General features: G+C 42.3%; 1 protein-coding gene and 2 long non-coding RNA genes across 4 annotated transcripts; 1 reads left to right on the top strand and 2 right to left on the bottom strand.

Annotated features, from left to right (window-relative positions):
• Positions 1-7764: 7764 nt before the first annotated feature.
• On the top strand, positions 7765-377430 carry SLC35F1 (solute carrier family 35 member F1). Of its 2 annotated transcripts, none has more exons than XM_008175891.4 (8): positions 7765-8494; positions 231969-232144; positions 309751-309878; positions 322518-322677; positions 326365-326521; positions 335231-335283; positions 341269-341423; positions 373120-377430. In XM_008175891.4, exons 1-8 carry the CDS (start codon positions 8322-8324, stop codon positions 373342-373344), a joined length of 1227 nt encoding a protein of 408 aa, XP_008174113.1. In that variant the 5' UTR covers positions 7765-8321; the 3' UTR covers positions 373345-377430. The 2 variants fall into 2 exon arrangements, with proteins under 2 accessions (XP_008174113.1, XP_065444464.1); XM_065588392.1 differs by lacking the exon at positions 373120-377430 and adding an exon at positions 343412-344149 and having other exon boundaries at positions 7845-8494.
• LOC101946424 (uncharacterized) lies at positions 159307-214912 on the bottom strand. Its single transcript, XR_010599592.1, has 4 exons — positions 214304-214912; positions 206117-206203; positions 160545-164891; positions 159307-159866 (listed from the first exon to the last, which is right to left on the bottom strand). It is a non-coding gene; the product is annotated as an uncharacterized LOC101946424 (long non-coding RNA).
• On the bottom strand, positions 293225-300130 carry LOC135982326 (uncharacterized). Its single transcript, XR_010599593.1, has 3 exons — positions 299925-300130; positions 299715-299816; positions 293225-298665 (listed from the first exon to the last, which is right to left on the bottom strand). It is a non-coding gene; the product is annotated as an uncharacterized LOC135982326 (long non-coding RNA).
• Positions 377431-421358: the final 43928 nt, after the last annotated feature.

Genomic DNA, 421358 nt, shown 5'->3' on the forward strand with positions numbered 1-421358 from the left:
AAATAACTTCTCAGATCATCAAGTATAACCCTTGGCATCAAGCAGGATAAAATACTAAACTAATTACACTCTATTTATCTAGCATTATTTTGAACGCCACTAATGATGGTGACATAATGACTTCTCTAGATGATCTCTTCCAAAACCTGATTGTCCTTATTAATCATGTCTGCTGCTAAGATTTTAATAATTAAGAACTATTAAGAAATAAAAGCCTTGAACCTGACTTTTTCCCCACAAAAAAGTCAAATTATTTCCCGAGTGGATTCCTAGAATTCACAGATGTGTTTTTCTTACCATACAAATTTAATTCATCTTTTTTTGTGGGGGGGAACATCAATCTTCCAGCATGACTCTGCCTGAATCAGGCATTCCTCCCTGTAGTCACTCAAGTATACAGTTTCTTTTCCTGCCTATGATGTCTGCGTAGCAGCATGACAATTAAAAATAACACGAAAAGGGTCTTGATGGTTTGACAAAGAGAGCCTACTAATTTTTGGTGACCAATCCTCACTGAAAAAAGATTAAAACATTTCAAGTGTATTGAATGTGAAGGGATTGGCAGGACATTTACTTAAGGATCTCAATAATAAACCTGGTGTACTGCAGTCAATTTAGGCATCCTGAGTTTTTTGCCTTCTTTTTTTACTGTTACATATATACTATTTGAATTGATAGTTTGTCTGATGACAAAGAAGTCTGATGTACTTGAGTCTTGATTGAGCAAACAAGCCTAGCAGCTACTGAACATGCAGTTGGCAAGATTATAGAAAGGGCAATATCTCTGCCATTTTCAGGAATAGAGTAATTCAGAATGCACCCTGGACAAGTATTTTGTTACTTTCTTTGCTTCTGTTTTATTGTGCACTTCTATATAATGGTGTATGTGTGCAGGTCACTACAGACTCTCAGCCAGGGTACAGGCCCTTTGTGTTGTTCTGTAAAGCCATTTTACATAGCCTCCTGAGGATTTCCCTGAGTGGTAGAGCTGGCATATCAACTCTATGCCACATTTTCTCCTAGGCTCCCAGCAGATGGGCTGTAGCTGGGGAAAAAGGGGTATGGCTAGAGCCTGTATCCCAACTGTCTGAATAATTGTAAACTTGATCAGAACAGCAGGGCTCCCAGTTGACCCCAGGATTAGGGAGTCATAAAGACAGTGTAAAGCCACCTTTACTGTCCCACCCTCTGGTCCTACACAGAGTGCATCTCAGCCAGAGCAGATCCCTGACCCAACAGCTTACCATCTAGGTCAGACATGACATAAAAAGATGAAATGAGAGATTCCATCAAGCAAGAAGGAGGGAGACTTACATAAAATACATTTACGAAGGTTTTTGTTTTAGTGGTTACAAATCCTATTAGTTTCCCCTCCCCCCCTTTAAAACTAATTTAAATTTCCTATGTTGTCATGGAAGTGTGGATCTGGACTGGAGAGACAGGGCAAAGCAATGTGTCTGAAGGAGGGAGGCTGTGGGCTGTACAGGATGAGAGGTGATATTTCAGGCGTGGGAGGAATGTGCAGCAGCACTTCTGGAAGAAGAATGCAAAGACCCTGGGAGTAGTGCGAGAGGAAACAAGATGCAGGCAAGGGAAGGGGGGTGTAAAACCTGGAAAGCGAGGACATGAGGAGTTTGAATTCAATGTGGAATGATAGGCAAAGCTAGTGAGGGGTTGATGTGGTCACAGGCAGGAGAGAAAGATGAGTTTGGTGGCAGGATTTTAGGTAGCTGGAGATGTGAAGGTAAGCCAAAGAGAAGGCAACTGATAGTCCAGTCAGGAAATCACTGCCATAGTGACTCTGACCCCTCCTGGTCTCGCTGTGTGCACTCTACTCGCAGGCCTCAAGCCTTCACCTCTCACTGGGGTGGAATCTCCTGACTGGACTATCAGTTAATCATGCTATTCTCCCACTCTCAGACCAGACTCAGGGCTGCAGACTAACCATGATTATCTCAGCAGATCTGATTTAGGCTCAGAGCCTGCAGTTCTTTTCCTCTGAGAGCAATGACAATGGTAATCAGAGACAATACAGCCTTCTTCAAGTAAACTATTATTTATTAGAACAAAAGTATTTAAGAGGAAACATCTTAAAAACAATAAACCAGCCTATACACCCATTCATACAAGAAAGTCTTATAGCCCAATATACAATAACTGCCTCTCACTTACCAGATCAGAGTGTTCATAACTTTGTTACAACTCATTCTTAGATTATCTAGCAGCTCCAACAGGATTCATAATATTAGTACATCTCTCCTCCACTTCCATCACACTCACCAAAGCATAGGAAAAAGGTTTTGGCAGTTGGGATGGGTTTTGAAGATGGTAACAAATTGCTGTTCTTTCATGCTATTTGTTACCCACCCACGTTCCAATATTTAAAAGTATTTTAAAGATATGTATTTAAACTAAATGCATTGTTTCTTCAAACTTTAAGATCTATTTTTCACTGCCTTCCTAGCTTTGTACATGCTGCAATATTTGATGTTATATACTTCGTTATCTAGAGAGGCTCTGGAAAATAAGAAAAGAAAAAGGCCTTTTAAGGGCAGAAATGTATATGAAATTGGAATGGTAGAAAATGTTCTAGTTAAAAGGCTGCACCTCTTCATCCTGCTCTTCTAAGCTCATACCGCACACAGAACAGTGGGTTACACAAGTAGTTCCATTAATGTCAATGAGACTAATTGTATAAATAAGGGTAACATGAATGAAAATGGTTTGCAAGACTGAGTACTCTCTGTGTGTACAGTAAAGGTAAATTCTGAACAATATTAAGATGACTGAAATTAAAATTCTTCCTGAAAAATTTACAGAACTTCTCAAGCCTTGTTCCTTAATTCCAAGATGACTGTATTTTATTTGTTATCTATACACTCACTGATTACTGAACAGTAGCAGGTTGGGAAGGCTTATTATTGCTACATGGAAAACATTTTTTTAAAACTTATTAATTCTGGACAAGTAGAGACACCTTTAAATTAAGAAGTACTTCAGGCTGACATTTAATTATGTAATGAGGAAGGAGAGGAAATGTGCAATAAAACAAAGTAAGAGTAATTGTAATGTGGATTACTGAAAAGAGCATGAAGATTGAAATTGTTACTGGGCTGAACAAAGACACCACCATACAACTATTCAGTGTTCAGTATTTTCTATTTCAGCAAGTTAGAGTAGTCCTTCCCATTGGCCTTTTTGCACTGAATTTCAATGTATAAGACTATGGCATGTCTCTCTCTGCAATTGGCTGCAAACTTTCTTGTCTCTCACCCCGTCTTTTGAGATTCAGTTCTCTTTCCTGTCCCAGGTTTTTGTGTTTTGAGTGGGATGAGTGTGTGAGCAACTGTGCTATGAATGAAGTGTGGAAGGTAGTACATTCCTGTGGTGGTTTTTTTTCTTGTTTTATTAATCTCTGCAGCATTCCTTCATTCATTCTTCTCAGATCTAGGAAAGGACAAATAGGCAAATGTATATACCCATGGAAAAGCTAATGGCAGTTGCAGAGCTATGAATGACTGCGATAGACAAATTAGTCAAACCCAGTGGACGACAATGGTTGGCAAAAGGGAGAAGCACAGGAAATGAGCTTTTAAAATGAGAGAGAGAGAGAGAGACTCTTCAGGAAACATTGAGCTAGGCTAGGAAGTTCAGATTCTGAGCTGGCTAATAAGCATCATATTATTGTGAGCTAAATTCCTTATGCTGTTATTTACAGTAATTTTTATTATGTATTTGTTTTTCCCTAAGGTGAGAGAGAATCTAATAAATTATATTTTCTTTTACCCTGTCTAGCATGGATAACCCATTTTCTTCATAAGATGACTCAGCCACTTGGTCTCTGTGACACAATGGTATGTGATTGCTGTATAAATATTTCCTTCACAGGGAAGAGTGAGAAACTTGTTTTAATTAGTTTAGTGTATTCCCCATATTTAAAGCAACATCTAACAAACACAATTAAAAAATATTGCTATGGCACGTGTCACCAAATGGCACTGTTACACATGTTCTTTTTCTTACTGCGCAAGCAAGTGTTCAATCTTGGGAAGACATGCTGTAGTGTTGGTACTGTTAGTAGTACTTAGAGGAAGCTACGTGAGAGCTGGAGGAGAGTTTGCACTCTGCATTAGTCTCTGATTACAGTTAATTCTTGAGGCAGAGTTGGTCTCTGGGAATTGAACATTGGTGTTGGGATGAGATTCCTAATAGAAGGGATTGGCCTGCATGCTTTTTGCCTACCCCTATTCTAGAACTTGTGTATATTATGTAAAAAAATCAATTTACACTTAGAATATAGTCAGCCTCGGCATCACTGATTTCTCCTCCACTGGAAAAATCTATCTCTAAGGCCCCAGATATCAGTAACTGCTTGGCAGAAGGGCAGTGCTAGTGTCAGAATGGGATACTGATGTTGGAAGAAGGGGCAACAATATCAAGGATGTTTCATTCTGCTGAATTTATCTGTTCTCTTTTATGAGGACCATTTCCATATAGGGGAATGGAGTTTTTTGGCTTCAATGTGCAGTTTCCTTTGAATTTTTCCATGGGGTAGGGAGAAGGATGAGGGCATTGGATTTAGGTGAAAAGGGTTGGCTTTCCCTGGAGGTTAGAAGATTCACTTCTTAAAGGTGCAGCTATTAGCAAATGTCAAGAGGCAAATAGCTTTTGTGCAAACTGCCCCCTGGACTCTGTGCTACTGCCCATCTCTCTGGCTTCCTGCAACCCCCTGACAGCTCCTCTTTGTTGCCAGGACTCCAGCCTTCTGACAGTGATTGCCTCTGAACTACTTGGGGGAGTTCTGTAGCTTGGTGCAGGAAGAATCATACATAAGGTAAAGTTTTGTGGTTAATGTCTCTGTTTCTTCTGACAGTTTTCTTGTGTGTTTTTCCTTCTTTTGTTATGTAAATTCTTCTATTTATACAACTATATGGAATTTCTTATGTATACTACCCAGTGAGTGTTTTACTTAATGTGTATATAGAAATATTCACAGCTTATTTTGGCCTACATCCAGTACATGGAAAATTATAAGAAAGAGATACAGGGGAGAGTAAATGAAATGAGTTAACATAGATTATATCCCCAGGTGGTCACATAATGTCATCTAGGGTAAACTCCTGGCCTCACTGCAATGACAAAGCTCCTATTGACTTCAGTGCGGCCAAGATTTCACCCCTTGAATTTAGGAAGGGACTTGTAGTCAGGACTCCTGTGTTCTGTACCTGATTGTTACATTCTCTCCTTGGGAAAGCAATTTAGTGACACATTTTAAAAAGTTCTCTTTAGTTCTGAGTTTCTCAAACTTTGTTCAGCATCTTTGAAAATCAGGGTGTCTAATCATGGGCACCTAAAATGAGAGAGCCTTTTGGAAAATGGGGGTCTTGCCCTCTTTATAACTCAATTTGCCTACCCATAAAATAGGGATGACACCGCACTGGGATATTGTGCATATTAGTGTGGTGCTCTTTCTAAAGCACATTGAGCTCTTCCTCTGAAAAGTTCTCTATTGAGGTAAAATATTATTGTTATTAGCATTTGTTATGCGGATGCTGATGGCAGCAAAATGAGCAAAAATTAATTATTTTGTGGGTGAAGCCTTTTTTTTGTTCATTCCATCTCACATTTGATCAAGTGTCTGAAACTTCCTACCCCTCCCAAGAGTCCCCTTTCATCAGTCCTTGTCTAGAGTTGCCCTTTGTGTCAGGTCTGTTGTTGATAGTTTTTGTTAAAGCGATTGGGAAATTTTTGACAAAACTGATTGGCGTTACTATCAGAACATTCTGATTTATTTTTTTAAACTAAAACTTTTGGCAGAAACATATGTTCTGACAAAAAATTCCATCTGGAAGGTTTTTCAGGCCAAGGGTGGAATGAAAAGAGAGAGAGAGAGAGAGAGAGAGAGAGAGAGATCAACACTCCCATATCCCAGATGAATGCCCTAGTCATCGGGCGATTGGCTGTTTTGGGGGAGGCGCTCTAGCCACCAATGGCTGGCTGTTTTTCTGGGGGGTATCCTGGACACTGGGCAATTGGCTGTTTTGGGGAGCATCCTGGCCACCAGGCAGTTGGCTGTTTTGGAGGGGGTGCCCTGGCCACCAGTGGTACATGGTTTTATGGGGCGGGCACCTTTGCCACTGGGCAGTGGGCAATTTGCGGGCCTGTATTCACACATTTCACGTTAGTGTAATAATTTTTGTACAGGGAATGCCTTGTGAGGTATTATTTGAAAACACATAACTTGCTGATGAGTAATATCATGGTAAAAATGCATGTCGCAACATTATATGTAAAGTTATGAACATAAGCTGAAATCATGACTATAGTTTGTTTCCCAGATAAGTCTGGGGAGTGGCTAACCCAGTTTCTCAAAAGGCAAGCTGACACCCCAACTGGGTGTCAACAAAGCTGATGGGCCATCACCTATCAAATGGCAAGAAAGGGGGACAGGGACATAGATAGATCTGCATCTTAGCAAAGAAACAGCATGAGGAGTCCTTCCTCCACCAAACCCCCTGTCTCTTGGCTCTGAGCTGGAAATGCTTTTCAAAGAGGGACTGAAACTATAAAAAAGGGTGGAAAGCATCCCAAGACCTTCCCTCTCTCTCCCTACCCATCTCATTCTCTGCAGCTGAGAAAACAAAGGAAAAGAGTCATTGGACTCTGGGAGCAAGGGGGGCAGGTCCTGACCCGAAGAGTTTGGTCAGTAGTGCTGTTGGAAGCATGTGGTCAGCAACTTTATTTGAATCTAATATAATTTGTTAAGCTTGGCACTAGAAAGCATTTTTATGTTTATTTTCTTGTAACAATTTTTTACTTTTATGCCTCATTACTTATACTCACTTAAAACCTATCTCTTTGTAGTTAATCAACTTGCTTTATTTCATCTAATCCAGTGTGTTCAATTTGGAAGTCTCTGGTAACTCCATTTAGGGTGGCAAATTGTGTGTATATTATTCCCTTAAAAGCATACAGACTTAATATATTTGGACTGTCCAGGAGGGGGCTGGGCAGTACAAGACATACATTTCTGGGGGGAAATCTGGGACTGGGAGTGTGTTACTAGCACCCTGTAATATAACCAAGGCCGGTGAGAGCCACAGTGTGACTGATGGGCTGCAGTTACACAAACATATCTGGGAGTGACCTGCAGGCTAGTGGCTGTATGTGAGAGGTCCAGGTTGGGAACTACCACAGTAAGGCAATGCAAGGCACCCCAGGTTGCAGGGCAAGCGTGATACAGACCTCACTGGTCTGGATTGCACCCCAGTATGTCACAGGGTGCCCTTGTTATTGAGTGGTTGGCTGCTTTTGGGGGGTGCCCTGTCCAGTGGGCAGTTGGTTCTTTTGGGGGGGCACTCTGGCCTTTGGGTGGTTAGTTGTTTTGGGGGTGGCTGCTTTTTTGGTGGAAAACTGTTCCTCATGTTTTTGTTCTGAGGCCGAAGGACACCCTAACATTTGTTGACAGTTGGGATTGCGGGTCTCCGGCCTGCCTTAGTTGTGATGACTCCCCATGTCTCACCTCAGCGGCTTTAAACTTCCTATGACTTTTGGCAGCCTCCTGCCGCTGTCCGCGGGTGGCTGGTACTGAAGGCGGGGGAGGGAGGAACCCCCGAGGGCACTGGAAACTACAACTCCCGGCAGGCAGACCCACTCCGGGAGGGGGCAGGCGGCTGGGGGGCTCTCGGTGCTGCATGTGCTCCCTCTGGTGGGTGTGAATAGCCGGGGCGGGGAGGGGAGGGGAGGGGAGGGCTGTTGCCCACTGGCTCCGTCTCGGCTCCCACTGCTACACTCGCGTTCATTCCCTGCCTGTGACTCGCGCTCGCTTCCAGCCAGCCCCGCGCACGGAGGGAGGCAGCCACCGCACACACGGCCGAGGGACTGAGCCCGGCGCGGAGCCGCGGGCTGCACCTGAGCGCCGCACGCTGTGTGTGTGTGTCTGTGTGTGAGGGAGCCAGAGGAGCAGCGCGAGGGGGACACAAAGCGGCTCAGTCCAGCTCGGCAGCGGCTTCCTCCGATCCACAGAGAACCAGACACTCGCTGGGAAGGGAAGGGAAGGGGCGGGGGGGCTCCAAACTGCGGCCACTTCGTGGGCTGTGACCAGCCCTTGCTGCTGGGAAGGAGGCGAGGCGAGGCGCAGTGGGGGCAGCAGCAGCAGCCCGCCCCTCGCTCCATGGCCGCGCAGTGAGCAGGAGCGGGGCACAGTGGCCGTGGCTCTGGAGCTGGCGCTGCGCGGAGAAGAAGCGAGCGAGCCGCCGCCCGCGCGGAAGTGTCGCCCGGCCGGCTGTGCGGCGCAGCATGCGCCCGGCTGCTGCCTTCTGATGCCCAGCCCCGCCGCGATGATCTCCCCGGAGCAGCCGCCGCAGCCCAACCATGTTGTCGCGACCATCGAGAACCTGCCGGCGGAGGGCGGCGCCGGCGGCAGCGGCAGGAGCAGCATCTCCGCCTCCTCCTCCCCCGGCGTGCGCCAGCGGCTCCGGAAAGTGCTGAACAGGTGAGGAGAGGGGTCGGCCCCGGGCGGCGCGGGGAGAGCAGCGCCGTCAGGGCCGGGCAGCGGCGGGCTGGGATCCCCGGCGAGGAGCCGCTTGTGGAGCCGGGGAGAGGGCAGGGGTGCCCAGCTCACTGCCCCCCCACCAGCCCTCAGAGCAGCGGGTAGCATTTGCTCCCCAGCTTTGCCCCTTGCAGGGGCAAACAGGGGGGGAGAGCTGTTTGTGCCCTCGGGCTTTTTAAACAGCAGGGCGGCCCGTCCAGTCCTGGAAGCTCCCTCATGGGGCGGGCGGGCGGGGGATGGTGCTGCTGACCCGGGCGTAGGAGGGCAGATGCCACATGTCTGGGGCTCACAGCCAGCCCAAGTCGTCCTGCAGCAACACCAGGGACGGAGGGATCGAGGCAAAGGGTGCCCCAAAGAGGCACGAAAGTGTTAAGAAGAGAGAGAAGCTGGTGGAAGTGACCTTATCTGCCAGGGCTTAGAGCTGAAAGGACTGGGGTTAAGAACCCGACTGCTCCTCCCTGTTCGCTCTCAACACAGGACCGCTCTGCTGACTGTTGGAAGGGCACTTTGCACCATGTACTGTCTAACTGTGGATTCCCTTTTCCCACTCCCTCCCTCCTTTCAGAGCTGGAAGATGCTAATTTTTACATGCCTAGTGACTCCATCAGGGGGAGAACTCCATAGAATAAACCTCCAAATGCTTAAATTTTGCTAGTTAATCTCATATTCACAGTGTACAATCAAAAAGAAATAACAGTAGGCTCCATGTTATACAGTCTGCAGTTTTGATTTTTAATGGAGAAATCCCTAAGGAATTACACCAGTTTAGCTGAGTGGAGGTATGAGCTTGAAGTGGGAGGATGTAGAAACAGCACTGTAAAATTGTCATAGCTGAGGTGATCTGGCTAGTCATTATTTGTGTGTGGGTTTACTGTGTGTGCCTGTGTACATATAATATCCAAAACAAACAAAGTCTAATGCCTCAGGAGATTTTTAAATGGGTCTGGATTCGTTGTTGCCTGATTTCTGGTTCCTTAAGCCAGTTTGCTTGTCAAGATATGCGCCCTGGCATCGGAAGTGAAGTGTTGGTGAGATTCTAATGGGCAGATTTGCCTATGCATATGGTTCAGAATTGTGCATGCTAAGATATTATGACTATAAGAAGAATGTGTTAGATGATGCAGCAAAAGAAGAATGAATCCAGTGAAACATTAGATCAATTTATTTAATTTTTGTGTTTTCCCTTTGCAAATTACTTGTTTCTTCTACCTTGGATACTAACATATCTAATATTTAAAGAATCCAAAACAATGGCTGTGATTAAATTTCCCCATAAGAATGGGAGATAAATAATTCAGCAGCATACCATCTCATTTCTAGCAGGCCATCTGAAGCTATCACTTTTGTGTATGCACAGTTTTACTTGCCCTACTGGGCAACTGCAGCACTGCTGACACCTGAGGGAAGGTGTGTATGAATGTTCACATCTCACATTACACCCACATTAGTTTCACACAAGTGCAGCCTGGGTAAACAGCTAAGAAAAATCCCAACACCCTCTCCTGAATGTACCGCTTTTGGAGACAGAGTGCCTTTACTCTTCCAAGCTTTTAAAAATTTGGAAGCAATGATTGTTACCATCAATCCTGAAGGTATTTGTCTGATTCCTCAGGGAACCCTGCCTTTACTTTTGATTAATGAATTCTATAATTCTAGGAGGATCTTAAAAGCATTTCTTAAGGAGAAAATATATTTGTACTTAGCAACAGAGGGTCCTGTGGCACCTTTGAGACTAACAGAAGTATTGGGAGCATAAGCTTTCGTGGGTAAGAACCTCACTTCTTGCATCTGAATATTTGCACTTAGTTATTTAAGAATATAGAAGATTGAAGAATAGTTGAAACAAATAGAATCTTATCTGCACAGACTCAGAGACTCAATGCCACATTCTCCAGATGCCTCAATCCAACTGAACCATGATGGTTCTGCTGTATGGGCAGTGGGCACACAGAACTCTGCACTCCTTCTTGATAGAGATGGGCTCTTTGGTAACTCTGCATAAGCCACTGCAGATGGGAATTTGTGAGGGGAGGGAAACAGTAGAGGTGTGTGTGTGTGTGGCCAGGGGAAAACGTTTTTTTTTCTTAAAAAAAAAAAATTAAAAAAAAATTTCTCCAGGCCAGGATATGTATGAAGGAGAGAGAAACACACACACCCCAGAATAGCCAATAATCTAGTAGCTAGGGTACTCACCTAATTTGGAACATGGACTTGAACCTGGGTTTTCCATATTCCAGGCTAGGTGCTGTACTATCACAATATAGATTCAGTCTATCTCTCAGACCCAATGAATATTTAATTATTTATATAAAATGGGACAGCTCCAGCAGGAGAGATTGAGGATAAGTCTTCAGGCCAACCAATAGCTTGGTGGTCAGGCACTCACCTGGAAGGGAGGGTTTACTAGAATTACTTTGAACATAAACTCTGAGCAAGTCTTGAACCTAAGTTTCCCACATCCCCATGGAGGGACCTAACCACTATACTATTTGTATGTGAGGGTCAGCTCTTGTTTTTTCATGGAAAATTTCGAAAGGTTTCTTTTTCATTGAAATCAGCAATATGAACAGATTTTGAAATCTTAATGTTTTTCAAAAAAATGAATTGTTTTCTAACCAGTCCAAGTGACCAGTGGGTCAGACACACAGACCACATGCACCCATACTCCAGCCTATGGACAAGAATAGTGACCACAAAAGGGTCTTCCTAGTGGACTCTACCCTACCCATGACCATGAGGTACTAGATTGGTTCTTCCAGCCCATGTAGTTCTTCTGCTAACATGTGGGCTTTGTATATGTGAATCTTGCCCATTAGTGCATTTATCAAGGGCCAAATTGATATTTTATTTATTTTAATTTATACCTAAATAAAATGACAATATCCCAAGCTCTAGCACTTCTGACAGATTATTTTAAAACATTCCATACAAAAAAAAATTAAGGGTGTTATCTCTGTGGAGGTCAAAAATAGCCTTTTCTTACGTTAGAATAACCTGTAGCTCCATCCTGCAGTAGTTTTCGTCACTGTTTAAACGGGAAAAATCTAAGAGCTCAGTCCTGTATAATGTCATGGCACTCATGCAAATATCTCCACATGAAACCTAACAAAGCATTTGTGCTTTCATGTGCTATGAAAGGTAAAATGCAAATATAGAAGGGGAAGGAGGGAATAGAAATATCAAAACCAGAAGCCAGTACTAATTGCTCTGCATCAATACATTTTCCTCTGTTGGAAAAGTGGTGCCCATTGTATTTTATCTGTGACTCTTATCTACCATTTGTTTGGGACATTTGTGAAATGTTATTTATTTGAACTTACTTGGGCTATACTTCTCTTTCCTGCTTAGAGAAGTCTCCTAAAACAAACAAAATAACAGGCTGGCACCAGCAGAGTTTGCCAAAAACTTATTTGAAGTCTGGAATTGGCCTGGTTGGGGAGGAAACTGCCAGCAGGAGAAGGGCACTCTTAGCAGTTGTGAACTCTCTCTCTCACAGAGAGAGAAAGAGAGAGAGAGAGAGAGAGAGAGTAATTCAGTCACCTGGTGAATCCGGAATTGTCTTCCAAGATTTATCTTAAAATTGCTTTACAAGCTGTGAAAACATATGGAGGAAAGGTTGAAAGGTGAAATTGAAACCTTCCCCCAGTAAGTTCCAAGATTAGAAGGCAATGTGGACACTGTGAAAGAAAATCTCCAAACAGTTACAGAGGAAAGAGATGTATTGAAAACGGGAGTGGATGGCTTTAAAAATCTATTTCAGTGATTGCTAAGAGTGCCTGTCTTACTGTAAGAACAGGAGTACTTGTGGCACCTTAGAGACTAACAAATTTATTAGAGCATAAGCTTTCGTGAGCTACAACCCACTTCTTCGGATGCATATAGAGTGAAACATATATTGAGGAGCTCCCACCTGTTCATGCTCTCTGTATGTGTGTATATATTTCTCCTCAATATATGTTTCACTCTATATGCATCCGAAGAAGTGGGTTGTAGCCCACGAAAGCTTATGCTCTAATAAATTTATTAGTCTCTAAGGTGCCACAAGTACTCCTGTTCTTTTTGAGGATACAGACTAACACGGCTGCTACCCTGAAACCTGTCTTACTGTAAGGTGGGCAATAGCAGAAAACCAAAGTATACAATTAAAAATTGGAGGGTGCTCAGCATTAAAGAGGGATAGCGGGATTGAAACAGGTAATGGAAGGTGGGGTTTACTGGAATTATTTTGAACATAAATTCTGAGCTGCCATTAATGGTGAAAATGATCTACCATATTTTGAACAAACTCCGTTATTTTTAAAGCCGTGGTATCCAGAGAGAGTGGCTCTCAAGACAGTAAGTAATGTTAAGGGTTGAAAATTGTGTTTGATCCTGAACTGAAAATGTGTTCCTGACTCATGTCCTGCAAATTTTAAAATGAAGTGTTTGAACTAGGCCCATTGTTATGAGGAGAAGGAAGGGCGGTATTCTATCCTCCACTATCTTCCATGCTTGCCCTGCAGCCCTAAGAGAGGTTTTCATGTGAGCTGAGAGAGCTCTGAGCAGCTGCTGTTCCTTTCCTGCTACAACTGCTCAGCAGTCCCCTGCTGACCATGTGGTGCTTTGCAGTTGATGGAGGAGAGTAGCTCTAGCTGTTCCATTGCTTCCTTTCCCCCTGGGCTGTGGGATCCAGGACTGGAACTCAACTGGCTCTGTCTGATCCTAGAGGACCACATAGTAAACAATGGCTCCCCTCTCCTACAGCCATCCAGGGCAGCACAGGAGAGGAGGAGGAAACTTTCTGATGCCCACCATTCAAGAAGGATGTTGAAAAATAGGAGAGGATTCAGAGGAGAGCCACGGGAATTATTAAAAGATTGGAAAACATGGCTTATAGTGATAGACTCAAGGCGCTCGATCTATTTCAGGTTAAGAGAAGGAAAAGAGAAGGTTAAGAGGTAACTTTATTATAGTCTATAAATACCTGCATGGGGAACAAATGTTTGATAATGGGCTCTACAGTCTAGCAGAGAAAGGTATAACACAGGGATCGGCAATCTTTGGCACGCAGCTTGCCAGGGTAAGTTCCCTGGTGGGCCAGGTCAGTTTGTTTACCTGCTGCACCCACAGGTTCAGCCAATTGCGGCTCCAAGCCAATGGGGTCGGTGGGAAGCGGTGGTCAGCACATCCCTTGGCCCGCGCCGCTTCCCGCCGCCCCCATTGGCCTGGGACAGTGAACCGCAGCCAGTGGGAACCGCGATCGGCTGAATCTGCGGACGTGGCAGGTAAACAAACCTTCCCAGCCTGCCAGCAGATTTCCCTGATGGGCTGCATGCCAAAAGTTGCCGATGCCTGTTCTATTGCCTATGTTATACAGGAGGACATACTAGATGATCACAATGATACTTTCTGGCCTTGGAATCTATGTATCTACGAAGAGAATCAACAACCAGTAGTGGTATCCTGATCCTCTGCCTGGCCCTGGTGCAGTTTAGAGCTGTCTGGTATAGGGTTGCCAGCTCTGAGGTTCCTGAAACCATAAAACTAAACAGCTGGCAGTGTGTACTGATACCTGTACAGATTTCCCAGCACAGCTACCTCAACAAATGGATGCTCCTGGAAAAACCTGGACATGTGGTAATCCTAGCCTGGGGTGCTGTAACTTTCACCAGGTGTATATAGTCCTCCGACATGGGACTTGTGCGTTACCACTCCCTTTAGGGTGACCAGATCACTGACGGGAAATATCAGGACGCGGGGGGGGGGGAGTTCCTGGAGCTGGTGAGTAGGGGCACTGGGCGGGCAAGGGGGGCTGGCAAGGGGGCTGCTCCCCCAGGAGGTAGATGGGGGGGCTCCGGACCCCAGCAACGGTGGGGGAGAGCGGCTCGGGGCCGCACGAGTGGCCATGTAAAGTTTATCGGCTTGGACGGGACCCCGGCCGGCTCCCCGCCCAGTGCCAGCATGTTACGCCGGCCGCCACAGGCCAGGTAAGGAGCCGAGTTGCCCTCTCCCCCCTCGTCCTGGCTCCTCAGCTGAACCCCCCCGTCACCCTCCTGGGGGAGCAGCCCCCTTGCCAGCCCCCCTTGCCTGCCCCTACTCACCAGCTCCAGGAACTGGAAGCCGGCCACCACCCCCTCCCTCCAGGCTTGCCGCCATTACAGCAACAAGCCTGGAAGGGAGGAGGAGTGCCACATGCATGGGTAAGAGGCGGGGCCAGGGCGGGGATTTGGGGAGGGAGCGAATGGGGGATGGAGGGGGCGGAGTCGGGGGGGGGGGCAAGAGCCCTTCCGGGAGGGCAAAATTGCTTGTTTGTCCAGTGTCCCGACCGCACATTGGTCAGGATGCGGGACAAACAAGCAAATATCGGGACAGTCCCGATAAAATCGGGACGTCTGGTCACCCTAACTCCCTTTGTCATCTGAGTGGTATAAAGGGAGCACAGCAAGGCAAAGAATCACCTTGAAAGTATTGATTGGTGTTCTTTGATCTTTTTGAAATGTGTTTCAGCCTCAGGCTGAAAAGGGGGAACACCACCGCCTTAGAGGAACTGAAAAAAGGATAAACGTTGCTGAAAGATGGAAGGCAATTATTGTTTGTTTGTCCCCTTAGGGGATTCAGACAAAGTATTCACTGAAATGAGGATCATAAAGTGAATTACCCTAGGCCTTGCTATTCTGATACATAACCAAATGATTGGGTGAAAGTTGGACATATTGAAAAAAGAATTAATATGTGGGTTATGATAAAGGTCTATACAATCATGAATGGTGTGAGAAAAGTGAATAGAGAAGTATTGTTTACACTTTCACACAATACAAAACCAGGGGTCACCTGATGGAATTAATAAGGCAGTAGGTTTAATATAAACAGGAGGAAGTATTTTTCACACAATGCATTCATAACCTTTGAAAGTCATTGCTGGGGGAAGTTGTGATGGCCAAAAGTATAATTGGGTCCAAAAAAAATAACTGGATAAATTGATGGAGAATAGGTCTATCAATGGCTGTTAGCCAAAACGGTCAGGGATGCAACCCCATGCTCAGGATGATCTAAATCCCTGATTCCCAGAAGCTGGGAGTGAAAGATGGGTGGAGCACTTCATAGTTGCCCTGTTCTGTACACTCCCTCTGAAGCTCTGGTATGGGCCACTGTTGGGAACAAGATGGACCATGGCCTGACCCAGTATGGCAGCTCTTATGTTCTTACGTTTAACCAATGTTATTTCATTCAAGTAAACAAAGTCATACAGGCATCAGAGGGGTAGCCGTTTTAGTCTGGATCTGTAAAAAGCAGCAGAGAGTCCTGTGGCACCTTTAAGACTAACATCTGTTAGTCTTAAAGGTGCCACAGGACTCTCTGTTGCTTTTTAAAGTCATTCAGAGCAGCATAAAGTACAATAGTAAGACCAAAACACTCTGTACTCCAGAGTGATATCCAAGTGCCACTCTGGTGGGTATTGGATGATGATGTTACAGTTTCGATTGAGAAGGAAATTACTAAAAACTTATTTACTTTTAAGGCTTAATATATTTCCTCCTCTTGCTTCTGGGTCTGTTCTAACCGGTGAAGCTTATTTATCTCTATTTTTAATTGAGGCATATAATAATGTTTTTATAGTACTTAACCAGGAGATAGTAAAAATAATAAACAACAAAATACTCCAGAGTGAGATAAGATGGGTGAGATAATATCTTTTATTGGACTGACTTCTAGTCATGGAAGGGACATGCTTTCGAGCTTCACAGAGCTCTGAGGTCCCTGAGGAAGAACTCTGTAAAGTTCAAAAGCTTGTCCCTTCCACCAGCAGACTTTGATCCAATAAAAGATATTACCTCACCCACCTTGTCTCTCTTTGGAGTGTCTTGTTATTTATTATTTTTACAATCTCCTGGTGAATTTCTGTAAACAAAAAAATTATCCTGGTATATAACAACACTGCAAGATACTCCAGGTACATTTTCAATATTATATAAAACTTTCTCATCAAACTAGATCTATATTGTACATAATGTTTCTTGTTTTACTCTCCTCCACCTCCTGGTACTTTCACAAATGAATACTTGTTGCAGAATCTAGCAACAGTTTATATTTCTGTTTCAAGGATCTCTCTTTTTTTGTGAATGGTACTTCATGGTTTTGAAAGTTCCTAAAAATCATTTTTAAAGTTTAAAGAGAAACTATAAAATTGAAACCAAAAATTGGGTTGAGAGTAGTTTAGGCCTTCCACCAGCCCCCTGAATCCTGTGTCATTTGTTGCATCTTTACAGTGCTGAGGTAGGACTTGTGCGGTCTGTCTGCAAATGGGTGCATTTCATGCTTGCAGAAGAAACCATGACCTTTATTACAAAAAGAGAAAATGAAATTGTATTAAAAAAGGTAATTCATATAGGCTAGAAAATAACTAATTTTATTGCCAAAATAAATACATAGTCTGTACATAAGGTCTGTTTTGATAGTTCTTGTTAAGGAATACAGCTGTCTGGGTACAGTCTAAGCAAATCCCTGCTTCCTTCAATATATAATGGACAGAATTCATTACTAGTTTTAGAGTCAAGGAAGAATTTGGCCCAATACTGCTCAATAGCTTTGAACCTGGACTGTATGCCAAGGCTATGGGATCTTGAGATAAGAGCATGAAATATTATGTGCCCTACAACTACATTGCAACCCACAAAAACTATAATCCCAGAAAAATAATCTTCTAAAAATGCATATTCTTATGATAAATTAGATATGTATGTATATATTTATGTATTTAGAAATAATAAAACCAAGGCAATTTATTTCACTGCCCCAAAGCAATAACATCATTCAGTTGACTGATTTGAGACACAAACAACAATCCAAATAATTTATGGCATTTCTGCTTTAATGAAAGCAACTTGGAGATCAAATATAGTCCCCTTTGGAATCCTCTAGAGAACTAAGCGTTTTTGTTCAGAACAAAAGAATGAGCTTTCTTTGGCATTTTTATTTTTAAAACATTCAAACAGCTATTAAAGATCCTCTAGAATAAGGGCAGGTGGAAAAGAATGGATCTGAGGCCTTTTCACATAGCTTTTGCTTCACCTTTAGAAAAAAATATTCAAAATTTCCATGCAGTCAAAGAAAATGCACATTTTGGATCATAGATAAAGCAAACACTTGCTCTTTCGCAGCCTTTTTTATTATTTTGCTCTTCAGGGAAGAAACTTGCACCTGACCATTACAGAGTGTGTGTTCTGTATATCTGCGTGGGTGTGGTGTTTGGGGAATGCTTGCTATTGAAACAGCAGTTCCTGATTTAGTGTTTGAGAGTGACCATTTTTAAAAACAATCTTTGGCTATGTTAGTTTTATATCTTGGGCTTGTGCTACCGTCTTCCACTACCCAGATGTTATGACTGGGAAAAAAATAGATCTTGGAAAGTGGACCAAGGCAAAACATATCTGATCAGAAATTCTCTGCTGTACCCTATTCCCAATATTTTACTTGAAGCCATCATTCTGAAAGCAAATCACACCCTTGGGTAAGATACAGTTCCCAGTGATTTGTGTTGCAATAAGAGAAATATGTGGCTGTTAGTATTATGTGGCTGTTAGTATTATAATATTAGTATCTTCCTCCCCACCCCCAAATGGTACTTCAGTATGTCTGTTTATTGGAATGCAGCCTGATATCTCTCAATATGCAGGAGAGAGAGAGAGAGAGAGTGTGTGTGTGTGTGTGTGTGTGTGTCCATCCCTATCATCACATTAGGAGGGACTCTGGGTTCCTCCACTCCCCCACTAGCATCCTTCCCCCTTTTGGAGGTTGAAGTGAGAGGGGACCTCGACCTCCAGCCAGTACCGCCATTAAGCGCATTGACAGGGCGATCCCACTGAGTAGCATCCCAGCTCCTGGTTAGCACTTGCCCCCTTGGGGCTAGACGTGTTGCCCCATCTCATAAGAAGATGCACTCGGGATGCCCATTATGTTATCTTTTGGGCTCTGGAGCCTAAATCAGGGAGTTCCTGCACTGGGCACCTAACAAAAGTTGCAATAATTAAATGACTGTCACGTAGATCCAAACTGTGCCCTCTGGGAGGGGGAGAATTTCCAGCCCTCTGATTGCCCAAAACCCAACCCAGGTTTCGCTGAAGGAAGGTGAAAAAACCCAACCAGCTTCAACCCAGGGCCAGCTCTAGGCACCAGCAAATCAAGCACATGCTTGGGGCGGCACAATTTCAGGGGCAGCATTCCAGACACTTTTTTTTTTTTGCGCTTCAGCAGTTGTGCTCCTGGAGGTGGTTTTGTTTTTTTTTTTTGCTTGGGGTGGCAAAAATCCTCAACCAATCTGGTGGTATGGGGAAAAATTCTCTCTCAGCCCCAAAATGGCGACTAGCACAGCCTGCAGCAATCTACATAAGGAACAGAGGGTGGGCTGACTGCTGGAAACCAGCAAACAGGAAGTGGCTCTGAGCACGTATCTTATCACAGCTCCAAATCTCATGTCAAATCCTGCAAGACCTGATGGCTCCAAACCATTGACCAAATCCTGCAGGACCTCAAGCCTACTCCAGAAGTCCTGTGGGAGCTGGAAATCTCATGGGACGCAGCCCGTCCTGTCGTTTTTCCCCTCTCCCCATCATGGGAGCCAACAAAACACATCCCTCACTAGGCTCTGAGCCCTTTTAGACTTAACGTCCTAATGCTCTGTTGCCCTTGTCTTTCTCTTTTCCTGAGAATTTGCACCATATATTGAGTATGCCTTGAGAGTCATTCTGAAATAGGAACTGTTCAAAGGGTGATGTACTAGGGCAGAAGCCTGCCCAGTGCCCTGTATTCTAAAATACAAAAATCTCACATACTGATTGGAAAAAAAGCTATTCTTAGATGGAGTAATTTGAAAGACAAATTATGTGTGTTTCTGCAGTTGAACTGTGACATTCAGAAAGTCTGTGCTTATTGGGTACCTGTTGTAAGAAAGAAATTTTGACACGGGTTGTAACTTAGGCTTTGGGAAGAGGTTAGTGCCTCTTGAACTGGGGGAGGAGAGGCACGGTTTCAAAAGAGTAGCAGTGTAAATGGCTCCATAGAGAACTCTGGTGGATTGCACAGAGTGGCTCTGATCAAATGGACAGAGTCGCTTTAATGTGCTAATGAGGGGAAGACCAGATGCCAGCTGTGATGAGAGGAGTTCTTTGTGACACTGTGTCTTCTGAGATGGCTGGAGTCTCTGTCCTTCTCATTGCTGCTGCTGCAGGCAGGGATAAACACTGGGGCTATTAGCGAGGTGTTCCCTTCCTTTAAATCTAGCCTTACAAATCAACACCTGAATGCTGATTAGGGCCAATCACCAAGAGAGTTTGGGGAAAAGTGCCTGGTGAAGAAGCTTAAAAAATTCTTCAGGTTTGTGAGTTGAGTTCATGCTCAGCTAAAGTCATTGGAGGCAAATAAATAAATAAAAATGATAAACTTACATAGGGTTACCATACGTCCGGATTTTCCTGGACATGTCCGGCTTTTTGGGCCTCAAATCCCCGTCCGGGGGGAAATCCAAAAAAGCCAAACATGTCCGGGAAAATAGGGAGGGGCCGGCGCCGCTGGGTGCTGGGCCGGCGCCGCTGGGTGCTGGGCCGGGGGTGCTCGGCCGGGGGCTGGCCCGGGGGTGCGGGGCCGCGGGTGCTGGGCCGGGGGCCGCTGGGCCGGGGGTGCCGAGCCAGGCTGGAGATGCTGGGGCCGGGGCCGGCCGTCAGAGGGAGCCGCTCGGTTCGGGGGGCCAGACTGGGCTGCGCCTCCTCCCCCACCCCCAGCTTACCTGCTGCCTGCTTCAGGCTTCCCGCGAATCAAATGTTCGCGGGAAGCAGGGGAGGGGGCGGAGTTGAGGCGGGGATTTTGGGGAAGGGGTGGAGTTGGGGCGGGGGCGGGGCCCCGTGGAGTGTCCTCTTTTTGGACACTCAAAATATGGTAACCCTAACTTACATTTTATGAGCCCCCATACAGCTGGGGACTAAAATATGAAAGATACAAGTATTTGTGGCTGTAGAATTAGTTATGTGAACAATTTAAGTTCCATGTGCTCAGTTCTGTCACCTGGTTTCCTTTTTCATTGAAAAAAGTGCTCCTTTTGAGGCTCAGGGCTTTCTGCTTTCCCTCTCGGTCTCTCGCATGACTGAAGAAAGTACATTCAGCATTTTGAAGTTTGGGGAAGATAACCACTCCTAGGGAGCCCCCTTGTAGCTCTTGTTATCTAGCCCTGTCTCTGCGGATAGCAGCTCTGGCCTACAGTTGTCTTTCTTCTCAGGAGTTAGCCATCCTTTTATTGAAACCACCCAGATCCTCCCCAGCTAGGATTCATCTTTAATTGGGCCTGGCCCCCCCTTCAGGTGCAACCAGGTTAATTAGCCTCTCCAGTCCACATTAACCCTTTCATCACCTGTGCGTGGAGTAAACACCCCTTCACAATGCTCAATATATGTTTTCCCCTTATCATAATCATCTTCCTCTGTCTTGGATGCCAGCCAATTCTGCCTTGAGTTTGACATGTATACATCAAATCCTCAGAACTGTTTCAACTTGAGCGATGGGTGGTGAGGATTAGGGATGTTCCCCACCTGGGAAGTTTATTTCCCACACCCAGTCTGGATGCTGCTGAACCATCCCTGCTGCAGTGACTTGTATTATTGCCTCCCCATTATACTTCTAAAGAAAGTTTTTGACTTTTGGGACATACTACATTGCACCCTATGGTAAGTATTATCCAAATCGTTTCCTGGGAAAGGATATTCCTGCATCCAAACACAAGGGTGTATCCTCTACTTTCAAAATGATTGTAACCTTCAGTAATTACTTCTGAACTCAGCTTCTTGTTGTAGCAGATCCATTCACTCCCATGCTTGATTTCAGTTTCCTGCTGGCTTGGTGGTCAGTTTTCTTCTTAGGCTCCCTCTTCCATCAGCAGCCTTTAGTGGCCACATTCAGTCTCAAAATAAAACATTGAACTGATGAGCAAATGGCACTACGCTCACAAGATAATAAGCATTGCAGGCTTTGTGGAGCTCATTTGCCAGAGCATGCTACTCTGAGGCAAACAGATCACTGCAGCTCTAATGTTGATAAATGTGCTAATTTGTGTCCAGTAACAAGACCATAATTATGGCCTCCCCAGCTCCAAAGTTATTTGTGACCTATAAGCCAATATTAGCTGGTGATGGAAGAAAGCATAATTTTAAACATTTATAGCTATAGCCATTTGATTGCTGAGCTCTGATGTTCATTTGTCAATGAAAATGGCATGTGTATGTCCAAAAGCCTGCTTGACCATATTTTATTAAGCTACATTGATTTTAAAAATGATGGTGTTTTATGAGTTGGATTCTTTTTCATTACTTTGTCCTAGCTGGAAAATATTTCAGTGTGACTTGACATTTTTCTTCATTTACTAGAAAGTAGATTAAGGAGCTATTTGATGGCAGCTCTTTTCCACCTTGCTTTTTGGAAAGAAAGATATCAGAATCTCACACCCTCCCCTAGTAGCTTTTATGAAAGACGGATATAAAACTCCTCTATCATTCCCAATTTTTTTAGGAGCTCTGAAAATTATTGTTTTGTTCACATTTTACAATGGCTTTTATGTGACAATGAGCCATGCAGCAAAAAAGGCACACTGCATTTTAAAGTTATATCGTTAGCTTGGACTAGAAACCAGTATCCTCCTGGTCTCCAGTTCTTTGCTCTAACCACTAGAATGTAGAACCACTAGAGTTAGTGATTAGTTTATATAAAGGCAAAAGGGGAGACATACACATAGTTTCCTCACTGGGTTTTATTAAAGGGTTCAGGGGGAAGAAGTTCCCAGATGCTCTGAGTGGAGACTGCAAAGTAATTAAAATGTCCACACTTTTCTAAAATATGAGGGGAGATAGTCCTCTCCCCTCACTTGGCCCATATACACCATTCTGACAACATACAGGGACCATAGAGGTGCCACAGAGCGTAAGGGGAAAATTGCCTTACTGCCAGCCCACTACACTGCTCCTCTCATGAGCCTCAGACTAGGAGACATGCTGTGGATGGGAGGGGGTATCTCCATAGAACATAGCAGAATGGAGATTTTGGGCTGCCACACAGCACAGAGGCAGCCTTTTGGAGGCTGTTAGCTGCTAGAGCAACACCCTAATATACTGCTCTAATTAATGCCAGGGCCTCCACTGACTGCCTTAAGCCATCTTTGCCCTCCTCTTGCTGTGCACTATCATAGCAGTTGGACCTGATGTGAGTTAAAGGTGTAGTGAAGGTTTCAGGGAAAGTGTAGAGTAGAAAATGAAACCACAGTGGTGTCATCATCTTTTAGGGTCTTGAGAGGAAAGCCAGGCACAGACTTGTGTGATGAGATGCAACAGAGAAACAGGATAGGTGAGATTAAGAGTCGTTTTAAAATACTGGGCCAGATCTGGTGTAAACTGGTATAGCTCAGAGTCAATGGAATTATTCTGATTATATCAACTGAGGATCTTTCCCATTGCATTAACAGCTAGTGAAGCTACTGAATCCTCTCAACAGAAATCCAGATTCTGACAGGCCCTTATGTAACTGTTCAAGTTGTAGGGAGGTTGCAGAGAACTTCTGTAACACTGACAGATCTCAGATGTCAGCGGGCACGATTGAACTGGGGACCTCTGGAGCTTAGTGTATGAACCTCTGCTGCATGAGCTAAAAGCCCCCTGGCTCTTAGCTAAGGCTGTAGTCCAGACTCATTTAACTCTCTCTCAGTTGTCTCCATACCACTAGATGGGACAGAACACCACACCCAGAAGGTGTGTGTTACACTTCTTCACCTCTTTGTGCCCTGTACAAGGAGAAACCAGTGTTCTTAGGGTGTGCAGTCCATACTCCTTGGTATAACCCTTGCAGATGTTCAGATCAGGGATCATACTGCACTTTCTCAGAGTAGTAGAGCTACTGCTTTAGTATGGACATCCCAGGAATTCCTGGCAGGAATTCTGACTGTCAGGCCTGGTCTACACTATGACTTTAATTCAAATTTAGCAGCGTTAAATTGAATTAACCCCGCACCCGTCCACACAACGAAGCCATTTATTTCGAAATAAAGGGCTCTTAAAATCAATTTCTGTACTCCTCCCCGATGAGCGGAGTAGCGCCAAAATCGATATTGTCATTTTGAATTCGGGTTAGTGTGGCCGCAATTCAATGGTATTGGCCTCCGGGAGCTATCCCACAGTGCACCATTGTGACCGCTCTGGACAGCAATCTGAACTCGGATGCACTGGCCAGGTAGACAGGAAAAGCCCCGTGAACATTTGAATTTCATTTCCTGTTTGCCCAGCACAGGAGAGCACAGGGTGACCACAGAGAGTTCATCAGCACAGGTAACCATGCAGGCCGATAATCAAAAAAGAGCACCAGCATGGACCTTACGGGAGATACTGGATCAGATCGCTATATGGGGAGAGGATTCAGTGCTAGCAGAACTTCATTCGAAAAGACAAAATGCCAAAACTTTTGAAAAAATCTCCAAGGGCATGATGGAGAGAGGCCATAACAGGGACTCAGAGCAGTGCCGAGTGAAAGTCAAGGAGCTCAGACAAGCCTATCAGAGAACAAAGGAGGCAAACGGTCGCTCCGGGTCAGAGCCGCAGACATGCCACTTCTACGCTGAGCTGCATGCAATTCTAGGGGGGGGGCGCCACCACTACCCCACCTCTGACCGTGGATTCCGAGGCGGGGGTAATCTCATCAGCCACACCTGAGGATTCTGTGGACGGGGAAGAGGAGGAGGAGGAGGAGGAGGACAAGCTTGCGGAGAGCATACAGCACTCCATTCTCCCCAACAGCCAGGATCTTTTTCTCAGCCTGACTGAAGTACCCTCCCAAGCCAGTATCCAAGACCACGACCCCATGGAAGGGACCTCAGGTGAGTTTACCTTTTAAAATATAAAACATGGTTTAAAAGCAAGCGTTTTTTAATGATTAATTTGCCCTGAGGATTTGGGATGCATTCGCGGCCAGTACAGCTACTGGAAAAGTCTGTTAACGTGTCTGGGGATGGAGCGGAAATCCTCCAGGGACATCTCCATGAAGCTCTCCTGGAGGTACTCCAAAAGCCTTTGCAGAAGGTTTCTGGGCAGTGCAGCCTTATTCCGCCCTCCATGGTAGGACACTTGACCACGCCATGCTAGTAGCAAGTAATCTGGTATCATTGCATGACAAAGCCTGGCAGTGTATGGTCCCGGTGTTTGCTGGTATTCAAGCAACATCCGTTCTTTATCTTGCTGTGTAATCCTCAGGAGAGTGATATCGCTCATGGTAACCTGATTGAAATATGGGAATTTAATTAAGGGTACAGAGGTGGCCATTCCTAGTGGGCTGTTTGCCTGTGGCTGAAAAGAAATCCTTCCCTGCAGTTAGTCAAGCGCGTGGGGGGGGGGGGATTGGCGCTGAACTTTTTGCCTTTGGCTAGCAGGGATCTTCCCTGATACCAGTCACGTGGTGGGGGGAGGGGTACAGCGATCATCCCAGATAATTCATGGCGGATGGGGAGAGCGGGGGGGATTAGTTTGGTTTCTGCAGGGATCTTCCCTGATACCAGCCATGTGGTGTGGGGAGGGATAAAGCGATCATCCCAGAGAATTGAATGGGGGCGGTTAGTTTGTTTTCTGCTGCTGAAGGTTAACAGGAAAACCGCTGCAGTCAACGTGTTTTGCTTGGTATGTGGGAAAGGAGGGCGCAGAAGCTGAAAGACAATGGCTTACCATGGCCGCATGCAAGCCGAATTCTGTTGCCCGGACCTGCGTCTATGATCTCTAACACCAAAGCCACAGGCACTCAATATTAAGATGGAAAATGCGACCTTGTACTGAAATCACATGTGCTATGTAATGTGAATAGTGTTGTTCACTGTGAAAGAGTATAAGCATTGTTCTGTAAACTGTATCTTTTTAAAAACTTCTCTCCTTTTTTCCATCCCTCCCAGCAGCTGCAAATTTTTCAAGTCTCCCTCCTCTGTCCCGAAGGCTATCTCAGAGAAGGCGGTGGAGAAAGAGGACGTGAGACGAGACGTTCTCGGAAATAATGGAATGCACCCGCAATGAAAGAGCTCATTTGAATGAGTGGAAGGACACAGTATCTAAGTACAGGAAAGATGCCAGTGAACGTGAGGTCATGAGGGACGCTCAAGATGAGAGGTGGGAGGCTGCAACGCTGGGGCTGCTGCGTGATCAAACGGACATGCTCCGGCGTCTGGTGGAGCTTCAGGAATGACAGCAGGATAACAGAGTGCCGCTGCAGCCGCTGTATAACCTCCCTCCCCCCTCACCATGTTCCATAGCCTCCTCATCCAGACGTGTAAGAACGCGGGGGGAGAGGAGGGGAGGCTCCATGCACCCTCCATCTCCACCCCAGTGCACAGCCCAACCAAAAGGCTGTTATTATATTGAATTTTTTCAGTGGCCTTTTACTTCCCTCCTATCCTCCTCCCAAACCTCACCCGGGTTACCTTGTCAGTTCTCGCCATATGTTTATAATCAATTAATAAAGAGGGTGGCTTGCTTATAGGGAATGAGTCAATCAAGGGGGTGGGTTTTCAACGAACAGAACTTTCACACCGTAGCCTGGCCAGTCATGAAACTGGTTTTCAAAGCTTCTCTGATGCGCAGCGCTTCCTGGTGTGATCTTTTAATCGCCCTGGTGTCTGGCTGCGCATGATCAGCAGCCAGGCGATTTGCCTCAGCCTCCCATCCCGCCATAAAGGTCTCCCCCTTACTCTCACAGAGATTGTGGAGCACACAGCAAGCAGCAATAACAATGGGAATATTGGTTTGGCTGTGGTCTGACCGAGTCAGTAACGAGCGCCAGCAACCTTTTAAACGGCCAAATGCACATTCTACCACCATTCTGCATTTGCTCAGCCTGTAGTTGAACAGCTCCTGACTCCCGTCCAGGCTGCCTGTGTATGGCTTCATGAGCCATGGCATTAAGGGGTAGGCTGGGTCCCCAAGGATAACTATAGGCATTTCAACATCCCCAATGGTTATTTTCTGGTCTGGGAAGTAAGTCCCTTGCTGCAGCCATTTAAACAGAGTAATGGAGATCTCCTATCTCCTAGAACTGGAAGGGACCTTGAAAGGTCATTGAGTCCAGCCCCCTGCCTTCACTAGCAGGACCAAGTACTAATTTTGCCCCAGATCCCTAAGTGGCCCCCTCAAGGATTGAACTCGCAACCCTGGGTTTAGCAGGCCAATGCTCAAACCACTGAGCTATCCCTCCCCCCAGAGTAGTGTTCCTGAAGACGCGAGCATCATGAACCCTTCCCGGCCAGCCCACGTTGATGTTGGTGAAACGTCCCTTGTGATCCACAAGTGCTTGCAGCACCATTGAAAAGTCCCCCTTGCGGTTTATGTACTGGGTACCCTGGTGCTCCGGTGCCAAGATAGGGATATGGGTTCCATCTGTCGCCCCACCACAGTTAGGGAATCCCATTGCAGCAAAGCCACCCACTATGACCTGCACATTTCCCAGAGTCACTACCTTTCGTAGCAGCAGCTCAGTGATTGCTTTGGCTACTTGCATCACAGCAGCCCCCACAGTAGATTTGCCCACTCCAAATTGATTCCCGACTGACCGGTAGCTGTCTGGCGTTGCAAGCTTCCACAGGGCTATCGCCACTCGCTTCTCAACTGTGAGGGCTGCTCTCATCTTGGTATTCTGGTGCTTCAGGGCAGGGGAAAGCAAGTCAAAGTTCCATGAAAGTGCCCTTACGCATGCAAAATTTTCGCAGCCACTGGGAATCATCCCACACCTGCAACACTATGCGGTCCCACCAGTCTGTGCTTGTTTCCCGGGCCCAGAATCGGCGTTCCACGGCTATAACCTGCCCCATTAACAGCATGATCTCCAAAGCACCGGGGCCCGCGGTTTGATAGAATTCCATGTCCATGTCCTGATCACTCTCGCCGCCGTGCTGCCGTAGCCTACTCCTCGCCGCCTGGTTTTGCAGGTTCTGGTTCAGTATAAACTGCACGATAACGCGCGAGGTGTTTACAATGTTCATGACTGCTGTCTTGAGCTGAGCGGGCTCCATGCTTGCCGTGGTATGGTGTCTGCACTGTTCACCCAGGAAAAAGGTGCAAAATGGTTGTCTGCCATTGCTTCCCTGGAGAGGGGGGAGGATGTACCCAGAACCACCCGCGACAATGTTTTTGGCCTCATCAGGCATTGGGATCTCAACCCAGAATTCCAATGGGTGGAGGAGACTGCGGGAACTATGGGATAGCTATGGGATAGCTACCCACAGTGCAACGCTCCGGAAATCGACGCTAGCCCCGGTACATGGACTCACACTGCCGAATTAATGTGCTTAGTGTGGCCGCATACATTCGACTTTATACAATTTGTTTCCAAAATTCGAATTATATAAATTTGGATTAATCCCGTAGTGTAGACATACCCTCAGTACTGTGCCTTCCCTTCCCCTCCCTTCCCTCTCTCCCTAACATGCAGGGAAGAATCTCTCCCAGGATAATTATTGCTCTGACTCCATCACTGATTGAGCCTTGGCAAAAACCAGCTGGCATTGCACCACTTTTTTATGGATCTGCATAATCTTGATAATCCAGTCATCAACAGTTCATTAACAAAACTTCTGGGTAGATTTTAGGATATAGATCTGGCAATTCTGCCTTAAAAAAAAAAAAAGGGCTCCCTGTGGTGTGTCCTATACTTCTTGCTTGATCTTCTTTTAACTGGAAATGTAGCAAGGAGTCCATCACAACACACTCACTGCTACACAGTTGCAGAGCTGGAAGACTAGTTCTCTGAAAAGGCTTGGGGCTAGATTTTCAAAGTTTGGTGTGTGCCATTGTGTATGTGTTTGTGTATAGCTTTGCTACAATACCTAGTTCAAATCAGGTATTAGGCATCTGGCTAGCTGAGTTATTCGCTAACTACATGAACATGTAACCAACTGATATTCTCACCCACTTTGAGTATTTGAGTTTAAAATTAGGCATGTGCAAATGTCCATGCATCTCTAACGTACAAAATCTTGGTTGCTTTGGTCAGTCTCATCATGAGAATGAAAGCTGTCATTCAGTTATAAATAGTTAATGTTAGACTTGTTCTTACTTTTTAGCACCTGGAAAAAAATAAAGAAATTTTAAAAGGGGAGCCCTAAAGATCAATCCAATTAAAGAATAAAAGTTGGTGGAAGATGATCTTTATGAATGGTCTTAATGTATCCAACAAAGCATACTTATGTTTGATATTATTCCACAGTGATTTATTTTAGAGTATATAAACTGTCTAGTTCTTCTTACATTGCCTGTCTTTTAGCATTAGATCATTCTTTTCGGACATGTGGGCATCAATCTAGCAAGTCACTTAGGCATATTCTTAACTTCAGGCAGGTCAATATCATTCCATTGATCACATTGGGACTACCAGTGTGCTAAATGTTTTGCAGGGTTGGAGTTATGAGATCATATCTAATCAGAGCTATATTCTGGCTGGCTTTGTGTGGCAGGGTCCAGGGCAAGAAGGGGAACAAAGATACAGATTTAACTTAGAACTAAGTTACTTCCCAAATGTACTAAGTACATGTGTGCAGAGAATATTTGAGAAGCAGGTGTGTATGTGGAAAAAAACTTGCCAAAATAGATAACTGCATGATATGGGTAGGATTGCTTTTTTCACATACAACCCTCAGATGTTACCCATTGGGATCTAGTGAGGTGAGAGAGGCAGAGAGACATAACAGTTAGAGGTGAAAAAGGGCAGGTCTTCACTACGGGGGGGGGTCGATTTAAGATACGCAAATTCAGCTACGCAAATAGCGTAGCTGAATTCGACCTATCAGAGCCAACTTACCCCGCTGTGAGGACGGTGGCAAAATGGACCTCCGTGGCTCCCCGTCGACAGCGCTTACTCCCACCTCTGCTGGTGGAGTAAGAGCGTTGATTCGGGGATCGATTGTCGCGTCCCGACGAGACGCGATAATTCGATCCCCGAGAGATCGATTTCTACCCGCCGATTCAGGCGGGTAGTGTAGACCTAGCCAAAGACTCTTAAGTCTTCTAGTCCATTCATTGCCAGTTCATAATAATATCTGGTGCATAGGGCAGGTTGTAATTACAAGTTAATCCTTATACTGGTCTGATCTTCATTGTATAATGATCGCAATAACAGTGCAGTTAGATACATTATCCCCCCTTCATTTGGATGCACGAGAAGTGTTCTATAACCTCAGGGAAGGGAATTATGGAAACAAACTGACCTCTGCCTAGCTTTAAAATCCAATCCAAGGAAAGAGCACAATAAAGTCTTCTGAAGTGAGATCTCAAGGGAAAAAAAGAATGCTAGGAGATACTATTTCAACCTGTGGGTTTTAAGGGAAGATGAGGCTGCTTTGAACATTTCCCTCCCCCACCGGACTTCTTTGTTCTTTCCTAGTGAAAGTTGTCATATCCATTCAGCACACTGTACTGCTAAGCTAATCAGGGTGTACTTTGTGCTTATGGTATATATTACTGCATACAGTTGCTGTACCTGCTGCTAAGGCTACAAGTACCAGAATACTAATTACTCTATTGGAATAAACATCTGCAAGCTAGAAAGAGCAACCAGATGACAAGTGAATTAAAGGGAAAAGAAATCTAACTGCTAAACAAGCATCAAAGAGGACCAGGCAAAGTGGGGAGTACCTTAATGGTGAAGTTTTGGGATATTAGACTAATAGGAAAAATATAGTGTGTGTGTCATTTTGATTATGCTTGGCTAAAATAGTTCATGGGAGGTGGTTTTATATGTTGTTGGGATCACCTCTTTTATGGACAAATCACAGATCAGCAAATGATTACAGCAGGGTTGCTTTTGGGAGGGAGGTCTTATAGCTAAGGGGTTTGTGGTCTAGTGGACATAGCAAGGGATTTTAGCTCTGTATTTAGAATCCTGGATCAGCCACTGTCATGCTTTGTGGCACTAGGCCAGTCCTTTAACCTCTTTGGGTATATCTATAGCTCCCAGCCTGGGGAGACAGATGCATGCTAGCTCTGCTCTAGCTAGCATGGTAGAAATAGCAGTGTGGACATTGCAGCATGGTTTAGCCACCCGAGGATGACCCCAGGGAGTCAGGCAGGGTCATACGTGGGTGGCTAGTCTGTGCTGCCATCCATGTCTCAGTATTGATCTAGCACAGCGGTCGGCAACCTTTCAGAAGTGGTGTGCCGAGTCTTCATTTATTCACTCTAATGTAAGGTTTCGCGTGCCAGTAATACATTTTAATGTTTTTAGAAGGTCTCTTTCTATAAGTCTATAATATATAACTAAACTATTGTTGTATGTAAAGTAAATAAGGTTTTTAAAATGTTTAAGAAGCTTCATTTAAAATTAAAATGCAGAGCCCCCCGGACCGGTGGCCAGGACCCAGACAATGTGAGTGCCACTGAAAATCAGCTCGTGTGCCGCCTTCGGCACGCGTGCCATAGGTTGCCTACCCCTGGTTTAGCATTAAAATCAGTGGAAGCTGAGCTAGGCCAATGTTGGGCACTTTTTTGAAAATCCCACTTTCAGGGGGTGAGAGCATGACAGGAGTTAGTGCACTAACTTTCTTCTGTCTTACTGAAGACAAATTATGCTTAGCTTACCAGGGTAATGTGTGTGGTAGATTAAAACCACATCTTTGCAGACAGCCATTCCTATCAGAAAGCTACCACACACTTTGTGGTTGTCGGTCACTCATAAGGGCAATTATGGGGACCGTTCACTAGTAGGTGCACCTCCTCCTGGCTGCTCTGGGGATTAGCTCCTTCCAGGTGTTGTGCCCTCCTCTGACAGTCTTTCCACTCACCTCTGCAATTCCAGGTGCTCCTTTTTCACAACTTGACCAGCCAGGTCACTATGCATACTTCCTCCCTTCTGAGGTATCTAAGTCTCTCTTCACCAACAGTCTTCCCATTCATTGCCCCTATGGTGCCACTTCCACAGTGGCTGGTAGGGGAACATGGGCCAGCCCTCTACCCCCAGGTCATCTTAGGGACCATCTGTTCAGCAGCCAAGGTCTGTTCCCTCCCAGAGCTTACTGCTTTTCCCTGAGCCATTTTCTTACCTTCTGGCTCTCCCCATCTCTCTGGGTTTGTAGGTCTCACAACTCCATCCTCATAGGGAGTAACTATAAGGCACTTGTCTTTGTAACTCCAAACACATCTCACAGGGAGTAACTGCAGACTACTACCCTGAAGCCCCTAGCTGCTTTCAGCTTCTGGGCTTTATAGAAGCCCTGCCTGTTCCTGCACAGGTGAGCTTCCCCTAATTTAGGACTTTCCTCTCAGCCTTTGTTCTCCCAGCTTGAGCCTAATAGGTTAATTGGTCCATCTGGCCTCCATTAATCCCTTTGGGGTGAGTGTGGGGTGAACACCCTGTCACAGGGGCAAAGGAACAACACAGAATGATAGATTTGAAGCTGCTCTGTTGTTTATGAATACTGTATGGTGACCTGGTTATTGGGATGTTTCCTGTATGAATATATTGGTTTAGTTTAATAGGAGGTGGAAAGAAAAAGCAGGTAGGAAGGAAACAATGACTCAAGATAAGCCACTCCTGGGTAAACGCCTAAGGGTTTTTAAGAGACAATACCTGAACTATTAACTGTGAAGATTCTGCTTCCTGACCCTCAAAAGCTTCTCTTTCTCTCACCAGCAGAAGTTGGTCCAATAAAACAGTGGTTCTCAACGAGGGGTACGTGTTCCCCTGGGGATACACAAAGGTCTTCCAGGGGGTACATCAGCTCATCTAGATATTTACCTGTTTTTACAGTAGGCTACATAAAAATCACTAGGAAAGTCAGTACAAACTAAAATTTCATACAGAGAATGACTTGTTTATTCTGCTCTATATACTATACACTGAAATGTAAGTACAATATTTATGTTCCAACTGACTTATTTTATAATTATATGATAAAATGAGATAGTAAGCCATTTTTCAGCAAAAGTGTGCTGTGACACTTTTATATTTTTGTGTCTGATTTTGTAAGCAAGTAATTTTTAAGTGAGGTGAAACTTGGGGTATGCAAGACAAATCAGACTCCTGAAAGGGGTACAGTAGTCTGAAAATGTTGAGAACCACTGCAATAAAAGATATTGCCTCACACACCGTGTCTCTCTAATATCCTGGGACCAACACGGCTACAACTACACTGCATACAAGAATTGGTTCATACAAGCCAGGATAAAGCTTGAAAGCTGACAAAAACAAAGGAACTCTGACTGGATTCTCTCTCTCTCTCTCAAAGATTCTCTCTCAAAAGGGCAGGTAATTGAGGAGCTGGTCTAGGAAACCAAACAGAGCCTGTACCCAGTGGGGTGTCTGAAGATGTTTGGCCTGCCTAGTTTACCATCAGGGGATGATAACCCCGTAAGACAGACATGCATAGACTCTGTTATTTTAAAATCCTTTTTCTCTTAATGCTTTGTGCCTACTGTTAAAATTAATCAATACTTTGGTTTTAAGAATTTAAGAAAATTAATCAATACTTTGGTGTGATTACAGTATGACACTGCTCACAGACTCCCAAAGGAAAGAATGGCGGGTGTCAGACCTGCTAGGAAGGCCTGGTTGAAACACACAATACTGTAGTCCAGGGTCTGGTCAAAGTGGAAAAATCATGTGATTACACCCCAGGAGAGAGAAAGATATGAGGCCTGACATCTGAGGGGGTACATTCAGAGAGGGGATGGGTACAGCTAGCCCTGTAACTCTGGCACATAGCAAGGGTGTTGTAGGTGTTATCTGAAGTGCATTACTGAGCTACCCGGGGAAGCCTGGACAGAACTTCTCCCTATTATACCTGTTGTTAGCTAGCACTTTTTAATTCCCTCATTTCAATAGGCACTGACGTTATGTAAAATCTTGTATAAACAATCTGTGCATTTGGTCTTTGCTCAGAAACAGAGCAGGGGCCTTATCCTATACAGATTTTATTTTTACAATTACTTATATATGAGAGTTCTTTGAGGATGTCTGAATTATTGTATGTATTTCTTGCAAGTGGCACTCCGTGCATTATGAATCATTCCTGTGTCTCTAAAGAGTTGTGTAGTAATTTCTGTTATACTGATTAGGAAAGAAATTGATCAATGGCTGCTGAATTGATTCATCACGTTAATTATGACATCAGACACTATTTTCAGACTGTTCCCTTGCTTTGTGAATGGCTATTTTTAGTGGGCAGATGGTTTGGCTTTTTTTGAGTTCCATGGTAATTTCTTTGCCTTTTTTTCTCTTTTCAATTTTTCCCAAGAGCAAATGTTCACGTACTTTCATTCTACAAAGCCAGCACTTTGAAGGAGTGCTCTGATCAGCAGAGCCATAACTTGAATTGCGGAAAGAGTATTGATCATCCGTTGAATTGGTCACATAGGAGCTCCTTCTAGGTGCCTAGATTCATAGGTTGCATTTATATATATATTATTATACAGAGCTTGTACAAGTGTTACTTCTGGCTTTCTGAATCAATTCTATGTTCCCAAAGCATTCTGTTTTAATCTCAGTTGCCAATACTTATTAGCAATGGAAGGGCTGATCACTCATTGCTATATATCTATTCACAAAACGACTCTTCACAAACCCAACAGTAAGTAAAATCAGTGGTTCTGATGAAAGCATAGGCAGGCTGAATAGGGAGGCAAGTGGAGGTTATTGCACACAACAAACATTGAACTGAAGATACATGCCACTTACAGCATGAAGTGCCAAAAGTGTGACCTACAGCTACCTTGATCAGAAATATGGACTCTGAATATGGACTAACAAGTGCATCAGGACTACAGGCCTCAATATGTAGTGCTTTATTTGGATCCCTATTATTCCAAGTGGAACATTACATAATGAGACTTATAGATCTTTGGGTTGCATCTTTGTATTAAATATTAGGCTGTTACAGTTTGCTCCTTTTGGTTCATTTTCCTTCCAATTCTAGGATTATTGTAGGCCACAAACTCAGACTTCCCCCTTGGCTTGTATATGGAACATAGCCACCATAAATTGTATCATCCTGGATATTATTGATGAGATCTATGACAATCACACACTGTACAGACTAGGGGGAAGTTCTGACAATATCTCTGTAGTTCTTAAACAATAAAACACAGTTGTTGCCGGGCTCCAGCTCAATATGGCTGGAATTTTTGTGCTAATCTACAACTAATCATGTGTGACTGCTGTGTCTGGGAGACGAATAAACTGTTATCTCTGATTTTACCATCAGATATGCTTTCCACATACAGGCAGAAGGAACACGGACAAATTTCCTTTTTTCTTTGTCTTCACCCCAATGAAATTATACATGTGTTGAGACTCACTGGTCAGGTTATTCCCCAGCGTGGTGCCTGCAAAACAGATGGTCATCTAATGTTCTGAGTACTGTCAAATACAGTGCTGCACACCCAGCATCCCCCAGTGACTTCAACTGGAGCTGTTGGATACTCCAGCACTTTTCAAAATTATGCCACTAAGTTAGGAACCTAAATAATGACAAACTTTGGGCTCCTTTTTTAAAAAAAGTCTTGGCCTGTAGACCTCTGAGTGTGATTTTGATGTGATCTACACACTCCGGTCAAGAGGAAGCATTGCACATTAGCACTTGTCGACTTCATAGGCTCCTAGCAGTTCGATAATGTTGACTGTGGTTGGGAAAAGTTTGGGCTCTCCAATGATTCCTTGGCACATCTGCCCCAGGCTAAAGCTTTAACAGTTCGCGAATGGGTACCACCCAGACTGGCATATGATTGGCAAGAAGATTTTCTGTGCATCACATCACGTAGGCATGTTGAAGTATCATTTTCAAACTGGGAAGGTCGAAGCAACTGTCTCTTCTATGTGCAGGTTCTATAAGAAATGTACAGTTGCTGCTGTATCTATCCTGGATTAACTGTCAAAAGCAGGGAAGGGAAGAGCTTCCACAGCAGATCTTTCTTACATGTTTGAATTATATATATTGGGCGTGGAGAGGTACGATACAATGAAGTCTTCATCTATTTTTGTCTCTGTGTCCAAATATGCGCTCATAGATGGAATGAAACCAAAATAAGCTTCTGTGGCATGTGAATAGATTGTCAGGAAGGGAAAACCTGTTCTTTTGCCTTTTGTGTAATGTGTGTGTAATTATTATGGTTCAGTTCTGATTTGTAATAGGTTGGCAGCCATTTCTGTGTATCTTGTTAAATTAGCCACTGTGCATGTCTGGTTTCATGGCAAGCATTTTAGCTGATTTTATAATCAAAGTGATGGTGATGCACACCTGCATATTGTGTAGAGCACGACAGACCCATTTCTATGAAAGAGCCATAAAGTGCCAGTAAAACTAAATATAGTCATTGCACAGACTAGGACCGAACCATACAATGCATTCTATTTCCTTTCAACCAGCAATCATCTGATCCCCAATTTAGTTGCAAGATTTTTTTTTTAGGAAGTGGGCTATGGAATGAATCCACTACCCCCAAATGAAGAGGGTCTATTATAAAGGATTAATCGCCCCCCCACACACACACACCAACAATGGTGAACCCTTGAGGAGTTCGTGTTACCCTTTTGACATGCGTGTTTCAGTAAGAGGGTATACTATATTCACTGTATTTCAGAGCAAGTGTGTTTCATGTGATACAGGGGTTACCATAGTGATTAATCATCCCTTTTAAGGAATAGTATAGAATTCAAATCCATGTAAATTACTCAGAACACTAGTTAGAGCTGCCCTCTAGGCACCTTTGTTTTTGATTTCATCCAAAAAGATAGGAGGATGGAAGTTTTTTTTCTTCTTATGGAAAGGGATGAAATATACTTGGTTTGTACTGTGTTTGACTAGCTTTATCCCCTTTTTGTCCTTCCTCCTCTTGGGGGTGTGGCAGAGACTAGCTAGGCTTTGTATACAGACAAAGGGGACTTTTGTAAGTAACAAATTACAAAATATACTGGGACTTGGTGGGTTCCAGACTTGTGTTTATTCTCCAGTCCTTGCAAATATGAAATGGTGCATACCTTAGAAATGAAACAAGCTTGGTTCACGAAATGATTTGCTGAGATTTTTTCTTCTAGGTTTTACAATAGAATTACAGCAAAATTGCATTCTGTGTTTGTGTTGTTACATGCAGATGGGGCAATGGGAGAGAAATAGAGGAGACTGACTATGCAGTTATGAACTCGTAAATCTAAAAAGTGATGACCAGTAGTCATTCTGTGATAAGAATGGAAGTCATCTTAACACATTCACTGGAGGCTAAGGCCTATTGTTATCTATCCATTTTAAAAGCAGTTCTGTTTTCATCCATGCCTTGTTAAAATTGATTGCAAATCTATCCATAAGTTTGACAGCTTCTTTAGGGCATTAAGGTCCACTCTGCATTTCTTTTTAGTTTTAATAATAGTCTTCAGAAAAAGAAAAAACCCCTACATATTAGACTTCGAGGGTCAAATTATCAGAGACCTCAATCCGACCCTTTAAATGAGTAGGCACAATTCTACATGCCTGCAATTTTGTGAGCATAGATTTATACCAAGTATTTGTATAGGGAAAAACTTGTGCACACAAAACCATGCCCACTATTTTTAGAAGCTGCTTTTGAAAATTAGAACTCAGAATTGGTGGTAGTAGTTTTGTTATATCACTAGTTTCTTCCAAATCTCTCTCTCTCCCCGTCCCTCTGCTCCCCCTCCTTCCTCTCTCGCCTATTGCTCTTAATATCTTTTCTCCTTTTGCTATTATTATAGACATTAGATGAGATGTATCATTTGTTATAAAGTGGAATTCATTGACATGGTAGGTCACTGAGTCAAATACATGATTGGATTTTAATAAAGGACTGGGTAACTTTATGACTATCCATAACATTGGTATGGTAGCTATGCACACTAAGAATGTATGTTAAATGTCATACTTCACGTCATAAGCCGATCACTAGTAGTGCCAATATTTTCTTCAGCGTATATATAATACTGCACAATTGGCTAGCTATATTACTAAGTTTGTTTTTACTTTCCTCAGAAATGTCAGGTATTATTGCTGACTGCTAAAGTTTGATAACCAAAGAAGATGAATCTAGAGTCCTTATCCCAACCTGTGCATTGCAAATCCTTCCTATATGGAAGATGGGCCCAAGCCACTGTGTTTGGACCTGAAGCTGGGTGAATTTTTTGTTTTTGTTTTTACAAAGCTCAGCATTTTTCATATCAGAGGTTTTATTGTAAGAAGGTAATAAGATGGCATTTTGCCACTATTCCTACAAGTGAGCACTCAATTTCAAAATCACTGCAGAGGAATAGAGTCTCAAACTGAACATGTGTCTAAGATATCTGTGTTAGAACAAGATGAGCAGATCTTATTCAGTTAGAATGTGCCTCCACGATCAGGTGCAGGAGGGAACCTTGCAGAAGTAGATTTCCCATGCAGAAGGAGGGACTGTCAACTCTGGGACACCATCATTTCCACTTTCCCTACCCCTTTCACTTCTCTGTCTCCCAAACCCTGCAGCAAGCTCTCTACAAGGTTAGGATCAGTCAGATTGGGGTGGGAGCAAGTGTTTGGCCCCAAGTTAGATGGAGAAGTGTGTTGGGGAGCACACCTCTTCCTCCCAACTGCCCCATGGCTATTAGCTGGGGAAGTCTGTACCTGCATTACCTGTCTCAGGAAGTCCCCTCCACAGTGGGGATTCCCCTTAAAGGACATTGAAGGGGGATCCAAGGTCAGGGAGCGTTCTTGTGGGGGATAGAAGGGAAGTACATTCAAGGCTCTGCCTGATTCAGAGCAGAGTTTTTTATCCTAGATCACTCTGAATTAGGCAGAGCAGGGACTTGAATCTTGCTCTCCCACATCTCAGGTCAGCGCCCTAATCACTAGGCTATAGACCAGGAGTCTCAAACTCAAATGACCAGGAGGGCTACATGAGGACTAGTTCATTGGCCCGAGGGCCGCATCACTGACAACCCCCCCCTCGCTGCCCCCGGCCCTGCCCCCACTCCACCCCTTCCATGAGGCCCTGCCCCGCCTCTTCCCTGCCTCCAGATGGTGCAGGAGGGGTGTGGCGGGGGCTCAGGGCAGTGAGTTGAGGTGCAGCGTGCGGTAGGGGGCTCGTGGCAGGGAGTGCAGGAGGTGTGCGGCAGAGGGCTCAGGGCAGAGAGTTGGGGTGTGGGGTGTAGGAGGGCTGAGGAGTGCGGCAGGGGGTTGGGGTGCGGCAGGGGGTCAGGGTGCAGGAAGAGTGAGGGGTGCAGCAGGGGATCGGGGTGCAGGAGGGGTGAGGGGTGTGGCAGAGGTTGGGGTTCAGGTAGGCGGCTCAGGGCAGGGGGCTGGGTGCAGCAGGGGTGTGACATACAGCAGGGGGCTCAGGGCAGGGAGTTGGGGGGTGGGGTGCAGGAAGGCTTCGGGCTCTGGCCCGGAGCGGCTTACCTAAAGCAGCTCCGGGGTGGCAGCAGCGCACACCGGGGCCAGAGCAGCTGCCTGCTTCCCTGCCGGCCCCGGCCCCGCGCAGTTCTGCGAAGCAGCTGTAGCCATGTTCCTGCGGCCCCTGGGGGAGTGGGGATGCAGGGCTCTGCGCGCTGCTTGCAGCTCCTCCAGATACCTCCTCCAAAGCTCCTATTGGCTGTGGTTCCCCGTTCCCGGCCAATGGGAGCTGCGGGGGGGGGGCAGCGGTGCCTGGAAACCAGGGCAACATACGGAGACCTCTGCTCCCCCCTCTCCCCCCAGCCGCAGGGATGTGATACCAGCCGCTTCAGGGAGCGGCGCAGGGCTCGAGGGGGGCAATCTCGCGGGTGTAGTTTGCCCACCCCTGGCCTAGAGGTAGGCTGGGGGCAGGGGTATGTAGGCAGCTTGGCGGGCCGCAGGAAATAGCCCCGCGGACTGCGTGTTTGAGACCCCTGCTATAGACTATGGAGAGAAATTCTCTCTCAAAGCCACCCCCCACCAAAACCCCAACCCCGTTCCCAGTGAAAACATCACTAAAATGGATACATCTTTGCAAAATGTTTTTGGCTTTGATGATGAAAAAGCATATTTCACCAAAATTTCATTTTATCAAAGATGTTGTGACCACTCTAGGTACAATACTTGTACTTGTCTTGAGCTTGCCAGTAAGACTATATGTGTTCTGTATTGTTTGGCACATCTTAGTCATCAGTCATCCCATATTCTTGCCGAAGTCCTGAGAATTTTTTGTTCTCCTTGTTGCCATACATCTGTTGCAACGGCAGAATGTAGGTAGGGCTTGTTGTATTGCCAGCAGAGGCAAAAAGAAACTTGCTCTTGCAAAGCTACAGATACAATACTTTCCATTCCTGTCAGTTGGCCTGGTAATTCCCAGCTGCTTTCCTAGTTGCAACTACCAGAAATTTCAATGTCATCTCACAGTGATGGGAAGTTCCAGGAGACAGTAGGTGGAAAGGAGGAAGAGCAAAAACAACAAAACCTAAATGAGAAGTCCCAGCCTGTCCTAGAGGTCTTGGACCTGAAGAGAGATGTGCCAGTTTTGAATGCATTGGTTACTTGAAATCATGGTTGTGGATGGAGACATTGTTTCTTTAAACCAGTCTACTCTGCAAGGGGGTTATTGTATGTTATGGGGAATAAAAATGCCACACCCCATCCAGCTTTTAGAGAAGATGTGGGGGAGAGGGTAAATCTATTGGGATTTTGTGTTAATGAACTGGGAACCCCACACTAATGTCTCCTTGCTGAACTGTGTTGATGGGGGTGATGATAGCGGGAGTGGAAGGAACTCAGTCTCACTTGCCGACTGGACCGTCCCTAAATGTGCCTATTAAAAGCAAGGGATCCCCCGCTAAGTATCTCTCTCAGGAATGCAGAACGATTGAAAGGAACAGTAAAAGTGCAGCTGCGACTGAATGTTGCCCGTGTGGTTGCTGCCAGCTGGTGGCCCTACTTCATGCTGCTCCGTGTCTGCCGCACAGCCATCTGCTGCAGCTTTAATGAATGAATCTCTCGCTCTCTTTTTTGGACAGAACAATAGCTTCTGAGATGTGATCTGCATTCCAATGGACACACACTCTCTCTGTTGATTGTGTGGGGTGGGGGTTGGGCCAGTGTTTGTGAACAATTTTTTTTTTAATGTTCCATTTTGTTAAGTAATGGTCAGTTATCCTTTTTCCTCTGTTCCCCATGAATGCAAGTAGTGCCATTCCTTTTGCCCTCTCTACCCTATGGATTTCTTTTCTCTCTTCCCAGGAAGACTGCGGTCTCTCTCTCAAGAGGAAAGTATACTTAGGTCGGGGCAGAACAGGCAAACCTGTTGGGTAAAGTAGTTGAGTTCTTTGTGTCTGAAACAACCCGACTGCTTCTTGGTGCCTGCTGTGAGGAATCACTGGCCCCTACCCTTTCCACAGACTTTGCTCTGCACTTTAGAAGACATTTGGCTGTATATAAAGTTGCATACATGAGTTGGTGGAACTTTGAGAAACAGCCACAAGCAAGTTCTGTTTCCCTGTAGTGGTGATCCAATTTGTTAACATGTCTCTCTTCAGGAGACTGTCTAATTAAAAATATAAATAACTAGAACAGACTTGGTTTTGTGATTAGGATAATGCTGTTTGAAAATAGGCCTTGCTCAGTAGTCTCTGCTGCCATGCAGGGAGGTTTGATGTGAGGTTTCATCTCGCGCTCATGGGGCTGTGGAGGATCTCTCAGCACTCATGAAAAGGGACGGTCTCATGTGTTCCAACAGTTACCCTGACTAAGGAATAATTTTGACAGGATCTAAATATAGTTCTGTTCTGTCATCTTTAGCTGTCAGGACTGTTGCTGCAGAGAGCGAGAGAGGGAGGTGCAGTAGGTGTTCCAGGGACATCTGGGATTAAATGTGTTGCTTGCATTAACCAACTACACACACTTACTAACAAAAAACTGGGAAAAACAATCCTATTAATGACACCATTTTCTGTTCCTCTTCAATTTTCCTACAGTAAATCAATTGTAGCCTGTTATGACAGGAATGGCCTCCTACATAAATTTTCTGTCTATATTGAAAAGCAGAGTTTAGCGGCAGCAGAGTATATTATTAGTCTGAAATTTCTTTGGATCTCTTTCTTTTTTAAAGAACTTGGTCTGCATCTAATACCCATGATGTTTGGGGGAAGCTTGGTTCTAAATCTGGATGCAATCTTCATAGCTAGGGTGTATCTCTGCCATGCTGAACCAGAACCCCAGATCCAAGTGTATCTATATAGGAAATGCTAGGGGTATATTATGCATACCTCTAACACTCTTATTCCCGGACCTCAGAATAACTTTTTGCAGAAGCACAGGCCAGAGTTCTGTCTTTTCAGGACTTTTCAGAAAGCATTACAGAGTTAAACTTCAGAGCTATTGTATGTAAAATCCTGATAAGAAGGTTTTAATAGTCGACTGCAAAGAGAGATTACTAGGCAGTTTCTTACTAAATAAACATTTAATGCACACATACAACATTGTAAAGCAGTATCCAGAATACAGTGAATAACTTTTACACAAAAGCTATTAGACAATAAATCTACTGGTGTTCCTTATACAGACTCTCCCCCCTCAGTCTCCCTTGTTGTTGTCACACATATTCACATATAACAGTTCAACATAATGTCTCTGTCAGTTTCATCTCTATTGGGCGAAGATCCTTGTCTCTCTCCCTCCTGACCAGAGTTTTAAGCTGCACAGTTCCCTGAATTACATTGTGATATCCCCAGCAAGCCAGACTGCCTCAACAGGCCAGTACCTGCACTTTGCTGTCTTTCTCAAGGCTATGAGCAGTGTACTGCTCACAACTAAAAGTTACCACACAGCTCTTTCTCAGAAAGCACATTTATTCTCCAGGTAGAAGCATTACAGAAAAAACATACTAAAAACAATAAATGAACCTACCCACATGTTAAAGAGCTCATCAGAGGTTCTCCTCCCCGCACCTTCAACCTTTGGCTCGGGTAGGTATCAGTTCTGCAAAACCCACAACTGGGTTTTCCTCATGGTTACAAGTTAATTACTCTAGTATCAAAGGGGTAGCCGTGTTAGTCTGGATCTGTAAAAACAGCAAAGAGTCCTGTGGCACCTTATACATCTGTTACTCTATAAGGTGCCACAGGACTCTTTGCTAAGTTCATTACTGTCTCAGATTCAGAACCAGAACCCAGGCTTGGCAGTTCAGCTGTTTCTTTGTACCAATTAGGCCATTGATCTCTAGCCTCCTGGAACAGGAAATCAGCAGACAATGACCCTCTCCTCAGAGCATAGCTTCAAAAGGAGGTGTTTTGCATAAATGGAGTTGGGGTTTTTGCATTAACCTCACCCTAGAGATTCTCCAGGAAATCCACTTCAGGCTTATTGTCCTCCATTCTTGTCTAGCACATTTTCAGTATAGTCCTTTGAACTCCCAAGCTTCACATCATATCTCCCCGCATTCCCCCCCGAGAGGTTACATACAATCCCAGCTCACAGTAATACATAAACCTTTCATTTAATACAATGGACCCCCAAAGATACTGAAGCTTAATTCAATAAGGTCTCCCAGGGATATGGCAGGACGCTGCCATGTCAGTCACAGTTTACACCTCTATACTTTAGCACACACATAAACACACTGCTCTCTAACCTTCTCTCAGAGATGATTCTCAGTCTTTATAGTGTGACTATAGTATGTAATGTGTATGTGTAACCTGGACTTCTCAGAGCTTGAGGAGAATCGCAGCATTTCAGTCCTTTCATGTCATCAATTAAAGAATCTGGGGATCTCCACAGCTTCCAACCTTTGGGTTAATAGCTGATTTGTTCTCTGTGTTGCTGGTGAAACAGAAATCTGGAGCCTGTATCCAAAGTGGTATGGGGATTGGGACCCAGCCCTCACAGCAGACACATCTCTTGGTCCTGCATGGATCAGCCACTGACCCCACAGGGCTTTTAACTCCTATTTATGGATTGCCTACCATGAAAACGTCCTATACAGCTTCAGAATCAACTACTGAACATGTCCAATAACTGCCACACCCTATTTCCAGATTTTATGGACCCTTCTGGCTGAGTCACCCTGCCCAGCATTCTGCAGAGGCACAGCATACTAAACTAAAACCTATGTCTCCTCCCCACTGCTTCTCTCACTTTCTTTGGGCCAAACAAAATCAAATGCTGCAATGTAAACTATAACGCATATGGGTTACACAATTATCTGCAAACATTGGGAAAGGTCTGATCTGTATCTGAGGATTGTGGCTTGGGGTCATCAATAATTTTTAAAGTTTGTTTAAAAACAGAGCACAAGTTCCCCTAATTCACTGGTATGTTAACATTCTATAAATGCAATAGCATGGGCATGTCTTGATATACCTGTATATGAATCATGCATAATAAAACAGACAAATAGTAATGACCAAGGGACATGACCCTACGTAATTCAGAATAGCAGAGAAGTCAGATATAGATGTACGGAATTCTGGGGGCAGACGTAATAGCTTCTAGGAAATGTAAAATGTTGACAGCCTATCATTAACTAAAGCATATTAATTTACCAATTTGGGACTAATTATTTGAAACAGAGTATCTTCAGTATATAGAAAATAAGTCAATGCAATGTGTATCATAAAAGGAAATTTGCCCAGGTAAGGTCTAGAGTTTGGACCTACAGAAATAGGAGAGATCAAAGGCCTATCCTGTGAAATTACTAAGGGACGTGACAAAATCAAGTGAGAATTTTATCTTTAAATGTTTTCATATCCATATAGGGGTTAATTTTGCCTGAACTGATAAATGGAAATTTACCAGCTCAAACAAAAAACCTGTTTGCCAACCTTTTACCATAATGATAACAGTGCAAAAACTAGTAATCGTATTTAACTTACTCATCAAAAAAATTACTTAGGCAGGGTGGATGAGTAGGATTTTGCAAAGGTGATATAGGGTCGGATTCAGCACTAATGTACCTTCAGGGAATTGCATCTGCTTACAATACATCAAAGATGAATTTATTCCATAGTCACTCACTAAATCTGCACTAAGTTGTCTCCTAGCTATCCTGCCTGGGAGTTTCTGCAATATCATTCTTAAAATCCTTCTCTCTTAACTCCTAGCACCATCTTCTTTTGCAACATGTTATTAAAAGAGGGATTATTTTCATTTAGGGTAGATTGCCCTTAAAGGGTTATAATAAGACTGAATAACTGAAACAGCATGGCCTGTGAAATGTGATACTCTAGAAGCTTACCTTTCTAAATATCTGAGAGAGAATCTATCTACTGTTAATTTTTAATCTAAAAGTATTAGCTTAGTTCCTGTACATATTGGCCTCCCTATTTATATCCGGAAATGTTTGGGGTAGTTCAAAAGGATATAATTAGGAACAATGGGATAAATAAACAAAATTAAAGCTGGATCTAGGAAAATAGCCTGATGGTGAGATTTGATACTTTGGACTAATCTCCCTTAGAAAGAAGTGGAATCATCTAAAACTAGACTGCAAAAAGAACCTTCAGAACATATATGGAGGGAGCAACTCTGCAGTGGCAGTGGGAGAGAAAAGATGCTCTAAAAAGTTTTTATCATCTCTAATTTCTAAGATTCTGAGCCCTTCACCAAAGCTATAATTTCAGGGTTATTAAAGACAGGGATGATGGATTTAAAATCAGATCCCTTGCTTGTTACATCATTATGACATGCCACTTTCTAATTGTTTTATTCAAGATAGAGGTATAATTTATAATACCCTTCATCCCTGTTCACAAGCAGGTATTCGATTCTGAACAGCAGGGTTCCAATTTTAACAGTGTAGAGCACCCCAAGTCCTTCATTTCAAACTACTGACTGGAATGAGTGCTGCATCTTTCCAGAATGGCTGCTCATGATGGCGAAGGGTGCCTATGTATTTCCCATGAGAAGAGCAGCACTGTTCTTTTTGCCTGCTTTAGACAGAAAAGAGAACATATATGAGTTTGGGCAGAACTATGGCTTTATTTTCTTTGATGTGCTGTTCAGCTGCATTGTGTGGTGAAGTATTCCGGTTCCCTCCTTTGTGGCACGTAAACTGTGATTAAATCCTCAATGAGTGCCCCTTTACTAGGCAACAGGGGAACAGTGCCTGGAATCTGGTGAGTTCATTGATAAAACTCGAGCCTGAAAGCATGATTATTCCTTTGTGTAAGTGCATCCAGGCCTTTTTAATGGGCTACTGCCAAACTCTGCCATCTGATTCAGCCATTGCCTAATCTGAGACGTTGGAAAGTCAGTTTTCAGAGCTTACCCTGAGGTTTCTAAGATTTTATTTAACATTTTCATGATCACAAAATATTATTTAAACCACATGAGCTTGGCTTATGTTGTGTTACTAATATAGAGTGTGTGTACAGTTTTTCATAGAACTTTAGCATTTGAAACCATTGCTGAGATCAATGCCTTTGGAGGGGTGCTACTTAGAGGAGAGGGAAGCAGCATTATATATGCTATTCTTAAAGCATAAATAACTTAAATTTCAATAGGAATCTGATCCAACAGCTCCCTACTCTTAGCAAAACAAAAAACTAACTATAAAGTATATACCTCTGTCCTCTGTCTGCTGATTTAGGTCCAAATTCAGACCTAGAGTAAATGAGTGAACCTCCATAGATTTAATGTAGTTCCACTGGCTCCCACCAGCTCTGTGTTTGCTCCATATTTATTATTTATAATAGAAGAGCTAGTCAAAGTTTTTTTCATTAAGGCTGAGTGGAGTATTTTTCTTAAGGCAGGGATTTAACTACTTTGTTTATGTCTGTAGAGTTACATCATATCTTCCCAAAATTTACAGCACTTTCAGTACAGATTGCATTATCTGAGAATTTACAAGTAAATCTGTTAGTTTATTACTTCAAATTAATTTTAAAATGAGTCATTTAGGAAATCTAACAGTGTCTGACCCCCTTTTTTCTCATGAAAGATCTTAGTAGCAGAATAATGTAGACTCTTAAAACTTTCCTTATATATAAAACTCACTGAAATCTTGTGCATTGGCTACATCTGAAGAAATGATAGACATAATACTTTGCTATTATTATTTATAAATGAAAGTTTCTTCTTCAGCAGGTGCTGATGAATAATTTGTCCTGGGAATTCCACAAAGAACTACCCTCTTTCAAAATGGCTGCCTGTGATGGGGCGTCTGCCCCGCACTGGCTCTGATAGGGTTAAAACCCAACATGGAGGACTGCAAGGAAACAGCCAGTTAGGGCAGTGGCTGCAGCCAATTAGGGGGGGGTGGCTGGACCAGCCAATCAGGGCCCAGCCAGCCCCTATAAAAGGTAGCTGCAGGCCAGAGCAAGGGAGCGTGCTTCAGGAAGCAGATTGGCTTCCTAGAGGGCTTCAGAGACTAACACCGTGAACAGGGCTTGCAGGCCCGAGGCCCTGGGAAGAGGGTGAAGGAGCCAGGGGCAGGAGCCGAAGAGGCTGGGGCTGGGGCTTTGGGGAAGTGGCCCAGGGAATTTAGACAGACTGGTGGAAAAAGAAAGGAGGGGCAGTGGGAAGCTGTTGTTTGCAGGGTCCCTGGGCTGGGACTCAGTAGTGGGTGGGCCTGGGTTGTCTCCACAGCCCCACCCTCAACACTGAAGAAGCGGCCAGGCGGTGGACTGCCAGGCCACTGCGAGGAGTGGCTAGACGTTGTGGAAGGAGTCCCGAGGAAGGGGGGAACCCAGATTGTGACATGGCCGGAGGGCTGTGCCATGAAGCAGAGGCAGTGAGACTCGAACTGCGGTGGGTCTGCAGGCAGAGACGAGGACGGGAGAGCCACCACCACCAGAGGGCACACCTGCTGACCAGAGCTAATTCCCGAAACAGCCTTCAGGAGGCACCAGTATAGTGAGTGGCCCTGTGACACTGCTATATATTGTTCTCAGTGGGAATGAGACTATAATACAGCCTTTGCAAAGATGGCCTCTTTCTAAACTGGCATTGCATCCTGTTTCAGTTGGAATGAAACTAAGCTACTCTCCAGGAGCTTGGTGGCCTCCGATAATGAAGGGGGCCACTATCTTTCCTAAAGTAAATATTTGTTTTGGTGATGATTACAACATAATTGTTCTTATCTTTAATTTATTGATATATATGCAGTTTACTGTAGTTTTACTCTGGGGATTTAATTTTTGTGTTGTGGTAGTGCTCAAAGGCCCCAATCAGAATCAGGACACTCTTATGCTAGGTGCTGAACAAACAGATAAGACATGGTCTCTGCCCTGAAGAGCTTACAGTCTAAATTGAAAAAAAGATGAACAGTAATGAACAGATAAGATATAAACAAAATACTTTTCTTCTTCTTCCATATAGGTTAAAAATAGCAATGTTTGCTAACTTAGACTTAGATATCTATCAAATTGATTATTTCAGGTGACATGGCATGGATGGCAGAGTTACCACCAGGATATGATTGTTTGGGACATCTGTTGATGAGGTGATCCATAGTGTGAATTCTGTTTCTGTAGTCATAGATTGGATTGTGTCTCAGTTATGAAGGAGGTAGGCGCATCTGCCATGTGATGTGCAGATGTGGTTCAAAGCAGACCATATTTTCTGAGTGAAAAGCCATTGGGTTGTTTGTTTGGATCCTTGATGAGATGTTTGTACAGGGTATTAGCGTCCTTCCACCTTGCTCACCATCAATCTTTGGGGGAGAGCTCCAAGTCTTTGAGCTTTTGCATTGCAAGCCAAAAAGGCATGAATCCACAAATCTTGTTAGTTACCCTAAAAAACAAAATAATCAAAACCATTTCTGCCCCTTTCCAAAGGTCTGTCCACGTGTCTCAGCCACTGTGCTGCACCATTGCTAACTCAATATGCTCTTCTTCCACCCTGCCTACTCCTCAGAAACAGATTCACGGTTGGGGCTGAGGGTGAAAGTCTAAATGCCTCCCTGCTTCTCTGATGCTTTGCTTTCAGTTCAGCTGCTCTCTCCCTACAAGCCTGTCCGTGGAAGGTCATAGGGAATCTTCTACTTCCATTCTGGGGGGATCTGTGGGTTGGGACCAACAAGGCCAGCAGTTTTTGTTATTCTTCGTTAAAGTACTGCACCACAATCCTGTGTACTGACCTGATGCTTAGACTTCATTTATTACGGCCATTTTTCAGTGCAGAACATAGATTCTGTGAACTGTTTACAACGGCAACATTTTCAAATCATGAGACTAAGTTACTCATGCAGAACAAGAAATCACTGAGAAATGAATTATTCACAAAGAAAAATTGCAAATTGTTCACACAATTTCCCTTTTATGAGCTCACAACTTAGGAGCATATTTTTGAAACTGTAGCCCAGGATATTTCCTGAATTTTAAAAAAATACCTGGCTAATGGTGAAATCATAGATGCCTCCTTTCTGTACCTCTTTGAGTTCTGGAATTCCAGGCTAATATTTTCAAAAGTGATTTAGCCAACTGGGTTCCTAAGGCTCATAATCTTTCAATGGCACTGTAAGTGTATCCGGACTCACCTCTGTGGCACCTCCTGCTGGTAGTCCAGGGAATTAGCTCTCCAGCCTCTGGAGTGCCCTCTGCAGGCCAGTGATCCGCCTGTCCTCTGCACTCAGGCTCCTGTGTCCCTCCTAGGACCCCAGTGCCCCTTGCTCTGGGTGCTGCCCCCTGGCAGTAGCCACACACGCTAGGTCTTCCCTCCCAGGGGAACCCCCACCCACTAACCCCACCTCACCTCAGGATAAGGCCACTGCCAGTCACTAGCTAGCCCCCACTCTCTGGGGCAAACTGCAGTATAGGCTACTCATCATCGGCAAGCTTGGGTTCAGACCTGCTGCCTTGGCCTAGCCCTGGGCTGCCCTCTGCAACCCCCAGTACCCCTTGGCCTATTACCAGGTCACAGCCTGGGGCTATCCAGGCTGGAGCTCCCCAGCTCCCCAACCTTTCCCCAGACCTGCTCCACTCAGGTACCCTGTCTAGCTCCCTGCAGCCAGGCCCTTCTCTCTCTGCACTCAGAGAGAGACTCTTGAGATCCTGGCTCCCAGCCTTCTTATACAGGTCAGCTGGGGCCTGATTGGGGCATGGCCCAGCTGTGGCTACTTCCCCAATCAGCCCAGTAGCTTTTCCCTTTGCCCCAGCCCTCTGCCAGGGCTGTTTTAAACCCCTCAGGCAGGAGCGGGGTAGCCACCCTGCTAGAGGCACATAGTCCCCTAAGTCTCTTTTGAAAATGGGATTTAGGCTCCTAAGTAGATCTGTGTGAATAACAGATTTTTCAGTTTTTTGGAAAGTTCAAAAATTTTTTTGGCAAATCAGAACGTCAATTTTTTTTTGTTTCAGGTCAAACAAAATGTTTTGTTTCTATTTTGAGCACTTTTAAAATGTTTTAAAACTTTAAATTTCCTTTCCTTTTTTTATTTCAAAACCAAAACTCATTTCAAGTAAAAAATCCAAAAATTTGAAAACATTGAAATAAAATATTTTGAGTTTTTCAGAATTTTTAAAGTTTTTTTTTAAACCAAAATGGTTACCTAAAAGCAACATGAATTTGTGAAATGTTTCAGTTGAGACGAATCTGCCTTTTTTGCCTCTCCCCCTCAAAGTTTCAGTTGAAAATTTTTGTCTGGCTCTACTTCTGTCTCGCTTAGATGCTTTTGAAAAAATTATTCCTTATCTTGAGTTGTCTTAAAGTGTTGCTCGCATATGTCAGGTCTCATGGACATGTATTTGATTAAATTTCATAACAAAATGTATTTCTTATTAATATGGTTAATAATTAAAATGCATTGCATTTTTTTTCTGAGGATCTCAAAATGCTTTTCAAACTTTAATTGAGCAAGACTCAGAACCCCCCCCAGTAAGATAGGTAAACATACCCATTTTACACCTGGGTGCAGTGAGATAACATGAAGGCACACAACACCTCTGTCACAGTGCCAAAAATAGAACCCAGGAGAGGATTCCTGGAGTTGTGCTCTAAGCATTAGAATATAGTCCCTTGCCTTTGTCCCACTGAAGTCAATGGCAAAATTCCCATTTTCTTCTGTGGCAGCATGAGTGGGTCCTAAACATGTTACTTTTCAGTGGGTGGTGTGAGGAGGCATAAGAAGGAAGAGAAGATTGGTGCTTTTATAAGAGACTTTTAATTGATTTTAATATGTTGCTTTTCTTAACGGCAGCATTTAAAAGCCTTTTAATAAATAATCTGCTCAGCACTGACAATTTATAAGGAAAGGAGACCGCTCTTTGAAAGGTTTTAAAATGATAATGCTGCCTATTATAGCTATATCAATTAAGCTGTTTTAAATAACCATCAACTTCCCCTCCACTCTACTTTAGTTATACTTCATATCTCGACCCTGTATGCTAATGTGGTCTTATCTGTCTGGTAGATTGTGGTGCAGCTGATATAAACTTGCTGACCTGAAGAGTTGCAAAAAAAATCCAGTGGTTGGCTCTTATTTGGGGTCAGCACAGGAAAGTTCCACATTTGGGGCACGTGGGGTGGGGGGTAATTCTGTAGCAAAATCAGTGAGTGAAGAATTATGGAAAATGTGGGAATCTGATCATCATTGGGAATATCTCCACCATACAGTAGCTATAATTTTTCATTACGTGTGTGTGTATTAAAGGGAGTTAGCCAACACTTTCCATTCTAAAAATAATACTTGCAACTTTTTTTTAGTACTTTACAGCTCCGTGGTTTGCAGTAGGAGTTTGAAATTTGGCAGGAGTATAGTTTTGGGGTCAGGGAAGTGTCTTTTTTGCTTCCTTCATAAAAACCTGTTTGTATTTGGCTGTGTTATAAGCTGTTGAAAATCACTCCTGCCTGTGGGTTTCATACAGCACAGCTTGTGTTTGGCACCCACACCAAAATCCATCAACATTCCATTATTATTGCAATGCTCCTCCCCATCCTCTTACTTCAGTACTTTATATACAACAGGGAACCTCTAGACAGAGCACAGACAATTGGTTTTCCTCTCCTGCGTCTGCATTCCCCCATCAAATAATCTTTGGCCAAGGGGATGCACTATGCTGGGGCCTGGGAGATCCTGAGTCACTTTCTAACTGGGGTGGCTAATTCTGTGCCATACACAACCCACAAATCTCATATCTGTAATCCACCTTGTCATCACTGATATTTAACAGACACTTAGCAGCTAATCCTATGAGACGCTGAGTGCTTCCTGAGCGGTGTTGTGATACTCAGCTCCCACTGAAGTCATTGGGAGGTAAGGGGCATTCAACATTTTCCAGGATTGGGCCCTTATTTGTGTGTTAGTGTTAATTTTAAGAAATATTTTCTGATTAAGATACAAAAAAATGTTTGACTCCAACTGGAAATTTAGTTTGTCATTTGAAAGGGAACTCGGACTGGTGCAGCACTAAAAGTGCAAATGAAACTAGTTGGGCCATGTTGTCTATTCCTTTGCCATAATTTGTGACATTTTAAAACTAGATGGGCCAAGGCACTGGATAAATATGTTATAGGAACAATCCCTGTAAATCTCAAAAGTTTATATTCGATCAAGAACTTCCGAAGCTGTCTGTAAATTTTAGATAAATTGCAGGCTGGGCATTGAATTACATGAAGTGAATTTCCAGAAAGTTATATAGAATCACCATCAATGTCCTCATCATGTGCATCTTCAAGACCAAACAAGGAAACTGCCTGTCAGTACAATGGCTTTTATCATGAAGAAATTCAGATTTCCCATAACCTGATGCAGCTGTGAGAGCACTGCCATAGTCCCAGCTGATTTAAAGAACATTCCCTTGCAACTAAACAGCAAAGTCAGACAAAGAAGACAGATAGCTGATGTACAAAATGACCCTTTAGAAAGGTTAAAATGAATAAGTGCTTGTGGAGAAACCAAGGCACATATCTTTACCTCAGTGACGTTGCAATAATTACCCTGGGATACTGTCTGCTAAATCTTAATTGACATACCCAATTATCAAACTATAAATGTGGGGAAAAGAGCATCTGCCTTGTCTTTAGCCAGCTATAATTTAGCTAATTCTAATCAGGTTTTGTGATCTCATCAAATAAATTCAGCAAAAGATTTTTCTAATAGTTTAATGTTCTTACAAGAAATAAAAATGAGGTGCTTGTGATTCTTTTGGGTGCCCACAGGGCTGTGAGCCACCTTGTTGCCACCTGACTCCAGTGTGAAGGAGCCTTGCCTGTGCCAGCTGGTTGTTAGCTCCCTAACACATCCAGCCTGTCACCCACTCAAGCACTCCCCTCTGGGCTATGCCAGGTTGATAGATGCCCCCCAGCCCGCACGTCTCTTCCAAGTGTCCCCCTGTGGTTCCCAGGCACTGATCACTAGATACCTACAGAAATCACAGATCCTTTGTTCCCAGAGGAACAGGGTACCTCAGTTTTACCTTAGTCCACTGCTCTTGTGTCACGTGCAGTGCTTGAGTTCAATTATAGTAAAGCAAAAGGAAATTTATTTGAGAGAAAATAGAGATTCAAATAGACACAAGTGTGAGTGATGGAATCAAATGGTTACATATAAAACAAAATAATAAAACACAAACTAGAGCCTACACATAATAAAGTAGATTCTCACCCCAAAGTTTGGTCTTTTGCAATGCTTGCTAGCGCCAAGTAGCCAAGACCCAGACTTTTATGAAGCACCCACACTCATCAAGGTACCTGCTCAGTGAATGGATTCAGAGTGTCTTTCTCCACTGTGTGATATACTGAATCAGTGGTTTGTCTTTATTCACAGACAGGGTGATCCCTTTGCTGTCCTATTGTTCCTGTTCATTGCCAAATGGTTTTGATTATCACTTGTCTCTGGTGGTTTTCCATTGACTTTTCTGGGTTGTTGCAATGGCGGACAATTGAGCAATTCCCTCTTCTTTGCCTATCAGACAGATAGTTTTGGAGCTGTTTCTTGGCTTGGCTGTTTTAACATAAGGGACATATGGACATATTCAGAGCAAAGAGTATTCCACTCTAGAAACACTCCATTTTGATATTTGATCTGCAGGGCTGATCAGAGGTAAGGATCAGAAATGGCTTCTCAGTTGCTGTACAGAAATTCTCTAGATGCTTTCATAAATCCTAACAGGAATTTTCATAGCCTGAACGCTGCATTTGCATTGATTGGGCTCAATGGATTTCCAGATGAAGAGCTGTGATATGAGGGAAAAAGTGAGGTGTTTTTTTTAGCTCAGCCCCTTCAGCCCCAAAATATGGTATGCTGCCTCATAGTTTATTGAAATGAAAAGATATTCCCTCTGCATGAAATACTGATGCATCACAGCTGCCTGGCATGTAGAGACCCTAGGGAAATGTGTGGACACATCTCTATGCACATAAATACACATATTGTTGTACTCTAAATGTCACAAGCAAACATAAGTAATCCAGAATATCACTTTGGAGGTAGACATCCCCTAGAGGGTTTATTCTGTAAAACAACATGAAATCACATTGGCAATTTCTAAAAGTTATAAATCTCTGTTCCCATGTTTCAGGACATCTTCTGTACTATAGACCAGCCAAGCGGCAAGCAGATGTGCCTTTGAACTCTGATTTTTTCTCTCTCTGTTGATGTATTCTTTTTGGCATTTGTGAAACAACAGGTGGGTCATGCATAAGGAGGCATGTGTTACCAGGCTTCAGTGCTGGCATATGGGATTGAATTCCTGCCAATTAAATGGTATCCACAGTGCTGTTCAGGATGCCTCACTGCCTGGCACCTATGATGGAGGGCAGGAGTTTGGCCAACTTGTATGAGTTGGCATCGTGCCATCCAGATAGATTGACATGAGTGGAGGCAGCCAAGAGACAATGTATGAGTATCATGTAAAGATGTTAAGAGCTGCATACCCAGCTGAGAGCATACAAAGAACTGTCCATCCAGATCCTCTGAGTTTAGTAATAGAGAGTTGACATTGCTTATCGAGCTCTGAAATGGATATAGTCTTAGAAATAAAAATAATGTTGCTTCAGCTGTTTTGCCTCAAAGTGCTGGGCAGGAATGGAAAGAATCCTTCCATTGAAGCTTTCACCCCTTTTTATCACTTTCCAAGTGGTTACCCACAAATAGCAGAGAAGTACCGGTAGTTTCCAGCTGAATTTTATGTGAATTTGACAGAAAGAGGAAGTAATTTTGTCCCCTGGCATTGTAGCAGGTTTCTTGGCATGGAAGAGGGAGACAGCATACAGAGCTCAAAGACAGGAAGTGCTCCTCAAGAAGAGTTTGAACAGCAGTAGCATCAGATGAAGTGGGAAAATGAGCTTTTCTGTTTTAAAGAATTAATATTTTCCAGTGGGAAACAGGAAATACTGTTCTCTTCCTGTGTGAGGGGGAGGAAAACAGAATGAAATAAATATATGCATTGATGTTAAAGAAAGACAAATACAGTACTTCCAAAAGAACTACTGTACATATAGTATGCAGTCTGTGTATATATGTACTGTAAATTCTGTATTATACATACATTCTATCTATAGGTACTGTACATTCTGTATTTGTGGAGTCTTTGATGACATCATAGAGTCACCATGTCTCTGGCTCAGTTAATTAATACATAAGACACACACACACACACACACACACACACACACACACACCCCAGCACTGCCAATGGAATGTAGTAATTTGCAATGCATTACTCATTTTCCCCCCCCAGCATAGTTCACATTATGTACATTTTTGGATTTTTTATATACTTATTAGGAGAAGACATATCTATTGCAGAATAGATTTGAGCTTCTCAGTGGAGGGACGCTGGCTTCTGTGTTTGGAAAGAGCTTAGCACATTTTAGGCACTACTAGAAATAATAATAGTTCAGAAGACAGTATTATGAATCAGGAGCCCCCAGCATAGGCGGTGACTTTTAAAAAAAATTTTCCCCGTGGGTGCTCCACCCCTGCTCAACCCTGAGGACCTTCCCCCACTCCACCCCTTCCCCCAAGGCCCTGCCTTGCTCTGCCTCTTTCTGCCCCGCTCCCCTGAGGCCCCGCCCTTGCTCCTCCCCTTCCCTGGGGCCCTGCCCTCACTCTTCCTCTTCCTGCCCCTGCTCCGCCCCCTCCCTGAGGCCTCCGTCCGCCTGCCACTCGCTGCTCTCCACCCTCCCCCAAGTCCCTCCCCCAGCTGCCAAACAGCTGATTGGTGGCACTGTGAACAGCTGTGGCTTGTGGATGCTGAGCACCCCCCTTTTTTCCCTGTGGGTTCTTGATACCGGGAGCACTGAGTCAGTGCCTGTGACCCCAGTATACTGAATGCTCCCTGAAACCACACTGTACCCAACTATATGCCTTATCTAGTTGTAACTTAGCCTTGAGGTGTGACTGAAGCCTTCTCCCTTTTCTCCTCAGGGGTCTGGGTCCAGGGTTCGTCTATAAGGGCCCCCAGTGCCTCCACCCAAGGAAACCCCTCCTAATGCAGGAACAAAGAGGGCTTGTTCCTTGCAAAAATACTTAATGCACAATCTGTTAGAGGAGTGTCAGCCAGAACACACACAATAAAATAGCTATCACAATTCTTAGAGTAATAAAACCATAACTGGGGCTTTATTATGTATGGGGAGCTCAGGATAAGGGACAGTGGAAAAGGAGATTAGGATAATAAAAGAGAAAAACATTACATAAACTCTACTCCTCCGAATATTTACAACCGCACCACTACCAACTCCCCTGTGCTCCCTCCCAGAACCTGCCTAGGCACATAGTGAGTTAGGCTCACTCTTGGATGAGTGGTGAAGTTGGTGGCCGGCTTAAAACAAAATAGCAAAATAAATAGACAAGGCTGTTCCGATAAAGTGTCCATGTCAAGGATGGACAGATTATCCTTGTGCTCTCTGAGTTTTGGTTTATGATTGGTTACGGTAGTGCTGCTAACCAGTTCTATCACTTCTCTGGACCAGATGCAATCTGGGAAACAGATTTCTGAGCCATTGCTGCTGTAATCTAGGAGTGAATAGTGGCTCAGTGTGGTATTTCAGGAGCACCCTTCGAAGTGGGTATTCACCCACGAAAGCTTATGCTCCAATACATCTGTTAGTCTATAAGGTGCCACAGGACTTGTCGCTTTTTACGGATCCAGACTAACACGGCTACCCCTCTGATACTTTCTAAAGGGGTTACACACAGTGCAGTGTTGAGTTCCCTCGTCAACTTGCAGTGGTGCGCAACAGTTTTATTTTGCTGCTGTTGGAGTCCTTCTGCACGGCCAGGTCTGTGGACAGACCTTAGAGTCACTGAGAATTGAGGTTGCTCAGCTCCTCGCTGGATCAGGCCCTAGCATTACTTCAGAACTTTGAGGCATCCTGAATACTGACCTGAGCAAAGAGGAAGTGGTGGTTTATTAGAGTTTAATATCTTCCTGGAATTGTTGCCCTTTTCATAAAAATCTGTTTGCCTAGGTATACAGCAGCATTTGCTCCCTGGGTGAGTAGCTAATTATACAATGCCTGTGGTTCTGTTTCAAAGCAGAGTGAATTTTAAATGGTTCTTGTATCTCCTTTTTGTTTGAGGTAAAAATACCTAAACATCTTTCAACTTAAACACCCAAAGAGATTAAAAAAGCAGTATGACTAGTTTCCATGCATGAAGTAACCAAAAAAAGGAACACAGTTCTCATTAACCAATTACTGGTATGTATTCTGTGAGAGAAGCAGGATTTGTTTTTTGTTTTTTTAAGAGAGTAACTGGAGAGTACATACTGTGGACCTGATCCACAGCCCATTGAAGTCTATGGAAGTTTTTCTATTAACTTCAGTGGGCTTTGGGTCAAACACTGGATGAATTAATACTCAAGTATTCTAGAATAGGAAGAGTAGACTCCTAGGTATTAGAGACCGAGAGGACCAGCTTTTCCATCCCTCTGGCAGTGCAGGATTTAAGCTGTGTGAAAAATAGAATTTTAGAAACCTAAAATCAATATCACAATTCTATTTATTATTTGCAATGGAAAAACTGTCAAATGTTTTGCTGCTGAGCTCTGAAAGAGGTTCTCCATGGAGCCTCGTCATTGCTGGGGAGCCCATTTAGAGGAAACTTGGGAGTGGAGGGGTTACCCTGGCAGTGCAGCTCCCATAAAGCTATAGTGAGACTAGCTCAGAGGATTTCTGGGGGGCATAGAAGCCAGTACGGAGGCACAGCATCTCTGTACTGATGGTCTTGTGCCTCTGGCAAATCCTTCAAAAGATTCTCACGATTTGAGAAAAGAACTTCCTATGACTGATGTTCTAGCTCAACCAGTAGTTATGAGTTTGATGTAGCAATCACTTGGTGGATTTCTCTGGCCTATATTATGTAGGAGGTCAGACTAGATAATCATGATGGTCCCTGGGGGCCTTAAAATCTGCAGACTGAAGAGTGAAGGGAACCCTACCTTCTGATGGGGCAATTTGTGGAAAATGCAGTGAGTGCAGTAGGTTCTCCTCTATTCCCCTGCCTCAGTCTGGACCATCATGTTCAGCCTGTGTTTTATTTTCAAGGCACAGTAGCCTTGTGTCCCTCACTTTGTGAAGTCCGGGACTTCATTGTTAGCCATCTTCATCCTGTTCTTTTCCTACCACTGCCCATTCTCACTCTCCCTACCCACTATGCTTCTTGTCCTCTTCCACGCCCCTTCCTTCCTTCCTCCCCTTCAGTTTCCCTCTCCCTTTAACTCACTTCTCCCTCATACTCTTACACACCACTGTACTTTCCATCATCCCTTAGCCCCACTTGACCTCACTGAGTATGACCATCAACAAAGAAAATCTAAGTTGTTAAATAGATATAAAAAATAGCCTGTCAATGCAGAGCCCTAACTAGGCGTTTTAGTGCTTGGTGGCAAGCAAGCATATTTGCACCTGCTAGAAACGATGTTCAGGGTCCCCCCCCCTGATTTCTGCCTACCATTTAGCACAGAGGTTTGGGAGCACACCCCACAGTTTGAAAACCATCACCTCCTGCCAGGAACTAGTGTTTTGGAAGCTGGTGGAAACCGCTCCGCCTTCTCAGGCCCCTGGCTCTTTGTGCTGTGGGAGCCGGGGTGCTGGCTAGCTGTCCATCAGCCCTCCTTTCCCTGTTTTCTGAGCCGACCCACCTCTGCACAGCCAGGTGCTCCCCAGGCAGGGCGGGCATCACAGCTCCATGCTGTGTCCCCGACGCACTCTTGCATCTCCTCTGAAGGAGCACAGCACCTTCCAGCAACTCCCCCTGGAGCCAGACCCTGCCTGCAGGTCTATGAGATGCTCCCAAAGGCACTCACTTGCCACTGCAAAGCAACAGCAGAGCCAGGACTACATGGGTGGGGGGGTGCACCCCACAGATTGAAAACATCTGTGATAAAGGGAGGCAGAAATCTGGGGAGGCACTTGACCCTGCGTGCCCCTCATGGTGCCCCATTTTCTGCTCCATGGCTTTGCACCCTGGATGGCTGCCCCACTCTCCCAGCCTTGTTTATAGCCCTATGCCAATGTAACCATTGGCTTTCATCCCCCCCACTCCCCGATATCTGTGTTCATCCTGCATCCATTTGTTATGTCATGTCTTTATCTAGCTTGTTAACCTCTTTCAGAAAGGGACTGTGTCTTCTATATGCTCTGTAAAGTGTCTATCTCATTTTGGGGATCTGTAAAACAAATAATAAAGAGACAAGTATCCTGGCTAATTATGAACCCAGACTTACAATGCATTTCAGATACCACCAATATGTGTTTAAAAGTGTTTGGTCTGATGGTGTGTTTTGAAATTTGAAGCATGGAGCTTCTGTTGTTGCATGTGAGAGAACTACTTATTTTTCATTTACCTGGTTAGGAAAAATAACTCAAATACATTTGAGATTATTCCGGGGCTATCAGATGGATTTGGCTCCACCTCCATAGTCTGTTGAGAGATTGGTCACGACTACATTATTGTCTGTCATATTAAGAAAGACTGATTATCTTTTTAAATGTAGTTATTTGGTGGGATTACTCCAGATTTTATTGTTTTATAGATTAGATTGTACACTTTGTGCAGCAGGGACTGTCTTTCCATGTGATCATTCTAATACGATGGGCTTCAATTCTGATTTGGAGCCTTTGAGAGCTCTACCACAATAAAACAATTACACCAGCGTATCTGAGATTGCAAGGAGCAAAGTGGAAGCAAGTTAGAATTGCCCAAAGCCACTTAAGGGCAGCAGGATGTGCATCATGGTAATTACTGAAGTTGGAATTTGGCCAGAAGATCAGGCAAAGCCCCTGTTCAAACAAAAAATTACATGGTGTCTTTAACAATCATAAGTAGGGTTGCCAACTTTTTAACTGCAGAAAACCAAACACCCTTGCTCCCTGCCCTACCCCTTCCCTAAGCCCCGCCCCGGCTCCGAGACCCTGTCCCTCCACTCACTCCATCCCCCCTCCCTCCATCGCTCGCTCTCCCCCATGCTCACTCACTCATTTTCACCGGGCTGGGGCAGGGGATTGGGAGGGGTGTGTGTATGGGGGTGAGGGCTCTGGGCTGGGGGTGCGGGCTCTGGGATTCAGGCTGTGGGAGGGGCCTCAGGGCTGGGGCAGTGGGTTGGGCTGTGGGAGGGGATGCAGGATGCGGGCTCTGGGAGGGAGTTTCGGTGTGGGAGGGGGTTCCGAGCTGGGGGAAGGGGTTGGGGTGCAGGAGGTGGTGTGGGGTGTAGGAGGGGGCTCAGAGTTGGGGCAGGGGGTTGGGGTGCAGGAAGGGATTCCAGGTTAGGGCCGAGGATTTCGGAGTGCAGGAGGGGGCTCTGGGCGGGCAGGGTGTTGGGGTGCAGGCTCCAGGAGAGATTTTGAGTGCGGGAGGGGGTTCCGAGCTGGGGCAGGGGGTTGGGGTACAGGAGGGGGTGAGGGGTGCAGGCTCCGGGCGGCGCTGACCTCAGTCAGCTCCGGGGAAGCGGCAACATCTCCCTCTGGCTCCTAGGCATAGAGGCAGCCACAGGGCTCTGCCTGCTGCTCCCACCGTCAAGTGCTGCTCCCGCAGCTCCCATTGCCCAGGGTTCCTGGACAATGGGAGCTGCAGAGCCAGCGCTTGGGACAGGGTCAGCGCGCGGAGCCCCTGTGGCCACCCCTATGCCTAGGAGCCGGAGGGACATGTGGCCACTTCCTGGGAGCCACGCAGACTCAGGTAGGGAACCTGCCAGCCCTATGTCAACCGGACTTTTACCATCCTAGTCAGCAGTGCTGACTGGAGCTGCCAGGGTCCCTTTTCGACTGGATTTTCTGTACGCAATCAGGATTTTGGTTTTTCATTTTATCTGCAACACGGATGATGGAAATTGGTGTAGCGAGCTGTCACACAACCCTGCCTAGAACAATGCTTATACTTTTAGCCATTAAGACACCCATGCAGGCTGAAATTTTCTTTGCAAGAGTATATATTTTATATATTGTTTTGTGGATTTATTGCATGCCTTTTATTTTATTTTATTTTTCTTCATGTATTTTATAGCCTTGTGTGGAAGAAAAAGGCTTGAGAAGTGCAGTATATATTGGGAAAGATATAAAAATCAATATTCAGTGAAGATCAGATTTGTACAGATTTAGTCTTTTCTCTCTTTTTGCATTACACTGCCTTTATTTACTTTTTAAAGTCCTAGATTAGATCAAGCCCAAAAGAGTACTGATCTACTTTTAATTTCAGTTTTGTTTGGAATGCAAAATCCTTTCAAAATATGTATCTCCAAGTCAACTCCTCTAAAAGTAAATTTAGTTTGTTGTGATCATTTCCTACAGATCCAGATCCTGACCATAATTTTGTGGCAAGCTGGACCTAAATGCTGAGGCAAGGTCCCTGGATTGTGTGGCAGAAAGGAAAATCTGCAGAACTTTAATTCAAACTGAAAAATGAAAGGGTTTTTAATTTAACATGAAAATGAATAATACAATTAGTACAGTGTTTATTTTGAATTTAAATCAATATTTTTTTATTTTGTCCCCTCATTTTCAGTAGACCATAGTATTAATGCATAACTGTCATTTATTTTAAAAAATGAAAGCCTAAATTCTTGAGCACAATTCTGTGGCAAGGCAAATACTGCAGCCCAGGAATTGTGGCATATAGGGAGCCCTGACCATAATAAGGAAATAGGTAAAGGAGAGAGACAGATCAGATGAGGAGTCAGAAGGGGGAAACTGGAACTGGCTGGCAAGGAGACTGAGATTGGGATGAGAAGCCTTGAGGCATAGAGACAGGGACTAAGCTATGTGAAGGGACTGGGACTGGTATGAGGAGCCAGGCAGAGACAAGGCAGACTGGGACAGAGACAGATTGGAGGAATGGGGCAGAAGGGGTCACACACAGAGGGAATGGGCAGAAGTGTCTCTGCCCACTACAGCATACTCCTCTCCAGAATTTGGAATGGAACCCAAGATTCCTGAGTCTCACCATTTTTCTGCTGTCAGCAAATATCTCTGGCAAACCCACTGGCAAAGTGTCCTGTCCTCCTTGAGTGCTGGTCCATAGGGTAGCAACTTACTGCTGTTATCAGTATTCTATTAGCTGTGCAGTGGATCTAAAGGTTCCAATTCTGCTGATCATGCATGTGGTGTCAATATGACACCATGTACTGAATTTTTCAGTTTGCTTTTTTAAAAACCTAAGAAATTATACACAAAAATTATGTCAAAAGAATATTACAGAGGTTGCACAGTGAAGCATCAAAAGTTAGGAAACACCAGAATTAAGTTTGTCTCTATGACAGTCTTTAATTACATGATAACATACTAGTTTTTCTACAGGACCCTTACCTCATCCAGCACTCAGAATGCAACATTAATTCTGGCATTTCATAACAATTGAGGGGTTGACATTGCAGCCTTAACAATGTTATTTTAATGTAGTTTCTGTGCATGTAATATACAGTAGTACAGAAGGATAGCCTTTTAGTAGTACATAGATAGGAAAACACATTCCAAGTAGCTCTTCTTAAATAAAACATGCAAATTAGTCCTCAATTAACCCTAGTATAATTGAAAAAAATTACCAAGGGGACTTCTTGAATGGTAAGGTGCTACTCAAGTCATTGAGAAGGAAGGGTGAGAAAACTGGGCCCAGCGTCATATCTTATCTAAGGAGTGCCTATTGAACAATTTTAACCTTTCCTTACAGCTAATCTTTCCAGCCTTGTCACATTCTGGGGTGCAATGCAAACCAGTGAGAGATTGTGTCACACCTGCCCCATAAACCTGGGTGCCTCACAATGCTTTGCTGTTGTAGCTCTCAACATGGGCTTCTCATAAACAACCTACCAGTATACATGTCACACTCAGAGTGTCTGTGTATAGTTACAGCCCTGGTCCAGCAGCTCTGAACCCAGCACTTTGTCAGCAACACTCCACTCCATGCTAGCTTCTACCAGCCTTGGTTACTACTTGCAGGATGACCCAACACACTCCCAGTGCTGAATTTTCCCCAGAACATGCGTATTCTGCACTGTCCAGCTCTCTCCTGGGCAGTTCAGATATTAAAGGTCTGTTGCCCCTGTAAGGGTCAACAGTTTGCTACTTCAACTGGAGTTACCCAAACAGTTCCATTTAAACATAACACTGGTTTAGTTTTGATTTAAAAATAAAACAAGTTTATTTAAATACAAAGAGAGAGATTAAGTGAGTACCAGTATAATATATTAAAGTCAGAAATGGTTACAAGAGAAATAAAGATAACTAGCTTTCTAGTAGCTAAAATTAACAAGCTAGTCTTGATTTAAGGTAAAATTCAGACTACAGGTGCCCAGCAACATTGCTGACTACATTCTCGGGTCAGGATCCCTTCCAAAGTCAAGACTGGTTCCTTTGTTTACTCTTGGGGGAATCTGTGCCAAACATTTAAAAATTCTGCACACAATATTTTAAAATTCTGCAATATTCTAGTTGTCAAAAACACCACAATATAATCACCCCAGTTTCAATTATTTTGGTAATTTATTTCAAAACACTTGTCAACAAGTATGTCAACAAGACCCACCACAACAAAAAAGATTCCCCCAGGAGTAGACTTAAAGAAACCCCTACAACAACCCAGTTCCAGTTGGGGAGGTACTGGAGGGGGCTGAGTGGGGCCCCGGAGCCCAAACACCCGTACTCCCCTCCCCTCAGAGCCCAGCTGTGGAGCAATCTCCGAGCCCAAACACCCATACCCTCTTCCCCCCCAGAGCCCAGCCATGGAGCATCCCCTAACCCATACACCAGCACCCCCTTTCCCTCAGAGGCCAGCTATGGGGCACCCTCAGCCAAGACGCCTGCATCCCCACAGCTTCTTTACTGTCCTGCTGGGGGATGCAGTGTGGTGAGGCCCTGCCCTTCATCACCCTTTGCCAGAACTAGGTCTCCTGCCCTCTCCCATCCCTGGGAGAATGAGGATCAAGCCAACAGCATGCAGTCTCTATCCTTGCTGGGCTGGCTACTCCACTCACTGTGAGCTGGGCTCTGCAGAGTCCAGCAGCCTCTAGTGGCGGCCAGCAAATCTGCAGCCCCAATTCTGTGGGGAAACAGAATTCTGCGCAAATTCTGCTTTGAGCAGTGGTTCAGAATTCCCCCAGGAGTAAAACTTTGGGGTTTTTTAGGTGAAAGAGACAGAAATAGGGAGAGATCCATTGCGGGGGTTTTGCACCTCACTTTTATAGTCCAGTCACCCTTTGAAGTGGATTCTTCTAAGGATTACCCCTTACATCAAAGTTTATTCAAACAGTAAAGAAAGTGACATGGAGTCCGGTGGTGAAGGTGTCTTCTTGCTCTTTCTTCTCCCCTGTGTATGCTGAAATGTCAATTTGCCTTGTCTCCTAACATTTTTCCCTCTGGCTGTCTCAAGGACCCTCTTTCCTACTTATATGTAAATTGAGGTAAACATACATTCCTTTGTTTAAATTCAGTCTGTTTAACAGCTTTTGCCTAGTCAGTGCTGAGTGGGGTGTGATCGTGTGCTAACAACATCATATGGGGGAATTCATAACTTCACATATAATGTTGCTACATACATGTCACCATGATAGCATTGACCAGCAAATTATTAGTTTTCAAATAATACCTCTCCAGGCATATTATGTACAAAGATTATTATAATAGTGTGTAGGGAGTGAATACGGGGGTGCTTTGGGTCACAAGCCCCTAATCCTTGCATACTCTGTTCTCTGAACACCCACCATTATCTACCTCTTTCTTGTACATGAGTGTTCAAAACTGAATCTGTTGTTCTTCGTGTGGTCTCTCCAGACTATCTGGACAAATATCTCCAGAGCATATAGCCACTTTCTTCCCTTACAAGATGACTGCTCCTTTAGCCTGATTCATTCCCTGTGATCATCATTCCAGTGTCCAGTTATCTCAGTGAATGAGACTGATGTCACAAACACATAATCATTATTACTGACAGTATCTGATAAGAGTCAAACTGAAAAGGAGGTGGTTTCTGTTAACAGAAAGTGTGAGGCAGCTGTGAGCCATGATAAGGAAGAAAATAAAAAACAAATGGGAATTTGACGATTAAAAACAGGATTCAAGTTTGCCAGTGTAGCAATATTACTTTTTTAAAATAATGGGTTTTTTTAAATCTATACTTTTCATATTGTTACAAGCATACCCGCCACCCTGTATTTAAAATAAGTTAATCACGAGCTTCCACCTCAGACAAAGGGGTATGCGAGCCTGCCCAGAAATTTGCACCATGTGGGTGGAGGGTTCTACTGGGTATTGTTTGCTTCAGCTTGTCTCTCTCATACACCTTTAGTCAAAGACAAGAAAGAGAGACACTGAACAAGTAGCTGGGAACTACCCTGGAAAAAGTCTAGAGAGAGCTTTTGGGGGGGTTGGCTGAAAAGTGTGTTTTGGGTGCTGTGAGCAAAGGACACTGTCCCGTTTGGTTCCTTGTATGTTCAGAGAAACTGGATTTTTACATTCTTTGTAAATAAGACTGCATCAACAAAAATATCAGTTTCTATTCTAAACTGGAACATCCCGAAAGCCCTGAACATTGACTAACCGCTCAGATCAAAATGATTAATGATATACTTCTTTGGTAGTTAACTCACTCTATTATGACATCCTTTGGGGCAGAAGTTCCCACATTTTTTTTGCCTACATGACCTCTTTTTGAGACTTATTGATTCCCATGACCCCAGACAGCAACAAAGTGACCAACGAATTCAAGGAATTACACATTAAGTACATTGTTTAGTGAACTCACCATCTCTAATGTGACACATGGGTTTGCATGTTGCAACACAGCTTCTTGAAGTCCAGCTTTGTGATAGAAATTGCACATCTAATCTCTAATGTGACATCAATGTTAGATCAATACCGAGACTTGATGGGCGTGCTCTCGAATGGCACCATCAGTTCAAGATGGGTGTTGAGAGGGCAAGAAATTTGTTCTTGACACTGAACCAGAACTCTGGGAAATTTCAATGAGCTATTTGATTTCAGATACCGGCAAATCCATGGCATCAGGCTTGCACTGCAAGGGGTATTGCACCCAATGTTACGTTATCACGTCCAAGTCAGGGGAAAAGGATGCAAACTGTTCCTCCAGCCGGCTGAGATGCTCAGCCCTCACCTCTGTGGAAGGCTGAATAATTTCATTGTCAGCCATGAACCTGCAAAGCTGCAGGAAAAGGATTCATAGTTTGTCTGGAACAGATTATTCTGCCAGAAAACAATTTTCTTCATGAATCCTGTGATTCAATCACTCAGCTGAAGAATGTGGGTGTTCTTTCCTTGCAGACTTGCATTCAATTTATTCAGTTTCCCAAAGATGTCTGTGACAAAGACAAGAAGGCACAGCTTCTTTTGGTCACATTGAAAATCAACGAATTCATTGTTTTTACTGTCCATTGCTTAGGCACGCAGCTTGTCTCTCAGTTCAAAGAATCATCCCAGTACTTTTCCTCTTGAGAGCCAACAAGCTTCACTGTGGAACAACCACATGTCATGAGCGGACCCTGTGTCTTCATACAGTTTTGCAAACAATTGTGTGAACAGGCTCAGGCTTTCAGTGGATGAGACCTGCTGCAAGACTTCATGTAGCTCTGGACTCAGATCTTTAGATGCCAGTTGATCTCTATGCATCATGCAGTGATTCTACCCAGTAGACAGAGCACCTTTCTTGACAAAGGCATGCAGACCTGCTTTGTGGCCTGCCACAGACAGAGTTCTATCTGGAATCCCACAGGATATTTTTGTCATGCATGGAGCCGTGTAGCACGTCAAATATTCTTTGTGCTGTCTTCTGTCTGGGAAGAGAGAGACAGAACAGAATGTCTTTGGGAAATGCACCATCCCATATGTGTTGTGCAAAAGGGGAGAAATGTGCATCATGACCTTCAGGGCTCATGTCAACTTAAAAAGCAAAATCATCCATGTTTTTCAGACACTCCAGCAGCATGTTTTCCTGATATGCTGCTATTGCCTCAATCCGTTTGCTTCACTGTATTGTTGGAGAGTGGTATGGTTTTGAATTTGTTTTCTCAGTTTCCCCACACATTATCTTCACCATATTGATTGCAGTGGGCATAATCAAAGTCTTTTCAATTGTGTGAGGCTTCTTGGCCTGTGCAATGTAATAACTCACCTCAAATGATGCCTTCTGAGCTTGGTCAGATGTTATACTTATAAGAAGCACACGGGATCTTTATAGGGGAGAAGGCAAAAACGCTGCATTTATTGAGAATACAGCAGTTAGCATATGCTTTTCAAACACACACACCATGTACCCAATCCTGCCAGTTGATGTTAATAGTTACCAGTCCAGAGTCTGGATCAATCTAATGGCCAGCCAGATTGGTCGCAGAGGGGAGCCGGGCTCTGTCAGTTGCGATCCAATGCTCCTGGAGTGTGGCAAGATGAACCCCAAGTCCCATGGCCAAGCATCCTGTTCTTATAGTCTTTTTTCTGTGTTGAAGTCTATGGATTTTGCTGTGTCAGTTTCTGACTGGTTACTTGTGTTATCTTTTGATGTTAACATTCCAATACACCTCTGATTAATTGTTCTGTCTTTAGGGGTGCTAGCCTTCACCTCAGGGTCTCAATCTGCCCTTCCTTCATTATGGATGTGCGTTGATGGTTCTCTCACTCCTTCCTTGACCATCTGGCTATAACAATGGCCTTCACACCTTATCTTTTCCTGATGCATGCATTCCTCATTCACACAGTCTTTTACAGAGGCCTTCAGATAGGATAACATTTTGGAAAGGATTATATGGTTACTAAAGGGATTACAGAAGAACCTTACACAAACTTAGTTTGCAATGCATACAAGAAGCAAGACCTTATAGCAAATACTGTAACAAAATCTTATCCTAAAACAAAAAGGTGACCATAATCAGCCATAAGGACTGTTCTGGTCTGTCCCTGCCCAGGGTCAGTACATACACTGGCAGTTTGTCAGATGCATTTCTACCAATCTTCCCAGAGGGTCATTCCTTTCTGCTATTCAAAAAAGGATGGCCGGCAGGATGAAATCAAATCATACATTAATTCTCATAGTACAATTATAAAATCCTGCCCCTACACAGAGATGGACATGGCACTCTTGCATTGCACCTGTTGACATGAAAGTTCTTCTTTCCAGGCCTGGAAAAATGATCTTGTTTTCCCTATGTGTTCCTTGTGAAGGGTTTTCAAGTATTGTTTGTTTATTAGGCTTCATGCTTTCACAAGATATCTCTGTATGATATAGCAGGCATTTTGACCTTTTTTTATTATTGACAAAAACACTGGTGAAGCCATGCTCAAGGAAAACCTCATTATATTTGCAAGCATGTTTTTTGCACTCTTGTTTTTCATTCATACTATATCACTAAACTCACTACTGGAGATTGAACCAGATGCTCTGTGTAAAAACGAGTCCATTGTGCCTCTTATTACAAATCAGAATGAGGAATTTATGATAATAATTCGGTAAAAATTGGCACACTCACTGTTAAGCAAATGAGGCCAAAACTTAGGAAGGCCCTGTGTGGTGACACTAGGCTACACCGGCTATGTTAATCAGTCTGGGAGCCAGAGAGAACAACAGGGTCTGTCTGTATCCTACAGCCTCAATAAAGAATCCTGTTCATATTCACTACATCCCAGTCCTGTCTCTCCTCGATCATGAGACACATGACATGAGGGCTTTTATTCTTTCCAGATTGGTTCTTGCCCATTGCTAACTGGACACCAAGAAAAACACTCTTGGTCACTTGAGGACCAAAGGCCAGAAGAAAGAACTCACCATCAAATTATGCAGTCTTAAAGACTGAGTTCATCAAAACCTTTCTGAACAGCCATATGCTTCCCAATGCAAAGTCAGTGACTTGCAATAATTCTTTGAGTGTCAGCCCAACAGGGTGCTCATGGTGCCATACACAAGAAACATTAAAACCTAGTCTCTGACTTAAGGAGCTTACAAACCATTGCAGATTCCCATCTCAGAAAAGCCTAGCATAGGCTTCAACCCTCTCTAGCAAAGAGGATGCTCTCTTGATAAAACTGCTGCACACAGAAGATAAGGATGTTGGTTCAGGTCTCAACTGGATGCTTGCATAGCCATTGGATGGTGCTTGTGGTGTGTGTGAGGTCACACTGTTTGTAGGACACCATTTTGTAGAGAAGGTATGGATGCGTTTGGAGACCAGATGGAATCATCTTTGGCTGGATTAGACTGAAGTTGGACCTTTCAGTCGGGATCACAACCCAACCTTCTGATGTCATGACCTGACCCCTAGTTTAGGAATCACTGCTTTATGCCAAAGTGCTAGCCAATGTTCAGAGGTTGAAATCATTAGCGCTCTGTAGAAACTAAATACTTTTCTATAGCAATTGCTCTGCAAATATATAGACTTTAACGGAGTGAAAGTCTTTCTATACAAAGTTTTATATCAACCAATATAATTTAATAGTGAATTACATCGCTGGGACAGAATTCTATAGGTTGGTTTAACACCATTGACAGAGGTTGTTAGTTGCTGTTAAAAAAATAAATAAAAATATAATAATCCAATAAAATTGATTTGCACTAACGTACCCCTTGGAAGCCTTCAGTCAGGATTGAGGCCCTAATGCATTGGGCACTGTACTTTCCCATAAACATTTGGGCTAGAGTATGTAGAAGTTATATTGGCAGATGGTGGGAGTCAATGCAAATGGTAATTTAAGTTCAGTGATTGTTTTTAGTCTCCTTACCACAGAGGGTTGGAAAAATTCTGATGAAACATTTTTAGAGTAGGTGAAATATTAACATTTCACTGAAGTTCTCATGGAACCCAGGTTTCCTGACAGCTCACCCCCTTGGCTCCTCACCATCCCAGGTTTCCAGTATCTGCAGCTCTGGGACAACCCGACAGGCAGACTGCCTTGGAGCAGGGGTCCCCAGGATTTCCAGGATCTGTGGCTCTTGGGCAGCCCCACCAAGCAGACTGCCCTGGAGCCGGCACTCTATTTCCTTTCATGGAGAATTTTTAAATTTTTGGTTTTTGTTCCTAAATCAGAACAAACCCAAATTTAGAAATCTCCGGGAAACAGAATTGCCTTTCTCTGCACAGCTCTACTCCTTATTTTAATCCCTTCATTGCTGTGAGAATGTGCTTGTGTCCTGGCACCAGTTTCAATACATTTCCACTCACTGAATTGGACTGCAAGATTTTCAGCACCAGGTACAGAACTTTTGGGTTCTCTGGAAAAGCACATTTCCCTGAAGATCCTTACATATGTCTTTTCATTGGTGAAGAAAGTTTTTTTATGTTTTTGTTTAGTTGAATTTTTAACAATTCTGACCTTTTAAAATGAGGGACAGTTTATAAAGCATGTTCCCTAGTGTCACTACAAATTATTTCAATATCTTTCATGACCACATCTGTTCACTTTTTGAGATAAAAATTAACTGAAAGCCACCACGTCAATAAAAGGAACAAACATTATGAAGAGTGGTCAAAATGACTTGTTTTAAATAGGAAGTCATTTTGACCACTCTTCACAAAGTTTGTTCCTTTTATTGATGTGGTGGCTTTCAGTTGATTTTTATCTCAAAAAGTGAACAGATGTGGTCATGAAAGATATTGAAATAATTTGTAGTGACACTAGGGAACATGCTTTATAAACTGTCCCTCATTTGGAGGGAAGTCCCTTATTTTAGGCCCAAAGTTGCATCTATTGTTGAAAATTACTTACATCAGAAATAAAAAAGAATCATGAAACTGAGATTAGTGGGCTCAATCTTGCCAGATACCGAAAACTCTGGTCCTTATCCAGCAGAGCATTTAAGTATGTGTTTAACTTTAAACACATGTGATGTCCTGTTATGTTTTGCAGGATCATGACTAGAAAGCTCAGCGCTTTGCAGGATTGAGCCCGCAGATAGTTAGTTATTTACCATAAAGGAGTGAATCAGATAGTATTTTAAGTCTATTAAGTTTCCTTCATTAATAATTTTTGTGTGTCCTTCATTTTGGGTCTTTGCCCTACATCATGGCCTTGACAAGTTGAGAGGTTTGTTGAAGAGATATATCACTTTTTTACCCAAAATGCTCTTTGTGATTTCAGAAAGTTCAAAGCTCTCTCCCACCTCTCCTCCACTACACTTGTTTAGGAGGGAAAAAAATCCGAAAGTACAAGGGCAGAAATAATTTACATCACCTTTAACAATTGCACCCAGGCTGGCAGCTGCTGCAAGTACTGGAGAAAGATAAATTGACATTTAACTTGAACAGAATTCATGGCATGATGAAGACAACAAGAACCTCTGAGGAAATAATTATTTTGCTGCCAGGAGTTCATGCATCCCAAATTGGTTGGTGCATGGACTTGAGTTGCCTGCCTGCCTACTGAATGTGATTCGGAGCTGACACTGTTGGCTGCATGTTAGTGCAAGAGCATAATCAATGAGATTGTCTCATAGGATGTCAGAAAAAGAAAAGAAAGTGACAAAGGTCTAATGCTGGCTATTTTTGTTTGCATGCTATGAGAGAGAGAGAGAGAGAGAGAGAGAGAGAGAGGGGGTTGAAAACAGAGTTCAGAAATATGTTCCTTTTTCCTTTTAATATAGTTTTGGAACTATCAGAGGATGAATCACTATGAGCCTCATTGTTAACTGCTAGGAACGCCCATGTATAATGCAATTTCTATGGAGTGGCAGGTGACTTATACTTTATAGTCAGTAAATAGTATCTTGCAGTTAGTGTGCTTGATTCTGGGAGAGTAGGAGAATTTCTCTGACCAGAGGGGGAGTGTTACTACTACGAGTCACAATAACTAAATTTCCATGCAAGGAATTGACTCCTATGTGACAGAACGTTTTCCTCTTCATGGTATGACAATTTCTTGGTTTGCTCTTTTTGCACTGATAGAGTTTAAAGGCCTGATCCAGCAAGGTGCTGAATTCCCTAGCTCCCACTGAAGTTAGGAATATGAGGTTCTCCAACATGACATGATCAGGCCCTCCGTTTTCATTAGAATTTAGTATAAATAACAATTTAAATACTTTCACTGGGAATGAGGCATCATGCCTTTGAAAATCTCTCATGTATCTAAAGAACAGATGCTAGTAAAGAAATCATTCTTTTGAATTCTTACTTCAATTTTTCAGAAAAGAGAATAATAAAATATCACTACTCTGAAATAAAATATCAGTATCTACTAGTTATTGGTAAAACCAAAATTGGTGATTGCTTATATTTGGAAAAACTTTCACAGTTGAGTTTTTACTTTGCAAGTCCAAAACCAGGGCTGTTCATATTCCAGGTCCATTTGATCTGAACCACCAAAGTTTTGGGCCCTGTCTAGATGGGCAAAAGTGGAGGCAGGTTTGATTTTTGTAAATCCTTCTGGGCTGCTTTTTCACTTTGCAACAGGAGGAGTGGTTTTGGATTTAGGTTTTATTTTATCTGAAGCCATTCCTTTGCATCTCACATTTGCACTTTGCTATTGGACATCCAGAACAAAATCAATAAAGCCATACAAACTGTCTTCATGCCATACAACCTGCCTCAGAAAAATCCTCCTTATCTTTTGGCCCAGAACAATCTCAAACCAAGATCTATTGACACAGTGCAGCCAAGAGGATCTGTGCACCATCATTGCCAGGAGGCGTTGGAGATGGATTGGTCATGTGCTTTGGATGGAAACTGATTTCATCACCAGAGAAGCAATAAGATGGATGTCTGAAGGCAAGCGAAAACGAGGCTGCCCAAAAACAACATGGCAAAGAGCTGTGGAAGCTGACCTAAAAAACCTGGGGCACAGCTGGGGAACCATTGAAAGACTTGCCAGAAACAAACAGGAGTAGAGGAGCTTTGCCACTGCCTTAAACACCAGAGGCATAATGGAAACACGATAATGATGATGATTTGTGACAAAAACCCAAAATATAGGGCACACAAAATAATTCACACAGAAAACTTAAAATGCTGTAAGGTTCATTTCTCTTGTGTACAGGGCTGTCGCTGGGAGGTGGCGTGCAGGGCCCAGGACAAATCAGCCTGTATGAGTCCCCCATGGTGCAGCGGGCACACTGGGTCTCTCCTGGGGGCGCTGGTGGGGGAATATGGTAAGGAGTGCGCTGGTGGGTGATGGGGCTCCAGCTGCTCTATGGGGCCTGGGCCGAGGAGGCTTAATTGGAGCAAGGCACACCCACTGGTGGTCGGGGGTGCCCATCCATTGGGTGCTGGTGCTGTACCCTGCCCAGCCTGAACTGGGACCCCCACACTCCCTGGCCTCCACATTTGAATAATGGTGGGGCCAGGGTGGAGGAGCTGCGTGCGCAGCACCCTCCTGCCAGCGCTGCCTCGGGCTCAGCAGGGACCCAAGAGCCCAGGGAGGAGGCGGGGGCTGTGTGATCTGTGTGCAGGTGCCACAAGGGAGCCCAGCTGTCTGCGCAGCAGCCAGAAACCCCTTACCTGGGCCTGCCAAGTCCCCCCCCAGCCATGCCAAATGGTATGAGCTGCTGCAGGGAGGCAGGGCCAGACATACCACCCTGCCTCCTGGCACCTGGCTGCCTCTGCCTGCTCTGCTCAACCCCATCTGACACTGTGATGTTGAAGCATTGGGCCCCCCAAAGCGCGGGGCCTGTAGCGATCACCCCAATTCACCCTACCCCAGGGACAGCTCTGCTTGTGTAAATGACACTGTAACCTCAGTTTCATGATTCTTTATTTCTCATGTGTATATAATTTTCTGCAATAAAAGTGAGGGGACACTAAATTTGTCTTGAACTTCAGAATAAAATCAGCAAAGAGTCCTATGGCACCTTATAGACTAACAGACATATTGGACCATGAGCTTTTGTGGATGAATACCCACTATCGGATGCCACAGGACTCTTTGCTGCTTTTACAGATCCAGACTAACACGGCTACCCCTCTGATACTCAGAATAAAATGAATGCCATGCTTGCAATAAGGTTGAAAAGTATGTGTGACCCACCAAATTTTAAGGAACTTTTTGTCTCCTCTATAATAGCTATTGGCTCGCTGTGGCTATCTGCAAAGGATGATAAGCCATAGACAATGGAAGAGTTCATACCCAACATGTTTTTTGTTTGATAGTTGATCTTCAGATACCTCAATCTGGTTTTGGCCTAATCAGTCACACCACACTGAGAAAATTATATGAACAGTGTGTTCACACAGTTTCTTGTAACTTGCTTAGGTATTTAATTATATAAGATGACATGCAATAAATAAATCCTTATTTTAATGCTCTTTGGCATAATGTGGCTTCATGCTGATTGTTCATACACTATAATCCATGACATACAATCTTGTTGCGACATTACTGCATGCTTTCCCGTTACACACCAAAAGAAGAGGCTTTTAGTTACACTATACAAAGAACATGAATATTCCCCTACACCTTTCTGGAGCAAGGAGTGGCCTGTATGAAAGGGTCCCAGATGAAATAGTGTCTTTTCCATTTACAGTATCTTTCATATTTTGCTGCATTGCATGTCTGCCTTTGAGTGCAGAAGAAGGGCTACAAGTCCAGAGTAGCCAATTAATAGAACTGAAGCCAACACTTGGATTTATTTTGTCTCCCTTTGTCTTTGCCTCTCTGCCCTTTGAAGCAAAGTATCTATAGGTAGGCTGCTTTTTCACTTGAAATGAAAGTCACTTTTCTGCCTGAGTGAACATCTAAACTATTATTGTATAGTTTAGGAAAATCCAGCTTTGAACAAGTAATGGAACACAAAATTTCACATCATGTGCCTTTGCATCTTTTGTAGATTTTGTGTCCTCCATAGATACCTCATTATTTTAATGTTTCATTTGAGCTGATTTCAGTAATAGCCACACCATGTTTAAGAACGTATTTCAAGGAAACCAATCTCATCCTAAAGTTTTCAGTGTTTTTTTGCCATCTAGAAAAACATTCTCTTTTGGTTGTTTGAGATACCTTCTCTAAGCAGCCTCCAACTTCCTCTGAGCCAAATACTTTATTCCTCCTCATTCAAATATCTCTTCCAAACTAATTTCTTTCACAAAGCCACTTTATGCTGATTTCCTCACCAATAATGACTCTACGGGTACATCTACACTGCAATTAACACTTGGGCTTACGGGGCTCAGGCTGCAGGGTTATAAAATAGCAGTGTGGACTTTCAATCTTGGGCTGGAACCCAGGCTTTAGCCCGAGCCCAAATATCTACATTGCTATTGTATAGTCCTGCAGCCCAAACCCTATGAGCCTGAAGCCAACCATGGCTGTGCTTGTGGGTCTTTTATTGCCATGTAGACATATCCTGTCTGTCTGTTGTGACAAAGTTCCTCCTCTATCTTGGTGGGTCCTGCGCTTATTGGCGGATTTTCTTGCCTCAGAGATTCACCATGTGGGTTGGGGAACAGCCCAGAGACCTTCCCCTCTGGAAAAACTCACAGTCCAGGTCAATTGAGAGGTTTGGGGGGAACCCGGGCCTACGCTCTACTCCAGGTTCCAGCCCAGGGCCCTGTGGACTGCAGCTGTCTATAGTGCCTCCTGTAACAGCTGCATGACAGCTACAACTCCCTGGGCTACTTCCCCATGGCCTCCTCCAAACACCTTCCTTATTCTCACCACAGGACCTTCCTCCTGGTGTCTGATAACACTTGTGCTCCTCAGTCCTCCAGCAGCAGCAGCACTCCCTCTCAGCTCCTTGCGCCTCTTGCTCCCAGCTCCTCACATTCACACCACAAACTGGTGTGAGCTCCTTTTAAAACCGAGGTGCCCTGATTAGCCTGCCTTAATTGATTCTAGCAGCTTCTTCTTAATTGGCTCCAGGTGTCCTAATTAGCCTGCCTGCCTTAACTGGTTCTAGCAGGTTCCTGATTACTCTAGTGCAGCCCCTGCTCTTGTCACTCAGGGAACAGAAAACTACTCATCCAGTGACCAGTATATTTGCCCTCTACCAGACTCCTGTACTCCACTGGTCTGGGTCCGTCATACTATATATAGTAGGACTTTTGTTAACACCCATTTATCTATGGCCAGATTTCAAGCGCTTATCATCCATGGTTGGGGCCAGATTTTCAAAAGAGCTCAGCTCTTATTTAGGCGTCAAAATAAGGGACATTTCAAGTTCCCAAATCCCAACCCTCCCACTGTGACCTTTACAGACAGTTTTGCAAAACTGTTCAATACATTAGAGACTCTGAGTTCTTTTGAATATCTCGCCACTTATTATGGGGCCTAAATGCGATTGCGCATGGAAATTTTCCTAAATAATTATTCCAGAATTATCTGGAATAATTTCCCCTGTTAGTAATTAAGCTAAATTAGAATAAGGCACTTTTATTCCAGGATAAGCGTGTCCTCATGGGGAAGTATTCCAGAATAATTATTCTAGTATAGCTGTTTTGGTAGTTTTTCACATGTAGATGATCCCTACGCCATCTACCACTGTGACAAATAAATATCACTTAAAACGCAGTGCCGTATGTACTGAGTTGATCTTTCTATATTAAGCACTGTGCAAACATCCTGGTGTGAATTCAGACTAAGAGAGAGTTTTAGTCACAGCAGGATAATAAGCAGAGTGAAAATAAGTGCTTTGAATGTTATGTGTATGACTTGGGCCTTTAAAATAAGCAATAATTAAAACCATTTAACTTCCTCTTTTCTTTTAGCAGTAACCAATATTGCCACAAACAAACATTAGAAAATTTGCATATGATGTGCACAGAGAAAGGTAAAATTATTCCTTATCCTTTCTAATTATTAGCCTCTATCTCCTATTCATTTATCTCCATTGTATGAGTGCCTAGTCTCCAGTCCCCTGGATGTTTTCCTTAATGAACTGCGGGCCTTCTTGATACTGAATATAAAGGGAGAGTGTTGCTGGGTTTTGCTCATTATCCCTTTTTTGTTTAAATTGGGGGGACATTTTAAAAACCATCTCTTGTTAGTTCTCTGCCTTAATGTAATACCTTTATATGTAAGAAAACTCTATGCATTGACCGTGATAGGAGATTGTTTGTTACCTTTTCTTTGCTGACTGTCTTTATCTTTCTATTCTCTAAACTGCCTGAGATTAAAAAAATTCTGAGTCTCACTGGTGACAGCAATATTCTGAGCCATACAAACTTCCATTGTTGTGACCTAGAATTGCATGCAGTAACTGTTGGGTGGTTCAAAGAATGGCAGATGGTTGATAAAAGCAGAGTGCAGAATTTTCCATATCTTTGTTAGTGGCTGAGAGCATATTTGTAAATACACAGTTCTTTTTCATCTTCTCTATTTATTTATGTGCTGTTGGTAAAGAAAACATTGGTAACACAAAGAGGCAAAAACTAGATACCTGCCTGCTGATAGTGCAGGGGATATGTGGTTGACAGAGAGACCTGGTGATTAGTGTTATTCTATTGCAGAATTTCAATTGGTTAGAAATAGATGTTTTTAAAAGAATTGAAGTACTAATTTCATAACACTGAGTGGACTCTTACCTGCCAACCAGCATCTCTCTCTTTCAAATCCCTCCTCTTCAAACAATCCCTCCTCATCAGTGATCCTCCCACTGTCTCTTTCCTGAACACAGTAGTCTTTGTGCTTTCTTTTGTGTTTATTTTTCTTGCCCTTTTAGTGCCATCTTTTGAACCCATTTCTCACACTGGTGAGCAGTTACTCTCATGAGTAGTTCCATTGATGTCAGTAGGACTATCCTGTGAGTAGCTGTTCACCAGTCTGAATAAGGAGTTCACAAACTGGCCTTTGGATTTTAACCTCTGCAGTCCAAGAAGCATACCATACCTTATCTATATTTGGTAAAATACAATGCACATTTATAGTGCTATTGTTATAAGGAGCCCAATTCAGCCACACTTACTCGTACTGCAAAATACCTGACGTGGCTCTTTACAAAGTCTTTACAAAGTCAGGTCCACTCAATGTAAGGTGGTTAGAATTGGGTCTTAAATATTTATTAATAACAAACAAAATCTTTTTGAAAAATTCAGATTTTAACAATTGTAAGTTTTACATTATTTTGTAAGTTTCTAGTTTTCACTTGCTTTACAAGGGTTTGTTTCTTTGTGACACGGAGAAACACACCTTCACTGGTCCTGTCGGTGATTCTGTTGTGTGTTTTCCATAACACAGTGATAGCATACTTGTTATAAGAGGGCATCTTATATTATCCATCTTTCAGATGAGACATAAAACTGAGGTTAGGCCTGCTTGTGATAGTTATAGATTCTCTTGCACTGCTTATGAAAACCCCAAGGGTTCTGTGCTAGATCCCAATCTGACTTAGCAGTAATGATCATTAATAATTTATACTTTTAACACTGAGAGGTAGACTGCTAGAGACAGAGAGGAGGCGGCTCTTAACAGCTTTATTGCTACAACCAGACCAAACCCAGACTGAAATCAGTCCAGGATGTTGAATTGATGAATAATTGGTGGTTGTAATAATAACATTTAATGCATTATTTTATTTTGCTTTGTTATGAAATAATTCACCTGGCCAGCCGTGCAGAGTGAATGCATTATATCCTTTTAACTCATGGAGCCTGGGGTTTCTAAGTGATATTGTGACTGAAAAGGAACTATCGTTATCCCATTTTGTATAGGCCCTGCTGTCCTAAGCTGATTCTTCCCTTCAGAATTCAGCTGTGATTCGTATTTCAAGGTATGACAGTGGAAGCACTTAGATTTAGGCACAAAGAATGTCTTAAGATAAGGCTAAATGGCAGCTAACATTTGGCTGTCTTTATTGGCTTAAAAGGGAGAAGATTTAAATGAGATCCCTATCTGACTAGCCTCTTCTTCTAATTCTCTATGCTGCATTGCAATTTTGCTCTTATGATTGTGATGTTTTGGGGTTTAACCCAGACCAGTAAGGGGTTGTTTCACTGGCTGCCCCACAACTCTAGGTGCTTTCAGTGCTATGCTGCTGTGGCTCAACGGCCAGCAGATCACAACCTGGCTTTCACCACCCACTTTTTTGCAAAGTGACCCCAGTGCCCTTGCAGAACCAAATTTCCCCAGAATCATCTCCCAATGTGACAGTCTGTTGGGGTTCCCAGAATTGTGAGTTATCCTCTCAGCCTCACCAAGTGAGAGTTTTGTTACTGTTAAGCTGTGTGACAACACCCTGCCATATCAGTTTATCTGCCTTGCCGGCAAACTCTTCAGGATTCTGCCAGACCAAACCTTGCCTCGTGGGTAACAAACAATAAACCTCAATTCCTCACTTCCCCAGAGACTTCTCCATGTGGTATCCCTCTCTCCTGGAACACTCATAGATGTTAATAAGTTTGCTGCTCCTTTAAAGAGACGGTATGAGCTGCTCATTAATTGAACTGGGGTTTGACAGTCTTATTTCAATCACAGCACTGAATTGGTTTATAATAAAAGTAAAACAAATTTAACAAAAAGGACATAGGATTAAGTGTCCCACAATATTCTTGCCAACAAGTTAAAGAAGTATGGATTGGATGAATGGACTATAAGGTGCATAAAAAGCTGGCTAGATTGTCGGGCTCAATGGGTAGTGATCAACGGCTCAATGTCTAGTTGGCAGCCAGTATCAAGCGGAGTGCCCCGGGGGTCTGTCCTGGGGATGGTTTTGTTCAACATCTTTATTAATGATCTGGATAATGGGATTAATTGCGCCCTCAGCAAGTTCGTGGATGACACTAAGCTGGGGGGAGAGGTAGATACACTGGAGGGTAAGGATAGGGTCCAGAGTGACCTAGACAAATTGGAGGATTGCGCCAAAAGAAATCTGATGAGGTTCAACAAGGACAAGTGTAGAGTCCTGCACTTAGAAAGGAAGAATCTCATGCACAGCTACAGGCTGGGGACCGACTGGCTAAACAGCAGTTCTGCAGAAAAGGATCCGGGGATTACAGTGGACGAGAAGCTGGATATGAGTCAACAGTGTGCCCTTGTTGCCAAGAAGGCCAATGGCATATTGGGCTGTATTAGTAGGAGCATTACCAGCAGATCGAGGAAATTGATTATTCCCCTCTATTCGACACTGGTGAGGCCACACCTGGAGTATTGCATCCAGTTTTGGTCCCCCCATTACAGAAGGGATGTGAACAAATTGGAGAGAGTCCAACAGAGGACAACAAAAATGATTAGGGGGCTGGGGCACATGACTTACAAGGAGAGGCTGAGGGAACTGGGGTTATTTAGTCTGCAGAAGAGAAGAGTGAGGGGGGATTTGATAACAGCCTTCAACTACCTGAAGGGGGGTTCCATAGAGGATGGAGCTAAGCTGTCCTCAGTGGTGGCAGATGACAGAACAAAAAGCAATGGTCTCAAGTTGCAGTGGGGGTGGTCTAGGTTGGATATTAGGAAACACTACTTCACTAAGGGTGGTGAAGCACTGGAATGCGTTACCTAGGGAGGTGGTGGAATGGCCATCCTCAGAGGTTTTTAAGGCCGGGCTTGACAAAGCCTTGGCTGGGATGATTTAGTTGGTGTTGGTCCTGCTCTGAGCAGGGGATTGGACTAGATGACCTCCTGAGGTCTCTTCCAACCCTAATCTTCTATGATTTGTGATACAGGAGGGCCAGGGAGCAGTGGTAGAGGGGAAATATATAAGCCCTAGGCTAATTAAGGCGTGGTTCCCTATAGACTAGGGAGAGTTGCTATAAGTTATTGAAGCACCTGTAGTAAATTAAGGCCCTGTCAGGAACCTAATAAAGCCCCCTGCTTCAGGCAGTCAGAGGAGTAGGAGGAAGGAGAGAGGACTAGAGCTTGGAGATGTGTTGTGAGATTTGAAAGACCAGAGAACCGAAATAAGGGAGACCCTACCCCAGCAGGGGAGGGAGAATCCCTCCCCCAGTGTCTAAGGATCGAAGGTTCCCCACCCAAGGGGGAGAGGGGCTGGGCTCAGCGTGAGGAGCAAACCCAGACCCCTCCTCTGCTTTCCTGCCCTACCACCTTTCCGGGCCACTAGCAGGGACCTCAGTGGCCCAAGAGCAGGGGCAAGGGGTGGCGTCTTAGCCCCCAGCCAAGAAAAGCACAGGACCCACCCTAATAACATCGGTCATCTTGTCACAGATTCTATGATTCTAAGTGATACCAGGTATAAGGAATTAAGATAGAAGGGGTTACAAGCCAACAAAAGTAAAAACACAATTCCAAGACTAAAATTTAATTTCAGTAACTTACAGTCTTTGCCTAAGCAGGTTTCTCATCTATACTCAGTTCCATGAGACTTCAATATCCCATGGTCAAAGCGGCTCCAGTGTTCTGTGATTTCAAGAGCTCCAGCCCCTTGAATCACACAAGTGATGGACAACTATGTGGTTCTCTCTCCTTTCTTTTTACAGCCTAGTGAACCTTTTGAAATGTATTCTTTGAAAAGTAAGCCCAGACCAAGCTTCTCTCTCCTGCCAGGGTGTAGATGCCATGCTGTCTTCCCAAAATTCACTAACTATGCTTCAAAAGGCCAGAAAGCTTTCTGAGGTGCAATCTCCATTCCCCTCCTGATTCATATGTAAATTGGGCTTCCATGGTTTTGATTCCACACTGCTTAATTTACATTGGAGACAAGTAGATATCTTCCTTCCCACCTGTCTGGGAGAAAACCTGTTTCTCCCTGTGTTTGGTCAAAGATTGTAAAGCATAATATTCACGAGTACCCATATTTCCTCATCAGTGTTTAATGCATATGTTCTCACAATGATATTAATTACCAGTGTGACACAGGCTTTCATAAAAGAGCTTACTCAATACACTTCTTTAATACTGTAATATTGTATACAATCAGTCAATTCAATTGCTTATCATTTGAGATTCAGACCTGCGGTCTTTATAGTAAAAAAGCTATCTCCCCCACTCACTAGTTTGTTTATCCTTTATGTAAACTTACCTTGATGGTCTCTACTGGACCACCAGGCTTGTCGGGCAAGCAAATACACTTTTCTTTGTCTAAGATAGACTGTGCTTTTGCATTGCTTGCAAAACACATATTAAGAATGTAATTCTAGCACACAGTCGTAACTCTTTATACACAAAACATACATCACACAAAATATTAATTATGAGTGAGTTATTAGTTTTCCAACAATATATTATATGCTACTTTATGGGTACATATAATGGCAACAGTGTGTTAGGTGTAATGAGTATGTCAGGCCTGACAAAAATTGCTGACACAGAGTAGTGAACCATCAATGGTCCTCTGTGTCACAATGACCCCATCTCCCTCTCCTATATCACTAACTGTTACAAGTGTGACACTCTGATAACATATATTATTGTTACGTACAACTAGCTCATTTGCTTTTTCATATGTCATGTCAGGAAGTTTGTGTTGTTTTCCTCCTCAGGGGGTCAATAATCCTGAGATCAGCAAGTGTTAAACAATCAGACAGCATACATAAATGTTACATCCTGAAGACTATTCAGTAGATCATGATAGTTTATCCTAAACTCATGTGATAGCCAGTGGGATTATGCACATCAACTTCTTCATTGTCTTGAGTTCTGTCAACAGCAGGTATCCAGCCCTCTGATATCATACTATCTCTAGAATGTCAGGGGGTTTATTGAACATTTAAGACATTCATACCCACACTGGCCAGATGTCCACATATTTCCAATGAAGACATTCAGAATGTGTGTGTAATGAGATATATAAACTTTTTGGCTGGGATTTGCAAAGGCATAAGGGAATTAGGTGCCCAACTCCCTTTTAAATTCAGCGGGCTCCTAACTTCCTTATGCTCCTTTGAAAATGTTTTGGCAAACACCAAGGGTCTGATCTTTTAAGCTCTCCATGTCTGGAACTTCTACAGGATGAGTTCTATGCATGTGGGGCTTGGAGGAACAGGCCAGAGGTATCTTAGTGTGTGTCAAGGTTAATATTGACCTCTACTTCACCTCAATCAATGTTTCCTCTCAGGTCAATATGTGCACCTCAATAGAAGTTAATCATCCAGCTTCATAGTATCACATTGTTAAACACAGTTTATCTGAAATAACATCAGTAACAGTAATTATTTATTAGTGTGTCTTTCTTACCCAAAGAGATTACAGTAAATCATTTTCCTGTACAGTCAGTCCATTCTCCCCAACTTCAGCCCCTTCCACCACCACATCCCAAACAAGACTTGCAACTGTGATTTTTACAGAGCTTGCAGCACGGTGTAAACATGTTTAACTGAGGCCTGTTAATGGAGTTTGTGTTTGTCTCTCTTTCTCACACACACACAGAGTTTTCTGTTAACAAAATGTTCTTGTAGATGGTGACATTTATTTAATTAGTCATCACTACCTGTAAAAATCTGGTTAGATTGTGTTATGCCTACACATCATTAAAATTAATTTCTCATATTTCCATCTTGCTGCTTCAGTGGCTATCATATTCTAGTTAATTATATGTGTAAGAATATGCACCTACATTCAACACCAGTTGTAAAGGAAAAGACAGTCAGTATATTATAGCATTATTGATTTTATAGAAGTTCATAGACATTAAAGGTCTAAAGAGACCATTATGATCATGTAGTCTGAGCTACATAACACAGACCATTGAATTTCACCAGGTGGTTCCTACATCAAGTCCACAATGAAGACTGTAAGTTGCAATAGGAAAGTCCTGGCTTCTTAGTAACTTGGGGTTAAAGTCCTGTGGAAAAGAGACCATACTAGCAGCCCACCTCAAGATAAGCATGATCAGTACTTTACTGCTGCTTTGCCACACATTCTCCCATCTTCTCTTCTCTTCGCTCATCTTTTTTTTCCCCATTCCATCCCTTCTCCTTCATAAACAATTCAGTGTTGGATGATGGGATGTGGTATTCTTCCTGATCGGATTTTCATGTCATAAGAAACTCAGCCTATTATCATCCCTCCTTTCTTCCTCATCTCTCAACCCTTCTCTTCACTCCTCAGTGGGATGATGATATTGATGATATTGGAGGTAAATAAGCCATGTCATCCTGCCCCTGTTCCTCCATTTTTCTCTCTCCCCTTTTCCTCCTTAGTAAACTTCTCCTGTTACTTGCCCCCCCCCCCCCCGCCCCTCAAATTCATGTGCAGGATGGTAAGCCTTTAATTCCCCAAATATTATTGACCACAAAACCTCAAACAGATCCTTGAGCCAAATGGCTTTGATGGCAATAACATAAACTGAGAAATGGGTCTCTGATAATGCTCCATTTACCTGTATTGGATCACAGCTGATCATAGCTCACTGCACAGAAAGAACTAAATTCTGAGGTTCTGATTTTTGGAGCTTTTTTTTTTTTTTTACTCAGTCCTTACTCAGCCAAACTCTCTTTGATTTCAGTGGGAATTTTTTACATGAATGAGGACTGAATAAAAACTGAGTAATGAGTTTAAACCTGCTCCCAACCTCCTCACATTCAGATAGAACAGTGGTTCTCAAACTTTTTTACTGGTGCCCCCGTTCACATTGCAAGCCTCTGAGTGTGACCCCCTTAATAAATTAAACACACTTTTTAATACATTTAACACCATTATAAATGCTGGAGGCAAGTGGGATTTGGGGTGGAGATTGACAGCTCTCGACACCCCATATAATGACCTCACGACCCCCTGAGGGGTCCCGACTCCCAGTTTGAGAACACTTGAGATAGAAAGTTCGTGTTTATATCCTAACCTACCATCAAGAGGAGCTTAATGTAATTTTTTCAGCAACTGTAGAATAATGTATTTTATAGCTGGTATTAGACTGACACAATCTTAAAAGTTCACGGGGTAGTAATACATGAAATATAAATAAAACCTCTCTGCTTGTGGAAGAGATGTGTATCGAGTACTGAATGAATAAACACTTTAGTTTCAAGCTAGTTACATGATGGAAATATTGCTTCATAAAGATGGTGTCATTGCTATTACTGTTACCTTGTTTAGAGAGCACTGGTGTTTTATAAAAATATTCTGTACTGGAATATACGGGGCTTCTGTTATGCTCTATCTATCTATCTCTTCTTACTTATCACTTTAATATCTAAGATCCCAGTTCAGGAAAACATTAAAACATGTTCTTAACTTTAAGCACAAAAGTGGTCTGATCAGATCAGTTGCCTTCAATGGAGTTACTCAAGTGCATAAAATTATGTACATGCTTAAGCACTTTCCCAGATTGGGGCATAAGTGAATTATGCAGCTTAAACAAAGAGACCCTGTAACTTATTATCACATGACTTGTGGTTGCCTTGTGCAAAACTCTCCCTTTGCAAAATCAGGTTGGCCAGTTTACAGAAAAAAAATTGACTCACAAATGTAAGTGAAAGGAATTTAATATTATGAAGGATGGAAATGACCTTGAGGATAATATCCATGGATTCTTTACCCAAAACATGGTTCAACAAAGTGTTCAAGGATGGCTGTCTCATTAATAGCAAAATCTTAGCTGTCCTCAGGTGAGCAGTCCATCTTTTTTGAACAAAGTGCGTATTCAAAATAAAGGCAGAGACATCAAAACTGGGAAGGTATACAGGTCTGAGATTTTGAAGCATGATATGGTTTATTATAGAGTTTCTTTGTTGGAAACAAATGCTGTTAGAGCATAAAGTGTTAAAAAATTCCACTGGCTCTAGCAAATATTTTGATTAATACCCATTATAGAAGATACTGGAAGCAAAATTTGTCCCTGCTTTAACTCCAGATGAAGTCAGCTAAGTTACACCAAGGATGCATTTGGCCCAATTCATCTCACATGTATGTGAGGTTTTCTGTTTCGGTGAACCATGATATTTGGGTCTATCAGTCAGTCTCAGTAAGGGCAAGGGAAGGAGGAAGTGCTGCTTTCTTTTCCTGATGATGATGTATCTCTTTGCTAACAAAAGTATATTGACTAACCAGCTATTCAGGCCTGACTGTGCTTCCCCAACTACTTCACTCTAGAATTGCTTCTTCCGCACTGGAGATTTCTCTGGGCTTGGATAAGATTTTTCCAGTTTAGACTGTATCTTGTTGAAATTAGCTTATGCCCCAGTGTTGGTTTGCACTCCCTATAGTGCATGGGGATAAATCAAAGTAAATATTTTGTCTAATTTATCTGGGTTCTAGTAGCATTGAAAGAGGATTTTGTATTCAAGCTACATAAGATTTGAAAATTAAGGAACTTTTTGTCACATAATTGGGAAAAAATGGATGTCAATTAATAATTGCACTGTAGCCCTTTTCTCTAGTTTCCCATATAAGTATGTGTTGTGTCATTTTTGGATCCAAGGCATAAACAGAATTCACAAGATGCCATGGCTGTTGTACTTTTTTTTTCATGGTACAATGAAATATTTTGTGCTTGGCTTATTTTTCTTTTTCTTTGAAAGCATCTATTGGGGATACTATTCAAGGGCTTTTTTGGATGCTGTTGAAAAACTGCCAGAACAGATTAAAGGATTAAAAAGAAACAATGTAATGAAGAATTCAGTTTCTCATTTTGAGATTAATTGTTACTCATCGCAGGAGTCATCTGGCATCTCCAGGTATATTCCAGTTCATTTTGCCTCTATGCTTTGCCTGAGGTTCTAAATCAAAAAGACATGAATTTTTGCAGATGGCATTAGGCCATGCTTCATTTCTGGTCAAATAACACAATAATGATGTGACTTGTTCATCCATAAAAATTTGTAGAAGTGCACCAAACATCTGCACATAATGAATCCACTCATGCAAAGAAAGCTAAGTGCCTTGTTTATCACACTGGATCTGCAAGAATTACTCTCTTTCCCTTAGACAGCTTCAGAAGTTTTGCTGCTACAGGAGGCAACAGCCCACACCCCATTAATGCAGGGGTGCTGAGAGCCTTGGAACCAAACTGTAAACTCTGTATATGATGGAAACCACTTCAAGCCAGAAGTGCTACCACACCCCCATCACTCCTATTTCAGCACCTATGCATTAATCTGGTAAACCAAAGTGCAAAATGTCACTCTCACTGTGCTTGTGAATGCCTAGCCTGATTTGGAGGTAAGAAGTGAGCCATGGTACCCTGAAAAAGCAGTAGATTCTACACGACAACTATTATTAATTGTTGTTATTCTTTTGTATTTCAGTAGTGCCTACAATGTGCTAGATGCTGTCCATACATACAGGAAGACACAACTTCTGCCCCAAAAAGTAATATACAAAGTGTGGTGGGAGATGGAGAAACCATATTATGATATCTATAATATTATATATAATCAGCCATCCCTATCTACCCCTATACCTAGCCATTATTAGTCAGCTAGATTATTTGAAGCGTAATGGAAGAAGTGGGTCTTGTGGAGGGATTTTAAAGTGGAGGTCAACGGTGCCAGAGCATGGTGGGCTTGGTGGGAAAGAGAAGAGAATTTAAGTTTTGGCCATGCAAAGAATAAATTAATGATGAGACAGCCAGGAAATATTGGCAGAGACAGGCTCAGACATGGGATTGGATCAAGGGAGGAATATCGGGTGCAGAAAGGCAGACTTGTGATTCACAGGTGTAAAGATGATAGGTGAAGCTATGTGAGCTGATGAGGTCACTCAGAGATTGGGTGTAAAGGAAGAAATCAAGTGGAGGGGACCACAGGGACTCTGAATGTCGATAGAGAGGGGAAGAGATGCTGGAAGTGGTAGGAGAAAAAGCAGTAGAGCAGTGGTTCTCAAAGCTGGTCTGCCGCTTGTTCAGGGAAAGCCCCTGGCATGCCAGGCCGGTTTGTTTACCTGCCATGTCCGCAGGTTCGGCCGTTTGCGGCTCCCACTGGCCGCGGTTTGCCGCTCCAGGCCAATGGGGCTGCAAGAAGGGCGGCCAGCATATCCCTGGGCCCGCGCCACTTCCTGCAGCCCCCATTGGCTCGGAGCGGAGAACCGTGGCCAGTGGGAGCCATGATCGGTCGAACCTGCGGACATGGCAGGTAAACAAACCGGCCCGGCCCGGCCCGGCCCGCCAGGGCCTTTCCCTGAACAAGTGGCGGACCGGCTTTGAGAACCACTGCGGTAGAGGACAGAGATTTGTAAGTCCATATAGTACAATATTTTGAAAATGAGGATATGATCAACTGTCAATAGCAATAGCGGTGCCAAGGAGGGTGTATATTGAATAGAGATCTGAGATTTGGCTATGAAGAAATTGTTAGAGAGCTTGGTGAGAGTGGTGCCAGATTGCAGGGAATAGCGGATGAAATTGGCAACGCAGGGCAATGTTGGTTAATGGCAAATTCAGTTAAGAGGTGAACCGAAGAAGGAAGTTGGAGAGGCAGGTGGGTTTTATGAGGATGAGAGAGACCACAACATGCTTATATTTTGAGTACAACTTCCCTGGTTGTACTGAATCAACATGATGATTCTTTCATTATGTTGGCAGCAAAATTAATAGATTTAAAATTGCATTTCTCCATCATTTCTTAACAAATGGGCAATGAAATCCTGTTCTTGTGAGGTGCTGAACATCCTTACATCTCACCAAAGTCAGCACCTCCTGGGATTGGGCCTGAAGAGAACAAGGAACAGACTCCTTTATGGCATATGCCAGCTTTCAGAGGCTAAGGTAATTAATGGCCTCAGTTTTCAAAAGTGACTAGTGATTTTGTGCGTCTCAATTTTAAGACACCTTTAAACAGATTTTCAGAGGTCAGGTCCTCACACCTCTAAAAATCAGGCCCTTTTACAGTATCTCAAATTGGGATCCCAAAATCACTACTCATTCTTGAAAACTGAGGCCGTTATCTCCATTAGTTCTAAGCCCAAATGTCATTTCCAGCATGATAATTCACAGCAAACAGGAAAATGGGGTCAGATACAGATTAAAGAGATTACAGTTGCATGAGATTATGATACATTGTGAGGCATCACTATTGTCCAGCAATTTATTATGGAGAGAGAGAGAGAGAGAGAGAGAGAGAGTGTGTGTGTGTGTGTGTGTGTGTGTGTGTGTGTGTGTGTGTGTGTTGCAAATCCAGGCTACATGGGTAAGCCTCAGTAACAATGGGAAGCATACTGTTTTAAGCAAGGTTAGATGTGAAAACAATATAAACCTCTCTGCATTTCTTCTGACTTTAAGAGCTTTTTGATCAGTCACCCTCTTGAACTGAAAAATGCTATTCACGAGGTCAGAAAATTGTCATAAGAAGGTAGTGCACATGGCAAATTATGTTTAATTATCAGACAAGATGCCCAATAACTAAGGCTGTGTTTTAGTCATGGGTATTTTTAGTAAAAGTCATGGACAGGTCACGGGCAGTAAACAAATTTCACAGCCCATGACCTGTCCATGACTTTTACTATATACTCCTAAGTAAAACTTGAGCCGGGGGACTGTGGGTGCTGGGGGCGGGTGGCGGCGTGCAGCCCTGGACCCCTTCTGGTGTTGGGAGGTGGGAGGGTCAGGAGGTGGCATGAGGCCCAGGACCACTGCTGGTCCTGGGGGGGCGAGGGTTGGCGGGGCAGGCAAGCTTCCTACCCAGCTCTGACCGGCATGTCCCTGGAACTCCTAGGGTGAGGGGTGGCCAGGGGGGCTCTGTGCGCTGCTCCCGCCACAAGCGCCTGCTCCGCAGCTCCCATTGGCCGGGAATCCCAGCCAATGGGAGCTGCAGGTACAGCATCTGTCGGCACAGGCAGCATGTGGAGCCCCTCTGGCTGCTCTGCCTAGTAGCTGCAGGGATATGCCGGTGGGAGCCCCCACCCCCCAGGTAAGCACCACCATGCACCCCAGCCTTGAGCCCCCCACCCAGCTAGATTGCATGAATGCTCCCAGAGCCACCCATGAATCACCCAGAGAAAGGCACCAGCCAAATCCCCCCAGCTCTGTGCACTGTACCTCAGAAATATACCATCTTTCACTGCTCAAGATGAGCAGTGCAAATTATTAATTGGTTCACCACTTCATCAATGGACAGTGGACATACACCAGCCTTTGCAAGCCTGAGTAGATTTACCACACATTTCAGGCAAACTCACTTGTAAAGATAAACAGTTAAACAAATTTATTGACTTAAAAAGATAGATTTTAAGTGACTATAAGTGATAGGCAAAAAGTCAGAATAGTTACCAAAATAAAATAAAATAAAATAAAATATAAGCATGCATTCTAAACTCTCAACCCTATGAGATTGGGCAACATCTTGATTAAGCAATTTTTCTCACCCCACTGGATATTGCAGTCCTTAATATACAGGTTTGTCCCTTAAACCTGGGCCAGTCCCATAGGTGCTGACTCCGTGGGTGCTCTGGGGCTGGAGCACCCACAGGGAAAAATTAGTGGGTGCTCTGTGCCCACCGGCAGCCAAGTTCCCTTCACCCCCACCCCACCTCCTCCTCCCCTTAGCATGCCACATCCCCGCTCCTCTGCCTACCTCTCAGTGCTTTCCCCCGCGGCCGCCGCCAAACAGCTGTTTGGCAGCATTAGCACACTCCGTGAGGGATACAATGTCTCTAAGGAGGGAGACACAGTGGGGTTGGGGCCTGAAGAGCCAGTGCGTACCCGAATACTAAATAAATTGGACCCCCAGAAGGGGAGTGATTTTTGGACTGAGTGAGTTTTAATGGGTTCTGAAGATGGGGGGAAAACAGGCAGCTTGCTGCAAAGCAACCTGTGGCGATGCGTAGATGCAGAGAAGGCTGCTGGCCTTGTTACAAAGCCATGATTAACATAGGTGTTAGCTCACTGTCCTTGTATACAGGATGTTACACTCTGCAAACAATTAAGCTCAAGGTTAGCAGTTTCACTGTATATTCATTAAGAAGTTCTACAGATGAAAAAGTAAAAGTTAACGTGCTTGCATTTCATATTCAGTAATGCCCATTTACACCCCTCTGCCAGTATAAAGGGATCTTAGGGTAAATGAGCATTAGGCCCAATAAGTAACTTTGTTTAGGCTATGGCTATCTGCTTTGTTTAGGCTATGGCTACACTACAGCTTAAGTTGACATAAGTTATGTCATGCGGGGGTGTGAATTAGACACACCCCCCCCAGCGATATAACTTATATTGACTTAAGCACAGAGGTGGATAGCGCTATGTCGCCGGGAGAGCATCCCCAAACTGGAAGTATCTAAGTGACTATTGAGCTGGAATTGTTCCCGTACTACCTTGTCTCTGCAGCCCCATTGTAGGGGGCATGTTGGATTGGAGAAGGATGTGGCTGGAGCATGCTGCACCTTGGCTTTGGTAACTATTGAGTGGAGCTAGACATCAGGAAGCTAACTGGTCTCTCTCTCTCACATCCACCCATCTCTGCTGTGCTATGCAGATCTTTCCCATAGTAGAAAATCTTGCCTGTATGTTTGAAAATGTGGCCCAATCATTTCCCCAGTCATCTCAGTTTTTGAATGTATATATTCTCAAAGCAAAGATTGGTGTTTTACACCTTCTTTAAAAAGCAACAGAGGGTCCTGTGGCACCTTTAAGACTAACAAAAGTATTGGGAGCATTAGTCTTAAAGGTGCCACAGGACCCTCTGTTGCTTTTTACAGATTCAGACTAACACCGCTACCCCTCTGATACTTTACACCTTCTTTGTGTGCCAAGAATGGGTTTCCTCCTGGTATTACATAAATATACTATATACTCAGAGGAAATTGAATGCACTTCAGAGTTTCCCTCCCTTCCCATCAGCTTCAGCCCTTCACTCTCAGGAGTCAAACAACCTCTGTGGTGGTTTTATGTAAAACAAAGGACCGAGAGCTTGTTGTCGCTCACATTCTTATCTAATTCTGCTCATGGGCTCCCATTGACATCGCTGTCTTGGTATCTCAGCCAAACTTGTTGCCAAATAACAGGTAAAAAATGGAGAACCCGAATGACAACCAGATATTGTCTTGATCTGTGCTTGCCTGAAGAAGAAAAAAAAGAAGAACAGGAGTACTTGTGGCACCTTAGAGACTAACAAATTTATTAGAGCATAAGCTTTCGTGGACTACAGCCCACTTCTTCGGATGCATCCGAAGAAGTGGGCTGTAGTCCACGAAAGCTTATGCTCTAATAAATTTGTTAGTCTCTAAGGTGCCACAAGTACTCCTGTTCTTCTTTTTGCGGATACAGACTAACACGGCTGTTACTCTGAAACCTGAAGAAAAAAAACTAACTCATGAAAATAAACTGTGTATTTTAGTGCTGCTGACTTGTATCATTCTCTGCTGCCACAGTACAGTTGGGCATGAGGATAAAAGAATTCCGAACTAGAATACAGAGACAGTGTGTGAACCTGTATATGCTTGCAGATTTGTACACACATGTCTATGTTGTTGCTCAGCCCATGATTGCAGCAGCTAGCTGTATATGAGTTAGATATTTTATCTATTCCAGCCTGCTCTTGCAGTAGCCTCTATCTTTCTTGAGACTTTGGTAGCATGTCTTTTTTTTTAAACAATTTGTTCATTAATGCAGCAGTAATCATGAAAATAGGTCACAGCCCTTTTGGAGTTAAGCTGTTATGTCCCCACAGAGAACAGCACTTAAATATCAATAGCGTAACCGGGAAAACTCGGCAGTTATTTCCCTGTTTTCTGCAGCTCAATGAGGAGTTGTTCGATGCAGACCCCATTGCACTCAGGATGAATGGTGGTGATTGTGAGAAAATGATCTCCTATTAATGCAAGATGTCACAGTGAGAACAAAGACTAGTTTTTACCATGATGTGATGAGCTCACCCTAGCCCCAATTCTGGAGACTTTGATACTGGTCCAGGTGCCAGCTTTTGCATATGTGACATACCAGGGAAAACGCTATAAAACGTTGAACAGGGCATTAAATATTGATTCATGGCATTTGAATCCCAAGGTCATATGGGGTGAGATGGTAATTATGACATTTTGCATACTATTTCCCTCTGCAACCCCCACACCATCCCAATAATGTAATCTTTAACAGAGCTAAGACAATCATATTCTAATTTAGAAAAAAGAAGTCTATCACAATATAGTAAAAACAAAAAAAGTTCAAGAGTTTTTAATTGCAAAATTGCTTCAGTTTTTACTGGCATAAACATCTATCAGGAGTCAGTGTATTTCAGATTAAAGATTTCTGCCAACTTTTCCACAGCACACATCCTCCTTGTTTCTACTCTGGGATTTTGTTTTCTTCTCAGGAAGGTCCTGGCATGAAATGCTGTGAAGTTGTGTCATTCCCCTACACATATGACCACTCATGTAACAGAGCAGCAGTGTGAAGGAGCGGCACTCACAGGCTGTTTTGGGCTGCTTGTTGCTGTGGACTCAGCAATATTTTTTTAATAAAATATATAATTTATCAAAAACAGGACAAAAATGCCTACAAATTAAAAGATTAGGTACGACCCACTTCACTAGTATCCTACAAACAAAAGTGTGAGATATAGCTGTTGTGTTAAAAGAACATAACATAAGAACAGCTATACTGGGTCAGACAAAGGTCCATCTAGCCCAGTATCCTGTCCTCCGACAGTGGCCACTGCCAGGTGCCCCGGAGGGAATGAATGAACAGGTAATCATCAAGTCATCCATCCCCTGTTGCCCATTTCCAACTTCTGGCAAACAGAGGCTAGGGGCACCATCCCTGTCCATCCTGGGTAATAGCCATTGATGAACCTATCCTCTATGAACTTATCTAGTTCTTTTTTGAACCCTGTTATAGTCTTGGCCTTCACAACATCCTCTGGCAAAGAGTTCCACAGGTTGACTGTGCATTGTGTGAAAAAATACTTTGTTTGTTTTAAACCTGCTGCCTATTAATTTCATTTGGTGGCCCCTAGTTCTTGTGTTAAGTTAAGATATTACCAGTTCTTGCAATATCAACCATTATATGTACAGGTAAAGCACTGGCTACAGCAGGTTAGCTTACCTAGTGATTCAAAGGTAAGAACACTTTCTACATACACCTTTGATCTATAGTTGAGCCCTGTAATATTCCCCAAAAGTCAGTGGGTTTGGTCTCTACCAGCCAGTAGGGGGAGCAAATTCCAGAATTGAGGGCTCCTTCATGCTCAAATCTGGAAGCGGGTAGCTCATGCCTCCAGGTTATTTCACTGTCGGGGAAAAGCACCGAGGCAAAGTCTCACAGACACCCATAACCCAAACCACAAAATTGAACCAGAGAACCAAAATATCTTGAATTGCACCCAGTTAGAAATTGGAACCTAATACCATCTTTGAAGAACTGGGTAATGCGTTCTCTTTGCAAAACAACAAAAGTAGCTAAATTCTGCAGTAGTTTAGCTGTGAGTGGTCTTCAGGTATCAAGTAAAATGTGTTGCAGCAATCCATTTGAAAACAAAAGTCCTAGCCAAATGAAGATGGAAAAAAGTGATTATGGCTACTTCTGTAATGTAGAGATCTAGACGTATCCTGGGATTCAACAGGACTCCTAAAGTTCAAAACTTGATAGTGTAAAAGGCATACTTGCCTGCTCAATTGTGCAGTTTGACATTACTGCAACTACTTCAAGTTGCTTTTTCCAGTCTACCAGCATTATCTCTGTCTTATCTGGAATGACAGCTCTTTCAGACAGCTACTTTTACCTGAGCCTGTTCCTTAACCAGATACTGGGAAAGTCAGTCAGCAAGGTCTGATGAAATAAACATAATGCTAATGAGTGTTATCCTGAGAGCTGGTTGGGAATTTTTTGATGAAACTATTTTTTGTTGGAAGACATTGATTTGTCAAAATGGAAACTTTTCATGGGATTGTACCAATTTCGACAAAGCTTTCTCAGGTCCAGGATGGTTTTGAGAGAGAGAGCGAGAGCTGAGAATAGCCAGTAGCTAGGTGGTCAGGGCACTTACGTGCAAGGTGGGAGACCCAACCAGGGCCGGCTCCAGGCACCAGCTGACCAAGCACGTGCTTGGGGCGGCACCTTGTAAGGGGCGGCCAATCTTGGGGTGGTGGGTGGCGCTTGGGGGTTTTTTTTTGGTTCGGCGGGGCGGCACTCGGGGGGGTGGGTTGTTTTTGTTTCGGCGGCGTGGCGCGGCACCCGGGGGGTGCGTGTTTCGGCGGCATGGCGCTGGGGGGGGGTGTGTGTTTTGGCGGGGCAGCCCGGCACTCGGGGGGGGGGGTGTTTCGGCGGGGCAGCGCGGCGTTCGAGGGGGAGGGTATTACGGCAGGGCGGCGCTCTTTTTTTTTGCTTGGAGCAGCAAAAAAGTTAGAGCCGGCCCTGGACCCAACTCCTTGCTGTGCCGGATTCAGAGCAGGGACTTGGGTCTTCCACCTTCCATGTGAGTGCCCTGACCCCTGAGGTATTGGTTACTCTGTTTTTTTGTCTAAAACGTTGAAAGGGCTCAGTTCCCTCCCAGTTTTCATTTCCGCCAGTGTACTAATGATACTTCATCCAAACCAGCTCTCTAGTGGCCTTGTGTACTCATCGAATAGGAGGGTTGACAAGCTAGATCCTTCTTGTATCCTTCATAAGAGAGTCCTCTCAGTTGAGCAATTGCCCAATATTAAGGGTCCTTGTGGAGAGAAATATAACAGAATCATTCCAGTGCAGTCCTGTCTGTCCCTACCAGCGTCCACACGCATGTGGAAATTTCATAGGCAACAGTATCAAAGGCTGCTGACAGATCTAAAAGAAACAGCATGGGACACCTGGTTTTTGTTTATCCCCTCAGGAGGTCATTCATAAGATCTTTTATGTTATGAAATAAAAGACACTGCAGAGAATAGAAAATGAACTCCTGAAGAACAAAGAGAAAATGTTCAGAATACTTTTTAAGCCTTAGGAAAGGGAGAAAACACAACAGAGCAGGAGTTGCCAGGGACAGACTTTTAAGCATTGAACTTTTTTATTCTGTATAATGCTTGTTAAAAAGCATTAAAACATATTGGGCTTGATTCTGATCTCACTTACAGGGGTTAACCTCAGTATAAATACATTTACTTTAATAACACCACTTCTGATTTACACAAGTGTAAGTGAAAGAAGAATTAGCCTTTATTCAGATATGACAAATAAAATATATGTAACCTTAACTTTATTCAAAATGCAAAACACTGCAAAATTCCAGCCTACATGGAAGAGCTACAGATTTAAAATACAACTCTCTTTTTTTAGGAGAAAGAATGCAGGCCCAGTACATGAGAGACTGACCCAGTACCTAGAGCAATTTTTCAGAGAGGGTGAACAGGAGGGAAACCATCAAAAGAAAACTTCTGATAAAAATGTAATTGATAAGGCATTCATACCTGAAGACCTCTGGACATTTTAACAAAAGTATAGATAAAACCCAGAATTTCAAAACTGCAACATGTTCCGAGAATCAGACAGATTGTAGAACTGCCATAAGAACAAATTTCCAACCCAATTCTTGCCATCACCCCAGGTAAGCCAACCAGGAAATAAAGATGTCTTTGTTCTCACCTGGAAGGATGCCACAGATGTCATCTGGCGTACCGTGGGATAGGAAGAAAATCATTCTAAAGATAGGCCTCATTTTCTAGCCCAGTGGAACAACTGAGTGTTTTCTCAAGTACCTAGTCTGGTATTCTAATTCCTAGGCTTATTGGCACCACTTTCTACAGCCAGACAGAAAACATGGGACACCTAACTTGGGAATCACATATCTTGGTGCTCATATTGGCATATAAATTCCTAAAAGTGGTATTTAAGCACCTAAATGTTTCTCTGTGAGGTTAAATGTATGATTTAGGCATCCAGCTTACCATACCAGTTTGAAAATGAAGGCCCTGGTCTGAAAAACAAATTTGTGTGGGTGTGTGGATATCTCCCCAAGCCGATGGAAACTAAATTTATTGTGGAAAAGATCTAGAGTCTCCTGGGAATGCATGCTTTACAATATATGCTTAGGTTTGGATTAGCTTTTTATTGGTAAATGTCAGTAAACATCAATTTCACTGTCCACACAAACTTACAAAAATATTTCCATTGATTAATAACTGAAATTTGCAGATAAGCAAAGAAAAAAATGCTGCTTGGGAACTTAGAGTATGATTTAAGGACGATGTTGACAATTTGTGTTAATGATTATAAACCTTTAACTTTTTGAACCACACTATCTACTGTCATTAAATAATGTATGACACCCCCTGTAATGTCCCACAATGATGAAAATTTAAAGAGAAAAAATGCTTAAAATAAACTGATATTATCCATTACAATTATAAAATAAAAATTGAATTGTGCTAAACCAAAATATACTTAGGTCTGATCCAAAACCCATTGAAGTCAAATGGGAGTTTTTTTCATTGATTTCAGTTGACTCTGGGTCAGGTCCCATTTGAAGAGGTCTCTGACTCCATCTCCCAGATGGTAAAGAAGATTCCTTGGTAAACTTGTTGAGTGGTGAGAAGTGATATTAGGTCTGGATTCTGCACTGATCTACGTATGGATGAAGCCCAGAGCTCACATGGCGCTAACTGCAGGATTGGGGCCTGAGAGTTAATATTGGAAAGGTAGGGAACATTCAGTATGGCCATGTAAGCTACTGAAGCAGAGAAATCATGACTATGGAATGAAAGACATGTATTGTTTGTTTCCCTTCATTTTCAAGTTGGGTGGCTAATCATTAGTAGTGCTGTGTTTGAGTTATGATTTGTGCTTAATTAGCGAAGGTATGTGGTTAGTGAAACAGCATCATGAGCTGCGTGCAATGTCTGTAACGAACTTTTTTGCCAGTGTTGGAAGTCAATTGGAGTAAAGCTGCAAGCCAGTGTTTTCCAAGGTCCCATGCTATCGCTACCCATATGAACAGTATCTCTGCAGTTCTAGTCTAACCCTGCTTCTGAACCCCACTACTTCTTGGGCAGATTTTCATCATTGTCATCCTCAGTGTATATTATTGGAGGGGTTACTCATTTGCCATGGTGGCCAGTTAACCATGAAATTGTGTAGTATTGGTAATCTCCATACTGGTTCTGGAGATGTGCTGCTATGCTTATTCTCAGCTGGTGATGGTGGACAGAATCCCCTGGAGTAGTAATAGCCTGTGTTTACAAGGTGCAGAGCCATCTCTTTAGCAGCACTGTTAAACATGAGCAAAAATTAGAGTGATCTTTCTGTGAGACTCTTCCCCTCCCCCTCATTACAGTGCTTCAGGTCATAAACATAGCTTGCTGGCTGCCAAATCTCTTAGCAGCAGTAGGGTCTGCCTATGTTATCAACTAATGAAATCGCTGTGATTTCATACTATGCCTATTTGCTCTTCTAATGCACTCATTCCTCAGTTACTACTGACTCTGAAATTCAGAGTAGGTCAAAAGCCTAACTCCAAGTAGAGAGGGCTCTTCTAAATAATAGCAACTTGGGAATGATGGGAACTCTTGCTAATTATGTTTCTATCATTCATCCACAATAGGCTTTTGTATTACTCTTAATGTGAAATAGCCTAGGGGTATTATTTCAGTGCACTTCTGTAAATGTACTCATTGACTAAAGTGCTTGAAATCAAGCCCTTTTTATGTTGTTTTGCTAAAGCCATTGTAGTCTGTGAAGAAATGAGAGGGATATGAGCCATGGCAAGAAACAAGTGGCTAGTTGCATTGTGAGGTTCAAGGCCAAGCTCAATTAAATACAGAAATAGATAAGGCAGTGGGACAGATTCAGAGGTTTATAGTTAAAGTGATATAAATTACAGGTCAGTAAGTGAGTATAAGTAGTCTAACTGAGGCTGAGGGGCTGCAGGGCCAAACCTGAGTGGGCACACAAGGCACTGGTCTGGCCAGCACTGCTCCTCCTTGCCACAGCCAGGTTCCTGCACCAGGGCTGCTGCCCCCCACCTTGCCCGGCTTTCAACAGCCTGTGTTCCCTCCCAGGACAGGTCTACACTTAAAATGCTGCATCGGCGCAGTTGCATCGGTTGCATCGGTGCAACTGCGCCACTGTAGCACTTCAACGAAGACACTCTATGCCGGATGGGAGAGAGCTCTCCCATCAGCTTAGTTAATGCATTTTCGTGAGAGGCAGTAGCTATGTTGGTGGAAGAAGCTGTCCCACTGACATAGTGCTGTCTGCAGCAGTGCTTAGGTATGTATAACTACCTCACCTAGGGGTGTGGGTTATTCACACCTGAATGACATCATTATGCTGAAGTAATTCTGTAGTGTAGACCAGGGCTCAGGGATGGGGAGTGACACTGCACCTGGGCAGGTCCGAGCTGGAACACGGGCTGAGCATGATGCGGATTCAGCTGGCGCCAGCAGCTGCAGAGGGGATAGCTCCACGGGGAATGACAGTGTGCACCATGGAAAAAAATTCTGGGAGCATCCCTATCTGAGGGAGCATGAAAGTTATGCTGTAAAGGGTTTAGGGCTGCCCCTAAGTACACAACTGTAAGTGATGCCAGAACTGAACCCTACGCATCTGACCTGGTGTGATATACACACCACAAGGCTGCAAGAGTATATAGAAGGTGTCATTTAAAATTGCAGGGAGAGAGCTACTTTAACTTATACATTTGTGTTAGTTATTTCAATTGCTACACCCCTCTCTCCCAGTGCCTCCACATGTAAATTGTGCCAGTTTCGACTTCCTTAAAGATGAAGTGTCATGTCCTGGTGCGCTTCAGGCCCTGGATTGCCTTAACCTAGCCCTGCACACATTGCATCCCAGGAGGCATAAGGGCCGTCTATAAATTACATAACATTTGGGTGGGGGAGGGGAGACGTTCCTTAATTGTCAGTTAGTTTCAGTGTTATAAGAGGGTGGGAGCGTCTTGGGGAAAAACATCACACCCAAAAAGTGTTATGTAATTTAAGAACAGCCCCACAGAGCTCTGTCTCTTGTCCATGGCTCCTCAGTTCAGTCCCTCTGATGAGCCAGAAGTGTTGTTGTCTTGTTTTCTAGCTCCATCTTTTATGGGCAGGGGCAAAGTCTTGCTTTCTGTCCTTCATTCCTCCTTGTAGGTGAAGGCAGCAAAGAGTGGAAGCTGCAGCCAGGTCCTGGCAGGGCAGAGGGAAATAAATGTTGGGCCCCTGGCTGTGGTAAAATGGCAGATTCCAGAGCACCCAAAATGGAATTCCCTGGTAGTTTGGCAGAATGCCAGATTCCCTGGACAATTCCATGAATTCACACTAGCACAGTACATGGGGCCCTAAACCATTAGAAACCTTAACAGCCACTGAACAACATGTGAGTTACATCATCTCTGAACTTGATCCATTGTACCTGCTATTATTGTATGTGGCCCCTTTATAGCAAAATTATAGTATCTCACAGTAATGATGCAGAATGCTACAGTAGCATTCTTCTGTACATTGTGGTAATTTGGGCCAGTACTATAGAATATGGTACCATTTTTTTTAATAAACATTATTTTCCACCAGCAGTAGTAAATTGCTAAGATTGAAAAGTTAATTTAGATGGTTGTGTGCCAGTGTTTTACTGTTTGTACAGTGCTAGCATTGAATTTATAAGACAGTGCAGTCAATACTCATATCGATTGTTTGACCTTAATAGAAGTTTTCCAGGCTTTGCACAAATTGAGGGCATATGAAAATATCTTTTGTTCTTACCTCACAGCAAACTCATGCTATTTGCATCACTCCCTTTTGCTGTTTCTGTGCAATAATCAGCTGTGGAATATTTTAATTCTTAAAACAGCTTCTCATTTTTTAATTGAATATGTCAGGTCACACCATGCCATTACAGCTCTAGTGCCCTTTTATTCTTAGTTTGTAAAGGATCACTTTAAATTTGTGGATACAGTACATGGTAATACAGCTAATTTTCTACACTTCGTTGCTTGACTAAGTTCTGGTGCCCCTTGGCACCAGCACTTGAGTAAAATTAGGCTTGTTTGAATTGGAGCAAGTAGCAAGAAGAGGTAATTCCATCCAGCAGAAATATTCGTGCTTGGATCATTGATCCGCTCGCTCAGTTTGTTTGACAAGATTTGTTTGGTTGATTTTTCAGGGTGGAGGGGTTGTTTATAATGCACTTAATTTCTGACTCCAAATAAAAATGCTGATATAGGGCCAAACTATTTAGTCATAAGTCTAAATCCCATAAGTCAATGGGAAGTTTGCCTAAATTCAGAATGAGGCAGTGTAGCAGTGCGAGATTCTCCACCATGGTTCCTCCTGCTGGCCATTCTGGAATTAGTTCAAGTCCTTCCACAGGGCACCCTCCTCCGGTGGTGTCTCACTCGCCGTTACTCCTGCTTTGCTGTCTCCACCGCTGTGGGACCCACGTCGCTACCCAGACCTCCGGCTGTGCCCCACTCTACTGTCTCCCCACTTTTGGGGGAACTGGCAGTCTATAGTCCAGCCACTTGCCTCAGTAGCCTGCTGCAGTCACCAGTCTAGTCCCTTGCTCTGGGAGGCAAACTGCAGTCTGTGTTGGCCACTTCCCTCAGGGCAAGTGTGTGTATGTGCGGGGGGGACACGACGCAGAGCCCTAGCACCTTATCTGCCCTTCCTCCAGGGCCTCAGTCTGGCAACAGCCAGCCAGAAGCTCCTTCTGCTCTGCTACCCTGCCCAGCACTGCTCTAGTTATGGTGTTCTTAGGCAGACAGTCCTTCTCCCTAGCAGGCCAAGGAAAGACTCCCTCTACTCTCTTGAGCAGCCCTTTATATATGGTGCCTGCTGGCCCTGATTGGCCGCTGCAACAAGCCACCTCCCAATTCGCTTGCTTAGTGAGCCCTCCTCTAATTGGAAGATTCTGTGCAGGCTCCCTCTGGCCTGCTTTAACCCTTCTTCCCTGAGTGGGGCAGCCACCCCACCACAGTAAGGACCTCAATATTTGGCCCATGAGTAGTGAAAATAGAAACAAATCGGTGCAGCTGCTCAGATAAAGTACCTACACAGTAGTAGGCTACATGGGCATGCATGCAAAGTGTGTTGTTTTATGACTTTGTAAATGCCTTTGGCATTTCTGGTCTGCTTTTTTGTGTATAATCCTGAGAGGATTCAACATGGTCCGAAAGATATAAATGTTTCTTTAACAGTGTGAGCGATTTCGAGAGTGCAGAATATAACAATGTTTGGTATGATCATTTACTTCCACGGTATTGCATATATTTCATGGTTACTGAGGTAGAGAAGTAGATGCTGAGATTTGGGACAGGCGGGGGCAGAGATTATTTTTATTGGAGGGTGGAGAGAATATTTTAAAAAAGAGGGTTCCTGCCATATCTGCTGGAGTTAGTGATGCACTTATATGGTTATTCAGATATATAGATTTTGATGAGATGTGTACAATTCTGAAGTAATTGCACAGTTGCCAAAAGAAAGGGGAATTGTATGCAGTGCTAGCCGGTGCTTGCTCAGGAATAGAGGAAACCTGAACTTTGTTTCTCCTACTGTACTTTCTCCCTCCCCCTCCACCCTTTTTTTCTTTCTCTCCCTAGCTCCCTTATTCCTCACCTCCCTCTATGCTTCCTGGCAGCATGGGAATGCTGCATACCTGTAAGCTGCTGATCTGCTCTTCTCCTGTACTTAGTCTGTTCACTTGCACCACACACACACACACACACACTGTCTGAAACATGGTCAGAGCAGGGATCTGAACACTGCTCAAGGGAACATTGCTGTGTGATGGAAAGCAAGGATGGGTGCTTGGCTCCCCTCTCTGACCATGTGTTTCAGAAGGAAGGGAGGGAAAGGAATCAAATTGCAGAGCAGCAGAGAAAGACCTCAGTGTGTAGAAGACCATGATTGCTAACAGTTTAATATTTTTTCTAGGTACAGTTCTCAAGATAATCTGGGACCCAAGAGTCCCCTGCCACAGAAGGGCAAGGTGTGGCACATTCTAGTGAATTCTGGGTTGTTTTAATATCTGTATCCTGGGACTCAGAAGCTTTGGGGTTTGGATAAATGTCAGGAGTTTGTACACTACTCTGAATCTATGGAGCTCCATGTGTCCCAAGAGGCTCTATGATATTCTGTTTCTAAAACAGGGGTGGGCAAACTATTTGGCCTCAGGGTCACATATGGGTGAGGAAATTGTATGCAGGGCCATCAATGTAGGGCTGGGACAGGGGGTTGGGGTGCGGGAAGGAATGCAGGGTGTGGGAGGGGATGCGGTGTGCAGCAAGTGGCTCGGCAAGGGGTTGGGATGCAGGAGGGGTACAGGATACGGCAGGGGGCTCAGGGCAGGGGCTCGGGGCTCAGGGTAGGGGTGCCGGAGGGGGTGCGGGAGGCTCAGGGCAGGGGGTTGGGGTGCAAGAGGGGTGTGTCAGAGGGCACAAGGCAGAGGGTTAAGGGGCTCAGGGCAGGGGTTTGGGGTGCGGGTGTAGGAGGGGTTCGGGGTGTGGGCTCCAGCTTAATGCCGCTTACCTTGAGTGGCTCCAGGGTGGCAGCAGCGTGCAGCAAGGCTAAGGCAGGCTCCCTGCCAGCCCTGGCCCCACGCCACTCCCGGAAGTGTCCAGCATGTCCGGCAGTCGCTCCTGGGGGTGCGGTGGGGCAGGCGGCTCCGTTGCGCATTGCCCTCACCTGTGAGTACCACTCCTGAAGGTCCCATTGGCCGCGGTTCCCTGTTCCCAGTCAATGGGAGCTGCAAGGGGCAGTGCCTGCAGGCGAGGGCAGCACACAGAGCCCTCTGCCTCTCCCTCCCCCAGGGGCCGCAGGGATGTGGTGCCGGCTGCTTCTGGGAGTGGTGCGGGGCCAGGGCAGGCAGGGAGCCTGCTTTAGCCCCGCTGTGCCACAGGGCTGGCAATCCCACGGGCTGGATTGAAAGCCCTGACAGGCCAGATCCAGCCTGCAGGATGTAGTTTGCCCTCCCCTGTTCTAAAATGTTTTTCTCCTCAGCAGGCTGTTCCTTATCTGTGGTTGTCCTCTCTGGGGCATTCAGGGAAGGACTCCTCAGGTGTGTTCAGGGGGAGATGGCAGGTTTATCTCCAAGCAGATATATACAGGTGGCAGCTCTCCTTTTCCTTTCCCAGGCATCAGTGATGGTGTAGAGAAGTGGTTCTCAACCTTTTGGGGCTAAGCACCTATTTGTAAACATTTATGGCTTGTCTCGACCCAGTAAATAGTCTCGGGGTAGAGGCCCTGAGGCGTTTTTGGTCTGATCATGCCTCCCAGAGGGTTGGATCTTGCCTGGCACTCACTCCACAGTGGTGGCTCCTGCAGCTCCTGTGCTATGCGACTGGCTGGGCTTGGCTCTCCACTCCAGGCATTGCAACCTCTGGGGTTGCAGCACCACTCAGGTTTGGCCCTGCCCCCATGACTGGACCGAATTTGTGTGAGTGGAGTTATGACCTGGCTCATGGGGTTGCAGTGCCGCTTACTCAAATTTGTCCTACCCAGACTCCCATCATCATGATGGCTGGGCTAAACCTGAGTGGTGCTGGGACCCCAGAGGTTGCAGCGCCTGGAGCAGGGAGGCCAGCCCAGCCAGCCCAGTGGGACGGGAGCCACAGGAACTGCCATGGGACCCTTTGAAACATTCTGGTGACCCAATTCTGGGTCCCGAACCACAGGTTGAGAAACCCTGATGTAGGGTTTCTCCCTTGGGAGCCTGTTTACATAAGGGTAGGGGCACCTTCAGACTTCTACCCTTTGTGTGTGTCTTCATTGTCCGCCTCCTGCCTATCCATATCACCCCTAATTAATTGCATCTTCCACCCACTCAGCCTACAGCACCCTTCTTTCCCTTCCCCCCAATATGAACAATACTCTGGTATAAATTGCCCAAAGTATGTGAAAAGTAGCTGAAAAGTGATTTTAATTTGCAATCCTGGTTTGTACCATTGCTGAAAGAAAGCACTGAGCTGTCAAAGAAATGGTGTGAACTGGGTTTGTTTGAACTCAAAGATCTGTTGGTTAGAAGTTTTTCATGCTTCTGTTTTATATGACAGGCCAAAATATCCTTAAAATCAGAGGGCCATTGGAAACTTGTCTTCTTGGTCGCATTTGATTATGCAAATTTGCCACTCTTCATAGACATTTCTTTTCTGGGGAACACTTAGAAAATCAGGGCCGGCTCCAGGCACCAGCTTCTCAAGCAGGTGCTTGGGGCGGCCGCTCCGGAGAGAGGCGGCAGGTCCAGGTATTCGGCGGCAATTCGGCGGACGGTCCCTCACTCCGCCTGGGAGTGAAGGCCCTCCCGCCAAATTGCCGCCGCAGATCACAATCGCGGCTTTTTTTAGATCGTGATTGCGGCTTTTTTTTTTTTTATTTTATTTTATTTTTTTTGGTTTTGGCTGCGTGGGGCGGCCAAAACGCTGGAGCTGGCCCTGTAGAAAATTACACTGCTCAGGGTGGAAAGGAGAGTGGAGCACCATCACTTGCATAATTGCCCGTAGAAGTGTCAACAGTCCTTGGCCCTTCTTTCTCATCATCTTGAAAGATGTTCTGAATAGATCAAATGAGAGGCAACTGGATAAATTTCCGTCTCTGTGGATCTGTTCTGAGCTAATCCTGCCATGTGAACCTAATATCCCTGCTAATGTCTCTGTGTGACAATTTACACTCTCACCTTATTTCTCCTACCTTTCTCATTTTGCCTTCTGTCTTATAAGAGTGCAACTCAGCCAAGCAGCACAAATTTAACCTTGCAATGAATGCTTTGCAGTACCAGTCTGGCAAGGTAAAATTGGATATGAACAGTCTAATCTCTGTTTATTTTTTAAAAAATGGCCAAAGGAAAATAAGAAAAATCTAGCCAAATGTTTTCCCAAGCTAGGGAAGCAAAGCTGGCATCCTAGAGTGGGAAATTGGATCTTGTGCAGTGACTGTGATTTTCTAGCAGCTGAACAACAAGCATCAGAAGCAGAAACTGCATTTTCACGTTTTACTCTTTTTTCTCTTTACTCCCTCCTTTGCCTGAGTTTGTCTTAACAGGATCAGACTTTAACAAAGCTTAAGAATTACCTCCTAACTCTGACTCTCTCTCTTTTCCCCCATTTAATACCATCTGAGGGACTGTCAAGCAAAGATTTATCACATAAAAAACCCTATGAAAATAGAAAGGAGGAATACTTTTCTTTTTGTGGTTGATAATTGGCTGTGTTCATCAAGGGAAACCCAAACTCAGTTTTATGAGACAGTTTTTTTTAAAAAAGAGTAGAGCTGAAAATGTTCACTAAAAATGAAATTTCTTTAAAAAGCAGCATTGAATTTTTTTTAAAAAGTTCATGGCTTCCCCGGTCCCCCCCACCCCCGCCCCATTTTCTGACCAGCTCTGTAAAAATTAAATAGGTGACTTATAAGTTCAACATCCTAAAAAACCCAGCCAATCCTTGCAACAGCCTACCAGTACATGCCTATCCATTGTTACTGAAGTGTGCATCACAACCAGGACAAAGGTGGTTAGAGCAGGAGTCGAGCACTGGAGGTCAAAGTCTGATATAGGCCAGTGGGCAGACCGAGGTTCAGGCATCTGGAGGCAGGCAGGGTGAGATGCCAGGTTACAGACAGCAATCAAAGAGCAAAGTCAAGGACAAACCAGGGTCAGAAGCCAGAGTCTAGGGTTGATCGCAAGCCAGGGTCTGGAGCAGAGACAGACAGATAGTCTGCACTGTTGCTCTGACAGCTCCCCTTCGTGGCTTCCTTGTTTAAGTACTGGTACAAGTGGGCTGTGAGGAGCTGGCACTCAGGCCTGCTGGGCATATTTCCTGCCAAGCCCAGCAGCCTCACAAGGCCCTCCCATGGGAGCCTAGCCTAGGCCTCCACTGGTGATGCAGAGGTATCAGCAGCCCAGAATCTCCCAGGTTCTAGCCCTGCAGATTCTTATAATGTTCCAGAACAGTGTGCTCCATGTCGTCATACCTATCTCATAGAGCTGGAAGGGACCTTGAAAGGTCATCAAGTCCAGTCCCCTGCCTTCACTAGCAGGACCAATTTTTTTGCCCCAGATCCCTAAATGGCCCCCTCAAGGATGGAGCTCACAACCCTGGGTTTAGCGGGCTAATGCTCAAACCACTGAGCTATCCCTCCCCCCTCATCGAATGGGGGCCCCTTTTTTCTTTGTTGTCTCTATCCTGCATCTCTTTCCCTCTCAGTTCTGAGTTGGGTTACTGATGTGGGGGAAGAATTGGGTTGCGTCTCACACATCAGGGCAAGAGCTGCTGCTCCTCTGTTTTCACTGCCATGACTCCTGTGCATGTCTAAAGACCCCTAGTGGCAGCTGTCTAAATTGTCAGAAGTGCCAGGCAGCATTTCATTAACCCCTCCTAGAAAGGATTTTAAGACAGAAGAAAAAAAATTAAAAATAAAGAATTTTTGAAAGCTTTAACCCAATCTACCCTGCCATACTGGTGTAAATCCAGATTAACATCATTGAGTTGTATGAAATTATTCTGGATTCACATCAATATAACTGAGAGCAGAATTTGGCCATCTGAATTTTCAACCAGCTTTGCTAAATTGCATCACTGGATTTTTTTTTTCTTTTGGCCTGTGTATGCATGGAAATCCCTGACAAGAAATTTGAAACCGTGGTGAATTTCTGCTGTTGCCATGTGCTGCTCTTCCTTCAAACAGCCGGCTTGTTTCTCTTTGGCGTGTTTCTCTCTGTATAGTCGGCACTTTTAGTTCCTAAACATTGCAGTAATGCTTCAAAGGAACTAGCACATCGGGATATTGAGCATATCTGAGATCCCAATGCACCCATTGCACTTGAATGAGCAGAAACAAGGCTGCCCTTTTTGCAGCAGGAATGAGGTACAGTAACACTCCATTGCTAGAGAAGAGAAATTTAGGAATGCACTACTGATTAGTGGCCACATTGATCCAGGTACAATTCTGGTTATATCTTTTTAGATATGGCACTCAAGGAAGGCAGTGTCTGCTTAAGGCAGCTTTAAGATTGGGTTATAATGTTTGCTTGTCTTTGATAGAAGCCTTATGTAATTAGTCATTATACAGACTGATTCATGGTTACAAGCTTTAATGTCTATGCAGCATCCAGTTACCACGGACATTGTTTCTCCTTTTCCAAAGGACTGGAGTAGTGGAGAGGGAAATCGAATAATATGAGGAAGCATCCCTAGTAAACACTCTGGGTAAAAAAGGCACACCATGCATTGTTTAAACAATGGCCTTGGGCATTCAGCTGTGCATGCTTAAGTAGAAGTGCTGGTCTTCCTTTGCCTGAAGTCATACATCACAGATTCAGTTATATGATTGTTGTGGCAGTAAGGTTCACTGCAGATTGTTAATCTTATGGTGCAGATCTAGAAGCACTTTTCTCAAATGCTGCTTTTCTTATATAGAGAGGCTGTTTTTGCTGCTTTGCCTTTGCAACTTCCTCTCTCTTTAAAATCAGCTTATTCTTTTTGCAATAACAAAACTCCAGTTTTTTTTTACAGCAAGAAACCTTTATGAAGGAACACGTCTATTCTGCTGCTGGAACCATTGTTGAAATTAAATCTGGTGACTTCCCACAACACATAAATCAAAATTACAGTTTCCTTAATGAATACTTGGACATTCAATTAATAGAACATTTAAAGTGAACATTGATGCCCATGAATAATGGAGTAAAACACACTAGAGTTAAGCAAAAGGAGCACTTGTAGAATTTTAATTAACTCTGAAGTAGCTTGAGCGTGTATGATTTTTGTAGGATAATTTTCCTTATATTAAATGTGACAGTGTCTCCAAATAGGTGCTGCATGAAATAATAATATAATTCAACTTCTAATTGTCCTTCAGTAGCTAAAAATTGTATTATACCATCTGGAGAAGAATAACTTCGGCAAACCCAGACAGTCATGGTAATAAGGCTCATTTCATTGCAACCATTATAAAGGCATGCGGGTCCTGAATACACAGCTGTTTCCAAGGCCTAAGCTTATCCATGAGTTGAACAGCTGATATCTTCCTTTATTCTGTCCCACTACTGAATGAATGGTGTATCTGGTGGCACTTGAGGTACCTGGCTTCTTTTCGTCATTGTCCCTCTAAGGTAATACTAAAGCTTCCTGAATTTCCCTATTAAATAGCTGTTAGTGATACTGTTTAATAAAAAAATCTCGTTGTTAACAAAGTTTATATCTACATATAGCATACATCCCAGCATCCATTTCTCAGAGCTGCTTTGTATATTAGGCCAGGCAACTACTATAATCTCAGCAGTACCATAAACTAAGGAGCTCATTACAATATCAGCAAACCTAGATGTAGGAAGCATACTTTGTAGTACATTGTGGGACGGAAGATGGGTTTAAGAGAGGATACAAAAAGAGGCCTTTATTTTTTATGACTCCCTCCATATTACTTTTTTAGGGGGTCCCTAATTTTTTTGGTGTACATTTTCCTTGTAAGTCCCAATTGGAGCCATTTGAAATGTTCATCATGGTGAATACTGATGAAATTGCAGTTGGGATTGTTTTTTATTAGATACACAATAGTCTAAAATCTAGTAGAATGTAGATTCTATACTATATTCATTTGGTTATGGAACTGCTGAATCAGAGGAGATAGAATGAAACGTTCTCTCCCTTTTGTGATTTTTGCTGGGGGGGGGGGGTTCTGTGTGTATGGTGTAGGGTTGCCAACTTTGGTTGGACAAATTCCTGGAAATTTCATCATATGACATAATCTTTAATTGAAGATTAATCTTTAATTCCTGGAGACTCCAGGACAATCCTGGAGGATTGGCAACCCTAGTGTGCTGCGGGGGATCACACTTCAAAATGCCAATGTGATCCTCTGAATGCTGTTCACTTGAGAACTCTGGTTCCCCCTGGCAGCTGTATTTCTTGCTCTGAATGAAGTACAACTACAGCAGTAAGCACAAACACACTCTAACACATGTCGGGGCAGAGGGACATTCTTGCAGGTGCATGGAAATACTTGAACCTGCTACCCAGCATCAGATTCTTTGAACATTTACTGTAGGGGATAAACCAACAAATGTGAGAGTTCAGCAGATTTGCCTTTCTGCACATTGGTCCACTATATTAACATTAGAGGTGGTCAGACGTTTTCTAACGGAAGAGTTAGGTTGGAAAATGCTGATTCGGTGAACCCGAAATGTCGTGTGAAAGTGAGTTGGGTTCGAACGTTTATCAGATCGAAGGCAGGGGTTTGATGGAACCCTGGAAACTTGCCTAGTTCCCTGCCAGATCACCTGATGGACCACTGTGGAGCCTAACCTTCCAGGTTCCATGACTCCAGGCCAGCCTCACCATGCGGACTGCACTGGGCCCAGGAACTACAGGGCTTCCAAGGTCCACAGCTCCAGAGCAGCTCGCCATGCAGTACAGTGGTGACACTGAGTAGAATATCAATTTTAGTCAGTGGCTTCCGGTCCTGGGGAGCATATTTCATTTTGGAAATACCATGTATCTGGTTCTGAATCAAATGTTTTTGAGGGGATTTCTGGCTCACAAGAAATTTTTAAAAATTTGTCTTTGACCAAATTCATAATGAAACAAAATTCTTGAGATCTTAACATTTTCTCATAAAGCAAAAATCCTGAGTTGTGGCCAACTCTAATAAACATATTTTAATTCAGATTGTGATCAGCCCTACACAGGTGCACAAACGGACAAACACACACTCATCACACAAACACTATTTCCAATTTCTTCCCCACAATGTGGGGGCCAACCACAATCATGGTGATGAGGGAGAAAGAGACAGGGAGGGCTAGAGAAGAGCTTTTGTTCCATCCCCCACAACAGCTGGTGTTTAGGTCCAGGGAAGCGACCCTGCACTGTGTACAAGGTCATAGAGTTCCCACTCTGTGCACTACCCCAGAGAAATTCTGGCTCAATCCACCAGAATGTCTTTGACGATTCTAGCTGCTGTGCAGCCCTTTCTCAATCCTCTTCCCACTCCCATCATGACCAGTGGCTTAAAGCCAGAATTTGGCCCAGTATTTCTGCTGATGTGGTTGTGATCTGATGAGTTTAGTAAATATAGCTATTAAAGCTTTTTGTTTTGTTACATATTTATACAGGACGCTTGTAAAGCAGTGATAATGGGAAATTTGGAGTCGGAGAGACTTTTAAAACAGACGTGGAGCAAGCAAATTAAGATGACATCATGAGCTGAATATTGCTTTTAGGAGGCATGATGTTAAGGACCCAGCTTTTTAAACGGCTTTAAAGCTAATTTATGCTCTATTTCAAACCATTAAGGCTTTCCCCCACCCATTCATTAGAAAAATGTGCACAGTTTATTTAGATTCCCACATGGAGTATAATTTGTGTTGGCTAAAAGGGAAGAGCATACTTCTGCCAAATAAAACATTTGGCTCCAGGAGTCACTAAACTTCTTTTCCTCAGCTTATATTGAGAAACTGCTTTAATTTTCCAACTATATCAGAGAACTTCATTAATGTCCAAATGCTGATGTCTTTGAAATCCATGGTAATGCTCCCATTGTCTCGAATGGTATGAGGATTTGACCTTAAAGATGACTTGCAAGGGAAAAAGAATAGGATTGTATCTTTTTTATATTGTTTTATAGTGTATAAAGAAGTTGTGAACATTTCCCAAACCCTTCTCCCATTTTTTTTTAAATATAAGGAATGTCAACTCTAATCTTTCATAGGTTTTCTGGAGAGCTTGTTGAGCTCTCACATCTAAATGTGAGGGAGTGGGGGGAAGAGGGCTTGTCAAATTTTTAACAAAAATGTTGTTTCTCCAAATTGTAAAAGATGAGCAACTAACCCCTCTCCTGCAAATAGTGGGTGAGCGTAAACAACGTATATTCTCCAAATGTATATTCTCCAAAATTCCCCCTAACATGTCTACCATGTAAAATCAGAGAAGACCAGAGTGAATGATCCTAAGGAGAAATAAAAAACAAGAATAAATAAACCCCTTTATAACAAAAGTTTCTTTTTGGGTAGTCTGTATATATCATAACTTCTCTCTTTTCTTTTCTTTTCTTTTCTTTTCTTTTCTTTTCTTTTCTTTTCTTTTCTTTTTTTCTTCTCTAACAGCCCTATTTTTAAAAGATATTTTCCAGGTGATTTTTAAGGGCTCTACTGTGCCTTCTGTTGGTCAAACTGTTCAATTTAGTGTCACTTATGTATAAACTATACTCAACAATATGCATTTCTATTGATGTGACCATGTACTCTCTCAGATACACTTGGATCTTACCGTGACAGGCACCTCAGAAAAACTAGATAGAGAAAAGCAGTCAGAGAGAGCAAGCTGATACTCCTCAGTTACAGTGCAGATGTAACGCCGACAGACCCAGGTCATTGGCAGACAGGATCGAACCAGGGACCTCTACCACATGAGCTAAAAGCCAACCCACTATTAGCTAGCGCTGTAAAGCAGACTCATTTTATCTCTTTCTCAGGTGTTCTCGGTGCCACTAGATGGGACAGAACACCACATCCCCGAAGGTTTGTGGGTTACACAGACACTGCAAATTTAGCTATTCCTTCAAATAAGATTGATACCAATGACGAGATTCCCAATAAGCTATAGAAGCTTTATTAAAAGTTGTTTTTAATGGCTTTCCATTTTTAGGCAGGTGTTCATCTGCCCTAATATTGAGAGGATAATTAGGTCTCAAATGTAACACTTAAAATTATTACTGTGCAGCTTTTCTAGTTTCATTAACATCAATAATGTCTTAGCAAATTTTCAATGGGTCCCAACATATGGATCTGCAAATTGTAATTTTAAAAAGAGGTAGTGACTTTAATCACAAGCGTTCCATTACATGCCCCCTGCAGCTAGCACAGAACACCCATGAAAGCAGTTCTACCATAGGACTAGCTGCAAGGTAGTGGATTAGCAAGAAGCCCTGTAGTGCTGCTAGTTGGAAGTGCTTTTAATAAAATCAAAGGCAAGAGTTGTTTTGATAGTGTAACTTTAGTCCGTCCTCAGTTCTTGGGGATGAGTTTATTGGTCTGAGGCCAATGGGAATACTGGTGGACAAAAGGGATTTATAAATCCAGCCATCGATGATAGCTCTTTTGTATTTCTCAGTATTCAACAAGTAAAATAGCTGTATTTGGATCAAAAAATTAGAGTCTTCCTCTTCATCAAAATCCTCACGTTACTGGGCAGCTCTGTAGGTTTCTAATAACTGACATTCTTAAGTGTAGTCTTAGAAAACATAGATTTTCTCTTGGCAAGTTACCTGAAGCATGAGTGGGGATAGGAGTGATTGACTCACTACACTCACCTAGGAAGTTTTGTGTCTGAGCCCATTTCCAAAGTTTCCCCAAAAGGAAGCCCTTCTTGTAACAGAAATAGTGTGCTAGCTATATATTTTAGCACAAACACAAAGTGAAGTCCCTTCATAAAGGTGCTTAGTTCCTCCAAATACATATTCAAACAAGATTCACAATGCAAAATGAGCAAATAGAAGTCAATGTGTTTGTAGCAACCTCTAACAGAATGGAGGGTAGCTTATTTTCTTAGCAGCAGCAGCACCCTTTTCAGGAGCTTTTCTATATGTGCTTTTTGAAAATAAGGTACAGCTGTCCTGCCTCCTGTTCTTGAGCTGTTGAGGGAATTGCTCTGGGTCCTAGCCTCTCACCTTCCAGGCAGATGTTGCCTCCCTTCAAAAGGAAAGCTGGAATGTGGAGATAACCGGATCGTGAGGGCCCCTTTTCCCCAAACAGACTCTGCCGCCTGTCTTGGGTACAAACCAGCCAGAGTAATCTGAGTACTGGTGGAGAAAACAAGTGTATTTTGCTTCCATTCGCACTTGATTTTTTTATTTGGCTCATGCTGCCTACAGGATTTAATCCATGCCCCTCAGATTTGAAACATTAACCACCACAGTTGCTTTCTTGCCAGAGTTCTTATCTATATTTCACACTGAAAGCCTATAGATTTAAAAAGTTTTCTTTTAAATTAATTTTCAGGGCTGGCTATATAAAGTTTTTAATGTAAGAAACTGATCGGTGATTTTAGGAATGCCGAGGACTCTAATATTTGTATAGTTATAAATGTGTTTCATGTTTTTGCAGTCCCTTTTCCTGTTAGCCATTTTCATTACAATGTTGTTTGGGACTACGGAGGGTTCATTTTCACAGTTAATTAGTCGACACCATTATTTGTTTTAAGTTTTTCTCCGAAGTTGTTGACTTTTTTGACATGTCTTTTCCTTTTGTTTAGTTTTTTTTTAAATAAAGATAATGTAGTACTCACAAGATGATCGCTCTCTGTCAGGACCTGGAATATCTTGTGCTCCCTTTACTGCTCTCAGAACTGCACCCCTGTACTGAGCGACTGCATATCTACCTGGCTGTAGAAAGGTTTTTTTGTTTGTTCTATCTTTACTTTTTGACACTGCCACAATATCAACAACAGGCTTGAATCAAAGCCCATTGAAGTCAATGGTAAGACTCCTATTGACTTCAGTGGGCTTTGGATCAGGTCCAGGATCAGCCATCTTGTTGCTGTTCGTGGATTAAATATTGGAGAAGAGTTTAAGCTTCTAAAACTTTAAGAAGTGATTTTTCAGCACAGCCACCATAAAGTTTAGTGGGTTAGGAATAAACTGTGTAGGTTCCCTCTTCCATGTCTTAGCAAAAGCTTTTAAAATAAAAGGCAGATATATGTTTATCAGACTGGATAACACTATAGGAGAAAGAACAGGAGTACTTGTGGCACCTTAGAGACTAACAAATTTATTAGAGCATAAGCTTTCGTTAACTACAGCCCACTTCTTTGGATGCATATCAGTGGGCTGTAGTCCACGAAAGCTTATGCTCTAATAAATTTGTTAGTCTCTAAGGTGCCACAAGTACTCCTGTTCTTTTTGCGGATACAGACTAACACGGCTGCTACTCTGAGACCTGTCACTATAGGAGAGTTAGAATTGAACCCAATTTCTGAAATACGCTGTTAAGAAAGTTTGTTATAATAATTTTAATTCATCCAGAAGGCTGGATACACACATTGAATGATAAACTGGAATGTTTATTAATAGACTGTAATGTTTCATTTCCATTTTTGAAGATGACAGATATAGGAAATACTTTTTACAGGCCATTTTTTCTTAATGGATTGTTTTTTTTCCATTTGCCCCATATTATTATGTATCAGCAACTTATGCATTTGCTTTATGTTTATGCTTCTTTTGTTATCCTTGGAAAATAGTGTAGTTCTTCATTTTTCAGATATGTGAACATTTTACATTTCATGCTATTCCAATAATAGCACATTCACATTTACTTTGTCTATGCTAATGATCTTTTTAAATTTAACCCCCCGTCTCCAATGCTCAGATAGCTCTGATTTTATTTTTGTTGCTTTATTAGACTTCCAAAATCATCCCTGGTATTGTTTTATAGTGATTACTTTTGAACGTAAACACTTTTTTTTAAAAAGTCACTTTTATGGGCACATTGGAAACAAAAAAAAATCTGTGAAGAATCTCTTGGAAATTCTTGAATGATGGTTTGATTTTGGACAACATATTCTGTTTTATTTTTATTTTTTTTTCAATGAAAACACAAACTGCACTTAAAAATTCATTTAAAAATTCACATATTTTTAAAACTTGAGACTACCTTTTGGGCCTTGGTCTTGCAAATATGTGCTTAACTTTTTGAGTAATCCCATTGTAGTCAGGGCTAAAAGTTAAATTTGCAATATCAAGATCTGGCTTTAGAAAGGCTTCATCGTACCAGATGCCAAGCACTCTTAACTCCCATGGAAGTCATCTCTCATGAAGCACTCAGCGCTTCACAAGATTGGCTCCTAATGGTCAAAAAGGGAGCTGCACATGTGCATCTGAAGAAAGAACTTTTTTTCAAGCTGCTAAATTTAACCACAGATTTTTGCTTCTATGAACCAGCAAAAAGAGGGTTTTTCAGCCTACCAAAGACAGCTGCTGGAGTGGAGAAGTCCCAGAACAGTAGTGATATAAAAAACAGTGTTAATGCAACAAAGCGGCTGTATAGGCAAAGTCACCAAAAATCAGAACATAAAGTTTCCAGCAAGAATCTTAACACTCTCACATTGCACATCATGCATATTTTACAGTATATGTTTGATGGCATAAAATAGTAACACATTAAGCTACATAATCAACCAGAAAACCAGGATTAGAAAATACTAAATATATGTGTAATGAGGCTGAGTTAACAGTGCTTGTGGAAAATTAACTTGAATTCACTGACATATGCTGATTTTAACTGTGCAAACTTGATGTTGCATTAATGTAACTTTTTCTATTTAATTTCAAAATTTTAAAAAGTCTTTGTTAGTATAAACACTTAAAATGACTAAAATGTTAAGTGGGGCGTGGGGAATCTCTTTACCAATATGAATATTTTGACCTGGCATAAGTTCTCAAACTGTCACATGGAGGCACAAGAGCTAAAATTGCCTGAAATCCTTAATGTGACATTGCATATAGAGGCACAGTAAATCCTTAAAATGCAAGTCACCTCGTGGTCTTCAGATGATGTAGTTTTAAAATAATGTTAAAAATATAGGGTAGCATAAGCCAAGGGGCATAAACACTTGAACTGTTGGATGAACTTAGAATTGAGGCACTTTATTCGTTTGTGTAAGCTTAGACCTGATACCAGCTTCCTGTTGCATGTGCTTTGCACTTCCTCGTCAGTGTAAAGTATGCATAAAGCCGTCTTAACCTGGAGGTTGAGGATTCCTTTGCCATAGAGAAATCACCAGGTGGTGCATAATCCTGGTACAGGAAGTGTTAGTGTGGGTAGGAAGAAGGGGCTGCCAAATGGCCCTTGAAGGCTGTTGCAGCCACCCTGAATTCAGAGCCGCACTAAGTATGAACTTTACAGCTCTAAGTACAAGTACCCAGACTTAAAATTTTCCATGATACATGAACGTTAACCTTTTTCTTGATGCATCTTACCTCTCCCTCTATGATGGCTCAGCGGTAAGCATGCAACGAGGATCCTGATTTGGCCCTCAACTTCAAATGCCAAATTTCAAAATTCAGATAATTTTGAATTGCTGTGTGAAAATGTGGCAATTTTTTTTAATAAGTGAAACGTGGAGGTGGTGGTGATGGGGGCCTTATGTATGTTTGTTTTAGCCTCATCCTCAGAACTCAAAAGTGATTGAAGAGATTTTACCCACAGTTGATTTTTGAAAGTTTGGACAAAATCTTTTCAGAGAACAAGCACAGGAAATTTCAACCTGAAACTTGATTTTTGTTTTTAAGTTAATATATGAAAATGGGGGGTTATAATGGAAATTATTTTGTAAACTTGATGCTTCCTAAAATAATAACATTCATTATTGCATTCATTACAATCCATTTGTGGTGATCTGTCCTGAAATTCAATAAGTCAAAGAATAAAAATAAAGCAAAGCATGTTTAATGGAAGACTGTTCCACTCAGATGGCACAACACATGAAATAGCAATTTTCAACTCACAAGCTTTTTCCATGTTGAGAGAGACTGTTGTTTCTCAGGTTTCCTTCTTTCCCTTCTTTAAAATAAAATAAATTGACAAATATTCAGGAAGCTTGCCAATCATTTCTTTATATAAAAAGGAATATAAATTCATTTTCCTCTGATCTACCAGATAAAGCCATCCTAGCTGCTGAAACACAGGACAGAGTAATGATGGAAATAGAACTTATCTGTCCAAATTGTTGGATCTTAATCCAAGAAGGGTCCATATACAGCTACAACAGGGTCGGCAACCTCTGGCACGTGGCTTGCCAGGGTAAGCACCCTGGCAGGCCGGGTCAGTTTGTTTACCTGCCGCGTCCGCAGGTTCGGCCAATCACGGCTCCCACTGGCCGCGGTTCGCCGCCCCAGGCCAATGGGGGTGGCAGCAAATCACTCGGCCCGCGCAGCTTCCCGCAGCCCCCGTTGGCCTGAAGCGGCGAACCGCGGCCAGTGGGAGCCGCAATCGGCCAAATCTACGGACGCGGCAGGTAAACAAACTGGCCCAGCCCGCCAGGGGACTTACCCTGGCAAACCGCATGCCAGAGGTTGCCAACCTCTGAGCTAGAAGAAGTGACTGTGTGCCTGACCACTTACATATTTATTTTTTCAGCTAAAGAGAGTTAATAGAACAATGATTTCAGAGTTGAATAGAAATTAAGGACCTGGTCCTGCAAAGACTGTATACACTCTGAATACTCATGGTCATCTTTAAAGAAAGAAAAGCCCTAAGAAATTCCAATAAAAACCCCCTACATTGAGAGAATGCTCTGCTTCTCCAGTGATGCAGTCAAAAGCCAGGAAATCCCAAATGTTAAAATTGCACATATATAGAGCTCCTAAATTTGAAACGAACTTTTGACTTTTTCTGATTTTTGATTGCTTCTCTTTGGAACCTTAATACTCTTTTAACATAGCTTTCTGTGTGGAATCAGATAAAAAGTGATAATATACAGTGGCGGATTAGCCACTGGGCCAACGGGGCCCCAATTGCACGGCCCCCATGTCCCAACCCCTTTTCCGTGGCAGGAGTGCCAGCGGGGACTGCAGGGTAGGGGGTGGGGAGGGGCCCCCACTTGCTCTGGCCCAGGGCCCAACAAACCCCTAATCCGCCTCTGATAATATATAAGTGTTAGGTTACAACCTTTACAGTGTACTCTGTCTGTAATTGTAACTAGTGCAGACTTATTTTTACTGAATAATAAAGGTACAATGATATATGTGAATGTGTTGCTACCCATCTTGAACTGTCAGATTTTCACCCTTCTTTAATTAAACAGGAAAACTGCAAATTAATTCCAGTTCATGGTATACTCTATGGGCAGCACTGCAACACTCATGCTAGCTCTCTGTCTCCATCTTTTTCTCTTTCTGTCTCCTAGTGCCTACCCGTCAGGGCCGGCTCCAACATTTCTGCCGCCCCTAACAAAAAAAAAAAAAAAAAAAAGCCGCAATTGGTGGCGGAAAATTGGGAAAAAAAAAAGCCGCGATTGGCAGCGGCAGTTCAGCGGCAGGTCCTTCGCTCCTAGAGGGAGTGAAGGACCTGCCGCCCCCGAATTGCCGCAGGTGCCGCCCCTCTCCCTGGCCGCCCCAATCACCTGCTTGTTAAGCTGGTGCCTGGAACCGGCCCTGCTACCTGTATGTTACTTATCTCTTCATATGCTGTATTTTAAAGAAATTTACCTTCTCCTTGGAGTAAAAGTGTGTACTTTCTGATGACAGTTACTATATGCCCTTATTAACTCCTAACATATTATAAATCCACTACCCATCTTACGGACATTTAAAAATAATTTTTCAAAATCAGCATCATCCTGAAGGCCTTGAGTAAAACTTACCTGAAATTATTTTATCCTCATTACTGTATTGGGACTACCTCTTGATTTATCACATTTTTGGACTGGTAAATTTCAGGGAGATATCCTTAAAATGCTATGTTTGATAGAATTCAGCAAAGAGAACTGGGAGCTGTCTCGGGGCCCACACTGAGCTGTTCAGCATGAGGAGCCACAGAAATAGATGAATGCAGCTGATCTGTTAGGGTTTTTTGCAAAACAGGTAGTTGATGGATGACTACGCAGAAATCAAATTATAGATACATTAAGAGCCTTATTGCAGTTCTTGCTACCCATGTTGCTAACTAGAGGGAGAAAAAATTCAAAGAGAAATGCTCAGAAACCTGCTGGAAAACCTGCACAGGGAGTTCAGTCTGAGTTGTTACCCAGGAGGTAGTTAAAAGTTCGAACACATTTTCTCGTGAATAATGCATGAGCATAAAACAAGAATTTTGATTTGATCTGAGAAAACTCAAAGAGACAGTCTCAGGTCATCTTTGTTCCCCTCTCTCCCTTCCCTCCACACGTTGCAATTGTTCTTGCATTTAAAATTGTGGATGGAAAAGTTCCTGAAGCTATTAATTCTCACTTCCATGGAATTCTGGATGACACAGTCACATCTTTATTTCTGCATGCAATCAGAATCTAAAATTGTTTGAAGACTCGAGAGGCTAATTTGGCCCCCCAAAATCTCAATAAATGGAGCCCCTTCATTTGTAAGAGAAGATTCAGGTGACCTTTAGGTTAGTTTCCCATAACCTTAAGAGCATTTGATGAGTTGTACTATGTTTAGTAAGACGGAGAGTAAAAAGTAGGCATTTAACATCCAGATTCCTTGACATCTTGAGGAATCCTCTAAGTTCCTGCTGTCAGTCCCAAGTATTTACAGTGCTCCTGCAGGAAGACAGTTGTGATATAAATTCTCCTGCTCTGAATTTCAGTGTATGTTGTTGTCTAATCCATCAGTGATGAAAAGACCAAAGAGGAGAAAGACAAGCAGTATCTCAAGTGAAAATCCTTGCTGCTCATAGCCTTCGGAAGGCTTGTCTGCCAGCAGACCTTGAGTCACATGGCTCTGGCGCCAGGACTTATTGTTTAACCTGATGTTATATGCTCTTCTTCCCAGGGCTGTTGTTGGAGGTGTTCCTGAAGGCTCAAAGGTCCCTGCTCTAATAGTTTGAACAACACTAAAACTGTGTTTAAGTTCTTGCCCAAACTCTTTGGTTAGAAGTGAGCACAGCCACCATGATTTTACATCATCAGCAAAGTTTCCCACATCTCAGCATTAAGGTACGACCAAGATTCGAACGTTCCTCCTGCTGCAAGCACAATGGTGTAGCCTGACCCAGTATAAAGAGTGTGTTATCTGTGAATGATGTTTCTTCTGCATCACTCAGCAACACCAATCTGGAACCACTTTGTAGTTTGTACTTTGGGCCAGGGAATTTCTTTGACTTGAGTATGTTCTTTTATTTGTAATGCCCTGGTTCGTTGCCCCTATGAGAGCTGTTAGAGGAGTGGGACAGAACAGAAAGAGAGGCTCCAAAAATTTGCATCATGATTGATTGCTGCTGCCTCTCACATTTAGGGTGATGAGGGGAGGCTGGTGGGTAGGCAGACACTGCAACTTCAGAGTGGTGGGATGTATTTAGAAATAGGACTTAAGTAGTTGTTGTTTTCATGATATTGAGGGGATAGTCATGATGCAGAAGAATCAGTAATGAGCAACAAAGTTGTTCCTCACTGTGAGGGTCTTTGCTAGTGCAATCCAAACCAGTCAGGGATTGTGTCACCACTTGCACTGTAACTCTGGGTGCCTCACAATGCTTTGCTGCTGCAGCTCCCAACCTGGGATGCTAACAACCAGCGTGCAAGCATGCAGGTCACACCCTAGACAACTCTGGTTCAGCAGCTCTGAACCCAGCAGCTTGTCTACAGCCCCACTCCGACTTCTATCAGCCATGGTTACTACAGGGGAACCCCGCTATAACGCACCCTGCGATAACGCGAATTCGGTTATAATGTGGGGCGAGTCTGGCCCCGGCGGCTGCAGCGGGTGCGGGGCGAGTCCGGCGGGCCCGGAGCGTTTGGGATCCATGCCCTGGCGGCTGAAGCAGGAGTGACTCTCCCTGAAGCCCCGGCGGGCCCCTTGGGTTCTCACCTCTGTCCCCGGCAGGGTCGGCTCCAGCCCACCTCGGCGGCTGCAGCAGGCGGTTCGGCTGGGGTCTCGGGGCGGGGCTGCGGGGCTGCCATGCTCCGGCCAGCAGTCTGGCTGGCGTCGTGGGGCTGCGGGGCTGCCACGCTCCGGCCAGCGGTCCGGCCGGCGTCGCGGGGCTGCCACGGTCCGGCTGGAGGTCCGGCCGGCGTCGCGGGGCTGCAGGGCTGCCGCGGTCCGGCTGGGAGAGCAGGGCTGCTGCGGTCCGGCCAGAGGTCCAGCTGGCATCGCGGGGCTGCCACGGTCCGGCCAGAAGTCCCGCCGGGGTCACGGTTCGGGGCTGCGGGGCTGCCGCAGTCCGGCCAGCAGGCCGGCTGGTGCTGCGGGGCAGCTGCGGTCCGGCCCGGAGCGCGGGGCTGCTGCGCTCCAGCCGGCGCTCTGGCCAGGGGAGCAGGGCCCCCGAAGACGACCGCCGCCGGGGCAAATCGGCCTAAAGCCGGCCCTGCTGGCTGCTCCCTTTCTCTCTCTCCCCCCGCTCCCTCTCTCCCGCTAGCCAGGGTGCACACTCTGCTGCAATCTGAACACAAGTACAGTGGAACCCCACTATAACGCGACCCCGCATTTACCGCGCTTGAATTTTTTGGACCCCAATGATCGCGTTATAGCAGGGTTCCACTGTACTTGCAGTGTGACCCTCAGTCCTGAATTTTCCCAAAATTGTGCACTCTGCAATGTCCAGCTCTCTCCTGGATAGGTCAGAGAAATAGTAAAGGTCATTTGTTCCTCTAAAGACATACAACCCACCAGCTTGCCACATTAACTAGAGTTAACATTCACTTTAATTCAAACACAACACTGCTGGTTTCAATTAATAGTAAAACAAGTTTATTAACAAAAGAAGACAGTACTTTAAGTGAATTCAGGTATAAAACTTAATTAGAAAGGGTTACAAATAAATAAAAGTGAAAACACGCCTCTAAAAATCTAAAACTTAATCTAGAAAGATACAGACTTTGTTCAAGATGGTTTCTCTTACTAATCTTCCTTCTTCCCAGCCATGGCAGACTTTCTCTCAGTCAGGACCTTCCACAAAAGCAAATGGGTCTGGTTTCCCTTGTCTTCTAGGTGAAAGATCTTCGCCTAAGCAAGTTTCTCAGTTCCAGAGATTTCAGGCCCTCCTTGGCTGAAGGACCCATCTTTCTCAGCTCACAAGAGCTCTGTTCCCTTGTGTCTGTCTAGTGATGGATGCCAAAGATGGCTTCTGTCTTTACTTAGATCTTCCAAAGTTCAATGACTTTATTTCAAGAGGCAGGATGACCTCATGCATTCTTCCCTTCCTTGTGGACTTCTCATCCTCCATATGATTTTTATGTAAATGGGACATCCATTGTTTGATTCCACCATGCTCAATTACATAGGAGGCAGATAGCTGTAACATTCTCTCCTGACTGGGCAGACTGTACTGCCTAATATCAATGAGTATGCATAATTCCTTATCTAGTGTTGATACATATATATCACAGTGATATTAATCACCCCTGTGTCTTTAGCTTTCAGAAAAGACTTCACTTTATACACTTCTATAATACAGTACTGTTGTATACAATCAGTTGATTCAGTTGCTCAGACTTCCCACCCCCTAGACCGGGAAACATTTGCAATGTATTCTTTGAAAAGTAAAACCCAGACCAAGCTTCTCTCTCCTGCTGGCTGTAGATGCCATGCTGGTTTCCTGCTGTCTTAATATGAGGTTTGGCTCCACCCCTTTTTATAATAGGGTGTAGGTTGTGAATACAGGGGTGCTTAGTGTGCCAATCACATCTAATCGATTTTAAGAGCCCTTTAAGTCAACAAAAATGGCTTCGTCATGTGGACGGGTGCAGGGTTAAATCGATCTAATGCTGCTAAATTTGACCGAAACTGTATATTTGACCGAAACTCATAGTATAGACCAGTGGTCTCCAAACTTCTTTGATCACGCACCCCTATCAGTAAAAAAATTTTGAGCACGCACCCCCTGCTGCTCCGGCTCTATCATTTTTGCCAAAGCAAACCAAAAAAAAAGCGCTCCTCTTGCCACGTACCCCCAAGGATCCTCTTGCGCACCCCCTGGGGTGCGCGCACCCCGCTTTGGAGACCATTGGTGTAGACCAGAGCTAAGAAAAAGGACTTGGAAGACTATGTGTAATAGCGCCACCTGGTGACTCCTGCCATAGCAATATGAACAGGTCTTTTGTTACATTACTAGCGATATGATGGTCATTGAAGGACTGTCAGCTGGTATTTGAATATTTGCTGGTGTAATTCCACCTGTATAGATTTTTTTACTGAAATTTTGGCTACAGTAACACTGGCTGAGACCTGGGGCTTGTTCAAACACTTACTTATGTGGTGTCTTTTTTTGGCACCTATGTACTGCACATTTATTTTTATTTAGTGGGAGTTTTTCAGTAAAATTGACTTCTGTTTAGTTTCAAGTAGCTTCCACATTAAAATCTCAACCTGATTATTACCAAATGACCGGATGGCTCGTTTAACTGCAAAGCCTATTCCTGGCTTCTAACTTCTTAGAATCACGGAGTAATTTTAAATACTTTCAGATAATGAAAACAGTTGTAAAGATTGTTGTAACATTTTGTATCTGAGTCAATATCCTGCCTGTTAATGAATCCAGTTCAGAATACCTTGTGATCGGTCTAGACCTTGAGTGCCTTTGAGTTGCAAGGGTGAATCATAGACCTGTATATGTCAGATTCAGATATCTGGATACCTGTTGTGTCTATGTGAGCAAAGGGCAATGATACTGAACAGGATGAGTGTTTGTTATTCTCTCTCTAGGACCTTGAAAGCCCTTGTTCACACAGTTACAAATTTAATTTCTATTAATCACTGGGATTTACAAAGAGATGACACTAACCCACTTTCTTTCTCTAGGTTGCAATAGACTATATTAGCATTTTTGTGTTCAGGCACTTTAACAAAACTGATGGCAGTGTCAGAAGTTGACACCATCTTTTAAATGTGTATTATCAAAACAAGTAATAGCTCTTGCCTGTATTCAAAGGTGACACCCCTTCCCAAACACCCCTCCCCCCAGTTTGTGGTATTGCATATTTTGTTTCCCTATACAGTAGGCGATTGAGGATATTGCTAGGGTTTTTAAATGATGCCACTCAGTGTTTTTAGTTTATTTTCTATGCTCAGTCACTGTCAGCATTCTTATTTTAAATCCTGCCTGTTTAAATACTGTTTGTGATTCCCATAGGAAGCTCAGCTCTGTAGTCAGCATTGTACAGTGAAAAATTCTGAAGAAACTGTACTGTACCTCTCTAAAAAGTTCTGTGCTTAAAGAAGCAGAACTGGCAGCCATTTAGTACATGATGTATCATACCTGTAAAAATATAATAATGTGCTACTGCAGGGTCTGTCTGTCTGTCTGTTTCTCTCTCTCTAGTAGAAGGTGCTATCAAGCAACTACTTTTAGTAAAGATTTAAATCAGTGGCCATGAAGAGCTGCACCCAAGTAGTTCATTGTAGTAACAAACACAGTACTCTTTTGCTGATCTCCTACAATAAATTGTTTTCCCTTCAGCCGCCATCTCAATGATTGCTTTTAAACCAGGTCTTCTTTACTGAGTCCTTCTCCATTTGCTCCATTGTGTGTGCAGAGCAAGATCTGTGCTTCTTGGTCTTGACAGGTATGCAGTAATTACAGACAGCGAAGGACAAAAAAAGGACTCTTTATTGGTTCACCTGATTGCCCTAAATGCTGCGAACTAACAGGATTTTATTGGACGGATTAAATGTCAGGTTCTCTTCCCTAGAACTGATGCCTATTGTGTTTTTAATGAGCACTAATACTTCCTAGCATATAAAAGAGAGAGCATGGAGCACACTCATGCTTTAAAACAAAATACTTAAACACAGTCTGGAGTTTTAAGACTTTGATCATCTTTCCGATACGGTCCATGTCACCTTAAAATGTTACTGCCCTGCAGAGGATTCCTAGCATACAGAAAAAATTACCTTCAGCTCCAGAAAGAAAATAAACAAAACAAAAAAAAACCCTCCAACCACTCCCCGTGTTAGTGTTAAGCAGAAAACACTGGTAAACCCCCAAATTATGGGAATAAACAATTCCCATCTGCCTCTTGAATTTGCTGCACAGATAGTAATCTGGAGGATAAACAGGAACATGAAGAAACAGTGACTAAAATACTGCCTTTTTGAGGTGTGGGTAGGAGTCATGGACAAAATCCCAAGTAATTTGAGGCCTCAGACGTTGGTTTTTTACCTAATTTCTTGTTGTCTTAGATGTTGACTTTTTGAATTAAGTGAGTCCAATGGGAAAGGTGGTTTCTGTCCTTCCAACATGTTTGTCCATTTTTAAATGTTATAAATATAAAATGAATTAGAAATTCACCACATTAATTGATTTAGTCTCTCTTTGACACTTGTGTGACACTTCTATTTATGTGCTTAAACTGAGGGAAGAATAAACCTATAATAATTTAGACATTTTGTTATTATGGGGGAATGAGGGAAATGCAAATGGACAAGTTGCTTAACTTTACAAAGTGGTAGCTCATGTGCAATTATCACATTTTCATAAGGATTTTTATTATGCATTCCAATACACCTTGTGATAATTGCCTAATATGACAGTCTATAATGGCTACAAAAATGCATGGAATATTGGATAAATAATACTTTACATTTTTGCTAAATCCAGTTAGATCATCAGCTCACATAAATCAAAGTAGCTCCATTGAAGTTACTGGCATTTATGCTAACTTACCCTAGCTGAGGATCTGGTGTCCTATGTTTTATAGGCAGCACAGGTAGCAACACCTACAGTTAAGGTTGCTCAACACTTTTCATTATAAGACCCTGTTTTCAGTTGCTTATAACTTTCTCAACTGTTATCATTTGGGCTGAAATTTCCCTTACTGGATATCTGACTCAGGCTGAGATACATTGTTTTGCCTATGTTAAAAAAATTCTTACAACCTTTATGTTGAGAAATTCTAGTGCCTGCATGCTTTGCACTAGAATCTTGAAATTTAGTAGGGGTTTACCTTTAGCCATCCCTGGGAAAATCTGCAAAAAATCAGACAAGTTATGAGCCTCTGAAAATCTTTTCCTTGTTCTCTGTAGAGTGTGACAGCTAAATTCTCCAAAGGTTCTGCTGCACTGAGCATGCTTGAGCCTGGGGCTGCAGGGCATGGAGCAAGGTTTTCTCTACAATTACTCCTTCCGGCTACTGAGGCTTCTGTGGTGCTGGACACAGGAATTGAGAGCAGAGACTGCCTCTCCGGTGCTGTCAGTGTTCCCCCTCCTGGTGCCCAGGCAGTAAGCAAGGATGAGCTTGAGTTGAATGCAGAGAAGAGCTGGGCCTCCAGGAGTGGTGTGTGTGTGTGTGAGGAGACTGGGATGAAAATCCAGGAGGGACTGGGATTGGATTCAGGAGCCCAAGGGGACGGGTGGGACTGGGAGATGGAGCCAAGAGAGCACAGGGGGAAGCCTGGGACTGGAACAAGGAGATGAGGGAGTATGGGGGTTGGGGGACCAGGACTAAGACAAGGACAGGCTAGAGGGGCCATGGCAAAAGGGTTCAGACATGCGGGGAAAGGGGCAGAAGAGTCTCTGCTCACTAGCCCAGTGGTTCTCAACCAGGGGTACACATACCCCTCACACAGAGGTCTTCCAGGGGGTACATCAACTCATCTAGATATTTGCCCAGTTTTACAACAGGCTACATAAAAAGCACTAGCGAAGTCAGTACAAACTAAAATTTCATACAGACAACGACTTGTTTATACTGCTCTATATACTATACACTGAAATGTAAGTACAATATTTATATTCCAATTGATTTATTTTATAATTATATGGTAAAATGAGAAAGGAAGCAATTTTTCAGTAATAGTGTGCTGTGATGCTTGTATTTTTATGTCTGATTTTGTAAGTTTTTAATTGAGGTAAAATTGGTGGTACACAAGTCAAATCAGACTCTTGAAAGGGTACAGTAGTCTGGGAATGTTGAGAACCACTGCACTAGAGCACACTCCATTCCAGAGCCTGGAATGGAACCCAGGATTCCCAAGTCTCAACATTCCTCTGTCAGCAAATATCTGTGAAACCATCTGGTAAAATATGTGTCTCCACTGAAAATATGTGTTCACAGCTGCCCGCAGTTCCCAGTGGCTGCGGTTCGCCATTCTCGGCCAATGGGAGCTGCAGGAAACGGCGGCCAGCACGTCACTGCATCCCACACCGCTTCCTGCAGCTCCCATTCGCCGGGAATGGCGAACCGCGGCCACTGGGAACTGCGGGCGGCCATGCCTGCGGACAGTCAGTGTAAACACTGTCTCACGGCCTGCCAGCAGATTACCCTGATGGGCTGCATGGGGCCTGCGGCCCGCAGGTTGCCCACCACTGATCTAAAGGTTCCACCCCAGCTGATGACCCCTGTGGGAAGTCAATATGATTCTACAAATGGAATTTCGGGGGGAGGGGTTTTTAAACTTAGGAAATTGCAACCACAAATGCATTAAAAGATTGTTAAGGTTGCAAATTCAACCACTCAGAAGTTAGAAAATGTCAGAATTCAAGGTTGTCAGTGCAACCTTAATTTAGTCCCCTTGTGTGTATGCATTATGGTACAGTCTTTAAGAACATGATCACAAACCATTTTTTCTGCATAACTCTTACCTTATTCAGTGCACAGGATAGACAGTTCTCACTGAATGGGGAGCTATTCAATATTTTTTATCATAATTGTGTGGTGAAGAAATCTGTAGGACCCTTGGCCTCATTTGTTGCAGAAGTTGGAAGGTGTGTAGTGAATGAGGCCTGAGATTCTAGGAAGAGAAAGGAGGGTCTCATGGTTAAAGCAGTAGAATACAATTCTGGAGAACTGCATTTTATTTCTGCCTTTGCCACAGAGTTCCCGTGTGATGCCAGGCAAGTTACTTAAACTATACTTTTGACAAATGGTCACTGATTGTGTGTTCCTCATTCTCAGGAGGCCCAACCTGAGACATCTGTGGTCGGATTTGCAGTAGAGTTGAGCACTCACAATGGCAACTGAAGTCAGTGGGAGCTGTTCTCTGAACAAATAAAATGTTCTTTGAAAAATAAGGCCATAGGCATCACAGATTGGGTACTCAAAATTAGCGGACACTTTTGACATTGTCTCTGTGCAGTTTTCCATCTGTAAAATGGCGATAATACCACCCCATTACCTCCCTCATGGGTGCTTTTTGAAAATAAATTTGTTAACATTTGTAAAGCACTCAAATGCTGCAATGATGAGCCCCATAGGAAAACTCAGGAAGGAATTCTTCCTGTCTTCAGATCACGGTTTGAATAGTGTGAAGTAAATATGGCCTAATACCAAACACTGAACAATGAGAAGAAAACAAAACATGGAATAACTGCTCATTATTGGAATGCTTCCATCTATGCACTGAATGAGATATGGATCCCATGGAAAAAAAGTGTGCACTCATGGAATTAAAGACCATATCATAGTGCATACACACAAGGGGGACAAATTAAGGTTTAATGGGCAACATTGAATTCTGGTATTTCCTGATGTTCGAGTACTTGAATTTGCCATATTAAAGTTCTTTTAATATAGTTTTTCAGATGTAGTTTTCTAATAAACTAAAGAACTTTCTGCAGAGGCTGTTTGTTCTCACAGATCAATAACATATATCTTAAAACCGCTCTAAGTAGTACTCACACTATAGAACAAAGCTGTTAAGGGTAAAAATCCATATTTTCTTAACATCCATGAATTAATAGGTTCATAGGACACAGTTTAAAATATATATTTTTCATATTGAACAATATTGGATATAAATGAACCAGTAAAATAATCTCTTATATTAAGGGGCTTTTTTCCATGGTCACCATTGAGTAATATTCCAGAAATAGTGGATCAAGTTAATAAGGTAGACTCTCCACCAAAATACAAGATGTGCTAAGACAAAGGAGAAGGAGAAGGGACAGCCATTGTTTCTCCTTTGGATACATGCACTAGGCTCACTTTATAGTAAAGGATGGCTGAACATATATATCTTGGTAGAGAATTTGGTCTGTGAATAAGAAACTCCGACATGGTGGAGTACATGCTTTACTCTCTTGTTGGAATACCTTGGGAATATTTTACCAGGACACATAAACAGGTTTCAGTAAATGTTCCAGATAGAGAGGTAAATTTAAGATCTAGGATCTAGATGCAAACAGTCTAAAATGAAAAGTAACGTAAATACAGGAAAATCAATATTTAGACTTTATTGAGAGGAAGGAAACCCAAAGGAAAACTTGGATGGAAACTGTAATGAGTACTTATTTAGGTTGGTAGTCCCATTGATGCCAGTGGAACTACCCCTATAAATGCATACCGGTATGAGTTGCACAATTTGCAAGCAAGTTTTCCCTTTGGTTTCCTTTCACAATCTTACAGGACTTCAGTGTAAGTAGGGTTTACAGGACTGGGGCCTTAGGGTCGAATTCTGATCCCTCGTTCAAGTACCTTGCTCCACAAATGGTTCTCTTGAAATTAGTAGGACCATTTGTGGAATATAGTACTACTCAGTGTGAGTAAGGGGATCAGAATCTGGAATTTCTCTCATGAGCATGGTTGAATGTGGTTTCTTTGCCTTTAGGTTTCAAGTCTCCCATTTCTTCCTCACACTAATAAAGCACACAAGCAAAATAAATTAAAAAAAAACATTTCTTATTTATGAAACAAAAGCAGTAGGGTGACTTCAGGATTTAAAATGGAATGTATAATTACAGTGAAAGGAAAATAATAATAGAAAGTTTCACAAGCTCCTAGGTACTTTAAAAATATTAAATCTTCCATTGTCTGACTAGAGGAACAGGAACATGACTAGGAAGTTATCTGGCCCCTATTGCCATATATCTGAGCACCTCACAGAGTTCCTAATGCATTTATCCTAATACTCCTGGGAGGTAAGGAAGTACTGTCATCCCCATTTTATTGATGGTGCAAAGGTCACAGTGGAAGCTGGGAAAAACAACAAGGAGTCCGGTGGCACCTTAAAGACTAACAGAATTATTTGGGCATAAGCTTTCGTGGGTAAAAACCCCACTTCTTTAGGAAGCTGGGGGGGGGGAGGGGAAGAATTGAACAGGGGTCTCCCAAGTCCCAGGCCAGTTCTCTAAGAGATGGAGCATTCTTCCTCCCCTGCAATGTATTCTCACTTATCTCTAGGCATTCTGGAGACCTTGGGAATAGTCTAGATAAAATCTACTGTAATTCTGAATGTTTTCCAGGGGGAAAAAAAAGAGCCTCATATCATATGACTTTGAGATGACTGTTATGTTTTGAGTTTTACATGCAGCTTTACAAATTTCTTATACCGTGTTTTTCTTGTTCATTGAGACATGTCACTGCCTTTCCCTTCGCATCTAATATCGAACAGCTTTTCAGATGTGATGTCTTGCAGATTTACTTTATATGAATGATAACAGGCAGGCAGGCTGTTTTTTCCATAGGTCCTCAACTCAGCAAAATGTTTGGCACATAGGACTTTGGGCTGTATCACAGTGGCAAGTGCTAAAAGGACACAGTATCAAGGAATCTTGGAAAGTGGTTGGTGACAATTCTTGATTATATTACCCTTTAAGAGGCTGTCTCCTTTTTAAGCCTTATTGTTTGGTTAATATTCCAGTATTATATAGTCTTTATTCTTTCAGCCTAACAATCTTTCAGAACCATTGCTTAATTTTGGATAAAAAGTTTTAGAATAAATTCCCTATGTTGATAGTTCAGCTAATAACTAACATTGATTGCAGTGCTTATTTCCCCGAAATAATCAGCGGAGAACAACCAGTCAAAATTACATGTCTTTGCTATTACCACAGTGGTCAGGCGGCTTTAATGGTGATCTCTGAAAGGCAGTAGAAATGCTATTATTTTGTGTGCTTATTCAGGTCATCTAAAGTTATTGAAACTACACTTGATAGAAAAGACACTTAATAGCGAGAAGAGAGCAATTAGGTATTTTAACTATCACTCATCAGGAGGAAAGGTCAGAGGAGATTATCCTACGGAGTAAAGAACGTGGCTTAGTCTGGACAAAAGATTGTTACATTGAAGGAAGACTGTGTGAAAGGATGGAAAATCAATTTTTTTTTCTATTGTTTCCACCTTCCTTTCTCTTCATTCTTTCTAACTGATGATCATTAAGTCTGAGAGTCATAAACATCTCAGAAGTTATGCAATAAACACTTTTGGTTTATAGTCAAAGCATAGCTGATCAATGTAAATCCTCACTACAGCAGGAGACACCACCTTTCCTGCTCTGGTCCCCCCACTAACCGAGAGCCACACAGAGGAGCATCAGGCCCATAGAACAAGGTGCAGAGAGTGTGAGAACATTCATATCTTTTGGTTTTGGATTGTGTTTTATGTTTGGGTTTTGTCCCATTCCCTCTGATGTAATCTTGTATCTAACAGGAAGAAAAATGTTTCATAGTGCAAATCCCAACAAACATTTGGGAGACTCATATATAAAATAGCTCATAGGGTATATATCACTCCAGGTCTCTGTAGTAAGTTGCTTGCTGGATCTAGCCCAGTAAATTGAAAATACAAGAAGGGGGATTGCTCATGAATTGTACTGCTGGTGGAGCTGTCAACAGGCTTTTGGCCTAAATTATTTTAGAGTTGTTTAATTGCTTTAGTCACTAAAGCAGTTAAACAACTCTAAAATAACTGTGCAATAATTTCTCATTCTCAGTGTTGCTGAGTGATCCAGTTAATGGAATTGTTCATCTGCAGAAAGAGAGGACATGAATTTGGGTCTCTTTGTGGACAGAAATTTTATTTATTATGTGTCAATTACAGCTGGTTGAAATTTTCTAAAATTCCATTTACTGCCAAGCTTTTCATGAACACTTTGAATCTCAATAAAAAACAAGGCAAATGTTTTAAGAAAAACATCCATGAAAATCCCATCCTATTTTCCAGCCAGCTATAGAGCAAGCTGAAAATTTTTGGAATTAGAAATTTTTACTAAAATTCCACATTGAAATTTCAAGTTTGATAATAAAAGGATGACATTTTCATAAAAATGACTTTGCACTTTTGACCAGCTCTACTATCTATTTTAGGGGGTTGTACTAGCACCTATTATTGTAGTATCTGAGTGCCTGGTCAAACTATTTATTCTATGAAGGAAGAAGAGCAGGACAGCAATGCATGGCCAGCTTTGTGAGGGGGCTGCTGGACATAGGAAAATCTCTCTTCCATCTTCTCACTGGAAATCTAGGTTGCTAAATCTCTTGTATCTGGCTAACACTCTGCTCTTGTGGGAGGTGGTGGATAAAATGATGTGAAAGATTTGTGTGTGTGTTTGAGGCTATAGCTGAATTCCCTTTCAAGTAGAACAGGAGAAAGTTGTGGACAAATGGTTGTGGGAGTGCTCCTATAATTTACTCTGAAATACTGTTTTTTGAGATCTTTCGAAACTGGAGTATATACTGAAGGATGGTGATGGGAACTGAGTGGGCTAATAAGTGTAGGGAGATAGTTCTTTATAGATGTACTGACATATGAAGTGAGTATGCTGGGGATGTGGAATGCTTGCTTTGTTTTGGTTCTGGTATGAAAGAGTTAATACAAAAATTGAGTCAGGTCCCAGACATTTAGTCTCATAATGATATTGTAACCTCTCTTCTTAAGTCTTGTTTAATGTTCATTGGATGCTTTATGATTTGGGATATATACTATAACTGTCACTATATTTGTTAACTAATAAAGTATATCTCAAACCATTAATAAAAATGTTACAATTAAATGGTTAGAGCCTTTGATGAGATTGGGAAAGGACAGGATTATTGTGCTTTATAGTATGTGTGTGGTTGGAACAGCGGGTATAAAGTAATCTCGCTATAGAGTGTATCTATGTAAGGGCTTAGTAGATAACTAATCCTTTTTGTTGGATGAGCCTATCTTTTCATATAGAAAAATATATAGGCTGAAAACCTGTATACCTTTTCTGCTGCCACTTAGGCGCCACAAGATTTAAGTAGTGCATGGTGTTTTGTACAGGCTCTCTGCACAAGTTGAATTTAATTCATACTGGATATGTTGTATCTGTTGTATAATTTAAGTGGCTTCACTTTCATTATTATCTATTATTTGTATTACAGTTGTGGCTAGAAGCCCCAACATGCCTGACATTGTGCAAATGCATAGTGAGACATAGTCCCCACCCTAAGGAGCTTACAATTTAAATAGTCAAAACAAAAGGTGGAAGAGAAAACAGAGGCATAGAGAAGTGACTTGCCTAATGTCCATAGCATGTCCATGGCAGAAGCTGGACTAAAACCCAGAACTCCTGACTCCTTGGGTAGTGCCCTAGTCACGAGACCACACAGCCACCCATTTGGGTTTAAATGCCAGTGGAGGACTACCATAAAGGGGACAGAAAGACGATTTATATCCCTATTTCTTTTTCCACATCAGCTACCGTTGAGACAGCTTCATGTTTTAGAGGTACAATCAAACCCAAAGTTTTGTTTTTAGGCAGTTTCTCCTGTTTTCCTTTCCTGATTAAAATTATTTCCAGTGCTTTTATGAATATATGAGAGCTTGTATTGTTTGCTGTCTTGCATTAAATTCAGTATGAAGTCGTTCAATATGTTGTTCGATACAATAAATATTATTCAATAAAATGAAAAATCAAAAATATGTTTTAGAATGAAAGTTTAGAAGGATGCTCATAAAGGAGGGGGGAAGTAATAAAATATGGCTTTGACAATGCAACCTAGTGGATTTATTTTTCATGTAAAAATATGAATTTCCCCTTGTTGTTAATGAAAGTTAACGTATGTGCGCACAGAGAAGAGAAGAGATAAATAGATCCCTATGGTTTTTAGATGCCCCCCTCCCGCATTCAGACATTTGCTGATGTTTTGTGTTTGATAAATCACTTCACAATTTGTTGGTTTAATCTACATCCCAACACTGAGCCTTTCTCACCCTACTGCTTCAGCTGTAGCACCGTGATGGAAGCAATGTCACAGCATTCCTGCTGTGTATAGGCAGCCTAGTGACTAAGTGGAACCTTTTGAGGTAAAACAGATATCATCTTAGCTCAGCAGGATGGAGGGATATAATTGATTCACTTTCATCTACAGCCAAGATTCCCTTCCTTCTTTCACACCTGCTAAAGCTGGCACCTGCTGAAGATGAATTCTGTATTATTAGTAGTTTTGCATTTTTTTCCTAAAGAATTGTGTGGTGCAGATAACCAAAACACCCATGTATTTCACCAGTCTTCCTGTTGAGTTGATTGGTTGGTATTGCTTACAGACCCAGTGCTTACTCTGACATCTGGCACTTTAGAGATAACACTATAATGAAAGGAGACTTCATAATGGACAAAATTCATATGAGAAATAGTCTCTCCTCCAGGTAAGAATGTACTGTAAACTGGGTCCTCAGGAAATGCCACTGACACTCTGTGATACCTCATCCTCTAGGACTGTTGTTACTGTAGAAACACAGTCTTCCATTACAGACACAGACATATAGTCAGCTCATCCCAACTCTTCTATTACTTTGTTTCAGTAAAGTGGAAATTTCTACAAAATTGAAAATGTGTTTTATCAAAAGGCTGTCAGTTAAAACCTTATTTCTGATGTAGGACCTCTATTTCCCAGCTGAGATCCATATCAGATACTAATAACTTTTGCTTCATTATTCTCTACACTGCAGCTTGTAAACTAGTTGTCTTTCTGTGACGGTGATATATGGTTTGTGAAGCTCAAGTGAAGTTAACATTTATATTGTGTTTAGTGATCTCACTACAGTTGGATCTCACTGTCACAGTTTCAGGGCAACTGCACCTGTATTCCCCCTTTGTGGTCCACCAAATTCACCCACTTTTGGCTTCCAGCTCCCAGCCAGCAACTTTCTTGGGCAGAGGCCTGTGTCTCACTCCCTCCTGACCATGGATTTTAAGGCTGCAAAGCTTCCTGCCTGCACTCTGTGATGTCCCCAGCAAGCCAGACGGCCTAAACAGGCCAGCACCTGCAGTTTACTTTCTCTCCAGGGGCTATGACCAGCATATTGCCTATAGATAAGTTACCATGCAGCTCCTTCTAAGCATGCACATTTATTCTTAAGGGAAAAGTACTACAGAGATGTAGTTGGGTGTGTCTGCATTATTTCAGTTCTGGTGACCCCTCTCAGTGGTTCTCAAGCAGTTTTTTCAGTGAGTCATCCCTCTGGCCAAGTCTCACACACTGTCTGCATGTGAATCAGAGCAGACCCCTTCCGGGGTATACAGTCCAATAGGAGCTATCTCAGTACCCCTCTGGTGGCATCTCTCTAGCCTTGCCTGGGCTCAGTCTTTAAGTAATTTTGGTCCTGGTATGGGGATGTATCCCCAGGGCTTCCTCCCTGGAGACACTATCTTCCTGCGGCTCTCCCTGTGCTCAGTCCTTACTCAGCCCCAGCAGCCAGCCAGGAGCTCTCTTGCTCCCCCAGTCCCTGCCGAGAATGAGCTGTCCATGGTCCTGCTGCTCTTCCAGCCAGGCACACAGCCCTTTCTTCTGAGCAGTAAGCAGCAACTAACTGCAGTAACTCTCTACTTAATGTCCTCTCACTTAACGTTGTTTCAATCTTATGTCCCTGCTCAATTACAGAACATGCTCCATTTAAATTTGTGCAATGCTTCGCTATAACGTCGTTTGGCTGCCTGCTTTGTCCACAGCTGGCAGCCCCCCATCAGCTCCCCTATGCCTTCCCCACAGCGCCTCCTATCATTGGTGCTTATTAGAAGCCTGCATGATTGTGTTTTCAGTTCTGGTTGATAGAGAACATTTTATTAATTACTGTGCAAAAGCGGAGCAGATACCACTTTTCCCCGACTCACAGCTATTTACAATTATGACCAATGTTGAGAATTTCAGAATATGTTGGAGTTTTTTGTTTGCTCTTGATTTCAGTTAATAAAATATTTGTGGGTAGAAGTGATCAGTATAAATGTATACTGCATTTTGAACAATCAGATAATGTAGCAGCCTTAGTGACTGTCTTTTCTGTTTCCTTATTCTCCTGAACCCTCAGGTGCATAAGGCAGGCACCAGTTTCTGCCATTTGTTTCGGTCTTGTACTGGTCAGTTCAGGCTTCTGAGTGTCATGTTGAAGGATTCGGCTTTTCTCTACTGTGCATAATGTTTTTGTAGGTTGCCCTCTTTTTCTCTTTGCAGGTGATGTTCATATTATCACTAGATATGGAAGTTGTGTTGGTGGCATCCTTAAAGTGTGTTCTGAATATGTCCATCATGTCTTCTTACCATATTTGATGATTTAGTTGGTGTGCTCCATTTAGAATTTCTGACATTGCAAGAAACTCATTCCAATGGACTCTGAAGATCTTCTGTAGGCATTTGCTTAGAATGAGTTGATCTTACCAAGTTCTGTTGTAGATTTCCATGACTCTGCTCCAGGAAGGAGAACTGTCTTTTAGGAATCGTATATTTCAATAATATAACTATTGAATAATCTCCCAAGTGTCTGAGACACATTTGTGCTGACTGTTGTTTCATCTTAATATTTTGATTCATAATGTTTATCTCCTTTCTGCCACCACACATGACATTATCCCTGGAAAATAAGCCAGTTAATATGCCATATTGCTGGGTGTGAATTGAGTAGGGACAAATCCTGAAGTCCCTGCCCAGTCCTTACCTGAGCAAAGCCTACACTGAAGTCATATGGGAGTTTTGCCCATGTAAGATCTGAGTAGGGCTTTAGGATTTATCCTGTAGTTTGTACAGTAAGCTTTGCACATTATGACACTATTTGACCCAAGTGTTTCCACCTGAACCAATTGCAGCATCCACTATATACAGTAATAAGTGCTACAGAGTGTTGGCAAAGCAGCCTACTCCGTTGGATTCTGTCAGTTTTTTCCTCTTTGAAGAGACAAATTGGTACATCTGAAAACCAAAAGCAAAACCAGTAAGACAGTGGTTGTTAGTGGATGTTAACTTTTCAGGGGCTGAAGATTTATTAAGCATGCAGAAGCATTTTGCCTTGTTTCTGAGTATTAAAAAGGTAATTGTGTTTCCTGAGTTGTCTGTGTTTGAACTGCAAATCACTGAGTGTTTTAATATGGCCAGGTTAACATGTCACCTTGATTGATTGCATATTTAAGGAAGACAAGCAGTTTTTAATCCAGGCCAAATGTTGCAGTCGGTCTGCTCTTGATTAAAGTGGTTGCTGGTGACATATTGGCAGAAAACTCTTTTTCAGAATCTTCTTAGCTAGCCAGATATCACAAAGTAACATCCTTGCAGTATTTTATCTGCTTGTCTCTTTGTGCAGTGGATGTGTTCTCCAGACTATGTGCCCTTATGAAACTGAGAAAAGAGAAAGCTATAGATTTATTTCCATCACATTTATGAGCACTAAATTTGAATATTGTCCTACATCTCCAGCAGTCTATTACATTTAGATTACCTCTGACTCCCACTGAGCCTCTGAAGCAGTACCACTATTAGTAAAGGATGAAAACTGCTTGAGTAACTGATGTCTGCTAAGTTAGCCTTTTGGGTGCTAGACTAATGGCAATTGGCTCCATGATGGAGAACAGTAAATTTTGTTTTCGAGTCACAATCTTTATTTAATGAAGCAGCTAGGTTGCTTCTCTTTTTGTCTCATGGATTAGTCTAAATGCATGTCCTGTTTTTTGGCTCTTGAATAATAAGTGATTCCAACTAAGGACAGATATGAACTGGGAAAGTTATCAGTATAACAATGTCAGTGTAAGATATATATATATTTACCAATATAGCTATAGCAATATAAGCCCTGCTGTGGATGCAGTTTCACCTGTATAGCTTATTCCACTTCCTGAACTAGAATTTACCAATAGAGTCACTTTTATATAAGTATAACTGTGTCTACAATAGGAGAAATTTGCCACTTTAACTATCCTGGTATTGTTAAAGCAGCACGTCCAGTGTAGATGAGCCCTCAGCAACAGAAGCATGCAATTAACCATAGATTTAGAGCTTTGACCCTGGGCAGTTTGACACTTTGAATATGATGCTTTGACAAGCAAAAAGAGGGCAGCATCATGCAGAAGAATAAGTGCAGGGCTGGGGCTCAAGAGTTGCTGAGCTATAATCCTGGTTCTGATATCACCTCTACAAATCCAATCCAATGGGCCTGGACCACAGCCCATTGGAGTCAACGAGAAGAATCTCATGGAGTTTAAAGGGATCTGGATCAGGGTCTGTGTTCTAACTCCTTAATTATGTGCATTAGCCTTGGAATCACATTCCCACTCAAACAAAATGTATTATTGTGACAGAGTGTACCCCTGTATTCACGCCTTGCACACCATTGTAGTAAACTTTGTACAAAGTATGCCTTGTGAGGTATCATTTCAGATCTCATGATTTGCTGGTCATTATTGTCCTGGTAAAATATGTGTGGCAACAATGTATGTAAAATTATAAGATTCCACTGTATGGTGTTTCTAAATTATGTCCCAAGTCTGGGGAGTGGCCAAACCAGTTCCTCAAAGACAAAGGGAAAGCTGATGCCTCAGTCAGGTGTAAACAAAATCGGTAGGCCATTACCTGTTAAATGGCTATTCATTGGCAGGGAAGAGGGGCATGGGCAATAAATCTACATCTGAGCAAAGAAACAGCATGGAATTCCCCACCACACAATCTGCCTGTCGCCATGCTCCCAGCTGGAGATGCTTGTCAAAGGAGGGACTATAAAAATAAAGGGGAGATCCCCAAGGGCACCACCTCCTCCTTCCTCTCTCTCTCTCTCTGTCCTTCAATTCACTGCACCAGAAAAAACAAAGGAAGCAGCCATTAAGCAGAAGAATGTATCCTGGCCTAAGAAGTCTGACCAGTAAGATTGTTGAGAGCATGAGGCGAGAAAAACTTTACTTTGAATGTAACATAGTTTGTTGTTAGGCATTAGTTGCATTTTATCTTTTTTTTTTTGTAACCATTTCTGACTTTTATGCCTCATTACTTGTACTTACTTAAAAGTACTCATTTAAGTACACTTACTTAAAAGTATGTACTCATTACGTGTACTTACTATCTTTTTAGTTAATAAACTTGTTTTATTATTTTATCTAATTCAGTGTATTTGAATTGAAGTGTCCAGGAAACTCCATTTGGGGTAACAGGCTGTGTGCATATTATTTCTGTTAATTAAATGAAAGACTTTACATAAGCAAGTATTGTCCAAGAGAGGTTTGGGCAGTACAAGATGCACATTTCTGGGGGGAAATCTGGGTTTGGGGGTGTGTTAGGGTCACTTTCAGTTCTTATAGCACACTCTGTTGACCAGTCACAGGAAGAGTTTTCACATATAGCAGATTTATATATTCCTTTAAAAACCAAGGAGGAAATATTGACTTCATTGACATTAATGGCAAAACTCCTATTGACCTCAGTAGAGACAGGATGTCAGAAGCAAAATTAATGGTAAAAGATTTTCAGCACAACATTAAAAATTGTTGTGCACCAGAAAAATAATCCTCTTGTAAAGCTCACAGGACATACTAAAAATTAATTAGGAATGGTTTTGAGGGGATTAAATATAAGTTCCTAACATTATTCAGGGAGTCAAATATTTCACATCTTCCCAGTGCTGGAGTTCAATTCCTTTCATATGTATGGATTTAGCAATAGTGTTGTAATTGCATTTTCTAGTGATTAACATTGCATTCTTGTAATATATAAGATCCACAATATCCAAGAGCACTGTCTTCCAAAGTGATCCTATCACACGGCCCATTGGCAGAGACAAATGAAGTTAAGTAATTAAATTAGTTATCAGTAGCACTCAAAGCTCCCTAAACAGAAACCTATAGAGAGGTTCACAATTCTGCTCTTTATTATTCCTCATAAGTTTTTGACAATATTATGTGAAAGCAGACTGCCTCAGAGGACTAGTAATTTAATATGGATCTTTTAATCTTTAGGTTACTAGTTCAAATCCAGCCTAGTCTAGTGGTAAGAACAAGTCATTATTATTGGGCTGCTGTTTGGTGGTCTGTGTTAAGTGAGTGGGTTTCAGTCCAATTCCCAGTGAACAGTTGTCCAAATGACAAAAACCACCATCACAATTGGTATTCATTAGCACTCTTGTTGGGGGACTGTTTAGAGAGGCCTTCTTTCATCCCTCCTTGAGTCCCTTCAGCTCAAGGCTGAAGCACACTGGTGATGTGGTGTGGGAAAGCTTGCATTGCTTATGGCCTTGGTGCCTGGTCTCTGGATAAACAGATGACTTTGTTTTCCAGGACTGTAAATCTGGCATCTTTCAAAAGCACTTAATTCACTTAAGAAAACAAACAGAGAAACAAACAACCCTGGTGATATTAGGTGAAGAGTGCCAGTTGGGCATGCTATAAAGGAAATTTACAATTGGGATAAATAAGCAGTTGATGTAATCATTTTCCTACACCTGGGCCTGATCTTGTAATAAAACTAATGGGGAGATTGCATGGCGTAGAGTGTATGTGGGTAGTTTTGCATATATACACAGACATGAGTTGTGTGAGTATATGCAAAGGCAAAGTATGGTGTAATACATAAAAAATATATACACTTGTTCTGAGGTCCAGAGAGGAGGTGGCAGGCAAACCAGCTGAGAGGCTCTGGGTAAAGATAAAGGGGGTAAAAAATAGGGGTGATGTCATGGTAGGGGATTTACTGTAGGCCACCAAATCAAGGAGGTGGATGAAGCATTTCTAGAATGAATAACAAAAATATCTAAAATACTAACCTGGTAATAATGGAGGATTTTGACTACCCAGACGTCTGCTGGAAAAGTAATATGGCAAAACACAAAATTTCCACTAAGTTTTTGGAATGTAACCGGGACAACTTTTTGTGACAGAAAGTGGAAGAATTAACAAGGAGGACAGGCATTTTAGATTTGATTCCAACCAAAATGGAGGAATTGGTAATGAATCTGAAGGTGGAAGGCAGTTTGGATGAAAGAGATCATGAAATGATAGATTTCATGATCCTAAGGAAAGGAAGGAGTGAGAGCAACAGAATAAGGACAATGGAATTCAAAAAAGCAGACTAACAATCTCAGAGAACTGTTAAGTAAGGTTCTAATGGGAAGAAAATTTAGGGGGAAAGGAGTTCAAGACAGTTCAAGCTGGCAGTTTCTCAAGATGACAGTATTAAAGGCACAACTGCAAACTATCTTGATGTGAAGGAAAGATGGGAAGAATAGTAAGAGGCCAATATGGCTCCATCAGGAGCTCTTTAATTACCTGAAAAACAAATCCTACAAAAGGTGGAAACATGGACAAATTGCTAAGAAGGAGTACAAAAGAATAGTACAAGCATGTAGGAACAAAATTAGAAAGGCTAAAGCCAAAATGAGTTAAACCCAGCAAGGGACATAAAAGGCAATAACAAGAGGTTGTTAGAAAAAGATGAATAACTAAGGATATCAGGAATGCTGACATGCTTAATGCCTATTTTGCTAAACAGTTAGTGGTGACCAGATACTCAACATGATTAATATTATCATCAAGGGGAAAGAAATGCAAGTGAAAATAAGGACAGAACAGGTTAAAGCATATTTAGATAATATACATGTATTCAAGTTAGTAGGGCCCTGATGAAATTAGTCCTAAGTTATTTAAAGAACTAGCCAAAGAATCTCAGAACCATTAGCAACTATCTTTGAGAACTCCCGGAGGATAGGTGAGGTCCCAAAGGACTGTAAAAGGACAAACCTAGTACCTATCTTTAAAAAGAGGACCCAGGGAATTATAGACCAGTCAGCCTAACTTCGATACCTGTAAAGATACTGGAACAAATTATTAAACAATTCATTTATAAGCACCTGGAGGACAATAGGTATTTTCAGGTATTTAAAAGGGTGTCATAAGGAGGAGGGAGAAAACTTGTTCACCTTAGCCTCTAAGGATAGAACCAGAAGCAATGGGTTTAAACTGCAGCAAGGGAGGTCTAGGTTGGACATTAGGAAAAAGTTCCTAACTGTCAGGGTGGTTAAACACTGGAATAAATTGCCTAGGGAGGTTGTGGAATCTCCATCTCTGGAGATATTTAAGAGTAAGTTAGATAAATGTCTATCAGGGATGGTCTAGACAGTATTTGGTCCTGCCATGCAGGCAGGGGACTGGACTCGATGACCTCTCGAGGTCCCTTCCAGTCCTAGAATCTATGAATAGGATTATAAGGAATTGTCAATATGATTTGTCAAGAACAAATCAGCTAAATCAACCTAATTTCCTTCTTTGATGGAGATACTAGCCTACTGGATGGGGGGAAACAATAGATGTGATATATTTTGATTTTAGTAAGGCTTTTGGCACAGTTCTACACGACATTCTCATAAACAAGCTAGGAAAATATGATCTAGATGAAATTCCTATAAGGTGGTTGCACAACTGGTTGAAAGACTGTACTCAAAGAGTAGTTATCAATGGTTTGCTGTCAAACTTGGAGGGCCTATCTAGTGGGGTCCCACAGGGGTCAATTCTGGGTCCATAACTATTCAATATTTTAATTAATGACTTGGATAATGGGGTGGAGAGTATACTTATAAAATTTGCCAATGACATCAAGCTGGGAGGGGTTGGAAGCATTTTGGAGGACAGGATTAGAATTCAAAATGACCTTGACATATTGGAGAAGTGGTCTGAATTCAACAAGATGAAATTCAATAAAGAGAAGTGCAGAGTACTTCACTTAGGAAGGAAAACTCAAATGCACAACTACAAAAAGTGGAATAACAGGCTATGCTATAATACTGCTGAAAAGAATCTGGGGATTATAGTGGATCACAAATTGAATATGAGTTAACAATGGGATGCAGCTGCAAAAAAGGATAATAGCATTCTGGGGTGTATTAAGAAGGCACTGGAGATAATTGTCCTGCTCTACTCAGAACTGGTGAGGCCTCAGCTGGAGGACTGTGTCCTGTTTTGGGTGCCACACTTTAGAAAAGATGTGGACAAATTAGAGAAAGTCCAGAGGAGAGCAACAAAAATTATAAAAGGCTTAGAAAACCTGATTTCTGAGGAGAGGTTAAAAAAACTGGGCATGTTTAGTCTTGAGAAAAGAAGATTGAGGGGGGACCAGAGAACAGTCTTCAAATATCGGAAGGGCTGTTATAAAGAGGATGGTGATCAATTGTGCTCCATGTCAACTGAAGATATGACAAAAATGTAATAGGCTTAATCTGCAGCAAGGAAGATTTAGGTTAGAGTAGCCAATTAGTTCATTTTATCATCCATTTATTATTTGTTATTTGGTGTTATGGTCAACTCATAGGCTATTTCATATATAATCAATGCATGCTAAATAGATTTAAATTGTAGGATTACAGAAGTATGAGATTGACAAGTATTTAGGAGTGATGAGTTTGTATCGGGTATATAAGTAAACCATGGTTGGAATACAAGGCCTACAATCTTAGCCCTGTCAGATTTTAGCTTAGTTATATTAGGGCCTAGGCTTAAGAATGCTTGACATGAGTGAGTGACCTAGGAATAACCCTATGCCAGTAAATGTATAAGATTACTGTAAAAGATGTGCCAATAGGTGATATGGAAGAATTGACTGCAGTGGACCGCAATGTATTGTCCAAGACCATGAGACACCCGATTGTAACATCATGGAATGTTTTGATTTGACTGCAGGTTAGCATGGACATATGTTATGTATATATGCTAATGAGAATAAGGAGAACTAAGAAACAACGTCTGAAAAACTGAACACCCCAAAATTCCTGGGGTATGGAAGTACAGATAAAGAAAAGAGGGTTGAAACCCTCATGCATATGTTAGGCATGGTCAGAACAACAATATAAAAGCAGTTCTCTGGGTAAAAGTGGGAAAACCCCATGAGAAATCCCAGCAGGAACCATCCCTCTATCAGTGATCATCTGCTGAGAGATCCATCAAACCCCAGAATATCTTTGAGGATGTGAAATCCCAGCAGTTAGTCACTGCATGGGTTGTGTAGGATTTATATACGCATGGATAATTGTAACCTCAGTTATTGCTTTACTAAAACTACAGATAAGACTTTGTACTCATGATTGTGGTCATTATCTTTGGTCTTTGTGTGTTCCTAGAGTCTCTAATTTTGAAAAAAGCACCAGAGGTGATTTTCACTGTGTTGAGCTTGAAACTGTAGTAACAAGAGCTGAACCCATAGTAGGCTGATACAAAATAACTAAATTCAATTTAAATTAAAAAAAAGTCCACATTAGCTATTAGGAAAACTTTCTAACTATAAGAAGGGTAGTTAAGCTCTGAAATAGGCTTCCACAGGGCCGGCTCCAGGCACCAGCTTCTCAAGCAGGTGCTTGGGGCAGCCGCTCCGGAGAGGGGCGGCACGTCCAGGTATTCGGCGGCAATTCGGCGGACGATCCCTCACTCTGCCTGGGAGTGAAGGACCTCCCGCCGAATTGCCGCCGCAGATCGCGTTTTTTTTTGTTTTGTTTTGTTTTTTTTGGCTGCTTGGGGCGGCCAAAACCCTGGAGCCGGCCCTGGGCTTCCAAGGGAGGTTGTGGAATCCCCATCATTGAAGGTTTTTAGAAACAGGTTGGAGAAATGCCTGTCAGGGATGGTCTAAGTTTACTTGGTCCTGCCATAGCTCAGGAAGCTGGACTTGATGACTTCTCGAAGTCTCTTCCAGCACTCCATTTCTATGATTCTATGTAATGGCACACAAAGCTAAAGTCAGTTAAATAGCTTTTCTTTATTGAAATAACTGATATTGTGGCTAAATTGCAGCAGTGGGAGCCAGATGAACTGGATTCTATTCCTGGTTCTGCGACTGACTCTCAGTGTGAACTTGGGCAATACTGTGTGCCTCAGTTTCCTCATTTTTTGAAAGGGGAGATTAAAAATATTTACAGTGCCACCTTTAAATGTTGTTTTGAAGCTTATCTTATTACTCTATGTAAAACCTATTAAGATCATCCAGGAAAGGCACTGTAAAATTATCTCTTATTATTTTATTGTATGAAGTACATTCCTGTTGGTCAAACAGCCCTTGAGCAAACAAATAATGTAACTGTACCTATATTTTGATTATTTAAAAAAATGGAAAAGAAGTTTAAGAAACAGATGCCAGGAGGGCATGGAAGAAGGACCATGTGCTTAATCAGCAAAGATATGTTCAAAGGATTTAGGAAAGATACTGGGAAGTAGAGTCCACTGAACTAAAAAATAAATGTGATGCGTGGAGTTGTGTGAAAATCTATTTTCATGTTGGTTTCAGCAAATATAGGTTTACACCTTCAAAGAAGTGGTAGTATTATAGTAATACCTACAAACTCCAAATGTGATCAGGCCCTAGCACATCGTAAGAGACAATCCCTACCCTGAAGAACTTACTGTCTGAGGCTCCAGATCAGCCAGGTACTTAAGCATGTCCCCAAGGGGGAGCATGTGCATAGTTCCATTGTAGAGGTCTCACTGGGAGAAATCCTAGCCTCATTGAAGTCAATGGCAAAATTCCTACTGACTTCACTAGGGCCTGGATTTCACCCATTCACTTCAAATAGATTACTCATGTGCTTAAGTTTAAGGATATGTTCAAGTAACTTGTGGAATTGGAGCCCACACAGACAAAGAAAAGGGTGGGAGAAAGGAACTTGACAGCCATTTTGAGCTTCAGATTTAAATGGAACCATAGTTCAAAGTAAAACTGAGTCAAAACCATAATTATGACTGGACTTTGCATTCTAGCCACATAAATCGCTGAGTTCTTATGTTTTGCTACAAAACTATAAATCAGCCCAGGTTTGCTCAAAAAGTCAGTGAGCCTTAGCTAATCTTCTGATGAACCTGGGCTGAGTTTTGCATTGGACATGAAATCTAGAACTAGCTAAGCTTCCCAGGGTTTTGTGTGTTACAAAAAATGTTTTGCACAGTTATAGAAATAAAACATATTCGGTGCCAGTTCTACTTAAGATACTTAGATAAAATTACTTCATTATCTGCAATATTCCTTTGCTTTCCCTGTACTTACTATAAGAAATATTGATACAAAAATTATTTAGTTACCTAAAACGTTTAGCTGCAATGACGGCCCTTAAAATATGCAAATACTCAGCAGAGTGATGACAGTACATGCACAGTAGATCACATCACAGAAGTGAGGACTCAAGATTTAGGCCAACCCAAGTGGAATTAAAATGAGGAGTTAAGTGGGAAGATGAGTGGCATCTGACATCTCAACTGGGGCTACCATTTTATGATTGTATCCCTGTCTCGATTGATTGACAGCCATGTACAGTACAAAACCCCTCTGTAACATTCCATACCTACAGAAGAGAGGTTCTGCCACTTTAACAACATTAGTATATTTTGTCAACCCACTAGGCTGGCTGGAAAACACCTTTTCAATACATCAGTGTTTTACTTTGTAAAGACTATACGTACCTTTAATGACCGACTTACAAAATGTGCCATTTGTGTTTGTAATCATGCTTTCCTTTTAATCATGTTCTTGCTTAGCTATTTTTCTGGCAGTCTCTGGCAATGTGTCATTGTAGCTCTAAGTGACAGAGCAGCCTCTTAAAATAGAATGTAATCCTTAGCTATCATTTGATCAGTTTTAATATAATTTCAGTGCAATGAAAAGGTAATGAAAGTCTGAACTGCAGACTATGCAATTCATGGAAAGTCACTGTCAACATATAGAAGTCATATTCAGCCTTTTGAAATAACAATATAGACCAAACAGCTTTTACTGAGTGGTCTGCAAGTGTAAAAGTTAAGTGGTGTATTTATTTATGCCATATAACATAGTACAGTTTTGGGGAATGATATGTAGTGGCCCAGTTTTTTAATTTTTAATTTTAATTCTCTGATTTTTGAGTGCTTCCATTTTTGGATGTCCAACTTTAGACATAATATCTGATTTTCAGATGTACTGAGCACTTACAGCTCCCATTGACTTCAAATGATATCAATACCTTTCACTTGTTATAACCAGTCTATCAGTGTGCTTTGAGATCTTAATCCAAATCTCTTAAAGACTCCCATTGATTTCAGTGGGCTTTGGATCAGGCCATAAGTACTGCTTAGAGATATCTAATAATCAAGTCCAGTTCCCTTCTTTTTTTGAGCTCAGTTCAGGAAACAAAATTCCACTTTCCGATTTTCAGGGTATCTGCCAAAAACTGGAGCCTTACCTAGAGCTTCTGTTGATTTCCATTGCCATAATACTGCGGTTTGTGGGATTGTCATTAGTAGTGTCACTGATTTATTATGTTCTCTATCCAATTTTAGCTTGTCTATTATTGAGCCTTGGACTCAAACAGACAGTTTCAGTTCCCACAGAATTTATTTTTGGAGCTTTTTAAATATTCATTTTGTAATATGTTGCATTACTATGTTAACTGCAGTGAGGTGGTTGTTTGGGAAGAATAATTTATAAGGGGGCAAACTACAGCATCCTGAAACAAAGCCAATAAATGCATTCTTTGTGTTCAGTTCTCATTCACACATGACTGCAGAATAAGAAAGAACAGCCCCAGATTAGAACTTTCTTGGTACTGTTCCATAGTCTGATTGGGAGGGAGGGGCGAAGCTGTCTACACAGAATTCCAAGCTCTTCCCGCACTCTAAGAGTAGCTCATAGACTCATAGACTTTAAGGTCAGAAGGGACCATCATGATCACCTATTCTGACCTCCTGCACATTGCAGGCCACAGAACCTCACTCCTGTAATAAACCCCCTAACCTCTGGCTGAGTTACTGAAGTCCTCAAATCATGATTTAAAGACTTCAAATTACAGAGAATCCCGCATTAATCAATGCTTAAATCTTCTAAAAGGTTCAGAAGTGTAGCTAATGTTGACATTTTAATTCCTATCATTAGGCTTAATAGTTAACACCTGACTGAGATGAATGGAGTGTAGCTGTAGCCATCTCAGTTCCAGGATATTAGAGAGGCAAAGTGGGTGAGGTAATGTCTTTTATTGGCCCAACTTTTATTGGCTAGGTTGCTGCAGGAAGAAGGGATGATGATTAAGTAGCTCTCTTCCCATCAGTGTCAAACTGCTTCACCAACATGAAGTTTTGATACATTGTGCTGCCGGAGGTGCTGTCCTTCAGAAGAGATGTACAGCTGAGTTAGTGGCTTCTTGTGGTAGGAATAAAAGAAAGAAAACAATTGATGATCACCTGTTTATAGCACGTGTCTTGGAGGCACAGTGTTCACCAAGACAAAGGGGGCATGAGGGAGATGTGCCATTCTCCCTGACAAGAGGATGGGAAAGTACCTCCCTTCACCTCCAAGCCCCTGGGTGTGAGAAATCCAATCTCCACTTTACCATTTCTCTAAGAAGCAGTCTTGTATTGACATTTCCCCTGGAAAAACAGCAATGAGTGAATGCATCTGTTTTTCTTCTCATGGAATCAATGCACATATTCATAGGAGGGCATGAGATGGGTAGAATCTTTAGCCCCTCCATGGAAAATGCAGGTGGAATCTTCACCATTCCTCTTTGCACAGAGCAGCCAATGACAAATTCTTCATATGCTGCTCTGCTCCTTCTGATGAGGAACAGGTGGTGACATCTCTTCCCAAGCCAGTGGCACTTTGACACATAATTCAATTTTAGGTGGTTCCTCTGCCCACTCAGTCTGCAGGGTTGTCTACACTGCTCCCCCAGCTCAGACTACAGGGTGTGACTACCAGTGTGACTACTGCATTGTACCTTCCCTATGTGGACACTGTGGGCATGAACTAAAAAGTTCCTAGTTTGCATTAACTTAATTCTCTTCAAACAGAACTGTATTAATGTGAGCCTAGGAATCTTTTAGTTCATGCCCACAGTGTCCACGTGGGGGAGTTACAGTGTAGCACTTTGGTGTGCATTGCTATTCACACTTCTGTAGTCTGAGCTGAGAGGCAGTGCAAACATAGCCTGAGTCCGATTTGTTGTCATGACAATAACAGTGGTCCAGCACTAATCAGTTGTGCATTAACCTGCATACCAAGTTGAGGACTCTTTCCAGAATGGAACCCAGTTCACAACAATGAAAGGATTTGTCAAGTACCTACTCATACATAATAGAAACCCACCTGTTAGTAGGAAAAGTGTAGATCATATCATTATACTGTGAAAAACTATATTATTGTCATTCATATAATTGGGAGTCCAAACTTAAGGGTCTCCATTTCAAAGATACAGATCAGTAAAGCTAGTCCAATCTTTTATTTATTTGAAAACAGAATTTAAAAAAAAATTAATTTTCAAAATGTTCCCTTTTTTCCAAAATTGTCATGAAATTTTAAATAAACAAGTTCGTGCAAAATCTATATTTGCTTTTTTTTATTATTTGATAAGTTTGTACTGCCAATTTTGATCATTCAACTTAGTCACATGGTAGGATTGTTTTGGAAAATGTATAATTTAAAACAAACTTTTCCACAGAAGATTCCTTTGGATGCATTATGGAAGAATGATTGAACTAAAACTGCTTTCAAAGTTTTCCAAAATTTTGCAATGCCCCTCTCCTTTCCCACCTACCATATTTCTGTCAGTCCTACCTATAAAATGCATGTGATGTGGGGTTAGGGTGGGAGTGTTCTGTTTTCTTAACTATCCCATCCCTCAATCCTCACCCCCAAATAACCCCAAAGGAAATTACATTGTAAAAAAAATCTGCAGAGAACATTAAGGCTTTGCTCTTGCAGCTCATTCCAGGCTCATACAAGGGTCTTTCCACCTGTAGCAAATTGCTGGGTCGGGGCCTAAGGTTGCACAGTTAAGCATTCCTAAGTCAAGAAATATACAAAAAATGTGAACTCTCCCCTTTGTGCATAATGATACATTCTTTAGTGGTATAACACGATATTATTTCTCAGACAATCTAACAATATTTTGTACAATCTTATGGAAATGCTAATGCATAGTGCCCTAATATTTCTTATCTTTTATACTTGCATGAATTGTCCTGATCATCTTGAATATTTAGACTTCTAGTGTGATAACTTCTTTTTTCCTTTTATAACTTTAACAATAATTATTATGTAATCTATGTGCTGTCTAGTTTCTTTTCAGAAGGGTAGGAAGGATGACCCTCCTCTCCCCCCTCCCCCCCGATCCCCCGACCGAGACTCAAGAGAGCTGGGAGCTGGGTTCAATTCTTGACTCATACAGCATCTGTCTTTGTGCTTTTGCGCTAGGCAGTTAAGCCTGATCTACAACACAAAGTTTTGCCAGCTAAACTTGCTTGCTGTTGGCCAAACTTCCATGTATCAACTCTTAATCTTTAGGCTTGCCGACCTTGAACTTTTGCCAGTGAGGTTAAACCAGTTCCCCAAGCATAGGCTTACCATTCGTCCGGATTTACCCGGACATGTCCTCCTTTTGTGTGCTAAAAATAGCGTCCGGGGGGAATTTGTAAAGCACTCACAATGTCCGGGATTTCCCCCTCCCCCGGCAGAGCGAGCGGCTGGGAGGGCTGCAGGAAAGTCCCGGGCTGGACTCCGGAGCAGCTTCCTCCTCCCACCCCCCCCTCCCTGCATTCTGAGCCGGCCGGCAGCTCCTCCTCCTGCAGCCCGCTCCGGCAGCCCTGTGCAGGGCCAGGGACTGGGTTTTGTGTTGTGCAGGGGAGCTCAGCCATGTGTCCGGCTGGCACAGAGCCCAACACCCTGTTCTGAGCAGCAGGGTAAGGGGGGGCAGGAGAAGGGACAGGGAGGTTCTGGAGGGGGCAGTCAAGAAACGGGGGGGGGGCTTTTGGAGGGGAGTGGAGAAAGTTTTGGGCAGTCAGGGTACAGGTAGGGGGTAGGGTCCTGGGGGGCAGTTGGGGGGGGTCTTAGGAGGGGGCAGTTAGGGGACAAGGAACAGGGAGTCTTAGGTAGGGGGTGGGGTTCTGGAGGGCAGTTAGGAGCAGGGGTCCCAGGAGGGGGCAGTCAGGGGACAAGGAGCGGGGGGTAGGGGGCTGGGAGTTCTGGGGGGGAGCTGTCAGGGGGCAGGAGTGGGGAGAGGGATCGGAGCAGTCAGGGGACAGGGAGCAGAGGGGTTTAGATGGGTTGGGAGTTCTGGGGGGGCTGTCAGGGGGCAGGAGTGTGGAGAGGGATCGGAGCAGTCAGGGGACAGGAGCAGAGGGGTTTAGATGGGTTGGGAGTTCTGGGGGGGGCTGTCAGGGGGTGGGGAGTGGTTGGATGGGGCGTGGGAGTCCCAGGGGTCTGTCTGGGGGTGGGGGTGTGGATAAGGGTTGGGGCAGTCAGGGGACAAGAGGCAAGGAGGCTTAGATAGGGAGTGGAGTCCCGGGGGGCAGTTAGGGGCAGGGGTCCCAGGAGGGGGCAGTCAGGGGACAAGGAACGGGGGGAGGGTTGGGGGTTCTGGGGGGGGGCGGGAAGTGGGAGGGGCAGGGGCGGGGCTAGGGCGGGGCTCCTCCCGTCCTCTTTTTTGCTTGTTGAAATATGGTAACCCTACCCAAGCAACATAAGCCCCTAACTGGAGCTGTTCTACTGGCACAAGAACTGTGTGGATGCTGAAGTACCCGTACTGGCATAAGCGGTCCTCCAACACCAAGCTCACAATGCCTGTCCCCATGGCAGCAACCACTCTGGTCAAATTTTTGAACTCTGCTGCCCAGGGCTCATAGTGAATGCTGGCAAATTGGGTGGTAAAACTTTCTAGTGCAGACAAACCCTTAATCTACCAGCACCCCCGATCCCCATCTGTAAAATTGGTATAATTCTCTATGTCACGGGGGTGTTCTGAGGATAAAATTCATTAAAGATTCTGAGTCGCTCAAATACTATAGTGATGGCCACGTATAGATTTAGATAGAATCACCACAGCCTCCTTAAGTGAAATTCATGAGATGAAGTTAACATTAGCGGGCTATATATAGCAGCCAAATTTCAGTAATACTTTTTGTTTTCATTCACCTGCAATATGTTGTGGAAGTTCAATTTGCTGTGTACTTTTCATAGAGGCTCCTTTTGTGAATTGTGTTTATCTTGCTTACACCAAACAATGCACACTACTAAAAGATGTATATCAGCCTGTAATAACCATTTATGATGATAACTGAGGCATAATATATAACCATACAGTTAAGATTATGCCCCCAATTCAGCATCTCCATGCAGGAAGGGGGCTTACGCGTGTGCTTAACCTTAAGCATGTGCTTACTTCCCATTACCTTCAATGGGATGTAAGCACATGCTGAGGTATTTTCCTGAAATGTGGGCTGTGTCATAATTTGTATGCTCAAGTATGCCGCATTAAAATGACAACTTCAGCATTTCCTGACGTTTTAGTGCTCATTAGTGCAACCTTAAGGCTCCCTTATATATATGTAGTATATAATATGTATATATAATATGTAATTATATTAGCATTGTTTTAAAGAACAGCATATTTCTATGCTAAAAGTTAAGTTTTCTCTGTGAATATGCAGTACATGTATTCTGTAAAGCACCCTGATGCTTGCAAAGATCTATATTCAAATAAAAGAAGTTCTGTCTAATCTACCTGATCAGTGTGTGAACCATCAACCAGCAGCTGGTAGAAGATCTCAAAGTGCTGGACTTGGCCAAGTACCAGCAACGAATGCTTACCTTTTATAATTCAAAGCACATAGGGAAGTTATATTCATTTGCCACTGGTATGGAATTCAGTCTAAGTTGTACTAGGAAGCTGATGTTATCAACTAACAGTTTTTTACATTCCAAAGCAGAGTGTAAATAGATGAAGGGGAATCAGCCTTCTACTCTAGACTGGCTGGAGGCTCACATCATCAACATGAAATTACTTTTCTTTGCATGCATCAATTGAAAGTGCCATTGCATAGCAATTAGGTGTAATGAAGGGAGGCTGCTAGTTCAGACATTTTGACAGACCTTCTGTTTATTATTTTTAAGAGAATAGATTCCACAATGTGTTTTTTTTAAATAAACTGTTTTTTTTTTCTTATGGGTTTTAGCTTTTCTGAAGAAAATGCTTGCTTGTTGGTTCAGTAAATGGAGGCAAGCAGAGCAAACTGGAGTCAATAGCTTTTTCCTTGAGTATTGGCTTATTTCATTCCTGATTATTGCAGTTGGAAAGCTAAAATCATAATAAATCTAAAATTTTGCTGAAAGCTGGAATTTAAGGTAACACACCGATTTTAGAAGTTTCCTCTCTTGACTGAGTTATTTTTCTTTTCTTTTTTTTAAAATAACTATTTATTTATTTAGGAAGTTTTAGTGGGTTTACAAAGCACTGACATGTAAATATCAGAAATAAAATAATTGTTACAGAAGTGAGCTTATTTTTTTTGTTTAGTGAAACATTGTACATAATAAAATCATCAAATCTCTCTAACAGGAGTTACCATATTACAGAGTGTGTTCATAGTTCCAGATATTTTGTTACCACAGGAAACTTTTTGATGCACAGAAAACTTTTGAGAGAAAAGAGTAGGACTTTCTGTTTAAAGTCCTGTCCCATATTGACATTGAATGCAGTTCCTTATATGGATATCTATTCTTTATACCATCCCAACACAGCTGTGTGGGTCAATGGGGTTAAATCTCCTCTGAATTACACATGGAAATAAGCAGGGATATCTATTGTTTCATTTACTTTGGAATTGTTCTATCCAGCTAATTGGTTTTCACTTGGCTCTGAAATATATAAGGTTAACCAATTTTGGAAGCCATGTTAGTACATCTCCTCCCACTCACATCCTTCTAAAAACATGTACATAGGGAGCCATGTTATTACAGATAATACTTTTGTCAGAAAGTGGCTCCTTCAGGATAGTGTTGTGATTGTATTTGTCAGATCTTCAGTGCAGACACCCAGGCCTTGTCTACGCACTGAGTTGTTACTCCTGGGGAATTCTGCCCCACTGTGCATGCACGGAATCCATGTCTCCTGCAGATTTTTTTGCCAGAGAGGTGCTGCAATTGCATTTTTTGTCCAACTGGGGCTGCTGTGGTGTCAGAAGAGAAGGCAGTGGCTCACAGGATGGAGCAGCCAGCCATGGAGAGGGAGGGGGCAGAGGCCAGGGGAAGAGGCAAAGGATATGGGGGGGACAGACAGAGTGGGGCACATGGGGCTGCTGGGGGGGTCACATAGACTGGGATTCAAAAGCACTAGTGGGGGGATAGACTGGGGTGGGGCACAGGAGCTAGTGGGGTGACAGCATTAAGTCAGGGGCTGAATGGGAGGGTGTGCAGGGCCACTTCAGGACAGGAGGGAGGGCAGTGCAAGGACACCTGGGGACATTGAAAGAAGGAGTGGCTGAGTTGGGGTGCAGGATCACATGGGGATGGGGAAGGAGGAGTGGCTGAGTGGGGGTGCAGGATCACATGGGGATGGGGGAGGAGGAGTGGCTGAGTGGGGGTGCTGGGACACCTCGGGAGAGGGGCAGATGTGCCTGACTGAATGAGAGAGGCTAGGGGTCAGCCAGGATTTTCACGAGGGGGCTCCCCAAATCACTAACAATCCCTCTCCCCACCTCCAAATCTGTTCCATACATCTCCCACCCACACCCAACAACCCTCCAGGCTCCTTCCCAGGCTCCTTCCCAGCAATTACTTCCCTGCCCCTCAGCTCCTCTGTTACTCCTGACTCTCCCAAGGCTTGTCCCTTTGCTACTCCATTACCACTGACTCCACCAAGCCTTTGCACTGCTTCTGAAGGGTGCAGGAAATATGTTTCTGTACTGTTGTTTAAATGAATTATTACTCAACATTCTCTATTAATATGCCCAGTAAATAAACTATTTGTCAGAAAACATTTCCTGAATCCTTTTTGTTGTCTGTATTGTTGCAGACAGACTTGCTGACAGGTATTTTTAAATAAATTACCAGAATAATTGAAACTGGCATGATTATATTGTGTTATTTTGACAAATAAAATATGTAAAACTTTAAACTATTGTGTGCAGAATTTTAATTTTTTTGGCACAGAATTCCCCCAGGAGTAAACAGTTGTATTGATTTAACTGTACTGATATAGTTTCATTCCTGAAGTTATGACACTAAAATCATAACAGTAAATCTATACTCTATTGGTACAGCTAAAATAATACAATTCTCCTTGTGCAGTTGTATCCGTATCGGTATAAAGGTATTTTATACTGGTATAGCTATTACCAGATTGTGTAAGGCACCTTTATACCAGTATAACTGTGTGCATACAAGCAATTGTACCAGTATAACCATTTGGGTGTAAAAAAAAAAAAAAAAAACCCCGACCGAAATAGTTATACCAGTTAAAAAATGATGCGTAGACCAGTTGTCCTCCAATAGGAAATGACATTAATTACAAAGGCTTTGCTGTTTAAGCTTAAATGTTTGGTGAGAAAAGACATCTTTGTTTCACAAATGAAGTCTTGTGTAAAAGTTGGTGTAGTGTTTCACAGTTAGGACATTGTTCTTCCCTCACCCTCGTCTCCCACCCCGGCTACCCAGATCTATTTTTGTTTTGACTAATAAATGAACCCAGTCTTTCTGATCAGATAATCATTGTAGACTGAGACAGGGTAAGATGTGTGGAAAGTAATGTTTGCTGCTGCTACCTGTATTATTATGCTCAGATATTGGATCATGTAACACAGGGAAAAAACAGTCTTATGAGGTTGTTGATGACTGATCTGGTATAATGTATTTCATGATTGTTGCCTGTTACATTATGTAGGTATGATGGTGTTTTTTGCATGATTGTGAAGGTTGAATGAGAAATATCTACAATGGGTAAAAGAAAACCTTTTGGATAGTCTCCAGTCTACCATACACTCATGTGAACTCTCAACTGGTTTGTCTGAATTCATTTTTTAGTTCAAAGCTGGTAAAGGGTCTTCTGTTCAAGCCTTTTAGTTTTTAAGTACCATTAGTAGATTATAAAACCGAGAATCATGTAGGGAATTTACACATGCGTGAACATTTACAATAGCACAAATAGCAGAAATAAAACATTTTAGTCCATAGCCAATTTTTCTTTTAGTCACAAGTAGCATCTTCCTTTGGAATTTCAAATACGATAAAATTGGAGCAAGCTGTACTGAAGTGACTTCCACACCAATGTGTGCTGAGACAGACATAGTCTAGTGGGTTGAGCAGAGAATGGGACATCATGAGACCAGGGTTGCATTCCTAACTGTCAGTGACTCACTGCCACCATGGTCAAATCTCATAAGACAAATTTTCAAAAGCGGCCACTGATACGGGGTGTCCAACTTGAAACACCTTAGGGCTTGTCCACATGGCGGCTTAGTGTGCAGCAAGCTGGAGTGTAAGTCTACAGTGCACTAGCCTGCCACACATTAACTGGCTGTGTGGATCCTGCTATTGGACACAAAGAGTTCTGTAGTGTGCTTCGACCTACTGCTGAAAAAGTAGTTTTAGAGTGTGGTACCACACTACCAGTATCTAGTGAAGGTGGGATAAGAAGTAATGGGCTTAATCTGCAGCAAGGGAGATTTAGGTTAAATATCAGGAAACCGTTTCCAACTATAAGGATAGTAAAGCACTGGAATAGACTTCCAAGGGAGGTTGTGGAATCCCAGTCACTGGGGGTTTTAAGAACAGGTTAGACAAACACCTATCTGGTTTAGATTTACTTGTTCTGGCCTCAGCACAGGGGGGCTGAACTAGATGACATCTAAAGGTCCTTTCCTGTCCTACATTTCTATGTTGCTATATTCTTACTCTCATTTTATACTACCTCTTAGAATATGTCTACACTACAAAATTAGGTTGATTTTATAGAAGTCGATCTTTAGAAATCAATTTTATACAGTTGATTGTGTGTCCCCCCATTAAGCACATTAAGTCGGCGGAGTGTGTCCTCAGTACCGTGGCTAGCATTGACTCACGGAGCGGTGCACTGTGGGCAGCTATCCCATAGTTCCCGCCGTCTCCGCTGCCCATTGGAATTCTGGGTTAAGCTCCCAATGCCTGATGGGGCAAAAACATTGTCGCGGGTGGTTTGGGGTACATGTCATCGGTCTCCCTCCCTCCGTCCCTCCATGAAAGCAACTGCAGACAATCATTTCACGCCTTTTTTCCTGGGTTACCCATGCAGATGCCATAGCATGGCAAGCACAGAGCCCGCTCAGCTCACCACTGCTGTTGTGAGCATTGTAAACACCTTGCGCATCCTACTGCAGTATGTGCAGAACCTGGCTAAGAGACGGCAGCACGAGGACGATTGTGAGGAGGACATGGACACAGATGTTCCTGAAAGCACGGGATGTGGCAATCGGGACATCATGGCAGCAGTGGGGCTGGTTGATACAGTGGAACGCCGATTCTGGGCCCGGCAAACAAGCACAGACTGGTGGGACCACGTAGTGTTGCAGGTATGGGATGAGTCCTGGTGGCTGCGAAACTTTTGCATGTGTAAGGCCTCTGGAACTCTGTGAGTTGCTTTCCCCCACCCTGAAGCGCAGGAATACCAAGATGAGAGCTGCCCTGACAGTTGAGAAGCAAGTGGCGATAGCCCTGTGGAAGCTTGCAATGCCTGACTGCTACCGGTCAGTTGAGAATAATTTTTTTTTAAATAAATGGAGATATCCTATCTCCTAGAACAGACCTTGAAAGGTCATCGAGTCCAGCCCCCTGCCTTCACTAGCAGGACCAAGTACTGATTTTGCCCCAGATCCCTAAGTGGCCCCCTCAAGGATTCAACTCACAACCCTGGGTTTAGCAGGCCAATGCTCAAACCACTGAGCTATCCCTCCCCCTAGTTGGAGTGGGCAAATCTACTGTGGGGACTGCTGTGATTCAAGTAGCCAATGCAATCACTGATGTTCTGCTATCAAAGGTAGTGACTCTGGGAAATGTGCAGGTCATAGTGGATGGCTTTGCTGCAATGGGTTTCCCTAACTGGTGGGGCAATAGACGGAACGCATATCCCTATTTTGGCACCGGACCACCTTGCCAACCAGTATGTAAACCACAAGGGGTACTTCTCAATGGTGCTGCAAGCACTAGCTGATCACAAGGGACGTTTCACCGACATCAACGTGGGATGGCTGGGAAAGGTGCATGACGTTCGCATCTTTAGGAACTCCAGGCTGTTTGAATAGCTGCAAGAAGGGACTTACTTCCCAGACGAGAAAAGTACTGTGGAGCATGTTGAAATGCCAATAGTTATCCTTGGAGACCCAGCCTACCCCTTTCTCCCATGGCTCATGAAGCCATACACAGGCAGCCTGGACAGTAGTAAGGAGCAGTTCAACTATAGGCTGAGCAAGTGCAGAATGGTGGTAGAATGTGCCTTTGGTGGTGTTGTTTGCTGACTAGGTTAGTGTGGCGAGGCGACGACTCACTGGTGCGGTGCCTCCTGCTGGTCGTCCAGGGAATTAGCTCGCCAGCATCCGGAGCGCCCTCTGCAGGCCAGTGTCTCACCTTGACACTGGCCCCCCATGTCCCTCCTGGATCCCGGTGCCCCTTCTCTTGGGGTTCTGTCCCCTGCAGTACCCCACAGTCTTGCTGGGTCTCCCCTCCCCAGGGAACCCCCAACCCCCTATCCCCATCTCACCTCAGTCTTGGCTACTGCCAGTCACCATCTAGCCCGCTCACTGGAGCGGACTGCAGTATAATTGCCACTCATCCTCGGCAAGGAGGGTTTGGACCTGCTGCCTCTGCTTACCCTTGGGCTGCCCCTCTGCAACCCCAGTACCTTCTCAGCCTTTAACAAAGCCTGCAGCCTGGGGGTTTTCCAGGCCGGAGCTCCCCAGCTCCTCTGGGCTTTCCCCAGCCCTGCTCCACTCAAGTATCCTGCTCAGCTCCCAGCGGCCAGGCCCTACTCTCTCAGCATCCAGAGAGAGTGTCTGGGCTCCTAGCTTGCAGCCTCTTATAGGGGCCAGCTGGGCCTGATTGGGGTGTGGCCCCAGCTGTTACTGCCTTCCCCAATCAGCCCAGGCTTTGCTTTGCAGCCTCAGCCCTATCCCAGGGCTGGCTTTGACCCTTCTAGGACCGGAGCAGGTGACCACCCTGCTACAGTTAGACCTCAGTGCAACCAATATTCCCATTGTTATTGCTGCTTGCTGTGTGCTCCGTAATATCTGTGAGAGAAAGCGGGAGACATTTATGGTGGGGTGGGAGGTTGAGGCAAATCGCCTGGCGGCCGATTTTGAGCATCCAGACACCAGGGCAATTAGAAGAGCACAGCTAGGTGTGTTCCGCATCAGAGCAGCTTTGAAAACCAGTCTCATGACTGGCCAGGCTACCGTGTGAGAGATGTGTGTGTTTCTCCTTGAGGCAAACCCGCCCCCTTTGTTGATTTTAATTCCTTGTAAGCCAGCCACCCTACCCCCTTCGATCACAGCTGGCAAAGGAAATAAAGTCACTATTGTTTTGAAACCATGCATTCTTTCTTCATTAATTAAAAAAAAGTGAGATAATTGACAAGGTAGCCCAGATGGGGTGGGGGAGGAGGGAAAGACAAGTCCACATTGCTTATTGTATCCACATTACAAATCAAAACTGTTTGAATGACTGCCTTCTGTTGCTTGGGCCATCCTCTGGAGTGGAGTGGCTGGGTGCCCGGAGCCTCCCTCCCGCGTTCTTGGGCATCTGGGTGAGGAGGATATGGAACTTGGAGAGGAGGGAAGGTGGTTATACAGTGGATGCAGCGGCGGTCTGTGCTGTTGTTGACTTTCCTGCAGCTCCACCAGACACTTGAACATGTCCATTTACTCCCCCATTAGCCTCAGCATCGTATCCTGACTCTTCTGATCGTGCTCACTTAATGCTTTCCTGGACTTTGCCACTGAATGCCTCCATGCATTCAGCTGTGCCCTATCAGTGCGGGAGGACTGCATGAGCTCGGAAAACATGTCATCGCAAGTGCGTTTTTTTTGCCTTCTAATCTGCGATAACCTCAGGGACGAGATGATAGGGGGAGCATAGAAACATTTGCACCTGCGGGGGGATAAAAAGGAAGAGTAAAATTTAAAATAATATATTTCTGAGAACAAAAGGGAGACTCTTTCACAGTGAATGAAGCAATTCACAGCAGACAACACATGTGCTTTAGGTACAAGGTCACATTTTGCCTTTTATATTGAGTGCCTGCCGGTATGGTGACACATCACACACGGCTGGGCAACAGAATTCAGTTTCCAGGCAGCCCATGGTAAGCCAAAGGGTACGTGGGGTTGGCTTGTAACACCTTCATAACATGTGGGAATGGTTTCAAACTGCAGCAGCCTCCTTTCCCATAGCAAGCAATGCCGGTTGGATTTGCCATTTAAAAATAGGGGCTGCGGTTTTCGGATGGATGGGTAGCACACACCTCCCCCTACCCCACCATGTGGCTATTCTCTGGGATGATCCCTTCACTCCTCCCCCCACCGTATGGCTATTCTCAGCCAAGCACAAACATCCCAGCATGACTGGGGTCCTTTTACTGTTCCCTTACAAAAATTCCCCTATTTCAACCAGGTGACCATGAATATCACTCTCCTGAGGCTAACACAGAAAGATATAGACCAAATGTTACTTGAATGCGACCAAAATCCAGGACCATTCGCTGCCATGCTTTGTTTTGCAATGATTCCAGACTACTTGCTACTGGTGTGGCGTGGTAAAGTGTCCTACCGTGGAGGATGAAATAAGGCAGCTCTCCCCAGAAACCTTCTGCAAAAGCTTTCAGAGTACCTCTAGGAGAGCTTCATGAAGATGTCCCTTGAGGATTCCTGCTCCATCCCCAGACACATTAACAGACTTTTCCAGTAGCTGTACTGGTCACCGTGGGATGGTATTGGCTCCAGGGTGATGAAAAGGTCCTGGCTGCCAGGGAGAATGGATTCACTGCTTGCCTGCTGCGCATTCTCCTCCTCCTCCTCTTCCTCATCCACAAAATCCTCCTCCCTGTTGCATGAGACTCTCCCTTTGCAGGTGTCCACAGACAGTGGTGGGGTAGTGGTAGGGTTCCCCCCTAGAATGCCATGCAGCTGATCATAGAAGCGGCATGTATGGGGCTCTGACCCAGAGCGACCGTTTGCCTCCTTTGTCTTTTGGTAAGCTTGCCTGAGCTCCTTAACTTTCACGCGGCACTGCTGTGTGTCCCTGTTGTAGCCTCTGTCCATCATGCCCTGTGCAATTTTGGCATATTTATTAGCATTTCTTCTTTTTGATCAGAGTTCTGCCTGCACAGATTCTTCTCCCCATACAGCAATCAGATCCAGTGTCTCCCATTCAGTCCATGCTGGAGCTTGTTTGCAATTCTGGGGGGACTGCATGGTCACCTGTGCTGTTGAGCTCGCCACACTGACCAAACAGGAAATTAAATTCAAAATTTCCCAGGGCTTTTCCTGTGTACCTGGCTAGTGCATCGGAGTTGAAAGTGCCGTCCAGAGCGGTCACATTGGAGCACTCTGGGAAAGTTCCCGGAGGCCAATAACGTCGAATTGCATCTGCACTACCCCAAATTCAACCCAGCAAGGTTGATTTTAGCACTACTCCTCTCGCTGGGGCGAGTGCAGAAGTCGATTTTAAGAGCCCTTTAGGTCGACAGAACTGGGTTAGTTGTGTAGACGCATTCATTATAAAATCGATCTAACGCGGCTAAATTCGACCTAACCGTGTAGTGTAGACCAGGGTTTATTCTCATTGTACCTATAAAGTTTGCAAACTCTCTCCCATTGCTTGCAACTTTTGCAGGATCTCCAAGGGACATTACAATTGTCTGATGTTATAGCAGAAACGTATGTGTGGCAGGTGGGAGAGGGGTGTTTGGGGAGTAGATTTTGAGTCACCATAAAAAATATAACTAAACTGGTAGATAATTATCACTTACTTTCTGCAGTGATTTTATACTTCCAGTGGCTCTGTTGGGAGGGAGAGACAACGTTATTGTTTAGATAAGAAGTATTAATAGGGATCTGAGGTCCATGCTGTCATGGATTCACAGGGTCTTGTCTATGCCCCAGCCTGTAACCAGTCCCTTGGGAGGAACACTTTAGTGTGTCAGACTCTAAGGATCCACACAGTTCCACAGGGCCAGGGCTGTGGTCTTCATGACTCCAAAACTGGGTTTTCGAGTGCCAACAGTCTCTCTGTGGCTACTAGGGTTTCCACCTCTTAGGTACAAAAAACAGGATATCTGGGATGATCCTGAATCCACAAAACTGGACGACTGGCAGTGTGTACCGAGCACTCTTATAGATTTCCCAGGACAGCTACCTCAAAAAAGGGACAATCCTGGGAACACCTGGACTGGTGGCAACTGTGCTGGCTCCCTGCACCAAGTCCATCCAAGCCAGACTCCTGTGGGAGGCTTCAGGGCACGATGTTCTGAGAAAGAATCTGCAGTGATAGGAGGCAGCCTTTTAAAAAAGGTAACAGTTTATTCATCGCCAGGAATACAGCACTGGAAAGCTGTTAGGTTATCATAGAGAAGCAATGATTAAGAGATTGGCTATTCTGGATAAAGCCAGGGCTCCCTTGAGGCATGCTGCTGTAGGAACCATCTCTGCTTCCTTCCACTGACTCTGGTCCTTTGTCTTAAGCTTGGTCTATGCTACCGACGTATGTCAGTATAACTACATCACTCAAGATTTTCCACACTCCTGAGCAACGTCGTTATAAAGCCCTAACCCCCAGTGTAGACAGTGTTATGTCGATAGGAGGGCTTCTCCCGCCGACATAGCTACCGCCTCTTGGGGAGGTGGAGTACCTATGCTGATGGGAGAAAATCTCCTGTCGGCCTAGGTAGTGTCTTCACTAAGTGCTATGGTGCAGCTGCTCCACTGCAGCGCTGTAAGTGTAGATAAACCCTTAACACCTAGTTGAGAGCCCTGTGTCTCTGTGAGCTTGGCTCTTACCAGAGCCACCTAACATCTTTCTCTTTATTTCCCTGGCTCGGGGCCTGTACTCTGCTTCCCTGCAGACAGGTGGAGGGAAATCTCCACTTGGCTGTTGGTCAGTAGGTGTGAACGTGCTGGCCATTGGGAATTCCATTTTCTCTTCCAAACCCTCTGGTCACATGTATATGCTCTATTCAGTTTGTTAATGACTTTGGTTTCCAATTGAGCTGCTTTGTGAATCAAACATCTCGTCCCTTCCCTTCATGCTCAGTGTATAGCAACACAAAGCACAGAGGGAAACTAACGTGAGCACAGGAATCATAAAAATATTACCAACATTTCCACTTTTGTCACACATGTGCCACACTGTGAAGAAAAGTAGTACATCGAGCCAATGAGCTCTTCGACAAAGGAATAGCTCAAGGGACCTTTTGCTTTACAGCATGTCTGTAGTATCTTGAATTAGCTGCAAAGAACCTTTAATTTTCTTTTTATAACTTAATAAAAATGAACAATAGTTAATTTCTCTAGTGCCTGAGGCATTCTCTTCCATTCAGATATAAAAATGTTAATTTCTCAACGAAGAAAATCTGAAGCAAGACAATATATCTGTTGAATCGGGTTGGCTACACATTTAGTTTAACTTCACTGTCTCTTTTCTTGAGCAGATATTTGATTGTACCTGTCAGGCATGACAAAGGCCTTCTCCCTTCCTCCCCCGCTCTTACCCATTGATGAATTAAGGGAGTAATCCAAAACCCACTGGATTAAAATCAGAGGAAAAATTCCAATTAGAATCGGACGGTAACTCTTGTTTCTTAGGCTAGCTTTAAGGAAATAGGTTTGGTAGATACTCAAGCACCTCTTTCATGCCCGTTTCAGAATGACATTGACATTGGTCTTGTACAACAAGGAAGAATTGTAGCACACTGAAGAAGGACAGAGGTTTGAAGGATTTAAAACAAAGTTGAGACCTTCAGAATATTATCAGATCATCTGGAGTATGTGTCCCAAGTAAGGCCTTCTCTGCTATGACAGGGATAAGAGTCGCAACCTACTGAAATGCACTGAGGACCCTTTAATGAGGAAGAATTTTAGGGGACGAAAAACAAACTAACCAACCCCCTAGGTTAAATCAAGAAAAATACCCACAATCTCAAGGCAGGGGAGGAGAGGTGTAGAAATTATTCTTATCAATCTTTATTTTCAGGATATTGTATTTTTTGTTTTTTTTTTCTGTAAATTTCAGATCCTTCTTTTGTTTGGAGAAACCTTTATATTTTATCATAAATTACAGAGTATTACTGTTGTTGTATTGTGACATCTCCTAAGGGCCCTATCATGTAAACACTTACATGAGTGGGTAATTTTATTTATTTTATTTTATTTATAATTTAATTGAAGTAGTCATTTCGGTAAAATAATTTTTATATTTTTACACGATTGGGTCCCAATAGGTGTTGGACTGGGCCATAAAATTGTAATAAATTGATGTGATTAGTAACTCTAAGGTGACCAGGGTGTAAATACAGTACCAACGTGAATTATATGTATAAAAGCAAAAGTTAAAAAAATCACTCTAATCCATCAAATACACCTGCAAGTCATCACATACAGTGTGCAAGGTTGGAAGAAGTCACATAATAACTGTATGAAAAGCTATTAGGACAATGTAAGTATGGAATGGGTGAGAAATCGTGTGCTATTGCTTGGATGGATACTTCGAAATGGTGCTGAAATAAGTAAAACCTCTGCAAAGTTGCTTGTAGGAATATTTTTTTCTATATTCATTTAAATCTTCTAACACCTCTTTAGAATTCTTCTCCAGCTGCATCAACTGACCTTAACACAGTAAATAAAATAAGGAAGTCAGATATACACCTGAAAGAGGGTGATACCAAAATAAATGTTATCCATCCTAATAGCTGGAACGAGAGAATGAACTGAATTTAGTGATGGGTGAACTTCAAAGGTACATAGTTTTGGTTCAGTTGCAATCAAAATTCAGGTGTTTAGAGGAATTATTCTAGTTTCTGCAGTTTGTGGTGGAAGTAGAGAACAGAGCTGGAAACAACTTGAGAACAGACTTCCCTGTGAGGTTTCTTGTACTTCCTGCTTCCAGTAATGGCAGAAGAGTCTAAAAATGAAAAAAAAATTGTGCTTAGTGTGGAGGGAGAGGTTAAATAAACTTTTTTAATCCCCAAAACTGGTTCAATTTGAATTTGTGGTGAAGGCTTGTGTCTACAAGTATTTTAATCAAATACTGCCCAACAGCAGTTGTAGTTACAAAGCAATATTACCTGGCCATGAAATGGGGCTTTTAGGTACAATATCTTAGTGTCTGAGGATATCTTAATGAGCTAAGCCCTGGAATGGGGGGTGAGGGAATGAAGACAGAAGCACAGATAGCGGTGTCTGTGACAAAACCAATTATTGTACTTAATGAAAGAAAACTTTTTATTTTTGGAGGGTATGTGTGGGAGAAGCTAGAGCAGTATGATTGATTTGCCTGTCTTGTAGATTTTGCCGTCATTGGAAGAGATGGAGGTTGTGCATTCCTAAGAGAAAACAGATATTGTCTTAAAGCAACTTGTGCAGAACACAAAAATTGGCTGAAGTGCAGGATGAGGGGAGAACAAAGACTGCTAAAGCAGTCATTGCTCTCTGACAGGAAGCTAAAGGATCTAGCAAAAAAGGACATTTAAAGGGGTATATTCTATTTATGTTATGCAAGGCCTTTTAAGTATGCTTGGAAGGATTAGATTTTTATCAGTAAATGTCGGTAAACATCAATTTCACCATACACATACACAACGACTAAAAATATTTCCATCAATAATAATTGAAGTTCACAGATAGGCAAAGTAAGAAAAGTGCTGCTTGAGAACTTATTAGAGTTTGTGTTAAGGCTCTTTACTTTGTATATATTGACATGTAAAGTTGACAAATTGTGTGTTAATGGTTATAAAGCTTTTAACTTTTTGAATCTCAACATCTACTGCCATTAAATAATATGCATCCGAAGAAGTGGGCTGTAGTCCACGAAAGCTTATGCTCTAATAAATTTGTTAGTCTCTAAGGTGCCACAAGTACTCCTGTTCTTTTTGCGGATACAGACTAACACGGCTGCTACTCTGAAACCTGTCATTAAATAATTGACTGACCTCGCCCCATAATTTCCCTCAGTTGTGAACATTTTAAATCTAAAATATTGAAAAAATGCTTAAAAATAAACATGAATATCATATGTTGAAATGATTTTAAAAAATTGAATTCTGCCAAGCCTACTTTTAATACAAGGACAAAAGGTTTGAACTTGATGTGGTGGAGAAGGGAGTTAGTGGAAGGATTCAAAGTGTGATCAGAGCAATGGACAAGGAAGATGATCTGAGTGAATACATTTTTATATATATACAATTTTTGAATAAATTGAGGTGGCCAGGGAGGTGGCGGTTATAGTAATCAAGGTGGGAGAAGAAGGCTGCCTGGATGGGAGCAGTAGATATATGGACAGAGAGAAAAGGATGTTATGTAGAAAGAAGTGGCAAAAATTGGACACAGGCTGGGATGTATAGAGTGATTGAGATGGAAGAGTCAGGGGGTGCAGAGGCCAAGCAGAATGGAGACTGAATTACATTTTCATGCCAAGCGGGAGGAGAGGAATCCCTCCAACTCAGGGCTGCTTCCCAGCATGGGTAGACAGACGTGCATTACCTCTGCTAGAGCAAAAATAGCAGTGTGGTTGGGGGTAGCATGGGCAGTATCTCAGGCTGGCCAGCCAGTATGTACCCAGGGACTTTGGGCAGGATTGTACTCAGGTGGCTAGCCTGGACTGCAGACCATGCTGCACCTAACTGCACTGCTATGTTTAGCATGCTAGGTTGAACAGAGCTAGCACATGTCCGTCTACTCACACTGAGAAACATGCTCCCAGCTGCACTCTGTAGACATCCCTAAGGGAAAAAACAATAAAAAGGATCCTCAGTTAACGAAACAGTCATGGCCTTTCCTGAATTGTGCAAGAAACTAAACTTTGGATAGTGCAGACAATGTTGCACTGTCATAAAACATTTCTTAGATCCACCAGATGATAATAGGAACTATGGAAGAAATGCAAAACGTGTTTGCCTGATGTATTTCTGAAGAATTGAAAGTATTATTTTCCTACTACGATTCTTCTGGCTTTTTTGTTATTGCTGTGAGAATAGATTGCTCCTTTAGAAGGAGCCATCACCATAGCAAAGCCAGCCTTGGAATTCACTGCAGCACTCTGTAGTTTTGACTTTTTGTGTGATTGGAAGCACTGGGGTAGATATGTATTACTCTTATGATGCTGGCAGAGGTAAATTAAGGTTTTCTGGGGCCCTGGACCAGAGTAAGTGGGGGGGCCCTCCCCACCCCTTCCACCTGAGGTCCCTCCCCGTTCCACCCCTTCTGCCTGTGGCCCCATGGCCCTACTCCTTTCTTCCCCTTCCCCGGTGCTTGCCCCTGTTCCACCTGGGGTCCTCCCCCCATTTTACCACCCCTCCCCCGCGCAGCCCTGCAACCCGTTTGCTCCTTTCTGTCCATCCCCACACTGCAGCCCCAAGACCAAAGAAGCTCTGTCCCCCTGCCATGGCCCCAGGCCACAGTGGGGAGTGAGAGCGAGCGAGCGAGAGCCCCCTCAGCACTGAGGCGTGGCAGGTAGTGAGGGCTCCTCCAGTCTTGGGGCCACAGCAGGCTTTCCCCACCACCCCTGCGCTTCTGCGGGGGACCAGGGTCGGGGTGCTGGGGCGTCTCCCACCCCACCCACCCGGCACTTCTGCTCGAGTGCAGGGTCGGGTTTGGGGGCTTCCCATGCTGCCCCACGACTTTTGCCAGGGACACGGTCGGGGGCTTCTCCCGCCCCACCTGCCCAGCGCTTCTTCCAGGGATGGGTCAGGGTGTGTGGGCTTCCCCGACCCAGTGCTGCTACTGGGGTCAGGGCGCTGGGGCTCCTGGCTTCCACCACCCAGCAGCAGATTTTTTACAGGACCCACCCAGTTGGCCAGGGCCTCTGGGCACAGGCCCTGTCAGCCCAGTGGCTAATCTGCCACTGGATGCCAGGTATGTAGACAATGCAGCCTGGCTCTGTTTAGAAAGTTGATGGTTTGCAGTTAGTTGGAATCATAGAATTCAGAAAGATTCTCTTTGAACAGAAAAGATCTAAAGTCTTATTGAATCCTTTCCCTTCAGAATGCTAGGAGAGGTTTCATTGCACTGATTGAAACACAAACTGTAAGGAGATAGAATGGGTACATTATCAAATAGATATTTACTTTCTACGTATAACTATCTTTAGTAATGGTAGTAATCTGGAGTCTCCTGCAAATCTGAGAAAGAGCTGCTGCACATTAGTATTTACAATATTGTAATAATGGTGAAATAAGTGCTAAATCCCCATTACAAGTGAAAATGTAATGTTCCTTCCACAAAAAAATACTTTCATTAATTTTATATTGGTATCTTTTTAACTTTATTAAACAGTACACTGAGTAAACATAAACCATACTTCTCCTGCAGGAGCTATGCGGGTTACATAATTGCAATCCAATGTCCATTAGGAAGAGTAAGGAAAATATTAAGATGACTAATACCATAATTAGGTGTGCAAACAAGACAAACCACAAAAGACAAAATAATATAGTGTTCACATATGTATGTATAAAGCATTTGTATGTTTGTTTACATGTTGTTTGGCTGCAAGAAGCTCTCAACATCTAATTAGAGTTTATTTTTTTAACCTAATGTTGTGATGCTGTTCCCCAAGGATATTGCTAAATATAACATTATTTTGTTATTTTGTGTGAATACTCATACATTGCAGACATGATCAATAAAAAACCCATAGTTTATGTACCTCACTATTAAGTCTTAACAGTTTGATTTAAATTGCTACACAATTACCTTGGACACCACAGAGCACGCTGGGTATTTAATATGCAATTGACCACACAAAGAATCCCACCTTGCTTTAAAATTCCTTTACCCCGTATGGTCATAAGTCATGTTTTGTTCTGGAATAGGATTTGCCCAGTGAAGTGATTCAGCTATGGAGAGTGTAATGGTCACTTTTAAAATTATAGAATTTTATTGTAAAACCACAAGTAGTAACTTCAGCACACACAGGGAAGACTTAACTTCCTGCTAAACCCTCCAGATCAGACACAACAACATTATAACATGCAAGACCCAACTAAACATTAAGATAAAGATACGGCACCATCTATTGGTGGTGGTGCTGTCTGCACTGATCATTACAACTTCCCCCTCTGGTTAAATAAGAACTTATAACAATAACTAGGGATCCAGGTAGTATTTCATGCATGCTGGTTTCTCTGTGGGTCTGCCTGCCTGAGTCATAAGACATCACTTGTAGTTGGATCTAGATCAGGAGTTGGCAACCTTTCAGAAGTGGTGTGCCAAGTCTTCATTTATTCACTGTAATTTAAGGTTTCGCGTACCAGTAATACATGTTAATGTTTTTAGAAGGTCTCTCTCTATAAGTCTATGTTATATAACTAAACTATTGTTGTATGTAAAGCAAATAAGGTTTGTAAAATGTTTAAGAAGCTTCATTTAAAATTAAATTAAAATGCAGATCTTATCAGTTTAGTGTGATCCTTGCCCTTGCTTTTCCTTGATGAGTTTTCCAATGTCTGGCACATATTTGGATACTTTAAGCTGTACATAGGCTTCTGAGTGATCAGTTGTTAACCGGCTCTGAGAGGGACAGAGGACAGACTTCATATGTGAAAATACCTGTTCATACAGGTATGTGGATCCAAATGCTGAAAGCATTGGAAACGCCATTTTCTTCAAACAGTTAAATTTCACTGGCAGGGATGTCCAGCAGGTCAGAATAGAGACCCCATGATCTCTCTCAGTAGCTTCAAGTGCACTCCTCAGATCTCCAAACTTTGATGTCCACAATTCTCAGCTTTTTAACTGAATTAGCTACATTTCGAAATCTTCAACACCCATCCACTGAAATACAGAGAAATCCAAGTCGCTTTTGTTGAACTTTTCAGGTTTAATTAGAAAAGAAAGCATTGGGCCAAATCGCTGGAAATCTTGAAATCTGTCAGAAAATTCTGATTCCAGTTCTTGCATGTACATTCCAATCTCATCGACACTGACAGTGCAATGTGTCGACAGCTCTTTTATATGTTGGAAGTAGCGGGAAGTCGAACTTTGAATTTCCAGAGGAAAAAAATGCTAGTTTTACAACAAATGCCTTCCAGGCTTCATAAAAATCCAGAACCATTTGCCCTGCACCCTGGAGACAGAGGTCGAGTTCATTTAGGTGAGTGGTGATGTCAGTTAGAAACATGAGCTTACACAGATATTTGGGTAGTTTTGTGCTTTTTCCAACAAAAAGGCCTTGATTGCATTAAAACAGTTTACAAAGCACACCAAAATCTTGCCACGACTTAGCCACCGAATGTTGCTGTGAAATGGAATGTCATTATAAGCACTGCCCATCTCTTCTGGCAATGCTTGAAACTGCCTGTGAGTCAAAGCAGATCGAGCAACAAGGAGATTCACAATTCGCACCACTGTACTCATCACATTATTAAGCTATGAATTAGAAATTTTAGCACACAGGTTTTCATGATGGATGATACAATGAAATTTGACTGCTGGGCGGCCAATTTGCTCTTCAAGTAACTTTACAAATCCCTTCTGTTTTCCGACCATGGCAGGAGCAACATCTGTTGTCACACAAAATATTTTTCTGATGTCAACTCCTCGTTCTTCAAAATGGTTTACAAAACTTTCCACTATATCTTCCCCCTTTGTTGTGCCATGCAGGGGTTTTAGGCAACAAAGTTCCTCTTAGATTTCATCGGAAGCACAATATCTTGCAACAACTGCCAAACATGGAACATCGTTTATATCCATTCTCTGATCAACTGCAACGCTAAACACTCCTGTGTCTTTTAATGTAGTCGTCTGCTTTTCGTTAATGTTTTCTGCGTCTCTCAATTGTTCTGGCAGAGACAGGCAGTTCTTTTATTCTAGATACGATCGTAACTTTATTTGGCAAATCATTGAACAAAACCTTCAAACTGCTGAGAAAAACTTTTTTTTATATATTCCCCATCTGTAAATGGCTTTCCGTTTTTTGCAGTGCACTGTGCAATCTTGTAACTTCCTTCTGTAGCTAGATTTTTTTTTATATTTAAGCATTTAAAAACACTGCTTTGCTTCTCAGCTCCTGCAACTGCCTTTTTGATCGATTCAGTCTTGTTTGCTTTGTCAAGAAAGGTTTTCTCGTGCTTCATTTCAAAATGTCGTCAAACATTTGATGTGCGACAAACAACACTTTCACAACAGAAACACAAACAGCACGGTCCTTCTTTTGAATAAATCCAAATGTGTCTGTCCAAAAAGGCTGAAATGAACGGACATCTAACTTTGCTTTCTTAGGAGTTGATATTTTGTCAAATGTACCCCTCAACTCAACGGGGGGGTGGGGAAATCACAACAGACGGCATGCACAACATCAAATGCAGTGTGCTGTTCCACGTGGCATGGTATAAGCAGCAAATCAGGACAATAAGGTGGGAATTTTTAAGGTGGGGGTGCTGAGCTGCGCCCCCTCTTGCCCCTCTGGGCCGCAAGCTGCAGAGCACCAGGCCGAGGCCAGGAGCAGAGCCCTGGGCCGGCGGCCGGTACCCCATGTCGGCAGCGGGCTGAGCTGGCGGATGGAACCCCAGGCTGGCAGCAGAGTGGCACTGAAAATGAGCTTGCGTTCCACCTTTGGCACACGTGCCATAGGTTGCTGACCCCTGATCTAGATAATTGAGTGCAGCATTCATGTCCTCTATGTTAGACAAGTTCATTATGGACAGACTATCTCCTGAAGACTGAAGTGTATTGAGGTCCCAAGGACACACTGGTGATTCCTCCTCCACAGTCAGTCTCCCATTACAAGTCACCTACTAGGGTACCTCTAAATCCTCCTATGCATTTCTCTGGGACGGTTGTTGAGCATCCTCAGTGTTTGCCATCCCCTTTCTTTCAATGAATCCATGCAGTTCTCAGTGCACTACAAAAAAAATTAAGCTCTTGCTTTGTGCATCAGCAAGTCTAAGTTGTTTAGTTATTTTTTTTAACTACAGTGTAAGGTCCCATCAAAAAATGAGTAAGTTTGGGATTTTTTCCAGGCTGAATTTTCCAGTTGTATACCAAACCTTCTCTCCTTCCTGGATGGGCCATAATTTTTCCATTTTCCTGGTATCTTGTGGCTAACATGCTCACTTCCGGTTCATCTGTTCCTTCACCTTCTGGAATGCAGTTCTCAAGTCCTGTGATTGCTCAAGGATGTCCAGTGATCACCAGTCAAAGCAACAGCTAGTGCATTTTTAAGAAGCTCCACTTTGTGATATAGGTCATGTATTTGTGATGCAATGGTTCCTCAGGAGAGGAAGGTGTATGACTGATTGGAAGATGAAATTTTATACCATCTCTTAGCCCTCTGTCATTTACAATGTTGAGTGGTCTGCAGTCCATAGCTATCCACTATGCACTAGCATTGGCTAAGATGTTGTACTTTGAACCATGGACTTATAGTGATCCCGAAACTCTGTAAGCATACTTTGTCGGGGCTTGTGGGATTCATTTGCTGTTGATGGGTTAGCTGTAGCTCAAGAACTGGAGGCAAAAGACTATGCCATCCTTACTTCTGCACTGCTACTGGCGGCGGCTCTGCCTGCAGAGCTGGGCTCCCAGCCAGCAGCTGCCACTCTCCGGCCGCCCAGCTCTGACGGCAGTGCCACTGCCAGCAGCAGCACAGAAGTAAGGGTAGCAACACCGCAACACATTAACCTTGCGACCTCCTCCCACAGCTCCTTTTTGGATCAGGACCCCGACAATTACAACACTGTGAAATTTCAGATTTAAATATCTGAAATCATGAAATTTACAATTTTTAAAATCCTATGACCTGAAATGGACCAAAATTGACCAGAATTTGGTAGGGTCCTAATTATCAGTTCCAGATTCAGCACAGTAGGTTCTACTTCATAAAGACATCTCCCAGCCAGGGTGTTGCAGGGAAACCTCCATCAGTCAGTCACTGCAATGCACACAAATAACTAAGGTCCCTTCTGCCTCCTGGCTTCCATTTCTTCTGGTGTTACAAAAAGGGCAGCCCCCATCTCATAGCAGTTGCATAAGTGTTTATGTAACAGTCTATAAGAACTATGATCTGCACTGGGATGTTACTGGTAAAATGCTTTGTTATTGCCATCCAAGAACACTGCTAAGTACTGTGCTGCTTTCTCATCAGTCCACTCCTCACAGAGAGCAACAGCTCCAAGTCTGTTAAGTACTCACAGAGTCTAGTATCATCTACATGACCAGTAATTTTCTTCTCAGGCAAAAGTGCTTTTACCATCTGGCAGCCACTGCCACCAATTGTAATATGTGCTTATAGAATCACAAGGATTTATTGGAACACTGCAAGTACCAATTCTAGCACACACAGGCGAACTGAACTTCCTGCTAACCCTCCAGGTCAGATCAGCAATATCATAACATACAAGATCACAACTTAACACTAAGATAAAGATACAGCACCATCTGTTGGTGGAGGTGTTGTCTGCACTGATTGTTATAATAGCTCAGAAAAAAACTGAAAGGCCTTGTATGTACATTGAAGCCTCAGTTAAGTATGGTGTGATCCCTTTCATTTCAATGGAGCCATTCACATATTTTAAGGTAGGCACATGTTTAACTATTTTGCTGAGTTGGGGGCTGAATACTTATATGCAAATCTTTGCAAGAGTTACTTATGGAAAACACATATTCACATTACATTTGACAGAAGTCAAACTCATAATAACTTTGTTCTCAGTCAATAAATATATTACTTCAAACCACTTATCATGAAGTTTGACTACATTTTAATTTTCTAGCTTATTAAATTTCTCTTGGCAGCATACCAAGTTATGGTTGGTAGTCAGTTTAAACTTGGCCAATGCAATGTGATGGGCAGTGAAAAACAGGGTTCCTTGTTTAAATGAAGCCCTACAGAAGACTCTAAGGCAAAAACAATTATTCTAAAATGCTTAGTTAGGTTCACTGATATCTTAAAAGTTAAGTCAGTTTTTATATAAATAAAATGGTTATGCATCAAAACCGCTCTAAGGCCAGCAACTAAAAGTCTTATTCTTTAGGTATGTTCATTTAAACAACCACAAAAGGAGAGAACTACAGTATACTCAATGAGAGAAGGTCAGAAATCATACTACAATCTGCCCTCAGAAACCATGCTACAATCAGCCTTCAGAAAGATAAGTCTAGACTCTTTAAATGGATTGATCGATGAATGAAATTACAACGAAGAGCAAGGAATTATCAGAGTTGTTGCTTGCATTTTGAAAACCATATTTGAACCTTTGTTATTGACTGCAGATTTGAAAATGAGCATCTATACAGAAGCAACAACAAAATAGCTAGAAAGAAAGAAACTGTACACTGATGGCTGTAGTGAATTATGGTAGTCCTGTCACAAGGTCACCACAGATGTGTCACATAAGAGGATCACACTTACTTTTTTGCATCTCTCTCATAGCCATTCTGGTGCTCATGCTCTGAAAGCAAATGCAGAGATATGGACATGATTCTGAAGGCAATATGATTTTTCTATTTGCATTGCATTATGCTTGTATTATGTATGGCTTTCCCCCTCTAGCCTCCATGCTCTCACTGTGTTACAAAATGTGAGCGATCCAAAGTACAGTAAATTGGCTGCCTGCTGGAGGGTGCTGTTGAAGTCCATGCTGGTATTTTATGTGATTATTGACTTTTAATGGCTTTTCTGGTACTTAATTGAGCTATTAGAGGCTGAGCCAGGTTTGAAATGGGATGAAAATGCTTGCAACATATGCTGGTGCTTGCCGGAGTTGATTGAAATGGTGATTGAGAAGATGGTAGGAGTCTGCTCTGATTTGCTTGGACTCCTGGTGGCTGCAGGTCTGAAATGCACTGAAGCCTGGAATAAATGAAAGACTTATGTGCAGCAGCTGTGCCACTACACCCTTGCATACTAAATGTGGAAAAAAGCTGCTGCCATGGGCACTTAGGGGGAAGATACGTTGATAGAAAATGGCGCAATGCAGGAAAACATGATGGTAGCCTTATGTAAAAGTTAGTCACTTTTAAAGGGCATATAGTAAGATTCCTATCCATATGCTGCCACCGCAAAGTCTGAGCTCTTTTAATCCTTGCAGATAGGAGGCATGAGGGCTGAGATTGTTCTGTGAAATAGGGTGCTACAAAATAGGACTTCTTGTACCTTCTTCTCCTTTGTTCATCTCTCCAGAGACAGCCATAGGTTGGCCCTAAAACATGAGATTTGCATATATTGGCACTGTGCTATCCCTACGCTGTAAACCACATAGCTCTATCCTTTACCCACACAGAGAATGGTGATAGTGTGCTGTTGAAATGGGAATGATGCTTGGATGTCCAAATATTGGGCGGTGTGGCCAATAATGGGTCCTTTTAAACACACACACTCTCTCTTTCATTTCTGGTAATGTGTGCATGAATGAATAGATATATTTAGTGTGATTGTAATACATGCCTCACAAAGCTAAATATGAAAGAAGACAGATTTCTGTTAGGTCTGTAAGTGATGATGAGATGTCAGTAGAGTTCTCCACTCTGCAGGAGCAGTACAGGATCCACTCACCATTTGTTTATCGTTTTGCTCAGTGGTAACTGTACAGTTAATTTTTATGTGCAACTTTTGGGTTGTGATTTGCATATATTAAAAGACATGCATTCAGCAGAGTACTTAAGCATGTGCTTAACTTTAGGCATGCTCTTAAATTCAGTGGGACTTGAGTACGTGCTTAAAGTTAAATATGTGGTAAAGTGCTTTCCTGAAAAGAGATGAATTCAGCGCGTGCTTAAATGCTTTGATGAATTGGTGCCTACAGCAGTACTTCTGTGGTGTTATTAATTGAAGAATTCTGTGTTGTTATTGCTATTTCTTGGTAGCACTTTGTCATTTATTTAAAAAAAAATCAAAACCAATGTGCATGGAAGGGGCAAAGGGAAGCTTCTGACAGGAGATAGCTGGATATCATCTGGAAGAGATTGTACAGGAAATGTGGGGTTAGCCCTGAGTCTATAAAGAAGGCATTTTATGAAAAAGTTATGTCTACTGAAAATTGACTGTCATGTTTTAGTGATAGATCTGCCAATGACAGACAGCACCATGTCTTTTACATTTCTCCCCAAAGTCTACCCGGATTTATTGAAATCAACAGCAGCTTTGTTAGTTGCACATTTTTTGAGCCTCCTAAAGCATACTACTGCTTTCCTCCTCTGCTCTGTTCATGTCAGTTTAGTTCCTTATTTTAGCAGAATTGTCCTAGCAGACAGCTTTTCAATTTGACTAGAAATATAAAAATAAACATTCAGAAACTACAAATGAAAAAGCCATCACTCAGCACCTGTATATATAAGTGGGACATGTTGGGCAATATGCAGTTCTGCATGTTCTGGTAGGAGTACTTACTGTAACTTCCTGTTTTGAGGGGTGTGTGATGGATTGGACCCCCTGTCTGGGATGCCACCTGATGTGCTGGGGTCCTATTGGTTCCACCCATTCCACCAGCCTGGGTTTCCTCACCCTGTCCTAGCTGTGCCAGGCCCTCAAGCCTTCTCCAGCACACACACACAGGTAGGGACACATTCAGCTGCAAATGGGCACAGAGACACTGAGATCATCTCTGTGCGGGAGGAATCAGCTCAGGGATTCACACAGTACTCCCTTTGGGGAGTAAACCCAAAATCATATTGTCTTGTGCTGTATAGAAAGATCTGCACAGTGCAAGCTCATAACAATTCGCCCTCTCCCTCAGTGTGGAGAGAGATATGAACAGCTTCTTGCCCCCCACACCTGCTCGATATGAATTGCACAAACTGGGTTATGCTATAAACAAGAAATACATTTATTAACTACAAAAGGTAAATTTTAAGTGATTATAAGGGATAGCAAACAGAACAAACAGATTACTGAGCAAATAAAACAAAACACACAAACTAAGCTTAATACACCTAAAAAAGCAGGTTACACATAGTAATTTCTCACCCTAAATGTTATTTAGGCAGGTTGTAGTTTCTGCAAGTCAGAGTTCCAGTTATGTCTATTTACAGGCTAGACCCCTGTTCTCAGCCTGGGCTCAGCTTCCCCTAGCTTAGTTCCTTGGTTTCTTCAGGAGCTTTCTGCAGTCTTCCTTCTTGGGTGGGGAGGCAAATGGAGAGCCCTGAAAGCCTTCCTTCCCAGCCTTTCATAGAATTTACATAAGGCGGGAAGCCCTTGTTTCCAGTGGGAAAGTACCAGCAAGGTGGTATTTTGTACCAGGTCATTTTATCAACTGGCCTTGCAGTGTCAAAGCAACCATGAAACAAGGTTTATTTGCAATGTCCACAGGAAGGAACTCCAGGGAAGAGGGGAGATCCACATCTTCAAAGATTCATTGTCTTTTCATAACGGCCCATTAAGACTGATTGCTTACTGTCTGGTGGGCATTTCCCAAGTGCACGCACAGTTGTAATTGTTACATAGACAATAGTCCTAACCTCAGAAACAGAAATGATACATGCATACAAATTGGATAATCACATTGAGCAAATTATAACCTTTCCAGTGATATCTCACATGACCCATCTTGCATAAAACATATCTTAGTTATGCCATATTCATATCATAATGCTATTTCTATGAAAAATATGGGGTGTAACATCACAGGGTGAATTTCACCCACTTGCGTGTAGTTGCCTTCACTATACTGTATAGTCAGTAACCCATTTTGTTTGTGTCGGTATTTCACACAACAGCAGGGAAGAGGTTTTTATTTTTAAAATTGGAAATGTGATTGTAACCAAACATTAGCAGGTGGCAGAGGGGCCTGAAATCACATTGAACTCATTGTTTGTACTTGATTAGGTTTCTAATTGATCATGTCCCTTTAAGTGATGGTATCATGGTAGCAAGACTTACTTTCCAAATATTTTGTTTCACTCCCTTCCACCCTTTTAGAAGGTACCTGGTGCATGACAGCTTTCTCATGTGATAATGGGAAAGAATCACAGAAAAGGTCACAATAAGGAAAACAGTATAGTTCCTAAAGTTACTTGTTCTCTCCTTCTGCCTCGAAACTTCCCCAGCCCTCCTCCTACCTGGTGTTCTACTATTGATTTAAAGAAACAGCACACACGTTCTCCACCGCTGTGCCTCAGTTCTCTTACAAACTTCTGTTTGGAGGCAAGAACCATTGATGGCCTGAATATCAAACATAACATGCATGTGTAGACTAACTACCTGTCTTGGGCTGGCTTCAATAGTGACTTTTTTGTACGTAGATTTACTTGTGTGGGAGAGTTGTTCAAATCATAAATATCGTTAGGAGAATTTTTCAGCTAGCAGCAGCAGTAGCTGATAACGCCACAACAGTAATTCTTTACACCAATTAAACAAAACAAACTAATCCATAAAACAAACAAGTAACATTCAGCTGAAAGCTTTAATAACAAGCCAAAACAATTACCAATTACACAGTAATTATTCCAGAGTGCATATTGAAACAGCTAATCCAAGCTGGTTCCTGATGTCTAGGCATTGCTAATTCTTATCTCAGGCTAGACCCAAGTCAGCCAAAATAAAACTTCTCCTTTTCCAGTTGCAGTAACTTCTTCAAAAGTAGTTCTAAAAACTTTGCTGTCATATAAAACCTCATTCTCTATGGATCACATTCTACCTTTGTTCCATGCATGGAAACTCTCATTACAATTAATGCAAACTGTGTACAAGCTTCAAGGGGAAAACTCTGACACCAAGAAAAGTGCACTAGGGAAGGAGATAAATGTTATCCAATGGAGGAGGAGGCATTTTTCTAGGTGTACAGCAATGACAGGCCAAAAGTAGTAGTGACTCCCAGTAGCAGGGTAAAGTTCATTTTAAAATTCACTCAGGAAACATCTAGGGTTTTAAATTGGCAAGTGGCAATGAAAAACAGGACTTGAAATTACCAATTTGTTAGAATTCTCTTGAACTCCCATCTCACCGCGTGAGAAGGAGCTCAAATGCAGACATCGATCACTTCTGAAGCCTTCATAATTGAGGCCATGTCTACACTAGGAGCACTTTACCAGTATAGGAACTAGCACTCTGTACTGGCAAAGTACTCTTAGTGTGGATTCAGTTTACACTAGCAAAACTGCTTTTACTGGTATAGCTTATTCCTCCTCCTCCTTCTTCCCCATCCCTCGGAGGGAAACAAGCTATACTGGTAACGTGCAGCTTTGCTGGTATATCTGCATTCACATGAGGGGCTTCTGCCGGCACAGAAATCACACCTCTGATTGGCATCAGTATGCTGGCAGAAATCTGTAGTGTAGATATGGCCTTAGGTACAGTTCTGGTAGACTTTTTGATTAATTGATTTAGACCTCAAAGAAGACCTGACTCTGCAGTTGTTTTCCCTTCAGAAGATGCACAGGCTCTGGCTCCATGAGTGCTCCAGGGCTGGTGCACCCACAGAAAAAAATTAGTGGGTGCTTAGCACCCCCCACAGCCTTCCCATCCACTGGCAGCCCCGCTGATCAACTCCTCCCCCTCCCTCCTAGTGCCTCCTGCCCAACGTGATCAGCTGTTTCATGGCATGCAGGAGGTGCTGAGGAGAGGGGAGGAGCAAGGACAGGGTGCACTTGGGGGTGGGGGTGGAACTGGGTGGGAAGAGGCAGGGTGGGGGTGGAGTGGGAGCGGGAAGAGGCGTGGTGAGGGTTTGGGGGTAGGGGTGGGGTGGAATAGGGGCAGGGGTGGGAAGAGATGGGGCAGGTTTGGGGGAAGAGGTGGAGTGGGGGCAGGGCATGGGGCTGAGTGGGAGTTGAAACCCCCCTCCCCTGGGGAAAATTGGAAGCTGGCACCTGTGAGAAGAGGTCTAGATAGGGATAAAATCTGCTGTTGTTTAAGTATTTTATTTTATTTGTTCAATTGCTGGGAGTCAGTAAAATCTGCTGCAATGACAGGATGTGGGAATGAGTTCATGCAGTGGAGTGAATACAAAACAGTGCAGGTTTGAAATGGTCATGTTCACGGTGGGTACGGGGAAGATGTTTTTACTGGTAATGGCCATAGTCCCTGGTTCTGAGGCACATTCATAGCTGTTGGCAGAGAAGACATTCGGGAGAGGCATGAATTCTATTGGGAGAGCAGAAAAATCGTAACATTTCTGGGCAATGTTGTTGCATTGGATTAAAACTGCGAATCATACCTCGAACATTTGGTATAACTCAACCATTTTGAACAATTTGTAGCTTGCAGCTCCATTCCAGATGGACAAAGAGTTTCAACCTTGCTGACAGCCAGGATAAGAAGGCATATGGACTATTGTGTGACCCATTGTCTCCAACTGTGCCCAGAACTGCCACCTGGGAATTCCCCTTGCGTAATAGGAATCCCCATGTGGCACAGAGCCAGCACAGGAGCTCTCAGTCACCCCCTTCCTGTGGTCTAGCACAGCTGGGAAGAGGGAGTGTAGCTGGAGTGACTTTGTATTCCAAGTATTCCTGCCTGCCAGAACAGCCCCTTGGCATGTGGGTAGCAAAGTGTAAGACAGGACTGCTTTAATTTATGGTGGGCCAGGCCATGCTACCCCCAGAATCCTAAGGCCTCTGAGGTGTGAAAAAGCTGTGCTTGCCCTTCCTCAGGCTGAACTGCACTGAGTACCACTCTGATGCAGCTCAGAATCTGACCCCAACTTCCTGACTCCAATCCTCTGCATTGCTACTCTCCATCCTTCTTTCCAATGTGTAAGGAGTGCAAATAGTATTTGAAGTGATGAAGGAGAGAGAGCTGCCTAATTACAGGGCCTTAGATTGGCATTCTTAGACCTGGGGTCAGCTAAAAAATGGTGGGAACGGTAACAGGAAATTTGAGGAATCCACCTAAGGTGCAAATGAAAGTCTCTTGCTCCATTAGTTATTTCAGTGCTTAGTCAAATTTGAATACATTGTGAATTGCATTGAAAGAGGTAAGGCTCACATGATAAAGTAATCCTGATGGGTATTGTGGTGTGCTTACCCATGTAGGGAGCTCACATAATCATTTTTAATAGGGAAGCTGCTGTGCAAATAGGAACGGCTATGAACCAATATTTGCATATTATACTAAGAGCATGTTGCATCATATTATTATCAAATTCTGATTGTTTCCGTTGTTTGAAGGTTTGCTCAAATATTAAAATATTTACTCAGCATGTCCAAGATGAGCACAGAAATCATAGGGAAACAACTTACCTTGGCAACATGTGTTTACATTCACAGAAGGTCTGACATTGCTCTTACTGAAATCAGTGGCAGTTCTGCCATTAACTTCAGTCTGAGCAGGATTTGACCCAGAATGTTTCAGTCTGAATAATTTCTCTTCATTGTCTATTGGCCAAACATGTCCTCTGGAAATACTGACAGGAAAGGCATAGATGGGCCAGGAAACTCCAGACGGTTGACCCCCTGGAGTTGTTTTACAGATCTTGTTCTTAAGCTAAAGGAAGCAATGGTCCTCCTAAACAGATAGTGTACATGACTGCGCTCATCCATGCTCCTCACCATTTCCTCTGTGCTAGCACACACATACACCGTGGGAAGGGAACACTGTTAGCTTCAAATGAAGTAGTGGGTGAAGCTCCAAACCCTGTGGATACTGGCATTGGAGGCCTGCGAGCCCTAATCTGCAGTGGGCTGGCCTCTTCACACTGTTCCTCCAGCCTCTCTTCCCTCAGTCAGTGACCTCAAGCCTGCAGAAACCCTCTTCCTCTGAAATGAGTACAGGAGAGGAGCCTAGGTTGAATGTTCCTTCAAATAAATATTAGCTGAGGCACTGATACCGGAGTAGGTATCCGCCATCTCTGGGTGCGAGATGACCATGAAGAGGATTGTTGTCATCCCTCCATGTCCCCTCTCTACAAATCATAATGGGGCATCTGCTGGGTTGTAAAAGAGGACACAATGCTGTGCAGGAAGTACTTCCCCCTTCCACACAGCCTATGTGAGATCTCCTTGAATAACATCTCTTGCTGCTGAAGCAAAAGGGATGGTTGACACTGGTATAACGTTTCTTTTGTTTTTATATGGAGTATGATTGATGGGATTTTTATGGTGAATGATTGATCCCTTTGAGGTCTTTACCGGCCCTTCAGCTATAGTCAGAATCCTGATTACAATAACAGCTCCTAAAAGACTTTACACATGAAACATAGGAAAATATTTTTGATGATACTTGATGCACAAATGAAGAAGCATCTGGATGCCAGTGTCCTTTTAAGGGCTGAAAATCTACAGAAGGTTTCAAAGAGGACAGCTCTGGCAGAAGCAGAATTGTATGTATGATTTGAAAGGACTGAATAGCAGTGAGGTTTGTGTAAACTGTGTTTGTTTGTTTGTTCAATACTAGTTTTAATAAAACTCCAGTTTTAAAACTCTTCTTGGTCTGGGAGTGTAATGTTTGGCAAGCCATGCCAGGAGAGACTGAACTGTAATGATCTGACCTCTCTTAGAGATAAATCTACCTGGAAGCTGCTATAGATTGTTCCAGAAAAGCTGCCTGGGAAGATTTAATTGTTTGCAAGCACTGTGGCTGGGAGAGAATCAGAGAACCTTCACAAGGAGCTAGAAGAATTTTTATATCAGCTAAAGGATGAGCATTTAAGAGAAGTTTGTGTCTCTCTGAGCATTTCTGAGACAAATTGCAGTGAAAGTGCAACAAAAAGCTGTTTTGTTTTATTCAAATATATAAGAAGCCACATAAATGAGAAGGAAAATTTGGAAGATCAGGGACTGTCTACATTGCTGGCATTAAAAGATAACATTTTACACCTCACTGCTACATCAAAAGAGGAGCAAACTGAAACAACTGAAGTAGAGACCATTTAGAAACAGTATGCTGAAAAATTAAAATGACTTGGAATACAATTTCAAAAAATCTTGAAAGAAATTAAAAGCTAACCCACTGTGGAAATCTGTCACCCCTACCCCAGAAAGCAGAACCAATTTTAAAGAAAGGCTTTAAAATAACAGGTGAAATTGGGAGTCCTACCAAAAGGACAAGTTAAGTCTCGTCTTCCCAAGGAAACTTGTGCCACACCTTCAAAAGACAAACCCGTGATCTTAAATTCATAAATTTGCTATACACTAAAAATCATGGTCTTAATAAAGACACTGCATTTATGGCATATTACAATAATTTGTAACCCACTCACTCCACGTTCTTTTGTCCTATGACTGCAGGAGTGTTAATGGGCCACTTCACCTTCAATGGTCCCTTGAAATATGTAACAAATTATTCTAAACAATTTGTTCCACCTTGTATTTAGCTGTGACATGTTGAGGACCTTTCCTCAACCTGAAGAATAGTTTTGTGTAGCTCAAAAGCTTGTCTCTTTCACCCATAAAAGTTGGTCCAATAAAAAATATTACCTCACCCACCTTGTCTCTCTTTAAATTAAGCCTAAACAGTGTGGTTTATTACATTGAAAGTGGGATTTGAAAGAGGTATACTGAGGAAGAGATAATGGAAGTTGTGATTAGGGAAGTTTGCCTCAGGAGCTTCTTGGGTGGGGGTACTAATCTGAACCTGCTAAAACTGATGGTATGCATCCGAAGAAGTGGGCTGTAGTCCACGAAAGCTTATGCTCTAATAAATTTGTTAGTCTCTAAGGTGCCACAAGTACTCCTGTTCTTTTTGCTAAAACTGAGGTCATCTTAAGGTCCTAACAGGAAAAAAGGTGCAACTGAACTTTACCTGCAGCTCTCACGAGCAGCACAAGAGCCAGAAGAGACACCTGAGGATTTTCTAGTCCAAGCATTTGATTTGAGACAAAAGTATTGTTTGCCTCACAACAAGCTGACTCTGACCTGAGATATGACCTTGTCCTCATACAAACCACGTTCTTCCATTCAGTCCTGACAGGACTGCAGAATGACAATATTCTGTCTGTGATACAACCTTATTAAGAAGATAACCGGGATTGCAGATGAGACCTTGTTTGAGAAGCTGCTGTAAGTGATGAGGTAGAGACACATCAGAAGTTGGGGAGGGACGACATGCTAAGGCAGTAGCGTGTAATTCTGTGCAGTCACCTTACAAAGACCACAGGTCAAAGAGTAAAGCAGCACCTCCTCTGGAGGGAAAAGAAGACTCCAAAGGTGACTCATTGATGAATGAGACAAGGGAACTACTGGCCACTATTGATGAATGCAAAGATGTGAATGCTGAAATTAACATATTAAAGAAACTGTCTAGGAGTGTATCAAAAGTGCCTATAATGGTAGGAGCAAACATGCAGACAGGCAACCCCAGGGAAGAGAACGTGGTAGCTGCAAGCAGTCTGGCAGAGGCCAGTAAAGAACACTACAACTCAGGATGCTATGCCAGCAAATCATAAGAGAGCTGGGACAACACTTACAGTTCATCTGGTTCACCAGGAGCAGTCTAATTTTGCCATCTAACACCCAAGCAGCAAACCAGAGTAGCTAATTGAGTTGGAAAGAGATGCATGGCGTGGTGTTTTCTCAATAAAGTACAAACTCAAGTGCTATGGAACACTGGGGCACAGGTGTGCATGGTCTCAATTCAGTGGGTGGAAGCTAATCTTTCAGGGACATACCATAAGGACCTTGAAGAATTACTGGAGATAGAGGATGGGCTTGATTTTAAAGCTGCCAATGGAACAAAAGTCCCTTATAAAGGATAGATTGTAATCCAGTTCTGATTAAGCAAAGATGATGACAACTTGACTGTTGCTGTGCTGGTGAGTCCACACAAATTAGAGGCTTTGATCATTGCCTATAATATTATTGAGGAGATAGTCAAAGATCACTGATACAATCACCAATATTTCCTCATGATGGCCTGGAAAAAGTGGAAGCTCTTGAGAACTCCATCATAAGCAAAATTCAGAAAATCTGTGCATGCTTAAAAGTGGGGAGGAGGGATGTAACACTGGTCTACAATTTTTGAGAAGTCGTCTGCTTCAGAGATAAAATGTGCTATTTATTATGTATTTTGATGTGCTGAATTCAAATATGACAATTAAAACAACTGATTGGCTACTGTTTCTAAGATATTTAAGTTTTTACATTTTATGTCTATGTATATTGTGTAGATAGTAGAGTTTTAATCATAAATTGTAAACCTAGGTCTTTTCATGTGTTTATGGTTGCTTTACATGATAATATTTCACCTGTCCTGTTTATGTAACACTTTAAAAATCAACAAAAAGATTATATAAATAAAATTTATTATGAAACAAAAGGCAAAAAACTATTCTGTACATAGTTTAGTCCTATTCAGTGTCTACTCGGCGCTTCTTGGCTTGTCTCTTGTATTCATTAAATGGAGCATCTCTTGTCACTGTCCAGCAATAGTCTGCAAGCATTGATGGGCTACATTTGCCCTGATAGAGTTTCTCCATTGTTGCAATGTCCTGGTGAAATCGCTCGCCGTGCTCGTCGCTCACTGCTCCGCAGTTCGGTGGAAAAAAATCTAGATGAGAGTGCAAAAAATGTATCTTTAGTGACATGTTGCAACCAAGGCTTTTGTATGCCTTGAGGAGGTTTTCCACCAACAACCTGCAGTCGTCTGCCTTGTTGTTTCCGAGAAAATTTATTGCCACTAACTGGAAGGCTTTCCATGCCGTCTTTTCCTTGCCACGCAGTGCATGGTCAAATGCATCATCTCGAAGAAGTTTACGAATCTGAGGACCAACAAAGACACCTTCCTTTATCTTAGCTTCACTTAACCTTGGAAATTTTCCACAGAGGTACTTGCAAGCTGCTTGGATGGACAATGGCCTTGACAATGAACCTGAGCCATAAAGAGATGAAAAGGAAAATGGTCCAGCAAATACTGAAGGAGGATTTTAAAGCTTTCTCCTGACATGATGGTGATATGGGACAGATCCCTAGTCTGCAGATGCATATCAACAACCAGCAACATGTACAGAAAACTTGCATCTAAGTACTTTATCCACTGTATAAAAAAGTAAAGGAATATCTGCAAGATTTCCTAATCAGGGTGTGGATCACAAAATCAAAGTCATCCTATTCATCACCAGAGGTACATGTCCAGAAAAGGCATTGTAGTGTAGGAGTCGGTGTAGATTACTCTGCTCTACAGCCAAAATGCTTCTGAAATAAATGTAGTCAAACTTTACTAATTCTGGGTAACTGAGAACGAAAATAATGCTTAAAATTGTTGATTGGCTCTAGTTTTCAAGATATGCTATTGGGTCAGTATATACGACCCTTGACTTGGGAATGGTGGAGGATAAGTGAGTTATAAAGGGAAGGGATCTCAATTTAAACCAGAAATGACTAAAATACATCTTTGACTGGATCTATGAATAAATCTATGACTGGGTTTGGACAGTACTTGCTTTTTAGGCAAAACAATGAATGATGCAATCTGAAGCTGGTATTGCTTCAAACATGATATGAATTGCATCATGTTATTCCTAGAAGTCATGGATGATGCAATCATAATGAAGCTTACATCACTCTGCTGAACAAATTGCCCTATATCAGCTCTAGAAATCATACAGTGTCGTGCTCTCTTATTTGTCAGTGTTTGATTTTGCAAAGGGACACATTTCTGTTTAGCCAAAGTGAGCAGAGATGCCTCGTACTTGTGTGAACAGTGCAGATAACTTCTGCTATGTTTGTGGTGAAGTGACTTTTGCATCACAGAAGCGCAGTATAACCACTATGGTTATGAAAGCCTTTATTTTGGCTGCTAAATTGGAGATCAGGACAAGAGGTGGGCCCCACACATATGCTGCAACACTTGTGCAACAAATCTTCGCCAGTGGTTGAACAGGAAAAGGAAATCTATGCCTTTTGCAGTGCCAATGATTTGGAGAGAGCCAACAGATTATATCAGCAATTGTTACTTCTGCATGGTGCCTCCAGTTGGGAATACAAGAGACAAGCCAAGAAGCGCCGAGTAGACACTGAATAGGAGTAAACTATGTACAGAATAGTTTTTTGCCTTTTGTTTCATAATAAATTTTATTTATATAATCCTTTTGCTGATTTGCTGATACATAATAAATAGCACATTTTATCTCTGAAGTAGACGACTTCTCAAAAATTGTAGACCAGTGTTATCAGGAATTGAATAGTAAAACAATACGAGACAGACAGTCCATCCCTGGACTCCAAGATGTTCTGAATGAATTAAAGGTTGGTTTTATATCTTAGATCAAGGGAGGCCTACCCTCAGGGTTCCATGGCTAGACAAAGCTGTCACCTCACATTACTCCTTGGGCCTATATAAAATGAGTTACAATTTCATTTCATTTAACAAATGCACCTGCTGCCTTCCAGCAGGGTTTGGAAGATTTCTTTGTGGAACTTAGGGATGAGGAATATACTTCATACCTGAATGATGTCCTTGTTTACAGTGGCATTTATGAAGAACTCATGGCGAATGTAAGGCGAATAATGCAACATTTACCAAAGCATGGAATGAAGCTGAACGCTTCTAAACACGACCTCTTTAAGAGAGAGGTACATTATGTTGCTGAAGGTTACAAGATGGATCCTGCTGTTATCTTGGCAGTTTTTGCTCTTACAGAGAAACCAGCAACCACCACAGGGGAACTTCACCAGCTGCTAGGTTCCTCACCTATTATCAAAGGTACATTCAAAACATTTTGCAGATAGAAAAGCCCTTCTATGATTTGTTGATAATACAATCTGACCCACAAAACCATCAAAAGTGGACTTGGAAAAAGAAGATGCCAAAGGGCAAGAAAAGGGATCTGGATAGATGCTTTCCAAATGGCCAGTTACCTGGCTTGAGCAACAACAAAGTTTTAAACCAGCTGATTGACTGCCTGGTACAGTCACCAATAATAGTCTATTCTGATTTTGCCTTACCCTTTATCCTTCATGTAAATGCTTTCAGTAAGGGACTAGGTCTTGTAGCAATGTTAGGAAGGTAAACAAAGAGTCATTGATTATGGGTCAAGGACACTAACTGGATCTCAGAAGAATTATCTTAACTTAAGAAAGCTGAAGTTTCTAGCTTTGATTTGGGCTGTAACTGACAAAATTTGTGACTCCCTCTGCTATGCACAATCCTTTATGGTTTACAGTGATAACCCGCTGACGGGTATTCACCTCTGCCATGTTGAACACCACTGCCCACTGGTGTACACCAGAATTAGCTGACTCTCACTACAAAGTTAGAAATCATCCAGGGAAATCTAATATGGAGACAGGTGCTCTATCTGGAATGCCCCTTGATATTGAAAAATATATGACAGAGTGCACAGAAGAGACAACCAAAGATGTTGTTAATGCTATCTTACAGCCATTGGGTGTACGAAGAAATGTCAAGGTGTCTTGGTTAGCAGCTATAATTGCAAATTTTTTGGCAGTAGAAGACTTCTCTATGAGCATTAAATACACCATAAAGCCTATTACATGGGGAAACATTCTGGCAGCTAAGAAGGAAGATCCAGCGATTTTATATAATTTTTCGTTATAAGTTCTTGGGGCACAAACCAAATAACCAAGAGAACATAGAAGGATGTGTAAGATCACCACCCTTATGTATGAATGGTATCAGTTGCTTTTGGGTACAGATGGACTACTTTATTGAAAACCAAGTTATGAAATCAACTGTTATTACCTGAAAATTACAAAAGGCAGGCATATCAAGAACTACATGAAGAGATGGGACATTTAGGAGCAGAATGAACAGCTAACGGATAGCAGCAGAGTTTCTATGTGATTTTGGCCTGAGAGAAGAGAAATTGTGAGGCAAATAACTTAATTCGTTTGAAGAGAGCTGGACAAATTTATGACTGTGCTTGTATGATGGGATTACTTGTGATGGTAAGGGCAGGACTCAACAGCCCTGGGACTCACTTCCAGTTTATGTCTTACGTTCCTAAATGCTCATGCTTCAGCATTTCAGCCACCCACATCCAGGAGTCAGGAAGATGTTCTCCCCAGTGTATTGTGGGAGGGTTGTTTTTAATCTCCATTCTCTGAAGCACCAGGAATGGCCACGGCTGGAGATGGGACATTGGGTAGGGTTGGCAAGGGCTGTGAGGTGGTACCAAGCATTCTATCTCAGGTGCTTGTCTGGCTGCTTAGATCAGCATCTAACTGATCACCCTATGTGGGGTGAGAAGGACTTTTCCCTCAGGTCAGATTGGCAGTGACCTTGGGGTTTTTCACCATCCTCTGCGGTGTGTGGATGTGGACCGCTTGCCAGGATTATCTAGCTATATCTCACTTAATCATTTGGCAGACAATCTTTTACTTCCCTGTGACTTGTTACTACTAGATGTAAAACCACCCTCTAAACCGTCACAGCAGAAGACATAGAAAACAAGGCAAACTAGCACAATAAGAGATCAGAACCAAGACAAGAATTTGGACCCCAATGATCTGATGGTGAGAGTAGAGATGAATTACATGATGGGATGTTACTGGATGGTATCCATGGCACAAAGACTCTGAATCCAAAGGCAGAAACATTCTATCCGTATCTGGAAAATGAGCATGTTGCTGATCCTGTAAAACTTGGAAACTGCTGATGAGATTGATGTGACATGACATCTGTTGAAAGACATGAAAGCCAAATGTGACCATGGAACTTGAAATCAGTAGCGCACAAGAGGACAGATCACTAGAACAATCCACTAACATACAAGGTTGCCCGACTAGAGAGAAAAGAGCCCCACAGATAGTGATCTATGAATAGTTAGGCATGCTTATCAGGGTCTAAATCCAACTGTTAGACCGGTGAATGCACCGTTGGGTTGTCCCCATGTTTGTAACATGTAATATCAAGTACCTATTCCTGTACTTTATCCTGAATTCTATCCAAGACTGAAGTACTATTCGTAATGATGTGATATTGACTTATGGTATGGATATTGTTCTGAACAATGTGTTTAATAGTTCTGAATAGTTTATTATTATGTTAATTTAATAGATGCTTTCCTAAATAGCTTGCTATATGCTCAGTGATTTGGAGTTACATGGTTATACCATTGATCTTAGAGGAATTGTTATTTCATAAGACAGGAATATCTTTGGAAATTTAAGCTTCTCAGAAATGGCTATTCTGTTGGATAGAAGAACTAAAATTGTCACAGAAACTTCCTCCAGTTTAATGTGAAATAAACTGAAGAGAGATACAGATTTTTCCACCATCAGTACCAGAACTTGAGAAATAAGAGTGATCTAAAGACTCAGTTGAGAATGAGTTATGAGTTTGTGGAACTCAAGGGCTACTGCTAATAAGTCAAATGAATTGTTATAAATATGTTATAATTTGTTAATAGAAATGTCAGGATGACATTACAATTATGAGGAGGGAGTGTTTTACTCATAAGGGAATGTCAGGGTTGCATTTACTGTGCCCTGTCTCTTTACGGATTGTAGGTCTTCTATGGGGGTTAAAGGGGAGGTTCTAGTTGCAGCTGCAGAGTTCTGTGTGCTCTGATTGGACCGAGTAGCAAGGAGGCTTCTTGTGCAAGCTGTGTTTGTTTGGTTTTATGCTAAGTTTAATTAAACTCCAGTTATAAAATTGTTCCTGGTTGGGAGTGTAACACGCGCTGGTAGAAATACACAGATTTCAAAAGATAGATATTTGTGCACTGAAGCATGATTTTTTGTTTAAAGTCCTGAATCAGATCCAGCCTCACATACAGAATAATGGCCACAGCTGTACTGCAAGATCTCATCATCATCACTTTCTTGCTGAATTCTTTTCACTCTCTGCACAATTTCACCTCATGGTTATCTCTCTTACCATTGCACCTACAAATGCCTGTACCTGAAATGTTAACACAGAGTCAGAGTGAATTAGGCAGAAGGAAGAACAGGAGTACTTGTGGCACCGTAGAGACTAACAAATTTATTAGAGCATAAGCTTTCGTGGACTACAGCCCAGGCAGAAGGGTGATTCTACCTGGTTTGCTCCGTATTGTTGACTGCAGTTAATTAAGATGAGAAAGAAAAAACACTACGTTCTGAGTCCCCTTCTCAATATGTGCAAGCAGGTTTTTCTTCCTGTTTTTGCAAGCAACTGCAAACACTACATAGGCTGCAGCATTCAAGCATTCTGCCACTTTTCTGGTTCTTGTGACGAATGTAGAAATATTTATTTCTTGTAAAGCAAGCTTTAGCCCTGTTTTCTTCATTAAAAATGGAATCTGTTACTTGCTAAAAACACACACAATCACGCATGAGGGAGCTGCTATCTTCTCATCATTTCAGTAAGTCAGAGGTACAGCACTGGGTCTGATTGTGGTCATTCTAATTCCATCCATCTTAAGCCACAAGAGAATCCAAGAATGACAGATGTTAGATTTCCTTGTAGTACAAGCATCATGAGAAGAAAAAAATCCCAGGCAGAACTAAACTCTAGAATGTACCCGCTGATCTGTGAAAATACCAACCACTCCTAACAAGGAAGGCAAGTTGTCAGCCATTATTGACAGGGGATTCTGAGGGGGAAGGCAGGGTATTGTTTTTATTTATGTATTTTGGCTTTTTTTCTCAGTAAGACTGCAGGAATTTTATCATGCTGTTGAATGTACACTGTTTAATGTCTTCCACATTTGTTTTTTAATGCCCACTTACTCTGCTATTTTAACCACCTTCTTCACCTCACCCCTCAAATTTTTAAAGCACAAAAGCAAGGGGGATATTAAGGCAAATGAAATGGCTGTCTGAATATAAGAAAAAGTGTGAGACAGGATCATTCAGAAGGAACATTTCTCTGATTCTTGAGAAATTTATCTCCAGTGTGTGTTGGTTTTTCTGGCAGCTAGAAAATTAGAAGTTCACTGTATTTGAAGTGGTAAGAAGATTGCAGACTGGATCAGTGTTGTTCAGTGCTGAACCTGAACCAAAACCTATTAAAGTCAGACTAAATGTTTGATTAAAATATTTCAGATATATAGGGCCAGATTCACTGCTAGTGTAATTGGATGTAGCTCCGTTGACATTGGTGGAGTTTACATCGGCAGATAATTTGGTCAATTACTCCTGGGGCAATTCTGCACCACTGCACTATGCAGAATTTGCACAGAATTAATGTGCTGTGCAGAATTTCCTTTTAACTCTGCAGAAATGGGCTGCAGAGCTTCTGGCTGCCACTAGGGGCTGCTGGACCCAACAGAGCCCAGCTCACAAATAGAAAACACTGCCAGGGGGAGGGGAATGGAGCTGGAGGGTTCACAGCAGCTGCAGTTCCTGGTACACCCTGAAGGAAGAAGGCGGCATGCAGGCTGTTTCTCACTCTGGATCTCTGGACTCTGGGGGTAGGCAGTATGGGTTTCTGGGCTGGGGAGGCCCTGCAGCTGGGCTCTGGTGGGGGAGAAGGTGCAGGTGTCTGGGCCAGGGAGGGGGCCTGCAGCTGACCTCTGGGGGGGGAGGGGGCAGAGAAACAGCAACTGGGTTGTCATAGTTGTTTCTTTAACTCTCTACTCCTGGGGGAAATTTTATGTGTCTGTATTCTTACAGACATAGTTGCTGACAGGTATTTTTAAATAAATTACCAAAATAATTGAAATTGGCATGATTATAGTGTATTATTTTGATAAATAAAATATTCAGAATTTTGCAGAATTTTAAAATATTGTGTGCAGAATTTTTAATTTTTTGGTGCAGAATTCCCCGAGGAGTAAGTAATGGGTTTTTATTAAAAGTGAACTAATGGGGACTGATTCCCCTCTGATTTATCCTTTTGCAGATCTGAAGTAACTCTATTGAAGTCGATAGAATTATATCAGTGTGAAACCAATGTAAGGAAGTGGAGAATCAGGGTAAATGGCTCTTAAAGGACTGTGTTTACATGAAGGGAGATAGAGGCAAAGGCACAGACCCAGAACTGGCACACACATGCTGAACAGAGAGTTCCCTTATGCCGAGGGAATTTGATGAGGGGAATTTACAGCCAGATTAGATCCTTTACACCTGAGCAATGTAAAAGTACCATAAAGTGAGTAGAGAATCTGGTAACATGTGTGGAACAGGCTTTATATGAACATGCTTTAATTAAGCAGGAAGCCTGGCCAGAAGAAACTACACCTACAAAATGGGAAATGACTGCCTAGGAAGGAGTACTGCGGAAAAGGATCTGGGGTCATAGTGAACCATAAGTTAAATATGAGTCAAAAAAAGCTAGCATCATTCTGGGATGTATTAGCAGGACTGTTGTAAGCAAGACACGAGAAGTAATTCTCCCACTCTACTCCTTGCTAATTAGGCCTCAACTGGAGTATTATGTCCAGTTCTGGGCACCACATTTCAGGAAAAATGTGGACAAATTGGAGAAAGTCCAGAGAAGAGCAATGAAAATGATTAAAGGTCTAGAAAAACGATGTATGTCCATCTCTTGTATTGGTTGTCTGAGTTCCTCTATACAACCCTAGTCCTTTTACCTTGTTTTTCGTGGTAGTAATGGATTTGCACCTGTTTTCTCTGAAAATTGTTCTTTACATATAATTTAGAATTAATGGAAAGTTATTGCTTTGTAAGTCTGACCAAGCTAGCCATCCCTTTTATTAGGGCAGGGGTATCACAACTTTGCTTTTTTCCCCGTATCCATTTGCTGGTGGGAGCACTTATACCCATTATGTATGCCGGCATAGAATAACTAGGAGAAGCCAAAATTACAGGTGAGAATTATTCATTCATTCCACATGTTTTGGCATATGTGTTATGACACCTCAGGTATATTATGGAAGGCTGGAAAGTGGCTTTTGAAGGACTCTGCTAAAGCAGTCCATAGTTTGACTGCAATTAGCAGTGTTGCTTTTTATCTTTAGCTGCTTGCTTACACTATGCTTTTTAATCCACAAGCTGAAAGTTGCCAGTTTAGTTTTATGTTCCAGTATTATTCTGTGTATTCTTAGCAAACCCCTACAGTAGTTGGAAGAAGGATTTTTGTGTTTTACGTTATAACATAATGTTGTTATTTTGTCTCACACTGTGAAAATTAAGCTTCTGATAGTGTTAAATTGTATTCATTGTTTATTTGCTTCATTTTGTTTAGAATCAGGGTTTCCATATGTCCCATCTCTCCTAAGTAGGCATTTCTGCAATGTTGACTGCTGCAGCTCCTGCTAGGAGAAGCTGGAAAGGAATAGCACTTGGTTTCTCTACAGCGAATTTCTAAATGCCCGAGTGCCATACCGGCTGATCATCAGGATACTTTATCTTAGTGTTGACAAGTGCAATCTTCTGTGCTATTGCAAGATCTTCTTTTGGGGATGCTGAGAGGAAATTCAGCATGTCACAATAAATAGATCAGGTTGTCATATTGAGGTACAAGTTTGGATGCTGCTGCAGTTGCAACCATAGCCCACCGGGTGGTGGAAGGGACTGAATCAGCCCGCAGTTGCTCAGCTACACAACTGTTGAAGTATATATACAATAGACCATTTTTAAAGCCTGTTCTGGATAGCAGGAATGTGTATGGGTCTCAATACGTATGGTTTGGAAGAACTTGGGATTCAAGATCTGGAAAATTTTGGATTCAGGATATTAAACATTTAGTACATTAAAACGGCAGTAAAGCGCCGATGAAATCCAAAACTATAACTCCATCAAGGAACAAGAGCCAGTGCACCAGAAAAAGAATGAGTCTGGACCAAGAGTGAGCTGTATTGCTCAGGAGTCTTGTGAGAGAAGAAACATGCTAGAATTTGGTCTGGGATGACTTAGTGACTCTGTTTCCACATTAGATGAAGTTATTAAATTTAAATTCTTTCTTTGCCTTGTAAAAAAAAAAAATCTGTTAGTCTAGCACCTGTGACAATTGAGTGCCTACACACTGCTTGTCTGCTCTCACGGGCCTCTCGTGAGACAGCATGTCTTAGGATTGCTCATTAATTGTGTTGCCACACTGTGGGTGTGAGAATATGAACAATTTCAAAAGTGGAAATGGAAACTCTCCTGTACAAATAAAACAGAATGTGGCACACACTGGCCCTTATAATATCATTATTGCCACCATATAAAAGGGCTTTGAAAAAGGGATTGTATTTTTAAAAAAAACAAACAAAAAAACCTTGGGCTGACTGTCAGCAGTCAGCTGTGGCCTCTGTGCACTGGCCAAGGTGCAGTTTTTCTTCCTTGTTTAGTTTTTGCTAAATTGTTTCTATTGTTAAGAGATTTCAGCCCAGTCAGGAGCTCTTCTCTGGTTCCCTTAATTGGACCTAATTTTCAGCTTCTTGTGAACTTTCTGCTCTCACTAGTCAGCTATCTTACCATAATTCAGAGCACTATTAATTCTGCATTGCTGCTAAATCAGCAGCATTCTCCAAACCTGAAGCTGGAATGTTAACATAACAGAATACGCAAGAGGCATAAACCAAGTACTTTATGGCCAAAGCAAAGCAGAATTCTGGACAAAACTGAAGTTTTCTTATTGGCCATCATTAATACTATATCCACAGTTCATGGCCTAAATTTTCAAACATTATGACTGGTGATTTTAAGTGCTTCAATTTTTTGGTACCCAACTTGACATAACTTTCAGGAACCTGATTTTCAGAGGGTGGGTATCTTAATTTGGGTACCCAAAAATCGGGGCACCAAAAATCACTAGTACACCTCTACCTCGATATAATGCTGTCCTCAGGAGCCAAAAATTCTTACCGTGTTATAGGTAAAACCGCGTTATATCGAACTGGCTTTGATCCGCCGGAGTGCGCAGCGCCCCCCCACCCCTACCCCGAGCGCTGCTTTACCACGTTATATCCAAATTCATGTTATATCGGACCACGTTATATTGGGGTAGAGGTGTAGTTACTTTGGAAAATACAGGCCCAGTCTACAATTACCAATAAATACATGTCTAATGGTCTTCCTAATTTTTTTCAGTATATTGTAATTTCCATTTCACAGTAATAGCAAAAGACATCATAGACAGCATCTCTGGGCAATTAGTGCACTCTTTGGGTGGTTAAAATTTAATATTTTATAATACAATCTGTGGTATGATATGTACACTCCCTGCCATGTCTTAATGCTTAATTATTATATATCTGTGGAAGACCTTCCAGAAGAAGTAACACAATGGAAGCAGAATTAGTCTTTGATTTAGATCAATATAAGGTTAGATATAAAATCAACTTTTGGTGCTCAGCTTCAACTTAGCCAAACTAGACATTCTCAGAAAACAAACAAACAAAGGAGCATAGATTAGAAAAAATTGTCAATTAAAAAGTTAACTAAACAAGTCTACTGTATAGAAGTGTCAATGTGCTGGATTAATTAATTGAAATCTTCCTTTTCGTCTCTCCTACTTTTATATTCCAGACTGGCTGTACATGTTGTTCACAGAGCTAATTATTTTACCCTGGGTCTCCAAATCTGATTAACTGCTTCAGTGCTGCATAATGTACCAGCTACACTGGCCAAAATTGAAGTTCCCCTGCTGCTCAGGGTATTTAGCAAGTTCTTCTCAAATACCAGCACTTCAATTCTGAGCTTCACTGGAAGTGGGGTGGAAAGCTGAGAAGTGAAAAGGACACACAGTTGTTGCCATTGGGAGGGGGAGGCAAGCTGGAGAATCAGGGGACAGAGTGTGCTCCAGTTGCTGGAAGGTGGGTCAGATTGAGATATATATTCAGGAAGAGGGAGGGAAAACAGAGTCTTATTGTAGGCCCAGAAGCAGAGTGAGCTGACAGGGTGCTACATATGTCTTGAGGTTGTGCTGCACCTCTGTGGAGAGGTTGAGTTTCAGTAACCTGGTGATAGGGACACTATATGCATGCCATTGTTATGACAAGTGGGTCAGGGCATGTTTCCAAGGAAGTAAAGTGTTTCACAAGAAGCCCAGTACAACTTCTTAGTAAAAAAGATTGGGTCTGTGTCTTTTGCCATATACTGAAAGGTAGATAAGTAGAAGAAACTTCCAGAAGCCTCTGATGCTTCTCTTATCTCACCCTCAGTACCCAGACACAGGTAAATGTAAGTGGCACCAGGCAAAGAGATTGTGAATAAACAATATTCTTATCAGACAACGAAGATCCTAAGCTCTTGTTGTGTGGTGTCATCTCCTCCTGGAACTTGGCAGTCCATAGGAGTTTTATCCAAGATCTCCTAGCTGGCTCTCCTAAGGGTGTCACCCCTACCTTCCATGGGCAGTGGGTAGAGCCTCCCTTCGGGGAGGCTAGTCCCCAGCTCTGCCCCTTCTGCCCTCACTCCCCCCCCATGGCCAGAGCCCCAAGGCACCCCTCAAGCGGAGGAGCCCCGAGTGCCCCCGCCCTCCGGCCAGAGAAGTCTTGGACCAGCTGCAGCCGCATGCACCTCCCCTCCCAAGACCCCAAGCCACCCGGGGAAAAGCGTCTCTGGTTCGGAAGAAGCTTTTGCTATACCCCATGCAGGTTTCGGGGAGACTGAGGAGGCAGTATTTGCTACTCAGTATTTGCTACTTTGCTGGAGTCCAGGAAGCTGAATAGCACATACCACCTCCTCAGCCACCCTGGAACCTGCATGCATCAGAATAAATCAAAAACTTCCCCCCAAAACCCCACAACCAGGGATCTTACAGCCACAGCAGCACCAGGGGAGGCGGAGCGTCCCCTGGCCTATTCTACGCACCACCCATGCTATCTTTCTTATGTCAAGGGTGGAGTTCTGCCACAATGAGTCTGCAGAACTTCTATAGCTTAATGCAAGGTTCCAACCACCTGCTAATAGGGTGGGCCATCAGGAAAACCTTGCCGTACTATTATAAGAGAAAAAGAGGGGTAACATTAAGGGCATGAATTTCTTAGAGTCTTTCCATTTTAAATCATGAACTCTTTACACAAAGGCACATAAAGTGAATGCTTATCATTGTTATCAAGTGGAAATTTGATTTGGGGTCTATGACTTTTAAGTAAGATGCCAACAGTGAGCAAAAGAAATATACCCTGGTGACAAAGAGGCTAGAAGTCTAGTACAACCTACCAGTTCTTCAGAACACACACACATGCATTCTGTTTTATGTGAAAGGCAAATATATAATTATATTTATTTTTTCTGAACCCATAGTATAAATTATATCTCTCAAGGCCAATTATTTTGTCAACTAAAGTAGGAAAGTGTAATTTTCAAGTTGGTTGAAGTTGAGATAATGCAGCAAATGGTGTGGTTCACTTACACACTCTGAATAATCTGAAACCTAACAATCTGGCCTCCCATGTTTTACCTCGAGAATTGTGAAAAAAAAGCCTGGTATTTAGGAAGTCTGCTAACCACTGATATGAATGCATCTTTACTGTCCAGTGAAATCCATTTCCAAAATGTCCTGAGTGGACCATAGAGAAGGTAACATTTTATTAAACAGTAAGGAGGATATAACACATACCCAGTATCCTAGTTTCCATACATAGGCAGAGTTTGAGGGGGGCAAGGGAGGGCATTGCACCCCAAACTGCAAGCCTCAGGGGAAGGCAGCCTGAGTGTGCCGTGCAATGCGTTCTGCAGAGGAAACAGGAGTTTGCTCACCTGAGGCAGGGTATTCAGCATTTTGTTTATCAACAGAGCGATTAACAGGTGATTAGGATGAGAAAGGGCTATTAGAATGTTGTCTAAAGTTAAATGATCTGTTCCAAGCTTGGTGAACTGCAAAAAGTAAGTAGCCTAAATGATAGAAAGTTATTGTAGATTTTTCTAGATGTTTCTGTTGTTGTATTCAAGAGGTGGTAACAAAGTTACTAAAATCTTTCTTTGAGAAGATAACTGATTTTTTAGACAAAGGAAATTAAGTAGATCTAATCTACCTGGATGTCAGTACGGCATTTGACACAGTTCCGCATGAGAAATTATTAGTTAGGCTATGTCTACACGCCACAGCCCTGCCGCTAAAAGTTGTGCAGTGTAGCCACTGTTTGTTGGCTCTCCTGCCAACAAAAAACTTCTACCCCCCAATGCGAGGCATTTGTGTTATCAGCAGGAGAGTGCTCCTGCTGACAACGCGCAGTTCACACTGGCACTTGTCATGGCAAAACTTTTGTCTTTCGGGGGGAGTGTGCTAATAAAATTTGCAGATGACACAAAGTTGGGAGGAATTGCCAATACGTAGGAGAACCAGAATATCATACAAGAAGATCTGCATGACCTTGTAAACTGGAGTAATAGAAATGGGATGATATTTAATAGTGCAAAGTGCAAGATCATGCATTTAGGGATTAACAACAAGAATTTTTACTATAAGCCTGGGATTTATCAGTTGGAAGTAACAGTGGAGGAGAAAGAGCTGGGGGTATTGTTTGATCACAGGATGACTATGAGCCATCAATGTGATGCAGCCGTGAAAAGGCTAATGCGGTCCTGGGGTGCATCAGGCATGGTATTTCCAGTAAAAACAGGGAAGTGTTAGTAAAATTATAGAAGGCACTCGTGAGACCTCATCTGGAATACTGTGTGCAGTTCTGGTATCCCATGTTTAAGGAAGATGAATACATATTGGAACAGGTGCAGAGAAGGGCTACTAGGATGATGTGAGGAATGGAAAACCTATCTTCTGAAAATAGACTCAAAGAGCTTGGCTTGTTTAGTCTAACCAATAGGAGACTGAGAGGAGATATGATTGCTCTGTATAAATACATCAGAGGGATAGATACCAGGAGGGAGAAGAGTTATTTAAGTTAAGCATCAATGTGGACCCCAGAACAAATACATATAAACTGGCCATCAACAAGTTTAGGCTTGAAATTAGGCAAAGGTTTCTAACCATCAGAGGAGTGAAGTTCTGCAGCAGCCTCCCTATGGGAGCAGTTGGGGCAAAAAACCTAACTGGCTTCAAGACCGAGCTTGATAAGTTTATGGAGGACATCGTATGACAGGACTGCCTACAATGGTGTGTGGCCTATTAATGACTGCCTGTAGCAAAAATCCCCAATGACTGGAGACGGGACATTAGATGGGGAGGGCTCTAAGTTACTAAAGATAATTCTTTCCCAGGTGTCTGCCTGGTGGGTCTTGCTCACATTTCAGGGTCTAACTGATCATATTTGGGGTCAGGAAGGAATTTTCCCATGTGTTAGATTGGCAGAGGCTGTGGGAATTTTTCACCTTCTTCTGAAGCATGGGGCATAGGTTCACTTGCAGGTTGAAACTAGTGTAAATAGTGAATTCTCTGAAACTTGAAGTCTTCAAACCATGCTTTGAGGACTTCAGTAACACAGCCAGCAGTTAGCAGTCCATTACAGGAGTGGATGGGTGAAGTTCTGTGGCCTGCAATGTGCAGGACGTCAAACAAGATGATCACGATGGTCCCTTCTGACTTCAGTAAGAGTATCTAAGTAAGAATATACATTACAATTTTAAACCGAAGCAGTGTCCCATAAGTGACTTGCCACATACGGTGATCAGATGTACTGATGTTATAGGGACAGTCACAATATTTGGGGCTTTTTCTTATATAGGTGCCTATTATCCCCCTCCCCTTGTTCTGATTTTTCACACTTGCTGTCTGGTTACGCTATTGCAACAAGATGTCAGAACATGTTAGTATTAGAGCTGAGTGGGTCTAATATTTATTTAATTTTCTTTCTTGATATAGGAATTAGATACAATGCTCCTGTCAGATATTTCTAAGTTATTATCTGCAAAAACACTAGAATTTTCAGTTGCCTAAGTAGCCCCTGGAATCACGGTAAAATTGTGCCACTCCCCAATCTGAAATGATGCCCCTGTGGGGGGCAGGCATGGAATTTGTTTCCCCCAAACACACACGCAGCCCCTTTGGCCTGACTGGAGCTGCCCCCTGAAATATAGAAGTCAAAGTATGCCTATGTTTCCATAGTAAGAAACCAAAGACAGGTCATTTAAAATCATCAGTACAGATCCTGGCAGAAGACATATACTTAGCCCACAGACTAACGGTACTTAACAAATGTGGTCCAAATGACCTTGTTTATTAATAATTTTCCATAGTTGTGATGAAAATACATTTAGGAAAACCAGCCTATCAAATAAAACCCACAAACCACTGAGAAGAAACCTTATTCCTTCAAATTAATTGATGGTCAAATTTGGATAGCGTTATTCATGTCAAGTAGTACCCTAGTCCAAAAGTAGTCAAGAAAGAATAAAGGTATCAAAACTGACATCAATGGGCTAATGGTGCCATCACAATAAGTAAGCAATCAGAATCTGGCCCTGACTGGTTTAAGCGTAAATATTTTGAAATAATAGTTCCACAGTTATGTGAAATATAAAATGTCTCCATTCAGTATGGACATTGGGTCTAAATCTTTGCTTTGTTGTCAATGCTCATTCTACCTTTGCATTTTGTTATTTCCTTCCTATTATTTAATGAGCTCAGATTGTGTTGGCATTTTTGGAGAGAGTGTGTGTGGTATTTACCGTTGGATGCCTGCCACAATCAGTATTTTAAGAACTTTTTAAAAATATGCTATTGTGCCCTGGAGCATATCCTAAGCTGACTCCAAGGCGTTTGGGAATTCAACTTACACTTCTGTAAAACTGATTTACTGTTTCCATCAGAACTTGTGAGGAAGAGAAAGATCCCATTTCAAAGTAGGCTTTTCACAGTGGAAATACCCTAAGGAAATATGAAGCCGATAAAATGAACTCCTACTTTTCCTTATAGAATGCCACACAGTGATATTTTATTTGGTGTCACATTTGAGAGGAAATTATTCTGCAACAGTGTATTATAAAAAATAATGTAGTATGTTAAATGTATTTGGTAAGTGCAATTTTCCACCCGTTTCGTCATTTATTTTTACTTTCATACACAGAAAAGTGAAGTATGACACTATTAGAATGTAAACTGTTATTTTTGCTGGTACTGGTATAACTCAGCTCTGGTGAATATTAAAACAACATGACAGCTTCATTCCCAGTAGCTGATTGTGCTATACATATTGGTACAAAAAGATTTAATGTAATGTAAAGATGGTCATTAAAGAACATCTGTAACATATAGGCAGACATTTTATGTGTCCTAGTTTGAAGCATTGCACAAGCTCCACTATCCCTAAATAACACAGAGATTAAACTAAGAAAAGAGAGTTATTAACTTCATTCTACCTTGCTAAATTCTCAAGTAGTTTTAGTGGAATGTGGTTTTATCATTTCCAGTCGTAAATTGTTTTGTAGTGCTCCTAGGTGCTGTTAAATAGCTGCCATATTTCAGGGCCGCCCAGAGGGGGGGCAAGTGGGGCAATTTGCCCCAGGCCCCAGGCTCCACAGGGGCCCCCAAGAGAACAGCTGAGGCTCCTGCCCTGCCTCCGCCCCGGCCCGACCCTGCCTCCGCCCCTCTCCAGGAGCCTCAGCGCATCCAGGAGCGTCCCTGAACAGCTGCAACGTGTCTCGGCGGGGCCTGAGTTCCTCCCCGCTCAGAGCTGTGTGGTAAGGGGGCAGGACTGTGAGCTCCAGGCCGAGTAGAGGGAGCTCAGGCCCCGCTGGAGCTCGCATCCCCGCCCCCTTACCACGCGGCTCTGAGCGGGGAGGAGCTCAGGCCCCGCCAGAGCCACGCTGCCCCGCTATTCAGGGACGCTCCTGGATGTGACGCGATGAGGCTCCCTGTGAGGTGGGAGCCGGGGGGAAGAGGCCGGGGACAGGGGGGTTGGATAAGGAGCAGGGGACAGGGAGGGGGCAGAGGTTGGGGGAGGCGGTCAGGGGACAGGGAATGGTGGGGTTGGATCGTGGGCATTCTGGGGGTCTCTCAGGACTCAGCGGGGGGTGGATGGGGTCAGCAGTCAGGGGACAGAGAGCAGGGGTGGGGTCCTGGGGTGGTGGTGGGTCTCTGAGGGACGGTAAGGGGGCAAGGAGCAGGATGGGTTGGGGATTCTGAGGGGGGCGGACAGTTGGGGGACAGGGTAGGGGTCGTATAGGAGGTAGGGTCAGGCTGTTTGGGAGGCACAGCCTTCCCTACCCTAAAGCTCATTCAGCAGTTTGAGGCTTGCAGAAGAGCCGAGCTGTTAGCTTTTCCATTAGGGCTGCCGTCCCTTTCACTTCTCAAATGCCAAATTATAGTCTATATTTAATTTCAGTGCCATAGGGAGATTCATGTCAGGGGAGAGTAGCTTCATTTAAAAATAGCCACTGGGGGAGGGATCACATGAGAAGAGTACTATCATACACCATCTACCTCCTTCCCAACCTTACCAAGGGAGACCCCCCCCCTCCCCTGCATTCCCTGAGGCTTCAGAGGGGTTAATTCAGTGGTTCTCAAACTTTTGTACTGGTGACCCCTTTCACATAGCAAACCTCTGAGTGCGACCCCGCTCCCCCCTTATGAATTGAAAACACTTTTTTATATATTTAACACTATTATAAATGCTGGAGGCAGAGCGGGGTTTGAGGTGGAGGCTGACAGCTCGTGACCCCCAGTAATAACCTCGTGACCCCCTGAGGGGTCCCGACCCCCAGTTTGAGAACCCCTGGGTTAATTTAATTTTAGTACCCTGTGTCCATTCACATGCATGTGCTATTTTGAGCATTTCAGTTTTCACAACATAGGCTCATCCCAGATTCTGGAACAAGCTCAAATGCTCAGTTCGTGGAGTATGTACATAAGCTATACTAAAGACAAACCCACAGTAACCGTCTCCAGTTTGTGAGGGACCCCATGGAGCCAGTCTCTAGGAAACAGATAAATGCATGGAGGTTAAGTCCATTAATGGGTATTAGCCAGGATGGGTAACGAATAGTGTCCCTAGCCTCTGTTTGTCAGAGGGTGGAAATGGATGGCAGGAGAGAGATCACTTGATCATTACCTGTTAGGTTCACTCCCTCTGGGACACCTGGCATTGGCCATTGTCGGTAGACAGGATACTGGGCTGGATGGACCTTTGGTTTGACCCAGTATGGCTGTTGTTATGTTCTAACCTAAATGAACCCAAAGTTATGGAAACAGATATGAGTCAAGGAAGCCAGCAGAGTATCAGAAACCTGGAAAAATCTCTGACTGGATGGTCTCAGGCGTTTGGTCACAAGCTGAGGCGGTTCAAAAGTTTTGGATTTTTTTTACCAGAATTTTTTTATTGTTTGTTTAAACAATCGAACACAGCAAGCAGCAAATATTTGGCCACACACTTCTGAAACCCCAAACCATATTCAGGTTTTGGCAGACTAATTTCAGCTTTTCAATTAAAAAAAAACACAACAGATTTTGAAGGAAAGCAGACATTGTCTGTGATTTTTTTTCTCCTTTTTAAAAACCCCTAGTTTTCGATCCAAAAAAAGTTTTGACGGAAAATATTTGTCCAACCCTTTCAATGAGCTTTAGTGCCTTTTAGCACTAGCTGATGCTGAGAACCAGTGATACCTTGTAAAGAAGTTTTCTCAAAACTGGGTTTGTGCCGAGATGCGGAAGGTTTATTTTTCCCAGGGCCACCCGTGGGGGGGGGGAGAGGGGAAGCAAGTGGGACAATTTGCCCCGGTCCCTACAGGGGCCCCACGAGAATATAGTATTGCAATTTTTTTTATGGAAGGGGCCCCCGAAATTGCTTTGCCCCAGGCCCCCTGAATCCTCTGGGTGGCCCTGCCATATTTTGCCCTAGAGGGTGTTGCATTATAATTGATGATGTGATTAATATCTATTTATTTGTCCATCTGATATTATTTGTAAAGCATTTTTGTGATCCTTCGGAATAAAAGTGCTATTCTTGGAAGCCAAAAATTCGGAGTTTTAAAGTTGCAGTGACATTACTGTAAAAGTTATGGTGCTATGACAGTTTAGAAAGGAAATGGATAAGACTGGGCATGATAATATATAAAATAATGAGAAGGAAGATCAGGAGCTTCTGTTCTCCATTTCACAACATAACAAGAAATTGAAAGGTAGCAAATTCAAAACTGATAAAAGGAATATTTTTTAACTCAATGCATAATTAGACTGGGTTACTCTTTGCCACATTTCCACAGATCGCTGCTGGAATAGTTTGCCCGATTCTAGTTCCAGAATTCAAGAAGGATGTTGCTTAATTGCAGAAGGTTCAGAGAAGAGCCACAAGAATGATTAAAGAATTAGAAAACATGTCTTGTAGTGATGAACTCAAGGAGCTCAATCTGTTTTGAATTGACACAGTCTGTAAGTATTTACACAGGGATGGGAAACAGAAATTTGATAATAGAGGGCTCTTCAAGTTAGCAGACAAAGGTATAATAAGGTCCAATTATTGGAAGTTGAAGTTAACAAATTCAGATTAGAAAAAAGACACAAATTATTAACAGCGAGGGTAATTAACCATTGGCACAATTTACCAAGGGCTGTGGTGGATTTACCCTCACTGGCAATTTTAAAGATAAGATTCAATGTTTTTCTAACATTTGTTCTAGTTCAAATAGGAATTAATTCAGGGAAATCCTATGGCCTGTGTTCTAGATGATCGTAATAGTCCCTTCTGGTTTTATAACCTATATGATGTCACCAAGGCCAAGAATTTAGTGAGATTCACAAAAGAATTGGACATTTATATAAATAATAAGAATATCCAGAGTTGTAACAGTTAAGGCAAACAAAGAATATGGAAGGCATAAGATAAACCTTATACTTCAGGATTTAAATCAGTCTATAACTATTAGGAATTGAGGATTAAGGATGAGACCTTGCTGGGAATTATATCCTAGCTGCCTCAGGTGGGTTTCTTCCACCTTTCTGTGAAGCATCTATACTGTTGATTTTAAATGGGTCACAGGCATGGATTTTATCCATTGATACTGATGAACTAATACAGACCTTAATTAATCAGCTCCTCTTTCTAACATCTCTGATAAATCATTCAGTATCTGCTTTTACAGACATGTATAATCTCAGGATAGTAAGGGAAAACAGGGACCAGTTTGGATAGTTGTTTAGAAAAAGGGACTATGTTCACTTTCATAGTTCACATGTTCATATGTTCACTTTCAGAGTTGGATGAGTAAGTCAAAGGGATGTATCCAAAGGAAAAATGTTTTGGAACAGTTCAGTCTATAGGGATAGCGGAAAATTGGAATTAGACTTTATTGTATTCCTCCACCCACTTCACCCCTTCCTAGTTATATAGCTCTAGTGAGTTATGGAGCAGAGATTATATAATCTGACCCTCTTTTCACATTCTTTTTTGTGTTCTTTTATAACACTTGTTACATTGCCTTTCAACACGTATTTGTAAAGTATATTAAGATTTTCACACTTCACTTGGTTGCTTTGCTATCTCCAGCTTTGGTGCTAGATTTTGTGGAGTATCAGAAGAAACATGTTTATTTGAAAATGAGAAAAATGTAGCAGCAGGTGGTTAGTCAAGGCAACAAGGTAGACGTGACACAGACCTGGACTGAGATGACTGGATTTGCTGTATACGTGTCTGTCCTCTCAAAATGCTGACAGTGTCAAGAAGGGAAATGCTTCTCCTGGGGCTGTGAAATCAGGAATTGAAAGAATTCTAATTACATCTTAAAGTATAACACAACAAGATGTGCACAGGGGCACTCTGGGTCAGTAACTAGATTGTTTTTCTCCCTCCTGACTGCTGGTCTCTTACAGCCTTGCAGCAGATTTAGTTCATAAAGGAAGCAGAAGTGGGATTGAGAAGAGTCATTCTCCTACTTTTCATTGGGATAGTCAGATAGGCTTCCATAGAATTCTAGTGATGTCTTCTTTCTTTAGACTGTGCATTTTCTTAGACTGTGCATACCATTTGTTTTCCTTAGCACTGGGCACCAAGATAACCTTAAACAAAAAGCTACAATGTATATATATATTTAAGCTCTAAATACTCCTCATTTTATTCACCTAAGTCAAGGAGTTTACTTGCATGAGTAAAGCAAGTAAGATGTGACTGACCCACGTGCTTACACACTCTGAACTATTCACACCTACATTGCAAAAGGTGAAATATCTATAACCTTCCACCCTGGTGTCTAATGAAATAGTATAATATACTGATGCTTCAACAACTCTTTGAGACCATTTGAAACAAAAATTTGGATCCCAGTTTTGTGTTTTATCCTCAAAATAATCTTGACTTGGGCCAAACTCATCAGATCATCCTGAGGGATGGGGTAATGGGGCTAGTCGATATATTCTGTAGTAAGAAAGAAACATGGATTCAGTGACATTATTCATGCTAAACACATGTTCCTGATTCAGGAGAAGGCATGTAGGAATCAATGCTGAAAAGTGCTGAGCAACTCCTGCCAGTTATTGAGTGCTTTTAACTCCCATTGACTTCAATGGAAGTTGAGGAAACTTAGTGTATTAGAGGAGATGCCAAGCTGTGCCTCACAGGATCATTTCGTTAGAATACAAGTGAGAGTACTGCTATAGTTCTCTTCACATCTCTATGTCTAACCATGGGCTGAGTGGAAATGAGAGGCAGACAGCATGAAAGGTAGCGGTAGGACTTTCCCTGTAAGGATGTATAATGGATGCTTTTCTTTTCTTTGACGTTTTCTTTCTCAAGGATCAAGGCTAATAGCCATGATATGGGGGGGGGGGGGGGGGGGAGAATGTTTTGATTCTAATTGATTAATGATGTCCTTTTAAGTAATGAGGAAGGGGTTTATTCCATAAAGTCACTAAAGAACAATTTAATTGTATCTTCAGGTCAGTTCTTATACCAAGATCTAAAGGCTGAAGATTCTGTGGTTACCACAAGTGAAGTTCGAATTGGAATGTGGGCCATAATAAAGAGACGGAAGGTTGTGGTCAGAGAATCATAGTAATGAGTGTAATACTGGCCCCATTGAATTTAGTGACAAAACTCCAGGTCATTTCAGTGGAGCCAGGCTTCATTCAACCTGTGATGCGAAGGGCCTGCACAAGGCCTATGCAGTAATTAATTTCCAATTAAATCTTACTCTGGTGGCTTAAACAGGATTTTAAGTGGTGTATTATGCTGGCCCTCTGATTAGTGGTGAATTTCATCATATGTAACAGATTAATAAGAGAATGAGCATCTTGAGCATTCAGGTATTTAATTTCAAAGGCAGGATTATCAGATTATCTGTCTCTCTAATAAACCTTCATACATTGGTAACATTCTTAACCTGCAATCAAGAAGCATTGTGGGGGAGATAGCTCAGTGGTTTGAGCATTGGCCTCCTAAACCCAGGGTTGTGAGCTCAATCCTTGAGGGGGCCACTTAGGGAACTGGGGCAAAATCAGTACTTGGTGCTGCTAGTGAAGGCAGGGGGCTGGACTCGATGACTTTTCAAGGTCCCTTCCAGTTCTAGGAGATGGGATATCTCCATTAATTTATTTATTTAATTTATTAAAAATGTGATGTGATATTCTTTCCTATCTTGGAAAACAATGAAAATATAAATTTCCAATCTGAGAAGCAAAATCCCTACCGATCAATATAAGCAAAGCATCACCACACATGAAAATTGACTTTTGGAAAGCAATATTTGCTCCACATAGCTGAAAGATCACTTCAGGCAGATAACAGTAAAACCAAAGTTCCATTATACTATCGGAAAGCCATATCTCCGTAGGAATGGAAGTTTATTGACATTTGAAGAAATAATGTAGGTCCCAACATTTTTTCATCTTCAGTGGAGTTCACTGCATTAAGCTTAAATGTTATTTGCACATTTCTCTGGCACGCTGGTGAGTTTCTCTTTCTGGCATTTAACCATATGGTTTGTTAAAAAGAGTTTTCTTAACATTTCCAAAAGAACACCTAAAATCTTCTACCTTGCAGTCAGCCACGTTTTCAAGACTTGTATATTAGAAAAGCACCTCAAAGTTTGACCATTTGTAACAAATGGAAACAAAAGGGGAAGTTGATAGCGATGAATATAAAGTAGAGACTAAGAATGGTAGAAAATTGATAAGGGAAACAAAAGGACACAAGAAGAAATCAGTGGCCGCAGAGTTATGGGTAATAAGAAGGATTTTTTTCAAGTATATTAGGAACAAAAGTAACACTAACAATGGTATTGGCATATTACTAGATGGATATGGTAAAACTGTCAATAATAATGCAGAAAAAGCAGAAGAGTTCAATACAAATTTCTGTTTTGTTAGGAAAAAGCCAGATATAGTTATATTATGATGATGGAATACTTTCCATGCTAATGGTATCTAAGGATGATGATAAACAACAACTACTGTAGATAGACATTTTAAAATCAGCAGGTCCAGATAACTTGCATCCAAGAGTTTTAAAAGAACTGGTTGAGGAGCTCGCTCAATCATTAATGATGATTTTTATAAGTCATGGAACACTGTGGAAATTCCAGAGGACTGGAAGAAAGCTAATATTGTGTTAATATTTAAAAAGGGTAAACCTGGATAATTATAGGCCTGTCAGCTTGACATTGATCCCAGCCAAAATAATGGAACAACTGATTAGGGACTTAATTAATAAAGAATTAAAGAAGAAGAATATAAATGACACCACTCAGTATTTTTTTTTAAATAGATCCTGTCATACTAATTTGATATCTTTTTTTAATGAGATTGCAAGTTTGGTTGGCAAAGTTTATAGAGTTGATGGAATATACTTAGATTTTTGTAAGACATTTGATTTGGTGCCACATGATATTTTGTATCATTCCAGTTTTTAATCAAAATCAACATGGTTCACATTTAATGGATTAAAAACTGGCTAACTCTGATAGGTCTCAAAATGTAAATGTAAACAGGGCATTATCACTGAGTTAGTGTGTTTCTACTGTGGTCCCACAGGGATTACTCCTTGGCCCTACACTATTTAACATGTTTATCAATGACCTGGTAGAAAACATTACTGATAAAGTTTGCAGAGGACACAAAGATTGAGGGAGTGGTTAATAATGAAGAGGACAGGTCACTGATACTGAGCAACCTCAATCATTTGGTGAGCTGGGCGCAAACAAATAATATACCTTTTAATATGGCCAAATGTTAAGTTATACATCTAGGAACAAAGAATGCAGGCCTCTAAAAAGAACCTGGGGATCATGGTGGACAATCAGCTGAACATGAGCTCCCAGTGCGACATCGTGGCCAGAAGGGCTAATGCAATCCTTGGATGTATAAACAGGGGACTATTGAGTAGGAATAGAAAGGTTATATTAGGACACTGTATCTGGCCACTGGAATACTGTGTCCAGTTCTGGTGTCCACAATTGAATAAGGATGTTGATAAATTGGAGAGGGCACAGAGAAGAGCCACAAGAATGATTAAGGATTGGAAAACATGCCTTACAGTGAAGTGCTGACTTGATCACAGTCTGTAAATACCTACATGGGGAATAGAAATCTGATAATCAAGGGCTCTTCAATTAGCAGACAAAGGTATAACAAGATCTAATGGCTTGAGGTTAAAGCTAAACAAATTCTAAGTAGAAATAAGGTAAAATTATATAACAGTGAGGGTAATTACCCATTGCAACAACTTAGCAAAAGTTGTGGTAAATTCTCCATACCTGGAAATTTGTAAAGCAAGATTAGATGCTTTTCTAAAAGATATGCTCTATTTCAAACAGGAATTAATTCAGGGACATCCTATGACGTGTTGTACAGGACATCACACAAAATGATTGCAGTGGTCCATTCTGGTTTTATATAATCTATGGATTTATGCTTTCTTAATTGAAATGCCAAGGAGCACAAAACAGTTCAAAGAAAAAAATGTTAGAATAAGTATTTAAAGTGATTCTTTTCACTTCCATTTTCTTTTAATACATGTTAGCTATAGTGTTAACATACAGCTTCACAGGAAAAACCTCTTTCAGCAAAGAGGTTTTCTGAGTGCTTTCCTGATTGGCATCCTTGTTAAGCTGTCACCAGATATCACTGAGCACAATTGGTTATGGTGTCATCAAGCTACATATCCTCAGTGGATTATGAGTTTTAGTGAAAAGCCGATTTCCTTGCATGGTAACTGTGAACAACTTTTTTTTTCATTTTTCCAGTTATTCTGCAAGTTAATAAAGGGATTTTTCTTTCTTTTTCTTTCTTTCTTCTAAATAATAGAGGGCCTTTTAATCTAGTTGACAAAGGCATAAAAAGGTCCAATGACTAGAAGTTGACATTACACATGTTCAGACTAGAAATAAGGTGCAAACTTTTAATAACAAAATTAATTAACCATTGGAATAACTTACCTAGGAATGTGTGGATTCTCCATCACACGAAGTCCTTAGCATAGAATTCATTTAAAAAAAAATCCTGGTCCCTTTTTGTCCTGTTTTATTATTCAGTCAGAGCCCTTTCAGTTGGCTGGTGACAGTGTTTGGAAATGGAGACATAGGGTCAGTTTCACTGGTGCCATAATTAGGCACAACTCCATTGATTTCTTGTAATGTAAATTTGTCCTGTGTGGTATATCTTGATCTCAGGACCTAGGGATTCATGTGTATATTAATAATAATGGGAAAGCCCCATGCAGATAGATCACAACTATAGCCACATAATTGTATCTGCAAGACAAGTTCACTAAAGTGAATGTTTTCTTTTAACACACATTTTCTGAAGTATATTCAGGAATTTGCCTGAAAGGTCAGAAGGAGGGTTGGAGAGCTGAAAAGAATGGACAAAAAAGGAAGAGATCTATGATAAATGGACATCGTTTTCAAATGCCTGATGAGGTTGTATCCCATTACAGTTGTTTTCTCAGTCAGCAGCAAAGAGAATGGAGTGTGAGGCTTGGCATAAGCTGTGCCTGTGAAGCCTTAAAAGAGAGAAAGCACAAAGTAGCTTCCAACTGCAAATCAGGGCAATGGAAGTGCTCCTTTCCCTGCCTTGGCAGAAGCCCCTCCATGAGGATCGGACTTTGGGGGTAGAAAGAGGGTAGGGCTGGAGGCACAGCAGTGGGATATAGGGTTGCCAACCCTCCAGGATTGGCCTGGAATCTCCCAGAATCGGCATTGAAAGCAATCCAGGAGATTTTAATAGGATATTTTAAGAAATTGACATTGCCATGTTGGGGAAAAAAATCTTCCGGAATATCTTTAGTCAGAGTTGGCAACCCTAGTGGGATACGAGGACTCTCATTGGAATTGGCTGCCCAGCAATGACTGTAAAATGCCTCCCCAGAGAGAATTCCATGGGCACTGGTTCGCAACGGTGAACCCCAGACTACACAGCTCCGGAGGCAGTCATACTGCCGCAGGGGGCAGCGCAGTGACTGGCAGGCAATGTAGAGGTAGAAGGCCTCTGCATGAACAACTCTGGCATTCACTGCTTTTGGTGGCTGAGTCCCTGCTACGACTATGAGTGAAAGGGGAAAACCCCTCTTACACTCTTAAGAAAGAATGGTTATAGTTTCTCTCCCTCTCCTCTCCCCCCTCCCTCTGTGTAAGGACATATCGTTTGCTTTGTGATGATTTTCCTTAGTTTGTTAAAGCCTTTTCTTTTAACTTTCCCTTCTACTCCTTCCACTTTCAATTAACCTTTTGGTTGTTCTGAGATTTTTGTCTTTTTGTAATAAAAGTGCCTCCCCTGTCTGTGCCCCCAGGCCCGGGATCAAATTGCTTTTCCTGTTACTACATCTGCAGAGGTAGAGGGAACAAGATGATCCTTTATTAGGAACATAGTAGGGTTAAAACAGAATGTAGCCTGTATGTTCTTTTAGCATGAGCATCCCAAATCACATGCCTTAAGTAAGGGCTTTACCCAGCTCTAGTTGTGTAATTTACGTATACATTAATGATATTTGTGGTGGCACGTGTTGGCAGGACACCGAAATATTGCAAAAGGACCATGAAAGATTAGGAATACAGACGGGAAATAAGAAAGTTAGATTTCTCTTGGCAAAAACATCAGTAATTATATGTGAAGTAAAATAATCCTAAACACAAAATGAAGCTAAAGTGATAACTGAGAGGGTACATAAAGTTAAATTACAAAAGAAAATGTAGACTAAATATCAGGAGAGGTTTCTGGAAAGTGAGTTTTAGTATTATATGTATCAGATTCATGCCTAGAAGCCCCAACATACAAAGTACTACACAGACACATAATAAGATGGTCCCTGCCTCAAATAGTTTTCAGCCTAAATAGACAAAACAGCCAGAGACTGGAGAGTAAACAAGGGTACAGAGAGCTGAGGTAGTCTAAGGTCACACATAAGGTTAGTGGCAGAGGTAGCAATAGAATGTAGGGGCAGATCCTCGGCTATGACAATGTATATCAGCTGAGGATCTGTCCATAGGTCTCCTGCTTCCCAGTGTAGTGCCCTATTCTTTCTAGACGAGCATGCTACCTCTCATGCTGGAACAATCTCTTTAGGGAAGTGGTGGAATCTATTTTAAACTACTAGAGGATGGAATAGATGATAAAATGGGCCTTTCCCAGCTCTAATTTCAATAATTTGATGAATTTCTCTATAGCCTCTTTCATTAAAATTGTATGAGAAAATGATTTGCAGGCAAATTAAGTTATTGACATAGATACTAAATAATAAAATCATATAAATTAAACACAAGCACACAGTTAGTTATAAGATTAATGTCTCTCATCTCCTCTGTTGATATCTCTAAAACATCCTTAAATGTACATAACAAGTATCAGCAAAAGAAGTAAACATTTTTAAGTACCATCACACAGCACTGATCATATTCTGCACATCAGATGATTCTATTGCACACCTTGGTGAAGTCTGATATTTCCCTTGAATATGTAATAGAAATCAACTAACCTGTGTTATAATATTTAGGGCCCAATTTTTATCCAGGCTTCAACTTGACTTCCATTTTTGCATGCTCAGTTCTGTGCATGATGTGTATATTTAGAAATACACACACACTTTATATATAATCTTTTGTGTTCCAAAAAGTAGACACAGTGGAAATTCACTTCTCAATTAGGGTATGATCTGATGTTCAAAGATAGCAAAAGATGCCCACTGACTTCAGTCAGATTTGGATCAGATCCTTACCTCTGTGCAACCCTACTGGCATTAAGGGGGTTGCACAGGTGAAAAGGAGAGCAGAATTTGACCCAAAGGAGAAAGCTGTATAGGGGGAAAACCTGTCACTACTGACAAAACTGGGAAAAGGTTATGTTGCACTTGTGTCTTGAAAAAAACTAAACATTTGATTTATTTGTATCTAACTTTTGCCACATCAGATGGTTTTCATATCTGAGTTGCATCTGCAAACCCTCTTGCTTAACCCTCCTTCTCCCTCTGCTTCCCTCCCCCCCCCCCAAAAAAAAAATCTGTACAAGAAGACTGAGCCAAACAAAACTGATTGAACAAAAGTTTGTCTCAAAAGTTGAACAAAACTATTTGTGGTAAAGTAATTTAATTACAGTTCAATTAAATATCAGCATAATTCACAAGTAAACCATGGCACAGTATGCAAAGCTAATGTGCTTCACCAATTTTATAAAAAGCAATTAAGTTGTTCTACAGTCCTTTATGCTCATTCCAAGATAATCTATTTCATCTATCCAATCTATTGGAGTAAAGAACAAAATGTAGGGTGCATACCAACACATAGCAAATATAACCTATTGAACATAATCTCTTAAGCATGTGTGTGCTGCACATGATAAGTGGTATCATTTAATTCTCTCACCTCTCAGAGGAATGTTTCTTCCCTTCTTTATTTTCTTGTCTCTCTTAAACTATGAAAGACTAAATCAATAGGAAACTAAACATATAATATTCAAATCACATTTAGTGGTCTGACAAACTCAGAAAGGCAAGGAAATTCAGAGTTGAGGCAGAAGTTCAATCCTTTGGTTATAAGTAGAGCCTTTAAATTCCTCCTTTCCCACAGGGGATCTCCTGTCCTACAGGATAATAATGGCAGACTTTCGTCTTGAAAGATGACGGTGTAAGTGCCAAAGCGGTTCAGTTACTGTGTGTCATTCATGAGTGGCTAAAAAGTCCAGTTCATCTTGCAGACCTGAAGAAGAGCTCTGTGTGGCTCAAAAGCTTGTCTCTTTCAGCAACAGAAGTTGGTCCAATAAAAGATATTACCTCACCCGTGTTCTCTCTCAAATTCCTGAGTGACAGCCTTTGCCACAGATAATGCAGGCGTAAGGTGAAGGGCCAGAGGATGAAGCCAGCACACTACTAGCACTTGAGGCCTACTGCACTTTCCTCTTTGCTCTCTTCATTTCCTCTCTCTCAACCACCTTCCTTCAGCCTCTTTGTCTTCTGCAATGCAGCCCTCCAGTGTATCCTGTTGCTTGCTGCAGTGTCAATGTTAAAAGTTTTCATGTCCCTCTTGCAAATGTCCTTGAATGCAGGGTAAACGCTATTGAATAATATTGAATTCTTGTTTCTTTTAAAAAAGTTACTACCAATAGGTATTACTGAGTGTTGATACTATAATAATAATAATAATAATTAATAATAATAATTTTATTTTGTTATGCTGGTGACTAAAGTGTGCTAGGCACTGTACAAACACAGCTGATGACACAGTCCCTATCCGGAAGAGCTTACAGTCTAAATAGGCAAGGCATACAACCACCGATAGACAAGCAACATACAAGGAAAATGGTGATGTTAGGGGCATGTCTTACTACATTTTTTCCCTTTTCCCCTTGCTTGCACTCCCCAATTTCACCTCCATTTCTTTACTCCCATTTTCTCCTCTGTCCAGCCGACAACCTGCTCTGCTGTTGCTGGACTAACATGCCTTCCTTCTGCTCTCTCCACCACAGAACATAGATTAGGGCTCAGTATGAGAAGCTAGAAGGAAAAAAGCAAACTACTCAGATGATGCTGATGCTAATGAAAGCATCTGTATGTGTCTGCGTGTGTGACTGAGAGGCAAAAGAAGCTTTGCTTGAGAGAAATGTGTTTAGTGACCAGGACACATCTCTGTTTTTCAGTGAGCTTTTATTAGGTTTTGGAGATGTACCGCAAACAATTTTGAGCAATTTAAAGCAGGTATCTTGTAGTGAAATTTAAGATAATTCTTCATATTACTCTGATTTATACCACTGGCCCATGATCAGACACGACAGAGGAAGGCTTTGGAAACTCTTTGGGCACGGCCATGTCTATCTCTGTGTTTGTGAAGTGCCTATATACTGTCACAGCGGGGCCTGGACAATATATACACTCAATCCTCAGGTTTTCTAGAGCGGAGGTTGGCACACCTGAAGTATAAGGAAGCAAAGATGGTGTAATGACACCTCTCTATCCACCATAATCCCAGGATCATCATAAGCCTGATTCAGCTCCCATGATAAATTAGTGCAGCCTAAGGGCTGTTCTAATTTACACCAATAGAAACATCTTCTTTATGATCCATTCTACTGTTCCAGGATCCTAAGAGGACATTGGCCTCTGGCCCACCACCCATCCTCATCATGCCATCTACACCGCAGAGCGAGTGAGACATGTACAGCATTTTTACACCACTCAAAGATTCATCCACCTGGGGGAATCCTCAGCTGCCACTTTAAAGCACATTTTGTGTCACTCCAGTGTCCCAGGTGGGAGGACTTCTGTTCTCAGTAAGTCGTCATTACATGATTGACAACAACTCAAGTTGTTGCAACCAAAATGTAGATCCTGAGATTGTGGAGGAATTGCAGTAAAACCAACTGGAAAGTAGCGAATGTAGATAGATAGATAAATAAATACTCTATCAGAAGGTCAGACTTGGTTTATCTCCTACATGAAGACCGTATACATCTTATTTCTTCAGAGGTTTCATTTTACTTTAAGTGAGTCATCATGATCATCTCTTGGGTCATCAGAGGCTTTGGTGTGTTTATCACCACAGCACTGTCCCACAGACCAGGAGTTACTCTGAGTTGACCCTCCAGAAATCTGCAGCTGACACCTTCCTCTGTCACCTTTAAACTTTTTATGTATACTAAGAATAAACCTTTTTAGACACATTGCAATTTTAAACTCTATTAAAAGCAGCAAAATAAGATCAGTGCCCTAATTTTTTTTAATGTGTGTTCCATCAACGTGTGTCAAGTCTGTAATACATTTTCAAAGCTGTCAGAAGGAGTCATGCTGTCTCGCTTTATTGAAAGGCAGGGAGAAAGGGAGAGATTTATCTTGGCTCTGAAGGGGAAAGCAATAAACCAGACCTGTTTCATTCTTAACTTGTACCTAAAATTGAAGGTCTCTCCTTACTAAGAGAGCAGTACTTATTTTTAGTAATAGACAAATTATCTATAATTTTGTTCCTGCTCACGATACTTTTTTCAATTTTTGCATAAAATAGGAATTTAAACACAAAATCCTGACTTTGGACTTCCCATTATTATACTCTCGTTAATGGTTTCTGGAAAATAATGACTGTCTTTAGTATGTGTTGTGAGAAAAGGACATGCTGATCCTGTGGTGCAAACAGTAAAAACATGTAGTCTAGCAGCATTAGTCCCTTTCTTTAGAAACATAGGATCAGTTTATATGCTGCACTTCTTGAAGGCTCACTGCACACAGTGTCACAGAAGCAGAAAGGAGGGCCACGATTTTCCATAGCAGCTAGTGATTTTGGGTGCCCAACTTGAGATCTCTTTGAAGGGGCTGAGCACCCACTCTATAAAAATAAGGCTCCTTTAAGGTGCCTCAAGTTGGACACCCAAAATCACTAGTCATTATTTTTAAATGTTGGCTGAGGTCTCTAAGGTAACAGAGACCCGAACCGTTTAGGGGTTCCATGATCAAAATCATGAAAATCATTGAATTGCACATGAAAACAAACTCAAAGCCAGTATAGATCAAAAAGCCTAAGCGTAATGTGCTCCCTGAGAGAAACACCACTAGGCAAAGCAAGAAGCCATGTTCTGCACTAGTTGAGGTTTTTAATTTGTCTTCAGGTGTTGCATTGTAGTAATCCAGTCTTGATGTGAAAAAGATAGTAGTAACTGGTGAGGTTCCCATCTGAAAGGGAAAGATATGTCCTTCTTGCCCAGTGCAGATAGACTGTTCGCCACTTCTGTCATCTGAGTGTTCAGAACATCAGGAGATCCAAGAAGACCCTGAGAAACAAAATTTTCCCCCAGGAAACAAACCTGATCAGGCCTTAAAGATTCAGATCATTTGGATACACTTTAGGCATCCAAACATCTGAAAGTCGTAACCAAACTACACTTGATATCTTGTGTTCCCCACAAGCTTCATGAGGCAACAACTTTGAGGATTATTCCCTTCTGAGAGGCTGCAGAGATATTAACCATCTGGAATAGCAGCCAAAAGTAGGAAATCGTGAAGGGAGACATGGAAGCAGGGTCCTGTGCAGACATAGAAGCAGAATTAGCCACAGGCATACAAAGTTGTAACCAATCTATACTTGATATCTTGTGTTCCCCACAAGCTTCATGAGGCAACAACTTTGAGGATTATTCCCTTCTGAGAAGCTGCAGAGAAATGAACCTTCTGGAATAGCAACCAAAAGTAGGAAATCGTGAAGGAAGACATGGAAGCAGGGCCCTGCAGGAGACATGGAAGCAGAATTAGCCACTGGCGTACAAATATCTCCTTTGAAGTGGTTAGTGACTGGGGAAAGATATAGCAGCAAATGCTGCTTATTACCAAACTGGGACCCTCTGTAGACCAGACTTCAGTGAAATGGTAAACCTCTTAGGTCTTTCAGTGTGCAATGGTACAGTTAAGGGACAAACTTTCAGGGTGCAATTTAAGGATTCCCCCCCCCCCCAGGTTCTTACCTATTTTTTGCATATGGCTGGTGGCAAAAATTTGCTGGAAAGAAGTTTGAGGCCAGTGTAAGTTGCATATGCCTATCTTGGAGCAGATTTTGACTCCATTGGGTATAGATTTGAAATAAATATAAATAAAAACACTATCAGTAGCATCCCAAAAGAGTGTAATAATTATCATAAACATTAAAAATACTTTCCACTAGTCAGGCAAAAGACTTAGATGTAACAACAATCAGCTCATTAAATTAGATGGATATTTGCAAACCATCATACTGTTCACTCCACTTATAGATTATATCCTTCCCCCTATTCCTTATGTTCTTTTGTCTATTTAGATTGTGAACTCTTTGGGGCAAGAATAATCTCTTAGGATATGTCTGTACTGGAGCTGGAAGGTATAAATTCCAGCTTGAATAGACATACTCATGCTAGCTCTGATTGAGCTACTGTGCTAAAAATAGTGTAGCTGCAAGGCGGAAGGACCAGCAGGAGGGTCTAGCCACCCAAAGTACATACCTAGTATCTTGGATGAGATCATATTTGAGGCAGCTGGCCCCTCCCACCACAGCTACACTTCCGTTTTTGGTGCTACAGCTCATCAGAGCTACCACAGGCATGTTTCCTTAAGCAGGAAATTATACCTTCCAGCTCTGTGGCCCTTTGGTGCTATTTTACTGCAAACTAATAATAATAATAAAATAATAATTAATAACAAAAACACCAAACACAGTGTATTTGTTAATATAAAATCCCTCTTTTTTAATTTACTTAGTAGCTCTAATTTATAAAAGTCAGCCACTTCTTTATTAAGTGAAAACTTGCATCTATACAGTTTGCATCTGCCACTTTTTGAACCTATAGCTTTGTCCCACACAATAATCTGAGCAGTAGCTCTGGGAAGGTATAAAGGATACCATTTCTCTGGGGTCAGAGGCCAGCAGTTGGCTGGCTGGCTGATGAGCCCTGCAACTGCACCTGGGAAAAAGACCCGCAACTTAATTGGCTGATCCTCATAAAAGAAGGCAGCAGGAAACAGAGGGGGGAGTTGGAATAGCTGCTAGAAAGCTGTGGGCCCAATGGGCTGTGGCTAGAGCAATCACAACAAGGAACTGCTCCAAGAAACAAATGGGCAGAAGGGAGACTGTGGGAAGTCCTGTTATTACTAAGGCTCTGAGGCAAGAGCCAGGAAATTTTGGGTTGATGTACTTAGAGGGGTGAAGGACAGATTTGGGGAAGGGATGACTTACCCTGTACAGACTCTGAGGGAAGAGTTTGTGAAGCTTTGATCTTGTTTTCTTAAAAAGGCTTGAAATAAAAGGGGGGAGGAATTAATGGATCCCTGGATTCTGTGAGAGGGCTCCAGGCAGAATTTCCCCAGTGAAGGAGCTGGCTCAGCAAGAGCAAACCTGGCTCCAGCAGGAAGAGGGTGCTGTAAAATAGATCTCAGTGCTTTACATGCCCCTTCAACTCCTTGGTTGTGGGTAGGGGTCAGGTCATTAGAAGTGCTTGTGCTTAGAGTTCTGCATGCAATACATTTTACATGTTAAGAAAATTCAAGCACATTTGCAACTGCAAGTTGCACCAGCAAAGATTGTGACCAGGGCTCAGTACATCTGAAAATTTCCTTCACTATGTTGGTATGCAGCTTGTGAAATTTTCTCTTGGTTCCGTGACTAGCTAATTCATGTAATTTTTTTCTCCTTGGCATATACACACGCCTCCTTGCAGTGCTTTTGATCTTTTCCCTTTCTGGGAGGGTGACATCTCCTGTTCCTTTTAATTTATGAGAGAATGGTATGTGTAAGGTCAAAATACTCTGACTCACTCATATTTGAGGAAGTATAGGTGATGTGTGAGGCTTGCATTGACCTTCTCCACAGGGGTGAACTTCACTCATTGAGTTTTATGTAAATATTTGAGTAAAATTCTTATGATGTTAGGTGGGATCCAAGCTTTGCTATTTCACTGTCCAGTGATGGCTATTACCTATGATTCTGCAGCTCTGAAAGGTTTATTTGTGCCACTGTCAGAGTAAAAGAGGCCTTTAAATATTAGCCTTATAACAGTTACAATTACACAGGGCATTGCCTAATGTAATCATTGAGAATTAACATGATGAGAATAGTTGATTAATATAATAAATATTTTATAGGTGCCAACTCCATTAACTGTTAACAGCACTTGTGCACATGAATCTGCTTGCTCTTCATTGCTTTCAGTGTTTTATTTTTGGAAGTCGTGATCACTTATGTAAATTGTCATAAGCGGATACAGATGCTTTAATGTATTAACAGAAGATTTCTGTTATAAAACTTGTCTTGCTGGGAGAGGTGTGGAGGTTGAGAGGCTTGCGTGTGCCATCTTTCAGGATTTCTCCCCTGTGTAGTGCACACACAAGAATGGTGTAAAAGTAAGAATGCACGGGGAAAACACTTACTAAATAGATGCAAAATCTCTCTCTCTCTCTCTCCTTTTAGGTATAGACAGTATCAAATCAAACAGAACAGCTGAGAGGCTTTCAGGTGTGCCAGACTGAAAATTATTAGAAATCTATAGCCCCAGCTTTCAAAAATAACTGGCCAGTTGCTTTAGTTGCCATGAAGAAGGTTTTAGAAGCATCCTGTTAATTAAACTTCTCAGGTGCCACATATACATGTAAGGTGAATGTGGCAATATATTGTAGTAATGTCTATTTTCCTGGTATGTCCCTATTTAAGTCTGGTGTAACACTGGGACCTAAGAGCTCTTCCATACTGCAGCAGCAGCATCCTATTTTTGTGTTGACATTTGGGTTTTTAAATCATACGTCTTTCCCTTTCTTCCTGAGATAGTGACAGAAAAGTCAAAATTAAAGATGGGTGCCTAAAGTTAGGGTGCTACATCCATATTCAAACACTTCAAATAAAGCTGGTCTGATAGTCACAGAGGAGCATGAAATTCCTAATGAACTCAGACTAGAATTTTTAATATAGTGATCTCTTTTCTTCTGCTGTTTATATTAATACATTGAAGTGCCCTCAAGTAAAGCAGTTTGGTAAAACCATGCACTCAAATGAAATACATGCCCTCATCAATTTTAATCTGTGTTAACAGTAACCAGTCTCCAAATGAGATCCTTCTTTCCTTTCAAAATACATCCTTATAATATTTTGATAAATAACTCAGTCTCTGAAGTATATTTCTACCTCCATGTCTGTTCTTACACCATACTATGAAATTATTATATAGACTGCTGCTAACCTGGTATAGACTCAGGTCAGGAGAGAATCTGCCAGGTTCAAACCCTGGCTGACAGATATTGAGTTACGTTGAGGGACTGGTACTTTTTCAAATATCTGGAGATTAAAAGTACCAGGAGTTTTCACTGTCTAAGGTATGCTGTAAGAGATGCAATGGGACCTAGCAATGAAATGGGGCCAAGTAAAAAAGAGAAGAGGGGGAACCTGTTAAGAAGGAAATTGACCTGGATGGTGCTCAAAATAGAATTGTCAATAACCCAATGGAAGTAAGCATTTCCCAAAACAAATAGTCAGGGTTGAGTATTCAAACCTTTCAGCCACCTTTGTAGGTCATTGGTTCAGCAAAAAAGGGTTAGATATCACTAGCATAGTATGCTGCCCCTATAAGCCGTTCAGAATGTAATCCCACTTTGATGTTGGGTCATAAAAGGCATTTTACTATTATGGAGAAGAGTTGTACTGGTCTGGTGTTCAAACTGAATGCTGTAACGATATCACCGTTGTCACCTTTGTCTGGCTTGTCCTTGTCCGTCCCTCCATGAACGCAAGTCAACGCAATACCATTCCGTTTTCTTGTGAGCATGTTCTTTCCATTTCTGGCCAAAGTTTTGTCATGGGATCAGCCCAGCGTGTTTTCGTTCTGCCAAGCAGTTGCTTATGGTCTCTGGGGATCCAGTCACTGATGTGGGTTGTCCATCTATTGTCTTGCCTGCGGGGTACTGCAGCTACAGGGCACAAGGGCTAGCACCCCAGATGCACTGCTGCAAAATTCTTCCGCCAAACAAGCCACACAAAGCAGAATAAACCAGGAAACTGTAACAATATGAAAATTTGAATTGCATGAGAACCTGAGGAAATCTAACAGCTATATGTCATATATGGGTGTACGTGCCAGGGGCTGAGAAGCTAACCTTAGAGTGGTTTGATATTGGAATTTCTGCCTTTAGGGTTTCCAAAGTCCACATGACTGATAACTGGGGGGTGGGGGGTGGGGTGGAACAATTATAGAAACACCAGTATATCAAAGTAGCAAAGAAAAAAAAAACCAGCACATACCAACTGCAAGCACAGACGTTTTAAGGAGAATAAAATGGCTTCCTGTGCCAGGCTTGGGCTGCCGTCTCCTTGCTCACTGGTGTTACACTGATGTAACTCCCATGACTTTAGTAGCATTAACTCCTTTACACTGGTGTAAATGAGATCAGAATCAGGCCCCTTGTGAATTATTCTACTTTATAAGCCATTCTGATGTTGTCTCACAGCTTTCATCTTCTGCTGGGAGTTCTAACCCAATGTGTGGCTTTCTTAGCTTTCCAAATGGCAGTGCAGTGCTTAGCGTTTAGAGGATGAGATGATGCTGAGCTGTGATTGTACTAAAATTGCAGAATGGCAGGATATTGAGATTATCCTGGGATGAGGATAGAGTTTATAAAGAATTATTTGCTTGTATCTCTTTCAAAACACCATAAATCAAACTCAACATATTTATGGCTAGCTGCCGCCACTAGATGGCTTGGGTGTGATTCTAGCTTTCTATCCCACTATTCAAGATATTGCTGCCATACCATGAATAAAACTGGTCCCAATAAATTGCCAGTGTTGGTTAGATTGAAATGGATTCATGCTGCATCTAGAGGGAGTTACGATTATAATACAGCACTGAATTCAATTGGCAGCAAGATATCAAAGAAGTAGTTCCTAACTTGCCTCTTCCAAGCATCATTGGAGGAGAATCATCAGTGTGAGCTATTCAGCAGAAGAGTAGAAAATCTTCAAATTGTTTTTAATTCTAAAGTCTTAATGTGGACCAGTGAAGAATGAGGTTCCCCCCTTTGCCTGAGTGGGAAAAGGGAAAGAGCTTATGGTGCTTACTCTATTATGACTTTTAAATGGGATAATGGGTAGAGAAATAGAATACACGAATAGTAAGAGTATGCTCCAAAATTGGGGAAACCCACCTAAAGTCCCCTTTCCTTCTTTAACATTTTTGTAGTGAGTCTCTCTTTGATGCTGCATACTGAGCCCTCCCCCCCCCAATCAAAACCTACTACTTTTCTTCATCTTATGAATGAGTAGCACTTGCTTAATGGATGTGTACTGCTGATGGCTAACAGAAGAAGCTGTTCTCTTTGTGACATACTCTGTATGTATGGCTGGAAGCATCAAAAAGAACTTAGAAAAATATTGCAGTTAAAACACAGGGGTTCTGAAATATTGCATGTTTCAGCAACATTGTGAGACTTTTAAAAGGGACTCACAGGACCCAGAGAACTTTTTAAGTAATTGTTGAATTTGTACTAATTTCTTTTCAATGGTTATGCCACAGTCTTTCGGTAGGCTGCCCCTTCAGAGACACTTTTCAGTCCCCTTTCAAGTGGCAGGCCCATGCCTCTACTTTTCTTTGGGGTGGGACCCTGTGATCCAACTGGACATTTGGTTACACTACCCTAGTTGTCAACCATGTGATACAGCAGGCCCAATAGACTTGGCACCTGTATGAGTTCCCTTCAGGAACCCATGGACAGTAACAGTATGAAGGAGCAAAGAAGCAGATTCTTCAAAACAAAGTATGATTTATATGCAAAAAAGTACACAGCCCTCAAGAAATGGATTTAAAATGAATAAAAATGCTTTCCTACACTTGGTGACCCCTTCAGGCCCCTGGCTAGAGCTGACTTAGCCTTTGTATACTCCTTTCTCTTGGTGACCAAGTTACAGCTTCCCCACTGCAAACCTCTAATTCACAATCAGTATTTCTGTGTCAGTCTGCAGCCAGAGACAACTTCCTCCTTTTCTGTAGGGTAGGTCCTTTCAGTGACCAGTGTCTTTTGATCTCTTCAGATTCTCAGCCTTGGCAAACAGCCCTGTTGCCAGGGTTGGGGCTGAGGACTCCTCACGGCTGTAAACCTGGCTATTGTGTTTGAGGGGACACTCCTTATCTAGGTCACTGTGCTTTTACCTTTTCTGCCTGGTTTCTTTAACCTTTTTAGAACATAAGAACGGCCATATTGGGTCAGACCAAAGTTTCCATCTAGCCCAGTATCCTGTCTTCCGACAGTGGCCAGTGCCAGGTGCCCCAGAGGAAATGAACAGAACAGGTAATCATCAAGTGATCCATCCCCTGTAGCCCATTCCCAACTTCTGGCAAATCTAATTATTGATCTAATTATTCTTTCAGGCAAAGTAATATCACACACACACACTGAGGGGCCTATGACATTTATAAAAATATTTCCCAGTTTTCCACAGTTTAAGTATTACCCTAAAACTGAAAGAGAGGTTACTGAGTCTGTCCAAATCCTGGAGCTAAGTACTTTGTATTAGATCACTGTTGGTAGGAAGAATAGAAATGAACTGGAAAAGTTGTCCCATAAAGCATTTTCTGCACAATGAAGGTGTTTAACTTTGTTACTGGGGCCAACCAATCTGTGCATCATTCCATATCATTGTGTGTTGTTGTTGCTTCTGGATAGTGACTGACATTTCCACCAATTTAAAAAAAAAAGAGATTTGTGTTGTCCCTATGTTAAAGGGTCGGGAAAAGTTTCCATATTTCTGCCCAGCCAAAGGAACAGAATAACACATCTTCATTTGAAGGCTTTCACCATGTCAGCAGCCTGTTATGTTGTTCACACTTTTAATTTCTCTTATTCAGTTAGCTCCCTGAAACCAGCCCTCTGTCAAGGTTCATTGTTGATTCACTGGTGAGTGGAATTGATAGAGTAAAGCCTTCCATGCTGATAAATGGAGCCAGCAAGTCACTTATGATTCAAGCAGACATTTCTGTATTTGGGGTAAGAGGTTTTGAAGAGCGGTGAACAGTCTTAGAAGAAACTACAGTATATATAAGGGCCCTTCCTACTCAGGAGATCTGCATTACGTGTTCATTTGAGCCATTTTTGCATATTATTGAATACAAGTATTGATTAATGTTTATGCTGCAGACAGGGGCGGCTCTATGTTTTTTGCCGCCCCAAGCACGGCAGTCAGGTAGGCTTCGGCGGCACTCCTGCGGGCGGTCTGCAGTCGCGCGGATTCGGCGACGTTTCTGCAGGGGGTCTGCCAGTCCCACAGCTTCGGCGTACTTGCCGCCGAATTGCCGCCAAAACCGTGGGACCAGCAGACCTCCCGCAGGCACACGGCCGAAGGCCGCCTGACTGTCGCCCTCACAGCGACCGACATGCCACCCCCTCGGCTTGCCACCCCCTCGGCTTGCCACCCCAGGCACGTGCTTGCTGTGCTGGTGCCAGGGCCGGCTCCAGGCACCAGCTTACCAAGCAGGTGCTTGGGGCGGCCACTTCGGCGGCAATTCGGCGGATGGTCCCTCACTCCCGCTCAGAGCGAAGGACCTCCCGCTGAATTGCCGCCGCAGATCGCGATCGTGGCTTTTTGTTTGTTTGTTTGTTTGGCTGCTTGGGGCGGCCAAAACCCTGGAGCTGGCCCTGGCTGGTGCCTGGAGCCGCCTCTGGCTGCAGAGGCAGAGCAGCTATCAAAGAGCAGGCTGAGTTCTATTCTGCCTCACATGCCATCCACAAAATGATAAACTAAGTTCTGACTGGAGGAAGAACACAATATAACTTTCTAATCCCAGCTTGAGTTTGCAGCACTAGCAATTAAGAAGACAAGTGGATATGGAAGTCATGGACAGACTAGCTATCCATAACCCTTCAGTCTTGTTTGTACAGTCCAGTATTGGGAGTGCTGATGCAATTTAAGGACTACATGAATTTTTTTCTATTTCCAATAAATTCATGACCATCTAATGATTATAATACTCTTGTTAAATGTTAACACTATGTTCATTGCTGTAGAAGAGAGTCTCTGCACAGAAAAGCTGACACTCTAAATAGAAAATAATAGAAATGAGAGCTGGAAAAGACCTTGTAGGACACCTTCCCCCACCTTCCAACCAGTGCAGTACTGTATAGTCAGAAAGCTGTGTGGTCAAGCTCAGAAGCAAGACTCAAACAAAAGAAAGGTGGGAAGCAAAAAAGGAAGCTGGACTATAAAGAGGATCAATGACAATTATGAGGCTAACAGACTTCAGCCTTTCTCCCTTGAGCCACCCTACTCAGTAGTACTCTTACTTTGGAGATGGAATATGTCTGGGGGGAGGGGAGCAAAAACAGTAGGGCTTGACCATGTTGTTTCTGAGTGCATGATATATTGCAGCAGGGCGTGGCTATATGATTTTAGTCTTCACTTCCTAGGTTAGAGAAGAACTTCCTGTTGCTCTGTAGCACTAATTATAACAGACATTTTTGTTATAGTGCTTTAAGGGATCCAGTGACTCTAGGGACACGGGGTTTATTTACATTGGTTATATTCAAAAGGTGAATTCTATTTAGAGATAATATTCTGATCCACATCCAAACTGTTTCCAAAGCTTGTGTACTTTCAGAGCAGGAGTCTTGATTCTTGCCCCTCTCTAATTCCATTGCACTTGTAACTGCTTTTTTGTCTCCAATGGGAATTCCAGCTATGCTGTGGAGGCAATAGTAAGAGTTGATTTAAGGATATTTAATAGCTAGGGTTGCCAATTTTGGTTGGATGTATTCCTGGAGATTTCATCACATGACAATCTTTAATTAAAAATTAATCTGTAATTCCTGGAGACTCCCAGCCAATCCTGGAGGGTTGGCATCTGTATTAATAGCAAATGCAAGAGTTGAATACTTAGCAGAGATGAAAAGCTATTCTACTGCATCACCTAGGGGCTGAGGACAAAGAATTAACTGAACACTGACCCATCTGTAGCTACAAAGACCAACACAGAATATGCAGTTAACTGAAAACATCAGCAGAACTGCAAAGTAGCCATTAATATTGTTACCGAATGTTACATTCAGAAGTAGAGGACATCCTATAAATAGGACTGTAGGCAGTTGTATAGATGTCTTAAGAGAAGAATTCTCACTTATGAATTTGGTATCATGCAGGATGAAATGTTAATGAATCAGCTGTTGGAAAATATTTCACTTCTACATAGATAGAAATGACTGCTGGCAGAACTGAAGCTTATCCTGTGGATGGCAATGATTCTGACATAAAGCCCTGCCAAATTAACTAGTTACTTTCTATGTGAGATTTGGGATAGCCTGTCAATCCAAGGTGACATATATTGGAGAGATAGAGAACCCAAGGTCTGAGTTTATGCACACACTGCTCTTGAGGGCCACGTCATCATGCCTCTCACTAAAAGAAGGATCTGCCAAGATTAGTCGTGTCCAGCAGTAGACCACCATGTGGAGCAAAAACCACTATTGCTAACCTCCTTCCATGAGTGATAAATTGAGTGTGTTCACTTTTCTGAGTATGAGAATAAAAACTGAGGCACTTGCCTCCACAATAGTTCCATTGTAGATGTGTTATGTATCTATGTGATGCTTGCTGATGGTCATATCTGGAATATGTCAAGGTTAGAGAAGGCAAGCAACCATTCCACAGCCTGTGTGAAATCAACCAAGTACATATGCATACAGACCTGCATGCATTTAACTCCTCAATTCAAGCACCACTTATAAAGGCCCCTAGCATAGAGTAATGAGAGGATGCTGCTGCATGAACCTCCATTTTAGAGAAAAGACAGTAATTGAAGCAGCATCTAAATGGATAAAAAAAGAACTACAAGTGTCTAGGAGATGGATCTGCCTAAATTTCAGTGAGTCTTCAAATTTTACAGTATCTCATCAATAGGCAGCAGTGGCAAGAATTATGGATATGTGGTTCCTTTAGCACTAATGTTAGTCTGTTCTGGTGCCATCTTTAACATGGTGGCCACCACCCAAGCACCCTCTCGTGGCCAGGAGTGCCTCTACAGTGTCTGCCTCAGTTTTCCCTTCTTCAGGGCTCCTTAAATAGAACTGCCTGCAGTTTTGCTCATCCACTCGCAGCCCTTCTTGGGTCTGGAGTTTTGTATTAATAATAAAAAAACCTAAACAAAAAAATCTTCAACCCAGTCTTAAACTGGGGAAAGCCCCCAAGGCACTGTCTCTTTCTGCTGTCTAAGCAGCTGGAGAAGATGCAAAGCCCAGCCTGCCTTCTCCAAAGGATAAACACACCTTCCATCTGGGTCTTCTTAACGAGCCCCAGTCCCTTCTTCAGAGACCATCTCTCCCTGCATCTTTACTGCACAGTTCCTTGTAGCTCTGTCTTCAATGAGCTCCCTCTGACTGCTATCGTCCAGGTGCAGCCCTGTCCCCTTAACTGGCTCGACTGTGAGCACCTTCTCTAGAACAGGGGAGCTGGATCCATTTTTAATCACAGGGCCCCAGCCATCCTGTGACACCATCCCAGTTGGATATCTTTATTTCACAGAGGCATGTTTTGTTTCTGAGTGAACGATGGAAGGGTGGAAGGAGTGGTTACATGTGTGACGGGTTTGGTCACAGAGACCCCCTTGGGACTGTCATCTGATGTGCTGAAATTATCTCTGAGCCCGTTTTCCCTGCCAGCTTGGGACTCCAGAACCCTGCCTTGTTGAGCCAGACATGCTAGCCTGCTGCAACACAGACTCAGGGTCTGGGCCATGCCCCCAAAGCTACAGACTTTAACCAAAAACAGCTCAGCAGGTTACCGCTCCAGCACCCAGACACCCAATTCCCAATGGGATCCAAACCCCAAATAAATCTGTTTACTCTTTATAAAGCTTATACAGGGTAAACTAATAAATTGTTCGCCCTCTATAACACTGATAGATATTCACAGGTGTTTGCTCCCCCTGGTATTAATGACTTACTCTGGGTTTATTAATAAACAGAAGTGATTTTATTAAGTAAAAAGTGGTTTCAAGTAATAACAGACAAGAACAAAGTAAGTCACAAAGCAAAATAAAACAAAACACGCATGTCTAAGCCTAATACGTTAAGAAACTATTACAGGTAATATCTCACCCTCAGAGATGTTCCAATAAGCTTCTTTTACAGACTAGACTCCTTCCTAGTCTGGGCCCAATCCTTTCCCCGGTACAGTCCTTGTTAGTTCCAGCAGACATCTCAGGTGGTAAGCAGGAGTTTTCTCATGACTGACAGCCCCTTTTGTCCTGCTTCACCCCCTTTTATAGCTTTGGCACAAGGCGGGAATCCTTTGACTCTCTGAGTCCCCACCAGTCCTTCTAAATGCAAAAGTACCAGATTTAAGATGGATTTCATTATCAGGTAACATGGTCACATGTCACTGTAAGACCTCTAGTCTCCATTCCCCATGGACTGGCCCACACATACACAGGAAAGCTTTCAAGTAACTAAGGCCATTTACAACTGATTCTTTCTGGAGCACCCTTAATGGCTTGCACTTAATATGTTTACATCAGTGATACACGTTTATATCTTATTCTCCTAACTCTGGACATAGAAATAATACATGAAAACAAATAGGATGAACACACTCAGTAGATTATAAGCTTTGTAATGATACTTTACAAGAGATCTTTTGCATAAAGCGTATTCCAGTTGCATCATATTCACATTCATAAGCATATTTTCATAAAGCATATGGAGTGCAATGGCACAACAAGATCTTAGATTCCACTAATCCAAAAACCTCCTGTAAGAGTGCAGGATCTAGCACAGTGAAGGTTGTTCTCTCTCTGTCAGACTGCTTGTTTTGTTTTGTTTTTTTGGGGGGGGGAGGAGGAAGATGGGGTGGGGGAAAGGGGGTGACGGTGCTCTACAACAGCTTGTGCTTCCCTGGGCTTGTTTGGTTGTTTCATACCATGACTGGCACCAAGACACAGTAGTAGGAGGATTGCTTGAGAAAGGGGGAAACAAATCTGACACCTGAGGTTACTAAGAAAGGGGTCTTTGTAGCCTAGATCTTCACAGCTGCCAAATATTCAGTCACTCTGAGGGAGATATGGCAGGGAGAGGGAAGCAACATTGAAAGATTTTTAATATTGGGAGATGGTAGTGTATAAAAAAGATTTTCACCCTAGCTGAAGAGTGTTCCACACTGATGTGCTGCCTTGCCTGTCTCCCCCCAGAGCAGGACACAGACATGGAATAGACTTGGCATCAGCACAACCATAGGAACAAAATAGTGTGTGGGCATGTTTTCAGTAAAGTCATCTTGAGGGTAAAATTTTCAAAAAATGATATTAAATTAATGGGGATATCCCATCTCCTAGAACTGGAAGGGACCTTGAAAGGTCATTGAGTCCAGCCCCCTGCCTTCACTAGCAGGACCAAGTACTGATTTTGCCCCAGATCCCCAAGTGGCCCCCTCAAGGATGGAACTCACAACCCTGGGTTTAGCAGGCCAATGCTCAAAGCACTGAGCTATCCCTCCCCCCTAAAGCCCACTCCTTCGAGCTGGAATTTTTCAATGATGTCTATGTTGCATGTGTAGACTATCTTGTAACCAAGCTGGAAGCATGAGCAAGTAACACTTGAATGTTCTTTATCTGGGTTGAAGTGAACTGTGGTGCAAAGAGATAACAAAGAACCAGGACTGGATGGGCAGGAAGGAGAAAATGATGAGGATGCTGAAGGAGAACATGGAGGGGATGGAGAGGGGGAAAGAGGGCAGGAGTATTGGACAGGCAGAAGAAAGAAGGAACATGGAGGAAGAAGAAGTAAATGGTGGGGGGCGGGGATGAGGAATGGAAAGATAAACTGAAGCAAGAGGCCAGTTCAGATAAGCAAGTTTCTTGGAGTAAAAGGAGTGATGAAAAGAATGTTTTCGAAGAGGAAAAATCCACAAAAAAGTAAAGAGTGGAGGAGAGAAACAAGATGGTGAAAAAGATTAAAGAAAAGATACACAGTAGAAGAAAAGAAATGAAAGCAAAATGGAAATGAGATGAGAGAACAAAGGAAGGAAGACAGTACATTCATACATTTTATTTTATAAAAATGTAGATCTAGAAACATGATAAAATCACATGTTTTTTTTTTTCTCTATTTGGTTGTGTATACAGAGAGACACATACTAAATACTGGGACAGCTGTACGCTTTCATTGTATTGCAAATGTGAAGTTATACTCCTGGGTCTTTACTCTGAGACACACACAAGCAAACTGGGGGAAGGGGTGAGGAAGTCTTAAGACTAAATGGACCCAAATCCACAAAATCTTTCCCTTGTGTTGTGTGCGTGAAATTTCACTGTTATTCTTTTCATAATCAGAGGTTTTTATAATACATGAACAAAAACCAGTGTGTTTGGGAAGTATTTCAGTAAATGCTGAGGAAAGAGATGGTAATACCTATTAGACAACTCCTACCAGGTACATTAGAGATCAAGGCCATCATGTTTCTTCCCATGTTTTAACACTTTCATTTGGATTTATGCTCTTCAGAGGAGGATAAGGATTTCCTGGTTGGCTGAGTGTTTTATGTCTGTGTTTTTTCTTGTGTCTTTTAGGGAGCTCTTGCTGTCTGTGGCTCTTGGCCAGGTTTTGTCCCTTCTTATCTGTGGCATTGGCCTGACCAGCAAGTATTTGTCAGAGGATTTCCATGCCAACACTCCTGTTTTTCAGAGCTTCCTCAATTACATCCTCCTGTTTTTGGTCTACACCACTACACTAGCTGTCAGACAAGGTAAGTACCATTCTTTGGAAGGGAGGTAGCTTCTGTAAGCTATTTTGTAGAATCTAGTCCAGTGGTTCCCAAACTTTCTACCTTGCCCCCTCCGCCCTGCTCCCTGGAGCCAGGGCCAGGAGCGGGGCCACAGCTCTGGGAGGGAGGGACACAGACAGGGGTAAGGTGACCAAGGCTAAGGCCATAACTGGAGGTGGGAGTGGGGGCTCCCCTGGGGGCTGATGCTGGCCGCAGATGCCCCGGGGGCCAGGGCCAGGAGCTGAGCTGGCTGGCGCTCCCTCCCTACCCCCACATGGGGGCTATCCTGGGCCCCAACCGTGCCCCACCAAACATTCCTCCACGCTCCTCTAGGAGGGCGCACCCTACAGGTTGGGGACCTCTGATCTAGTCACTATGGACAAAATTTTCCAAAGCACTCAAATCCTGTTTTTTAAAAGCATCTAAGTCACTTAAGAGCCTAAGTTCCATTTTCATTCAATTCGACTTAGGCCCAGATTTTTTTAAACGTATTTAGGCACTGCTGTGCTTAGGGTTGCAATACCTAAATGATTTAGCAGCCCAAAGCTATTTGCAGCCTAAATCCTTTTTTAAAATGAGCTTTGGGCTCCTAAAAATGGAACTTAGGCTCTTGAATGGCTAAAGTTTAAAATTTCCAAAAGCATCTAATGACATTCTTATTCTGTGTATATTAACTTATCCTTTTTTCCACAACACATTAAAAATTACATACTCTCTGGATGAAAGGAAAAAGCAAACTTTCATTAGAAAGGACTATTTTAATCAATAACCAATACAGTAGTGTTCTGTGAAAGAAAAGTCTGTATCCTTTCTGCCTCATTATTTCCACGTGAACAATCTCCTTGATCCTTTCTTCCTGTTTCATATACATGCATTTAGGTCTAGATTGCGAGTTGGAAAGTTTTGGAGTGTTCTAAAACTTGGTATCTATTAAAAATGTTCAGAACTGCTGAATGCTGATCTCTGGGCATGTCAATCCTTAGGAAGTCTCTCTAGGAAGTTGCTGCTCAGCCTTTCTTTGCCTTCCCAGTTCAGTTTGGGTTGTGGGAACATCATCAAAGGCTCTTTGGAAAACTGTGGTTAAACATAGCTCTTGCTGGAAAGTGCAAGTGTAGATCTTGCATAACGGTTACCAAACAGTTTACAGAATTGTTATAGCCCAAAAGTCTCATTTTCAAAAGTAACTTGGGACTTAGGCTCCTAAATGAGTAAGGACTTTCAATGAGATTTGGGCTCTCAAGTCACTTAAGTGTTTTTGAAAATGTTACCAAATACTGGGGAGACAAGGTGGGTGAGGTGATATATTTTTTTATTTTAAATGTTACCATATGTTGGGACATATACTGTGATGCCATTCCACATTTAGATTTAGAACATTATTATCATGTCTATCATACACTGAGTTTTGAAACTGTTTAAAACTTTCTATCAAGAGCAATACCTAATACATAATTCCCCAGAAGATCCTAACACAGTCTGAAAATTGTGTGTCAAAAACATTTGGTTTTGCCTGAGGTATGAAAGTTTGGTAATTGGCCCATCCTCAGATGGACAGCTATCAAGTTTAAAATGAAAGAAGGTTTAACTTTGTGGATTAAACTGTTGGAACACAAACCAACATTTAATGCACCATGGCCAGGAATGATCATCCAGTAGGAGACTGTCCCTGCCCTGAAGGGCTAACAGGCTGAATAAACAAGATAGACAAAGGCTGGGAGAATGTAAAATGGGGATGCTAATATTTCCTGATGAGCAACTGAGGCACAGAAAGATTAAGTTACTTGCCCAAGGTAACACTGGAAATCTATAGCAAAGCTGGGGAGTTAAGCTAAACCTTTCAAGTCCTGATGTAGTGGGATTTGAATGCATCCTCATTTCCTTCACTTAGCAGTGTTTGGTGCCAGTGGGAAGAGCCTTCATGAAGTAAGTTGGGAGTGGGTAGGACTTGGTACCATATGCACAATTATTCTAGAAGGGAGGGCATAGGTGTTGAGGGAGGATGACCCATAGGGACAGTAGTCATGGAAGGTGTTTAAATCAGGCTGCTCTTTAAAGTTGGGCCAGAGAAGAATGACAGCAAGAGTTGGAGGGCACCCAATGAATAGCCTGGAGCAGGGGCTACCAGGAAGGAATGTCTGGAATTGGCAGGATGCCCAGAAAAATCCTGGATAAGGAATGGACACAGAAGCAAGGAGAGTGGTAATCCAAGCACATTCCATAAAATTCCTATAGAGCACTACAGCAGCACATGGCCATTTCATTTATTGTCTATTTAATATTGCCATGTGACAAAACCCCATTGGATTGGGATTCACTTACTCAGCAGATGGGTCTAACAAATATCTATTAAGGCAAAACACTCAGCAAATAGTGATCAATTACTTACAAGTGGGAAGCTCATTAGGACAAACTCATCACAGTCACCTCCTGCACTGGACAGTACAGCTTCAACCTCCCTTTGTTACACAAGCTTATAAATACCTTTTTTGTTATCTTTTTTTAGATATATGTATTAGTCTCTCATTCCATGTTATCTCTCCTCCCCTACCAGTACAGGTATAGTGTTAGTTCAATCCAGTCTTTTTTAGCTTTTTTTAGTTAGTTTCTTTTCTTCTCACGTACTCTGTAATTTCTTACACATACACAGTTCTCCTTATACTTACACTGTTAAACATTATCAGAACAGACTCTTAAAATCCACAGCAGGCTTCTGTCAGGCCAAAATATGGCTTTGCTCCCAACAAGCCCCACACTGGGTTTTTTGCTTGTGTATGTATTTATTTGTGGGTGTTAGACTAGAACCGTTTTTCTAGTAGCTCTGATTGTTTGGCATCATTAACAGATGAAAACCACATAGTAATTATATTAATTTTGTACAGACTGATTCAGTTCTGAATGCTGGGCACATCAGAAAACTTTTTTCTAGCTTAGCTTCTTCTATTTCATATGCAAAATTTAAGATTTCTTAAATGACCCCATCTTTCTATTTCAGAAATCAAACCATGAAATCGACTGTAGAAGTCAAAAATAACATCATCCCCAGTTTTTCTTTTGTTTGCTTTCTGAATGGATAAATTGATTGGGAGGACTATATAGGCATACATATAGAATATGGAGGCATTCACTTGAGACGCTAAACAGAATTTCACTGCGGAACTGCAACACTTGCTTCCAATAACTTCTTCGGGGGCATCCTTAACTTCCCTGAGTGGGACTCCCCTTTCTTTACTAAGCTCTTCCAAATCTAGATTTGTCCTGAATCCCCTGTGGACTGGCCTTCTCTGTCTGTCCACCATCTTTCCAGTAAAGGGGAATATTTCCCCTGCCGTATTGAATAACCCACTTCTATCTCCAGTCTCGCTAGCACCTGTGTTCACTTCCTTCCCTCCCCATATCTTTCCAGGTCAGCCTTCCTGTTCCTTCTTACCTGCTAGAGTGGCGCTGCTAGTTTAGCCACAATACATAGCTCCACTGTATTGCCTATTTTAACTTTGTGCAAAATACTCAGGGCTAGATCCTCACCTTGTGTGGATCAGCATAGCTATATTGAAGACAATGGAGCTATACCAGCTTATGCCAGCTGAAAATCTGTCCCTGCTACTGTATTCTACACAGCAAAACAACACCATACATGTGTCCTCATGCTCCCATAACCCTACATTTTCACAACAGCAGTTAGCATGAACAGTTAGAATTGTACTTTCTAGCAATGCTAGATATCTGCATTGATCTAGAAAGAGGGAAAATACTCATTTCCTGCAGAAGGAAAAGGCCTGGGCTCCTTCACTCCCAACCACAGATTTCCCTATCTATCCTTCAAACTTCTTACGGGACTAATCCTACAAGATGCTGAATACTCAGGCCCCAGTCCAGCAAAGCACTTTAAGCATCTGTTTAAGTTTGACTATGTGAGTAGACTCATGGCTACAACTCCTATAAGGCAATACCCTGATACGGAAAGGCAGTTTAATTTTTTGTTGAAATGCTTTGAAACAAAATAATTTGGGTCAGTTTGACAAAATGAAATATTCTGATTTGGATCAGTGTCCCAAAATGAAATATTTCATTTTGATTTTTCTATAAGGAAAATCAAATATTTTCAGTAAAATCAAGAGCTTTCTATGGAAAATTTCAATTCTGCAGAAACTGCATTTTCCATCAGAGTATCATTCTGATGGGAAAATTCTTGACTAGCTCAATTATTTTGTTTGGGGGATTTTTTGTTCGCTTAGGTATCTTTTTTTCACAAAATCAAGTTAGACTTTAAGCTTATTAGTTATTTAGAATGCACATATGCTACAGCTAACATTAGCACACACTTACTGAAGTACCAATATTGAAATATTAAGTTCTAAATTTTTCCTTTAAATTTCTTTGTGTGCATGTAGCTAAATCAATGTTATAACAGTAAATGTTGTTAATGCAATATCATAAAATGACTGAATATCATTATGTATAATCTAACTGATTTTTCACAAACTCTGATAAATATTAATGAAATCTACAGCATGTAGCGCTTCCTTCCAAGGTAACTTGCTATTATGCCCATTTTTATTTTGTTCGCTGTTGTGCCAAAACCTATTTTTTGTCCTGTGTTGAGGAAAAAGATTGTACCTCATTTTATCACAGCTCTGCCCCCTAATTTGCAAAGGATTCTGCTTAGAGGGATCCTGTCATGACACTTGTGGCTACTCATTTGTATTAGAGGTGATTACACAATGAGGACAAGAGAGAAACTTAATCATCCTTCTGTCAGTGAAGTGGAGCTATGGAAAAGAAACCTGGGGAGATCAGCTTTAGCACCTGAAAAAGCAATAAATGGGAAACTGTCCATAGTGGCCCAAGAGGTGTTAATTGTCAGCAGTCAACATTGTGGTGGAGGCATCAGCATCTTGTAGGCAAAAATTAACCCTTTCTAAAAGCCACCAAGTATGTTATAAGTGAATATAGCACATATACTAACACTGTAAAATAATTAAGGGATGAGAGAATAGTAGGTATCTATTTTGAACAGAAGGGGAAAAAATCATAATCTCAGGGGGCCAGATTCTGCCTTTACTCATACTGTGTAGCGCCTTAGTCTGTGATGCTTTAAATAAGACAACTTGCTCAGTATGTCCAGCCTAGCATACATAGGGGTGGCAAAATCAGGGCAATAGCTTGCTGATTCAGAAGGGTCATATGAATGTACATAAAGCTGGATGAATCCTCCTTCTACATCGTTAAGTGATGAGGTCATGCCAAACGTCAATGGAAATATAATTCTTCCTAGAGTCACTGTAATGTCTTAGATTTGGCATATAACCAGATTTGACCTGTGCCATGGAAGATGAGTTATAGCCTCCTGTGAGACTATTAGCAGCTGAAGTCATGCCACATGTCATTGGAAGCTTTATTTTGTATCGATTTCCTTCTTGGATTTGATCTATGACCTCAGTGTCTTAATATGTGCATTCCTAATTTACCTGCTACTCAAATGGGTTCTTCCACTTGAACAAACAGTGTGTTTGAATGAAAAGACAACCTTTACAAGATTTGCTCTATTTCACTGTACTGCACATCTGCCCTTTGGTGAGCAGTCAAAACAGCTTATGTCTTCTGTTGGTCAATTTCATTCTAGTAGTAAAACTGCATTTATCTTTTAATTGGGCCAGATCCTATAGCTCAGATCGCACAGGCTACCCCACTAGATATCCAAGGAGCTTTCCCAACAGTTGGCACCTCTGTGTTTGGGTCACACATAATAATGTGGCTGGAACATGCAGGAACATTTTCAATAAAATGTGGTTTTGTTTAAATAGGCTGTTTTTTGTCAAAGCCTAAACATCTTGCGGAGGGATATTGATTTGGCTAAAGTTTTCAATGGGAAGGTTTCTGCAGTCCAGGACTTTCTAGTCACTTCTGATGGGAGAGAGAGAGAGATCCAAATTGAAGAAGTCTGGTTTTCAGTTGGGAAACAAATGTTTCAATCAGGACTAGCTCTAGGCACCAGCAAACCAAGCATGTGCTTGGGGCGGCACAATTCCGTTTGTTTTTGGGTTTTTTGCTTCGCCAGTGGTGCTCTCGAAGATTTTTTTTTTTTTTTTTTTTTTGCTTGGGGCGGCAAAAAACCTAGAGCCGGACCTGGTTTCAATGCACGTTGGTTTTGCACAAAATATTCAAAAGGTATTGATTTGATTCCAGTGCAGAAGGCAAACAAATTACGAAACCTCAAAAGTTGTTACAAAATGGAGCTTTGGTCCTCCAAACAACTCTACCTGTGCAAGCAACAGTATTGACCTCCCTGAGGGGGGAGGGTGAGGGTGGGACCATGACCCAGATCTCACACAGGCCAACAGAACATGTTGCAGATTTTCTAAAGGTCAGCAGAGCTCCCACAGCACCAAGCACTGCCCTCGAGGCCCAGGATTCTTTCTGGAGCTCCCACTGCAGAGGGTCCCTTACACCTACCCCAATGCAGGGCTATGTACTTAAAATCACAGTCTAGCCCTGTATTTTGAAAAATAAACAGCTTATGCATGCATTACCACTTGGGATCAGTACCAAAATGACATTTTAGCATGTGGAATTCTCATAACACACAGTAGGGGGAACATGAAATATTGTTACTTTGTAGCTGTCAGTGGATAGTGCACTTCCTGTAACTTCACTAGTCTTTCAACCATGAATGCCAAATTGTATGGGATACATTTATCCAGTCTGCCAGTTGGCAGTCTCTTTGGCTGTAAGTTGAAGATCCCTGATCTTACTCAGATAAAATTCAGTTAGTGGATGAGAAATAAAACTGCAATTCTGATTCCTGACAACTTGTAGTTTAAAGTTCCATGGATCATTTTGCCAGGGTAAGAGTTGTCATTTTAGTTTATACTCTTTTTTGGGGACAAGAATTGTCTTTGTCTGTTTGGAATGCTGTAAGCACTTCCACAGTCTAAACAATAGTAATAATAGATCCAGTTTCCTATCCAATCCAATTTGGATAATTACATTGTGCCTGCTTGAATTTTCCCTGTAGTTTCAATTGAATAAGATACTTTTTTTTTTCATTTCCCTCCTTAAGTTGTTGGATAATGTTGCTGTGTGTTGTATAAAAAAAATTCTGTTCCACTCAAGCAGTGGCTGCAGTTCAGTGGTGATGAAATTATTCCTGTATCTATAATTTGTAAAGGACTTGCAGATTCTATTCCTTTGAGGCCAGGTCTACACTAACCCCCTAATTCGAACTAAGGTACGGAACTTCAGCTACGTGAATAACATAGCTGAAGTTCGAAGTACCTTAGTTCGAACTTACTTTGGTCCACCCTCGGCAGGCAGGCTCCCCCGTCGACTCCGCGGTACTCCTCTCGCCGAGCTGGAGTATCGCAGTCGACAGCGAGCACTTCCGGGTTCGACTTATCGCGTCCAGACTAGACGCGATAAGTCGAACCCAGAAGTTCGATCGCTCGCCGCCGAACTACCGGGTAAGTGTAGCCAAGGCCTGAGATACTTTTCTAATTACCGTAGAAAATTTCCCTTCCCATAAATGGAAACATATCTTTTATTTATTTTCTTCAGTCACAGAACTGAAGATGATGTGATTTCAATGGAACAAGATTTATTCCACACCATATGTGAGAGAAGCGGGTAAAAACATTAGCCCTGACCTTTCTCTTGTTTTATTTTGACTGGTTGGTTTTTTGAGTGTCTTTTATTTTTGCCTCCTCTCAGTTGGGAGTTTTCTTTTACCCTGAGGGCTTGTCATTTGTCAACTGCCTTTATTCCACCAAGATACACAAACTAGGACTACATAGGCCTCTGCATCCTTTTCACCCACACGAGGGACCAAACATCTTACGGCTCTAGTCAGTTTCCATCAGGTGCCTTTTGCTTTGCTCACAGATTTAGTAGATTATAAATATGCACTTACAGAGATGAATACTGGCTCTAGACATTAGGCCTAGGGATTGATGATTTTGAGCTGCTTTACCTACCTTCTTTTTATCACTTTGATTTGAAGATGGTGTCCCCCTCTTAGCTTACACACACCTGCTGTCTAAATCCATGGCCTGCATCCTATCTTTTTTTTTTTAAGTGTTTTTTCCTTTTGATCCTAGAGATGGTGGCACACCATAGCATTTCCATCCTGTTGCATCATATTATTAGAGTAAATCATTGGTGTAACAATCATGTGACACAGATAGTAGTAAATATTGAAAGGACTCCTCCTCTTTGATTCTGGTGGCAGCAGTTAAGTATGAAGAGTAATGGTATGTCTGAATGCTGTGTGCCATGCAAAAATGGTACAAATGCTCAAATACCCATGATGATCCCCAAGGAATAGAGCTGAGATCTGATCATGGTGGTGTTTTCCCTGCATCAGTGATGCTTTTTCTGTGAGGTCCTGCATATAGGTCACATGGAGACCAGAGTTCTTGTTTCACTTGATCTCTGTCAGGGTGAGTGGAATGCAGCTGAAAGGAGCACTGTCTGACGCAAGGGAGGCTGTAAGAAAGAGCTGAACAAGTGGAGAGGCACTACCAAGGTCCATCCTTCCATCTCAGCAGTCAGGAAAAGAAGAGGAATGGGGGGAAAGGACTAACACACCCTCCTCTGCCATCTGGAGATGTAAGTTAGGAGGAAGGGGGAGATTCTAATGTGTCTGATGGAGTTGCAGAGATCCAAAATATAATCCTGGCATAACACTGTGCTGTCATGTTTTTGTCCTGATGCTAGCTCAACTTGTGATGACGGTGCTACATCATGGTGAAAACATGATCAGATAGGCCCAGGTTTTCAGCCAACCTGTAAAATGTGCCAGCCTTTGAATTGTGGGGAAAATCTCAATACTTGCATCTGTGACTGCCTGATCGAGGTCACAAATCCTCAGTGACGACCTGGTTGAGGACACACATCCTCAGTGGTTAGACTGAGCCTGCAGTTCACATTGTGGGTGCAGTCTGAACACTTGTGCCACTAACTACAGGATTTATGGTCTCAGACAAGTAGTCACAGATTTTGCAGGTCAAAGAGGCCACACTTTTGAAAATGCTACAAGCCAGATGCTTGTCATTTAAGGCATGTGTGGAAAACACTTGGGTACCCCGGTGATGGGTACAGTATAAGGACATGAACAGAATAGAAAATTGTGCTGAGATGATTTTGTGGCTCTCTCTGAATCCATTTCAGGATAACGTGGTTCACTAGCTTTGCAAGACTGCCCTACTCTAGCCTACAATAAACCGTTTGTTTATTAGAGGTGGAGGCTCAATCACAAATATAGTAAAACTCCACACGGTATATTTCCTTTGCAATTAAGGGATAACTATCCTTTATAGAGTTAGTATATGGCTCCATCTCTTTTTCTTCTGCTACATAAAAATTTCAAGTGCTGTTGGTTACAGCACAGACCATCCTTTTCCACCCTATTGAGGATAGTTAATGGTTTTGCTAAAACAATGCACCTCTGATTCTATTGCTGTAAGCTAAATGCAAGGCCATGGCTGCCTCCCATTTTATCCAGCATCAGTCTTTGCCTGTAATTTATGGAAATATTTAAATATTCATCAATTCAAGCTGCTAGCAAGCATAGTGCAATGCACATTCCCTGCACGTAGCTTTAGTGTTCATACGGGAGATTTGAAGTGTGGTTACAAGATGATAACTGTATTGCCTGAAGGAGATAAGTCCCGCTCTGCCAGAATGGTGCTTTGTATATAATTAGTCTAAAAATTCAGAGGACTAGAGTTTATCTTTGCAATCGTCTTTCTCATTAAAAAAGAATCATAATGAAAGAACAAAGCGGTCCCTGCAGTGAATTGAATTGCCTCCCTACGTTTTCATTAAATCAAAGACTCAGCAGCATCCAGTTTTGCAGAACCCAGTTGCAGGCAGTACACAAGACCCACAGTAGAGCCCCTATGCAGATCATATTTTTTTGTGCCAGCTATGAAGTGCAATATGTTAATCTTACATGGGAAACAGCCTACTTGTCTCTTTTCTTCTTCTAATTTCACTGACTGCTGTTGACAAGATGCTAATGCTATAAAGAGTACTTGTGGTGCTACTGGTAGTAACTCTGCTCAGTGCAAACCAAAGTACTTTACCCTCCTTCATCTAGAAAAAGGACCATAAAAGATCATATGAACCAAGGGAAGAGAAATCTATGGCAGCTGATAAGGGCTTAGATTTATTTCACAATTTCCCATTTATTGTAATGACACTTTCTGCCAAGCAATAACACAAATAGCAATTTCCTCCTCCTTTAACTGCATTATTATCAACATAATCTTGTAACAACAATTATACAGTAAATGCATCTTCAGGGCAGAAACTTACAAATATTCTGTAAATTGGTAGGGTAAGAGTTTTTCAGTCTTTTTGTAGAGACGTTTATTTTTCTTCCTTTCTTTTGTTGCTCTTTTGTGAGCCATTAAAGCGTGATCCCTTTATGCTCCCGTCACATTTCTGGATGCCAATGCTATGATAATAATTAAGCTTTTCATCTTTAAAATGTTTATAAACATTTAAGCGTTCATACTTACAAAATACCTGTGAGTGAAATACAATAACTACTATCCCAATTTTGCCAATTAGGCAGCTGAAACAGAGAAGCTGAGGCTTCCCCAAAAGCACAGAGGGAGTCAATGTCTGAGCCAAGATTAAAACTTGGGAATTCCTAGGGCCTATCTCTTTGCTCACATCTAGCCTTTCTTGTAGGGCCTGATCACTGCTGTCAAGTAGAGTTCTTCCATTGACTTCAATGGGAGTTGGATCAGACTCATAAAGAAAAAGGTATTGTGGTTTTATTCAATAGGGCCATGCAAGACAACTGATTTTACCTCATAATTCTGAAGTGATAGTCTATAAGAAGACCTGTGGTAGGGAGCTCAAGAGGGAAAAGGCTGTTCTCTCAGAGATTTCTCCCAAATTGTTCTGTTGGGTGCATGGGATTGCCCTGTCAAACAGCGCACGGGCTGTTTTCACAAACTTCACAGATCCCTTGGGATCCATCAGATCCTAGTATATGTTCACGGTGGGGAAAGGGGGAAGGGCTCTCAGTGTGGATGCTCTGTGCCAGCCCTGGGGCTCTGGTAGTGTGGCTCCATAATTGTCAAGGCTTCTGCTTCTAGCAACTACCCCAAGATCCCTACTGTGCGAGAGGTGGGTTCCCAGCAGCGGAGAAGAGGCCAAAGAAAAGTAATACAGCCTCTAGCTGTGTATTATCTTTCCAGCCTTAGCATGACAGGGCCAGCAGAAGTACAATGCAAATCACCCTCTCTCCCCAGCCTATCTGTCCCACTGCAGAGATCCACAGACCAGTAGAGAGCCCTCCATGGGGAAGGGAAGAACCCAGGTGGGGGCCTTAGCACCCCATGGCATTGCAGGAGAGGGAGAATGTGTGCAAATCTAGGGGAAACAACTGGGTCCTTAGCTTTTCCACACCTAATGCAGGTGACCATCACTTGTCAGAGATGCAGTTTTGGCACTGATTACAGAAATACAGCAAATAGAGGTTGAAATCAAGCTACAGCGGTACCATTTTAAAATTAAATAGAAAATATTGTTCAACCTAATGATCTAGGTGAGGTAATAGAATTTTTACAAAATAAAAGTGGTGCATGTGTTGGTGATTCTTCATCTAACAAATTGATTATCTGTTTTTAAGAGAGATTTTAAAATCAGAGCCAGACCCTCAGTAGATGTAAATTGGCATAGCTCTAGTGACTTACTTAGCCTCTGCTGGTGTATCTGTGTGCGTAGGATAATGTTGTAACATGTGTGTTTCTTTTGTTTATTTGTTTTTCATTGATGTTTGGTTCTTTTTTGCTTGAGTGTCACAGTATGGGTTAGACTGCTCATTCTCCATGGTTTGAGATGACAGAATGTGCAGTGCTGTCATTCTTCATGGCTAGCTAGCAAGAAAATCTGAGCAAATATAATGAATGGGATGTTCTGAATATTTCCTCCCTTAACATAGAGGCGAGACCCTTAGCTGGTGTAAATTGGTGTAACTCTGTTTATTTCAATGGAGCTACAGTGGTTTACAACAGCTGAGGATCTGGCCCTAGGACTCTTTCCCTTGATCCATAGGTAACTTCAGTAAATAAGTATTAGTAGTATTTATTATTATTTTGTGTTACTGTAGCACCTAGAAATCCCAACAGACATAATAGTCTATTGTACTAGGCACTGTATAAGCACATACTAGGAGACAGGTTTTTGCACCAAAGACCTTTCGGGTGAGATCCACTCCCACCCCTTTACACCAGGTAAAAGGACAGGAGTGACAAAAAGGGCCCCCAGTTTTGGCTAGGGGAGGATTCACCAAGCAAGGAGGCTCAGTAGGAGACAGCCATAAAGCTGCCCTCCAAGGAGCCCTTCACAAGTCCTGGTAAAGGGCACGTTGGGAGTGGAGTGGGGGGTGGGAGGAGCACGTCAAGGACAGGGCTGTAGCATGCAGCCCTATTGAGATTCCAGGCAGTGCTGCAGCTTTAAGTTAGAGCTGCCTCCCCAGGCTGCCCTAAGAGTTCTGGGAGCTGGTTTAAGTTATGCCAAGGGCCTCTCCGATCCCTGGAGCAGCCCATGAGCTGAAGGGCAGAAAGGTGGGTTGCAATCACAGTAAGCCTCCCTGTCCCTTTGGGATGTGAGTCACACCTTTTCTCCTTGCATCAATTTGTTGTATTTTGATAAATATTTAGTGGAAAGGAAAAAAAAAACTATACTATGAGCAGTAATGGTTTTTACCATTACTAATGTGACTGCATTGCTTTTGACAGTTATAAAATACCAAATACTTATGTGCAGTTTCTGAGAGTCATACTCTTTACCTATCCCAAAGTGATAATTGTTCAGTCTGAGTAAAATCCTGACTGCACTGAAACCTATGGGAGTTTTGCCATTATCTTCAGTGGGGCCAGCTATATGGCTGACTGAAAGTAACTAAACAAAAGCAGCATTAGAAAACTTCCTGCCTGACTTTACAGCTGCAGCATCAGACTTGCTAAAATGCCAATGGTTACTGTGTGCTTCCTTTATGTGACTGGCATTACTTGTGCATGGATATTGACAGGCAGCATGTGATGGGCTGAGATCATCAGCACTCTGAGAAATGCCTACTTTTTTCCCCTTGTATTTGAAATTTTTGAATTGCAAATAAAAAAATTGGAATCTAGTCATGGTTGATTTAGTGGGGATTTTGTATAGCTATGGGTTTGGGGTTTTATTTTTATTTCTAGAAAACAGTGATCAGTACTTATCAGGAGATTTCTCTACAGTATGACAGTGGAGTAAGACAAAACTGACAGAGAAAAAAAAATAGCACATACATGATTCTTTAAAGGAAAATGACACACCAAAGAAAAATAATGTATGATTGTTTCAAGATAAGAATTCAAGTCAGGCTCTCAGAACAATATCGCCTTCAGCATTCTCAAAGATACACAGATAACCATGGCATGTACTATAGTATTTTTGCCAATGAAAGATTATTTTTCTTTCAAAATAGAGATCTCACTTATCAAGTGCTTTCCACATTACAGCATAATGATGCTAACAGTTAGGCGTAGTTGAATCTCCGAAAGTTAGAGTGCTTATCCACAACTTTTCCATGGTGTGCATCACTGTTCCCATTAACATCAATAGAAATAGTCCATAATTGTAGAGGAGAAAATGGCTCCCATAGACCCTATAGAAGAATCACTTAGCTTAGACCACAGAAATACATGCCAGGTAGACTGATTTAGATAGCATATGTTCTATTTTAATGCCTATGTATCTTTCAGTTCTTGTTTTACGGGGATTGTGCCCGTGTGCAAGTCTGTATAGAGAGTGTTGTCTTTTTGTGATGGAATTATTTGAGAGTCAGTATTCTCTAGATTAAAAAATAATGGATCACCACCAATTATCAGGATAACTGTGTCATATTTCTGTAAGGGAAGTCAGGGGTAATCCTCAAGGTGGAAATAAGCATAGAACTCTAAGAAGTAAACGGTGCTGTTTTTAAAATTATAGCGAACACAGAAAGGCTTATATTAATGGTTCTGGCTCAGTAATCCTCTATCGGCTGTCTCTCACTTCTCTCAAAATGCTCAGTTTTTCTTCCATACTTTTTAATAGATTTCATTTTGTCAGTAATCTGTGGAAGTGTCTTTTCCATATTTCTTTAATATTTTGAACAGTGAAGTAGAAATAATTATTCATTTTCAGTCTCTTCTGTCACATTCATTAGAGTAATTTCTTTCTGGATTGTCAATGTGGCTTGTGTTTCCCTGTGTCTCTCTGTTTCTATTTCCACTTTGTGATCACGAGTTGTGTGTTTGAGGGACTGCTTGTGTCCTGTGAATTTCACTGTTGAAAGGTAGTCTCCTAGAGTGAAGCTTTGCTGACAGGCTCTGCAGCAATGTATTACTGTTTTTTTTGTTCTTGGCTTCTCTGAATGCTGCATACTAGTTTTTCAGGGATTAGCCTGTGGTGGACTGAGCATTGTTTAGTGTTAGAATCATGGATACACAAGAAAACAGCAGTTTGAGAAGCCACAAAGAAAGTTGTTTTCAATCGAAAATTGGGAACAAGGAGAGGAGTGATTGGTACCATTAGAAAGGTGTGGAACTGCAAAACAACAGAAATAATTACCTGTATTTTGTCTCTACCAGATCAATAAGATGAAAAAGCAATGTTGTTATGTGGTGCACTAAGTTACAATATTACTTCTCTGCAGTCATCACTCCATAGGAAGAACAAACCAGCATCAAACTGTATTGACTACTTGTGAGGAAACCATATCTAAAGTAGCAGGTTCTAGATAGCTGCAGTGCTTTTTGCAAATTTGCTTAGTGGTCTTCACATTTGTTAGGGTAGAATTGTCTAGCTGTGGAAACTAAACTGAGCGTTTTTATTGCCGGCTTTTAAGCTGGATATTGATTGTAAATTTTGAAATGAAAAACTCACCCAGTCTGAGCAGGAAAACAGAAAATTTGTATTTTTTGAATATACTATTTCCATGTAAGGAACATGCTAAATTAATTCCTTCAGTAAGAATTATTTTTATTATGTATTAATATTGTCCCTTTACAAGTAGAGATTATAGATTTCTTAATAGTGTACACTTCAGAGCCTCAAATGATTGAGAACTGAGAGAGGATTTTTTTTTCTCTTCCTGAATTGCTTATGATTGGGACAATTGTACTATCATAGAAATTAAGAAAACCTCTGAGCTCAGCTTTCAAACATTGTGCCACCAAATTGAACCATTGCAATAGCAGTAACCAGGAACAAGTGGTGTTTGTGCCCATACCACTTTTTCAAAGGAAGGTGCCAGTTGGGTATATTTAGGGCTACCATATTTCAAGTTCCCAAATAGAGGACACTGCCAGACGGAGGGGGAGGGAATTAGTTTCCATTGCAATACCATGCCATGCCACCCTTACTTCTGTGCTGCTGCTGGCAGCGGTGGTGCTGCCTTCAGAGCTAGGCACCCGGCCAGCAGCTGCCGCTCTCCAGCCACCAAGCTCTGAAGGCAGTGCCACCACAGCAGCGCAGAAGTAAGGTGGCAAATCCAATAAACACGCACACTGCTATTAGGGAACACTGGGAATTGAAGTTCTACAAGAATCGATGTTGTGGGGGAGGAGGGAGGAAGGATGAGCAAGGAAAAATCGTGGACATTTGTTCATATTTTAAAAATCCACCCAGATGGAGATCAGAGGATCAAAAAGAGGTCATGTCCAAGAAAGCCCTAAGTATAATTAGAATGTGGGCCCAAAAAGTTAAGTCTGGGAAGGGAAACTTCTGGAGAGCATGGCCAGAAAATGCTCCTGCAAACAGGGCCGGCTCCAGGGTTTTTGCCGCCCCAAGCAGAGGGGGGGGGGGGGGGAGAGCCATGATCGCGATCGGCAGCACTTCAGCGGTAGCTCCACCACGCTGCTTTCTTCTTCGGCGGCACTTCGGCGGCAGGTCCTTCCCTCTGAGAGGGACCGAGGGCAGGGCCAGCTCCAGGCACCAGCCTATCAAGCATGTGCTTGGGGCGGCACCTGGAGGGGGGCAGCGCTCACCCGGGGAGAGCGGGGCCGCGGCCGGGCTCGCCGCCCTCCCCCCGGCGCTCCGGCCGGTCGAGGACAGCGGGGCCACGGCCGGGCTCTCCGCCCTCCTCCCAGTGCTCCAGCCGGCCGGGGAGAGCGGGGCCATGGCCGGGCTCGCTGCCCTCCCCTGTAGTGCTCCCCGCCGGGGGGAGGGGGGCGGCGGGAGGCTTTTTTGCCTGAAGCAGCAAAAAAGCCAGAGCCGGCCCTGACCGAGGGACCCACTGCTGAATTGCCACCGAAGAGCCGGACATGCCGCCCCTTCCCCTTGGCCGCCCCAAGCACTGGTGCCTGGAGCCGGCCCTGCCTGCAAATGAATTCTCATAAGTGGAAGGGCCCATGAAGTTCACATATTTTGCACCAGAAAATGCACCTGCACCTGGGGAGCAGACCATATCAGCTCCACCATGTTGCCTTATTAGGCTAACAGATATTCACTTGACAGTATTCTCTGGAACTCCTTTGCCCACATGGTTACCAACATGTGGCTCAGAGAGGAGGAAAAAAAGAAGGCCTGTGTGCACTGGGGACATCATAGAGCCCACCATAGGAAATATAGGCCAGGAGTTAGCTCTCTCCTATTTGCCAGTAGAGCAAGTGTTCCCAAGGTACAGATGTAACATACAATCAGTCGGGCACCTCTGGAAAGAGGATCTGGAGAATGAGTCACTCCTGGTAACCATGTTCTCTATACCTTTGGTGGTTAGTGACAAAAGTTCAACAGCGTGGGTACCAACTCCATGGGTGCTTTGGGGCTGGAGCACCCAGGGGAAAAAAAGTAGTGGGTGCTCAGCACCTACCAGCAGCCCCACGGATCAGCTCTCCCTTCTCCCCCCACAGCCCTCCCGCCGGCGGGCCCCACCAATCAGCTCCTTCCCCTCCCTCCCAGTGCCTCCCACCCATCGCAATCCGCTGTTCAGCAGCGTTCAGGAGGCACTGGGGGGAAGGAGGAGGAGCAGGGGCAGGAAGAGGTGGGGAGGGGGCGGAACGGGGCAGGAGTGGGATGGGAAAAGGCGGAGTGAGGCGGAGTGGGGGTGGGAAGAGGTGGGCTGGGAGGACTGGAGGAAGGAGCGGAGTGGGGGCAGGTTCTGGGGTGGAGCAGGGGTCGAGCACTCCCTGGCAGCTCGGGAAGTCGGTGCCTCTGTTCAACAGTCCATTGAAACAGGTTCTTTTTAGGGAATCATTGTAGAAAACTCAGAAAGCCAGTTTGCTACTTCTGTATTTCCTGAGTGCCATTCTCAGGAGGGTTTATTTTAATAACTTCCTCTGAGTCTGGACAGCATCAAGGTCATGAGAGAGTTTCATGACTCCATATAGTTCTCATGTCTGGTCCTGAGTGCTATGAAGTGCACTTGTTCCCTTCAGGCCAGGCTCCCCAGGCAGTGAGGTGACTGTGACATACTGGGGCACAGTCCAGACTAGTGGGGGGCTGTTACCCAAGCCCTGCAACACTGAGTACTTTACACTGCCTTGCTGTATTAGCTCTCACCTGGGCTGCTTATAAACAGCCTTCCAGCATGCAAATCACACCCTGAGTGTCTGTGTGTAACTGCAGCCTGCCAGCAACACCTTGGCTCTTGGCAGCTTTGGTTATACTGCAGAGTGACCCCAACACACCCTCAGTCCCAGATCTCCCCCCTCCCCCCCAGAAACGTATGTCCTGTACTACCCAGCCTTTTCCTGGACAGTACAAATATATTAAGTCTGCTATTCCTTTAAGGGACTAATATGCCAGTTTATATTAAATAGAGTACCCAGATACTCCAATTTAAACAAGCTGAATTAGATAAAACAGTAAAACAAGTTTATTAACTACAAAGAGAGATTTTAAATGAGTACAACTAATGAGGCATAAAAGTTAGAAATGGTTACAAGAAAAATAAAGATAAAATGCTTACTAGTGCCTAATTTAACAAACTATATAAGAATCGAGCAAAGTTTTTCTTACCACATGTTTCTGCAGATTACTGACCAAACTCTCAGGTAAGGAAACCCTCCCCACCCCAAGAGTCAAACAGCAGTTTTCCTTTGTCTTTTTAGGAGCAATGCCAGAGACAGACGGGGAGAGAGAGGAGGGTGCTTTGTGGTGTTTGTCCTTTCTTTTTGTAGTTTTAGTCCCTCTCTTGAAAAACATTTCCAACTGAGACCCAGGAGACAGTCTATGTGGAAGGATATTCCCTGCTGCTTTTTCCCTCACCTGTTTGAACTTCCTTTGTTTTGTCTTCCTGCTTGATGACTCTGCTTACTGCTTAAATGCAAATTAAGGCAAGCACACATTCCTACCTTTGTTTAGGACAGACCTGACTTCTGCCTGGGCAGGGCTGTGGGGTTTTAAACATGTGTTAATAACCTCATACTAGGGAATCTAACAACTTCACATACAGTGTAACCATGCATATTTTACCAGGACAATACTGACCAGCAAATTTTGAGTTTTGAAATGATACCTTACATGGCATACTTTGTACAAAGATTATTACAGTAGTGTACAGGGTGTGAATACAGAGATGTGGTCTACAGGAACAAGAAGGGGTTCCATTTCATCAATCTGCAAGTTGCCCATGATGCAAAATCACTTAATCATAGACACATTGGCAAACCAGCTAGGGATATATCTTGACTCCTTCGTTCTCAAGAGATCTGGGCTTGTAGAAGACATAGAATCTAGATACTTGCATGGTTGCTGGGTATGTAGTGTGGTTTCACTATTATTATAAAGGCAGACTGTCCCTAGCAATATCACAAATACACGATGTACTACCTCTGTAACACATCTTAAAGACAAGGCTTATGACTCCTCCCTTATGACTTCTTCTTCAGAGAACTGCTGTAGTATTACCTCCCTCACCACTAGGACATCCTTCTACTCAGCAGAGAAACTGGGCTTCCTCCTGCACTGGCAGTATCTGCTCTTATCTGAGGACATGGTGGAAATGTAGGCACAAGTGTCTTTCCATTCTAAATAAGGGGCACACAGAAGTGGCCTGGTATGTTGAAGGAATTTAGAATTGTGCTTTAATTTGAATATACCTTCCAAAAAGTGAAGTGGAACTGAAAATGATTTAATTTTTTGTACCCGTGTCAATCAGTGGTACATATTAGAATGTGATTTGCTCTGTCCCCTCTGCATAACTTTGCAGGCACACTAATTAAAGTTTTTCCTCCCTAAACCCATTGAGTTGGTTTGCATGGACAGACAGACAAACAGAACAAATAAAGTAAAGAATAATAAATTGAGACTAGGAGCAATAGCAAGTGAGACCTCAACGTCAATTGGAGCAAAGCTAGGGTTCTCAGTGTGATGTGGAAACTAGGCCATCAAATAGGTAAAGTACTGAACAGGCTAGCAGCATGATCAGATCACAGCTCTCCTTTCCCCGCCTGCTTAATTTGAAGGTGTTAATTTAAATCTAGGATCAATGGATCCCTCCACTGACTCCACTCGTTTCCATCACTTCAAGTTTATGCTTCTTGTCTTCACTGCCAAGACCCTTCACAATTCTGCCCCTTCCTACTTCTCTGGTTTTGTTTCTTACTCAGACCCCTTTCCCTCTGACCCTCCAGTAATGTCAGCCTCAACCTCCCGTTTGACTTCTTTATCCATAACTATCTTTGCGCTTTCTCCCATGCAGTCCCCTATGGAAGCCCTTCCTAACTGACCAGAGGAATGCTCCTTTTGAATCCTTCCTCAAGTGCTGCTTCTGCTTTTAAGTTAGACCATAGTTCCTTCCCTACTCATTCCGCCTCTGCCATGTCAGTAAAAATGACTGACCTCACCCTCCCACCCCCCCACAGTTTGCTTTTTATTTCTAGGAGGAACAGTTAAAATCCTTTGGAAGGAATGACCTGGTGAAGGATGGCATCACACCAGAGCACTTTTGTAAACTAACAGCAATAGTGCCATAATGCCCAATTCTGATGTTGTCACTTCGTCCTTTGACTGAATGAATCAGTGGGAGTTTTGCCTGACTAAGAACATCAGGACTGGGGTCAAATATTTGTCTTAGGTAGGAGAGTGATGGGGGAGTGAGAGAGAGAGAGAATGCTGTGCTGTATTTTAGACTAGTGCATTCTTTCTGTTATGAAATTGCCTTTTCACTGCATCAGCAAGAAGTGATCTCTGTATCACAAATGAAATTACTCCAGCAGCACAAGCTTTGATTTATGCATAAGCTATAATAAGAATTTCATATAGGTAAAGTTTGAGGGGAAAAATACCCCTTTTCAGTCAGGAAATTCATTAATGTCGAAAATTATGATTCGCTTTTGAGTCCTTGTGCTCTACCAAAGCAAATGGAAGTTATAGCTCAGCCTTTGGAATTAAAATATAAGTAAAGAAATAATATATATAGCTTTGATGCATTAAATATTTCACCTTGAACAGTGGTGTAGTTTCTCCAGGTGGGATAACATTTTCCTGGCTGCTGCCATGGAAACAAAGCCAATACTTTTTTCTTTGAAAGAATAACCCCTTGTGGATAGAAAGTTCTGGTAAAGAGTTTCACACAGGTTTTGGTTTCAGGGTTGTAGAATGGGAGTTCCATACTGACAGCAAGTCACATCACAAGTATGCATCCCCTCATGGTAGCTGAGTGCATTTCCAGGCCTTTTCATCTGAAAGCAAGGGAGTCCTTAGGATCCTGTTTGTAGTCCTTTATCTGGCATCCTGTTTAGACTCTGTATGTTCTAATATATAAAGTAGCACATTTCAGATCCCAAGGCTACTATTCTCTGTTGCCAACTCACTTGTAACACTGGACAAGTCATTTAGAGCAAATTTTTCATCTTTATCTTCTATCATGGGCAACTGGGGAAACAGAACAGAACAGGCATAGTGAAGACTAGGGCCAAGGAATTATCTACTAGTGTAGAGCACAGCATTGCCACCTCTACAGTTTTATCATGCATCTTATTATATTTGGTGTTTTTTTTAAAGTCCCAGATCTTGAAGTCATGTGAGGATCTCAGCTTTCATTTATTTTAAAAAGAAGTATATTTCTGGCCTGGTCGTAGAGAAAAGCTTGTAAACACGAAACCTAAAGGCTAAATACCAAAGGCAAGTAAAAAGAATCTGAAATTTTAGTATTTTAGCTCTCATGATTTTTAAACTAATCTCGTGAATTTCTCACGAATTTTGGAGTCTGATTCCTGATTTTTCAATGGTTATGGCTGGCACTAGTGAGTAGGAGGACATAGAAGAGCAATCTGCTCAGCAGCTGTATTGAGAATAGGATGGCGTAGGGGATCAATGTGCCCAGCAGTTTGCCTTGTTGCTGCTCCAAAGCAGGGGAAATGTGCTTTACCAGGCCCGAGTGGAACAGGAAAGAGTGGTGGTAGACCCGGGGAAATAGCAGTTTGACTAATGCTGCTGACTAAGCCCATCTCAGTGGTGACTAACACAGTCACCATAGTTTGCCTACTGGTCCACTGAGAAGTGAGGTGGGCTGTCTTGCCCACCTAGCTAGCCAAGATTATCCCCTACTATTGAGACATCACTATGGTACATGATCTACTGCTGCAGAGTTACAGCTGCCATCCACTCCCTCCACTTAGTCTTCATTCAGTCTTGTGAATTAGTGCAAATGGGGAGAGCAAATGGAGATCAGCTTTGCAGAAGTTTTCCTATAGTTAAAGCCAGTACCATAGTGTGATAGTGATAATATTGAAATTTATATCACCCATAAACCTTTTATAGCAGTGTAATTAGTAGGGCCATTAATACTACCCAAGCTTAGCTTTATTTTATTGCTGTGAACACAGCTTGTAATCACACAAATGACATCACTAATAATGCTTAAGGGCACCCTGTAAGCCAAGGTATTTCAGTCAGTTGAGCTAGACTCTCTGTGGAGAAAAGCAGGGGCCCCTGGAGCTCCTTCTCCCTCCTACCTCCCTGCCACACACACATATATATCACACCTGTGGGTGACACTTTCACCTTGAACTTAGTTGCTTTCCTTACTGATTTTTTCCTAACAGAAAAAAAGATCAGGTCTGATTCTTCTTTTGCTTACATCAGTCTTACATCTGTGTAAATCCATTTATTTCAGTGCTGTTATTTCAGGTTTATACCAGAATTTGCAAGAGGAGAACTGAGTCCAGTGTTTTTTTAGAAATGTTATTCTGTCATCTGTTTCTGAAATTCATAAGGGGGTGTGTCCGTCCCTACAAGTTTTATGGTATTCTGTATGGGAGGTTATTCAGATTACAATCTTGCCTGTATTTTCATGCTGTTGATGGAATTATTATTAGTCTCTAAGTATTGAGGGAGAGAAGTTTCAATTCGGTTGGGTTTTTTGTTCTGTTTTTCTTATAGGGCTTGCGGGGGAGGTTCTTTTTGTTTTGGGGGGGGTGTTGTTTTGTTTTTTCATTTATAGTATCTTGTGACTGTAGAGAAGTGCTATGCACTTAGGTTTGAGAAAGTACAGTCCAATTAACCTTGGAACACAGGTTTACCAATTGGTGGCTTGGGTTTGTTTTTAAAATATATATTCTTGGAGTAACCCAAACCTGTAGCACTGTACTAGTATGTACTAGTATGCATGAAAACTTGAGAGCAGTGTAATAGGCTAGACGCTAAGTATAAATAGAACAGGAGTACTTGTGGCACCTTAGAGACTAACAAATTTATTAGAGCATAAGCTTTCGTGGACTACAGCCCACTTCTTCGGATGCATAAGTATAAATAGTGATACTGAGTAATCTATTTTCATTGACCAACCAGAATGTAAAATGTGATAATTAAACAAATAGCACAGAGTGGAACTGTAAATCAATTTTAAACATTCTTTCTGTGTTAATAATTTAAAGTACTATTTGCAGAACAGGTAATGAATTTTTTTTAAAATGTGTTTTTTAAGCTGACAGTTTACATTTAAGAGGAAAATTAAAAGGCCCATTTTATATAAAGGTCTTATGGAGGCTGGGTTCTGCCATGCCATTCTGCAGATACACACTGTTGGGGAGCAGTGAGGGTTAGGAAGTAAGGAGCTTTCCCTTGCATAGTCTAGTTAAGGGCTGGGCAGAATAGCAGTTCCTGTGCTCAAGGGAGCTTACAAACTGCTCTCATTAATTCTCCAAGGAAGCCAAGCATCCTAAAGGGGGACATCAAAGGGCAAAGAGTAGGTGGAGTGATAGCTCCATTGCCACCCTATGCACTGAACAGTGCAGCTAGTGGCCATCGTGGCATATGTTGCATGCTTTAAAAGGCGGTATCAGTTTGCATTCTTTACTGTGCATAGGGGAGCTCACTGCCTTTGAATTGCCTCCAACTCAGAACTGTGTTTACAAGGCATAGCGTAGTCCATTCTGAGCTTTCCCTCTGGTTGAAAATGTAAAAAATACCCCAGAGAGAGATCACTACCTAACTCAAAACTCTCTAAACAACCAGGTTATTTTACTGTTTTTAACTAAAAACTTGGGGTAAGACAATATTTCATACAGAACTCAAATTTATTCAACAAATCAGGTTACCTTGAAGACCTAATTTTATCTCTGTTTGAGCATACTGTCTTGAAAATGTGAATGGTCTCTAATGATTGTCTCTGTTTAATCTATTTAAAGCTAAAAGTGCATTTGAATATTGTCACTGAACTTCTCAACTGTTCTTATTAGCTCAACTGGAAACTGCAAAGGCAAAAACTATTAAGAAAGTCTTATTTAAAGGAAGTTTAGACAAGTATAGATCTCTGAAGAAACAAGCAAGCAGTCTTTTATAGAGAGCCACTCATTTAACAGTCTCTGCCATAGGCCCTTTGGGTTACTTTTAAATCTCCTCTAAGAATATTAGATCTAGTGCATAGAGAGCTCTAGTCTATGCTGAAGCTCAACTTCTATTACATTTTAACCACCATAAGTTACCGTGCTTTGCATATGATGGTGATAAATTTTAAGATCAGGGAACTCAATAGCTGTTCATCTTTCTGTTAGATTCATGACGTGCTGGGTAACAGTTATTATTTTAATTCTACTAATGCTCTTTACAGATTCCATCTATTAATATTTGATTCTTGAAGAGGTTCCAGGACTCCCTGATTCTTCTGTAATGTAGTTTGAGTAACAAATTCTACTGATACTATTGCCTCTCTTTTTGACTCCTATAGATGTGAACAGCCAACAACCATCCATTGCTTGGATATGCAGAACTAATACTATTATTTGTTGGAAGTACATCTCTTCAGATCATGAGTTGCTACTTGTATCACACGAGTAGAAAGTAAAATTCCAAAATACATTGATCCATATGATATTGGCCACCCAAACATCACAATCAGTTTCTATCATAGCAGGAAAGTAGTTTCTCAGTATTTAATTTTTTAATAGATTGTATGAGTGAAACAGAAATCTTTTGGTTTAAACATATTTGTTTGGTGTTCATTCCTGTCTCCACTATAGAAGTGCATTGTATAGCTTCTGTTTTACAATCTCTGGTTGAGCTTCCTTCAATGTTGTAGATTTTACAAGTTTTTGTTATGCAGTTAGAGGCCACCAAAACTACCAAACTATGCTCCTCAAACTTAGTTGATTAGAGTCTTCTGCCTTAGTGAAATGCTGGTTGTTCTTGAATGGAGATGAAGAGCTTTGTTCTCTTCCTGATTTGTGACTTTCTTGCTCACAATGGCAGCATTTCATTCTGTAACTAGTTATGATTAAAAAAACTTGTTTCACCAAGAACTCTATAAATTCTTTATTCTTTAGGAAATATACTAGATTTGTTTTATCTTCAATTTAGGGTTCATTACAAAGTTAAGCATTTATAAATTGGTCTTACATTAAGCTATCTTGTAGTTCCTCAGGGACCTCTTGATTTAGCTGACGTTCTAATTGTTCAATGTTTTCAGCCAGTTCTGGCAGAGATTCTTCATGTCCTTTAGTACAGAGGTCAACAAACTGCAGTCTGTGAAGAGTTGGCTGGTCGCATGGTATAAGCACTCCTCTATGCGGCTGAGAGGAATTGAACAGATCAAGCAGAGGAGGTGAAATGAAGAGCAAAACTGGACAATATGATTAACTTTTTTTGGTCAAAAATTACAAAATGCCCATCTCATTACAGGCAACTAACAATACACAATTACTTTCCTGTGGAAGCAATTACTGTAGTTAACACAGGGACGTGATGCAATCATGACTGGAAAGGGAGGCACTCCCAATTGCAAATGTGAATGTTCCATAACACAATCTCTATAAAGATGTGGCCCACACTGTGGAAAAAATCTGAGAACCTCTGCTGTCAAACTCTTGAGTTTACACTCTGCCTGTTCTTTTCAGAGTCCAACTCCAAAATAATTAGTTAATGCAACTACTAATGTTTGTTAGGTCTAGATAGGTGCAGGTCCTATTAAACTGGCACCATGAAACAGTGTTTTCTGTTCCTCAGTCCAGTGTTTCATTTGGCTTCTTTTTCCCAGCTAGATATAATAAGCTTCCTAGGATGACTTTTTTTTCTTCCAAGCTAACTAGTCTTTGAATTGGTCAGTTAATTAGATAGACTGCATTCTTCATTGCCTTAGATTCTTGAGACTGGAAGCTTTGTGATGAATTACAGAAATGTAAAGAAATACTGCTATTGTCTTGTATTGACAGGACTTTTTTTTGCTGATGAAGAAGGGGCTGTAGATTGTGGTTCTGGCCTAAAACACTTCATCTTTTCTAGTTCTATCTCAAATTTTTGATGATCCCCACAAATACGTCTTTGAAAAGAAGGAATTTATGGAGGAGGCCTCTCAAAAGGCGGTTGCTATGAAACATGCTCTCATAAAACGTATGCTAGGAGAGCAATGTATGTGAACTCCCAATGGCAAGGAACACACCAGATGAAAGAAAGTGATGGTCTCTTAACTAAACAATAAACACTGTCAATTACATCAATATTGTTGGATGTTTAAAACTAAAGAGAGCCAGCGATGACAACATAAACACCAATTGGGAATGAAATACAGATTATTTCAAACCTTCCACTCCTATGGCTAACCTTGAGGAAGAATTTTCTCCACTTGCTTGTTACCAAAAAACAGGGCCATTAGGGCCATGAATAAAAGAGATTGTGTGTCTTTCCTTGTGGAAGCCAGCACGGTTCAGTGGACAGAGCACTGACTGAGAATCAGATCTAGGTTCTATCCCCAGGTCTGCTATTAGGCTGCTGTTTGACCTTGGACAATTCACATACCTTCTCTTTTCTTCAATTTCTGCAACAGTAAAATAGGGTTAATAATGTTTATCTACCTGTGTAAAGTACTCTGAGATTTACAGGTGGAAAAATACCATATAAAGGGGTTATTTTGAGTATTTTACTTATCTCCTAGATGACAATAGAAAGTGGCAAACTGAGGCCTTGTTAATTTCGTCAATGTTTGCTACTGGATCAAATGGACTATACACAAGAGTCTTCCCTGGTGCCCCCAAAGCAGCAATTCATCCATTTCCAGATCACAGTCAGCCAGCACCTTTTATTTAAAATAATCCAGATGGAATTAGGATTGATCTGGCCTGAAATAACCTATTGGAGCTGTAAACTGTGGAAGGGAACCACATTAGCTTTAATAATGCCTGTGTAAACTGATTATTTAAATGACTATCTTTTTGTGTTATCCAGCTGCTTCAGTAGCTATCAAGTTTTATATGGTCAAGTGGTTGCTTTGCTGGCCAGTTTTTTGGTTATTTACTATTTTCAAGAGCTGTTTGAAGTGTACAAGAACAACAAGGAGGTCAGAACTGCCATACCATCCCCAGTATAGATAATATTTATAAGATATAAAAAATGAACTTACTTAAGCTGAGTTTTGGCCATGTTGTTCATAGACCAACAAGCCTAACTGAGGGCTTGTCTACATTACCCACTGGATCAACAGGCAGCGATCGATCCAGTGGGGGTCGATTTATCGTATCTAGTCTAGACACAATAAATCGACCACCAAGTGCTCTCCCATTGACTCCGGTACTCCACCAGAGCGAGAGGCACAGGCAGAATCGACGGGGTGCGTCAGCCATCGACTTACCGCAGTGAAAACACCACGGTAAGTAGATCTAAGTACGTCGACTTCAGCTACATTATTCACATATCTGAAGTTGTGTAACTTAGATCGATTTCCCCTCTTCCCCCCCCCCCCCCCCCAACCAGTGTAGACCAGGCCTTAGCATCTGTTCCAATCCTCTGTTGGTAGTTTAGAAACAACAGTCCTCCATTTTCCAAAGTAACTAGTTATTTTGGTTGCCTCTGGTTTTGCATACCCAGTTTGAAATCGCTCTAGAAGGCATGATTGTCAGGAAGTGCTGAGCACCCACCCTCTGAAAATCAGACCGCTGTGTCTAAAATTGGGCCCCCAAAAGCAGAGGCAACCAAAACTACTAGTGACATCTTAAAATTAAGCCCTTAGTGTCTAATAAATGTTCCCAATTTAACACATTAAGACAAGGGAGAATGAAGAGTTAAGTTTTCAATACAAGTATCCAAAGTGCTTATTTGGAATGATCTTATTAAAAAACAAATCATTAATACGAGGCAGTCTAATTGATCAGAGTGCAAGTATAACTGAAAAAAATTACCATATTGTGCAGCTAAAACTGTGACCAGTAGAGAACAGCTGAGGACAGTAGAGGTTTGAGTCCAAAAATGTCACATTAAAAAAAAAAAGTTACCTGGCATTTTGCCATGAAGAGTACGCTCTCCATCTGCTCATTGTTTCTAATGTTTGGCAATAAAATATTAATTTGCCTACAGAACCAACTTTTTGTATGATTTGTTCCATCAGTGAACCTGTACAGAAACTTGGCTTGAGAACATGGCAATTGCCTGCCGTAAATTGTCATGACCACTCATGTTCACCTCCACTTGAGCTAATTGTACTTAAATTATCCTAGTCAAGAGTGTTCATTTACTCTTGGGTAACCCTAACAACAGCCAGGCTAGTGTTGATAATACTCCTGAAATTACAGATTTCTGCTTCAGGCTCTCTGTCTGGGACTAATGATCTGCAGTTCACTTGACGTGAGTAGGTGGACTGATTTGTCAGCTGGAATTTTGGTGCCAAGACTGCTAGCTCTCAGGACGAACCCACCTCAAACTTCCCAGTTTTCTTAATAGCTTTCATAAATTAGGATATGCTCTGTAGGCATATAAGTCACTGCCCAAGATAGGAAGGTAGGATGAAAGTGCCGGAATTGTGGCATAGACCTTCCCTCATCAGAGTAATAATTTTTCTACGTCTCCTGTTGCCAACCTGTTTCTTCATGCACCAGGACTGGGGTCAACTGAGATTTCCCTTGCTCTGGAAGGCTTTTGCTGGATCTGTGTGTGTGAGGGTCCTACACCTGACTCCCCATTTCCACAGTACCAGGGCTGATATCTAGCCTGGTTTGACATGTTCCAAACTCCTCAATCACATATAAGTGGTGGCTAGATAGCTTTTGCAAAGTATATTTTGGGTTCCAATATTAGTTTATTCATGGGATTTAATAAAGAATCCCATTATATTCATTGTAATTGAGGTTACTGATCACAGATGGACTCAGTAGTTTTCTCTGACTCAATACACACAGTCCACCTAACTTCTGATCTGAACAAAAGTAATCATGTAAGGGACTACTGACTGCACAACAGAAACAAAGGGCTAAAGCTGTATCATAAAAAATATTTTGTAGATCTGTTTTTTTTTTCATTTGGTTTTTAGATTGGGGTTTAGGTTTTTGTGTATATTTGGTATTTATTTAACTAAGTTCTGATGTTAAAATATAGATGCAGAACAAAACTGCAAACTTCTTCAAAGTCCAAGGATGTTTGGATATGGGGTTTTGGTTTAGCCGACTATAGAGATGCTGACCAGCACAAAGATTGGAACTAGGTTCAAGCATTCCCAGAATTCCCAAATTATAGGAAATACGGTTTTGGTTCAGGCCTCCTTCTAATATAAACCTTATAGTAGTCCTTTGTGTATACTGTAGCACTTACTGTATATTGTGGCTATGCAGGGAATTGATTTTCCTTCTGTGTTCCCAGTAACCCTATTGCCAACAGCAAGCATTCAGAAATTGAGAGTCAGGTCCTGTGAAATTGGCTTAAAAACTAGATTTTTAGAGATTATACATTTTTGATTCTTTTTTTTTTCTTTTTTTTCTTTTGACACTCTGTTTTCGAACCTTTAGGCTATATTTGGGTCACATGTTCAAGCTTTTCTCCACTCCCTTGAGGACTTGATTTTTAAATGAAAGCTGAGATTTTCATGTAACCACTTGACTCCATGAACTGGGGCTTTAAGAGGAATATTTGTATCACAAGATTTATGACAAAATCGCAAGAGTTGGCAGCACTGCAATAATGGTTGCCACCTGGCCAGGTTTTCCCAGGATATTTTTTTTTTTTTTTTTTTTTTTTAGATAGCTATCCTGGAAAGTCAGTGAGGATGTTCACTACAAATGTATGGGCTCAGAATCATCCTGGATATCCTGCTTTTTTTATACCTCCAGAGGTGGCAACCCTAAGTGCAGTAAAGTGTGTCAGAGGGAAATAATTGTTTTAAAAGCTTTTATTTCATTGTAATAAGTTTATTTTTAACCAATTATAAATTTAGGGTTACCATATTTTGTGCCTCCAAATGGAGGACACTCCCCGGGGCCCCGGCCCCGCCCCCAGCCCCGCCCACGCCCCCCGCCCCAACTCCGCCCCCTCCCAAAGTCTCCGCCCCCTCCCCTGCTTCCCGCGAACATTTAATTCGCGGGAAGCCTGAAGCAGGTAAGGGGGCGGGGGGAGGAGGCTGGTCCCCCCGCGGCTCCAGCCTGGGTCGGCTCGGGCCCTGGGGTGCCGGCCCCGACCGACCACCCCCCGGCTCCCCGACCCCGGTGCACTTCCCGGCTCCCGGCCCCGGCTCCCCGGCCCCAGCGCACTCCCCGGCTCCCCGGCCCCGGCTCCCCGACCCCGGCGCACTCCCCGGCTCCCGGCCCCGGCTCCCCGACCCCGGCGCACTCCCCGGCTCCCGGCCCCGGCTCCCCGACCCCGGCGCACCCCCCGGCTCCCCGACCCGGGCTCCCGGCCCGGCGCACCCCCCGGCTCCCAGCCCTGCGGGCCCGGCGCACCCCCCGACCCCGGCCCGGCTCCCGGCTCCGTGGGCCCGGACCGGCACCGCGCCCCCGGCTCCCGGCCCCGCGGGCCCGGCTCCCGGCCCGGACCCCGGCCCCGTGCCCAGCCCGGCCCGGCACCATGCCCCCGGCCCTGGACAAAGAGGCCCCGGCCGAGCCTCCCGATTTTCCCGGACATGCCCGGCTTTTGGGGATTTCCCCCCGGATGGGGATTTGAGCCCCCAAAAGCCGGACATGTCCAGGAAAATCCGGACGTATGGTAACCCTAATAAATTGCAAGCCTACATCTTCATACTGTGTGCTCTGTAATCATGCATATTGTGACATCACGTACTTTTCAATCTCATGTCTAATAATGCACTGAGGCATGCATTATTTCATTCCTTCTCGTGTCTCAGTGATTGCTTACAGAACTCAGAACTAACAAACGAGTGCCAGTACAAACTAAAATAAAAATGGAACATGACTATAATGTCACAACAGTTTCTAAGCCAGTATAATTTGTAATGCTTAAAATGTACTCAGAACTCTATTAAAAGTTAAAGATTTTTCTCAATATTCTTATTTGGATGAACTTACAGGAGTTCTGTGAACAGTCTACAAAGTCTGTAGTTTTTATTTGTTTTGCTTCCCCCACCCCCAAACTCCAGTGTCTTTCAACAATAGCTTCTAATACTGAGCTTATCTGCATCTGCTGTGCCTGACAAATGCAGTTTTATGCATGCAAACAAGTAGCCATTCCATTTTGTAGGGGGAGGCCATGTTTCAAAATTTGACCTATATGTTTGTTGGTGATTGACTGTATTAGGCCTTGGCTACACTGGCGCTGTACAGCGCTGCAACTTGCTGTGCTCAGGGGTGTGAAAACACCCCCCCCCCCGAGCGCAGCGATTTTGCAGCGCTGTAAAGCACCAGTGTAATCAGCGCCTGCAGCACTGCACGCTCGCTCGCAGCGCTGCAAGCTGGCGGCACGACTACACTTGCGCTTCACAGCGCTGCCGCGGCAGCGCTGTGAATCCCCAAGTGTAGCCAAGGCCTTAGTAGACTGTCGCTGACCTGACATTTTGCAATGGAGGGACTTGCACTTCAAAACACTGTCCTCCCCAGCAGCTCCCAATTTCTGCATTGCAGGCTTCTCTATTGTCCCACCTCCTAAACCTAGTCCTCTCACAAACTAGGCTGTCCCAAGTATTCTAAACAATGATTCTCTCTCCTTCACACAGCAATGTGGGGAACGAAGGGTTTGCAGCAGGGAATTTTTCTTCTCCCGAGGCCCAAAGCAGGGGGTGGTATAGAAGCAAATCACTTTCTGCCTTCTCCCATGGCCTGGATCAGTCATCATTAGTAAAACACTTTCTCTTATCTGGGTGTGGAGTTACAGAATTAGAGGGGCAAGTCCTTTTTTCTTCCAAGGGGGCCAAGAGCATGGGCTCTGTGGCTGAGCATCCTTCCCCTTCACCCCTACTGCCCTCTTCATAGGGTTGGGTACAATTAATCAGGATAGGCAGGAAGAAACTGATGATGGGTTGATGGCCAGATGGCTTATAGCTGTCTGACCCTCTAAAATCTCACTGCTTCTCACTGCCTCTGCTCTCATTCCCTGACACACTCAGACATCACTGTCCAGGTGGCCTTGCAGGAGGAAACTTGCACAAAAGTAAGTGGGAGAGAATGTGGGCACTGTCACAAGGTAACTGCACCTGTATTCCCCCTAAGTGTCCTCAAGGGACCACACACTTAAGTTTCTGGCTCCTAGCCAACATCATCTCTCTTGAGCACAGGACTGTCCTTAGGCATACACAGCTGTGTACGGCACCCAAAAATTTGGGGCACCCCGGGGTCTTAGTGTCCACCTTCCTGCCTCTTCCTATCCCTGTTCTGACCCTTCTTACAGGCTCCCACCACAGCTGGCTGCTGCAGCCTGGTGAGTCTTCCTCCAGAGGGGATCTAGTACTTAAAAGTGAAAAAGCCTGCCAGCCTGCCAGACCTATTAGCACAACATTGAAACTGTTAAAGAGACATTCAAGTGGTAATGAAGCCATTTAACAGGCATTTGCCAACCCCCAGGTATATACTGTCAGTTTCTGAATGTACTGACAAAAACAGTTGTGCATTACTGTAATATTTACTCAGAACATGGCTACAGGACTTTAGTTTAAAATTTACTTTAAAAATATTTCATTAGTATGTTGGTAAAGATTATAAAATCACATCTCTAAAAAATCCTTGGATAGATTTTTAGATACGCAATCCGAGTATTCATCTTTAGCTTTAAATGCTTGGATCTTCAGACATATAGTTTTTAAAATAAATCCTTCAAAAGACCACCCTTATCTAAAATACACACATGAGCCTGGGCTGCTGTTGGGCATAGGGGCATCAGTTTAATAATACTGCATAGGACCCCATAAATCCTAAGGACAGTCCTGCTTGGGCAGAGACTCACATCTCTCTCCTGACTGGGTATTAAGGCTGCACTGCTCTCAGTCTTATGTTGTGATATCAGAGCAAGCCAGTTTGCCTAACAGCCAGCACCAGTATTTTGCTCTCTCTCAAAAGGTTATGACCAGTGTCTGGCCAGAAGTTACAAGTCAAAACACAGCTCTTTTTAAGCAAGCCCCTTTATTCTTAAAGATAACACATTATAGAGAAAACGTTTAAAAATCCAATTAAAGTTCCTATATACATGTTGAAAGCTTATCAGATGTCACCCACCAGTCTAACGGGGCCCTTCTGCAAGGGTTGGGGCACCTTGGACAGAGGTCATAGATTCATAGACCTTAAGATCAGAAGGGACCATCATGATAATCTAAAAAAAAACAGGAGTACTTGTGGCACCTTAGAGACATGATAATCTAGTCTGACCTCCTGCACATTGCAGACCACAGAACCTCACCACTGACTCCTGTAATAGACCCCTAACCTCTGGCTGAGTTATTGAAGTCCTCAAATCCTGATTTAAATACTTCAAGTTACAGAGAATCCACCATTTACACTAGTTTAAACCTGCAAGTGACCCAGGCCCCATGCTCCAGAGTTTCTGTCCATTTGCTGAATCAAAAGGGTGACCATGAGTCAGTTTAAACATAGCCTTTTTATGCTAAATACCCTTTTTGTCTGTTGGTCTCTGCAAAAATCCAGTTTGAAACTTCTATGTACAAGCCTTCCCAGGAGGGGTACCTGTTGGAGGTGTTTACAACCTGAGTGATTCACCTGTACCACCTCCCACTTTTCTTAGTTCCTGCCAGAGGTATGGCACCCCTCCCTGCCCCCTGAAGTTACATACAATCCCTAGCCCGCAGTGATACTTAAACCATTCATACCCTTAATAAAGTAAGGCCCCCAAAAATATTGCGTGCAGTTGCTATATCTGTCCCAGGCACCACTATCCTTTCCTCTTTCTCTTTCCTTTCCTCAACAGAGCCTCTCCCTCCGAGCCCCTGCTAAGTGCTCCCCCGGAATCATACTCTCTAGTGATGGTCTTTGATGCTTTACCCCTTTGTGCTATGATTTGCTTTGCCAGTCTTATTCAGTTTTAATGCACTGTCTTTACGAAAGCTCCGAGGTCCTGATTCTGCAAGATGTAATGGAAACATGGATAATTTTTCAAGGCTTCTGAAGGCTTGTACAATGTGGTAGTTTTATGTTATTCTGGAAGATTATAAAAGAATTCATATTTAGGATTTTAGGACCAGATAGTCAAGTAGCATAAATCAGCATAGCCCCGGGGACTTCATTAGAGCTACATTGATTGATTTACACCAGTTGAGAACCTGGACCTTAGTGTTTAAAGCTTCATGTTTCATGTCATCAGCAGCACAATTGCAAAAGGTTGAGTGAAGTCTTCATAGCTCTGCTTATCCGAGGCACATGATGATGATGATTGTAGTGTTCTGAAAATATTCCTGCAGACAGAACAGCTAAAAGACTGGTGGTCAACAAAGAATGTGAATTTGTTAAGCAAAATGTGTATGTAAATGAGATCTACCTAATAAAACATGTGAATGCCCCTAAAAATATAAATAAATAAGTAGGGATAAATGAAAGTATAAAGATGAGGTCAGAAGCCACTAGAACCCCACAAGAAGGAAGACAGAGCATGATTCTTGAATATGAAAATATCCTCTTCTCAAATATTTAATTGGCGTGTTGGCTTCCTTATAAAATATGGTCTGCTACTCATTGAGTTCTTATCTGTGATCTTACACCCTAGAAGCAAATCCTTCCGCAAACACATAGCCCAGGTTATTGCATTGTTTATTCAGGTCTTTGTAGGGCTAGTGAGGAAAAGAATCCTCCCTACTGTAGCTCCAGTGGCACCTACGCAGAGGATAATGGTTGGGAGATGCATGTAAAAGCAGATCCATTGGCATCACCCATTCTTCATCCCAAACCCATGCACCACCATGCACAAGGGCCATAACCAATCTGTGTTCTTCATCAGATCCACATATCTGCAGTGTTGCCAACTCTCAGAATGTTATCACAAATCTTGTGATATTTGGTATTTTCTAGGGCTGTCAATGAATTGCAGTTAATGCATGTGATTAATGCAAAATAAATTAACTGCTTAAAAAAAGTCATGATTATTCACAGTTATAATTGTACTGTTAATAACAGAACACCAATTTACATTTATTATAAATTTTGGAGATTTTCTACATTTTCAAATATATTTCAATTATAGCACAGAATACAAAGTGTACTGTGCTCACTTTATATTATTTTTTATTACAAATATTTACACTGTAAAAAAGAAACAAGAGAAATAGTATTTTTAAATTCTCCTCATACAAGTATTGTACTGCAATCTCTTTATCATGGAAGTGCAACTTACAAATGTAACATTATTATTTTCTTACATAACTGTACTCAACAACAAAACATCCAAACTATTTGCCTCCTAATGCCGGAAAGCTGGATCTCCAGGATGCGCTCAGCTGGTGTTTGGGGCACCTCAGCCATGAGAAATCACAACTGCCATACCTGAACGGGTTAAACGCTAAAAATGTGGTGGGTAACATTAAACTCCCTTACACATGAGCTCAATGCTGTGGTGCACCTTGGATTGGAAGCTACTCAGTCATTATCTCAAGCTAAGCGCAGGTGCACATGATTTGAGCAGCAGTGTCTCATTAGTTTTAACTCTCTGCTATCAAAATCACTCCTGTGACTAAATATCAGTTCTATATGCCAGTCAGAAGTTGACCATCTGTGGACTAATAGATCACAAGCCTTTCATGAGCAAAATGCTGATCAAGCCAGTGTTTCACTGAGCCACTTCCCTCCCCTATTCCATGGCAACAAAGCAAAACCAACACTCTGAACATCTATTGCATATTCAGAAGAGGGCCTAGGGTGACCAGATGTCCCGATTTTATAGGGACAGTCCCAATTTTGGGGTATTTTTCTTATATAGGCTCCTATTACCCCCCCACCTCCTAGCCCGATTTTTCACACTTGCTGTCTGGTAACCCTAGAAGAGGCCACTAACTTTTAGCAATCCTCTGTGTGATTGCTTTGTGTTGGCTGCACATGTGCATTGGATGAAGAACAGAAACCATGTGCAGCAAAGGGAGAAGTGAATGATGCTACAGAGAGAGACATTTTGATTCTCTACCAGAGCCAGTAGAAAGTGCTGTCAGTAACAGACACCATAGCAGAGTAATGACTGCAGAAGACCTCTCTCCCACTGTGAGGTGCTGCAAAGGCTGAATGCCAATCAGATCCCCAACTGCCTGTGCAGGGAAAATATCCCTTTGAATAGTATGCATCTGGCTGATTAAGCTATTGTACTTGGCCTGGCTCACTCAGAGGAGGCATGTGTTCAATTGGGACTTTGTACCCTTACAAAACAAACTCAAAGAAATCAGCAGCATTCCAAATTAAATTTTGATGGCCACACATGAGACTTCAACTCTATTATTGCCATTCATAGTGTTCCAGTTTGCATTTTGTCCATAAACAGAAGGTGATTGGGATGGTAAGGAGAAGATGAAAGGAAATACTGAAAGAGAATCTTCTCATGCTTGTTTTTAATGCACTATGTTTCTAATGTGGTCTCTAATTCCAAACAGTTTTGTTTCATTGCATGATAAGAGAATTGATGATACATTGTCATTATTGACTTGGCAGAATGCGGACGAAGAGTACCGGTAATTTATTTTTAATACAGGTGAAAGAACCATTACATTACACAAACAACAGATCCTACAGAGTAATTACATTAGTCATGAAAACAGTTTCTGGGTCTGTTTGTTTGTCTGGAACGACAGATTGGGTAGAGCAGGTCACTTTTTGTGGAGAAATCCTCCTGCAGTTTGATTATATTGCCTCATGTTTTCATTATCATCATGTGAGTAGAGAGAAGCCTGTCATTTACCATAAAGAGAATTTTATTTAATTGATGTAACCTTGTAGGACCTACAGTGATAGCTGAAAGATTAGATCAGTGTGTGTAAATGCATCTAATAAGCAACCTGAGCTGCGGATAGGAGCATTGTCAGTTGTAGAAATATTGGACCAATTCTGATCTGACTGATCTATCTCCATTAACTTTAGAGGAATTGCTCCCTGTTTACTCTTCCCCAGCACTACCTTCCAGGACCTCACCAATAGTAAGTGAACCTGAAGAACCACTGATAGATGTAGTAGAATCAGCATGGATGCTTACTGGAGCTCTGAAACAGGGCTATTTATACTAATGACAGAATATACTAGTGACAGAATGTACCCGTGTCCACAGCCTAAAAACTGTTGTAATAATCTTTGTACAAAGTATGCCTTGTAAGATATCGTTTGTAAACTCATAATTTGCTGGTCAATATTGTCCTGATAAAATATGTGTGGCAACATTGCATGTGAAGTTATATGACTCCACTGTATGGTTATATTAATAGGTCTGTCTCAAACAAACAAAGGAATGTGTGCTCTGCTTTATTTGCATTTAAGCAGTAAACAGAGTCATCAAGCAGGAAGAGTAGACAAAGCAACATCAAACGGGTGATGAAAAGCAGAAGGGAACATCCTTCTCCATAGACTTTTTGTCTCCAGAATCTTAGCTGGAAATGTTTTCCAAGAGGGAGACTGACACTATAAAAAAGAGGGACAAACACTCCAAGTCACCCCTCCTCCCTCTCTCTCTGTCCATCAATTCAGTGCACTAGAAGGGACAAAGGAAGCAGCCATTGAACTGGAGAAGGGATCTTGGCCTAAGAAATTTGGTCAGTAACACTTCTGAGAGGATGTGTTGAGAAAAACTTTGGTTTGAATTTAATATAGCTTGTTAAATTAGGCACCAGTTGCATTTCATCTTTATTTGTCTTGTAACCATTTCTGGTTTCTATACCTCATTACTTGTACTCACTTAGAACCTATCCCTTTTGTAGTTGTTACTTGTTTTATCTAAACCAATGTGTTTAAATTGAAAAGTCTGTGAAACTCCATTTGGGGTAACAAGGTGCGTTCATATTATTTTTATTACATAAGAACCATCATATTGGGTCAGACCAATGGTCCATCTGCCCAGTATCCTGTCTTGTAACAGTGGCCAATGCCAGGTGCTTGAGAGGGAATGAAAAGCACATCATCAAGTGATCCAGCCCCTGTCGCCTATTCCAGCTTAAAGAAATACAGGCTTTATATGAACTGCTCTTGACCAGGATAGAGCTGGGCAGGACAGGATATACATTTCTGGAGTAAAATCTAAGACTGGGAGTGTTTTGGGGGTCACCATGCAGTATAACCATGGCTGGTAAGACCCAAGGTGTGGCTGGCTGGCTTTAGAGCACGCACACACACACAAACACACACAGAGCTGGGAGTGACTTGCATGCTGGAGGTTGTTTGTGAGCAGTCCAGGCTGGATGTTACAGCAACAAAGCACTATAAAGGAAACCCCAGGTAAGAGGGCAGGGGTGACACAGCTACATGTTAGTCTAGTTCGTATCCTGGGTATGTCACAGCTAGCTCCTCTTCCTAGTTGCTCTCCAAAGAGCTGCAGCTGAGGAGAAGGGTGTCCTTCCTACATACCACACGGTACCACTCAAGAGAAAGCAGTTTCCTCCTCAGGCATGAGGCACTTGCAGTATCATGAGAGTTGTGATTGCCTGGCCTAGCCCCCTGAGCAGCAGCAGGAGTTGGCACCAATGTAAGTAGTTCTGTTTGAGACCTTATGTGAGTGCTGGGGCAGAAGGAGGATAAAGTGCTGCTGTTCCCTCACTGGCTGGTGGGAAGTGGGACATTCACTAGTCTTACAGCCAGCCAGCACTGGAACCTCGTCTCTGTGCTTCACTCGTCTGCAAACCTGGAAAAACATTTTGCGATTTGTGGCTCTGTGCTGTGGCCTGGCACAACTGTGGCATCTTGCATGATCTTGAAGTACTTCATCAGCATTGATAAACTATGGGCTCAATTGCATCTTTAAGGCACAGCCTCACATTGGGAAGCCACTTCACCCTCGGGACAGTACTGGGAGATTTTTTGCCTCCCAATGTCTTCCCCATGCATAGAGGGATCATTCCCATTGCTACACCATTTTATTGGGTGCAGCATATTCTCCCAGGCACATTGACCCCACTCTGAGCAATGTGTAGTCCCAAGGAGAGTGCAGAGAGAGCAGTCCAAGAGCACCCCTGGGTGCAGGGACTGCAAGTATACCTGGCCCTTATGCAGATCACAAAAGGAAAGCTCTAGCATTCTCTCCATCAACCTGCAGAAGAACAAGGCACAATCTGACCCTGTATCTTATTGAGTTACTTAGTAGTGGTTCCATAGTTAATGTTAACGTCAAGGTCCCATTCTAAGCCTCAGTTTCAACCCCTCATAGTTATGTCCAAAATTTCCTCCTATTGACCTGAACATATTCATGCTTACTCCCAGGCACTGAAAAATAGAGACACCTGAAATCTGTGGCCACTTCTGAGAATTGTGCCTTTAACCTCTCTGCTCCTCAGAGGAGAAAATTGAATTCATAATTGTTGTGAGGCTTAAATCGTGTGTTAAAGTTTTTGAGATCCTTTGAGATAAGTTTAAAGTGTTGTAATTATTGTGGAATGTGACAGTTACGATAACAGACGTTAGAAAATAATTAGCCATTGAACTGCTCATGTTAAAGAAGATGTAATTCTTCATTACTTTAGACTCCTATGTGTGGATTTATGAAGTCCAGAAGGGATGCAAAGTTGGTCCTTACCGTATCTGCAGAGGGCAGTTCATTAATGCCTATTCAATATCAAGTCTCCATTTGAGGGGTCAACTGGGCTGCCTAGGGCAAAGAAAGACTTGACAACCTATCAGCAGTGCTCACTGTTCCCATTCCTTCCTAGTCCAGGGCTTCCCCATATAATTTATGCCTTAGAATGCACCATGAGTTCACAAAATCTTAGAAAGCACAAGATCCCTCTTTCTCTCAGAGAACTATAAATATCTCCCGAACAGGCATTGTTGTTGTGCAACAGGGAAGTCCATTTGTGTAAGTTCTCCTTCTTCTGGGCAGCTCTGTCGCTTCCCACCATGGAGGTTTTTTGTGTCTATGGTTTCTGCTGCAGGCTGACCTTCCCTTCTGCCTCTTGATTTGTGTCAATCACCATCTCCGGGAGGGAGTTATTCAACTACCAGCCCGATAGCATACAGTGTAACAAATACACATAAACCTGCCAGCAGAACTAAACCAATTTTAAAAAGGGAGTAAATATCGAATAGAAAACTGCAAATAAACTCAGAAGCAATACCGATTAGATGGTTTATCTGTTGTCAAATGTAAAGAAAAGCTTATTTTTCATCTAATAATAGAATAAGATCATTTAGAGCTGGAAAAGACGTACTATTAGAGCATATCTGCTCAATGCTTTTTCCTTAGAGTATCGTCTGTTTTTGTTTGTTTCGAAGTATTTAAAACAGAGACAAAGTCTGGATTATAATAAAAAAATTTTGCTGAACGCTTCACTTTGCTGTTTGAAAATGCATGGGAGACCTTCCATCAATTGTAAAAAGGAACTGCTCCATCTTTGGTATTTTGCAGATTCTTATTCTATCTTAGATTTATTATTATTATTTACCTATTATGCAATAGGCTATGTACACACAAGAAAACAAAGTCTGTGCCCCAAACAAACTACAACCAAGGTCTCCAATCCTATGTTGTGTGGCATGTGGAGCAGTCCACCTACATATTACACAATATAAGTTTGAAGCCTAAGATCCCGATCCTTCATTGGACCATATAGCCTTTTTTATTAAGCATTTCCTGGTTTTCCTTTGTTTACTTCTATTTCTATTCAGGGGCGGCTCTATGGTTTTTGCCACCTCAATCATGGCAGTCAGGCGGCTTTCGGCAGCATGCCTGCGGGCAGGTCCGCTGGTCACACGGATTCAGTGGCATGCCTGCGGGAGGTCTGCCGGTGCCGTGCCTTCAGCGTCCCCGCTGCCGAATTACCGCCAAAGCTGCGGGACTAGCAGACCTCCCACAGGCATGCCGCTGAAGGCAGCCTGACTGCTGCCCTCACAGCGACCAGCAGGCCGCCCCCTGCGGCTTGCCACCCCAAGCACACGCTTGCTGCGCTAGTGCCTGGAGCCGCCCCTGTTTCTATTGTCCTCAGTTGTGTAACCCTCTCCTATTGTCCTTATTAACTTTTACCCAATAGCCTGTTTTCCTCTTCTTCACTATTTTGAGCCCCTCTTCTTTCTGTTCATGTGCAGATGACTATATACTTACATTATCTATTGTCTTGAAGTCAGTCCAGAATTAATTATTTCAAATTGGCTCCTCTGACAAGGATCTTAAAAAAGAGAGATAATTTGATTAAGTTAAACAGATAGAGTGAAGGGGTCTTTTTGTTCAGATATTCATATGGGGTGCACCAGTCCTTTTCCAGGAATTGTATTGCTTATCAGTTCTGAGCCATTTTGTTCACTTAACTCTTAATTAGAATCCCTGTATTAATGTTCAGGGCCTAGAACAGACAAGGCCAGGTAATGCAGTCATAATTATAATTATAGGGATTGTACAGGCATTCATTTAATAACTGTTCAGTTTCATTAGCTAATGGCCCAGTCTTGGTGAGAGTTACTCTGATGCACACGCCTAATACTGTGTGTATTTCCATTGAATAATAGGCTTGGAGAAACTATTTGAAGGACGAGGCCCTTACTCAGCAAATTTACGTGATCTGAGATCATCCTTCCTGAGATTTCTGTAAGATAAACAATTGTAGTTTTATCATTTTTCACTTCTGGATTATTTTGTTTCTTCTCTAACTTATTACTTCAACACCAGTGGAAGAAGGGACAGACTTATGGTTAAAGCACAGGACCCATAAAAAGGGAGACACAAACTTATTGGGTGAAATCCTGGAGATTTGCCATTGTCGAGGTGTTTACATGCCCCCTACATCACTACTACAATATCTAAATGCCTGTTTTGTTTGGCCATGTGCAAGTTGTGTAACCTCTCTGTGCCCATATCAGCTCATTTGCAAAATGGGGACACAACATAAAACTACTACAGGACCATATTCTACACTGCTGGTTTCATTGGGAGCTTTACCTGAGTAAGGTCTACAGGACTTGGTCCAGAAATAGGCTGAGAGTTGAGTAGTTGGGGTATACAAATCAGGCTTGAGAGCCATTGGCTTAGCTGTGCAGCAAGTTCAAATTCTAAGGCACTTCTTTCATCATAAGTCTAACCAAGGTTTTTATGTTCCCCATTACCATAGTATCTGAGCACCTCATAACGTGTAAGCTGTTGTTCCTTTGCATAATTTGCATGTATTACCTTATCTGCAAGGAGTGGCCTGCTGTAGCTGCCAACACTTTGTTCAACACCCAAAATGTGCACCGAAACAATGCACAAAGATACGGGACTGGTAGGATCGGGTGAGAATAAATAGCTATAGGGCTTTATAACAACACACAACTGACCTTTTTCTGATGTGCCTTTCCCAGATGAGTTCACTCACAAAAGATGACACATCTTTTCATATTGATCACCAACAAGACAGCTCCTGAGGCAATTTGAATCATTGTACCCATAACACTGTTGGCATAAATCTTGGATTGTAAGGCCTTCCAGCACTTATATTGACAGGCTGCAGTATCTGGTAATGACAAGACAACTAGACTGGAAAGTAAGTTAAACCAAGATGTGTGAAACACTGTGGAAAGGTTTCGCTCTAAACACTGCCTGGTGTTACAGAATCCAGCTTGTAGTTGATAAAAAATCACAGTAACAGGGATACAGCAAGAATCCATTGCCAATTTGCAGTGAGATCTGGTTCAGGTTTTCCTCCTTTTTATTTGCAAATAATTAGGCTGAAAAGACTGTCTCCCTGACCATCCCAAGCAAACTTTATCATTTGAAAATTTTATGATCAGCTCAGTCATGCCTACTTGAAATGGATTTTGTGTATGATACTGTGTGAAAGAAAGAGAGAGACTTCATCAGCTCTGAGGATCCGATCCTTAAGTCCCTATTCAAGGCTGGAAAGGAATATTTGCGATAAGTATTGGAATTCCCAGCCATAAGCCTGACAAATGCAGTAATATAAAAAGCAGCATGACCAAGAGTTGCACATCTATGGTGGTTGAGTTCAGATCTGAAATGACTCTCTTGGGGATGGAAGTTGCTCTCTGAGATAACAGATTTTCTTTCAAGACTTCTAGGATTGTCTGCATTCAATCAGGTCACCACCAAAATTTCTAAAGCACTCTGCTTCATGACATTTTCATGGTCTACCCCAGCCAAAGCCAGGACTTGCAGAAGCATATGATTGTTTTATTTTTAGTTTATTTAAAATATATCTCATAAGGGTCCTGATCCTGCACTATTAGAGTCAATGAGACACAGTGATTTTGATGGACCAGCACTGGATCGAGAAGTTCATATGCACCAAGTGTTTGAGTGCACACTATGTAAAAATGTACATTACACTCCAATAACCACTGCTTAGCTCCTAATCATTGAGGAAAGATGGTTCAATGGTTAGGACTTGGGAGACCAGGGTTTAAGTCCCTGATCCACCACATATTTTCTGTGTGACTTTGGGAAAGTCTTTTAGTCTCTTTGTGACACAGTTACCTATCTGAAAGTCAGGTAGAACACTTCCCTACCTCACAGAAGTGCTGTGAGGATAAATACATTTTCTTTCTTAAGTGACTGCAGTGCAAGTGAAAGGTCCCAGGTTGACAGTACTGGAGACTGCAATTCTTTATAAATGGAAGTCCTTTGTTTCTTTTGAACTTTGTCATTGGCAGCAGCAGTGTAAGATTCCTTACATTGACATCTCCCCACCTAACAAATATGCCTCAATACTGATTTGGAGAGATCATCTGGAGGGGTTGGTGGATGGTTTAATTCCCATTCCATTCATTCTTGGGCACCCTGAAACTATTTATTATTAATAATTATTTGTATTATAGTGGCATCTGGAGACCCCAACCGCCTAGAAGCTATACATACTCAGTTATGTCTCAGTCCGAAGAGACAAGACATGCAAAGGATGAAAGCGGGGAAGAATTATCCCTGTTTTTATAGATGGGGAATTGAGGTACGGAGAAATTAAGACTTGTCCAAAGTCCCACATGGAGTTTGTGGTAGAGCCAGGAAATGAACTCTCATTTCTTGGGTCCCTCTTCAGTGTCTTAAATATGAGACCAGATTTACTCACTGCCTATGGTGGTGGTGGTGATGGTGATGGTTTTTTTTTTCTGAGGTGGAACCCAGTCCTGCTAAGAACTGAACTGAAACTCATTCCATACAGGCTACTGAAAACCTGCCAGATGGTAATTATTTTTTTATCACTACTCACCTGGGCTAGCTATGAACCTGTGGCATAGATGAAAAACACTGTATCCATTACCAATCTGTTGGGCGTTCCTCAGAAGTTCAGTTTTTATTAGCTGGAGTAATTAATTATACATGGGAGAAGTTCATGATGCTTTAGTGCTGTGCAGTTTGCTGAGCAGCCTGCAGACCTGGAAATGCAAACTGTGAAGAAGCAAATCAAAAATAAACAAGGAGCCAGCTGAGTTTTTGTTTCCATGAAATAACCCAGATTCTGTACCTCTGTCTTTCTTTTTGTTTTGTTTGATCTTTCTCTTACTTGGCCTTTGGAAATAAATCAGCTATAAAACTTTTCACATTAAGATTTGGCCAGATAAGGTCTAAAGAGGGGCCTTAGTTGCGCTGGCAGCTAGACAACCTCTGCATTTTCCTAAAGGAGAGCAGCAGCAGGACAGTACCAAAATCTGGCAAAAAGGCCGTTCTAGAGATTTAGCCATTCAGATGCTGCAGAAGTGAGTGGCTGCTGGGTGGGAGTTTTGCCTTCTGTGAGAACCAACACGATACCTGGCATCCAGGTTATTGGTTCTGTGGAAGGGAGAGTTTGGCCTGATAGAGGTAAAAAGTTTGACACATTTGCCTCCCTTTTTAAATGTGGAAAAATAGAAAAGATTTAAAAACTCCTGACAGTAGAAATGAAATTCACAGACAAATCATCAGATACATTTTTCATGTTTCAGTTTATTTAATTCCTAGTATGGGTCCAGCATAGGGTCAGTTCCTGATTTGTGCGTGTGAGTGCTTGGAAGGGGTGGAATGAAGAGTGTGCACCGAGTCTTATGCAGCACAAGGCAGGATTTTAATTTAGCAGTTGAATGTACTATGGGGCGGGGACTTCCTTAATACCACACAACATCCATAAGGTGGCGTTCATTGGTCAGGGGATATGATCAGACCCCCAACATGTATGTTACTGTGTATTAGTCCAGGGTTCATGATTATCCTTACCAGAGCAGTGGTAAAGTGCATCCTACTGCATGTTCCACCCCTGTTCCCCAGGAAGCCCTGAGTTATCTTGTGATATACTAGCATATTGTTCTGGGACCCACCACCCAATGGCACTATTCCCAGCCCCAAAGCAGTACAGCCAAATAAAGGCAGGATTTTTGCAAATGCTATAATAAATTCATGGTGGTAATTAGAAGTTAATCAGGGTTATCACACACTGTTGTGTAATGTACATTGCCATAGTGCTGCACATTCAAGCACCTTACCATGCTTTAAAGGGTTCATGTTTACTTTGTTGAGAGCCAAATTGTCTTGTATGACATCAGTGTAAATAGCTCTTTGAGAAAGGGACCGTTTCTGCCTAAATACATTTTTATAAGTATTTTTATAATGGCATAAGTACCACTAATTCGATGCTTTGTGCTGATCACTAAGAGTATTGGGAAAGCTAAGAGACTAACAAATTTATTAGAGCATAAGCTTTCGTGGGCTACAGCCCACTTCTTCGGATGTAGCCCACGAAAGCTTATGCTCTAATAAATTTGTTAGGCTCTAAGGTGCCACAAGTACGCTTGTTCTTTTTGCGGATACAGACTAACACGGCTGCTACTCTGAAACTTGGGAAAGCTAGTTTGTAAAAGGTGCTGTAATGTGGAAGACAGGCACCACTCTTCAGCTTGTAGGGTCCTGAGATGACACTATTATAGTTGATTTAGTATATTCTCTAGTATGTGGCTTCCAGCCATTTGTATGTGTAGCTATGCTGATATTTGAGAGTATGTTGTGACTGGTTGTCTCAGCTGTACACTAGATCGCCCCCACGCTTTTCTTCATGATGAGCCTCTGTTGAATTATACTGCACTGCAACTATTGGCCTTACTATCAGAGGCATGTGCCTTAATCTACAGAGCAGTGTGGCTTGCTCCAAACACCAATGGAGATTAGAGCTCTCACTGCTGAAAGAAATGTGGGTGGGCACTAGCTGGCATTGCCAAGCTAGTCAGATAAACTGCCCAAAAAGGCTGGAAATCCCTGCCAATCACACGCATGCCATTGTAGAATAGTAATAGTAATAATAAATTCACACTACCCAAGGAGCTCAGTGTTTGTGTACATATTTATTCATTACAATCTGGCAGCTAATTCTATCAAATTAACTAGATAAATGTCCCATGTTCTTCACTCAATCTTCATTACAAATATTAAAGTGTGTGCTTTTGTAATAATTTCACAAGATTAATTTGTTTTCCATAAAGCTGTTAATTATCTTCAGCGTAGTATCCGATTATTTCTCTTGGGCGGGGAGGCAAACATCAAGCATCTGTCTACAAAGTGGTCCTCTCCTACAGATTTAATTTGCACTGCTTAAACAACTGTCCTCAGTACCAATGAACACTGCTGCAGGCAGCTTGAGCCTCCTGCATTGTCCTGGCTGCTGGTAGGCAGCAAGCAGATCATGAATGTTTCCAAGATTTCAGCTGATAATAGCCCACCTTAACTGATTACTCTTGTTATAGTTAGTATGGCAAAACCCATTTTTTCATGACCTCTGTGTATATATATCTTCCTACTGTATTTTCCACTGCATGCATCCGATGAAGTGGGTTTTAGCCCATGAAAGCTTATGCTCAAATAAATGTGTTAGTCCTAAGGTGGCACAAGTACTCCTCGTTCTTTTTATGTATAACTCTGAGGTCTGTGCTGATAAACCAAATATGGGTGTCAATCTTAGTGGGAAAACATCACCAAGAATTGTATTCCAGCCCGGCTGCCAGATGTCTGCAGAAGCACACGCTTTCACATTAGGATAAAATGGACCAAATATTAAAATGCTGTTGATGACTGGGATCCAGTATGTTATGCACATTTGCAGCAGCTTCCCACAAGGCCCCTTGTAAAAGTACTGAGTCAAAAGCAAAGTAGCAGTGGATGATCCCTTATTAAATACTTTTCCCCTTCCACCTTGAAAGAGAATTAGACATACTATGAACTACTGAACTTTGCAAACACACCTGTTCAGTAATATCCTTGGTGAGAATTTAAAAGTCCAAAACACTGTTTCTGTAAGATCAATATTTACATTTACAGTTATTTAGGAACGACCCCTTTGCCAGCTAACATTCATCATAATCTTTCCCTTCTTCCTCTTGTAAGTATGACTTTGATCCTATGGTTACAGCTGGGTGTTTCGTTCATTCATTCTTTCTTTCACAAGTAGCTAAGTGATACTGGGAAGTAGTATGTAAGTGCCAGCAATGTATCAAAACTGTGCTTTGAGGCACAAGTTAATGGTCAGAAGTGGTCAATTAAAGTTAAAATAAAATTAAAGGAGGCAATGCATTATTTGGCAAAGCACTTGTTCCCTTTATAGGCTCTCTATATTTTGCTAGAGTGCCAGACATTGAGGTAGATGAGGTATGAAAGCTCAGAATACAGCAATCTGAATGTTACTGGGCTGTCTGGAATCTCAAAGAGGGAGAAATTAAACATGCATATGAGAAACGAGCATTTTTTGAGTTTGTAATAATAAAAACACCAGAGAGAATACACATGAAAGGTTATTTGCTTGCACAGCAAAGATGAAGCATGTTGCTAGGCAACAAAGACATACAGGCAGTAGTGGGCCATGAAGGAGGAATAGTGAGAGACTTTCTGAATAAATTCTTCTCATGATAAGAACCCGTTGGCAATCTTGTGTCAGAATTCTGCCTATCGCATTAACTAGCAAACCTTACATGACTGAGACTCTAGGTTGATGTTTTTGCATCAACCACTTTTCCTCTATGCATGGTAGGGATAGATTTCCACAAGGGCAGCTGTTGTGTCAGAATGGAAATGAACACACAGCCAGTCCAGGGCTTGGAAACAACTATAATGAGTTTATTCATGTATAACACTCTCAGGTGACCACAGTGTAACTCACTGTTAAGGGAGACTTGACAGTGTGCATTTCCTTTTATTGGGGACTGGCCATTCACATGTTGATATCCATAAATTTACCAAAAGAGAAGGGTCTTAGGGAGGAGTTAGGACACAAACCTGGAAGTCAGGACTTCTGGCTTTCCAAGTGTCTGATGGGTGACCTTGGGCAAAACCCTGTTGCCTTAGTTTCCCCATCTGTGAAATGGGGATAATTAATGAATTCATCCTTTCATAGATAAAGTTTGTCACGTGCATAGGGCCTTTCAGCTGAGGCTCTCAAAGCAAAGTGTTGTTAATATGCAAAGCAGTTTGAAATGTAGTTTCTCTGTGTAGTGGGAGATGCCTGTCTCTACCATCAGCATAATGAGTAAGCCGCACTCCAAGCACCTTTCAGATCTCTGGTGTTATCCTTCATACCCAATCACTGTCATCTCAATAAAATTCAGACCTGAAACCAAACTATTTTCCAGGATTACAAGCCAATCTTTGAAACAGAGTAGTCAAGTGAAAAAGAAAGGGCTTTTACTTTCCCAAAAGTAAAAAGGTGAAGGAGAAGAATGTTAATGGCAGCTCAGTGGATTAGAGTTCGAATTCTCTTTTGGTTTAGTGCAGGAATCCTTTACTCTCTTGACTGTTGGACACACCAGTCCCAGCCATGAACTGAAAATCCAATGATTTCTTTGTCTTTTTAGATTTTCTTCCTGTAGGGAAAGAGAAACACACTCAGTGGGGAAAGAATAATGGCCCAATCCCATTCTGAGTTACGCAGGTATACATCCAGAGTAAATCTGCTGAAGCCTTGTGCCCTTTAATCTATTCTCGTTTCAAAACAGAGTAGTTCAAAAGCGCACTATGCAGCAGGGTCCACATGCACACTTAGCATACGGCAAGCTAATGCAAGGGTAGATTCGTACTTCAGCTTGCCACAAAGTAAGTGTTCATTTAAACAAACCCTAAAAGGAGGAATATCAGCCCTGGGAGGAGACTCCTGTATTATAAATACCTTGATAGAATAGATAGAGTGAGAGACAGTATGGACTGTACCACCTAAATCCAACTAGGATCACAGCAGCGTGGTGAAAAGGAGCAGGATATGATTATTTTGTTTGTATGAATGTGTGGGTGTATTACCTTGAATGTGTCTGTGTAGGGTGAAATGGACAAAATAACTAATCAAATTTTGTGATATTAATATCAACCTATTTACAGCATAATTGCTATTGTGTGCTAAGCTAAGGGCAAAACAATCTGATTCAAAATGGTTTAAAGGGGAGTAGAAAGAAAAATATATTTGTATTAATCTTTCTCTCTGTATAGGGTAAACTAGCCTGGAGAAAATTGTATTTGTTCTTTTTAATGATATAGAACAATTGCCTCTTTTCCCTCCCATATAAGTGAGGAGTGACAGTGCTTGTCACTCAGAAGTTCCCAGTAATTGGACCTGATGTTTCCTGACTGCAACAGATGAATCTGTCAATCTTGTGAGTTTGAGCACAGAGCTGGGTGTTACATTCTGTGTCATTAGTTAAGGACTGCCTCAGGACTCTTGGACACTTGATGAGCACAGTCAAAGGTAGGACAAAAGGTCCTATCCCGAATTGCTGCAGGCTGACCCCAAGGCCTGACACAGGGCATCCATCTTAGTACCTACCCGTAAATCATACCCAGCACAACAGGTTAGTCAGACAAGGTTGAGCTGCACTGTACCATAGAAAGGAAATGCAAATAGAACAGAGTGCGGAGTTGATAGCTGTTGATTTTTTCCCCCCTTCTGTGGACTATAGCATCTGTGTTTAACCATTTAAATACTGGCATTCCCCAGACTGCCAGCCAAATTGAAACTTGGGAAGATGTGCATGTATATTTTCAAGTTCCAAGGGGCTAAATCTATTCATGTCCTAATCCAAAGAGCGGTTAAGCATCTATTGGGATCAGTCCCCTGTCTGCACCAAACCTGGGATGAAGGACAACAGAATCTTTTCTGATATCTTGGCTCAAATTTTACCTATCATAACAACTTGTGCAACAGCACAAAATAAATATCAGAAAATAACACTGTAAAAAAAAAAGTATAGCACATACTAAGGAACACCATGGTGATGTAGGCATCAGGTTTCGTTTAATTCACCTACTAATGAGTCACTATAACCAGAGGCTTGTGTTCTACTAGTATTGTCTCAATCCTTCCTATTTTCAAGGTAGATAAACTGGTTCTGTGCAGTTTACAGTGTGTACATATCTTTCAGAGAAGACTTTCAAATCTCACATTATGCCTAACCTGCATGAGCATTAAGGATCTCATGCATTTTAAAACCCAGTGCCATGGGAATTGCCACCAGATCAGTATCTCACTCATAGACTGTATGGCCAGAAGGGACCATCATGATCATCTAGCCTGACCTCCTGCACATTGCAGGCCACAGAACCTCACCCTCCCACTCCTGTAATAGACCTAGAACCTCTGAAAAAAACAACAAGGAGTCTGGTGGCACCTTGTTGTTTTTGTAGATACAGACTAACACGGCTACCCCCTGATACTATAACCTCTGGGTGAGTTACTGAAGTCCTCAAATCATGGTTTAAAGACTTCAAGTTACAGAGATTCCACCATTTACACTAGTTTAAACTTGCAAGTGACCCGTGCCCCATGCTGCCAATCTGACCTAGGGGAAAATTCCTTCCTGACCCCAGTTAGACCCTGAGCATGTGGGCAAGACATACCAGTGAAACACCTGGGAAAGAATTCTCTGTAGTAACTCAAAGCCCTCCCCATCTAGTGTCCCATCACCAGCCTTTGTAGTTACTTGCTGCTAGCACTTGCTAATCAGAGACATGCCATTGTAGGCAGTCTCATCAGACCATCCCCTCCATAAACTTATCAGAATCTGTCTCAAAGCCAGTTAGGTTTTGTGCCCCACTTCTCCCCTTGGAAGGCTGTTTCAGAAGTTCACTCCTCTGATGGTTAGAAATCTTCATCTAATTTCAAGCCTAAACTTGTTGATGGCCAGTTTATATCCATTATTCTTGTGTCCACATTGGTACTTAGCTTAAATAACACTTCTCCCTCCCTGGTATTTATCCCTCAGATGTATTTATAGAGAGCAATCATATCTCTCCTCAACCTTCTTTTGGTTAGGCTAAACAAGCCAAGCTCTTGGAGTCTTCTCTCATAAGGTACTTTTTCCATTCCTCTAATTATCCTAGCAGCCCTTCTCTGCACCTCTTCCACTTTGAATTCATCTTTCTTAAACATGGGACACCAGAATTGCACACAGTATTCCAGATGAGGTTTCCCCAGTTCCTTGTATATCAGTACTAACACTTCCCTATCTCCATTGGAAATACCTTACCTGATGCATCCTAGGATGTATTAGCCTTTTTCACAGCCACATCACATTGGCAGCTAATAGTCATCCTGTGATCACCAATATACCCAGGTCTTTCTCGTCCTCTGTCACTTCCAACTGATACATCCCCAACTTGTAGCAAAAATTCTTGTCTTTAGTCTTTAAGTGCATGATCTTGCACTTTGCACTATTAAATTTCATCCCATTTCTATTACTCCTGTCAAGGCTGCTTCCCCACTCTGAACTTTAGGGTACAAATGTGGGGGCCTGCATGAAGACTTCTAAGCTTAACTACCAGCTTAGATCTGGTCCGCTGCCACCATTCCCAAGTGGATTCCCTTCCCTGGGAAGCCTTGAGAAACTCTTCACCAATTCCCTGGTGAATACAGATCCAAACCCCTTGGATCTTAAAGCAGGAAGAAATGAACCATCCCCCCTCCTTCCTTTCACCAACTCCTGGTGAATACAGATCCAACCCCCTTGGATCTAAAAACAAGGAAAAATCAATCAGGTTCTTAAAAAGAAGGCTTTTAATTAAAGAGAAAGGTAAAAATCATCTCTGTAAAATCAGTATGGAAAATAACTTTACAGGGTAATCAAACTTAAAGAGCTCAGAGGACCTCCCTCTAGTCTCAGGTTCAAAGTATAGCAAACAAAGATAAACACTTTAGTAAAAGGTACATTTACAAGTTGAGAAAACAAAGGAAAACTAACACGCCTTGCCTGGCTATTTACTTACAAGTTTGAAATAGTAGAGACTTGTTTAGAATGATGTGAAGAACCTGGATTGATGTCTGGTCCCTCTCAGTCCCAAGAGCGAACGAACTCCCAAACAAAGAGCACAAACAAAAGCCTTTCCCCCCCCCCCAAGATTTGAAAGTATCTTGTCCCCTTATTGGTCCTTTGGGTCAGATGCCAGCCAGGTTACCTGAGCTTCTTAATGAGCTTCTTAACCCTTTACAGGGAAAAGGATTTTGGAGTCTCTGGCCAGGAGGGATTTTATGGCACTGTACACAGGAGAGCTGTTACCTTTCCCTTTATAGTTATGACAACTCCAGTTTACAAAGTCATCCAGATCATCTTTTATGATATTCCGGTCCTCCTCCATATTGGTACCTCCAAACTTTGTGTCATCCAGAAATTTTATTAGCACACTTCCACTTTATGTGCCAAGGTCTTTAATAAAAATGTTAAATAAGATTGGTCCCAAGACCGATCCCTGAGGAACTCCATCAGTAACCTGCCTCCAGCCTGACAGTTCACCTTTCATTATGATCCGTTGTAGTCTTCCCTTTAACCAGTTCCTTATTCATTTTTCAATTCTCCCATTAAGTCCCATCTTCTTCAATTTAACTAATAATTTCCCATGTGGAACTATATCAAATGCCTTACTGAAATCCAGATAGATTAGAACTACTGCATTTCCTTTGTCTACAAAATCAGTTATCTTCTCAAAGAAGATCAGGTTGGTCTGTCATGATCTACCTTTTGTAAAACCATGTTGTATTTTATCCCAATTACCATTTACCTCCAAGCCTTTAACTTTCTCTTTCAAAATTTTTTCCAAGGCCACGCATACAATTGAGGTCAAACTAACAGGCCTGTAGTTTCCCGGGTCACTTTTCCCCCCTTTCTTTAAAATAGGAGCTATTTTAGCAATTCTCCAGTCATAGGGTATGACCCCTGAGTTTACAGATTCATTAAAAATCCTTGCTGTTGGTCTTGCAATTTCATATATTAGTTCCTTTAATATTCTTGGCTGAAGATTATCCAGGCCCCCTGATTTAGTCCCATTAAACTGTGTGTGTTTGATTTCCTCTGATGTGGTCATTTCTATTTCTATATCTGCATTTCCATTAGCCACCCTGCCAGTACCCCTACAATCCTCATTATCCCTATTAAAAACTGAGGCAAAGTATTTCTTTAGGTGTTGGGCCATGCCTACATTATCTTTAATCTCCATCCCACATGAAAATGTATTCTGAAATAAGGTAGGGTGTGAATTTTAAAGCAGATTAACTATTCCTGATTAAGTCTCTGTGTGAACGCCCTTATTCCAGAATGAGTGTCTTATTCTGAATTATTGTAGTCCATTTTGGAAGTGGATTAAATTAACACAGAAAAGTGTCTACACATAGAATTAAGAATAGTTAATCTGCTTTAAATACATACCCTACCTTATTCCAGATTAATTTTCATGTGTAGATGATCAGGAACAGCTATTCCAGAATAACTCTCCATGTAGACAAGCTCTTATTTGTGGGTGGAGCTTGAAATAGTGTCACCACATTTTTCCCTAATCTAATCCTAACCTGGACTTCTTATTTTAATTCAGCATCCTCGTGGATGATAGTTTCTCAGTGTTTCCAAAGATTTTATGGCCACAATGGCAACCATGGACCTATCCCAGTTGTTTTCTGACTCAGTACTTGTGAGTGGACACTGTTTGCATCTTGTATTGCACTGGGGTTGGCAATTGAGATAGTGAAGTTTATACCTAATGGTTTGACTATTATCTCCTTCAGTTTGAAGTCAGGAATGTTACATGCCCTGAGTTTGTAACTGCGTAAGGAGAATGACTGCTCACCTCATGGGTGAACTAAACTGTCTGCCTATGCTGGACTCTACCTGCTGGTGTTCTGAAGTCCCTCCATGCAAGTTACCTCCACTTGCAATACATGTATCACCATGCATATAAATTGAAATTATTACTAGTAATAATAAATAAAATAACATGTTAGCAGACCATTTGTATATCACTTCCAGTGCATAAGCGGGCTGCTCAGTGTGGCAGGGGTTACTCCACTTCTAACATTGATTTGCTGAGAGCCTACTTATCCATCATGGTTTCCCTCTCTAGTCCAACACATTATTTTTCCTGTTTCACTAGCATAAACTCCATAATGGGGGAGGGGAGCATGTATCTTTGTTTGAGATCTAGGCCTTAGAGGTAATTAACCACACTAAGATATTCCATCTGAGGTAATGTTTCATATCCTGTGGAAGGTATTATATGTTTTTATGCATAAATATTATAAATTACACATCAGTTACATAAAACAGACCAAGGTGTAACAAGGACAGAAAAATAGAAGAGGAGGTTATCATGATAGCACTGCATTCATGTGCTGTCACAACATGAGGTTCAGAACTGGTGGGTCCCTTTTCTTGAACTAGGAACAATTTGTTACTTATTCCTGCCTTCAAAGAAACCCTTATGTACCTCAAAATGGAATAAATTAATTATTAAACTCATAATTAAGGACCAGATCATTCCAAGTAAAACGTAGTGTAGAAAGTGAGGGGACTCAGAATTCACTCAGGGCTTGTCTATACCACACAGCTTTTAGCGACAAGGCTGTGTCAACACAACCTTGTCACTAAAAGTCAGCGTGTGTAAATGCTCTTTTTCTGTACTTTGTCGGCACTTTTGTCGGTACTTCCAGCCCCGTGAGCAGCGTTAGCTTTGTTGGCAGGAGAGCGCTCCTGCTGACAAAGCCACGTTCAAACTGCGAGTTGTGTTGGCCAAGCTTTTGTCTTTCATGGGGGTGTTAGCCAAATGGGCTCGTTTCCCCCTGGAGCTGCCCAATTACCGCAAGGAGGCACGGGAGTCTAGAAGACGGCTTCAAGTTCTTTATTGATCAGTCAGCTGAGCGGGTGTCCCCCTCGACTCATGCCAGAGGGAGGAACACACCTTACAAGCACAACTGGGCTTCTTTTATACAGAGAGACAAACAACTTAGCGTGTCTAAATTCTGCTAACCTATGCATTGTTTAAATTCAGTTCTAGTAGTAATCAGGATACATTTGTTTAGCTTCCCGTCCTTCACATCCCTTTCCCAGGGTCCGTCCAACCCCCTCCCCTTTTCCATATATCTTCTATACATCCTGTATACGTGCAGCTTCATGCATGGGAAACGACAGTGAGAACTGAGATAAGCATGTTTACTGGGATAACAAGCAGAAGCCGAGATAAACATGTTTTTCGGTTTTTGGGCCTAACAGGGGGGAGGGAGGGCTTTTTAAAGTACCTGTGAAAGACAAAAAAATTTCGACAACTTCGTAGTGTAGACAAGCCCTCAGGAGCAAAGTATCAAGAAGTGCTAATGCTGCATGTTTCCAAGGTAAAGTTGCAGAAGAAGTGTATGTGGTACAGGACAGCTACTGCTTCATGTAGAAAGGGGACTGTGGTTATGCAATTTGGGGGGATGTGTCAAGGCCATGGAAGGACCACTAGGGCATTCCACAAAAAGGCTGTGGGACAGGGAAAGAAAAATAAACTGAATCATGTAATTGAATGCAGGGAAAGAGTTTATTAACTCTCCAACAAGTCTGTCTGTGGCTGTAATTGGTTTACAATCACCTCACCTGTTGATCTCTAATTCAGTGGTTCTCAAAGCCAGTCCACTTGTTCAGGGAAAGCCATTGGCTTCCTGCAGCCCCCATTGGCCTGGGGTGGCAAACCACTGCCAGTGGTAGACGCGATCGGCCAAACCTGCGGAAGCAGCAGGTAAACAAACCAGCCCGGCCTGCCAGGGGCTTTCCCTGAACAAGTCGCGGACCGGCTTTGAGAATCCCTGATCTAGGTAGTTTAGATCATGCTGGGAGTTCTGTTAATCTCATAAGTTCACAGAACAACATACTCTGGCTTTTAGCTTTTGCCTAAACTAAGTGCCACCCTTAACAGGTGGAGAGAAACACAGTCCCACCATTGAAATAATATACATATCATTGCTTTGGGCTTAAATGGTGAATGTATGGTGTTCCCTAGGTGCTGGGGAGATGAGAGGGCATGAGCAGAATAGTGATGTTGCTGGATGGAATATGGCTTCAGTAATAATTACTTATCCAGATGGCTTCTGACCACAGCACAGATGAGCAGTGCAATGATCAGATTCCATTTCAGCACAGTGACTTCCACACTGAATCCAGGTTGAGAGACACAAAAGCCTAAGCAGATGCTTGGAATTGAAAACCCACCCACTACTCATACTGCTATTGAGATAAATACCCAGCTACTTTAAGTAGTTTGAGGGGTGAGAGTGAAAATTATAAAAGTGCTAACCATAATCATTTATTCAGCCACTGATACAGGTCAGGATTGTGCTGCTGGTATTGTTTGAATGGACTTCCAAGCAGACCTGGGTCCAACTGAGCTTCCCTGCATAAATGTGGTTTGTATGTACATTGAAGTACTTGTCTTACTGTCAGTGGTAATAAAAATTGGTTGAAAGTGCTGAGCCTTTACAGCAGGTGGACATTTCATGTTAAAAATCTACTCTTAAGGGTGCAAAGTGATATGAGGCGGCCTGGTCTAGTATTGGCCATGTCACTAAATGACCACAGAAGGCTTGAGTCTCCCCTGACTTGCACCTTGTGTAATTGTTCACACATGTGCAAAGCAGATGTCAATCTCTGCCATTTGGACCTGATAGTCCAGTTTGCACTCACAGGGTGCAAGGCAGCAGAGAAACATGATGAGATGTTTTAAAAATATTAGTGCAGATACAAGAACATGAACAAACACTGAATATACAACTGTACCTTAATACTTATTATATGGGATTTCAGTTCCTTGGGCTTTCCCCTGGATAGTACTATGGTCAACATCTGTTGCCGTCTCCTCCCATCAAGGAAGCATCAATTCACATGGAGGTTCAACATCTGGGCTTTTGCAGCCATATAATTGCCACCTAGTTTTTCTTCACATCAGGAAGCTTTTTTTCCTGCAGTGATGTTGAATGTCATGCAGTGATCTATGGAAATGGTCTCTACTGCATTCCTAATAGTTCACTTTTCAGCTCAGCTCACAGCCTGTGGGGCTGCTTTATTGTCCTTGGCAAACAGGATTTCACAATTCTCCAGCACTGTGTCTACCATGACGATTGATTCCTCAGCACTGAAATTGAGATGATGCTTCCTCTGTGAGAGGTCAACAGCATCCTTAGTTTTTTAACTGCCTGATCCTGCATGATGTAGCTTCACTCCGCCGGAGACTCTGCTCTGTTGATGAGTTGGCTTGTGTAAGCACAGTGTACCCTGCTTTACTGAAATGGGCAGGGTGGATTCTATTGGATCATCTAGAATGGCTTTCAGTTGCCTTAGGCATTGTATTGAAGTGGTGCTCAGAGCTAGACATACCAATATAACTATCTGCCTTATAAAATAATGAAAATGCTCTGTCCCTTTTGTTTAGTCTACTTAATATCCGTCACTTTTAGCAGCTGCATGTTAAGGGACAGTGCACTGTGTTTTTCATTTGCTGAGCAATGGGTGCATGACTCATCTAATTCCAGGCTTTGACCATGATATAGATGGGCAAGCAGATGAGGATAAATTCACAGGTGTGAATATTGAGTAAAATAAAGAAATAATTATGAAATCTCTGCAGTGACTGAACTGGACATATGTTAGTGACCATAAGAAAATGTTCTACTGAACAAACTGATGGATGGTTAAACAGTAAAGTCTTTGTTGGTGATGCTAGAGTAACCAGGGCCATCTGGATGCTTAAAAGGGGAGCCTGTAATGATTTTGTATGCTTATAATTCACTAAATAATGCCTGACTACCTCATCAGATGATTGATCTCTACTCTTAATATTGAGGTGCACGTAGAATGATAGAAATGTAGGGTTGTAAGGGACCTCGACATATCATGTAGTTCATCCCCCTCACTTAGGCAGGACCAAATAAACATAGACCATCCCTGACGACAGGCTTTCGTCTAAACTGTTCTTAAAAATCTCCCCTGATGGGGATTCCACCACCTCCCTTGGAAGCCTTTTCCAGAGCTTAACTATCCTTAGATGTTAGAAAAAACTTTCTAACTATAACCTAAACCTCCATTGCTGCAGATTAGGCCAATTACTTCTTGTCCTAATATAAACCCGCATGCCGTATACTGCAGCATTTGACTTTGTTTCTTCAGGGGAGAAGACGTAGATCTTAACTGGATACTGTCTTCACCCATGTGCAAAGAGCAGAAGAGGGCAACTCAAAAAGACCCAGAAACTTACAGAACAGAGTGTGATAGTTACTAGATATTTTAAGTAGCTGTTCTAAAACTACATAGGAAGTTTCCATTCTGGGTAGGGTGACCAGATGTCCTGATTTTATAGGGACAGTCCCGATTTTGGGGTCTTTCTTATATAGGCTATTACCCCTCACCCCCGTCCCGATTTTTCACATTTGCTGTCTGGTCACCCTAATTCTGGGCAACCCACCTGGTAGATCATATGCTCGTCCCCCTTTAAGCTCTGAACAAATCAGAGAGCAAGGGGTGGGGAAGGTTATAAGTAGAGTTCACAAGAGCCTTATGGACCTAGTCAGCAACTGATAGATGCAGAACCAAAATTAGTTACTCTGTGAGGGCTGGGTCCCATTCCCTGTACCACTCCGTACACAGGCTACAAGTTTCTATTTCACCAGCTACAGAGAGAACCAGTCAACGATTAACCCAAGGACTGGAAAGCTGCTTGTTGTGGAGAGTCCCAGACTGTTTGTTTGCTGACAGGGTTCTGAAGGGTGTGTCTATACTGCAGCTGGGAGTGAGCCTCCCAGCCCAGGTAGACAGACTACTGCTAGCTTGGCTTGAGCTAATACACTAAAAATAGCAGTATAGATGTTGCTGCAGCTTGGGCACCCAACTCCTGGGTCTGAGCTTGGGTGGGTAGCCCAAGTCTCCACCAGAGTCATAATGTCCACAATTCTATTTTTAGTGCTAGCTTGAGCCACGCTAGCAGGAGTCTGTCTACCTGGCTCAGAGGTTCACTCCCAGCTATAATGTAGACATACCTTGAGATGCTGCCATTCCACAAGCTCTGAAGAGTCCAGGTGACACCCACTGCATTCTACGGTCAGACTGTAAAGACTGAAAGTCATCTCAGAGAGGATAAGAGGGGAATGTGTTTTGATGCATGTGCTAAAGTACAGAAAATGTTATATTGAAACCTCATATTTGAATACTTATAACAGAAACAAAAAGAGGGAAAGTCTGTACAAGGAACAACAAAAGATTTACAGTTTAAAATTTATTCATAGTATTCCCAGTACTCCTTACAATGTTTTATACTTTTTACAATATGTTTACAATAACAATGCATTGTTTGTTGGTTTTTACTGAGAAAGTCTATGGTACTCTGTCTCTGAAATTGACTGAGAACTATTAACATCAGGTATTTACATACCATAGCAAGGTTTAACTCTGTGTATTGTTTTCTGAAAAGACAGAATTCTGCTTCAGCAAAGAGTTACGCTGAGGTGCAGGAAGCAGGAGGGTGTAGTAGTTATACAGACTATGCCTGGGCATCCTCTGGCCCGGCTATGCTACCTTCAGTGGACATAGAGAACAATTGATCACTGTGCTCTTTATAACAACCCTTAACATATTTGAAGACTGTTTACAGGTCTCCATTTAGTCTTCTTTTCTCAAGAGTAAACGTGTCCAGTTTTTTTAACCTTTCCTCATAGGTCAGGTTTTCTAAACCTTTGATAATTATTGTTCTCTTCTGGACTCTCTCCAATTTGTCCACATCATTCCTGAAGTGTGATGATCTGGACACAGTATTCCAGGTGATGCCTCACCAGGGTCGAGTAGAACAGGACAATTACCACCTGTGTCTTACATATGACACTCTTGTTAATACACCCCAGGTTATTAGCCCTTTTTTAGCAACTGCATCTCATTTTGGACTCGTATTCAATTTGCGATCCACTAAGATCCCCAGATCCTTTTCAGCAGTATTACCATGTAGCCAATTAGTCCCTATTTTGTAGCTGTGCCTTTAATTTTTTTCCTTCTTAAGAAAAAAGGCACTTCCATTTATTGAATTCTACCTTGTTGATCCAATTTGTCAAGGTCATTTTGAATTCTAATTCTGTCCTTCAAAGTACTTTCATCCTCTCCCAACTTGGTGTCATCTGCAAATTTTATATGCATACTCTCAATTATCCAAATCATTAATGAAAATATTGAATAGTACCTGATGCAGGACAGACTGCTGCAGAACTCCACAAGATACCTCCTCCTAATTTGACAGTGAAACATTGATTACTACTACCCATGAGGCAAAGAAGGAAATTAGGTTGGTTTGATGATTTATTCTTGAGAAATCCATGTTGGTTATTGCTTATCACTGCTATCCTCTAGGTGTTTACAAAGCTAGTTCCTTAAGTACCCTATGGTGAATTTAATCAGGTCCTGACAATTTGAATACATCTAACTTATTTAAATATTCATTAACATATTCTTTTCCCCTTGTTAATATAGTATTAACCATGTGGTCACAATTAACCTTTTTAGTGAAGACTGAAGCAAAATATACATTAAACATCTCAGCCTTCTTGGTGTCATCTGTTATTAGCTCGCCTTCCCTGCTAAGTAGCAGACCTGTGCTTTCCTTCATCTTCGTTACATGATGTGAGCTCCTGCTACTCTAATTCTATAGTTCCATATCATAGGGCTTTCTCCTGCAGTTGTCAGTCAAATAGATTTTGTAATGGTGCTGTATTTTCTGTTCTTATAAGGGTTGGTGTATATTTCTAAGTAAGTGAGAAACCATCAGCATTGTGGAAAGGAAACTGTTGTTAATTCCTGTTGAGAAACAGTAAACATGATATGATAAACAACAAGGAGTCATTCTGCAAATTTCTTTTAACTAAGATTTTTTTTTTTTTTTTTGTAATGAGGTTGCTCACTGCTAGTATCACTGCTTATTTGTGGCCCCCTATCTTTAGGTCTCATGGAGACTAGGTGGAGAAAGGGAAGGTATAAATGTGTTTTACCATTATAAGGATTCTACTTCTAGGTATCCCAGTATGTTAAGACTCGTGCTTTCTTGATTCTTGTAGTGGGGATGGGAAATAGTTTATATCCTTGTGCCCCCCTGTGCAAAGTGACATGGTACAGCTGCAGTATCACATTCATTGTGAGAATTTACAAAAGACATTTTAGGTTTTTGGAGATGACAGATACTTAGTGTATTGACTATTTCAGGATTGGACGATGAATCTTAATAGCTCTTTGTGATCTGCTTGCACTCAGCCTGCAGACAAAATCTAGACAGATAGCAAGACCTTCTACAGGCAAGAGAAGACACGTATCACTGTACCAGTTACAGGAATTCTTGCTGTAGGTTGCTAGAGGTAGGCAAGGCATGTGTCAGTCCCTAGTACCAAGCTGCTTTTACCAATGTAATAAAATTAAGCTAATCCACACTGAGCATTTAATTAGATTTCCCACATTGTACAAGGAGCATAACTTTGTCAAAGCTAAACTCTATCAGTATGCATAATTCTCCAACCCTCTTGGTGTGATTGACTGCACTCATGTGCTAGTTCAACCAGCAGTGCTACTGAAAGCTGGCTTTAGGAAGAAGAGAAAGTGTACCACTGTATGAATGTACAAGTACTATCCCACTCGAGATGTGTCATAACATATGAGTTGGCTTGTTATGAGGTTCAAATAATGAACTATTTATATTCCACTCAACAAAATTGTTACAAACCAATGTGACTAGTATGTGTATGTATACACTCATCTGAAGTTACTGTCAAATGGGTTAGTTGTTGAGTAAAGCCACAATATCAATGATTGACTGGAAATATGTCTGGCACTTCATAAATACAGTTAGTCCATTTTTGCACATACACATTTGGGGATGTCTCCAGGGGGTAGTGTGAATAACAATATGTTGCATTGTAGCATGTGTTTATGCCATTGCTTGTTGCCATGTCCATCCACACATGCCTTCATCTTTCAGGCCATGATTATTCATTTCCTTGCTCCTTTCATAGTCATACCTGGGCAAAGTAGATACACATACCAGTCAGAAAGGCCCGTGCATCCCTCCGCCCGCAGCCCTCATTGGCCTGGGATGGCAAACTGCCGCCAGTGGGAGCCGCAATCAGCCGAACCTGGGGATGCGGCAGGTAAACAAACCGGCACAGCCCACTAGGGTGCTTACCCTGGTGGGCCGTGGGCCAAAGGTTGCCGATCCCTGCTTTAGCCCATAATAATGACAAGCATGTTTCATGGAGTTCTGCGTACCCTCTGCAATGCAGCAGAGCCTAATATTTTATGTGGCTTTAGTAGAGCCCTTTTCAGTGTCTTCCCTAATTTTCATTGGAAATGTCACTGGCATGAAGGAGAACTAGCTTTTCATAGAACACCCCCAGATCAAGCATTCTTCTGCTGGCCCTGCCACCGATGATCCTTCAAGCAGGCATTTCCAGGAGAGCTGAGTGCAACCTTCTAACACAGATTGATAACTGAACATATTGTTACATATTGTTACAGATTCTGTGCAGATTTAGGCATCCTGAAGCAATCCGGTCCTTAGGTATTCTACATTGGTTTACCACCCGGGTTGCCTGGGACCATAACAGGACATAGTGCATATTAGCATCTTGTGCATTTTCAGCTTATTTTCCCTACACTTTTGGTAGGCTCATCTTTATTTCTGCCACTTTCTCTCTGACATAAACCTGCTACTTTTCTTTCTCCTTTGAAACAATCTGCTCTGACACTATTGTCAACTAGCAAGAACAATCACAATACCGGTGTATATATATCCCTTCTGCTTATTCTTCAGACTCCAAACAGCCTATTTTTATTTAGGCACCAGGGGCTAGATCTATAAGGGGGCTTGGGCATTGCAATGCCTGCCTCCTGGATGCCCTGCCCTCTGTGGAATCCTCAGTCCCAACTTATATGGACAGCCTGGACACCTAATGAATGGGAAGCGTTAGATGCCTAAGGAAGGAATCCTCAGAAGCCAGCAAGTGGAATAGGGAGCTGCCTAAGGTAGCCAGGAGTAAAAATGCATAGGAAAGGGGCAGGGGTGGGGCTATAGGTTCCTAACCCCCAGTGATCTGAGCCTTAGGCACCTGACAAGCCAGAGGGAGACACTCATTTCCGCTCAGGATTCTCAGCTTGGAACTTTCGTCTGAAATTAGATGCCTAAGCCAGGACGTGTACATGTACGTGTACGTATATATATGTGTGTTCAATTATAGCCTGTAGACTGGTGGTTGGGGCACTCAGCTGGGTTGTCAGAGACCTGGGTTCAAATCTCTGACAGAGAAGGGGGTTGAATCTACCCCCCAGGCTATATGATAACCTGGGATGGGGCTCTCTCCCATTGGAGCAGTTCCACTTTATAAATATTAATCAGGTCAGAGAGAAAAAAGACTGTATAGCCTAGTGGCCAGGGTACCCACCTGGGATGTGAGAGAGTCAGATTACAGTCCCTGTTCCAGGAAATATTTATTTATACTAAATGGAGCACCCTCAACTGGAGACACTGAGAGAACCACCCCAAAATATCACTGGTTAGGGTATTCATCTGCAATGTAAGAAACCTGGGTACAATCCCTGCTCCAAATTAGGCAGAGAAGAGGTTTGAATCTATGTGTCCCACATGCCAGCTGAATGTATTAAACACTAGGCTACTGTGTATTCTGGGAACATCCTCACTCATGCCCATCCAAGCCTGCCAAATTCCCAACCTGCTCATCCCTGGCTGTCTTTTGTGCTAGGTCCAATCCAATAGCTTGCCAATGTGATTGGGACCTGCTAGGGAGATAGGCAGGCAGTCACCTAGTATGAGCCCCACCAGGGCTTTGGCATGACTTAAGGCTGTGAGCAGCTCATTAGCTGTGGGGCAGTGTCAGTCCTTAAGCAGTTTTACATGTGCCCACCAGTAGAAACCTAGATGCCTTGAGGACTGTAGGCAGCAGCTGAGCAGTAGGTTTGAGAATGTCATTGGTGGATTTAGGTCCCTAAAGATGCCGTTAGGCATCTAAGTACTTATGTGGACATAGCCCCAGGAGCTGCTGCTTTAGAAAAAAATAGCACTGTCTACCTTGTACCCGTTACCAGCCAGACTTTTTTCTAATAGAAGTATGGTTTATGTTTCATAGTTTATCTGTTGGTTCTAACTGCATGTCATGTACACTCCTTGCCTGATATTTCATGCCAACACTTTCCAATAACAATGAACACTTTGTTGGATCTGCTTGAGCTGCTGCTGATTAATAAATAATGACACTGGGCATTTGTTCTGTGCCTTTTGTCTGAAGATCTCAAAGCACTGTACAAATGGGTAGGTAACTATCATTATTCACATTGTCTTAGAAAAGGAAACAGTTTACATGAAAAATCTGCTGGACTAGAAGAACTCCAAAAAGTTATTTACACTAAAACTTTAAAAGGGAGTCTGGAGAATTTTTTTTAAACCAAACTAATAATTCAAAAAGGGTTAATATCAAATTGCATAGCGTTCTTGTCACTGGCTGTGCCCTGAGATAGCACATAGCAATAACACATAGCACTGTCTGCCACCGAGGAAAAAATATGGATGTCACTAGATAGAAAGTCCTGATGAGAACTATGTGTCATCAGCAAAATCCTTGACCATTTTATGGTAGTAGTCATATTTGTACTTTAAAAAAAGACATGATCAACAGTCTTTAGAAACAAGATGGTGTCTAAAGGTTGTTAATTACGTCTGTTATGGTATTGCTTAAAGGCAAGCCAAGAATTGGGCCCCATTGTGCTAGGCACTGTACACAACTAGATTAGTAAATGGTCCCTGTTCTGAAGAGTTTACAATCTGAAAACGGTTGCTGGTTCCGGCAACAGTCTTTGTGATGGATCAAAACCAAAGCCTCAGAGATTGAACCCTTTATATTTTGGGAAGATTCAGATGTAAATGCCCAGATCTGATGTCATCTCTTGTATTTCTGGTTCAAGGCCCTAACAAAGGATCAGTTTTCTAGGTCTGTTTCTGAGGCAGCAAAACCTCATGAGAACAACTCCTCATAACACTTTTAGGAGGGAATAGCTGATCTGAATATTCAAGATGACTTGCAGTTTAGTAACTGAAAGGATTTCACACAAAGGGTACATACCATTTTTGCTTTGTGAATAACTCCTACTGATGTCAGTAGATCAAGGGCTATATGAACTAGCATTTCCTAAACTGCTAGCTAAATGAATACTTAAGAGTTAGTGGGAATAATTAGGTATATTTAGATATTGAAATTCCAAAAATTGAAGTAGGCATTACTACCTGGCTAGACACTAAATAGGATAAGAATTCTGGATGCAAGAATCATAAACAGTATCAATTATTAGAAATACACCAAAATCCTGCAAACACGGAAAAAAACTACTTTGATAACTGATAAACAAGGATCTCTAAAAAGAGTTCAGAATACATTCCCAGTATGTAGCCCTTTCCCAGAGCTAGGTTTGTATAGTGTAAAAACCTTGGCTTCAGGAGCATGATATTGCAAAAAACACAAATTTCATTATGCAATACATAAGTGTAAGAGTGAGTGAGTGAGAGAGAGTGTGTGTCTCTGTGTGTAGGAGGTGTCTCACAATACTGAGAAAAGCCACACACACAAAAGTTCAACCTAAGTCTATCTTGGTTCTGCAATGGAGGCAGCAAGCAAGTGAAATGTGAAAACAAGTTGAGAAGTTCTCTGCTCTCCCAAAAGGCTTAAAGAAAGTGTGGTACATAATGAAAGCAGAACAGAATAAAAAACAGTCATGAATACATTAAACAGAATACACTTGAGTGTTTTGAAAAGCAAGAACAGAACAGCCTTGTAAGGAGATGAATTTTTCCTCGATGAGCATGAATAATTTGGTGACAGTGTTATCTTTAGTCCAATAAAACAAACAGCAGTTGTTGTTGACCCATCAATAATACAAATAAGTATGAAGGAGTAAACAAGCATCATGGGACCATATTAAAAAGCCTCTCAGAATAAGACCACAGATCTCCACAGCTGTGCAGCTTTTGAAGAGCTGCAAGCCTGCTGCATCATCCCGTTGGGTCCAGTGGGTCTAGGAACTAGGCCAGGATTTTTTTCATGTTTGATAGCCACAGGAATACACAGAAATGACCTAGACCTTTTAGAGTTCAGGTTATAATATGGGGTGAAGTTCCACATAGCTGCTACACTGTCCCTCCCTCATCTTCCCACCAGCTGGAATGGCAGCTTAGCTAACACAGATGTTATTCTATTATTGGCTAAATCCCCAGACAGGTATGTGTCCAAACCCTCGAAATCCGTGAAAGCAAGTCACGACTCTGAATGATAGTACCCTGTGACTGAGATTGCCTTACAAAGAAACCTGCCATTTTGACTGGATGATCCTGGTTCCAACCACCATCTCCTGTGGCCACTCTCTCATCCACATGATGCTCACTCAGCTCCCATGCAGCAGGTAGGGGCAGGGGAGAATCATCATTATGTAGCCGTACTCCTCCAAGCAATCCTCTTCTGTGCTTTGAGGTCCCTTCTGCTGTATTCCATGCTGTATAGCAAAAGGGGAGCATAGGGCTTCTGGTGACCTTCACTTAAATAGCAAGCTGTTATCCAGATTGCAGTGAAATAAATTGGATGGCTATGGCAGATGAGAAGAGGAAGGGCAATATGTTTAAACTCTGAAGCCTATCAGATCCATTATTCTACCCAGATACCAAATCCATGCGCAAAGAATTAAATCTGTTTTTTTGACAAAGGCTCCTCTGCAGCTGTGGAAATGAATGTGAGAAGGTTTCTACATGTGCGGTTTTGGTAGGCCTTGCACAGATAAGGCCTCTTAATTTTCTTTTTCTCATTTTTAATTTTGTAACGCCTTCTTTGTGATGTAAAAATCATTTCTCTTACAAAGCAGCCTACTTGTTGAATTGGAGCCAGCAGTGGCAAGAGTGCAGCTTTCATACTCAATGAGATCTTCTGCATATAGGCCTCAGAGTATGTGCATGGGGAACACTGCAAAACTGTAGGTAAATCACTTATGAAAATAGTATGTGTGTGTGTGTGGGGGGGACAAAATATAGGCCTAAACTCATCCTTCTTAAAGGGACCCCATTCTGTAGTAATAGTACTCTAGACAAACACAGAACAAAAATAGATGGTCCCACACCCCCACCCAAGAGCATGTGAAAGTAAGCATTATTCTGTGCTCTCATACAAGTACATCCCCACAAGCACCACTGCATGTCCCATGGATTCTTTGCTCTTATCAAATTAGACTTTGCATCTTCTGTTTTTCAAATTATTATTATTTGTGCCTAGGACCCCTAGTCATGGACCAGGGCCCAATAGTGGTAGGTGCTGTACAAACACAGAACAAAAAAACAGATGGGCCCCCACCCAAGATCATACAATCTAAATATATTTGTATAATGAAATTCTATATTTTCATTCTAAAGGCAACATGCATAGGAACAAAGTAGATTTGTGCCTCTTTTTGTTTCTTTATAGTGAATAGAGAGCATGAAACATCCCCTCCCCACCACAAAGAAACAACCAGTTTTTTTCTGCTTTGTTTTACCTGGAAATGTCACAATGTCTTACCTTCCCTGTTTCTGTTGTAGGTCAAAAAAGGTGGATTGGGAGCTGTCTGCATCCTTAGGAGGGGAGTTGTTGAATCATTAATAAGAATACATTTTCTTACATCTGTTTACAAAATGTAAGAATTAAATAGCTGCTAACAAAACCCAATACAACATTTTAAGCACACTTTGTCAAAAATCACTTCATTTCTTAATTAGGACTTGGTGGTACCTGTCAAAGGGCACCTCAGTTGCTATCCAGTGTTCTTCATTGCCTGGCCAGTTCATATCACAAATGCATATGTGGTTGTTATCCTATTCACCACATGTGTATTTATCCCTTCTTTGCAAAGTATAACCACATAATGCAGGCTCATACCAAGAGGGGGTTTCCCACTGGCCTTCACTCATCAGCCCAGTCTCACCCTCTGAGCTTTCCTTCTGAGCTCCTCCTTGCTTCCTGATCCATTCACTTATATCTTCCCAATTACATCATTAGCCCAGTGATTACCACCCAGGTGCTCATAATGCCCCAACAGAAAGTGTTCAATTAGTCATAGCTGAGCCTGCAGCCTTCCTCATGCTGTAGCTACATCAGCTACCAGGATGCTGCTGTTCGTGCCCTGTGACACACCTTCCCCACCTTATTGCACCTGAAGCCTTTTCTTCCTTCCCGAAGAGGTAGTCTTTGCTGTCCATGCCATACCCTCTTTACAGAATTGGGATTTTACTGTGGGTTCCTGTGCCCTTTGGTGATGGCCCTCAGACCACCGATGAGGGTCTCCTGCCTTCCACCCACAAAAGGTACACTTAGAGGGTGGAGTTTTTCCTGAGAGCTCCATCTCAGCCCACTGGTCATCGCACCAATCACATCCCACAGACCTTTCCTCCAGTTTATTTGGCTTCAGGCCTATATCTACCCACATGAATTGTCTCTCTTGAGCCACCATCTTGGGATCTCTCTTCCCCAATTTACCTTGCCCCTGGTTCGGAACTAGTGGTGTAAGTTCAGCCACCAAGGCTTCCTTGTCAGGACCCTCTCTCTCTTTGGCTTGTTCTTCATTCTGTGCCTTGCCCCAGGCTTGCTCCTTCTGGGAGTCAGCCCAGTCTCTGCCCGCCTTCTCCTCTAGATGTCCCTGAGCTAGTACTTCCTGCTTCACTGCCCTCTTCTCGGGTTTCCCCCCCACACACACAAAAAAGTCCTCCAATATGTTGCATTTTTCTGAGCTTGTTGCCATATGTCTAGGGACATCACACACTGGACCTGAAGGACTCCCTTCAGGTTCTACACTTGTGAAGCTTTTAGGTGGACCCACCAGTTAGGATCCCTTTCCCCCATTGTCTACCCTTTTTACATAAGGGGAATGAGGGCCAGTCTGTTCCTAACATTACCAAGTAAGGCAATGACTTTACTATCCCTACTCACGGCCATCTAAACTTTCCTTCTACTGCCACGGGGATAGCTGCCACTGGATAAATGCACTTTTCCCCATGTATGCATAGTTTCTTTTGCCCCCTCTTGTCACCTCTGCAGCCTAACCAGGTTGCTCTGCATGAGGGAACATGCTGCTGCTGAATCTACAATGCCATTGTCATTCTTTGTTCAACTTTGACAGGGATCGTCCTTATCCCAGTCCCTCCCACTCCCATTTTACACCTGTCCATCCACAGAGCTCTGAAAACCCGCAGTCCATATAGGGACAGTCTCTCTTCATGTGCTCTTTTCCCCTGCACTGATAGCAAGCTGGTGTGTGGGCAGCTGGGGCACCCTTGTTTGCCCCTTGCATCCGCTTCCCAAGCTTCACTGCATGAGATTCTTCAACCTTCTTTCCCCTGCCCTAGGTTGTAGGAGCTCTTTCCATAGACAGTCTGCCTCCGCATATTCCTGTTAACATTACCAATGCCTCTAATGATTCTGGCTGATGCCTCCGAACCTAGACCCTTGTAATCTCGGGGAGGCTATGTGTAAACTGTTACAGAATAACAGAGTCCATTAGGGACTCAATGTCCTATCTATCTGGCTGTAACCATCAAGTGGCCCAGTCAGACAACTTCTGTGCAAATGCTCTGGGATGTATCCCACTGTTCCATCTGGTTGCTCTGAACTTTTGGTGGTATTTCTCTGCTGATAGGTCCACCCTATGTAAAATCATGGCCCTCAGTGTATCATAATCCTTGGCCTGATGCTCACTCGTGGCATATTGAGCACCTGAGCCTCACCGGCCAGATAAGAGGCTAATCAAAGTGCCCATGCACCCCTGTCCCATTCAGTGCTAATGGCCACCCACTCAAAGGTTAGTAAAAAGGCAACAAGGCCATCCCCTGAAACCATCTTACATAGCCCCAGGCCCACTGTTAGATTTCCAGTCCCCTGACTGGAACTCACCAGCCTCTGCAGGAGCTGTTGCTGTACCTGGGCCTGCTCCTTGATGAATTCTTGTAATGTTCGTTGCTGCTCTGCCTGCCAACCTAGAAGTGTTTGCCTCTCCGCCTGCTGGGTTTTCTGCATCTCCTTTTGTTGTTCCACTAGCACCAGCACAACATCTCACCCATTGTGGCCGGTACTCCTACCTTCGTGCAGGTCACCCCTCAAGTCTCCTTCTCTCAGCTAAGAGGGTTAATGATCCCGGATAAGCCCCAATGTGTCACAGGGCCTCTTGGTCGCTACTTCACTGTCTAGCCAGTTCATGTGGTCTCATGGTCACAAACACACACCCAGTTGTTACCCTGCTCATTGTGTGTGTATTTATTTCTTCTTTGCAAAGTATAATAGTGTACTGCCAGATTACAGCAAGAGGTGCTTTCCCCACAGCCTTAACTCCTCAGCCCAGTTTCACCTTCTAAACTCCCCCTAGCTTCCAGTTCTTTCCACTTGTATCCTCCCAATTACATCATTAGACCAGTGATTACCACCCAGGTTCTCATAATCCCCCAACAGAAAGTGTTCAGTTGGTCATAGCTGAGCCTGCAGCCTTCCGCAGGCTGCAGCCACATCAGTGACCAGGGTGCTACTATTAGTGCCTGTCACAGTACCACTGATACACAGGCCCTCACTAGCATGCATGTAGAATCGAATTAACCCCCCATTCCTTCTGGCACTCCTTGGCATGCATGGAAGGGGCAGCAAAGGGGGAAGCAGGCATGCTGCTATACTCCATCAGGGGATGCAGCTCACCGCCCCATGTGCTTGGCCAGCTCAGGTGGTATCTAATGAAAATACTTGTAGAAAATAGCTATCTCACATATACCAAGAGAAGATTTCTTTCTTGGTGACCAATTTAGATAGGTCAGGATTAATAAACATAAATTAGCGCATCAAGGAAATGTTAGTAAAATAAATGATCATACTGGGGGCGGGGATCAAACAAAAATCATGAAATTAAGACAAATGCTAAATGTGACTGCCTTGGTATGTATATTGTGTATAATAAATAATTATTGCATGCCAAGTGGTTTCCATGATCTGAACGCAGTCCAGTCTGGCAAACCAAATAGCAGGAAATGCAGCATGTGAATGAAAGCAAAAAAGTGTTTCATGAAGGAAAATGCCGTTTAATCAGGAGATTTTTGTCAGGAATAAATTCAGTATTTCAGTCCTGCTGAATCGGTGTACACTGCCCTGGTTACCAGGGGTGAGCCTGACACCTTCAGTGAATCCAAACCAAGCTCCAGCCCTGCTGTACACTTGCTTCATAAATTCCTTTCATTACTGCTGTTCACTGCTCAGAGCCTTCCCATTTGAACCTGGTGTTTTGCAGTTTGGAATATCTCTGGAAAAGATAGAGCTTGTATCTGAGGTTAAACACCACTCTCAAAATAAGCATTTTTCTTTTGTGTTAAGTTCTGTCATTAGTCCAGGAAGGACGGTGAAAGCAAAAGAAACAGAGAGAAAATGCAACAACTGAGAATATCAGCTAAAAGTGTAGCTGGTTTCATTTCCATCCAAACATTGCTTTGTCTATATGCTGTTCAGTCAGATGTCTTGTCAGTAGATTTGTTTTTAAAGGGAATGTACTCTGGCTAGGTTTGATTGAGCACCACAGACAGAGTGATTTATGATTGGAAGCTGAAGCTGGTAACAAACACATCGCCAAAGCCTCACTGCCAAGGGGATTCCTTAAGCGATGTCTCTAGTCCATTTATAAAGTCTTTATACATGATGAAAGGATTCTGTGCTGCTGATTCTCAACGAATGATCAATATTCCATGAAGAAAACCCAGTAATTGGTCTTGGACATTCTTATAATTGCAAACACATGTCTTTAGCAATTGATGCAGCTGATTCTGGGCATGACGCATTTCTTCAATCAATGCGAACTCAATCAAAAATCCATGTGTTTGGTTACAAACAGAGGATGGATATATCTATTCATCTTGGGCTATGGATCTACCACTCCATTATTTAATCAATCTGCCCATCTCATCATCGGTTATGAAGTCTATCTGTGTTACTGAAGTCCTTTGCAAAGTGTTTTGGTCTTCTGGATTTTAAACTGCTTAAAGTTTCTTAAAGAAAAAATGAGAAAGGGAAAATATAGATGTCTCCAATAACTTTTGTACCTATTCCACCCCAAAAGGTAAACAAGTTTCATATTGTCATAGCGTATCTTATTGTTAGGGACTCACGAGTTCTCATGCTCACTAACATACTCAGAAATCTTGGAGTACAGAGCTAATTAAAACAGATCGACCCTCCAATGAAGTCTGAACTCCACATGCTGAAAAACTAGCTGTATTCCCATTTTTCTGCTCTGGTTTCTAGTAAAACTTTCAGTAGTAACATCCTGATCTTGATTGGACATCTCTGCTTGTAATGCACTGACTGGAGAAGGAAGATGTTTTCAGCCTCAGGTCTAATTGGAACACCAGAGAGATCAAGACTTAGCCCATTGAGCATTAACTGAGATGAGTCTCCAAAATTCTGGAATTCCCAGACTAGCTAAAACAACCTGATGTGCCTCCTATCACCAGCTGAGGTCTCCACAATTTCTGTCTGGGTATACCCAGTCAAGGAATGGACTCTGCTCAACACAGAGAAGAATATAGTCTTAGGAGTCTCAAAGTAAGGCAATTATTTTTCCCAGGCCAGGATGAATACAATGAGGAGGAAAATACAGACTTCCAGGGGAGGCAATGAAGAACAATGGTGCTCTAAGAGGAGGTCCCACTATGGATTGCCATTCTTGTGGATTACAGAATGATTTTGGGGGGAAATCTTAGTCAACTTCCTCATCTTCCACTTCAGAGAGGTGTCAGAAGGGTAGCTACATTTCTTCCCCAAAAGGTTGACTAAAAAACTAGAACTCTTAGATAATCCTCAGCAAGTGTAGAATATGAATGACAAGCAGATGTCCACGAGTTCTGGCCTTGAAAAAATGCATGTCAGAGGATGTTACTGAGATTAACATTACTACCAGTTCATCTCATGTAGGGAACACTTTGCAGAGGTTAACATCCAGGCTTGGAGCTGTCAGAGGTTACATTTCTACATGGGGGTTCACATATGGACTCACAATGTTTGAGACGAGGGCATGCTAACGTAATAATACAAGCCCTACAGTTTCAGAAGTGAGTTTGGACAGTCTAGGGGCTGACTGGGATGTAGATTTGGAAATTTCTGTTGATGTGCTTAAGTGCAGAGTAGAAGGCACAATATGGAAAAAATCACCTTTTGAATTTACATTTATTGACTATGTAGCACAATTTATCCTTTACATGCATTGGGGCCCTCTTAGCTATTTTTTTAAGTAATAATGATAACTGTTGGCAATGGGGAGGCACCCCAACCTCTCTATTACCTTGGTGTAGAATTCCCTAAAAAGAGAGGCTTTTGGAATAATGTGTGCACAAGAAGAAGCTTTATTTTAGATATAAGACTTGGAGTGAAAACCAGAAATATTCCTACCAGCTCTCCTTAGTTTTAACAGACAGCTGAGTAAACATCAGAACCTGTTTCTGTGGACTGACCTCATGGCCAGATGATTGTCTCTCCAAAGGTCTCTAGCAGGGAGCAAACTGAGAATTGGTAATATAGTCCATCAGAACTGGCACCTCATGAACCTCTGGTATTTGAAAGAGAAGTGAGCCTTGGGACTCTTGTCATAGATTTCATAGAATATCAGGGTTGGAAGGGACCTCAGGAGGTCATCTAGTTCAACCCACTGCTCAAAGCAGGACCAATCCCCAGACAGATTTTTTTTTTTTTTTTGTCCCAGATCCCTAAAGGGCCTCCTCAAGGATTGAGCTCACAACCCTGGGTTTTAGCAGACCAATGCTCAAACCACTGAGCTATCCCTCCCCGCTATCATGGCCATTTATTATGTTAATGATTGATAGTAGAGTTGCAAGTAATATGAAATATAGTGTACAGTATTGTTGAACTACACCTTTTGTTACCCAGCAATGGTGTAGCTATTTCTAGTCTATTTACCTATTTAATCTCCTCTGTCTTATTTCTGCTTTTCTTGAACTTGGGTTCTGTGGTGACCTTTGCTATTCTTTCATTGTTTTCTTAATGTATTTCCTTTTTTCAAAATGATTGTATATATTACATGCATATTACAAAATCTTGTATTGTACATTATCCTCTGTTTAACTTCCTCCTCTCAGTTTGTGATACTAAATCAAGACAATACACATTAAATCACACAAAAAAAGAGGAAGAAAGGAGAAAACATGTTACCATTGGTCCATTGGGGGTCAGTTTGGTAAAGACAGTCTAGATTGTGTTGTACAGTAATTTAAGCCATCCTGGTCAGATTATGTGTATCCATCTTATCTGATATGTAAATGTAATTATTTAAAGCCATGGTAATCTATTTCACCATACCTGCCCCACTTTGGTTTGTTTCAGAGCAAATGATTTGCTGTTCATGACTTACCAGTGCAAGCTAATGCTTTTTTTATTTCTTAAGATTCTTTATTTCAGCCTTTATTGTAATTTTCCATTAATTTCACAAGTTTTCCAGTTGATGCGGGGACATCTATGACTGAACTCCCAGTAGCATTGATAGTAGTCAGCTGTGTAAACTTTCCTCCCCACTGCATTTATAAGACAATAGACCCCTTCACATTTAAATTAGTTCAGTGTGATGTCAACTCCACTGATGCTCAACTCACTTCCCAACAGTACTATTTATAAAACAGAAAGAGGGCCCTAATGTAATTGTAAATAACTTTGCCCTGAATTTAGCAATCTAAAGTTACTGAAGCACTTCATATTTTGAGAGAGTCTTGATCTTTCAATCGAAACCACTTTTTTCCGCCTTGGTCTTTTCTTTCATTCTATTTCAAGCACCCCATATCTCTGGAGCACAGGAATTAAGCCCCAATTCAGAAAACAGTTGAAGCATGTGCAATGAGATTTCAACAGCTTCTCAAAGTTAACTTCATGCTTATGCACTCCCCTGAATAGGCATGGATTTAAGCAGGTGTTCAGGGACACCCTTAAGAGCAGGCAAAGGAGGATGGATGTCCTGGGTGCCAACTTCCAGGGGTACCACATCTGGGGTTGGCATTGCAGGTGCTTAAGTGCTTTGCTGAAACAGAACTTTAATATTGACAAGTATCAGCATTAATTCCCCCACTAATACTGCAGCACACTACGTGACTCAATGAATCCTACAATGTTCCAGAACTTGATTTCATTATTTTTAAACTCTCTTTAAAAGTAAGGGAAAATATCACTTCAAAGCTTTAATATGCCTTTTTATTACACTGGCACTTTTCAATGCGGTGGTTTAAGGGTATGTCAAATCATTTTGGCACTGTAACTTTTTGGGATACATTTTCAAAATCCTGGGAAAGGATTTACCTGTGTGACTTGCACTGATGTTAATCACGTGGCTAAATCCCCAAGTGCTGCTTTGAAAATTCATCACTTTCATGTTCAAAAAATAAGGAGACTCAAAGGAAAAAGTTACTCTGTTTTGCATCCTCAAATCAACACAGAGGCATAAAGTTATAGCATGTTTCAAATATATTGTGCTATGCAGCATCATAAACCAGAGTGTTTTTGCAGCCAAAATCACTTAAAGCACAAAGGTTAATGGAAATGTCTGATGTGGTAGAAGGGACCAACTCATTCGAATCCAGATTCTTAAATTACTTATTGGATGTCATCTGAGCAAAGTAATCACATTCCTGACTCCTGCTGTTTCTGTGCTTCTTTCTGCAAGTAAACAAAGTCTGGTCTTAACCTACCAAAAGTTATATTCTCAATGTCACTGCCAGTACAGCAAATAATTAGAATGCTGCCTCATGATACCCCCATTGCAAAGAGTGCGTGTGAGTGTATTTCTTAATGAACAAACGTCCTATGAATCACAGGTTTGGTTGGGGAAAATGCTCAGGATGAAATCCTGGCCCCGTTGAAGTCAGTGGCACCACTCCTATAGATTCCAATTAAGCCAGTTTTTCACGTCCAAGCTTTTGAAGTATTTGCCTCTTTCATCTGCAACGGTAGGTTAGAATTCTCATGAGATTTCAGAGTCCTCCTCCAGGTTGTTCCAGAAATGCCAAGAGGCCACCTTTTCTTAGGAGATGGTAGCACATCTGTTACCTGTTTCAGCTGGAACCTAGAAATCCATGGGCACACATGACAATGAAGAATAATGGGGGTGCAGTTGGGAAAGCCAGTGAAACTTTTTCAAATCTTTTAAAAGTTTTAGTGTCTATTTGGAATAATGTTCAGTTTATTTTTTTATCCTATTTTGCCCATTGGTAATTGTGGTTACAGCTGACACTAAAAGGATTTGCGGAGACACACAAAAATATTAAATTGATGGAACTTTTTCTAACTTCCCAAATGGTTCTCGTTCAGGTCAAGTTTTATGACAGTGGTTCAGGTCAACTCTAATATCCATATTTAGACTACAAGCTCTTTAGGGCAGTGGCTGTCACTTACGATGGGTTTGTACAACTCCTCACACAAGGAGGTCCCAATCATGATTGGGGCCCTGCAGGTGCTACCACAGTGCACATAAATAATAGGGTTATCTGTCCCTGGTGAATGTGTGTTTGGTTTCTTTTGAACTGAGAACAGTAATAATCCTTGGCCCAGCATTAGAACTGTCTGACCTTGCCGAAGTTATGGATTTGATCTGCAAGCCATGTTGTGCTGACAGTCTTCACGTAGTAGAAATTAAGTATTGTGTGACTGACAGATTCCATTGCCAGGGCATTGCAGAACAAATCTGGTTGCTCAAAAATTGATTTTGGAAGCAGAGATACCAGTCACGCAAAATCTGTTTGTCTCTGTGCAACCTTTCTCTAAACTAGTCCAATGTTTTTGAATCTGCACCTAAGATCACAATAACTTTCCTTTAAACTTCATAATAAGCCTGATTATTCTGTTACTGTTCTGCTTGGTTACTCTGATACCCTTGCATACTGTTGCTCTCCTACTTTAAGTGAGAACCTCTTGCATCATGTTTTACATCGTATTTATTATTCTGTAGTCAGGACTTGCATACATAAACGGAACATTGAAATATTCTTAGGAAATATTACCAAAAATTGTTTAAGTTCAAATCATTGTTCATGGCAAGTTTTTAAAACCCAAGTGAACTGAAAACCCAGACAACCAGCTTGCTTTGTGGTGTTGAATTACAAGATAAATAAGGTGTTAGTTTTTACCTACCTAAAATACCTTGTAAATATTTGAGTTTTAACTATAACTCAAATATAGTTATTTGTAATATTGGGGGGAGGGATAGCTCAGTGGTTTGAGCATTGATCTGCTAAACCCAGGATTGTGAGTTCACTTCTTGAGGGGGCCACTTAGGGATCTAGGGCAAAATCAGTACTTGTTCCTGTTAGTGAAGGCAGGGGCTGGACTTGATGACCTTTCAAGGTCCCTTCCAGTTCTAGGAGATAGGATATCTCCATTTATTTATTTATATTTAAGTCACAATCTGGATTTATGTTCAATTGAATCTATCCACTAATTTGATTGCATAAGATTCTATAGTATAATCTCTCATGAGACATAGTTTGTTGTGAGTGTGTTTCTAACTCTTTATATGTAATTGTATGTTTGTTTTTATCTACCAACACAGGAGAAGAAAACTTGTTGGCAATTTTGAAACGGAGATGGTGGAAGTACATGATCCTGGGGATAATAGATATAGAAGCCAATTACCTGGTAGTCAAAGCTTACCAATACACCACTCTTACTAGTGTACAGGTGAGTACTCAGATGATTTCCTCTCTCAGGGTTTGATTCTACACCAAGTTAATGGTAAAGTCCCCATTCACTTCAACAGGGCAGGATCAGGAACCCAATTCCTTCTTTGTCTTCCTCTTTATGATGTCTCACACTCATAAAATTATGTCTTTTTTTGTTTTCATCTTTTGCTAATTTTAATGCTGACCATTCTGCAACCTGTAGAAAAAGAAAATGTTGTGTAAATTATTCATTCTCACATGTTTGGGGCTAAACTACTTGGCTTGGTCCTTTAATAATATATTTTAAAGAGTAAATACCCATTTGTGTAGACTCAGTTTGCAATTGGAAAATTACAACCACACTTTTCACTGTCCTAAATCAAGTAATCACATGCATTTATTTCAGGCACAGTTTGCCCTCTCCAAAAATCACCAAAAAACTCCCAAAACAAAACCCCATAACTCTCCCCCACACACACACACAATAGGAACAGTCTTCTTTAAAGGTATAGCCTGTAAATTTTAAAGACTTAGGTTTTTTCCATTGTAGTGGAGAAAAAGTAATAGAAATTCATAATGGAAAATGTATATCTCTGGACATAGCTACACAAATTGATGTTGATCATTCTGAAATAAAACACATTTCCACTCTATATAATATCTAAATAGCATGGCACCCTTAGATATTCTGATCGTATTTACACCTTACTTGCTTGAAACTTACTATAAAGCCAGTAAAATAAATAAGCAGCAGTTACTGTCCTGAAAAAGCAGAGATAATTAAGAACATATCTCTCCCATGGTTGAGTGAGCAGCGTGGGTAGAAAAAAGCGAATTGTGCCTGAATAAGAAGCAAGAATGAGGGAAAACTTTGCAGTTTTAAGGATTATATGGAACATTTGGAATCAATGTGAGCAACTATAAGTGCTTCTGCTTCCAAAATTTGGCTTTCAGACTTCTTTGAAACACAAATACATATTTAAAATTACCTGTAGCACCTTTTCAAAGGAAACTACTGAGAACTTAATAACAACCCTCCCCCCACCCCCCACAACACACACATAACTCTGTTATTTTATACCTAGTGGAATGGAAAAATCTATCGTAATAAAACCAAAATCAATACTGCTACTTTTGTATAGATCTCCCTGAGCAAGCTTCTACACTAGATATACGGGTACACAACCCCCTGTACTTGGTCTTTATAGGTCTTTGTATCTGTCTATGTATCTACCTTTCTCATTCACCCATATAAATGTGCTTCAGCAGCTTGGTTTGTGAATTATTTGTCCAGTTCTAAAAACTGGGTAAGTACCTAAAATAATTAATTGAAATATCATGAATGTTGTCAAATTAAATACTTGATGGAATTATTTGACCAGCTCTGTGACAGATTTAGTGACATAATCAATTTTTGTAAAAGCTTATTTTTTGCTGCCACATTGCATCGTGATCTCCCATCCAATTTGCTGCCCACTGAGACCCCAACATTTCCACATTTGTACGTCTCACTGAATATTTTTGAGCTTGAATTTTCCTAAACTGAATTTTCTTTTGTTGTTTATTGCCCATATTTCTAGTTTCTCTATGCCCCTTTGCATCATTTATCCTCACTGGTGTTCACAGCTCCTCACAACGTGGTCTCATCTATTCATTTCATTAAGCTACTGTTGTTTCATTAACACTTAGTTTCTGCCATGATGGATCTTACCCCTATGGAGAACAGAGAAAGAGGGTAGAGCTAGGATCCTCACTCTGTCCATGCTGAGGGAGGTGGTGAAGGTGGAAATAGGAGAAATGCCATAGAAGAGAGACTGCTGGCCCTTTTAGTCCTCTTGCACACAGAGGTGGTAAAGGGATTCTATCCTCTTTCCTGCATGACTTGGAGGAGAGAAGAGCTGGACGTTCAAATGCTATGTGGCCTTTTGCCAAGAAAAGGAGACTGTAGTGTCTCCCATTCCCATAGCTGTCCTGGATTGTCTTAGGGCTTCTCCACACATTGAGTTATTCAGAAATAGTGATTTGTGCTTTCAATTCACACCCTAACTTAATCCAAATTAACTTTCAAGTGTAGACGAGCCCTAAAAGCAAACAGCCTGAGATGAGCATAAATCAATGGGTTGAGATGAGGAATGAACAAAATAACACATTTCATGAATTGTGGCCCAAGTTTTACTATACCCAGGAAATATCATAAAAATAGTGCATCATTAAGCTTGAACAAAAGTTCCCTGGTTGCTGACAGGGAAAGAAGATGGAAGAAGGGAAGTTGGTTAAAAGATTGATGAAATCAAGCTGTTCCAAGGAACTCATTTATTAGAAAGGGAACAGGACTATTCTCTTCAGAACATCTCCTATGAGATGCTGCATGCCATCAACACATAGTGGGAGGCGTTCAGTCCTTTTCAGAAATGGCCCTAAGAAACCTTGGGTCAGACTTTCAGCTGGTGCAAATCATTACAGCTTCATGAGAAGCCAGTGGAACTATGCTGATGTGCAACAGCTGAGAATCTAGCCCTTTGACTGTGTTTAATAAGGATCTTATTCTGGACAGATTTTACACTCAGTCTTCACTGACATGCAGAGAATAAGTGTATCATTGCACTTTTTTAACAGCTTGACAATGACACTTTAATGAATGAGAAATCTTTCACTATTTTTATAGCAGTGGTACATGGACCATTTCAGTAGAAAATCAGCTTTACAACATACACCCTTTATCACATGGAGTCTCTGCTCCATCATGCAAAACTAACGTGTAAATGTACTGAGCTTGGGGTGCTTTTAGGAAAGAAACATCAGGCTGCTCCCAGCAAAAATTGAAAGCTTAATTAGAAAATTAAACTTTTAATAAAACCGGTTTGCTGTTTTAGTTTCAGTTTACAATTCCAAACCCTCTGTGGTAGTGTTTGCCAAACAACATTATGCATTTTAGGATTGTCAGATTTTCCAGTGTAAACAGGAACTCAATCTTGTTTCTATGCATGTTATCCCACAGTATCTGTGAGAAAGACAAAATGCCACCCCTCTTTCCCCACTGCCCAACACTCACACATCCCCTAAAACATCCCCTTATAGACTTTGGTCTTTGGGCTAGAATAGAATGGGGTTTCTAGTGAGTTTTTCAGATACATTTCATAACATCTGTTCAGAACTGCCAGTTGTTCAAGCTAATGGGGTTACACTGGCATGAATGAGAGGAGAATGTGGGCCAGGTCATTAACTTCTGGATATGCTTCTGATTAAATATTTCAAAGTTCTTCCACAGTCACTGTCTGACAGTGAGTTGTTCAGTTCAGTTGGCTCCCATTGTGAGATTAAAACAAAACAGCGTTATGTCTACTACCACAATATTCTCTCTTTTTTAATAATATAAATGTCAGGAGACTCATACTGTAGAGTAGGTTGTGTATTTGGTTTAAAGCCACTCTGAATTTCATATTTTACATGTCAGGGTACAAGCCAATCACTAACTGCCTGGAGTTAGGAAGAAATTTCCACCAGGGCAGATTATTATGTAATTTTCCATTTCCATCTTCCTTTAAACATCTGGTATTGGCCAAGATTAGAGCAAAGGATACGGGACTAGAATGACCATTGGACTCACCCAATATGGCAGTTACTGTGTACCCCAGAATGCAGTATTTCCATTGTGCATCCGGCATCTTGGCACTGTGGTATAATAGTCATAAAATCAGTCTGGCCCTCTTATGGTTTCAGGCTGTCCTTTGTGTATCTACATCATGGCCACTGAGGAATGGCCTGAGGGCAGCAGATGCTACCCTACAGAAAAGCTGTTCCTTCCCAGCTGATATGCCTCATAACATGTTCTCTCATTTAAAAATTCCTGCAGCAAACCAAGAAAAAGGGCAGTATGGTTTGGAGCAGAGTAATTCACCCAATCGGTAAATTTGAACACACCAGAAACTGGCCATTCAAGATGCACCAGTGTACTATAGTCTATAAGTAGATCACATTTAATTGTCTCAGACAGCTGAGTCCTGATTCCCAAATGGCTATGAACTTGTAAAATATTTTCTATTTTGCTGTGATAAATTAATCTAAACTGCATTGAGTGGTGCAGTCCTCTCGCATTTCAGCTGTATCAGGTGTATAGAGCATATCTAATAGTCCTGTGTGCATTTGAACCAACTCCCTTAGGGCTGACTTTAAGATTATACAGTTAACTTTTAGGACTGTATGAGGTATTGCTTTCCCTATTTATCTTTGCTGTTTTTACATGTCCCTGGTGTAGGTCTATGGAAGGTTTAATAACTATTCAAGAGATGTTTTAAGTATAGTTAGAGATACCACTTTCCACTTCAGATAAAACTCTTTCCCCCAAGGTAATAAGAAGTTCTGAATTTCTTTGTTGTTTAGGTCTAGACTCAGTATTCACATAAAGTATATTTTTTTGAACTTCAGTTCCTGGTACTGTATTTACAAGATATTACATCATGCTCATCTTGCCAGTGTTATAAAGTTTTCTGTTAAACATATTGTGTGTGATACAAATATACTTAACTTTGCCTTCCAGCTCAGTTCTTCTCCATTTTATCATACAGCATTATGAGACAGATTCTGCTCCCTCTCCCCGTTTATTCACATTCAGTAGTGCTTTTTTTCCCAGCAAGCAGTCTCATTCATTTCAATGAGATTGCTTGCAGAGTTTGATGTAATTCACCATGAGTAAGGGATCTGACTCTATTTCCTTAGATGAAATACCCTTTCCAATCTGATTGGCCTCATAATAACACCCTATCTTTCTCCAAGATGGTAGATAATTCAATCTCTTTAAAAGTTTATGTGCTTTGTGATGCTGGCAGGAAACAAACTTTGAACACATGGGTCCTGAACATTTGAAAGTCTAGCTTTGAGCTCTTTTGAAAATCTGGTCCCAAATGTCTAAAGACTGAGAATCTCACATTCATTTCCAAAATCCAGGTCTTCAGCACAGCAGCCAAATACCATCTCATCACTTAGGCGAGCCCTAATTAGTCCCTGAGTCCTATCTACATGCAGTGCTGTTCTGTTGTATTATCTGGTATTAATTGTTTTCCTTATTCTACATCAAACAACTCTTTAGGCTGCTTCTTCAAAGCTCTCTGCCACAGTATTATAGTGTATGCATACGGAGCCACCAAAAAAAAACCATTGCAGAAGGGAGAGCCATTTTTCTAAATGGTAATTTATCTGGTAATGTATTCCTTGGGCACTCAAGCCTTTGACTGGCATGATAAAAACGAAGATAATAAAACCTCGGATTTATAGACATCTGGAGACCAATAATAAAAGTATGTTCTTTGAGTTATTTTCCCTGTAGGTGCTTCCACTTCAGGATGTGCGTGCCTCTGTGCATTGCTGGTCAGAGATTTTGTCAGCAGTGTCCATTAGCCTGCCACTGTGCCCTGCACAGTCTTGTGCTCCAGAGCGAGGATACCTATATAGGAAGGGCAGGCGCACTGTGGCTCCCATTCCTTCTCAGTTGCCTGTGGCTTGATATGAAATGTCACAATGTCCATTTTAGCTATCCATGCAGCTTGCTGTTTTCTTCTCTTAATTGTTCTCTTTCTTTTTTCCTTAACTTTTCTTTATGTTTGGTTATTTAGCAAAAATGTGTGCTTTGGGGCGGTGGGGTGGGGGGAGCAGCATTCTGACTCATCCTCCTCTAGCCTCCTAAAATGTTATGCCCAAAAGTCTGGACTTCAAACCCTGTCAGACCTGCACCAGGTCTTTTCCCTGCAGCAACAGGCATTCTATCTGCCTCCACTGCCTTGGAGAGACTCACATCCCTTCCAAATGTAAGGTCTGCTCTGGATTCAAAAGCAGATGAAGAAAATGGAGGGAGGACCGACTAAAACTCCATCTTCTAGAGCATTTTCTATGACCCACAGGATACAAATCTCTCTACCCCCATATTTTGGCTTCACTGCCCAGTGCACCTCTGTGAATATTTTTGCTCTGGTAAGCAAAGACCTTGGGGATCTTTCAGAGTTGTCCAGACAATTTAAAAAAGAGACCCCGTTCTCCAGAGGAAGAAACCAAGAGAAGGGCTAAGTTACCTCTCAAACTGGAACCAAGGAGACTAAATGACCTGGCATGTGTACCACTGATGCTTCTATCTCCTAGACTACCGAGATCTGGCACTGACTAAAAAGACCAGGCCGCATACTGAGAAGCCTTCTAGTAAGCAACCTCAAGTAGTATTACTGTCAGTACCAGACCCAGTGCCCCTGAAGTGTTACCCGCACAAAATTCTCTGTTACACACACTCTAAGGCACCCAATTTTAACCTACATTTGTTGCCCACACACTCTAGGACATCCCACCTCTACCTAGTGCCTAGGGCTCAAGGCGTAACCCAGTTCATTTAGGCACCCCCACTCTTTCCCAGTTCCTAGGGCTCCAGGCAAAAGGCACCTAACTTTACCCTTCTGTGGGCTCTGGGCTCTGCTCCTCTGTGGGCTCAGAGCAAACACCCATTCCCTGTGGACTGAGAGCAAACAACCATTCCCTGTGGACTGAAGGCTTAATCTTTTGCAGGTTTACGTGTCTTTTACCAGTGAAAGAGCCTTACACCGTAATTACCTACTTAACCTCTATTTATTACCAATCACCAAAACAGAATGCACATGGTAAGCATACAATGCTCACCACTCCCAATAAGGCTGATGTACTTTTCTTGATGGATAGTCAGGATCAGGTCATCTGGGGAACTCCAGCTTCTGCACAGTGTCATTGGCAAGGTGTGGAGGTCTGGCAGCTCTGATCTTGCCCTGGAGTTGGAGACCAATTCTGGATCTCAGGAGTTTGAACACCTTCATCCTCTCTCAACAGTTCAGAGTGGTAACCCTACCAGAGATAATTTCCTCATTGGAAATTGGAGATTGGTTTGTCTCCCTTGATCTTCAGGATGCTGGTTTGTTTATTATAGCCATACACCTGTCCCACAGACATTTTCTATGCTTCGTCATTGGCAGAGACCACTACCAATACAGTGTCCTACTTTTAGGCCTCTCCACTAGCTCAGGGTCTTTACCAAGATCCTCTCAGCCACAGCCGCCCATCTCTGCCAGATGGAAATAATTATCTTTCCCTACCTGACTGAATTCTCCCTTGCTGTCCCCTGCCTTCTGGCTCCCTCCCAGCCTTTATAGCCCTTGGCTTGTCAGGCCAGCAGGTGTTGCCAATCCTCAGACCAGCATCAGGCCTTTTCCATCAGCTCCAATCTGCTTCCCTTGATTGGAGCTGACGGGGTAGGGGCTAATTAGGTGCTTTTGCACCAGCACCCTGCTATAGGTATATACACCTCTGTGCCTGTTTTGGCTCCTCTGTAACCCACAAAATTCCTGCCTAACCCTGCAGTGGGCCTAAACTTACTCAATACCTAAGTTCCCTCTGTGTCTATGTTTCTGCCCCTGATCATGCTTCTGGATGCCTAACTGCTGCCCAAGCCCCAGAATGAATCATGAACCAGGAGATGATGGGCGTTTGTCCACTTATCTCGTGTGCAGAGTCCAATCCTGTAGCCTCTGAGCACACCTACTAGATTGGTTCCCATTCAAAATGTGACTAGAGGAGCAGGTGGTGCGCACCTTGTAACTTTTAACCCAGTGGTGAGAGCACTCACCTGGGATGTGGGTTACCCAGGTTCAATCCCGCTATCTCTAGGAGATGGGGAGAAAGGATTTGAATAGGGGGGGTCTCATGAAGGTGCTCTAACTACTGAGCTTTGAGATATTCTGTTTGGGCTCCCTCAGTCTCTCCTGGTGAAGCTATTCTACTGTGTATAAATAATGAGTCATTGGAGCAGGAGGATGATACCTGGGGTCTCCCACCTCCCAGGTGGGTGCCCTAACCACTGGACTACAGAATCTTTCTCTTTCTCTGGCCCAGTGACTATGTAAGTATTTATCCACAGTGGAACAGTCATAGAGAGAGAGAGAGAGAAATTCCCATTTGTGAATCACTAAGCAGAGATAGGTGCCTCCCTGCAGCCCTGACGCACCCATCTCCAAAAGAGGGGCGGGATTTAGGACACGCCTTTCCTCAGCACCTCCCATAGGCTAGGTCAGGTGGCTCTCTGCCTAGCATGCTGGCTTTTGTAGATTGCATTCTTAGGCACCTCTCTCTCCCCATTCATTGTATAAGGAATCTAAATGCCTAAGTGGATTGCAGTTTTGTTCTGCGATTATTCTAGGCACCAAAAAGTTAGGCTCTGTGACACTCTGTGTTGCAGTGCCTAAGTCTGTTGATGGATCTCACCCATAAAGTCTGATACTGATGCCACTGAAGTCAATAGCAAAACTCTGACATCAGTAGTTCAGGATCTGACCCATAAATTATTAACTAGAACAGTGCAAACCCAGCAGTCTTAATTACAGTACAGCAGCATCAGTCAGCACATAGTCAATGCATGTAATCCTTACATTGCATATTTTTTCCATGAATTATGCTGATTTTACATATGTAAATAGAGGGCAGAACAGATCGCGATTAATTAATTTAGCATGCAATTAGTGCATGTTGCCAAGCAGTTGTTCAGGTTTATTTTTGCATGGGGGAGGGGGTGCTAATGGCACTTTCTCTGTCCTTTTTTTTTAAATAAACCTATTTGGTAGAAGAGAAAAATGAACATAATTCCTGATTCCTGCAGATAAAATACACTGTGAAGCTGTGTATTGCTTGCTGCCTGGCTCTTTTTGTTGTTCAATTAACTGTCATCCAAAAGAGAACAAGCAAATTATGTTGATTATACTGAGCAGTTCTCACCCAGTCATCATACTTCCCTAAAATCTCCCTGTCTTTCAATATCAAGATTTGTCACTATAAAATAAATCATTATGATTGATTTATAGAGCAGAATAGTTGTTTACTCCAATCATTAAGAAAATTGTGTATCTCTAAAAGCACAATTGTTGTTTTCCTGAATATGAAGTACTTATTGTGTTAAGATGACCTATGCCTCACTCGTGTTTCAGTTCTGGTATTTAACTTATTATTAGTAAATAAGGGTCAGTCATCAGACAGCAATTTGACTGACTACAGAATATCCCATTTGGTATAATTTTCTACATTTTGTCTCTTTGTTGCCAGTGAAATGTCTCTACATGATCAAAATTAACCCAAAGGGACACATTATCATCATTATCTTCAGGAAGTTCTAATCACCGTATGCTTTTTTTTAAACAAATAATTATCGTGAAATATGTGAAGTTGGTCCTGGGTTGATATTTGACAAGCACGTATCTTGTCATGCTAATTTTTCCATTTCCAGTATGCAATTGATTTTTTTTAAATTTTGAAATGTGCATACAATGGGAAAATTAATTTAAAATGTTATAAAAAACTACTGTACATACCATATTTCCAAGTTAAAGTGACCTGATTCTACCCAAACCCAGGGTAGAATCAGGTCAGATGTCATCAAATACATTCTCTCTTTTTGTCATGGGAAGATGGTAAACTTGTCATCATATACGGTGCACACAATTTAAACATTCCTTGCACATGATGCTGAGGTAGAGGATGGGTTCATTTTACCTAGACCCTGCTATCCCCTTCTGTAGATTCCTCTAGTGACAATTCTGATTTAAATTATTTTGGGAGGCAGGGTACCAGACTAACCAATCCACTGATCTGTTCTGTTTGTGGCAATTCTTGTATTCTTATGTTAATATGCCAGACAAAACTTTTCTAGGTGGTTGATGATTAAAAGACATTGCACTGACTCTGAGCCAGGGTTGATAACAGACATTTGAGAGAATTTTTTTCCCCCACTGGTGATAACATTTTTAACAATTACTATATTTGATCAGATTTGTGAATTGCAAACATATATCCTCTTGCTGACAGTGACATCTATTCTCCGATCTGTGCAAACAGAGTGTGCATGCAAGGATGTAACTGGAATGTATTGTAAGTCTCTGGAAAAGGGGAAAGAGAAAGCTTTAGAAATAAGGTCACTAATGTGCAGGAGTAATTGCTGATCTGTATCAATATCAAAAGGAAAAAGTGCTGGTCAGCAAACTCCCAGTGGAGAACAGCAAGAAACAGCTGAGCTGATTCTTCCTTTCCAAACATTCATTGGATTTTCGTCCAATTACACACTCCCCTTCCTTGTGTTAGGGCTCCTCATTAGCACTGCCCTCAAGCAAATCGTGTGGTGAGAGCTTCCCCTCACAGCTGCCACCTGTCAGTGACTGGCCCTGAGGTACTGTAGAATGTGGAGAGGGATTTCTCTGCCCCCACCTCTCCTCTTCTAATTGGCAGTTCCCCTTTGGTCATTTCTAACATGACAGATCAGGAAATGCCTGTTCTCTTGTGTAAATCTGAATCCTCATGGCACATGGTACTTAGAGAAACAGCCGCACCTTCTTTTAAGCTTACTTTCCATTTTGAAACCGTAAGTAAGGAGATCAATAAAATCCTCCAGTGTCATATTCACATACCATTTTGAATTGTTAAGCTCGTGCTTGTGCTACTATTCATCCTATTACATGAATTCAGCCGCATAATACAAATAGCAAGTGCGTCCGAGCAAAGGAAACACATCTTGGCATTTTATTTTGCTTTTTTAGTCAATGTTTTTAGGCTGAAATTCTGTCCTTAATTGATTCAGTTGTAGCTGTGTATTACACCTAATATACGTTTGTAATAGAATTTGTAATTCTGCTCTTCTTCTCCCCAGTATTTTGGGGAGCAGTTTAAGCCACATATCCTTGGAGCTGTATGTAGCACTTCTGATGTTTTTCTCTTTCAAAATGCTGCTGGTACACCTTCTGAATAGGAAACCTTTGAAATTAATGTTGTTTTATTGCATGCTCTTGTTTGTGTGACTATAGAGAGAATATTTTTTGATCTAAACTAAAAAATTGGCTCTTTTACTCCTTCATCCCAAAGTGAAGCACCAATGGATGTGCTGAATGCATAGGTACCTATATTATAAGAAAACATTTTTAGCCACTTTGAAAACTATCCAGGATTCCGATCCCAGTCAGAAATTATATTTTGCTAATTCCATGAAGAGGCAGCAGAAGTTTAATGGGATATAGTCATTATTTAGTAATATTTTCTAAGTGTAATGGTTACCGAGACTGAGAGAATAGAGTGCAGACACATACAGAGGCTAGGCCCATTGCTCCAATGGAAAAAAACCACCCTGCATTCCCCAAAATTTCAAAAATGAAGGGAATAACATCCAGAGAAATATACAGAATAAAACTTCCCAGTGTTTCACAGACAGTCTGCATACACTGGAGCCCTAAGTAATAAATTTCTTTAAGGATAAGCGAGATAGTGAAATACCTTGCTTTACTAGCCATATAACTTGCAATTAAACACTCAGGGAGAGATTCTGAAAGGCACAAAGTGGGATTCAGCACCAGCTCCCACTGAAGTTTAATGGCACATGGGTGCTAAACTTCACTTCATGTCTTTCAAAATCTTTGGTTTTGCCTACACTTGAAAGTTGGATCTGCATTGCTATGTTGGTGAGGTGTGGGTTAAAACCATATCCCACATCAATGTTGCGATACCAATAGATCCCACCCTGACCCCCAGTATAGACACAGCCAGGTCACTGAAAGAATGCTTCCATCAACATAGCTAAAATTGTTCAGGGATGGTGTTCCTCTGATGCGGGGCGGGGAACTTCTATTAGTGGAACTGTGCTGGCATAGCTATGCTGGTATGGTCTCCATAGTGTAGACATACCTTTTACCTTTTCATTTTACTGATTAACTGTACTGTGAACCACTGTTTTTATGGAAGCAGAAAACCCATCATGTAAGTCGGACAACCAGTTTCACATGAAGTCCATTATACTTTCTCCTAAAAATATTCAAAAGCAGCTAAGTGATTTAGGAGCTTAAGTCCCATTTTCAAAAGTTACTTAAGCATTAAGGAGTAAATTAATGGGATTTAAGCTTCTATATGACTAAGGCCCAGATTCTCAAAGGGATTTGGATACATAACTCCCATTGGTTAAGGGAGTTAAACACCTGAGTCCCTTTGAGGATCTGGGCCTAAATCACTCTTGAAAATGGAACTTAGGCTTCTAAGTTACTTAGGCACTTTCAAATATTTTGATCAAAGTCTTTGGCTTTCAATGGCATGCTGGTAGATCTTTTACAAATATTTGATCTGATTTTCTTAGCTGGTGGGTCTCTGAAAATCAGGCCAATTCATGATTAATTCTTACAAGACCCCTTTGAAAGAGGTACTATCCAGATTTTATGGATGAGAAAACTGATATGCATTAATGGTCTAATTTTTTTTTCTTTAGATGAGCTCAGAGCTTGATTTTTCAAGTGCTCATCATCCATAATAAGGGCCAGGTTTTCAAAAGTGCTCAGCTCTCACTGTGACACTTGTACCCAGATTTTCAAAATGTGGCCCAAATTGTGGATGATGAACACTACCGACAATCTGGCCTTGGATGATCTAACCAAGGTCACATGGTGAGTCAGTGGCACAGCTGGGAATCAAATGCAGTGGCTCCCTGTCTTGTGTTTTAACCACTAGATCACATTGTTTCTGGTAAGCAAAACTATCAGTAAATAGTCCTCTGTTCTGCTCCTTTAATCGTTAATGGGTTAGTGTTTTTAGAGTAACCTGTGCAGCAATGCTTTTTTGTTGTTGTTCTCCTCCTTGACAGCTCCTAGATTGTTTTGTTATCCCAGTGGTGATATTACTGTCCTGGTTCTTCCTGCTGGTCCGATACAAGGCAGTTCATTTCATTGGAATTGTGGTCTGCATTCTGGGCATGGGCTGTATGGCAGGAGCAGACGTCCTTGTCGGGAGACAACAAGGAGCAGGTGAGTCTTTGGATACATTTGTGTGATTTCATTCAGGGAAAGCTATGTAACTCTGAGGTGATCCAAGAGGGTAGGAAGGGGGCAAAGAAGGGAAAGGTCCCAAGAGATCATGTGTGGGTTTAAATGTGTTTCTGAGTTTTCAACCATCTCCGTGGCTCAACATCCATTCATTGAGGGAAGGAGCCATAGAATAAAATGACCCCAACTAATGAGGGTCAGTGCCACTTAGGGAGATGACTTGAAACACTTTTACTTCAAGCCTCAGCAGCAATCTTGCTCAGCTTTTGGCTGCATCTTTGAGCTACAGCCCCCTATTCTCTCTCAGCCCCTCCAGTCTGTTTTCTCAGTGCTGTTCCCTTTTGCTCACTTTCTGCACACGGCCTACTTCACTGGTCACATACTCAGACACATCCAACCCACAAATTAACGATCTCCATCGTGTGCTGCACCAAATCTGAAATAAAGGTTAATTGTGGAGATGCCTGCATCATACCTGAAATAACTTGTTTATATGTAAAACATGCTTTTTTTGGATTATATGAATAATGTGTGTTTAGCCACAATTACAGCACACTGATGGCAATATGGAAGGGGCAACATTTTATCAATCAATATCTTCTGTCACATTGATTTTTCTAGTGCTAGCCCAACTGATGTGGGAAGAGAACAAGTTCTTTTCAAAAATTGGCAGTTGGATGCCGTTTTCATTCTAAATTATAAGTATTGAATTTTGAGCTGAGCATAATGCACTGGGGTTTTAAAGTCAGTGTTCTGAATACAAATGTAAGTGCAGGGGAAACTGCACTTGCCAAGATGCTACAGAACAAAAACTGAGCAGGTTTATAGAGAGCAGCCCAGCCCGTGTTGTCCCATCACTTACTCTTTTCCTGTCCTGAAGACTTTCACTTCATCTCCCTACCCAAGAAACAACTCTGTCCCAGTTACAAAAGAGAAGATCTGCTCTGTCCCATGAATCAGCAAATCAGAGCTGCATTGAGAAAAATTCTACACAAAAAATAAAACTACATTCAGAAAACAGCAGCGTTGCCTACACTCAAAAGTCAGGAAAGGCCAAAGTTAAGGTTGCATGGGCATGTGTGTGATGCATTGTAATCTTAGTTACAAGATCATAGCCTGTTTCTCAGTCAATACAATACAATATCATACAGTGCTTCAACATCCTTACAGAAACACCTATAGTGTCTTGCAATTTTTTTCATTCCTTTACAGTTTTCATTGTCATAATGCTCCAGTATATCTTTAATGACTTAAATATTTTGGCTCTGGTGCACCAGAGCCGGGTTCCCGTCGGTGCTCCTTAAAAATTTCTCAAGAGATAGTCCTCAACTGCTGTACACTTTGGGATGCAATCCTGGCCCCATTGAAGTCTATGGCAAAACACCCGTTGACATCAGCAAGGTCAGGATTTCACCCTCAGGCACCAAAGGAAACATCCTGGCTACCAATTCACCTGCTCCTCACTGGGTGGATGCACTGTGGCTCACTGGGAACTTGCGGGTCTGTGGACCAGGGTGGAGAGGGCATGCGGAGATTCAGGGGCCAGTGAAGCAGCTGTGAGAAATGGCAGGGAGGAGAGAGAACCATACACAAAAGGAGTCTGTCCAGTGGAGTTCTAAACAACTTAGGAATGTACTAAAAGATCTGCCCCTTAGATAAAGGAGCCAGGGACCAGGGGTTCTATCCTTTGCTCCTTAGCAGGTGTGCAGCTATGGAGATTGCTGTTCAGGAAACTTGGAGACAGAAGCCTGGAGGAATGTGAGGAAACTTGGAAATTGAAACTAGATTTGTGTGGAATCCATCACGTGCCCTTCCCCCTAGCAACTTTAATTAGTTCACTTGATTTCACTTGTTCTATTTAGGGAAAGAAAAAGTTAGAGACAATCCCATACTAACTAGAGTAAGCCATTAGATTGAGGTTGGCAGGTTACTGGCAAGAAGCAGGTATTTTTGTCATATTCATTGGTAATATACAGATAAGGCTACTAGGTATTTTGATCCTAGAACATTCTGTACTAGCGTTATTGCCTGCTTCTAATGTAGACCTGAACCTGAAGGACTGTCTGTATCTGTGTTTATTGGTATGCAAGGAGAAGAAATTCAACCGCAAGCATCTGCCTTTCATGCCAAGTATCACAGCTCTTTTAAAATTGTAAAATGGCTTTATTAAAATTCAGGGAATAACTTCTATGTTCCGTGTCCCCTTTAATGAAGTAAAATGTATGAGCTGGTTCTATTTATGTAACGCGGTCAAGACAGACTCTAAATAAATAAATAAATGCTGGCGGTGAAATAAAAGGCTTCAGGAGGCTCTTCACTAAAAAGTGCTGTGCTGTTTATAGGATATTTTCCTTGGCTAGGCAAACAAAAGAAGGGGATGAACCAGAAACAATTACATTTTATTATTTCTCAATACCTCCCTTCTCCTCTTGTGCACAAACTGTTTATGTTCAAGGGCAGTGAATTTATACAGTTACAGGACATACCTAATATCACTGTAGCATAGTCTCTCATAAAGATATTTATTATGTTAACAGTCCCCCAAAATGTGCTAGGCGTCAGCTGAATGAGAAATTGTGTATATAACAACATAAGGTTTGATCCTACAAAGACTTAGGCACTTCTGGGTCATTGAACTCATGTGAGTAAAGTTACCCAGCTGCCTAAGGGCTTGTCTACATGGCGGGGTAATGCACTCTACAGATGTGTGATTTCTAAAGCGTTCTAAAGTGTTGCATGTCAATTGGTCCGTATAGACTCTGCTGGCATGAACTAGAAGTTCCTTAGTGCACTATAACATAGTGCTGTTTCATACTATAATACTAATTAAAAATATTTCAAAATGAAAAGTCATTCCAAATGAAAAATCAAAATGTGGTGTTCCAAAAGTGTGGAAATGGGATGTTTTGACATTGTTGGGACTGTTTTCCTCTCCATTTTCTTCCAAAATGAAATTCTGGCAAAATCTATCCTATTTTGCAAAGCATTTCATTGTTGACAGAACTGCATATTTTGATGGAACACGGTTCTTTTGAAATCTCTTCAACCTAATTTAGTCAGTAGTCCTAATGAAATAACTGGGATTAGTCACATGCTTAAAGTTAATCACGCTCATAAGTCTTTGCAGGATCAGTGCCTAAGTTTTCTGGAATAGTTGGAACTTGAATAAACCTACCTGAAAGCTCTCTGCTAAAATAACAATAAAAGCCTCCAAGATTTAAGGCGGTTTCGAACGCTCTTTGAGACTGCCAGTACTTCAGTGGCCATGCACTGCTATGTTTTTCCCTGTGTGCGGTACATTAGATAGCACTACAGTCATTAAATACAGTGTAAAAATCTCCATCATCACTGCTCTATACTTCACACCAAAAAACAAAAAAGCTTAGTCTCTGAAATGCGCTATTTTTCTCCTGAGCTTTCCAAAGTCATCTTCTCCTCCAGTTTATCTCCTTCACAAAACAATTAAATCTCTTCCTCTGTCTCTGCTAGGTTTCCTTTACATTTTGAATGCAAATGGGCAAACAACAGTATATTTGCATGCAGGTTGTTTACACAGATGTGGGCTATTTGGCTAGGTTTCGAGTCTGTGGGGAAGAGCTTGCAATAGTTCTAGGCAAATGATCACTATTTTGAAGCCTCCTGTGTTTTTTCTCCTGTGTTTATTCCTAGGTGAAAATAAGCTGATAGGGGATCTCTTAGTACTAGGTGGAGCAACACTCTACGGCATCTCCAATGTTTGTGAGGAGTACATTGTCCGAAACATGAGTCGGGTGGAGTTCTTGGGCATGATTGGGCTGTTTGGCTCCTTCTTCAGTGGAATTCAGCTGTAAGTGAGAGGGTTTGCGGTTTGAGCCTATTGAAACTAATTCACCAGTTAGCTTTTTCTTAGTTTCGTTCTCCTTTCTTCTTATCCAGACATTTACTGTGGAGAGTAGACTGTTTAAATTCTTGTGTTTTAAGTCTTTACTTGGTCAGTTTTAATATTTCCCGTCAGGTCAGTACATTTCAGCAACGATCTAAATAATTATCTAAATTTGCACCGAGGCACTACAGTGAATTGTGTTCTAGAAGTACCAAATGTAGACTCAGATGTAAAAAATTGTATCCACCTATTTGTTATTTCGAGACAAATGGCAGTTTAGCATCTTGAACTGTATTAGGAATGATACAGGCCACACCTATCTCTAATTGTGATTCATGTTTATAAAAAGTCACCTAGAATTATAAGCAGATGGAAGCACTGACGCTGCCAGAAGGTATTTCATTAATAGTTTTACTCCATGTAAATGATTTATGATATTTAGAAAGATATGAAAGAAAACACAGAAACAGTTACTTTGCTGTGATAACACAGAAAGGGCCAAATGTTCAAAAGCTTGGCTCATGCAGGCACACCCATTGCACCCATAAAGCCCACATATATTCACACAAATGAGTAGTGATCTGCGCAAGTGTCCATTTTGCACTCCAGATCCAGACTTTGTAGCAGGAGGGTAGGCACCAGCCTTTGAAAATGTGGCTGGTAAAGGAAAATACCACTCCAAACCATCACTAGGTAATATTGCTAAATTTTATGCAGATCTGATTATTGTGGTGCCCAAAATAACTTGCAATTATTAATCAAAACTGGTGGTTTATCTGCACAGATGAACTGTTCAGCCTCCAAAAATAGAGAATGATCAGCAATAAATCTCTATTGAGTCCCACTGGACCAACTACATTTGTTTAGTAGACTAGTTTATTATTTTTGTATACCCATTGTTGTGGCATCTGGGCACATGACTTAAATGTTTTAAATTAACTGCTCGCTGCACAAGTAAACTGCATAAAGGAAATAAGAACTGGTAAAACTGTCTGATTTGCTTGGGGAGAATCATTTTTATTGCCTTGGTATACATGGTCAACAATAGGTAATGATATAGAAGACAGTCAATGTGGAGTCTTACTAAGTGTATGTCAACTTGGACACATCTAGGAAGCAGTGTTGCCTGAAGGAGACAGTACAGGGCTGTGACTCAGGAGAGTGAGGTTCTGGTCCCAGCTCTGCTGCTGGCCTTTGGGAGTTCACTTTATAACTGTACCTCAGTTTTCCCATTTGTAAAATGGGGGTATTGATACTGTGACCTCCTTTATAAATTGCTTTAAAACCTATGGATGAAAAATACTATATATTATATTAAAATAATAATTCAATCTACCATTTGAGTTTTCTGCATTAAATTTATAGAAGCATAGCTTGAAAAGCTGTGGGTGATTATTAGCTATTTCAGTGCAATGAGGATCTAAAATAGATGGGAACAGTCTGGAGAAGGAATCTGTGTTGGAAATCAGACAATTGCCCAGCACGTCAGCAGCAGCATCTATTTTGGTGGCATTCATGGGTGCTGGGATAGAAATTAATGGATGCTAATCTGGACATTATAATGAGGAAACATAAAACATAGATTGAAAAATGAAACATCTACTACAAAACCCAGTGTGAGGAAGAGTGAGTTTGATAGTAAAACTGCAATATTTCATTTCCTTTTAGCTTACTCTTGTCTGGAGAGTTGCATCCTGAGGAGTGGGGTAGGAGAAGGAAGAAGAAATTGTATTTGTTTGCTGTTGATATATTGTAAATCTAATGCTATGCATAAAATAATGAGATAATTTTATCTGTAAAAGAATGGAATTATATGTGCCTTTGTATGCATGAGACTTATGTCTCTGTTTACCGGTTGTCCCCCAGGATTGTCTTGAAAACAAAATGTTGCAACTCAGGAGGTTAACCTGCTGAGCAAAATTTTAAATGAAGTTAAATTTAAGAACTTTGCTGCAAGGCCCCAGGTCAGGAAAAGGCAATACAGAAGAAGTATATGGCAGTAAATTATGTTCTGTGGAACAACACTCCATTAGGTTGTATCTCCCCCTCATTTACCATGTAGTTGTTATAGATCATGAACAGTCCTCTCCTCACCAGCTAACTTCCTCTTCTGGTTTTGACACCTAGCTCTCCCTCTTCCTCTCTTCATTGTCTCCCACCCTCATCCTCTACACTTCAACTTCCAGAATACTGGGTCACTTAGCCTCTTGTCTCCCTACCCTCACCTCCTTGTTTGCTCTGCAGCTTTGAGGCACCATTTGCTTCTTCAACAATCATTAACTTACCTTATTCTATGTATGCTGCCCTCTATACATGGGATACCCTTCCTGAGCTAGTCCACAAAACCACAGCCTTCTCCTTATTGAAACCCCTCCTGGAGACACACCTCTACTGCAATGGTTAAAAGTAGAATAATTTATCTCTCTTTCTTTAAATATTGCTTGCTTGCTTGCTTGAAGATTATAATATGGTCTGTTCTGGGGGGCTCTGTGCTGAGCCAAGTGGCCTGCTAGGCTAGGCTGAGAGCTTATTAATGAGGCTCTAGCCTGCGATCTCTTGATCCCTAACCTCTTTAGGATACGTTGACAAGGGGGCGGGGCTAACTCAGGTAGAATAAGGGTTTAAAAAACCAGCTCCACAGCAACCAGAGAAGCTAGCGAACAGGGAAGTTTTGTGAGGGAGTTTGAAAGACATTCCTTCCAGGTCCAGCTCTCAAGCAGAGAGAGTTCCATGACAGAGTGAGATACCAAGGCTAGGTGGGGAGAATTCAGCAGCAGGGAGAGGTGGCAATAACATAACTACTGAAGAGCGCCAGAAAAGCCTTCTAGAAAAAAAACACACAGGAGGTAAGGGAGAAAGGGGAATGAGTATGGGGAAGGGAGGGTGGAGAGAGAGACACCTAGCAAACATACTCTAAACTTAGGCCAATAACTCCACCCCCCAAAAAAACCCCAAACCACTCCTGCAAAAGTAAAAAGAATGCAGGCAGAAGTCCATCACAGAGTGGGTGTTCTCCAGTTTATTGCACTGAATGCAGCATGGGCAGGTGGTGTGTATGTGCATTTGATGCAAGAAATTCATGGCCAAATAGACACAGTATGAGCTCTTGAGGCTAGAGTGGCGGAACTGAAGGAGCTAAGGAAGACAGAGAGGTACATAGAAGGGACTTTCAGGAAACACAGTAGAGCATCCCACCCCCAGTTTGACAGCGTCTGTGCTGTTGAGGAGGATGAAAATCTCAGGAAAGGGAGAATATCAAGCTGGAGCATAGGGAAATGATTCTATAGTTGGAATGTCCTTCTAGAGGACATCATGATTTCCTTCTGGGGAGGGAACCCCAGTTATTAGGAAGAGCCAGGTAATAGTGATGGGAGATTTGCTTATTATAAATATATATATTTGTGTTTATGATGATCAGGAGAACTGCATGGTGAATTGCCTTCTGGATGCAAAGGTTGCAGATCTCATGAGACATCTAGGCAGATTTATGTGCAGTGCTGGGGAGGAGCTGATGGTCATGGTACATGTAAGTACCAGTGACAGACAGAAAAGTAAAAGAGAGCTCCTGGATGACCAATTTAGGCTGCTAGGTTAGAGATTAAGTCTAAGACCTCCATGGTAGTGTTTTCTGAAATACTCCAGTTCCGTGCACAGGGCCAGAAAGACAGGTGGAACTGTGGGGTCTCAAAGTGTGGATGATATAATGGTGTTGAGAGGAGGGTTTTAGGTTTATTAGGAACTGGGGAACCTTTTGGGAAAGTGGGAGCCTATATAGGAAAGATGGGCTCCAACTAAACCAAAATGGAACTAGCCTGCTGGAATGTAAAATAAAATTATTGTAGAAGATTTTTTAAAATTAAGGGCTGGAGAAAAGCTGACAGGTATGATGGGGCGCACAATTCAGGTGGAGACATCCCTTAGGGAAGAGTTTATTAAAGGGGAAACTCTATATCCTAGTAAAGAGGATAAGAAAGAAGTTGATAAAATACAGGTAGGAACTAGTGAGGAACAGTCAACCATAGGAGTCCCATTTGAATATAACACACAAAGGCAAGCAACTGATCACTGGCAAAACATACAAGTGTTTATATACAAATGCTAGATGGATGAACAGTAGTGCCTGGCATTAAATGAGGATATTGATATAATAAGGCACAGCAGAAACTTGTTATAATGATGATAATCAACAGGACATGGTAATATCAGGGATCAAAATATATCGGAGTGATAGAGTACGTTGCACTGGTGGGGGAGTGGCACTGTATGTGAAAGAAAGCATGGAGTCAAATAAAGTAAAAATCTTAAATGAATCAAACTGTACTATAGAATCTCTATGGATAGAAATTCCATACTTGAACAATAAGACTATTGCAGTAGGAATATACTACCAACCACCTGACCAGGATGGTGACAGTAATTGTGAAATGCTCAAGGAGATTACAGACAAAATACATAATAATAATGATGGATTTCAACTATCCTCATATTGGCTGGGTATATGTCACCTCAGGAAGGGATATAGAGATAAAACTTTTGGACAACATTAATGACTGCTTCTTGGAGCAGCTTGTCCTGGAACCCACAAGGGGACAGGCAATTTTTGATTTAGTCCTGAGTGGAGCACACAATTTGGTCCAAGAGGTGAATATAGCTGAATGGTTCAATAATAACGACCATGGTGTAATTAAATTGAATATCCTTGCAGGGGGGAAAATGCCAAAGACACACACCATTGTAGAATTTAACTTCAAAAAGGAGAATTATGCAAAAATGAGGACACTAGCTAAACAGAAAGTAAAAGCAACAGTCACAAGAGTGAAATGCCTGCAAACTGCACAGAAACTCTGTAAAAATACCATAATAACTCTGGCATGTCAGGTGTAAAAGTGTAATAAACCAGACCAAGAAAGAATTTGAAAGAGCAAATACCAAAAGACACAAAAACTAACAGCAATTTTTTTTAAGTACATAAGAAGCAGGAAGCTGCCAAACAGTCTGTAGGCCCATTGGACTATCAATGTGCTGCTAATGGAGCACTCAAGAAAGACAAGGCCATTGAGGAGAAACTAAATGAATTCTTTGCATCAGTCTTCACTGCAGAGGATGAGGGAAATTCCTGTACTTCAGCTGTTTTTTTATTTATTTGGGGGGGTGACAAATCTGAGGGACTGTCCCACATTGATGTGTCAAATAGAGGAGGTTTTGACACAAACTGATAAATTAAACAGTAGTGGGTCATCAGGACCAGATGGTATTCACCCAAGAGTTCTGAAGAAACTCAAATATGAAATTGCAGAACTACTAACTTAAATCAGCCTTTGTGGGTGATTGGAGGGTAGCTAATGTAACACCCATTTTTTAAAGAGCTTCCAGAGGTGATTCTGGCCAGTAAGCCTAACTTCAGTACTAGGGAAAGTGGCTGATATTATAATAAAGAACAAAATGATCAAACACACAGATAAACATATGTTGGGGTGGAGCCAACACAGCTTTTATAAAGGGAAATCATGCTTCACCAATCTATTAGAATTCTTTGTGGGTATCAATAAATATGTGGACCAGGGTGATCCAGTAGGTATAGTGAACTTGGACTTTCAGAGAGCCTTTGACAAGGTACCTCACCAACGGCTCTTAAGAAAACTAAGCGGTCATGGGATAAGAGGTAAGGTCCTCTCATGGATTAGTAACTGGTTAAAAGATAGGAAACAAAGATAGAAATAAATGGTTAGTTTCCCAAGGATCTGAACTGTTCACCATATTCATAAATGATCTGGGAAAGGGAGTTAACACTGAGGTGGCAAAATTTGCAGGCAATACAAAATTACTCAAGATACAGTAGTTAAGTTCAAAAGTGACTGCGAAGAGTTACAAAGGGATCTCACTAAACTGGGCAACAAAGTGGCAGATGTAATTCACTGTTGATAAGTGTAAAGTTATGCACATTGGAAAACATAAATCCCAACTATACCTACAAAATGATGGGGTCTAAATTTGCTGTTACCACTCAAGAAAGATTTTGGAGTTAATGTGAATAGTTCTCTGAAAACATCTGTTCAGTGTGCAGCAGCAGTAAAACAAAAAAACAAAAAACAGAATGTTAGGAACCATTAGGAAAAGACTAGCTAATAAGCCAGAAAATAACATAATGCCACTATATAAATCCGTGGTACCCGCACACCTTCCATACAAGGAAAGGTTAAAAAGAGTGGAACTGTTCAGCTTAAGAAAGAGACAACTAAGGGAGGTATGATGAGGTGTATAAAATCATGAATGGTATAGAAAGAATGTTATTTACCCCTTCATGTAACACAAGAACTAGGGGTCACCCAGTGAAATTAATAGTCAGCAGTTTTAAAACAAACAAAAAGAAATAACAAGGAGTCTGGTGGCACCTTAAAGACTAACAGATTTATTTGGGCATAAACTTTCGTGGGTAAAAACCTCACTTCTTCAGATGCATAGAGTGAAAGTTACAGATGCAGGCATTATATACTGACACATGGAGAGCAGGGAGTTACTTCACAAGTGGAGAACCAGTGTTGACTGGGCCAATTCAATCAGGGTGGATGTAGTCCACTCCCAATAATAGATGAGGAGATGTCAATTCCAGGAGAGGAAAAGCTGCTTCTGTGAACAAATTAATAACCCACAGGGGAGGAAAAGACCTCCAGCGTAAGGATCACAATCTAAGTGAAAGCCTCCTGACTACAATCCTCCGAGCTCCCCTTCCATGGTCCGCACCATCAAATACTTCTTCACACAATGCACAGTAATCCTGTAGAACTCGTTGCCGGGGGATGTTCTGAAGGCCAAAAGTATAATTGGGTAAAAAAAATAATTAAATAAGTCCTGGAGGATAGGTCCAACAATGCCGATTAGCCAAGATGGTCAGAGACTCAACCCCATGCTGCGGTTGTCCCTAAACTTCCAACTGCAAGAAACTGGGACTGGATGACAGGGAATGGATCACCCAAAATCGCCCTATTCTGTTCATTCCCTCTTGAAGAATCTGGCATTGGCCACTGTCAGAAGATAGGACACTGGGCTAGATGCACAATTGGTCTGACCCAGTATGGGCCATTCTTATATTCTTAAATATTTATACATTAAAAAGCTAAGCAAAAGTATTGTCATGAAAACTCTGAAGCATACATAGTGTGTCCTATCACTTGTTTGTGGGTCCCCTTTCCTTTCCCATGCATCTCTCTATTTTGTATTTTTTGGAGTGCAAGTTCTTTGGGACAGGAACCTTGCGTCCATTTGTCTTGTGCCTGGTGGGTGCAGCTGGAAACTAGTAATAATAATAAAGAAAAGTGGTAGCAGCATATTATGCTTTTTGAAAATTCTTTCAGAATTATTTTAAGTCTCTCTGTAAATGACAGGAAAGGGGGATCTTCACTTTAAGAGGCACAAACGCATAAGAGCCCTGCACAGCAGGGTTTCATCCCCAAATCACAGACCAGAGAAGGCTAGTTGAGTGAAGAACTAGCTAGGAGGAGTCCTGACCTGTAGGATCCCATCCTTAGAGCATGGGAGGCCTTATTGGCACCTCACTGTTTCCTTATACTCCCCCATCTGTCCGTATCCATCTCTTGTCTTTTGTCTCTATAAGTTCTTTGGGGCAGGGACTGCTTTTTTGTTCCATGTCTGTGCCAAGCACAATGGGGTCTTAGTCCATAGCAGGGACCAATATGCGCTACAATAACACAAACAATAAGGGTCTTAGTGTTAATGGGCTTTTAACATTCAGTTAACCTTGATACTAAATCCTGAACTTAACTCCTGCAGTTTGGCCCACCCTTAGTTTTGTTTCTTGAGTTTTATTGCTATGATTACTTGGTTTCTCTCTTAGTGTTTGACAAATCGTAGCGCTGGATGTTTTCCCCAAGACCATGCTATGAAATCTGCCACCTTAAGTCTGTGATTTACTCATTACTGTATTTATTCTACAGTGCAGAGGAGCCTTGAAGGGTGTATAACTCATGCCAATACACAGGGGCGGCTCTAACTTTTTTGCTGCCCCAAGCAGCAAAAAAAAGCACCGCCCCGCCGAGCCCCCCGCCCTCCCCCTGAGCGCCGCGCCCCGCGACGCCCCCTCACCGAGCGCCGCGACGCCGGAACCCCCCCCGAGCGCCGCGCCCCGTGACGCCGGAGCCTGCCCCACCCCGCCAAGCACCGCACTGCCAGAGCGCCCCCGTCCCCGTGGAATGCCGCACCACGCTGCCCCCCGCCACCCCAAGATTGGCCGCCCCTTACCAGGTGCCGCCCCAAGCATGTGCTTGGTTGCCTGGTGCCTGGAGCCGGCCCTGCAATACATTATCAATCCTTAAAGTTCAAGAGCTTTAGGAATATTAAGTCCCAAAGGACAGGCTGGTATGAAAGTGAGGGGGGTGGGCAGCTCTGGATTAACAGCCGGAGATCTGAAGATAAAACAGGGCAAATCACATGCTATCAAGTCTGATTACTGCACCAAAGATCTTTCAAACACACAGATATAGGGATAAAACCAAAGTGGGTTAACTAGGTCCGACTGCATTTGGTCTGTATAGCTGTTTCCAGAGTCTGTCGTTATAAGGCTATTAATTTTGTGTTGTCCACCATATGAATTGCATGAGCGGAAGTAATTTAAGTTCTGTTCCTTCCCATCAAACTTTGCCTTCTTTTCTTTTCCAGTGCAATAATGGAACACAAGGAGTTGTTAAAAGTTCCCTGGGATTGGCAAATAGGTAAGAAGATAATTCACTTCTTTGAAGACTGTTGCTGAAGAAAGCAACAAGAGGAATAATGCTTAGGGAGGAGTGTGGGAGGGCGAAAGGAGGCAAGGTTTGCTATGTTCATGCATGCTACTGTCAAAGGTTGGAACTGCATGCCTCGGAACCTTTTGAAATGATCTATGCCCCCACTCCTCCCACTGCCATTTTATATATTCCCTGCACCATTAGGTTGGGCAGAGAAGAACCATGTGAATGTCATGAGTAGATCATTCTGGCAGCAGAGTGACTTAACCAATAACAGGCTTCTCGTTCCAAGATTCAGTGCAGCACTGAGACAAATAACCGGAGTGGTTGTTAAAAAACATCATTTTACACTCAGTGCAAAGGAAAGAAAACAGAACTTAACAAAAAAATATAAAAGAAAATTGCCTGCACTGGATTTTGCAGGTCCATAAAACCTTTTCGGAGGGGAGCATTTCTGCATGCAAATAGTTAATTGCTCTCCAAGTGAACTTGGTGAGTTTTAGCAGATATGTATTTCAAGTAAGTTTTTGGTAGCATCATGCAATGACTATACTGCATATTAAGCAGGGGGTGGGGGCACCATTGTCTGGCTTGTTGGAGGAAGGCATGTACCTCACTAAAGGGCTAGAGAGGCATGGAGTGACTTTTACAGATGCTGCAGAGCAGGTCAGTGTGGGAACACTGACCCATCCCTCCCCACAGGTGACCAGAAGAGAAGGGATACTATAGAGGTCCATGCCAGTCAGAAAAAGCCCTCTTTTATTTGGACCAGATAAAATGGATTGGTAAAAGATTTAGAGGAGGGTATTTGTTTTAAGGAGCAGAAACATGGCGGGGGGCGGGGTTCAGGGCTCTTATGACTGCACAGCAGGGAGCCAACTCCCCCTCCTTAGTAGCCCCATCCAACCCTCATTCGAGGAGGGGGGATGGCAAGGTCCCAACAGCAGGTTGGCTGGGGTCCAGGGTGGGTAAGGGGGAGGGCTGTTGGAAGCCCCCCCAGGTATGTATAACAACCTGCACTGTATACATTTATCTGCCAACTACTCCCAGACAGTTAAGAATAAAGTTGTGGCCTAATTAAACCACATCCAGTGCCTCCTGTCCTTCCAGCATAGCTGGACGATGAAATTCGTACAGTGATTCACTTTGCACACTGGGTGGCTTATTCCCTTTTCAAGTTGGAAAATGATTTTGAGTCTAAGATTCTGTTCTGATAACTCAAGCAAATTATTTCCCCTCTTTAAAAAAATCAACATTTAGGGACAGATAGTTCCACAGTTGGCATCTGTGACAATAGAAGCATTTAATCAAATGCTGATAACACACAATACCGCATTCTGTGCAAGAGGTTGAAATACTGAGCAGGAGGTCAGGCTTTGATTATACAGCAACAGCATCTTGTTAACCTAGTTTCAAAATGAGCATCAAGGTATCACCTTAGAAATATGGAAATCAGCTGGTTATACAGGGAATCTCTGAGACGTGGAGTGGTAAGTAACATAGTAGTTTGTTGCTTTCTTTACCTCTTTATTCACTATTTCCATTAATTATCCTGAACCTTAATAGAGCAATGCATCTGTCATGAAGCATCGTCACTACAAGTCTTGGAAATTTTACACGAGATTGAAAACTAAATGACAAATCAGTTAAAGTATCAGCTGAGGAACAAACCCTGCTGCAGATTGTAGATTCATTTGCCTTCATTCGTCTGAGATCCTTAACAAAGCTGTAACAGAGCTTGGTAACACTTCATGTTAAGAAGCCTATGATCATGAATTAATTTGGTACTGATGGTACTAGCAATCATCATAGTGAATTCATCTCCTAGTTATTTGGATGTCATATGTAGTTCCACAAGAGTTCTGTTGTAATCCAGGATTAGTTAAATGTGCCCTTAAAATAAAGTCAAACTCGGTGGTCTCCACTGCCATTAAAATGTCTTCCCAAGTTAGTCACAATTTATAAGCGTAGAAGGAGGAAATCAACCTGCCAAGAATGGTGTACAGCTGTACTTGTTTTGTGAGTACAGTAATTTGAAATGTGGTTGAGTTGCCAAAGAACATGGATAAAATGATGATAACTTTGTATAGTTTTGAATTCTTCCCTGGCTTCCGCTGTACTTGGTGCATTTCCCATTGCGTTGGCAGCATTGTAAGTTTGTCAAGTAGTGATTGACAAGACTACATCAAGGAGGACACAACCTTGCTTGTCCTAAATAGTTATCCTGTGCAGCAGATTTAAACCTGTGGCCTAGCACGGTTAAATCTTCAGGCCTTTGAATGGTAGTGGTAAAGTTATAAAGTGATAAAGTGATAAAGCAGGCAACCTAATAAATAACTAAAGATGGCCTCTTGCCATCTACCACAATTGTGTCATTAAGAATGTAGGAACTAACATTCAGCTGATGTAAAATGGAAATGCTTTTGTCTTAAGAAGGTCCAAATCCATCCTAGCATATAACACATTTAACATAGGCTGTAGCCCTCTTAGCTACTTAGTTCTTCTCCTGCAAGTTTCCTTCGTACACAAGACCACATCCTCAACTGCTGTAAACCAGTGTAGCTCCATTTTAATCAGTGAAGCTATGCCAACTTCTATCAGCTGAAGATCTTCCCCAAAAGGAAACAATTTGACTGTACGACTCAAGTGGAGCACTATAATTCATTTGTGAGGTGAATAATGAAACAGTAACAAATATGAAAACAGTAATTTGATGTGAGAGAGAAGTAAATTTGGGTCTCAAAGAGGCACATCCCTCACAATGAGAGGTATGAATTTTTCTCTGGCGTCCTTTGTTGTTTGTTCTAAGAAGCAAGTTTAAGAAATCTTTGCGTGAAATGGTCTCTGACTGTCAAATACCAGTGGAACTCTGGATTTCCTAGTACAATGGTCAAGGCTAAAACAAGCTGATAAGAGCCATCTAACATGCTGAGGCATTTCTACTCTGAAAACTGACTCTGTAAAAATCACATTGGGGGTTCCAACTTTATGGTCTCTCAGTAACTTCCAGATCGAATTTGATCAGTTTACAACTAAAATAAGTATTTTTTTCCTGGAGCTGCTAGCCTTGTAAACTTGGGATGTGAAAGTCAAATGGCATTCTTTCTAGCTCACACATAGTCACCAATAACTGTCACCCAACTGAGGTGGATTATAGGTATAGTTAAGGGGCAAATAAGATGCCATTTTTTACACTCAACCTTCAGAGTATAACTACAGTGTAAGCATTCTTCTGCTGGAACCAGAACATAGTTTGAAAAAGTGACTCTATGCAAATGCAGTTAATTCCCTGACAGAGTATCTTAATATGAAGAAAATAATGTAAAATGCTATTGTTCATAGAGACCCCAGTTCAGCAAAGCACTTAACTTTAAGCATGTACGTAAGTCCCATTGAAGACAGCTCTATGATATATTCTTCATTTCCAGTTGCTTTTACAGGCATACAGACTGCTCTTTGCAATGAGTATTTGCACCTGTGCCCTGCCACCTCTCTGGTGGTTTGCAGAGTGTTTCATGGAGCACCATTGATCTGATGACTACTGTTTGAGAACTGCTCACCTAAAGGCTGGAATAACTTCTTTACCTTAACCGGTCTGAAGCCAGGAAGAAAGAAGCTGAAGTAGTGCAATATGTTGAAAATTTGTCATTAGACCAAATTATACTCCCTTTTGTGGAAGCATTGTCCCAACACAGAATGGCAGAGCTGGCATAAAGCACTCCTTTAAGTACTGTATGTGGGAGAATCCCATGGATACCCATGTACAGTGCTAACCATTAAAATGTCACTATTTGCTAACAGATACAACATTCACAACAGTGATTTCATATTCTTAGTATAGATTGAAACTGTGATATCTCAGATATCAGTGTGTGGTAACTGGGCATTTGCTGATCTCTTAGGATGACCACTATATATGTTTTATACAAAGCTATACTTCTGTTGAACTGCTTCTATGAGATCCAAACCATGAGTATTATGGCAGCATTTGTCTGCTGGGTAGCTTTTTTTTAAAAAAAAAGATACAAAATCAGCAGGACTTTATTTATTGTTATTATCAGTTAATTCCCTACTTTGTAATTTCAAGGCTCTGGGTTATCAGACTCTCTGCAGTTTTAAGTCAATGCCTCTGAAGGGCTAGCATGAGTCTAAATTTAGTTCATGCACACATTACAACATCCAGTAGCAGTGGAATTATCATTTGCTTGAGTGCAGATGAGTGAAGAAGTTGAGGTTTTTTTTTTTAAACTTGCTTTGGGATTTACCACCAAATAATTGCTGCTGTGAATTCTTCCCTGGTAAGGCTTCAGATGGTTTTTTTTAAGTGAAATTACTTTTTTAATAGAATGTATTATTTATATTACATCAGTGCCTAGATGTCCCACTGTGTTAGGAACTGTACAGACACATAGTAAAAGACAGTCCTTGTCCTGAAAAACATGCAATTTAAATAGACAATTCAGACAAAGGGTGGGAGAGTAAATAGAGGCACAGAGATGTACAGTGATTTGCCCAGGTCACATGAAAGATCAGTGGCAGAGCCAGGAACAGAGTCCTGGTCTCTTTATTCCTAGCGCAGTGCCCTGTCCATTGGACAGTACTTCATCTGCAAGTGCAGTATAATCCATTTTATGGGCCTAATCCTGCAATGTGCTGAGTGCCCTCAACTCCTGTTGAATTTAGTGGGAACTGAGCATGTTCAGAACCTTAGAGGATTAGGTCCAGTTTGGAGGATGCCCCAGAACACACTGTTTCATTTCCCATTAAGAGGAATTCACAATTAATAGAAGATACTATTTTAATAGTAAAGCTATTCTCATGGGAACTACAGAACACTTTGTGTTATTGGTCTAGTCCAAAACTGTTGAAAAGGCAATATCTGCACAGGGATGGGTAGTTATCTTGCTTCCTGCTCGATGGCAGGGGCATCTGCAAGACACGCAGCATAGCTGCTTAACATGTCTAAGAGGGGATGAAAATATTCTGTCATGTAAAAATGAAGCCAGCCACACACAGTCACCTGGTGATCTTCTGAATGAGTAAAGAGAGTTTTGATGAAAACCTGCTTGAGTGACTGGTACTCTAAATGTCATGGAGAAACTTCAGTGTCTCAATGCAGACTGCCTGACAACAATCCAGATGGGCTATCCAACCATAGCATCTGATGTCAAGGTGAAGCAACATTGAAGAATTGCATTAATCCAGTCAGGGCACAAAAATATGGGCACCCAGCAGGCAGCATACAAACTATGTGCCCAGTCAAAACAGCATGAATGTCTAATTTAGAATATTCACAGAAAACCCCTGTCAAACAAGCTACAGTCCAAAAATTATTCACAGAATTTATTATTTGAATAATTTTGAATATCCAGCACATTTGAATAAATTGGGATGAGCTCACAGACAATTCAAAAACAGAAGAACAGGTGTAATTTGTCCAATAAATAATTCATTATGAATTAGACACCAAGTTCTATTGATTGTGTGATTGTCCTAATGAATGACAAACCTGTAGTCTGCCGTGTCCCATCACTTACGCTATTTATACCACACCAGGCAAGATATCTGCAAAGCGGTTATTAGTACACAGGTTTTGGTACACATTTCTCATATTTAATCAGCCATATTCTCGGTTGATTTAAATTGATGTAGCTCACTGACTTCAATGGATCTGTAACAGCTTACATCAACTGGGGATCTGGTCCTGTGTGATTTAGACATTTGTAGTGATTACATGATTTATTAGAGGATTTTACATTTCCACTGGTATAGTACATATTTATATTAATGCTCCAAGTATGTCTATAAATATATACACAGATTAATAATTTAAATAAATGCTCTTTGAAAAAAATATTCTTAATTCTTTTTTAAACAGTGTGGTTTTCTTCTTTCTCACAACACAAATTCAGGTAATATGGGATCTTTGGATAGACTGTGGTAGATCATTTTATCTTGTTCCTCTTCCCCCAGGGTTGCTGTATGTTGGCTTTAGTGCCTGTATGTTTGGCCTCTACAGCTTTATGCCAGTGGTCATTAAGAAAACCAGCGCTACTGCAGTCAACCTCTCCCTGCTCACAGCAGACCTGTACAGCCTATTCTGTGGATTATTCCTCTTTAACTACAAGGTAAATTGAATAGATTATGTATTTGAATGATGACTTTGTCTGAAGTAGTGTTGATGCAGAGAAATGAATCAGTCTAAGGACCGCAACCAGAACTGCTGTTTTGTTTTGTTTTTTGATGGGACTATGCAGTGAAGTGGAGACCTTTTGATGTATCTGTTATTACTTATTAAAAGTGTACTCTTCCCCATACTCTCCTTTCCCCCAATGTAAACCACTTTTTGTGTGCGTCTCCCTTGTTCTGAAATTACTACCTCTGAGGGAGAACCTAATTCAGTCTCCATGCCTACTTAATCCCTGACCCCCATCCTTGACCAGATCCAAACTGGTGTATGAAAGAAAAATCACTTTATAAACCATTAACAGATCCCTTAACATATTTTTGCAAGGTGATGAGCTTGTTTTGTGTTTCACACTGTATCTGAAATAGTTTTAACTGTTGAATTATTTTTGCATGATGCCTCTTAGCTGTCCAAAATATAGCTGCAAAAATGTCCTTTTGGTCAGCTGTCCCAATGGATTGGCTGTTAGTGTATCAGAATGTGAAGGAGACTTATGTTAAAGTCAAACCTCTAGCTCTCAAGCCATCTGATATTTAGAACATGGCATAGGCCACACTCCAGGCCTCCAGTTGCAAGGGATTATGTCACACTATTCACAACCCTATCTGGGTGGCCATCTTAAAAATGGCATTATGCTCTTGGAAGCGATTGCTATGTAGCCATGATTTATTCAGAAAAGGGAGGTGACTTAAGGGGGGAAATGGTGGCCTGGAAATGAGTGGAGGAAAATGAAAACCCGATGATGCCGGCCTGGCAAACAATCTAGAGTCAGGGTTTCATGTATCTGAATGGTGAGGAAATGTCCACATGCGAAACTTCAGGGCCCAACCCAAGAACAAAATTTCTTATTTGCCTATTATTTCATGCTAATGACTCTTCAAGATACCAAATAAAGATGCATATGGAATCCAAAACTAAAATAAAAACACACTGTAGAGGGCACTTGCTGGACCACGGCACTGGTTAAGGGATATGGAGTCCCTTACTTCTAGATCACCAGTTCAAATCACTAGTGACTGAAATGTGTTACTATCTGATGGCTGCTTGGAGTCTTATAGTGAAATGTGCTTAGTGGTGTCAGTCCAGTTTCTTGTAGACAAGTGGCCACATCACAAAAAACAGAGATGGGCAAACCCAAGGTGGATTTGGTTTCACAATGTCATTGGTCATTTTGCCTTAACAAAGCCACCCGTATTCCACAACAGGAGAGTCAGATCCAGGTCCCATTTTGTCCAAATCATTATAATTCTGGAGGGTAGCAAGAATTGGATATGTGATTTTAGTTTTGGCCCATGTCTGCTCCAGATAGAGATGGACAAAAGAAATGTGTGATTTTGGTTTTGCAAAACAAACCCTGGTGCTGGATCTTAGTCCAGTTTTACCTGAACCCTAAAGTACAGGGGATGGATAAATGGTTCCAGTTTTGTTTCATTTCTATAAAATATATTTAAAAAAATAATCAATTGATACCGTTGCCAGGAGTCCCAGCCCAGACTTTGAGGACTGAATTATCATGAAGATTGACCCACATTCATAAGCTCTTGTGGGCATGAATTTTCTGTTATATGCATGTGTGCAGTGCCTAGCACAATGCGGCCTTGGTCTCCACTCAGAGACGGTGATTGCTACCATGAGAGATATAATTAATAACAATAGTAACATGATCCCTCCAGTTGGAAGCCCAGTTGGGAAGTGTGGAGAAGCTTTCCCTGCCTCTACACCAATGCAGTACCAATCTCAGTGCTGTCAATCTGTCTCCTTTCACAATCTTCATGGTCACTGGGGTGGAAAATTCAAAAAGAGGAAAAGGGGTTGGTAAAAGAGCTGGATTAAAATTCTGGCTCTAGCTGTCTGAACATTTTTTACATATCAAATTAATTTCTCTTGTTCTGATCCTTAATCTGATCTTTTTCTCTGGTTTACTATCAGGTATGATTTTTATATGAAGAAGAGCTATAAAGTGGACTCCTTGCATGAAATAATGAAGTCTAATACATATGCATTAAATGACCTAAATTAATTCCCCTTCTAGGACAGCATGTTTTCTAGTTTCAGAAAAGCTGTTCTGTTCCCAGCCCAGCTGTACCTCTTCTTCTAATGCACTGTTCTTTCTATTTATTGCTGTGCTGACCAATGGGTGAAGCCCCACTTCACAGCAAATGGCTTTATGCTAAATTAGAATCATCTGAATGGTTTAGTGCCCCTTACAGAATATAATTTTATGAGGCTTTCAAGAAACAGTTATGATTTTTCCCTGTGCCACTACTTTTATCACCTGACAGCTTTATTGCACCTATAGCAGTAAATCTATGAAAATCCAAGGAAAATACAGGAAATGAGTTTTACTGGGCTTACAGCCTCAGAAACCAAACTGAAGAAGAGATTATATTTGAAGTGTTTTGATTTGTTAATATTTCATCTTCTTACAACAAGGACTCATGCTATCTTGATATACAGGACAGTATGCTTATAAATAAACCAACATCTATATGTATTATATGCACGCCATATGCTAGTGTCTCTGTATTATATTGGCCAGTCCCCAAATGTTAGTCTGTAGTAAACCAAAAATATAGCATGTATCTCAGAGTCAACTCTAATGGAGGATTAATAATGTAAGAAGTGAATTTTATATATTAATAAAATATAATTATTTGTGGCTTGCAACTTGAGATAGATTTCTAACTGAATATGCAAATTGCAGTTCTTTTTTAAAAAACAAATCAAACTATTTGAATTCTGCCAACTAATGCTCTGGAAGTCTTTTTTTTTTTTTTTTTTTAAATTAGTAACTGAGTCCAAATGTTCTGCTTGTGAGAGAAAGATGTTTATCAATGCCCTGTCCAGTAGCTGCATAATTCCCATTACTGAATTAACAGCATAAGCACAGCATTACACATTTTCATCCCATTTATCCCCCTGCCTTCTGAACCTTCTGGCCCAGGTGCAACCCTTTGACCTGTCTCTCAAGAGCAATCTAGCCATCTCCCTACTTGAAAAATAAGGTCCATCAGGATCCTAAAATTGAAATAAGATAAGGAATTAAAGGAGCTGTTTGGTTTTCTTATTTCTATCATATTGAATCAGGCCACACACTCTCCCAATCTCTGTCTAGGTCTCTCTCTTGTTTTTTTAGCTTCTGTGAAATACATTTGTGGTGGCAGGGAAAATGAGTGCTATACGTGATGTGGGCAAATTCCACGCTAGCACAGCCAGGGAAAGGGTTAATTCCCACCAAACAGAGCCAGGCAGAGGTCCTATTATAACCTGTGGATTTTACTCAGGCTGCACATCAGAATATATACTTAAGCAGGAAGAGGTAGCAACTTGGAGGTGCGCAGGGAAACAGCCTGCCTCTCTCCTCCATTCTGAGGAGTCCCCTGGGTGGGAGACTGAGGAGGCAGTTTGTTTGGACTTTGTTTCTTTTGAATTTTTGGGAACATGACCCTGGCTTACTTGACCTCTTTCAGTGAGTGAACAGATCAATCTGGCCTAAGTGGACAGTTGTACTGTGGGATGGTACCCCAAGTAGGGGTGGCTTCATTTGACTGGAGGGCCAGATATAGAGAGCCACGAAGGCTGGGTAACATACATACACCCCAAGGAAGAGAGGGAAGCAGTGGAACTAAGTGGCCTGAGTCAGGAAGCAGAGAAGGCTTGATGCTTGGAGTGGGTGCCTGCTTCCTTTTCAGGTCCCAAGCTGGAACTTCCAGTAGAGGGCAGGCTAGGCTGCACCTCCGCTCAACCACACCATATCAAAACAGGATCTTGTCACCTTGCCCCATTCCCACAGGATATGAGTAAGGCTGCAAGTTTGTCACGGAGGTCACGGAAGTCATGGATTCCATGACTGTCTGTTACCTCCATGACTTCTACAGTGGCCAGCTGCACCAGCCGCTGCTGGGCAGGCTTGGGCCACTGCTTCCCCCCCTCCCACACACACACACAGCAGCAACAGGAGTTTGGGTGGGGGGGATGAGGGTTGGGGCATGGGAGGGGATGAGGGCTCTGGGTGGCTCTTACTTTGGGGGAGGGCTCCCCGGAAGCAGTGATATCCCTCGGCTCCTAGGTGGAGGTGCAGCCAGAGGGCTCTGCATGCAGGCACTGCCCCCACAGCTCCCATTGACTGTGGTTCCCCTGAGGGATGTCACCTCTTCTGGGGAGGCATGAAGCCTGGTAGGGAGCCTGCCAGCCCCGCCAACCCTCTCCTCCCCCCCTCCCCCCCCCCGCACCAGCATGGGTCCCGGGCAACGCACCGCCACCCACTCTCCACAGCACCAGCAGGGGTTCCAGGCCCCCCTGAGCACCTGCAGCACCCCACCCCTCACGAACCTCCCCCCTGAGCACCCACCCCCCTGCACCCATGGCACCTCCGGGCCGCCCCGCTCCCCAAGATTTAGTCAGGGGTATATAGTACAAGTCATGGACAGGTCACGGGCCATGATTTTTTGTTTACTGCCTGTGACCTGTCCATGACTTTTACTAAAAATACCCACAACTAAAACATGGCCTTAGATATGAGTAATTCCCATTTACTTTAATGGAAGTTACTTGGAGCAGAGATGGGAGCAGAGAAGAGAGAGAATCAGATCTCTGGTCTTATAGTGGAGCCTAACTGGCTCTTCATATGTATTCCAAGTTACCCGTCTTTTCCTGCGTGGAAACGTCTGTGAAGCTAATACTTCCCCTGTTCTTGCAATTCACACTGGGATTGTGTCTGTCCCCTCTGCAAGTGTGTAAGGGGAGGGAAAGTTCTTGCCCTCTCTCCTGCCATTCACACTTGTGCAGGGCCAGCCACGTACTGTCCCTTAGTTTCATTATAGTGTCAAGGTTGTTGCTATATTCCAGACTAACTACAATTTATATATAAGGGATTTTAATTATTTTAAAACTATATAAAGAAAATGTACGGACATGAAACAATGAAGGCAAGAATAGAGTGAGCTATGCCCCTCATAGTCACGTGCATTTTACCAAAGTCCTGCAGCATAGGTAGCCCTTTAGTGTGAAGAATCAGTAGAGGGGATGTTATTTACTGTACTTAGCATTACGTTTTACCTTCATCTTGCAGTTTCAGTTCTTCATCTCCTGCCCTAAACTATTGTGTCATATTGCTGTAGTCTCTTAAAAAGCTTTCACCTTCCACACTAAGCTAGCTCTGTTTTGGAGATGTTTTCCATATCCAAGATTTGGAAAGTGCTTTGAGATCACCCAGAATGGAAGATGCTAAATAAATCCAAGATATTTTTATACCATATCAGTATTGCAATGCTTAGGCATACTATGGGCTGAAATAAGGACATCAAGGTAGCCTTAGTGACATGACCCTGGAAAGTATAATTTAATAGATTCATAGAGTTATAGGCCATAAGGGACTTCCTATATATACAGAAAGGCATCCAGTCTTGATTTAAGAAGATCAAGAGATGGAGATTCTACCACTTCCCTTGGTAGTTTGTTCATCACCCTCACTGTTAAAAAATTGTGCCTTTTTCCAGTTTGAATTTGCCTGGCTTCAGCTTCCAGCAATTGGGTCTCATTATGCCTTTCTCTGCCAGATTAAAGAGCCCTATAGCACCCAGAATTTTTAGGGTGACAGTACTTACATGCTGTAATCAAGTTACCTCTCAATTTTCTTTTTGATAAGATAAACGGATTGATCTCTTTGCGTCACTCACTGTAAGGCATTTTCTTCAGCCCTTGAATCATTTTTGTGACTCTTTTCTGTGCTTTGTCCAATGTTTCAACATCCTTTCTAAAATGTGGACACCAGAACTGTACAGCGTAATCCAGTATCCATCCCACCTGTGCCACACAGAGGTAAAATCACCTCCCTACTCCTCACTGTTTATACAGCCAAGAATCGCATTAGCCCTTTTTCTACAGCATCACATTGGGAGCTCAAGTTGAGAGTTGTTTGTACACTATAACTCCTAAATTCTTTTCAGAGTTATTGCTTTCCAGGATACAGTCCCCCATTTGGTAGGTATGGCCTGCATTTCATGTTCATAGATGTATGACTGCGTTTGGCTCTATTAAAATGTGTTTTGTTTGAATAGGCCCAGACTACCAAGCAATCGGGATTGCTCTATGTGACTGCCCTGTTCTTATATTTTTTTACCACTCCGCTAGTCTTTGTGTCATCTGCAAATTTTATCATCAATGATTTTATATTTACTTCCAGATCACTGATGAAAACGTTGAACAGCACCAGGTTCCTGTGGAAATCCACTAGAAATTACATGTTGATTCTGGGACAGGGGGTTGGAGTGCAGGGAGAGGTTCAGGGGTGCAGGCTCCGAGTGGCACTTACCTCAAGCGGCTCCCGGAAGCAGCATCATGTCCCTTCTCCCTTCCTACGCGGTGGCGCGGCCAGCCGGCTCTGCACATTACCCCATCCGCAGGCACCACCCCTGCAGCTCTCATTGGAGCACCACAGGGGGCCATTGGAGTGCGTAGGAGCTGGAGAGGGGCTAGGCTGTGGCTTCCGGGAGCCACATGGTGCAGCTCCTGACCCTGCGCCCCGGCTGGAGTGTCGGAGAGGGGACATGCGGCTGCTTCCGGGAGCCGCGTGATGTGGCCCCCGACCCTGCGCACAGGCTGGAGTGCTGGAGCAGGGCCATGCATCTGCTTCTGGGAGCCGTGTGATAGGGCCCCCGACACTGTGCCCCAGCTGGAGTGCCAGCAAGCCCCAGAGCCTGCTGCCCAGCGGGAGCTCATGGGCCGGCTTAAAACAGCTCGCAGGCCGGATCCAGCCCGCGGGCCATAGTTTGCCCACCCCTGATCTACACAGTTACCTTTATCAACAAAATTAGTAATCTCCTCAGAGGATTAAATCAGTTTTATTAGACAAGGGCTATTTCCATCAAACCATTAATTTCCCGATTGTAGAATACAGTATTTTCTGGCTGTTAGTGATGCACCAGTACCATCAATGCCAGGAAATTAATGTATGATATCCCTGGGTTTATTATTTCTCTTGGTTTTTTGTTTGGCTTTTTTATTGTTTGGGATTTTTTTTTTGTCTCAGCCTTAACTTAATGTTAATGTCAGCTTTTAAAATTTCATGCTCTTAATTTTCAAGCATATGTTGTACTTTAGTTATTTTAAGTAAATTGTATTCTCACTAAGTAATCTAAGCAGTTTATTTTACATTTTCCACTAGCTAGACCATGCATGCTGATTACATTTTGCATCAGCAGGCCCAGTCACACTATATTATATCATTACCTAGCAAGCCAAACACAATAAATTATATTCTGAACTGGCAAATCCTGTTTTATCCAAGATTTAGCCATGAAATTTCAGATATTCTGGACATAGCAACAATTTATTAATCAGGACAATTTGGCTATTACATGGATAACCAAAAAAGTCACAAATCCTGCTGTAAAAGCTAATAAAATAGGGATTACAAAGGAATCAAGAATGTACAAATAAACATGTGACGTTCAAAACCCTTTTAGTACTAGAGTCTTGTAAGTGTTATAGGTTCAGCAGAGGACATATTTCATATTAGCTCTAATATCAGAGTTTCTCCGTTGAAAACTGTGGATAGGTATTTCATAAAGAGTTCAAGAAACCTAACACAATAAAAAGCTGTTTTTCTAACATGATAAAAAAATACAGAGTGCTAGATTCTGATCTCATTTATGCCAGTGTCAATCCAAAGTAACCCCAATGAGCTTTGGATATACACTGGCTTGACTGAGCAATCTGGCCCCGAGTAAGAAGCTATTTAAAAAAAACAAACAAAAAAACCCCCGTAGAATTGCAGCAGAAGAATTAGGAGCTTCGGTTAAAAAGAAAGTCTCTAAATATCTGAGCCAAGGCCCGTGAAGTCAATAAGAGTCTTTCAGCGGACTTCAATGGACTTTGGGTCACGTCCTAAATTGGCAAAATCTGATACTTGAGAAGGAAATGTAAAAGTACTTGATAGCTTAATGACTATAGAAGGCTGCCTTATGACTCCCCTCCCCCCATATGTTCCATTTTAACATATGAAGAATATAAATGAAGCAGTTAGGTGCCAGCATGGTTAAAAATACTGGAATTCCTCAGTCTTCACTTTTTCACTAAGAAACCCCAAAGTACTTTACAACAAAGAGTTCAAACAGCCCTTTTTCTTCTGTTCACAAAAGATGGTTATTTTGTCTATTTTTTCCCCTAGCAATAGTCAGTCAAATTGATCATTTGAAAGAATGTCCTAAACATCTGAGAGTGATCAAACAGTTTCAGAAAAAGGTGTTGCTTTTGTGGGATTTTCTTTGTAAACCAGAGTAGGAGAAAAGGTTTGAACCAATATACATGTTGCTTTTTCTTCTGCCGCACTAGGGCCTGGACCAAGACTGATTTAAGTCAATGGGAGTCTTTCCATTCCCTTCAATTGCCAATGGATTGAGCACTAAATTTCAAGATCTGACAGGTGCTCTGCCGCTGGTCCATTATTATAGGTTGAGTGGGAGTCAGGGAAGGCTAAGCAGATAGTGCAAGGGATAAGGGCCAGCAGTGACAAGAAATGGGATTATAAATGAATACAGGTGTGTGGCTCAGATGTTACTACTGCTGGCTGCTTTTGCTTGAGAACAGGCAAGCTTTCACAATTCCTTTTCTATCCCGGACGAATTATTATAACTCAAAACATTTGTTTACAGTTATCCACTGATTTTTCAAATGTCAAGAACCTGTATTTCAGGATATTTTCTCTATAGATAAGTTTATACTGCAAGCTCTTTGAGCTAGGGACCATGTCTATCTGTGAGCTTGAACAGAATCTAAAACAATTGGGCCCCTATCCTGAAAAGGGCCTCTGGGCACTACCACTATAAATATTTCATAATAATTATGCTAATGACAAATACCATTATTAGTGATTCAAGCTACTGATAATATATAGCAACCTGATAGTTTATTTTACTTTTACTTTCTCTTCCAAACTATGAAATCCCCAAAAAGAAGAACAGGAGTACTTGTGGCACCTTAGAGACTAACAAATTTATTAGAACATAAGCTTTCGTGGACTACAGCCCACTTCTTCGTTATGCATCCGAAGAAGTGGGCTGTAGTCCACGAAAGCTTATGCTCTAATAAATTTGTTAGTCTCTAAGGTGCCACAAGTACTCCTGTTCTTCTTTTTGCGGATACAGACTAACACGGCTGCTACTCTGAAATATGAAATCCCCCTTACTGTAACTCACCCTCAATAATGCAGTTACTATTAAGCAACACGTGCTGAAATTGTGTTGTTTATGTGCCTTTCATCTAAGCAGACAGAGTTCCAGATCAATGCCTGAAATTTTTTAAATCAATTAGAGACCAATTCTAGAGAAAAATCAGACTTCCAATCTTGAAAAACTGGCTTGCAATTCAAGCGAGTTAGAGGTGTTTTCAGTTGCAATGAGAGCCCCTTCTCATTCTTTGCTCTCTCTTCATTGGAAGGAAACAGGAGCCAGTTTTGGTAGGACCATACCAGGTTATCCTCTGGTATGACTCTGTAGAGCGCTAACTCATAGTATAAAATTCTAAAGTGAACTTCAGGGGAGGGCGCAAAATGGAAAATAACATGCTCCCTAACAGGACATTTCATAGTCTGGCAGTAGATTGTTTGCAACTTCGCACTGAGATGCTAGTTCTCTGAGAAACTTGCATTTTCAATGCTCCTTCTTTTGCATGCTATCTTGTATTTAAATTTATTATTCATAAATCATAAACCAATGAATTGTGAAATAATTTATAACTGCCATTTTCTGGCCATCAAAATATACTGCATAATAGGCTGCAACTGTAACGCAGAGGTAATATGGAGGTTTCAGTTCCAATAAATCACTTTTTCAGATGCTGTTACTTCATAAACATCAATTGACATAGGCTAAAATAATGTTTTAATGAATTGTTTCAATTTGGATTTTTGGATTTTAGTTTTAAAAAGACTGTTCACAATTAGTGTAACACAACACCAAGCCTTTGATTGCATCTACTTCCTTGTCAGGGTACTATATCTGCCTTTTTTCTGATACAAGATTAATGGTATGTTGACTTCATGATTTAGACCTCTTATTATTCTAGGTTGAGTGTATGATTGATAAAGACAAAGGATGATAGCAGTGTTCTGGACTTTGATACTCCAAAGTTGTATATGAAATTGTAGTGATGTCTCTACTATGTGCCTTACTTTTGAGAATCAGTAGATCATTGGCCAGAGTATCTTTTTTTAACCTGCTGTCCTCTGAAAGAGAGAAAGATGCTGCTTCTCCAACATGTAAAAAATGGACACCAAACCTTATTATTCCCTGGTCCTACACACTGCAGAGGTAGTACTGCCTTGTTGAAGTAGGGTGTGTGTGTGTGTGTGTGTGTGTGTGTGTGTGTGTGTGTGTGTGTGTGTGTGTGTGTGTGTGTGTGTGTGTGTGTGTGTGTGTGTGTGTGTGTGTGTGTGTTGAACAGCATATCCCCATCACCAGAAGGAATTCTTTAACTATGTTTATCCCAAAAAGGTACTGTAGAGAATATAATAGCACCAGAGATGCTGAAGTGTTATTTGGTGAGTCCAACTCGTGTAATTTAGTCATCTTAATTTTTAAGCAAGACTGTGGATGATCTGAAAGATGGGAGAATAGTAAATAGTTCAACCTAAATACATTTGCACTCCTTTTAAAATAAACACTTTTCGTGATCATTTGTTCAAGTGCGGTTTTGTTCATACAGATATTCACAGAAAGGGAATTTTGAATGAACTGAAATTCATTTAATCATAAATGAAATTTGTGGTGAAACAACATTAATTTTAGGCTGAAGCAGAAATAGTTTGAAGGTGAATCTATCCAGTCAGGGTAAAGAAGCATATGACTTATCTGAACAGTCAGACAGCTCAAATATCACATTGCAGATATTGACTACTTCAAAAGAATACTTGCAGTGAAAATGAATTGAAGAGGTACAAATAGCAAACAAATGTAAAAATCAGTCTGTTCATGGACAATTTGGGAAGAAGAAAAAAAAATCTAAATTAGCTATGTTGTCCATTGTCCAATTGTTTGCTCAGATTTACTTGAGCTGAAAGATTTACATTCTCAAAATAATTATCTTCTGGGAAAGAAGGTACATTGCCAAAATCACGTGCTTTGTAGTCCAAGAGCTGCTGATTTCCAGTGAAATTTTGAACCAAGGTTGCAAGTTACTAATAGAATCTATTGGTCTTATGGAATTTATTTAAAAGATACAAAGATGAACCCCAGATCTTAGCCAATATTTTTTTCTCTATATGAAACAGGTTTTCACAGTTTAGGTTACCTTACTTCTTACCTTACTAACTTACCTTACTTCTATTTGACTGTGCATTCGATTACCTAATCCTAGGAGGAAGCCTGGAGAAATGGGACAGAACTGAAGCAAAACTCCATGAGGTTGATCTTGCAGATTTAGCTGTAAACTATCACCTAAAGCAGAAGGGATTTGGTGTGGTGTGGAGGTGAGAAAGAGTAAAACCCCTCACCCTGCAGACCTGAGGGTCCACCAAGAAAGGACCCCTCAATTCCACTGAAATAGAAGCTATCAGCAAGGCTGAGTGAACCTCCATACAGATCCACTGCCTATTCCTCCTCTAGCACCAGGTGGCTATGTCCTTTTCAGCTTCACAGAAGACCCAGAAACCCAAGAATCCAAGATGTATTAACACCCAGACAGATTTCCATGGGGAAATCTAGACATTCTTCAGGGACAACCAATCCCTGCAGCAAATCCTCCTACTCCAGAATCTTCCCCAGCACCCACATAGGACCATACACTGGAGTTCTATGCAGAAGTGGCACACCCCGTCCTTCCAAAGAGGTGGGGAGTTCTGTCCGATGACAGTCCGCTTCCCATGTATATCAGTGAAGATGAGCTGGCACTGTACCACCAGAATTCAACTCATTGCTTTGTAAATTACCTGGAGGTGAAAGATACTATGTAAATAAACCCAATTCTGTTCTAATGGAAACTAGTGTACCATCCGATATCAGGTTTCAGAGTAGCAGCCGTGTTAGTCTGTATCCGCAAAAAGAACAGGAGTACTTGTGGCACCTTAGAGACTAACAAATTTATTTGAGCATAAGCTTTCGTGGGCTACAGCCCACTTCATCGGATGCATGCAGTGGAAAATACAGTAGGAAGATATAGCCATACATCGGATGAAGTGGGCTATAGCCCACGAAAGCTTATGCTCAAATAAATTTGTTCGTCTCTAAGGTGCCACAAGTACTCCTGTTCTTCATCTGATATCAGTCACTTTTTAATGAATATTAGCTTTTTGACATTTGCAAAGCTTTGTATAGACTTTCCAAAAATCAGATGTATAGGCTGGTATTTACAGGAGGGTCTGCTGCCCTCACAGACTGAAGTTTGAAGCACTAACTGTTTTTACAGTTCCTACAGCCTTGTCCAAAACCCATGGGAATCTTTCCTTTGACTTCAAGAGGGTTTGGATTATGCATGTAAAATTGTTCCTAGTTCATGCAAATTAGTTCTTTGGAGGATGAATTTAGATATGGATGAATAAAAGAAGAGGTATATTTGAATTATCTTGGGAAGCTGACTCAACACATTACATCAGGATCATGGAACTTAAAGGTTGGACAACCTGCAGAATATTCAGACCATCATCACTAGGACCTCTGCATACAATAAGAAGGGGCAGAAAATGGAGAAGGATGTTTAGGGAACTAATGAAAAAAATCCATGCTGTATAACTTAGGGTTGGCAATTGTGCAACCATCAATCAGTTCTTTGGAAAGACATCTCACTTTTTTAAAATATTGTTAACATTTTTACATTTTTAACATTAACATTAAAAATGTAAAACTAATTAGCCATAGTGGCTTGTAGTCACTCTGTATGACAACCTTCTAGTTCTCTGTTTTGTTGGACAGTTTTGTGCTTGGATATAAGAAAATTCATCTGCTGAGTTGGTCAGTGCTCCATTAAAATTGCTGTAGGACTGTGGCAAGGTGCACTAGGTCTGGAAGCCCCCTGCTGGAGGTCTTGTGGCTCTGCATAACCCTGTCCCAGAATAGAGCAGTGAGAAGTTCTCCAGGCAGCCTAGAGTGGCTGCAGAGGAGCAGCCAATCAGAAGGGCTGTGAGAGCAACCAATAAGGGGCCAGAAGGGGCAGATAAAAAGCAAGCAGCAGAGCAGAGCCTTTATTTCCTGCCTGGAGTGCAAAGAGGGAGGACCAGGTACCTGGCTGAGCAGCAGGACCGTGGATAGCTCACTGCAGAAAGCTCACTGGAGGCAGAACTGAGTCCAGGGAAGGCTATCAAAGACCTTGTGCCTGGCTGGCTGGATAGAAGAGCAGCAGGGCTATGAAAAGGTCAGTGCGGGCAGGCTGAGCCCAGGGGACTGAAACCAGGACCTGGTCAGACCAGGCGAGGGTATCGAGATGGGCCCTGCTGGTCTGGTTAAAGACTGAGCCTAGGGAGGGCTGCTGAAAGGACACCAGCCTAGGGTACCAAGATGGGCCCCAGTTGGTTGTTGAAGAAGGTAGTGCTTCTGGGAAGAAGCTTTAGGGCTATGGCCCCATACCAGGAATAGAACTCAGGACTGTGTACCCCAGAAGGGGGGAACAGCATATGCAGCTTGGCTGAAGACCTGCTGAGACAACCATTGACTGGTGGGTGCCCATGAGAGACAGGTGCCACCCCATTGAAAGAACTAAAATCAAAAGCAGGCTCACACCCAACCAACCAAAAGGGGGCTGTCCACGAAAAATGGGTGCCACTCTGAAAAAAATACTGATTGCAGGCATATCGGTCAGAGAAAGAAGGTGCCCATGAGAGGGGAGTGCTGACCCCATTACAAGGACAAACTATGAAGTAGGCAAGGTTAGTCCTTTTTCCATTCTCCAGGAAATACTGCAATGGATGAGCTGCATTTTGAAAACTGAAGTGAAGAGTCAAGTAGAAAGTGGAAGAGAGCAGCTCGTGGTTTCTACTGAATGTGAAAGTGCAGCTATTACCTGGCATCATAGGACTGGAAGGGACCTCGAGAGGTCATCTAGTCCAGTCCCCTGCACTCATGGCAGGACTAAGTATTATCTAGACCATTCCTGACAGGTGTTTGTCAAACCTGCTCTTAAAAATTTCCAATGATGGAGATTCCACAACCTCCCTAGGCAATTTATTCCAGTGCTTAACCACCATGACAGTTAGGAAGTTTTTCCTAATGTCCAACCTAAACCTCCCTTGCTGTAATTTAAGCCCATTGCTATTTGTCCTATCCTCAGAGGTTAAGAAGAACAATTTTTCTCTCTCCTCCTCATAACAATCTTTAATGTACTTGAAAACTGTTATCATGTCCCCCTCTCAGTCTTCTCTTTTCCAGACTAAACAAACTCTTTTTTTTTCAATCTTCCCTCATAGGTCATGTTTTCTAGACATTCAATCATTTTTGTTGCTCTTTCCTGGACTTTCTCCAATTTGTCCACATTTTTCCTGAAATGCGGTGCCCAGAACTGGACATAATACTCCAGTTGAGGCCTAATCTGCGAGGAGTAATCTCCCTATGTTCAATCTTTAACCAGACCAGCAGGGCCCATCTCGGTACTCTCTCCTGGTCTGGCCAGGTACTGGTCTCTGTCTCCTGGGGTCTGTCTGCCCATAATGATCTTTTCATGGTCATGCTGCTCTTCTATCATCTACATTTTCTAGATCCATCCCACTTCTATGGATCTTGACCTATTCAGAGTACTTAATTCTTGCAGATGGAACTGGGTGGGGTTTGTAAAAGTGTCAGTGAACATGAGCTGAATTTCCAGTATACACGGGCCAGTTTTTGGATAGAAGCCATTTGAAATTCAGCAATTTCCACCCAAAACCAGGCAAAGCTTAGTAGACTTTTTTGATCAATTTAATTTGTTTTCAGATTTATTTGGGAAATTTTAGGGGTTGGGCTAATGCAAATAGAAACAAAGAAAAAGATTTGCATGAATTTCTGGAAAGCAGGTCAACTAAATTTCAAACAGCAATGCATGAGAATGGTTTTACATAGACACTGGTGACAAACAAAGATGCAGTCTCTCACCTCTCCTGTTTGGCATTGCCATTGACTTCACGAGAGAAAGTGTAGACGGATACAACAAAAACATTGCATGACTTAATAGTACATTAGAAGGCAAAGGGATACAAAAGGTGGGTCACTTCTCACCCCTTGGTATTAACATGCAAGCCAGTAGGAATATCCAGAAGGAAATAATGTCACAAATTGGCCAAGAGGCAGCTGCATTCACCAGCTTACCCAAGATTTGGTCATCAAAAAATCTATCACTTGAAGACCAAACTATGAATCTTCAACTCAATGTTCTTTCAGCCTTATTATATGGACGTGAAAGCTGCAAATACACAAAGGGTATCGACTCATGTCTTAATGCATTTGAAAGTATTCAATATTTTTATGGAATTTGTCAAAAATGCTGAGATTCATCAGAGAATTCAACACCCTTGGATCACTAAAGTTATCCAGAATAGAAGATGGAAATATCTGGGACGTGCATTAAGAATGAAGCCAGAGCATTTGCCCTGGCAGGCATTTCATCGGGCAGCTTGAGGAACGCACAAACAGGGCTAATGGAAAGAATTCCTCTGTCAAACAGTATTCAGAGAGGGCGAATTTATGGGACTTAATAACATAAGGACACGCAAAGAGTAGTCTATGATAGGGGTGACAGAACCCCATTTGTGCCCTAAGAGATTTGATGGTGCGGAAAGGATTCAGGGCAAGAAAAGGAGAGGGAACAAGCAAGAGTGGCTGAATATGTTTGAGTTGACTCTGTTCAAGGCTATGGGAGGGTCTAACATTTTCAGTCATGTTCTCAGGAGCAAACACACCAAACTCTTAGAATCCTAATGAGAAAGCATGGCATTGTATTCTCCCCCCCACACCCCCAGGTGATTTACAATAACTTACATTGAAGGTAATGAATTGCAGCTGCAGATTCTTTGTGTCAGTGTGGGAATGTTCTCCAGTTGTATTGCTGAGATAAAGAATGCCATTCTAATGAAGCTATGCTGTTTGCACGTATTGTAACACTCAGCAGAAAACGTATAAACAAAGGTCCCAAGAAGAATCAATTGCAGTAACCTTGCTTTTGAACACCATTAGCCTCAAATACAGCAATATAGAATTGATTACTGCAGGCAGCTGGTGCTTTATTAAATTCATAGGCACACAAACAAAAAGCAGTCATGACAACTGACAGCTGATCAAATGAATCACTAGAGCATATTAAAAAAATAATAGGTAAGGGGAGCAGAGTATGTTATTCATAAGCATTTCTATGGTGCTTATTCCCATAGTATTATGAGCATTTAAATATCTATTTTATTTTTTCAATGTGTGCTACTTTAATTTAGTGGGCTTTGTCCCAGAAGGTCAGTACTGTAGGTACCTGGAGCTTATGTGTAACCAACTAGCCTTTGATTACACAAGTCGTCACTATAATTCCATTTTACTGTAAGAATAATGAGCTGGTTCAGTCTGTTTTGACAGCAGAACTTCTACCTGTGGATAATAACACATACGATAAATATGCAAATTTGAACAGTCGTAGATGCCCATACTCTGAGTTGCTCCAGTTTGGAACAAAAACACCATAATGCATGTAGTAGAGCTACTCAGACTTAAAAAAAAAAAAAAAATTCAAGTTTAAGAGGTCAATTTTGAGTGTTAACTATGACTCATGAATCTAAATGCAATCTTATTACATCAATACAGCAAATACTATTTTTATTTGCACAGTATCAAACCTATAGATTTCTTCAGTACCAAAACATAAACAAATCCTATGTGTTTAAAACATGCACCCCTGCTTTGGTATTAATGTCCCTACACCATCCTGAGCTGAACAGGCAGCAAGAATCTATTTCTTTTACATGACTGGTATCCTTCTCCTTGTGGTTGTCTTCTTGCTGCAGTTAGTGAAAGCAGCCCTATACACATCAGCCCTCAGGGCAGAGATCTTCACCTCCCCTCTGATATGGCTGTCTCACTCTGGGTCTGGTTGAAACAACTGAAGAGTTGGGGGCCTTTTTTCTTTACACTTAGGGGCGGAAATGGCCCCACCCTTGGAGATACCCTACTGAGCATGCTGCAAGGGCTCATGAACACTTTCCTTTGTTTACCTGCTAGTCCCAGATTAGCTGGAGTCCATGGACAGTTGCTCCACTCTTCTGGCAAAAATAAATATGCTCTGACTACTACTGTTTAAAAGGAACAGTGACAGAAGCATGGGTTACTTATGCAAGTACCTTTCCCATTCTTATCAATGTAAGAGTTTGCACACCTATAGGTATCTCGATGTATTACAGTAAAATTGTCTTCTAGCTACACAGTAAGTTGTTTTCAAACTAAGATCTCTAGAGCTCATTCGGGCGATCCTCCTGCTTTTCTCCTGATTCTGAGAGTTCTGCTTCCCCACCACATGGTCCCATGGATCTGCGCTCCACTTGCTAAGAAGTTAAGAAAACTTTACAAGAGCTTTCCCTGTTGTGTCTAATGGCTGTGAACCATTCAGAGCACTCTGCCTGGTCTTAGGCCTTGTCTACATTGGAAAAGTTTTACCAATTTTTGTTATAAAGATGTGTGTGGATGTATAGATAACACGTGTGTGTGTGTGTGTGTGTGTGTGTGTGTGTATGTGTATATATATATATATATATATATATATATATATATATATATATAATGTGTGTGTGTGTGTGTATTTAAATGGATTAACTTGAAAAAGCAACTCTTATACCAGAACTAGTGTTCACAGAGGGAAGGTATGTATGTGTGTGTGTGTGTATACACACACACACACACACACACACACACACACACACACACACATATACACATCTTCCCTCTGTGAACACTAGTTCTGGTATAAGAGTTGCTTTTTCAAGTTAATCCATTTAAATACATATAAAATTGTGGAGTCTAAATTAGCCATTACCACTCAAGAAAAAGATCTTGCAGTCATTGTGGATAGTTCTCTGAAAACATCCACGCAATGTGCAGCGGCAGCAGGGCGTCTCTGTTTTTTGTTGCCCCAAGCACGGCAGTCAGGTGGCTTTCAGCGGCGCGCCTGCGGGAGGTCTGCTGGTCACGCGCATTTGGTGGCATGCCTGCGGGAGGTCCACTGGTGTCGCACCATTGGCGTCCCCGCTGCCGAATTGCTGCCGAAGCCGAGGGACTGGCAGACCTCCCGCAGGCATGCTGCCGAAAGCCACCAGCCTGCCGCCCTCACAGCAACCGGCACGCCGCCCCCCGCAGCTTGCCGCCCCAGGCACGCGCTTGCTGGCCTGGAGCCACCCCTGAGCAGCAGTCAAAAAAGCGAACTGAATGTTGGGAATCATTAAGAAAGGGGTAGATAAGACAGAAAATATCATACTGCCTTTATATAAATCCATGGTATGCCCCCATATTGCCTCTAATAAATTCATGGGATGCCCACATCTTGAATACTGTGTGCAGATGTGGTCGCCCCATTTCAAAAAAAGATATATTGGAAAAGCTTCAGAAAAGGACAACACTAATGATTAGGGGTATGGAACGGCTGACATATGAGAGGAGATTAATAAGACTGGGACTTTTCAGCTTGGAAAAGAGATAACTAAGTGTGGATATGATAGAGGTCTATAAAATCACAACTGGTATGGAGAAAGTAAATAAGGAAGTGTTATTTACTCCTCATAATACAAAAACTAGAGGTCACCAAATGAAATTAATAGGCAGCAGGTTTAAAACCAACAAAAGGAAGTATTTCTTCACACAACGCACAGTCAACCTGTGGAATTCCTTGCCAGAGGATGTTGTGAAGGCCAAGACTATAACAGCGTTCAAAAAAGAACTAGATAAGTTCATGGAGGATAGGTCCATCAATGGCTATTAGCCAGGATGGACAGGGATGGTGTCCCTAGCCTGTATTTGCCAGAAGTTGGGAATGGGCAACAGGGGATGGATCACTTGATGATTACCTGTTCTGTTCATTCCCTCTGGGGCACCTGGCATTGGCCTCTGTCGGAAGACAGGATATTGGGCTAGATGGACCTTTGGTCTGACCCAGTATGGCCATTCTTATGTTCCCCTACCCAACCCACATTCATAGACTTGGAGATATGGCTAGAGTGACACTGGGGAGTGTTCTGGTTATAACAACTCTCTGGTCTGTGACCAGTTATCAGAAATTAGGAGCCAGAACCTTCCACAGCTAGGGGCCATGGCCATAGCTTCCCACCTCCCAAATCAGCAGGCAGGGACAGAATTTTTTTTCCCCTGGCAAGGGACAGCTAGGGACCAGAAGCCCAGCCACGCAGCCCTCCACCCAGTCCAGGGCAAGGGACATCCAGGTGCAGAGCCTTAAGGAGCTGAACAGGAACCCAGGGAGATGCCAGAGAAAGCCAGGAACTGAGCACTGCTATGTTCCTAGAGCTCATTCCAAGCTGCAGCCTTGTCAGACTTAAATGCTGTTAATTAGGACATTTGCTGTCATTCATATAAATAAGAATGCATAATACTCAATGCAAATTAGGGCATTAGGTCATTTATGTAAAATCTCCAGATATCTGACCTTTCAGCTGTAATAGGTATTCTTACTGACTAGACTTGCATCCCTCAGAGGACTCATTCCATGCAACTTCTGGATTTTGTTATAGTGCAGTTCATTTGCTGTATTTGAGGTGAAAATAGAAAGCAGTGCGCAAACAAGCTCAGACTCTCGATCAATTCATCAACCCAAGTGGAAATGTCTGTCTGCCATATAAAAGATAATGAGAGAAATTCGTTTTTAGTTCTGTTAGCTCAGTCAGTTCATGTACTCATGTGTGAAATTACCCAAGGGGGGAGGATACAAGTCTGTAAAGGAACCCTCATTGGCCTCTGATTTGATCGGCTGTGCAGATTATGCTGCAAAATGAATTAGTTTTGAAAACAGAGGGCCTCACCAAACTACACAGTATTGCTGATTGGAATAAAGCACTGCTGGGGACTGCCAGTCCTCACAGCATCAAGAATGTAAAAAGGAATATGGAATGAAATGAACTGTGCTCCAGTGAAAGGTTTTGTGTAAATTTTGTCGCTCTTCATAAGCATGTTCTTAGGAAGTTACTTCTCTAAAAGGGTTAATATTCCATGGATTAATTGGCCTGGTTTGTTTGTTAATTCTTGTTGAAATGATTTGCTTCTCCACCGTTTCTCAACTGGAGAGGGAAAAAGGTAGTGGTTCTTACATTTCAGATGCTTATCATGTAATATGAGGCAGATAATGTCTCCAAGTTTTGACTTCAGCTAGTCATCTAATAGACATTTACATTTTCTCATCTCAAGACTTCAACGCAGTTAGGTTGCCATCAGCAGGTAGTCTGATGTTTCATATCAGCCCCCAAGAGGCTTAGACTGCTGCTATTCTTATTAAATAAAATTGTAATTGGAGAACCCCAGCGGAAAAATCTGCACTGCTCTTGCAGGCTATTTCCAGTTCAATGGGCTGGATAAAAGAGAATTTGCATTTTCATAACCATAAAAAATAATGGTCATGATCATTATCATGATGGTTTAGTGCAAAACCAAAATTAGCAAATCACTGAGTTTCTTTGTTTGTGTGGGCTTTTCTGCAGAAGCACATCTGTCTGTCTTTGTCATTTACACTATTGTTTTGCTCCAGTGCCAGAAACAATGTGGCTCTGTTCAGCAGTGACAGGCAGAAGCACTTGTCTGCAAATTCCCTCTTGCAGCAGAAATTCCCCTTAGTTGCAAACACACTTTTATTTCCTTTTGTTTTGATTTTCCATCTAACTTCATGAGATATGAAGAATGATTTGCTCTTGTCAGACCCAGAAATGTATTTTCCTCCCTTTTTATGGTTTTTCCTTTTATTTTCATCTACTTTCTTCGTAGTTATTCAGGAAAGATGAAATCCAAAGCACTATTTGATCCTCAGCAAGGACCCACCTTTGCACCCAGTTTCTCAACTAGAATACTTTGAGGCAGTGTTTCTCAGTGACTGCTCTGTGTGGACCAGTGCCAGTCCCTGAGATCTTCCTGACACAGTTTAGGAAGGTTGCAAGCTGACCCCCTATATCAAAAGGGTTGAGAAACACCATTTTGAGGCACAAGGATCTCAAGTACGGATAAGAACAAACTTTGAAAGGTTTAGAGGTTCATTCTGGATAAACACCCAGAACTTCAGATGCATTTATCCAAACTTCATTTAATTTGGAAACCTTGCACTATCAGGCTTTTCCATAAAATGTCTAGTTTCATGGATCCAGATGGGAAAGATATACTGCAAGAACAGATTTTCACACTTTTTAGGAACTTTCATTTCCAGCCATAACTAGAGATGTGTAATGTTGTTGTTAAAAATAACGAAACCTTTTTGGCCAATCTGCAAAATGGTTTTGGTCTTTTCTTAATTTATGTGAACTGGTTCACCCACCTATAGCAGAAACTTAGGTGGTCAAGCCCATTCATCTTCTTTGATCACTAAATCATAGTGCTTCACTAGTTTCCTGGCAGGAGCTTATAGTAACCACACATCAGAACTATTGCCTTGAACCCCAGGTCATGCAGCTAAATCAGATGACGTTATCTTTTCCACTAACCCTGACTGGGTGAATGTATTCTGGCATCAATTCCCTATGGAACATCCCTAGGATATATAGCAGAAACATCCAGCCACTCAAAATCAGTAGGTTTGCTGCATACACTGAGCATGTCATGTCATACATGTTATCTAGACCTTGTTTTGTATGATTATCTTCAGTTTGACAAGCACATTAAAATTTTTGATTTATAAAAAGTGTATTTTAAGTGTTGTATAGTTTATTTTCACTGCAGGTACCGAATAAGGTGAGAAGTAATCTTTATGGCTTCCTAATATTTTGCAAATTTCAGTAGCATCAAGTAATCTATACTGAGGGCTTAGATTAGGCTGAGATTTAGACTCATAGACTTTAAGGGCAGAAGGGACCATTATGATTGTCTAGTGTGACCTCCTGCACAACGCAGGCCACAGAATCTTACCCACCCATTCCTGTAATAACCCCCTAACCTATGTCTGAGCTGTTGAAGTCCTCAAATCATGGTTTAAAGACTTCAAGGAGCAGAGAATCCTCCAGCAAGTGACCCATGCCCCATGCTGCAGAGGAAGGTGAAAAACCCCCAGGTCCTCTGCCAATCTGCCCTGTAGGAAAATTCCTTCCCGACCCCAAATACGGTGATCAGCTAAACCCTGAGCATATGGGCAAGACTCACCAGCCAGACACCCAGGAAAGAATTTTCTGTAGTAACTCAGATCCCACTCCATCTAACATCCCATCACAGGCCATTGGGCATATTTACCGCTAATAGTCAAAGGTCAATTAATTGTCAAAATTAGGCTATCCCATCATACCAACCCCTCCATAAACTTATCAAGCTTAGTCTTGAAGCCAGATATGTCTTTTGCCCCCACTTCCCGTTGGAAGGCTGTTCCAGAACTTCACTCCTCTGATGGTTAGAAACCTTCATCTAATTTCAAGTCTAAACTTCCTGATGGCCAGTTTATATCCACTTGTTCTTGTGTCCACATTGGTACTGAGCTTAAATAATTCCTCTCACCCCCCCTGGTATTTATCCCGCTGATATATTTATAAAGAGCAATCATATCTCCCCTCAGCCTTCTTTTGGTTAGGCTAAAGAAGCCAAGCTCTTTGAGTCTCCTTTCATAAGACAGGTTTTCCTTTCCTCTGATCATCCTAGTAGCCCTTCTCTGTACCTGTTCCAGTTTGAATTCATCCTTCTTAAACATGGGACACCAGAACTGTACACAGTATTCCAGATGACGTCTCACCAGTGCCTTGTATGATGGTACTAACGCCTCCTTAACTCTACTGGAAATACCTTGCCTGATGCTTCCCAAGACCACATTAGCTTTTTTCACGGTCATATCACATTGGCAGCTCATAGTCATCCTGTGATTAACCAATACTCTGAGGTCCTTCTCCTCTGTTACTTCCAACTGATGAGTCCCCTGCTTATAACAAAAATTCTTGTTATTAATCCCTAAATGCATGACCTTGCACTTTTCACTATTAAATTTCATCCTATTACTATTACTCCAGTTTACAAGGTCATCCAGACCTTCCTGTATGATATCCAGGTCCTTCTCTGTACTGGCAATACCTCCCATCTTTGTCATCTGCAAACTTTATTTGCACACTCCCACTTTTTTGTGTGAAGGTCAATAATAAAAAGATTGGTCCCAAAACCAATCCCTGAGGAACTCCACTAGTAACCTCCCTCCAGCCTTACAGTTCACCTTTCAGAGTGACCTGTTGTAGTCTCCCCTTTAACCAGTTCCTTATCCACCTTTCAATTCTCATATTCATCCCCATCTTTTCCCATTTAACTAATAATTCCCCATGTGGAACTATATCAAATGCCTTACTGAAATGGAAGTAAATTAGATCCACTGCGTTTCCTTTGTCTAAAAAATTGGTTACCTTCTCAAAGAAAGAGATCAGGTTGGTTTGGCATGATCTACCTTTTGTAAAACCATGTTGTATTTTGCCCCAATTACCATTGACCTCAATGTCCTTAACTACTTTCTCCTTCAAATTTTTTTCCAAGACCTTGCATACTACAGATGTTAAACTAACAGGCCTGTAGTTACCCAGATCACATTTCCCCCCTTTCTTAAAAATAGGAACTATGTTAGCATTCTCCAGTCATATGGTACAAGCCCTGAGTTTACAGATTCATTAAAAATTCTTGCTAATGGGCTTGCAATTTCATGTGCCAGTTTCTTTAATATTCTTGAATGAAGATTATTTGGGGCCCCCGATTTAGTCCCATTAAGCTGTTCGAGTTTGGCTTCTACCGCGGATGTGGTAATATCTGCCTCCATATCCTCATTCCCATGTGTCATCCTGCCATTATCCCTAAGCTCCTCTTTAGCCTCATTAAAGATTGAGGCAAAGTATTTGTTTAGCTATTGGGCCATGCCTAGATTATCCTTAACCTCCACTCCAGCCTCAGTATTTAGTAGTCCCACTTCTTCTTCTTTCTTCTTATTTATATGGCTATAGAACCTTTTACTATTGGTTTTAATTCCCTTTGCAAGGTCCAACGCTACATGGCTTTTGGCCTTTCTCACTTTATCCCTACATGTTCTGACCTCAATAAGGGAGCTTTCCTTGCTGATCCTACAAGCCCACTTGTAGGCTTTCTGCTTTTTCTTAATCACCTCCCTGAGATACTTGGTCTACAACTCCTGCCTATGAATTTTTCCCCTTTCTTGGAATGCAGGCTTCTAATAGTTTCTGCAACTTTGACTTGAAGTAATTCCAGGCCTCCTCCACCTTTAATTCCACAAGTTCTTCAGTCCAATCCACTTCCCTAACTAATTTCCTTAATTTTTTTAAAATTAGCCCTTTTGAAATAAACCCTAGTCACAGATCTATTTTTGTTTATCCTTCCATTTAGTTTGACCTGAATTAGCTCATGATTGGGTGGGAGGAATAGCTCAGTGGTTTGAGCATTAGCCTGCTAAACCCAGGGTTGTGAGTTCAATCCTTGAGGGGGCCACTTAGGGAGCTGGGGTAAAATCAGTACTTGGTCAGGCAGGGGGCTGGACTCAATGACCTTTCAAGGTCCCTTCCAGTTCTAGGAGATAGGATATCTCCATTAATTAATGATTGCTCAAACCAAGATTGTCCCCTACAACCATTTCTTCTATGAGGTCTTCACTACTCACCAAAACCAAATCTAAAATGGCCTCCCCTCTTGTTGGTACAGCAACTACTTGGTGAAGGAATCCATCAGCTATCGCATCCAGGAAAATCTGATCCCTATTATTATTTATTAGCACTTGTCCTCCAGTCTATATCTGGGAAGTTAAAGTCTCCCATGATCACACATTTCCCATTAGTATTTACTTCATTAAAGAGGTCTCTATCCATATCCAAATCAGATTCCAGTGGTCTATAGCACACCCTAAGCACTATCCCAGGGGAGGGTCTAGTAGCTTTCTTCCCCAATGTGATTTTTGCCCAAAGAGAGACTGTCTTATCCATTCCATCACTTCTTATTTCTTTACAGTCTACCTCATCATTGATATACAACGCTACTCCACCATCTTTGCCTTTAGATAGATCCTCTAATAACTTCTGTCAAGCATAGCAGGCAGGCTGTGATGTGTAGACTGATTTAGTGCTGACTAGTTCACATGTTTTGGGGAATGTCATAAATGTTCATTATGATAAGAGTATGAAGTTAACTAAAACAGAGGTATTTATTTTCTTTCTCTATAGAAGAGATCTCCGCATCCTTATCAAATCCAAGAGGATGTCTCTATGTTTCCATTTCTTTGTCATCAATTCTCATGCTATGCCCGTCATCCTTTTTCTGATTAAAGAAGTTTGGATGAAAGTCCTTAGAAACCCACCAGCACTGCTCATTAATTGGTAGAAGTGGTCGATACTGAGCAACATGATGCATTCATTCAACCTGACTACATTACAGCATTTACAGCTCCAGTTCAGGCTGGAAATCAAACTCTTCAGGACAGGAGTGTGTGTGTGTGTGTGTGTGTGTGTGTGTGTGTGTGTACCAGCATAATGGATGGAGCCTGGCTTGGTTGAGTTCTCTAGGTGCTACCCTCATCCATGTAATTATCATTAACCCCACGGAGGGTTCTGACCTATCTATGCAAATACACAGAGAAGTTCATTTTAATCCTCCATTATTTATCTGCCATAGTATCAACAAGGTGCCCCTAGCAAAAATAGGCAGCGTGGTGATTCCAGCTGGCTTTAGCTCTATTTCAGAGTTCCTTTTTTCACTGTAAGGAAATTTCCATCTACTGCACTGAAAAACAGCTGGCTTCTCCTGACTGATTTGGCCAGTGCTGTGGATTCGGTATCGGCTGGAGATTATAACTATACGACCTTCTCTTGCTGCGTTTCATTCTGTGTTTTGTTAAGTGTGGTCTTAGGTCACTAAGGCAAGTGTTCTCAACCTAGGGGTCATGCCCCCCGGCTCTTCTCACATTTGCTAAATGGAAGGGGGGGGGAATATGAAAAGCTGAGAACCACTGTTGAAGGGGAATTGTGGTCCACCAACAATGAGATAGACCTTTGCACTGGTCAAGGACAGCAGAGAAGTTTTGAGCTCATTATTGACAGATTGCTAATGCTTCCCGGTGGAAGGGCAGAATGCCAGTTGTGATGTACCTGCTTTAATCAAATTATTTCTTTTAAGAGCTAACTATCTGGGGGATTGTCTCCCTCTCGCTGGCCCATCACCGCAGTGAAGAGATTGCACTACAGTACTTGTAGGAGGTGAATTGAAAAATACTATTTCTTTTGTTTATCATTTTTAATACAAATGCATTTGGTGCAAATAATTGTAATAAATAATATAAAGTGAGCACAGTACAGTTTGTATTCTGTGTTGTAATAGAAATCAATATATTTGAAAATGCAGAAAAACATCCACAAATATTTAATAAATTTCAATGGGTATTTTATTGTTTAACAGTGTGATTAATTGTGATTAATTTTTTTTGAGTTAATCATGTGAGTTAACTGCAATTAATCAACAGTCCGAATTTTTATATTTTTTGCGAGGCTTATGAGACATAGATGAGAGAAAATAAGAGAAGTTAGAAAAATGAACAACAATATCTTTTTCAAGCAATGGTTCACCCCAAAAGAGGAATTACACAACCTCTGAGAGCTCTAGTTCAGTTATATGTAGGGTAGCAATACAAAATGATGCACTCAAACTCCATTTTTTAGAATAGTTTATGGAACAGCTATTTTTGAAGTTGTTTCTTTTACTGTCTATTAACACTTAATCTAAAGGAAATGAGGTTCGCGGGTCAAGATAAAAATTCCTTACACAGACACAGCAGTAGAGTACTTCAGTGAATACAAGTTTCAGTAAAACAAAAAGATTTCATTTGGGAAATCTAACAAACTCTGCACAGCGAATAGCATTTGTAGTCAATTTTCATTTGATTAACATAGTCTGTCTTAAGCTCTTCAGAGTGCTGATTTCAAAGCCCATGAAATCAATTGAAAGATTTCCATTGATTTTAGTGGGCTTTGGATGAGGCCCAAAAGCTGCTGGAAAAATTATCCAATAATCGATTGCTCTCCCTCACTAGCCTGCTATATATATATATAATATTGCTTTACCTCCGTTGAATGAAATAGGCTGAAACCCCAGCAATGCTATGAACAACTTTTATCACCTTAGCACTGCAGAGAGCAGGGCTGGCTCCAGGCACCAGCTGAGCAAGCTGATGCTTGGGGCGGCAGATTGTTCAAGGCGGCATTCTGCCCAATCCTAGGGTGGCACGGCCACTTTTTTGTTGTTGTTGTTGTTCCGCTCCGGCCACCCTGTAGGGGGCAGCGGCGTGGAGAACCAGAGCGCCCTGCAGGGCAGTCCTTTTCCTTCCCTCCCCGCCGACCGGAGCGGAGCCCGCGCAGCGGGAGGGGCCGCGTGGCAGCGCCCCCGCTGTAGCCCTGGCGCCTCCTTCTCTCTCTCCCACCCGCTCCCTCCCCCTCCCCCCCCAGCTGGTCCCCCTGCACCCGTGCTCCGGCCGTGCCGCAGGGTTTTTTTTGTTTTTGTTTTTTGCTTGGGGCGGCCAAAAAGCCTGAGCCGGCCCTGGCAGAGAGCCAGTGACTAAACTTCTAAGAAAGTGATTATGATAGAAAAGAGAGAAAATAAACAAATGCAGCTCCAGCCTGTATCCTCTTGTTTCTAACCAGGAAAGTGTTAACGATTATTATATTTTGTTGTTGTAGGGCCTCATTGCACTGAGTAAGCTAGACACTCAGACCTTTGTATGCTCTGCCATCGTGTGGGCTACAGGGCTCTGAATTGCAGCACACAAAGTGTTGAGTGCTAACTGTCCCATGCCAGCGCTGCTGGTGTGACCCAAAAGGTACCTAGTTCGTGTTAACATAATCCTCTTTCAACAGGACTGTGTTAACGTGACCAAGGCACCTTTTCATTTGCACCAGCAGCGTCCTCCTGGGGAAGTTAGTGCGCAACACTTGGTGCGCTCCCCTATAGTGCATGCCATGGCACGGTGTAAACCTAGCCCCAGTGATAACCCTGGCCCCGAAGAGCTTACCATTTTCAAATGATAAAAGCAGACCAAGGGCTGGGGGAGAGGATAACAGCATATATGCCAAGTGTCCAGAGAAGGAGAGGCACATCTTGTTAGTTTGTTTCCTTCATCCTGTTCCCAGACACCAATGTGAAAGTGGGGAGAGGGATGCAGTCAAAATAGGCTTTATTTTTGTAAATATTATGTAATTTAAAAAATTTCCTGTTCTCTCCCATTTCCCTTGTTACCTTTCCTCTCCTACCTCCACCCCCGGCTGTCTTCTCTCTCACCACTCCCCTCATCCTCTTTGTCTCTCCCTCCTTACTCCTGGATAACTGTACCCCCAGCTTCCATTAGGGTGACCAGATATCCTGATTTTATAGGGACAGTCCTGATTTTTGGGTCTTCTTTTTATATAGGCTCTTATTACCCTCCACCCCGTCCCGATTTTTCACATTTGCTGTCTGGTCCCCTAGCTTCCATAGTGTAGGGATGAGTTCTCGGTAGGGGTCCTCACCCCAAGACCGTTTTGTGCTCAGCTCCATTTTTCTAAGGCTACTGCAATCTGTATGATGCTGTTGCTCCCTGAGCTGCTTTTCCCCACTGTCCCTGTGACTGGCAATTGCACTAGCAACTCAGTGAAGGAGCCAGGCATCTGGCAGTGGGTAGGGGCCTTATAGGCCCTTGCAGAATATGGGATTGGGGACACGCACATCTGTCCTCCCCACTGCTTCCCTTCTTCAGTTTCTGGTGCTCAGAGGTGTCTTGACCTAGCAAGCAGCAATAAAAATGAAATTCAACTGCCAACCCAGTGTAAAACTCCTGAAGTCTGGATGGTAATTGGACCTTGGGTTTTCGTTCAGCCTAATACCACAGTAGAGACTAGCCGGATTGTCGGATCAGGGCTCAGATTCTTGAAACTCTTCCTCCCGCCCTAAACCCTTTTGGGAAAGTTTGTGCCTGGGATTTTAGTCTGGGTTTATTTGAGACTGAAAAGCAGACCCTCTGCTACAGCCAAGAGGTGCCAAAATTTATGTATGAGGAGAAAAGGAGAGAACTGAGACATTCTCAGGGAGTGAAAATTAAAATGAAACAGAGAGGAAAAAAACATTGGATCAATTTGACTTGGGGTTTGATTACCACAGGGGGGAGATCTCTACCCAACCACTCCTTGCAGGCTTGTGACACATGGAAGGAATCTTTCAGCAGACTAGCTCTCGCATTCTGCATTGTTTTTGGCTGGGTGATTACATCAGATCACACTGCCAGATGACACGTGAAGACCTGGTGACATGCTTGGAAAAAAGCATTTAATGACTGACGAAAAGCAGAGCCCTGTCTTCTTTCCAGCTACAGACCTGACATCTTTAAACTTTCCCCATTATGGTGCATTCCCTTCTGAAGTGTATTTATTACACTCTCGCTGTGCAAAATGACAGCAGATACAGACTTATCAGGGGTTATGCTTCTAGCATTTTCAGAAGCCCTTCAGAGGGGCTATTTCTGAAAAATGCCAAATGCAGCAGGATTAATCACAGGTAGGAATGTTGGACACAAACTCTGTAGCTCAGTGCTGTGGTAGCAAATTAATAACAGGAAAAAGTTTGCACCTTTAAAGAGAATTTGCATTTGACAAAATTATTTCCTTACAAGCATAAAGAAGTGGGGCAGAACTGCTGAAGCTCTTGCTTGAATAATTTAACTTAGTCTGGCCTTCAAGCACTGCATCTAAATGAACCAAGAGAAACACATTTGGCACTTGTCATAGTCCCTTAGTCAGCTAGGATTAGAGAACAGATTTGCAGCTCCCTTTTGTTCAGAATAATATATCCACCTCTTGAGGTAGCCCATAATTGTTTACAATTGTAGTTAGCTGTTGGCATTTTTATTCATTCTTGTATTCCTGACCACAGCTGAACACTTGCACTTTTAGAATTCTTGCTAAATACAAAATCAGTTCTATATCCTTTGACCAGCAAGTTGCTCCATGCAGTTTGTCCTCTGGTGAGTCTTGAATTCAGATCACTTTTGATTGCTTTGTGGGAGTTGATTAGGGGTGCACATGTACCCTCACATCACATCTTTGCCCATTTCTACGCGTGTACTGTTTAAAGATTCCGAAAGTTAATTTTTCTTCCTTTATTGGGTTCATGGTTGGTACAGCTTGTGGTGAGCATAAAGGTGACTTTAAGCCCCCTTTACTTCTCTTTTGATCCTAGACAAGCTGGAGTGGCCACATGTCTGCTCTGACTTATGCCAACTAGAATGGACCAGTAGGGACCATTCCACTGGCTGGAAATTAGCGGAGTACATTGTGCTCCAGCTCTGGTATAATTCATATTCCTTCTGCTGATGTGGGAGAAGCAGACAACATAAAACGGTTTATGCCGCCTTCCCACCATCCAAACATTCGTCCATTGCTGAGGAAAGCCTCAGCTTCCCCTTTAGGGCAGCTTTAAGGTCACTTTGTGCTGTTCCAGCAGCATACAGTGACCTTACAGGAGACTAAGGATCAAATACTTTATTTCTAATTCCTATGGACTTCTGGGTTCCTGCCTCTACCTCACCTGCAAGTGCTGAAATATTGCCAGAAAGGTTATTTGCGTGATATTTCCAGCCCAATCTGAAGCAGGATATATCAGAAAACTCAAGAGAAGGTCTGGGCTTGTGAAATTGCCTATCAGATTATGCAGACTCAAGCTTTGGATAAATATCTGATCTTCTGCGTGTACATTTCAACCTTTTGAAGTCATCCCAGGGATTCTTAAAGCTAAAGTCTCTGACTTTTCTGAAATCACATTAAAGCATGTGCAGCCCTATTATCTGCTTTCTGAATTCAGCTTACATACACAATATTTATTGCTGCAAGTGAACTACCTTGGGCTTTCACATAGGTGAATAAATATTGATGTACTACCAGGCACCAATATGTGGTTAAGTAAATGTCACAAGAGCCTTTACTAAAAATATATTTTCTAAGGGTACTTTTTAAATGCTTTTTTAAATTCATGGTATCACTGCTATTTATATAGCACTGACTATGTGTTATACTTTAAGGCCACGTGGTTTGAAAACAATAAAACCTCATACTTAAAACTGCACCTTTCATCCATAGATCTCAAAACATTTTACAAATATTGGTAAATAGCATTATCTCTATTTTGCGGAAGGAGAAACTGAACTCCAGAGAGAGGAAGTGACTTGGGCAAAGTCATATAGCAGATAAGTGTCAGAGCTGAGAACAAAACCCAGATCTTCTGAGTCCCAGTTAACAAACTCATATTTACCTATTGCTAGGGCCACAGGAGAATTGCACTCATATTTTTGATAAAAGAGGTGGCACGAGTAATGGAAACAAACTTCCAGTATCTCCTCAAAATCTACAGTCAAACAAGGAACGACTAACAGTGCTCTATGCTGTGCATATAAAAACAAGGATCTGTGCCTGCAATTTTCCACTAGCCCTCGTGAGCACAGAATAACCAGTGCAACTTTCTAATGACTTAACTCTTATTTATGTTCAGTTTTCAGGACTTTATCTGCTGTCATTCTTCACTATCCTTGTTGGGCTGGTGCTGTACTCCTCCACGTCTACGTACGTAGCCCAGGATCCACGGGTGTATAAGCAGTTTCGAAACCCTTCAGGACCTGTTGTAGACTTGCCAGCAACCGGACAGCTGGAACCTTCAGTAACGTATACCAGTCTAGGCCAGGAGACAGAAGAGGAGCCTCACGTCAGAGTTGCCTAAACCCAGGCACTTGTCTCCCACTGATAATTTCAGTGGAGTTTGTATATCCATGATCCCTGTATTGTACATAGAGAAAGGTATTTACTGGGTACAGTTACACAGGTGAGCTTCAAGGTAGCAATAGGGAAAGCTTGTAAAAGTTACAAACTAATTGTCACTGGGTGTACATTGCAAAGAGGTGCCAGTCCCTTATTTAGGGTGTTAGAACATTCTGTTGAGACCAGCATAATGCTATGTGAATCTCTCACTATCAAATGATCTGTGAAGATATTCAAAATACAAGCTGAAATTACATAGAAATCAAAAGGGTATTTTTGCACCTATTGTGTGATACTTTGCCAAGGCCACACCGAGTTGTGGAAAAGCCACATTTTTTACAGCAAGTCCACTTGTACAATCACTGTTATTTTCTCTCTTTTTAAAATGTGTTTGTTTTGCACAAATAGGAGGGATACTTCTGGTAGCTACACCCTGATGCATTTTTGGTAGCACCTGGATCTTTTGGGAGAAAGGATTAATGAGTTCAGCTGTACTATCTGTCTGGTAGCCCACTTTATATGTAATCTCTGCTATGAGTGCAGGGGAGGGACAACTTACAATATCAGTCTCTATTCTAGGAATAGGTGTAAAATGAGCATTTTAGCCTTTCTATATTTAAGAAGTGAATTACTGAAGCATTGACCTTTTTTTATGTTTCATGAAGGGTTTCCTGGTGGCTGAGGTTCTGTACCAGGTGCCAGAGGAATTACATTTCTGTAGCTGTGTCTAACCTGCAGAAACAAAACAGAACAAATTTCTTAGTTTTAAAATTAAATCTGTAACAAATTTTCATTTTCTATTTTCCTACATATTGTAGCTCTTATTGGTAATGATATATCAGTCAGACCAGGGCACTTATTTTCAATGCTAAGTGTATTTTCAGGAACCTTCTACTATTCCAGTTCTCAGTCCTGTGTGGTACAGGAGGCTTTGAGTTCCTTTTCCTAACCACGCTAATCTGGAAATATGTAAATTTTTCATTAGAACCTTCTTGTGCCACAATCATAAATATTAGTATGATAATGCAGTGACCTCATGAATATTAAGAATAAGACTGATCCATCTGCTGGTGGTACTGCAGCAGCATGATGGTATTCATGCCAGAGAGGTGTAGCCAATTTTTTTTCATTTGTCTACAAAAGTAGAAGAATTCAGCAGTTTTCTGATATTCACTAGGAAATGTGACAGTCCCTCTGAAATAAGGATGTGCTCTACGCTGTACTTCTGCTGCAGGAAACTCATCAGAAATGTGGAGCGTTTAAAACACTTCTATTGAATCTGAAGCAGAACCCTGCAAATCTGTAGCCTGTCTTGATTTTTTTTGCCCTTTTAAGAGCACAGTGAAAGACAGAAGTCATTGCTTCATACAGCCTCAGTCCATTTTCTTCTTAAAATTAAGGGAAGGAGGGATAGTCTTGTGTTTAAAGAATAGGATAGACAACAGTTTTATTCACAGATCTGCTACAGACCTCTTGTGTCATTTAACCTCTGTGTGGCTTAGTTTCCTAATTTTTATATACAGGGATAGTAATTCTTTACCTCCCTCATAGAAGTATTGTGGGACTACATTTTTTTTAAAGTGCTTTAAGATCTTCAGAAAAAAGGAGCCAAGGAAGTAGGACATATTATAATAATAGCTTTTATATATTCATTATATTGGAAAACAGGGTGTGCAGCAAGGTTGTGGTAAATTGCTGCATTTTCTGCTGGTGGGCATATAAAATGTATTTTAGTTGAATTACAGTATTCTGAAGTCAGTTTTAAATGAAAACGTAGGGCTTTATGTAAAAAAATACAACTCACCTATTTCTATGAGAAAAAGAAACTGCACACACTTGAGATTGGAAAAGGCCATGCAAATCAACCAAGCCAGATGGATTTCTGCTGAAGTAACAATTGTCTTATAGTCCTGTTCTGCAAAGCTATAAAAAGGATTTCTCTAAAGCAGCCTGAGGGAAGTTTACCTACAAGTATAAAAATGGTGACATGCCAATATGCTAATAAATTACTGACATCTGTTTAATCTCATTCTTCCTGTTGATGAGGAAGAGAGACACAGTCCATCTCATCATGATTATGCTGCCTTCTATGATCCCACTGTAGTTGAAAAAGAGGGGATTGTAATATTGTCAACCCCCCTCACACACAGTCGTGTTCAGAAATCTTGAGATTTACACACACTCTCACAAAATGCTGGGTTTTTTATTTTTTTACTTCTCGTTGGGAACTTTTAGTGGTCATGTTTTCAAGCTTTTCCCTGCAACCATAAGGACTGGAAACTTAAACAAACAAAAAAAACCCCAAAAAAACAAAAACAAAAAAGCTGAGGTTTTCATAGAATGTGACTCCAGGATCTAGGGCTTTAAGAGAAACTGCAAATATTGTGAGATTCACATTCTAAAATTTTTCACATTAATCCCTGTTTGTTGGACCTCTCCATTCCCAGTTAAGACCTCAAAATAGGTTTTAAGCGGGACTTAGGTGACCAGTCAATTCACCCTTGTGCAGAGGCCAGCACAAGACCAAGGAATCACTGAAGCCCTTAAATCAGGGCTTACTTGGTGCATGGGCTTACTTGGTGCATAGGCTTTGTGTAGTCACTGTACAGTTCAAGCCCCTGCAGTATGTTCTTGTCACAACTCTCATTGTTCTCTCAGGTACCCTGAAGAGCATTGGTGGGCACCTGTCATCTCCCAGTCTTTTTGCTACCTTTTATACCAATTAAATACCTTTCTCTGAGCATTATTCCCATGTTAGTCTTGAGACCTTTGAAGACTGGGAGTGTATGTGTGCATGTTTGTTTCATGTTTACATTCCTTCATTTTGCATAATTGTTTTGGTTTACTTCATTCTTAGTATTTATTTTCTAAGCCAAATGTCTGTAGTCTTTTTCTCTCTCTTCTCTCATTTTTATTACAATAATTTGTAGATGTTTATTAAAGTCTTACTAGGAACAACTGGATCGAAGGCATATCCAGGTCAGCTCTCTGACCCAGAAGTTTATACATATAAGGGTTTGAAATCAACTGATGGCTAAGAGGTGCCATCTGAGATAATTGTTATCGGATATCTTAAATGACTTAATTGTATGAAAATAAATTGCAACTGTTCACATGTGCCCTGTGCACTCAACAACCATCCTGTGTGTTCTTGCACATGAAGAGGTTCATGTCACTGAGATAACTTAGTATGGGGTTGTTTTATTTTATTTTTTATTTTAGTTTTATTTTATTTAATGGGCTCCAGCTAAAGAGGATGTGTTGAATTGTCCCAATTTGCCAGTAATGGATGGACCTCAAAGGAAAATAGTGGTATAGCTTTAGAAATACTCTGAATGAAAGCTGAGGTCCAGCAGGGAAAACTATTATTTCTAGATGTTTCATTTCCTGCAATTCCAGACCTCAGTGGACACCAGCAAGGTTCAGCTATCCAACTGGCAGCAACTCTACTGGTTGAATTAGGACTTCGCCAGCTCTGTGTATATCTTTTCCTTGAAAAAACTGAGCCTCTACTACCCATTGGCAGTGAGTGGCCCTGAGCAAGGCTGATGTAATTTTCTGCTACTGGGTGGAAACTTGCACTGGGAATCAGAACTTGTCTTTTTTTTTTTCCAGCTATAAACTTTTTAAATACACAACAACAATAGACAAAGCAATTGAAAATTTTGCACCACTGTGTCATATGGAAAAGTTTCAATGTATAGTTTAGATATTGCTAACGTGTGCTATTAACATTTTGACAAGCGTGTCGTATTGTTTTCTTTCCCTTTTAAAAAAAATTAGTATTCCCAAGCTAGATACAAATATAAATTTTACCCCATGGGTAGGATTTTATTGTTAAATGTCATAATTAAGCACACTAATCTTGGCACTGCAAATGGAAATATGAACCAAAACCAACCAAACAAAAACACTCCAACCCCAAACTCCTGCACCAAGCTGAACAAACCTTTCTCTGTTTTGATATTTGCATGCTCCTATATGGACTGGCTGTGGCAATGTAATGCCTGTATAATGTTTTCAAATAAAAAATAAATGCTTTATGAAAGCAGGGTTATTAGTTTCTTTGCCTGGTTCCTTTCCTGTGGAATAGCCTGACATGACTTTCTTGAAATATGAATATTTAGCAGGAGGTGCTGTAAAATTAAAATCACTGGATGATTTTCAAGTGTAGGCAGCATATCTTTGCTACACAGCCATGTTTACACAAGCCTGACTTTAGCCATCTTCATGAAATCACTTATAACTAGCCAGACTTCATTAGGAGCAGTATTATTCCTGTGTCAGGGGCTCCTGTGGCTTTTGTTGCTTGGCCGCTGCAACCATCTCTCCTGGCTTCCTTCTTTGGTGCTCTGCTTCCGGTTTCTACATTCACTGACCCCCAGCCTCCCACACTGCAGCCATCTTCCAGGAAGGCTCCTGAGATGGGGGAAAGGAAAAAAGGTGAAGGAAATTAGACGCCAGAGGGGAAACGGGACTGGGTTGGAGGAGGGACCAGGAGGCAGAGCGGGAGAGATAAGACCGGAGATACTTCAGAGTAGGGTGACCAGATGTCCTGATTTTATAGGGACAGTCCCGATTTTGAGGTCTGTTTCTTATATAGGCTCTTATTACCCCCCACCTCCGTCCCGATTTTTCACCCCCTGTCCGGTCACCCTACTTCAGAGCAGACTGAGAAGATGGAAGAGAAGAAACCCTAGAGTGTGCAGTTAAAGCATTCAGTGGAGTGTAGGAATTGACATTCAAGGATACTTGTCAGGATGTGTGTCTGCCCAGTTTTATTTGCATGGCATTCCTGTAAGAAAATCCACCACCAGATTTCCCCCATCTCCTGCCCCAGTGCTGGGAATGCAAATGGCTGGAAATTGGTGACCTGATGCCATTTCATACTCTCTTCTCACATCAGCCCAATTGCAGCTGGATGGAGTTCCACAGACAGAGATTCTGGGCTAATGCATGTTTTTATTCAGTGCCAGATTAGCAAGTATAAATTTGTGCACATTATCCTGTCTTTAAGTAATGGGTAAGTGTTTGTGGTTTGATTGTGCTAATAATTGCTATATATTTTCCTCCAATCCTGCACATCCCTGCATCTACCACATTAAAAATCTCTCTTCACCTTCTGGCTGGAACTTGACCTCTGCCTGTATGGATCCTAATAATAGTGATTGCTTGGAATTACTCTATAAATAACTGTTTACTTGGAAATATTTTTACATGAATGATATCACACATGCTTCAGTATGAAAGGAACATTGTTAAGTAACATATATAATGTTTTATTTAAAAAATTAGTCAAAACCTAATGGCAAGAAACATTTTCATTAGTATCATTTTTCTCAGGGAAAACAGGTATTTATCGTTTGTTTGTTTTGTTTTTATTTCAACAGCACCCTACAATGGCAGAAATCCAAAGCCAACTGCTTAATAGAAAGGTGCCAATGCATGAGAATCAGGAAGTGATATTATCTGCAAATAGAAAGGGCAACTAAGTAGACCACCCTAGTTTCATTCTTTAAGCTTAAAGAAATGCAAAAAAAGTAACCAAAAGGCTTGATTCTCCTCTTCATCGTGTAGCTATTTATAACTGTGGCTAGTGAGTGCAAAATAGGTATAAAATACTAACAAAGCAGAATGGTCATGTTTTACACCCACTTTCAATGCAGTTTACACCATTATAAAGTGACTGTGCAAGGTCCAAATTCTTTGATCCAGCCAACCTGTGCTTGGCACAAGATCAGATTGGGGAAGCTGAGGGCAGGCAGAGAAAACTTCATGATGCCTTTGTGACCCCTGGCTCCTGGAGCTGTCTGGGGAAGAGTACAATCACTGGCATAAGATAGAACAGCCTAAAAGCGTTTTTTAATTTATGTCTGGCTGCCCATGGCCCCAAGGGGTTCATTCCAGCAGTGTGGGATAGCTAGTGTATAGAGGCATTCTAGCCAGGCCCTCTTCCCCTGGAAACATCACCTAGGCCAGAGGCCAGGAGAGGAGTAGCATAGCGTTTATGGCTGCTCTATGCCACCTGGAGATTCCCTTCACATAATGGGGAATCCTCCGTGGTGTCAAGTAGTCAGAACAGGAGCCAACGTCTGGGTGAAATTGAAAGAATGAACGAATCAGGCCCATTTTTAAAATGCATTCTCATTTTTAATCTAATGTTTAAAATGCATTCAGTTTTAATACTCTAAGGTAGTGCTATCATTTTCTTTGAAATACTTTATTTACTTTTTTTCTCATCTTAACAGTACCCGTATTCCCTTAAAGTTTGTTTCTAAATGAAAAAAAAATAGTATGGCATTACTGTGGGTTTCCCCTAGCATAAATGAGCTCAGACTCTGGCCCTTTGTGTATAGGCTAACATTTTTTAGGTTCAAAATGTTTATGTCATTTTCTCAGAATAATGTATTTTATGATTTTACTTCAAAACCTTGCGATACAGTCAACATTTTAGTGGCAACTGATTATGTGCAGTGTCTCTCAGGCAATTGGCTATTGCTACGAGCATCAGTTAATACTTTACTGTCAAATACATTTATACAAAATATTGCTTTTTATTCCCCACATTCTTGGTCAGAGTAGGCTCGCGCAATTTTAATATAAATGTCATGCTGCTGTCAGTACAAGGCCGTTTTCCATCCTTCATTTGAAGGATGTATACACTTGTCAGGGACAAAGTACTGGATTTTCCATGGATAACACATTGACTTCTACTCAAGCCCTTGCCAAAATAGAGGGGGTGAAGGGTACTGGACATCTACTTGAGTCTACAAGATCACTGAGCACTAAAGTGGTAAGTAATTTAATTACAATGTGTCAGGGTTGGGACATAGGTGAACAGGTGTAGTGGTTGGAGCCAGAGTCATAGTCAGGAGTCGGTGCAAGGGTCAGAGCCAGATTCAGAGACCAGGGGCAAGGACGAGGAGCATGGCAGGGTTCAGGCATCAGAGAGGAAAGCAGGGTCCAGTGTAGCAACCCAGTGAAACCCATTTGGGCAGATTCTCATGGGATTTAAATAGGAAGCCCTGACCAATCAGACTTCATGGTGTTCCTCCAATCAGGCCCAGGGAAGCCCTTCCTGATGTTACTTCAGGTTACATGGTCTCTCCTGCTTGGTTGATTAGTAGCAGGCTGCTGGGTGTGAATGCGGAGGCTAACAGCTGAGTGGGAACCCCGTGGACCCAGCTTCAAGATCTATGGCAGGGCTTGTCAAACTTCATTGCACAGCGACCCCCATCTGACAACAAAAATTACTACATGACCCCAGGAGTGGGGGGACCGAAGTCTGAGCCCACCTGAGTCCTGATGCGCCAGGTGTGTGTGTGGGGGGCAAAGCCCAAGCCTGATCCCAATTGCCCCACAAGGGGGGTGGGGGGGCAAAGCTGAAGCCCAAGGGCTTCAGCCCCAGGCAAGGGGCCTGTAACCTGAGCCCTGCCACCCAGGGCTAAAGCCCTCGGGCTTCAGCTTCAGCCCTGGGCGGTGGGACTCCAGCTTCAGCTTCGGCCCCAGGAAGTCTAACACCAGCTCTGGCGACCCCATTAAAACAGAGTCGTGACCCATTTGGGGTCCTGACCCACAGTTTGAGAATCACTGAATTTTATGGGATCATTACATTATATTAGAGACACCTCACATCCAGAATAATTAACCTGGTAGTAGATGGGATTGGATATTATACATGTAGAATTATTGGAAATCTGTGGCACTGGATCAAAATCATGCTGGACTGCACATATTTAACTCAGCTAGTTGTTTCCTTGGATACGATCAAGTTTCACAGAAGGCTGGCCTCTTGCCAGTATCACAGCAAACTAGCAATCCAAATCTGCATAATCTTAACATGACTACTTTTCTAAATGAAAGTCCTGAGGGAGACTGGACTAATCACAAGAATAATCAAAGCAGTCTTATTACATGGCTCCCCATGAGCTTTTGTTTGAATTCTCTAACGTAGTTTTTGGCATTAAATAGATTTTTAGAAGCTAAATAGATCTGTCACACATACATGCACATGCAACTGGTTGGATGGATTTCATAACTCTTGCATGTCCCCAAGACTACTTCTCTTTTCTTTTTAATTAAAATTAACAGAAGACTCACAAAACAGGATGACAATTTTAGTCAGTTAAGCTTATGTTAAAATTCAGATTTATCCCACTTCACTCTGCATTTAGGATTCAATTAATGGTCAAGCTGATCAGGTGCCTTGAAAGAGCAAAGCTACTTGCTTTCACATAGTGACCTAGAGATGTTGGCATATGTTCCAATTGGGGGCTCACACTGGTGATGGGACAACAGGCTTGTGAGTGGACCGGCGACCCCAGCCAACAAAGGCACACAAAAAATCTTTCAGTGAACAACTTTTCTCTCTCTAGCTTTATTCCTGAGGTTTAGGTTGCATACAGCATGTAACAAAAGGAAATATGGCTTTATATAAACCGGAAGCAAATAGCAGCCCTCTAACAATTGGATTTCTGGCACTTCACTTATTTGACTATAAGGTAGCTGCTTTTTTAGAGTTGCCTGGTTTTCTTTTCTAACACCCACATTACCTTCCTCTACTCAGTCAATGACACTGGCTAAAACCATCTTCTTTGTCTGTGTCACTGACCACATCACACCACCCTTGGCCTCTTTTGAATTCATAAAATGGCTCCCTTTGCTTCACCCCCTCAAGTTCAAACCTCTTGCTCTCATTTCAAGGCCCTTGACAATGCTGCTTTTCCTTACTTTTCCACTGATAGCACTTTATTCTCTGCTGCCTCCGCTTTACTAAAGTGGGCTGCCTGAGCAACTTACTTGAAACGTCTCATGCAAATGGTTTTTAGTCTTGTGTATGTTTGTACAGCACCCAGAAAAATGGGCCCCCAGTCCTGATATGTCAGGATCAGGAATCACAGTACTGTGCTTGTGTGCCAGGGACAGGCCGGCACATAGGCCACAAATGGGGGATTTGCAACTGATTCCAGCTTCTGAAGTGGGGCAATCAGAATTTATGTGGAGCACTGGGGGCTGCTGCAGGGCAGGATGTAAGAGGGAGTTTGAGACACTAATACAGGTGTCTAGCCCAAGGTCCAGTGTGCTTCGACAGCTGCCATGGGAACTACAAGTTGTGGACTACAAATGGCAGCATGCTGGGAGAACTCCCTGGTTCCTGCCAGGAAGGAAGTCCCCTCTGCCCCGCCCAGCAGGAAGTTTCAGCACTGGCTGAAGCTGGGAGCATGAGGCAGGCAAGCGGAGAGGAGGCTGCTGGACTGTAATCCTGTTTGTGATTCTTTACAGGTAGGACCAAAAAGGGTTACAAGAGCTCCCTGAGAGGAGTTTAAATGACACCACAGGAGCACACTGGCGTGTTTGTTTGGGGGTTAGTTATGGGGGGGGGAGGTCATTTGATACAAAGTCTCCTCTGCTCATAAGGCAGCCTTACCCTGTCTTGAAAACCTCATACTGGGCCAGTAGATGGGGGGCGGAGCTACACAGGCCCAATTATAAGGGATGTAGAAAGGGGGCATTTCTCACTCCCCAGCTTTCAGCTTCGGGGGGACGACAATATCTTTTCCTCTTCCCACTGGTTTTGGCCAAATAAGGAGGGTAGGGATGGACCAGAAAGAACAGGTATCAAGCTGGGGCTGCTGCTTTGGGAAGGGAGTGCTCAGGAAGCAATGCCCCAGCGCCAGGCCAGCTGAGCAGAAGCCTCCCTGGGCCTGCAGGAAGCTGCAGACAGATTCTCTCCACAGCTGCCCTATGCCTCTCTCTGACTTGCCAGGGCCTCTCTCCTCCTGGCTCACAGGGCTTGAGAGCAGGGGAGGTAGGAGTTAAAGCCACTGGCTGCCCACCCAGCAGCAGCTTCTCCTCCCACCTTTTAGCAGACAGGTAGGATCCCTTGGGGGATTGATCCTTGGGGGGGACACCTGGAGGAGGCACTTGGGCTGGGGATAGGAACAGTGTGGGTGGAGGAGCAGGTATGGGGGCAGGGAGAGAAGGGGAACTTGAGGTGGAGGAAGGTGAGATCTGGATGGCCTCTTGGAAACTGAGGCCATTCTAGGGGAATTCTTGGGGAGGGGGAGCCTGTGAGAGGACAAGGGGAACCTTGTGGACACATGCAAAGGAGAGCTGGGGACATGCAGCTGCCTTGTGAAGGGAGCAACAAGAGTGGGACCTTGGGGACAGAAGAGGGGGGAACTGGGGAGTAGGGAGAGGGAGCCAGAGACTTGAAGGGGAGAGCTGGGAAATCTAGGAGAGGGAGAATTGGCAACCTTAGGAAGAAGAGAGGAGTAATTGGAGTGATAAGTGGTATCTTGGGGGCAGAGTGGGGGGACATCATGGGTCTAGGTTTCTGTGACACCTTGCTGGTAGATGGATGTTAGAAGAGGCAGAGAAGTGCAGGGACAGGGCATTGGGGGATGTGGGGTCTTTCAGGGAATGAAGGAGGAGAGTATGGGCTTGGGAGAAGAAGATGAGAGAATTAGGGGATTCTGGGAGAAAAAGGGAAAATGACAGAAGGGTGTCAGGGAAGAGAAGTGATGAGGGGTTATAGTATAGGGAAGGGAGGATGTGGGTTGTTTCAGAGATAGGGGAGAGAGAGAGGCTAGCGGGAACCCAGCAGTCTCATGGAATTGGGACCTTATAATACTGTGTGGAGAAAGGAGTTGTCCCCAGCACCCGCCCCCAAACTTTTCAGGCAAAGTTATAGCCTGCAAGGTGCTGAGGTTCATGGACACAAGGTGCTGATTGCCCTCAACAGGATTAAGCTTAAATGAAAGAGAGCACATTTTTCCTTAACTTCTATAGTTGTAGTAAGGGGAATGTTCTTCTTCATTGCAATTTTCTTTGATTCCACTCCTGACATTGTAAGGTAACAGGTCTCCTTCATGTCATAATGTAATTTCCACTTACTTCTATTAACCTCATAAAGTGGAAACTTTTATTCATATTGTAATATAATTCCCATCAGCTTCTAATGACATTGTAATGGTACCTGCCCTTTCACATCATAATGTTGTTGCCTCTAGCTCCTACTGAGCTAATATACCGAGTCTTTGACACATTGTCCTATAATTGCTTCAGACTTCTCCTGAACTGGACCTCTCTCACTGTAACTCCAGTCCTTCACACAGTACTCTTTGACTGTATATAATGCTTTCTTACCTAACTTAGTTCTCACACCTGCAATGTGATCCATGCAAGTGGAACCTTATGTCCAAGAGGTTCCCAGTTGATCTGAATGGGACTTGGTGGAGGTATAAGGATCTGGCCATCTGGATAAAATTGCAGGATCGGAGCCGTAATTGTTTATGCAACTTTCAGTATTTGTACTCAGTTCTACATCTCTGAAATCAGAGAGGAATTCAAAATGAACTGCAAGAAGTATGTGAATGATTCTTTCCCAGAAGCTGTCTCTTTGGGTGCTTACATAAATATATATTAAAAGCAAGAGTTTTCAGCCCAAAAAGGGGATTAATAAATAAATAAATAATAAAAATAAAGTAATCCCCCCCCCAAAACATTCCCCATTTGGAGCCTAATGCTGAATTCCTTGTCCACCAAATATAAACCTTTGATTTTTAGACAGGAGACGTCAGGGGATATATTCTGTAGGGCAGCCCTAAAGAGATTATGTTGACTGCGAATAAGAGAAGTGCTCCTGCTTAGAGGGAAAGGGATAACCTGCTTTGAGTTAGTGTTTGTTTTATGATATTGATTCTGGCTTATTGACTTTTCTTTTTAAAATCGTTTGATGGGAAATTAGTGAGAGGGTTTGGGATCCTATGATTGGATTGTATGGGGATTTGCAAATGGCATTTTATTCTAGTTTAGAGTTCTAGATAGTACAGGCAGGCTTACTTTTGTTATCTACATTTTTTTTTGTTTGAAAATGTTTTAAAATCTTTGAAAAGGTATGAAACTGCACCTGGTCAGTCAACATTTTGTGGAAGAGATAATTCCCAGTCTCCACGTTTAATGTTCTCTTTCTGACTAGTCTTTTATTTGGCCGGTAATAGGCCAAGGGAAAGAGGGTGAGGAAGGTAAAGCCTCAACATAGCAGTTTTTTGTTTTTTGTTGTTGTTGTTGAAGGAATGGAGGCGTTGTGGGGCTTTTCAACCCTCTGCTAGGAAAGCTCCATCTCTGTATCCATGTGATTCACACCGCATTGATTAAGTTGTTTCCCCTTTCCATCCGTGCTTCTGATGGCTCTACATATGGGATACACTTTGCTGTATCGGGTTAAGTGGAAGTAATGCACACGTTGCAATATATATGAATGTACACTAAAGGAAGGATCGTGACTATTAACATTGAAAGTTTCTATTCGCATCCATACTCTTCACAGTATTTATCTGTGAACAACAGAAATAAAAGCTTGAGTATTCTGATTTTTATAAATGTAAAGGTGCAGTACACAGAAAAAAGACCCAGACAGTAACCACATACACTACAAAAAGTATAATAGTATAATGGAGAGAGATTTCTATGCTGAAGTATCACCATTCACCATTTCCATCCATTTTGAGCACCAAGGCTGTCTTCCTTGGCAGTTTTTACTTTTAAGACCATAGCATCCACCTCACAAAATGCATATTTTTGTAGTTCCTCTTGCTTGAAAGGAAGCAATAGTAATACTTTCGCTTCTTAGCATCATCTGTTCAAAGTTCCCAATTAATTTACAATCACGTGCAACTCTGGGCCTGTTCAGGGGTCGTGGTAGAGAGTTTAATTCCTAGCCCTTCTCCCTCCCCCCAGCTTAGTTCTCTGCTCAAAGATAGCTACTCAGGCTTTGTGTGTGTAAAGTTGATTTTCAAGATATATACTTACAAATAATGGTATATTAAATATGGATAGAAAGGAGTTTCAGTCTGCCAAAACATATAGTTGATGGTCTAACTGAAACTCAATAGAATTTAGGGTACAAAATGCTTAAATCAGTTTTGAAAAATTAACTTGATATCACAAGCATTTAAGCAGAGAAGGGCTCCACACCAAATAATTTGGATTCTATTCAGATCTTTTAAACTTATAGGCGTAGTCCTAGTGATATAAAAACATTTATTTCTTATGACTATCCCAGGCCTGCTGTTAGCTCACGGCATTTTGTGGATGACACCTACACCAGACCGACTCAGTCCTTGCTCTGTCTTCTGAAACAGCTAATTAGTGTCAACAGTGCTACTTCTGGGGAAAGAGGGGTGATTATGGGATAGCCATCCCACTGTGGTAACCGTCTTCCATTGCTATCAACCCAAGTTATATAAAAATCTTCCAAATTATTTTTTTTTTAAGTTGGATATATTTGATACTACTCAACATCTAAAAGCCATTAAAGAAATGCAATTTAAAATAATGGTGAGAAAGTACTTGAGATACTTGGTTCCTTTTCCCCATTTTGTATAGTCTAGCTATTAATTTTTAAACACACTACTGAATACTGTGTGCAGTTCTGGTCACCCCATTTCAAAAAAGATGAATGAGAATCGGAGAAGGTACAGAGAAAGGCAACAAAAATGATGAGAAGTATGGACCAGCTTCTATATGAGGAGAGATTTAAAAGACTAGGAATGCTCAGTTTAGAAAAGAGATGACTGGGGGTAGGCATATGACAAGTCTATAAAATCATGACTGGTGTGGAGAAAGTAAATCAGGAAGTGTTATTTACCCCTTCACATTTTACAAGAACCAGGGGGGACACCCAATGAAATTAAAAAGCAGCAGGTTTAAAACAAACATAAAGAATTACTTCTTCACATAATGCACAATCAACCTGTGGAGCTCAGTGCCGGGGGATGTTGTGAATGTGAAAAGTATAATTAGGTTCAGAAAGGAGTTAGATAAGTTCATGGAGGATAGGTCCATCAAGAGCTATTAGCCAAGGTGGTCAGGGATGCAGCCCCATGGTCTGAGTGTCCCTAAACCTCCAACTGCCAGAATCTGGGATTGGATGACGGGATGGATCACTTGATAATTGCCCTGTTCTGTTCATTCCTTTTGCAGCATCTGGCACTGGCCACGGTCAGAAAAAAGGACACTGGGCTAGATGACCCACTGGTTTGACCCAGTTATGGGCATTCTTATATTCTTTTACGTAAAACAAATGCAAGCATTGAATTGCTTTTACCAGAGATACTTGAATCTTTTGCACATTTATATCTGTTGCTCCTATTTTTAAAAATAGGAGCAGCTAATGGATTTGGCATTTAGAGAGAAAGGGTAACCACTGAGAATACATACACAAAGAGGATTCTTGAAATGATGCATTGCACTTTTGAGCTGTCAACTGGATGTTTCCCTTTAACTGGTCTGTCTCAGTTTGGATTTTAATAATTCCTGTGCTGCCCTCACCCTTAAGGATGCCTTTAGGCATCTGTACATATGGAGCAATCTGTATAAAATATCAGAGGGGTAGCCGTGTTAGTCTGGATCTGTAAAAAGTAACAGAGAGTCCTGTGGCACCTTTAAGACTAACAGATGTATTGGAGCATAAGCTTTCGTGGGTGAATGCCCACTTCGTCGGATGCTCCAATACATCTGTTAGTCTTAAAGGTGCCACAGGACTCTCTGTTGCTCTGTATAAAATGTTATCTTACAGCAGACAGCTGCAGATTTTGACCTTTTCTGGAACTCTAATATGCAAACACTGATTTGGTTGATGATCCTTTTTTTCCTCTTATCCAGTTTCGAGATGGTAAATAAGATTTAAGGAATGAATAAAGAATATGTTGACAAAACACATCAAGGTTGGTAACTTCTATCTGTTTTTTATAAGGTATATAAAATACATGAATCAGAAAGTATCTAATCAATCATTTTAGGTATTTCTATAGCACCCATCTATATAGTGTTTAAGAGAAGAACAAGGTAAATTAGACCTGCTTGGCAATTGTCTATAGAAGATGTCACAGTGGGATTCTGTTGTTTTCTCCCCAGTTTCTAGGAAGTTCTGCTTGGTGGCCTTTGTGTTCTTTTTGTTTCCCCAATATGTTCAAAATGAGCTAATTGCTCAAATAACTCTTTTTCTTGACAAAAGACTACTTCACTTCAGAAACAAAATGAAGATGTTAGGAAAACCAGTATTTGAAAACTGTGTAATTTGCTTCCTAAAGTTTTGAATCCAAAACTTTGCAGCTGCAAAATTTTGTAATTTCACTGTGGACATTATACTCAAATGCCCTCTGACATGAGCGTATTCTGCACATCCACAGAAGTGTTACTGGTCTGAGCAAATGCTGCTGCTCATCCTAGTCCATAATGGTTCCTCCTTAAAAGGCTTGTTCTTGGACATGATGGTATATAGCACTTGAGAGACCAATTCCAGTCTTGTCTCTCATTGCTGGTTGGAAAATATGTAATTAGCCCACCTGGCCATAACAGCTAAGATTTCCTGCTGCTAGCCACTAAAGTGTTCTGTATTTGAGTGGTTTGAAGTAGTCCTGGGAGCAGGGCCGGCTCTAGGTTTTTTGCGGATCCAAGCAAAAACATTTTTGTCTGCCCCCCACCCCAGCCCTGGGCTCTCTCTTCCCCCGCACTCCTTGCTGCCCCAGCCATGGACTCCCCCCCCCCCCCCCACCAGTGCTGACTCTGCCCGCTCCCCCCTTGCCTCCAGTCAGTCCGGCGCTGGCAGGGTCAGGGTAAGCAGTGGGGCTCCCAGGCCGCACCTCAGCCCAGGGTCCCTCCAGCCGGGGCTCCCGCCTCCAGGACTGACCAGGACCCTGGAGGGCAGAGCTGAGGGACTGCCCCAGCAGGGGGCTGAGGAGCTGGGGCAGGGTAGCCCCAGAGGGAGCAGAGCCCCGGAGAGCGGGACACGGGCCCCGAATGGCAGTGCCCTACCCTCTATGGCCCCGCTGCTGCTGCTTCTGGCCGCCCTGCCGCAGTCCCTGGGCGGCTCGGGACGCTTCGCCCAGCCCCAGCTGCGGCGCTGGGAGGCGGCCACCCTGCGGCACCTGCAGGCGGCTCCATGTGCCCCGCGAGGCGGCCCTCAGCCCGAGTGTCCCCCGCTCGGAGCCTGCCCGGCCCAGCCACAAGGTGCGGGTGCTGCTCCCCTGTGGCGCGAACCGCAGCGGCTCCAGGGTGTGATGCACTGCTGCTGCCAGGACCAGCTCTAGGCTTTTGCTGCCGGAAGCAAAAACAAAACAAAAAAAGTAAAGATGGCGGGAATGCCGCCCTTGAAAATGTGCCGCCCCAAGCACATGCTTGGTTTCTTGGTGCCTAGAGCCAGCCCTGCCTGGGAGGATGTTTTTAAGGCTCTCATTAGCACTGGAAAGATGGCCAGGCCACTTTGTCTTCCATTGCAAATGGAATATTCATCTGTACCTCAATTATAAAATGATATCAAATTCCTTAATTTTGATTGATTAATTTTGTCATCTTGCCTTTTTTAGACAGCAAGTTACTTGACTAAACCTTAAACCAAGGCACTTAGACTTGATACTGAGGTACATAAAGTACCTGTGTAGACTTTAACTGTTTTTTTTTTGGGGGGGGGGGGGGGGTCTGCCCTCTCTGAGCATGCTTCCGAATTTGCTAAGGACTAATCGAGGGACACAATGTGTGACAAAGGGTACGTCTACACTTATCTCCGGGTCCGGCGGCAGGCAATCAATGTTCTGGGATTGATTTATTGCGTCTGGTCTAGACGCGATAAATCGATCCCGGATCGATCCCGGAAGTGCTCGCCGTCGACGCCGGTACTCCAGCTCAGCGAGAGGAGTACGCGGCATCGACGGGGGAGCCTCCCTGCCGCGTCTGGACCTGCGGTAAGTTCGGACTAAGGTACTTCGAATTCAGCTACGTTATTAACGTAGCTAAATTTGCGTACCTTAGTCCGAAGTGGGGGGTTAGTGTGGACCAGGCCAAAGACCCAAAATGAGGAACACCAAAAAAACTATTCATGCAGGAAAATTAAAATGCTGTGAGAGTAATTTTTTAGTGTAAATAACTTTTTCTGTAACCTCAGTTTCATGATTCTTTTAAAATATAAAAGTGAAGGGACACTTATATTGTGGAGCACGTAGTTACCTTTGGGAATAAAATGTGGGATGCCCCTTGACATGAGGGATAGCTGAGATGTACATTAGTTAAGTATTCACACAGCACTGACTAAACTTCCTAAGTTCTGCCCCAGCATGCACTGAACTTGGGTGCTAAACCTAGGAAATATTTTCTGGGAACGGCATATCTCTGGCTATCCCACCGTCCTCATCTAAAATCAGGAAGGGGGCTCTCCAGAGGATCACAGCTTTGTGGTCCGAGCTGACATATGAAACTCATTATTTCCTTCAACCCAGCTCTGGCTTCTCATTTGAGGGACAGTAAGTATCAGGGCTAATCTCAGAATATAAATTTTTCTAATTTCCAGCCCTTTTTTTGTAGAGAGAGCCTTGAAAATTAATATACACTGAGTTAGGGTTGAAAGGTTGTCACTGACATTTTTTTTGGAGATAATGGGTTATTTTGCTCTCTTTACAGTCACAATGGACTGTGCTTTGGGGTCTGTTGAAACTAAGACCATAGGTTCTTTTTTGGGGGGTGTAGGTGTTAGCAGGAGAAAGAGGACCCCATATCAGTTTGCAGCTATTGAGGACAGAGCTGTTCAAAATGCCACTGATGGCATGATGGCTGCCCTTTTCCCACCAGTGATAGCCATTTTGAGCTCTGGCAGCAAAGAAGGCAGCTGAATAGGGTGCGAAGCAGTGTACTAAGCACAAGGTGCTCCTGCATATGAAGGCACTTAACCTCTCTGCCTTTGTATCTGTAAGTAAGGGGAAATAATACAAGGCGTCTCAAATAAGTGTTGTGACAATTAATGTCTGTAGACACAAAACTAAGTGATTGGGCAACAAAATGGCAAATGAAATTTCATGTGGATAAATGTAAAGTAATGCACATTGGGAAAAATAACCCCAACTATACATACAATATGATGGGGGCTAATTTAGCTACAACAAGTCAGGAAGAAGATCTTGGAGTCATCGTGGACAGTTCTCTGAAAATGTCCACGCAGTGTGCAGAGGCTGTCAAAAAAGCAAACAGGATGTTAGGAATCATTAAAAAGGGGATAGAGAATAAGACTGAGAATATATTATTGCCCTTATATAAATTGATGGTACGCCCTCATCTCGAATACTGCGTACAGATGTGGTCTCCTCATCTCAAAAAAGATATACTGGCATTGGAAAAGGTTCAGAAAAGGGCAACTAAAATGATTAGGGGTTTGGAACAGGTCCCATATGAGGAGAGATTAAAGAGGCTAGGACTCTTCAGCTTGGAAAAGAGGAGACTAAGGGGGGATATGATAGAGGTATATAAAATCATGAGTGATGTGGAGAAAGTGGATAAGGAAAAGTTATTTACTTATTCCCATAATACAAGAACTAGAGGTCATCAAATGAAATTAATAGGCCGCAGGTTTAAAACAAATAAAAGGAAGTTCTTCTTCACGCAGTGCACAGTCAACTTGTGGAACTCCTTACCTGAGGAGGTTGTGAAGGCTAGGACTATAACAGAGTTTAAAAGAGAACTGGATAAATTCATGGTGGTTAAGTCCATTAATGGTTATTAGCCAGGACGGGTAGGAATGGTGTCCCTAGCCTCTGTCTGTCAGAGGGTGGAGATGGATGGCAGGAGAGAGATCACTTGATCATTGCCTGTTAGGTTCACTCCCTCTGGGGCACCTGGCATTGGCCACTGTCGGCAGACAGGATACTGGGCTAGATGGACCTTTGGTCTGACCCGGTACAGCCTTTCTTATGTTCGTATATGTTCTTATGTAGAGTACTATGTAAGTGCTAACATTCACTACAGTGCACACTTGGCTGCCCATTAATGGTGGGGCCTATTGGCCCTCAACCCTCACAAAACATGGACCCCATCACAAGCAGCTGAACTCCATTTCTACTGCAGCACGGGGGGGTTAGGGTAGGAATGAAGTCCTCCCTACACACAGTTTGTATTAGATGAGTCATTTGTCTTGTTTTCCCCCTTTCATGTCCCTCCCCCCAAAATTTGCTCACCTTACAGAATTCTCAGGCCATCCCACTACACAGGGCCGGCTCCAGGCACCAGCTTGGCGAGCAGGTGCTTGGGGCAGCCACTCCAGAGAGGGGCGGCAGGTCCGGCTATTCGGCAGCAATTCAGCGGACGGTCCCTCACTCCCGCTCGGAGCGAAAGACCTTCCGCCGAATTGCCGCCGCAGATTGCGATTGCGGCTTTTTTTTTTTTGGCTGCTTGGGGCGGCCAAAACCCTGGAGCCGGCCCTGCCACTACATAGTTACATGATCACGGTGGACTGGAGCTGATTGCATGTGCTAGGTGAATATAAAAAGTGCTTTTGTAAACTAAATTACTGTGGCTGATTTTTTTTTTCTTGTGGCAAGCTATGAGGTATACCCAGTTTAGCATGTTATTTCAAGGAGGTGAACTGTTCGCTGTCAGAAACAAAAACACAGATCACAGATGTATTTTGAGAACCTCTTTTGTTCTCATAATGTCATCTAATTCACCTCTGTGTATAGTATTTATAATTGGTGGGGAAACACTACCTGGATTCTGAACTTATGCTTCCTGTTAATAACCAAACAATAGAAGCCACACTCCTGATATAAAACACACATTCTAGACCTCTTCTCTCTTATTTTTTATTTTATTAATATTTTTTAAAAAAACAAGCACTATGGCTTTGCAGCTTTTAAAGGGCTAGATTGAGAGGGTGTCTTATGGCCCCCTTTGCTGTGTTAGCAAGTTTTAGATATGCCTTTTACTGCCCTTATCCCAAATAGGGCTCTGGGAAGTCAGGTTTGGTGACCCAAATTTTGATCTAGAGCTTGTCTGACACTAAAACTAAAGCTGAAATTCAAGTTAAAAAACACAAGCCAGAATCCAATGAAGTAGTAAAACCTGGGGGATTTTGTCCCTTTTATCACAAGTCTGATTAAACTTGCCCCTTTTCACCTTCCTCATGTCGCATCAGCCTCGTGAGTCCTCTCCCCTCAACTTACTTTTTCTTATTGGTTTGTAAGAACTTACCATAGGTCTGTGCTGCTCGTGCAGCCCTCAGTGGTATCCCTGTCAGACTGAGCTATTAATCCTCCAGCAGCCATAAAATCCCTAGATTTCAAACGTCCCATACTTCTAGATGGGGTTTAGTGAGGTATACACAAGGTCTTGCCTCTCTGCACATTCAAATATCTCCTTAAAACACATTTTTTTCTGCCTGGCTAGTCCACACTAATCCTCCATTGGACATAACTCGTTCCCTTGTACATTTTATTTTAAAAAATACACTTAGACGTGATCTGTCAGTATTGTTCCTTAAATGGTGTTTGTATATTATAATCATAGAATCATACAAGTGTAGGACAGGACTAGCCCATTCCTGACAGGCGTTTGTCTAATCTGTTCTTAAGAACCTCCAGTGACAGAGATTCCACATTTATCTCTAGTTGGATTTTTAGACTCTCTTCTCATACAGTTACTTGGTCCAAAATACACTTAGCCTTTGTTCCTCCCATTCCCCCACAAAAAGAAATAGCCATTAGATTCCAGCTCACATAATTCCATATTCAGTTATTCTCCCCTATCTCCTCCTTCCCATTTGAAAGGACCATATTTTTATGTTGAAGATATGCTTGAAGATTTACAGAAGCTCTGTGTAAACTACTAGATATAAACAATTCAAAATCTGCAAATATCCAAGGTTGCAAATAGATTAAGAGATGGTCACAAAGGATAAAATATGATACATACTGTAAGCTTACTTCTTATTAATGACCACACATTAGGTATGATAAGGCTTTTCTTATGATGGGATCAAACAATAGTTTTCCATGATGAGATATATATTTTTTTTGTAATTTGTGTTTTCACAGGGTGATTCTTTGTCTGGGGATTAATATGTTTTGAAAATACAGTTCATTTGGCCAAAGTATCTAACATCTGTGCAGGGTTATAATTTAAGATTAAAGAACTCATACAAAAATATATTTAATTGTTTGAGAGAAACTGTTTGCTGTATCTGAATTTCTCTCTTTCCCTGGGGCTTTTATTGCTGTGTAGGTTTCCTTCTCGTGTCCCGTTTCCCTCCCCCTCCACCCCCCGGCTCCCATGTTCAGTCCATTAAAACAAAGTGGACTGCAGTGAAAATTTAGAATGCGATTGAATTTCAGGATTTAACTTTTCATTTGTGATTATTCAAACAGAAGATTTATTTCTAAAGTAGCTTATGAATAGAATGCCTGGGTGTCCAGTAGATACAACTTTAATGGAAATACACTGGAAGGCTCAAATATGTAAGTGTCAAATCTTTTCTTAATGGAATGAATGGCTAGAGCTACTCTGACAAATCACTGTGCAGATATGATGGAGGGTCAACAGAAATGATTTAACACAAATTTCCCTTTTAATTTTCCTGGTTGACTTTAAAAGTGAATACATTCAAATATGTAAGAACACATCAGACTTTTACAACAGTTCTTGAAAATGTAGTTAAACCTTTCTTGTTACAGAGTTAGAAACACGGGGTTTCTAGTGTTTATGCCGCAGATGTAAATAAATATACCAGTTAAATAGGAACCTGCACTGGATTCACTCTCTCTTTTCAGGCATCTGTTAAAAAGTTAACAAAATCCTTTCAATTTTATTTTAGTAACACACAACCCAAATTTTGAGTCTATTTTATTACACTTTTACAGTTAAATGGAAATGTTCATATTAAAGAAAAATGTGAGTTATACCACAAAGATGTCCATCTTGTATACTTTATGCATCTATCATAGAATTTTTTTTTTTAAAACTCAGAAATTCATCAAACTAAAATTAGTAGTGGAACTTGCATCATCTTCAGGCTGGCTATTAGAGGCAAAATGAACCCTTTGGCAGACCTAGAATTCCCCCCAATGGGGTTGGATGGTACACAGTCACATTAGCCTAACGTTTCCCAGTATGACGGGGCACCTGATTAGACTAATCCAGAGGTGATGTGGACTAGAAGAAGAGCACAGATTGGGGAAAGTTGCATAGGCCCATATTCAGCCCAGTGCTTCACTGAGAACATCTTTCCATTCCCCAATCCCCTTCCCCTGTAGCAGTTCCTTATACAGCTGACAACAGGAACAGCTCATGTGAACATGGCTACACACCTCAAACAGCATGTAGCCTGTTAAGTGAGGGAATGGAGTGGGGGAGCAGTGGCTGATTAGCCACTAGGCCAACCGGGCCTAGTTTCACCGGGTGGCCCTGGAAAAAATCCACCACCAGCGGAAGCCCAGAGCCCTGGCTGCCGGGTGGGTGGGGTGGGGGAAGACCCCCGCTCCATTGCAGCAGTGCTGGGCGGGGGAAGCCTCTCCCCCAGCGGCCCCCTGACCCCGCTCTGCAGCAGCAGCCACCGGGTGGGGGAACCCCCCCATCAGTGCCCAACCCCGTCCCCGGCAAAAGCCCCTGGATGGGGGAAGCCCCAGCGCCCCCCATCCCTGGCAGACGTCGTGGGGTGGCAGAGGAAGCCCCCGCACCTGACCCTGTTCTCCAGCAGAAGCGCTGGGGAGGCGAGGTGGGAGAAGCCTCAGCACCCCAACACTGGTCCCCTGCAGAAGCACAGGGGGTGGCAGGGGAAGGCCTTGCTGCAGCCTTGGGACTGGAGGAGCTCTCACTCCTGGCTGTGCCCGTGCCCTGGACAGAGCTTCTCCGGTCTTGGGGCTGCTGTGTGGGCGGCGGGGGAGGGGGACAGAATGGAGCAAAAAGGGGTTGTGGGGCTGGAGTGGGGGGACCTGGGGAAGGGGCAGAAAGGGGTGGGTCTGTGGGTGGACCGCAGGCAGAGGGAGCAGAATGGGAGTGGGGCTGCAGACAGAAGAGGTGGGGAGGGGCCCCCGACTTGCTCTATCCCAGGGCCCCAGGAAACCTTAATCTGCCTCTGTGGGGGGAGTTCTTAGGGATGAGGATAAAATTGAATGCAAATACAAAGCAAAAAGAAAAAAAGATGGAGCTAGAAATGGAGAAGTGGACGAGTGGAGAGAAAAAGGCAGAACTGTGGTATAACAGGCTGACAGAAGGCAAGCAGTAGGGGCCTGCTTATCTGCCAGTCTGTCACACAGAGGACTCCATCACTCAGTTTGGGAACCACTGCAGAAGCCAGCACACTGTGCTTGATATTATGAATTGTGCAAACTGATTGCTGCACAGACCATTCTGAATTCTTTGCTTTCTGAATTCTTTGGCAAAATGCTAGTGGCTTGCCAAATACCTCAATAAATGCCCCATACCAGTCAAATAAACATTATTTAATATATTCCTATAACCATAACACAGGTTTATTAAATAAAGCTTAATTTATCCCATATGCATAGTTTACATTGTCTCTTAAAGGCTACCAAAGGCTTTGGTTTTGATTTAGAGTTTCTGCAAGATATTATCATTTTCTATCAATCCCCTAAGCCAACAATTTATCAGTAGCTATTAGTATTACTGTTGTGGTTTCTTCCTTCTCATTTGAAACACTTGACAAATTGTTCTTTGCTGCTACCCTTACAGTCTGTTCTAACCCAGTGCCTGCGCTGCTATCTATGATATCTGATTATGTATGTAACCAGGTATATTGGTCATTGTTTCTGAAAACTCACTGTATACTGCTGATACTGCTGTTCTACACACATGCACACACAGTCTTCAGGCTCATTTAACTTCTATTGCAGACAGCTTCACGTGTGGTTGTGGAATGTATATGTTTGGAGTTCAATGTCGTCATGTCAGAAATAATGAAAATCCCTTTTCTCTGTGGGAGGCATTACTCTGACAAAGTGTGTTACTTCAACAAAAAGCTTTAAGTCTTTCAGTCATCTCAGAGCTTGCATTTAATGCTTTATAAAGTTAAACCGTCTGGGTCAAATTCTGCTTCTGTGCAAGTGGATCAAGAGTAGAATCCAACCCTAACTACCAGAAAGATGTTGACAAATTTAAGGAAATGCAGAGAGGAAAGGGAAACATTAGTAAGGGACTGGAAAGAATGATTTGTGATGAGAGAGGATTTTAAAATTATAGATAGGCTAAATTACAGCTATGGAGGGATATTATAACTCTCCCTGAGAATCTGAAAGTTTTAAGTTCCAAGGAGTGGTTGGGGATATAATTAGAAGTAGTGGGATGAAATTGAGGAAAGGAAACTTTAGATTACATATTAAGTTGCTCAGAGTGAGATCTATCAAACTGTAAAATAGTTTTCATGGGCAGTGTGAGAAACCATGTTGCTTGAGATGTTTAAACCTACACTAGAAAAAGTACTTAAGAATATACATGAAGAACAATACTGTATGAACTCTTTGATTAGATGGATGGTTTTGATGATCTATCAGTTACTTAAGATCTCTGTTTTCTTTGATTTCTGTTTAGCAGTAATCATGTAATAAAAAATAGTTATACTAATATATCTTTTATAGGTCCTGGTCCTTCTCCCATTGATGTTAATGGGAGTAGATTGGCCCTACAGTATACATACTGATGATCTTGCTTAAGATGTGAAAGGATTAGAAGACTTTTTTTCTCCACCAACAATAATGGACCAATCCTATTTACAATGAAATTGATTAGTCTCTCCATGGACTTCACTAGGAGTTGGATCAGGTCACTAGACAAGATATATCCAAAAATGGTGAGGTACAGTTCCTAAGTCTTACTTCAAGAGTGACTTGCAAAAAGGTTCATAGATACTTGTTTGCAATTTTAGGTTTGGAATAGTTTTTTATTAAAACAAAATGGAAATGATAGCTGTTAATTATACTGAGTTATGTTAATGTTCACTTTTTATTGTTCATCTCAAGACTGCATCTGTAAAAACATATTACAAAATTAGAGCTTTAAGAAGCTCTCTCCTATAGTCATTTTATATATTAGTGAATGATTAACAGATCTGCTTAGAACCCCTCTGTTTATGAAACCTCGCCTGGCATATGTGCAAAAACTCATTAGGAGTCAGCAGTGAGCTGTAAGTCTTAACTTGTGTGAATGATGTACAACATATTTCATGTGTTAATAAAATATTTATGCTTCCATGTCAGCAGTTCCACATTACTTTGCCAATAATGATCTATAACAACAAAAAGTGCAGGAAGAGTGCAAGTTTGTAAAACCCAGGCAAAGTGTAAATCTCACTTTCACATTCTAGCGAATGACACTTTAATGTATACAGCCACTCCTGGATGATAAAATTGTTATACTAGGGCCCAGTTTTGCTCCTGTTACAGTTAATGGCATAATTTCTAATTACCTGACTGATATGTAACCTATGTCTAGTACAGCACGAAAGAGAAAAATTGTCTCCAAACCTGAATTCAACTAATGCTCTAGGACCTTAAAATGTACAAAATTCTTCAGAAAATCTGCCTTCAGTGGGCCCATTGACTGGTTCAACATATTCCATGCACTGAGACTAGGAATCTAAATATTTTTAGGGCTAGATTGATGGAACTACTTGTGGAGTAAGGTCCTCCTCAGTGTAAGTAAGGGGAGGAGGCAGAATCTGACCCTGTGTAAATAGTTCATTTTGTTAGTTTTCTCATTAGTATGAGTATCTCATTTGAGTACAGCCTTGCTGCTCATATCTCAGCATATAATGTATTGTCTTTAGAAATTCAATTTTGAATTTATTTGTTAAAAAAGGGCTATAATTTGGGGGCTAGTTTTATGACCCTCCTCAATAAGCAGCTCATTGTGGAGCAAAAGTGTCATGTGGTATCCTTTAACCCTGGCTAGTCTTACAGATTTTTCAAGGTTTGTGTGGGGATTGGGACATTTCTAAAAAGACTATAAAACAAAAAAATCTCGTGTCTCCTATTAGGGGGATAGTTTACTCATCTGTGTGTACAATAATGGTGATGATTGCTATCATTATGGTTGAAATACACCTCCCATCATCCCCCTTTTTCAGTCACATGCTTGGTTTCCTGCCTGAGGCAGATAGTTTTGGAAGGTTTCAGCAAAATCAGTTAAGCCAGGTTGTAAAAACAAAGGCAAAACCAAACACTTGGTTGATGTATTCGAAAGAGAGAATTTGTCCCTGTATAATTTAACAATGGCTTGAATGGATTTTGTTCAAGCTTGTGTTGTTGTATACATCACAGAGATGTAAAGAACAACCTAAGTTTCAAGGAAATTAGTTTAGTAGTTTTAAAGTTCTAAGTGTTAAATACTTAGTAGGATTTTCTGTGATATATTTTTCTGCTCATTTTAAAGTGGCTTAGTATATTGAGAGTGCTGAGAAAGCTATGGCTTTATTTAAACTTGCAAAGAATTTGAAAATTCAACAAACCTTTAAAAGCTTTTGGAAATCTGGAACAAACATTTTCATCATAGTATTGGTGCTCTCAAGAGGCCACAGGTGCAGCACAGATAAAGCACAATACAAGATTTCCCCACACTCCTTTGTCTTTTTTTCCCCCCCGCGAAAGATAATTAGATGATCCTTAATTCCCTTAGTTGTGGTATTTTCTTGTAGGCAGTGGATCTTGAAGAGACTAGGGGCTTTGTGGACTAGCTCAGGGAACACATTCCATTTGGAAGGTGCATAACGATGAAAAAAAATGCAGAGACCGTTGTGGGAGAAGCAAAGAGAGAGTTGTTTCCAAGCAACATCCATCATTAACAAAGGGGTTGATGGGAGAGTTATGTGATAGATAAGGCTAGATAAGTGTCAGCCTGGACTCAAACCTTAACCCACCTCTAGGAATAAGATAGTCAACGGGTAAAGACTTTCTGCCATTACCAGTCTGGGTAGGGATCTAGAGATGAGAGGTATTGTATCCTGTTGTTAGAAACAGGTAGTACAAATAAATCCTGATCATTATTTTGTTTTGCCTTTTGAACATCTACATTTGTGTGTGTGAAATGCACATCTGACTCTATATCAGAAATTCCTTTTTAGGAAGCTTTGATGTTATGAATAGTCAGGCCAAGGACATGGGTGTACTTGTCCATCTCCAGCAATTCACTTCTTGTCCCAGCTTTGTATATACTGAACATTAGTAGTATATACCTCCATAGCATTCATCACCATGTATTTTTTACAGGTTTCGACACCCCATTTTGGGCTTGTATCCCGCCCTCCATTCCTGTTTCTGTTGGTGTCAAGGTTTGCCACTGTGGGCCATTTTTAATTTTTTGTTTGTTTGTTTAGTCGGGGGAATGTTGCGTGCTTGTGCTTTGATACGTTTGGTTGATTGTTTAGAGAAAAAGGTTGAAAGAATAGAGTGAGAGTACTTAAAGGAAAGGAGCTTAAAAAAGATTTGGTTAGGTTTAGAGGAAAAAAGAAAAGAAAGATTGTTAAACAGAAGAAAGAGTGGTTAGGTTTAGTAAGGAGAGATGATTTTAAAGGACTAGTTTGGAGTGTTAAAGAAAAGAAAGGGAGAACTTAAAGAAAAATATAGATTTTTGTGTTTAAAGGGTTAGTTTGAAAGAATAGACAAGTTATTAAAGAAAAGAAAGATTTTGGGTTAGGTTTAGAAATTTTAGAAAGGAGACTTAATTTTGAAGGCCTAGTTTGGCATGTTATTAAAGAGTTTAAAAAATTGAGATTTAAATTTAAAACGTTTATTAAACATAAGGGTAGGTTAAGAAAAGAGCATTTAAAAAGAGCTAGGAGTTATTTTAAAATTAAATATTAAAAGAAAAAATATAAAGGCAGGTTAATAAAGAAACATTTAAAATATTAAATATAAGGTATAGAAAAGAGCATTTAAAAATATTAAATTAAAAAAATATATAAAGATAGGTTAAAAGAGGGCATATGACAGAAAAAAGGGAATTTTATAAAGTGGAGACTCTTTAGTAGGCACATGGTAAAAATATAAAGATAGGTTAATAGAAAAGCATTTAAAATATTAAATATAAGGGCAGGTTAAGAAAAGAGCATTTAAAAGAGAAAAATATAAAGATAGGTTAAAACCTATAGGAGAGAACATGGCAGAAAAAGGGAAAAGGAAATCCTTTGCAAAGAGCAAAGATAGGCAGCAGGTGGTTGAGTCAGAGAGAGAGAGATATCTTATACTTGTGACTATTCCTGGGGAAAGATAGAGCTCCCAAGGCTCACAACCCCTCAGGCTAGTTATCGCCGCCTTTGGGTCGGACCAATCAGATGCTGTTCTACAGCTGCGTCATATAACACATTTTCCTGAACCAATCCTATAGTCCCAAGATTTTTAAACAAGAGCCATCCCCCCCCACACCCACTCCTCCCTCTTAACTGCCTTATCTAAAAAAAACAGACCTCAAGTATCTTTCCCGCCATGTAGCACTTTTACATAGGTGCTTTAATAAAGGTTAAAACCATAAGCCCTCAGTAATAAACAGTTTTGAAAAGTTTTTTCCCTATGCTTTTGGTGAGGACAATTTGAAGCTGCAGCAAAAGAAGCTTTGTTAGCCAGTGAATTAGAGATAAAGAAAGCTGTTCGATGTCCGGAACATAGAGATACGTTTGTTTCTTTTCGGACTTTTGAACAAAAGCAAGTACAGGTTATATTAATTTTTTTGTAAAGGAATAAACCTCTATTTTATAATCACTTGAAAAGACAAGCTTCTTTGAAGAAACAGCCTTTTATTTAAAAGTGTTATAAAAAATGAGCATGCAGAAACACCCCAAGGTTAAAAACACAGACAACCAGTTTATCAAAGTAATTTATAGTAATAAAAACAGTTTTCCCCTATGCTTTTACTAACATTGGTTATTTTTTAGTGAGGACAATTTGAAGCAGCCTTTCTAAGTTAGTGGATTAGAAAAGAAGAAGGCCACTTTGAAAGACAAGCCTATCTGAAGAAACATCCCTCCATTTAACACTTGTACATGTGTGTTTCAATAAAAAAATGAGCATGCAGAAGCACCTTAAGGTTAAACCCACAAACCCTTACTAACAAAAAGTTTTTAAAAGCTTTTCTCTATGCTTTTAGTGAGGACAAATTGAAACTGCAGCAAAAACAGCTTTTGTAAGCCAGTGGATCAGAGTTAAGAAGGCTGTTTCTTCCCCCACTTTTTAACAAATACAAGTGAAAGTTATATTAAGGTTTGTAAAGGAATAAACCCTTTAAAAGACAAGCCTATATGAAGACACATCCCTTTATTTAACATTTTTACACGTATGTTTCAATTAAAAAATGAGCATGCAGAAACATCCCAGGTTTAAAACCACATGTCTTTAGTAACAGTCAGTTTATATTCCCATTATTCTGTAAACCAGTGGGTAAGAAATAAGAAGGCTGCTTTTCCCCCCACTTTTTTAACAAACACAAGTGAAAGTTATATTAAGCTTTCATTTTCTTAGGACTTTTAGATTTAAGTATGAATTTTTCTGTTGTATTACCAGAATGTCTTTGTTTTTAAATGTTTGCAACCCGTGTGCTGAGACACAGGTACAAGCTCCTGTATTTGTTTTGGGTCCATTGATTTTATTAAAATAATACATCACAGGCTGGAGCTGTGGCTTTCTCTACATTTAAAAAACAGATAAGACTAATTAGGCTAGCCCAGGGATTGGCAACCTTTGGCACGTGGCTTGCCAGGGTAAGCACCCTGAAGGGCCGGGCCGGTTTGTTTACCTGCTGCGTCCGCAGGTTCGGCCGATTGGCCTGAGCCCCTGACTCATTGTTGTCCCGCCCTGACCCAGGACCTGGGCTTACGGCATTTATTTCAGTTACCGCAAGGGCTGCCGAGGGAGACCCCCGCGGACAGACTAATTCCCCCGAACAACAACTGTATGTAGTGAACCGGTGTGGCTCCCCGCTGCCCTGGAGAGGGTCGAGCCGCGGTTATCCCTTGTACATGCCCCTAGAGCTAAATGTTCCTGGGTTAAACAGAGGCACTGCAGTGCGTATCCCAACGTGGTGATGATATTTAACACACTCTCCATATGCAAACTACCGCTAATTTATTTAATTTTACAGTTCACCTCATCTAAAGACCAGTACATGCAGTGAGGATGCCTGTGACCGGGGGCATCTATGGCGCACCCAGGGTAAGCCTCATTTTGTTTCTCTCTCAGGCAGTGCTTAATGATTCAGTGCACAGCCACTCGCACAATTGTATGCATCGCGGTTTTACGGTTATGAACTCGCAAAGGCTTAATACCGAATCTCTCCCTTAACTTCAGATAGTACAGGCCTATAGAATAAGCATCCCCCTCTGTTTCGGCATTCTGTTGAGCATCTGGTTTTGCGTCTAGGCAAAAACAGATCGGGCCCAATCCACTCATCCCTTCGGAGCTGTCAGTGTCCAGAACCTCCAAGTCCTCTGAAGAACCATTGCTCAGCTGCTGAAAAATGTAAGAAATATGTGTAAGGCATCTTTGTAGATTTTCATAACATGATTTAAAAACCTTTTACACTGTTTGTCAAGAGACCCCTTCTGCATGCAGCTTTTAAAAACAACAGCAACAACAACAAAAAATGCAATATGTGTCTGTGCAGGCTGAAGGAAGTCCCAAGCAAGACTGTCAGCAATCCTTCAGAGTTCGAGTAAGATTGTCTTCCATAAAATGATAGCCAGTTACCGCTGGTGGATCTGCAGGTGGCTAATGAGGCCGATCCAGGACCCACAGATCTTGTCATAGTTGGGGCAGACATTTCCTGGTGGAAGGGGTGGATCTGGATTGTTGAGTCAGGCTGTGGCATGTTCTTTCCTCCTTTCCCATTTCTCCATTTCCTGTTGTCTTAGCTGGATCTCAGAATACTCAGATCTGTACCACAAGGTCCTCTTCCATTTTGGTCGGTTGCGGGCTTGTGTTTCCCATGTGTTTATGTCAATATTGCACTTCTTCGTGTTGGCTTTGAGGGTGTCTTTGTAATGCCTTTTTTTTTTTTTGCCTGTCCCAAGGAAGATATCAAGTCCCACACCCTCCCAAAGTGGGATGGAGGGCAGGAGAACCTTCAATCTGTTTAGTGACCCCTGTGGGCATTTAGTTCCAGTTGTGGAGTCTGCAAGGACTCTACCCTCTCTGGGTTTCCGCAAGGGAGAGTCTGGAAAAGAGGGGGTTTCTGTGCCCTCCGTATCAAGGTGGTTGGTAGGGGAGTCCAGGCCTTTCCACTCAATGAGGCTCCAGCCTGAAGCACTGTGAGAAACAATTATGTCGAGCACCTAGGAGTGCCTTAAGGCTACCTCCCTAGGTCACTTCCTACTTCTCACTGTCCCACCAAAGTCTGAAGGTGGGGATGGGCAGGGCTGCCTGATCCCTGGATTGCTTCTTAACCCCTTCAGTTCCAGTGTGAGTTTTATATATCCCATCACAGTCCAGTACCTTGTTCTTTTAAAGATGATCCTCCAAAGTACAAACCAACTCATGGGGAGGGGTAGCTTAGTGATCTGAGCTATAGGTTTGCTGCAGTACCTACCAATGTTCCCTAGAATCACAGATTTGAACTCCAGCAAGGTTGACTCAGCCTTTAATCCTTCCAAAGTAGATAAATGGAATTATATATCATGTTTACTGTGTGTACATTATTGAGAATAGATTTTTCTAAATGACGTCCTGTCTGCACTGTGTGGACAGTAATGCCCTAGTTCAGCAAAACACTTAAGCAATTGTTTAATTTCATCCCTGTTGAGTAAAGTACTTAAGCATATGCTTAAGTTTAAGCATGTGCTTAACAGTCCTTAAAGTCAATGGCACTTAGGCAAGTGCTTGAGCATGTGCGTAAGTGTTTTTTACTGAATAGGGATGAGCTGCTGAATCAAGACCTAAAATCCCATTTTGTAACAATAGGGGTTTGCTTCAGAGCTGTATTAAAAAAAATCTCTTTTTCCCCCCCTCCTCCCACGTTTTACCTAGCATGTGCTGCACTGTTTGATCGTTGACAAACACAGTGGGTGTAGTTCCACCACTTTGTGGTGGTGCTGTGGATAATTTGTAGAACGCTTAGCGGTCTCTTGGAGGAAAAGGATTTGCAACCATTTAATAGGCCACTGTTAGTTTTCCACTTTTAAGTTAATAGAAACATATTTTCAAGTAAATCGGGACATGTTTTATACAATTTGGGCAGTGGCAGAGTGAAGCAGCCTGTCGCAGACAGTAGGTAAAATTCACCTTTGCCCTGCTCTGTTACCTGCTAGTTTGAATCTCCATTTCACAGGGGTAGGGTTACCATACGTCCGGATTTCCCCGGACATGTCCTCCTTTTGTGTGCTAAAAATAGCGTCCGGGGGGAATTTGTAAAGCACTCACAATGTCCGGGATTAGCAGAGCGAGTGGCTTGGAGGGCTGCAGGGAAGTCCCGGGCTGGACTCAGGAGCAGCTGTAGAGGAGCCGGATCCGCCCTGCATTCTGAGCCAGCAGCTCCCTTGCAGCCCAGTCCAGCAGCACTGTGCAGGGCCAGACCGGGTTTTGTTGTGCAGGGCCAGACCGGGTTTTGTTGTGCAGGGGAGCTCAGCCACGTGTCCGGCTCGGCTGCACAGAGCCCAACACTCTGTTCTGAGCAGCAGGGTAAGGAGGTCAGGGGGCAGGAAGGTTCTGGAGGTGGAGGTCAAGAAACGGGGGGGGCTTTTTGGGGGGAGTGGAGAAAGTTTTGGGCAGTCAGGGTACAGGTAGGGGGTAGGGTCCTGGGGGGCAGTTGGGGGGGGTCTTAGGAGGGGGCAGTTAGGGGACAAGGAGCGGGGGGGGGTAGGGGGCTGGGAGTTCTGGGGGGGAGCTGTCAGGGGGCAGGAGTGGGGAGAGGGATCGGAGCAGTCAGGGGACAGGGAGCAGAGGGGTTTAGATGGGTTGGGAGTTCTGGGGGGGGCTGTCAGGGGGCAGGAGTGCGGAGAGGGATCGGAGCAGTCAGGGGACAGGGAGCAGAGGGGTTTAGATGGGTTGGGAGTTCTGGGGGGGGGCTGTCAGTGGGTGGGGAGTGGTTGGATGGGGCGTGGGAGTCCCAGGGGTCTGTCTGGGGGTGGGGGTGTGGATAAAGGTTGGGGCAGTCAGGGGACAAGAGGCAGGGAGGCTTAGATAGTCCTGGGGGGCAGTTAGGGGCAGGGGTCCCAGGAGGGGGTAGTCAGGGGACAAGGAACGGGGGGAGGGTTGGGAGGTCAGGGGGGGCGGGAAGTGGGAGGGGCAGGGGCGGGGCTAGGGCGGGGCTCCTCCCGTCCTCTTTTTTGCTCGCTGAAATATGGTAACCCTACACAGGGGAGATGGGGGAAGTTTATTTCCCTTTGCCAATGTACATTTGTTGTGGTTGTTGCTATCAGGGACTTTGCTGGCAGGAAGTAAGTGCATAGCCTTTTATTATCTGTTCCTGCTCCTCTGGTACATGGACAGTCTGGCCTTCTTTATATAATGTTTGTTAATTATGTGGGTGGTGTTTTTGCGCACATGAAAACTGCCAGAATGGCATCTCTGAAAACAGACCTGCTCTATCCACAAAACAATTAAACAATCATAAATGGCAGTGAAAGCTTCAGCACACTCAGAGGTAGTAAAAACTGCCTTGCCAATGTGAAGGGACAGTTGTCCCCTTACTAAAACTTCGTGGGTTTGTTTGGTTGCCTCCTCCCCGCCCATGCCAGGAGCGAGGGGAAGGGCTGAAGAGGAGTCGGGATCCTGGGACTGACAGGGCCTCTGGATAAGCAGAGGGCCAGTGAAATGTAGAGAGCAACCCAAGTCAGTCTGACTGACCAGAGAGCGAGGTCAATCAGGGAGCCTCAACTCAAGTCCTGGCCTCCACTTTTGCTGGGGAAGGAAACAAAGAAAGAGCAGGGCTGGAAGCCAACAAGAACAGACCAGCGTGAGAGGCCAGAAGGGAGCTACCTAATGACCCAGTGACACGTGCTGAGAGTTGGTGTGCGGGGTTAGGATCAGTGCGACGAACGGGAACCTACCACAAACAAGATGACAGAACCAGCCAGGCAGGGCCCCACGGAGGGGCGTGAACAGCAGCACTAGAGATGGGGGGGGGAACCTGTAGGGAGCAGCCTGAGGAATCAGAGACACCCGATAAAGGGAGGGAGAAACAGTCACAGGGACCCCACTGAAAGAGAGTGAGTGGAGCAGCTGGGTGGGGACCGAGCTGCAGGAGCCCAGTAACCCCCACCACCATTACCAGACTGCTCTGAAACCAGCAGTGCAGAGAGCTGTGACTAGTACCGGCCAGAGGAGTTCCTGGCATCCAGAGTCCAGGGAGAAAGCAGCGAGTCCTGTGTGGTAACTTCAGCTGGTTCTACGGGGGGCTTTTCCAGTCCAGTCCTGAGGCAAAGACCTGCATGAGCTGAGCACAGCCCGGACAACAGCGGCCTCCACCTCGCAGCAGTCAAGGGAGTCAGGGGCTCAGAGGAGGAGGATTTTTTTTCTTTTTCTCATTTTCTTTCCTTTTCAGTCGACTTTTAACTACGGGGGATGGGGTGTAATGATGGGGTGTACTCGGCCAGAGCATTCACCTGCTTGAGAGTTGGGTCTTCTTCATTCACTAAAACCTACTGGGGAACAGCACTTGGGGACCTTTCAAATCAGTTGCCTCTATTGTAGAAGAAGATTTGGGGCTTTCACAAAAAGAGAAAAAAGGGAGCATCTGTACGCTGCTGGGGTAATTTGTGTGGAACTCTGAGTGACGCCATAACCTGGTGGGTGGGGCATTGTCCTCATCACACACCTCTTCTGGGGCTACCAAACTGAAGATCCAAGTGCCCCAACCCCACAAAAGAGACTGTTACTGTTTAAAGTGGGGGCAGGGGGGGTTATGTGTGCAGTAGAGTACATAGTCTGGTGTGTCTTTTTGTCTGGGTGTAGGAAATAGTGTAAGGATTGCTTTAGTATATTTTAAAACCTTTGAACTGCTTAGTATATTTTGAAAATTGCTAACAGTTTTTCTCCCATTTTCAGGCTCTTCCTGAGAAAGATAAATGTTTGATTTGATCTGGTGTTTTGTGTGTGTGCCCATTTTATCAGTTTAACAAGATAAAGCTACTACCCCAGTAAGATTTTCAATAAATAACATATCCCTATCTAGTAACAGAATGGGAACACTCCACCTCACAGATGGATCTGATGCGGGTAAGAGGAGCAACTGGGGAGGAAGGCGAGGTAATGTGGAAGCTCCTTCGCCATTGTCTCCACTGTTCAGTCTCAGTTGCAGGGTCTCACGAGCATCTGTGAGGTCCCTCAAGAGGGAGGATAATTGGGTTGCAGCCTTACACCAAATCCCAGTGTGTTTTGAGTAACCAGTAGGCAAGGCCCAGCTGGTGTAGCCTCCCTAGGTAGATTGGGGGAAGGAAATCCTCTGGAGTTACTAGTGTATCACCCCTTCCCACAGGCAGAGAACTATGCCCAGTCTGTTCCTCTGGATGAAACCGGGGGCGGGGAAAGATGGGTTGCTTCTTGTCCCATCGAGGTAACAGGGTGGGGATAGGGTCCCATTTTACAATGCCCCAGCCCTGTTACACTAGGGTTACCATACGTCCGGATTTTCCCGGACATGTCCGGCTTTTTGGGCTCCAAATCCCCGTCCTGGGGGAAATCCCAAAAAGCCGGACATGTCCGGGAAAATCGGGACATGCGGGTGGCGGTGCTGGGCCGGGGGCGCCGAGCGTGCCGGGGGCCGGGGGCACCGAGCGCCGGACGGGGACGGGAACCAGGGGGGTCGGAGGCCGGGCTGAGCGCCGGCGGGGCCGGCGGGACCGGGGGGGGCCGAGCGCCGGGGGGGCCGGGTGGGTGCTCGGCCAGGGGGCCGGGGGCCGGGCCGGGGGGCCGGCGGGGCTGGGGGGTGCTGAGCGGGACGGGGGGTGCTCAGCCGGGGGTCCGGGGGCCGGGGAGGTGCTGAGCAGGCCGGCGGGGCTGGGGGGTGCTGAGCGGGTCAGGGGTGTTTGGGCGGGGCCAGGGGGTGCTCGGCCGGGGAGCCGGGGGCCGGGGACTGGCAGTGCTGGGCGGGCCGGAGGTGTTCAGCCGGGGGCCAGGCCCGGGGGGGGCCCGAGCCGACCCAGGCTGGAAACGCCGGGGGGGCCAGCCTGGGCCGCGCCTCCTCCCCCCACACCCCCCCTTACCTGCTTCAGGCTTCCCGCGAATCAAATGTTCGCGGGAAGCAGGGGAGGGGGCGGAGTTGGGGCGGGGACTTTGGGGAAGGGGCGGAGTTGGGGCGTGGGCGGGGCTGGGGCGGGGCCCCGTGGAGTGTCCTCCTTTTGGAGGCTCAAAATATGGTAACCCTATGTTACACCAACGTGGCACTCTTGACCTGAAAGTACCATTGCTAGGGGTGAGATGGTAGTTTAACTTCTGTAACCATTCAGCCTTTGACCTTTCTGCTGACGCTACCAAAAAGTCTGCCATTTGTAGTACGGAAGTGGTTTGGTGATGTTGACACCTATCCACTGTGAAATGGACGAAGACTAGGATTTTTCCAGACCTGAAGAAGAGCTCTGGGTAGTTTGGAAAAATGCCTCATTCACCAACAGAAATTGGTCCAATAAAAGATATTACCTCATCTACCTGGTCTCCCTAAAGACTAGGATAGTCTCTCTTAAGAGTAGTGCTTCTGAATAGATATCTGGTTACTGATAACTATTTTCTCCATGTTTAGCAATTTACTTAAATTTAACTCTATTGGTATAAATAAGCCATAAAAATTATGGCACCCAGTAATATGAGTGTTCTCATATTTTGTTGCTTATTTTATTTATTAATATGCCCCCAAGGAATTTACACTCTAAATTAGAGTGATAACTTAGTCCATTTTGTTTGTAGAGTATTATCATAGAACACACATAAGATGGAACAACTTTCATTTTAATATTAAGATCTATCATAAGTCGTCTTAAAAGGGTGCTCTCAAAGGAGTTAATGGAAGAAACATGTTGTAAATAGGGGCTGGATTGAAGAGAAAGTGGATGGTATGGAAGGATGATTACAGTGGGAGAACAATACGAAGGGAATGGTTAGACAGGGGTCTTGGGGAAAGCAAAGGGAGCAAGAAAGACAAGAAAAGAGCAGAGCAGTAAGTAGGAACAGAGTTTTTCAAGAGTCGTAGTTTCCAAGTCCAGTAGAGACCATTGAAATCATCAAGTCTGACCTCCTGCATAACACTGGCCATAGGACTTCCCCAAAATAATTCCTTTTGTATTACAATATATCTTTCAGAACAACATCCAATCCTGATTAAATGCTTGCTAACTGACAGCTCTCAATGTAATTGTAAAACGAGGAACCATTATCGAGCAGGTCTGTATCTAATGGGTCTTGTAGCAATCTGCTCTTAGCCGTATGCTATTTAACATTTTATCAAAGACCTGGAAGAAGACATAACATCATCACTCATAAAGTTTGCAGATGACTAAAAAATGTGGGGAGTGGTAAATAATGACGAAGACAGGTCATTGATGCAGAGCAATCTGGATCATATTGCTTGCATCCATCTTACCAACATGTATTTTAATATGGCTAAATGTAAACATATACACGGGGCCGGCTCCAGGGTTTTGGCCACTCCAAGCAGCCAAACAAACAAACAAAAAAAGCCGCGACCGCGATCGCGATCTGCGGCGGCAATTCGGCGGGAGGTCCTTCGCTCCAAGCACGAGTGAGGGACAATCCGCCGAATTGCCGCCGAACAGCTGGACGTGCCGCCCCTCTCAGAAGTGGCCGCCCCAAGCACCTGCTTGGTAAGCTGGTGCCTGGAGCCGGCCCTGCATATACATCTAGAAACAAACAATGTAGGCCATACTTACATGGGGGACTCTATCCTGGGAAGAGTGATTCTGAAAAAGATTTGGGATCGTGGTAGATAATCATCTGAATATGTTCTCCTAGTGTGGTGCTCAGAAGGGCTAATATAATCCTTGGATGCATAAACTAGAATCTGGAGTAGGAGCAAAGAAATTATTTTACCTCTGTATTTGGCAGTGGTGTAATTGCAGCTGGAAAATTGTGCCTAGTTCTAGTGTCCACAAAAATTCAAGAAGGCTGTTGATAAATTGGAGAGGTTTCTGAGAAAAGCCATGAGAATGATTAAGGATTAGAAAACATGCCTTATAGTAATAGACTCAAGGAGCTCAATCTATTTATCTTAACAAAGAGAAGGTTAAAGGATAACTTGATTAGAGTCTATAAGTACCTGCATGGGGAATAAATATTTAATAATGGGCTCTTCAATCTAGCAGAGAAAGGTATAACACAATCCAGTAGCTGGAAGTTGAAGCTAGACAAATTCAGACTGGAAATAATGTGTAATTTTTTAACAGTGAGAGTAATTAACCATTGGAACAATTAACCAAGCGTGGTAGTGGCTTCTCCATCACTGACAATTTTTAAATCAAGATTTTCTAAAAGAGATGCTCTAGTTCAAAAGGAATTATTTTGGGGAAGTTCTGTGGCCTGTGTTATACAAGATACACTAGATGCTGACAGTGGTCCCTTCTGGTTTTGGAATCTATGGGGGGGAAGGGGAGAAAGATATCAAGTTAGTATGATATGATCTATTTTCCATAAATCCATGTTTATTTGCATTAAAGAATTTAAGGAAAGTAATATAATTATTAATTGAGTCCTGTATCAGCTGCTTCATTATCTTGCTCAGGCTTAATGTCAGACAGCTGAACCTGTAATTACCTGCATTATCCCATTTATCCTTTTTAAAATACTGACATAACATTAACTTTCTTCCAGTCTTCTGGAACTTCTCCAGTGTTCCAAGACTTGTTGAAAATCAACACTAACAGTCATGTGATCTCCTCAGACAGCTCTTTTAAAACTCTTTGATGCAAGTCATCTGCATTTGGTGATTTAAAAATGTCTAGCTTCAGTAGCTGTTGTTTAATATGTTCCTGAGATACTGGTGGAATGGAAAGAGTGTCATCCTCACCATATGATATGACTACATCATCTGGCTTTTCTCCCAAATACAGAACTGAAATATTTATTGAACACTTCTGCCTTTTGTGCATCATTATTGATAATTCCACCATTTCTATGTAGTAATGGACCAATACCAGTTAATTTTCCTCTAAGCAGGTCAGTTTTTGTAAACAGTATGGTCTGCTTCCTGTTGTGGCTTTTTGGGCAACAAGTAAAGTGTTCTTAAACAATTTTCAATTATAATGCACACTTTTCTGATTTAAATTCTTCCTCCCAATTGATCTAGCTTAATTGTTTTCAGCTTTGTGAAATTGGCCCTTTTAAAGCCCCAAGTGCGTGTGTGTGTGTGTGTGTGTGTGTGGTTGTATGTATATATAATGACTGGTTTGAACTTTATTCTGTTTGCCCATAACAGATGTGATCAAGTCATGATCACTTGCACCTAAATTAGCACTAATTTTTTGTGATCAGCTCCTCTTTATCTGTCAAGACGAGGTCAGAAATAGGATTCCTCCATGTTGGATGCAATGATTTTTGAGACTATATTATCATCTGTAAGATTTAGAAAATAAAAGGATGTTTTAGTACTGTCAGCATGAGACCTGTTACTTTGTGTGCTTTGGTGGCCTGTAGCAGACACCAGTTAATGCTTGGTACTTTATCAGTTAGGATAATGATCCATAAAGCTTTCAAGATAATTTTCTTCAAAGTTAGCATTGACTTGGGAACAGGCCATTTTTTACATAAAGTGCCCCCCTTCCCCGTTTGCCCATTTGATCCTTGCTAAATAGGTTGTAACCATTAATTTTAAACATTCCAATCATGTGAATTATCCCTCCAGGTTTCAGTAATATCAAGTAGATTGAAATTATGCTCATAAGTGAGTAAATCCAATTCCACTTGTTTATTACCCAGGCTTCTACCAATAGGGTTTAGGCACCTAAAGAATTTATCCTCTGCATGTCATTTAGTTTCTTGATTAATTTTATTCTCAACACCTACATTTTTGTGCTGATTGAGTGCTCATTTTTCCCTCTTTTACTCTCTCTTTTTGTTATTAGTTTAACACCCTTCTCACTACACTAGTTGGTCTGTTGCCTAGAAGTTTTGTTTCCCTTTTACTGAGATGGAGGCCATCTGAACTATACAGCCTCTCTCCCCATAGAAGGTGGACCAACATTCTACAAAACCCAAATCCCCCAACCTGTACCACTTACTTAGCCAGTGGTTCACGTCCAGAATTTTCTGCCTTCTGTCTTCCTTTCCTTGTGGGACATGAAGATCTCCAAGAAGCTCACTTGGATGTTCTTCTTCAGCACCCTTCTGAGTACCCAGAAGTTGTCTATTATCTGTGAGAAATTCCATGACACAGTGTCATTATTGCCTATACGAATAATCCCCAGGACATCCTGGCCTGTCAACTTCAAAAACCTATCCAATCTTAGAGTGATGCATCATGTCTCAGCTCCAGGCCCCAGCCTGCCTATCTTCATCTGTCTCCAGACACGTAGAGTTCTTCCTTGACCTCTTGCCTCTGGTGGTTACAAACTGCCCAGCCTCCTCTCTGAGTTCCTCTCTCTCCTACTTCTTGGTGGCCAGTTTTATTCTTTCTTGAACCTGGGGTACTGATGTTTCCCAAACCCTGATTGTCTAGGAACTCGTCAGCTTCTCTGATTCTCTACAGCATCTCAACCCGCCTTTCCAATCCACAAATCTTTTTTTTTTATTTTTTTTTTTTTTGCACCACACCCGCTAACTTGCACTTCATATACAGGAAAGTCCCTTCTGCCTTCAGGCAAGAAAGAAAACATGGCATATGCATTGCAGATCTCAACCACTGTTCCATTGCTAGCCATTATGGAGTTGAATGTAGAGCTGGACCTGGAAGGAAAGCTTCTCATGCTCCCTTTCCAAACTCCATCTAAAACTCTGCTGTTATCTGCCTCTGTTTGCTGCTCTCAAGTTCTCCTAGCAAGTGACTTTTTATACCAAGTTTCAGAGTAGCAGTCGTGTTAGTCTGTATCTGCAAAAAGAACAGGAGTACTTGTGGCACCTTAGAGACTAACAAATTTATTTGAGCATAAGCTTTCGTGGGCTACAGCCCACTTCATCGGATGCATAGAATGAAACATATAGTAAGGAGATATATATATAATGTGTGTATGTATGTATGTATACACATACAGAGAACATGAAAAGGTGGGAATTGCCCTACCAACTCTAAGAGGCTAATTAATTAAGATGAGCAATTATCAGCAGGAGGAAATAAAACCTTTTGTAGTGATACTCAAGATGGCCCATTTCAGACAGTTTGACAAGAAGGTGTGGCTGATGTGATTAGGTCCTATGATGATATCATCAGCCACGCCATCAGGGGCTCATTCACCTGCACATCTACCAATGTGATATATGCCATCATGTGCCAGCAATGCCCCTCTGCCATGTACATTGGCCAAACTGGAAATAAAGAATAAATGGACACAAATCTGACATCAGGAATCATAACATTCAAAAACCAGTAGGAGAATACTTCAACCTCTCTGATCACTCAGTGACAGACTTAAACATGGCAATCTTGCAACAGACAAGCTTCAAAACAGACTTCAAAGAGAAACTGCTGAACTTGAATTAATATGCAAACTAGATACCATCAATTTAGGCTTGAATAGAGACTGGGAATGGCTGAGCCATTACACACACTGAATCTATTTCCCCATGTTAAGTATCCTCAGACCTTCTTGTCAAACTGTCGGAAATGGGCCATCTTGATTATTACTACAAAAGGTTTTATTTCCTCCTGCTGATAATTGCTCATCTTAATTAATTAGCCTCTTAGAGTTGGTAGGGCAACTCCCACCTTTTCATGTTCTCTGTATATATCTATATCTATATATCTCCTTACTATATGTTCCATTCTATGCATCCGAAGAAGTGGGCTGTAGCCCACAAAAGCTTATGCTCAAATAAATTTGTTAGTCTCTAAGGTGCCACAAGGACTCCTGTACTTTTTATACCAAGTCTCCCTGCTTAGTTCAGCTCTGCCCCTCATCATGAGGGAGCAATTGACCACTCAGAGATTTTAAACAGCAGGGTTAATTAAATGTCCAAAGATCAGAACCATGTGGCCCTTACCAAGACATCAACACACAAGCCTGTCTCAGCTGCTTACTTAGGGGCCCATGGCGCAGCTACATGGCCCAGGTACACAGAGAATGATTGGACAACCCAAAAGAGCAACCACGCTTCAACCTGATAGAGAAGCTTATACAAAGGGGTGAAGGGATTTGATGAGGAGAGCTATGTGGTCAGAGTGGTGGTGAAGATTGCTTTGCCAGAAGGATTTTGGATGGGCTGGCGTGGAGTGAATTAAGAAGTTACAGGCAAGAGGGAGGCAGATTTCAGTAGCTGAGGTGGGAAATGACCAAGACACAGGCAAGTTTTTTGGATGTAGGCAAGGAAAGGCAGATTTTGACAATGTTGAGGAAGAACAATGAACAGGATTTGGCAATTGCTAGAATTTTGGGGAGGGAATGGAAAGAGGAGCAAAGTACGATGCCTTGGTGGCATGCCTTGGTGAGGGGAATGATGATGGAGTAACTCACAGAGAAGTGGAGGGAGGTATCCCTCCCCTCACTTACTGAATGCATTGTAAAGTACTAGCAGAAAATTTACTCTGTGCAGCTTCAGTATTTTTTTCATTTCACAGCAATGTATCAGTTTGATTTCTGAATGCTAAGGCCATGAGGGGATAGCCTGGCTGCATTGGCAGCACTGCAAATTCAGACTCCTGTGGCTATTTCCCTACCTTTTGGTGAATCTTTCATACATGCACCAGCCATCTGCAGATAATCTGTCTTTGGTGGATAATGTTCACTCAATGGAACGTTTCTTGCTAGGGAAGTACAGGCTGTGATGTTCAGTATCTCTCTCTTTTTTTTTTTTAAATTTTTTTTCTTCATGTTACAGACCATTACTTGAATGGAAGATTGGCCAAAGGGGTCAAGAACCTTGGTAAAACAAAATCCAATATATTACAGACAGGAAGAAGCATCGAAGCAGCGGATAAGCAGAATGTTTCATTTGTTTTTGTGCCTGTTTGTGCTGCTGCTTTTATCTTTGAGTCTGGATACCATTGGCTGCCCTGGTATTTTTGTCTTGTGACGTTTGAGATGCTGAAAACTGCTGCTTTGATAGCCAGTTGGGTTAGGAACAGGAGATGTGTTGAGTTTGAGATATAAAAAAGAAAATCCCTTCAATTTAAATTATGCAAACATAATTGGCAGAGTGTTCAGCCGTAAGCAAAGCTGATCTCTTTAGCATGCCCTCTGGAGCTGGTATAAATTTCTCGATACGAATATAAGGCACCTCATGTTCTAAGGATGACAAATGGACATGTAGGACTCCAGAGGTGGTTGCTGAACAGTCCTGTGAGTAGCTGAGCTCCCCAACTCTCAATGAAGTTAATCAAAATTGAGGGTGCTCAGCATTTGCAGAATTGATCCCATAGTTTGAGCCCTGCACGGATACAAAAATATGTATCCGCATCTGATTCGTAAAAATTGTCTGCCAATATCCACATCCGCGGCTGCAGATATCCGTGGATTTGCAGGGCTCTAAACAGCTTCACAGGTCACTGAGAAGCAGTGACTCAGGGCTGTGCCAAGCTCCCGACCCCCAACCACCTCCCCACTTCTGTCTAGAGACCTCCTGCCCCACTGCGTGTTCCGCCCCCACAGTACTTCCTTCCCCATTCCGGGTAGAAAGGCTACAATCTTGAGCCCTCGTGTTCAGCAACGCCCTCCCAATGGCGGTGGTGGGGGGTGGACTCAGACTCCCCTATGCAGCTGTGGGGGCTGTAATGCATGTAGACCCAGCTCGGGCAGAGAGCGGCAATAACTATTCTCTTCAAAGCACACGCCCTTGCCGCCCGCTAGTTTAAATTACAACCACACCTCTTTCAAAATGGCACTTGGTTCATTCCCTTCTGAGAGTTGTAGTTTACCTCTTCCATCCAAGCAAGCAGGGACTACAACTCCCAGAATGCCCAGCAGGCTATCCCCCTTGCTGCATGATTCAGAGAGCCAAGCTGGAGCCTGCAGGCTGGGTGACAGCTGCTCCATTCAGGTCAGTGTGCATTGCAGAGCCCTGCGCAGATACAAAATTTGTATCTGCATCTGAGCTGCGATCCGCAAAAATGGTCCACGGATATAAAGCAGATACCCATGGATTTGAAGGGCTCTACCCATAGTGTGGTTGGACCAGAAAGGAAAAAAAGCACTTATTAAAATGACAAATCTGGGTAGCTAGCCTGATGGTAAGTGGAATGTAGCTCTCTAGGGCTTTAAATTGTTTGTATTCTGACATGACAGTGCAATGATGCGGCCTTTGGCGGGACACAACTGAGAGTATCAATTCAGGATAAATTGCTTAGAGCAGGGCAGTTACAGCCCAAAGTTGGAGTTCCTTTACTATTAAGGCACACCAAACCAGCCAAACAGAGAGGACTTCAGTTTTCCTCACTGGCTAACCAGAAGTCATACAAGCAATTCCCTCAGATACTCCAGTTCCCTTGTATCACCACCAGTGCCACTCCTTATGGGGACGAATGGTTATGAAAACCAATACCCCAGTAAAAGAAAAAAGGGTTCTCTCGATCCCAAAGGACCAAGCCCCAGACCCAGGTTTATATACAAGTCAGATCTTACCCACAAATTATGCTGTTACCAATCCTTTAGAATCTAAATTCTAAAGCTTTATTCATAAAAAGAAAGAAATATAGATGAGAGTTAAAATTTGTTAAATGGAATCAATGACCTACAGTAATGGCAAAGTTCTTGGTTCAGACTTGTAGCAGTGATGGAATAAACTGCAGGTTCAAATCAAATCTCTGGAATACATCCACAGCTTGGATGGGTCATTCAGTCCTTTGTTCAGAGCTTCAGTTTGTAGCAAAGTGCCTCCAGAGGTAAGCAGGATTGAAGACAAAATGGAGATGATGCAGCTGCCTTTTATAGTCCTTTTGCCATGTGGCTTGTGCTTCCCTTTGTTCCAAACACAAGCCACCCAGCACATGGCATGGAAAAACATTAGAATTCTGTCCGTAGGCATGTCCCTGCATGCCTTGCTGAGCCACAAGGTGTATCTGCCGTCTCTCAATGGATCGGGGCGGGGGAGGGATAGCTCAGTGGTTTGAGCATTGGCCTGCTAAACCAAGGGTTGTGAGTTCAATGCTCAAGGGGGCCACTAGGGATCTGGGGCAAAATCAGTACTTGTTCCTGCTAGTGAAGGCCAGGGGCTGGACTTGATGACCTTTCAAGGTCCCTTCCAGTTCTAGGAGGTGGAATATCTCCATTAATAATAAAATCAATTGTATAGCTGATTTGGTGCCATTACAGGACCTTGGTTGCAACAATGTTCTATACAGTCCCAGTTTGTGTCAGTAATGCCACAGACAGTTATAGTGACATTCTGTGAAGTTGTCACTTTATTTTGCAGAATCTCTATGGTGTTGTATAGTATGGAGAGCTAACTGTATGTAACCCAGGAGGGGATGATTTAGGCCTGTCAGACTGAAAAGTTTGATATCTGCTATTTGTGTATTTAGAGATCCAGACAATACAACACAGCTTCTTCATGTGTGAATCTTCGCTGGCATTGATTTTGGAGCATAACTAGAGAAGATTAAAAAGACAAAGGGTAATACTCTGAGAGACGGATCTTGACTCTAGTCTTATTTTAAAATTTTGGTTGAGGGTGAAAAAGGAGTCTTAAACTGTTGACCAACCCAATAGCAAAGGCTTTTTGGCCTATCACCCCACTTATTGAAAAAGATGCAGCTGCCTCTGGAGTTTTTCACTTCTACTCCACAAATCCATGAAAGGGGAAATTGCTAGAGTAATATAGTGACATCAAACTCTCCCTTTCCTGGGAGCTGAGCTAGATGGCTCTGCAGTCGTCTTCAGCCCCTGCTATCGAGGTGGTGAGGGATCAGATCCTGCTCCCCAGCATAACAACTGTTTGATCAGTGAGCTGGTGCCCATACTAAAACTTTCGTTAAAATAAGATATACTAGGCAATGGGCTACTGGAGAACTATAGTTGAAAGATGTTCAGACACAAAAGAGGACACTATCAAGTAACTTCTCTCACACTCTGTATATTTCAAAACAATTGTGCGTTGGTGGCAAATATCTTGTCTTATTTTGTTTTTAATTCACTACACTCCCAAAAATCAATTTTTATTAGGAGGCTAAAGTCAGGAGGGTTGAATGCTGTTCTGTTCTCCGTTTCCCCTTTTTAGAGGTCACATCAAAAATAACACGTTCTGCAGAAAGTAGTTAACTAACAAACACTATTCCCAGAGCCTGTGAATTAATAAGTAAAAGGACCTTTTTGTTGTAAGCATTGATAAATTATTTCATTATAATTTAAATAGGATTTCAACAGTCTTTTGCCAATTATAACTCTGAGTTGTGAATCTTGTGACTTGTGTGCGGGGAAACTTTACCATGTGTGTTGCTGCTCTGGTTTTAGAAGATAAGAAGGCTTCAAAAGATATCAGGCTTAATGCCAGATAACTAAGCCATTCGAAAAAGAAAATGATGGAACTTTTACCTAAATGATTCTGCTTATTCCAAAAACAACAACAAATAGCTAAAGTAGTGGGCATATACAGGTACTGTGTGGGTTACCTGTACAGAAAGCAGGATCATGAATTATTTCAAGATCAATAACCTGGATTGGAAGGAAATGACTAATATATATGCATCACCCAGAGTTTGGTTAAGAATTTAGGTTCTGGGTTTAAACAACCTTAAATAGTGTGCATAAAAGAAAAAAAAAGTCTTTGCTTTCTTATTCAGTAGCACCTTAGAACTCACTAAATCCTCAATCTAGTAATTCTAACTGAAAACCCAGATGTCTCTGTCACGGAGTGTGGGGGGACACAAGGCCGTGCACCCCCGGCTTCCTGCGATTCACTATGACTCTCAGCCAGCCAATAAAGCAGAAGGTTTATTTAGACGACAGGAATATAGTCCAAGACAGGTCTTGCAGGCACAGACAACAGGACCCCCTCAGTTAGGTCCATCTTGGGGTCCCAGGGCACCACAGCCCCCTTGGGAGGTCAGAGCCCCTTCTGCCTCCCAGCCATGTCACCAGCGAGCTCTGAACTCTCTCTCTAGCCTTTGTTCAGTTTCCTGGGCAAAGGTGTCACCTGGCCTCTAACCCCTTCCTGGGTTCTCATGTTATATGCTCAGGTATTCTCCCTCAGCCGGTCTCCCATCCCCCAATGCAGACCATCCTAGCCACACTCCCCTGTCGGCATTCAAAGACCACAGTAAGAACAGTCCCAGTTTGTCACAGTCTCAGCCTACTTCTACTTTTCAGCAAAGATTTAAGAGCAGACTTTCTTACCCCGGTCTATACTACAAACTTACGTTGGTATAACTATGTTGCTCAGTGGTGTGGAAAATCCAGACCTCTGAGGGTCTGTGTACACCACAGGATTATGCCAAGTTTACAGAATTAGATTTTTGGGCAACTGATTGTATAAAGTCGAGTGAATGCGGCCACACTAAGCACATTAATTTGGCGGTGTGCGTCCATGTACCGAGGCTAGTGTCGACTTCCGGAGTGTTGCACTGTGGGTAGCTATCCCATAGTTCCCACAGTCTCCCCCGCCCATTGGAATTCTGGGTTGAGATCCCAATGCCTGATGGGGCAAAAAACATTGTCGCTGGTGGTTCTGGGTACAGCCTCACCCCTCCCTCCGTGAAAGCAACGACAGACAACCGTTTTGCGCCTTTTTTCCTGGGTGAACTGTGCAGACGCCATACCATAGCATGGAGCCCGCTCAGCTCAAGACAGCAGTAATGAACATTGTAAACACCTCGCGCATTATCGTGCAGTTTCTGCTGAACCAGAACCTGGAGAACCAGGTGAGGAGGAGGCTGTGACTGCAGCGGGGCGACGAGAGTGAAGAGGACATGGACATGGACACAGAATTCTCTCAAACCAAGGGCCCCGGCACTTTGGAGATCATGCTGTTCATGGGGCAGATTCTAGCCGTGGAACGCCGATTTTGGGCCCAGGAAACAAGCACAGACTGGTGGGACCGCATAGTGTTGCAGGTGTGGGACGATTCCCAGTGGCTGCGAAACTTTCGCATGCGTAAGGGCACTTTCATGGAACTTTGTGACTTGCTTTCCCCTGCCCTGAAG

The sequence above is a fragment of the Chrysemys picta genome, chromosome 3, assembly GCF_011386835.1.
Source record: "Chrysemys picta bellii isolate R12L10 chromosome 3, ASM1138683v2, whole genome shotgun sequence".
NCBI classification, from domain to species: domain Eukaryota; kingdom Metazoa; phylum Chordata; order Testudines; family Emydidae; genus Chrysemys; species Chrysemys picta.

Excerpts from the sequence above, each read along its gene's own strand:
- SLC35F1 (XM_008175891.4), top strand. The coding sequence starts at position 8,322 with ATGCCCAGCCCCGCCGCGATGATCTCCCCGGAGCAGCCGCCGCAGCCC. Across the intron at positions 322,678-326,364 it reads CGGGAGACAACAAGGAGCAG|GTGAAAATAAGCTGATAGGG; the intron begins GTGAGTCTTTGG and ends GTTTATTCCTAG. Across the intron at positions 341,424-373,119 it reads TATTCCTCTTTAACTACAAG|TTTTCAGGACTTTATCTGCT; the intron begins GTAAATTGAATA and ends ATTTATGTTCAG.